A 575,984-nucleotide genomic window follows, 5' to 3' on the forward strand; every position below is an offset into this window, starting at 1 on the left:
GTTGAACGTTAGATAAGCGCGTGAGCGCAATTATTGCCGAATCGCGATCGAACAAGTTTTTCAAAAAATTACATCGAGGGATGAGAATATTCTACGAGAATATTCCACTGGAAGAAGCAAGGATGACTCGGCAGCAATTCTTACAAATATATTCTCTGGATTTGGGTTTGAATTGTCAGCGCGGTTTGCGGTTTTAATCGTGGTAAAAGGAGCGAGGTGAAAAGTGGACCGGGGCTTGATAAGGAAGAGGTTAATTGGGTCGTTATAGGCGTGTTAGGGTAATTGGGCGCGACGATATCGGGAACATGCACTTTTGGCGCTTGTCTCGCTACCCCGGGATAATCTGGCAGCAGCGGCTCTCCTGCGGTTTGCTGCCCCCGTCAGATAGCAAACCGTCTATTCGTCATCTGCGCGATCCACCCTCTCTGTTTCTGTCCATCCGTTTACCCCCCTACATACCACTCTATATCTGTGCACACCAACCAGCTCAGGAGACACGCAAACTATACAGCCTTGCTTCCTATCAACGAGTCGTATCAACTCCACCGTGAAATATTGCACCACCCCATCCCTCTGTCCAATGGAAAATTGGCAAAAAACTGTTTTTACCCTGGGCCAAAAAAAGAAAATTCTTTGTGTGAAACGAATAGAAAATAATGAGATAGAAATCGCGTGGTATCTCTCAATCGCGAGTAGAGCAAACTTTCGTTTATCCATATGAGAGCGAGTATATATGTGTATATATATATATATATATATATATATTGTATAGAGATATAGAGAAGTTTTAAAGCTTTCAGGATAAGCGAATTTTGTGTATTAGAAAAGCGTGTTCGCGGATTAATCTCATTGGGCCAGGATCCAATCACATTATTTATGATAAACAATCGCATTACTTTGCATTGCAGAGGAGCTCCAATCGCATTACGTTATTTCTTGAGTAAACTCGAGTGTAGCATAGATCTTCTCGGGGGTTGGTGGCACGCATCCGGTGATATCTCACCCCCTCCCCCTCCCCCTCCTCCTCGTCCTCTTCCACCACTGCTCTATTATCGTATCTTACTCGAAAACTTGGCCGAAAATCGATGCTCTCGACTTTTCGTCGCGCATCCATACCATTCGTCATCGGCTATACATCCCACCGATACAAACCACCCTCGCACGCTTCTGTATCGCGTGCAAAAAGCAAAAGTGGCGCATTGATTTCATCTGGAAAATATCGCTATGCTTCCCTCGCAATTATTCACAAAGATGTCCAATCAATTACAGAGTGGAGAGGTCGTTTTTCATCGATACATTTGTTACGTCCGTTACATCGACTCGACGTAATCTTGCCGGGCGATTATTTATCGAGAAATGACTCGCTCTCCCCCCCCCCCCCCCCCCAATCTTCGCGTTTTCAGTGCTAAGAGCGGAAGGAACGAATTGGGAGTGGGAAAAAATCGGGAAACGAGACAATTGGGTAGAACGGATGGTGGTACATTAGTCAGCCTATGCTGGAAGGAAAATCGAACGATATACCTGTATGGATCGTAGGAAACGAGAGACAAACAACTGGCTTGTCGGTATTTTTCAGACCCGTCGCACCATTATCGTAGCTTACCAGGGTATAACGAGCGCGCGCGGCTTATCGAGCAGACCGATCGCAACAAGCACGCGCCCTATCGCACGATCCCAATTCTAATTCGTAATTACGCGTCTCTCTCTCTCTCTCCTACACCCGGCAAAATGTGACAATTTTTTTCTCTCGGTATAGTATTTCTCTCCTCGTAAAAGTCAATTTAGAAATCTTCATTCGCTAAAGAGTTTTACTTTTTCATTCCTGGAAAATTCTACCATTCGGCTTGTAATTTCTTCGTACAATTCTCTACTATATTTTCAACAAAGTGATAGAATTTTAGACGAATATACATCTCTTTATGAAAACTTTTACATTTTTTTACTGCAAAAGTGTATCTTTCCTTTTGGAAATGCAACAATAAATTGGACTTATAATTCATAGTCGTATGTACACGTTGAATTCTACTGTAGATAAAGAAAAAATTTTCAAGTTAAAATGACAATTTTTGAATCCTGTTTCTCCAAAGTATCTCTACATTCGCCTACAAAATGGAAATAATAAGAAGATGGAAATAAGTGTTTTTCGTCGTTGAGATGGATTTTTATTGGGTGTATTTCGTTGGTAGGATCGCGAATGGAGTACGAAAAGGAGAGAGTAGCAATATACATATATAGAGGTGGGGGGGGGGGGGGGATCGCGGCTAATTCGCGTAAAGGCCGCAGTTTGGGATTGGCGGCGTTTGCCTCGCAATCGCGAGCAGCTTTCGCGCTTGATTCGTGCCGGTTCCGGCGTAAAACGCAAAGTTATTCCGGTAGCTTGCCAAATAGGCGATCTAAATGCGCTCAACCGACCAGAAGTGGTAATACGTTAGCGGTTATTGCTGCCGGCAGCATCTTGCTTGGGCCGAGAGGAGGGCTCTCCAGGGTCCTCTGGCGGATCAGCAGAGAAGCTGCAGCGCAACGCGCCACCAGCGCCGATCCACCACACGCGCGCTCCAACTTTTTCTCCTCCGGCGAATCAATTCTCTGCTCGTACCACTGGCGCGCACCTCGTGCAGCGACCACGAACGATGCTCCATAAAATCGACTCCACCGAAGACTTTCAAACAACTCCCCAACACTTAGCATGAATTTACGAAAATGCGATCCCGCGCTAAGTTGCCGTCAGAGCCTGTTTTAGGTTATGGCAATGAGATCTTATCTAGCGCAATTTCCACCTCGCCCTTTCCAGTCTATACTGCACCATAGCGATATCTGCCGTGTTCACAAGGATAGCTTTTGCCAAGATACTGAAATATTGAAAATTACAGGAAGTTTGACGGCGTGCCATATATATACAGATGCTTGTAAAGGTACAGAGAGAAAGAGAGAGAGAGAGAGAGAGAGAGTGGAATATATATAAAATATTCGAAAAGGCTTTTGGGCCATTCAGCGATTCTTTATTTTAGAGGCGATCGATCAAAAGGCGAAGTGGCACTCGGGCAATTCCGGTCTACGCAATTACCGAGTCGTTCCACAATAGGAGTACTCGAGAGACCTTTGGCTTTAATACACACATAGAGAAGTTGGGAGATGACGAGAGACGAGAGAGAAAACTGGCCGGGGAGAACGTCGCGCGTACCCGTCTCGCGTACAAGGCAGCAAGCTGATAAGATGAAAGAGTGGCGTCAGCCAATTTGCCCGCCAACTTACTTTCTGGCCCGGCAATAGGCACGTAGCCGTTGACCGGCGCAACTTTTACCGAGTTGGATTTTAACGAACGTATAAATCAACCCTCGCTCCCGTCCCGTCGGTCCCTGGCGAAATGACTGGCTCTCTCCTGTAAAAGGAAAAACTTTCCGGCAAACGCTGTTATCGAGATATCGCGACGCGATATTTTTTTTCACGCCCAAAAGTAAAAAAAAAAAAGAAGTAAAGAAAAATGAAAGGACAGAAAAAATATACACACACACATATATATATATATATAGAATTGGAAAAGCAACGGAGGGAGGCGAGCGAGAGTGAACTAATGTGACTTTAATTAAAAAATCGATGTCAAGGGAATTTATTGTGGGGAATATATGCGAGCGATGCAAGCGGGTAGATTAAAATCTTCGAGGAGGAGCTTAAAGGGGTAGAGTATCATCGATCGTTGGTCCCCCGTGATCTTGCTCGGTGGCCCGCTTCGTTCGACGTAGCATTCAGCTGTATTCATATTCATATTTGAAAACTCGCATCCGCCAAGCATTGTGCCCACTGAATACGCTATGCAGAATGCGTAGTCTGCCGTATAACGTTGCCGCGGCCACCTTCTGAATTAGTAATGGCGCGCGCTGACAACGCTCGTCCTCCGAATGCCTACCGCGAGAAACGCAATTTGCTCCAGATATTAATTCCCGTAATGGATTGCCCGTTAACTCGCCCTTCCCCCCCCCCCCCCCCCCTCCCTCTCACGCTGCAAACCTGCCACTTGCGTGACCCACGCGTGGACGTGCACCCTCTGGATTAAGCCACCACCACTAATACCCCCCTACCACCCCTCCTCCTCCCCAACACTACCTCTAATCCCTACGTGTTGATTTCTCACCTCGACCGAATATCAAACCCTGCCCATCACGCCTCTACCAATTTACTCCCGGAATCGAATTTATCCATTCAGTCAAAATTTCCTTCCTGTATTTTTCAATCCTCCCCCTCCCCTCCCTTGAACTTTTTCCTTTCTTGTTTAATAAAGTTTACCCTGATTGCGCCTTTGAGGTTTAATTTACGAAGGATATTCCGCTCCGGCTTGGTTCTCCAGTTTGTCGGCGAAGAAAGGCTTCGTTATTGGCGCGCGAGAATGATCTTGGATGCAGCTGGACTAACGAGCCTGGTTGCACTGATTGACCCGACTCTCTCTCTCTCTCTCTATATATATATATATATATAGTTATATATAGCATATCCGAGAGTCTCCCACTCTCGAAGGATAATTACTCGGATCCTCTCGCACGTGACTCGCCAACAGGATCCCGAGACGATTACGCCCGAAGCGCCTTAATTTCGCGTGTTGCTCCATAATCAAATTTCCCTCGGAGCTTACGATGCGATGCTCAAAGCGACTTGGAAAAGGCACTCCATCCTCCCAAACGGGGCCCCAATTTGCCATTCCGACAGCGATGATTACTCGCTGATTAGAATAACCAAAAGGGAAGAATAAATTTTCCCCGAAATCCATATACCCAGCGTGTATTTATATGTATATATATATATATGTAGCATAGAGATATTGCATATCATTTCTTCAACGAGCAATATCGCAACAAACAGACCGAGGATATAACAGCCCTTCTCCATATATGCATTGGTATATATATATATATATATAGATACTATTCTGAGAATAGTAGAATATTTTGTAATTTCGAAAGTCTCCTCGGAATAATTTTAGTCGAACGTGTTATTTATAATCGACGCTTTTGCATTTTGAATCCAACGAATACCGGAAGACAGCTTGCGTGACGAATATCGATTTTTGGGAAAGCGCTTCGTTATAGTTGCGAGGTGGACAGGCGTGCGGCGCATGTCACCGGAGAAACCGCAAAATCCGCAGCCACTTTGGAGTCATGCCTGCCGATGACCGCCGAACGCGAAACGCTTAATTAACCCATTCGTCATGATTCCCACTGCGAGCACTCAAAATACAAACTAAACTTGTCGCGTAGATGCGAGGGCTGGTCCAAAATGCGAAATAAACATCGTCCCGGATGCCCTTGAGCGAATTTAAATACAGTTCCATTTTGCGGCAGATAAGCCGGGATACACGAAAATAAACCTAAGGTGATCTTGAAGAGAGCGATGAAACGTGTTTATTCGATGGGAATTTCGTCGTTGCGACGACGACGCTTCGGTGCTTAGTCGAGTGTACATTACGCTCGGAACGCAATAACGCAAGTTTTCATGCGCCGGTTCATAGCCGCTCTCCTCCTTATCGAATTGCGAGCTTTATAATTTTGTTATTACACATTATTCCGCCGGCCGGCTCGGCGTAAGGGGCAGCGTTCCAATATAATAATGACAAAGGGCAGAGAGCGCGAGGATAAAACGGAATGGAAAGAGACGCGTTGCGTCGACCGGACAAGCATCCACTGTTTTTACAAGCATCCTCGCTCGCTCGCCGCGTCACTCTCTGTTTACTTTTGCCTCCGCTCCGCGTCCGTCCGCGCGCGTCCTCGGACACTGACTTTTCGCTCGATTGGGACAATAATTCAATCGGCTTGTCGACAAAATAACTCGGCTCAACGCAGTCTGCTTTAAAAATTGCTCGATTTAACGAAATAATTCTATTGCACTGATGAGCTCCACGCGAGTTCTTTTGTTTATTTATTTATCTTTTGTTCCGGGAGATCATTTCGAGTTGCTCGGAGAAGAAAGCGTTGAATTGTTTTTCTATCGTCGAGGAGGGAAGACGGATGGTTTACGTGTAAAAATAAAGCTATGCGTGTATATATATATATATGTATAGCTTTGTTCCAAGGCGAGAGATTTTCTTATTCCACGCAAAGCAAAGCAGTGTTGGAATATTAAGAGTTTGCGCGCGGTGAAGGTGGTAAAAGAGTTTAATAGGAGGGAATGAGTGTTGGTGTGGTACGGAAAAGCAACAAATGGGTATTTTGCATAATTCCGAGTGTCCACCGGAAGTAAAATTCATGAACGTCGAAGCGAGCAAACAGGTGCAAGGAGAGAAGTTCCGGTTGGGATGGTCGTGTCTTACGTAGAGACAAAAGCGTAGGCAGGGATCGCGCTGGAATCTTATTAGAAACTCCTAGGAGCTTAGTATCGATTCCGCATCAATTTGCATTGTTCCGAAGGATCCGACGGAAACTATTCGACGCTCTGCCGGACCTGCTGTGCTGCTGGGAAAGTGCTTGTCAATACCATCCATTACAGCCGTGACGCCTTTATTACTATATATATATATATATATATATATATATATATAGTGTAATATAGCAAGACTCGACTCGACTCGACTCGGCCGAGTGTTTGTGCCGACGATACCACAACAGGACGCTCTCTTGACATTGATAATAATTCTCGAGGGACCCAACCGTCAAACGCACCGTTCAAAACTCCCTTCCCATGGAGCCCGTATCGTAGTACAGCTTCTCCAGCCATCATTTTTCATGATTACATTCCACTAATCATCCATCAAATTTTCCCCTCGCTATATATACAGCAGCACGACGCGCGCGCTACCGTAAATTATTTTTTACCAATTCCTCCGGAATGGCAGACGAAAAGTTTCTCCCCGTTGGGTTGCGGGAAACGCGCGCGCGTCACGTATACAAGGGTTCTTCGCCAGGCTTCGGCCTCCTTTAAATGAATCTTTTTACCGGGTTGTTTGAAACGAACGGAAGACGGGAACGGGCACGCGGGTACGGGCCCCTTGCTTGTGCTTGGCATCCCTTATTAAAGAGATATAAAGGAATTTCATATCGCACCTGCGGCCCACAAAATTTCAAATTCCAATTAGGCGCATCTGCTATTATGAAAGCGTTCGATAAAGCGTAACGCGGGCTGTGTGGGGTGTGCTCGAATGAAGTTTCCACAAGCAGTTTCTCAGAATCGCTGTTTGTCTGGCTTGTAGAGGTGCCTGTGACGACGACGACGAAGACGACGACGACGACGCCGAAGCGAGCAGTATACGGGTTGCTGCTGCTACGGCACGGCACACATACGAATTTCAAGATGGCGGCCTTCGAGCGTGCACCGTCCTAACATAAAGAGCCAGTTTTTTGTACCGCTGCAATAACCAGCGTAGCAATATAAGAGTGCAACGACTTGTATAAAGTGAAGAGCATATTTATTGCCAACCACAGCGGTCCTTACGCGTCTCTCTCTCTCTCTCTCTCTATATATATATATATAGTGTACGTTGCACGAAGCAAATGGTAGGGGTGGAAGCGGACAAGGGGTTTGAAAAGTGTAGGATACGGAGAAAGCTTGTGGGAGAGGGCTTGTTGCTCTATATATAGATATAGATATAGTCTATATACGGTATGTGTATATATATAGCACATATACTATATATTTTTCGGTGCACACGGCCTATCTCGCGGAAATGCCATTTTCGAGGCTCGACGTCCCCGGAAAGCAATAATACCGAAAGCAGTTTTAATAAAGGCTTGGTCGCAATATATCGTACGCCTCACCTACACCCTTTCACTGCTTTTTCTCTCCATCCATCTCTCTCTCTCTCTCTCTCTCTCTCTCGCTTTTTTACACCGGATGACCCCACCGCACATTGCCTTGTTCCATTCCACCTCTACTCCTATTCCCCAGCACCCCCTTCTTCATCCCTCTACCTCCCCCCCCCCTCCACCCTATTATCCATAACACCCACAAAAGCGAAGGCTTTTTTATATGGCGCTATTTCATTTCTGAATATATGAATCTGATATGCTCGGATGGTCCCGGAAATTTGATGACGCCCGCTAAATATATTTTTCGAACGAGCGCTTATCCGAAGTAGCCCTTTGATACAGTTTTTTAACTTTATTAACCCAGTCGGGCCATTCAATTATTATATACTCTCTCCCTATGGAATATTGACTTCATTTTAATTAATTTTACCAGCAAAGTCCACGATCCTTTATTATGTTTCGCGCACGTGTGTATGGTTCTCGCTAGTGAAAATAGCTTCTTCCTATTTGGTTGAGTACTCGCCTCTTTATGGTGTGTTCAGCTTGCTATGGCCGCTGGCGACAGTTACTGTTCCTGTCTTCAAAGTACCGAGCCTCAGACTACACATAACTAGTTTTAAAACCTAAATAACGCTGCATGGTAAAAGTTGCAACCTCCAAAGCACCACTGGCAAGCCTCGCTAAAAATTAATTTACGATCGTCCAAAGTACCGGAAGCTCAACATTCCAAATATCAATTTACACTCGTTTATGCTATTGTAATTTCTATTTTATTTTATTTTATTTTGTATACATAACAAACCAGCCAGTAAACGGAAATAAAGAGACCGACCCGAGACTCTTAAGGGTCTCGGGTATAACGGTAGGAAGGACTTGGCGAGGTCTGCACTATGCTAACGACCCTGAAGTTACCCCACGGAAGATCCAAATGTCACACGGCTAATGCTTGTTAACTGATATTGCCGGATGAACAAGGATAAGCGCAAAAAACGTCGCGACATAACCACCAAACGGTAAATAAGAAGAGCTGCTGAAATTCAGGCTTGTGTATACTATTATTTGCCTTGCAGGAAGATAATCTCGGGTTGAACCGGTTGAAGATGAAGTTGGAAACGTTGGGGAATACTAACCTAGTTCGATGTGGACTATCGATGAAAATAATAGCAATTAGGGATTATTACGAGTGGTAAGTGGAGGTGAGGCGAGGTGGCCGGGCTCTGACGAGATTAGCGGCGTAGAGGGCGCCACCAGCGGTAAGCGTTGAATCTGTTCGAATCTAAATTGGAATCTACTCGCAAGAGCCAGTGCGAAGAGCCGGAATATAATATTGCTCGTCGATCGCCGGCGATCGTTCCGTTATCGTATCCGGATGACGAGAACTTTGCAGTTCAGAATACCGGCTTGTTCTCGCTAAATCGTCATTTAATACTCCGGAAATAACCTCCCAGCTCGCCTCCTCTCCCCGTGAAAACTGCCATTTGCCTATTAAACTCGGGCTCGATCTAAAATATCTGCAGAAACACTCGTGACTTTTTATTGCCACACTGATCCATACACTCGTCAACTATCGTCAATTTTCATCTATGATATATATATACTTTTATTATAATATCATTGCGCTCGTAATTTTAGAGAGGAGGGGCGGAAGGGGGGGAGGTCAAGAATAAATATAGTTTTATATTGGAATTTAATAAAACAATAGTGGAAGCCTTTGATATATATATATAAGATTTATATGACCGGTACGTCGAGCAAAACTTTTACTCTCGTCCGACTGGCCGGTGCTGTTTATTAGCTCGACTGCAGAGTAGGTATATAGTGGAAAAAAGATGGCCGCGATTCGAAGGGCAGTGCAGACGCGCGGCGACGATTCGCACGGAATATCGCGCAGATCTCTCCTGCCAGATCGTTTGGTTATCAGGCATGAAAGCTCGCGTTCTCGCAATTCGATCAGCATCGGCTTTTACGAGCGGCGAATAGAGACGTAAAACGCTCATATTTCCGCGAGCTTGTCACGCGCACCCTAGCCAATTCGACTGATTTATAGTCATTGCCGAAACATTTGGAAAATCTCTCGTTTGTAGCAGCCATACTGACCGAAGGGCCCTTTCATGACGTAATATTTCCATCGGTGGGGGTCACTGGCAGTAATGACGAAAAAATTGGCCAAATTACTCGCGCCAATTCCGTGCAACGCAAAATTTGCCATCTTCGTCTACGAATATATATATATATAGGTATATACCACAAGCCGCGCGCCGCTGCTCTCGTATTATATAATTTACGGGAAAATCGAACGAAAGGTCTGATTATAGCCTTGTAGAATAAATTCGCGGAGGACATTTGGGAATAGCGGAAGCTGGTTAAAATATTGCCCAAGTGTGGTCGAAGAAAGGCTGTTTAAAGCCTTGCCAGTGTATTTACGTGTTAGGCGCACCTGCGTCACAGCGGTTTTATAATGCAGATTAGCCAGACGGAAAAGGTAGTCGTGGGAGAAATTTATTTAAATAGGAAAACGCTGGGAGTGTGCGCATAAACAAGAATCTCATTGTTTTTCAAGTTTTTATTCCTGACTAATCTTGCAGGAAAATCCTTAGGAGGTTAAAAGAAGGAATATGGCTAATAAAATTGTACAATGCATATACATGTATATATATATATATATTGACATAAAAGCAAGGTGCTAGCCGTGGAGTTAATCAATTATATTGTAAAAGTCGAATTTACAATAATGAAGTTTTCTGGTCAGTAACTCCGTTGGGCATGAAAAGATAGGAACCATTACACGGATAATCCCATCAAGTTTTATGCATGTAAGAAAATGGTAGGTTATCCAGGATAGTTGAAAGCCAGGCTAGAGCGCGAAGCAAGATGGCTGTAATTATATTTAAGCTGTAAGCATTACTCCAGCGGCCATCTTCTCTTTCCCGGGCGATCCCTACCGGAATTAACCCGACTCCTCGCGGTTTTAATGTTATTTTATCGACAAAGGTAGCGCGTTCTTGGGTGGGCCTCCGCGCCAACCTTCCACGTTGGCTCACAGTCTCCGCGTGGCAAGTCGAGCAAATCTTTTTCAATCTCTTTTGAATCCTTTATACAGGCAGAACGAGATTGGAACGCTCCTATATATAGGATGAAGAAGGAGGGAGAGGAGGGAGTGGGTTGGGGGGAGTTCGGATGGAGGGTTACTTGTCTCTCCTTTTTACCGAGCATCGATAATCCTCTCCTTCGATTCGTCTCCTAGCTTCTCTCTCTCTCTCTCTCTCTCTCGTAGCAGACTCGCAGTCGTTGAGAAAAAAAAATCACCTCCCAAATTGTTCCTCTCTCGATTGGACAAATTAATACCGATGTGGGGGAATCCCCTTATCGATATCTGGAAAATTCTTGAAAAACCCAGAAAGAGCACCCTTCGATCGACTGCTCTGTTTCATTTTGATGCTCCTTAAAAGCATCCTAACGAGATTTGCTCGGTTATTATTATCGATCCCTCTTCGCTTGGCAAAGCGATTAATCGAAGCCGGCAATACCGAAGCATCTTTTACCCTCGAGAAAATTCTCAATCCAAATGAAAAAACGATCGTTGCCTCGACCAAAATCAATTAATTCCTTAATCGATCGGAGGATTAAGTCTCGGGGTCTATTAAATTTATATGAAATTCTCATCCGTCCTCTCGTATTGTCGATTCAAGCCACACGAAGGATTTTTATTTGGAAGCCAAATGGAAATACGATTATCTCGATGAGTCCTTCCAGGTCGTCATAACGAACAGCAAGACGTTTGAGGTATTCGTTTAATTCTAAAATATTGCTCCTTTGTCTCGCATCCCTTCGACAGCGTGGAAATTGAGTCAGAGCTGGTATTGCGAGAAATTAGATAGGTGTTTCCGCGGGAGTGGTGAGATGATGGTGGTGGTAGTGGTGGTGGATGGCCAAAGGGTCAGACTCGGATAGGAGAACGAAGGCGATAAGTGCTCTTCAGTGTCAAATCTAACGTGGTACGTGGGAAAGTAGAGGAAAGCTTCGCTGCAGGTGTTAAAATATTCGACGCGAAGAAAGCAGCAGCAAGTACCGGTCTCCCAGGTGCTTTTCTCTTTTCGACCATTTCGGCTATACCGAACGAAAGGTCCCAAAGACTATCATAGGATATAATATCGCTTCCGCCCCTACCAAACGAGCTGGTTACATTTAATCTACATAAAAATGTTCCCGGAGCTAAATGAGAATTGACCTTCTAGCAAAAGGCGATCCCAGCATTCCCAACGGTTAACGGTGCTCACGGACTGCATCGTATTTGTTTCACCCTAGCTCTATCCCCCTGCACCACCACCACCACCACCTACCCTCTTTATTAGGCATGATTAGTTTCATTATCTTTTAGCTTTGTTACCCGTCTGCTTTACCTCCGTCCCGGGCCCTTTAAAACCGTCCGCCCCAATTACGTAAAATTACTGATTTTTTATTCAACCGAGAGAAAAGGTGTCTCATTGAAAATCCACAATGGTACTTTTACTTAATAATAAGAACACACCTATATGCAGCCTTGAGGAAGCACTCCGGCAAATTTTCTGCTTTATGCGCGATAACTCCGGACAATTACAATAACATCCCTTTACGCTCTTATTATAGCAAATAAAGGTCAGTGCTACAAGCGAATGTTTCTTTAAAGCATTTCCCTTGTATAATGCTGAAGCGCGCGAGAATAAAACTCGAATGACTGAAATAGGAAGGAAGCGTAAAAATCAGACATAGGTTGTATATACATGTTATAACATGCACATACATAGGTGCACTTGAAAGAAGACGCTTATTTCTCCAATTATTCCGTTTTCAATGAGAGAGCACCAAAGTTGGGCGAGACGGTATTGGGTAGAAGAAAAAATGGTATCAGATGGAGAATAAAAGTGGATGGGAGAGATAGATGAGGAGACGTTAGTTTGTACACTTTAACGACTGGGAGGAAAAACTCGGAACATTTTCCGTTCTATCGGTATTGTAAGAGGAGGGCAAACGGCAATTGAGTTCGGAACAAGAGGCAAAGGGAGAAAGGATAAACTCTCTGCGCGTTGAGAAAGGGAGAGACTAAGATGGAAAGATAATCAGGAGAGAGGGGGAGTGGAAGGGTGACCGATAGGAAGAAAGAGAGGGACCAAGTTTCCAGAAGAGGACGGAGTGATTTGGATAACTCCCTCTCTCTCTCTCTCTCTCTCTCTCTCTCTCTCTCTCTCTCTCTCTCTCCCTCTCCCCCTCCCTCTCTGTTTGTAAGGAAAAGGAGAGGGAAGGGGTACACACGCAACGCTTTGATCGTGCAACGAGCAAGGGACAAGGGAAAGAGATGAGAAAAGGGGCGGGAGAGATAGAGAGAGGGTATAAACTGGTTGGAGGAGGTGGGGAGGGGTGGGGGGGGGGGGTACAGTGGCAGTACGAGTTACCCAAACTCCCATTCGATTCTCGAGCGACAAACTTTGCAAGCAATTTGATCGCTGGAGTTACAGATTCGCCGTAGGAACTCTGAACTCCAAATGGGGAATCTATTATCGGACGGCGTTTACACGTGCAGGCTCGTTTGCGCGACGATGACGGCCACCGGATTAAAATGGAATTCGATCCGAGAAGCAAGCAAAGCCATTTCCGCCAACCTGAGAAGCCGGCTACTTTCATTCGTCGAGTCATTCGTCTTTTTCACCTCCCCCCCAGACAGGTCTAAACGCTTTTTGACGAATCCACCCGCATCGCCCTGTACCTTGTCGATCCTCTTAAACCCTCTCTTTCACCTCCAATCTGGATCCTTCGAAGCTCTATCACGGATTAATCGCACAGTCTCCCGTGATCATCGCCAATTGTAATTTCAAGAAAAACTATTTGGGTACCAGTCGTTCAACGGAAACTGTAATTTACTTATACGCGCTTAACAAATTTCAATATCCTTTCGATTAGGAGGTTTTTCTCAACCTCGCTGCACGATATACCGACGAGAGGCTGGATCGCTGAAAAGTCCTGCGATATATGCTGGCTAGCCTGGGAATGCATAAGAATTTGCCCCTCGGCTATAATACCTTTTTTCTCCAGTTTTCCCTTCTCGATTTCATCCCTTTGCTGCATCATTTTTCAAATATTAAGGCGTTCTTCCTCTATTATTTCTTGCAAATCTCTCCCATAGATATTTCTACTTTGTAATTTTAAAAATATTATTAAAGAAAATTTCGATAAAGTCCGTATCGAATAGTGAAGGAAATATTATATTACTGGCGAAAAAATCGATAGAGCGATGCGCCAATCGAATGGATTTTTTTGTAACGACGATGAGAGTCACTGCATTGGTCGATGGAGAAAAATAATGGGGGACAAACGCGTCGATACCTGGTGGTTTAGCGTTTTAGCGAATTGTCAATATTGACCGATTGCCTCGTGGGCGTATAATTAAAACCGATGCATTTGCCAAACTCTGACTTCCAATGGTAAAAAGAAAGGGGAGAAAATATGGCTATCTTGTCGAAGATTCGCTCGTGCAGCTATTAAAGTTTTATTCAGCCCACGCGAGTCACCGCTAAGTACACCAATACTCGATCCAGACATGAGAACACGAGAAACTTTTCCCCAAAGCGAAAGGGAAAGTTTTATCAATCTCGTCACGCCTACCTATCAAAAAGATTTTCTCCTTCATCAAGGCACAGCCTCCGTAACTTTAGTAATTTTTATCAACGAGAATGATTTACCTTTCCTCGAACGTGCGACAAATCGCTTTCCAAGCTCCATAAAATCTCCCGAACTTTACATGAAAATTCTTGCCACAACTATAATATATAGTATATATATATATATACACTAATATATTAATCTGATAAGATACCTCATTAGCAAACTATTAATTAAAAACAGAATAAAACAAGCAATTCTTTCCTTATAAAATCTAATTTATCTTTAAAAAAATGACGAAGCCCTCGAACTCCTCTTCCGGTATATATACACCCTATTCCTTAGCTCTCTACAAACATAAGTTTTCTCCTTCACGTTATAATGCTCGAGGTTTGCAAAGAATTATCACGCACGACCTACCTTCGAAGCTTACACTTCTGAACTCGCTCATATTTATACATTCATTGCTTCATGCATATTAATAGCTTGATAAATCCTCATGAAAATGCTGCGCGAACTATTTACTGGAAGGAAGCTTCTTATTTCGGAGCAATATCGTATATAAATATGCGATAATGTTCGATCGGTATGGTCGAGAAGCTGGTTTTTATAGGTGGAAAATGCAGGTCGAAGTGCGATGCAGCCAGGTATAGGTATATATATAGTACACACCTATATAGGTATACCGGCCTCGGGTTTCTTTGGCAAAGTTTCGCAATTAAAAGCTTACCAGTCGCGAGAATAATTGGCGCTGGTTTTCCGGAATTCTCGCGACAATAAAGCTAACTCGGTGGGGGCCTCGCCGGTCGGCCGGCCGGCCGATTGTACCGAGTGACAAGCCGGTGTGTCGAACGACCAAATGGATTTTACGTGTACACGAAAAATGGGGCTCCGGTGTACCATTGTGCTCGACACGAGAGTCCCGAGTCACGCGCGACATGCTTCCCTGTTATACATACGTACGTTACCCCGGTATATTACCGTTCCCGCATGACACGCGCAGCTGCACCAATGGGACGCGACTCCGGGACACGTCATTAATTTGTGTCCGACTCTACCTACGCTCGCACCAAAATCTCCGTCACATCTCAACCGAAACGCTCCCGCTTTCATCATCAACTTTCTCGTCCAGCTCCATTCCTGTACGTGTACCTATACTATATACATATATAGTACGTATGCTATATATATATATATATATATATCCATCATTAATCAACATTATCCCTCCTGAAATTTCACGCTTTTCTACAAAATTTCACTCGAATAGTTATCTTTCGCGCGCGATGCACGTAGATTATTATACGACGGGGATAAACCAAACTACGGATAACGCTGAAATCGCTCGTAAATTTGTTGATTGAAAACGGATGCGTTTAAACAATTAGCCTTCACGGGCGACACGCGCATCTGTGCCAATGGGATTCAGTCGTTAATACCTGGGAACACGTCGTTAATACGTGTCCAACTACGCTCTACCATGCTACTTCCCAAAATCCATGCATCCACTCTTCCCATTCTTGTCCAGAAATTTCTCATAGACTTTTTTCCGGCTAGCCCGAATTTTTATCTTCGAACACCGCGCACGATGCATTCGCAGCGAGGATAGGCGTCCATGTTACAAAATACTTGTTGCTTCTAGGAATTTGTTTCAAAATACGAAACATTGAAAACGCATTACGTTTTAGTTATTACACTGTGCAAATTGAACGAAACTTTTAAATTTAAATTGCAAATACATCATGAACGTTTGTAATTAACGTTACTCTGTTTAAGTAATACTTAATATACTAACAGACGTCGCGTTAATTACTTCTTCAATTAGAGGATTTTCACTTGACAATTTAGCAAGTGCTGCAATTGTACAACTCAAATATATACTCGTATGCATTTCAAGGTTAAATATTTATTCGGAATAAGAGCTCTTATAAATTAATAGGGAGTCGAGGAATGATTCAATTTGAGGGAGAGGTGCATGTGGTCCACGCGAGAGAACTGCCTTTTTATTTATCGTCTCGGAGACGTCGGTTTAATAGCTATCGAGGCCCCCCGACTGACGGTGGCGAATAACAAGCACGCGTGTCTCTTAGCGGAAATAAATAGCACGAAGGTTGAAGAAATTTCTATACGGTGGATGTGCAGGTCAGCCGGATGGACGGATAAATCCCTGGAGATTAAGTGGACGAGGAATCACATTGTGGTCAGAGATAATTTATATATGAATCGGGGATCTTTCAACTATATATATGTAGGTGTATCGAACCGTCAGATTTCATTGGTAAGTTTACGCGCCCCTCAAGGCCACTTGGAAATACCTTGGCCCCGATGCTGCTGCAAACAACGGACTCAGGACCAGTTATCTACCCCCCTCCCCCCCTCCCCCTTACGACCCCCCAGACAGACGTTAGATCGTACCGCAGCGATAACGATAATGAGGGATAAGAATCTCACGTTTTCCTCCTTCTTATTATATGAAACAAACAGAAACGGCTCGGCATAAAAACAAATTGCAAGCCAGATGCTCTCTCGCGATATTATGTACCAACCTGCTTAGACGCGAGTAGTGATTTTAATTTAGCCCCCCTTTTCTATACAGTATAACTATATATACGTGCATGTATATAAGCTACACTGCGCATTACGGAATTGCCTTGACTCGCTCAACTTGCAACTTTCTTCCTTCTCTCTCCCTCCCCTTCATTCCGAAACGCTATACTCTTCTTTATCACACCTTCAACGCCGAATGGAAACCTCGCGACACTAAAATTTTTACAGAGACTCATATTTTCATGCGCCAAAAGTACGTGTAATTTCTGACTAAAAATATACGCGACGTTAGAATCACATTACACGGTTTATATCGATATTACAGGCATTCTCTATTCTCTCGCGCGAGGGAGAGAAAGAAAAATTATCATCGCGTATATAAGAGAAATCTTTTTCCCGAAACGAGCCGGATTAATAATTCAGGAGCGTAAGCAGGGAGCTTCTACGATTGGCTCTCGTGAAACTTGTATATAGCCGCGAGATCCAATGATTGGAATAATTCTCAACGGAAAATATAGTTTCGGCTATATAGCCGTGATTGCGCTACAATTGGCTCGATGGATGCTGGCAACTATTATCCCTCTTTACATCGAGCGAGTCTAAAGAAAGGGAGAAAGAGCAGCGCGCAGCGAGGAGCACAAGTAGATGCATATATATATATATATATATATAACAATAAAACAGTATGAGAATAAAGGGAAAATATTTCTCAATTATAGCGAAATGCGAAGAGCTACGCTTGAGGTCATCGCGGTTCTCAACTTGAGAGGGTGAACGAGAGATAGAGGGGGGGAGGGGATGCCAACAAATATTAACTTCCAGAATCAAGCCTGAGCCATTTCAAATTCAGAGTTCCGCAACTGCATAGGGAATTTCTGATTCGACCTCCTATTTAATTAGGAATTGCCAGAAATCTATGCCGCTTCTAAGCTCTCGCGTGGATCACGGAGAGGGGGGAGGTGCTTCGGAATGCAAAACTTGCGAGACAAAAATGCAGCGTGAAATTCCGTTTAGCGGAACTTTCAAGCCAGAGAGCGAGATAGCATTTTGAATATTATATGAACGAGTGGATCCGTGCTCGACGAGGATCCACTCGTTTCACTGATTCCTCCTTCTGCAAAAAACCAAATGGTCGGATCTTCATCGGAGATGGAACATTCGACTTGGAAAACTCTTGGCAATTAATAATGCAGCTTTCTGGAAGGAACGGATTATCGGGCTATTGAAATATTCACCCGGGGATTATTTCAAAGTGTAAAATATCAATCGTGCGCCGCGTATAGTTCGTTCGTTTGATTAAAAGGTGGAGAGCATAGCGCGAGGCACGCGCACGAGTATGAAACGTGAACGCGCGCGAGGCAAAAGTAGAAAGTCATCTTTACCGGTTAGCCCGAGCTCAGACATCCGCACACTATCCGCAGTAATACCGCAGCATTACAGCTGGGGTGTGTACGGGGGGCTGGTCGTGGCATGGCGCAGTGGCAAAATAAGCCGCTGCGAGAACAAACGAGTTGGAGAGCGACTGCAGTCTACCCTCCTACTCCTCCTCAACAACCCACTCCTCCATATCCTTACCATGTCTCCCTTAACGCCCCGAGACACTCGGCGAAGAAAGCATTCAAACACTCTTACGATTTTCTCCTCCCCTGCAGGATTACAATCGACTCCTATCGAGTCGCTAAACGTGAAAACGCCACTTTCTCGTACACCTAACAGAAACGCATACATCTCCACGTTTATGAGGCAACCACACGCCACTCGGCTCTACTCAAACTTCCGCTCTCTTTACGACCACAAAAATTCCATTATTACCGTACCGTAATTTAATCTATAATTAAACCAAACTTCTCCATTTGAAATTTGCTTGATCGAAGCCTCCAAAGCTTTATTCCAATCGAGGAATGTGTTTTGAAAATAAATATCCGTGCGCTGATGATGCAAAATTAAGCTACGCGAAACAAAACCGTCTCTGTATAAATATAGCGAAACAACCGAAGCAAAATAGGCAGCACTTTGTCAGATGCAGCTCGGTGCATTCGAGATATGCTTTCACTTTTTTTCTCTATCTATCTTTTACGACCACAAAAATTCCACGATTACTGTATCGCAATGCAATCTATAATTCGACCGAACTTTTCCATTTCAAGTTCCTTTGATCGAAGCGTTTACAGGCTTATTCGAAAAGCAAGGAATACGTCTGGTGAACAAATGGCTCCATCGACGATGCAAGGTCTCTGTAAAACAAGGCTATTATCTCCATACATAAGTAACGAAACAACCAAACCAAGATGGGCAGCACTTTGCCAGACGCAACACGGTACATTAGAGATCCTTTTGCCTCTGCCGCAGCACGTATTATTCCATTGTCTGCGTCATAAGCTCCTCCAACTGGTTTTGCAGTGACTTCTCAATGCTTGGGTTTCGCGTTGGTCCCTTTAACGCCTGAACTTTTTATTAATCCAGACGACTAAAGCGATAACTCGTCTCACGAAGCTCGCTGCGCGCTTGAAATAAACAAATGGAGCTAGCTGCTGCAGAGGTAAATCAGTTTATTGGAACGAGGACTGGATTGCTTGGATAATTAATAGAAGACAATTTGTTGATGAAACGATGAGTTTGCCAAGGCGAATCGCGAGCCACTTTCCAGCCATTTGAAGCATTCGATAGAATGTATAGGTAAACCTTGGTGGAAATTCCGTTGCGTGTTGGCTTTGCAGGCGTATATATATATATAGCTATATAGGACAACGACTACGACGATGTCGTCGTCCTTATCCAAAATTCCAGTTTGCCAGTTTGCATAAGCATCGACGACGACGGTGCGGTGTACGGCTTTTCCTTGGCGCAATAGCTCCTCCGAAACCGAAGCGAGAGAGACATGGCTACGCACTCGCTCAATTAATTAACCGAGACGAACGTTAAACGTGGATTATTTACTATTTACTTACCGTTTGTCCCGTCCTTCTTCTCTTTGCAACTGCCACACACAGCAACGTCTCTAATTCCGATCGCTATATTTGTATTATTTAAGGCGCACGTTATATAGTCTCCTCGACTCTACCAATTATCGGTCATACTAATTAATCGTCGCCTCCGAGCCGAGAAACCGCTTGATGTTCGCCCAAGCAAACCTTGCAGCCACACATCAAAGCTACATACATATATATATACACGCGAACCATTTGCAGCTTTCGTCCCGCGAGAATATCTAACGCACGTAACTTCCGGTCTACTCGAGCAAACCGATCGTTCCTTTCTTGTGGACTCAAAGATACTCGATGCGTTAAGTAGAATTACAGAAGGATTCGTTATTAGTTTAGAATATAGCATTAATTGTGTTCGGAAATAGAAATGCCAATTGCGATAAGAGATTTTATACTATTGTAAGGAGAGGAGGGGGGGGGGGGGGGGAGGGGATAAGGGTTACTGCGGTATAATTAGGTTAAAAGCCAACAGACTATAATCCTATGCTGGAAAATCTTTTTCATTGAGAAAAAGGTAGTAGGATTTTTAAGAGGCACAGCTTCGAGAGAATGGATGCAGAATGCTTTTACAATTTTAATGTAAATGTCTAACATTAGCGAGGCATTATCTTGCACTCTCCTGCAACAAGAGAGGAAAGACCAACTAGCACGGTCGTATCTTCGTGATCCACAATTCCCTTTGCAAGGGCCATTTTGCCAACGCGCGAGCTTTGTTTCGAGAGCTTTACTGCGCTGCAACTCCAAAGAAATTTTTATTCATAATTCGCAAATGAATCGAGCCACCCATTGTTAAAAATGATAAACAAGCTGGATTTGAAAGAGAACGACTCGAAAGCTCTCCGCAGTACAATCTTTTCTTCACAACCTCTCATAATTATCTTTCGATAACGTCCTGCGATTTGCAACGAATCTGCACCAACTTCAAACTTACAGTTTTTTACACTTTCGAGAGTCAGCTAGATGAGCCGTGAAAAAAAAAACTTGAGTGTTTGTACAAGAGGGTAGCTAAGAATTTGTAAAACGCTATTATTCTTGGTTTATTTATCGTCGATCAATAAACGTCCTCGACATTCCGAGCACCTCGCGCCGGGTCTCCTCGGTCCAGGTAGCCGCAGCTGCAGCCAGTGGACGAGGCGAAAATTTCGGATGAAGCTGCGACTCGTATTTAACTAGGCTATATGCTATACGTATATTGATCGTGTTAACTCGAATGGAATTTCAATGACCAAACACGCGATGGTCCCTTTAATTACGAGATCTTCTCTGGCGCAGGTAAATTTGCGAGCTGCTCGCACAAATGGATAGGAGCGTGGGACCAGGATTTCCTTGAGCGAAACGTTATTGCATCAGTGGTGGTGCGGCTGACTCGAGGATGGAAGAAACGCGGACACTTTTGGGGTTGCGAGAGGCCACCCCTTTTAATTTTCTTCTCGGCAGGACGTACCGTGTCTGGATGGGAGGCTTTAATCGCGATTAACCAAACTCCACTCGCTATATCCCGGCCGATCTTATACGATTTACCCACGCGATGGCCAGACTTCCGCTGGAACTTTGCTTCTCCGTCTCCTTGCATTATCGTTCCTGCCACCTTCGGACGCTTTAACTTTTTAACTAGTTGCAAATTAAAATTTAACTCGCGTCTCACCCACGCTCCTCGCTCTGATACGCTTTATACCGTCCAACGCCCGCACGAATCTTCCCTCGACCTCGCTCTTTCTCCCGCACTTTGATTTTCACTCCGAGGATACGAATATTTTGATGTTTCGTGCAATTGGATCTTTCTTGCTAGATTTATCGTGCAGGGACGAGACTCGAGGAGATTCGCAGCGATACAAATCTGTTATTTATATATATATATATATATGTAAGTGGTGAATCGCTATTGCGCTCGGTGGTACCGGAAACTGATAGCTTTCGATGGCACTGATAATGGAAATGAAGTGTTTAGTTTGCTTATTATAGCGGTAATGCGAGGCCCGGCTCTTGCTAAAGCAAATTTCTCAAGGTTAATAGGTTTGGCTGGCTTTCGTAATCCTGGAAGTCGTCGCGTCAGGATCGAAAGTAACAAGTTAAACCCCAACGGCAACTTAATTTAGTAAAATTGTTTAAACTAGGGACTGAATCGAGACCAATCTTCGTGTACATAAACCGTGGACTTTATTAAATTTCCATGGACCCGAAGCAAATTTTATCGCAAACACAGTTCTCAGCTATCTCTCCCTCTTCCGTGGAATAATAATCGACGGGGGGAGAGAGAGAGAGAGAAAGATTCGCGTCGTCCCTCGACTCGACTCGTGCAAAGAGGGAGGGGGAGGGGGGGGGGGGGTCGTCATAGTTAGAAAAAATCTCTCGTGGAAAAGTCGTTTTAACAGTTCGCTTCGTTCTTATCCGCTTACAACTCGATGCTTCCACTGCTTTCCAGAAGCGCGAGAAATAACCTCGTAATTTTGCATTCCGCCAAAGCTCCTGAAATATGCTTTGGAAGGTAGACTGGCGGCGGGAGAGTATCGTGATTAAATTGTCAAAGTTTGAATCGTCGCGAACTTGTCGGGGGCGTTAATCTCCAGGAAAGTTATGTCATATGTAAATTTGCGTAAGACCGTTGGCAAAATGGCAAATTATTCAGTCGTTTTTAACTCTCGGTGAGTGGCTCCTTGGAAAATCCTCCGGACTATAAAGTATAATATATACATGTACATATATAAATACTGTGTAAAAGTGCGAGGTAAGAGTCGATAATAAAAAATATAGCGTCGAGTTGGGCAGAAATTGATTTTACCATGCGCAGTGTCGTAATCGGATCCTACGGGAGATCCCACGTATCATCGACGTACTTCCGCTGGAATATAATACGAGTTCCTACGAGTAACAGATGGGGATAAAGCGATTCGTGGAACGCTTCCTCCCGCAGCATCCACTTCTTTTTCGAGCTTTTCCATGCGCATTTGCCTCTCTAATAATAACATATATTTATCGCGATGCTAACAAACCCACAGGTGCAAGTAGGTCAACTTGATAAAATTTAGTGGTCCGAGTCGGAGGCTGGAGTGCACTCGTGGTCCCATATTACTCATTTTCGGACGGGCTTGAAACACTCGTAAATTCACATCACGACTCGGACGTTGAAAAACTATTTCGTGTTGCGAGAAATATGAAAATTTTATATTATGCTTGCTTGTCTCTCGTTTTCCGCGCAGTCATCAAATTTTCAAGAATATAAACCGATCGTGTAACACGAGTGTTCCGACGGAGCAGCCGTGTACACCCATGCACCCTTGCACCCCTCCAATCATTTCGTTACTTTATCGCATCCCGAGTTATGGCATATTTACAGTGCTATATATATATATATATATACTTGCCAACACTGTAAACATATAATAATAACGTATAGGTGTGTATCGAAAGTTAAGAGCGAATTACCATTGGAATCGTGACGGATCGTTTGCGCCGATCGATGTATAAGACCAAAGTTACATCAGGAGGGGGAGCGAAGGGGGTGGGGGGATCTGCATAAGATCTTTATTCAAAGGTTCTCGCAGCGAAAAATCTTTATTCAAAGTTTCATGAATATCGGGGAATTTCGTCGTATCAAGAACTGGATCCGAGTGACAATGCCTCTCAGCATCAATGGTTTTTTTCAATTCTGAAATCAGCATTGAAAGAGTAAAAGCGAAGCAGGGCGAGGCGAGGGTGACGCTGGAAAAATCAGGAATATTTCACGGTGGGTAAATGCATCGCTGTGCGATACAAGATTGCAGTTTGGTTGAAGGGAGATAGATAAAACAGGGAAAAGGGCAGAGGGGGGGGGGGGTGGATAGAGAGAGAGAGAGAGAATGGGTCGAGGACAAATTGCGCGTTGCCGATCTCGTTAGAACAATGTCGCTGTGGCTAGGGGGAGGGGCACGTTGAGACGAAGCAGTATTCAGGTGGAAAGAGCTCTTCGCTCGTTAGCATTTAATTGAGAGCCCCCCTAACGACCGGTTGGCGAACTCGTTTAAATATTTTAATAATATCTCTTGTATCGCGAATGGCGACTCGAATATTTAACGGATTTCCGATTTTGCGTCGACATGCTGACGCTGCATTTCACTCGTGTGTGTGTGTGTATATATCTATATATATAAAACGCTGTATGATACAGTGGTGTATATATATCGCGGAAGTCACATGATTACCAAACACTCGTGAGAAAGTCGCAAACGGCTTTAATTGATCGTTAAGCCGACGCTTAATCGTCGGATTAAACGAATTTCTCGAGATCGAGCGTTTTAGTTGTGTTTCGTCGATTCTCGCATGCTGTTTAACCGTGCCACTCGATTATTAAGGACGGGGGTGTAGTTAAGGGCAGCTTATATATATATATATATATAGAGAGAGAGAGAGAGAGTATACGTACCTTGACGCAGGAGCAAAGTAGCGTAATAACGAGTCACTCGAATCGATCCATACGCGGCTTTCGAATTTTCCGCTTTACGGATTTCCGGTTTAACCGAGCGCTTTGAGACCCTTTCATGCTTTTTCATAATCCTGTCCTGTAGTTCTTCCCCCTCCCCCCCCCCCCCCCCCCCCCCCACCCCTCCTCCTCCTCAACCACCACAGCACCACCACTCCTCCCTAACCCGACCTCCTTCGTCCATTCATCGAGCCGGATGGCTACCTCCGCTTTCTTGGTCCCGCTTGGCGCGTTGCACTCCATAAAACAACTATGTCAATACGCCATTAAAAACAATGGCATTCCCCTGCGGATCTCTATAGGAAATATCAATGTTTCTCGTGGAAAAAAATGTAATTTCAGCTCCGGATAAAGATATCTCACGTGCATCCTCCGTTTCGTCGCTCTCTCCCGCACGACGATTAAAATATTAACAGAGACGACTTATCGGATCATCTATATTTCTTGGTAGATTCGATTAAACACACACACACACACACATACACACACACACACACGTCCCTCAGTCTGGCATTACAACACAGACTCGTCGACTGGATGGATGTGGGTCAGCATGGTGATAATTGCATAATAATTGCAGGGAGGTAAAACCTACGCCATCCGAGTTATAACATCGTCGATCGATGAAGGACGTATCAGCATGACGTCTGGGTAAAAACGGCTCAAATATCGAATTTACCAGAAATACAATGACTGCGACTCTTTGGAAGCTCTTCTTCCGTAATTGTTGGCCGAGGCAGTAACGGTAATTTGATATTTTTGCAACGGTGCTGTTTTATCTTCGACTTTTGTTCCTTAAAAATCACATTACCTTTTCCATCTCGGACGAGCTCGCCTATTTGCCCCACGAGTCCAGAAGTGTTCAACGTTATACGCTATATATAGGAGTGTATGTATGTGTATAGGGTGGGGGTGATATAATTGGATGAAAATCAAAAAAGAGCCGACGCGAAGTGCACTTAAAAAAGTCCATGCTACACTTTAAAACTCGTTCCGAGTTAAATTAAATAATTACCATCATTAACACGGCCCACTCGTACTTCTTATCACAAATGTTTTTAACGAGAGCTCTCGCCTACGCGTGTTACGCGAGATCAAATTATTGTTAAAAAGAACACAAGTGGGATATATATAGGGAACCGGAAGGATTGCGTGCATGTGTGCGCGATGTTCACGGTCCGAGAAACCGTCGTCGTTTTTATCCTTGTTTGTGCAAGAAACGAGGGAGTTTCAGGCTTTTTGCCCGCTACAACGAAATTGTAGGGTATTAGCGTGAGTATTTTAGTGATTCATAATGTGTCTGGAGGATCAATTTGCATGAAGACGCGCGCGCATGAATGTTTGCTGCTTTCAAAGTCGACGGCGACGGCGGCATCGTGCCAGGTTGGACCGAGGCGGAAGAACAAGCCAAGGATAATGGTCTTCGAGGTCGTCTGAAGAATGCCATTACGAGACCTCGTTGTCAAAAGTGCTCTTTGACCTTTTCACGAGGGAGAACCAGCAGAAATTCTGCGACTTGTTGTGCAACGGTCGTCCTCCCCCCTCCTCCTCCCTGCCGCATTACCGGATATAATCATCCATCCGTTCCATCCATACGAAGCAAAAACCCCTACAATTGGCCAAAGAGCCCCTAATAACCCACGCGAAACGTCGGCGAATTATTATTAAGCATGAAATCGAATTACGAATTAACCGAATGACTCGTCCGAACAACGGAGCGGACCACAATTAAAATCTGGAAAACCCCACAGTCTTCTTCCTCTTACAATGACCCATTGTACTCGCCCTCGCAGCTTTGCGCTTGAACCGCTCGAGATAATTCGCTCGTTCGCCGCTTTACGACGCGAGCTTGTTTCTTTGTAAAAAGCTGGAGCAAAAAAAAGAGGAAGAAAAAATTACTATAGATTTATTTATAGATTGGACGTCCGAGGGCATCGAAAGAGCGATTTATCCGAGTGAATTAAAGGAAGACGAGACATCGTGTACACGTACAACTATATGGATCCTCGATAGAATTATGTAAATAGAAATAGTCTCTGTGGAGCAACTGGCAAGTTGGCGCACCAACAAACAATTTGAGCCAGAGGCACCAGCCGGTGTATTGCAAAGGAAGAGGGGCGGAGGGGGGAGGGGGTGGGGTGGAAGAGGATGACTTCCACCGACTCGATTTATCCGAGCTTCATTAGCCTGTAGCCGACGGCTTACAAGGTTTCTCACGACCCAACCGACCAACTAACGCCGATCCACCAGCCCAATTCCCTATAAGACTCTTCCACTTGACTATCAGTTTGGTACGCGATTAGCTTACGCTTACGCTTGGATATCGTTTCATCGACAAATAGCCGGCTATCGTGATTCCGAAAGCGAACACACCGCGGACTCTCCGTTGTAAACACAGCTAGACAGTCTCTCCTGACCTCTTCTGTTTACCTTTCGCTCCCCCCCCCCCTACCCGCTCGCTCTCTCTCTCTCTCTCTCTCTCTCTCTCTCTTCCTACTAATCCTCGGCAAGCCTCGCCCTCGACTCGTTCGAACCAAACAAAACGCCTCGGGCAGTCGATTGTGCTCCGCGTAACTTTATACATTGTGTACTCCGGAATTCAGCATTAAAATTCGACGAAAAAAGCAGAGTACCGCGTGGATCCGTGCCGCGGGTGAGCACGTTTTGCCGAAATGTGCAAGTAATACCACGTGCCAACCACTTGGCGTGTTCTTTCAACGAGCTTCCATGTCAGGGAAAGCTAGGAAGAAACGAGGGAAGAAGAAATAAGCTGATAGTGATCGAATTTACGACGTGGCCGGCTCTCCCTCTCCCTCTCTCTCTCTCTTTCTATCCTACTATAGGGAATCATCAAAGAAAAGGAAGATTGAGGAAATGAAATTTTAGTCATCGCTCCGTTGTAAACGCCAGCGAAACACGAGGGCGCTTCGGTAGGGACGCGGAGGTTTTTCAGGTGGCGCTGCTGATGCAAACTTGCGAGAACTATATAAACCGATGACCAAAGGTTTATTGGATCGGCAAGTGGAAGAAACATTTCAATGCGCTGTAATCTCGCATCGCGGCACCAAGTTGTTGGTTGCTCCGCTTTGTCAATGGTAAATTACGAGTCGCTAAATATCCCATCCCCGAACGACTATTAGCGTGGACCACTCGTACAGCCTACCGTTCCAACAACTCCCCAACAATACTCTTTGTTCCTCGCGGCCTTTCAATCTGTATCATTACGATGCGTCGATCGAAAAAACTATTATATTTACCGTACCTTCTACCGAAAGCTTTCATTCTACCACGTTGAAATTTTACCGTCACAAATCCTCCCCGCTAACGTATGTACAGTATCCCAATCGCAATTTACACGACGCAATCTCTGTTATCGTTTCCTGTGAAAAGAGTCGCATGTGCAGCGTTTCGATAAAGTTATAAAAATGACGGGCCGTTCGACCAAACTCGACTAAGCGGCGAAAGATCGGGTTTTGTTGTTTTTTTTTTAGAAAAAAGGATGCGTTATAAAATTATTTAAGACACGCGCGTCGCGTCTGGTGTTCTGGTCTATATATATATATATATATATGAGAGGTGCGGAGAGAGGAGCAGGGGGATAGCTAGGATGATGGAAGAAAAAGTGGAGTGAGAAGAAGAGGAGGAAGCTGAGCGAGGGATTTTATTATGCGCTACGGCGGAGACCCTCGGGCTTATAACCGTTGAAATGCGCAAATAATACGAAAACCACAGAGGTAGGTGGAGTAATAACGGCGCGAACAGCTTGACAAAAGGGATACGCTAAGAATGCGTGCATCAAAGAGACCACGACTTTGCCATCTGTGACACATCAACGGAACATCGCACTGTCATCCGACAAATGGCGTCGCGCGCGCTGAGATATTATTTCTCTCGCTGCTGCTTCAATAATGTCCCTCGCTTCTCACCATCAAACATTATTACGAACGTTCATCAATTTTCCGTTTACAATTGTTTGATCGTAAGCGACAGATGCATATCGATCATAGTGCAACATCAAACGGTATATAAATAATTTATAATACAACTCATCGTAAATTATACAGAAGCGCGATTTGTTGAAATGATCGAATGTAATTTTCATGAGACGTCGAGAATTGGATCAAAATTCGCGCAACGGCGAATTTATCTAATTCATTTATTGCATTGGGGACAGCATGAGTGAAGAGGGAGAGAGGGGGAGAGAGAGAGAGAGAATAAGATTGAATTGAAACAGTATTTGTTTTTCACAGGTTGTCTGGGGGAAAGAGGAAAGAGCATGTATGGTTGAACACGTGCGGAGTTTCACGCGAGCGATCCGGTGTGCAAAAACAAAATGCAAGCAGGAACGGACGGGAAAGGGTCCCATGTTTCTCCGGAAAGGCCTGGAGGATTTTTGTTTGGGACGTGCAGGGAGTCGGTGGTGGTTGGTGTTTGATCCAGGCCGTGAAACGGACTACATGGTTTGCCCATTATCGGCTGTTTATGACGGTGACGACGTGAACGGGGACAGAAACACCGAAAGGACTCTCAGCAACGACAAAGACCGAGACATAGTCGGTCGGAAAGTCCCTTCTCAACGGGTTTCTCCTGCAATCCTGGCACATCCAATGCTCGAGATCGCATCAACCGTCCATTATAATAACTATCTACACCCTACATTTACACTTTACCGTTTTCACCCCCTTACACCTTATCTTACCCCTTACCCCTTCCAAACGCAAACTCTTACCCAACGCACTCGATAGAAAAAAGTCGTTAGGATTTTATCGAAGAAACTCGCACGTACACACCTGCGACTATAAATAATTCCTAAATGGATCTTAATCAATGTTCCGATGAAGAAAAAACCGGGAAGGCGGCTAAATATCCATTTAGATAAGGTAGGTCATGTTTAACTGCGAATTCAAATGTCGAGGCAGTTGGACGACAAAAGGCTGGAAAGAAACACGGCGATCGTTTCGCTCGTGCTTTATGGTATCCCGCCACTAACCATACCGGATGTGATGTCTCGCACAGATATAGGCTTGAAAAATGTCCTATAACGGAAATCCACCATTGAACTTCGCACCTGTCGATCTTGATCGTAAAAGTTAATGGAAACTATTTCTCAAGGCTGCTTTGGCATAAAAACCAAAGCTCGTAGTACCCGCAATGCCATGTGAAATGCTATCGGAGATAGGGGGGATACCGCGTGAGCGCGTGCAGGGATCCGGCTTATAGCTGGACCATGCAGAGTACGGTTTGATTTAATTGAGCATGTACGGGAGTTTATCAATCTCTCCTGCAACCCGGGATGCACTGACAGATAGTGAAAAAACATGTTTCAGTCGGGAAATGGTGTACGTTAAAATATTGAAAGTAATCTCGAACAGCCATTAGGCAGAATAAACAGTATAATACCAGCTTGATTTCGGACGATTTTCATGAGTGCTGCCTCAACTATTTTCAACTGGTATCCATCGGCCATAATCAGCAATGGAGTAGAGCGAAACAACGCTTGCGATTACCATTCTGGGGATGGGACGAGTATCGGTAACGTGGTTGGCGAGGGAAGGGGAGGGGGAGGGCATCCTGGCGAGGCTGTTCGTCGACCAGACATATATATATACAGCTGTGATTTATTAGGTGGAGAATTCCAATTCGCGGCCTGATTTACGGTACGCCGCACTCGACTCCCGTAAACATCTTCGCTCTTCCCCCTGTGACAATCCGATTTAGCCAGAGAAGTGTCGATTCGACCGAGAGCTTCTTTACTTCCAATCATAACTTTTTACTACAATCCCCAGACAATAATGCAACTTTGCCAAAAGCACTCGTAAATAAGCTTTGAAATGGTTTTACGATCCACCAATAATCTACCTTTTATTAAAAATCAACTATATATATTCCTCTTATCGTATACAATACAGTACATGTACACGAGAGAGAGAGAGAGAGAGAGACAGAGAGAGAGAGAGGAATAGATGAAGAGATTCGGGGAAATGCGCGATACAGGAAAATCAAAGAATCTAGAAACAGACGAACGAAACGAGCCGATCGTCCATTATTTAACATCACGATTATGGTTATTATCATAGCGCAGGAATAAGAATTTAGAGTTTTATTCCAATCCGGTTTGGTAGATTTGAGAAGCACGGTTAAACGTAGCGGAGATATTTAGTGATTTATGCGTGGGAGATGAGAAATCGCGAAGGATAGTTTCGAAAAGCAATTGGGAGATACGAAGGAGGACAGAGAGAAGCGTAGCTGATGCTGGTAAGCGGTCCAATGTTATTCCTTGGCTCACCGCATTGTTGGCAATAGCTCTATATCTTAGGCGATATCGGTGAGCCGGGGCAGAATTCGTCATGGGGGATGACTCGGGCGAGGGGCAAGATTTCCTATTTGGCTTTGCTCCTCGTCCACGTATATGCAATTCCTGCACGAGTCTCTCCCCGCCGCGCCGCGCCGCGCCGAGGCACGGGTTTTCGCGAGGTACCAGAGCCTTCGGGGCAACTCAAGGATTTTCTCCATCCTGACGCATAATTATTTCTCACCAGCCGCCTATTTGGCACGAATGAGGCCAGTAGGCGTTTTCCTCCCTCCCAACGAAAACCCGTTACGTTCCATCTTCTTGTAGAATCGGAAACGCATCTGATTCGGCGAACAGATGGCGCCACTTTTCTGCACGCGTCGCGTATATACCATGTACGACTCCCCCACGGATCAAACGAATGAGATATATGGCAACGGTAAAAAGAGGCCTTCGGTTAGTGTGCCGCGAGGTCGTTCGAGTTTTATCGCGACTCGCCATCTCCGGGTAACCGTTCCTGGAGAAAAGAGTCGAGTAATCGAGCGATACCAGGAGGGGCTTCTGAATTTTTTCTTCCGGCGTGACCTTTCATCCTTCGCACCTGTTTTACCGATGACATCGCTCCCTTATCGTTCCTGAAAATCGCGCCGATGTCACTTCCAGCCTTGCCCCCTCCCCCGTCCACGTAACTATACACCCCCGTAAGCGAATAACCGTGTAGATCCATTATCGGCAAATTACACGCCGTCGTACTATGGAAAATTTCTAATAAAGCGAACCTAATAAACATTTCGCTGTAATTATAAATGTCTACGTAGTAGATATCGCGTGAATTATATGTCGGAAAGATATCCATCGAGCGAAACACAACGCTAAATACGAGCTTACGGATATTTTTTCATTAGTCTCTTTTTACCCTCCCTGCCATTTTTTACGTTTCGTTATTCCCGGCCATTGGCCGAACTCTTATCACTCGCCGGCGTTTGTCTTCCGGGATTAACATATTCAATATTGCAACGCCCCGCGCTTTTCCTCTTAATCGCTTCGTGAAATCAGTGGAAAAATCGATAATCGTACCGGCGCTCGGTGCCCCTCGCAGTGGTACATACACGTAATCCATTTATACTCTTCGCCGCTACACACGTAGAGGGCAAGCTAATAAAAATACAAATATATATTAAAGCTGTCGTCCGTATACATATATATATATATATATACGTCTTACATGGTGGCAAGATTTGCAAGGGTGAGTCAGTTTCGAATGGTCGGCTAAAGTGATGGGAAGGGGAGAAAAGTGGTGCCGGACGCTTTGCATTTTTATTTCGAGCTGCTATATTTCAGGTCGCTGCCTGATTTAGGCGAGCCACTGACAATCGGATACGGAATATTTACACTGCATTGGAGGATGGGCTGTGCCGGGAGCGCGCGCGCGCGCGCGCTCTTCTATATCTATGTATTATATCGTCCAGAGGTTCGAGGAGTAGGAAAGTTTGGCGGAAGAAGTCGATGCGGCTCGGAGCTTGCGGTAGTGATTTTCGGAGTGGTTCCGCAGCGAAAATATTGGTTTGCCGGCGGTGAGTTATGCGCCCGTAAGGTATCATTCCATATAAGGGATGGCAGAGCGGCTATCTGATTCCGTTATCAAGGCGGCGCCACTGCTGCTCTGCTTCGCTTCGTACCGCGAAACAACGGGGAGCGTCGTATAAGTATTTCGCAATCGAGCCAGTGGAAGATGAGGGAAGAAACGAGACTCCGGAGAATGCCGATGCTCCTCGCATGCTCCTCCTTTCAGTCGTTTCCCGTATACGAACCAAACAAGCACCGCGATCCTATCGATAAAGTTGTATAAGAGACTGGGAGGGCGCCACCGACTCCTAACCTCAATCTCTCCGCGCTCGAGTTAAATTGCTCGCAAAGTTACAATAATTAAGCGGCGTAAAAAACAGCAGACGTTTCTAATAGTTTCGAAGAATTACATCTTTCGTGCTTGTTGAGGCCGGGAGTGATCAATGATCAGCGATTCGACTGGAAGCGAGAGGAAAAGAAGTATCTGAAAGAGCCATTAGAAGAGGGCAACTATGGCGATAAATGGAGTTAGGAGGGCGCCACGGGTCAAAAGGGGCATTCGATGGAATATGTGCTCTCGCGTATATACATAGCACACGTAGGGCATGTGTTGGCCCCAAAGCCCAAACCGAGCGAGCACTTCCATACCGAATCTCTGTAAATTACAAATAATGCCCCTATACTTATCGTAGCAGCAAAACTATCCCCGCCGGGATGCTAACTAATTGCCTACGTCGAAATCAGCAATATTTCTCAGTGACCCGAAAATAAGAGGAGGAGAGTCAGGAGTAAATTTCTGATAAAGCTAGAAGCTTCTCGGTGCGCCATCGAAAAAGCAATTTAAATTTAATAGAGACTAGAGCCTATGTGGCGAGATTGCGCCGAGGGCATAAGTCACGCCGGTCAGGATTGGCGAGATCAGAAGGTATAAATTCCAATAAGAGAATAAATCTTAATGATCCAATTCGATGCGAATCGCTGATAAGATAAGTAAGGGTTGTATACAGGCCGGGCAAGTAGTAATAGTCGGAGAGAGCAGATGGAGGGCTCGCGCTACCGTACCTACCGGAGTGTCCGCTTTTAATGGCCACAAATTATAAATAATGTCGCTGCTCCGACCACAAATCAACGTTTGCCATAATACCATGGATGGGGTAGGGGCCAGGAGGGAGGGGGGGGGGGGGGGGCAGAGCAGGGGCTCTCATGGCAAACCTGGGGATTAAGCGCTTTTCCACAGAGACGCATGTTGCCTACGGCGATCGAAATTTCCAACTGTGTCTGTGTGTGTATGTGTGTGTGTGTGTGTGTGCGGCTGGATCTCCCAAGTAAGCTTTCGTTGGACGAAACAGCCACTCGGCTTATTAGCCAACTTGGAACATGACAACTTACCTCCTCCCATCGACCAATAATTATGCGCGCTCAACCAACTTCCTCTCCCTCCCCGTTTAAAAGCCATTCTGCAAATTTCCGCCAAAATGGCTCGCCTCGTATTTGACGAATGAATTATGTGAGCGACGCATATTTCCACCCACTGTATTTTTCACTCGATCGACCAACGACAAATTCCCCATGATTCATCTCATTGACTTTGCGAAACATCGATGAATCACCATTTCGTCAGAGTGCGGTGACCTTTCGTGGATCGGAGTGACGATGTTTATGCATGTGTGCGCGCGTATATGGGAGGAAATGGGTGGTGGTGTTGAGGGGGGGGGGGGGTGAAATGGTGAATATAATGCTGCATTGGGAGAGCATATAGAAGAACGAGGGATGTGTTGTTGGGAGAAGGAAGCTTTATTGTGCTTGCGGGATGCGAGGCGTGAATTATTTTTAAAGTTCCCCGTGACTTCGGGACCAATAAGTCAGTTCTTGAAGCGACGTTGGACGCGAAGAGAGAGGGAGGAGGGGGGAGGGGCAAAGGGCAAGGGGCATAAGGCGCCGATGCCACGGAACGATAAAGAATGTCCCCGGTAGAGTTGGTATCTTGTCTCGTTGTCTTCGCCAGCGATGCCTGTGCCGTCCCCGTCAAACAGATTGAAATCAACGGTAGCGACTTCCATTTTCCTGGACCGCGCCGCTGCCAGATCTGAAATGAAAATCTGCGGCGCGCCTGGCCCGCGAGCACGGATAATTCCCAAGGAGAACAACCGGTACTTCCCACCGACGACGACGAAGACGACCAGCTCCTTCCTTGCGAAACCTCCCCTCCCCACCAACCTTCCCTTTAAATTAACATCCACCAGGAGTCTGGAGACCCTCATAATTCGACCCTGCGATATGCGACAGCGCCATTTCCCGATCTCCTTCGATGCGTATCACCCTGTACCATCTCCAACGCCAAATAACCCCCTTCCTTCCTTCCTTCCTATCCCCCACCACAATTTTTCTAATTCAACTTTTCCTCTTCTCCTAATAATGCAGATTTCCAGACCGATATACCAACCCTCGTACCCCTTCTCTTTCTATATACATATATATATATATATATATACCGCCTTATAAAATCACAAGGAATCCCCCTCTATCTCCCATTACTCCCTTTTTATTTTTCACCAATAATTTTATACGTGTCAATCTACAAAAGATTTCTGCCATTTTTTCCTTTTCTTTTTTTTTTGAAAACTGACTGAATAAAACTCATAACTGGCTAAATGAATATTTCGCTCAAAGGGAACTATAGGAAGGGTTTGTACGCCAGTGCAGTATAAAAGAGGGTGCTTTTTCATCACCTTAATCGAACAGTATAATCCCACGACGAAGAATGTTTTTCAAATTAAAGTCGGCCTGGGGCTGTACGCTCGTATTAATATTTTTAACCCGAGATGCTGCCGAGGCGCGGCGCATCGCGTAACACTGGATTATGACTGGCTAGGATAAAATCCTCGCCCAGTGCGCGAACAACTTTCTTCCAGAAGAAGCGGCAAACTCTCCCATTTTATTCTTCGTAAATATGCACGCGAGCTATCAAGGCACGCGAAATAAAGTAATGACCGTATATATAGAGTCCAATAATCCTAAACGTATTAAACTTTGCACCAATACTCATGCTCCTAATACGTGCATACACACACATATATATATACACGTGCGGAAACTGCGCACGCCAAGTCCTGACCGAATATGCATTTACTGAAAAATACGAAGCCTTTCGAACTTTGTACGATCGTTATTTAAAATATCAGCTCGTTGTAGCAGAAAGTGTGGGAAGGAGAGGCGAAAGAATAAAAATTTCATCATTACTCGCTGGAATCCCGTGGGGGGGGAAAAAAGTACGCTAGCAAAAACGATATAGCTGCGAGCTACGAGAATCTCGCTCATAAGCGCTTTTAACCCCTCGCGCCTCTCTCCGGCGCGCTCAGGACAAACCTATCCGAGGAATTTTCAGTTATGGAGAAAACTTTTAATATGAACCGTGACACATGAGAGAGTATTCTCTACTAACCGGACCCCTGAAACCTAAAAACTATCTCTTCATCGTTGTTATTTTAAACAACTGCATTTTACGCCCTTGCTCGCTTTGTGACTTTTAATTGGCAGTACTGTTTCCAGCCGTGGAAAAATTTGCTCCAACGTCATATTGGATAATGCACACCTTCCTGTTTTATTCTGAATATGTTTTTTATAAAAATATGTATATACTCTTTGCCTGTGCAGCATTTTCTAAGAAATTAAGAAATACAAAGTTGCAAGTAAGCGCGTTTGCTCATCCCCGTATCGATTTTTGGAAAATATTTAATCAGCTAATGTAGCATCGGTTTACACCTGCAAAGATATTAGTCTCAATGTGGAGGTCTGTTAAAAAATGAAACTGGCGAGCTATTTGTAAAGTTGCAACAATATTTTAATGAAAAACGCCACGCGTAGTCGGATAAAAGTTTAAATTAGTCCGGACCTTTAAGAGCAGATGTGACCTCGAAGATTGATTGTTTATCAAGCGAGTCTTCTAATATGTAGCGTGACGCATGAGAAAGTTAAATTGCAATATAAACCAAGCTCTCCCATCTAATTCACTAGCACATTTATTTCTCGCAGACCTGCCATCATAAAATTTCAAGACCTTCCGCAAATCCCGGCAAATCCAGGCAATTTTTATATTACCCCGAAATGTATGTGGCTGGATGGATGGAAAATGATTATAGAAAGTAGCGGCGGTGGAATATGAAGTGGTAAAATGATCATTGGCATATATACGAGAAATACTCAAATCTTACTCCGCGAGACCCCATTAGAATCACTCGTTTAAAACACTCCGGAGTAATTGGAGCCTAATGCGATTCATTAAAAAGGTCCTTTAAGTCTCCAATTAGAGGATTGCAGTTTTCTTGGGGAGGGTAAACTTTTTCTCGTAATCCTCCAGTTATCCCGCGGAAAAACACAATGATGACCATAACTATCAAAGTTCCAGCAACTTCTCTAACCTTGATGCTATATCGTAAGCTAATGTACCGAACGGGGGAGAATATGCTCCGATTTAACTCATTTCCCTCCTCGATTGCTTAACCATACTTAGTTTAATGCTGCTATTAAGACGAATGTCGAGTCACGACCATTAGACGTTTCAAACTTTCAAAGTGAAAATCCCTCCCTCTTTACCAGAGGGCACTGCCAGTGCGTGTTCCCAAAATGGCGTCGCATAAGCATCGTCTCTCCGTATTTCGTTGAAATTTTCGATTGCTTCGAAGTGGCCGGTAGAAATTCGAACAGATGGTCAACGAAGCTCTTAATTGGTAAGATTAATCAGCACGTAGTAGGCGAAAATCTGCAATGGCGTGGCGCAGAGGTAGAATTCGAGGGAGACTCGATGGGTCTGGTTAGGTTATGTTCGGACAGAGTCAGGTTGCATGGAAATAGGATGCAATAATCGTGGAGCGAATGTCTCCTGTCGCATCTGGAGTTGGTTAAAGGAGGAGGGGGGGGGGGGGGGGAGGGGGTTATACGAGAGGAATTGGGCGTCTAACCGGTTGCACGAAGCAAAGCGGGGGTGGAGGAGGACTAGCGTTCCTAATCCGCGTTTGACGGCCGCTGAGGACCTCCAGAGCGCGCGGGGACAGCGGGTCTCGTGCGATATTGCGCTAAACCGAGCAATTACTGGCCGTAATCCGGGTAATAGAATTCCAATATGCGTGCCAATTGGACCGAGTCCTCGTGCGAGCGTGCGGGCGTGAATCTGCAGGTCGTGCGCGAACGGTGAACGCCGTAACATGGTTCGGCCATTAGCCACGAGGATGCTGCCTGCAACCCTCCCCCCCCCCCCCCCCTCCTCCTCCCTTTGCTCTCTGTCTCTCTCATATCCTCATCCTACTCTCTATCCACTATCCTCCTCCACCACCCCCCCCCCCCTCCATCCCCCTACTTCTCTGTGACATCATGCATGCATACGCCAAGTGCCTGCACAAACGCTCAAATGTGTTTACCACTTCGCTCGCTATCACTAATCGACAAATAGCCTCTTTCTATGAAGGATCCTTAAATTTTTTGAGGAAAAAAAAACTCAACTCTGTATATATGTATATATATAAAAGCATGTCACAAAGTTTGCAGCACTTTTAACAAGCTTTTTCATACTACCCAAATAGTTACGGTTGATACGCTCGATAATTTCTAGATGGAGGTAAAAAGGAGGGAAGACGATTCGCGCGTGGTGAATTAGTCGAACGCGATTTTGCGACTTTTCGGAATGGGTAAACATAGCTGAAGCAAGGAAATTGCTCGTTAATTACGAGGAGTTGGAAGGGAGTTGCGAGTTCGACAAGTTTAGTTGTAGAAAAGTGAGAGGCCGCACAGTCTGCGAAGGAGCGATATAGCCACAGTGGAAGCCTCGAGAGATAAAGCCGCAGGCAAGCTTGCCGTTCTCGGCTTTGCCAGATATCACTGCGCAATGCGGAGGATGTGAAATAAAAGCAGCAAGAGGTCCTGCGGAAGATGTACGAGCCGGGCTGGATTGAAGATCGGAAATACGAGGCTGAGTTCGCGTCTCGTTAATTGAACCAGGACCGGTGATGCTACCGCGCGAATTGTTAGCCGCCCCCGGGATTACCCCAATAACTTCTCGCCTCAACTGCTTCTGCTTAAATCCTCCAACGAAGCTTCGTGTTCCCCTTGCAACCGGATCGATCCAAAAGATCCAGCTGCTGGAGCTTCGAACCGATTTATCGACTCTTCTTACAAAAGTTTGTACAGTCTGATGATTTTTTGTTTCGTAAATTTCTATTGCCTCTCGTAGGTGAATTGGGCAGTAGAGAGATCTCGTGCATGGATAGCGGGAACCGTGAGTCCTCTTCATTGAAAATCCGAGAAACCAGGTACTCATTACTGGCAAAGCGTTGGTTTTGAAGCTGCGGAAGGATAAAAGCGTGCAATTCATTTGAGGATTCCCTTTTCTCCGATTAGACGGCAAGCAAGGAGCTTGCCTAGCGCGCGCACTTTTGATGTCTGACAGGTGTTTATCGTTGGTTGTGCCCGAGAGTTTCTCGGTACACAACTGCTGCAGAGAAACTCCTTACACAAACACATTTCGCGGAAAGTTACTCCCTCGAGAAAGGGCCTGCTTCATTCTCTTGCACTCCTCTCTACTACTCTCTCTCTCTCTCTCTCTCTCTCACACACACACACACTATCTCTCTCCCCCCGCACGTTTGAAGGCAAGGCTTTTGCCTTCCAACCCCTACCACCCCCTTTCTACCTCTCCTTCTCTCTCTCTCTCTCTCTCTCTCTCAGCCACGCGGAGTAATGAAGAAACAAGCACTCGGATAAATAATTAAGGTTTCTGCCGGAAGTTATACTTGCTCTTTTAGCAGCGCTGTCGGCTTTCTAGGGATGTAAAACATCTAGCAGCAAGCAAATTACCAGGAGACGTACAAAAAAAAAACTCATTCAATTTTATTCGACTTAAAGTGCAAATATACAATTTCGGTAAAGGATAAATTCATCGACTTTAATAGTGAAATTAAATAATGGAAGCGCGGGAATTTCATTAACTAGTCTGAGGTGAGTTGCCATTGTCATATTGCCCCTTGTTCTTCATTAAATAACCAGCTAAGAAGTTTATAGGATCCGCTGGCCTTTCCTTGGCTAGACTGGATAATGCTTGCAGGAGGATTGGTACCACCGTCTGATCTAAATACTGCCTAGTCGGTAATGATTGCACTTCTACTCTAGACTTCTTCGCAGGTACTCCAGAAGCATCATGTTCCTTCTCCATTTTTACCAGTGCCTGCAAATTAAATTTAAAATCTATCTTAAAAGATTGGAAACAAATCAAGTATACAGAACGACAAACTGTAACATACCATTAATACAAGAGTATGTAGCTTATAATAAAGTTTCAAAAAATTTTACCTCGTAATGCACCTCACTATTAATTTATATAATACAAAAACATACTTTTCTGACTTTAATTTGACAATTTTTAAATCTAAATAATATTATAATTTGTGCTGCAGAAATTTCATAAATTACCATTAGAAAGAATGTCCAAGTGTCTTGTTTTTCCAAATAATCGACTGGTCGGTGATGACATAATTATTTTATTATATTTGAATCATTTGAAAAATTATGAAATGTCATAAAAGAAAATATTTGTAGGTTAAGTTGTGCTTACGTGCGCCGCTTCAGAAACGACATTCGCGACGGGCGGAGCCGGCGTCATGGATTCCGTTCTTTCCTCGGTGGGATTTTCTGCCATTACAAATAAAATGCTTTAACTGCAAAGTACTAGACACTACGAGCACCCACTAGAAAACCTTATTCGATATTCGTCAACCAGATCTTATTAACGCAGGTTAAAAAATAAACGAATACTTACTATTGCCAACGCCATCGTGTAAATAACGGCAAAACTGTAAATTAACAAACGACTCAACTCAACCCTGATTGAAATTTTTACCGACAGCTATGCTAGCTAGCTTTGGTGGTGATAATATCATGGTCGGGGTCGGTACGCAGAACAGAAGGATATTATTTTCGCAGAAGGATATTTTCGCAGAAAGATATTTTCGCAGAAAAATGCTAACTTCAGGTCGGGTAAATTGAATTGCAGTAATAGTCTAGTGGTCGTCAGTCACCACACCATCAACTGATGTAAAATGCAGAAGCCTAAGAATAATTAAAAATGTCTCAACTCTGGTCCTGGTCTCAAATCAGTAATTTCACCCGGCTCATTTTCCAAAATTCACCGGTGATATATATATATATATATATATTTGTTCTACTTCTATCAAAATTCTGTATGATTACAAAAAAGAAAAAAGATAAACTGTAGAATAGGATTTTTAAGTGCAATTTATTTTCTTTCCCTCAATTATGAAAATTGTGCAATATATCATTATCTATATATCCTGTTACGAGTGATATTACTAATCGAACACGCTCGCAAACAGCAACTTGGTTTAACTTTATTTTTCTTCCTTTTAGAAATTACATATATCTATTCTTTTAAATATCCACTAAATATCGCTCCTTGAAAACGCTTCGCGCCGACTCAAGGCCGCCGCGGTAAAATTAAAATTGAAGTTCAAGAATAATCAAGGATTTCTTGCCGCTTTCAATAGCTACTCGTGCTTAGAAAAACAGCAATTGCGCAATATTGAACTTCTCGCGCAACTTCGGTGAACTTCATATTTGTCTTTGGCAGATGATTTCAAGCACTGCTGCGCTGCATGAGATCATCTTTCTGATTTACCTCGATTTCACATAACGTATGGTTAAAATCCAACTTCAAGATCACTTACATAATTGAATTAAAAAAAAAAAAAAAAAAATTGCACTACTGTGATTTTATTGATACTCCGAATTCAGCTTTGGCAGACGGCCTCGTACTATGATTTCAAATCATTTTTATTAATACTTTTCTTTATTTAAATTCCACTTTACGCAATGGGACAATTAAATTCGAGAATATATGGTTGAGTATAATGATAGAATGACCAATGTATTTCACCAATTGTATCTGGCATCAAATAAGAAAATCAACTATTGCAAATTTCTGCGTTTGTATTCGCAAAGAAGTAACAATATTTTGAATATTCGCGGCTTTGGCATAATATAATCCCACACCCTGCGACAACAGATTATTCTTCTTACAATATATAGTATTTGTTCATTTTATTTCAGTTCAGTTTTACGTAACAAACTCTTGTTAGTTTCCATTGCTGGTCTTTCAAAATTCATAGTATTACTGAACAGCTAAAAGAACGAAGAAAATCAACATTGCGTTAGATTCCTACGAGTAATTAATATGAAAATTTATCTAATAATGCAGATTTGTTTCTATTATGTACAATTTTTATAGATGTCATCTTTCTCATGAGCAGCTTATATATTGCATTACAATACTTTCCGGTCCCAGGATATCATATCATTCGTGCGCCAGACATATTTATAACGGTAAGAATTTAAAAAATGAAAAGCAGAATAAATATACTTTGCACATTGTCGTCACGGTACAATTAAACGAAAAAGTAATCATTGCCGTGAGGTATGGATAATAAGTTAAAGAATGTAATCTAATAATAGCTAAGTGTAAGAACCTTGACGGTAGAATAAACTAGCATCGTCATCCGTCAACTCGTTACACATTTTTCGTCTTATGTAAAATTACAAATAATAAGTCGACCGTTTCTTAATCTGATTCAAATCTTTGGGTGTAACCGAGGTGAACAGAATATAATACAAGATATATACTGTACAAAAAGTTGTGAAAGCTATTAGAGGCGCAGCTGAAGCGATTCAATGAGAATGTTTTCTTTTTTAATTCTTAGAGACCAGCTAAGATAATTTTGGGATCTTCAACAGCATCTTTAATTTTTCTTAAAAACATAACTGCTTCGCGCCCATCTATCAGTCGATGATCGTACGTTAAAGCAATGTACATCATTGGCCGGATCACAACCTGCGGGAACATTTAAATATTAAAAATACGCTAACTAATCCGTACTATTAAAAATTTTTTAAAAATGATAAAAAGATCAATAATTAAATTCTTACTTGTCCTTGCCTGGCTACAGGTCTATCAAAGACACCGTGCATACCAAGGATGGCACTTTGTGGTGGATTGATAATAGGTGTTCCCATAAGGGAACCGAACACGCCACCATTACTAATAGTGAAAGTACCACCATCCATATCTTCCACCGAGATCTTTCCTTTTCTCGCTTTGTCGCCAATGGCAGCCAATGCTATTTCTATCTCTGCAAAATTTTTGTTCTCCACGCTGCGTAGCACAGGTACAACAAGGCCTTTAGGCGTTGCCACTGCAACGCTAATATCGACATAATCTCTGTATACTATATCGCCCCCATCAATTACTGCATTTACCACAGGCTGGTCCTTTAACGCATAGGCACTCGCTGCAATAAATGCACTCATGAATCCTAGCTTCAAACCATACTTCTTTTGGAACGACTCTTGATTCGATTTTCGGAACGCCATGATACCACTGCGACAAAATACCGATATAAAAGTAAGAGAAATTGTATCATTGCAAAGAAATCTTAAATTCTATCTATTCTTACCTCATGTCTATCTCGTTAAAAGTAGTAAGCATAGCATTCGTGTTTTGCGCATCTTTCAAACGCTCAGCGATGCGCAAACGCATTCTATTCATTTTTACTCGTTGCTCCGTCCTGGTACCTATAATTTCTCTAGTATAGTCGGCCGGTGGTAGCTGAACTTTTGCTCCTTCCAAAGACTATAATATTAAATTACCTTATTAGATTTTGCAACTTGGGTTGATTTTTTATCTTTTATACCTGAGCATGTTTAATAGCTGCAACAGGCATAGATGCTGCAGGTGGTCGTGGAGGTGGAGGACGCGCTGCAGGAGGAGGAATCGGTTGAGGAGTTGGTGGAGGTGTAGGTGGAACAGCAGCAGCTGGTTTCGGAGGAGCTGCAGCAGGTGGTGGTGGAGGTGATGGAGGAGGAGCAGCTGCCTTTGGTGGTGAAGCAGCTGATGGTGCAGCACCTCCAGTAGCACCAATATCAATGCTACACAACTTCTGCCCTGGCTTGACAGTAGCTCCATCTTGAGCAAAGATTTCTTTTATCACACCAGCGCCAGGGGATGGAACAGGTACAGAAGTCTAAAAAAAAACTATCCCTCAATAATTTTTCTTTTGCATTGCATTATAAGATTCTAATCCAAGTAACATATTACCTTATCTGTTTCTATTTCACAAAGGACATCATCTTCTTTAACTTGATCTCCTACTTTCTTATCCCATCTTACATCTCCTTCACTAACACTCTCGGCAAATGCAGGAACTACTACTTCCCTTATTTCCCCTATAAACAGATTATGTTTTTATAACATCTACTCTAATATTATTTTTTGACGATCTATTATTTAAATGGAATAACTTACATAGTGCAGAAGTAGATTGAATATTTCTAAGAGGATATATCCATTGATGACTTATGTTATATTTTGAGTATCTGCAAAAGAATAACATATTATTTTTTACACGAGATAGTCATAATACCAAGAAAAAAAGTATTTCTCCACTGATACTGTTAGTTAAATAAGTATAATATGCCTCAGTTATCTTATTCTCTGACTTACAAATCAACTTACAGTGAAGTTTTAACGCCAACAGCATATTTACTATGAATAAATAAAATACGCCCTGAAAAGAATTCAGCAATAATTAAATCATTGAATAACCAGGTAAATAACCTAATCTTTTTGAACTCACCTTGACCATGCAAAGTTCTCACAATCTGAAAGGGAGAATGTTATTGAGTAATAATCAACTATCTAAATAATGCTAAATACTAATTTATTCTAAAACATATCTAGGTTTATAAGAGAAAATAGACTTAATAACTAACAAAAGGTGTAAAAGCTTGAGATACAGCAAAACCGATTTCATAGAGCCTTTAAGTTTATGGAAAAAAATAAATTGAGGTATAACATACAAAAAAAAAATAGAAAGAACTTTGAAAAAGATATGGCAGTAGGCAATTGGCAGAGGCTGTATAGAATTCTGCTTGTATTCATTGACAGTTAAAAAGCATTGAAAGCTGAAGATAAGGAATACATTAAATCTATTATATAATCACTGTGTAATGTAAGGGTTTCGAGACTTGGACAGAACAAGAGCCGTCTTGAAGGGGAGGTTAAGAATTTTCTCCGTGTTTATTAAAAACAAGGATGCAGTTGGAAATAATGATAAATGGGTTTATTAAGCACATACCTTAGTTTTTGATAAAGTAATTCGAGATAAGACGCGGGGAGCAACCCGCGAGCAGTTGGACAGCATCGCGGCCATCCTAAACAGCAAATTCTACTCGGGGTCCGGTCCGGGGATTCTCTCGGTGATGTTAATTCTCTACTCGTGACGGTTGGTTAAAGTCAGGCAGCACGATCGCGACAGGAACGTAAAAAAAAGGTGCCTACCCAGTCAGCCCATTTCTTCCCTAACTCAACGTAAATCGAACAGTCTGAACACTGAACTTTGAAGATTGAAGTTCGGTTCACTTGACTTATATGGGTGCAATAGGTGCAATAGTTCCCTAACCTAACCTAAAAACCTGAATAATGAACAAGTTGTTTTTGAATTATTAATATACGTGCATAAATTCTATAAGAAATGTAACATAAACTATACTCTGTAAGGTGTAGGTGCTATTATCACAATTACCATTCGCAACCAATTACATTTGATATTTTTATAATCGTCTCTCTGAAAATTTCTGTATTTAACCGAAGCCTATCACCACTAGCAGGTAGTAATGGTGAACCAAGAAGAACCGTGTGGGATGAGAAATAAGATTGAAAGTATTTAAGAAGATAGAAATGAGGTCGGAATCCATTCATTGACGATTGGCCAGAAGAGTCGTCCTTGCGCGCATTCTAACCTAAAAAAGTCTATTCACGAACTCACCGACGATACACGATCACACATGTGATTTGTGTTTATTGACTCCAAAGAACTCCGCGTTTCCCGAATTTCAGTCTACAAAGCGGAACTTCAAAGAGTGCGTCGTAAGGAAATAGACGAGATAATGCATTTACGCTTCAAGGTCATTCGACCGAAAGATTGTTAATGGTAACAATTCGCGTGAGTCACGGACACAGACGCAATAACTGAATTACCGATTAGACTAGAGCAGACTAGAGTACCGAGCTTTCATCGACCAGCAAGTAGCCGATGTATCTTATGGGGAATCGGACCATTTCCTTCTCGCGTCAATCAAGATCTCGTATTCGATATACCGTTATTGGATTAGAAGAAAAAAAACTGCTTTGCTCCACCCCAACCTAGAATATCACCAACCGAAATCGAGTGAAAGTCCTCGGAAAATTGGCAAGAAACGCGTGGGAGAAAGCCGAGACCCCCCGATCATACTCAATCGTTCAATATATTCATACCGTACGGAGACCACCCAGTCCTAACTGACATTTTCTTAATTCAACATCTGTTTCACGTCAATTATTTCCAATCAAAGCTCGCGAATCTTCTTCCTCTCCATTTTTATCGCAATCAGTGATTACGAAAAAAATTGATTTTTCTCGATTCTACCCTCCCTTTTTACAAGATCGAACGTGAGTTTGGTCGATCCTGTTCGTGAAAATATTTACCTGCCCCCTCCCCTTTCCTCTGCCTTCGTGGACTTTTGGAATTTTGAAACGCCGCAGACTGAAATTGCGCCGCTTCTCTCATTTACAACAAGATTATTACACGCTGTTGTGGCTGTTTACAGTGATGAGTGTGATGTCTGTGATACTGTGATGTGGTTCGCGTAAGGCAATAACAAACGGCTGAGAATAACCTAGAAAGTGAAAAGGAGCAACAGGAAGGAACTACTACGTCTACGTGCAGTGGTAATTGAACATTTATTGAGAAGATCAGTTATTCATGTGTTCGGCTCTGTAATGATGTTTAATGATGAAAGAAGCGGGTTGAAAAATGGTATTTTGTGGATGGTGTTTTTAAATACATTAATGATTACTTGAGCACAGGATGTAAGTGACATTTTACTTTGCCGCTTCAGGCATACGTATTAGTAAGTACTATAGTAAATTAAAAACTGATTATTGAAGAATAGAGAGGACTAAGAGTAATATAATAAAGTTATGAGTGGAAGTGGGTATAGGGGTAACAGTTTCGGACCAAGGGGAGCAAATCCAGCCAGGCCATCTCCTCCATTTAATGGATCTCGCTTTCCAAATCCTAAATATAATGTACCACAGTACCGATGGTCTCATAATGGGCAAGCTCCATATCCCAACGCACAGTTATCTCGGGGTTTTCGTGGCAATGGATCTTACCAGCATTCCATCAGAGGACGAGGTCGTAATGAACATGGTGGTATTAGATTTTCTGGGCCTGGAAGGCCTCCATTTAGACACAACATGTACAGAGGTAGGCCTCCTATCAGGCCAAGGGGACCTATCCCCAATCGTTTCTCAGAGGATAATATTTGTGGACCACCACCAGTTCCTCTTCTTGGCTCAGAAGAGGAGCGTCAAAAAAAAATTGTTGACACTGTGGATAAGTTAAGACAGAAACTGTCTTCTATTACAGAGGAAGAAATCACAAATTACTGGCAGGTTGATTTGTCTACATCTCCTAGAATTGAAGAGCAAGCAGTTGACAAAGGTAACTGTGTTTCTGAGTTAATACATGAATCTCCAGAGCTCAACCTTACTTTTGGGGATTTAAGGGACATAGGTAGAATTGATACAGAATATAATTTGAAATCTGACAAATCTGAAAATTCACAAGAAAGCATAGGAAATCAAGAGAAACATATTGATTTTGGTAAAGATAATAATCGAGCCATTTCAGCTGTATCATTGTCACATGACAAGGAATCATTAGAAACAAAAGAAACAGCTGAACGAAATCAAGAAGCAAATTTAGATGATAATGAGGATAGAATTGTTTCCCTGAAAGTTGTAGCTAATGCAGACATAATTTTTGACCCTTCTCTAGATGAAAGCCAAACCTCACCAAATTCAGATAAAAATTTGCCTTGTCCCACTATTGCCAATAAACTACATGATAATGTAGAAGATAATCAATCATCATTAAAATCAAAGTGGTCAATATCTGGTTGTGAATCCAATAATCATTCTAAAGGGCCAAGGTTGCATAATTCTACTAATATAATTCCTTTAAATTCAACACAAATTGAAAAGAAGGATTCTATTGTAGAAGCACCTCTACATGTTCCTCCTGCTTTTGACCCAAGAAGGCAGCCTCCAATGATAATTGGCGTGCCTCAAGTAACGCAAAATGATGCAACAACTATACCTCCTTACAGCTATGGGCCAACTCCCTGTGTAGGTTTACAGGAAGTACAGCCGTCTCATTGTCAAGGCATGATAACCATGAATATGATGAATCCTATACCTAACATGGGGGTTGGCCCAATGAGCTTTAGTTGCCCTCGAATGCCATCATTTGTGCCACCTCCAATGCAGATGGGTTTTTCGACCAGCCTTCCCTGCGTTTTACCAGAGATGGTGCAAAAAGTAGTACCAAGAAATCTCGAGATACCCTTGCCACCTCCATCTATTGTAAATGAAGAGGTGTCTAATGTTTCAGACAAGGACAATCGAGGTTTGAATATGTCCGATGAGTTAGAAGACATGCAAGAAGCCCTGAAGTTTGCCAATCAAGTTATGAGTATGACAAATGACGAGCCTTCAGATTCAGCATCTTTGACTTCAACCAAGGACAAAGCTACAGATGTGCAATCACTGTCGTTGAGAAAAACGAAGGAAAGGTCAGATAGAGAGATACAGGTGAAGGAACCTTGTGAATTGGAATCAGAGGAAGCCATGGATAATCATGCAAGTAAGAGCAAACTTTTGATTAAATTAAATAAACTTAAAAAGATCTCAGTATCTGATAAAACATTTGTAAATAAAGAAGAGACGGAGCAGCAAAAAAAGGCAGCAGTAAAGATGAAAATTTTGGAAGAGATATTAGGTACGAGCAGCAAATCTGATCCTTCCAGCTCTGTTGTTGAAGAGAAATTGGTTGCGCAGGATCCAAAGAAATCTGAAATCGAGCTTAATTCCCAAAGTTCTATTGGCGACGAGAATTCTAAAGCTCTACAGGTAAACACTCAAGTTTTTGAGGAAAAGGGTAAATCAGGGCTACCGAATATAGCTCCTTGTTTTACCACTGTGGACCAGACTCAATTTGTTTCACAAATAGTGAGTCAAATTCTTGGGGATAATAAAAGGCTGGAAACGGAACACAAATTGACAAGTTCCTCAATTGACTCGAATCAATTAATATTACAAAAAAAATCTACAGCAACGTGCCAAGATCTTACAACTGACATAACATCATCGATACTCTTCGCGAAAGCAGAAACACCGGAGGATAGTAAAGCTCAGTCAATACCGTTTTTGAAAGGTACCAGAATAGTCGAGGATAAAGTGATAAAAGCGAATATAATATCTGACGACCAGAAAAAATTCAGCGAGTCAAAGCCTCAGCTTCAAGATTCGAGTGCTACAGATTTTCGTGGTGGGAAACGAGTCCCAGCCGCGGTTTTGGAGAACGAAGAGGCGTCCAGCAGCAATCAGCCAGAAAGTCCTGGATCTAGAATGAAGAAATGCTCGAAGCAGTCGGAGTCCTCCTGGAAGAACAGGGTAATCAGCAAATTTCTAAAGATGAGCAAAAATGATATTTGCAACATGGTGAATAACTCGAGTCTGAGAAAGTTCGACATAGCTATGAAGCACCTGGTGAAGGAGCGCAAGCCGTCGATGTCCATGAAGCTAAGGAGTACGGAAGACGAGAAGATCAAATTGTATGACAGGGAGGAGTTTATGAATCAACTGAACGCAATGCTGGACCCTGGAGCAGTGGTGGACATAAACAATTTGCCAGCAGAATTCATTCATCACCTGAACGAGGTTTTACAGTTGGACGTATCGCCGCAGGAAACTAACGAACATTATTTTGCAGCTACTCCGGCTTCCGAGACGAGGGAAAAGGTGAGCTCCGGTGAGACAAGTGGCAGGGGGAGTTTTGCTCAGCGTGTGAACGAGCCAGCTGCATCCGTTGTGCCAGGTAAATCGATGACGGACACGGCCAACTCTTATTCCACTGTGCATCGAGCTCCTCAGATGAGTAGTAAATCCCGCCAAGAAAAAGTCCCGCAGAAAGTAAGGAAGGTGAAGAAAGTAGCTGTGAAGCGCATTAACCTCCTCAAAGCAAGATTGGAGCAGGAGGAAAATCTGACAGATTCCGATAAAGATGATTTTGAATCTAGCTCCAGCAACAACAAGGGGCTCTTCGATGATGCTGATCTTGATGACATCATGTCAGCAGCCTTGGCGAATGCCAGGACTGGTGCCCGCGCCTCCCTGGAGGACAGCGGGGGTACTTACCTAATATCAAAAACTCGCTCACCTATCAAGAGACACGAGCTTGCCACTCCTGATGTTATTCGTCGCACGACAATAGATCTCGACGAAATCTTCTCCTCTGGCATAGCTAGGGCGAAGGGACAACACAGGAGTCAAGAATCTGATAGAACGAGGGCCCTCGATCTCGTTCTCGAGAAGGATTGGACCCGAGTGGAGAAGGTCCAAAGATGGAGACGGAAGCAGCATCCAGTGAGTCCCGATGCTTTCAGAAACTTGACCAAAGAGGAATGGATGGCCAGGCATGGAATTCCTCAGGACAAAACCTGGGAGGGTCGACTCTCCAATTACGAAGGTTGGGAAGAAGACGAGGTAGAGGATAATGAGAGAAACTTCGCTACGAGGCAGGCTGTGATAAATTCGGATGGTCACGAGAGCAATGGAATAAAATACAACAACAATCCAAGAATGACCAGATCCGAGACTGATACTGATGACGATTCTTCCCGCAGCGAATCCGAGAAGGTCTCTAAATTACTGAAGATGATCAAGGAGAAAGAAAAAATTGCGAAACAACTGAGTCTCAATGAGACTATCCGGGACGAGGTTACTGCTGAAATTGAGAGGGCCTGGAGAGAGAAGAACAAGAAGAAGATACACAAGTGCAAGAGAAGGGAGAAAAGGAAGAAGGAGAGAAGGGAGAGATTTAGGAAAGAACATAGGAGGAGGAGGAGAGAGGCATGGACAGATAATTCTGATGCTGATAGTGATTATGGCGTTCCGTTGAGACTCCTCAGGGAGGACGAGATTAAGAAGGAAGTAATCGTCAAGGAGGAGGAACCCGAAACCTCCAATAATCAAAGCGCAGCTGCCAAATTATTAATACCCGAAAAAGCTTCTTCAGCCTCACAAAAATCTTCTACCTCTGATCAGCACGCCATAATTTCTCAACAATCCACATCGACCTTGAAGAATCCTATTACGCAGACAACCCAGACTCAAAAAGAAGTAGTATCTCAGAAAACGTTGAGAACGCCAAATTTGAAACTAGTAGAACCTAAAGTACAACCGAAAGTAGAATCAAAAAATTTAAAGGCAGGAGAAACTTGCATTCCGGAGACGAAACACGTAAGATCTGTAAAGTTTGTTAATACGGAAGTGAAAAATCTCAAACCCATAGAAGCGACTAATCTCGATCAGAAAGCCTTGAAACCTGCGAAGCTGGCTAATGTGGAGTTGAAAGGCGTTAAAGTTATAGATCCTGGTAGCCCAGAAATGAAGAACTTGAAGCTTACAAAAGTGAATAATGTGGAATTAAAAAGCTTCAAGCCTTTGGAAGCAAACAGCCCGGAAACGGATAAATTTAAGTTTCCGAATTTTAATATTACTAATACATCAAATGCTAAATTTGTTAGAGTGGTTAAAATTATTCCGAAAGCTGTGGAAAATAAGGATGTACCACAAACGGAAAAGAGTGTTGCAACTGTCCAGAGCAACAAGTTGCCTGAAAATTCCACCCTTCAAAGTACGAAAATTTTGGAATCTCGCGTGCTTGATATTTCGGGTGTACAAAGTGCAGAGCAACCACATCCTAGCTCGTCCGAAAATTCGATTCCCCAAAGTAGCAAGCTACCAGAGGTTGGTATATCCGAAACTTCAAAAACCGAAATTTTTAGCAAAGGTTCCAAGCAACCCCAAGAAAATAGTGCAGAAGTTTCAAAAGCCGATACGGTTGTCCCCGAAATTTCTACGAAGCAGACGAAGAAGAAGGCTACGAAACTTATTAGGAATAGAAAAGCTCCGAAGAATTCGCCGTCGAGCGTGGTAGAGAAGACTGATGTTCCTGAAAAAGCAAAAGTAACGATAAAGCAAGATGTGATATTAGACAAAAACGTGTCTTTCACAACGCATAATACAAAAGAAAACCTGGAAGAGAAGAAAGATGTACCGTTGGAAACAATTGAGAAGAATTTATCGTCAAAAAGGAGGGCAACGATGAAGGTGAAAGCGAGAGCAGCGTCAGCGATTGATAAGGGATGCTTGATAGAGGACACCGTTGATTCTTCGTCATTGAAAAAGGAGAAGGAAAGTTCTAACGAAACACTAGAGAGGAACGAAAGATGCCAAATTGGTAATAAATCGGTGATATCGGTTAAACCGACCAAATTAATCAATATCAACCCGAGGGTCATTATGGAACCCTCCTTAAAAATTGATAATAATGTAGAACGAGTGAAGGAAATTGATAAACATTCGGGCTTGTCAACTACTGAAGAAAAAGAGACCGATGACAAGGCAATAGAAAGTGATACCAAGACAATATTACAAAGTACTAAAGATAACCCAACGCTCGCTCAGTCACTGGCACTTAAAGATAACAAGACTGCTGATAGTAAAATAATAACGTATTCCCCAACCTTAACGAAAACCGAAGTTCCCTTGGAAGTCGATGAAGAACGAACTGGAACACTGTGTGAAGATGAGTTGGAACTGACAAATGAAAGTTCGATTGAAGATTCACAAGAATTATCAAAATCCAGTACAGGTAACATTGTGAAAAATGAAAACCAAAGAGTGGATGAAGTTCTTATCTGCAATTCAACGGAGGAAAGAGTGGAAAAGGATGAAAGAGAAAAGGAATCAATTTCTGATGACAAAGCAGGTGAGGCTATGAACGAAGATAATGGCGGGAAAGGATCACTGGATAGCGCAATGGATAGTGAAAAACCTGAAGTGATCGTATCACCCAAAAGTCCAGTGGAAAATGTAATAAATGAGAAAGAACCGGAAGGGAAGAGATCATTAGCTGCCCCGATAGATAATTTAATTAGTGAAGAAGACTCAGGAATGAAAGAGTCGTTGAATGAGCCTGTGGTAAATTTAATAGATAGGAAAGAAACAGAGAAGAAGGAATCTCTTACTGATCCCATAATAAATTTAATGAAAGTCAAAGAATTGGAAGTGAAAACGAAGATTGTCGACGTTACAACATTTAACACAGTAGATGAGGCAGAATCGGACAAAAAGAAATCGTTGATTAATCCGATAAACAATATGATAAATGAAGAAGAGAGTGCCGGGAAAGAAGTTCTGACTGATCCAATAGATAATGTAGAAGACGTTGAAGAATCCGCTGGGAAAAAATCATTGGATGATTCGATAGAGGCAATTATGGATAACGAGTATGAAAGTATTATAGATAAAGAAAGTAAAATGGTCGAGGAAGAGTCATTGAACTGTTCAATGTCGGATGAGACTGAAAAACGGAAGGTTGAACGCGAGGCTTTGACTCACGCTGACGTTTTTCTTACTGCTGTGGATTCTACGTCGAATGATAATACGAGAGGTAGCCCTGATAAGAACGATGAAAATTATCTTGATAGTCTGATAATTTCACCTACGGTTCTTGAATTACCCGCTATAGAAAACCCAGTGACCCAAGATATATCTGATAAGGATCCACTGTTGCTGAACGAGCATACGGTTATAGAAGACGAAAAGTCAGTGTCCATCGAGAGTAGCGTCGAGTCCTTCTTAAACAGTGAATCTCTTAAACCAAGTGCTGCCAAAACTCTAGAGGATTCTAGCAAATCCGAGGATGATCCAACCGTGGGACAAATTATACTCACACGTAGTAACTTTGATTCTCCAGAAAGTAGTTGCAGTCCTTTCAAGGGTTACTCAGCTGCTGAAAAAGTGCTGGTCTGTCCGCAAACTCTGCTTCTGCGAACCACCATAAAGCAGTCACTGATAAGTAACCAAGTATCTTACCAAGAGAATTACCCCAGCACTTGGTTCAAACAAAAGCTGGACTTTGATGGTAGGAATGAGTTCTCTGGAAATTCGGTAGAGGAAGGTAAGCTGAAAATTAATAATTGTAGAAAAGTTTTCGAGTGGTTAACAGGGAGTAATAATGGTATCTTTTTTAATAATGTAGGCGTGAGTAACGTGGACAACGATGAGAACGTTAATGAGGTACCTGAGTTTTTGGAGAACGACGAGAGGGAAACTGGTGGCTTCAATTTCCTTCAAGATGATGAGAAGCTGAAGAAAGAGGCGTTCTGCAAGCTGACGAGACTGGATGTTAACGATATTTTGTGTCCTTCGGTTTGTATGCTCTCTTGCAGGGAAACTTTCGACGATGACGACGAACCCTTCGTCGTTAGAAATGAATACGCGCAGGATAAATTAATCGACAATGGAACTTCAAATTATCCACAGGTTGCTATTAAAATTGGAGAGGCCACTGAGCATCCGTTGAAAAGTCAAGTTAGAGAAAAATCGGTCCAGAATAAACGAGTTGATATTGCTGCTTGCGTTGACTCTCAAAAAAATCCTGATTTGCCAATTCAATCGAGCAGCTCTTACAAGCATATTTCTAAAACAATTACAAACGAGTTTCTGTTGAACGATTCGAAGAACACTGTACCTTCGAAGGATGACACTAACATTGGTGCTACAGTAGAGTGTAAAGATGCTGTGAGAACTGCTGAAAGGATTTTAACTATGGAATCGCTGGAAGTTCAGAGCAAGAATTCTAAAATACGTGGTGAAGGGAAAGTTCACAGCGTTTCTAGTCATGGTACCAGTGTGGATAACGTACCTAAAAAATTACCGATTAGGACCAAGGCAGCTTTAAAAGAATTGACAGATATCCCGCTGCAAAATTTAAATCAGGAAACAAGTCAAGATGTCATTGAGCATAAAAGGAGAAAAGCCAGAGTTTTAGATTCGGACTCGACCGAATCTGCTGATGAACTTGACGACCGATCGACCAAAGACGTGTCCTCCTTGGGATCCTTGCCAGAGAAAATTTCAAATTTATCTGAGAACGACCACTACGACAAGCTGAGTATTCCGAGGATGCAAGAAGCATCTGTTCCAAGGACAAAGGTTACGAAAGAGTTGGATGGGACGAGTGAGAAACAAATAACAGAGGTTCTAAAGGAAGATGACTCTAGGCAGAAACAAGAGCAGAGTGTGAAAGAGGTAACTGAAAAAAGACCAGAAAATACTGAATCATTGAAAAACACTAATAGTTTACGAAAAGATCAGTCAGGTAAGACGAAAGAATTGAATGAAACTAATTTGAAAGAAGTAGAAAATACTAATTCATTGATTGATATAGGTTCTATTGCTAAGTCTAAGAAAAAGAAGAAAAAGAAAAGAAGCGATTTGCATGGTGTAAAGGATAAACGTAAAATGAAGTCCAAGCCAGAAAAGTCATTAACCGACAGCGTCAATGGGAAAGTTGTCAAAGAAATCATTTCCTCCGATATGGTTATAGTAAAGTCGGCAAGTCAAACCAGAAGTGAAGTTATGGCTAGAATGATAGAAATCGATTTGGCCATTCACAAATTGGTCACCGAGAAAATGGCGCTTTATGAACAGCTGCAAAAATTCGACGCTGATAACAATGCCTCGACTGAAAAGCTTCATGAAAATGTAGCTGAAATAGAAATACAGAATATGTCGAAACAGAAAATACTGGAAAATCATAATACACCAAATTCTGATGGTTCTTTAAATGTATCGCACCAAAACGTGGATGAAAAGCCTCCAGAGAGAGTTAAGGCTATTGTCAAAGAACCAAAGGGTTCCAAAACACCAAGTTTGGAAGATGTTGCGAATGATTTCGAGCATAAACGACCTAAAACGCCAAGTTTGGAGGATCCAGCAAAATTATCAGAAGAAATTGAAGATAAACCTACTGATAAGCCAAAAGCGATTATTCAAGAACGAAAGCGATCAAAAACACCAAGCTTGGAAGAATTAGCGAAGGCGTCTGAACCTAAAAAAGATAATGAAAAAACTGATAGGCTCAAAGCTCTTATCAAAGAACGAAAAAGACCTAAAACACCAAGTTGTGAAGATATAAACAAAGTCTCAGAGCACGACGTTGACAAACAATCTGATAGGGTTAAAACAATTATTAAGCAGCCAAAAGGATCCAAAACACCAAGTTTGGAAGATACAATGCATGCGCTAGACCAAAATGCTAATGACAAAAATGCGGAAAAACTGAAAGCAATCATTAAAGAGCATAAACGATCTAAAACGCCCAGTTTGGAAGAATCAATAAAGGTTTCAGAACCTAAAAAAGATGACGAGAAAAGTGATAAGCTCAAAGCTGTTATCAAAGAACGAAAAAGACCTAAAACACCAAACTTTGAAGATGTAAGCAAGGTTTCAGAACACGACGTTGAAAAACAATCTGATAGGGTCAAAACAATTATTAAACAACGAAAAAAATCCAAAACACCAAGTTTGGAAGATACGACAAATGTATTGGTGCAAAATGCTAATGATAAAAATGCGGAAAAGCCGAAAGCAATCATTAAAGAGCGTAAACGATCTAAAACGCCAAGCTTGGAAGAATCAGTAAAGGTGTCAGAACCTAAAAAAGATGACGAGAAAAGTGATAAGCTCAAACCTGTTATCAAAGAACGAAAAAGACCTAAAACACCAAACATTGAAGATGTAAGCAAGATTTCAGAGCACAACGTTGAAAAACAATCTGACAGGATGAAAACAATTATTAAACAGCGAAAGGGATCCAAAACGCCAAGTTTGGAAGACTCCACGAAAATACTTGAGCACAATTTTGCTAAACATCCAGAGAAGCACAAGTCGATTAGTAAAGAGCGAAAGCGGTCTAAAACGCCAAGTTTGGATGATGTAACAAAGCCATCGGAACATAATCTAGACGAGAAATCAACCGATAGATTTAAATCAATGGTTAAAGAACGAAAACGAAGAAAATCTTTAGCCTTAGATGATTTGACCGAAGACCAGATAGATTCTTTCAAGCAAAGAAAACGTGTTAAGGAAGAGAAAGCAGTAAAGTTCGAAGATTCACGATTTTTAGCTGATAAAAAGCGTCACAAAAAGAGTCTTGGTGACAAGTCACTGAAAAAGGAACGAAAGATGCCTGTGATTGTTTTGAAAGAAAAGGACGTGGTTAATGACATTAACAATATTTTCAATAAACATCGAAGCAATTTGAAAAAGAACTCCAAGATTCACAAACCTATGGATATTCAGGACTCCAGAAGTGCTACTGATCAATCAAAGTTCAAAAGTAAAGAAACAAAAGCCAGCAAGAGCTCCGATTTTCATCAGTCTAAAGTATCAGTGGACCAATCAAAGAACAAATCGAAAGAAAGCAAAATTAATAAACCTGTCGATTCTCATTCGACTCAATCTGTCGGTGAGCAACAGAAAAACAAAAACACGCCAGAAACCAAAGTTAATAAACCGTCCTCTTTGCACACCAACTTTGAAAAATCGAAATCAAAACCTGATACGAAAGCTGGAAAATCCTTAGAGGATCAGGTCAAAAGTAAGAGCAAAGATGCGAAGAATCATAAATTGGTGGATGTTCGAGCATCCCCTATCGAACAAAATAAAACAAAGAATCGTCAGGACGCAAAACTGCAAAAATCAACAGAAGTTTCTTTAACACAAATTACAATCGAGGGAAAGACCAAAGTGCAAAGCGGGCCAAATTTAAAATCTCTGCAGGTTTCTCTCGTTGATCAGCTGAAGCCCAAGAACGAAGCAGAGGCAAAAAGCCCAACATCGATCGACGCGAAGGAAACCCAACCAAAAATAACACAAGACACAAAAACGCAAGATAAATCTATGAAAACTGATTCATCAGTGTCTGAGTCGAATAGACCAGAGAGTAGGCAGGAAATAAAAATCTCAACAGTTTTGGAAGACGAGGAACTAAAGCCGAAGAGCGAGTTAAGTGGTGAGCTGAATAAGTCTGAAATGGAAGTACTGGAGACAAGAACTGAGACTGAAACGAAGAATAATGATGAAGGCGGAACAGAATCTCCAATCGCACGTTTTAAAAATAAACAACACAAATTGATGATTTATTCGGACGAGAGTACAATGGACGAAACGCATTTGAAAACTACTGAAAATTCTGAAGAAAACAAAACCAATCGTCAATCTGGACTTGCTTTGTTAGAGGAGATTGTCAAAAAGGATGAGGCTATCTTACGGAAGAAAAAAGCTCAAGCGCAACGTGACAGGAAAAAACAATTGGCAAGAACTTTGGAGTCCCCGGACGGTTTGTCCTCCGAGGAAGAAATCGAATCATTCAATACCTTGTATACAAAAAAATTGAACGTAAAACAAAGTCTACCGAACATGCAAGAAACCGATAAAAAATTGTCCACCGTGGAATCCGAACATGTATCGAAACATTTAACGGATGTGATTGATGCTGTTGCTAAGAAAAGAGTGAGCAATCTGTACGAGCGACCAGGAGAGTCTTCAAAATCGAATACCGATGATGACACAAATATTGCCTCTAGCTCCGGTTTAGGAGCTAAAGTCACTTTAAAAAATGAGGTAGAAAGACTTGATAAGAGTGACAGAAATGAGGTGCTTAGTCCAATATTCGTTGACGTAATGAACCAAGAATTTACCGTATCAGACTCTTGTATTGAATCTCCTGTTCCGGAGAAGCCCAAAGAAGACACAAATAACAATCAACGGGACTCAGAACCTGATAAAGAACAGAGCAGCTCCAAGCAAAGTGAGTTGATTGAAGGAAAAGTTGATAATATCTCAGCCTTGGATAATAAAAATGGTCATGATGAGCATAAGTTGCCGCAGGAAGCATCGAAAGAATTACTACCATCTTCTGAAGAAACAAAGACATCCGGAGAAAATGGTGAAAACGAATCAGTATTAAATATTGATAAGCAGACTAATAATAGTGCTAATAACACTAATATTATAAAAATACCGGATGTTGCAGGAATGACAGTAGAGTCAATTGAAAATGTGGGGAATGATTCCTTACTGACGAAGGCAAAGAATCTTGACGTTTCAAATGTTATAGATTCTACTGGAGAAAAGCTATTAATCCATAATGAAAGTTCAAAATTACTTGAAACCCCCAATATCGATGCAGTATTATTGGAAGTCAACGCTGACATTGACCTTGTGATAAATGAAGAGTCTGAGGACAATGGCGAAGATTCACTGCCAACTGCAAAGCCTACAAATGAGATTAAACACTCAAGAAGCGAATATTCTCAAATATATAAATGTAGGAGTGACAGTAGCAGCTCTGAAGCCGAAGATGAAATTGAAATAACCAAAAGAAAAAAAGATAAAAAGCAAACTGGAAATAATATTCAGGATGAAGTTGTTGATGCTGAGAACAGAACTTTGAATAATGAAAGTCCAAAGATACCAGATTTGCTTCAAAATTCTGAAGAAGCGAAGAAGAATGAACAGGAGAAAATCATACATTTAGGGAAGGACACTGACGATTCAGAAGGAAATGAAAGCATAATAATAGAAGAGGCGCAATCACAGGAACCTCCCGTACTGGAATTGGAGGAGAGTCACAAGAAAGAAGAAGAAGATGCGAAGGAAATGGTAATGAAAACGGGTAAACTACTTCAAAACAAGGATGAAATGATAGATTTGACAAAGAAAAGAGGAAAAAAACAGCAGTCTCCTAGGAAAAGACTAGGAAAAGTCGGGAGGAAGGATGAGATTCAGTCCAGCCAATCCTCGCGGGATGAGATGCTAGAGAAACGAGTGGTGAGGCGCAAGAAAAATACGAGAGGACCAGTGAGAAGAAGCACAAGGAATTCTGAAGATAGCACGAGACGTTTGGAGAGTGCGACTTCTAGCAGCAGAAGTGGCTCTTCGACCCCAGCCGTAGAAGAGGATGCAGAAAAAGCGATATCAGATAACAAGAAAAATATTATAGACTTTAAGTTATCTAGCAACATTAATCGGAAACTTTTGATACGCGAAGGTTATGACAGTTCATCCACAGATTTGCCTATATCCGATGAGAGCACGCCAAGCTCTCGTCCGCTCAGTGCCAGTTCTGTAGGATCACGGGCTTTGACCTCCAGTTCTACCGATTCGAGGCCGACCAGTGCCGGGTCCCTCAGCTCTGCTCCTAGTCGGAAGAGGAAGCTCCATTCAAGGCAGGATATGATGAGCTGCAAAGTTGTGCTCGTAGATGTACTCGATTCGCATCCACAGCCAAAAGTGATCAAACAAATTTCCACTACTCCTGCTGTTGAAGAAATGTTGACTGGGAATTCCCAGGGACCGCCCAAGGACCATAATGTCAAGACCCAATATACCGTCCACAAAGGACCTATATTAGACATCAAGGTAGATGTGGTTAGACGTAGGTCAGATAGATTAACAAAGAAACTGATTATTGCCTACAAGATTTAATGTTTAGTTACTTTCTTCAGTACATTCATATAACAGCAAGAATGAAATCATTATTATTTTTTTGTTTTAAAGAAAAGAAGAATATATTTATAACTAAATATCCATGGAAAAATACCATGACCATATCTCAAAGATTGTTCTAAGATTTTATATCTATCTCTTGTAATTTTCTACATTTGCAAATGAAAAGTGTCTTTGGTTTTTAGTTTAATGCAGTTTTATAACATGGTATGTTAATATTTATATTTATGACAATTGCGAAAGATTTGTTTATTTGTTGTTTTTTTTTTACTATTTTGCCGGAGTATATTTTTTATATTCATTTTTTTTGCGAATAAAGCTGAAAAAAGGATGTACGTTATACTTTTGCATTCCTATTATTATTATTTTGTGTATTTTATATTATTGAATAAAAACCTTTAACCTCGCCTCAATCTGGATTGCGGTGATTCCATATCGGATGAATCTTCCTTTGAAGAGTCGAGAGTGATATACAATTATATACAAATATTTGTTGATTTTAGGTTTTCGGAGATTCTTTTCTCGCTGCAAGCGAGGATGGCTCGATATATAGGTACAGTCAGACATCCAATGGAATTTTGAATATCTACAAAGGTCATAAAGCTGCTGTAACATGTTTGCATATTTACTCGTCATCTGTAGACCTCATTTACTCTGGATCATTAGACGGAACTCTACGCTCTTATGAAATTACGGTAAGTAAATTTTCAAAAATCTCACTGTTTATTACAATACTCCATTCCTATAGTTTTAAATAGGCTCTAATTATAAAGGAGAAATCAGACATTATCCAATTACAATTGACATTTTGCAGTCTGGCATGCAAGCGATCAACCCTACGGAAGTAAGAAGTCCGATTCAATGTATGGATGAAGCCTGGGGAATCATTTTCATAGGCACAAAAGCGGGTCATGTCGTGCGATTTCACATAAAAGTGTGTATAAAATCTAACTCTCACCGAACTAGCTCGTTTCTATCTACTTTGTGTCTCCATCATTCTAATTAAATGATTGTGAGAAATTCTAATCTGCAGTGGTTAATAAGTGCAAGAGTAGCCTTGACGTAAATAGACCAATTTGCGTCTATTAATACTAAGCTCTACTCTATTATATTGTTAGCAACGGTATGCCTCACAGCAAGCAAAGTAGAGTAGGGGAGACCGGGTCAAATCGTGACATTTTGATACTTGGAATTTTTTCTAACCACGTTAATAAAGAATAAAAATTAGTTTAACAGCGATACAATTTAACACTAAATTTACGGGACCCGTAAATTTCACAGAATTCAAACTTTTCAATGAAATATCTCGAAAACCGCGCTTTATTTAAACGTAAAGCCAAATATTGTGCAATTTTAAATTAACTTGAATAAATCGTTTTTTTTTTCTTTTAAGAAAGTGGGGATTTTCATTCATCCGTCAATTTGATGGGTGCCGTAGAGATTGGTCTATATAAAACGTCCGTAAACCTAGTGTTAAATATATGTAGAATAATAAATTTGATCTATAGTAATTATTAGAGATATTTAGTTGCGAAAGCATTTGAATTATTAGGGTAGATATTTTTTTACTATATATCACGAATTGACCAGATCTTCCATATATATTTAACAAAACACGATTAGAAATATTCTAGAGTCGTTATGTTTATTATTTTCCTTATTTATATGTGACTAATTAAGTTATTAATGGTTTAGGGTAACACCATTAAAGGTGAATCTATTCACTTTTCGGAAAGATCGGTATTGGCGCTAAAAGCCACCGTCGAAGGTCCTAGAAGAGTTTTAATCGTGGCGTCACGCAGTCAACCGATAACGATACGGGATGCACAGACTGGTCTTTTCTTGCGAACAATTGCTAGTCAAACCAGCCACACAGTCTACAGTCTGATGAGACACAACAGCTTTATTTACTGCGGAACTAGCAGTACTTTGATACCAGTCTTTGATTTTACAGTATGTATGAATCTTTACAATTATTAAAATATTGCAAAAGAGAATGACAAGAATTTTACTATCACAATAATTCTCTTTTTAGACCGGTGAACAAATTAAACAATACAGTGCTGGCGTCGGTATAGTCTGCATGAGATTACATAAGAAATTACTATTCGCTGGCTGCTACGATGGAAATATTTATGTTTTCGACACTAGAGTAAGTATTCTCAATTTGATTGCCTTTGGGAAGAAACAGAAATAGAACAGTATTAATAAAACAAATTTTTTTCTTAAGAATCACGAACTGGTCTGCAGTATTTCCGGACCTGGTAACATGTTACTGAGTATGGAAATTGTAGGGAATAAGGTAGGCACTGCATGTATATATATATATATATATATATATATATATGACAATATAATAATAATGTAAACAGTATAATAGGAAAGTAATCTTACAATATTTTTTTTTTAAATTAATTATCTTTATTTTGTATCTTTACAGATTATCGCGGGTAGCAAGGATAAGCGTTTACACGCGTGGTTGATGCCAAAAGTAGTTTGTGAACTATTATCGGAGGTAGCATAGCAATCTGGTCGTGATCGAACTGTCACGTGTCTAGTCGTAATTAAGGACAAATCATAACTTAAAGCTGCATTTAGATCAAAGTTCGGCTATGCACTTGTTGCAAAGAACCGAAATTGTACATTAAGAAAAGCCCTGTAATGTATATACACATAAAATCATATTAGATTTATTTATGTTATATGCATATATAACTTTGTACAGTTAACAAAGCAATTATTATTATTAATTTTAATAATAATAAATAAAAGCACACTAGTAGGATAAAATAAGATTTTTCAACCTCGCTCCGAGACTAATTAATAAAAAAGTATCATAAAAGTGCACTGGAGACGAATGTTTCTCTGTGTTCTTATTTAACTTTCCAAAATGGACCAGTCGGGTTTGAAAAATTTAAATGTGCGAAGTTGAGATATCCATGTATGTCACGAGCAGTGTTCTCGTTTTACGTGATTAATTGGAGTCGTCGAATTCGGAAAAAACCATGTCCGTCATGTTTAATTAATAATTCATTGACATAAAGCCTAATGTGCCTTTCGTGCACCGCAATGATCGCTTTTGGAAAAATGTACGTGTATAATAAAAGCTCACCTAAGCATAATAGACGAACAACTTTGCACTGAGTCTGCATGACAGACGCGAGATATATATCATTGTAAATCGTTATTTTCATCTTTAAACGTATAGAAATTTTTAACTGATAAGATTTGGCTTAACACGATCATCGAGCTCAATTGTGCTACCATTTTCTAAGCCCTAAAACTGAGGATAAATGCATAACTAAAACTTTATAGCTAGAATTAGAGAATGTATGCCAGGTTAAAAAGTGAAGAACGATTATCGCGTTAAGCAACGTATTTTATATCACCGCAAAGCGGATCAACTGAATCTATAAAAAGCACTGGGATTTCAGTAGTTTATTGTGTGTCTTATATCGTCAGGAAAGCAATGGGACTTCTTTAGACGTGTTCAGAGTTCAGACCTCTGTACACCCCATTCTCCCCCCTCCCCGAATAATAGTATAAAATGATCGATAATTGATCAATATTCACAAGTTGCGATGAATTTCACAGGTCTGAACACGCCTCACGAAGACAGGAATTTCTGTTTTCTCAAGATATTGTTGTTATAATTTTGTATACAATTGCCCTTATAGCTTAGTTAAATTGTGATTATTTTTTTAATTCATCGAATAAGTCTAATTTGTACTTTATTGTATATGTACTACTACGATGCATGTTTCTCAAAGACTCAATGTAACTGTATAATTGACAAGTAAAACGGCATCGATAATATTAGATAACTTATTTTAATATTGTCCTTCTTTATTTTTTGGATGAAAATGTTACGTTATGCAATTTAATATATGTCTGTTGTATCATGCGAATCGGCCAATGTAAGACTAAAATAAAAAAATAATTGTCTAGTACAAAAAGAATTTTTTTCTCTAATATAATTTAAATTGGTACTCATGAAAGCGTTGGATACTTCTCGCGTATTAAAATGAAAGATATTTAATTGCAATCACTAGGATACGAAAGTGTTGGATCAATATTAGTAGTCGGAATCAAGTAGTGGCACGAATGAATCACTACTTTGCAGAATTTTAAAACGAACTAGAGATTTAAGCAGTTTAATAAATAAGCTTAGGTGTATCGAGAAAATGAAATGATTTAATCTGAACAGTTAAGAGATAATATCATTGATATGTGTCTCTGTATAGGACCTGCCAAATCAGGTAAGAGTTTATTGATGAAGCGGCTTCAAGGGGATGAAATTGATGAAGCTACACATACTGTTACGACTAATGGAATAAATTTATTCACGGTAAAAAGTAGCAGTGAACAATTTGATATGGTGATAAGAGAAATAGGCGGTAGCATGGCGCCCATATGGAAACATTATTTTGATAAGGTGTATTTAAGATAATCATAGTAATTAAAAGTTAGATGAAGAGAGGTTTAAACTTTAAACAATAATACTTTTTATGTTAGGTTTATAAGATTATTTATGTATTGGATACCAGCAATCTATGTCAAATAAGCGCAGCTGGAGTATTGTTGTATTCCATTCTAGTCGAACCAAGGCTACGCAACATAAAAGTAGCGCTCGTATTAAATAAAATGGATTTGTCTTATCGTCAAATGAGAAACGAAGCGCTGTTAATGCTACACTTTGCTCGCTTGAAACAAGAAGTAACACAAAAGATCACGGTAATCGAGACTAGTGGAATGACCGGATTAGGAGTTGAGGAATTGAGAAATTGGCTTTTCGATCCTGACGTTATAAAAATCACGTTACAAAACAAAAATAAAAATTGAATATATAATCTTCTAATTCTTCTTAATAATTATCCTGTCTTTTATTTATTTAATTTATATAATTATCCTTAAAAAGTATAATGTAAGCGGAAATTACTATTACACTTTAACCCAGTAGAACGACTGAACAGGTAACCCAACATTTTCGATTTCTCGATCTTGACATAAAAGGTACAATGAAGCTTAAAACAGTAACTTTAAGAGATAAAAATTCAATTTTTCCTTACTCCTTCCTACGAATGACATAATTTCTTCTAATTGAACGACTCTTTTTATTAGTATATAATCTTACAAATATATAAAGCTAATACAGGTAACATTTTAGAGACGATTTTTGTGCATTAAAAAGGCAAAAAGATTAGTAAGAAATAACTGAATACATAGAATATGTTTCCAAATCGAGATCTCCTTTTATAAATCTTTCGTTGTGTTTCAATTCAAAATTTTCTCCTGTAAATATATTTTTACAATAGTGTATTTTCATTGATTCAAGTATGAAAAATATTAATCCAATTTTTTAATTTACACTTTAGGATAATTATCGCTTACATTACATTATCACGCTTTAACATAGAAAAGGAAAAAGTGACAATAAAGAGTAGGGTAATGCTCTCTTGCCTTTTTATAATTAAAAAATTCACTTGATTTTCCAGTAATAAAATACAAATCATAAATGTGTCAGCTTCAATAACAGATTATTGTTTCCTCTAAAGATGATTCATGCAATACATAAAAGATAAACTTTATTTGTACACCTCACCTCACCTCTCTCTCTCTCTCTCTCTCTCTCTCTCTCTCTGTCTCTCTTTCTCTCTCTCTCTCTCCGATTATTTTCTTATAACGATTTTTGTTTTTGCTAGTTACTGCAGTCGAGATTTTTGTCAAAATAAAGAATTTATGCAAAAACTTTAACATTCTTTTCAAAATTCTGCAGGGAAAGATTATACACGTGGCTCACGGACAATGGTAAATCCTATCGTTCCGCATCTCATACAGAATTTTATCTCCTTTTACTTATAATTATGTAAAGTTATTTTTCGCAAAATATAAGTTAATGCCTGAACGCATCGATCAAGCCAAATGTTTAGTGTATCCTTGTAAGATCTTCCACTATCTTCACAAGATCATCCACAGTCGCTTCTTTCTTCATACCACTACCATCGTCAATCTACAATAAGGATTATATATTAAAATAAATATCGAAAAATAAAAATTGATACAGAAGAAAAAGATGTGTTAGAAAATCAGGGAAAATATTCACCATTAATCCCATAGCTACTTCCGCCATTTTTTCATGACTTAGATCCAAAAAGCTCTCGATGAGATCTCCGTCGATGAAACCCTCGCTCTGATCTGACTTCAGGCCTGAGAATTCTGTATTAAAGCTTCTCCAGAAACTATGTTCGATTTTCCCAACGCTCTTTATAACGGAAGTAAGAGCTTCCTCCAGCTGACGAAGGAACTCATAGAAAAATGGTGGAATTTGAGTGACGAGTCCTATGGCACCACTAACGGTACCAAAAAGTATACAGCCTTGGGTAGGGGTACTAGATTCACCCAGGTGTCGCATTACCAAAGATCCATGTCGGAAGACGTTAACCATGTCGCCCAAATGGAACAGGCCCACTTCTCTCATTTGCTGTCTCTCATCTTCCGAAGCCGCTGAGCTAAAGAACAGTCGACAAAGGTCGGTTAAAACATCTCACTCTAGCTATATCAATGAAATAAGGGAAACAAAGTGGCCATACCAATCTTTTTGACAAACAAAGAGATTGCAACAATTTTCAGCTCCTAAGAATGTATCATCGTCTATGATCTCAATAGCAGTCATCCAATTGGGATTGAAGTCCCTAGCGATTTCTTCGAAGCTACCTTCCATAGTTTTATATTGCAATAAAGTCAAGGATCTCATGAGATCACCAACGAGTACAAAATCCCCTTTATTTTTCAAGTATAAAGCAATGATATAATTGAAGTGGCTACACTCTAGCCTGAGTTCTTTCTCTGCGGTCCATTCGAATAATCGGACAGTACTATTTATACTAGCTAAAAGTTTGCCACCAAATTCAACAAGGGAATAGCAAGCACCTTTGATTTCCTTTTCTGCGACTTGGGTCAGTTTACCATCGTTCCAATGGTACAATAATATCCGACCCATTTTAGGCTCAGTTTCGTCAGGATTAATTATAGCTGTGCCTACGATAAAATAATAAGTGCGATCTTCTCCTAGTCTGGCGGAGATCAAGGACATAGCATATTCTGATGGCATCAAGGTATGGGCATGAAGAACCTCGAAAGTGTGTTGATCTATTATGAGAAGATTGTGCACTTCTATTTCTTGACCTATCTCGCTCGCTATATGACCAGTTGGTTTATTATAGGAAGCTATGTGGCTACTGGAAGAAGTGGAAGCTGCCTGTGTGGATGCGGATTGCCGAACTATACTGGCACCACTACTCTCCTGCAAGTCTATACGCATTGTTATCACTCCAAAGGTCTGTGAACTTTCTTGATAGGCAATCTTCCTTGGTGATTCTCCCAAGGGAACTGTACGAATGTGTAATTTTTGAATCTCATCTATAGTTCCTATAGTTACTGTACTGTCGGTTGCCAAAGCCAAACTATCTGGATAAGATTCAGCATTCAGTGAACACATATGGTTCACCTCTTTTAGATTGACATTACTGAAGACCAGTTTGTGATTGGAGGAATAAATTACAGTGGGTCTGTCAGAGCATGCAAAGACGTTTGTGGTAGACAAGGATCTGAATGTTCTGAGCACAGTTGGTTGTGTACCTAAGGTTACCTTCTTCTTGTCAGACAGTATACCATTCTTTTTGTGCAAAGTGAAATAGTACATGCTGCCATCACCGAGAGCGCACAATAAATAAGTATTTCCTTCAAAGCAGGTCATCAAAATTGATCTTGGTATGATTTCGCCACCCAAAAGTTCTTTGTTAATTTCTTCCAAACTGGGTAGTGTTAAGACTCGAACAGATATGTCTGTCCAGAGACCAACTGCTACGATTTTTGCTTCACTGTTTCCTTCCAATGAAGATATATCCAAGCAAGCTACTTCGTGCTGTAAAGTAGTGAAACCTTTAGATACAATTTGACCTGACACAATTTCCATATAGAACAAGTCATTTCCAGTGGCACACAAAATTTGTATGCCATTACAGGCAACTACACTAATGGTTCTTTTATTCTCTGGCGCCCATTCAGATACCACTGTTTTAGTTTCATTTGAGATTAATCTAGCTGAAGTTGGTGTGATTTGGATGAACAGATCATTGGTTACATTACCAGTATGAAAGGTTTGTTCATCAGATACAAAGCCTGGTATATCGGTTTCTTCTACTTCCTCCCCATTCAGAGTCAAGATTCTTGTCTGGCCTACAAAAGATAGCACCAGTGTATTGTCATAATTTCCAGCACCTACTTTCAAAGCCCACATTCCTTTGATCCCTGGTAAATCAATACTGGCATGTTCCTGAATTCCAATGCCATTTCTGATTATCCTTAAAGAGCCTTCCTTAAATGCTCCAGAACAAGTAACCATCTGTCCCTGACCTTGCCTCTCCAGATCAACTACAGCCATATCTACTATGGGAGCTAAATTCGTAAAGCTTTCCATTGGTACACAATATGAACCATTTTCATCTGCTTTTGTTATTAACTTGATCAATTGAGAGTCTCCCAAACGGCTGCCAATAAATATCACACCATTGTCCAAGTAAGTTATACATTCTGGAATACTAACTTCTCCCAGCAACTCTACTTTCAAATCTTTTACTACTTGAGTACCATCTGGTTTTTTCTCTTGTTCTAAAAACAACATAAATAAATGACCAGCCATGTCTCCCAACAAATACCTGAGACCCTGATTATCAACCTTGGCATAACAAGTAATGGTGCTTTGCTTAATGATTGGTGGTACAACTGCAACATAGGTTGTACCATCATGGTAAACAATACTTTCCTGACCAATTATAATAGCACCACAAATAGGTGACGGCACAGGAATAACCATCATAGCTTCACGCTCTACATTGTCTTGTCTCCAAGGTATTTTAACAAATTCTTTGTCCCTTAAAGAAATTTCATGTGTTTTAACATGTCTTCCATTGATGTCTTGATGAATCAAAATCAAAGTAGGATTAGCACAACCGTGAAGAAAATTAACATCTTGTACTTGTTGCTCATCCATGCGGATAGAAGAAGCTTTTAATTCTGGATTATCTTTATCTAAAGGTATTATTTTGAAAAGTCCATCATAAAGTCTGAGACCAATAACTCGGGCTTTAGGATCAATTACTGCTTTAATGCCAGTCTCTGAAGCCTTTCCAATACGATCAGCTACATTTCCATGTGCTTTTGTTATGATATCAATGTCCTCTCCTTCACCAATACATTCCAATATCATGGCATTATACCGTGTTGTTAATAAAAATAATAAATCCTTATTTTCGTGCTAAATAAAAGAAAGTAAGAAATATATTAGCGTAAGCAACTGAGCTTGCTAAAGGGTATAAAAATCATTAAGTATATGACTGGTGAGCATAACCTTACCGGCGGTCTGAAAAACTTTACAACAGCAATTTTTCCATAGATTCCAACTTCTTTCAAGGGCCTCAGCCCTTCCGGCGTAACGAGGTATATCTCTAGTCTCAAATTTTTTGCCAAAATTAAATTTAAGTCCGTTGGAGACGTAAAATTGCCTGAATAAAGAAAGCATTGTTAAAAATTAGCGAAGAGCATGCAATATCATTAATGTTCGATTTCTGATAATTGTCACTTACCAGTGACACAAGCTGTGACAGCCGTGGGCTTGTGTGCCATTACTACATAATGGTGAGACATTGCTTTCATAATATTTTATCTCAAGCAACTTAAATAATACCTCTCAGCTGGCCGAGGGAAATTTTTGCGTGTTTTTCAATTTCACGCGCTACGAAGCTGGCTGCGGTTTGAATTGGAGCCGGGCCAGTGGGGCCGGGACCTATTCTACCAATTAAACTTAGATTAAAGCTTAATCTTCAACCGTAAATAAAATTTAACCTTTTAATTTGTTCAATATTACAAAATTGCAATGTTTTCACTTATTTTATTTGGTAAACAATGCGTTTAAATATTAAAAAATCTTAATTGAAATCATAGGGAATTTCTTGTGATTATTAAAATATCAAATTAATTCAGCGACAACTTCGTAAACCTTAAAAGTAACTAGCATTTCGGAGCGGGATTTAAATTTTCAAAGTTAAAGGAATATCTATCATAAGGCTTAAAATGAGACAAAAATTTTCTTGAGGAAAAGCTTTGGCACAGATTTAACAGTGATTTATTTGGTATGTTTTGAATCTCAATATAACATTGCGCAATATAATTGAAACGCCTTTTGTACAACTCTTTATCCATATGAGATGTAATATTTTAACAATACAAAATATCATGTATGTATAATATCACAATCGCTAATCTGCGTTCAAATGGAAATCTTGTGTATAAAATTATATGTAGTATAAAAGAAAAATTTTTCTATGAGCTAACGAGTCATAAAATTTGTAGTATATATTATTTAAAGGATGATTGATTTGAAAAACTTAGAATGGTATATAGAATAAACAAAAACTTGTTTTATTCAAATATTCAAAGCACAGTATGGTTTGTGTGCATACTATATATAAATATATATATATATATGTATACATATATACACATATATATGTATTTAGTACATTCAGACCATAAACTAACATCTAATCTTATCAGCTAAATTTATACAATTGTACAAAATTTCGCATTTCTTATATTAATCATCACAATTTTGTATTTATAATATTATATATAATACTTTATTACAATATACAGTTGAGCATATTGCTCAAATATACATGGGATTTTTTGTTAGTTGATGGTCTGCGGACCTCTTACACATGATAATTATCATTGAAAACTGGCAGTATATATCAGAAAATGGATGCATAACTGCAGCAGCATCAATAAAGCAATAATCTAATTTTTATATAAATGACAAATTCGACTTAAAGGCAAACCTTCATTTATTAATAAATAGTTTAACTCCATTTTAAAATATATGAAACAAATATATAATTAAGCATGGAAAAACAAAATATAAAGAGATAGAGATAGAGAGAGAGAGAGAGAGAGAGAGAAGAAAATGAAAGAGATTCAACAATGTAGTCTTTTTTATTAATAAGAATCAGTTCGTATTCTGATATTACAGAACTCGAGTGAAATCGAGAAACAATGATAAATGAAGGGAACACGAGAAAACAATCAAATGCATACAAATAAGCTAAGACTGTTGTGCATCCACATTTCTTTGATTCCATAATAATCAAATGATTTACAAATATAGAAGAGGGTCTTTCTAATAGAACCACTGGCATACAATAAAATGCAACAATTTTAAAATTAAAGAATGAAATAGACAAGTTTAACATTTATAACGAATATTTAAGAATGGGAGAGGCCTGCTAAAGTGAAAGAGAGGAAAAATGGAGAGTGGATAATATGTGTACCTAAGCTGGAAGGCTATCAACATCAAGAGTAACTGAATGGCCATTCGAAAGATTACTGGATGCATTGGAGGACTTTGGGCTGGTATTCTGAGCCATGATTGAGCAGTCACTACTCCTGTCAGTACCAGGGGCACAATTTTGACTTCTATGAGCTTTTTTCTATTTGAAAGATTTATAGGTAGAGGAAGAGTCTGTACTGCATTGGTGACAGCTACAAGAGCTATGAGCCTCGCCACTGGAGCTACTGTCACTATCGCTTTCACTGTCTATACTGAATATAGGGCTATTTTTTCTGACAGTTCTTAGCGCATCATTTTCCCTTCGCAATTGTTCATTCTGTTTTGTCAAATCTTCAATTCTCTGCTGACATATTTTCAGCTTCTTTGCCATTTCTATTTCTGTAGTAGCAACACTTTTACTATCAGACTCTTGTTCTTCCATCTGATGTAGATTTTTTCCTCTTAATCTTTTTGTTAATAGATCCACTTTTGCTTCCAATTGTATATATTCTTGTATTAATTCTGACTTTGTTAGAGTCCCCAGTCTCTCTGCATGAAGGTCCTCGTATGCACTAGAGAATTCCTTTGTAAGAAACTCTTCTTCATCTTCTGGGGAGGAATAAAAATAATCTTCATCCGAGTCTACGCTGAAACTGGAATCTCGAGTTCTAGGTGGTGCTTGAGGTTTATGAAAATTTGGAGGTAGATCAGAAGCTTCAGAAAGCTTCTGTTCAAGATTGGGTAAATCACTGTGATCATTCATAAGGAATTGCGTAGTATTATATGGTGCTGGTGGTTGTCTACCAGCTTTAATTAGCCTACCAAGGATTCTACGTTTCATCTGTTGTTGATAAGTAAGGTGCTGCTTTGAGTATGGCTTTAACTTCCGATGTTTAGGTTTACCCCTACGAGTCTTTCTTTTTTTGGTACCTACATCTGTACTATCTTCAGGTTGTACACTATCCTGTTCCCCGCTACCACTACCACTCTCAAACTTGATACCTTTACCAATCACCTTGTGTACCTGCGAAAATTTTAATTTATCAAACTTAGTTAATAAAACCCTAACAATAATTGAAATAAATTGGAAAACTCTTAAATTTCAGCAATTAAATTTAAAAGAAGACTATTAAGAAATGTTAATTTTTAAACTTAAACAAGTAAAAATTAAAAATAAATTAATGCGCAATGATGAAAAGTAGTTCAATAAAAGTAATGTATTTTTATAAAATTTTGGTTGGAAGTTATAAAGTAGATATAAAAAGGGAAAACGAAGATTTTCGAAATAAAAGTATTATAGGTTTTCTGATGAAGAGATAGAAGAAAATTTAGAGTTTGAGATTAAATTTAGGATAAATGATGACAAATGGAAATTGAATAATAGTTTAGATAAAGGATGAAAAAGAGAAAAGTTGTTATTTACATGGTGGCCATTGAGACAGGTGATTGGACGAGTGGTTCGTACAGGCGGCGACACTTGCATCGAGGTAGAAGAAGCCGATGACGCCTGAACGGCCTCGGCATCGCAGAGACTATCGATGTCAATTTTCTCTATTGTTTTATTACCGCTTTCCAACTCCATTTGCCGTTTTTTGATTTTTATTGAGCACTTGAACCTGGCACAATTCTAACAGACTGCTAAAAGTTTTCTCTTCCGCACTAATAACTGTATCTCTGCCAATATTAAGCTCTCGTCCTTAGCGTAAACAACTACGAGAGCGCCATATTTAACGTTCTTTAACGTGATTCCGCAATCTGCTTTCTGCCTGGTCTGCCTGGCGATAGTAGAGTAGTAGACCTGCTGAGCTGAGCTGAGCTCAGAGCTGAGAGAGTAGAATAGCCGAGCGACCCCTTCCCCTCCACTTCTGTTAACCCAACGAGATGGCAGACATGCGAGTTACCAGAGTAACCAGAGTTCGAGCCGAGGAAGCGAAGCATGTGGGGATGATGTAGGTGGGGCGGGGTCTCAGTTACCTAAGCTACAGGGTGATAGCAAATCTTCATCCCCATTCGTGCGCAGCCTCCACAAATAACCAATCGTCTGCTTTCCACTATTCCATCTCTCTCGCGCTCATCTTTTCTTCAACTTTTCAAACTTCCCTTCTTTCTTACAAGTTACAACTTCCCTTACTCAACCTCATAAATCTCTCTACTCTCTAGTTTTCAATTTCTGCAGTATATCCAACCACTACTACACATACACATTACTATTACATCAATCAAAGCTTCAATTTCTTTCAAAACTAAGAAACAGCTCCACATTTCCACAATAAAAGGTTCTAATACCTACCTTCTCACCTTCTGGAAGCACAATATATAATTAAATTATAATCAGTTTTATTGTTATGAGCAAGACGAACCTCCATTTTTGGGCTTTTTTTTAATCCTTTAATGTTAATGATTGATTGATCGAGTCATTTATTATTTTTATTTACAACTAAGTTAAAAAGCAAATTTATTTTCTTCATTTAATTTGTAATTCCGATAATTCACACTTCTTTAGCTGCTCTGCGATATGGATGTAGCCGTTGAATAATTATTTATATCGCTAATAAGCTTGTGATCTGTTTGTTGAGGTTTTTATTAACTTCAACTACTTCGAGCGTGAGGCAATTATGGTCTAAAAAATTGTAAAAGTATTTTTTTTTTAACTTTTTCTTCATTTGAATATATAGGGTGTACCACTAAAAACGACCTAGACCACATGTAAAATCCTGCTTGCCTTCGTAACTATAAGAGATATTAGTTTTTTATGTAAGACTTTTGAAGCGTTTCTAAAATATTAATATTTCCCATAATTACAAAGATAGATATAATTTTTTCATTCATAAGCTAAGTTATTTTAAGTGGTACACTGTATGTATATTTATAGGTTTTTAATAAAAAAAGATAGTATTAATAAAAGTATTAAATGAGACCTAGATCCTAGATTCCATAAGCGCAGCAACTTGAACTTTCATGCAGTGTCTGCTGTGTGATTCTTATTGCGCATTACGCGCTGTGCGCGTCTATGCTTGAACTAGCTATAGCTAAGCAGTAAGCATTTATGTACTTGAGTGATGACTGATGAGTTGCCTCGTGTTTTTAAGTCTATACACATGCACAAATCCAACAAATATCTATTCATGTACATCTATAGTCTATTAATGTAAACCCATTGTTAAACCGGATACAAATGTGTTCGCCAAAATACAAAATTGCGTAGCTGTGGAACGCTCACGGCTCAACGCATCTAATTTATACATATATGGTTAATGAATTAAATGTCAGTTAAAAAGATTGGTTGAATCGATCGAATCGACTTTTAAAGATGGTAAAGTTTATAAATTTATTCTAACATTACAATTTTTTTATGAAAAGGTAATAATTATATTATTCGAGGAAAATAAAGTGAGGTTATTCCGAAGAATTGTTTCCTTTAACTATTTTTTTTCTTCAAATAAACAAAGTTGATAAAAGAATGTAAACCATAAATCTATTAACGAAGAGTTAATTTTAAATAAATATATAGGGCTTGTCGTTTATCGTGCCCTAAACCTTGCACGTAAGAAAATGTTTGTTTACCTCCGTAGCTGTTAAAGATATTACAAATTTGTATAAAAGCATTCCAAATGCCAATATCAAAAAGCTTCGGAACGGTCTTATACAATAATTTAATATCTTTTATATAGTTACGGATATACACGTCTTTTTTTATTTATGGTCTGGGCCGTTTTAAGTGACGAACCCTATACAGCCTACGCCAGTGAAAATGCCATTGAGTATGAATGCAAGACAACGTGGATTTTTGTAACTATTACAGTTATCAAAGTTTTAACATAAAACTTTTCTGAATACATTAGTATATTTTCCAAAAGTCTTATGCAACATTTTAATATCTCTTATAGTTATGGAAATGTACATATTATTGTAGCTAAAATCTGGACTGTTTTACATGTAGGACTTTGAGTTAAGAAAACGTCATTGCACCAATATTATTTTGGTTAACCTTGATAGTATTATACATGATAAATCAATTTTAAAAAATGCAATTTTTTAATTAAGATAAATTTTTAGAGCAGTCTTATATTAGCTGGCATAGGGCTTGCTGTGGCAGGAGTTGCTGGACGATACATAATTAAACAGTTGCCCAATTTGACTAAAACTATGTCCGAAACTTTAAAAAGTATGCCAAAATTAGATTCTCAGGTATAGATTTTAATTGATAACTCATTGTTTTCTATATTATTAAGATCTTTATTACTTAAAATAAAATCTTAATTTTTCAGTCTTTGGCTAATAGCAAGTACTATAAAGGTGGTTTTGAGGCAAATATGACTAGAAGAGAAGCCAGCTTAATTTTAGGAGTATCCCCTTCAGCAAACAAAGCAAAAGTAAAAGAACAATTTAAAAAAGTAATGTCATCTAATCATCCTGATAGAGGAGGATCACCATATATAGCAGCAAAAATTAACGAAGCAAAGGATTTATTGGAAAAATGAACTGTGGGATATTCTATTTATTGTAGGAAATATGAAATTACTTTTTACATATGTACTTATCATTAAAAAATTATATTATTGCAATTTATAAAAAGCAACATTGTCTCATTTGTTCCTTTAATACTGTTGTTTAAAAAGGCAATGAATACATGTAAAACATATGCATGCAATAGATTTTTGTATATAAATATTGTAAAAGGTAAATAAGGATAAAGGAAAAATTACAAATCTTTCACAGAACAAAAACAGCTGCTCAGTACAAATATATGAACTTTCAAAATAACCCTAAAACTACATAACAATGCTGCCTACTGAACAGTAGAAACCACATATTCAATATATATTCATTCAGTAGAAATTGCATTAACATGATATAGACTAGAATATATTAGGCCATTAATAAATCACATAACATCTACTATCGTCGTAATTTATCTTCTTTTTCTTTCATATGTTGTATCATTACTTTAGATCTTAACTTTGCTATTGTACCACCTGGAAGTGAGCCAGGTACTTTAAAAATACTCTGATAAAAAATTTCATTTATTAGCTTCAAACATTTATAATATCTTTTCAGTATTATGCTAAAACAATTATGTTCATACCTGCATAAAATCATGGCACCTTAATACTATGCTATCCTTAGTAATTTGTTTGAAACATTCGGCTAGGGCGGCAAAATCTTCGCAGGCTAGAAGATTATCTTTATTTCTTTTTATAAGTGTTAAAGCTACGCGAAAAATAATTTTATTGCCTTCGTAAAATAAACAGTCCCATATTCTAAGAACTGTCTGATAAAGAAAAGTGAAGAAAAGATTTGAAATTTTATTAATAACAAAATATATTATTCTTTTTATATATTTTAATATTTTAGCATATGTACTTACTTCGATAGGCAGGACTTCTGCAAATAAACAAATGAACCATTTGGTAGCAATAACAGCCCAAGGTAATCCTAAATTTATAACATGCTGATATACATCAGGCATTTTTATTCTAAATCAAGTAAAATTAAAACATAATTATACATAATATAAGAAACTGGATCTTAAATTTTATATTCTACCTTACTAATTCTGCAAGAACATCTATATCTGTAAGTAATCCATCCATAGTTGGAGTATAATACTCAGGTAAAATTTTTTCTATCAATACTTTAAGCAGCCAAAATGCAGTTTCTTCATTCTTTGTAACTAATAATAATAAACCAGCAATATAATTCAAACCCTAAAAATGTTTTTAAATTTTAAACTACTGTTCTTATTTATATAATGAATAAAATATAAATATTCAACATCATACTTGACAATATCCAACCGTCTTGTTTTGATGAGCAAAAGCCAATAGAATATTATATAACTGATGCTGTTGATTTTCTGTATTATTAAAGAAAATGTTATCAGGAAATGTCCGAGGTAGATCAGTTTTAATAACATCAACTATTTCTACATTATGAGGGCCTTGTAATAATCTTTCATAAAGATCTGGGTAATCACTTTTCAACTTATCGCCTTCACTCACTGAGAGCCACACCTTGGTAAATAAAATATTATTTTAAAATTAACAAAAAAATCTATATCCATCAAATTATGAAATTATTTAAACGAATAAAATACTCACCAATCCTCTATACTCTCCAGGAATGCCTTTACGTACATATCTCTTAATGGTAATACTCCGCTGCAATGATTTACCTTTTCCAACAATTTCAGCCCATTTTTTTGCTCGTTTAGCAAGCACTTTAAGATACTCAGACATAAATTCTTCATATGTTTCATAATTGAATTTTTGTGGTCGCTCAAACCCGTATTCATCCACATTACTGTGAATAAAAAATTGTATATCTAATAAAATATTCACTTGTAAATTGTTCAAAATATTATTAATGTTACAAAAATTGATAAATTATAATAAATGTACTTGTGACAAAAAGGGGCAGAAAACTATGACTTCTATAGACTCTAATATAACCTGAAAATTATTTTATTAAATGAATAATGTTTTTAAAAATAATTACACAGTATACGAGAGATACATATTCAAAATTAATATTTATATTAACAAAAGATTATAACCTCAAAAATATATTCATTACCTTTAAACTTGTAGGAAATATAATAAAAAAAATGTTGCATACGTATAAATAATTTTTGATAAATAAAATATATGTATTAGTATTATTGACTTACCTAAAACACGAACCTGCCATTCCTTTATTAACATATCCAATTAAGAGCAAGAAAGATGCGTTCCATAATGATCCATTCATAAACTAATAATCGCTAATACACAGAATACACTTCGAACGACATTCACCGTATTCACGTATGCTAGCATCCTCATGAGATCCTCATCCTATATCTACATATGTATGTATGTATATGTACATATATGTATGTAAGATGTATGTAATATGTATCAGTATGTATTGTAGAGTGCAAGGTTGCCAAGTCCGCCATCTTGAATAGTACTACGCTCTATAGTAAGTGAATTTTGATATAAGGAATGCAGACTGCACAAAGTGTACTGCCAGCGGAAATACGTCAGTAGCCATCTTAAATGCAGAACGTAATATATCAAAAATTATATATATTATATTCACAGCCTGTCACCGTGAACGGCGTGAACGAAGACAAATGTTAGTATACGGAAAAATAAAGTGTAATAAAGAAATATTTGATCTATCTGACAGCTGATGTACTTATGGTATAAGTGAATAAATAAAATAAAAATGCTTTTCCTAAATTGATTTTTAATTTTGATAAAATGGTCAAATGTAGCCATTAATAAATTAGATTTGGTAATAAATACAAAAAATGCGTTTTATTATAACAAATGAGTTGAGGTAAAATAAACTCAATGTTTTTATATTAATCTGTTAATAAATGCATTTTTTTATTTATTATGGAGTCCAATAAATTAATGGTTATTAAAAAAAAAATTCCTTGTAATGAAAAAAGAAATGAAAAAATTTTAATCTTCACCAAGACTCGAACACGAGCCCACCGCATGATAAACGGCAACCTTACCGCCTGCGCTACAGCGCTCACTTGATGTACCAAGAGCAAAACAGGCTTTTAAAGACTGACTACAATTCTTTCACTAACTCGTCATAAACGATTAAGAATTAGCTGTAATAATAAATACATTTATCTACATAGCATTATTGTACTAAATTTATTGTTTTTAATTTGAAGCATACATTTTGCATGAAGATATGATAATTTAAAACCATTCAGTACTCTATATACAAAACTATTCATATGCTCAACTATCATAAATTAATTAAGTAATATTATAATATTTGTTATATGTAGTCGAATAACTATGATAAACCAGCATATGAATAGTTTTGTATTTAAAGTATTGCATGAACATCCTTAAAGTATCGTATCTTCATGTAAAATGTATGCTTCAAATTAAAAACATAATAAATTTAGTGCAATAATGCTGTGGAGATAAATGTATTTATTATTGCAGCTAATTCTTGATCGTTTATGACGAGTTAGTGAAAGAATTGTAGTCAGTCTTTAAAAGGCTGTTTTGCTCTTGGTAAATCAAGTGAGCGCTGTAGCGCAGGTGGTAAGGTTGTCGTTTGTCATGTGGTGGGCTCGTGTTCGAGTCTTGGTGAAGTTTAAAATTTTTTCATTTTTTTTTTCATTACAAGGAATTTTTTTTTTAATAACCATTAATTTATTGGACTCAATAATAAATAAAAAAATGCATTTGTTAACAGATTAATATAAAAACATTGAGTTTATTTTACCTCAACTCATTTGTTATAATAAAACGCATTTTCTGTATTTATTACCAAATCTAATTAATTAATGGCTACATTTGACCATTTTATCAATATTACAAATCAATTTAGGAAAAGCATTTTTATTTGCTTTGAGTTTTTAGGTAAACGCAGCACCACTTCACACGGATAACACGTAAAAATGTCACGGTTAGCGGTAGTCGCTCTTCTTCTAAAGCCAATGTTGCCTGAAGTCCAAATCACACCTATGCTCTCCAGGCATAGTTGTGTTTGTACCGCTTCCCTTTAAATTTTCTATACTCCTGCTGGCTAGCGTTTATCTTCATTTTTGTTGCTAAAAGCTTGATTCTGGCATCACTGCCGTGTGGAACTATTAGTTTGCTAATAAAAGCAGAGGCTTAATTTTAAGAGATTGCAACATATAGTAATTAATATAGATACAATTGTAAAAAGAAAACAAAAATTTTATTTTACATATATTAACTTTAAATAAAATCCCACAAAGTACTGTAAAATATCTAACATGTTATATTATATATCTAATCTGTCAGCTTCTTTATTTTAATATTCATCTCAATTATCACAGTTTGATCCTCAGCGATGACACAGTAACCACATTATGGTGAACCTATTCTTTTTTTTTAATGTTCGATCCACATAGCTTCATCCTCAGCAGTGATACAGTAAACACACGTACATTACTATAATTTAATCTGAAACAAAATCCCACAAAGTACTATAAAACATCTTACATTTTATATTATATATCTATTCTGTCATTTTCTTTATTTATTATTGTATTTACCCAAAATGCTGACTCATTTATTTTAATGTCTGTCTCAATTAACACAGTTTGATCCTCATCAGCGATGACACAGAAACAACATTATGGTGAATCTATTCCTTTTGTTTTAATGTTCAATCCACATAGCTCCATTCTCAGCATTGACATAGTAAACACTTTACAATAATTTAATCTGAAACAAAATCCCAAAAAGTACTATATAAAATCTTACATTTGAAATTACAAATGTAATCTGTCAGCTTCTTTATTTGTATCGTATTTACCCAATGTGTTGACTTGTTTATTTTAATATTCATCTCAATTAACACAGTTTGATCCTCAGCGATGACACAGTAACCATAATATGGTGAATCTATTCCTTTCATTTTAATGTTCAATCCACATAGCTCCATCCTCAGTAGTGACATAGTAAACACATTACTATAATTTAATCTGAAATAAAATCCCAGAAAAAACTATAAAATATCTTACATTTTATATTATATATCTAATTTGTCAGCTTCTTTATTTATTATTGTATTTACCCAGTTTTTTCACTCGTTTATTTTATTATCCGTCTCAATTAACATAGTTTGAATCTCAACGATGACACAATAACCACATTATGTTTAGTCTATTCCTTTATTTTAATTTTGAAAATCTGCATAGCTCCATCCTCAGCACAGTGACATAGTAAACACATTACTATAATTTAATCTGAAATAAAATCCCACAAAGTACCACAAAATATTTATATCTTACATTTTATATTATAAAATTTATTGTTATACTTATCTAAAATGTTCAGTCCTTTATATACTTTTAAAAATTATTTTTATGTACATTTTACAAATTTCGTCACTTTATTTATTCACTTATACCATCAGTACATCAGCTGTCAGTAAGATTAAAACTGTCACTTTATTTCTTTATATTACTTTATAACTTGTGGTATGTATATACTAACATTTGTCTTGGCTCACGGACCATGCATTATGTATTTTGAAATTAGTAATTAGAAATATCTATATTGCGGTCCCTCTACAGTCTCTACCCTCTGACGTATTTCCGCCGACCAGTAGTATCAGCAGCGACTATAGCGTAGTACCCAAAATAGTACTACGCTATAGGATATGTCGCTTTTGGGTACTACGGTAGTACCGAAAGTACTACACTTGGCAACCTTGGTAGAGTGTATTAAGTGTGCCTGCCTGTGCCTGCAGCAGCCTGTAGTACAGTATATGTGCCCTCCTTCATTCCACTTATTGGCTGTAAAGAAAGAAATTTAACATTTCTACGCATAGAAATTTATAAATTTTATCAACATCGATACCAAACAAATACCACTAACCTAAATTATTATAATTAAAGTTATATCAGTGGTGGTATGACATACACACTACACTGCGCTAACAGCTACATTTACTACACAGGAATATATCTGACTGACATGGAAAAACATTTGACTTATGTATAAGGTTTATAAACGTTCCCCTCGAAGTTGGAACTGTTGGAAGTTGGAGTTGACTTGATACACCATGAGCAATGTTGGCAATGTCCCTCCTCATTTCTGCTTCAATAAATCAACAAGACAAATTGATATAAAAAATAAAAGGTATGCAGCCTTAAAATTACTGATTGAGAAAAGAGAATATTTTAGTGAGACTGAGATGAGAAAACGAAATCCACTACTGTATGACCATCTCATAGGCCAGTATTTAACAATAGAAGAAAAACAAGCAATAGAAAATATTGATATAAGTAAAAGCTCCTTTTTAGACATTTTAATGACAAGCATTGAAAATGATGAAATAAGGAAGTATCAAGAAATTCAAAAAGAAAATGAAAATAATATTCTAGAAGAAGAGGAGGAGGAAGACAGTAATTGTGATAGTCCAAATAACAAAAGCATGCCTGAGCCTGAATCAGAAACTTTTGTTAGACATTCCAAATTATTGTGGGGGGAAGATTTAGGCAATCGAGACGAAAGTTCAAATCAAGTGATTAGACCACATACAGTCAGACATATAATATCAAACAGTGAAAAAGAATTGCTCAGAAAAGAATTTGTCACACATATGTATCAAAGTTTCTTAAATGGCTCTGACATTGATTTTGATTATAGGTATTAAAAACTAAATATTTTTTACATATATATTCTGTGTTTGATTACTAATATATTTAATTATTATAATTCTTTAGTACTGTAGATGATAATGAAGCATATGATAATATAGATTTGAGAACACAAGATGAGGAAGACAAATATTTTGACTCCGAATCTCCTGAAACTGTTTTGCTTGAAAATAATGTAGATCATAACGAATCAGAAGATGAGCTGGATATATATATGAGAGCTTTGGAGGTCAGTTTAAATTTTTTCTTTAAAAAACTTATTTTTATGAAAAGTTATGATTTACAGATTAATTGTTTGTAGGAATAAACGCCCATCAATGAATATTTTGGAGATGATGAATTGAGATTAATAAAAAAATAATATAAAAAATTGTAAATAAAAATCTTATAAAATGTATGAAAGTTTTTGCATTTGTAATATATATCCTTTCCTTTTCGTAGTGTTCAACAAAGACATATTAAAAGTGGCGCTACTTTCGGTCTTTTCGCGTCCAGTTCCATATATTATAGGGTGCGTTACACTGATACGCGTAGATATATTTGTATGCTTACGTGAAAATGTAAGAATGTAAGAAATACATACACTGCAAATACTCAATATCATGCAGTTACACTGAGCATGTACATTTGTATATATGTACAATTGTACATACATGGTCATTTGCAGAAGTGCAGTTGGTTGCAGTCAGCTGTCACTGAGTTAAGTCAGATCCGTCAAATCCATGAGATGAGATCCACTCAGCAGCGCCCCAACGTCAAAATCTTTGAAAATAAAACCATTTTTTTTACTAAGCAAAGGATAAACGTAAATTTGTCCGATTTGTAAAAAATGACAGGGATGATGATGACATGATAAATATGATGACAATATTGAGTAGTGTTGACACTTTGACAGTACTGTAGTGTATGTACATATGTCATGCAAGCAAGACAATACGGTTACATGTACAGTTTACTGCAGTTTACCACCAATCATCATTCACCGCTCGTCATAAGTTATAACCTCAAATTTATTTTAAGCATTTAAAATTTGAGTTCTTCACCTGCTTTGCTTCATTACAAAATGAAGTTTGGAGTTTGATAAAATATTGAATAGCTAATTATATAGTTTAAATCAAAACACAAAATATTCTGTTTGATAAAAACTTCATTATTTTTTTAAATTTATCAATATATTATTAAATTATATTAAATCATAATTTGATGTCTCAGCTAATAGAAATTTATTATGGAGAATTCTATAGATAATATGAAGTCTTGGAGATGGAATTGGACTGAATTTTGTGGCTATGAAGAAGGTATTAAGCCTTTGGATCCTAAGACTCATGATCTTGGAATATGTTTTCAACAATTATGTCTGCAGGTATATTAAAATACTTTCTTTATTGATGTACTTTGACTATTAATTTCATTCTGCTAATCCTACCTTCAATCAAGCAATAAAATATACTAATATGGATAGCATTAATGCTAGTCAATATACATATATATATAAAGGAAATATTTGTTTAGTCTTTAATTTAATTTTTTGTTGTAGGTGCCTGTCTTAGCGCTTTTAGCAATAATTTCTTCTTATTATTGTGGGAAAAGAAATTTAACTGTCTTTCGTGAAAATAATTCAAATCCTGCATTAAATTTAAGAGTTATTGTAACTATTTGCCTTGCAATACTTCCCATTATAAGAGCATATATTATCCTTACAAATACTAAATTTCCTTCTAAAAGCAATGAACTGAGTAAAGAGAATATAATAATGCCTCGTATACTAACTACAACACCAAAAAGTAATCTGGATGGATTTTTGGAAAATGAAAACATAATACAAAAACTAAAAGATGGATTGAATTATTCATCTAATATTGTAAGATTACTTTTTCCTTTTGATAACACAATAAAAACTACTATGATGCCTACTACTATGGCTGGACATAATTATACATATAAAGATGAAATAAAATTATTTATGATAAAAGACAAGCAAAGTTCTGCTAAGCCTATTGATTATCTTGTAGCAGGAATTGAAGGTTTAGCTTGGTTTGTTCATGTCTGCTTCATTTTGTGCTTAAGAAAAGGTAATATTTATAATCCAAGAGGTCCTTTGATTATTAGAGTACTGATATTCTTATTAATTGTTATTTCAATATTACTACTGAGGAGTCATGTTAATTATAAATCAATTGATGACGTTTTACCAAATTTATCACTTGGATTCAGTATTAGTGTAGTAATACTTTTATTTATATACACTCTTACCTTAATACCTGACAACAGAATGACTACTGTAGGCAGTCCTCACATGAGATTTAATGAGGTATTTATTATACATTGTAATATCTATCATTTGGATTCATAAATTAAATTTTTTGTAGATAGGTGAGCGTACAGCGTTACTTCCATCTTCTAGCTCTTCTTATGTACAATTTTCACAAGAGCAAGACTCTAATTACCTTGGAATTGCTATGGATAATGTTACTACCTTCTCCAAATTATCCTTCCATTGGGTGTCATCTTTAATGGAAAAAGGGATAAAAAAACAATTACATCATTGTGATGACTTATTCGATTTACCAGAGTCTGTTAGCTGTAATAACATCTGTGAAAAAGTAGAAGATTATTTAACACAATTGCCAGCTATTAGAAATTCAGATGAAGTTACTTTTTACTCCAAAAATGTATCACTACTCCATTTTCTCCATAAATGTTTTGGCTGGCAATTTTATGCAGTTGGAATATTAAAGTTTATAGCAGATTGTGCCTCATTTATGAGTCCAATTGTTTTAAATAAATTACTTGGATTTATTAAAGATAAAAATGAACCACTTTTAAATGGCTATTTGTATGCTGCTTTAATTATTTTAAGTTCTTTGATAAGTAAGAATTTAATTAATATTAAATGTATCAAAAATGTTCTATTGTTAAATTCAACTTGTATTTCAGGTGCCTTTTGCAGTACGCATTTTACATTTTGGATGTCCATTGTAGGTTTAAAAATTCGTGCCACCATTGTTTCCTTGGTGTATAGAAAAATTTTATACTCATCCAATACACAATTAAATCAACAACTAAATTTTGGAGAAATTGTCAATTTTATGACTACTGATAACGAAAGAATCATCAACAGCTGTCCAAGTTTTCATACATTTTGGAGTATACCGTTTCAAGTAATAATTGAAGTAATAAGTGAATAAATGTGACATGTCAGTTTTTAAAAAAAAATGATATATATATTTTTAGATAACTAGATAAATTTAAACGTAAGTTAAAAAAATTCATTCATTTTTGTTGTCTCCAGGTAGTTTTCAAATGCTCAATGTCTCTACCACTCATATTGTGTACAGGGTATTTCACTTAATTTACCTCAGATTGTGGATTTAAAAATTCATTCATGTTTGTAAATATCAAAGAAATCAATTCTTTTCATTGGATGTATCTGAAAGTACTTTCTATTCATATACAAAAAGATTTCATGCAGGAAATCGATATCTTTTATAATTCTGAAGATTAATCAATTTTTACATTAATGCTCTAGGACAAATTGAGTCAAACACATTGTATAGAATCTGCCAATTACAGCATCAAATAATAAAGATGCAAGTAAATATGACACTCTGTAACTAATATATTTATAAAAATTTTGCAAAAGGTTATTTTGAATGCAAATAATAAGATTTTTCGAGAAGTGACTGTATGTAAAATTTAATATCTCTTACACTTATGGAGCTATGTGTCTTTTGCAACTATGCTTTGGATTTTTTTAACTGACGGACCTTATATTTTACATAATGAGCTTTAATACTAATTTACTAAAATCAATCAAATTGTGATATGACACCTTCATCCATTTATATATTCAATTTGCAAACAAATAATAATATAAAATATCTTATTCGTTTAAAAAATGGGTGGTAATTTTATTTTCCAGCTAGCAGTTACATTGTATTTGCTTCATCAACAAATAGGAATTTCCTTTCTTGCGGGTGTTGCTTTTACAATTATATTAATACCAATTAACAAACTAATTGCAAATAAAATTGGAAGACTGAGTACAAAATTAATGGAGTATAAAGACAGAAGAGTGAGATTGATGGGAGAAATATTGCGAGGCATAACTGTAATAAAATTAAACGTTTGGGAAGATCATTTTTTAAGAAATGTTTTAAGTATGTCACAACTTATATAGCAATGCTAATATTTATCTTTTCATCTTATTCATATTTTTAGAAATACGTGAAAAGGAATTAAAATACTTACGAGGAAGGAAATATTTAGATGCACTATGTGTTTATTTTTGGGCTACAACACCTGTATTAATATCAATTTTTACTTTTTCCACATTTGTTCTTCTTGGTCATGAAATGGATGCTAAGACTGTATTTACAAGTATGGCTTTATTAAACATGCTGATTGGTCCACTTAATGCTTTCCCATGGGTATTAAATGGTCTTACTGAAGCCTGGGTTTCTATTAAAAGAATTCAAAAAATGTTAGATGTAAGTTACAATGGTTTTATGCTCATTGAATTGTTTAATCTAAAGCAGAATAAATATAGTTACCAGATATGGATATCTCTTCATTTTATTCGGAGCCTCCAGAAGGAGTGGATATCTTTTTTAAAGATGCAATACTCAGTGTAGTTCCTGTTGATGAAAAGCAGAATACTTCAGAAATTATAGTTGCACCTTCCACTTTTGCCGATAATAGATCTTTAAATAACAGTAGCGATTTTATGTTACATCTTATTAACATCAGTGTAAAAAAGGTATTTTTATAAATTAAGATTACATTTTTGTTTTCAGCTATTATAAAAAAACTTTTTATCAGGGTCAATTGATTGGAATAATGGGGCAAGTTGGTAGTGGTAAATCATTATTCTTGCAATGCATCTTAGGAGAAATTATTAAACATTCAGGAATAATAGCAGTGAGTGATACAATAAGGGGTTTTGGATACGTGAAGCAAAACCCTTGGTTGCAGCGTGGCACTATTAGAGACAACATTTTATTTGGAAAAACTTATGATTTTCATAGATATCAGTGAGTATATTTTAATTTATCTATAAATTAATATATATTTTCTTACAAAAGTATTAATAAACAATTTGTTTCTTTTTAGAACTATTTTACAAGCGTGTGCTCTTATTGAAGATTTTAATAGTTTACCAGAAAAAGATTTGACACTTGTTGGAGAAGCTGGAAATACTTTGAGCGGTGGACAAAAAACAAGAATTTCTTTAGCAAGAGCTATATATGCTGATAAAGATATTTATTTATTGGATGATGTGCTAGCAACATTGGATGCAAAAGTAGCATATCATGTTTTTCATAATGCTATTCTACATTTATTAAAAGGAAAAACTCGAATACTTTGTACACATCAGGTACAATATCTTATCCATGCAGATTGGACAATTGAGATGTCAAATGGAAAAGTACTTAAGCAAGGAAAACCAAATGACGTTATAAGTAATTTGGAAGATTATCTGCTAGCCTCAGATTGTGGGAATGATGAAAAGGATCTAACACGAGTAAAGGAACCAGTAAAACAACTAACAGAAACCGATGAGTTTCATAATAAGCCTTTACACGATGAAGAACATTCTGAGACAGGAACAGTTCAACTTGGAGTTTATACAAAATACGCCAAAGCTGTAGGATATTATTTAATTTTATCAATATTTCTATCAATGGTTTTAATGCAAATTTCTAAAAATATTACGGATCTGTGGTTGTCTTATTGGGTTACACATATCAATGATACCTCCCTGATAAACTCTACAATTACAAGAGAAGGAAAGCTGTTTGATATTTATAGCTCTTATCTAAAAAATGATTCCAACTATTTTTTGATAATTTATGGATTTCTCGCTGCAATCAATTCTATCTTTACGTTGATAAGAGCATTTATTTTTGCATATGGAGGGTTGCAGGCAGCAACTGTTCTGCATAAACAGCTTCTAAAAGTCGTAATCAAAGCAAAATTAACATTTTATGATATTCAATCCGTTGGTAGAATTATTAATCGATTTTCATCTGACACCTATACTGCTGATGACTCTCTTCCATTTATTATTAATATATTGTTTGCTCAATTTTTTGGATTGTTAGCTGTTATAATTGTTATATCGTATGGGCTACCATGGATATTTTTAATTTTAGCCCCACTGATTCCAATATATCATTGGTTGCAAAATCATTATAGGTAATATGTAATGAATTTTTTTTAACTTAAATCAATTAACATCCAAAAGAATGCTTATTTGTTCAATAATTTTAGATTGACATCAAGGGAGATAAAAAGATTGTCTAGTAATGCACTTTCACCGTTATATGCCCATTTTAACGAGACTTTGAATGGAGTTACAAGTGTCAGAGCTTTCCGAAGCGTATCGCGTTTCAAACATGAAAACGAGCTTTTGCTTGAAACTAGTCAGAAGACACAGTTTTCTTTGTTGGCCGTAAGTCAATGGTTATCACTTAGACTACAAATTATTGGAGTGATACTTTTAGCAGGAATCAGCATCATGGCTGTTTTACAACACCAATATGATATAGCTGATCCTGGATTAATTGGCCTTGCCATTACATACACCTTATCTATAACTGGGCTTCTAACAGGCGTGGTTAATGCGTTTACCGAAACAGAAAGAGAAATGATAGCCGTTGAAAGATTAAAGCAATATTTGGATAATATTACTATCGAAAATATAGACGGAGATAATCCACCATATGCTTGGCCTAGTCAAGGAGTCATTGAATTCAAAGACGTTGAATTAAAATATAGAGATCATTTGTTACCATCCTTAAAAGGGATTTCGTTTATAACAAGACCAGCTGAAAAAATTGGTGTGGTTGGTCGTACAGGAGCAGGAAAAAGTTCAATTTTTACTTCACTTTTTCGACTAATAGATATCAGTTCTGGAGATATATTAATTGATAATGTTAATATTAAGTCGTTGCTATTAAGCGCTTTAAGATCTCGATTGGCTATAATTCCACAAAATCCATTTCTGTTTACGGGCACAATTAGAGAAAATGTAGACCCTTTGGAGCAATACCCTGATCTACAAATATATAAAACATTAGAAAAATGTAAACTTCATTCGTTAGTTGCTCGCTTAGGCGGATTAGGAGCCAATCTTGAAGAAAGTGGATGCAATCTGAGTGCTGGCCAGAGACAATTATTTTGTCTTGTCCGCGCAATTTTGCATAACGCTAAGGTATAACAAGATTACTTAACATCTTTTATATATAGGCATATAATTTGATTTTTCTTTTTAGATTGTTTGTATTGATGAGGTGACGGCTAATGTTGATCAAGAAACAGACAAATTTATACAATCTACGATAAAGACTTCTTTTAGAGGCACTACCGTTATAACAATTGCGCATAGAATAAAAACCATTATGCATTGCGATAGGTGAGTATTCTGATTTCAATCAAATATGTTTTATATTATTATTTTAACAAAATATATTTACATTTTTAGAGTTTTAGTAATGAAAAATGGAGAAATAATAGAATTCGAGGAGCCAAATCTTTTAATTGAAAATACTGATTCCTATTTTTATAATTTGGTGACTCAAGAATATTCCGATAAAGAGTGATTTATAGCATGTAAATATTTTTCTACATAAATTAATTACACAGAAGCTTTTATTTAAGGATATAAAGTATTACTTTGAAAGAATCATTTAACACAACAATAACAAATATTTATACTTATATTTAATACTAAAAAATAAATTTTTTTGCAATAAGCTATCAGTTTTTATTGAAAAGAATAGATAAATCATAAATATTAATAAAATTCTTTTTACAATAATCTATTTCTTTAAAAATGGTTTTCCAAACAGATTTAGATATTTTTAGTTTAACAAATGAACTGCTATCAATTAAATCATCAAATTTTATAAACCCCTTTGAATCCTTGTCCATTAAAGTAAACAAATTACTCAAGCCAAAAGTTTTGGTTCCAGAAGAGTAATGTTTAAACACCATTTGCACAAAATCTTCGTAATATATTTTTTCTATGTAATTGTTTTGTAAAACATTTGTTACCTGTAGCTGTTATTTAAGTAATTTAAAATATAAATATTTCAATAAAAAAAAAAATTATTAATAAAATAGTATTACTTCTTCTGAACAACAGCCAAACACAACTGTCATGGCTATTTTATATTCAAAGTTTGTTAACCACCCTTTGTTATTCTTATCAGCAAACTGAAAAGCCTAAAGTAATCTTTATATATATTTTAATCTTGTAATACGGGCATTGTCTTACCATTTTGGCTCTACATATACTTTTATTATCCATTTTTTGTATCAAAATGGTTAGCACTTTCAACTTGAACTTGGCTTTTTACTTCACCAAAACTGCATTTCAAAATTATATAGTTGAAATTGCTGGAAGTATTGAAGCTTTGTAAAGTATGTCATGTATATATAGAATTTCAATGTTTCCAGTGTATTTAGAAAATTTTTGAATATAGCCTAATATAGATCATACAGAATATGATGAAATAACAATAATAATTTTAAATCAAAATAAACATTATATTATTCACAGGTATTATTTATATAATAGTTTCTAATATATGTTGCTTAAAGAATAGCTTTCACTGTGCTTTTTCTAGTGGTTTTTTAGTTGACTCTAAATATTGTGATACTAATGTATATAATTTTGATACTCCATTATAGGTATGTGTAGGCAACTCAGAGACAAAATTGATGCTTGCAAAAATACCTCGATTCCAATTTTGCTTACAATAAACGCTGACATCAGAAACATTTGGCATATTGGGTATCTATGAATAAACATAATTTAGAAGAGTAGCAAGGATCGTTAACAAAATGTTGGCACAAGTCTAGTACCTTATCTTTAATACTCAAAGGAAGCTTGTTTGTAATTTGAGGTAAACGAAGGGTATACAATTCTTCAATTTTCTTTTCCCTTATATCATATTTTGACCAGAAAAGCTCGTTAGCAGAATAATAAACAACACCACCAATAACTGCATATTTTATAGTAAACCTGTAAAAAGATACTTTTTGAATTGTATTCAAGTCATTCAAAAAATTGTATTATAGGAATATATACTAACTTTAGTACTCCCATTGTTAAACTATAGTTTATTGTTATAAGTTTAATTCTAATCCTTTTAAATCTTATATATATATATATATATTTTTTTTTGGAGGTTAAATATCAACGATTACAATTTTGAGCTAAAAATTGTGTATATAATCACCAATTTTATAAATATTTGTATAAAATTAATGAAATAACAAATAAGGAATATTCTTTAAAATACAAAAGAAATTGATCTGGTGCAATTCAATTTAATTTATGACGTAACGTGTGTTTTATTACCAAGAAAGATGTCAGTAGATTGCAGTAGATGTCAGTCTGACACAAAAAAGTGGGTATGTATGTATGTATGTACATATACATTGCAACTGGTTGGGTGTGATCGGTACAATTGGACACAGTCAAATGGTATATTGTGCGTTACACAAACTATATATTTGTCTGATTCGCTGTCGCACGCAAAGGTCAGCGCCAACTGGTGGTGAATTCAGAACTGACTTAGAAAGGAAAACATTGAAAAAATTTTTCACAGAAATTAATATTTAGTGTGTCGAACATATTGCAAAAGTAATTCCATTAATGGTGACCTAATAATTATATTTATTCTATTTGTTCTAACTTGCACTATCTCTTTTTCTCTAATGTTTTCCTTTTTAAGCGGCCATTTTTATCACGATTCGATGCGCCACCTAGTGAGTGTTGCGATGGCGAATTGTGTCCATTTTTAGCCTAACCTTAACGGGATCCCTCACGCGTGCTTTACCGACAGTACAAGTTAATAAACAATTCGTTTAACAAAAGTTAAATGCGAAGTAAATTGCAAAAACGGGCTTCTTTATGACAAGGTGCCAATTCTAACGAGTCAATCGAGCTTAAAAAAACTCAAATCGGATGAAGAATAACGCTGTACCACTGTCCCGCGTTCTTGAAGTGGAAATGACCAAAAGTAACCTCTCTTCAAAAATGCGGCACAATGGTACAGCGTTATTTTTCAACTAATTTGAGTGATTTTAAGTTCGTTTGACTCGTTAGGACTGGCACATTGTCCTACAAAGGCACGATTGTTCAATTTGCCTCGCATTTGAATTTTATTAAACGAATTGTTTATTGACTTATACTGTCGGTGAAGCTCGCGTGAGGGATCCCGTTAAAGGTTACATACGTTCCAAATCCTTAGCACTTAACGGGATTTCTCACGCCTACTTTACCGACTGTTTAAGTCAATAAACAATTAATTTAATAAAAGTCAAATGCAAAGCAAATTGAAAAAACGGGCATCCTTATGACAAGGTGCCAGTTTTAACGAGTCAATCGAGTTTAAAAAAACTTAAATTGGTTGAAAAATAACTGTATCATTGTCCCGCGTTCTTGAAGAGGAGTCACTTTTGGTTATTTGCACTTCAAGAACGCGGGACAATGGTTACATACCTGTACATGATTCAGTTTTGAACAGTGCTTCGCCGAGCTCGTTCGATCTTCCAATAAAATGATCAATGGTAGCATTTAGCAGAGACAAATGTTGAGGGAGCGGTGTATGTTATTGGCTATTACTCTTAGATCTTATAATTTTATCCAATAGAAGTAGAAGTTTAAAAAGAAATCTGGTAACGTTACTGAGCTGCTACCTCTGCTGAATGCTACCAATCTAAACATTTTTTCTATAAAACTTATAGATTTTTAACCCCTATGGGCCCTATGAAATCCAAATAAGATTAATGTTAAACAGGGCTTTTACAATCATACCAAAATCTGTATACATGAAAAATTAGTCTTAAGTTAATTATATAATATTTTCATGTGTAAACGTAAAGTACAATAATTTTACATTAAACATAAACGTTAATTTTTAAAAATGTAAATAATTTTTTATATATGATTTGCAAATACAAATTAACGAAGAACTTTTAACATTTTCAGGGAAGTTTAGGAAAGTGCTAGTGCTAAGATTATAGGGGGTTGACAAAATTGCTTTGCTCCCGCCATTTTGGCCTTTTGTACGCCTATCCACTAGCATAGCATCCGCCTATCCATCCATGTCCACTGTAAAGGAGGGAACTGTCAGTGGGTTTCCTGGGTCTCCTGTTATTTACACAATGGATAAATGATTGTGGTAATTTTACATTATTGCAGTATTTCTCCAAATAATATTTCACAGTTTGTAAGAAGATGAATTCTGTTAAATTCGTCGAATTAGAATTAGTGTTAGACGTAAGTAGCTCTCGAACGGAAAGCATTAGTCCCGCATAATCAGGCAACTTTCTTAAAGGTTCAATAAATATTTGTTTCATTCCAAACGGTATGTTTATATTAATATTTATTGCAGTTAATTGTGAATTCTTAATGCGATTAATTAAATTAGTTTTATGTCTCAGATTTTATGAAATTTTAAGAAATGAATTACATTTTTCAAGTTTCATATGGGATTTTATATAAAATATATGATTAGAAGAGCCATGTTATTTCAACCAAATTATATATTTAACAATATTAAGTCTTTTACTTAATTAATACGTAAGACATTAAAATGTAGGATCCTATGTCACTCATTTTTTCATAAGCTGCCTGTACCAGTACTAAGTTTCTACTTTACACAAAAATGAAAAGCATTTTGAAAATAATTTTAAAATCTTAATATACTTTAAAAACACAAAGTTTATTTGTTCTAGGCTGTACCTTTAAACTTTCTGTATTTGTTTCTTTGTACTAATTGACATGATAGAATTTATGGGAAGTGTACAAGGTATAGATTAAAACAAACCAACTTATAGTAACAAAAATAGCAGCAAGAATGGAAAAATTATACTATATAAATTTAACTGTACTATTAAATTTTTATATATTTTAGATATCTTTTATATAGTATTATAATAATCTAATTTATTATTTATAGGTATCATAATCTTTAGGCTATAATACAAACTGTATTACTAATATTGTAAAATAATTGAAAATGAAGATAATATCAGAAATATGAGATTCACACATGCAGAGAATGAAAAATATGGGATAAGTTTGATTCAAGATCAAGCCCCTAATCATTTAAACAAAAGCATGATGGCAACTCCTGATGATGCAGAACCACTTATTGATAATACTAGTGAGGAAGGATCTATGGTATCTAATCTTCCTCTTTTATTTGCAAATGGCTGTCCTACGTCTCTAGAAAAAATTACAATGGTATGTGAAATTAGCTTTTTCAAACTACTCATAAAAATTAAACAAATTGTATAATAAATTTTAATAACTTGAATTACAGGCGCAACTTGAATGTTTTATAAATTTCATGGTTCAATGCTCATTAGGTCAAAATCTTAATAGCAGTATCAGCCAGCCACAATGGTGGCCTAAAGAAGTCAAATTTTCCAATCCTCTTGTTAGACCTAATAAAGTCAATGATGTTAGTTCCTTTCACCTCTTCTTATTAAATTATTAAATTTTATTAATGTTTCAATAATTTTAGAGTTGGATGGGAAATCTTAAGAAATTGGTATTTAGATGTTACACGTATCATAGAAGTGAATATCTGTTAAGGTTCTGTTCCTATCTTTCACGTTATCCTCGCAATGAGTTGGAATATGTTAATAATTGGGACTCTACCACCAGTCTCTATCATAAGCTTACAGGAAAATTATTGGTTACTTTTCGTAATGAAAATCTGGTTAGTCTTATATTGGATTTAACTTGTATATGGAAAAAAAAATCTAATTTGAGTAAAACTTTTTAGAATTATGACAAAAAATATGACAATGTCAGAAAGTCTTTATTAGGACATAGTGGAGCATCATTGAATAATACCAATAAGTTAAAAATGCAGCATCCAATCATGATGGTCCATCCACCTTCTGATGATATATACCTGTGTGACAATTGTGATGCAGAATTTATTGGATTAGAAAAAATGAAGGCAATAAAATATACTTAAAATTGACTGTTTTTAGAAAAAGCATATGATACATTTTCCTCTAATTTTTTTGCCACTTTTTAGGAACATGAACGAGTATGTTGTGGATTTGAGAATACAAGTAATAATTCCCGGCCAGCTACACCAGATACATTAATTTATGAACCTGAACTTCAGCAAAATCAATTTTTGGAATATTTTCAATTATTTACGAGTAAAACAGACTGCAATCAAGCTAAAAACGACTGTATTAATGCGCCTAATACCACGGAGCCGCCTGTAAGAGCATCTACACGGATCAGAGGGGCACTAAATTTAAACAGATGCCCAATAATTCCATTTTCTTCACCAGCTGGTTTATTATTGCTAAAAAAGTCAAAAATTATGACGGAAGAAATACAACAAGAACGATTAGACAGGGTAGAAAGACATATTTGTGCTCCACCAATAGACAAATCAAGCCGACCGAAATGGTTGGACAAAGAAATTGAGAAAAATAAATGGGCAATTACATATAAGCCTAATCAAAGCAAACCTGACGAATATGTACATCAGTATAAATTTCGCAATTCGTTTAGAAATAAGCCAAGTATGTATTTCAAATGTGTAGATAGCTTATAATTAGCATAAGAGTAACTAATTAAAAATATTAGTATTTTAGTAATAGTATTTCTATAAATTTATTTTGTTATAAAAGTTTTTTTTTGCAGTGCTAAGCATACCATCACAATTCCTATATATTATCTGCCGACCAGTTTTTGTCCTTTTAAGAGAATTGACAAATGAACAAATCGAAGAATTGAAACGGGACCCTAGCAAATATCACCGTCCGGCTCGAAAAGCAACGAATATTAGGCCAGGACCTGCAAGTTCAAAATTGAGAAATTACCTACGCTTATCTCAAAAACGGAAATTGTCAATGCAGGACGAAACGACAAAAGAAAGCAAAACCTCATCACAGGAATTACATACTGATACAGGTGAAAAAGAAATGAGTCAGAAACAGAAACAAAATATATTCAGTGAAAAGTCTATAACACTTATTAATCTTTGCTCTTCCGATGAGGATGATGATCTCGAACATTTTGCCTCTTCTGACGAAAATAGAGATCCTTCAAACATCCGTGAAATAGAATTAAGAAAAAGTTTTTTAAAGAAAATTGTACCAAAAAAGTGTTTTATTTATCCAACGGAAAGTAACGGTGATTGGTTAAAGGAAAGCATTTTGGATGAAAGAGATGGCTGTGCAAATAAACGATTAAGTAGCATGGTTCTGAGCGCACATCTCTCCCCTATTTTACGACCAGCCCCTTGAAGCACAATAGACTATAGGTCTGTTCTTTTTCGCTGTATTACTGCACTAGTGCAATAAGTTAGAACGAGAAAACATATGTTTGTCTTATTTCAACTAATTGCACCAGTTCGATAGTGCAGTAAAAAAGAACAAACCCTATAAATCATTGTTTCATTGCCTATGCAATTGCAAACCTGTAATTGTTGCGAATGTCAACTCAAGATGCTTGAGGATATGTTTCAAGAACATTATGGAATTTTATCAATTGCTAGCAGAGTGAATCTTGCATCATTATTGTTTTTTTTTTAATTATTCAAGCAATTGATAAATTTTGTATTGATCTAGTGACATATTCGTTATAAATTAAAAAAAAAGAGATGCGTGGCATTGCGATAGCTTAGTTAAAATAACACGTATTTACATGAGTCGGTGATTTGCATTATTTGAGAGTAATCCTTAGCATATTAATTACCAAAACAAATATAAATTAAATGTAGCATCCATTATAACATCTTACCAACATCGATTATACTTAATACAGATTACCGTCGTCATTGTTATATTAAGTCAGAAACGCATGTGGTGTTTTATGTTACATTCTTTTGTCAGAATTTGTCTGATATGGTTGTAACCTTATTATGCGCTATGTTTTTTTAATATATATTACCTTAAAAATACGATTAGTAATGACTAAAATCTTATTTAGTGCCCAATGTTATGATGAAATTGTTAGTTTCCAAACGGACCTTTATTAAAAATTTAATTGCTATATTCAGCGTTAAAAAAATATAATTGTAGATTATAAAGGTGAAACAATATTACCTAATGTCATAAAATCTGTTACTAAAAATTTTTTATTAACATTATAATTTGTATAGCAGGCTATATCTGCCCATAGCGCATGTTAAGATATATCAAAAGTGCAACATATTTTGTACTTTTACATTAGCTACTGTGTAAGTTTTATGTGTAGCTACTGATATGACAAGACAAAAAATTAATTCATTTAACAGAAAAAGAGCAGAAAATGCAGGAATTCAAATAATACTGAATGATCTAAGCGATTTTTTTATATTGTTTAAAGAAAATTCAAATATTTTTATATACCAACATAATCCACAAGCATATGCCATTAAATTGTCTGTATACATAGTTTAATTTCATTAGTATTCTGTATTTCACATTTTTATTCTTGCTTATCTTTTGTTCCTGCTTTTCCAAGAAGAAATGAGAACACTTTGCTTTTCCAGTCTTCTTCAATTTGCTTTAACACTAATCTCTTGGTCGAAATATTGTGCAGAGGGCCAAATGCTAATGCAACTGCTGTACAAGCCAGACAAATGACATTGTATGGCATACTGAAATCAGGCGTAGGAAGACTAATGAGAATAGTCTCTGTTCTTAATTGTACCAGATATCCATCTCTGGAAGCATTAAAACTGTAAAAAAAAAGAATAAATATAACTTCTTTTCCTTCCTTGTTAAGGAATTCTTTTAACATTACTATCAATATTATAATGACCTTGATGTTATCGTACTTCCATCAAGCGGTAAAGCTGTATAATTTCGTGCAATAGGCAGCAATGCTGTAATAGTTGCTGGTCCCATATAAAATCCATGATTTGCATCCGGAGGATACTCTTGCCACTTAAGAAATAAATAATCTACTACAATGGAAACTTTTGTTACAGAATGTGGTGGCAGGCGTAAGACTAATTCTAAATAATATGGTCTTTTTCTCTCTTGTCCAGGCAAGTATCGTTGAAGCACTATAAAATTATATTTTCTTAACAAAAATTTAAAAATTAACTCTGTCTAGAGAATCTGCAAAAATTAACTACAAATCAGATAGTTCCCATCTCTTTATTTACTTACATGGCTGAATTTTGTTCCCATTAGAGATCACTTTAATGGTATGTAAGTACATTGGTAAATACCATGGGATGTTTTCAAGCAAAACTATATCCAATGATTGCCAATGATTATTATATATTTTTGTGACTAGACTACCTCTTTCCTGACCATATCCTGTTGATTAAGAAAAATATTGATTACTAATATTGATCTAATGTTAAAACACCTTATCCCCTCTAGCCACTAGCAATTTTCCAAGTTCACCTTTTTTACATGAAACATATAATGTAAAAGGTTCGATCAGTGTTCAGTAACTAACTAAAAATCACACAATATATCTTTAAAAAGTATGATCTGTGATTGAACTCGTTGTAATTTATTTTTATTTGTAAGTAAATAAGTGTATTGAATAAAAAAGGAACGTGATAACAAAATAAGTGAAATGTAATATCCACGCTGCCCGCGATTAGAAGGTTAATTATTCCAGTTAGTCTTACCTATTAAATATCTATTTGCAGAAAGTATAGATGGATAATTTATTGTACTTGTTCTTTGTTTACCATGAACAATACCAATATTAAATATTCCTTTGTTAGAATAGGATCTTACATCGTAAACTGCTATTTGGTTTTGTTGGCCACCTCGCAAACTAGTAATGGTTACATTTGGGAGAGGTATAAGATCATATGCATGAACACTGTTGTTACTAGATATATCCACATATATATTGCTTAAAGTGGCTAGAGGACATGCACCTTTCATGCCCATACCAAAAAATTTCAGTATTGACCAATCCTATAATTAGAATTTTTATAATACTTAAATCGTAAGATGTAAGTAAAATATAAGTTGTTCATTGAAAATACCTGATTTACATCTACCATTATATCATAGATTAAAGAAACTGTTTGTCTCAGTTCCAATGATACTTTAGTGCATGCAGCATTAAAGCATTTTGAGCGAAAATGAATACCAATAGAATGGTAATTCGTATCATGAATGTGTGCAGAATTTAAAAGTGTGGTAAGACCCTTCTGTAATATTAATAAATTAAAACTAAATAAAAAAATGTTTAACAAGAATCTACAACAAGATAATTATAAAATGCTTACTTTTGAATCACACGGCAATAATTTTTTAAATGGTGTTAAATTTTCTGTACAAACTATTTCTCTTGGTAAAGAAGAATATCTTAAATGAGATGAATTTTTAAAACCTTCTACTGCACCAGTAGGGCGAAAAGTAAATTCTGAAGACATACTATTTGATGAATCAACAAAATTTAATGAAGCACAAAATAAACCAGCTAATGCATTAGTTAATCCTCTCCATTCTTCATCCACTCTGAGAAACAAAAAAGACAATTATTTAAGCAATTAAGCAATCACCATCCTGTATGAATCTTTTCATTGGTTTACTGTATAACGTCATTATGAAACCAAGCATAGATTTCTGCACCAGGGCCAGCATCATGGAATGGATATCCCCATTTTTGATAATTCCAAAACCCTTCAGTAAGTGTAAGATGCAGCTCATCTACTTTATGCCTTTCAATTATTTCACTTAAGCCTCTTGGAAATAAGTGTGAGTGATGCACTGAAAAAGTAACATGGTTAATTTACATTCCAGTATCCAATACAAATTATTGTTAATAAGTAAACAAGATTTATTTTCACTCACAGGTTTGCAGAGTATTTACATTTTCCCAAATTGTAGTAAATTGAAAATATGCATAAACATGACCACTAGCTAAAGGTTTTAGCATCAATTCTTCATCAAAATAATCATAAGTATAAATTGACACTATATTATTTGTTAAAAAAATGAGTAAAAATACTTTAGCTGCTACTGTCATTTTAAAAGGTTAAGTCAACTGAGCTAATTGCTTATTGAATACTGGTAAAACATCTGTTTAAACCTGTTACTTTACACGTATCGCATTTATTCGGACTTCTCTTCAATTACAGCCATAAAAATAATTACAATGTAAGAAAAACTAAAATTTACATAAAAAAAACAAACTTTAATCATTTAAAAATAAACTTTAATCTGGCAATCAGAAGAGGCAGTCAAATGCCAGTGATGTAATGTGACAGGACAGAAGTGACAGAACGCCAACAGGGCCACAAGCAAATTAAAGGGTCACTGTAACAAAGAAATTCATGGCTAGAAACCTCAGAATTTGAAGACAAAAAAGCAGTTTCTATGTTCGGGAGCTGGAAATGAAGACACTCTTCTGAAGAAAAATTAGATAAATTATGTGATAATTTATCATTGTCACATGGAATTGCCGTCTATCTAGAACGATTATTGCCTTTTCGTCTTCAAATTCTGAGGTTTCTAGCCCTAAATTTCTTCACGTTACAGTGACCCTAAGGCCCGGTCTTACAGGTCTCAATTAAATTAATTATGCTATATTATATGTTAAATATGTATAATATAGCATAATTAATTTAATTGAGACCTGTAAGACCGGGCCTAAAGGGGCGGGTACATAGTACTAGTACATACACGGCGCGTGAAACATGTGGAGTGGACGCGCCGCGCGCCCTATCCAAAAGTCCGCGCCGCGCGTGTATTTCACGCGCCGTGTATGTACCCGCACCCAGTAGAGATTACTAAAAGTGTTTTTTACTGGCAACCTGGCAACACATGCTCACCTTTAATGGTTACAGGATCGTTACCATGTATGTACATACACCAGAAGGTTTAGGTAAAGAAGCAGCCCTAAGACTTTTAGATGAAATTTACCGGTAAATTACTTAATATATATTTTTATTTACTGTACAAAAATAGTTGATATAATATTTGTAAAATAATTTTTTTTTCTTTTTTTCTATATTTGTTAAATGGCTGTATAAACTCTGCATTTCAGTGTATGGAAATAGCTTGTATAGCATTGGGGAAAAAACATGTTCCCAAAATAACATTGGGCCCTTTAACACAATTAACGAAAGTATTAGAATGAGAAGACTCACGTGTTCATTTATATTTAACAACATATTGGATATTTTCAGAATCCAGTTGTTGCGTGATTTAAAAGAATTTTTTGGAATTGTATTTAAAATTGAACCCCATAAAGAAGAAGGTGAAATCCAAGATCAAGTTGATTTATCTTGTGTAGGAATAAGATATACAAATTTGAGTCGTCGAACATAGTAAAATCGTTATAGATGTGAATATAACTAACTATATATTAAAATTACAAAATATTATTTTATAAAAAAAAGTTTTGTAAATATATCGGCTTTGTAGGCCAAGATGAGAAATTTGTTAATTTTAAATTTTTCCATAATTTTTGATAATTGATCGCCGCTTGTTTATAATGAAAATATCCCATTTTCTTGGGATGCATTGTACCTTTATTTAATTTAGTGATCTTATCACAAATTTTTAAAAATGTATAAAATAACTCTCGACGACTTATTAGTAAATTTTGTCCTTTTCTTTTATTTGTTGCTCCTTGCTTACGACCATTAACAGCTGTTTCTATATTTCTAAATACAAATAATATAAATTTATAATTGTTTATGTTATGAGTGCTTAGATCAGATATAAATTTAAAATATACCTATGTTGCACAGAGCACCAAATGATACTAGATGGACAAGGATGTGTTCTACCACAACCTTTTTTATCAACAAAACAATAAGACGCTTGTAGAACCTTTGGTCCCTCTAATATATTAAATCTTTTATATATACCACGTTCCATAGCTTCTTTGCAATAGGGGGTGTCTCCTCCAATTATTATCGTAGCAATTTTTAATTTTGGTATCAATATTGATAAAAGGGCTCCTTGTACACCAAGAACATTCCATCTGATTATTCGTAAACAAAATTAATTCAGGAAATTATAAGTTACTCAGTTTTCCTTACTTTGCTAATTTGTCAGAGCATGATAAGCTCAAAGTTGGATTTCCTCTTCCTGGTTTTATTCGCAAAGGTCCAACAACATGATAATTTTTGCCTGGTAATTTTGGATCTTGATTACTTTCTGTACCTATGCATTTAGCACCTGTCCTGTATATATCTTCTATTGTAGTATCCTGTTCACTAGTTCTACGAGCCTCTAACTCATATTTTTCATTATTCTCTAATTTTCTCAATTTTGCTGGAGATAATACTACTGTTGCTTCTCTTTTTAAAAATATAGAGCAATCGCCACATGGCATCTGACTGGAGAAGAAATGCAATGATATACCTTCTCTTATTTTAAATTGTTGGGTATCATCAACATAGAAAATATCACTCTGTTTTCCATTCAGTGCAATTTCTAATTGATCATATAAATAACGTAATAAAGCACGTCTTGCAAGGACCTCTGCATGGGAATCACTTAATTGAGCTCCTATATCATCTTGCTTATTCTTAAGTATTTCAGACCCACCAAGACATTTTGTACCAGTGGCAAGAGAAAGCAAACTAAACGAACCATCTGTAGCTTTTAGAACAAAGCCAGATAACACTGTCCACTCATTATTTATTGGCTTTCCAGTTTTTGCAAGTGTTTCATACTTTTTTATACAAAGCTTAGCAACGTCATCAGCAAATTTATCCTCCATAGTTTCTTTTTATTTATATATGTATTATTTAAATTTAAGTGAACTAAAATTTCTATATTTTAACGTTTTATTATATACGTGTTATTTATTTATCAGCTTGGAATGTTAAAGATCACTAAAATACATTTATAGGATCCCAAGCATACTTTTGTTGAGGTAAATTTGATAAAGCATGCATTTGACTTTCTTGAATTAAAAAATCTAACTTTATATTATCTCTAATATGCTCTTTTTTAACTGCTTTAGGTATTATGCCTGAAAGCATATTGAAATAAGCAAAATATAATACATTATGGCTTTATTTATATTTATTAAACTTACCAATACCTTGTTGTAATCCCCATTTTAAAAGTATTCTAGCTGGTGAGACATTTAATTCAGATGATATTTCAATAATAGTTGGATCTTTTAAAAGAGAATTAGAGCTACTAGTGCCAAGAGATGAATATGCTTGAATATGAATGCCTTTTTTCTGACAAAAAGATCTTAAATACTCTTGACGATAATGTGGGTGACACTCTACCTATCACAAAATTGACCTGAAGAAATTAATTTGAAAAATTTACACTAATATTAATATTATAAAATTAATTTACTTGATTAACTGATGGAATTACATCTCCAAAAGCTTCCAATAATTCCAATAAATGTTTAGTTGTATAATTAGAAACTCCCAAAGATCTTATCAGACCTTGCTGTTGCAATTTTATTAATGATTTCCATGTGTTTATTCTTAAATTTTTATTTTTATTAGAACTTTCTGAAATTCCTGCTGCACCTGGCCAATGAATCAAATATAAATCAAGGTAAGATGAGTTGAGTGCTTTAATAGATTGATTTACTGCATTAAAAATTCCTTCTTCATTTCCATTCAAATGTGGTGCTATTATGAGTTAAAGTTATAAAATGATTAAAATAAAATAATTTAAAAACTAAACAACTTTGCCTTTATCGTACTTACATAATTTAGTTGTAATAAAAATATCTTCTCTTTTTAAATTATATTTTGGTAACAAAGTTTTTAAAGCAAAACCAATGTCAGCCTCATTTTTATATACAGCTGCGGTATCTAATAAACTTTGTATTAGATACAGTGATAGAAGAATATAGTATACTTAGATTATAACTATTAATAAGCTTCAAATCTTTACACAATGAAAAATATAAAGTATAAAAAACAAAATAAAGAATAAGTAGTAATTATGAACACTTCAAAAACATTAAACCAGTCAATTATTTTTCACAGTTGACCTGCCTTATTCTTTTATATCTTTTTTCTGATTTTTGTTGCTTATTCCTTATATCTTTTAATGTTTAAAGGCTCATGTAATAATGAATTTTTATATTTTTCTTCACACACCTATAGATCTATAACCTGATTTTAAACATTCATTGACGACATCAAGTATTGTTTGTTGACCTTGTATCCTAAATGTCCCAACTAGAAATAAAACCATACATTTCAAATTTATATATTTGCAATGAAATATAAAAAACATTTAATTACATTAATAATTAGATCTTTTTATAAATAAGATTATAATTGTAGAGTATATGTATATGTATAATATCACATGAAGGTGCGTGCGTATAGTAGTAGTATGCTTACATCCGACGAGTGGCATGTCATATCCACTTAAAAGTCGTATATGAGGATTATTAAAAGACATAATTAATCTTTAAAATTACGTAAATGTAGTCTTTACTAATAAATTCAAACGTATGACTTCCTTTGGATCTTAGGGAACTGGGAAAGCAGCTCAGAGGGAATTATCAGCAATAATTCGAATTTTGAACTCCTCCCGAATTCTCCTAAAATAAGTGTATGTATGTACTGTACAATGTACATATACATATCTCATAGTCTCATATGTATGTATATACATTAGGTCTGTTCTTTTTCGCTGTTTGCTGCACTAGTGCAATAAGTTAGAGTGGAGAAAACATATGTTTGTCTTATTTCAACTAATTGCATTGGCTGCGTTTCAAAACTTTAGCGCTACAGTAGCGCTAGGTAAGATACGTGTCATGATTGGTCAAATTGATTCAACTGACCAATCATGATATAGCGCTACCTTAGCGCTTAAAATTTGAAACGCAACCATTAGTTCGATAGTGCAGCGAAAAGAAACAAACGGATTGTATGTACAGATCGCCACCATTCAACACTGTTTAACACTAGTCGATTGACAAAAAATGATGCTAGGTCTGTTTTTTTTCGCTGCATTGCTGGCATTGCTGCATGCAGTAGATTCAAGATTAATTAAGTCAAGTGAAGATTGAAATACATTTGTCCGCAGTTCACTCACACTAGTCAGTTCCGCGGTGTCCCGGACCCGGACCCCGGTCCGTCTGCAGTCAGTATCTGTATCAGTCTGTATAGTGTATATGTATGTACTACATACACACATATGTAACTCCCGCAGTAGGTGTTCGCTTCGCACTTCGCAGTCCGCACTCCGCCAGTGTGGCCAGATCGAGGACGATTTTGCACAGCTCTCAGTGAGAGCTGTGCGGCGTGCGCACTCCGGACAGCGTGATGGGGATAGAAACCGTCCTCGATCTGGCCACACTGCACTCCGCCCGCACCCGACCACCCGAACGTCCCGAATGCAGCTTTTAACTAACTTCACTCTGTACTTTTTAGCCAAAATTTATTATAGCAAGAAAAGCTAATTTAATTTCTCACCCACACGCTGACGGTAAATACAGTCCTTTTTTAAACACGACCCCTCATCCTCTATGACCTATCCTATATTAGTTGATTGTTCTTTTTTGTGTTGTATCGGTTGCTCGACGTTAAACTCAAACGCAATAATAATACAAGTGATTTTATATTTTTACGCATTATCTTTGTGACATGGAGTTTGAAATAATAGTGCGGTGATTTTACAAACAAAATGTATTGCACATTAACAAGATGGTAATTTAAATTTTCTTTGTTTTTGTTAATTGCATTATGAAGGTCATTTCTAATATTTGTTTGTCTTTGGCAGTTTTTGCAAGAAAGAAGCTGTAAGAGCTTTAAGCACAGGGGAGGTATCCACTGCACTTAGACCTTTCTATTTTACTGTTCATCCTGATCTTTTTGGTCAATATCCAACACAGAGAGTAAGTAACTATCTTTGTGCATTAATAACGTATTGTATTCTTTATATTTATTATAAGATATAAGTGCATTTATTATTGATCTATTTTTGTAATTTATTTGCATTTTTAACTCAATTAGTTTTTTGTGCTTTGGAAGCTTAAGTGTTAAGTTTTAAGTTAATAAACATTTTTTTTAGACTGTTAATGAAAATTCTTTGAAACAATTAAGTTCCATTCTGGAATCTCTGCAACAACAAAGACCTATCAGCCCAACTACATTACCGTTTTATCTAAGATCAAAAGATGAAAAGGAAGTTAAGGCTGGAAAATTCACTTTAGTTAAAATACAACTAAATGAAAGAGATTTAAAAAAAGCTATTCTTTCTATTTTAAAGACTTGCAATTTGCCTACCACATTTGTAGATGAAATTCGAGAGTCTCAGTCAAGGCCAAATGATTTAAAGTATAGATCAAGATTTTGGACCAGAGCTAAGAACGGGGAAAACATTGATTTTTCTGAATTTGAAGATGATCCAATTTATGCTTCAATTTTAATGAGAAGAAAAATGAATACAGAACCTGATACATTAAAGTAAGACATATTAATAAAATTGTTTTTATCATTTCTTACGAAACCAATTTTAATTTTAGAGCATATTTATATAAACACATAAATGAAGCTCATATTAAATTAGAAGCATGCAGACCTATGAGGGAAGAAGTAAAAAAATTAGTAAAAGCTCTTTGTTCGAATCTGGGCTTAAAAAATATTACCTGGGATTGTGGGTGGAATGTAGCTCATTATCGAGGATGCTTACTAGCATTTCAAGCTTTGGCAGAACATCATCCAGAGACTATGATGGTATTGAAGGATAGAACATTGGTATTTGCTAATGACACAGGGATCAGCTTAGAAGGGAATGTTATGTTGAATTCAGGAGAAGTGAGACACAATTGGCTTGATGTAAGATTATTGTATTATGATGTTTTTATATAAAAACAAATCGTGCAAAGCAACTAATTATAGATTTTCTTTTTCGTAGTTAATAAAAAATGTAAAGAAGCATGATACTGTATTACTAAAATTACCTGCTTTTGAAAAAGCAGTGTCACAGGTGCTACTTGATATAAAAGTTGGTCGACGGTGCGTAACATATTGCATAAATTGAGTAATGGTTAAGTTTAGAGTGCTTTATATGTGCAGGAAATTTATGCCAAAGGTGATGGCTGGCCAGTATGAACAGCAACTTAGACAACTGACAACAACATTATCGGATTATCAAGGAAGAAAAAGTTATCCTAGTTGTTGGCCAGCCAGTTTATCTGCTTATGAAATTGTGATAGAAGCGTTAGTAATTGAAAAAACTAGTCTGGTATATTAAGAGATATTAAAGTTATATAATTTAAATCTTTTTTATTAGGGAAGCTGGGCCATTGATGCTATCACCTACTGGGCAATTTATTGTTCCTTCTTCTTGCCCCAGTTTTTTACTAGTTAGTTTTATTACTGATAATTTACAAGAAGCTACAAAAAGATTGAATCACTATAACAAGTAAGGGAATTAATTATTTATTTCAAGCTTAATAATATAAATGATATAAATTTTAATAATTTAATTTCAGTATAAAACATGTGGAACGTGAACTGCATAAAAAAACAATGAAAGAGTTGAGTTTAATAGCTTTAAATAAAGACGATAGTATTACTCCGGATCTGATGATAAAATGCTGTGAACAATTACTGTTGCACAAGCAAACTTTAGCTCCGCATCTTGAAGGAATTATGTTATGGGTAACACATTATTATTCTGTGATGAGCGATGGAGTTTTATGCGTTCCTTGGGACTGGAAACTATAATTTTTAATATTAAAAGCAAAATGCAATTAACATTTTATTACACTTTAGAAATACATGTAATAAAATTTACACAATGTCAATATTATATAGTGTGGGAAATTGACTTAGTTATATATTAGTTAGCTTTACTTTGAAGCTTTCTTTATGAAATTTTTACTTTATAGTATATTATTCTGCCGTGTTAGGAATAGAAATCGTAATTGACGTTTATGTTATTTCAGAATAATCGAATATTTACAAATTAAAATATATGTTCATAAATTATATTAAAAAAATATTTAAGAAGCTATAAATTATTTAAAAAGGCTAGATTCAACATTGGAATTTCATGACTACAAAGTTAGAGTTAAACTGAAGTTATAGGTACAAGACACTGAAAATATAAAAAATTGTAGACAACTTCTATTCTTAGCACAGCAGCATTGCACATAGAAGAGATGATTCAATTTCCCACTTTGGTAATATTCAGTGGAAGCAGCAACTATAGAACTCACTGAAATGCTCATCTGCTACATTCAAGATACTTGGCATTACATGAGAGATCCACTACAAAATAGCTTTACTTGCACATAAATGAGCCTAAAGAAAAATGCTAAACAGTATACCATACAATGTTGATATAGTGTACTTTCAAATAAGATAAATATGCAACAATATAGTAATTTTGGATCTATGAATAGCAAAATGATTAGCTCCGCACGCATATTTAAATTTTTTTTCTAAATATCGATATATTATTAATAAACCAATACTCTTTATGGTACCTTGTAAATATTTTGTAGAAAAATGTATATATAGTGTTGCGTTGTCCAAATGACCATAAGGTGGCAACTTTAAAACTACTTCAAAGTTCAGCGGAACGCTCATGTAGTGGTAAATATTCTAAAATTATTCATTATGATTAGTGAATCAGATAGCACTTTTTGAAATCAACCAATCATATTGAGTATTTTGGTAGAAGCTAAGAAGCCGTTACATATTTCTTCTGCTGAATCTCACCATTGTAGCTATTATAAATATTACTATTCGTTTTTTAGTTAAGAATAGTTTCATATTTTCTTTAAAGATATAACTCTTATATCATGTATATACTCAAATTTACAATTAATGAGCCTAGTCTTCCAGCAAAATGTCTTTATATAATTTTATTGCATGCAGTTTTTGAGAGATAAGCATTTCTGCATTGTAAAAACTGAATAAACTTTAAGGATTGATATAATTTTTTATTTATCCTGAATGAAAATGTCCATTTAATTCTTTATGAAGTATGAATATACAACATGTGTGATTATCTGTGGCCAACCTGGGGAAGCAACATTTAGATATTGTAATTTGCGATAAAAAAACTTGCATCTACCAAGTTACGAAATAGTATATTTGAACCAAGAGTTATACATATACTTCATTCCCCTCACTACTGTTGCCTAAACCCCGCGAGCATATGCAGCATATGCTTCCTCCAGTAATTCGTACCACTATGAAATCTTATATTTTTATATTCTGGTATCTGACTTGAAAGACTGACTTCAAAAGCTTTCCAAAACCGCAATTTTATATTTTCATTTCATCCAAAGAGATTTACGACAAATCAATTTAAAAGTATATGCAGCCAACTAAATGTGCACGTATAAACAGCGGTCACGCACACTACTTCAGTTAATTCCACACCTATATACTATGTAGCATAATATCAAATAGAAATATCTTATAAACGACTGGATGAGATAAAAAGGAAGTTTTGGAAAGCTCTTAAAATTGACTATAAGAATATGTAATATTACATAAAATATTCCATTTAAAAAAATCAAGTTAGTTTTCGTATAGCCTTCAAATGACCTTCTAAATTTCAGATGAAATTTAAATGGCTGATGGATAGGCTGATTTGAGCCAATTTGAGTCCTACAACTTATGTTTGAAATTTTTTTCTAAAACGTTTATTTTTCAAAATATTTAAGGTATTCTATTTTTTATATACAGCCTGTACATGCAAAAACTTGCAGTTTTAAGAAAATAAACTCAAATACAAAATGTCTTTGATGGTTAGATTTATTTATCAACTTACAATATTAAATTATCTGCTATTGTAGAACATCTCAAAAATACTTGTAAAAATGTGATGAAATGTAATCATATTTTCATAACTTTATACAACAGTAGATAAGATTTTAATATATAATTAAAATTTAGTCAATATGTAGTTTATGCGGATCAGTAAATCTAGCAGTAAGAATATAAAACAGAGCAGGTAGAGGAACCAGTGCAATCATACTTGGATGAATGCTCATACCACGGAGAGTGGTAATAGCTACTACTCCATATCCATGCAACATCCAATGACCCAGTATAACTGTCACATTTTTTACATTAGAAACAGAATCTAATAATAATGATTTCATTGTCTGAAAATAGAAAATAGATATTGTTAGTTCTTGAAATTTTTCTTTTGTGTCTATGAATATACCTGATTCAATCTGAATGCAAAATGTGCTGCATTTGATAAAATTGATAAGATTATTGTGATATAAGGAAAGGAATAATCTGTAAAGATAACAGATATTAGTATAAATAATAATAATTTATTGCTTACAGTATATTGATTATACTTGCATATTAAACCACCTCCAACTGCATGCAGTAGAGCCAGTATGGGATAAAAATATAGAGCAGAATATATTGAAAATTTTCCATGATCTGGTAGGAATTTTGATGTAACAATAGGCCTAATTAATAACATTAATACTATACCTAATGCATAAAAAACAAAGACCATTGTATACCTAAAAAAAGATATAATAAAATTAGAGAATATAACCAAATTAAAAAACTACTTACAATGGATAAACTGCTTCTTGAGTACAATGTAATGTATCCTCATAATTAGGACTAGGATTGTGTAACAAAGTATACCAATCTGATAGTCTTTTAGCTTTACAAGATCTGATATCAAATGTTCCAATTGGATCAGTTACTTGAAGGGTAAGAAGTGAGGCACCAATAATTTCAAATAATGCTGAAAGATGTAGTGCAATAACTTCTTTGGGTAAATTTCTCCGCATTGATACCATATCAATACAAAACCAATGTAATATTAATGCTAATAGGGCCATAAATCCTAAATACAACCAATCATAAAACACTGGCATTTCATCACAAGGTACACAAGCTGAAGATGCATTTGCACGAAACCCTCTTGGGCAGGCACCACAATCACTCCAGTTGCCATCAGAGAGTAAATCTCTCCCACAATATATACCAGGACACTTATATAATGTATTCATTTTGCTTTATCTACTCTTAAACTAATGTATTGTCAAAAAATTAAATGGTTTTAATTTCTACATATGTAGCACATTAAAACTTGAATGACAACTATTTATATGTAAGCAGTAAAGATTTTCATTTAGTTATCACATAATGCAGCTGAATATGTAAATCACATAATTCGATTAATAATAGACTAATATTATTTTGGTAATATGTCGATTTATTATTCAAACTTGTAAAAAATATAAAAAACCATTATGTAGTGGAGACCGTAGAGGTCGAACTCGATTGGTCGCCGAGAGCACAATCTAGCTGCTAATTGCAGTATTCGCATTATTCGTTCGTCCTTTTTTGGGAGCTGGAAAACAACAATTTTCTTGCTCTTGGAACAGTAGCCATTTGAGTTTATATTTTCATTGAGGCATGAGGCCGAGGGGTCAAATTGGGTCAAATCGAATTAGAATTGGTTAGAGGTTAGATCTATGTGGATCTATGGATGTATGATGTATGTACCTATGTATGAATACATAGTACATATGTGTAACTGGCCGGCATGTATGGGGTCCCTCGAATCTCGATGCATTTAGGAACTGCGTTATAGGGTCGCTCATCAGGGATCGCGCCGGGATCCCTCACGCGTTCTTTACCGACAGTACAAGTCAATAAACAATTCGTTTAATAAAAGTCAAATGCGAAGCAAATTGCAAAAACGGGCTTCTTTATGACAAGGTGCCAATTATAACGAGTCAATCAAGCTTAAAAAAACTCAAATCGGATGAAGAATAACGCTGTACCACTGTCCCGCGTTCTTGAAGTGGAAATAACCAAAAGTAACCTCTCTTCAAGAACGTGGCACAATGGTACAGGGTTATTTTTCAACTAATTTGAGTGTTTTTAAGTTCGTTTGACTCGTAGGACTGGCACATTGTCCTACAAACGTCCGATTGTTCAATTCGCTTTGCATTTGACTTTTATTAACGGGATCCCTCACACGTGCTTTACCGACAGTACAAGTCAATAAACAATTCGTTTAATAAAAGTCAAATGCGAAGCAAATTGAACAATCGGGCATTTGTAGGATAATGTGCCAGTCCTAACGAGTCAAACGAACTTAAAAACACTCAAATTAGTTGAAAAATAACGCTGTACCATTGTGCCGTGTTCTTGAAGAGAGGTTACTTTTGGTTATTTCCACTTCAAAACGCGGGACAGTAGTACAGCGTTATTCTTCATCCGATTTGAATTTTTTTAAGCTCGATTGACTCGTTAGAATTGGCATCTTGTCATAAAGAAGCCCGTTTTTGCAATTTGCTTCGCATTTAACTTTTATTAAACGAATTGTTTATTGGCTTGTACTGTCGGTAAAGCACGCGTGAGGGATCCCGTTAAACTAATTGTTTATTGACTTGAACCATCGGTAAAGTAGGCGTAAGGGATCCCGTTAAGGCACGGTAACGGTGAAACGTTCGCAAATGCAATGCTGGAAACCTGAATTCGAAGGCAAAATAGCAGTTTTCACGATCGTGAGATCGAAATAAAGATACTCTGAAGATAAACTAGATAAGTTATATGGTAATTTATAATTTAACGTGTGTTGTCGTCTATTAGGGCCGGTTTCTCCACCTGTTGGTAAAATTTATCTGCTTGGTAAAATTTACAAACTGTAGTAAATTCTATTCAATTTCAAGCTTTACCAAACGGATAAATTTATCCAGACGTTTGCCAATAGGTGGAACAACCAGCCCTTAGTTAGAGTTTAGAGTTTAGAATGATCACTTTTTTTTGGCTTCGAATTAGCATTGCATTTGCGAACGTTTCACCGACCCTTTAAGCCTAAAACGGAACACGGCTCTAGCCACTTACTATACATCACCGTAGTATAATTCAAAATGGCGGAGTTGGCAACGCTGATCATTGATGATATGTTACACTTTAACTGAAAATAAGTAGATTATTGTTTAGCAAAGCTAAAAATTGCAAAAATGAGAACTAGAAGAAACGTTGAGCAAAAACATAAAATATCTACAAGATATAAAAAATTTAATAAAGAAAGCCTATTAAAAGAAATAAATGAGGGGCGACGCATACCGATTGTAAAGTTAATACGCATTAATAAACCAGTGAAACCAAATACTGAGAAAGTCAAATCTCAAAAATTATATGTTTTATCGCCACCTACAATTAATGAAAAGTATGCTCAATGTAATAAAAATCACTTGGGAAATGTAGTGAATGTTGAAACCAATTCAAGTCTTATAGACAAGGAAGAAGTAAACAGTATTGAAAGTGAGAATCAACTAAAGAATGTTTGCACTAGTGAGAAAAAACATGATGGAGAGTATAACAAAATATGCAATAATAGAAAAATAATAATACCATTAATAAAAATTGATAATCATCCTGCTTTGTTAAAATTTAATAGACAGAAACAACTAACTGCAAATATTTTAAAACGTCAAGAAACACAAAATGACCAAGATACAAATAGGAATGGAAAATTGACTTCAGATGAGAGTAACAGTATCACACACAGTAAATTAAGTAACAGCTATATCTCTGCTTTATCAAGCAAAAGTCTTGATGATCAAAATGACATAACAAAGGCAAATGGTAGAAAACAAAAATCACTTGAAACTAGAGATAGTATGGTCAAAGGACAAATTACTAAAAGTCTAGGAGCAGTAAGAAAAATAAAACTTTCAACTGCTACACCCACCAATAAATTTAAAAACTTTACCTCTGCTTCAGAAAATAAAACTGTTACTCACAATAGTTTAGCAGTAGGTTTAAGTCAAAAGAAAAAATTATCAAAAAGTCTTAAGAAAAGTTCAATTCAGTCACCAGTTGTTAAAAGCATAAAACAAGTAGAAAGTGAACAAATTAAAAATAAAAAATCTGTTGAAGAATCAGTCCAACATCATTCTCCAATACTTCACCAAATATTAAAATTACCTAAAAATGAGGTATTATCGAAACTATTATCCATTGATAATAAGAAAAATAGCCTTCAAATGGTTAAATCCCTTCAAGAAATACAAATTGAAGGAAGCACTGTAAAACTATTATTTAGGAAAAATAATTTGAAAGCTATTAACAGAATGCCTGGAAATAAAAGAAGACAACAGAATTTACAATTCACTAGGGAACCTATGCAAAAGAAACCTCTAGTAACTCCAACTAAAGCAGTTGTGTTAAACCAGAATAACCTGTTGAAAGAAAGAAATGATATTGCACAGAATGATAGACCTGAAATTATTTTATTAAATAGATGTAGTAGCTCATATAATATTGAGCCAAATTCTAAACCATCAGAACTTTGCACTAATCTAGTACCAAATACTAATGATAATCATAGTATTACAAAAGCTGTTGGTAAAAATAATCAAGATGATATAAATGGTTGTTCTTGTAAAATGTGTGAGAAAGCCCAAATTGTAACTGATCAGATAAAAGCAATGCAAGATGAAACCAGGAAAGTATCAAAAGTTAAATGTCCATTTTGTCTTACATGGTCTGATAGTTTTGTAAATTTAAAAACCCACATAACAAATAAGCATACAAGATGTGAATTGAAAAAAGTAGTTAAGAATAAAACAACAGTAACACCAGAAATGTCAACAAATATTCCAATATCGTTTCTTACCAATTCCGAGAATGGAGATTTACCAGATTATATCAAGGATATTCCTAACACTTATACGTTGACACGCTTAGATCGTAATGATGATACTTGTACATATTTAAGTACTGACTTTGTAATGGACTTTCCTAATAATAAAAATTTACAGTCACCATTAATTAGTGATAGACAGATGAAGCATACACCACAAATTGAAAAGATTAAGTCAGTTAGAAAAAATTTTCAAGATGTGAAAAAACATAAATTAAAAAATGTTGCTAATAACAGTGACTCAATAACAACAGAAAGTTTTTCCCAACAAGAATTAGAAAATACAAGTGAACCAGGAACAGTGGAAACAATTTCACCACAAAAAGTAATAGTTGAAAGAGATAAAAATAAAATTATTCAGAAGAAGCAACCAGTACTGGTTTTTGATAGACAAATAAAACATATTCAACAAATTAAAAAGATTAACTCAGTTATAATAAATGCTCAAGGAGTGGAAAAACATGACTTCAAAAATATTGCTAATAACAGTAACTCAGTAGTAACAGAAAGTGATTCGCAATACAAATTAGAAGCTACAAGTAAACCAAAACCAGTGGAAACAATTTCATCGCAAGAAGTAGTTGTTGGAAAAGTTAAAACTAAAAATATTCAGAAAAAGCAACCAACATTCGTAAGTGATAGAGAGATGAAGCACAGTCAACAAATTGAAAAGATTAAATCAGCTGTAAAAAATGTTCAAGGTATGGACATACATGACTTAAAGAATTCTGCTAATAACGGTGACTCAATAACAACAGAAAGTTATTCCCAACAAAAAGTAGAAGTTACAACTGAACCAGGAACAGTGGAAACAATTTCACCACAAAAAGTAATAGTTGAAAGAGATAAAAATAAAATTATTCAGAAGAAGCAACCAGTACTGGTTTTTGATAAACAAATAAAGCATATTCAACAAATTAAAAAGATAAACTCAGTGGTAATAAACGCTCAAGGAGTGGAAAAACATTTCTTTAAAAGTTGTGCTAATAACAGTAATTCAATAGTAACAGAAAGTAATTCGCAACACAAATTAGAAGTTACGAGCAAACCGAAAGCAGTGGAAAAAATTTCATCGCAAGAAGTAGTCGTTAGAAAAGTTAAAAATAAAAATAATCAGAACAAGCAACCAACATTCGTTAATGATAGACAGATGAAGCACAGTCAACAAATTGAAAAGATTAAGTCAGTTGTAAAAAATGTTCAAGATATGGACATACATGACTTAAGAAATTCTGCTAATAACAATGACTCAATAACATCAGAAATTTATTCTCAACAAGAATTAGAAGTTACAAGTGAACCAGGAACAGTGGAAACAATTTCACCACAAAAAGTAATAGTTGAAAGAGATAAAAATAAAATTATTCAGAAGAAGCAACCAGTACTGGTTTTTGATAAACAAATAAAGCATATTCAACAAATTAAAAAGATAAACTCAGTGGTAATAAATGCTCAAGGAGTGGAAAAACATTTCTTTAAAAGTTGTGCTAATAACAGTAACTCAGTAGTAACAGAAAGTGATTCGCAATACAAATTAGAAGCTACAAGTAAACCAAAACCAGTGGAAACTATTTCACCGCAAGAAGTAGTTGTTGGAAAAGTTAAAACTAAAAATATTCAGAAAAAGCAACCAACATTCGTAAGTGATAGAGAGATGAAGCACAGTCCACAAATTGAAAAGATTAAGTCAGTTGTAAAAAATGTTCAAGGTATGGACATACATGACTTAAAGAACTCTGCTAATAACAGTGACTCAATAACAACAGAAAGTTATTCCCAAGAAGAAGTAGAAGTTACAAGTGAACCAGGAACAGTGGAAACAATTTCACCACAAAAAGTAATAGTTGAAAGAGATAAAAATAAAATTATTCAGAAGAAGCAACCAGTATTGGTTTTTGATAGACAAATAAAACATATTCAACAAATTAAAAAGATTAACTCAGTTGTAATAAATGCTCAAGGAGTGGAAAAACATGACTTCAAAAGTTATGCTAATAACAGTAACTCAATAGTAACAGAAAGTGATTCGCAACACAAATTAGAAGTTAAGAATAAACCAAACACAGTAGAAATAATTTCACCGCAAGAAGTAGTTGGAAAAGTTAAAACTAAAAATATTCAGAAAAAGCAACCAACATTTATTAGTGATAGACAGATGAAGCATACCAAACAAATTGAAGAAATTAAGTCAGTAGGAAAAAATGTTCAAGACATGGACAAACATGACTTAAACAATTCTGCTAATAACAGTGACTCAATAATAACAGAAAGTGATTCTCAACAAGAAGTAGAAGTTACAAGAGAACCAGGAACAGTGGAAACAATTTTACCACAAGCAGTAGTCGTGAGAAAAATTAAAACTAAAAATGTTCAGCAGAACCAAAATAAAAGCTTGATTAAATCTACAAAAGCATTTAAAAGGCAATGTGATATATGCAAAGCAAAATTTTTATATAATATAAGTTATCAAAGACATTTACTAAAACATACAAGAAAGGCTGGAACAAATTTGAATTATTTAGTCAACAATGTTAGCAAAGTAATACCAAGCAGAGTAGCAATGAATACAATCATATCTGCAGAAGCTTCAGTGAACATAAATAGTTCTTCAAAGATCTCAAAACTTAAGGAAAAGGGTAACATAGAGAGCGAAACAAATTTGACCAATTTTGAATCTGAAAATAATAATGTAGAATTACATCCTCCTTTAGTAATGTCTAAAACAGTACTGGAAGAAAAAAGTAATAGAGTCAATAATGTAAATATAAAAGAAATTGACTCTAATAGTAAAACTCTAAATTCAAATAATGATTCCATTACTTACAGAATAGAGAGTAATAATTCAGCAGAAAGTGAAAATGTCACCAGCCTTGAACACAAAAGAATTCTGAATACAGATGTGTCTACAGGTACAGCTTTAAGTTTAAATAATTCTGTAAAAATGTGCAAAGTAGATGAAAATATTGCAGTGGAGAATTTGGAAAATATGTCTGTTGATAAATTGCAAAAATTCACAAAACATAATAGTGACTTAAAAAAATGCTTTCTGTGTGAAAAGAAATTTACCTCACAAAAAGGCATGGAGGATCATTTGTATTTTTTACATGATATAGCATATGGAGATATGATGGGAACAGAATTTTCTAGCATGAATTCAACTGCAAAAATAAATAACCAGGAACAAACAAAGCAGAAATATTCAGAAATTAATAAAGATACGAAACCAGAATTTAAGAGTATTGTAAACTATAAAAAAAATAAAAAAGGAAGTAGATCTTTTGATGATACATTAACTTTAAGCAATTTTGTTAAAATATTTGGAAAACAACAAGATACTATGGTGATAAGTAAAGAGACTTTTATTAATTCTTTAGGCAACAAAGAAGTTAAACAAATAATTTTATCCAGAAATCAAACTTTAAATGTAAAAAGAACTGTAATTAAAAAGATTATTAGAGTGAATAATGACAAAGAGGAGAAGAGTAATAAAAATAAAAATAAAAAAGAAATTAAATTAGTAAGTGAGTTTCCCATAGTTATGCCAAACTTAAGTAATCAAGTAGAGACACATAAGAATGACAAAACCCATTTGGCAATAGTTAAGAAAAATAAAAGAAGTTTGATCAATGATAAGGATCGTAAAAAAATCGCCCAGTCTGTTACATTTAATTCTTTACAAGGATCTGGAGAGCAACAAAATGATATGCTAATGAATGAAGGAAATCTAAACAGAGCTATCAATGTCAATTCAAATATTTTATACCCAACAGAAAATTCAACAGAGTTAAACAAGATGAAAATATTACATAATAACATTACAAATAAAAATATAAATCCATCTAATAAACTTCATAAAACCAATAGACATGCATGCAATGATCACAAACATACTTGCGTGGATAGTTATAAGTGCATAATATGTAATGAAATACAAAAAAATGATACAGAACTATTAGCACATCTTGAGCAGCATGTAATTAAACATTTGTTTAATAAAATGAATATGAGAAGTGCATGTATAGAATATTTAGAAAAACGTGAAATTTCTAAATTGAAAATGGAACTGGAAGAAGGAGCTTTAATGAGAAATAATTCAAAGGAAAACGACGTAGGAAATGACGAAACTTCAATGCGGAATAATTCAATGAAAAACGACGTAGAAGAGGATGAAATTTCAATGAGAAATAGTTCAAAGGAAAACAACGTAGAAAATGATGAAACTTCAATCAGAAATAATTCAATGGAGAACGATGTAAACGAGGGTGAAACTTTAATGAGAGATAATTCAATGGAAAACAAGGCAAAAGAGGATGAAACTTTAATGAGAAATAGTTCAGTAAGAAACAACGTAAAAGAGAATCAAGTTAGCCGAAAAAAAAGAAAAATAATTGCTTTAAATTCAAAATCAAATAAGAAAATAAAATTAGATAAACCTGAGACTCAAATTGCATCCAGCATAGATACAACTGAAATAGGCCAAATTAGAAATTTGAAGAAAAAACAATGTAATTTTGAAGAAACGCAAAAGATATTAAATAAACGGTTAAGAATGACCGACGATGATATTATCAAAAAAGATGACATAATAAAATTCAAATATGAAGAAACGGGGTTAGAAGCCATAGAAACAAAAGAAGCTTGGCGAGTTGATAGAAATTTGAACAAAACCACCAATAAATGGAATCAATTGAAGAATGATCCAGATTTATCTACGAAATGTTTATTATGCGACTTAAATTTTGATTCTGCAAAAGATCTCTACGAACATTTGTATCGTTTACATAACATTAGGTATGATGATGAATCGGAAAAAGAATGTACATACTTAAATACTAATGAACAAAACTATAAAGTGTTAACAAATTTAAAAAGCTTAAACGCAGAAGAAATATTTGAAGCGGAAAACTACGTGAAATCAGATATCGTATTTGATTACAGCGAAGATTATGCTGATATTATACAGGATACAGATTTAAATATTTCCGGTAGTACATCCATGATTGAGTTGAAAAATGAGGATAGTCAAATTGGATTAAAAAAATTGAAGGTATCAAGAGATAAAAGTGAGCAGTTTTTAGTCGCTTACTTAACATGCAGACTGTTTTGGAAGTATAAATGCGTACTTTGTAATTTAGTATATCATTCTTTAAGTAGAACTAAATATCATTTGTGGAAAATACATAAAATAAGTGCAGGAATGTGCCATCTTTGTCGAAAGATATACTATTCTCAGCATATGGCTTACCATATTTTATCGTGTCATTTTGTATTTGAAAATAATCTTGATTGCAGTAAAAAAAATAAAAATGAAACACATGCTGATATTATAAATATTGAGGAGTATATAAAAGAAATTGATGCAAGACAATTGTCTAGTATGTGTAATTATGAAAAATATACACATACATCAAAATCATTTCAGTGTGATGCGTGTGAATCCTCCTTTAATTCTTTGAAAATGTATACTGACCATCTAATGAGATTGCATGACCGAAATTGTATTCTCTGTAATAAAAGTTTCAGTAATGTACGTCAAGCAATACATCATAAATATAAGAAGCATTTTTCTCAACGTATTTATCTCTGGGTGATAAAACAAATCATGAATGCAGTTTTAAGTACAAATATTTATGGGAAGACAATAGAAGAGATTAGCAATAATCTACAATGGAGCCTAATCAAAGAAAATGATGAAACAATAAATTTTGAAGATTTTGTGAGCCCTTCATTAGAGCATCATTGCCATAATGATGTATCATCATTAAATAAAAGCAAAAATGCAGTAGATAAAAATGTTGATACAAGCGATCTTCTAAACACCTATTATGAAAAAAGACACGATGTTCAGTCTGTACCAGAGAATAGTGAAAATAGTGAGAATAATGTTGTTTTATTAGTACATGAGGATGATCTTGCATTACATAAAGATGATCTTAAAAGCTTTGTTGGAGACTTATGTTCTACTGTCAGTTTATATTCTCCTGAGCACGTGACACAATTATTACACAATTATGTTCAGACAAAAGAGGAGGAAAATTGAAATAAATAAATATCCTAGAGACTAAAACAGTATATTCTACAGTTTTATATACTTCACAAATGTTAAAAAGAAATGTCACATTAATTTTTATTGTATAAAGCTAAGATAATACTATTAATTCATTATTTGTTAATAATTTAAGAATGACTTAGGAATTTCTTCATACAATATTTTCTCAGCTTTATTAACTTTTACTTTGAAACTTAATTTTAGGTTAATTATTTTAGTATTTAGCATTACTCTTATACAGCTGTTTAATATTAAATATATTTTATATGTGGCTGTACGAAAAACTATAATTATAGAAATACATTTGCAAATGTTATTTTATCCATAATTTGAAAGTTTTATTTTCCAAATTTACCTAGACTAGTTTGGTTACAATTAATTTTATGATTTTTTTGTTATTAAAATACTAATTTTAAAATAATTGTATATTTGTGATATGATATGAATATCATAAATGGTACATAGATTTTACAATTATAGTAGTTTTGGTTTTGATTTTAAAATGCTACAGAGTACAGGCCTGATAGGCCAGTTCAGTCAGGGTACAAATATTGCATATATATAGGAAAATATCGGTAATCACACACAAATTCTTATTAAGATAGAGCAGGCAGACGGAGGTCGCAGACTCAGCCCCGTAGGGCGTTGACCCGATCCGGTACTCCGGTAGGGCGGTAGACCGAGGTATGAAGTGAATAAGGTTATGATGAGTTGTATCGTAGAAAGAACAATGTAATGTTAATTTAATTCATGTGTTTATTTATTCTTTACGCCATTTAAATCACAAACTTCTGTATTGCAAATTTGTAAATATTGAGAAATAAATGCAGGATATTATACAGTACCTAACCTGCATTGATCTGCATTTAATAGCCAAAGAACATCTAGATCGATGTTGATAAATAATTTAGAGAAACATTAAAAAGTTTTTCATTTAACAATGATTATCAGAAGATTGCAGAATTTAATTGTGTTGCCTTTTACTACTAGCAAAATTTTTGTAAATAGCAATGGTTTTCCTTATACCTACCAAAGTTTTGGAAGAAATACTATTTGGAGTGAAAAGAAAAAAATACAAATTCAATATTGTAGAACATTGACAATTAGAGAATATTCGTCTGTAGCATTACATAATGTTATTTCCAGAAACAACTTATATGATAGAATACACTGTATGCCTAAAATATCCTTTAATAGCAATAAATTTGAGAACTGGAGTATTATTAGATATAATTCAAATCTTACATTAACATTACCTACTAATAGTGTAATACATTCTTCAGAAGATTTACCTAATATCTTCAAGGTACTTTCGGAAAGTGCTCCAGTTGAATTTGCACAGAACTCTTGGGTTTGGCTACATGGTACTACAGGATTGCCTTGGTGGGCTACTTTAATTATTGGCACTATAATTATTAGAACAGCAACTACTTTACCATTGTCAGTGGTTCAGGTAAATATTTACATTATTGTTTACATTATTTATTTAATAATTATAACTCAATGTAGGTTGTAAATTTTAGATACATAATGCTCAAAAGTTGGTAACCGCAGCTGAAGAGTTTAAGGATACTCTTCACTCTTTGCATGTATTGGCTAAAAATAATATCGAAAGAAAAGGATGGACAGAAGCAGATGCTAAGAAATGGTTCTTCTTAAAAGTATTTATATATAAATTGATAATTATAATCAAGTGTAAAAAAAAAACATTTTTTTATAAAAATACTATTTTATATATTTGACTTTTACAGAGAAAAGAAGAATGGAGTAAGTTAATTATTGAAAAGAACTGTCATCCTGCTAAGAGTGTTGTATTGATATTAGTCCAAGTGCCTTTGTGGATTGTAGTGACAGCATCTCTAAGAAATCTTAGCTTTATGCTGCCTTATAAATCTGAAGGTAAGATTTAATATATATACTTTATATTATTTACTGTATATTGATTTTTTTATTTGTTTAGATGCTTTTAACATTTATCAAGAGTTGAGCATTGAAGGTTTTGGATGGGTATCCAATTTAACAGCCACTGATCAATATTGGATATTACCTATAACTCTAGGAATTCTTAATTTACTGATCATAGAGGTACATAAATGCTTCATTCACTTAAAGAATAAATTTTAATCCTTTCTCTCATTTATTATTAAAATATATTTTCTTTGCTAGATTAATTTAATGATGAAAGATCCAAATATGATAAAGTTTCATCATAAAATATTGATTAATTTTGTAAGAATATTAACAATATTTATGATACCAATAGCAGCGCATAATCCTGCTGTAAGAATCTTTTACCTTACACTAGTTGCTAATATATGAATATAGATATATGTACTTATTAATTAGAAAATAATACTTTCAGAGTGTTTCTTTGTATTGGATGGCAAGTAGCTGTTATGGTCTTTTCCAAAATTTACTTTTAATATCACCTAGTTTTACTAGATTAGTAGGGCTAAGAGCAGACATAAAAAATCCATATAAACTTTTATATGGTCGCATTCAATCAAGATTGGGTTTAATGAAATGAACGATTAAGCTGAACCCCGGTAGCAAAATTGGTCCAGATGACGCCATTATCACCAGGAAGCCAGTCACGTTTACGTCATTTGGGCTAATTTTGCTACCGGGGAAGGAACAAAGTAAGTATATAACTGCAGATACTTCAATATATAATTAAATAAAGTAGCTTTACAATTGCACGTGTTTTCGCTTTCCGTCAAGTAAACAGTTTTAAAATAATATCTACACCTTTGATCTTGCCCGACAAGCATAAGTAAGGTCATGGAAATCGTCTAAAGATCGTGCCAATGTTAAATAAAATTATTATAAATTATAAATATGTCTAATTTCCGATAGTAAGATTGTAGATCTTTTCCTGTATGTCGATGTATATATAATGCTCATTTACTCTGATGAATCTTAGTTATTGCACTAAGTACGATTCAAAGAGTGATCTAAAATGGCCAAGATTGGTGTAATCTGTTTATTTGTGTTGTTGTGCATTAATGTAGTCATACTCTCTGTATCTGTAAGTATTTAGGCACAATAAAGATTAAGTTTTCTTAAAATAAGAATTTCATTTTATATTGCTGAAAAACATCATAATTCAGGCACAAATCATGGCGTATCCTGGAGATTGCACCAAATATCAAGAATGCGATCCTGGTGGCTGTTTTATCAAGAGCTGTGGTGCAGGAACTGAATTTAATCCAGCAATACGAACGTGCGATTATCCACTGGTTGATAGATCCAATTGCGGGAATCGTGGATAAATACAACTAAATGTATTAATGACTATAGAATTGGTTTTCCGTCGGAATTCAATCAACAAATAACAATAAAAATGGTGAAATAGTCGAAGCCTGTATTTTCTTTATTGACCTGGTGTAAGTTTATTAGTACTCTTCTATATATATATATATATATATATATTAAAACTATAAATCATTAAGCAATTTTAAATGATAGATTCAGTATCGATTAAATTATAGCTCTCATCAAACTAGATATTAATTAATTATAATAGTATACTAAAGATTTGAAGAGCTCTCTATTATATTTTTCTCAATCGTACAAATTAAAAGATCCGTTTCATAAAAAATAACTCTATATAAGTTTCGTACTTTTAGGCGGGTATAATTGAAAAGGGGGATGCTGATTCATCGTTGTCACACAAGCCTCTGAATCACTACAATTAACCATGAATCAATTCAATTCTTTATCTATGAATATATTAACCCGCGTTTATAATAACTGACGAAATAGTAATAAATAATCGTATCAACTTTGTTACGTTTGAAACACTCAAGCACCTTTGTACTCAGCGGAAAAAAGATAGGTATAAGTAATTTATGAATTTAGCATATTATTAAAAGGGAACAATAAATATCATTTAACAACAGAGATTATACAGACTTCCTCTTATCTACAAGTTGGTTTAACGATCGACCATGAAACAGATCTATGGAATTTAGTCATCGAAGAACCGAGGAATAAAAACAAGCTAATCGCTGGTACGTTTCGCGTGGACTGAAAGGCCAAACAATGGTTGTTTACAAACTACACATACGCCTGTATACATACTTTCTTCTTTCCCGACACATCGGATTAAATAAGACTGCCTCTCTGTGACTTGCCAGTATTGCAATACCACGAATTGCAACTGGCTATATGGTTACCGTACCGAGATCATAATTAAAGCTGACGTCACAATGTTAACAGTCGGTTCATTTACGAGCTATATAGCAGTAAACTAAATAAATTCCGTTCATGCGTAGCGAATTAGCATAGCGTCAAACACACGCTCGACATCGTTTATTTAGAAGGAACCGTAAAAATATCGCCTCTTCCTAATAGTGATTTAAGATAACAGGTCCCTTGTCAGTTGAATAAACTGCAGTAGCAATTTATACTCCGAGTAACACACGCGGAAAACGCGCGTCACACTTCTAATACACGATATCGCATGTATCGTCACTCTATAATATTGGTACACAAGAAAACTCTCTTGGATTCTAGTCGCTCTTGCAGCCTTTGTTATACAGAAAGAAACGCGCTTAAAGCTAGAGAAATAATATTTACATTGGTTATAGGTGCGAGAGTGAGGGTAATTTATTTCCCATTTTAAAATCGGTCGTAATAACGCGTAGTGTTAGGACATGAGACAAGTGCGTGTGACGCGTATCACGAGGCATGCCTCGTTATTGACTCGTGGGTCAATTTGCGAGTCAGTTTAATAATTGGCGTGCACCATCTGCGTCGAGAGGAATCCTCCTCGAGCATGAGAGATGCCACGACGAGCATCAGCAGCGACCTTTCACCTCCAAGATAACCCTTCGGCTTCTCGGTATACGCTCGTGCGTCTTTCCCCAAGATTCCTCATAGTCTTCATCGCTGTTGGGGGAGCGACGCGGGCGTGAAACCCGCCAATCTCGAGGCACTTGTGGGTCAGTAGTGCCATGCCAGCTGCTTCAAAGAGCTTCGGAGATGACGCCTCCACGAATTTTTTTCTTCACCCTCTGCTGCGCCCACCTCGTTGGACTCTCACTGGCGGTACGTCAAACTTAGCATCGTCAACTTCCTTCGCGGCTATCGTACTCCACCCCCCCCCCCCCTCCCTCCAACCCTGACTCTTCCCTCAAATACATCCTCAAAGTTCCAATATAAACGTAACAGCCGAACGGTGATTGGTGAACGACGGTGTTATCGCTCGCTCCTTCCGCGGACCTTACTTTCTCAATCGTTTCGATAATTCTCGACTCTAATCTTCTTCGCGTTGACACGCGTGTTTTCTTGTAGATCTATGATCCACGCGCGACAACTACAAAGCCTCCTGTGAGACGCGAGCCAATTCTGCCGTGGTATCTGGCTGGGAACCAATCGCATCCTCCGGATGATCCGTCTAGATCCGCGAAATGGTCCGATCCGGATTATCCGAGACAACCGCGAATAATCAGTTCAGCGTCGAATGGTTGGACTCCTTGGGCCAAGTCTCCCGATGGACAAATCGAGCAAAGAACCGAGACCGACGATGCCCGAAATTTCGACCAGAGCTTTGAACAGATCGAAGGTCTCAGACCCCCTGATCCGGACCCTCCTTCCAGTTACCGTGGGAATACCCATTTTTATGGGGATTATGCCAATATGGCTTACCTTGATTTCGAGAACAAGCTTCCTTCAAAGGATCGGGGCAAATTGCACGTTGAGGTACAGATGGAGGATAATTTGTACGAGGGAATTGGCAGTGATAGCAAGGTATCTCATGTTAATTTTCCTGCAGGTATACTCTCTCTTCCTCCTTTCTTATACCGTATACTTATACCACTTTGTATCTTTCAGAAACCACGTAAAGAAAAAATTTTATTGTCCGAAAAACCTAAACTAGCCAAATACGATATTCGGAAAGGTGTCCAATGTCCTGATCCGCATATCACCGGTCAGTTCGTATACCCGCCCGATTGTAAATTCTTCGTAAACTGTTGGCAAGGAAGAGCTTTCGTTCAGCCCTGTGCACCAGGAACTCTTTTCAATCCCGAAACTATGGAATGCGACTTTCCTCACAAAGTTCGATGTTACGGAGGAGAACTGGTCGAATTTCAAACGGCCGCTTATACCGACACCGCTGAACGCAAAGAGCCCTTGATAGATGGGGGTCAATTGCATCATAAAGGAGAAAATTTACAAGTAATAACGTATTGTGTTTCCTTGTTTCCTAAGGAATATTTTTGTGTACCTCGTTAAACCATAACTCGTACGATCATCACCGTTGCAGGAACCACGTTGTCCTCCACACATAACTGGCATGATGCCGCATCCAACGGATTGTGCCAAGTTTTTGCAATGTTCCAATGGTGGTACTATTGTGATGAATTGCGGTCCTGGTACTGTCTTTAATCCTGCTATCAGCGTGTGCGATTGGCCTCGCAATGTTAGAGGCTGCGAAGGTAAATATGAAATAACAAACAAGCTCGTGTGTGTGTATATTATTTCTCAATAAACCCAACTGATCTCAGAAGTGGATACTGCAGCATCGAAGAACGACGATTTCGTTGATTCACTGGTACCTCCAAATCCACACCCCCACGAATCGAAACACCAGTATGGACCAAAAGCTGATTACAAGGACTTAACAGCTGCCAGAAAACCCAAGTGCCCTGCAGGTTATACTGGTCTCTTGCCTCATCCTGATACTTGTAAAAAGTTTCTTCAATGTACCAACGGAGGTACTTTTGTAATGGACTGTGGGCCTGGAACCGCTTTCAATCCTGAAACTACGGTTTGCGATTGGCCGTACAACGTTCCTGGCTGCAGCGAGGGTAATGATAATTATCAAATTTCTCTCTAATTACTTTCCATTAGCGACTAAGTAAACACGAAGGAAATTCCGTTTCACGTAGAGAAACCTCGAGGTACTAGCAACAGTGGTTCTTGGAAATATACGACAACTACAGCCAAGCCTGTACCACCCCGTGTACCAACTTGGGGACCATTCTCTGGATCGATTCACGATGGACGAGAAAAGCCCGATCAATACGGATACAATCCTAATCAAGATTCTTCAAATGAAAATAGACGAAACTATAATCCAAATCAACAGCTTCCAGATGAAAATACACAGAATTATCATCCTGATCAACAATATAGTAGTACGCAGAATCGTGGTATTCAAAATAACAGCCACAGAGGAATTAATGGCAATCATTGGAATAATCAGCAACCTGATTGGAATGGTCAAAATAATGACCAATGGCTAAAGCCTGATTCAGAGCCAAATTTTGTTCCACCATCGAATATTAATAATAATAATAATCATCATCATCATCAGCATAATCATGACTGGTCTTCGTCGGATCCAAATTATTCTCCAAATGGTGGCGAACATTTGCATCCTCATTATCATCATCACCATCAGCATCATCATAATCACCACCATTTTCCTGGTTTTAACGGAGGGGCAGTAAATGACGAGTTTCCGCATAATCATGATCATCATCGTGTCGATGATGAGTCACAACATTGGGACCAGTCTAATTTTTCGAATCCTTCTGATTCCGAACCATCCGGAACGCAAGATGTACCACGTTTATTCGAATCATCTCAGGGACTAAATCAATCGAATCGTAAGCGGGAAGAACATGGCAGATCTCTGCCAGATTTTCTTTACCCATTTTTTAACAAGACTCCATCATCGGATGGAAACATTTATGTAGATAGTAGCTATAAGCTACCGGAAGAATTGCAAGGATCGAGTCAGGTTCAAGGGTCGAATGCTGATAATAAATCTGAAAATCGAACGTTCTGGAGTCAAGCGGAAATGCCAGGAAATCAATCAGGAGTCTTTAAGCCTAGCACTTGGAGGGGGATAGAGGAAGGAAACCAGAATCCTAATCAATCTCAAGGACTACCATGGAACCAAGGTAAATATCTGACAGTATTCGTGTGTTTGCGAATGAAAGTAAGCCATAAAACTCTTTTCTTCGAGTAGGTGCGTATAATATTGACCATGAAATCCTAATGCAGATCACTAAATTGCCTGAACAAATTACCTGCACAATTTCCAAACTTATTTTCGATCTTCTACCATCAAATTCTTCTCATTGCATGGTAAACTGCAGCATGTACCTGGCAGCAGTTATTTTAAGCTTTTCGTCAAGAACTAATATTGATCTTAACAAAAGAATGCATGAAACTTTAGATCTGAACAAATGTGAAAGGTTTAACGTTGATACTAATTGGGGACAATCCTGTGTCTTCGCAAATGGTATGTAATGTTCAAAAGATAACCGCACAAAAAATTATATATAGAACTATAGCGGTTTGCAACACTTCACGTAGAAAACTCAACGAAATTACTCGATAGGTAAAAGCATAGCGGAAAAGAAATTCCATGAATTGGACCCTGAAACTAATATTTATCATCAGCCTAATGATAAAGCTTACAACTCAAAGTTGGGTGGTCAGGCAAATATTCTGCAAAACTCTAGAGGACAGGTAGGAACAGGTATGGTAATTTAGAAGTGTCAGATGGGATTAAAGTTGATTTGTTCGAACATCCTTGCTTAGATGTAGAAAGTAATTTTGTTTTCCAGGATCCAAAAGCACTTCATCGAATGAAATGAAGCCTATGTATCCCAATGGTATATACGTCAATTCAAATGGAACTAGAGGACACTTTATTACAAAGGAGCTGGAGGTTAATCAAGGTCACTCGCAGACACGAACATCTGGGAACAATAATAGAGACAACTCGAGTAGCATTGTGAACGATACTTATGAAAGCGTTTACGATCGCTTCCGTCCACCCTATTACAGTCCACCTGTAAATCGTCAGTCCAATTTTCCAAGGTCTGGTAGCTCAACAAGTGTCAATAGAATCTTGTTCAATCCTGAGGCTTCTGGATTGAGTACTAGCTTTACAACAGAAAAAACTAATTCGGCAGAGATTCCTTCGTACAGAATTGTTTTTCCCGATGAAATCGAGGAGACGCATATACAAAGGATACCTCCAAAAAATACAGAGTCTTCTGCTCCCATAAATTACCCTGTCTTCCCTGCAACTACTCTGCCGAGTACCACAGAAAGAGCCACTACACAGAAAGGACCTGATAAGCATATTATTCTTGCTACTAAACCGAGACAAGAATCTCATGTACAGAGAATACCACCGAGAAAAGCCAATCCAGTCACGAGTACCAGTACAACTACCACTACTACTGATCCAAATATTCCGAGCGTATCTATCGAATACGAAGAATCGGAGGATCTTGATCAAGATGAAAGTTTTAATAGATTAGCAAAGAAGAATTTGACTTTCGATGTTCCTGAAGTTCCCGTTGAGCCAAAACTCGATGAGTACGATGTGGACGTTCTGGACGAAAAAGAAGTTTGGAAGCCGGTATTGGTTTTCGAGAATAAAACGAAGCCCAAGGAAGAGGAATCATCCGTAATTATGAAGATTAATAAGAAGAAGACGGATATCGAGCTATTCAATATCGAAGCTGCGCCTTCTCTTCAAGGTACCTAAGTTAAGTTTATTATATCCTTAGCAAATGCTTCTTTCAAGGCAGTATCCGTAAAAATATACAATACAGCATAGGTAAGTTTTTATTTTAATCTTTCTGAATGCTCCTTTCTTCATAACTATACAGTTGCATGAGTTTGTTTAATTTGCTGCCAAACATCAATTCCATTTTTAAACGCCTTTAATATCACTAGCTAGCGTATTTATCCAATTCAACAATTTATTGAAAAATAATCTTACAGATGAACCGCCGTTTCCGGTTTACTACATACCACCAGTTCAGCCCTTGACCACCGACAAGCCGTCGCGTCGATTGACGCCAATTTCTGGCCAGGTAAATGAGACTGGGAGATTTGATAAGAAAAAGCGAATATAAGTCTGAATCGTATCTTAATATTTATTGTAAACAGTTTATACGTTTGAGGGGTGGCACAGGGCCTAGGGATGGTTACGTGGAGGTTCAAGGATCTAGGCCAGGTTGGGGTATTGTTTGTGATTCTAAGAACCGATGGACCCTTAAGGAGGCTCACGTAGTTTGCAGACAGCTTGGGTATCCCAGGTAAAGCATTATATTCTTCATAAACAATTTAAAACGCGATATATTGAATATATAGAGAAATTTTTTTTTATTCTACAGAGGCGCCGAGATGGCTTGGCAAGGGAGAACCAATAAAACCGATATACCAATTTGGATAGCTGCAAACTCTGTAGATTGTTTAGGAAACGAGACCAGATTTCAAGCCTGCAGGTTAGTAGTGTGACTGAAAAAAACAAAAGTGAAACGTTAATGGAATGACGGATTTTTCCGGGGCGATTTACAGATTTAAGCACGAGCAGGAATGTCGAGTTGAAAGGGATGCGATTGGAGTACGTTGTCTGGCAAATCGAGTGGCTCACTGTCAGAAGGACGAAATAGCTCACGAGGGTCAGTGCTATCATCTGGCCGGACCCGATACTGGCCTGAACCACGCGGAAGCACTCGAATACTGTGCCAACAGGGGCTCTCAGCTGATCGACATTCTTAGCCAACCGGAAAACAATTTCGTATCTGAGTGGTTGCTGCAGGTGTATCCGGAAGTTACTTCCATCATGACTTCCGGCGTTGGATTTACCACTTTCAACAGGACCCTGTGGCTGTGGGAAGATGCGAGTCGTGCTAAATTCAGGTGAGTCTTCTGGCAGACGAATTTACAATTTAGTTTTATTTTATTAAATTATGTCTGAGATATGCTTTGTCTCCTATAGATTTGCCAAATGGTGGCCTGGATGGATGGCCGATAAGAAAGAGATGCCTTGGGTTGGATCTCGACCAGTTTGCGTGGTGATAAAACGAAACTTCCCATGTCACGATAGGCCAGACTCTATTTGTCTTGCTGATTATTATTTCTGGGACGTTGAAGATTGTGCTACATCCACCAAAGGTCATTCTTACATATGCAAAAAACCGTACGAAGATATAGGTTTGTATGATTAATTTACTACTCGTTGCCGGTATATTGCAAAAAGAAAATTGTTTAAATTATCGATATATCCTTAATAAGGATGCATTTATGGGAAGGGAAATCAATATGTTGGTAAAGCCAATGTGACTATGTCTGGAAAGGAGTGTTTATCTTGGGGGAACGATGTTGTAGCGCATCCTTTAACTGTTCAAGTAAGTTTGTTGTAAACAGTATATCTATTTGTTTATTATGGTGATCGTTAAAACTGTTTTTTTTTTTCATTTTCACCGAGGCCATCTCCAAATCTACGATTTAAACATTTTGAAGAAGACAATTACGGAATGTTCTAAATTTATTTCCACAGTCCGTCAAAACTTCGTGTTATTTAAACAGAAAAAACTAAGCGTGGCTCGGGTGATATTTAACCTTTTTTTTCTCAGCGCCCAAAAATTTCACGGATATTTATTTTTCTTTATTTCGAGTAGATTTGGAGATGGTCTCGGTAAAAATGAAAACAGACCAGTTTTAACGACCACCCTAATATATATATATATATATATACATGTATATTTAATTATTATCTTTATAATAAATGCACTTTATATTTGCAAGGTTCCAAATCGGGATGTCAGAGATTCTTTAAAAAGTCACAATTATTGCAGAAATCCCAATCCAATTAAAGAATCCAGGCCATGGTGTTTTATAGGGGAATATGGACGAAGGGAATACTGTGATATTCCAGCTTGTGGAAAAATTGGTACTATTCTAAAGATCCATGAGGGTACGCTTAATTGGACTTCACGATCTATTAAATTTCTTGCTCCTTTCCAGAACAAAAAAGGACCCAGACAACTGGACAATGCAAACCAAAGCATTTTGAGTGTTCACCTGGCGAATGCATACCAGCACCTTGGGTCTGCGATGGAGAAGAGGTGAAATTCGCCAAATAGATCACAGTGAATTGAAAATAGCGTGGAATTAATTCCTCTTTGATAAATGTATATATACTATATATTCAGGATTGCACAAACGGAGCTGATGAGAAGACATGTAGGGACTATCTGAACCTTTTCAAGAAGTCTGCTAAGCAAAGGTTAACGGGTTACGATGTGGAAAAGTGGCTGAATACGCCTTTGAAAACCTGTGCTCTCAGATGCAAAGAGGCTGATTTCACCTGCCGCTCATTTGCCCACAAGTAATGCAATTTTTTTCCTTTTTCTCTGGAATGGACCTATATTATGACTTAAGAGAGCTCCTGAAAGTAGTGTTAATTACGAAATGCTTCCCTGACAGAGCGGAGGGTAACGTGTGTTTGCTGAGCGACAGCAATGTGGGAATGACGGGAGCTTTGGAATTCAGCAAAGATTTCAATTACTACGAGATGAAAGACCGAAGCATCAACTGTGATGGAATGTTCGTTTGTGGTAACCGGAAGTGTATCAATCAGACTCAGGTGTGCGATGGAAAGAATGATTGTCACGACCGTACTGACGAGAGCCTCTGCACAGTGGAGAACCTTGATTATGATATCCGGTTAGCTGGGGCTGAGTCTACTAGCGAAGGGAGAGTGGAGGTGAAAAGTAATTAATCCAACGAAAATATAATAATTAATCAGAAGAAATTAAGAATCATCAGAAATAGAGTGCTCGACGAGAAACGATGAGTGAAAGTCGATTGTTTACAGTTTTGGGTGTTTGGGGTCAAGTATGCGACGATAACTTTGGAATAATAAATGCGGACGTCATTTGCAAGGAGCTGGGCTACGTCCTGGGAGCTTTGGAAGTTCGGCCAGGTGGATATTACGGGAACATGGATCCACCGACAAGATTCATGGTGGATCAGTTAAAGTGTCGAGGGAACGAAACGTCCTTACGCGAGTGCGACTTCGAAGGGTGAGAATTTGAGTTTTTAATTATTCTTCGACATGACGAAAACGATAGTTTTTGTCTCTCTTTTTTGTGTTCAGATGGGGTGTCCACAATTGTCAACCGGAAGAGGCCGTGGGTGTCGTATGCAAAACTGCGGTTGACAGCTGTCAAGAAGGTCACTGGAAGTGCGACAACAGTCCAGTTTGCATACCGACACCGTTTATTTGTGACGAGGTCGTGGATTGCGACGATCATTCGGACGAGAGTCCGGAACATTGCGAGGTAAGCTATAAGCAGTCCTATAACGATCGAACGAAACGGGTGTCAACATATTTTATCCATCAGGCACCGTTCGAAATTCGTTTGGCCAATGGTAGCAATCCTATGGAAGGCAGGGTCGAAGTTCGTCACCATGGTATATGGGGGACGGTTTGCGATGACGATTTTACCAATGCCACAGCCAAGGTGATTTGTCGATCACTGGGATATGGTGGAATAGCTATTGCTAAGAAGAATGGCTATTTTGGACCAGGGCATGGACCCATCTGGCTCGACGAGGTGTATATTTATATATTTTTCGATAACGATATTGTTTGTGCTTCAAAAACTAAATCAACATTCTATTCGTCTATATAGGTTTTCTGTCACGGAAACGAATCACAGTTGTATCGATGCGAACATAATCATTGGGGTCAGCACAACTGTGACCACGAGGAGGACGCAGGTGTAATTTGTTCTCCAGGGGACGTTAACGATCCGCAGGTAAATTTATTTGCAAGTTATCGAAAAAGCTAAATTATTTCGTGCTCAGTGTTTTAATTGAGAGTATTCGAATATTTAACTTATAGAAAAGAGGTTAGATCTGGATAAGTATTGATACGTGGATAGATCGATCGAATATGTAAATATAAAATAACTATACGAGATATGATAGATTAGTTACAACGTAAAATAAACGTAATTCTTCTTGTTATACGTCAGCAAATGTCTTGTTCTTTTCTACACCCTGATTTTCCTCTTGATTGAACAGCCATCTTGGAACACAGAGCCGGAAGTGGCGGAAGTGAGCATCGATGATCTACTTCCGGCCCATTGCGGCAAGAGAGCAGAAGATTTCGACATGAACGAAGATATGATATTCGAGAAAGTAGTTCGCGGTTCTGTTGCACCTAAGGGATCTTATCCGTGGCAGGTAAAACACAAAGAGTCATATAAAAGTCACGTACAAAGAGTCTTAGAAACACGTACGTACAATCTCGCATCATAATTTCAGCTTCGCTTGTATTTCACGAGGCTTGTTTTCCCTCAAACTCCTCTTTACACTCGATCCTTCCTGCAGCATATGTTAACGTTGCACATTCTGAAAGTTCTCTTGATGTTCAGAATTAAATGCTAAAATATTTCGAATACTCAGAAAATGCAGAAATACAGGCATTAACAGTGTTGCGTTTGAGTAATTACTGATGAAACAAATTTATAATATAGAACAAAATATTGTTAGGCAAGTATACGTGTTCGGGGCCATAGCCGATCGAGTCACTGGTGTGGGGCAGTTGTAATTTCACCATTGCACGTATTAACAGCCGCGCATTGCTTGGAGGGTTACAACAAGGGTACATACTTCGTCCGAGCTGGTGATTATAATACTGACGTAAGTTTACTGCATTAACTTCTGCGGTATATTACGTTGCTTTACTTCTACTCCAAGTTGATGGAATTTAAATTTAAAAATTTACAAGATGAAATTAAAACTGAATCTTGTTTATATCAGTGATTGTTAATCTAGTTATGCAAAAATCTGTCGTGAAATATACGAGGTTTATAATGCTACGCAGATAGAGGAGGGGACAGAAGTTGAAGCCAATATTGAGGATTATTACATCCACGAGGATTTTCGCAAAGGGCACAGGATGAATAACGATATTGCCTTGGTATTACTGAAGGGTAGGGGTATTCCATTGGGCAAAGACGTCATGCCAATCTGCTTACCAGTGGAGAACACGGAATATTCCGCTGGATTGAATTGTACCATTAGTGGATTTGGTAGTATAGAGACCGGTAAAACCAGTAAGTAGCTTTCGTCCTCTTCTGTTCCTGCATTTTAACCACTTTCGTGAAATGAGAGAATATGTCGAATTTAATCGGATTATCTTTTTTTTAGCGCAATCGCGAAATTTGCGATATGGCTGGATACCTTTATTGGATCAATCAGTGTGTCGTGCTGGATATATATATGGACAAGGAGCTATTAGCGACGGTATGGTATGCGCTGGGCATCTTGATGAGGGTGTAGACACCTGTGACGGAGACTCTGGAGGGCCACTGGCGTGTCATCATAACGGTAATACGTGTGAAATTTTGTATTTATTACTGAAAAAAAAAAAATAATAAATAAAACAAGAATTTTCAATGAAACGCTTAATGGGTTTTAGGAGCCTTTACGCTATACGGTATCACCAGCTGGGGTCAACACTGTGGAAAAGCAAATAAACCTGGTGTATACGTGAGAGTCGCTCATTATCGTCGATGGATCGATGAAAAAATTCGGGACTCTATGGCAGGAAGATAGATTTCATCATTAGCTAGGAAATATTAAGAAATATGTTCTTACACATATGCATAAGTATGAAATGTATGCCAATTGATATGTAATCGTTAAATTAATGCAGTGAGCAATGATAATCTTTTGGTTGACTAAAGTCATACTATTACTGAAATAAATGTTCAATTCATGTACGACGCTGTTCTTTATTTGAAATTAATATTGGTGTAATGAGGATACAATGCCAAGAAGTAGAGTCATTGTTTTCTGTTAATTTGCAGTTTATTTCGTAAGACATTATCGTTTCTACAATAATTGTAATTTTTTCGTCGCTGTTACATGATCGAGCCTATATATATTTACAGTAGTCCGAACGTATCTGATCCAGTTTAATCAAGAATAAAAATGTATAGTCGTGTCACAGTTATGTACAAAATAGAACGATAATCAAATCGAAAAAAAAAGCCTTGGAGATCACTATAGAATTGTATAATATCATCTTATCGTTGTTCATGCCTGGGCTCAGGTTGCTCGATCGTGTCCTTCGGTATAAAAAGCTCTTGTAAAATTCTCTTCAGACTTTAAAGATCAGAGTGGAAAACAGCAAAGCCTACAAAGACACTTGCTCGATCTCACAACCAGCTACATGACTTTCAGTTCGTCTTTTTAATCGGTGAAATATTGTAGTTCTTATTGCAGGGATTAATCTTACAGTATTATACAGTTTGTAGTACAGACGTGGGGTTTATTATTAATGGAGGGTTTTAGATTTATGATGATTCGATACGTTACGTAGATTCAATTCGTTTGGTACACCATATAAATATGTCGTGTGCGTATTTTTGGGAGAAACGTGATGTTATTTTCTTTATTATCGGAGAGTTTCGAAAGAGCGAAAAATAAAGATTAAAGAAAACGTGCTTAGGCTGCTAGCCTACAAGCAAATTGACATACTGCCTACGTAATAATCTTATCGTGCAATTAGACATCTTACATCGCTTAAACGGAATGTTTATGAAAAATGTAACTTAAGTTTAATTCTAGCTCGAATATACTTAATTTAAGCATAATAATTAAGAATAACGAGACCCAAGTAGCTCTGATAATGAATACATTAATTGGGAATAATTGATTCTTTTTCAATTAAAAAGAACGAGGTGCATTAAATTATACTCTAGTTTACTGTCGATGGGTATGAATTTTGGAAAAAAAGAAAGTATTGTTTAAAAAAAAAAATACTTGTACACGAAGAGTCAACTGATTTAGATGCAGCAAATGATATTGCCAGCCCTACGATCATACCCGGTATGTCAGGCAATTATCAGGTACTTGGGCCTAATTGTATTAATCTAATGACTAGACAATAAGCCAGAGCGTTTAATTTTCGAATGTTTTCATTATGAATGATAATAAATGTAATGTTAGACGACCGATACGTGATTTTTCTCATAGATTTGGTCGTTCCAAAGTTCACCGTGAATTCCTCTCTTCTCTCTTCTATTACTCTTAACTAGTGTTCACGATCGATTACGGCTTATTCCTTGCTTAGCGTAACATATAGATACGCTTAATATATAATATATACACTCGGCTTTTAGTTTTATATACAAATTGGGAAAATCTCGAGTGGAGACTTTTTTAGGGAGCACAACTCATACAGCAAGACCTTTAAAGAAAATAAGTTTCTGACATTAATCATAGAAGCTCAATCAGTCTAAATAGTATGTTTGCTGCTCGATTAAAAACATATGCATAGCTATTCGTGTTAATCAATAATTTAACGAAAATTAATGATTCGTATGAAAACGTAGTCTCGACGCTGCATTTATGCAAATATATGAATGGTTGTAAAACAATAATCATGATATTAAGACTCGCAAAGCATAAAGTAACATATTACATTGCAAATACGCGATACGTTAGAAATATTTATATATATAATGACGACAACAATGATACCTGCGGTGAATGTGACAAGTGTACCGGGACACTCTGCCAAATATAAATATTTATATTTTTAATATATACATATATATATATAAATATAATAATAATGATGATTTTTAATTTTAATTTATATTTATATTGATAAGCTTCGCATTTAAAAGTAGTGGAATATGTCTTCATACGGCAGTCGCGTTCCTCAATCGAAATAAAAATGACATGTCGCGATTGGTTTATTTGTTGAATCGTGAATATTCCATGACTCGCCCGAGGAATTATAGTCCCTTTTGCTTTATTATTCCATTATCCCAATTTGTCGTGTAGTTTTCTTTCTTCTCTCTACATCCAGGAGAAACAAACTCTTGGTCCCAGTATTATTCAAAATTCCTTTCCTTCTCGAGTTCATCGACTGATCGTAAAAGTATTTCAAAAATTTGTAGATGCACAGTACAAAGAACTTATCGTGTAGAAAAATTTCCTAATATTTAGCGCACACAGCAATGCAAACTGAATGATTCCTAAGAGTGAAACGGTGACGCACGTTCATTTACATGCGATACTAGTGTCCTGATATAAATTAATACCTAACAGTATTAATTTCGATACATTTAAAACTAATAACGCTTTACGTGGCAATACTGGGTCTGACCACATAAATGTAGGATTGCCAAGATTTTTATTACAATAAATTAGAGGCTAATGTTAATATTATTAACGCTTCGCGTTATTACAACATAATAATAATGTGAAAATTAACATTACGTATTCTATTTACGATTATTCTTCATTCGTACTAGAGTATAAGAAATAAATGATCATTTAGTGCCTATGGTAGGCGTAGTAACAAGTTAAGCTTAGCTAATCACGCGTAGCAATACTGTTGGGTCGTAACTTTTTTTGCCCTGCTTCTCTATGGAGGGCATTCTATGGGTACAAAGGCACGGCACCCTACAATTATATTACCTTTTTTTTTATATTACCCATTTAATTTACACTCTATCTATAGCACTATTATTCATAAATCATCTTAATACTGAGATGAACGTTTTACTTTCACAGAGTTTGAACGGAGATCTCCTTGGATCGAATACATTTCTTCTAATGAATCTACGCAAATTGAAACGTACAATTATAATAACATGGTACCTTCACTACCATTCAGAAACATACGAAAAAAAAAAAAAAAAAAAAACAAAACTACTCCATTAATCGGAGAACGGAAATTTTTCTAGAAATTAACACGAATATTCTGAATACGATACCGACGTGCGTCACCGAAACAATGTAGCTTCTCTTTAATTTAAAATCAATCGAACGATTAGAATTCTGCATCTTTCCGGACGAGTCTTGTTTCAAAGACAGCAGTCTCGAGCGCATTTAAGTACGTGTGTGACGAGTTTTGGCTTAAAAGGTATCGATACCTCTCTATTTCGAGCATAGGCTACAGGAACGAATCTAAACTCACACCTAGGAGCTCTCATAGCGCATATCAAAAGGAATATGTACAAAAGTTCAAACTTGCTGAATCATCTTTACATCGTCACTCAAGCTTTTCGATATCTCTCTATCAGGGCTAATTGTTTTTTCTCGGAGAAAAGCTGAACGATTAAAGATTAATTGAGCAAGTTTCCCTCTTTCTTAGGAACCATACTTATCTCTACTCGGTACTGTCCTGTGTATTTCGAAGGTGATTATTTTAAATAAAATATCTAAAGATTTCTTTACGGAAAATCATGCGTCGAGCACTAATGAGTTGAGCCATACAATTATTTTACTAATCTTTTTAGTAAAATCCGAAAATTAAATACTTGCGCGCGTTCGTATAACAACGCTGAGCTGCTGTGTCGAGTTCAATCCGGTGTAATATTTTCTTTTGAAATTCAGCAGCGTTATCTCATTGACGGGACAGCTTATGGGTTACGATTACGAATATATTAATATTTATAATTATGTGTACTAGATTTGTCTTATCAGTATCGTTCCCATTCGGCGTGTAGCATCATAGCTCGTTTTCACTGGGCACTCATTTCTGACCTAATAACAAACAAAGGAAACAGAGAGCTATTAACTTTTTGATTCTCGATAATTTTATTCCAATTAAATGATTTTTACTACAGAAATAAACACGATATTATCGGGGAAGAAGGACACTAATAGCGAGCTACTCACTTCAAAGCTTTGTAACGCTCCTTTTCGGGATTGTTGTCTGGTGGTTCACACTCGAAAGATGCCAGAGCCAAAGCTGTCGAATAAATAAAAAATTACACGTACGGTTCTATGATGAAAATTGTTGGCAAAATATTTCACATACCATTTTCCGTTAATACTGGACTGGCTTGAAGGAATGCAATGACCCTTGGATTTTTTTCGAAAGGACAAGCCACTTGTTTCCATGCGATAAATTCTGTCACTTGTTTCGCTAATTGCCAGAATTTCTCAAAGTTGATATGCCCGTTTGGTAATCTGTCGAATAAAACACATTAAATTAGATCACACTGGCTTTTACTGCTTCTATATCACTGATTAGAAAGGATCAGAGTATGTGTATACGCAGTTTCGAAGGAAGATTGCACTGGTCAAAAAAGTGTATTTAATTTTCCCAAGTTTCAGCAGTTCAGTTGAATTTCTAGTATTACCTATGCAAACACATACACCATGCATATAGTACAAACTTTGGTATAACGTACAAAAGCAGGTAGCGTACTATGGTGCAGGTGCAGCAGTTTCGTATCTACATTATGGATATTAATCTTTTGGGGCCATTTGGTTACATTTCGCGCAATATAAATACTGAAAATAAATATACGGCTTTTCCGTTCTTCGCAAAATAAACGTTATTTTTATATAGTGCTTATCCATATCCGATATTTCAAAACTTTTTTCATTTTTGTTGACTTTACCGGTCCAATTCTTTTTTATCGAATTATTAGTTAGTAACTGTTGGTATACACGTTTCAAAATGGGACCATAATTTGTTCAATGATCGATCAATATCTGCCTAGGCGACAAGAAACTGTCCTCCCGTCTGTGTAGACATATATATATATATACACACACATATATATATATATATATATATATATATATCTGTAATTTCTCTTCTTTCTCGAGGACAACTTTGCTTCGCGCAACTTTTGCCATTATAAGTTTAATAAGTTTACACACGTACGATCGAGGGAAAAAACACGACTCGCGTAATAAACGTGCTCCTATCTCTCTCCCTCTCACGCATACACCGCGCACATACACATCTCACCCTCCTCCACTTTCCTCTTCCCTCTACGAAAGAAAAGCATCCTGCCAATTGCCACCAGAATGCCCTGTCAATGGAGCTATCGTTCAAGAGAAAAACTTGTCGATTAAAAAGGGGAATTTTTTCTCGAGCGATCTTTTCTTCGATCCATTTTATATTTCAAAAGAAAGCTTTAATTTTCCACTATTTTCAAGGCTTCGCTCCGTACGCTCTTTACAAGACTCGCTTTTTGAGGAATTTCCCTCTTTTGTTCGCACTGCACCGTTCGAACTTTCAATTCCCCCCCCCCCCCCCCCCCCCCCATTTTCAGTCTCTTTTATTTTACACGACAACGCTAGGGGTGCCTTGCTCGGGAGAACAATACGATTTAAGGACAGGAATGACTCACTTGTTGCTGCAGCCTTCATTGAGGAAATAGAGGTCCTTGACCAGCAAGCTGAAGAACGGCACTACGATACGTTGTCGTTCATCCGTAGCACCGGCACTACGCCACATAGCTGCCTTCAGAGTGCTGCGATAACTGCTGAAGTTGCTGCTCGGATCCATCTGGTGTTCCAGTATCGAGAACTTGGCCGACTGTACTTTAGACCACTGAAACAGATATAAAAGTCCAAATCATATACAGAATTCATTGAGAAAATAAGCTTGTCACGGATTAAAAATTAATCTTTACGATATTTCACAAAAATTTCATAGAAAAAAAAAAATATTAACAAACTCCTGTTATCAAGCATCAAAATTTTACAGAGAAATAATTTTTAACGCGCGAACAAAATGAAACTCGCTTATCGGAAAAATTCAGGGACTGTGAAAACATAGTTTCTGAGCTATGACACTGACTGAAGAAGAATGTAGAATTGGAAGCTGTCCTGACTTCGACAGACGGAATTCGCGAAATCCTACCCCTCTCCTGAATTCAAAGCGTGTTTCCAACAGACAATAGGTGCATCTGACTAGCCATCAGGCTACCGTATAATCGAATTGACCCCATTGGCCTTAACTCGATACCCTCCCCCCCCCTCCAATCCTATATATTCGCCTTTAGCTCGGTCACTGAGTTAGTTAGAAAGTCCCGTATTATCTTTTTTCACTCGTGCAACTCCTCCCCCCCCCCCCCTTCTCTTTCGCTACTACAGTCAAGAAAAATCCTTTGAGTCTCGCATCTAGCGCGCACCTCGAAATGTACCAGATTTACCGTACCGAGACTACCGAGCTGCATATATCCACTTTGCGGATCCAAGTGTCGAGATGCAGTCAACTTCAGCGTTTATTCCGAAATAGAAAAAATGTGCACGTGCGTGAAATTTGCATGGCTTCTCGTTCGAAATATCTCGCGAGTTGTATAATTATCAAGATAAATTGCGATTGTTCTTTGGGACAGGCTTGATAATCCGTAAAGCTGTGTATTCACGTATAGAAGTTATACATATATATATATGGTACATCCGGGCGAGTGTAGGAAAATGATTCAGTGGCTAAAATGAAACGCGCGCGCGCGCGCTCAAGTTTCCGAGTCGCGGGGCTTTCTACGTTGCTATAATTGAATTAACTCTGCAGCTACGTCGACGACGACGGTGCAAATGTCCCCGGCGATGACGTCATCGCAGACGTAGGTAATAATTCCGTTTGTCGCGTAGTCTGGCGCTCGCAAGCTCTCTAGTTCGTTCGAGCCTGAATTCTCATGAATTAACGCGCGAGCTGGCTTCCAGCATACACGGACACACACGCGATCGCACCTAAAGCAAGCGCGTTTTCAATTCTTTATTCAAAAGTGTGCGTCGATCTCTCTCGTCAAAATTTCACCGACCATCCATTTGAATGCTTCAAGGGGATTTGTTTATTTTCGTTGCTGATTCTTCCTCTGTTTTAAACTAATTTCAGGTGACTAATTGAAAAGGGAATTTTTGATATATATATATATATAATCTTCATCGAACTAGAAAAAATTGAATTGTTTTATTGAAATTGTGGAGAAATGATAAAAAATGGCTCGTGTATTTTATTGCGAGTGGAATATACCTGTATTAAATTTTAGCTTGACAGAAATATGGGAAAGGTATATGAAAGATTCTTTTTCTTTCGTTAGAGGTTGTTCGTAAAAGGAATTGTCTTCGTTTGGAGTTGCACGAATAATCATTGCATAATTAGTGCTAATAAGAGAAGGAAGGTGAGGGCAGAGAGAAAGGGAGAAAGGTTTATCATTGGTGTAATTAACTCTTTGAGCTATCCCACACCCCTTTGCTTCAAGCCCGAACCAACTCGAAGAAGAATTAAGACGTCAGTCGCAGATTATCTCAGCAGTAAATTAGCCCCGGAGTGGTATCGTGCTCGGGACGTGGCGGCTTATTTCTCCTCATAATGTGTGCTTCAAAGTGCTCGTGAAAATCAGACCTTGAAAACTGGAAAAATCTATAGGGAGGCGAAAAAAGCTCTTCGATGAAATAATTAATAGCTTATAGCTAATTGTAACCGTGCAGGGTCTGATGCAGGAAAACTCGAATTTCTAGAGATAATAAAGTGAGACGGAATGACGTATGAAAGTAACGCGCGTAAAACGTGAGTTAGAGGTAAAACCGAAAATACGAGAAACGCTTGTTTTTCTCGCAAGCGAAGAGGATGGGTGAGGGCAATTAGCTAATTTTCGTCCAGGAGAAAAAACGAGCTTCTGCTGCTGAACATCGGTCGACTTTAAACTTTTTAATTAACCCGAATCGTGGTCCCAAATTTTACTTTCAATCCGACTGCGCTTCTCTGCTCTATCAAACCGAACGCGTATATGTGTCTGCTTTGAATACCTCGAGCTTATAGTTTTGTTCTATTCTAACTAGTACAAAATCAGTTCCTATATGATTTTGAAATTCTGTTAAAATATTGCTTATCGTCAGTGTGATAAGAAATAAATAACTTTTTACAAGAGTCAAGTGAATCAATAGTATTTTTTTAAACCATTGCACTGTCTACACCAAGTGTATACCGAAAATGAACTTTTATTATACATAGGTATTTTACTGAATTTTTATTAACGAAACGGTTATCACTCTGGATTTAGACGTACACTCGGTGTAGACAGTACATAACTGTCGGAAACACGTCATAAGCAGAGCTACAATTTAATAAAATTCTTAATTCTCTCGGTCTATCTGTCGTTCTTTGCTTAATTCCCTTCTGCGATGCTTGCGTGAATGTTACCACAGAGAAACGACGTAGAAACTCGATTCATCGATCTGTCGTCAGTCAACGAGACGTCGAGTTTTTGGAAAGGGGTTGAGGTGCGAAGAGTCAGAGGGAGATGGGTGGGGGGGGGGGGGGATATAGGGGGTCTCGATTGCACGCTCGATTTACCAGGATTACAGGACGCTTATTGCCCCTCACCCTTTTCAGCAGCAAAGTAAGCGAGCGTAAACGTTATACCCCTTTTCCAACGTGTCATTCCACTGCAGAATTCAGCGAATCACGTTTTCCATTGGTTTTTTTCTCCTCCCGACTAACCCATTGCTCGATAATTAAAACGCGACAAATTTTTGCGGAAGAAACTAAAATATCACGTTCGAATCACGCAATACGTACCGTTTTCTTCAAACGAGAAATCGGGGACATATTCAGACCAGCGATGATGGCCATCAAAGAATTAAAATTGCCGATGTTGAAACATTCACGGGCAGTTTCTATCCAATATTCCACTACTCGAACGCGTTGCTTCTTTTTTGCGTGCTGAAAAATAAATACAATGATTTTAGTGTAATAAAATAGAATCAGAAAAAAGAAATCAAGATACGAGTCGTTTTATTTGTGAAAAAATTGTGCAAATTCATTTCAGTAAAAACTTGATTAACGATATCAAAGAAAAATTTGCACTCTGTAAAAGCTATCATTATATATTATATAACCATGCATTTTTGTAAATACATTGCTTTGAAATTAAACGACTGGCATAAAAAATGAAAAAATTGAAATCTGTTTATCGAAATATAAGCGAGCAAAGGTAGATCGTTGTACCTTGCAGACTTCAGTAGCCACGAAATAGCTCAATCGGTTGAACCACTGGACGTACGACTCGAGATTTCGAGTTTTCTTCATGTCCTTGAAGGAGGTTTCCAGGTGAGGAGACTCCTGAGAAAGAATAAAGAGTGAGAAAATGATCGTTAGAGCGAGTATGGGTGGAATTGACAGGAAGCACCGATGTAATTGTATAAAAGTGGAGATGTTCCTTTGCCTACCTTGGCGAATGCCTGGACGAATTCCTCGGGGCCGATGTAAGAGAGCCTCTCGAGCTCCACGTGAGTCAATTGTTGTGCTAGGACAGTCGCCGAGGGACAGAGTTCAGTAACGTCCACCTGAAAGCAGAATAAAGGAACGTATCGTGAACTCTGGGAAGAATGTTTTCTTTTTCACGAAAGGCACAATGGGCAAGGAAGAGCGGAGTATGTGAAAGTGCGATTGTCGAGGGCAAAAGGGGATGTACATTCGAGAGGCTGGCACTATTCGTGCGGAAAACTGGAAATGGAACTACCCTCTATATGTGTCAGCTCAACGTCGTGCCAACGTACATTGTCGTAATGGTCACCTGTTCTCTTTCCTCCAACTCTACCACCATTCGTTTCTGCACGGAACATTCGCCAGATAACAATCGGTTTATCTCCTCTGCCACCATAGCGAAAAATAGCTTTCGAATCATCCAATCATATCGAGAGAAACATCTTCAAGATAATAATTTAATTTTATATACGGTTTGTCACAATTAATCTTTCATAAAAGCTGCATTATAGCTTTTAAACGTGTTCACTCATTTTGTTTGAATATTTACCCTGCGTAATGTGCCGGTGAGGTAAATATTGGTTACTTAAACACAAGTTGTGTGCTTCAATCTGAAGTAACGTTGTAATATTTACCACTCGCAGAATGGTCTGGAATAAATTGTTTGGTTCGCTCGGAAGGGGTTGCTTCGAAATTAGAAGAGTTTTTGAATGCCACCTGTACGTGTTGAAACGTGGGATAGCGTCAATCTGGCATTGCGTGGGTGGGCAAAAATGACAGTTACGGTTGCACGAGTGAGCAAATTTATTTTTCTTTTGTCCTACAAACGCCAGATAGCAACATCGCGTAACGTCCATCGCTCCATTTCGCACCTTCGTGGCTCCAGACGATCGTTTCCCACACCATGGATGATATTGCACTGCTATTCTTCTCACACTTTTATTGCTGCAACCAATTTTACCTCTATGCTCGAATTATTCACATAAATTTCGCTTTTATCTCCTTATTCCTAAATTCGTCAGCCGTTGTTGGATTCCAATTGGACGATACTCGTCGATGCTTCATCTTATTAATCGTCATCTTTCGCTGATTTTATTTTATTGACGTTGAAACCTTCGTAGCGTATATATATATATATATATATATATATATAGATAATAACAGCTTGGAAAGGTGAACGAATAAAGTAAATTATGCGATAGGTGTTCTTATATATATATATATAGGTCTTGCAGCGAATCGGGATTTGAGATTGGAGTGAGTGGAACGAGTGGAAGACAATGGAAAATTTATTACCGAGGATCTGCTACGATTGTCAACTCAAACCTCCTGGCTGTGGCAGTTCGAGCATAAAGGTGTCACGCTTCCAGTTCAGTTTCGGATCACGTTTAAAGAACTACCCTTTCTACTGTCGTAGGACAAAAATATTAAAGACCGAGCTGCAGAAGAATCCACCAATAGGATTTCGAGAAATCAGTTTCAATATCTTTACCAAAATCTTCCTTCTTCTTCAGTCTTACATTCAAAAATATTGAATTAATATTTTGACGAAACAAGTGTTAGCAATTGTATTCGAGATAACCTCTCAATAATTTAAATTATATGTGAAGTTAGTTAATCGCTATTACTCTATTATATATAGATCTAATTTCGCTCAACATTCCGGATTCCTTTATGGCCATTAATCGATGCGATAAAAGATATGGAAATTACTGCAGGTAATCATGGCTCGGCAAATGAGTGATTTTGTCAATGGGCGAATCTTTTCTCTACTTTTTCAGCCCCATATTGCTCGGCACAAAATCGTAATAGGCGATTGAAAGCCAAATTCATTAGATTTTACAGGGCTCATTCATGGAAAGTCCAATTATATGAAGTTTTCTTAGCAAAGAACTGAATTCCTTTAGGAATGATTTCACTGAAATGCTTGGTATTCTCAAAGACGGTCTTCCTGGAGTAGTTAAAAACTCGGCTACTTCAAGTAGGAAATGGTTATTCAGTTTTTCAAACTCTCGCATTCAAATGACGCTGATGGAGTCTGACGGGAGTTACTAGAAACGTTCATCGTGTTATCAGTCTTCGAAACGATCCTATCAATTCACTTTCACAAACGTGTCTCCTGCAGCGCACTTATTACATAGATGGCTACTGCGGAAACTATTTCAGCAAAATGGCCCGATAGATTATTTCTTTCAGCAGCTGGCAAATACACAGCAATAAATCCCCATCTCTCAAGAAATATTCAACTTAAAATAAGACTTTTCCTCGATAAATAAAATGTACGCGGTGAACGGGTATAGAAACGAGGTGCAGTAGTATAGGTAACTCATAAATCAGACCGTATGTGCATTTTAAAGAAAGCGTCGATTGAGCAAAATTAAGGAAACGAGTTGGAATGGCGAAGGTACAAATAGAAATTGAGATTTTCGTTGGAAGTGCTGGGTAAGAGAAAATAATAAAGTAAATTTGTATCGAGTAAAGAGCAGAAGGTAGGCAGATGGAAGATGGCGAGGAACGGGGACTGAGAGTGGAACGAACGGTGAAGAAGTCTCGTAACGACGAGTTAGCTGTTGAACTATTTAGTTTAGGATACGACCAGAAGTTTGCTCGTAGCAGGAGCTGGGCAAGAAAGAGACGCGGCAAAGGGGAATTGGCGGAAAGAAGAGGGTGGTGGTGGTGGTGGTGGTGGAAAAAAAGGGGGTGGGGGTATTATTGGTCTCAGGAGTTACGAGTCGTTTCCGGAAAAACTTGCAGTGTCTCCCCTTGTGCGAGAGGCGAAGTTTAAAAAGCGAGAAGAAGTTGCAGTTTAATAAGCCGGGCTCTTGTAAGCGCTTTCTCATTGCTCTTCGAAAATAAGGATGCAACTATAAAAGCTGTCGGATTTGTGAAAATCGACGCGAATCCGAGAGCCGTGGATGTGGACATTGAAAAGAGCCACTTGAAAGATGGTCGAGCTCTGAAAATGAATTTTGAGTTATCCGTGAGTTTTAAAGATGCCTCGGGCACCGAGCAAACGACTCAAAGTATTCCTCGAATCGTGAATAATTAGATAATCGAATTCGCTGAATAATGGAACTCGGCGGAACTTCCTTACTACATTAAAGAACTGAAAAATCCGTACAAAGCTGAAGGGAATCTGATTTTCCGGCAAGCGAATTTTACTTTTCGACTATTTCAAGTTCTCCACCGACGAAAATCGATTTTGCGAAGGAAGACGATGATGCGCGAAGAGTGCTAGGGTGAATAAATGTATGTACGTTTAGGAAAGAGTGATAGTAGGGGGGGGGGGGGGGGAGGGGTATAAAAGAAAAGTGTATTTCGAGGTATATATGGCAAAATATGCTGGATCGCGTAAAAAACGATTAAAGTCGGTAATGACTAACTTAAGGTACTACATATATGTCTTATGCTTTATGCGTTCAATGTTCGAGTCGAAATGCAATCTTGGCAAGTGTGAGTACAGGATGGAGGGAGAGGGCAAGAGAGCATAGCATACGCAATTTCGATCTGATTAGTACAGTGCAGAACGTTGGCATATTTAACTAACTAATGCAGTTGCAAATTAGCTATTAGCAGGTGTTACGCGCGGTGGCAGATAGGTTCGCGGTAATCAAATTAACCGAATAGTTACTGTCTCGGGCGACCGGAACTACGTAACTCTATTAGAATAACTGCGCAAAGTGCACGCATCAGGTTCGCTCTTCCACACAGCATACATAAACCTTACACGTAGTTATGCGCCGCATATATAGTGTACCTGAAGGCCTGACGATATATAGTAACTATATAGGCGTATATAGTAAAATTAACCTATAGAGGCTCCCACAAAATTTTCTACACTCGGTAAAGAATCGTTCTTTGGAGCCAATTTTAAGAATATTTTTCCTTTGTCATTTTGCCGAAAGATGCCTAATTTCTTAGTTACTCGAGTGTTTAATAATAACGGCTCATTAATCGATCGTGATGACGTAACACGAACGTTATGTTTCAAACGCGTGCAATTTAAATGCGTTTGACTGCAAAACTGGTACAAAGTGATAATATCCTTATAAAGTTGCTGTTAAGGTCAATAACCTTTTACCGTGTCAATTACAAATAATCCTACGACCTGTATACCAAAGTCACTTTTCTACCTATAACACATGGTCCTGACGATATTTATACACTATTGATCAACAATTTATATCGCGTACATCAAGTTTCCATTTCCAGACGAGTATAGAACGGGGAATTATTTATGGGAGTTAATCAGAGTGTTTTTCGAGCGAAATTTCAATATGCCAACCTGAGTGAGCTGATCAGTAGCAGCTTCGGTAGCCAGCCTGGCCAGACCTTCCTCGTACCTCTCCAAGGCAGTTAATCTCAGCAGCAGATTCTGCAGCAAGGCCGAAACTTCCTGTCGAGCTGCCGCATCTACCGCGGCAACTTTCTGCGTGATTGACCTTACGTGACCCATCACACGTTCATCCCGGAAATCGTACGGGAACGTTTCCGTCCATTCCGCGAGCAACTGGACCAATCGAGGCACGAACCGATGCAAGCGTTCCTGAAAAATTAAAAACACCCCATAGAAAATTCCGGCCATTTGTCAACTTCTGGAGAAGCGTTATAAATGATAATTGGAAACATGTTTACCTTGCCGCCCTCGCCATTGAGGTTTTGCTGATGCTCGCAGAGGGCGCAGACTTCGCCAAGCAGCTCGTGAGGCTTGATGAAAAGTCGTGCACTCAACAAGAAGGCAAACAAATATGCTCTGTCTGGGTAATATTCCTCGGTGGGCACCATGTGTTGCACCAAAGCGTCCAAGGAGCCGGAAACCAAATTGCCATCTCGATAAACCAGAGCCTGAAACCAATGCGAATTTATCGTAAGCTTCGGAGTGATTAAACCTCGATGATTATGGAAGCTGAACATTGATGTGAACGAATGGACTGGCTGGGGATTATCGGATGGAAAAGAAGGAAGAATGGGATTTAGCCATTATTGGTGTTAATCTATCCTAATAAGTGTATACATACGCGAAGCTTAAGAGGATAGGGGCAATAAGTGTAATCCGAAGATTAAACGAAACGGGAGTCAGGTAAGGTAAGATGACGCTGCAAGAGTCCTACAGCAGGAATAAGCCGCCAGCAGATCTGGAAATCTTTTGGGCTATCTGCCAAATGGCGGATTTTCCACGAAAAATCGACTTTCCGTTACCAACTTTAATCTATTACGACGTCATTCATTCACGGTCAATTTTCCCTTTACTTTTTATACCGTAATATCTCGATACCCAGATTCCATCTCGAATTGATCATTTGCGAAACTTTGGACTATTTGCTAAAAATCAAGTCGTGGTAATTAATAAATATTTCTCAAACAAGAGCTTTATTTGTGAGAAAAAAAAAAACACTAAAATGTATATATAAACATTAAAGATACTAATTTCAAAACGTTCGTTAAACTTACGAGGCTCTAGATTCGTAACTCGATTTAATATCCAAGTGTTACTTGCGTATACTCATCGAGATCTGATTACTAAAAAGTTTGTCAGAGAGGTTGAAGCTGAAGTGTAGCTCATATTCGATCTCGTTTACTCTCGCAGTAGGTGTGGACTCTTTAAGTGCTTTCATGTGCGATGAATTATTTTGAGGAAGTTTATTGGAAATTATTTAAAAACGCCTGCATATAATATCGTCCTTCTTTGCCAAGCAACCCTTATCGAAGTTCTTGGTTCCAGTCGTCTACTTGCAATGAAAAACCTGCAGTTCCCCCACTTTCTTTCCTCGAGCAGTTCTTCGCGTCGTGCGATATCTCGATAAACTTATAGGAGAGAGAATTTCAAGGAAATTTGGTGGTTCGTTGGAAAATCCCTTGAACAAAACTTTCGATCATCCAGCGCATGACCAGTGAAAGATACCATGAAACAATATTAGGGGAAAGCTCTATAGACGAGCTCGGAGCTTGAAGCTGCAGAGATTAATATTTAATATTCGAGTGTCTACTTTAGAATTCATCGGGGTGGTTTGTATATATAAGGCAAAGTTAATATACTTTAAATTGCATTATTTATAGTATTAAGCTGTTATAGGTGAAATTTGTTTCGGTGGCTTTTGCTAATGCTGTCCGGATATAGCAGGGCTTTTGAGTTATACCGTGTACAAAAGTTGGCAGGAGTGGCCCATTAAAGCCATTTGCTATTAAAGTTACGTTCTCGTTGCTCGTCCATCCGGCTGGTAGCCACGGTAAGCACGAACTGCAATAGAAATGAGAAAATTCGAATCGCCGCCTTCACCGTCGACGTATCGACAATCGAGCCTGCAACTGCCAACCTGCACCGGTGTGCATCGGCTCATTCAACATTTCCGTCCTCAACTTTCGCTTTGCTATATATATATATATATATATATATATATATATATATATGTATATATGCGCAACTTTACCTCATCCCTCGTCCTATAATTTCGGTAGCATTTCCCTAATATATATTGGATGAAATTTATCTTAACCGATTGATCCACTTACAATATCGAAGCAATTATACTCCTCCAGTTCTAAATCTATATAAAGCACCTGGCTGAAGATGCCAATTGGAATTAACTGCAGGATAATACAAAACAGAATTTCCAAGGAAAAGTTTTTATTAAAATTCTTAGAGATGTAGTCTATTATTAAAGGAATAATTGAATATTTTTCAATTCAAGGCTTTTCTGGCTCTGTCCAGTTATCGGTGCAATGACCTGTAGTAGCTCGCGTTGTACGCGCCAGGTATTGCCGGGTCAATCCAGTTCGCCGATAGACTGCATAGAATGAAATTATTAATAATCCTCGAGGAGAATTTTTCTTCTTGAAATTCCTTCCTCTATATATAGATATACACAGGGTGTCTTCTCGTCTATCGATCTTGTCTTCGTTCAAGCTCATAATGTTGCAGCTTGTAATAATTGTGCGAAAAAATTAATAGAGCGTGGAGAAAATCTGGAAATCTCTATAGTTTTTCGTTGTTGGCAAGATGGTTTGAGCATTTCTGTTGGGAAGTTTTAGCAGCTCGTAAAGCAACGCGCTACTCGTGCAAGCTCTCTCGAACTAACCGCCGGTAACAAAGTGAAAAACCGCAGAGTTATTTTCTCCCTTCATCCGGTAGCTACGAGTAAAAAGAAATCTAACAATAGGAGGATGGTTAAGGGGATAGAGGAAGAACGAGCGTATGCTAGACAAAACGTCCCAGTGTCACTGGAATTTCATTGTTTCCTTGTTTTTGTTCCTTTACCTGCAACATGCTTCCATCTAACCTCACCCCTATATGTATACATGTAGATCCGCTTGTTTTTCTCACCAATGTTTTTACCCCTTTCCGCGCCCCCCTCTACCAAAAACTATTTTTTCTTCCTGTGTGTTTTTCGCCCGTATACATGCTTTCCATCGTTAGGCAAATAAAATACAGGGGCCAAATAGAATAATGCGATATACGTTCTCACTGAATTTCCAATGAATTTACTTTACTGCCAGATTACTGCTTAACTCGCGAGTAACTTAAGTTTCATGCTGCAATTTCCACCGGTACATCTTCTAATAACTCGAATATTGACTCGACAAGAGCATCGATGCAGTTTCTCTACTGTAAAAAATATTTTTAATTTTACAACCACTGTCAAGGGTTACAAGGCCGTGAAAAATACAGTCGTTGTAATTTTACAAATATTTTTTATAGTGTGGTAATCAAAATTGAAATAAACGAGAAAGCTTTCATTTTTTTCCCCCAAGTATTGCTAGCGAGATGCATTTGGCATTTATCTCAACCGAAAGAGTCCTAACAAGGAAATTTAATGTGTATATCATATAACTATAAAAAATGCATTTAGATAGAGTAGGATTGTACTTTGATATAAGTTTCAAAGATTTTTATTTCAGATAATGGTCCTCGCGTATTTCTCACTTTTTAATCAAAATATACGAGAGTGTGACAGAGATGTCATATATATAACTATATGAGTTTTATGACGATATTTCCTTTGATAAACCTTTGTCATTTTTCATCGATATTCTGTCGTTCTTTTAAATATTTTTTTCTGTCGTTTTTATATACTACGGCTCATATACTACTGGTTTAAAAATTATTCCTTTTTTAAAAAATCCTTTTTTGCTATATTTACGACTCTTTGTTGCTTTGGCTATAAAATTTTATTAGTTTCCTCAAGTTTCCGAGATAATTTGGACTAATTTGTACACGTTGAAGTAGCATTGACGAAAAAGTCAGGAAACGGTACAATTGAGCGTGCCACATACGTGCAATCTAAAGAAGTTGGTTTAAGTACCAGTTTATCCTTAACTATTGGTGGACGTAAATTGAGAAATTGGCAAAGTGCATGGTAAAAATTAAGTTATAAAAAATAATTCAGAAGAATTATACCAACTCTGTTATTTTTAACTCTCGATGAATATATAAGATATATACAAGTAAAATAATTTTGGAATTTTCACGAGTTATAAAATATTCTTTTATTAGAAAAAGAAGAAACACGAATCATTCTCATCGCACGATTAAAGCTTTTTCCGTTGGATACTTTACTGAATAAACATTTCAGTTAATTTTTCTATGAATGGAATTCATATAACGTGATAATCCAGGTGTAATCTGCTTTCCAACTCTTAATTAAAGCCGAGGTCAGTTTTGGCCTGGTTTCTGCGTGTAAACGTTTCTCGCGTTAGTATACTTGGTGAAAAACGTTGCTAGATGGCGGAGAGTGCGTCTAGATTCCGAATGAATCTCTTTTGTTATACCGTTCTCTTTCTTTCTTTCTTTTCGATGCTTTTCATTGCAAAAGCTGCCGTTCCTGATTTTTATTCGGCTATGCAAAGCATTCGGCTCTCTCATACTTGTTTTGCACCTTCCGCCTCAGTATGGATCTAAATTGTTGAGTCAGAAAATACTTGTGGAATTCCAACTGAAAATTTGCATTTTGCAGTATTCAATTGAATTTTGAACCGAAAATTTATCTCCCTTCAGTTTTCGCATTTTTATTTTCTCTAGCTACAAAGTGTATATAGATATATATACCGCGTATAAATTCTTGTGAAATTAACGCATTGATCGAATAGCTTCATCCGTGCTTTTCCAACGATGTCCTTTCACCCCCTCCACCCTCCCTCGTAACTAAAAAACTGATATAAGGTAAAAGTTGGAGAATGACGATCTTACGAAGCCATCGGCTAAATAATTGGAAAATTTTCGCGTCCAGTATAACTGTCCGAAAACGAAATGGTTAGTTTGATTTCTCGTCGGTGTATATGTAAATCGGTGGGGAAGCGTCAGAGAAATCGGAAAGATGAAAAAGTGGACGTTTATCGAGCTGCGCACGGACGTTACGAAATGAACACTATCACGGATCCGCAGGCAGACCCCCTACCCCCTAGCCAGATAAAGGTTTTAATTCCGCGTGAATGAAAAGGATGGCGAGGCAATCGTGATTGACGAAGCAACGTCGAGAACAATGACCGAAGCCCGAAGCTAGCGTTAAATTCCGGAAATTCCGGCAAATCGCAATTGTTAATACTCTACCTCATTGTTCAAATCGTAGCTCGTAGCCGAAAGCTCATGGATCAAAAATTAATCTCCCAAAATTTCTCTTCTTCGCAGCTTCCATTGAAATTTAATTATTTTGCAACGATCCACCAATAAGCTTGTCCGGACCGTATTGTTAAAAGCATATGTTCGCTCGCGTTTGTTTTCTTTCTATCGCGGGGTAAGTGGTTCGTTTCAATTACAGTCGACGTTCGAGCAGTATCCTATATAAAATAGGCAATTATTACAGCGAGCTAGCACGAATGAAAACCTTGGGGAAATAGCAAGTAAAGTACTCACCGATAAGTCTAAGATTTCCCCGGATACAAAACGCATCTTTAATTCAAGCTTGCGATAAAATGTACCGAGAAACAAAGCAGAGGCGAGTAAACAAAAAATACAGTGAGTTACACGAATGACTCGTACCGGTAAACTTTTCTCTTGTACCAGTAAAAAGTTTCCTCCGGCTTGTGGAGAAATTATCGACAAAGGAAACCACCGCGACAATTCATTCTCATTCCTTCAGCCAAGATTTTAAATGTCTCGCTCCTTTGCTTTCAGCTGCTAGCGGATGTAACGCATAACAATGGACAAATGTGCTAGTGTCTCTATTCATTCATTCATCAGTGTTGTTTATAGCACACGCTCATAGTTCTTCAGTCACGCGTTAGGAGATTCGTTATTTTAATGACGTATTTTGATGGAATATTGGGGAAAGTATAGTGTTTAAGGAAGAATTTTTTTTTCCGAAGGAAACCTACATGTTCCGCGCTTATCGCAGTCCCATCTCGAACATCCTGATGATCCGAGCCAGCACCGTTGACCATACTAGAACCGGTACTGGCACCACTTCCGGTTCCCTTTCCACCAACACCCCCTGCAGGCGTCTGTGGCAAGCTCTGTAAGAAAAAATGTCCTGCCTTTAGTATATTTAATTTTTGAGACTTTTGATTTATTAACACTTGTCATTATTTTAGTCAAATGGTTCGATCAAATAATTTGATAAAGATAAACTTTTGAGAAAGAGGCTTCTGAGGAAGATACATTTATAGTAGTTTTGTAATTTTAGCTTGTACTTCCTTATGGAAGAGATGCGAGGATTATTTTGGGTTTTTAGATATCGAGTGGTATAATTTTGTTTTAATTCTTGCAGACGAGATAATTTCATTTAAAATTATATATATACATAAGCAAATACATGTGTGGATGTGTAAAGGTCGTGTTATTACTTCAATCGAACCCTCATCTTTTTCTAATTGACAGCTAGTATGTTTATATAATATTTTGAAAGGCTGTTGGGCATAAGTTATACCGTAGAATTGGTGATAAAAAAAAATTTTTTTAACTTAAAGAACCAAAGATACCTTATTCTAAATAAGGACATATCGAGTGAAATTTTCATTAGAGACCAGCAGATACTAATTAAAGTTCTAAAACTTTTGTATATAATATTTTTTTTCAAAAACATCGTTTTCGAAATGTTTTATCATTCGAGGCCATTTTGAGAACTCTGTATATACTAAGGACATTTGCGCCTCATCGGTTTTCTTTCCAAGAAACAATTACGAAAAGATTGGATGTTGCAGAAAGTGTCGTACATTGAAAAATCTTTTGCATGCCGTCACGATTTCTTGTTTCTAGTATAGAGATTTGAGTTGATAACAAATAGAAAAAATGACTCTTTTAAACGTTACTTTTATTATTCAGAATTATAAGATAGTTTATTCTTCAGATATACTATATACTATATGATGGTGATATGTGCATATAATATTCGTCAGAAATATAGACGTAGTTTGATTTAATGCGAGCTTGCGATACGTTCGTTGAGCTTCTCATTAAGGAAACTTCTTCATCCACCTGTATTAGAATTGATGCAGAATAACTGGACATAAAATTCAGCAAACGATGAAACTTTTGTATAATACCGAATAACACGGATCAACGTGCAACTTATTCAGCTTGCGATCCTTGATTAATATAACTGATTTAATATGACAAAGACATTTACATTTTGACGAGGGTGTGTGTAAACTTAGATTAGTTGGCAAAATATCTAAACATACGTAATTAATTAAGAAATATGAACAAATATGTTCGTACGAAATTACAAGGGATGGTATAGGTATATTATAAATCTCCATGGAAAAATATATATTTGAAAATATAATAAACAATGATGAAATGTGTTTTGACTGTATTTTGTTTCTTCCAGCATAATTATAATTGTATTTTGAATCAAATAAATCGTATTCTGTTGTTTTTTGTTAGATCATGAAATATATGGAATATATTTCAATATAATATTTCCAATAATTGGATGTGGTATATTTTTAAAAGCATTTTAATACACTACTTCTTTATATTCTTCAATACATAATTATCCAAAGAGGAAGATTGATAAATTTTTAAAAATTTAACTCTAATATGCCCTTAGTAAATACTTTAACTAGGCTCGAGGCTTAATTGATAAGGGCGACGAAATTGATATCCAATAGTTTTATGTATATAATCTGACGTAGAATAAGAAGAAGGCGATCCGTGTGAAAAGGATCGAGTCCATTAAAAATGCTTTTAGGATAAAGTTCGTAACCGGATAAAACGATATTTGGTCTTCTTGATGCTCTCCGACCAATTGCGCAGTACTTTGTACGAGATACAAGGTGTTGGTGAAAAGTAAAATGTGTTGGAGGACAGAGGGGGATGGGGATAAAAGAGGGCTATAGCGATATCCTTGGTATTGAAGATCGAGGATCGAGCCAGTCTTGAGGGCTGAGCTTGGGACAGGAAGACGTCTATTTCATGTATTGGTAATAGCAGAGAGTGCCCTCTTTAAAGTGATAGAGACTCGGAGATGCTTTAAATGGCCTTTGCCACTTTAGACTTCCTCTCCTTACTTACTACTCTCAAGCTCTTTCTATATACATATAACTTTAGAAATTATCCCTCAATACTATTATATGCTATAAAATTTCAAATTCTCATTTTCCAAAACCTTAATTTTTCATGATCTCTGCTTGTTTATGTTTTATTCGTTTAAACGCTTCGTATATCGTGTGATTATATAATTAACAAATTGTATTATAAATATAGACCCTTTAAAATCATTGAACAAAATGAATAGACCAAATTATCAGACGTTCCTCTTCATCCTCAAAGTGGGAGCAACGCGAGTAATTTGAGCCGAGTACAGTTTAAGGAGGAAAATTTCAAGTTCGGCACATCTGATATTCCGAAGTATAATTTTCAACGACCATACTTTGTTAGCCGAGCTTATGGATTCATGCCTTTTGGGGTATCTGTGTGCACTGGAATAGCGGAGACTACAGAGAATTAGACTACCGTCTTCAATTCCCTCTCTTATTTACATACTTAACGTTAAATGTCTTTCTTGCGGTGAAAACTGCGAACCGGCCATCATAGGATCCTTGCGTGACGAGTAACTTCATCCTCGACCTCGCAACTATTTACATTCTTCGCATTTCAGTTTCCCGTCTTCATTTCTCATTCCTGGCAAGTTTTCGAGCTGGCTGGGTCGTCCAGCTGGCTAATACGGGTTTTCCTTATACTTTGAGTTTTATCCACGCTTTTTCCACCACTAAGTTTCCATTATTTCGTTTTCAATTCTTGGCGAGCTTTCCGCCTCGAGCTCGCACGATATTTCGCGCTTTCTCGCGATTTAAATTCATAATATTTAACTGCCTGCTTCGCGTCAGGATATTCCAGCCAGGTGTTCCATGAGGCGGCCTGTGAGTGTGCGAGCGTGTTAGTAAATTTATTCACACTTTATCCGGCCCTTCTTCAATTTAAGTCCTCGATATTAAAGTATTGCTTTATATATATATATATATATACACACACACACGTATATTCCCGGGTATAGGGGAGGTAGCATGCAAAGAATCTTTTTTAGCAACGGGACAGGATTGTGTGGGTGAGACTCAAACTCCGACGGACTTTATCTTCAATTTCCCTTCAATTTAAATTCACAATGCTCCTGCTCTTATGGCCCCGTTTTAAATTCCTGGCCCGATACTTGTCCGAGGATCGGTGCAATTTATTCTTGAATAACTCAGACATGCTCGGGCCGGATTCCATTATCCTTTTCCTTGTCATTTAAATATTATTTACCTATGGAATCTCTCTTAATTTATCCTTCGATCTACTCGGCTGCATCAACTGCCAGAAATCCATCTCCCATTTTGTCCAAATTGATTTTTGTCCAATTCGTTAATTGGTCTCTTCGTTGCAACAGAGAGTGGTCCGGTCCACCATTCTTTCTTGCTTTATTTTGCTAGATTTCTCTACCCACTGACAGTAATAAAGTATCTCACAAGTGGAAGATGAAAAATGTAGGATGACAGGCATCACCCTGAAGAGAGAGAGAGAGAGAGAGAGAGAGAGAGGCTCGTGTTCCTCTTTCAAATGATAAAAGGGTCTGCAGAAGTTTAAAGGTAGAGAAACGCACGAGTGTACGTCAAGTGCGCGCTTCGGGCAGTCTCGCAAACTTTAACGATTCTCCTCGTCACTTCCGGCGACGAGAAAAGAAATTCCGGTTAATCCCGAGGGTCTCGCACTTCAGTCATCCGCATTCTTCCTACCCGACAATCGATCCGCACTCCTCTCTCTCTCTCTCTCTCTCTCTCTTAACTCTCGTGGAAAAAGCACGAGATGTTTCGTAATTATAAATCCCATTAAAATTCGCACCTTGCTGGGAGAAGCTATTAGCAGCGGTATCCAATCCAAGATCTGGGACTGTTTGCTCACACACAATTCAGTCCAACTCATCAGTGTGTACTGCTTTAACCAAATCTTCCTTCCGCGCGAGCACTTTTCTTTCTTCGTTCCAATTATTGCGTTAATCTGCTCCTGAAGAAGCAACGCAATCCTTCAGGGATATGAAACTCCAGCAAAAGGCTTGGTCCTTTGTTGGACGTCCCAATCGGCGCATTTGAACAAAAAAATTCTCGCAATATTTTTTAATCTCCCCTGGAAGTATGAAAAAGTTGCGCGCGGGAATAGGTAGATAGATCCGCAGGTAACTTCAATGCGCAGCTATCGATCTACGTGAAATTGCTTTTATGCCATCCTCTTTTATATTCCTCTTTCCTTTTCCTCCAGTTTTTCCACGTCTTTCAACAGTGGGAGATCTCGCGCAACCAAGTTAGCAGCTATTCTTTGCTGCACTTTATGCTGTTTCGCCAAGAAAATTTACTTTAATACGATGCCCAGAGAGTGCGATCATGCCTTCCGTTCTTATCTCAAAGATAATGCGCATAATCCTATTTCTCACCGAAATTACCTATTATAGAATGCAAGATTTTTGTTCTTTTTAATTTTCCATTAAAACCATTTTATGCTTTTCACGGGAAGCTTTAGCCCGGATTTTCCGCCCGAGTCATTTAAGAAAGTTAATTGATACGGAATGGTCGCGAATCTTCGTTATTAGCCAGACACCGAGAAGAATATTGCGCCTACCACGGGAAATCGATGTTCAATTCCAGAATGGAAAATTCTTTCCTTTTTTTCGTCCACGGGAAACTCTCCGATAGGAACGGAGAGGTTTGGCCCATTGTCGGTGATCTAACGTACAATGCGAGTACCTCGTAACGGTGTGTTCTCCATTTATCGGAAAGCTATAAACCTTGATTGATCGAGTCTCAAGGAAAATTGTCACGACAGAGTGGTCCTGGTATCAGAGAGGAGAGTCTTCGAGTTATCCAAAATTTAAGCAAGTCGCTGATAAATCTCCCACGCTGTTCCTCAGCAACGAAGAGGAATGGATTCTACCTTGGCTGAATTAAGTTTGGTGGAATAAATTAGTGGATCTTAACGTTTGAAATTTATTTTTAACATATTTATATAGTAAATGGGTGTGTGAATATTTGTGAGTTGAACGGCCTATATAGAATATCACCGAGGTAAAGAGAGAGAGAGAGAGAGAGAGAGAGAGAGAGAGAGAGGGGGGTTTATTGATCGAGGATAATAAGTCCTACAGAAAATGCCCTCGAGTTTTCGAACCGTTTCGAGCGGTCCAATCATACCGGAAGAAAAAATTCTCTGAATATTTCGTGATTTTCTATATATATATAGTACATGTACCGAGTTAGCGTGCCGAGCTCACACACAGGCAGTCCCGCGCGGAAGCCACGCAATAACAGAAAGAGCGTGCAGGAGTAGGCGAAAAAATGTCTGGGGAAGGAGCCAGTCGAAAGTATACGAGATGAAATCCGAGTGGAAAAACCCTAGAAAGGTGAACTTTAATGTAAAAGAAGCCTGTGCAGGCTGCCTAGTTTCCGATCCTCCGCAAAATAAGAAGTACAAATAGTCCCAAAGAAGTTCCTTCAGCGTGCATGTGTACCAATTGCGCGCTTCTCTGTATTTATGTGTGTACAATTCGACACACACGCGGGTTTCGTATAAACAGTACATTGCGCAGATACGGGACCTCCTCGTCGTCTGCCAAGAGCAGCCGTAATTTAGAATCTCTCATTTCCTGCGAATATCATAGCAAAAACGAAATTAAGACAGTACGACGATATTTGCTACAGGATGCAGCAAAGCTTGCCAACCTCTGCAAAAATATATATTACTAGAGAAAGTTTGCACGAATTACTCGATTGTCGTGAGAAGAATATTGCAGGAGAGAAATTCTTTTCACTTGCTAATGCTGTTACAGGAAAATCAGGAGGCATGCATAATGGTAAAGTGTGAAGAATTGGTAAAAGTGAGAATTAATTGCGGGGTATTTAATTTAGGGTTAGGAAGCAGCCCGATGTAACCGCCGCAGCTAAGTCGAGGATAAAGTCGAGTTAACGAATCGATAATCGAACGCTTGAGATGCGGTTGGGACCGGAAGTGCTAATACGTGTAATCCGGCACGTAGTGGGCACGGCAGGCTTAAACGCAGAAAATACACAGAGGACCATCTCCAGATCCGAAAGTTTAATTACCTGCAAAACAGCGAACAAACTTGCCAGACCCTTAAGATCGTTACGAAGTTACGCGTCCCGCTAAAACCCTACGAGGAAAGCTTTCTGCGTGTGTTTGGATACGCCAGCCAATTCGAGTAATGCAACTTTTTATCACCGGCAAACGCAAGCGCAAACGTGACGAAATTGGGCTTAAAAGCTTTCTAAAACCTTTCTACGATATTGCCCGAGGAATCATATTTGCGATAAATGAAATTCTTGTGGAATTAAGTTCGGGAGACGCTTAAGCCACCTTAAGGTTTTTATAGTATTTTTATTTAATTTTCACCTTCTCTATAGACACGTTGTAACTCCTGGACGATGTTCTTGATTTTTACACTCCATTCAAGATCAATCGCCATCAGGATAGGGATGATGGTTGCTTGTAGAGCTCACGTGACTATCGACTCTATTACTCTTATAATTTATCATCGATTGCAATTTTTGTTAAGCTTGTGATTGGTCCCTCCGTGGAAAAAAATATTGAAAAATAGAGACTAATTTATTATGACATAGCTTTATTATATTATTAATACTCGTTATTAGCTGTAACGATTGTCGATTCTTGTTATATTGGAACAATAATTTTATCTCGCCATCCTTTTTCCTTTCCAGTTTATTTATACAAAATACTCTTGACTCCGCTCAATCCCCCGTTGATATTATTCAACGCGATACAACTGGGACGGGCTTACATAAACTTGTCATTCGCATTGATTCTGCTATTGAATAATTAAAGAGCGTGCAAATTATCCGTATGCTGTGCGAGATAATATAATGCAAATAATAATCCATAGCTATATTGATTATTCACGCCGCTTAAAGGATCTATATATATATATATATTTATATACATATTCTATGTAATATACGTATATCACACACAGTCGAACTCATTTTAATGGACGTTTTCTGATCCACTGTGAGAAAGCCTTTTCCCACGATCGCTTTTGGGTCAGTATTTTTTTTCAACGAAGCTTTTACTATATTTTTGCAATTAAAATGCCAAGAATATAAATTGAAGTCTTTAGACGAGAATTGTAAATATCTGCCGAATGATAATAAAAAGTGTTCTCTTCTCGAATGCCCTTTCTTGGCAAGAATTTTAATTGCCTAGCTTCTTGCAAAGGAAAAGCTTCGCTTGATAACTTATATTATATTAATAAGTATTGTGAGGAATTTTCCATTAAAAATATACTACATTACAGATACATGACGTAGCATAATTAAGGATTTCTGAAGGTAAAGTTATTGTTACATGTCGCAAAATGTTAATTAAATCAACTTCTTCAGCTTATTACGAGCAACAGCTGAATGTCCTTAATCTCTTATCAATTAGCATTTCTGAAATAAATTCACACTAAAACTACGTTAAAATTTTTGATATTTAAAAAGACTGTAAAATAAAATAACATCTACTACAGCAATAAATATATAACATCTTTAAAACTACAAATTTTACTTAACATCTTAAATCACCCATGCCTTTTTCAAGTATTTAAATATCATACAGTTTATGCAGAAAGGAATCTTTCGAAGCCCTCGTCGAAGAAATTACAAATCAAATGACATATGTAACACGCAACGGTAGCTTAGCTTCGACTATAAGTCATTACTTTGTTTGATAAAAATATATGCGTTATCATTGGAGGAGGCGCGGTGAAAAAAGGCGGGGCAGATATAGGAGTTTGTAGGAAGCTCGAGTGCACATGCACCGGAGAGTCTCTTGAGACGAAAGGGCAGTAGCAGCGAGTCTAACGATTTTGCAGTAAACATTTGCTCTTAGCTTACGTTGGCTGTGGCTTAAGTTAAATTGCCTTCAAAATTGCATCTCTGCGACGCTGAGTTATAACAGCAACTCGCCGGGCTGGATCGTTCGCATAAATTTCATCCGAGACACTCAGAATTCAAAGAACGTTGTTTCCCAGCAATTAACGGATAGTAACGATAAGTACAGCGTGTAGAATTACTTGTGAAATTCTGCAAAATCCACAAATTTTTGCTTCATTTGATTAATCGAACATTTTTTGTTACATTAAAGCAGCATTTGAGAGAATGGCGAGATTTGTTTTACAGCAGGTTTCCAGGCATTTTTTCCACGGGATACTCGAGACAGGCTACGAGCGACGATGAGACATGTGAGGAATATAGTGTGAGTTAAGTGGACAAAGGGTGTTTCTCGAGTGTCCGCAGGGGCAAGCATCGAAACACGCGAAGCTTATTTGCCAAGCAAATAAATCGATTGAAATATCCAGAATAAGTTAGCAAACCATGGTATAATTTAACATTGTGTAAAAATGAGGTGTAGTTTATATTCAACTGCGTTGCATTTCTTTTATTGGAGTATTTAATTTTAATTTCAGTCGTGTACGAGAGAAATTCAATTGATGTAGCAAATATGTACTTTTGTGTGAGTACTGTACGTCGAGTTGGGCTCATCAAATAAAGATGCATTTAAAATTTTCAATATAAAGTTAATAAATTCAATATAAGCAGCAAAATGAATAAAGTCCAGAGAGAAGGAATGATACAGAATAGTGATAAGGGAAATGACAATGGGAGTTTAAACGAGAAAATAATTATACCTAGAGCAAACGAGCACTTAGTTTTAGCTGAAGTAGTACGTGATTTATATTTAACGATACATGGAATTTTAATTAGTATATGTGCAGTAGCTTATTACAATAGTTAACAATTTTATTGAATTCAACGGTGAAGCGAGGTCAAGAAATATCATGAACGAAACATTCCTGCATTTACTAATTTAATATAAGTGTTATATAAACCAACGTCCGCAATATTTCACTCATATTTAAAAAACGTAATAATGTTTTATTAGCTTTAAAGCCTTAAATCTGCGTTTAAAAAAATGCAAGTTAATTACTAGTTTAGTAAACTCTGTTCAAAGAGTGATGTACACAATACTTATTCAAGTACCTGGAGAAATAAAGAATAAAAAGAAAAATTTTAATCACGAGACATAATTTCCATGTTTGATCATTTTAAATAATTACATCCCAGCATATTGTCTATATTGTTATAATTTAACGTAAATATGATACAGTGGATTGGTAGGACGTGGAAATAGCGTGGCGAAGGGACATTGATCGAGTTTAATCTCAATGAAGCAGCTAATTCTGGGACCGTACGCCGTTCATCAGAAATTAAGTGGGCAGCAACGTCGCACGAAACGGACCGGGTTCGTGTATAATGGCTTTCCAATGTACCAGCGAAATACTCGCGTGAAATATTTATCGGGAGACAGCCGAGATAATGCAGGCGCAAACTGAAATTTACTCGCGGCAGGCCGCGCTATAGTTTCCCCGCGACCTGTCTTCGTATTCAACCCCTTTTCATTCACCCCCTCCCCAAACTACCTCCACCAACGCCCGTACCCGCCGCGCCGTCGTTGCACCTATCAGCCAGCCTTCCCACCGAAGGTGGCGGCGTGGCACATTAATCTTCGGCATCCAGCCGAGAAACGAGAATCATATTTCCCTGCGTCTACTGCTTCGTGCAGATTGCGAGAAACCATTTTCCCCTCTCTTTTCGACTTATCAGAAACGATGTCATATCCACATTCAATATTCCAACCTTCGAAATAAAATATATTCCATAATGTATGCTCGATAAATCAATTGCAAATCTTTTGGACCATTTCTTTAAGGTGTTTACTATATTTTTCTGTAGAAAGAAAATTGGGAGCTTTAAAAAAAACCTACCTTAATTAGGGTAGGGGTACATTGGCTGATTTGTGAAATTACGTAATTTTTCCTTGTAGTACTTCAACGTGAAAAATAAAGTACACTCGATAATGTGTTGATAAGATAACTGCAAACGGTTTGGTCTCTTTACTCAAAGATTTGTACGTCATTTTGTGATCGAAGGCAGGGCTCCACTTGGCGACAGGATAAATTCACTCTTTTTTTAGGTGACATACCTCGATGAATATTCATGGAGGTCGCGGGGCCAATACTCGATCTCTATTCGTCTATCTCTATCTTCATTAAGCACCTCTGACCAGCAAAGCTGGTACCACCCTGGCCCTTTTGCACCCTGGCAAACTCCTATTTATCTGCCGTGCACCCAGGAGAATAATGTCAGTACCGCAGTCATTGCTGGCGGCGCTCCTGCACGACGACATCCAAGTGCCTAATTAACGGGAACTGAACTAGCAAAACTATAGGTACTCTCGAAAACTAATCACGTGTATCTCCGCTATCGTCAATTTCAAAACTCAAACCCTCGTTCTCCCTGAATTAAAATCCAATTTGTCTCCCCCGTTACGTTATCCATATTGCAGTGCTCTCTCTCTCTCTCTCTCTCTCTCTCTCTCTCTCTCTCTCTCTCTCTCTCTCTCTCTCTCTCTGTCCCAAATCAACCCTGCAGGTATATGGTTGCCGATAAAAAATTATCCGAATTAATATTTATCACTCAAATTTTTGCATTTAAATGTCTTTTTAATACTCAGTTAAAAAAAAGCATGGCGATTATGCAAATACTTTGTTCGACGATATTCCCGGCAATTTTTCACGAAGAACCGCGTTCAGTTTTGTAATTTAATTTAAATCCAGTTATTTTTTCCTGTTTTCTCGTAATTCTAAGTACACAATTGTCGATTAGTGTTATTACATTCAATATGATTAGTCGTTGGAGGCAATTAGTAAAATTATCCCAACTTGTCTATTCTTTCTCCTATGGGCAGCAAACGAGTGTAACAAGCAAACTTATATCAAACAGAATATAATTTCTTTAAGTATAGTTTTCGACCACCAGATCTTTCCTCTTTCCACTTTAAGTAGTGGCTATTTAATATCCATTTATTCGAAGAAACTTTTGATAAAAAAAACGTATTCATCACATTGTAGAACAGTCTACGTTCCTTTGTCTTCACCGTGTCGGGGTACCTTTCGATGCATTTATTTTCAAAGAAATGCATGTTAATCTCGTGCTTTTAAGCATGCTTTGAGGACACGTATTATAAGTAGAGCAAAGCTGAAAGCCACATATATAGAGGGTCGAGGAACACGTTGACCTCCATATAGCATTATTAATAATTACTGGTTGTTTGCTCGCGATAATTACTGTCTTTATCCCTGATGTGCTCGTCATTTCAACAGTCATTTCTCTGCAATTCTTACTTACTCCTTTCCCCCATCCCCCCTCTCAACCCTTTGACAGTCCCTGTCCCTTACCCCTCTTCACAGTCTAATCCTCCATTCGTTCCTCCACCCTCATTCTTCTTCTCGACGTTTCGAATGTCAATGTGACACGACGACCTTTATTCCGACGTTTATTGTAATATATTTTAGTGGTGCAAGCTTGGCTTCCTTATCCCCAATTTCTCCTTGACTCTTTTATCCGAGCTTACTCCCTTAGTGTTTACAGGGTTTTAAATTTTGAACCTTGCCGGTTATCCGCCTTAGCTGAAGACATTTTGAGCCAGGCTTATACTCGAGCAAAAGACTCATCGACCCGTAAACCGCGATAGGCGAAATCGCAACGCGCCAGCTGCGAATTAAAAGCCGCAATTACCAAGCCGCGAGATTATCTGCCGAGGAGAAATTCACGAGAGATTACTTGCGGACAAAATGGATAATGGGAAACGTAAAACTTGACTGCCTAAGTACTTTAGTAATTACGTAAACAGGTGCTTTAATACGTTGCAAGATTCGCATATTAATTTTATCGATGAACTTGACTGCAGTTTTGTTTATTCGACGATGTTGATATATTTAAAGTGAAAAGCTGTATAATCAAACTAAAAACCTTCCACGTAGGTTCTCTTAAAAAAAAAAAATTAAATAAATAATGAAGCAAAAAGTACACATTATTTAACGAAAAAAGAAAAAACCCCTGGAACACAACGAATCGAGCGTTGGAATATCTGGTTTTTAAATATGATTTTTTGTTTATGTTCTGCGATTATAATGCATGCACATTTAGGGAATATTCCATGGGAAGCTTTTTGCGCTGACGCTTTTGTCGAAAGCTCGATTATTATCTCTTTACGAGTGCATGGTTGAGCTTAGGTTTGAAAAGCTTCGAGGGCGAGAGAGAAAGCACGAGGAAAGCCGTAAAAATTCGTTTGTAGACAAACCCACACACACACAACTCGCGCGCAAGCCGCGCAAACTTTCTCAGCTGGCAATTCGCCATCGTCACGCTGGACAGAATTCCAATGTGTTTACCGTTATGTTTGCGCTAGCGATCGTCCTACGAACGATCCGTCCAGTCGCTGCTTTTCCTTCTGCTTTTTCCAAGCGTATTTTATCCGGAGCCGCTTGACTAAGCGGCTCCATAAAGTACGCGCTCGATCTCCCATTGAAAGTCGAAACCACACTTTTCCATCCTGCAGCAGCGGCAAATATAACTTGGATGTATCGAGGGGCAAGGAAAAACAATTGAAAAATACCATTGGCCTCGAACAGAAAAATTGAGTGGAGCACGTGGAACGAGTTTCGTGTTGGGTAATTTTCGGACGCTGCGCTCGCGAAATCGCTGCATCAGCAAGTTTTACCGGAGCACGATAGTTTTGGAAAGAGGCAAATTTCCCACAACTGTTGGTTCCAACAGTTCCCGACGTTTTCTCTGCAAATCGAAACGACGCGCTAATTATTCGAGACTTTCGCGCCTTCCTTTTGACGATATACAGTCCTCGATATCAGGTATAGTCGCGAACGCGGTGTAAAGTCTGCAGGTGGATGGAAGCTTCGTCGCGCGTTTCACCGCTAGTCGTCAAAGGTCGCGCGCCACGAAATTCGATATAATGTCTCAAGCGAGTGCACTAATTAGGTTCATTAATTAGCCTTGGCTCGGGAGAAGCCAAGCACGTGTACGCGCGAAATTAAATTACTGCAGACGTAGGTATACCGACGATTAAACTGCTGTGCGAGGAATGGCTCTAAAATTAAGAGTTCCGAGTCATTAATCGCTGCAGCATTCAACGAACAGCTATATGGAAGGAATTTTATAGAGCATTAATTCTTATATATATATATATATATATATATATATATATATATACGAATCATGCAGTAGTGAGAGAGAGAGAGAGAGATAAAGATAGATCAACCTGTATCATTGCGCTAGCCCGAACCGAATGTTATTCTACTGACTTGTGCCCTTTGAGCAATTTCGTTAAAAGCCAGCGATATTTTTTACGGAGTAATTTCAGCAAAGATTTGCATGGCTGCTTTTCGGAGCTTACTTTTTCAAGCTTCTTGAGTAGCCTAGCTAGGACCGGAAATGAGGCTCGGGGACAAAGGATGGCGGAAGTGCTTTCAGGGATGAGCCTTCGGAAGGTCGGAGTTCATTTTGCGCGACTAAGCTTATCGTCGTGTCCCGTGGCGGTGCTCCATATATAGTACCGTGTACCGAAGGAATGCCAAATTCCTCGATTAATTCTTGACAGAGAGGCCACGTCTTGGAAACAAGGATACGCGCAGCTTCCTCCTTGCTCTCCCGGAGATTAACTCAACTTGCATCGCTGCAAAGTCTCGACCATAAATATCGGACGAGGATATAAGAATAATTTTCAGGAATAATCAAATCCTGAGGCACGAAAGAGAATCCAACGATTTGCTCGAATGTAAATAACATACACGCTGGATTTATTCTCCTGAGAATACGAATTTATCTCGACGGAGAGAATATGAGAAAAATAAGATAAAGCGTACCATGTGCTTCTTCGCGACGATGTTCATTTAGGCCAAGGACGAGCCGTTGCACTCGACACATTCATGCGAGGTGCAATTAATGTGGCAATCCAGCCGACTGAAGAGATTCTCTTCGCGGTTACGATGAGTAACGAGAGCGCAGCTTCGGGGGAGGGAGAAGCGAGTCGGGCGAAAGAGAAAAACATTGAAATAAAGCGGGAAATAGGAGATGAGAAACTCGCAGAGTGGCGCAGGCTCAAGATAGAGTTTTTATTGAAGTATGCAAATTAGAATCAGGAATAAGAAAATCTCTGATGGTATCGTTGCGACTAAATTCATGCCGTGAGCGGGAACGATTTTAAAAGTCTTGTTTCCTCCATTATTCTCTCGCAATACCTGTGGATATTGCATGGAGAAGTTTGAAAGTATTTTTTGAAGCTTCCTGCAGCTCGAAATGGTAAAAAATCGGGGAGAGTGCATAGTTTTGTACCGGCTGGACAGAAGATAAGCACGATTTCACATGTAAACCGCTGTCACTGGCTGAAACCAGATAAAGGGACGAGTTTGGTTACAGGAACTAAACAGTGGGTAGAACGTTGTTTAATGTCCTTGTTTGCCGTGGGCAAGGATCTACCTTCGAGCCACCTTCGCTCCTCGCGTTGAGCTCCTCCATTATTCAACGCTTCGGTGGTAGTACCGTCGCTCCAGTCCAGGACTCGCCTTGTACCTGAATTTCCGTTTTTGATTCATATAAATTGACCAAATATACGTATAAATATATACGTCGATGAAAGCATTACCGCGAGATTCACGCGAGGAAAATAGCGGAAGATTTTCACGTGTGTTTCCAGCAGAGAAAATCCATTTACCCCCCCCCCCCCCCCCCCACCCTCACCCCTCGAGAGAGACACTCGCCAAAATATAAATATCATAGTGTGTGCAAGAAGGAACTTTATGGAAATGTGTATAAAAATTCAAATTCAAATGTTGTGTATCAAGGACGATGCGCCATACGAATTTTGATGAAATTTTGGAATGCAAATTGCTGGCAGGTACGGAACGATATGTGGAATTATCTTGGGAGAAATATTATCAGGCGCTGTTCCAAACTTTGATTTTTTATGGCGTGCAATTTAGTCGTAAGGACGATATGGGTCGAGGGGAGCTGGTTTACATGGACAAATGTAATATAATTCAACGTTGCGGAGGTGTGGGTACAAATTTTAGGTGGAAATTAATATTGAGCAAGGCTGCAGTTTAATTGCAGCGAGGTATTTTTTATGATAAAAAGAGTTTATCAGTTATTCAAGAGGATCGAGCGATCGAGAAGATCGTTAATTGGCCTCCAGTGAATTGTCGTTTCAATGTAGTACAGCGGGGATTATCATAGCACATACACGAGTTCTTCCACTTTCCAGCTGCACGCGCCACACTCGTGAAATACCTAGGAGGATACTTTTCGAGTGAGAGAATTGTCGACTTCGTGCATTATCCGAGCTGCGCATCGCTCACTCGAACACGCGCCTTCTCGTGTTTCGCTCCATACCGTGCAATTCGAGACCCCTGTACTACCCAGTGTTACATGATTACACCGTAATTGACATGAACCAGCGAGCTGTATCAGCTATATGCAGCTATATAGCTTTGCTCCGACAAAATTCAGCCGAAATCGCTCTGTGCAGCTTAACCAACGAGCTTCGTAATTGACAATTTCATTTCCTAATTAATTTCATTCAACCATGCTTCACCCCCATAGGGCGTTCTTTCTTTGCAATTATTCTTCTTTGATCCACGGTCAGCTGAAAAAAGTGTAATAATACACGCAGTATCTATATCTATATATGTATACACTCTTCTCGTGTTCCACGCATCGTGAAATTTCTGGCTGGGATTTCTTTGCTGAATTTACGTTGCATAAATCATGGAACTATTTTATTAGTAAAATACATGACGGTGCGAAGTAAGCAGCAGCAACGGTAGCTTGTAAAAGCTGTAAATTGGTGAAGTGACATAATTCTGTTAAACTCTTGTACAGCGTAATAAATTTAAGACACAACTTCTCCACTGACTCTGCCTCTACGCTTTCTCAAGTATTTAATCCTGATCGACGTACGCGCTAACCTCTTTCCTATGCATAAACTGTTTTGAATTTTAATTCAATTTTTTCTATTAATATATATATATATATATATATATATATATATATAGATGTAATCTTACATTCATTTTCTTTGGGGAATTCAGCGTACTTTAGTGCAGACTCTTTCGCAAAATGATGTAACGTATTTTAGAAATGTATTTATATCGTTGGTTCCATTACGGATAAATTGAGATTACTCCGAATACGTCTGGGGTGTTTTTAAGATTTGACGGATGATTCGGATCCAGGAACATGACGTCAACGATGAAATCAGTAAGCTGTCACGAGTAAGATGGAACAACACGCCGACAAGCATCATTTGTCTTGGCTTGGTTGCAAAAGTAAAGCCTCTTTCGAGTACCAGTGACGTCGCAACTACAAATCCCAGCAGCTCTACGAAATTCCAGCAAATTACTCCTACTCGTAATTCGGCAATCAACAAAGACTTCCTTCTCGCAAAACAATTTGCCGGTAATAATTAAATTCTCATTATGAATCAACCACTCGTTCGATGTTATTCCTGCTACGCTACGGTGCTTCCTAATATACAGGGTGTCGTTGGAAAAATTGGTGGTCAAGCCGAGTCCCACGTCATGGATCGATGAGAAGAGACTACGTTAGGTAGAAAAAGTGGCTTTTTGGCAGAGGAAAGACTGTCAGGCCTGAAAAAAGGGATAAATTCACCGGGGAAAAAATACGAGTGTTTGTGGAAAATGGGATTTTTAGATAGATGAGAAATTCGCGCAAGGACAGTGTATAAAGACAGCGTGGCAGCTCGGGATCCATTATACCTTCAGTTTTAAAAGCAATATCGATTAATCGTGAGGAATACAACGCTGTGCCATTTATTTTTCTATTTCGGATGTACAGCACCACGAAGTTGAGTAGTTTTGAATAATAACAGAGATACAGGGTCGTGGTGCAGTACGGTAGGAAAAAAGTAAATGTAAATTTTGCCATTGCAGCAGACAAATAGCAGCACTTGCAACTATATATTCGAGAAATATTTGTATCCCCCGTTGAAAAAGATTGCAGGGACTCTCCAAAGCAGCCTAGCTACACGCACACGCTCGAATTAAGAGCGTGACTCCTCATGGATAGTTGCAATATTTACACAAGACCCTATTTACATATTACACATCTACATAATCCGCAGTGACGAAATACAAGCTGCACCGTTGAAAATCGAGCAAATTCTAGCTCGGCCTGTACACGTTTCGTCAAACGGAGTCGTATTATACATTTAATTTAGCGTTCATTAATGCGCGAATGAATAATTGGCCAAAGCTCAACAGTGAAATCCAACCTATTATATACTGTGGTATTTATATATAGGGACCAACGCGTAACGATGAAGAGGAGGATAAAGCAACACACTGTGACATATAGTTGGGGCAAAAAATAATCAAGGGTTGAATGTAATTTGATGATCGCACAGGGGTCTGGCTTGATTAATATTATTAATGCTTATTCACGCACGGCTGACTTTTTGTTACGACTATTTTGCAACGACAGGATTAAGCAGGAGGTTAGTAGCGAACGGTCGATGCAAATTTGCCGTTTAACAACGGTGCAGCATAAAAGCCGCGGTTTAGGGTATCAATTTATCACGGTTTTCCGTCGGGTAATATCGCATTATTCCCTACCGCTTCTCGCCGCTAGGGCTGACAACAATGCCGATGGGCAATCAATAGCTTCGCTTCGTCCACCTCGGGTTCACCCACCCCCCCCCCCCCTCCCCCCACCCAACCCACCTCGCGAGTTTACCTCATTTTTCATATAGCCCCCTGTTCTCTATCGGTGACTGGCATTATTGTGCCAAAACTGACGTGGAACATTGCCGCTTCCGAATCGCCCACGCATTACCGCTCCCATTCTTCGAATTAATCGGAAAATAGCTGGAAAAACTGCGAAATCTACTGCGCGTTGAATTCCCAGGTACGCCGGAAACATTTCTTACTCGTATCACTGAATTTCAACGAGTATAGGATCGAGCTTACGTTTTACGCGCTGGACCCGACGAGGGAATCTGATGGGAATCCAGGGGGAGGAAGGAATCGATGGCGAAACGGCTAGACTAGAGAGTAATAGCATCGCATTCGGCCAGGCAAGATTAGTCGGAGGGAAAAACGACGAGTGTCTCCATATTCATTGATTTATACTACTTGAAGTTTCAAACGACATCGTTCGTCGGTGCGAAGCTCGCGAATCATTGCTCTCGAGTGACCGAAATGAATTTCCGCCCTCCAAGTAGTGTTATTTCCAGCAGGATTCGCCTCGGAACGAATCGAATGACATTCGTCAGGACGCGAGCGTCGTTTGTGATAGCACGTGCAGCTTCTTTGATTTCGATGTCGCTCCATGTCGGAGAAAAATGCCAGCTTTCCACTGGAATACTAACGAGTGACTTACTTTTACACGTTTCCAACATCTACCAAGTCGAAATTCGTTATCCCCTGTGAAAAATCTCTCCTCTGTTTTCGCAATACGCTTGTTTACTACTTGTATACATGGATTATCCAGCGCTGGGGTGGGGATGAAACGAGTGCAAAGCTCACGCACATCACTATTGCATTTATATTACTCATTTCTGTCGAGGCTGTTCGACTTTGTGCTCGGAGTTCCTTCTGCATTTGTTCCCCAGAGATAACATCCAACGTAATAAAATCAAATATTATGAAATACTACATGTTCACTTGCAAAAGCTTAATACTTTTGTCATTTATCCACGTCTATCATAAAAAAGTAATTTCACATTATTTAGTCGTTCGCAGGATAAATTTCATATAATACGTTGTCTAGTGCTGCTTTTATATGATCGAGTTTTGGAACGTGCTTGCTAGGTCTGTGGGAAAAAAGATTTGAATGCATTCAAATGGCATAATATGCCACTCATAGCGTTGAACCTATAGGAATGGAGCACGTTGGTGGGGAAAAGAGGGAGCTTGCAAGTTTGATTTCGTTTCTCGGATCGGGGCAAGTATGAGGGTGTAAAGGAGGTGGGGAAGAGTGGGGGTAGGGAATGGTAAAAAAGTCGCAGGTGGCTGAACAGTCCAGACGCGAAACTTCAAGGACTACATTATGCATCCTGAAGAAGCTGCCTGCGGATTTTGCTGAATATTCCAAGCTGAGCTGCCGGCCAGTATTGTTTGCCTCATCCTGTACAAAGCACGCGAAATCCAAATCGGAATCGGAGCTTTCCTCGATACTCCTATCATAGATAAAGTTTTATTGACAAATGGATAGCTGATACTAAATTTAAGCATGTCACGCAAACTCGTACCTTATTTATACACTAATACTACCCCGAAAGTGTAGAAATTATTGAATTTTTGGACGTAAGTTAATCATTAATCGATTTATTCAAATTGCTCGATAGCTGACCAATAATGCAATTTCTATTGAGAATCATTTTCACTTGGTTGGTTATTTCAATATTATCGATTGATTCCACTTAATTGACCGCGTGTCTAAAATTGCTGCTACATTCACGAAAGTGCCGTAAATTAAATTTCGCCTCCTGCATAATTGATACAGAGACTGTTGAAGAAGGACGAAAGTGTTTAATGCTTCACAATTCGCTGTCTGCTGATGCCATAAAGCTCAAGAAAATAAACGAGTTTTCATGAAAATGCACAAAATTGTTTTCCCTCTGCTCGCTGGACATTTTTAAAAAGTCTATTGATTTTCGTTTACTATAAATGGCATATTTGTCTGTAAAACAGATATTCGACGTTTTTCAAACGTTTTCTATATACATATAGAGTTTACAATGATAATCAAAGGTAGATTAATTATAAATTATATTACTCGCCATGACAGTCACCAATATCATTGCCCAAAGTGACAAGAAATATTATTAATTTCCTTGTCATATTCTGATTAATTTTTTCCTAACGAGCAAATCTCTAAAATTTACTTAAATGAGAACAGCAAGAAATATGCGACTCGTGTTTTCCAGCATAGGTCGAGACTACGCGATTCACTATAAATTGCGCTTCGTGGTCGTTAGAGCGCGTGATAATCTACAAAGCGACGGGAATTAAATTCCTGAAATTGAAATTGGTGGAGCTCGTCACTGAGCTGGACCCTCTTTTTGGCAAATTCGAGAGACGACGTTGTAAATCTTGAAACACGAGAAAATGACGTCATTCACATTGCTTCCTTATTCTTTCTCCCAATTGAATGTCTCATACAATTTTCGACGAGAGATAAAAACTATCTTTATAGTATATAGTTTAGCTGTTCTGGATGTACAGCAATTAAACCATCGATAATGACAGAATGATTTAACAATAGGATATTGATAAAAAACTATGATAACTGAAACAGAACATTTCGCTGTTTAATTAAACAGTGATCAAAGAAATTTGAGGCTCTCCATTTGAAAAAAAAAGACTGAAATAAGCTCGACTATGTAGGTAGAGCTGCCTGATGTAGGGGATTGCGGTTTTGAGAGTGAAAATGGCATTGAGGGGGATCACGTGGAACGAATGAGAAATGAAAGGATGGGAAAAGCCAGGAAAAAGAACGTGCCCATATAGGCCAGATCGAAAAGACAGATTTGTTATCAAGGGTTATTGGCCATCCTGAAAGAATTGATTGAAATCCACCGAAGGAAAATATAATATTTTCCACTGAGACTTATATACATACATATATATATATATATATTCTCATTATATAAAAATAGAGGAAAAATGTTGCAAGAGAAAGAAGAAGGGTTGGGCTGGGGTAGAAAATCAGAAGAAAAGAGGAGCATGGGAGCACAGAGAACAGTAGAAAAGATAGCAGAAGGCGGACAAGGTACGAGGAGAAAATTCGTTGAAGGGGGATGGAAGGTGTCCGGAGCTTAGCGAACTCTATTTCGCAGGCACCAGGAAGGATCTGTCACGTGGTATCGCGGAATTCCTTTTCCCCTTTCTTCTTCCCCGTTTCAAGATTTATGTTATACCATGGAACCCTAGCGATAATGGAGTTGAGACAGCAGCGAAAAATCTGTTTCCACGCCTTCGAGTTTCCTCCTAGACGAATTTTCATATTTTTCGTAGCTCACGTTGATTTACAACGATCCATCCACATATGCGGTATATCGCTCAAGTATTGTTCTCGTCCAATGCAGGAATAACCTTTTAACTGTCCGCTGTAATTACAGATTGTTCGATGATCTATCCAAATCAGAGAATATCGCAACAGTGATGGGATGTGCGTTAGGAGATTTGATTTATTCGTGCCTTCAGATCCGTGCGAAGCGTGCAGCTGCGTATAATTAAAGTGTGGCTGACCACAATTTTGCAACATACACGTGCATAGCTTTAATCAACGCAGCGTTACGTTCATTATATCTTCTAAAAAGCTTTCTTTTGTTTTTTTTGTTTTTTTCGAATGCAGTAAACATTCCTTTTGTAGACTTATTAAATTATTTTCGATTAATCAAAGTTTCTCCAATATTTAATTTATACGACTAATTCATGCAGAGTTTTCAAAGAAATTAAGGGATTTCTGGATATTTAAATGGGCACTTTGGTGCAAGGCCATTTGATGAAGGATCAAGCTGCATGCAGTGTCTAAAGGGATGATGAAGAATTAGCCATGCCATGCAGTAACTATATAGTGGATCACAACTCGAGCCTCGTCACGTGGATTCAAAGCTTGAGTCGATACGAATCTATTCGGAGACTAAAATCTAATAGGGACCAAGAGCAGGAATTATAAATGATTAAAAATGTTGACCAAAGAGACTGATTAAAAGAATAATTAATTAAAAGATTTAACACGAGAGCCACGTATAGATTTGCTATAGGAGAGGTGTAAATTCTGTCAAGTCAGGATTTTAAGATAAAAAGCAAGCACGTTCTCCTGTAGAAAATCAAAGCAAGTGTATCGCTAGTTAGGAAGTTTTTGCGGTTGCTTTAAAGCTCGACAGCAAATTCTCCGCCACGTACTTTGAAACTGCACCTCTTACAAAAGTTGTTCAACACTTATCAAAAAGAAGAGGAGGGAAAGGAAAATAATCGATATTTTTCTTATCCGCAATTAAGACTCGTGTATTTGTGGATTTTCACGATGAATCGAGATGCTTTTACTTCTCTGTCGATCAATGAAAATGTGCAGGCTTCGATTTGATCAATAGTCTCTTTTGACTCTTACATTGTTGGATTAATTAATTTTAGAAGGATAATTATTTACCAACCACTTGGTTCAATAATTCTCATTACAAAAGTTCAAGAGTGAAATAGGAAAACGTAAAGTTTCCACTCCAGCTGTAATCAGTATCGAGTTTCGTTCCGCAAAAGTAATTACGGATTTGCGTGCTTCTCAAGTCTACGCGCCACTAACTTAAATCAGAGTATTCACTTTGAAAGTGAGTAATCGGAGCTTGGTTTTGAAGTTACCAGCGATTTGTTGCGTTTTTTTCCATGTAAACAAAAGTTTTTAAACCGCTACAAATTTTACAGCTATTTGACCTTTAATAAATGGAGCGATGTAGCAGGACATTGACCAAAGCATCCTGCACACTTTCCTCAACAATTGATCTAGGACAGTTTTACATTTCGAAGGATTATCGTGGTGTGGCTTTAATCAAAAGCAATATATTAATGTTCGTATTATCATCTGTGATCTATAGATTCCTTAATAATTATTGTAAATTTAATTTATTGAAATATATATCATACAAGCCTAATTATGATTAAATGGCCATAAATTGCTATATTGAAGCATGTTACTGAATGTTATTTAACTAATAAGAATGAATTTAATTGAAGCTGAATACGTATGGAAATTAATTTTCTTTGTTGAAAGAATATATTACCAGTTCGTATAATTAATAAATCAATAAGTCTCTCTGATTAAATTCATATGAAACTACTATAAAATTATTTGCAAAAATGACTCAAAGTAAATAGAATTTCAATACAAATAAATGAATATTGATTGTCTGTACTACCTTCTCTTGGATGTAATGGGGTTTACTCGATCTCGATTTTTCAAAAATATTCCATCACGAAAGCATTTGATCGGTTGACGTAATAATTGCACAAGTTGGAAATAAATATTTGCTTGTCTGTTGCAAGGAAGAGAAATAGCGATTCACCCAGAGTTACATGGAAATCTGCTTGAAATTCAGACAATCGGGGTTGCTAGAGAGATTACTGTACATCTCTCAATACAGATCTAATCGAGCTCCACGGCTAATTATCCTCCACCCTTGATCACGGTAGTTCTACGGGTTATCCGCTTCCGGACTTGGCTTGCAGGAATCTCAGAACTTCACGGAATATATATATATATATATATATATATATATATATATATATATATATCATTAGAAAGATAAGTCAAGTATGAAGAGATACTTAAATTCAATTTCAGTGACTTTAGATTACAATAAAGTTTAGCCTTGAAAATATGGAGTTTATCCAATTAAATTAATATCTAAAAATTCTTTAGGCTTAAACTTGTTTTGTCTGTCAGGAGCCGAGATTTCACGACTGAAATGCCAGAGAAAGGCCTGGATCAATTGCGTATTGTCATCACTGACGCGACGAAGTATAGAAAATCATGATATACGATATGCTGGTGGTAATTCGAGTGCTCTCATGCAGGAAATCATAAATAAAAAAGTCTCAGGGGGGAACTTATTGAATCCCATGGATGAGTTCTCCGGCAGCCAGTAGAAAAGAACGATATAAAACTGGGTGGTAAGGTACGACCGTGGCACAGCATAGCGTGGCGTGGCGTGGCGTGGCATAGCACAGCAGAGTATGCTTATCTAGTGCTCCCTCGTGAGATGCTCGTCCTCCCCAAAGGCATTTTATTTGTCGAACCATCGATCGCATTTTATGCGTGCAATTTGACAAACATATGAACTGTGATTTATCGCCATCCTATACGTTTCCAAACCAAAGTAAGGCGCGCGCACACTCTCGAGAATCGAAATCAGAGATTTTTCTAATCTAAACGCAAAGCTGCAGAACCTCTCGTGCGTACCAAATTATACCGGTGTACTCCGACGATAAGTTTCCTCCCAAAACAAGCAGAAGACTTTATCCTGATTTATCCAAACCCTCCGGCAACCCTGCGTAAAATGGAAAGCTCTCGTTAATCCCCATTGAAATTTTTCAACAGATTCTTGACGAATTTCTCCTGTAACTCGGTCGTGTAATCTCCAGTAATCTTGACATCACTCGTTTCATAAAATTGATATAATACGATTCATTCATCTAGCTAAGTGACATTACACAGTGTCACAGTAAAGTGTATCAATAGCACTCGACTCTTACGCAGACTCTTGCTTAAGAACCCGGTAAAACCTCCTCGCGTCTATTGTGAAAGGAACATTATAAATTGTGTGGTTAAAAAGAATGTACGAGATAAAAAAGAAAGAGAGAGTTAAAAGATAAGGGAAGAATTGAGAGCTGCACGTTTTGTGGTACTGAGATTAATAAAGGCCAGGATTAAATCTACAAGGTTAAATGGATGAAATAATATAATTTTCACTTGACGCTGGTGAGAATTCTTTTTCGTATTGCTCTCTCTCTCTCTCTCTCTCTATCCCACACACACCTACACACATATGTATTCTGATTATTATTTTATTAGAGTCGACGCAGATTTATGATCGCTCGGTACACACTATGGGTCCGAGTTGGAGGCGACCGATGGCATAGGGGGCTGGGGTGGAATTACGGGGTGAGGTGTGGGGGAAAGTTGGAAAGGGGTAACAATGAAGCTAGGAGAAAGCTGCCTGTGGAAAGCTCCTACTTCGTTTATGGGACGAAACCTCGTAATCACGCTGCCATCGGAATAAAAGCGAGGCTGGATTATAGTTAAGAAACTCTCGCCAGCTTGCAATCGCGATCGTTCCCAGAAGATTTGTTTAATAACGCCGAATAATTATTGTCGTGAAATTAACAGTTATGCAAACTAGTTGGGCGTTTCAGGACGGGGAACTTGATTTCGGTTTTATGCACGCTTGTTATAAATGAAATCATAATGAAGCTGCAATAAACGACACGAAACGTCTGCTTTACGACCAATTATTACACTTAAAGCGCAGCAATTGATTCGATTATCCCTTCGCTAATAATCCAGAGCGAGCTCGTATCGATATTCCAGGAAAGTTCGCAGGGTCCATAATTATTGCAAATAGCATGTAAATGGTCGATATCCATGAAAAGGTGGTTAGTTCAATTTCGGAAGGGTGCAATAATATAACGACCGCGACGGTCGAGGTGGTTCGGTGGACGCGATGGATTTACGCCATCCACTTGGTCAGCTATGATTATTTCTGGGGATCTTTTGCATATCGCTTTCGAGGCGTCCTTTCGCTCATAAATCGAAAAAGGCTTAGCGCGAAATGGTTGATGCTCGAGAGAACAGCCGCTCGTTAGTAACTGGATTTTGGTGGGGGTGCGATATTATCGATATCTTCGGGTGAAAACGGAAAGGGGTGGTGGGTGTAGGGGGAGGGGCGGTGGGGTGGGAAGATGAACGAGAGATGGAGCAATTGGCCTATGGTAGATTACGACAAGTACGTGCTGCGGGAAGGGTGAGAAGCGCCGGAAGGGCGTAGACCACCCTCTTTTACCCCCCCCCCCCCTCCCTCCCACCATGCACAGTTTTCCCATGCAAATCCAAGTAACGCCGCTCCACATCGTTTTCAGGCCTCGCTTTGCGAGAAATCGGAACCCTCCGTAATCCTTGTGGCTCGCGTTAGAATTCATAAATTGACTCTCCTTATACCTATTCATGGGATTTCTCCGAAATTGACGCTGATAACGCCACGGCTACGATATTATTTTACGGTTATTGTAATAACGACGATAAACCCTCGATATTTCATTTTTTTCTCTCTTTTTATTACGCAATAAACGTTACTTAGTTTCGAGATTTATCGCGATTCTTCGGTTGCTGTATATGTGTATATATATACGCTGCTGTACGATGCTCGTTTTCGTTTCTATTGTAAAATTGGACTTGCGCAATCTGTAAATAAGTAAGAAAACTATTCGAGTATACTGCTAGCCATGTTTCGACGTCATTTTGAATGCTCCTTTTTCCGAAACTACTTTGTCGCACACGTCGCATTGTAACGCGGTCGCGGACGTTGCGAGATGAAAGTTTCTGCGTTCTGTAACTAGACAGGACTTTAGATATGTATGGGTTAAAGTAGTCGGTGGTTTATGCAACGATTGCAGCCGAGAATTTTCTCCAAGAAAGAATCCTCTTATCGATTTCTAGTCTCGTGCTGGAAATCTCTGGCTTCTTTCACAATACTCTCCATATATACTTTTAAAACTTTTACATATGTATCGTCGTAGAAATTGATGCAACTTTTATCATATAGCTTCGTATATTTATATATATATATATAAACTCAATAAAGGATAGGTCACAAGATCTTGTAAAAATTACTTTAAATCAATTTCATTCCTGCCCTTCGAGTGTTTTGAGATCCCAAAGAGTTTTGTTCTTTTAAATCAATAATTAAAAAAAAGAGGCAAAGGTTTGTAATAATATGAAAATTAGTCCTCTGGGAAATTTATTTTTTTCAGACTCTGATTTATCGTTCTATGCAAAGTTAGGCGAGGCGTGAGGAAAGTGCAGTGACCACGTTCGGCTGTGGTCTCTCGCGGTAAAAGCAATAAAACGACCGCTTATCGAGGAGGCGAGAATCTGGCGTGTCGAGCAAATAAAACAAAGATCATTCGTCCGTACTATAGAAGAGACTATAAACTATACTTTTAAAGCCCCCGCTTCGTTAACCGCGATTAATTCAAGCGTCGATCGTTTTTTCAATCCAACGAGTTCCCGCCATAACCATATATATATATATATATATAGGGTAGAGCACTTTTAACGCTCCATCAGAGTTAGAACGTAAAAATTTATTTTTCTTCGTAAATCTAAGAGTTATCATTTTTTAATATAACCTCTTCGAATGCAAATGGAGAGGATCTTCGAGAAGGTCGTATGAAAAAACTGATATTTCTTATAATTAAAAAAATAACGTCTTATTACGTCCACACTTCAATTTTCCAAAACGTGATAAATGTCTCACTCTGTGTACTTTATTACTTCTCCATCGAGAAACGATTTTGTTCTAATTCCTATATATATAATTTTGAACGTTAAATTTTTCAATATATCGCGATAAACTCGAGGTCTTCTCGAGATATTAATTAATCTTGACCGGTCATAGCAATGAAATTAATGACATTATTGGAAGGTCAGAGAATACGTAATGCTACTTGGGGCTTACGTAGCTTGAATACTCGAAGCAGGGCTTTTGGAGGATAAAGAGGGTCAGGAAGGTGTCCGGTGCGGAGCGTAGGGTTTAGTTTACGCGCGATTCCGTCTGCGATGCATTTCTGATGGTATGCAAATTCGAATTAATGCAATAGGTGGACGTCGGTGTTCCCCGATTGACTCTGCAGTTTGGTTAGGTAACCCTATCTCCCTGTGCTTCGGGGTCGCATCCGTGTGAATTTCCTGCAGTAGTTCGGCACAGAGATCTATATATCTATCTCAAACTCCAGTATAACCCAAAAGGACCTATGCTGTCTTTGTCACACTAAGCGTATTATTGCATCAACTCTCTTATCCCTCCCCCCCCCCCTCTCTGAATTCTCCACAAATTCTTTGAATATTTTTTTCTAACGATGCCCATCTAGCGAAACTCGGTTGTTATCGAATCACGGGAGCAATCTTGTTGCATAATTCCAGGCGAAGCTGAGTGCACTCGTGGGCTTCAGGATTCGGGAATCCTAGTATACATCTGGAAATTCGCCTGACAACGGCGGCACTAGTATAACCAGGAATGCCAGAGTTGGATGCCACGAGTCACAACTGAAATTACAATGTTCATGCTGAGATTGAATAAGAGGAACATTTTACCAGCCTCTCGTCTCTCTCTCTCTCTCTAGGAAGCTTTAATTTTTCACGAATATTCACTTGCGAATGCATGAAACGCGACTGGATAGATATTGTTGAAATGTTCAAGAGGATTCGTATAATTATTTAATTTATCGAATATAAAATTCAATGAAATAATTGTGTGGGTGAAACGGGGTAATGATGTATGTACAGCTGGTGTGAAGAGTGAAGCGATGACTTAAATGAGTCGCAGTTGAAAGGATAAAATGAAGTGGAACGGTGAAGCAATGCGGGATGCAAGTGATTAATGCAATTTGCTGAAGGAATCAGTGTAGGAGCAGGGGTGGGTGTGAGGAGTCGAAAGTACCACAAGCCAACCTGGTTGAAAATTATAATCAAGTTAAACCAAACTTCTTAACCGGATTTCACATTTGATGCCGACTCCAGTCTTAATTCATGCTAGCTCGTGGTATGAGAGGAATTTCCCTGGACATCCTTCGAGTTCTTCTGTACTCTCTCCCTCTCTCTCTCTCTCTCTCTCTCTCAGTCGCTGAAACACACGCACAAGCTTAATCTCAATTCTGATTTTTCATATGCTTCTATGCAAGCTCAAAGGAAATATATATTGGTGGAATTGCTGACTTCCGTCTATTCGTTGTATTATTGAATTTTTCCGTTGGCATTTCATTTGTGCATAAAGCGAATAACATTTTTCTCTCAATTATTTTCTTCTGTTTTTCCACCTGATTCGATCCTTTGCACCATTCCACTCTCTAAGAACATAAATCCAGTTACAACGAAATTCGTCGTGTTTATTAGTCGCGTTATTATATATTACGAAAAATGTCTGCCACGATTCAAAGAAAATTTTCCTTTAATTATATTCATTAATACGATGTTAGTTATTTTTTATCGAGGAGCACTAGCACAAGATCATATATATGTATATATATATTGTATTCGATGTCCGTACAAGTTTTATTGTTTCTATATTAATGGAACCGAAGCAAGTTGGATTCATCGATTGAAATTGCAGGGCAGAAATATTGGCAATAAAATTCCTTTAGCTATGAAGAAGCGTCTCTCCCTTTCTATAAGTATACCTATATATATATATGTAATAAAGTACGTCAAAAACCTGATATTTCATCTGGCCGCCCCAAGAGCGGAAAAGGAAAACTTCTATTTAGACCGAGCGGATACGACGGGAGGCAATTTTCGTAGGGTTCACGGGGAAAAATAATTTGAATGCGTTAGGAAGCGTGCTTTGAAGTGATTGGATTGGTAAAAAGAAGCGATTCGAATAGGGGCTGTGGCCGTAGCTTTCCCGTGGACTGCCTCGGTGAAGGGAGATGGCACGAAAACGCACTAATGTAGCGAGCTAGCTACCCAAAGTTTTGTTTTAAAAAATCGAGGAAAAAAGGGCTCGTGCCAAATAACACTGCAGTTTTAGCTGCAATTACCTTAAATAGGAATATTAAGTTTAATGGTGGAGCGTAAGGTTAAGCAAAATATTATGATACTGTATAATATTTTCTTAATTAAATGTACTAGGTAAAGTGAAATGAAAAGAGCTCTTGATGAAAGCTGGAAACTTGCAGTCAGCAAGTGTGCTTCTGAGGGGGAGAGAAATGTAAGAGTATTATAGGGACACTTCGGATGAAGCCAGCTGGACTAGCGAATCAATAAATAGGCGAGTCACGTATGCGGCAACAGGATTTGGTCACCAACTCCATAGTCCTATCCCGAACGATAAAGTTATCCAGCCAGATTATGAGGTCGCTTGGTCCTTTGGTCAGGTGGCCATTCCATTCCCTGGCTGAGACCGTAAGAATATCGAGTCTTCCTTTGTGCAATTATTCCTCGTACACATTTTTCAAATCAAGTAGAAAAAAAATACAGTCGAACACATTAACATTGGGTATTTTCCATCGTTCGTTCTTGTTCCTGACAAAAAGTAAATTTGGCCAGCACCACTCGGACAGTCCGTCGCAAATTACTTCGGTGGTCGACTGTGATTAATCCCGAGGCAAAACATTCGAAGGGATTGTTGTTGAATAGTTTGAAAAAGGGTGGTGAGCGAAGGAGGCAGGAATGGAGGGGGGTCGACGAAGAAAAATAATTAATTTCCTGTCTTTCGTGCACCGTCGAGTTTTAGTCATTTGGGATGAAACACTGATCGAAGAAGTAGGGGACACGAAAGAAGAAGCGGTGGCAGAGAAACGAGTTTTATTATGGAATTCCTCATACTACAGAATTGCAGTACAGTGTTATATAATCTATTTCTTTACCGGCAATGGACAGGCTAATTTTCATCGATCGAATTAACAGACTGAAAAATGTAAAAGAAAAGAGAAGGGGGGAGAGTGAGAGGGAGCCTTTAATACAATTGCATCAGCAATTCAGCGACGATGTACAAAGACACTGCAATCTTGTTAAAAATCTTTAAGCCAAATAACTCAGCGAACAAATGAAAGAGGATTCTTTCGCACCTTTTGTTGGATACTGCTGCAATAGTTTCTAACTTTTTTAATTATAAACGTTGAGTTTAAAAATTATTGCTCTTACTCAAAAATGTCTAGGCACTTCTCTGGTAAAATAACGTTTGGCGTTACAATAAATTTTTGCAATGGCAAAGTTTAAATCCGTATCAAAGAATTGTTAAATTTTCCAAAGGTTCTGAATTTTAGAATCACACGTAGAACAAAAACATTTGCTGGACTCGACTGAATCGAAAAGGCCAGTCTGAGCACTGTGTGCGATGTACTTGATATTTAAAAATATCAATAATTGAATTAAACATACTTGCTATTTTTATATTCTTTGCATAGTACAGATAGAGTTTGCAGGTAATGCAAGGAAAATATTAAATTTTAAGTGATTTAAATTTCAAGTGGATCTTTGTAGAAAAGTTTACATATGGTCCACTATGTATGTAGCCATGAACGATGATGTGGAGAGCTAGCAATAATTCATTATATTAAAGCCATGGATAATCCATATATGCCTGAAAGAAATATGGTTTACTCTTCCTACTCGTATATATCTTTCTCCATTGTCGCATGAAAATTTCAGCATACTCCAGGGAGTTCGTGGCAGTTTTGCCAAAAGGAAACCTCGCACGGTTGTATTCGTAATTATACAGCTTTTACAACCATTGAAATTTGCAAAAAGATGACATTTCGACTGATCATGTGCTACGAGTCTTTTCGATAGTCTCTCGTATCGTCAATAATAGCTTTTATAAATCAACGCCAGAAATCAGCTTTCGCTCGATATTGGTTTATCCTCGATGACATATATTGTTTAAATTTAATATTGTAATAGAGGTTCTGTGCTGACATTAGATAGACCGCCTTTGATTGGTCAAGAAGACCACGCTTGATTTAATTCCAATTAGTGTAGGGTATCGTGACTGACAAAACAGTTAGTGCACAATAGACTAATTAGCCTGGCCGATTGAGCAATTTGGAGATACGATTTGGAACACTCCAGGTCATACAAGTTAGAAGCTTAGCTAGTTATTGAACCCCCCCCCCCCCTTCTCCTTCCCCCGCTTGTCTCACCGCACCAAACTATAATAGGAAAAACAATGAAAAGCTCGAATAAGAAGTAAGATAAATTGGTTAAAATTATCTTTGAATTAATATAGCAGTGGCAGGGAGGAACGATAAAATATACATAGCAGAGGTTTGATAGTTGAAGCAGAGCAAGAGAGTTATTTTAGAAGCGTGACTCGTAAGATAGGTGGGATCCATTCCATTCGCGTTTTCTTTCGATACTCGTGGAGCTCGTTATGGGCGAAAGACGTTTTGCTGAGGGTGAGAGAGTCGACCGTCAGCATTTTTAGATACTCGAATGCTATTCGAGGTCCTACCTATTCCACCTCCAGCACGGGTCGAATCCACCGATATACAGAGGGCAGAGACCAAAAGCCAGAAACCCTCTGCGCGTCCCAACCTACAACTTTTGTCATCAGCCACCACTTTCCCGTTTCCAGCTTTTAGTATCTTTCCCGCCTCTGCAATTTCTGCCCAATGGCAAACAACGTGGCGAGACGTCGGTTTTAGCGCTGCAGCTTCGTCGTTCGCAGTAATTTAGTACGTGTACGAGAGAAACGAGAGAGAGAGAGAGGGGGGGGGGATATATATATATGTATATTTAGAAGCCGGAGGTGGCAGAGTACCGCTATGGCACACTACGCATCCCATTCTTACAGTAAAGGCACTGTTAGCATGTCCAAATTCGCTCGATCCTTTGTCAAGGCTTCCATTCGTCGCTAACGCGTCATTTTATACTCCAGTCGCCACATTTAATAAAACACCCAACTCTATTATCTCGAAATATAAACAAGCTCTTATCGTAGACATATTTGAAGCGAAATCCTGTTTTCAAGGAGAATTACTTTTGCGAGGGATGTTTGGTTTATTTTTGAGACGCGTTTTGGGGTAGAATTTCCAAGGGGGACTCGCTCTGTGCTGGGTCTTTTACAGCGTGGAGGAGAAGCAAGGGAAGCTCGGCTTACAGCTGTCTGTTAGAACAGGGTGCTCGATCATTCTTTCAGACGTAACGGGGATGCGCGTAACGACTCCTCGTTGGCGCTTTCGTTACTTCTTCAACAGTGGCTCTTTCCAGGCTGAAACAAAGCTCCGGTTGGCTCGCGAAATGGCAATGATAATACTCGTCCCCTCTTCTTCTCCCTTTCCCAGCATGCAGCAATCGGAGACCACGCCACGACCATCCCGAAGCTACAAAAGCTCCGAGAAACGCGCATCGATTCCAAGGTTATCCGAAATTTTATTTTTATACGTGGCTAAATTACGAATATCTCATTTTTCCCTTGTATACTTTTACCATTTTCCAATGCACCTATCTTTCAAATATTTATAGGGAACGCGAGTTTTTCTTTGCTCCCCGTGCTACGCTCGCTTTCGCCTCTTTTATGCCTTCTCTTTGGTTTCTTGCAATTTGCATTTTCATGTTATACGGCATAAAACGCGGCTTGCCAAAACGATGCTTATTTTTCCATGGAACGAGCAGCTCTCTGAAAGCCACGGCTAATGAGACAGAAAAATTTGTCTTGATGATACGAGCCGCAAAGCCATTTGATGCCGCCATTTCGAACCTCTAAACTCCTCGTAAAATTCAACGACGTTTTGAGACTCGAGCGAATTAAAATATACTGTTTACTTATGAGAAAACAAGCTTTCTCGCTTGTCCACGAAAATTGTTTATCGGTTGAAATTTCCGAGCAATCGTTTTACGCGAAAGCAAATTGTATACGGTAACGTTTGAACGCGAGCACTGCAGTGACGAGTGAGCTTTTGAATCGGAAATTTTGCCTTACGAAATTTTGGCCAGCCCGTTGTTGATTTGTGTCAAAAGGACCATCTTGACAGAATGCTTACCTGAAACAAAAAACAAATGCTGGTTATCAATTTGCAATGATGTAATATTTCAATTTATGTTAATTAATAGGGATGCGGGCTTGTTACTATCATCCGTCAAACTCTAATTATGCAATTTATCATTTTAATAACGTTATCTTCGACCTTTGTTTTTGCAAATATGCAAAAGCTCGTTATTTAGGTGCGATAAGATGAAATTTATTTTCATTTTAATAGACTGGATTGGAAACTGAAAGTTTGTAATTTAAAGGATATACTATAAATTACAGATCCATTTAATAGCGATACTTTTCTTTCTATACTTGTTTACGCTCGTAAACAGCGAGCAGTAGTATAACTCTTCCTTTTACTTCCTTGCTCCTTCTTTACCTTCCTACCTATCCCTTCTACTTTCGTCGCTACCCCAATGACCTGTCGCGGTATACAAGTCAGGCCATTTGTTGTTTCGCTTCTCCTTTATTGCTGCCCTCCCGCGTAAATCGAGGACTTAACTGCACGCGGCTGGCCAGTCGTACGGCTCATCTACTAGAAGCTTACCACCAAAAATAAAAATTAAGAAAAAGATTCATAATACCATCGTTTGCATAGATCATCAGAGCAAATAAAAATATTATCATACACTTTATATTCACTTCTGTGCTGAATTTACACTTCATTTACGAAACTTTCCAATCACAGGGAATATTAAGGGGAGAATCTTCAAGTTTCGAAAAACGTTTAGGTGCTTTCCCGAGGCTATTTATGGTAAGCGTCCCCCGCTAGTAGTTATGATTTACAGTGTACATTTTAATCATACGACTGGAATAGATACAAAGTTATGGAGGTGGAAAAAGTTGTTTCGTATATAGATGATGAAGAGGTCAGGGGGGGGGGGGGAGGGGGGACGATGGTGGGGGATTGGTTCATTGGTTGGCGTCCGCAATGGAATGATATAATATCGAAAGTTGTCTAATATCAAACGGTCCGTAGAGAATCATAAATCAAACACTTTTCCCATTTCCTTAGTTGTAGCACATAAACAAGTCATTTATTCGTTTCTTCTATTATATGGAACTCGCGGATAAAGACGTTAAACGATCGCGAGTCGTAAACCCCCAACCCAAACGTTACTTCTTCCTAAGGCTCTTCCTCCATTCTAGAAAATATTTTCCATACAAAAGCAAGGCATTTCTCTTTTTCACAATAATTCACCAGTTTTTACCATTTCATCCTACCTTTATAACCATTCACTCGCTCAACATCTATATATACTCCAATTTTCAAATGCTTTTCATTCTTGGGGTACATGCTTCAAAAAAAAAAAAAAAAAAAAAAAAAATCGACTGCATATTGATCTATATATAATTACGTCGGTTGTGTAGGAATAAAAGATGCGTTCTACAGTGAATACACGAGAAAGAAGATTAAAGACTTTATCGAGAAGAGACGTTAAATCCAAAGTTATTTCTGAAAAATCTCAATCCCTCGTAAGCCAGTGTCTGATAGTTGTATTGCTTGTTTTGGCATAGTTCTCGCAGTCCTTTAGCGGGGCACAAAGAACGTTGACCGTATCTAAGCCGGTATATTACGGAGCACCGGAGGAGCTTAAGCGTACTATATATATATATACATAGGAGGAGGAGGAGGAAGAATTTTTTGTTGCTACCGACCGATGTCGCTCATAATTTACATTTGGAATTAACCCACATCTTGCATGCACGCAATATTGCGCCCATTAAGCCTCCCCCTCCCCCTCCCCCTTCCTCTTACTCGTCTTCCGAGTTTGCCCCTTACAGGACTTTACTTCCAGCTCGGCACTCCCCGGAAGAGCTTGCATATTTTAGTACCAGCCATCTGCTTTTCTCGTCACAGCGTGAATAACGATCTAACGGATCCTCGAGTCACGCCGCGCGAGTCGTTACAATGCGCAATAAAATGTGCGTTAAACATTATATTCCTACAACTTTATTGCTTTCAATTTCGTTACTCGAGCCTGCATATTTAATTAGCCTCATGAGCTTAAATCTGCTGCGTATATAATAGATAAGCACGCGAGCTTTCAGCTTATCAGGCACGTTTGAAATGGAGCAATTGTAAATTTAGCAGGGAAATCTGACGTTCCATGTGATCATTAAAATAAACGTAATTGTGTGCAAATTTCTTTGAAATCGAAGAAAAGAAATCGTAGAAGTGTAAATATAAGGAAAACTTGGATAAACGTGCGAGGTTTCAGCTTACCAGGCACGTTGGTCGTGGTCGTAGAGAAATCGTTAAACTATATACGAAGGAAACGTATAACGTTTCGTGTGATAATGAAATCAAATTAGAATAAACGTAATTGCGTGCTGATATTTTTCGAGTCGAAGAAAAGAAGGTGCAGAAGTGTAAATAAAAAAGGATGGAATTTCTAATATACATGAAAGTGGCAGGTATTTTCGGTGCATTTTACAGCGAAACGCTGACGTGGGAAAAAATTTCCACAGTAGACAGTCGTGTGAGATGGTTCCAGCTGTTAAAAGGCTAAAAGCGTGTAATGCATTATGTGTAATTGCAACGTAAAAGAGAGGTAAAGTAGTAGAGAGTTCATGTACAGTGTGATGGTTCCTTGTGTATATATAAACAACGAATGGAGAATTAAAAGTGGAATAATTTCATAAGTTTGAATCAATAAGTGATTTACGAGAGCAGGAGAAGCGGTGAAAAATGGCGGAGATTGAGAAATTGTAGGGGAAGTTTGCTTTTGAAGTTTGGCTGTTTTTTTTCTCCCCCCATTTCTACCTTCTCTCCCCCCTCTCCTCGCAATGACGTATAGCTATACGAGACGGCGTCGCGTCTAATGGGCTGCATATATCAAAGACTTGAGCAAAGCTCTGGCTTACGGGGCCGTCCTAATTTTTCATTCCTTCTTTCATCCCCCCCCCTCCCCCCCCCCCACCAGGTATGGCACGGATTCCGCACTTGCGAACGTCGCCTTCGGCTTCCGCGGCACGTTTCACCGCAGGATACGAAATCCTTGCGAAATCCTGCAAGATATTCCACCACTTTGTTTCCAGGACTCTTTAAAATTACTGCTTCTCAGTTGGCACTGCGAGAGAGCATCTCTTTTTTCTCGATTGCCATCGAGCGACCATCCGTCTGACCATCCGTACTTTTTATCACTGCAATATAAATACTACAGCACCTCGAGCTCTTAAATCTTTGGACGTTGCTATTTATGTCTTTTAGCAGCGCTATTTAACTCCGTTTCATGCCTCGTTAAATCCCTATAAGAGCCCTACTTCGATCCTTGCTCCTTTCATTCGTCCGATACTTACTTCTAGCAACTATACTACATCTTACGTTCGAACGATCCTTCGCGTCTTATACTTCCCATGAGATTGTACTATCGTCGTCGATTTATCAGAAAAATCTAGGGACTTTTCTGAAATTCGTCAGTTTTATTCGCCGGAATGCTCGTGTTGCTTGGCTTTGCAAGGACCAGGGAGTGTACAGCTTTGACAGTGAAAAGAAACGAGTCGAGAAGAGTAAAGATGGCAAATCGCTCTTTTAAGACCGATTTCTACGTTTACGTCGTGTAGCAGGAAATGGAAAAACAGCCGGACACAACGACTGCATATTTCAACTTGTTTCCTAGTTTTGTTATGACAGCTTGAATAATAGCAGCGAAAGTCGAGCCGTGCGTTCTCCAGCAGCAATAATAAAGCCTCTGCAATAAAGATTCGCCATGCAAATTTGCCCGCATATTTTTCTATAAAATGCTATCGTCCCTTTTGCAAACGCCAGGTGCACTCCTTCATCCCTTCCTCTCTCACCTTAAATTCTCTATAGCCGCGATGAATTAATCTCTCGGGACCGCCTTTCTGCGGCTATTCCAAGAGAGGAACCACAGAAATTCTCCAGATTCCTCTTATTAATTTGTAAAAAATAGCCCATATCATATTCTAGCTGCTCTCTCGGCTCGTTTAAACCAGCTTCCTACATCAGGTATAGACATTTTTTTTGTTTCTTCTTAAAAAGATTCTCAGTCTCTTAATAATGTAAAGAAACAAATTGAGGAAATGTTGAAGTACTCTGTATTATTGGTGAGAAATTGGGTAATCTGACTTTTGATATACCGAAGGAAGCGTTTCGTAATTAACGAGTATAAGCTGAGGAGTTGTTGGGAAGCAAAAGTAGAAGGTATATGAAATGGGCTGAGCTTGGAGCCAACGGAATGAATGGCGCTCGTTAGCGGGTTCATTATCATGCAAAGTGGATCACGAAAACTGCCGCGTTTGGAGCCATTTCCTACCATTTCGGAGCAGATTCCTTCTTTTCTTCGGCCACTTCATTGTTCTCATATGATTTGAGATGACTGCTCTTTAAGATTTGAATTATTCCCCGTTAATGCTTCGGACAGGAATACTCTGTTTAGCTAATCAATCCGAATTACGTACTTCCATAACTTTGCAAAACTCCATAAAATTTCAATAAAAACATAATTGTACCTATTACTCTTTAAGAGTAACAATTTGGAATTTAATAAAACACTAAATTAACCTGCGAAATGAACGGATTTTCAAATATTCGAGAAAAGAATCTTTCACATTTGATATAACAGTCGTTTGCCCGAAAAACGGAAAAATACAACAAAAGTACAGTTACTATAAAAATATAATACTAAATTATTATTTTCTCACCTATAGCGAGACATTGAAAGAAAAAGTAGAAAAACGCAATTTAAAACACAATACCACTTTGACTTTTTTAAGCTCCGGAAATCGTCCGATAGGCTTTGTTGGCTGAGAAAATTGTGCCGAATGAAAAGTGGTTATTAGTAAGAAAGGAGAATTCCTCTTGGGTCGGGGTAAAAAAGCTCGAGGAGATGAGGTCCCTGTGCTATCGGAAATTAGGGTACGCCGACGTGGTAGAGGTTAATAGACACGTCAAACTGCCTGATAAATTACCATAGTCATCGACTTTGAGTTACTTCGATGCAAAAGCTTCATCTCAGCCAACCTAACATATTTGCTGCTGCACCATAAATTTCCCCGATTCGCCATACTCGATAACCAACGACGACGCTTCTTTCAACAAACCCCCGAATCTCTGTCTCGTTAACGATTGAACGTCGCGTGTGCCTTGCAATCAGCTTAATCTCGTTGAAAAATTATTCTTCCTGTCGCAATAACGTCGTAACAATTATAAATCGATCTTACCAGTCCTTCTCGGAGGACACTGCGAGCTGCGATCGATATTTCGGGGTTTAAATCGATCTTCGACGAGGATGCAAAACGATCGTTGCAGTCGAAAACGATGCGAATTCGCTATTTTTCCCGTCTATGATTTTACTCAAATTTCGCTCTCGCTGTCCACCGTCGTCAATCTCCGTCAATCTTTTTTGCTCCCGTTTTGCACGCTCACCGACCATTACGCTCGCTACTCGTTACGTTTCTACCTCCCCCCCAGTCCCTCCGACCAGCTCGAATCGTAGATTCCTCTGGATCGTTTCGATCCCGCAGTTTCATTTCCTCCTCATCCCAGGACCAACCTGCAACCTCGTACACCTCTCTGCACGCTCTTTCCCCCCCCCCCCCCCTTCTAAACAGGTTTCGATAGTCGTACGCTTAAATATTCCGTGTCGAGGCAAAAAATAATTCGTCAGCATCGAGCAGTCTTGCGTCACTCAGTGTCAGGCGTGGAATAATTAGCTTTGGTCCCGGTAATGAATGAAAACTGCAAAGCTGATCGCTCTTCTATTTTAGTGCTCGTCGCACGATAGGATCATTTTTAAAATAGGCTCTGCTGCAGTTCCCTGCCTGATTGGAGTTCGGCTCAACGGCCAGTGTGCACATAGCACACAGCTGATATTACATGGCGACCTTTTATCAATGGCTGCCTGCCTGGATTGCGAGATCTACGCACAAATGTTCATTCTTGTCCTGTTGCCAACCGTTTCAGCCTTCGACTGAAAGGCATATGAGACGAGGTAGCTCGAACTCGCGCGAATAAATGTTCGTGCGCGAAGATTTATGGCTCGGGCTTGGCCAACGTTCGATGCATTATCCAATGTAGCTAATGGTTGTAATTATAAATTCACGTCCACGAACAATCGCAAATCATCCGATGCAACTCAACAGCATTTTCATGTATTTCTGTTTACTTTCCTTCCACGTCGACGTTCTGATTGCTATGTTTAAGCTTGTACTGATATACAGTAGATTTTTCTCCTTTTTATTCAGTGTTTTTATATATCAAATTTGTGTAAATCTGCCAATTATGGGATGGACGATTCTCTTTTTATTTTACGTTTATTTTGTATATAGATATATAAATGGAGCTGGGGGTGAAGAGAGTTGTGATTGTTCGTGGTTTAATATTCAAGGCATCTAGTGGATATCGTGTATATATATATATATATATATATATATATATATACATGTATTATACACAGGGTGGAGCCACAGTTTTGGGACAGTCAAATATATCGAAAAGCGTGTATTTTATAAAAAAAATCTGTAATACACACACACACACACACGCGCGTGTTTCTAAAGAGAATTTTTAAAATTGTATCAAATGGTTGTATTGGATTGACTTTGGAAAAAGGTATGCTGAAAAACATACGAAGGACACCTTGAGTTTTTTAAACGGAGCTTTCCATTTCTTATTGCATTCTCTTGTAAGCCACCTGAAGATGAGATTTAATCAATTAATTTTTTTATTCAGTCGTTTATTAAATATTTCCAGTTTGAAATATAAATAAATAAAGGATCACTCATGTGTATGTGTAACAGCGGCACACTACTTGGACTAAATTCACCTATATGACATTTCATACTCAGATATCTCGTAAATATTCGAGCAAATAACGATGAAACGTACAATGTTTTTGAACGATTGAAATAAGGAACAATAACATTTAATACAAAGTAGAGTATCCCATTTAAAAAACTCATGATAACTTTCCAATGACCTTTAATGCCCTACCCAAGGTGAAACTAATAAAGCATTTTCATAAATTTTAAAAATACATTTGTTCTCAATCGTTTCAGTTTTCGATTTGTTCGATCATCCTCAAAATTTCTACCCACCCTGTATACTCGGTATGCTACATTCCCAGTAGAGCAACCATCTTCGTTTCCTTTGTCGCAAGTTCGACGAGAATTTGAATTGCAGTAGCTCATCTGGTCTAGATACGAGAATGCTCTGAACGAGGAAACGATGAATTGAAAAGCGTTGAAGCTTCGATGAAAACTATGTGTACATACCTACCATTATTCGCTCTTCTTACATATCCACTCCCTCGTCGAACCACCTCTCAGAAACCGAAAGTTAATTCCAAATTCGAGATAGTATCTCGCTATATGTCTCGCGCGTGATCGACTAAAACTACTGTGTAGGATAATCAAAGAACAGTTTGATCGATATTTTTCGAAGAACGAAGCAAATCGGAGGCTGAGGCATTGAGCTTAATCGTTCGAGTAAGCGTGGCGTTAGTTTCAATGAATTTTCAGAATCAACGATTGAGCAGTGACTATACGGCTATAGTCTAACGTCGTTGTATTCCACTCGCGTCATTCAGACAGGGTTTGATGTCCGTAACTAAGTTGCACTCGACTTGATTATAATGACCTGGCTTCAAAGCAGCCTACCAACCGCGGTCATCATCCTGACGAGGACGTGTCGAACTCAAAGGACACCCCCCTCCCCTCGCTCTTCTCTTCAGTACGAACCTCCAACTACCCCAACCCCTCATCGCTATCGACCATATTCGCACCCTCTTCGGATTTATTGCGCTTGATACATTATACGCAAGCCTTTTTCCACTAAAATCATACATCGTATATATGTAGTGGTGCTCCAATCACACACCTGGATCCTCCCTCACCTGCCTGACAATTTTACTCGTTAGACTCCAATTGAATTTGAAACGCGGAGAATAATAATGGTTAAGTTTATGTAACGTGGAATATAATTAAAGCAGAGGAGATGTTGTAGAGAGAATTAGATGGTTTTAGATCTATGCCAAGGAAATTGATATGACGCTATGATACTTGCAAGCATATGACTTTGCACTGCCTGGCTTTCCTTCGCGAAACACGATACATTTGTGGAAATGCACAACACTAGACTCCGTGGAGAAATAATTTACACGAAACCTCATTTCGCATCTTGTTGTCTTCGTTTAATAATAGGGTATCTGAATTGCGAAACAGACGCGCGTTTTGCAAATAATAAAACGTGGTTATTTTTCCATTCTTCCAATACTATTTTATGCAGAATTCAGGAACCAATTGACGAGTTGAAAATTCCGAGTAGGAGAGTGATATTTTTCAAAACGAGAGTGCCACAGTCCAATTTCACGTCTGGTATTGGATCGATACTCGACCTGGCTTTTTTATTATTCAGTGCAACACTTTGCTTTGTACCGAGTTTTTTAGTGTTATTTATAGTCCTGCTTTGTATAAAATATTCTTGAAATGAATTACACCTTGTCGGAGGTGTTAATTAACCAGGCTTTGTAAAATATTACACCTACTATATATATATATATATATATATATATATAAAATAATCTTAACATCTCTTTGAATATTAATGAAAAGTTTGATAAGATATGTCATAAATAATAAAAATGAAAGTGTATAAGATAAGGACAATGTAATAGAAAGAATTTAGATAGATTCATATTAGACCAAGTAATGAAACATTGTAATTTTGTGTGGCAGTGATAAAATTTCACTTACATATATATATATATGCGATAATAAATTGAAAATAAAGATTTCTTAAGACTCGAGGTTCGAAAGAAATGCATTCGTAATACTTCAAACTAGTCAGATTTCATATCGAGTAGAATGCTCTCGACCCAAACTCTTATTATTCGACAGCCCTCATTCATCTTAGCGTGCGAACATGTTGGAGTCCCATTGCGAAAGGAGTTTCTTATCGAGTTTCCCATATATACATACCTTTTCGGTGTGCTGCTTGCGAATAATCTTAATTTATTTATATTTTTCAACAAATATATATTTCTCTTGTACGTTTCTGCAAATCTTCATACAGATTACGAGAGCGGATGCTTTCGATAATTGTGCGATAGCAAAGCTAATCAAAACTTTGGGAAGCACAATTTTCTTCAGAAGGAATTTGACTCGGTAATCTTTTCCTCGAAGCAAAAAAAGTTGATTGACAGTGGGATTTCCGGAATAGCTTAAAATCTCGTTAACGTACGTTTGGAACTGCGATTTGATTTCGTTATCCGAGCGATTGCTGAAGAAATACTGATGAGAGAGGAGCGCTGATAAAGAAGCAGTGTATTTTACTGGAACGATTCATCGTTATTTTACAAAATGGGGTCAGTTGGAAAAACAAAGAGGAGAGGATTGAGGAGAATCGTGGTACGGAGACTCGCTAAAGAGCCGTCGCTCAGTTTGTCAGTAAGTTAACCACTCTTGGAGTTCGATCACGCTTTTACAGCTTTGAAGATTACAGCTACGGTTGATTTGACGTTCGGCGGAAACTTTGGCAATTCGATGCAACGAGGGGCTTGTAGCGAGGAGGGCTCGAAAGATTATGGGGCCAGGTAGACACGATATCAGAATGACGTGAAAAGCTTTGAAGCTGAGGAGACTGTCACTCGAGCTTTACGAGCCACTTTGCAGGATTTTATACTTAGGATCACACGGCCTTTTTGCCAAGGATACAAACTCCGCTATCTCGTAAAAGTATAAAGAGCAGCTTTTCTTCATACAAATTTAAACGTAAATACTTTTTTATCATTCATAAATCTCAATTGAAAATTCTAATGAATACTTTCTCCAAAGTACGATATGTGCATGTGCCATAAAAACTATATGAAATACACTATATAGGTATTATTAAATATTGTGAAGAGAGACACTTTTGGTTGATTAAATTTATAGTCTCTCGATGAAACAACCAGGCGCCAGCCCTTGCATTGCCTGAGACAATCGAGCTCGCATGGTCTTGAAGCGTCGAGCTCGAGCAGAAAGCGTAAAGTTGAATTATCGTAATGTGCCAAGTGGCTTTAAGAGGATGGAATTAAAGTACAAGTGTACTATATATCGCAGTCTGGTATAATAGCGCGCTAATAGCAGATCAGGCTTGCAGAATTGAGATTCTTCGGCGATACAGAGAAATTTCCGTTATCGGGATTGTTTCCGGTGGTGCATTTGCCTCGGTTCAAAGGCTGTTTCCACATCGTTGCACTTGGATACGTTTACTTGTAGACAAATAGAAGCTTGAATATCATGGAGTCTGACCATTGCTGGACCTGACTGATCCTGGTTACCATCAAAGTAAACATTAACCGCTAGTCGACCCTGCTAATTGTTTCGCATAACCCACCAATACCGAGATACTGCATTCTACGCTTTAAACAATAATAGCGCTGTACTATTATAAGATGGAACTGCGCGTTTATAACGCCAACCGCTTAAATGTTCAAAAGTTTCCCTCTCAGCCTCAAGGGGGGGATGCTTCAACAATACTCCAGGCTGGACGTTAAATTTCCAGAAGAAGCTTGCTACATTGTTACAGCTATTAGCCTTATTGTTAACGTTATTACTTTACTTGGAATAATAGCATGGGGTGTGTTTCTGTGTACCTACCATCCCGAGAGCAAATCTTCGTGAGTGCAAATTGCGACAAATTGTGCATCCAATTTTGCAATTTTTCTAAACTCGCAATGCCCCGAGGCTACGATGCAGTGTGACGTGCATGAATGTCAAGTGTTTTTTTTCTTTTTTTTTTTCAATTATTAGACGAATAGGAATATTCTACTTAATTAGTGCAGAGATCTCTGGATTTTAGAGCTAAACAAAATAGGGGCTTCGTGATAAATTATTATCTATACGATCCGACAACTTGCATTGCAGTATCTTAAACAAATATCTGTACACAGCTAAATCCAGGCTTGTAATGCAGCTGCGAAACACTTGTTTTACGAGGTGTTATGTCGAATATCATCGTAGTGGTAATACAATTCCCCATATACCTGTCCAAGCATGCACTTCGACAAATTGTACTACCACTGTTTCCATTCATCATTTTCCAGTTGTTTCAACATACAGCTTTACATTTCGCTAATCCAACGTAATCCAACGCGAATTTAAAAATCCCCTCACTGTTCTTTTCAATATTTACAACAGCCACAGGAATATTTCCACTTTTCAATATATCGCGGTACCAATCATGCAGATTTAATCTTAATTACTCCAGTTTAATCAGTAGTGGTGTCAAAGTACAAAAAGAATACTTAGCAACGATTACGAAAATAATTTGATCGTTTGGATGACTCCGGTTGAAAATGAAATTGCCATATAGTGTTCGTATACTATATATATATTGTGAATAGATTCCAGTGTGAGAGATGGAGTGTTTAATACAGGAACTGGATGACTCACCTTGTGCTTTGTGCGGTGTCGATGATAGTGATTTGGTCTGGGGTGTTCGATGAAGACATGTTCGGACGTGGTGGGCCCGAAAGAGGGTGGTGTGTTTACTCGCGGGGGTCGCGAGGGTTGATGGCGGGGTGGCTGCTGCTGCTGCCTCGGCGAACTCCTCGAATTTTCCTTTTGGAGTTCGTGGCAGCGACAGATCGGTTCGCCCCCTGCCCCCCCTGTCCCGCCAGCCCCGCTGAGGCTGCCCCCGCTTAGGGCTGCCGCAGTCAGCTTGCTGGCGTAATAATACATCGCGCACATTTATCCGGCGAGAGCTTAACACCACGACCAGCACGCCACCTCACTGCTGTCATCACTGACGTGGTCGATGACGATCGACGCTGTTACCCTGGGATTTACACCGTCGTCGGAACAACCTCTCGTACACGCGGACACGAGCACCTACACCCGAAACACTCTACCACTTCTCTCGATCCCTGCACCAACCACCCCCTCCTTCACCCCTTCTCACTTTTTCACGAGATCCCCCCTCCCTAAAATCTCATACAATTTTTCCCTCCTATTTTCTCCGCTCCAAAATTATTGCACTGGGATCTCGACGTGTTGATGACAGTCGCGCTGGTGTCTCTTGTATATACCACACGGTATTATTAGCTAAATACGTGTCTCACACGTAGCTTACGGTGCTTGTACCGTCCCAGATTCGCGAGTCTGACTAATGACTATTAATCCAATTAGCACACGAGTAGTTTACTTATCTTCTTCCTCTTCCTCTTCCTCTTCAGGGGTGTGCGTTAAGCAGCAACGATACCCTCGGATCTCTCGATCGATATTTCTTGGATTCTCGTAGAAAAATATGATATACTCTGATTTGTGTGAGTTTAATGGAAATGAAGTTTAATTTTCTTGCGCGAGAATAATCTGTCGATTGCAGCGTCTACGGTGTTGTGGTGAAAGTTTGAAATGTATAGAGGGGGCAGGGGGGGGGGGGAAGTAGTAGCAGCAACGGCATCAGTTTTAGTGGCAGAGTGGAAGCGTTAGGCGAATAATGCCTTCGGGCTACCATCCGTTGATTCTTGATTATGGCGATGCACGTGAAACTGCCAGATGTCGAAGTTTGCGTTGTTATATATCCAACTGATCTGCTTGTTCCTTGCTTATTCTCTTTGATCGAACGTTGTCCTTTCTCAGGTTTCAATCATCGCGAGTACGCAAGCACAAATACACGCAATATTACGAGTCTCGCGAATAAAATAGGAACGTTGCACTTTCATCTGTATATTACAAACGATATATAACAAATGTAATCTCATTATTTTTTTAATTAGCGTTTTGAAACATTACTGTGTATTCTGCCTAGCTTGTTAATTACTCGTGGAAAGTTTCAAAAATCATATTTGTAAATGAGATATTTCGTTATTAATAATTTGGCAAAGTATCGCCTGGAATCATTTTCTTTATTACAAACGAAATGCTAAACTTAATCCCATTATTTTTTACATTATAACGTTTTGGAAAATTACTGTATTCTGACAAACGTGTTAATTACTCGAGCGTGGAAAGTTTTAAAAATCACAACTGTAAGTGGTGTTTCGTTGTTCAAAATTTGCTATTAAAGCGAGAGCGAAGGATCGTCCAGTCTTTTTTATTTGTTACAATGGACAGTGCAGCAGGATTTATATTTTGCGAACATTTGATATATCTCGAGACAAGCATGAACGTTTGCACGATACATATTTCTTTTGCAAAACTGTAAAGTTTGAATAAGTATAATTCTCGTCGGAGATGTATCATATATAAATAAAGGATTTTGTAACAGAAGTTTGTTACAAGTTTAGATAAATTATTGAAAATTGTAATACTAGAATAATGATAACACGGTATATGGTCCTCCATAAAGATCGCAATGAAAAAATACGAACGGTTGGTCGTATTGGAACGATACAAGAAAGATCGTGACGCTTTTCTCTGAATTATCGATCGCTGGTTTTTTTCGAGTTTGGGGGAAAAAGTACTGTTTATGATGAGCGCGGTAGCGAAGGGTGAAAGGGTTGAGGGAAGCAGCAGGCCTGTACGAAGCTGCGTCCACCGTTAAAATTCTCGTAAATCTTCGGCGACTGTCTATAAAAGTCGAACGAATTGCAGGCGAGCGTAGAGAGTCGGTTATTAAAACGTCGTCGCTGAAAATTCAGCAGCCAAGGCAAAAAGTCATGAAGGGACGTTATTGAAAATCGTTGAGAAAGAATTTCCAGAGATAATGAGTGCCCAAATCGCTTGTCTTGCGCTTCGAGCTTCGCGCAAAATGGAAACAGACTTTATCACGACAGGCTCGTTTTACACTACACTGCACCCAAAATTAATTATCAGTATATAAATTCCTTCCTCTCTTTTTCGCTAGAATTCAATCCGTGCTCTTTGCACATTCTACACGCGTACCGTGATATAAATTACATTTTATAATAAAGCTAGAAGAAAGAAAACTCTTAAGCGAAAGAATATACAAATTTATGTTTCAAGCTCTCACTTCGCGCCACTCGGAGATCGGAAAAGAGACGACCGTGGTATATTCTCATTTAACGAGAATTTAGTAGCTTATAATTGAAACGTCCAGGTTTAATGACAATTCCTTTATAAATGATCAATTTTATCATTAATTGGCCTAACAGTAATAATTATTATGAAAAATAATTGATACGTCAAATTTTCTGCTGGATTGATGTATATAGGAATTAAGTGTTAATTGACGCAAACAATAATATTATGACACTCCATGATTTTTGGGTAATTCTAGAGTTGATTACATGGTATCCATTAATTTATTAAAGTAGTGACTGTGCTAATTATTCATTGAGCATTCTCGATGCACACATAAGCATTTATCCTGACCCACGACCCGATCGGTCAGGCTATTTACAGCTCTCCAATCGCAAATATACCGAGAATACCCCCAGTCAATTTTCCTAATTAACACAGAGGCTACCATTATATATATATATATATATATATATATATAGTTCGCTTACAAAACGCACTGTTAAAAGTTTCCGCTTTGATTTCGAATTTTCCAGCCACTTTTTTATGGTGTCATATTTTTGTCTCGTTCACTCACACGAGCACGCAAACACTCTACTTGAAATTACACCAGTTTTTCCGGAATATGCAGAGTTTTTTTAAAAACAGCCACTATATGCGCGAGTTGCAATATTCTCTGTTAAAATAATCATTTTTCGAAGGGGCATAAGGTGATTTATCACGATGCGAAAGCAAAAAATCAAGGGTATCATTTATCGATAGTCTTCGTAATTTTTTATATCCGAATCCTCGAAAGAAAAGGAAAAATACAAGTATAAAGATTTAAAGTCGTACGTGGTTCGATCGGTATTTGGAAGCACTAGTATTAATTACATGTGGAGAGTTCCGGAAGCCATGAAGCTATCAAACAATGTCCGGTAACAGTTGGACTGAATAAAACTCTCAACGAAATTTCTATATGAAATGGGGGAGAGTGAGTATCGGCAACAATGGGGCGCGAATGAATTTCAGAGTGTTGGCTTGAAAACGAACATTGCACTGGTGCTGCACACGGATTCCTACTGGTTTATTAATAGATAACAGAGGATACTCCAATTGATAGCATCTCTCTTGACGGATTTGGATTTTTCACGCATCAAGAAGTTTCGGGAATCTTTTTATGCGAGCCACGCTCGAGTTCACTAAAATTCCACCTGAAATGCTGTCCGCAACAACAGCAATGCTACCTACGCCACTCGTACAACGATATTTTTATGTTAATTTATTTGCGTCCTGAAAATTACAGATAGGCTACTACATTAGGAGAGAATGGAGAGCAGAGGTTTTCAAACAGCATTTACTTGGTAATTTTATTCTTTTCCCCGCAGCTAACACGGTAAGCCACTTTTCTTTCCGTTGGACTTGTTCGGCTTTTGTGGTCTGTACCATTTTCGTGCCAGCTTTCGTCGAACATTATTTTCGTCCCTGTGCCACCCTCGACTAATGAGAAATACGCTGGAGTGTTAATTAAAACGAGTAACGATGCACTTAAAGTCGACCGACTCACAAGGAAATTCCAAGTTTATCGTTTAAACTTTTCGTATCCATCCTAAAGACAAGCAAGAAATATACTATATTGACACAAAAACTTACTTAAAAACGCCCCAGGGATTTTAATTTAGAGCTTTACTACCACTTCTATTTCTGCAATACTGTAAATAATTAAAAGTGTCCAACTGTCGCAACGATATTTCTTGTTATCAATAACTACATTAGTGACTGTTAATTCTCCACGATTTAATCGTGATAATGTACTTATTTCTCGAGGAATTAAAGGGAAATAATTAACCATCGAAATTTTGGTATCACTGTTCTTTAATAATTATAAACGTTGTCGAGCAAAGCTTTAATTGCCAATTTCTGACTGCAGAAAGATTGCAGAAAAAATTCTGGATGGGTGTCTAATAGACATTAATTAATAACGTTAATTAATGACGATGCTAATCTATATGGTCTTGTTTACACCATATCAGCTGTCATTGTCTCATCATATCTTAGTATACGAGCAACAACACGAATTCTAGACTCGAGAGAACCAGTTTTATTAACGGAGAGAACGGAAATGAAGAATAATTTGTCTCTCTATCTGTACGAAGCAAGAAAACTATAGAGTTGATCCTATCTGGTAGAAAGAATGTAAAAATTCAAAATAAATACTCCATACTTTTTTGAAGATAAGTCAAATAAGCGGAAAAATGCTACTTGTAAAACTTTTCACCCTTCGATCGTGGAGAAAGAGAACAGGCAAAATAGTAAAACAAATTGGAATAGAAAACATTGACTCGATTCTGAGTTGCCATGGTTATATATAGAGTGTGCATGAGTGATTTGTATCTATATACGCATATTCGTTTCTTCAAAAGGCAACTTTACCTCTCCTCTGCTACTACTGGCAATCCGAATGTCATATCCGTGCAACAAAAGCACCAATTTGCAAAAATACGAGACCTCTCTAGGGCGCATTCGTTCCCCAATAAAACAAAATAACATTGAACTGCACTAATGTTGAGTCGCATTCACCAATTTCCAAACAATCTCACATTTTGCACGTGCCTCTCATCGTTTTATGCATTTCATTATCAAAACACAGAGCTTTCATCATTGTCGAAACTTTTAGTCTCTCTTCTCCTCTATATTCATTTCTCCCCTGATTAATAAACAGATATTTCGACTAGAAAAAGCTAAAACCTTTGGTTAATCCGGTCGAATCGTGCTATAAAAAAAAAAAAAAAAAAATATTTGGAGCAAATGATAAAAATATGGCAGGTCGATTGCCCAAGAAGGTTAAGAAAAAATGGCATTAAGAATGAATCCTGCTGTGAATTCGAGGCATAATAACATCGGAAGAGGTTGCCCGGTCCGTCGATAAAGGAAAGCGTGCTGAAAGACAAACAGACGACGTTGTCTCAGTCAATATTGATGCTTCGTGCCCCGTACCTACCTAGTCTTTATATCCTTCATTCTCTCTTACCTGCCTCTTGGCAAAGACTGGAGGAAAAAAAAGAAGAGCTCAAGAAAAAAAGATGGTTGACTCGATTCTTGAAGATGGTGTGCTGCTCGACTCTTCCAACGAAAGTTAAACACGTCGATCTGATACTTGTTCGCTGTTGACACAAAATTGTATCACCGTGTGTTTTGACAATGAAAATTGAATTCGCCGCGAGATTCTGCTAAATTGAGCTTTCGATCAAACTAGTGGTATACTTTTTCAAGAGTTCGATTGCAATGCAGCGTCAAATAAATAGGAATAAATCTATGTTTGAAGCAATAGCCGGGAGTGTTATTTTAAAATTTACGCTATGATTGAAAACTGGGTGGGAGGGAGGGGGACGGAGAAAGGGGGGCGGGGGGGGGGTGTTGCAGAGGAGAGTCGTCAAAGACAGACCGGTGGAAATGTCACTGGAACAACGACGAAATTGACAGAAGGAGCAGACTATTAGCAATTGAAAATATTGGCTCTCGAGTATGCGATATATATATATATATATATATACTATATAGAGAAATATCCGTCTCTTGGCAATTTCCCCCCTCCCCCACGTCCCCCGTCCTTTATCCAAGAAAACGCCAGCTCCCTCATAGAGGGACCCTCTTATAATCTTTACGAGCACGTAAAAATGTTTACTGCTTCGAGACAGCCTACCTCGTTAACCCGTTTCTAGCCACTTTTATTTCAATTCCACTCATCTCTCCCCGCGCGCACCGTCCTCCCTCCTCCTCCTCCTCGTCGATCTTAAGATATAAACGACCCTTGCGAAGGATCAACGTCTCCGCAAAAATCGCATTATGTCAACAAAGCGAACGCTAAGGCCTTTAACGAAAATTACTGCAGCGAAAGTTCTTACGCGATTAAACATTGCTTGGTTTGCAAATTAAATCTCCCACTCGAGATTATATCGGTAAATTTTCTAACGAGATATAAACTTACTCCCTTGACACTTATTAGCTGCTACGAATATTAAATCGTTAGAGCGTAAAGTTTATGATGGATAGTTTGTTTACTCGAGAGGTTGCTCTTCAAATCGTGTTTGTTTCTCTTTTAAATCAATTTTCCGCAACTTAATTGCATCAGTGTTGTTGCATAGTAGTGATTTCTGTTAAGGAGGGGGGATTTCAATAAAGCTTGATTGGCTCGGCCAACTGGCGGACGTTCCGCGTATCCTTCTACGGCATACCGGAAGTCTCAACGAGCTTCAGCAGACGGAGAAGGAGCAGCAGAATCTCCATGCAGTTTTGTTGGTTATTCCAAACCAACATAACTAACGTCGTCGTATCGACTCTACGTATATGTATAGCCTGGATACGGATGCTCGCATTGGAAAAGCCATTAGCGTCCAAAATACCCCAACTAACCTCTAACGTCCCTATCTTTTATCATCCATTCTTCATTGATCCTTTCTCGTACAGCTTCCTGCCTTCGACCTCGTTCCATTCACAAATTATTTATTTTTCGATTACTACTGCGCCCCTTCCCCTCGCAGGCTTCGTTCAATTTCTAAAAATAGAATTGTCGGATATTTTACTATACGTTCCCACACACACACACAAACATACTTCCTCTTTCACAGTGACTATATAGCATACATCAACGCATATTGTTCACGTGGTTGATTAAAGCTCGCAATTCCAGCCTCTCATAGCATTCGGCTTATCTTTAATTGACGGGGTTGCAGCATTAAACCGTAGAGCAATGCAGTACTAACTGTACGTAGCTACCTTAGACCTTCGAGCGATATTGCAGCGAAACGCAGTTCTGAAACAATTTAGTGCTATCTGGGCTTCGTTCCAGTATAGGGACAATTGGATAAGTTTGAATGGCAAGTTTGATATTATCGCAGGAAAGCTAGGATATTATTGAGGGAATTAAGAATCACGGGCCATCGAGAATTGGTCTAGTCAACTTTTGCTCCATTATTTTCACGTTATATGCGATATCGTTTTTCGAGAGATTTTTGAAATTTTCAAGCACATCGAAGGGGAAATTAGTCGGAGAAATTGGTTTGGTCGTGAAGAAAATTATAGAATGGCTTGCAAGAAGAGGAGCGCATTTGGAAGATGTAGCTGAAGAGGGTCTGATGCTGTTCCGACAGAAGGGGTTCGAGAGAGTAAGCTTGCAACAGGGTTAATGCATATATAAGGGTGGATAAAGGAGGGGGTGAGTGTCATCATGACGTACCATAGTCAACGATATGCCCCTCCCCCTAATGTAATCAAGTTTGTCGATGGTAGTAGAGTTCGCATTTCTACCTCTCCTCTGCAAACCCCTGCCGATCCCTAGCACTTCCTGACCCTCAACGACTTGACCAATACTTATCCACTGAAATCAACCCCGTTAGAATGTCACTGCTTTCACGGAACATTTAATCTCATTATTGCCAATATGCTACTCTCTTTCTTTACCCTCTCGTAATCAATGAAACACTTTACATCACATGGAAATTATCATAAGAAATTGTATCATGTATACGCAGCGAAGCAAACTAAAGTCTGGAATAATTTTAAAGAGACTCGCAGGGTGAAAGAAGCTCTGTTTACACATCGTAAAAAACACAGAGACGCGCAGTCTTGCGTAAGCATTATAATAATTGCTATGCAGAAACAAGAGATACAAACAAGCAAAGATGAATGATAATATTATTTTTGAAAAGCAAAACGCATTTAGAGCGCGCTTTAAATTTCCTCGTGGCAATTTTACGTTGCAATAGTTTAGAAGCGAGAAGAATCCTTTCGCGAGATTATTATGAGCAATAAGATTTTGCGTTTAGAAAGAAAAGAATGGTGGAAAGAGAAGCACGAGGGAATAAGGTGTAGAGCTCGGAAATAATTAATGCAATTCCAATGTTTATGTCGATTGGAAGAGGCGTTGACTGGATCGAGGAAGGAGAAAAGAAGACGAAGAGCGAAAAGAGTGTGGAAACTGTATCGCAGCCTCGAGGACGATGGCTCGCGCTCGCGTTTGGAGCTTCGCAGTCTTCTTCCAACGGCACAGACTGTGGAGTTTCGCGTCGGGCGGTTGTATGCTAAACCGCAGAGGCGGCTGAATGCAAAGCAGTTTACAACGTGACGGGGCGTCGGTCCCAGAAAATTTGCAAGGCTTATGAGCCGACTGTGCCGCTAGCTACTGAAAGCTCGCCAAGTTAAAGTTTCGGACCCGACGATTAAGAGTACCAATAGTATACTACCGACAAAATGCCACCGATGAGTTTGCTTCGGCTCTCGAACCCCTTAAACCACCCCCTCATACTTCTTTCTCAAAGGACTAAGGAGCAATGACTATTCCACTCTACTCCATATACATGCACTGTAAACTTTACGCACTGCCACCCAAACTCCGACTCGACTCGACTCGACTCGATTTATTTTCAATTTATTCAACGACATAAGCGAGGATCCTCGCGCCTTTCTGAATTTTCAGCCCTTGTTTCACGGCTCTTTAAGCGTTTTGTCCATTGAGTTTTATTTGTCGCTGGGAACGGGAAACAAGTGGAGGGAAACATTAGGAGGTAAAGATTGAAAGGAGTGTCGTGATACGCGACGAAAGCAAATAACGAACGAAATGCCGTTTCCTCGAAGCGTAAGATCGAATGCCAAACAATCCTGCAGTTCTTTGTGGAACAAATAAAGTCTCGCCTTCATCGAGCTTCACAAAAACCTCGGCTTTAGCGAGCTGGAAAGACCAAAGAAAAAGGTGTTCCGCTTATAATTATTTTATAAGGCCACTCGATATTATTCTTCTCGAGTCGTTGCAGCAAAAATTTCTCCTCGCGAACACTCTGGATTATTACCATCCTGGTTGTATTCCCCGTGGATTTAAATATTGTATTCAAGTAGTAGACAAATAATGCAGAATAATGTAAATAATTCTCTGTGGATCCAGGGGAGCATAAGAGATAACGCAAATTATTTCTGAGGCCGTAAATCTATTTTATCCCAGCCAGTAAGTTTCCAGCATCTGTATATAAAAATAAGCTGGTGGATAGTTAAAAATTAAATGCTGTTTACATAGGTCGATGTACGGGGAAGGGGAGGGGGGGGGTAGTTTAGGGTAGTATAAGAATAGTTGAAAATAATTTTGCTAGGTTGGAAAAGCGGTGGAAAAAGAGAATGGCGCAAGAACTCGTTGATACGTCTGGGCCAAGATGGGAATTTCTAGATTCTCTCCCTCTCTATTTCTTTCTTTCTTTCGAGAGAGAGACGACACGAGGGGCTGAGAAATGAAAAGCTTCGCAGCAGCGTGGCAAGTCTCGACAAAGGAGCTCGTACAAAGAACAGCCATCGGGGTTTGCGTTTGTAAATTTTTTCCCGCCGAATAAATTCGTGGCTTTTCATCGAGGCAAAATTTTCCGGGGGTTCTCGGAGACTTCCGTCGTTCGCGGAAAGCCTTCGAAAAGATTTCCGCTTGTACGAGCAAACTTGTTGCTTATATCAACGATCCGCGCGAAACCCTGGAACGGTTCCAGGACCCAGCTTTCGAACTGCCTATATATATGTGTGTGTGTGTGCATCCAGTAACATCTCGATGGCTCGCGGGACTAGCCTGCAGCTTCGACTACCTATATATATATATATATGTATACACATATATATAGTACAGTATACGTATACCACGTCATCGATCAGCCACGTTTTTCCAGCGTTGCACACGACTCCCTATGTTTGAACGGATCAAACTGGCCCTGCCTCTCATCCTCTCCCATACATTTATACATGCTTCCCCGATAATAGCGATATTCATCCTAGCCTCGATGCGTTCAAGCTCGCTTTCCTTATTCAACGATTCACGCACGAAAAAAAGTGAATAAGCACCGCATAGAATATTATTGGGACGGGGGAAACCTGTAGGAGTCTTAGCAGGAACGTCATCAAACACGTAGCAAATATTTACTGCGTCGCTCTGTAAACTTATTCGGACGAGTAAGAAGAATGATCATTTTTCAGAGTTTCCCAGTAATACCAATGCAATCTTATCCCCATACTGTATTTTACTCCTTCAGTTCAAGTTTTGATACCCAGCGTGGTGTTTAAGGCACACCATTGTGTTTACGCGCCCACTTTATGCTTTATTTGCATCCCTGAGCTACGTTTAATCAGACAGTTCGTGTATGTGTGCGTTGTCTGTCACTGGAATGTAAGCTCTCCTTTAAGTTAATAGCGTAGCTGATTTAACGTGGAACCTTTCGTTGGTTTATGAATAATTGCTTCGTGATAAAAGTTATTTGGTTCTATAAAGATTGATCTGTACTACTTGCTAATCCAATATAAGTTTACTTTCAGCTCCTCGATGGATGCGTCAGTCGAGCTTATTCGATTGTACACATTTGCACAATGAACGTAGCACAGATACACGCGCCAATAGGCACGAAGCCAGTACCACCTCCTCATGACACATTGGTCTCGTACGTGAAGTTGTCATATACTCTGTGATGATCCTCTATTTCAATATTTGATTTGGACAATTGCACGATGCGTTTGAGCCAAGTTAAAATTTATTGTTAGCCGACATCACGTTTATATGTATTTAGTGTATATACAGCAGGGCAAGTGTCAAACGCTTTTTTCAACAAGATCGTTTATTATGGGAATACTTTATTGCCAACCTGGTATGCCGCTGAAAGGGAAAGTGATACGATCACCTACTCCACTATCCACGCTCCAGTTTCCTCTCAAATTACTATAGTGCACTTTTCATCAGTCATTTCATTGTCATTTTTACTCTGCTGCTCGATTTCGGTAAACGTTCTTTTTTACACGATCCACCGTTCAATCGTTTCAATGATCAAACTCACAATTTTTTATTCGCACCAGCCATTGGACAAAAAAAAAACTATTAAAGAAGCTGAAACATTAAATAAATTGACTGGTCTGATACTCGTGTTTGATGCGCGCAAAAAATGTTCAGATTCGATATTAATGTTCGTAATGAAATTGGATCGTGAGTAGCAATATGCATTTTCCTCTGTACACACACGACACGAGTGTGTCCATGTTCCCACATATAGCATCAGACACGCGTTATATCGTTAAATTCGAACGTGCTTCAACATCGATTCGCCTATTTTCCATCGCGTATTGTTAATTCTTGCCGTTGATATTGGTATCTAGAACAATGCCTAATTATCGTTGGATAAACTGAATTTAAAGAGTCGACGATAATTATTTTTAAAGATTTGTCGTTCTACCTTGCAATGCGTATATATATATATAGTATTATCGTATATTTGTAAAAGCAACAATTTACTAGGCCTCAGCTGTTGGACGTAAATGACAATCTGGCAATTGTGCTAAATCCTGCACCACTGTCAGACAATACAACTGCTGCTTCGCGTAGACTAAGCTAGTCTGTTTTGCGGTTTGCACTGTCAAAGCGTTTCCTCGGTATTTACCGTGAAAGTGCGAACGACCGAACAGTGGTTTCCTACCCTGTTGTATCAGCCTTCTCGATTCAATTTTAATCCCCCGTTGCCTCGCCATTCTATCTATCAACCACTCGTGGTTAATTATTACTCCTCTGTTTTTTCTCCTCTTTTTGTCGTCGTCCCTGGCCGATTCACCATTATCCTTGGTTACGGTCGAATAATAACACGGAACACACGGCCATTAGTTGTCAGCATTTCGTAATGAGAATTCTCATTTTTGTTCATGAAAGTATGGGGAGAAGGATGCAACAGGAATGTGAGAAGAAAAGTGGGTAAAAAATTCCAGACCTGTTTACACGTGTAGAGTTTTTCGTGTTTATGGCAAAATCGCAGCGGCCACTCTGTATTGTGAAAACGCAGCTGGCTGAGCTTTTAATTAAAGTCGCTACAACACCGGTCGCCTTACGATCGATTTCCAACCTGGCTACCGAGCAAACTTACCAACTTTTACAGCTCTTTTTACGCCAGGTTCTTTGCTACGGTGCTATACTCATAATGCACTCGCGATATTACCCATAATCTTTGTGCTTACGGTCATCGAGCTCGAAAAATATTTTTACCAATATTCTCAACTTTCCATCCCTATACCATTCGCGTACCTTTAATCGAGTTTGCTTTCAAACATTCAATCCTGCAATAATGTTTCACCGAACGGTGTCGAACAAAGCAAATAATCAGTTGCTTTTGAAACGTAAGGGTAAATATAATAATCTACTGCTCGATAGTGCACGATGTGGAACTATGGTGAGATTTTTGTATTCAATTAATCAGAACGATAACTCTGCAAGCATCGACCTATTTATTATCGATATATATATATATATATACTCCTGATTTTATCGATATAAACGAACGAGGAGGAAACTGCTATATTGCAATGTATAGTTGAGTTTAATGCAAATCATGAGAAAAACAAATTGCATAGAATTAAATGCAAAATAAGGGTAAAATGTTTAGACACTACAGCTGGGAGCACGGTAATCTTAGTACATACATATATATAGTAATACCTGTGCATTATATTACTTTCCTCTCTGACCCTTCTTCTTCTGCTTAATGAACGAGTGAACAATTTTAATTCCATATTTATAAATTCAAATTTTGAAATTGCATCACTGCGATTATTATTTGTTTCATAAAAAATCTAGAAATCTCAAAGCCATGCATTAATAGCGCAGTTAACAGTACGAATTTTCAATAGACCAAAAACAAAGTGCCACTGGCAGGGGAAGGCAGACATCGATTGTGGCGTGCGAAACGGTGAACGATAAAATTTCACCGTCATTTATGCAAAGTGCGAAGTATGAGAATTCAAAATTCGAAAAACCATTTTGGCGATAGTAACGGGGTACGAGAGATAGAAGGAAACTGTTGGTACAAGAACCACACTGGGCAATGTGCGTGTGCTTGTGTGTGTGCGTGTGCGTGTTAATGCTAATTTATTCAGAATCTCAAGCCGATTCGGCAGTGAGCGTTAAACGAGGCCGTAAAACGGTTGACTTTACGCCCTCCTCCGAGGCATAAGGTATGACACGCGTGGAGAACCGTCGAGCAAACTGACGCGGCGTCAAGGGAATGCAAATTTCTCCCAGAAAGTTACTCGCTACTGCGATTCCTAAGTCAAAAACAAATCGCGTATCCTGCAAGGAAACCCCTCGTGTCTCCCATTCTAATTCGACGAAATCAATTTTTATCGCTGCCAACGAATTCCCCATTCCAATGGATTTGCGAATAAAAAGAAATCCAGTTGGAATAAATTAATTATGCATTGTATTCCGAGAGTTATTCGTTCCTAGAATTTTATCGAATCCACCAGTAAAATCCTATATACGTAGTAAATATGGAGAGGAATTATTCATCAAGATTGCAGCTAGATATCTCTTTCCTTAAACTTATGTATACTATACTAGAATAATTGTTGGTAGTTCTGCTTTCATATTTACGCTCTATGTTTGCTCTTATAATACATAAATTTATGGAAGCTTTCTCGAATAAAGCGAGGGAAGGAATATTATTTGCTGCTGTATAAATAGTCGCAAGTTAATCATTTGTAGGAAGAATGCTTTCGAAGTCTAATGCGATATTAAAAAATGGTTTAGTCGTGAGATAAAAGGTAATGGAAACGAAGTATGCGACAGGAATGGAGGGGGTACAAGCCGCTGGTTGTTTTCTCAAGGGGTGAGAAGAGTGGGAAGAGAGAAGGGGATTGATGGTGGTAGTGGGGGTTGTTCTTGGACGAGCGTAGACTGCATTTCAAACAGGACTAACTCTTCGCCCCTCGGGGCCCTTGCTCCAGTATTAAGTCGACTGCAGCTTCGCCTCTTCTCATCTTACTTCCTCTTATCCTACACCCACCCCCCCCCCCCACCACCCCATAATTTTATCAATTGCATCCTTATTATTACTATTTTTTCATCCCTCCTCGCTTCTCGAAATCTTTCTCCATTTGGAAAGCTGCTCGACTCTTCTTCAACATAAATTCATCATTACTTCCCCATGAAAACATATCTCGTCTCTTTTGTCGAGCTACGCTAATTATCATCCCTTAATATTGTTTAATCAGATCGTTAATTGGAATACTACGCGATAAGACTCCGAGCAGCTGTGTGTCGCAGAATAGCTTTAAGGTCATTTAAATATAATCACTGGAACATCATTGCGAAAGTAAATTAAAGAAGCAGAAACTCGAAGAATTATGTTGGAAAATGACGGAAGATGAGATGAAAAAAGAGTTGTAATATGTAAACGCCTTTAAACATGTAATATATCAAGATTTCAACAAACAGCGAGTAGCTGACGAAACGAAATTTGACACACAAGACGTGGACGAATCATTGATAGTTCGTTAGAATTTCGCCAAATCGATTCACTTTTTCTTCGGAATACAAATTTTCCAATAAACTTTCCACGTGAAAATTTTCATCGCATATATCCATGGTGGCAAGATTCGGGTGATTTTCACTGAAATCAATTGGAAGCACCAGTGGAACGAAGAACACACTAGGCAAATTACACGGTGACGTTTGAAATGGAATTTGTCGGAACCTCGAAGAAAGTTTAGAGGTTGTCGCTTAAGGGGTCTCGTGGGAGCGTGTCCTCGCACGGTGCACACAAAATTGGACACTCGCGAAAAATTGTGTCACTGATCGAGTGGATCGTGAGAGGGTAAAATTGAGTTTCCCGCCACGTGAGGGCAAGTGCACTTCCGGTTTCCTCTGGACGGGAGCGAGAGGAGACTGAGCCCTGAGGTCTCCTAGTCGAGCGTCTAGGGCGTCGCGCGTTGCTCGTCGAGGCGCCACCCCCACAGTGGCGTATACCGCCAGGGGCCCCACGCGCCTGCGTTTTGTTACGCTCTTGCCTGCCTGCCTGCCTGCCTGTCTACCTGTGTCACTATGTGCAGCCTGCTTGCCCATTTACGCTGCGCAAAACTTTCAACCAAGCCTTGCGAATTTCGCCAAACGCCTGGCATTTTTTTCAACTTCCTCCCGAATCGCCCTCTTCCTCAACCACGCTTTTCCTTTCGACGGATTATCCAGGAAAAATGCGCAATTTTTCTGCTTACTCGAGCTCGCGATTAAGCGACTCTCGGAATTATCGAGGAAGCAATTGACTGTGGCAGAAGGATACCGCTACGAACTCTGTAAAATTCGCTTCTAATTTGATGGGTCGATCGCTGGCAGAGTATTTGAGCGCCAATTGAAACGGGCAACGGCGTAAATAAGTGAAATCGATGCAGCATATATCGGACTGGCAAAAATATAGATTTCCATGGGATTGTTGAATTAATTTGTAAACAAAATGAAGTCATCCGTGTGCAAGGCTGAAATTGCTAATATTTGCCCATCGAAAAAGCTTCGGTTTGCGCATGATGAATATGAAATTACAATTATGCCCTGTATTATAACGTGTTTGCTGGAAAAATAATCGTCCACAGACGCGTAATGATCTCGTGTTTGGAGAAAACTCGTCGACGCGATAAAACACGCCTTGTTGAATTATTCAATATGTATATATATATATATATAATATAAATTGTGCAATTTCATCGGTTACTACAAATCCAATAATCTACTCTTCTCTCTCCCTCTCTCTCTCTCTCTCTCTCTCTGCCTCTCTTTATCTCTCATTCCTTGATCAACTTCCCCTCTACATTATTACTGACAAAAATTTGTGCAAATAACATTAAGAATTTTCCCAATAGAGAGAATATTTATAATTTTCTGTTAAAATGGGAAAGCAAAAACCAACGACAGAAAATGAAAAAAAAAACAAACAAATAAAAGTAGAAAGATTGAAAATGTTTAAAGCTTCGGGATCGAAAGGGCTATACGTCGATGTGGAGATTAGGACTTAAAAAATGTTTCTTCTGGTCGATCGAACGTGACAGAATTTGACGTAATGTACAATGGAGCACAGGGTTCTCAGTTTCGCTGAATAGGGTATTTGGATTCGTGACGGCAGGAGACGTTCGGGTCTCGACATTATTATGCGTTTGTTATGTTAATGACTGTTGCGACGGGCTCGCAGCTTGTGGCCCGACTGTTGTGCCAACTACTGACTCGTTCTTCAGTGGAAAACTCTCCACGAATTTGCGTGGTCAGACACACCCATACGCAGCAAAGCAAGCACCACGGATTAAAGAAGAACCACACGCATTCCGAGCACGTGGCTCAGAGGTTTCGCTCTACCGCTCTGTCCAATTATCCTAATTCTCTTAAGCCTCTCTGTAACTTTCTGCTCTCTCTCTCTCTCTCTCTCTCTCTCTGCCTAATACCCAATATACTTCGTATTATAATCTAATAAAAAATATCGTAACTTTGAGCGTTCGGAAGAGGTTGGATGCAATATAAAGCGTATAAAAATCTGTAAACTGTGTGTGTATAATTCTAATTAAAAAATCAATTTATTTAATTATTATATCATGGCCCCCTAAGAGATTCCTTTGTTTATAGCTCATTTAAAGATACGAAATCCTTGCACGTGCTAAGATTATTATTTTATTTATATATTGAATATATTAGCTATATATATATATATATATATATGTATGTATGTAGGTGATCTTGCCTCTTCATTGGATATGGTTAACACGCGTGCATGGGTCGACAAGCCGAGCGCATTTGCAGAGTAATGTCAGTGCAGTTTACTTGGAGTTTCCATGAAGGTGCTCGAGCCTGTGCACATATGGTTACACGGGTAATATTACGTGTGCCAGTATTTCCTAGCCAGGGTACGACCTGGTGAAAGTAAAACGATCTATACTGGCCCGGAAAATTTCCCAGAATGAGTAAAAAAAACATCGGAGACAGCAGCGAATCGAGTCGTGCTAAATTAAAACAGATGATAAAATACGCGCGAGTGTAAAATGGATAAAAACGTAGATCCAACGCTTTAAATTTCAAACAAAATCACGAGCGCAATTTCTGGGCAATAAAAAACGTCTGAATATACGCGATTTATTAAAATATATCTAACGCCCTTTGATCTTGATGCAACATATATATATATATATATATATAGCTATATCTGAATTCACGCTTTACCCTGACACGAGAAATAATTGTAAATTTTTAGCTTTATTTTTTTTTACTATTATCCTGTTTCCAAAACTATCGAGAGACATTCATCATTTAGTAACAAAAAGTTTATAATCGTTCATGTATTTCAGCTCCGTTTTTCATTTTTTTTAAAGCTCCACACGAACAGTCGTGAATCACCGAAGAATTTTATGCACACCGTGCGGTATTATCACGGACGGAAGTTTAATGCGATAAGAAGGAAGCTGCGAGCGGCTTTAGAGCAACGTTTACAAAGTTCTAACATCGTTCTCGTTTATTTATCAGCATGGTCCAGTTTAATAGCGTCGTTTAATTGTACAAATATTTTATGCGCTTCAAACGGGAAGTAGGTTGGTTTTTTGGGATTAAGAAAATCTACAATTTTTTCTTTAACTGCATTCACGTGCAGGTGGTAATTCGTTAATAATATCTGCTTCGTTATTATAGTTTGTTCCAATTTATTAACACAGAGATTTTTAATTATAAAAAGTTTTTTGAGGATTTTCAACAAAAAAAAAAATAGAAGCAAATCTTTCTTATTTCGAAAATTCTTAATTCTTTCTTAAGATACACACTTTCAGGAGGTGCTCGGTTAATAACGTGCGTAACGGTTTCGGTCCAAGGCGGGAGAAATATACGAGCAACGAAGGGAGAGGATAATTTATCGTATACACGTCGTCCCGGCTCGACTCGCCTGTGCAGATCTCTTTTAAAATGAGAAAAGAAGTAGTTGCCGAGAAGCAGGTTGAGCCAAAAATTAAAACCAAATTGAATTCTTGTATATACAGACAACACGAATACGAGGAAGGAAAAAATACGATGTTTTCATCGCGTAACATCCCAAACTCGAGATGACAAACTCATATTTACTTTCAATGCATTGTATTAATTATTCATTATCGTTCATATATATATATATATATATCTATGGAAATTAAAAAAAAATCACTGATAAAACTCAAGTGACTCGCGCGTAATGAGAAAACTCTATTGAAATTAATGATATGATGGGAACTGGTCAGTTATTCCATTAGCAAAAATTAGCAAATATTAATTTTATAATGGGATTGGACGAAAACTTTATTTGGCGCTTTTTCGATTCAATTAAGAGAGTGGGAAGAGGGGAGGGGTGGATTCGGTTGCCAGAGTCTCATGCGTAAATTGGAGTTGGTTGAAAAGTTGGCGATGCTGCGGTGCGGATGTTGGAAAAGAGATCATTGGCAGAGGTGGAGGGATCTTTTATGACGGCGAGGGGGGGGGGGGGGGGTGGCTCATTGGTTAATTCGAATGTTCTCACCTCGGGAGAGCAATGTATAGCTAACGATTCCGGAGATCGAAGCCAAAGCGACTGAAACTTTTGTTAAAGAACTGAACACACGTACTGATCCCAGAACGTTTCTCGAAAATTGCCGCATTATCTCCGGGCTGCTATGTCGTTGGAATTAATTGACCAACTGTAGTCACCGTCTAGTTACACTGAGAATCGACTAATAAAGTCTCAAGGATTTTCCTCGACTTCCAAATAAAAGCCGATCGACTCGAATCGAAAAATTCCACCTGATTTCACCAAATGCAGGGGGATTAAAAAAGTAAGTCTCGATGAGATTCCATCGGAATTTATATATGATAATCAAACTTAACCTCGAGAGGTCCTTGAATATCTGCTAAAGTAAGTGTCATGGACTGAATATTACATTAGGGAAGCTAGAGGTTGGCTTATTACATTCCAAGTTAGACTTGATTAATCGACTATGATTTAGAAATTAGTGGACTACTTATTATGGCACACGCCTCAAAGTATCCTGTCATCCTGGATCATGGAGCCATATGTTACACAGCTCAAATATGAAACCCTGTTAAAATTCCTAACCTACATGAATTTACTGCAACCAACCGTTGTAACTGACTATGACGAATAATGTCATTAATCACATCTCACCATTGTCAAAGCTTCCACCTGAATGACAATCAAAAGTATTATCATCTAAGCTTATCAGCTAACCGACTGCTATGTAAGAAGGACAAATTAGTGCATGGGAATGATATTCGAATAATTCGCTAATATAAATTTCTTACATTATGACGCACTATTGTTCTGTTAATTCGCTTTTAAGGAATTTCAATTATTCCAACAAATACTACATGGTCTCCGCAGTGCTCTTCTCCTATACTTGCAAAATGGTCGCATGCCGAAAATGTGTTTCTCGACTGGAAAAGTCTGCTCCACTCTGGTTAGATTTCATTATCTGGCCTGGATCCAGGCGATATGTCCTCAACATTACAGCAGAAGCAGAAACCCAACTCGTTTTACTCGAGTTTCCAGCTAATGACGAGTGACGTTACATTTTCAACGTTCGCATTCTTTTCTCTGGAAAATAAATTTTTTTCACGATGAAATTTTGCTCGAGCTTTTATGAGATATTTTCATGTTGGAAAGTGGGACACATGGATATACGTCAGCGAGATGACTCGGAATCGCTTCCGTTTCATAAATCCGGCAGCTGCGAATTCGTTTTGGTGGATGGTGCGTATACATTATCCAACAGGGTATAGCTCGGTGCATAGGCCGCCGCAGACTCGTGCGTCCATACGTTGCCTGGATAAGTTATGGGTCCCATAGCGTGCCGTAGATCCCATAGACGCAGACGTACTGCGATCATTATCTTCAAATTTATAGGGATAGACGCGCTATCCTCAAAATGGCCTGTCCAGTGTTAAAAGGGTTGGTCGTCTATAAAATTCACTTGGATATATAACTTATTCATTCTATATATATATATATATATATGTTCTGTGACAAAATGATTCTCTCGCTGGAGACGAGAAAGAATCTTTCAATTCTCGACCCTCTTAGCAGCTATATACACTACTTGCACCAGATTCTCGCAGAAGAAACACTCAATTTGGGAGCCGAAAGGAGAAAAAGTAGTAGAGACGTACGTCTGAAAAATGACGTTTATAATGTTTGAAGTTAGAACTTGTCTCGCGTCATTTTTCTTTACCTATTGTTCTCTGTTCAGGCCCTCGCTAACGTGATCCAGATTGATTTATTTTTCTCGAGAAAAAAGGAACGTTAGGGGGAAAATGTTCATTTCCTTGTTACAACAAAAGTCATGCGAAAGCAGTAGGTACTATGCAGTGAGTGTTGTAAGTGAGTTAAGGACGAGTACTACAAGGCTGGTGTAAGAGGGCAAACAATTGGTTCGCGAAGGGAATTCACAATGCTGCTCGTAGCAGCCTCGTTTAAACGCCCCATCTGCCAAAGTATACTTGAAAACAATAAACGCCACACACGTTTGCTCTCTCTCGTATGAACAAAACGCGTCAAACAATACATTTGATTATTTCCCATTAATTGCTCTAAATCGACATAATTCCTCGGCAGAGAGAACACAATGATACCTCCTCCCTTTCTATTAAAACATTTGTGTGATTTTTCTTTCATTTTTAACATTCTCTCTGTTTATTCTGCGTCGTACATTATTATACCTATATAAAACACAATAAAGATAAAAAGCGGGATTACAGTTAATAAAACGTCGGAAGGAATAACAGAAAAAATTCAAATAGAGATTTCGATGTGACATTTTTTATATTCTAATTTTATTATTCCTCTTCTCTTTGTTTTAGTATACCCACTGACCCCTTTCAGAGAACATTTCTTCCGATTCTTCGCTGTTAAAATATAGAATAAAAGCTGGTGTATGAACTGATCCGATGTATACACATTTTATAGATACAAGAAGATGAATATTTAAGCGTGAACGAGAAAGGTGCTTATTATATACACACACATATATATATATATATATATATATAGTAAGTATAAAAGAGATTGAACGACTGGCGGTTTTCCACGTGAAAAGTCTTTCGATTTCGCTTTCTAATCCGAAAATTGTAATGCTGGGTAAATTGGCTCAGCGTGTCAGATTATTCATGAATCGACAATTGCTGAGGTAGGCATACGTATACTATATTTGGTGGAGAATAATCGTGCACGTGCACGGTTCCTCTATCACTAATACGAATAATTCGAGATTGGCTGATCACAAAGTGAGGCGAGGCTTTTGCAAACCGCAAACGTCGAACGAGAATGCTCGCTGATCGAGTCACGAGGGCAACGTTGGATTCCTCATGTGGAAACTTCATTATCTGCATGGGCTGTCATTCGAGATCCTTGTATGGAACGAAGCCTTTAGTTTCACCAACGACAGTGCGCGCAAAGGAAATCACCAAGTTCAAAATCACGTTCAAATATCGATACTCAAATTCCAGTCATGAAAAGCAAAGTTGATCGCTCCCTCGAGACGAGCGATTCGCTTAACGACGTCAGGATCATTGCGGAACGCTCGTAGCATCTTATCAATGGGAATTATATAAAATTTAGTGGGAGTGGAACATCGACGTCTAGTAATTACACTATAGGATGCTACATCTTATGAATTAACATTTTTTTCTTTTATATAGGAGGGGTGTGAAAGTTCTTTTACAGTTGGACGTGAAATTCTTTTGATCTAGGCTTAAATCAAATTACGAAGCATCCACGTTGCATATATATGGCGAGCTATAGTAATGCTGTTAGGAACAAAGTGATCTATAAGAATCCGGGAAGGAGGAAAAAAGGAGGAAATGGAAATGAGAGACGTAGGAAAGGTCAGAGGCGAGGAATGAGGGTGCTGGTAAGACGGAAATGTCACAGCGGAAAAGCAGCGGCAACGGGAAGGAATCCGATTGGAAGTTGGCGAGAGTGAAAATTGTCTAGGAAGCTCTTGGGCTTGAGTGAACGGAATACGATTATATCCGAACGACGCGAATTCGCGTGGACATGTGTCGTCAGGTATTTGATTTCTTCGAAAAAAGCGTCGACCAACGCGACAGCTCGTATAACTAATCTCGGCCCTTTCAAAAATCCAAAACAACCCAATTAACCAACCGAAACTCGCATCTTTTCTATATTTCGATCCATGTACAGGGTGTTTCATAAGTCGATGCTGACTAGACAATCTTAGATAGAGGGTAAACTTGTTACTATATTGCATAACAATATGTTCAAACCAAGCTTCTAAACATGTTCATAATATTAAAGAAATTTATAAGATTTTTTTCTTCTGAGAATTTAGCTTTCAAATTCAGGGCTTATCGAATTAGCTTCGACTTTTATGAAATACCCTATGTTCTTCCTAATTACTTATTTTACCTCAGCTTTCCCGTTGCTCCACACATAGTATATTTACATTTAATCCTTGAGCAATATTGCATGTATAGGTATCAGAAAAGCTAATCCCGAAAATTCCTTGGACACTGTGTATTTATTAAAGAGGCAGTAATTATTTGTAAATGGCAAGGTGAGTAGTATGCTCTGGTTTCTGCAGAATTGATGGATACAAAAGGGATGCCTAATATACCATCTTGACGTTTGCTCTGTCGTAATAGGATTGACCAAACAACGCCAATGCGTATATATGAACGTATGCCGGGAGGAATTTGATTTCTTGCTAAATGCAGCCCCGTCGTGGTGGGTCGGATAACTATTGTCCCTGCTCCTAGACAATTTCACGAACAATGTCAATCGATCGAATTCCTACAGCAAATTAGCGAATTGAAAGCTTCTCTACTGCGTTGCATTGCTTCTGTAAATCGAGCTGGCAGCTGCTTCTAATTACTACCACGCTGCCTTTCTTCGATGTCCTCTCATCACATTGACTCTCCCTCTTTATCTCTCTATCTTTCTGTTAATTCTTTCGAGTCTGACGTAAGAGTAAAGTAGCTTTAACGGAAAACGTGGGACACGCCTCAAATTACGAAAGAAGAAAGATAGAAGCGCAGTAGGAAACTGTGGAGGATTTTCAAGATATAATTTTGTGTATGCTGCATATTATCGGATTATTTCGAGGGATTGAGAGATTATTGAAAAATCAGGGATGAATATCGGAAATGTTTAAAATTGAAGAGAAAAGAGAGAGAGAGAAGGTAAATGTGTTTTGATAAAAGTTTCTGGCAATGGAAATGCTTGGAGCTTATAGCTGGAAGGTCTCCAATATGACGGGGTATGATTGGTGAAACTGTACGGATGCGCTGAAACATATGCCGCTATACAGGATGCGATTTGTCATTAAACATGGAAGCGTCCTGAATGCAGCAGCTGATGTAATAACCGACTGATCATTAGTGATCATTAGAGCAAAACCGTGCCGCAGTACGATGATCGGCTAATTTGCATTCTTGCTAATCTCTCACGAATAATTGTTCAATCACTTCAGGAGAGCAATAACTAATACATACGTGCAATGGTTAGATAAAAAGGGTATACAGGGGAACATTTGGAAATGTTTTTTTATCTATTATATACTTGTTGTAGCACAATTGGTGAAATAAATAGAAGATGCACGGTCCTATCTTTAGAGTATATGGTGCGGCGAATTGTTACATTGCTTCAGGAATGATAACTAAGATATTCGCGTCAGGTAAAAAAGATAAAGGAGTCTAGAACATTCAGAATATTGTGATTTTAGGAAAATCTACTGATATTGCACGATTGGTAAAATTATTGAAAGGTACGTACATGATCATTCCTTTAGAGTATGCTACAACAAATTGTTCCATCGCTTCAGGAACGACAACTAAAATATTCGCGTCAGATAAAAAAGGTAAAGGAGGAAATTCTGAAATATTTTGATTCAAGGAGTATCTTCCAGTGTTACACGATTGGTGAATTAATTGGAAGGCGCGGGTGACTCTCTTTGGGGTATATGCTACAGCGTTAAATATGGCAAACGACGGGTCAGAGCGACTAATGCGATTGCTGGCAGACTGTTAGGGGACGCTAAAAGCATCGTGTCGTAAACTCAACCTATACGCAACTATTCCTGCCTGCAACTACCTCGAAGCAGTAGTAGCACAGCACTAGGCGCTGCATCCTTCGACTAGCACACACAGGGATAGAGTCACTCGCGTGTCTATTGGTCGCTTGGTTACCAAAGTTACCGACCCTGAAACGACCCCTCAACCTGCAGCCTCCATCCCTCTGCCAAATATACCCCGTTTCTCGCACCCTCAGCGTTATGTAAGCTCCCAAATTTCGAATCGAATCTTCTATAACCGCAGCCTTCCTTAAATGCGACGCTCGCGGTTGGATTACGGTTAATCATCGTTGTACTTCGGCAACTGCCGACGGTACACGACTCGATACTGCGATCACCCAGACGCATCTGCCTTAATTCCTCTGCGATATTCACCATATTTTAATATTTTCAGCAGAATTTTAATAAATTTCAATTCGTGCTTCGCTAGTTATCATATAACGACAGTTTGATTGTATTTGAAACAGGAATCATCTTTTAAACAATATTAAAGAGATGTAAACTTCCGACGGATTATACAGGAGTCTTCGTTTAAGCCTGTATTAAAATATTAACGGTCTGTGCAAAACTTTCACTTACCACTGCGAATTTATGGTTCATTGGTATTTACAATGGATCAGTACTCACCTGGAAAAAGAAGAAAAGGATATTTTTATACTTGATGAAAACGAGAAATATATACGCGACAGAACGTAGAGGGATAACAAGAGTTTAGAAATGATACATTTGGGTCTGAATAAGTGAAAAAAGCCTAACGAGGTCAGACTAGGTATCGTTAATGTATTCTGACAGGAATCCACTTCAAGTCCATAAAGTTACGTTACCGTCCCCTTAATTGGCCTCCCCAAGAGTGTTCGGATCGTTCTTACTTACACGTCGATATTAAATTTATGAGGCCCCGAGGTCCGCGCTAATTCACTTACAGTAGTCTCACCCATGTGAACTCTTTAGATCAATCTTTCACAAGCAGATATATATATATATATATATAGCTACTATGATTCCCACATTTAATATTGCAACATACTCTCGTATTAAAAATTCAATTTGAAAGATTGCACTGGTGACACTGAAAAATCCAATGAGGCATCTTAATCATTTATGCAGTGTGATTATGTTTGGCGTCAATTTAATTTCCACTTGATACATAAGCGAAGCAGTTTTAGTCGTAGATAACTAAATTGCAGTTTACGTGGTACTTAAATTTGTTCATCGCTCGTTGCTCTAAACATTTGTGAAACTTCCATGGATCGGACAGAGAGAAAATTTTACTCTAGTGAAAGAAGGGATGAGAGGAGAGGGAGGGGGGGGGGGGGGGTAGTTAGAGGACCGAAAGGTTACGCATGGGTTGAACGTGAGCGTTGGTCAAGCGAAAAGACGGCGAGGCCCGTTGACATAATAAACGTCAAACCCATGGGAACGTTTCGTAGATTACTTTCTATCGTTTTGCGAGAGCTGCGTAAAGTTTTTTTACGACTTTCCACTTCCATACTCGCACTACACTAGTTGCTCCCCTCGACTTTTCCCTCTCATAGCAAAATGAATTCTTTTTCCAATCAACGATATTGCCATTTCGATATATTTGTACCGTTACTTCAGCACTTATTTGCAATCATACCATACATTATTCATATTTATGCACGTATATACATAGATTATAAAAGATGAAACATTTATTAGAATTCTGCGTCGTTCACTGATAAACTTTTTTACAACATTGTTCAAAAGCTCCGTCCGGATTGACGCCTAACAAAATTTAATCTTTTTCACCGAGTAAACTCATCGAGTGACGTAATTGACAGCAGAAACTGTCGAAATAAAAATAGAGGTGTGTGCATGTATAGTCTAGAATAGGAAATGGCGAGTGGTTCACGACAGTTTCTTATTGAATTTTCGATTTTACGCCGTTAATCTCGATGCGATAGCGGCGAGGCATTGAATTATAGATATAGTTACCTTTTTTCGTTATTATCTCTACATACATATACCTATATAGATAATAGAAAATAGGTGCAAAATTATAGCAGGAGCGGTGTTCTGCTTCATGGCGATAATGAATTCGCTCATTAGACGGTGTTATCTCGGGCAAGACGTCGGGCAATCGGGCATATAATTAATGATATTCCTCGACTTCGATAATCCTTCGCAACAGGACGAAGCTGTGCTCCTAAAGCTGTTCCGTCTTTAAGTTCGATCAGGCGCGACGAATTTGCTTCGATTTTCCCCACGCTTATCACAAACGCATAATTTCACCTCGAATCGCCTCTATCGTTCATAATTTCATTTTCCAACCTCGAGAAAAAAGCTACCATGCATTTCAATGCCGAATAACTCGATTCCTATTTTATCCTCTATTTCAAAACGTCTCCGAGCTAATTTATTTCCCAGGCGAAAATAATTGCTTTTACCTCATCGAGCGTGATAATAGGAGACACGCCGTGGCGATATTTTATAGAAAATTAATTAGGATATTAATTTCGGAGCGAGCTGAGATTTTTCTTCGAGGCTTGCATCGTCCTTCAGCGATAGGCGAGAACGCAGCTGGGGCTCGTGCGAGCGAGGTCAACCACGAAGCGAACGGTTCAAAAAGGAGCGATCGTTAAATTCTCGAACTCGTCGACGGCTTAACTACCCTTCGAAGGTTCAAGAGATAGTAGCCATTCAAGCAGCCTGAATTAACTCCTCGGCTCAGACTGTTTCGACGTTGCTCTTAAAGGAAGCCCTCATTCGGGACGACATTTTCCATTAAACTTTTCCTGTACTCGTCACCTCGTCCTTCCAACTTCCGGCCCTGTGCTCGTTTTAATCTCTGAATCGGGAACTCTCGGCTCAAAACCAGAAGGCTCCTTCCTTCCTTCTTCTCCAACTTCCGCCAATTGCTCGACCAAAAAAGAACCGAAAGATCGGATCCAATATTGAGACTCGTATTACTTTTTTAATCTGAGGAAGTAATTTTTGAAAATAATGGAAAAACGCGGAGATGATTCGATAAGAGTGTTGAAAAGGGAACGTGTGTTGGAGAAAAAAAATGGGAAATAATTAATATTGAAAGGTAAAAGAGTAGGATGTAATTATATATATAAAGATTGGCAGAGAGAGAGAGAGAGAGAGAGAGAGGGGGGGGGGGCAAGCCGAAAATCGGCTGTAATGAATAGGTGCGGTAAGAATCCTTGGCAAGAAGCCCGTGGTGAAAATCGGCTTAGCTGGGAAGGCCTGCTGTATGGAGGTGGCAGGAAAAGACAGCTGAATGGAGAGGGATAGTAGAACAAGATAAAAGGGGGGAGGGTAGTCGTTAACGTTGAGGTAGGACACGATCGAAGGCTGCGCCCTCGCTCAATTCGAGGGAATCCTAAGGGATCCTGCGAGCAGGATGCCAGGCTTCACGAGCCAAGAGGAGATAGAGCAAGACCAACAAGAACCTTTCGTGATTTAGTGGACGGCTGCATCGCGTTTCTTACCAAGCCAGACAGAGTGGGAGATCCCGTAAAGTCCTGAAAAGAGGGGAACACGATGGGCAGACCCGGGAGGAGGGGGAGGGGGTCTCCTTATTTCTATCCAGGTAGATAAATCGCATCCACGCCTCTAGAAGTTCTCGAGGTTCGACGTCAGACGAGCCAAACAAAATTATTGCACCATCCAAATCCTTCCTCCAACAACAATCAGGCTATTTGTTACTCGAAATATTAAACTCTGGAAGTGTAATTAAAGGGAGAGTAGAAATATATAATACTTTACGTATACTAATTAAATTTTTAGACTTTTTAAATGTAAAAAATAAATGAAGCACGAGTCCTTTTCTTTGGATTAATCCGGATGTGATATTGGAACATTTTATTTTTAGTTATCGTATTGTATTATATAATATTTTAATTGATATTGATTAGAATGTGCGAGGTTTTCAAGGCTATAGAAATTAATGAAACGATTTCCAGTTCGACTTAATGTGGACGCAGTTCTTGATCGCATGGCTCGTTTCTTAGCAGGAATCCAGTCGGATCACGTGTGCTGGAAGTTCATTCGCTTTATGAAAGAAGCGCAGGAAGCACACAGGGGAAAAAGGAAAAGTTCGTTCGCAGATAAAAGACTAAGAGACTAAAGGACTAAAAGAGGCATTCCTAGACTCATTTTCACTCACTAGCTTCCGGCGTAGCTTATTGCTCCGACCAGAATCGCCGAGGGAAACAATTAAGGGAAACGCGATTGGGATACACATTCTGGCTACCATTTCTTCAGCGCTATACCTTGGAACTTGGCTGATCTTTTACGGCATTCCGAGGATGAAGCAGAGAAAATACTTTATATCGCAATTATGACAAATAACCATGGGTATTCCACTAAAAATATTATATAAATAAAATGTCATCCCTTTAAATCAATTTTGTCTCGAAACTACTCAATTATACTTAACGATAATTAATCGAGTTACTTGGCCATACTCGTATGGATACGAAGTGAGGAAAATTTGAACAGATGCTTGCGAATATACGGTTGGACGTGTTCGTGTCTGCAAACTTTGACAATTTCCGTCCGGGATCGGCCGCTTCGCCTGATATATTATTCGAGCTGTATGCTTATACTTCGGGCTGGTGGACCTTGCGAAAACACGTACGCGCGAAGAAGAAGGCGAATTCCACAGGCTGAACATCTCGACGCGATTGAGACTGATCGATAGAGATCCGGAGGAAAAATGTCAAGTCTGAAAAAGCCCCTGATCATCTCGACATATTCATCTCGTATATCTGACATGCCTATAGCTACCCACTAACCTTTTCCAATTTGTTCATAATTCCATAAAACTCTCATATATGCTATTTGCTTATCGTCTTTCAACAGCAACGACCAAGATTGAATCTATATATATATATATATATTCATGACGTTTATCGATACTTCTACATTGATCCAGGAATGTTTTATCAGTGGTTCACCATGTTTATCGGTGAATATAGCGTAGGTTGAACGTAGATTCCAAAAATAAGTTTCGTTTAACTGTATACATATATACAGAGTGATTGCAAATAGAGCCATAAATCAATGAGAGGAGTGAAATGTGAGACAACGTAGCATGATCGAGAACCACGCGTGATTTTACAGTCATCAAGTCCGGAAGTTACGTTGGATTGTAGGATGTGCTGGAGATAGGGAGAGGAGGGTGGGGGTGGCAATGGCGTCGTGTCGCGTCATATTTGGAAATTATCAAGCGAACTCGGTGTGATTCGGGGCGTGCATGATCGAGCGATCGATGGATCGATTGGCGAGGGGGAAACGGATCACGAACTTGTCTCGTGGGATTCCCGTAGACGCGGCGTGTTTAATCACCCAAGTTTCCTAATTAGTAGCACTCCAGAGTGTGCCACCTTGCTGTTACATTCCTCTCTAATTCCCCCCGGACCTTTCACCCCTCTGCCCAACAATTTTCTCACTTTTATTTGAAAGGCCTTGAACCAGCCTCTACTAATTACTGCTAATTTACGAATATTCGATATAAAATTGCTTTATATAGGCTCTAGTAGAAGAGGTATGTGTGTGTGTGTGTGTGTGAGAGAGAGAGAGGGGTAGAAGCTAAATCAATTAAAGTATAATGATCAATCATTAATTTTCTGGAAGAGCGTGCATATCAATTATGACGAGAGGGGCACGGATGTAAATGATAGATAGTTGGCGTATTCGACAGGGTTTCCCTAGTGGAGAAACTTTTGTAATATCGGTAGATGTAATAAAACTGGCTGTGAAGAAAAGAATGAAAGCACGGAGGTACTTGAGGAGATGCGTCATTGCAGCTCTCGTAGGCTCTTATCAAAGGCTTTAACCATTTTCCGCGATACTTTATAACCTGGAGGAAAGACTTTTCGCAACGAGGTATAAATCAATAATGCCGGAAGCCCCTAGAATGGGACCAAGTGGAAGATGTGGCCGCGTGTCTTTATATGATTTTTACCCTATTTACGATATCCTTGCCCCGTGCCAGAAGATTCTACATTCTTATGCTCGTATTTCTATACCCTCCTCAGAGTAATGTGCATTATGGTTAACGCTATTCCAAGCTTTATGAGGACCGTATAACCGCGCAAATCCTTGAGAAGCTTTAACGTGCAAATATATCGTAAAAGCTCCGATGGAAAAACTTTAATGAATATTTACCAACTCTCTACATAAATTTTCCCTTTTTTATCCTCATAATTGTTTGGCGAAAGAAACCCACGGGGAGTAAAAATAAGCTGTCTCGTGAAAGTATCCATTCATTAGCTACCTTGTGATACAGAGGATCCAGCTTCCTGTCATTTCTATCTCGTTACATTCGATAAGCCAGGGGAAATACGAGAAATTTATGCTCCAAATTGTAATACCAATTTATGCCATCCTGTCCTGTCTGTCGTTAATTCGTCGTTCCTAAAGGTTTCTTTATTGTTTGGCTTCGGGTGGTGAAGCAGAGGTAGTTTTGTGTAAGCACCATGGCACGAGAATAGCTAGTTGGAGAGATTTCGTGTGCGTGTGCATGTGCGTGTTTCTATCAAAGAGGAAGAGAGAACTTGCCACTAACGATATACACAGGACTGGGAGGGACTGTAAACGAGAATTTGGAGCTATGATCATTAGGCGTACTACGTGCTCGCTACGGAGACAATGTGTAACGAGTAATGTTTCCGACACTTTGTTAATTGCATTGTGCTTACAGTTAGCGAGCTGCACTGTGCCATCGTCATATTCGTGATATCGTTCCTCTCCATGCACGCACAAGGGTGAACTCATTTCCAAAACTTTTGACTTTTCTGCCTCAATTCTTTCATTCATTCAACCTTTTGCTCCACGTCTATTACCTACCTTATTCCGTTCTTCATAAGCAACGCTCAAACATTTGCGCCCATTTGGCTATTGTGCTTGCTTGAGAATGGCAGAATGAAATACGATTAGCGTGTAAGACTCCTCTACTGCTATTTATTTGCTCATATTTAAGGCTGAAACTCTTTTATCACTGATCGTATAAACCGACTCTATAAACTTCACAAAAAGAACTTTTTATAGTTTTCTTTCTCAAATACTTTTACGTACTAGTACCGTACTAAAGCTAACCAAAGCTAAGCTAATATATAAGGTTCTTCGCTCTAAACTCATCTCTCGAAACTCCAGAAAATTGATTTCTTCGGGTATTTGAAAAATGGCGTTAGCTTTTTCGAATATGCCAGCTTCAATTTGGTAGCACTTTCTACTTCCGGTTTAGACCGGAAATGCGGTATTCGGATCAAGAGTCCCCCTATTTTTTATTGCATATGCTTGTAGCATATCTCAAGAGTTTTCCAAACCCCTCTCTTCATTTTTTCATTTCATTCAGTCGTTTACGAGATATTTCGATTTGAAATTGCAATAGCAGAGTGTTTGACTGGGTTAGTACGCGTGACCGTTACGTGACACACGCGTAGTTGTTCGCCAACCAATACATTCAAATCGAAATAACTCGTAAACGACTGAATGAAATGAAAAAATGAAAAGAAGGTTTTGGAAAGCTCTTGAAGCAAGTTACAAGAATATGCAATAAAAAATATAATTCATATATTAAAGAAAATAGATTTCCGTTCAAAATACTCTATTTCCGGTCTCACCAGGAAGCTGAAGGTGCGGCACGAAATGAAAAGGAATGTTCGACAAATCTGAGAAGATTTAAAAAATTCCTAAAATTCAATTTTGTGGAATTTTGAAGGGGTACGGACGGGTTGTTCTCAAAGCACCCCATATACATAGACCAGTTTACGATGAATGGACGAACTATCAAAGTCTGAAATATTTGGATTTATCCTCAGAGGCGATGAAAAAGCAGCCTCTGACCCGGAAGCACGCTCGTCCTGGGTGCTTTTTGTGGTGGCGATCGAAGTTTAGGATACGGGAAGGCCGATTGTAAGAAAAGTGCCTTGCCGGAATATCCAGTAGGTTTCTCTCTGAAGTAATGGACGCACCATGCTGGGGAAATCCTCGGAAAAGCTACTGATCCCAGTGGAGGTTTCATTCAGAAGAGCCTTGAGGTTTACCAGGGACGAGGATGAATGAATATCTGCGGACATGTCGATGTTGCAATAGTTCTTTCTTCATGGACCTCGTCTAACTAGAGTAATTTGCGGTACGACACAAGAGCCATAATTTAGGAGCTTTGACGTAACGAGAACTGCCCCGCTTAAAGCTATATACATATATATATATATTTATATATGAGACGACAAAAAAGCTTTTCCAATCTGATCAAGATTTCAAAGAAAGAGGAATGAGCCTGGTGTTGAGAAAGGCGTTTATTTATTCCATAATATAGGTAACACCATTTCAGCGAGACTTGGGGGCAAAATAAAGATCACGCGCCAGGAGTTTCGTGAAAGCGGCTGATCCCGAGGGTTGCCGGGCTGAAGAAAAGCTCGAAGAGCACAGAGCAAGTGGATGGCGGATGAATTTCCACGGGCGTTGCGCGCTGAACTTGCGCGAAGTTGGCAGCGTATTGGTGTGAAATAGAGATATTGAGAGAGAGAGAGAGAGAGAGAGAGAGAGAGAGAGAGATAGAGAGAGAGGTAGGGGAGGGGGATGCTGGTTGGTGCCAGTGAGTAAAAGCAGCGAACTGGAAGGGGGTTGAGGGAATACGTGGTTTGTTGAAAGGTACGAAGAAGGATAGGGGGAGGGGGGAGTGAGGGGATTTGCAGACAGTCAACGCGTTAGGACTTGTTCAAAAGTTTATCATTACTTTGTACTCCTGAATCGGGTAGGACTTTCCTTGGTGTCCCACTGATACCCGATACCTGGCGGCTAATATCATTTTAAAACCAAAGTTTTCGCGAAAACTTTTGTTTATTATTTCCCTCCCATAGCCGGCCAACCGGCACTGGAAATTCCAATCGAACTTTCGTTAACCAGGCTAGCCGCCCCAGGCGCGTTACTTCTCTTTCGTCGTACTACTTGTGGAAATTTTGCTTGAAATTAGTAAAAGCTATAAAAAAAGAACCGGACGAAGAAAAAACCCCAGACAGCCACTGGCTAAAGCATCAACCACCCACTCGCGATGAAATATAAATTTTCACTCAAGCGTTAAAGTATTCGTATATAGAATATTGATTATCGATTCATGCAGCTTTCGACTGGGAAGGGCCAGAGTCAAAAGAAGTTGCTCGATAAGGAGATTAATGATAATATGAAACAAACGTAGAATTATTGGGAGTTCCAAGAGGGAGCAGTGTTTATAAATTTTTCATCCAAGTCCAGAACATTTTTTATATCCATGTTTTTTTTTTATTAATTATATCGAATTTCAATAAAAATAATGTTCGTATAAAAATATCCTGATATTACCATTGCAATCTGGTTGTTTGATATAACAATAAAGATAAATTGCCTACCCTTAGGACTCAAATGACTAACATATGGTACAAAAATCCTGAAAGTATATAGAAATGAAATATCGACGAGGGATATATAGCGTTAACATAAATGTGCTTTTATCGGATTAGTTTTCGATAAGTGGATGAAAATGGATATAATTTTCAGATGTCGCGAGTAGTAAATAGGAGGAAGAGTGCGGTTTGGTAGATGAGAGGGAGAGGGAGAGAGAGAGAGAGAGAGGGGGAGGGATTTGAAGAGGGATAAGGGATGAGGAAGTTCTATCGAAGTAGTACATGTCAGTGGCAAACGGCGAGATCGCCATACTCCGGATGATCGGTTCATTTCCGATCGTTGGCCACAATCAACAATACACCCCTAGACATTCTAGATTCGAGATCTGTCCGCAATTCTGTGTCTGCTAGCCATGTGCAAGAGGGTTCAAAAGTGTGACGGTATCGGGTGTATGTGTGTATCGAACTAGGATAGTGTAGGTGCACCTGTACCATGAAATCGAGCTTGTTATCCGCTGTATATATCGCCATCGCCCAATGTACCGTTTATAGTCGTGGAGTAACAACGATGACGCTTCTACCTCATCGCCATTGATTCTCCTTTCCTTTTTCTCCTCAGCTTCATTCTTCCGCATGTCTTTTTATATACGACACAAGCAAACCTCTTCTTCATCTCCTTCTTTCTCTCCCATTTCATCTAATATATAGTAAGTACTATACTAATTAAAAGCTTAATTTTTATTATAGCAATCAGCACTTGGGAAAAATGTTGAAGAACTGATAAAGAGGTCGTGTGTAACATTTGGCATTGAGCAGCTTCGCAAGCTGTGAAAAGAAATTCCTGTGAAAGGTTGTTATTTCTGGTAATTTCTTGATTGCTAGATTGGAGATCCTCTCGGTGTCGATACGTTCATTAATCTCGATCACGCGTCACGTCTCGGGAGCCTGTGTGCAGATTGCAGTCACATACGAGATAAGTAAGTCGAGGGGTCTATGTATGGGTTTGCGAACGTCCATTATCGGCATCCCGTCAAAACGATCCAACGAGTAAATTAAAAATGTAACGTATATATATATATATATATATAGGACGTTGAACGTAATAATAGTTGGCGCTTTATCGGACCTTACGCCATTTTTCAGTATAAGCTTCAAGGTTATCTCGATCGATGTGCCAAGTGGCACGAAATAAAGGCTGCTTCCATCCTCCGGCAACAAACAGACCAGAGCAAGAACTGCATTAACGAAGAAGTTTCTCGAAAGAAGCAAATGAGAATTGTTGAAGGAAGAAAGATAATCCGCTGGAAAAGAAAAGCAAGCCAACCGAGACAGTTTAAAGTTAGCCGGATCTTCAAAAGATAAATACAACTCCAACAGGAGAACTTGTAATGGTGCAGTGCGATACGGAAAGCACTTATTGACTTTCGTGGTGCGGAATATCAAACTGGCGAGAGGATAAAAAGACGATTTTTAATGAGAGCTGTATAATATGTGCAGCGTTAAAGCTACCGTAGAGATTTGCCAAATATGTAACTTTTCCTTCGGATAATAATCTCTCTGGTATAGTTGAAATTAATTTCGCTGATGCTGCTGGTATGTATACATATATGTGGTATATGCGCGGTAGGTTTAGCTCTTTTGTGCGAATATTCTTTCTAAATATCAGCAATAAATAATTATACCGCGGCCTTGATCGAAGTTCGAAACTCCGTTCATTGTTCCACGTTACACGACATTTAAATTGTTTTTTGTTAAATAAAGCAATCGTGCACCACTTATCACGTGGCTGAACAATCCTACTGCGATATACGACATATGTACATATATATAGGTGTATAATGCTTTATGGAGCTAGTCGACATAAATATTTTAGCATTTGTTGCCTGACATCTTGTTAGCGAGCGGGTAAAAATTTCGTCTTGGCAGGATTTGGCTTCGTTTTTCCCAGGACTGACAATATTTATGCCGCTCAGTGGCAAAAAAGGATTGATAAGAAGAAAACGCTCCACCGTCCTTACCGCGCGCGAGCCACCGAGAGATTTGTCAATCTAATGGAGCGTGCAGAATCTTCCCGGCTCGATTCAGGCAACTCGTGAATCGCAAAGCTTACACGCGCCTTTGTTGTCTCAATATTTGCCGAGCGATACACCGCAAAATCCAATTTAGTTCATAATTGTCGACTCACGTTTTTCCTACGTTCCACTATTTATTTCCTTATTTTTTTCAAAAGCAGATTTTACATTTTCCCAAGTATTATCTAACCAGAAATTTGCTATAAATCATGTTTTTTTCTTTGGCTTGTTATTAATTGCCCTATTGGATAAAGGAGCTTAAGTGATGTTGTAGGTACCGTAAGGGTGTATTGTCGTGAGAAAGTTTAAAAATTATTGGACTAGTTAAGAGGATCCGTTTCAATAAAAGTTTGGTGAAAGAAAAATTTGTCAGTAAAAGCGGCCGGGGATCGCGGGAAAGTTTCGAGGTATAGGAGTGCGTGTAAAAAGGGTGCGAGACAAAAGAGAAACGAGCCATGTAGAAAGGGACCAAAGCCAGGGAGAAACTTAAAATTGAATGACACGCGCGAATGAGTAAAACTAAAGGGGAAAGAACATAAAAAAGGGGGAAGTTAATTCCTAGCTCTAGTAATAATATACTGAAGCTATCCTCAAGAAATTAATTATGTATCTTGGAAAATTTCTGGACCGAAAATTTGCCTCGAGTTTTAATAAAAGGTACACTATCGTTAATTAAAAACTTTTGGGACGTTTAAATATATTTACGAATCTCTTTGTGATTGTAAATTACCGAATATATAAAAATATCTATATATACGATGGTAACACTTTCCTCAGGGTGTGTTTTCGCAACTTTTGTTACCAAACGATATAAGAATCGAGGCTTTTGGCGAGCAATGGATTCTTTTTCAAGAACACCGGTTAAAAAAGTCAGCGATATTCAGGAAAAAGTTTGGGAGCTGTGCCTTCCGGAGGAAAAGCGCGCGAAACAAAAGGAGTAGCGGCCGTTAAGCTCTGGCATGATGGCGAAAGGAGTGTAAAAGTGAATGGTAGTGAAGGGCGCGAGGCCAAAAGAGAGAAAAGCTCGATTAAAGGGACGGTAGAGTCCCTCGTTCGAGCGAAGGACCGAGAAAGGAAGTTTTCTCACAGAAGAGAAATTATGACCAGCCACACTGACCTCAAAGGAACTTTTACAGAGAGCTCGATCTTTTATCTTTCAGTCATCCCATCAATACCTTTCTCTACGCGTAATATCTAAAAAATATATATATATGTATAGATATATATACACAGACCCACAATGATCAATTGTCCAAAATTGCTGATAAAAAGCAATCTCCAATTCCATGAATAAATTCATGAGAAAATTCTACAAACGACAAAATTTTCAATTATATAAACACGCGATTCATCGGAAAGTTTGTAGCTCGATGTTGAAATTATTAGGAATAAATATTTCGATGTTTGTAGAGGCTATATTGACGCAGCGAGATGAAAGTGGCGGATCGCAAGAAGTAGGCGAATGAAGGGTGGCGGAAATACAATATCTGGAAGATGAACACAGTTTGTACAGTATACTGTACGCTATAGTGTATGTACATACGTGTCCTTGTTATACAGAGGCGCACATATTTCTCTCTCGACACGGTGAGACTGCTTTCACCTCGACTCGCTTCAGCTTCAACTTCAACTTCCTTTTCGTGCTTTAAAGCTTGAAAAGCGCAAACCTCATATCGTACGTTGGCAAATATTCATAAGTTAAATATCGTTTCTCGGTGGTTGGGACAACGTAAGGAGGAGGAATAAGAGTAGAAATGGGCTGGAAGCGGATTTCTGGGAGATGAGGGGGAAGGAAGGGTGTGGAGGGGGTGCCGATATAGCATCAGCCTGGTATTACATTCGACGTTGGCTGCTGGTGCAGTCTCTTACTCGGTCCTGCAGGGAAGAAAACATATACCGTGCCAGCCCTGCAACTCCAGTTGGAGTCTCGACTCTCGCGTACGCGAGATACAGTTTAAACGAAACAACCTGGTCCCCTTTCCCAGGCTCATCCGAAACCTCGCGAGACTCGTGTTTGGTTCTCGTGCTGCTCGACTGGGACTGGCTATATCCAGTCACTCTATATACATATATATTTTATGCCACCCAACTCCCAAACTTCTTTTTTCAATTTACCGTAAACAGGCCACTTCTGGAAAACGTATGAACCGATTATAAGTCTACCGGAGCATTAATCTCTTTATCGACGAAACTCGTTGAAAATAATTGCTCGAAGAGATTTTCGCAATCTCGATAAGCCAATATTTTTCCAAGGCTATGGAAAATTCGAGTAAAAGCTGGCTGGGGCTGCGTCGATCCACGGATCGAAACAAGAAAATCGACTTAGTGGATAACGAGGAGCTGGAAAAAGCTTATCGTCAAAGTCTTGCAAGACTGGAGAATCGGTGTGAGGAGAAGCGCTGGCGTCCTGACCTGGAGACTTCGCTTGCCTCACTCGACTGGTCTGGAATATTACCAGCCAGACCTTATATAAAAGCTCAAAGAATGAACTCTCACGGATGGGATTATTGCGAGAATCGTTGGTGGTCTCGAAACAACGCGAAGCGTGAGTGAGTATCCTTCCAAGATCTATTACCCGTTTTAATTACATCGGCGAAAACTCGGAGGCTGCATCTCTTCGTACCTAGGGCCATTATTCTGCGAGTAATATTCCCGAGACCTCCGAGTCTACTCATAATGATGAATCTTGCTAAATATTCTATCAAGAAATATATATATATATATATACACATATACACGTTAATCCGATATTATTACAATAATTGTAAATCTGCGACTCTCAAGAAAGTTATTCATTTTAATTACGTTGCATTGAGAGCAATTTAATTATATGAAGAAATTTACAATTTCAATTTTAGTGAGAAAATCTGAAATTATCGTAATATTGTTCGCATGTATATATATATATATATATATATATATATATGTATAAGTTGGGTCATTATCGCTCAATGTTATAAGCTCATATTCTTTTGTGCTTAAACTGTTCGATGAAAAGAGCTTCTCTCGCGAGTCTGGAGGTTGATGTTTGACCTGCCGAGATAATGGAAACTTCACGGAAGACATCGACACGGTTCGAGCAAGTCTTCGACCTTTTTTATTTCCTCCCTCAGCAGCAACGAAAAGATATCTTATGCAAACTATCCCTTCAAAATCTTCATACTTCATTTCTAAAAGTTGGACGTATAATGTTAGTTTAATAATAGAAACGTTGTTTCCACGACGATTAAACCCATTAATAGGCGATCTGTGATTCTATAGTGGCTGGAACATTATCGATAGGTTTGCCATTACCTTAAGGTGGTCTGGTGTGGGCATTAGTCAATCCTAGACATGTAGAAATTCTGGTAGAAAGCGGAACAAAGGCCAAAGCAATCGATTGCCGGAGCTGGTATCGACGTGAGAAAAGGTACCACGGTATTCAACCGAGAGTCAATCCCATTGCTAAATTGTTCGAAAGCTGTTACATTATTGATTCAATCTATCCCAGTCGTGGAGCTTCATATATTTCATAATTTTACTTATAATTATTATCAGTGCACGCGAAGCACTCTGCCTCCGAAGCAATTAAATCCTTTTTTGTCTTGGGTTCTTCCTGAAAAACTACAGCATTTTTATAGATGCTTTTTCATTTCTCACTTGATCGCTAGAGAGATTATTTAGGCGACTATTCTTTCGTAATTATGAGCTTTTGCGGTCTATTAATCATATTATTTGCTCGTTTTCCGGTGAGAAAAACACTAATCCCATTGAGCTGCTACAGTGGTTCGAGGAAAAGGTAGGTCGAAGGAAAGAAATTACCGGTGAAAAATTAAGGTAGCATGACGTAGACCTAGATTCTAGCAAGAGGGTGTAGCTGGGTCACCATGGATTCCATCTTAAACGTCAAATAATTTCACATTCTTTTTTCACCCCGTCACTTTACCACTTGGCGCACAAAAGATTTCTACGAGTCACGGGTTTTCGCATAAAACGCAGCGAACCCTTTCCGATTAAAAGAGCGCATTCATTAAGAGTAATTACAGTCTTTCACGAAGACAATCCCTTTCCTCATTTATATCCTTTAATATATTAGCAGGGTATACATATATATATATATAATATCATGCGAAGATTTTGAAGAAAATAATCTTTGATTTTAATCGCTTCTAGTTTCAAAGATTATGAATCACGTTCCTTTTAACGCGATATAAATTTCATAAGCTTATATAAAAGAATTTTAATAAATTTTACCACGTCTTTTCCTCATTTTGGATCCTTCCCTCTTGTTAGAACCACGCTTCGTATGATTTTAATAATCTTAATAAAATTATATTCGTACTTTTCCCTCATACCCCTCCCCCTTCTCTCTTTCTCTTTCTGGTTAATATTTCGGTTTCGCTTCTTTGTATTTGGACACATATCGCGATAAAGCGAGAAGGAAGGCGATTCTCCTTGTTGAACGCTTTGAGAGAAGGTGCTCTTTCTTATCACGAGTATCACTATACGCAGAGGACGAAAAAGCTCTCGTCGGTGCTGAGAGCTTCCTTTCATTCAGAACATTTTACTCCAAGTCCTTTCTTCCTACAACTTATGGATGAGGAAACTATCTTGCTATTTTAACGCTCTTAGGAAAAATGCAGCGCGTCCTACTTCGATCCAACTCGCTTCTTCAATATTTCGTATATGATAAATTTAGCCGAGAGCTAGATACAGGGTTCTCTCAACAAATTTCCAGCGTGGTTGCCCCTGACGACTCTCCTGAAGAAGCTGGAAGAAATGTTTGTACAAATTGCAAATTAGGATCGATCGAAGTGGGAATCGTGGCAAGTGGGGGTCTCGGTAAACAATGACTAAAATCTCGCCGAATGCTTGGCTCTTTTCCTTCTCGCCACAGATAATGTCGCCTCGCTCGTACGCCCTATCTTCGTTGGCGCAGTCTTGTCTAAACTTGGGCGATTCCGAAAATGGAGCTGGAGAATTCAGAGACTTCGTAAGTAGGTAAGGACGGGCAAAGATGGCGCAGGACTGGATGATAAAACGGATTCCACTGGAGAAAGAAGACAGAAGGCTGTGTGTTGGGGAGTAGAGGGTGCATGGAGCTAAGATCGAGAGATAAATAGACAAAGAGAGGAGGAAAAAGATTAAGGGACCGACTGAAGTTGAAATTGCTTCAATCGGTTTTACGCACGAGAAAAATACTACTACTATATATATATATCCGAGAAGAAATCACTTTCAATTTAATTGTACGTTTCGTAAAAAAATATCTCTCAAACTGAGAAATTTCATTAGATAAGAATTTAATTAGCAAGAGTTTGACGAGTAAGCCCTGCTGCTTTGGTCGAGTGTATATTTAAGGGTATAGTAGGTGAAAGGATTAAAAGTGGGGTGAGAGAAATGCTCGAGTTGGTTGGATCCAGATGACACCCGAAAGATAGTGCCAAAGGGGAAACGGTGGGGGGGAGAGATAAAGTCAGCAAAGTTAGCAAGAAAATGGCTGTGCGACGGTGAGAAGTTCGACGGAAAGTTAGAACGATTTTAATACACGCGACTCTCGTAAAAGCTGTTCCAGGGATCGCCAGCTCGGATAAACAAATAAAGCGGATAGCAATTGGATCGTTATTTTAGTTTACGAAACCTCCTGGACACTTTCCCTCATCTTTTTCATTTATTCCTTCTAAAAATAGCTGCTTTTCCATTGGTCAGTTTCTTATCGTAAGATTCTCTAGCTGACCCCGTCTCTCGGGCATTTTACGACTGGCTACTAATACCTTTGTGTGTTTGCGAGAGCCCACCGTGTGTAACAGATGGCGAAATGATCCTTGCTCCCCTGAACCTACCAACAGTCCTACGCGTTTACCTCCTTCCACGATCGTCCGACGACTGCGAATCAGACTGTGGCACCTGTCGCAATCGTTTAAACTCAAGTAGGTACTTCCAATCCTCTCATTCAAGACTTTTTCCTAATTTAATTTCGTCTCGAAATCAAATCAAACTTTTAATCTCGTCTCATTTTTATTTCTCGTACTATTCAAAATTATTTGCTCACGAGTAATTTAGGTATAATAATAACGGGTTTGATGATACGGAACAGTTCGATGTATTTAAAAGAATGAAACATCTCGGATGATCTTCATGCTACATTGTATTTCATTAGTGATCTAGGATACAGTCGAGCTGCTGCGAAAACTTGTACTAGGTCGGAGGTTCAATTATTATTTCGACTGGAGTAATCTCATTAAAAGCAAGTGTAACACAGTGTGCAAGGGGGCCATGATGATCGGTCGATCATAAAATTTTATCCATCAGACTCAGGTGCCGCAAACGACGTCCTTAATTTTCGATCCAATTACTCCTCGATCTCTATCCAAACTGAAGCGTTCCGGGGTTATATCCATAATCCATACCGTAATCGTGCTAGAAGATCCCCTGCTAAACCTTCGATTGTAAATGTCCATTCCTCGCCTCATTATTGCTCTCATTTAATTCAGAACGGAACAATTTAATTCGTTGCTCCTTTTGATATACCATCGGCTCTTATTTTCAGCCTATGCAAATCGAGATTTCGTTATGATGTAAATAAAATATGGTATTCGTCGGACAATGACTGATTTGTTGAGTGGTCGAATTAAAGAGTTCTATTTCGTCGAGGAAGGTATTGCTGGATGTACAGCAGGATAGCATTATCCAATGAAGGGAAAGCGTAAATGGGGAAAGGGAAGAAGAAAGTGCCTGAAAAGATTTCTCCCTGTATCAAGGGGAGTCCCTTCTCTGTATTGAAACTTCTGTCGAACCACGCGGAGCCATTGCTGATTCCCCAGGCACGGGGGGGGGGGGGGGTTAGAGGATATTGGTTTTCAATTTGCATTCGCCCAATAGCAATGCATCATTCCGGCTTGAAGCATCTTTGCGACCCAAGTTTGTCTCTCGGACCACACTCGTCGAAGAAGTTTAGGCGTAACAGAAACATTGCATGGAAAAAAGAAATTAAACAGCGTTAAAGGCTACAAAGAGGCGAAGCTCGATGACTGAACTTGAATAAATGACAAAATTGAATATTTCAACTAAAAATCCCAAAGATTGATACGAGATACTCGTTTTATACTCGAGATTTGCATTTGTTTGACGCTTGACAATAACTTATGCATAATTCAAGATTTCAAGTCGATGAGCGTAGATAAAGAATCGTAAAACTCGTAAACAGAATCGCAGTATGACTAACATCAAGGCCAAGGAGCTTCAGGATGTTCGACGAGTTTTCCTATAAATATTTGATAGCGTCTAAGAGCAAGTTAATCTATTGAATGCTTCACGAGTCACGTTGGAGATTGCGTATTTTGCCTTCTAAGAAAAAAGTAGCAAAAGAGAAGAAGAAAAGTGCTAATTTCACACGAGTCGATATCTTCACTATGACTTATTAGCATAAAGGTAAGTTAAGTGGAAGCAGAGTGAGAAAACAATGTGGATTCCTAATCAAGTGTGAAATAAAAAAAATGTTTCTATGAGAATAATAGATTTTTGAAAAAATCAAAGTTCCAGAATTATAAATAAATTCGTGTCTTTAATTTTAACAAAAATTCTATAAACCATTTTTGTATATTAGTGAATTCACGTCTTCTTTCATAAAAATAATCGTTACATTGAAAAACGTAAGTTTGTGAGTAGTGGCCTGCTTTGTTTTTGCTCTCACACCATATAGCACACTTGACTAATAGTTCTCTTATAGATATCTTTAAGCCATTTGGTGCTCTATGGGACATTTTCTCCGATAATAATATTAAAAAAGGAAATATAGAATTGCTTCTAAAATCTTTCCTTACTACGCCACTGTGAATCCTAAAGTCCCCACTTGAACTTCTTGCAACAGTAGGTCTTCTGTTACAAAACAATCTGTCAAAACTTTGCTATGCTCTTCAAGGTGCAGAAATATTTTTATCGAGAATGGATTTATCGTTCATTCGCTCTACAGTTGGTAAACATATACATACATTTCTTATAAAGTCGATTAATCTAGATTTCCATGAGCTAAACACACAAATCACAGATTTTCTCTCAAACTTAATCCCGCGAAGAAATTCTTTGCAGTTTGAGGAGAACTGTGGTAGAAGCAGGAGCAAAGTCGATTTTTAAGTGGTTATAGCGACAGAATAGATCAGGCGGACGATGATGGACCGCGCCTTAAATTGCTCGTTATTCGAAAAACGATTTTACATTTGACCGAGAGTCGAAGTACCATTTCAGAGGAAATTACATCAGGTAATTTCCGTGTCCATCGACCAATGACGAGCGGAAGGAAAAACGAAGGAGGAACGGGATAGAGCGGGGTAGCAGAGAGGAAGGAGGAGGATGAGAAGAGGTAGGAAGGGGGTGGGGGTCAATTTACAGATGGGGAGCTATGTATTTATTCACAGCATTCCCAAGGATTAAGGGGCTTAAAGGGATTGAATTAAGCAGAGTTTAGCGATCGAGAGAATTCATTGTTAGAAACAATCCACTCGAGCTTTCCCATCAAAATTTATCAGAAGCACAACAGCGATGTTTTCTGTACATATTTTTCGATAAATATTTTTTCCCAGCGTCCCTATACCTTTGTTGAAAATCAACATGTGACAATTTTTTCAAACAATCACCGCGCTTGAAAAATTTCCTTTTATCTCGCGTAAAAGCCTTTTGTATTTATTTTGAAGAACTGCAGCGTCGAGGGTGTAAATAATATTAGAGATTTTTTAATCTTCGCGCGTGTATCGATCGCAGGACGAAAGTATTAATAAAACGGATCGGTGCAGTATCTGGTGCGATCCATGCGTTAAGCTTGTCATTTCACTATGTGGGTCCGAATATCGAGGCAGTTAATTAGGCTCGATGAAACGAGTAACCAGCCGCTTAATGAATTACGAAATTGCCTTGTCTATTGTGCATCGATAATGACGTATAATCCGTATGATAAAATAATTTCGTTATTTAATTATCGATTGGTGATGTAGCGCGTACCATAAAGCCACGTGTCTAAAAATGCATCATTTGTATATCGACAAAAATGTCTTGATAATCCGAGAGAAAATGGTTCGATCGATAGCTGCTATGAAAAGCGTGGCAATATTTGAGAATGAAGCGTGTTACAGGATTTCAGGTGATAGAATTTATATTCATCGGTAATGCTGCTTGTACATCGAATATCAATACATGCATACGTGAAATTTTGCTTTTCAGAGAGAGAGCGTTATCGACTTTTGAGGTCCGTTGTGTGCACGCGTAGCTAACGGATAGCGCATAACTTTAGTATTCAGACAGTGCGAATCGACGTATCGGCCGAATACGAACTGGTGGAGGGGGGAGGGGGTGTACAGAATACACGCCCAATCGAGCGTGAAAATGCGTGTGTTTACCGAGCATTGTCGCGTGTGTGCACGCGCGTCAGTCTCACATGTACGGTATGTGCTGGGAATATATCAATAAAATACATACGCGGAGCCTCTTTCAAGACATTTATATTATTCTGCAACGATTTCCAGCCGGTATTATACAATGCTGCTAGCTCAAACAAGATTTCGGAACGTTTCAATTCCCTTTTGGAAATTTGCATATTTCGCTTCGCTGGCAGAGTGTGCGTCAATTTCGCTGAGATTCGCGAGGAGGCCGCGCGCGCGCGCGCGCGCTTATAGCGATTAAGTCAGAGACGGAAACTGAAAGTTGCCCTGGGTGAATTTAGCGACGTTTCCGAAATGGAAACAGTATACATAGCGTAGTGTCGTTCAATGGAAGCTTGCTGGCCATGCCTTCCGGGCTTGGGTAGTTTTGGCCAGAGATTATGCAAATCCGGAAAAGCTGACGCGACGGGTCGAAGATAGCCGTTCTCGCTCTCCCTTAGTGGTAGTGGTGTTGGTGGGCCTGTGTATTTTCGACATTCGAACATCGATAACATCTTCTCGCGCTCTTCCTTGTCGACATGAACCCAAGGCCTCTACAGAGGCGGTCTGCTTTTCGGAAATTGCATCATGGATATGCTATCGCTTAGAATCTTCGCTGTCGTCGACCTCCTCCCCTATACTTACTAACCTATCCTACACCGAGAGAAGAAAGTGTGGAAAAGAGTTCAATTACCTTGCACAATGTTACTTAAAATTATTATTTTTGACTTATATATGGTGGTACTATAATTACTTTAAAAATATATTGAAGACTTATAATGTATTTTCTTATAACTGTATATTTGTTTGCTTGATAAAAACAAATGATGATATTGTAATAAAATTAAATGGTCGATGCTGTAAAGTGGATTTTATAATTTTGTCTCTAGTATATATCCGATTCTTTATCTTTGTATATATTAAACATTTATAATCCAATTCAAAGTTTTACTATGATTATAAGGCTAGCAGAATTTTTCAACAAATCTAAAGGGTCATATTTATAGAAAATTGTATATTATTCCCTATTATTCGTGGTGATTATTAGTACTCGAAAATCTTTTGTCTGGCAATCAACTAGACTTGGTTAAAGCTTGCACGGTAAGAGCATGAGGAGCTTGTAATAGCTCAAGCTCGTAATAACTATATAGCAGCAGCAGAATAGAAGTTGATGCTATGACTTTTATTCGTTGTACGTAGTATATCGGAGCCATTCGAAACTTTTTCCAGATTTCATCAATAACCTGTGCGAGCTCGATAAAACGTAACTCGAGCTATGAAAGTATATATACTGATAATCTACGACAAAAAGGGATCTCGCGGGCCATTTATCGATCGGGAAAGCTCTGGTTTTTTCAAAAGTCAAGCAAAAACAAACCGGGAAAAATTAAATTTCCCGTCCTACTTCCCAATCGGCATCGTTTCTTTTCCGTCATATTCCTAAAAATGGCCAAAAATTTCTCTACCCCCGGTGAGTCGTAAATTTGCGAAACTCCATCCAGGCGGTCATTGTTTTCTCGCAATTTACCACTAAATTATTTCGTTTTCGCAGTAAAGCTACGTGAACCGACAATTTTCGTTATAGCTCGAACCATTTATTTACAAGCGGTACGTAGTGCACAATCAATTTTACCTAACTAATTCAAATGGTCTTTTTAACGAATAGAAAATCGTATTAAGCATTGATAATTTGTACAATGAGGACAATGACGTATTAACGAATTAATTTATTCAATTGGATTATACGATCACTTGATGATCCGCGGCATATTAACAATGTGCTTAGGTATTCAACACTGCTGGGTATAATGTGAAATTTATTTAATTATAGAAATCGCTTTGATATAAGGCGGGGACTAATTTATATTAACGGGACTTCATTTGATTCGCTAGAGAGAGAGAGAGAGAGAGAGAGAGAGTTCTTTCGAGTTATAATCTTCCGGGGCAAAGCCATATTGACCCGATAGAGCGAGGATTGCAGAAAGGGAGGCTGGCAAATATTAATGCGAGGTGCTTCGTTGGCCGAGTTAAATATCCACAGCCCCTCAGCCAGCAATAACCTTCCTATAGCGTCGAATCCCAGTGCGCATAACGTGCTCACACGTACACATACACAAGGATAGGTGCATGCTCGCACAAGCAGACTCAATTTATCACTTTGGCCATGCCATCGAACTGCTACTACGACGAGACTAGTTATTCGTAATTACTCGCGTCACCGGAGGGATCGTTTCTCAAGTCAGACTGATGCCCAAATGGATGGAGACATTTATTGGCGTCGAATGTGCCGCCACGTATCTAAGAACCACTTCACGCCGAATTCTATTCAAATGCAACGATGAATTATCCAATTTAATGCTATACCCGTTGTCACTCGACCGAAATACAAATTATTCTACGTCGGCTCACATATCTAGTTATACTACTTAAAATTTTATATATCGCACAAGCACTCGAATATTTGTCCTACCGTATATGTTCCAGGAATATTTTATAAAACTGACGTAATTGTGTATGGTTTTGATTGGTCGGTGATGGATCTTTGCCTGCTGGATCAATTTTCGAAGGAATCCCGTTGACAGAAAGGTAAGCAATTGTAAAACACAATGCAACATTGTGCGACGCTCCTACATCCTGAGTACAATATGCATGTCCCATTGTAATCTACAGGCTAGCGGATCTCCACCCACCGGCAACGATGATATCAAATGCAGTGATTGACGCGCCGTGGCTACCATAATCCCAAAACCATTCCGTAGCAAACGGGAACCACGAACCATGGCCACCATGATCGTATACGATGCACCCATTCTTGTAACCGCGACACCAGCATTATCTACTACAGCATACAGCATCAAATTAATGGCCATCCGCATTATTTTATTCCATTCTTTAACATTTTTTCATTTCACGAATAACACTCGAATACTGCATACAATCGCACTGTTGCTTTTTACACAATACCTCGATTATTTTGTAGCAAACGAGTGTCTTGAGCGATGGGCATTTATATTCGTTTGCGTTACACTCAGAATTAACGTAATCGAGGATACGAGTGGATGAAACTGTCGTGTGAAATTTTTAATATTTTTAGAAAATTAGAATTAAAGTTTTTATTCAGCACATAAGGCATGTGTGACAAGAAATATTTATTAATAGTGAAGACCTTCCAGGAAGCGAGGAAAATGGAGGATTCTTTTCAGTGAAGATTCTAAATATCGGATATTCTTAAAAAATGCATCGAAATATTTTTCTCACAAATGTGGCTTGATATCTCCATTCACTGATGTTTTTAATTATTTGATAAAAAGTATAAAGTATGCATAGATGTTTTGAAAAAAGACCTACTGCAATGGAAAAAATAAAGGTTAACAATTTTGGACAGCTCTGATCTATATAAACACTGGAGCAAAAGGGACGAGGTTTTTATCCATCGTTTTGCCTGCCCTGCCTTCTTTTTATCTGCCGATTTGCCAATTGGTAGCAGCTGGCAGTATTATTGCCTTTTCCGTTATCAGTGCAGCGCAGTTCAGGCTTTGAACGTATAACTTTTGCTTTCCACATTTTTGCCCCGTTAGTTAAATTTACTCTTGATACATTGCCAAACACTGCGTATCTGAATAAAATACCTTGCAAAATTGCACAAACAGTTCATAATAAGAAGCCAGAGTTTTTATAACTTTGCTTTAGTATTTGTTCAATATGTTTGTTGGTTCCGCTGAGGTTTGTTTATTTTTCATGCATTTAAATTTCAATATTTGTTTTACGGAGAAGAACTGGATTGTAATTTATCATATTGAGCATATCTTGTCGAAGCATATATTTGGCATCATATGCATGGTACTGGAGAGAGAGGGATGGAGGTGGTGCCAACAGAATCATCCCGCTCCCTATACACGATTAAGTTCGAATGACCTTTCACAGCCTCGTTCGCACGCCAGCAACGAATTTATCCTCCAAAATTAGGGCTGCGAAATTGCGCGTAGCGTGTAACGAGGATCCGAGGCTAAATGGGATATCAATTTTAATGGCTTTGGTCAAACAACAAAATGCATCATCCAAACTGGTCAATTCGATTTTATTTAATAAAATCTTTGTTCGGTCTGCCTCTCTTATTGCTAACAATAATCCAACGAATATTCATTCAAAGCAAATTAATCAAGCTTCCTCGAACATTTTATTCTTTTTTTTTTTATTCAAGTTTTAAGGTGAAACTATATAAGACAATGGAAGCCTATTTGAGAATTCAATTTAAACTGGCCTTATGTGTTTTGAATTGTAAAAACTGTTGTTTGCGTTACGTTTATTCAGCCATTGCACTTCTGGAATATTTTTTATTGACTCGATATTAATTTAGCATCAATAAAGTTTTCCAGTCAATAGCGAATAATAAAAACCACTAGCAAAATAAGAAAATACTTTTTAGAAACATTTTCAAAAAACTCTATACCTATATAACTATATGTTTTACGATATCATGGTACATTTTAGCTAAGTGGGAGATAAGGCTTGTGCAGAGATTTCGGTAGCTTCCTCGTTAGCATTACTCAAGTGTACTGCATATGCTATACCTAAGCAGCTATCATAATTAAACTCCAATTTTTTTCTGCTTATCTAGCAGAGAAGAATTTCCTGGATAAAAATGTGTGCTGCAAATTTTATCTTAAATATCCTATTCCCTGATTACCACTGCTATATCACACATATCTTAATTGAAATAATTATATATTTTTCTTACTCAATTCTACGTTATTCCTCTATCAAATTTCACTGCTGATAATTTGAAATTTTGAAATTTAATGCAATTATGACGAATGAAAAATTTTCTAGTGCTTATATAATGTTCGTGTCTGAGACAAAGAACTGAAATTACTATGCCGCAGGTTGTATATATATTAATCGTGGCTTGACGTAGGTGTAGCGCTTGCTCTTCCAGCTTGGTAAACACACATCACGGTAAAATCTGCTGCGTGACAATTTCGAAGCTGCATCCAGCTTTGCTGGCCGCAGAGCGTTGCAAATCTAAAGCGATCTGCCAACGAACGATCGTGCCAGACAAGAGCTTCAAAACGTTGTTTCATTTACGTAATCGTATCTTCATTCGTCGAATTCTCCAGCGTGCATGATCTCCTTTTATAGCAAAAAAACTTTAGCATTAAACAGATTACCAGTAGCCACTGATAATACTATCGACATGCATCTCTCTTATAGGGATGATAGGGGCTCCGAAGTTTGACGAAAACTTTAAAATTGCTGCTGGGTTATCAATCAAATACTGTGTTATCGATATAGTAAAATGTAATTAATTATAATGGATATACATTTAGGACTTTCGACAAAAGCTTATGTTTCCGATAAGGTTAAAGTTGTAAGGTTATTGGTCGCACTATATGATTAATTATTCTCGTCCGTATCTATCCATTAATTCTGTCAAGGTGATTTTTAAAAATATTGCATCAAGCGACATTAGAATCAAGCGGTTGGTATAAAACTTTCAGTAAAATTCTTAATTATGAAAGATGGTGGTGGAAGGGAACGAATCGCATATATTAAAATTTTAGCAAGAGCAGTAGGGAGTAGGCCAGTGGCTCGCTTGGTATAGCAGCTTACTTTTAATTAGCCCTGCTTTTGGACGTAGTAGTATCTTAGCACGATTAGGATAGAGAAAGAAGGACTTAACAGCAATTTTTACTCATTAGAACGACGGGAAGAGCTCCCACGAGTCGTGTTTCTTGGCCACGTCGAGAATCCTTTGGGTAACATCCCCATGGCACAACAGTTCTAGACTTTCTTATTCCTTATCTCTTAAAAAGCTTTTCATAACCTTATCTCTCTAGGAACTTCTCCAAATATTACACCCATCACATATTTTCACCGAGTTTTCGTTATTTTCCATAATTTTACCATTGTCAGTAAATTTGGCATCCACCCTCATCCGCGTATAATGCTTTTTTACCATTATATACAAATTGCAAGATTTATTATTAGAAAAGAGCGTTGAATCGAGTCGTTAAATTGATTAGATTTAACGAGAAAGATTCTCCTGCCACTCGACCCTGCAACTCGCAATTCTCAGACGTTCAATTTTTAACTGCGTAGGAATCCCGGTGGTTCGGAGAGTCAGGTAGGAAATCTTTACTGGTCCAGATGCTTGTCCGCCGTAAAAGGGAGATTTGCCGGCGTATCTCTTTTAGAGCCAACGGCGTTATCCGTTTTGTATCGTTCTTCCTTGGAATTGCACCCGTTACGTGACCGATAAGGTGTAACACACCCCTTTGCTTTTGCAGGACAAAACTCCAGCTAAAAAGCAATACTCACCCTTCGACTATTGCCGTCCTTGGGATTTAGGTCCGAGGCCACAGTTCCGAAAATTGTAGGCTGAAACAGAAAACGAGACGCATTTGTCAAATTAACAAGCTTTTTAAATGAACGTTCAACGATCAATTGTACCGTCGAGTCCCATCATCGAAATTAAGTCCCAGTTGACTATAAGCGCGTAGCCATAAATTCAACGGATTAGACATCTCGGCAGGTTTATACGAATTTTTTACATCGATGCAATCATGCGAGCGATCGTTTTCTTGGTTAACGTTTGTCAGCGTCCGATACCGCGAAATTAAATCGCTTACACAGCGTTCTCCGCTGGATATACCGTGTATAAGTTACAATTTACGGGATATATGACGATAAAAATAAAGAAAAATCTCGGCAGCCTCGATGCACATTCACAACGATAGACAGAAATTTATCTATGAACGATGAAAAACCTCCGTCTACCAACAATCTTCCCTCCGTTTCGACATCAATTATATTTTTTCCAAATACTCTATCGTACTCACTAATGAGTTAATTAATCTTTAATCAATTATACTAACATTGTCTCGTTTATCGCTATTTTTTATTTCCTTCATTTCCAATTCAAAGAAATTTAGGTGTAATTCAATTAATTCATCAAAGGGATCCGAATGGTATCTATTAACTAATTACAGTAATGGAAGCTCTCTTAATCAATAGAAGATTTGATTGAAATCAAGCATACTACAGTCACTGACACAAAATCAAAAAATCACACTCATTTGGGTTAATAATTCTTTGGCTATAGTATTTTTCGCAACGTCTATATACTGAAACGCTCATCAAATTTGACATTACAAGTCGATACAACGTGTTTCTTGCTAGGTGCATATGCACGGAGAAAATTGGGAATAAAAATTGCAGCCACGAAAAAAAAGGGGCGCTAGCATATCGCACAAGAAATATTTTTTCTACAACAGTATATATACATATGTATGTTGTTCAGTGATTTATATATGGATAGTAAAATTGGAGTTATAAATTAATTATGAGTGCAAATAATGTTGCCTTAGGATAACACACTGTAAAAAATTTAATTTTTTTTTAAATATAAACCAAATTCACAAAGTATACATATCGACTTTTGTACTTTTTATAGCAGTCATATCGAACAGTTTGCACGTATCTATCAGATCTTGCTTGGTAATTTTAAACTCTCAATTATCAGTCAATCGTATGCCCATTGTTCGCTATTGCGATTTTAAACATTTCTTGTCCTGTGCATGGTTCACTTAATTTGAAAGACCCTGTGCATATATATACATATCAATTTAATAATATTGAATCATGTATAAATGAAAATATTACAGTTTTATATTCTAGGAGCTTTCACTATAAAATTTAGAAAAATGACAAAAGCTTGGTTAATTTTTTTTATGAGAAAAAGTTAAAGGAAGATTCGTGGTCTGTCTGCTGGTAAAGCTTACGAGTTTTCGATGTCAACATGACGTCACGTAAGTATGCACTCGAGAATAAAAGCGAGCGATAAAAACGCAGATCGTAAAACTGAAGGAAAATTCAAGCAGATCGTCACGATGCTCGAGGAAGTCACTAGCTTGCAAGCTTTCAAAAACTTCTAGCCCATCGATCGAGAAAACAAACTCAAAAGAAATTATTCTCTTGAGAAATATTTGGCTGAAAGGACTAAAACTGCATGTGCGCAAAAATAATATAGATTAATATATTAAAGGACTTAAAAATATATGTTATGATTGTACACGATGCAATTGATATAGATAATATAAATTAGATGAATCGATGAGAAATAATCGAAGATGTTGTATACATGGTACTGAAGTCGTTCAAAGGATAAATTTTCCCATCTATGACCCTCCTGAACAAAATGGCCACCAGCTGTTGCAGCAGAAGCCACCTGTTATGCAATAAGGTTTTCACTCTCACCTTCCTATATTTTTTATCTGACGTAGTTCAAACGTTTTTTTTTTTGGTTAATTAGCATTAACATGAAACAGTCTAAAATAATTAATTTTCTAATCACATCAAAACTTATTATAACTAAACAAAAGGCTGATTCAATTCTGATACTCTATACAAAATCCATGATAGTTTTTATGTTATCTCTATCCGCTTGGCTAAACTTAAAGCAACAGTGAACTTCTGATTCTTCTAAGGGAAAATCAATGACTTCCACTTGATTGAATCAATATCAGATCTCTGCTTTATCGACTGTCACTTACCAAATTTATATCATTTCTTATGAAGAATACTTCCTGATAATGATGCTTATTAATTTCATCTCTTACCTTGAATACATGCTCAAATTATATTTTTCCCTTTTGTTGTGAAATTGTATTAAAATATTATATAGATCCTTTACAGTTATATTGCTAACACGTAGAAATACTTTCTCGTAGCATCAAAATCAGTGTTACCCATTGTAATCCGAACACAGAGTGACTTAAATGGAAAATAAACAAGGTACAAATGGATTGGTGGAACAGGAATACGTGATTGGTGACATTTCATTGCGCTTTTATCCATTTAATTACCATTCGTGCTTCGCTGACAATTAAATATTGTTAAACCGCTTCGCCAATTGACAGCTTTTCTATATTGGATTTTATTGTCAAGCCTTAGTATTTTTAATTCCTTGCATAATCCTTGAACATACACCCACTGAGGTTGAAAAGTGAATTTGCAATATTGATTTCCTTAAAAATTAAAATATACACACAAATTATTGTCTAATACAATTATATATATAAAAATTTAGTTTAAATTTTGTAAATAGTTCTTATCAATTACATGCAAAGTGGAAACACATTTTAGCCACTGAACAATGAATGGGATCTATCGAACAATGAAGATTATTGAATATAAGCAATCTATTATTAATTTATTCTTCTGTAATAATTTTTTTAGAGTTCTCAAGGAAATACTGTATGAAAAATGACTCACTCGGGATAATGAAATGAAAAAGACGAACTTGGTTAATGAGAAGCCTGAAAAAAGTTTGTGGCAAAAATTGGTGAGGGAAATAAGTCGTACAGAGCGAGAAAGTTGCAGGGATGAAATTTAAGTCAACTGTGTTACACAGTGTTGAAAAGTTGGAAATTATGAGGATATAAACCGGCAAAAAATGGTATTCGTTTAAGAAACACAGTAGTGAAAAGGAATTGAGAAACATTTATGAGAATCTCTACGAACTGGATATATGAAGAAAACTTCAAAGATTACATCAGATTATTAACGATAAGAAAAATTCATGGAAAAGCCTCAGGTGGAATTAGCTGATGCACTCTCGAGAACGATGAGAGAATATTACTGCAGGTCTTGAAAGATCAAGAACAGAAAAAGCTTTCGGGCAAAAATTCGAATGAAGCAAAAAACGCAATACCAAGTATAATAATAATAGCTCGAGTGAAACAGCAATTGAAAATAAGATAAAGAATGAAGATGGAGCAATAAAACAAAAACAAGAAAAATCTCACAAAACCCTTGGAAGAAGACGCATCGAAGAGAATAGTAATGCTGAGATTTCCGATATATTTATAAGAATTGAGTACCAGAAATTCGTCGAAATAGGTTTTTCAGAAAATACACGCAAGGCGAAATGAATTTCTGATCAAAATATCAGATGGAGATTTCAGGAGGAGACCCAATTTATTATAATGATTTCGACAAAGTTTTCGAAACATCATATTAAAGTACATTAATTCTCGCATAATTAAGTTTAAATATGAGAAAAGATTAATGCAAGGAAATAAATAACAGTCTGGTGTTAGTGATAAGATCGATCCGATTGAAGAATAGAATCATAAAAATATACTAGTACAGAAATCACTTAGATAAGGAGAGATCGGATCAACGGCAGCCATTGAGCGAAGAAAGGACGAGTTGGTAGAAAGAAATATAGGCAGAATCCAATGAGAAAGCAGTGTTGGAGATCAGTAGTTTGATAGCATAGCCTAAGAATAAGGAAGAAAATGCGGGGCAACAAAATCGAAAAATCTTTCTCGCAGATCACGATGCGCCATGAGTGTATCAGCTCCCATTAGAGAATTTTTAGAAAAGGTTTCGAAAGGATCGCAAGATAGGAGCAGATTTCGATAGAAGCTCTTCGATGAAAAGAAAGCCAAAGACCTCAAAGACGCGCACACAACTTATTCCAACATTTTGAAGCTTCTACTCTGGAACGACTAAAAAGTCGAGAATTCGGTGATAATGAGTATCAAAGTACTTCGCAAATTGAACATTACGACGTAACAGAGGAATATTTTATCTGGGAAGAATCCCAACCGCACGCGTAATTGGATTAAAAATAGTCGAAATAAGGGACAAAAACTTCAAAGTCCTCTGCATAGCAGTGAGAGAACGTAGAATGAAGAATGCTTGATAACGATGGGAAAACAGAAGAGCTAGAGAAAATAGTACTGTGAGGGAAAAAAGTCTGAATTGCATCGAAAGGATCGATGAAGTATGGGTGCGTTTTGTCGGTTCCGGTATTTCTCAAAGAAATGTTGGGACGATCGAGGGAAATAGATAAAGAAAAAAGAGTTAAGAAGGCCACAAAAAAAAAGGATTTGAAAGTCCTTGGTGAGGCACGCCACTCTAGTTGAGTTTTCTACGGAGTCTTCTTAGAAAGGTACCATAGACCTCACCTTCGCAAAACTACCTTTGCTGCAGTCTTAATGGGATCAAGGTCGAATCAGGTCAAAGGACTTGACGATTTGCCTATTCAGTCTCCAGACTATCTCGATCTACTTGCAACTTACGCTCTGACTAGTTTCGATAAGAAATAACAAGAATCTCGCCATCCTAAAACCTACACACTCAAAGTTTTGAAAGATCTATATCCTTCAATGGTTGAAAGTTGCAATCGTCTCAAAAAGTCAGGTTCTATTAGAGTTATGCTCGGTTTGATTTTTTCACATTCTTCGGTACAAGGAATTTCAAATTACCTTAAAATGACATTTAACAGGAGTCATTTATTTCAAGTCCACTCTATTTGTTACTACAATGCCTCTTGTAATTTTAAAACTTTTTTCAGAGCTACTCGAAGCACATGTATCTATGACAAAAGCACAAAGCAGACTGACGTACAGTTTTATGCTTTAGGGGAGAGTTAATAAAAAATGCACGCACCACATTGACTTTCCTTGCAGATTTAAATGCAATTTAGAAAATTATTGGCAAAAAAAAAACAACGCTATAGCGTCTGATAAAATGTATTGCCAGAGGTTTGAAAGAAAGATATTATCGGGGAATATTTTCTCAAACTACAGCTATTACTCGAGAGTGGAGTATAGTCAGGAGATAAAATTGATCGTTTATTTATCCCCACTACGTGCAAAATTTCTGATTGCTTTCACAGAGTGTAGTTATGGTAATTTTACGTAATATTGTGAAAACGAAAAAACTCTTCGGATAATAAGAAGAGAAGTACTTTCTTCAAACATTTTCTTCTATGCTTTCATTAAGTCATGGATTTCCACGATGCTGAATACTATAACGTCATTAAGATACTTTTGTCTGTGGTAGGAATATGGAGGACGCAGAGTGAAACTCAGAAGAACCTGTTAAAAAGTATAGTTTTCTTCTTTTTATTATCATTTCAAGTCACGCAGGTAAGATACAGCAGTCTCGTATTACATTGGTTTTTCGTCACCCACACACGTTTGCTTTTTCAGATATCAAAATGTATAACGACAAGTCTCGATATAGATACAGCTATGAAAATAATTGGTCCTGAAATAATTGCTTTGATCAGCCTCGTCACATATATATTTCTTTTGCTTCACTATAGAAAAGTAACAATTTTTATGTAAAACATATTTTTATTTTTAACATTACAACTAAATTTTCAATGCAGATACATGCTTTGTTACAACACATGAGATACGATTGGAAAAATTTAAATGTAAAAGAAGAAATCAATATTTTGAGACATTATACGTTGGAGGGCAAACGAATTATTATATTTTTCACCAGTATGTTGAAAAACGTGTTTTACGTAGAGAGGCAATTATTGTACCATACTATTTTTTTAGTGTATGAGTACTGCAGCATCTGCCTATTTATTTTTGCTTTATTCATTCCACATATTATAAATGCTTTTTTACCTTTGAACGAGACACGCTGTTACGAGCATCCATATGTCGCAGAATACTTTGTTGACGAACAAAAATATTTTTATTCAATCCTATTCCATATGATAGGGTGTATCCTCGTTGGTCACGCAGTAGTAATAGCTAATGATTGTTTATATATAACATATATCCAGCATGTTTGCGGAATGATAAAAATTCTAGGGTGAGGCCTATTATTGCTGCGCAAATCTTAAAATTCTTTATAAGTTTGCTGTTTTAGGTGCCACTTGCAGAACATTTGTAACATTAGTAATCATGATATTAAAAAAGATCATAAGATGTATTTAAGAGTAGTCCGCAGTGTACAGATTCATCGTAGGATCTTACGGTTTGTTGAAAAAATTAATATTTGTTTTGGATGGATATGGTTCATTAAAATTGTTCTTGGTTTTTTGGTTATCAGTGCAGCTTTAATGCAAGTTAGTAATGATAATTTATCAATTGAAAGGGAACAGGTTGTAGTTACTTTGACTTATTTTTTAGATTGCGACTCAATTAAATCAACGGCGAAAAGCTGCAATGTATGCAAACTTTGCTGTTGGTAGTTTAGCTTACTTTTTGTTTATAATGCATCCTGGCCAAAAACTAATGAATCATAGTGAAGAATTAATGGGCAAAGTGTAAGATATATAATTTAAATGCAATAAAAATGTGGAGACTTTCAACAATAAAAATTACAGATATCAAACCGAATGGTATTCAGCTTCGGTAAACATTCGAAGATTGATTTTAATAATAATGAGAAGGTGTAAATACTCATTGGCGTTAAATGCAGGCAAATTTTATAATCTCTCTTTTGAAACATTTGGGGCTGTAAGTAAATTTAATCAACTTTATGATAAATAATTTTATATAAAACTTTCCAACACTTACCTAAGTAAATTAATATTACAGATCATTCATCTTTCTTTATCTTATTTTACTATGCTTTATTCTTTAGATTATGCATAGAAACGTATACAGCCCACTGATAGTAATGTAGAATTGTTATTAATAATTAATATCATTAAATATAATAATATTTAACCGTTTATTTACTCCCTAAAAGTACCGTACACTTGTATCTCGGAGGTTCGCCTTACACTGTAAACGATCACACTGACTAAAATTGAAGTAGATAAGTAGAAATGCATGTTTGCAAATTAGCACTTGTCATTCTTCTATGTAAAGAAGAATACAAAATTATAGCTAGCCGAAGAGGTTTAGCCTAAAAGCTTGGAGTCTATTTTACATGCAATTTATTTTTTCAGGTATCAAATAACTGTGATTCTGTAAATTAGTATAGACTCATGTGGCAATTTTTAGGGAAAACTCAACTATGTAAGGACGAATTGCATTTGGCAGCTATTCATCTCGCTGTTACGCGTGCATATGATTGCGCAAGCTATTACAGTAATGACACAAACGGAAGATACTACATTCATAAATATTAAGCATAATTATAGTACGTCATAAAAAGCTTCGTCGTGTGTCTCGCTCGAGAGAAAAGAAACAAATTGGTATTCAATTTAGCTACGCGAATAGAAGGAAAGGAGTACTTTATACGTTTATACGATTTCCGTTGAGGAAAATGGACCTCTTTGATCACGATCTCTACAGACAAAACAAGACCTACTTGCAACTCGCAGGTTTCTGGCCAGGTCAAAAACTGTGGTACAGAAGAATTTTCAGATCTATACTCGTGCTTCTTTTCATTACTTTCGAAATAACTCAGGTATTCAAATGGTTTCATCTCATCATACTTGCAATACTCTTATAATTAACAGTGAAATAATTTTCATTTAGTACATGAAACTTAAGAACAGTGAGATAAATGTAGCTATTATTACGAAAATGTTTATGACTGCCTTGATGGGTTTAAGCTACTTTGTTAAATTTGCTGCTTTTTGGATATTTATCGACGATGTAATTAACATTTTGTTATTGCTGCATGATCAATGCACGCTTTAATTATTATTTTGGCATATAAACAATTGTTTCAATATAGCTAATAGGCCTCATGAGTCACGTGAAGAGAGACTGGGCTCGTTTGATGTCGGAAGCTGAAGTTAAGATTTTGCGAGCTAGCACGGTCGTTGGAAAGAAATTTGCTACCAAATATCGATGTGAGAAATAACGAGTAGTGTGAAATTATAGTTTCTAGTATTTTTCGACTGCTTAATAAAAATATTTGTTACATCAAACATTTTTAGATTGCGTCCACATTAGCGTAGCTTTTTATATTTTTGTGCCAACATTACCAGCAGTTTATAACATTTTTTTACCCGAAAACGATTCGTTACCGTTGGGATTTCCATTCGAGGCTGGGTATCCCTTCGATACTGATAAATATTATGCTATTGTTATAATTCATATGGCTATGATTACATGCGTGGCTCATGTTGTAGCAATAGGGATTGATTTGCTGCAAATGACTTATCTGCAGCATGCTTGCGGAATGTTCGATGTAATCGGGTAAGTTCGCAACAAAAAAATATCAAATATCGACAATAGCAGCTCCATCAAAAAATTTCATTTGCAATAGACATTTTGCATTTGAAAAATGTTTGTTTTACATTAGGCACCGTCTACGGCATGTTTTTGACGGGATCAATCGTAGTAATCGTGATTCAGATATTTATCGCAAAAATATCATCGATGCTGTTAATTGTCACAGAGATGTTCTTCAGTAAGTATATAAATTTTGTTGTTCCACTGATTAAATTCGTTTTATGCTTGTTTGATAATCTGTTTCCATTGATAGATTTGTAGAAATAATTAATAAGTGTTATGGTTGGTGTTGGCTGATACAATTATCGATCTTCGCTGCAGTTAATAGTATGATAATGTTTCAGGCGAGTATAATTTTAATTCCAATGTAAATGAAATCAAATTTACACCCAAATTAATATTTACTAATATTATATTCGTTAATCTTTATATAGGTTGTTTTACTCTATGATCAATTATATGAAACAACTGCTAATATATTATTCTTAACGGTTATCACGTTATTCATCATCTTTAATATCTTCCGTGCTCAAAAGTTAATAGACCATAGTGCAATAATTTCTTCCGATATGTATGTAACTACGTGTAATAATCAGCAAAACAGTGCCTATAAATACTTAAATAATTTGTTTTATTTTTCAGCTATAATACACCCTGGTACAAAGCTTCTCCAAAATTGCAAAAATTGCTTATAACTATTTTACGAAAAACCAATACACCAAGTGTAATATATGCCGGAAAATTTTATACACTATCGTTAGAGTCTCTCGGTTCGGTAAGTAAATACACAACACGATCTTATTAACAAACCATAGATTAGAAGCACGTATGTTTTTCCAGATAGTACAATTGACAGTCTCTTATTTTACCGTACTGCATTCCGTGCAAAAAAAAGTATGAATTTTTACGCCGCCAGAATGTCGAAGAACAGCCAAAATAACTTTAATAAAAATTAATATATTTTGAAACATAATGGAACGATAACATAATTTCATTTAGAAGATATTTCACTTATATTAAAGCATTCGGCTAATGTGAATATTTATTCGCTATTAACACTTGGATATATTGTTTCTTCAAGCTACTTCTGGAAAATATAAGCTTTAGTGATGGTGGGCATTTTGAAGAAACTGGCAGCAAAGCAAAGTGGCAAATAGCCATAAGGTGGCAAGAGATCGTTAATTTGATTCGCGGTCGGGCTATAAAATACACGTTAAGCCACAGAGACATTGGTATTAATACTGAAGTATCTAATTTTCCATTCAGAGCCTCGTAATCCCAGCTTAACGACGGCTTATCTACCGACGTATAGCTGCTATGTGACGCATAACACTTTTGTCGTTGAAATTTTTCTTTCTTCCTACTTTTCCCTCTTTTTATTTCTCTACTATCTTTCTATCGTCCATCCTTCTCACTTTTATTATTACTCTCCTCTCCTCGTCCAGCTACCATTATAGTATCCAACCAGCACGATAAAACGTAAAACCAGACGAGCATCAAGAAAGAGGACGCTTGAAATAATATGTTGTCCTGTGGCTAGGATAAGCCGAGAAGAAATCGGCTTTAAAACTATAGAAGTTTCTCTAACAATATTTTCGCAAACCATGTTTACTATTCTTTGTCATAATTTGCCTCTGTGATTCCACCGTCACTTTTCCTCTCTTAAATTAAACATTTCTGCAGTCTTAGTGGCGATAGGCATGATCGAAATTATTGGAGAAATTTTATTATTCCATTGAGAAATGTTCTATTTTTCAAATGGAAACTGATGATGAGTACTTAGGGGAATACATATAGCTATAGATTTGTAAACGGGCAGCAGTCTCGAGCGAGCTAGCTCACCAAGAGGTTCTTTCACCTTGCATATACGAGCTGTATATTGTAGTAGGAAATTCGATTATTGTTTTTTTTTTTTGGAATGCGGTGAATGTTCTTCATTTTTTTCCTTCGGATTTATATTTGTTACTTAAAAACTACGTCATTTTCATCTTTAAAGGAAATATTGTTTAAGGACAGTATTTGCTTATTTATTTTACCATAAACATTCCATGAAGATTTTTACACTTTTATTATGTTCGTCTATTACCCTTACCCGTAAGGCGAACGTACTATTTTTTAAAATAAAAGTATTGTTTTGAGAAAATGCAGTTTATTCGTTTATTTTTTGTTGTTTAAGTTTCGAAAGAAAGTACGAAAAGTACTTGCCACAGTGACAATTATAGAATTTCTTCGAAAAGTGATGGAGAAATTGAAAGTTTACCAGGAACGGTACCCATTAGTGATATTGGGAATGATAAGAAAACAAGTCGAAAGAAAAATGCTATTGTGTTGAATAATAAATATGCAACATTTCCAGATGGTAATCAGGTAATCAAATTTATTCTTTGTTATATTTCATTTATTATAAAGCATGCGGTGTAAAAATGTAAAATAAATAAACTAATTGTAGTAATTGTATAACTTACACAGATATCAATTCCATTGGAGATACAAAAAAGTCGGGGAAAAATTGGAGATGAAAATATATTAAAAATAATAAATTGGGCCTATCATATTGGAGTGATTAAAAGACACGAGACTGATGCAGCAACGAGGGATTTAAAAAATTGCTTACGGGGAATGTTTCAATATCCTTCAAAATATATAAATCGGCAAGTTTAATTAAAGTTTAAGTTCTAGTTATTTTACTTAAAAATTTATCTGTTCGTATAGAGTAGCAGAGAACAATACCATAAAATGTTTATTAAATGGAAGGAAGAAAAAGCACAGCAGTATTAACCAACGAGTTGATAGAAAGAAAGAGATAGAAAATGACGTCGTTGATGCACGACCACGAAATGCTAGGGGAAGCAAAAAGGGGGATGAAATTCTTAGGAGCGCGTTGAGGAAAAAGCGGAAAAAGAGTCAATTTAAGGTAGAACAAATGGAGCAAGAAGCAGCTACTTTGATATTCCAGGCTTTGGAGAAAAAAGAAAAAGATCTATTTTGCTTTCATTTGCAAAATGATTTGATACAGGATCGTCTGGAATCGCTTACACGTCTCGTAAGAATACTTCGAAATATTTTTTAAATTAAGCAATCAATTTTTTGCAAATATCGTCGTTTTGATTCAGATGGGAGCGAGGCCAGTGAATCTAGGTCTGGAAATAGATGAAAATTTTGCTGAACGAAGGGGCTTAATATTATCATCCCTACGGAACAGCGAAGAAGGACTTGCACTGATCTTAAAATGGGCCTGTCAGGATAAAAGAATGGATCAAAAGAAAATGGAAAGAAAAGCTTCGAAAACGCTTACTTTCCGCGGGTTAAATATTTCTCCCGCCAACTTTCATGAGAATTCAGAAGTTTTCGGCTATAATCGCAGTCCCAGGAGCTCCTTCCAGGTTTGACTTTAAACAGCTTTTTAAAAATTCTAAAATTAAAAATTGTACCTTTCGTATAATTCTAGGATCTCCGGGCTTTCGTGCCGCTTTATGAAGATTTGCAGATTTTCACGAACGTGAGAGAAAAGGATGATAAGGTTAACAAACATGAACGTCGATATTTAGTCGGATTAAGGAGACCACACGTTACAATAGAGTTAGTCGTGTAAAGAGCTCGATATATATACATTATACGAAAATTGTCAGGTATTCGAGTGGAGAAAAAAACCTGTTTAAAGTGAAACGTAAATATAATAAGGGTTCACGTTGTTAAGAAGACATTTTCGCTAAAGAGTTTATAGCTAACTATGTAAATTGCTTAATTGCTGGTGCGCTCCAAAGGGAGGATATTTATTGTGATTGCGGTAAATAGGAAGGTTTGTAGCGGAATTAAAAGTGTGATGACAAAAGGAGTTTGTACTCTCTCTCTCTCTCTCTCTCTCTCTCTCTATTTCGTTTAATCTGTACTTTCGATTAAATTCAAAGTATTTAAAGCAAGTATTTTATTTCCCAAAAAATTCACTTCACTCTCATATATTTATATCTCCGTTCAACAAAAGCTTTTAAAACAAATAATTAAACCAGTTAAAAATCTAGATTTAAATCGAAACAATGCGTAATTTAAAATTATCCGAATACACGAATCCAAGCCTTGTTTTTAAGATGGATTGCACAACCAGTAAGCAATGCGTAAATGCTTACATTGAAAGTTTCAGCGTTTGTAGTTTCAACGAAGGTTCTATTTACAGTTCAGAAATTTAGTGCAGCATAAGAAATAGAACAGACGACCCTGAAGAAATACCAAAATCAACATCTGCTTACTTTATGACCAACTGAGTAAATCGCACGATCCAGATACGCTTAACCCGATTCTTCCATGTGGAGACTCGAAACAACAATTTTTAAATTCGTATATTAAACTATAATTTATCTGTTCATTCTGTGATGACTTTGATCAGACTTGCGAAAATCTTATTACATTTGTAAATTCAGGGAAAAAATTATGAAAATTAGGCGTTGTTTATAATTCAGATTTTTTTTAGCATTTTCAGAATTTTTGGACAGTGAAAAAAATCCCATTGGATATTGCACAACTAGCAATGTCCCATTATGCTTTAACGTTATTGCACTATACATTCTCCTGTGTACTCACGCCTAACACGCGCACACAGTAGATCCTTATACATGCGCATAATAAATGAAGATGCGCTTAATAATAATCCTGTCTCCCTATATACGTCTATTAATGCTTTAGTAATTGTGTATCTAGCTAACAATCGGTCCCCATAACGCACACCGCAATGGCACATCATTATATCGTTATACGTTAGTCGTCAAGACTCCATACAAAGTATTCCTCGGACACGAAAATTTGACAGCCATTATACATACGTCAGCCCTGATAAGCTACAAATCTCACACAAAAGAAAATGAACGTAGAATGTTTGGACTTGTTTTATAAAAATATACTTTTCGAAAAATATTTATTTTTATGAAAAGAGAAAAGCGTAAAAATGATTACTCAAAAATACATATTTCACCACGTATAAATTTTCAGTTCCCCCTTTATTCGAACGTACGCGTGCACTCGATCATTGTAAGTAAAATTTATTATACATCCGTCAATCTTGATACACCTACAAATCTCTTACAGTGAACATTAATGTAACAGCTCGAGACTTCTTTTATAAGAAAGTTTATTTTAAGAAAAGAGAAGCGTTAAAATTATTGTTATAAAAATATATTTTGCCACCGACAATTTTTAAAGTTTTCTCTATTCAAAGTGTGCGTGCATTAAATCAAACTGCCTCGAATTTATTTGTCGTGTCTGCGTTAACGCATAACCACACTGACTGGGCGCTCGTAATACTTGAAGGGAAATTGACTGGAACGAACAAAAAGGGGGAGAACTGTAAAAAAAAAAACAAAAGACAGGAAAAATAGTGGGGTTAAAAATCGTACGTAAAAAAGTGATTAAAGATTTATAAAAAGACTGCGGATGGCCAATATTGACCCATTCAAAAAATGTGTTATTCTTTTCTCTGAACGACTTCACAGGAGAAAGCACCTCAGTCAGGTTCTCGACTTAATGATAAAATAAAGAAAGAAGAATAATTCAATAAGTCAATTATAATTTCTATTACAATTTCAAAAATATGTTTCAACTTTAACATTTGTAATATTGATACACCGTAAGAATATTACGTAACAAAAACAATCGTGGACAACTTTGCAACTCATGATTACCGTTGTAAATTTATATTGGGCTGAAAAAGGATAACTTTATTGTTTTTATTACGAAGTTGTTATAAAATTATAAATGTAAATTAATTGAGATAGTCGTGGGCTATAAAGTTGCCCTTGATTGTCTTTGTAATTTGACAACAATTTTTCCAGCGTATTTTAACGTCATATTTTTAGATACAACTATACTATGGCGTTATTAAAGCTGATGCGACTTTCAAAATGCTCTACCACCGACGAGTCGTGTAAAATTCGTTTAAGTTTCCTCGGTAAAATTATGAATATCTCTAAGCCTGCAAGACAAGTTAATTCTTGAAGTTGCGCAAAACTCATTCGCCTTTGCGTGAAACAATCGACTCGCATCTTAATTAGGGATGAGATAATTTAATAAACTTGAGTCGTCTGTGGAGATGAATGCTGAAATCTGCATATTATTGCTCTTATAAATAAAGTAGGATCACGAGCAGAATATTGTGTCATCGCTGTTAAAGTTGTAAATAAAATTGACTGAAAATTAAGGGAAATTGAGGCATGAATTATTGTTACATGTGGCTGCTGAAAAATTGGAGTACAATTGTTGAGCAAACATGACTTGAGTGGTGAACACAAGGACAGTTTGTGGTTGGCCTACATCAGCAGGGTTTGCCAGTCGAATCAACGAGATTGATTACAGATTTACCAATACGTCGATGGGTCAGATCGATAGAGATAGTACACATACATATACCTACACGCACATTAATAAATTTGAATATCAAATTGAATTGGAGCTTTGTTTCGAGAAAAGTAATTAATTTGATATAATTACTGAAAAAAATTATATCAGCTCACCCATAACACGTATCCTACAAGTCCGGTGCAAAATGCGATCATAAGTCCATAAAGAGTTGGCAAGGAATCGTTATTATTCTTATCTTCTTCCATTTCTGCTCTCGTGTCTTAACGATTAAATCGAAGGATCCTGGATCAGCTTGCAAGCATCGTAAATCCTGACGATTGTTTTTCCTTGCGGAAAAGTACACGTATTCCAGTTGTCTGCCACGGGTAAACCGATAAATCTGACCGGGCACGGCTATTCGATGGAAGCGCGTTCGACGAGGAAAGCCGAGGCAGCAAAAAAAAAAGGATCCAACGAGAAGGTGCAAGCGAAGAAACGAAACGAGAATACTCGGACACTTCTCCAAGGATAGATTTATGGTGTTTGCTTATCCAATATGACCCCTTTACAACCTTGTCTGTTAATTTCCACTGATTCTATAATAAGTCTCACTCAAATTTCGTATAATTTTCATAAATGACACACAGTCCATTCGAGAAATAACATCGATTTATTATGATAAATAATAATCTCATATCAATTCCATATTTTTTTACTCTTTTTTTAACACAATAACTCTTTGAAATCTTACTAAAATAATGTATTTTTTCTTAAGAATATCTTCTTGGCGTATAAACTAATGACACTGACACTGAGCGAGAAAGATCTCTTCCTTTTTCTACGTATAATGCACAAAACTACGTCATCCACTGAGAATATTTTTCACAAATGTATAGCTGATTTAGGAAAAATAAAAAACTAGTGTAAATTTACAATTGTTATTACCACATTTGTGTCCCCATTAGGAACGTTCACTCAAATTCGGGAAACACTTAATGTAATATTCAAGCTTAACTTTTTCCTTCTTTTCCATTGCAGTTATTAACAGTTGTTTCAATTAAAATGCTTTTAAGCAATGCAAAAATTAATTTCACTTTATAACACTTTGACCGATAATTAAATATAATTTGCAGATTATTATTCCATTATGCATCATCAAAGTTGAATTATTCTACAGTTTATGTATATAGAATATTGGGGACGTTGATGAAGATACTGATAAATGCGAAATTTATAGACAAATTATTTGGCCGTCTAGCGAAGCTCCACTGGTCACTGGTTCTCTGCTTCGGCCAATGTTTCTCTCGGCTTGACTAGACTACTCGTCGCGAAAACGTGTATTAATAGTTGAAGAGAAATGGAATCTAGGTGAGCAATGTGCGGAGAACCAGGGTCTACTCCCAGCGGTTTGTACAAGATGGATCTTGCTGTTAGTGAACTGCTAGTAAACTCCATTCCATTACAACAGTTTCTATCAAGATATCCAGCAAAATTTTTCACCTTTTTCTAATTAATTTCTCATTTAGGATTCTTTTAAACGGATTTATCTTTCCCAACAGTGTATTATATATATATATATATACTATCTTCTATAAAGGTACAAACAAGCCGAATTGAAATACCTATCGATTATTCGTTCTATCAATATTTTACAAGTTTTTAAAATGTTATTAATATTCACGACAGACGTCAGTTTGGAAGCTAAAATGCATATACCTAAAAGGTTTTAATAATTCGTGTTTGACAAATTTAACGTGTAGCAGGCTTTATTGTAAACAATTTTTCCAGTTCCATATTGTTCACATGTATAAAATTTATGTACGAAGAAACGTGATATAAATTTGATTGGTAAGTTAAAATTGGCCACACGTACTGACGAATGCCACTATACGGAATTGGTTTATCACGACTTATCGCTTTAACACTGCTCAACAGTGAAATATTCATATGCAATAGAGCTTTGAGATGCACCGTTGACACTTAGTATAATAATTACAAGTGCACGTTTCGGTTGACTCTCTATATTTTATGAAAACATTTGGCAACGATTTAACGTCTAAATAGAACAAACTCAGAAGAGTCTGGTCATAAAATCAATTTTTTAAAAATATGAGAAAATTTTGAAGAAATGAAAATTGGCTTTGTAGGTGGAGAATTTTATTGCGTATAAATTGTTATGAGAAGGAGCAAGTGTTGATAGTAATCAGTAAAATAAATAATAAATAAATGAATTAATTTGATTAGGAGGAGACAATTTATTGTATAAGAAAAAGGAAGAATGCAGGTAGAACAGGTAATTGTTGGAATATAATAAAGAAGTAATGTTTCTCTGTTCTCCAAGCCCACTACTGCCATCTATATACGTATTGTACGTAAAGCATTTAGGTAACTGAATAAGATATTATTTTTCTAATTGTGCCATTATTGTAATTTATCAACTTAAAAGTAAAGTAAACAACCAAAATGACATATTTTCTATTTGGTAAGGTAGTTTTACAAATTGCGTGTAAATATATTTGCAGTGTTACAAGAACATTTTATTTAACATTTCTATCTTCACAGGAAGTTTTCAAAATCAAAGAATTTCTCCAAATATTTTCATCCGTAATTAATTTTAATTAACCAGGCTTTAAATATGACTCACTAGACGCTGTAAACTCTAGCATAGATTGATTAGTTTTAGGTAAAAAAACTCAAATAATTATCGCGTTTGCTCTTTGAGTGACCGCTATTCTTTCTCTTCTTCCTTACAGCATTTTTATATATACCATAGTATACATACTATAGTATACCAGGATGGTGCGTAAAATGCAATTTGCCGGATGTCAGGACGGCCGTTACCGTTGGGCCGCTTTTACGGACCAGCATGTTACGAAAATTAATTGGATTTATCGATCGGTTTTCTGATTCCCGTTTCCCGCTCGGTCAGCCAAACGATCGCGATGTGAAAATCCGCCGATAGCCGACATCCCGTAATCGACTTCGCAAGCTCTCCATTCCAAGATTTCCCCCTCCTTCCCCCGAGCCCTCGCTACCAACCTACCTATACGCATTTCCGAAACAATTAGTTTCCATCAATAACCTCGAAACAATTCAACTGCTAAATACCTTAATTAGCATTTTGATTCGATGCTTGTGGACGGTTCTACAAGACCTAAAAATTGTATCAGCTTATTTCTAACGCTTTTCAACGTGACTTTTCTCTCGATAAATAAACCAAATTAATAAAGTAATTAATGGGTAATCGGTTGAATGGCATGGCGATGTAGTGTAATAAGACATGGTACCCTAGCTGATAAATTATTGAGAATGTGGTAAATCTGAAATTCGTAGATGGAAATGCAAATTAAAGACAGATCTCGTGTATCACGACTGCGTATGTACGTTTCCTCGTATCATATAGAATGTGGCAACTAAAATTCAACGTAGATTAGAAGTTATTAAAGCATGCTTCAATAGAGTTGTAACGCCCGACTGATGCGAGGCTAATACCATCAAAGTAGCTCATTAGCTTATGCAAACTTTCAAATTGCAACTTACGTAAATTTTGCAACCAACAAAGGTTCGGAGTGCGTGGGATTTGATATAGCTTACCTGAAACAAACGAAAACATTAAAATAGTATTGCAGTACATTTGTGAAATGATGATTACAATTTAATTTACTATACTGTAGAGTATTTATTTTATCATTGTATTATCGTGTTGATAAGTCTGAGTTATACACATAGCTATTATACCGAGTATATATAACTCTGTGAATTAAAATAAAAATATTAATATTGAAAGAGCAAGTGATCGAAGAAACGAGGGTGGTGCAGGTGATACGAAAACAGAATTTATAAGCAATGTGCATAGACTGGAACTGTACACGTGTACAGATCATATATGCATATGCGGTTATGAACCCCCGTAGATAGGGTGCAAGCACGTAACCGGAAGGAAACGTAAGGAATGTCAGGTCGTAGGAGCGAGTAGAGGTTACAACCTCCGGAGAAGAGACAGAGTAATTCCATATAAGCCACAGGCGTAGGCTGATCACGTTTCAGCCTCTGTCAGCCACTGTCATGTTTCTGTCGCTTCGAAATTCGAGAACTGTCACTTATCGCAGCACCTGCTTAGTGAATTTGACGTGTTTCTAAAAATGGGAATCGACGCGAAGTTGGATAATGGAAGGGTTATAATCGACCTATCGAAATATTGTTCCTCTAGAAATATTTTTTAACTTTTTCAATCGTTGTAATTGATAAAATATTTAACAACACTCGATGATAAAACAAATTGTGAGCTTTAACATTTAATTTAAAATGATAAAACATTTTCTAAGGTTATTAACGGAGGATGAGAAATTTTCTGTCCTGTCGAGAAAATTGTTAACTATTGGTAAAATGAATTTTCGCCTACATGGCAATTTCCCATTTACCAACGTGGAAAATCGAAACGTTTATCTTCGCAAGTTAAAATATCAGCGGCATATTTCCGGGGAAAATAAATAATTTGTATAATTTTTAAATCTTAAGGTCTACTTTTTATCTGTTTCAGAAATGCTGGCTAAAAATTCAAAAAAATTCTTTAGCCAACATTCCCGCTTAAGTCTCTTCCTTCGGTTTCGTTTTGGAGTTATCAACTGTCGTTTCAAGTACTTAAAACATCAAACGGTGGAAATATAGAACACGTTTATCCCACACAAACTTTAATACCAACAAACGTGCGTCGGTATCGAGACTTGTTGGTGAGGGAGTAAACTCTCTTATCAGAATGAAGCTCCGTCGGTAATGCAGATCTCTACTTACCCAGTTAAGAAACTACCTTAACAACGTTAGCACGCAATTAATTTTTTAGAGCATTATTTTCTATGCAAATTTTAAACTGCAATCTCGACCAATAAATTTTTCTCGCTTTAAAAAACAACTATGGACTATTATATAACCTTTTGAACTCAGTTTTTTTCACACGGGAAGCATTATGTCTCCTAAGAGAGAACAGCGGAGTACAAAGGGTTAAGAAATCAGTGTGATACATTTCCAGACGAAAAGAAAATTTTCAAATAAGAATCCACGAAAAATTAAAAGCCGGAAAACCGTATAATTCAATGCAAATTGAGGAGGCGTGGCGTAGAATGCGTGGATGCATCATTATCGCTCCAGCAATATATTACTTCCTACGTGCTGTTATTCGGCTACAGGTGCATTCAGCGCGATCTCAAGTCCCATGTATCACAATATAAGACTAGCCAGTGAATTTATAGCCGATAATGGCCAAGCATAAAACGAAGCTGCGTGCTAATAATATACCTCAAAAATAATTTAATTAGGAAAATGAGGAATTTACAACTAATAATACAACGAAGCACAAATACGACACCAAAATTTTTGAAACCTTCCAATCCCCGTCAAACACCGTTCTCCAGAATAAACGCGTCTTTTCTCATTCCGCCCCTGACAGTTAGTAGAGTAAATTTGGTTTAAAGACGAGGAATAGCGCAGGAAACACAGCAGCGCGAATGACGGAGTATCGTCCAAGCTGATAAAAAATGCGTTGGGCAGAATTCTAGATTTCCGTAAGAGGATATCGCGGGTTACTCGGTCTCTTCCAGATAGGTAAGTAACGCATACTGGCACGTGACGAGACAGGACGTTTTCTTGCGGCGGCCGGGGGCTGGCTCGCTCGCATCGCATTTCCTTGCCTCGACCACCTACTTACCATTCACTGAACTTGACTCGATCGCCTTGCCCGGTACAGTCAGTCCCGTTCGTACAGAAAACACTCCTTAATGTTCCTGCCTCCCCCCCCCCCCCCCACTCCTCCTCCTCCTCCCACAAGAAAATTCGAAATAAGTCTACGTTTTCACAACGGGTTAACGTCCCGTTGCTTTCGCGAGACAATAAACAGCCTTTATCGCCGGATACCATTTGCATTTCACCCTCTTCCTCGGATCATCAACGTCGTGTAATGCTAAAGTCAATATTTGAGCATTTTAGCATACGCGCTCCTCAAATACAAGATTTCAGGCGATCCGAGTTATTTCTGGCGCTCGCCGAGCAATGAGAACGATATTAGAATCGGCAGATTGATCGAGAGCGCTGTAATAACTAGTGTGAAAATAATGAAGAAGCGATTACGGCGATGCCTCGAGTGTATAATTTTTCAATGGCCTGGTTTGACTATAAGAGGGGAGGAGAGAGAGAGAGAGGTACTATATAGGTTTTCGCAGCAAGCGAGCCGACAAAGAGTCTTATATGGCAGCTTACGCGACTCGTTTCTCCATAACAGTTTCTCATCTCTTTCTCCAAACCTCAATTCTTTCTCTCTATCCCTCCATAACCTCAAGCCAGCATAGAATGCAGAAAGTCCGCTATTAGCCCAGACGGTTTAGAGTCGCTCGCGCTTGTACAAACAGGAGATTCGACGCAAGAAAAAAGTGGAATAGGAAGAAAACTGGACCTGAAACTTGCGTGGAATTTGCGAGACATTTCTTTTCCAGACAAGCTTCCGTAACTTTAACATATAGAGAAAAAGAGAAAAAATAGTTCTTATAAGCAGAAATATTCGATAAAAAATAATCCTGAAGCTTTTTTCTATTTTAGTAACCGATCAAGCAGTAAATTTTTAATCGAAGCAACCTATAAAAATCGATCGATAGAATAATTATCGCTTTTCTCAATCATAGAAGAATGAGATAATTCGTTATATATTTCCATCCTAGCATCTGGATGGTCATATAATGATAAATGAAAAGGAAGCGAAACTTTAGCAAAAATTTGTAGGATTTTTAGAGAAGCAAGCATAAAACAAGGTCGGGTCAATAGATTAAGGAGCATGCGTTGCGTTGGTCCGCGACTATAATTAGCGACGCAATTAGCAAAATGCGATTTGATAGGCGAGCGATGTTGGAAATTGGAGATTAATTAGAGCGTGTGGGGTAAGTTTCTCACCGTGGATGTGGTCGTCTGGACTCGAGACACCTTGGAGCCGAGGCCAGCGAGGCCTCCCAAGCACCTGGTGACACAGTCAGGATCACAGTCCTCGCAAATTGGGCATCCCACAGGGACAGCTCCTCCCCTTTCCCTCAACACGTTGTTGCTGCTACTGGTATTGGTCGTGTAACCTTGGTCAGAACTGGCGTTCGAGTTTGGCCTTGAATCGTCGGAACTATCGAAAGGTTTGATGTTCCTCGGCCGGTGAACTATGCCCACTGGCTCCCAAATCTCACTGGTCGACGAGGCATAGAAATTGTTCTCCTTCGTCTCTCGACTTCTCTCATCGACCACTTTGCCATCTCGAGCAACCGTCACTTCCTCCTTCGTCACGATCGACGATTTAACGCTCAACGACGTCTCCAGACGTACCGGAGCCCTTTGGAACGTTCAACCAGGTTATCGGATAGTACCATGGATCCAATTTCGCGAGTTTAATATCCCTTCAAAGAATACCTCGATTTCTCGAATCCCGACGCAAGCGCATGCGCTTGGAAACGTATCGAATTATGATTTTAAGAATAAACGTGAGTTTAGGACACTGTGGGAAGAGATTCGTGAAGTCGAGTTATTTCTTTCAACTCGTTGCTCTTACTTGAAATTGTTTTATTTGCACAACGATATATATCAAGGGTGTGTATATAGATAAAAAAAACAGAGGTTTTAAGGGTTACAAAATTTATTGGAGCAACGAGGCTGATAGGATCCACGATACTACCTTAATATCCCAGCCTTAACGAGAATCTGATTTAACAGATCACAGGGTGGCACCTGGCCAGTTATCATAGCCTCTCTAATGGCGACTCCATCCGGTCCCTCCAGCGGTATAGGAACGCCATTTATCAGCAGGACTTCTTCCTCCTGCATGCAGGACTTCTTCTCGCAATCTACGACTTTCACTCCTGGCCCAAGTATCGACTCCACCGTCGATTGAATCTCGTGGTCGTCCATCCTAAGGAGGATTTTTATTTTACAACATTAACCACCATCGATTCTTCAGCTTCATCGGTGTCCTCGTGCGAATTTCCATTCTTACAGATTATTCATATAGAAATAATAATATAATACGATCAGCTAAAGATTTTATAATACTGCAGATTAGATTTGTACTTTATTCAGTGGAGATTTTGCTGTTTATTTGCTTTGTCCTCGGGATAATACGATCACAGCGGGATAGATCTTGAAGGGATCACGACACGCGACGGTAAATCGTTCATCGAGGACGATACACGAACAGGTAAGCTGCAGGAAACACCTGCGCTCGTGGTTTTACCATCCGTGTTGTCTAAACTAAACTAAACTAACCTGACCTAGCCCAACGTCAGGAGAAGAGAAGTGGTCGACGTGAAATGTAAAGTATCGTAAGGCAGCTGCGTTAACCCTGAAGAAATAGAGAGAGAGAGAGAGAGAGAGAGAGAGGGACCAAGTGATAGTAGAGATTTAATATATAGTCAGACCTTTACTCTCCAAAGCACATATCGAAGTGAGGATGTTTCTACCTTGCTCCCAAAGACACGCAGGACTAACGAGATTAGAGGGAGATAAATTGTGAATCCTTTGACCTCGGTCACGATTAAGGTTAAGAATGCCTGTTGGATGATGCTAGGAATTTATCGAACCATTTATCTTGATCAATTCCAGTCAGCATCTGGCCTCCCGACGAAATTCAATTGACCACAATGGCGTTTTCATTAGTATATTGCGTGGACAATCTCATTATAGCGCCTGTCAATAAGGTGTCCTTTCTATATAATAACGATCGGACGGAGAACATTTCGGCCACGAAACTTCCCTTCGTTAGACACGTTTCACCCAGGTTCCTTTCATTAAATTTCCATCGGTTTTTTCCTGCCCCTATTTCTCGCCACCACCTACACACATACGACTAAATTCTATTTCGCTCTGACCGAGCTTAACGACTATCGACTCTCGAACAGCTCCACTCTCCGACCGATCTGAAATTAAGCCGCAGGATCGCAATGGGTGCTTTATGAAGAAGCCAAAACTGGAATGAATCCTTTTGTCGAGTTGCTTGTACAGGTTTCCCTAGCTATTGGCGACACTGTAAACCGGAACTCGATTTCTCGATAGCTCCGCAAATGTTTGCGGAACCGTAACGGCGGAAAGCACCAGTCAGTTTGCTGCAGAAGAGTTCGGAACGAGCATAAACTGGCTGTACCAACTTGTTTACCTATGGGATTTAATGAATCATTATATCACTTATTTTTCACTGGACATACCCCGTAAATTAAACCAGAAACTTTATGTCGCAAGACAGTTTATTCCAGCGAATTGTGGAATTTTTACTTTGAAATCAAACCAACACACTTGGACCGATCTTGGCTCGACGCGACATGGACCTGATTAATTATTTTTCAATTAAGACTGGAAGCAGTATATCAAACGTGTTTTCATCAAAATTCCATAAAAGTGTATCGTGTATCAGCGCGACTAGCGGTGCACACATTTAAAGCTTTATTCTGCTTGCAATTTTCGTTAGACTAATCCGTTTTCCGCGTAAACACTATTAATCGTTGACGCAAATCAGCAAAAACCGATTAATTACTAGGCATCAGGCACAATTTCCTCGACGGAACGTCGAAGCTTCCATTGTTCGAATTTAGCGAAGCGATGAAAATATCGTTTCTATGATATTATTTTTCACTGATTGGCATAGTTTGCATAACAGGCTGGTATGCGCGCAAATTATCTTGCGAATTTTCGCAATTAACGTTCAACGAGAAACGCGAAATATTTTAAATGTCATTCAACGTCGATTAATTAGCATTAAACCATATGTAATAATTATATATAGGTGTTCCTGTGTCTTTTTATTCGTGCATTATTAATGTTCCGCAATGAACGTATGTCCGTATAGCAGGAAGTGGAAGGGGGTCGCAACAGTTTGCAGAACCCGAGGAAACGTTCGATTGTCGACAGAGTGTATTACTCGCGCGTATTTCAGCTAAAGCTTGCTACCGTTTCCGTTCAGTGATGAGCCCACAAATAATCAACAAGCTGTACCAGCCAGAGTATAACTAGGCCTACGTACTCAACGCTGCTTCCTACGTGCGATAGACGACTACTCCATCAGCAAGAGGTGCTCTCTCACCGCACCAAACCTCTATTTTTAGCCTCTTATGCGTTCGCACGAATGACGAAAGTCGCGGAGAATTGACGGAGGAGATATACTGCAGTCACACAAGGACTAATTAATTGCCCTCTAATTGACAGGGGAAACACCGATTGCAATTTTCATTGAAAAAATCATCCGTTTACTTTTTTAGCGGATCATTGTGAGATCCAATCTTCTCGTGAAAATCAGTATACGCGGAAGTGCAGCGTAATCTATCGCATTCTCTAGACTGACTCTATTAAGATCCATTAGATACGATCCTTTCTCTCTCCTGCCATGTAAACAAGATTATTAGACAAGCCCAATCACGGCCGTACGAGAGATTTCCAATGGCTGAAGATGCGCGATAAATGTATGCAAATTGCACTTGCACCGAATCATCCTGTAATTATATGCACGACGCTCTATTCGTTTTCTGCAATTTTTATCTATATGTACGATGAGTAAAAAATTCAAGAATTAATAAGTTTTTGATACCAGTTAAGATTGTTCTAGCGAATACTTGGCTGGGAATTATGTGGAATGTTTTAATAAATAAAAATATTTTTTTCTTTTTAAGATATTTTGTGAAAAGATATTATATATACAGTATATACGAAAGAAAGGTCAATGAATACACTTTGTAAGAATTTTTCACATTCGCTGGAGAAGCATCCTGGTTAGTTAGCTTTAATGCCTACAATCTGGGTTGGTAATTAGGGTGTACTCACTGAGATGAGAGCCGAGTCCCTTTTCACTCGACTCGAGTTGAGAGGGAGCCTACGTGGTAGTTGTCTTTCTATTCTCTCCTCGCACATCACGCCGCGAATGGTAGGCAATAAAATCTCATTATTATCACTCTTAAACATCATTATTACGATTATTATTGGCTGGTCAGGACAAGATCGCGTTTTTATGGATTGCGAGTCATGAGAAACCAGAGACTGTACTGAATATATAGAATTATTAGCACGAGGGCATCCTCTTGACCCTCTCCTCCACTTATTAATCAGCGTGTAATCTTAATTACGTGGATTTGTGCCCCCAATTAATAGCTTTTCCTTCTTTCCGCTCTTTTAACCTTTTATTCCCTGATCAAACAACCGTAGTAAACCAAAATCTCAAAGTATAAACGTTTCTCTTAAATTAATCTGTTAATCGTACCAAACGCATTGCTAATATTTATTTCGCAATTAAATAATATTTAAATTCTCTCGAAACACAATTTTTCCAAGATAATAAAACAATTTAATCCTTTATTGGTATTCATTTAAGGTCATTGGGCTTAATTCCCGGGTGCATTCAAGCGTGTAATCGGATTCGAATGAGCGATAGCTTACTTTTAACTAATTTATTACAATTTCGTGCTAATCCGTGCAAATTTGTTTGTCAGTGTTCGCAATGGTCAATTCTGTTAGCTGGTAGTACAGTCACTCTTCAACAATACATAACAATACTCTGAAAATATATATATATATGATATACGAACTCTATTCTTGAGGGAGAGAACGAGTGAACAGAAGGTATATCATTCGATAGAGCATGGGAGGAAAGTTAATTATTTCGTAAGAATGATTAAATTGCTGCATAAAAATTTATGCGGCTAAAAGTAATCGGGCGAACCCTAGAGAAAATTTGCTACAAGCATTTTCGTTATAAGCTTTCTAGGGGATTCTCTCGAGTTTTCCCGGAAGTAGCGCGTCTGCGAGAGTAAGTCTCGCCAGTGAAATGGACGTTGGGACAGGAGAATTTGCATTGCAGAAGAAGGTAAGCTTGAGAAAAAGAGCTCTCCTCGTGGAATCTGCAATGTTAACGAGACGATCGTCGAGTTTCCGATTCTCCGAGAAGCCGGGGCACGTATAGACTCCTTTAACAGACTAATTCCTCGAAGCTCAAGTCCAACTTGTACCTACATCCGTGAATAATTATCACTGGGAAGCCTTATCCTCGTTTCCTGCATCCTGCCACAGTTGGTCTATATATACATATACGAGTATAACGTACGTTTCTCGATCGAACCGGCGTGGGTCCTATATATACTGCATTAAAAAATTGCAGTGGCAAACCACACAGGCAGAACCCCTCGATTCCTACCATCGATGCATCAATTTAACAGCTTTTCGTACCATATTGTTTCATCCTCCTCGGAGGTCCCCGACAAACCTCGACCGGCAATATACTGCCGGCATGGCGAAAATTCACGGCAAAACGCCACAAAAAGTGCATCGCTGAAATTCCATGCGTTCGCCTAGTTTCCTCAAATAGCCGAGAGGCAACGAGCCGCGAAGATCTCGTTGAAATATTTCTTCGTTAAGCAACGGAAATGAATTTTCACCCTTAAGCGTCAGCCTAACCAACCCCATCGACCTCTCTCCAGCCAATTTCCTTAAGTCGATACTCCCATTTGCGCGACATCGATACTATATACGACACTTTATAATCCCATCTGCAGCCAATGGGATCGAATTCTGCACAAAGAGGCAGTTCTATCGAAACCTCTGACCAAAAAAACCTTAATCTCTCCTCATCATCAATCTTGCAAGGAATCATCGCTCTTTTCTCAATCGCATTGATTCAAAGCAACAGAATAATGCTTACTAAAATATTAATTATAAGAAAATGTTAATTAATAGTGCCCAACGACTCTCGCGCTTTCAGACGAGATTAAAATTTTAAAGCGCAGAGCTGACGTGAATCCTGGAAATTTGCAAGAACTGAATGCCAGAACAATGTGGAGTTTGGCGAGTACCTTAACTTTATTACAGTAAGGCTCGCTGGATTCTGTAACGTACGTTGGTAGGTATCTATCTCTAAAATTATGGTGTAACTTTGTCCATTAAGATACGGTGGATATTGCACTGGCAGGGATGCTTTGCAAAGCAGGCTTTGTAGTTAATGCAGAACAATTTCGCAGTACTTAACATCGTAATTAAATATTACCCATTCTCGCAGAGCGACGAAGCTCCCGCTGCAACAATCTTGTCCTTATATTGGGTGAGTTTCTTTAAAATCATTATTCCCATTCTATGCGAGGATGAGGGATCTATTTCTACCAGCGTGTAATCGCGCTTTTAAATGTGTCAAGTAATAACCGGATAGTACAAGAGGCGAGAAATGCATTTAAACTACCGTCTTACGGGATGTAATGCATTTAAAGCAGTTAAGATAATCACGAATAATAGTAAGGAGCGAGTCTTGCGTATCCGGAGACCCTTGGCGCAAGGAAATATTCCCGCAGAGCAAACTTTGCGAATAACGTCCATTCTGCAGAGAGTTGAAATTAAAAATTTCTTTTAACAAATGACGGATAGATGGGATATCTGCCCATTGCGAGAATACTTGAAATGAAAAATCCAGAGAGATAAACAGGACTCTTCGCGAAGGTAGAAAATGCCAACTCGTGAGTTTGCCTTTCAACGTCGAAATTGAATTTTTTCTATATACACACTGGACAGACAAATCATTGGGAAAAAGCTGTGAGGTTTGAATTAAAAGAGCAAGTATACTGTGTATATATATATATATATAGTGCATACTGCGAAAAAATCACTTCGCTTTTATTACAGCTGCTCCATTTTTCTTTTTCATTGAATTTCAGCAATATAGCTCGAAAACCTCGAGCTTTCAATGAGCTTCGTGTTTCGCTTTTAACGACCCGAGCTACACGTAAAACCTGCTTTGTAACTCATCTCTGTTAACACAAAGCTTTTTTCATCCACTTGTACCCACTTTCCTATTATTTCAGTGTTTTCTATCAAAATCGTGGATAAATCCCACGTGAAATGCTTTATCAGATTGTCAGAGCGTAATATGATTAAAAATGTGAAATAACGAATGCTTTATGCGATTAAGACGTTTCGTTATAACCGCGCCACCGCTGTATAAAATACGAGTTCGACAAAATGGCATTTTTTTAAATGAATTCGAATCGAAGGGAACATTTTGCAACCATCTGTTTTGAACAAAGGGTGCTATTAAACCGTCTCATTCAGCCCTCCGGCATCGGATCGTAGCAGATCGATAAAATGGCCAGTGGTCCGGCTTCTTGATTCGTTAAAAATATACGATTCGCTTATCCGTGCCACAGGCAGCAGCTACTAGAATTTGCCTGCAGCGCAGTTTGCGCGATTGTGTGCGTATATCGATGAAAGGGCTGTGGGGCAGGAAAAAGGGTGAAGGAGAAAGGAGGAACGGAAGGATGGCGCATGCGTCGAGGGGAGCCTATAGGGGTTGACAAAGTACGCGAATCGAGGGTGGCGCTGTACGAAATGCACGTACGTTAGGGTGAAAGCCCTTCCTTCTCCAGAAGGGAATTACGTGAGAGTGAATTTCATCGGGTCAGGAGAGATTCTTCCAGTCCTTCGTTCCATTCTCGAATAATTTCTAGTATTGCTGTTTTGTGCTGGCTTCCATAAAATTTTATAAACATTTTGTCGAATAAAGCAATAAAAATAACTTTATAATTTTAATATTGTTTCAAAATTTGTTCTTTTCATTCCACACCATTATATATATATATATATATATATATTCATTAGCAAACACTTGGAATAAGTTTTCCCAGTCACCAGACGAATCCTAGTTTCGTAAACACAGCAATTGTTGCTTTCTTCCACTTTTACATGGAAATTGCTGGTTCTATTTAAAGATACGCTCGTGCCGAACGAGACTCATCGGGTGGTCGAATCTCTGAATTATTTACGTCCCGTTAAACTGTATAATGCATGTGCATCAGCCCTCGATGCACTGTTTTAATCACGTCAGGAACTGCCCTTCCGTGCAAGAAGTTTCGCACACGTATATAAATAAACTCACTTTTGTAAAGTTTGGTAAACCGACTGTGTTCGAGGCAAAAAATCAAATGTAATATCGAGACTTTATCTCGAAGCGAAAAAAATGTATTCTTTTACGAAAATTGCACAGCTCCATTATAACCTACATATATATAGGAATCGTAGGGCATAACTCATCGAAAGGATTTTAAGTTCGAATGGAACTCGACGATCCGTGTAATTCGTGTTGCCCCGTTGCTAGTGTTTAATATGGCAATGACTGAACGGACGAGCGAATAGAATCTGCCATTGCGATTCCAATTGGCTTTTGTTAACAAATTTACTCCATAATGCATCAACGTGTCCACGTTAATGTTTATAATTCGATAACAGTAGCTGCGCATTACATCATCAAGAACATTCATTCCGCTTCACCTGCCAATCGGACCTATCGACAAAAATCCATTTCATTATAAACAATGAAAAAAAGAAAAGCTCTACGCCGAAGTAATAAAACACAGGAGATTAATAACGTTTCCTCCAACGTTCGGTTTACACAAGTGAAATTTTCTTCAGCGAATCGGAGCAATAAAAAAAGTATTGCATAAATCTTGGTCACTTCGTCTATCATTTACTTTCAAGGATCCTTTCACTCGATTGAAATATTCGCCGATGAAAAAAACATTAATTCAACGTTCTGGAATATACAAGGAGGACGAAATTTCTGTTATTATATACGAATTTATATACCAACATGTGTTGTACAGTGTTAATGCTACACGGTTCAAGGATTCTGCAGAGAATTGGTTTTCCAGTAGGGATAAATATTCCAAGATCACTTATCGTAAAAGCTTTCTCCAGTGCTGGACTTCCGGTCTGGCTGAATCAAGATCCTCATCACTGTGTGGTCCCTCTCGATATCAGACTAGACGCATTCGCAATGAGTTCAAGTTTTAGAAAGTCTGACGATGCAGTTTTTTGCAGCGGTGCAGGTTTTAGCATCAGAATATACGAAGCTTTTTAACAGTTGTTTATAGGTGTGTGTGTGTGTGTGTGTGTGTGTATAATTGAAAGGCGTAATTAAACGTTTCACGAACGATGTAACCCGATGAAGAGAGTGTATATATATAGGTAGGGGTGTATATCGAAAGAGTGAAAGGAAGAGTAGCACGTGCCATATCCGTGAACCAAAATCGTTCGACGTTCAGAGACAGGAAACATGCCCGGCTTCACGCACGTTGGTCAGATCGTATCGATGAAAATTGCAATAATGGCCTCGCTGCGATGAAACGCTCCAATTTTGCTAGCGAGAACAGCCTCCTACTGCAAACTACAGCATTCTATCCTATATAGCGTACGTACTATTCGTCGGCTTTGTTCGTTCCGACAAATCTCATCGCTCAGCTTGTACTGACCATAACGGGCGAAAAAAAAACGCCCAATTTTCTTCCGTTTCCCGTGCAAAAAATACTCGAGTCTCCATCGGGATTTTCAAGGAGGAAATAGCAATATTCCACAGGGTGGGGAGCAGTTGTTATATTTTTCCTACTAATATTTTCTTTCGACTGAAAAGCATTTTCCCGCGAGATTGTAGGAAATGACCTATGAATGCGAGAGTGCATTTCGTGTTGTAATTCAGACAGCATTGATGTAGCAGCGAGTCTCCTCGGAAAAGCCTCGGAGACCACTGAAGTCGCAGTGAGTTCTTGCTACCGAAATAAAAACCTTTTCGCTTCTGCTTCCCGGTATTCTCCTTCCAAATGGTACTTTGCAGTTGCTTCATAAATCGTTAAATCCTATAAAATGGCACAGTGTAATAATCACGTTTTCATGTCTTCTTTATTCTATTTCTTATTGTTCTTTCCGTCGCGTCGTTGTTGCTCTTTATGCACATGTAATACGCGTGCGTAAGCCGATCATGACGTAACTATTTTTGCCATTCGTCATTTTCCCCATTGTTCGCAGCTTATTGATTTTATTATTCTTTACACGTGCAAAAGACATTAATCTGAATTGCTATAGGTTTATCAGATACGTGCGTTCTTATTTTAGCAGGACGATTAATGCAATAAGTTTGCTCGGGTTATAAATAACCTTAGGAGAAGCGTAGATTTTCCAAGTCGCTTTTCCAATGCAAGCTTTTCTCGGAAAGTCACTTCTGATTGCTTCCGAAGCACACAGGGAGATCCGTCTTTGCCTTCTGCTTTTCCTTTCAATCAGTTGCTTCACTTGTCTCAAATTTCTCTGCTCCTCTTCAGCCCATCACTCTGTCCTTTTCTTCCTGCCTATTCGACCCTCGAAATCTCATACTTTTCCCTTTTTTCACGTCTCTCTCATCCTTCTTCCCCAACAATTTTTTCCTGACTATTAAGTCTACTCCCATTTCATCCACTTGTTTCATCTTTTTCCCTGAATGGATCAACTCCCTTATCTTTTGTTTCTCTCCACTCTCTCGTTTTTTTCACGATCTTTTTTTGTCCTTCTCCTAGGCTCTTTCATTAGACTTTCACCGCCTTGCAGTAGTCCCTCTTTTATGCGTTCGGAATTAGTCTCCTCTTGCTCTTCGGCTATTCCTCTTCCTCTTCCGGGTTCAGCCGACAACGTCCTCGTTATTTAGACGTCCAGCAGCCACCTTTGAAAAATTCCCCTCCAGTCGAATTTAACCCTGCCCCTTGATTATTTACCATTATGAGAGATGAACAACGTCTAATGGCGAACACCACTCTCCTCTACCCATTATACATAATTACCAACTAGCTTATAAATTAATTATCTCTTTAAAAGTCGATCATTAATACATTTTTACTCGCGTTCAGTTAGGTTGAGAACAATTTATTTCAACTCCCTAGACCATTATCCACAATATTAACCGGGATCAAGTTTTTCTTTTCAATTATAACACGCTACATTTGTTTATACCGTAGTTTATTCATCCAGCGCCCGGCGAAACTTGAATACGCGCATACGCGGATTCACAGGATCGATACTCTTGCCACTTTGGCACGTCACGACTACTGGAGGCTCCGAAATTTCCGGTGGCATTCAAAATTGCATCGCAATCGTACAAAACAGTGTCTAATTCAACCGATTTAATTAGTTCTCCTTTGGCATACCTATACAGCTATTTCATCCCACAAAATAGCACACATATCCAAAATATTTGCACTTTCAGCACTTTACGAAACTGTACACTCTGTATTTTCATTGTACGTTGGTTAACTTTTATTTAGAAAAATATTAGATACTTCCATATATATATATATGTATAATACATAATTAGAATACCGTTGCAAATTCATTCAGTCTGATTCATGAAAATTGCCAGCTTTCAAGTTAGCGGCAAGTAAATGATATAGAGTTTACTGCAGGTATATAAATGTGCAGCTTTTGTATATATATGTAAAACGCGAGGGGTAATAGAATGTATAATGAAGTTGCGGGACTCACGTAGGATGGGATGATTCAATTCTGCCGACTGATTACGTTTACGGGCACGATGCACTCGGTTTTTGCGTATTGCCAACACGAGACATGAAAACGTTATATAGGTTCCAGTACTCGGCTTTACGGTACCAAAGAAGAGTCCCATGTTTCCCCCATCGACGATTTCAATTCGAATCACGCATGACGTCAGATCACGTAGCCCGATTACCCACGACCGCGGTCCGAGCTGAAATTCGATTTCCACGAAAACCAGTGCACCCCACCGTTGCTTCTTGAATCCCTAAATTCGTTTGCATCTTCCACTGACTCGTGTGGCTTTTGAACACTGACACCGAGATTATTATTTTAATATTGAAAAAAAAAAAGCAGAAAATATTATACCTTGCGCAGAATCGAAATTGCACATTGACACAGAATTTTCAAGGTTCTCTGGTACGTAAAGCTTACAGCGGTACAAGGGAACTGTGTTTTTAGGAGAAATATCAGAGGCCAATCCCCGTTAGGATGAACTCGTGTAGGAATATAATATATATATAGCTGTTCATTCGTTTTTCAACGATTCAGTCAAGGATTTCTCGTCGGCTCGGAGCAACGACTGTCGTATCCATGCACGCCCATGCACGTCAACCATATTAGGGTGCGTAAAACAAGGAATAAAATTGGATTTTTAGCTGACACTGTTTTCGCGTGCTAGTCTCGCCATCGCACAGTGGTCGAGCAGCACGAAAACCCAGTGAAACGTGTGCAATTCAGAGGCAGCCAATAGGCAGGTGTGCCCCGCACAGGAAGCTCGCGTTTTACCTTTACTAATGTAACTCTGTCAGGCTCTTGATAGACGTGCAATTTGTCTCCGAGTATTGACCTTCGTTTATTCCCACCAATAATTGCCCCCGGGTTAGTTGGAAAAGATTTTCGCTCCACTTAACTCGGTCCCCGAGTCCAAATAAATATTGCACGTTGATCGAGATCTTTAGAGAGGTCGGTGACCCGTGGAAATAAATATTTACCAAGTAATATTTCTTAGTGGTTTTTCTGTTTTCAAATGGTTATTTTGTGTGTGTGTGTGTGTGTGTGTATGTGGTAGAATACTCGATAACGTATTGCATATAGGATTGCTAGCTGTATTATTTTACATTATTTGGAACGAGTATACTTATTATGCTCTGTGAACATCGAGTACGAAAGAATGATTTTTCTGCAAAATTGAGAAATATAATGAATACTTCAATTATTCACGGTAGACATTTTGTTTCTTCGTAAATTTTCGTATTTAATTTATTTAACCTTCCAAAAGCTCGTTATACTATAATAAAGAAGGATAAGTACGATTTCACGCTTTACAAATTTTACCGATTTCGATTTTATTCCACGCGAAATTGTCTCTTTGCATTTTCTCTTACTAATGCGACTCTGCCAAGTTCTTAATTTGTCCCGAAGCATTGACCTTCGTTTATTTAGCTACCAATAATTGACCTCGGTTTAGTTGGAGAAGATTTTCGCTCCACCCGTCCAAATAAATATTGCGTACGCTAATCGAGATCTTTCAAAGGGTCGATGACCCGCGAGAGTAAATATTAGCGAAGATATTTCCACGCGATTCAAGCTTTTCGAAACATTTGTTGTATGTGGATATTCGCTACGATAACAGGGGATAACGGCTCGACGCATTACAAATTTTGTCGGCATATCGATTTTACTTCAAACAAAATTGTTTCACTGCATTTTACCTTACTCGTGTGCTGTATCGAGCTCGTAATTAGTCCCGAAGTATCGATTATCGTTTATCCTCTGTAAAAAGTATCTCTCAGATCGGCTAGAAGGGATTTTCCCTAAACTCGTCCAAATATACGTTACACGGTAACCGAGATTTTGCAAAAGGTCAATGACCTGCAGTGAAATAAAAATTACCGATCAAGCAATATTTCGAGATTTATGCTTTAAAAAAAAAATATTGCTGCTATACATACCTCTTATGCCGCAACACATGGGATAACAGCTCGAAGTATTATAAATTTTGCTGTGGCATATCGATTTTACTTCAAATAAAATTGTTTCGCTGCATTTTACCTTACTCGTTCGCTCTGCCAAGCTCGTAATTAGTCCCTAAGCATCGACCATCGTTTATTTCCACCAAAAGGTCTCTATCGAATCGGTTAAAAAAGATTCTCCCTACTCACATCCAAATATACGTTGCACTGTAATCGAGATGTCTCGGAAGGTCACTGACCTTAGTAACGTAAACATTACCACCCAAGCAATATCTCCTCATTAATATTTTGAGAAAAAAATTTGCTATTGGGTACCTTATGCCATAACAGGGGATAACAGTTCGAAGCATTATAAATTTGGTTGGCATCGATGGTATTCAAGATGGAATCGACGCAGCGCGTTTTATCATTCGAAGATCCATTTCGAAGATCGTTAAATCGGATTTTCGGCTGGACGTCACACGTATTTCACGGTACTCGCACAGTATAGACGACCGCGATAGTGGTCTGTTGCCATCCAGCTGCGATTCGCCGAATGACCACATGTACGCAACAGTTATCGACAATCGATGTTTACAACCACCCGATAGATGTTTCTTTCTCCTATTCAAGCCAACAGTTAAATCCCATGAACTCGGGAGAATATTCCTGCTAAAATCTCGCTTCTTGTATTTCATTTACTGTTATATAATTGAAATAACAAACACCTACTTGAAATTTCTAGAAACAAAAAAAGCTCTCAGCTCTTACAATATTTTATCTCGTAAAGAATGATTTATCGTAGGTGGTCTTAGTAATTATTCCACACTGGCGCAAACGTATACACGTATATGTAACACGTTTTCATAGGATTTCTTCCGAATTAATTAATTATCAGTAATAAACGAAAGAGGATATTTGGAAATTTAAAATTATACTGCAATCGCTTATTATACGTAATAATCAAAATTAAAGCCGGGGCAGCTCTCGCATATATTAATTCTATAGGAAGATTCGATACAATAATGCAAATGATTGCAGTCATTAGCAATTCTTCGGTGTTCGATAAACAAAAATTCATTTCACCGAATATATTCCATAGCAATACACGTATTTTTGACTAATAACGCTTCTACCATGGCTGCCCCACTTCCTTCCGGCTTTCTCCCAACTCTTGCTGCCCCGAACAATAATGGGAATTACGAGACTAGCGAGGACTACTAAAAGACTACCAAGACATCTATATTCATTCATCGTCCAATTAAAATCTTCGTCACACCTATACATCTAGTAAATAAACAACGAAGATGTTTGAACAACCAAAATTTTCAATAAGAATAAATTATGATAAAGCCCCTTGGACGACTCGGATTTTGGTAGTCGACCAAACATACCGTATTCGGAGACACGACCCAGGCTTCATTAAAGCGATATCGAGCTTTTGTTTGTCAAGGGGAATTTCAATCGGGTGATGCTCACCAGCCTACATCAAAGCTATCTCTCTATTAATACTCCACTGCACGTTTAAGGTATCGTTAATTAAAATTAATTGAGCTTGTTTAAAGATGTGAAATCGGGTATCGATAACAAAGACTCATAAGAGGAAGCTTGACGATAAAACGATGAAAGATTTCGAGTGAGAAGATATGGAGCGATCAAATGGGGTATAAATTAAAATTTATTAGTGAAAATAGAGTTGGAAGCAGCTGCTGGGTGGAAAAACTTCACGCAAGAGAGATTCCAGCAGGTAATAGTCGAAGAGCGTTTCATCGAAGAGTCCCCTCGTCGTTTTTAAAGTTTCTCGTAAACACTGTAGAGGGCTGTGGTGCGCCGGTTAGCATGTTTATCGCATACATTTATTATACGAGCGTAAACGAGCGTGTGTATACCGAAGCTCTTATCGCCAGCGGCAGCGATCTGCATGCCGTACCCAATTTTCCCAGCAGCTTAATGAAAACCTATATATTCATACGTTCGAGCATCAATTTTACGCGATACTTTTTCATAAAGCTTCAAGGAACATTCAGAATTTATCATCCCTCGTCGAACTGAGAGGCTTTACCACAAATTCACCAACTATATATATATATATATATACATATGTAGCTGCATGTGTAAAAGGAGAATGCTACAAGCATTTTTCGATAAGTTTACTCGCGACCAGTAGCTTTGCTATGGAAAAACTTTCGGTTCCATGCATGTGAATTTTGCTCCGTTCAGCTTGCGAAGTCTAGTGGGAAACTTTATTTACGCATCTTGGAATAATATATATTTAAGTGGGGAGAGGAGCTTGCACAGAGTAACGCTGAAAGTAATTTATTTCTACCAGATTCTCTGCTGAGCTTTACGAGACCGGTTGGCCGATAGCAATCTGAGCGAATTTAAAACTGTAGGGAAATATCAGTCTGTATATATAGGTATGTACACTGATTGAATTTAGGGCGGTGCACTTCAATTGATTTTTATGATTGCTATTAACATGTGGTTGTCGAGTAGCGATTGGCTTGTCTTTCATGATTCCGCTTCGTAAATCAAGGGACGAGCAGAAGAGAGAAGGAAGAAGGTGGAGGAGGTGAATCCGCCCCTTCCTAAGGGACGAGGAGTCAAATTCACTGGTGACATAAGTGCAATCTCGTCGATTAAATGCAGAATTCAGTCTGCGTATCATCACTGGAAGCCACAAGTGTCGTCGTGTAGTTGCTCGTACGAAATTATAAAGGTTACTTGTTCACGGTCGATTGACACTTGTATACGTCATTTCGCATTGCGAAAACTCATGAAAGGAACATTTTACCACGATACGTCGATGCGTGTATCGGAACTATTAATTATAACTGAGACATGTTGCTGCTTTCGGATGGAAATAAAGTATATATATATATATATTCTGACAATCGAGTGCTTTGAGCGACTTGCTTTAACCGAGTGATTGAATTGTAGAGATTTTTAATGAATGACTCGCCCTGTCCATTAAAGTTATCCAGCGTCCATCATTTAGATTAGTATGTCATAAGTTAATAAGAGCCAAACGTTTATGGTCGATTGGATTCATAGTAAGACGATAATGATGACTGAAGAGATCGAGATCCTTTTATAATTTTGCTGGTTGCTTTTTCGAACGCCAAGTGTAATTAAAAGGATAATTTAATAAATTGATGCTTCAAGGACAAAGCATCGTTTTAACATGATTGGTTTGGTTCGAGTTTGATACTACATAAAAGCTGTGCAAACGGTGTAACGAAGGAACTTGCATCCTGCATGAAATCTAACATCCAGAGTCTTGGCGAAATTTTCGTCGACTAATGCTTATCCTTTACATCGCCAGGATAAAGAGGTGGCTGCGTAAAACATCCGACGATCATTTACCTGGCAAGAGACTTGGAGTAGCTCATAGTTTAGTATATAACGCCACAGGAGTGAAGCGAGTATAATATTCCATCCCACTCCTTTTCTAATTCGCAAAACTCGATTTGCGAGCTTCCACAATAATATGAAGGTCATATTTCGAAATTGATATAATTTATTATACAGGGTGTACCAGTGATATCTCAATATAAAATGTTTTTTTTTACAAAAGAGAAAATAATAAATGAAATTTGTTTACTTTTTAAAGAAAACAAATTGTATAGGAATAAGAGATATTAAAAAGGGAGAAAGAATTAATTTAAAAATTTTTTGTTTGCTTTCAATCAGTGAAATGCAAGCTTCTCTCAACCTACTACAGTATATAAGACGATTTAAGAGATATGCCCTTTATAGACTACACACACATATATATATAGTCGACTAGCTGTTACGCCAAATACGCAATTGAGAAAATGCTTCATTCTTGATAAAGCAGGAACAACGACGTTCAAGTGAAATTTGATGCGTTACTCGAGAGAATTTTATCATATTGATTGTATATAAACATGAAACTAAAGGAGAGGGATCATTGGCGATCCTGCATTATTTGCAAAAATCATATATATATATATATATATATATATATATATTACAACTGTACGCAAAGTGTTTAATTTAATGCCACGGAAGTACCAAGGCTTTAAGGTCCCCTCCACGTTTGTGAGTCATCAGTCGATTCATGCATCCCATCCCGTACTCCCTGGCACGATCAGCATGATATTCATATTCAGCTGACTTTTAGTATAGTGCTGGTGAGTCGAGAAATCGTACATACGCCTACCGTGCCTCGACCATCTACAATGCCAATTGAATTTTGTCGAACATATTAGAAACTTGCAGCTCCCATAAAAATTAAGGGAATAACGCCATATTGATGGATGATTAATAGAACCTCGTAACCCATTCGTCTATCATTACACAATATGACGAACACGAAACGAGTGTAATAATTGCTCACGAATAACAAAGAGACTCTACTACCTAAAAGAAGCCACGAATTCTTATCATTCGTTTTAAAACAGTATACGTTAAATGATCCAGTCGACATGAATTTTTTCGTCAAGTTGCAGTTTTATAGGCGAGTACAGCTTTTACGTGGCTAAAGCTGTATGGTTAATGCGTCTCTTTTATGGATGATGAGGGCGGGAAAGTTGGGGGTTCGTTCTTCGGTGGACAAGCTGGGCCACCCCAACGTTTGCAAATACAGCGACCTATTCCCATCTAGCGGAATGCTTTTCCACCCTCTGAGCATGACTCACCCACATGGAAAATTAGCCCTTCGCCACACACTTTGCCCCCTTGAAAATCATCCAGCGAGCCATCACGAAAGCTTCCACGGAGCAATAACTTTGACTGGAAAATTGTGGTATTACACTGGCACGGCTTATGCTACCCGTTCGTGATTTATACACTATAATTCAACGTGAATTATGCTTTATAAATCACGTGTTATTCCTCGCTGGACGCCAATTACCCCGAAGAAACGTACGATGATCCTTTGAAAATCTTGGCACGATGCTAACGTGATATGTTTTATCATTGCGGTAATTGTTTTAGATTGTAATGATACTGCACTCTCGTGTAGTCGATATACGCTTAATCATATTGTTAAACGCGATTGACCTTTTACTTTTCTTGCCATATCGTGGGCTAACGAAGCTTCGTTATCCTCTAACTATATATATATATATATATATATGTAGACAGGCAATTTTTAACAACGAGCTTCAGATTCTCGACGATGCTTGCCAATTCTCCAAATTTTTACCCCTTTTTCTCTTTTCCCACTTTTCCAGATGCAACTTTAATTCATCTCTACTCTGACCCGATACGAAAGTTGGTGCAACAGGTTTCCAAGATTTCGACTGTAGTTTAACATAACACAAAGATAATATTATATCGAAGCATATGTCAAACATTGCATTTTATCACGTTCATATTTTAAAGTTTAGTTAAATTCAATACATATACTATATAGATATTCATAATGAAACATTTCAGAGCTGCATGTGGGTACGGCCGAATATGTAAGGGGAAAAGAAGGAAATATAGAAAAATGGAACGCGAGGAAAGAAGTGGTTATAGAAAAACGCGCAGACTGCCGATTGCCGCTGGGGATGGAAATCGAATTTCTCGAGTTCTTCGAGAATTCTCCTCCATTCGACATAACTTCCCTTGTCACTATTTCCGTTCGCACGGAAGCTCGAAATACGTGTGTTATATTAAAATGTAAAAGTTTGCTCTTAAATTAAACGAAAATCTCGTTAACTGTACTGGAACGTGTCAGGAATCTCAATGACTCTTTTAAAATGGGGATTACATAGATTCGAGTACACGTTGCTTCAAAGAAGATATTTCATAAGTGTGAATTTTTGAATTTAGGTTGCTGCCGTATCGAGTCTCTAGACACGGCGCTGAGAAGTGCAAGCGCATCCATAATTACGAATCCACGTGTATATGCAGTGGAGAAACACGACAGACCTTGTTAACAATTGCATATACATATAGAGGATCGCAGTCATGTGGAAGCTTAATGCGTACACATCACACGCTGGGTCGGTTCAAAGACATTGATCTCCATACTCCAACATTATTCACACACACACACACACACAGTTATACCAAATACCAGCGTTTACAAAGACCAATATGAACTATTTAATAATTCGCCAAACATGACGTCGCTATACAATAATAAACTTACGTAATACAAATATCTCGTAACAATTTAACTATTTCGGTCACAATAATAAAAATGTCGTGAGCATTGAACGTTAAGAAAGTTATAAATTCGCCAGAGTGTACATAGCCGTTCTCTCGAGGGTGTGTGCGTGTAAAAGCTCATAAAGCTTCGGGACGGGTAACGGATAACGCCCGTAACTGACGTCACTTCTCATATACGGAAGAGTGGAAACAACTATAGGAGGCAACGAAACGGACTGGTGACGTCACGTGTGTTACCGTTCACGCTCCATCGAGTTGAAAAGATCGCGCCACACGTGGAATCTTGGAATCACTGACGGAGAGCGAGAGCTTTCGTCTCGCTTTTCTCCCTTTTCACGCAATTCGACGAAAGATGAGCCAACGGAGCATCATCCTGTAAAAAAAGCCTCGTCGCGTGGTCCTATATCTATCTCTTCGCCACTTTACGTGCCTCTTGTGAGATCTCACTGGGCTTTCGACTCGACCGAGACAATTCGCCAACGAAACCGAAAAACGGAAGCTCTCGAAAATATCGTTGAGTGTATTTTTATTGTTGAGAGAATGGAACGATAAAAAGTAATGCACGTTTTGCGATTAACGCGTGTGTAGTTGCGAGGATAAATGTTAGGTTTGTTTCTTTCTAGCTGCACTGGTGCAATATAAGCTAGAGTGAGAAGACATATGTTTCTTTTATTTCAACCAATTACACCAGTTCGGTAGTTCAGGGGAAAAGAACAAAACCATTGTAAAGAAGAGAGTACAGTTTAAAATAAAAATAGCTAGCTCGCGAATATTATCGAGTCTGTTTTCAGTGTTGAGCGAGTAGATTGGTAAAAAGCGATGAATTCTTGGCGTTAACAACAAGGGATGTATGTTTTGTGATTAACGTGAATGTAGCTACGAGGTTAAATATTGTATGAAAGAGAATACGATTTAAAAAATATAGGTAACTGGCGAAAAAAAATTGTCAAGTCAGTTTCCTGCAATGTTACGAGAATCTAGTGATAAAACATGATGAATTCTGCACGTTAACAGAAAGGGGGATGTACGTTTCGCGATTAACGTGTATAAAGTTGCGAGGTTAAAAGTTGTAAAACAGAATATGATTTATAAAAATATAGTCAGCTCGCAAATATATCGTCATGCCTGTTTTCAGTGTTGAGAGAACAAAGTAGTAAAGAGCGATGAATTCTTCGCGTTAACAAAAACAGATAAATATACGTACTTTATGATTAATGTGAATGTAGTTACGATGTTAAATATTGTAGAAGAAGAGAGAATACAATATTTAAAAATTACAGTTAGCTAGCAAAAAAATGGTCAAGTCTGTTTCCAACGTTATGAGGACATAGTGATAAAACACGACGAATTCTACATGTTAACAGAAAGGGATGTACGTTTTGCGATTAACGCGTGTAAAGTTGCAAGGTTAAAGATTGTTAAAGAGAGAATATGGTTTAAAAAAAAATAGCTCGCAAAAATATTGTCAAGTCTGTTTTCATTGTTGAGAGAAGGCGAGTGATAAAAAGTGATTCATCGTTGTGGTCGTGAGGTTGACTGTTGGAAAAAGAGAAAAAGGAGTATTTCAACAGATGGTGGCTGATGGGTGCGCGCTGGTGGATTCACAGGCCGCTGGTAGTTGGAAAATTTCATCGGGTAGACGAATGCGCCAGTATATATGGTTCACGTGTGAAAACGCGAATTCTACACGTGTGCCAGACTCCCAGTCAGACAGCATCCAGACTTCTGGCACGAGCTTCGCATTTTTTGTCGCGTCATGCCTGGCATAATCACAGCGAGCAGCTATGATCCTCAGAATGCCTTTTGTCTCCGCCGCGACAGCAACTTTCTCCACCTTCGCCACTTTCCCCGCTCCCCCGTCCTCTTAATGCTAAATCAAAGGTCACAGTCAACAAACCCTACTCAAGGTCTATCTCTGCACATTTTCATACCGAGGTTCATTTTGTATGCAGCGACCTCAAGATCCTGCTGATTATTCCGCAGAGAAAATCTGATTTTTCGCGAAAGGCAAAACTACGAACGGAAGTGTACGCAAGGCGTAACAAAATCACTGTATTTTATTACGCGAGATTATTTTATCCCTGTGAGAACTGTCCAATCACAATTTATGGAAATAGATGCAGTGGTTGTTCGAGTGATAAACTTGGAAAATTACAGTTTTCTCACGCTTTGATTAACTCAGTCTGAAACGTGACGTCCCGTCAATATCGTATAGAATCTCGTTTAACGAGAACGCTCCGTTAAAACCAATTTTAATCAAATTTTCAGGGGTTGTACGAACAGTGCATACTAACAGCGAGAGTGAAGTAAGAACGTGTAACTCTGTATATGTATACGAGAAAATTGACCAAAAATGACAACTGTTAACGATGCGTGTATAAAGGTCATTGTATTGCACGTGACCAGTGTGAAGTTAGCACCCCAAATTTTAGAAATGAAAAAACAAACAAACAGTTCTGGTAGCACCCGGACCAGTTCTACAGTTCCTTGTTATTTTTCAGAAAAGTTCTACAGATTGAACTCGAAAAACTAGAAAAAGATGATGTGCCGTGCCAAGTTCACATTCTCTAATATTCAAACGCTAATATCCTTTAAACTAAAAGTCCTATCGATAAAATCTATCAGATATAGTTATAGAACTTTTTGGGGTGCCATCAGACCTCTAGTTAAAAATGGAAAATTAGAAAAAAAATTTTGTTTAATTTACGATTTTTAATTAGAGTTCTGATGGCACCCCAAATAATTTTTTGATAGTTTTTCGAGTTTAATCTGTAGAACTTTTTTTGAAAAATAGCAAGGAACTATAGAACTTGTCCGGGTGCCACCAGAACTGTTTGGTTTTTTTCAATTTTTAAATTTTGAGGTACTAACTTCACACTGGTTTGGACGTGCATGACTTTACATTTTTATAATAATTTCCTGTGTTGGTATATACACATACGGATGTGTGTACCAACAGAATAATAGTAAAGTAAGAATATAAAGTAATTCATATGCATTTATTACCAGTATAGTCTATCAGTCAATTTTATAATTTTTAATACATTTTATCATACACCAATACAGTTGCACATTCTCACTTCAATATGTATTGGTATGCACGGCTCCTGTAGCGAATAAAATAGTCGGGTAGATTTCAAAACCAATAACCCAGAGTAAATTGTTAAAATCATTTTGTTACGTTCTGTATATACCATAAATAATTGTGCAATCTGGTTTATCGATTGAACCGTCGAAACATCTATAAATATATAGATTGAAAAAAGACAGAGTTTGCAACATTAATTCTCGCACATGGCCAGTGGCGTAGAGGTTGAGAATTAGATGCAATTAATGGATCGAAACGCGTATACCGATGAGAATCCATGGGTTTTGCCATAGATTAGATTGCAATTGCTACAAATGGCCGAGGATTTCAGGATCGTTAGACAAATGTTTGGAACGCTATCGATGGCGACGCGTTTGCTAGAGCCAGCTTTGAAATCAAGTCGTTCGTCTCTATCGATCCTCGTGAATCGTTGCACACATTTTTTATCAATCCTTTACCCTACTTTTGCACGAGCCAAACTCGCAACGATGAATCTCATGGACGACGAAAGACATTATAGTCACTCGAAGTACTTCATTCTTGTACTCGCTTCGCACACAAATATTGGAATAAATAGAAAAGACTAAGGAAAAGTATACACTGCACAGATAAAATATTTATCGATAATTGTAATAAAACGTCAAGAGCTGTAACAAAAATTTTGGCGCGAAATTTCATTGGGTCCCCGCGCAATATATTCCAGGAAATCTCTGGTTGGAAAGTGCATTATTTACTTTATTATTCGATCATAAAATTTGAAGGCTACCGGGAATCGTCGACGACCTCGTTACCAAGTTTTAGTTTTTGCTACTGGACGCTTCTTTCCACGATGCTTGCTCCTTGGAACTGGGTGTAGAGTGACGCTTCGGCGCGCGAACGCTTTCTTTTTCCACGGCAAATAAAGTAAAAACTATAAAATTACGCAGATTATCGCGATAAGACTGTTATACGAGTGCAATTACGCGTAGCCTTCGAATCCACCTGCCACGGTTCGATCGAATAATACTTGGAAACCGTTTATTATCCTTGAAACGATAACTGTTGCATTATCAGCAATGGCTGTTACATTCTTATCGGGTCTCATCACCAATTTGCGAGCAATCATGGATATTCCACCAAAATGAACAATCTTCGATGTTGAAAATTAACACAGTTCGAGGAACTCGTGCAGAAACTATTGGAGAAAACATTCCATGGAGTTTTTTTTTTTCATTGTTTTAAGGTAAGTTTCGCGAAAAGAGCATCGAGTAGCAAGACTGCTAATGAAAATGGCAGGAGTTTTGCGGTTTCCTGCGGATCTTCTCCAGTAACCAGGGGGAGCAAATAAGCTGGAGAAGGAATTTCTCAGACGAGTTCTGGCTCCTCTGTAGCGAAAACACTTAACCGAGTATTAGAAGCTCGCTCGCACGAAAATTTTCCCTATATAAGATTTATGAATTACGCAAATGGATCATTGGCTGGAAGGAGAGTTCTTCGGCGAATATGCAAGATCGTGCAAGATGGCGGTTCTGTGAGACAGCTGGAAGCGTTGTTTGCCCATCGATGCGCTTGATGGATGAATATCTACGTCGTGAGCTAAAATCAACCCCCCCCCCCTCCCCACCCTCCACTCCACTCTCACCCACTCTATATAGCAACCCGTTATTCTTTCTCCCTCACGAGTCACTCTATCATCCCGATATATAACGTCGCCTGAAACGCCTGCTGCCCCCAAAATCACTCTTCTTGTCGTCATTAGATGCTTGCTCCGATATTTCATTTGTCATCGCTGCGAGATTGGAGCAGTTTGCCGATGCAAAGAGAAATATAGTGTATGTATATATACATGTATACGATCGAAAACGAGCTTAACATAAATCTCTGGCGAACAATGGCTCTGGTACAGTGGAGGACAACGAATGCCTCCAAAACAAACAACCCTTCGATTTCCCAACAGTCCCACCCTGAAGAGTCTTCGCTACAACTACCTCGGTTAAATTATATCAATCATTTGTAAGGAATACAGTTAAAAATTATAATGATTTTGTTAAATATTAAATCGTGTTCGGAAAAGATTAAATTGGGTTGGTTAAAGGGGAAAATAGTGTAAAAAGCTGTGTGTTTGGCAAGTGTTCGTTGCTCCCCACTTTACACTCGTTTGCTACGATCGAAATTATTGGCAATCGAGCGTTAAGACGATTGATATTTCTCGCTCTCGGTGTGAAATAATAATTTTACGTCGTTCTTACGATTGATAAATCGCTGGCTATTGTAATGGGAGATTTTTTCCCCCGAGGAAATCTGCCATGATGGAGGAGGCGAATGCAATTGATACAGCAGTGGTGGTGGTGGTCGGAGAAAAGACCGCGAGGAAAGAGCGGAGATTGCGCGGATCGTGACGAAATGGCGGGAATCGCTGGACCCGAGTCTCTAGCTTCTTCCACGGTATCGATCTTATTCCCAGCCCCTCCCTGCACCCCCCTTACAACGCCCCGACGCTCACACTCAACCGAAGACCAGGCTAGCAAACGTTCTCCAACTTTTTTCCTCAACCACTTTCCGGATACCCCGGCGATCAGCAACGTCCACACACGCGTATACACACGTGGAAACTATTGGCAAACACACGACAGCATTTTCGCGTCTAAAAATAGCCGAGGAAATCACTCGAAAGGCAAACATATTTAAGCTACAAATATTTGGCGGAAATACTCGAAGATTAGCTTCGTGCTACGTTGTATCTTACCCTGGCATCGCATTTACCAAGTAGATCATCGACCATTATTTTGATCAATGTCGTGTAGACGGTTTATTCGGCTCAAGTTCACATTCCCAGCTACTTCGCTTAACCCAGTTGCTGAAGCGTCGATGAAGTAACAAGCGTAAGAAAAGTTTTATTCGTTACGTAATTACCGACGAGTCAGCACCGCACTCGTTGCATTGTTCGCGAGTAGTGCGTATACTGATCCATCATTCGACCTTAATTCAGACGTCCGAGAATAGAGGTTCTCGAAATCGTTATTTGTATATTTTCACGTATCTTAATTAGTAACAACCATTCTACTCCCTTAAATCGCACTAGTTTATTGTTGCAGAGAGAGAGAGAGAGAGAGAGAGAGAGAGAGAGAGAAAATGTGAATTTGTAGCAGCAAATCTTTATGGAGAATGTATAGATATATATTTAAGGACTGCATTGAAAGTTGCATTTAAAAGTTGAGTTGGTTCATATTGAATGAAAGAGGAGCAGAGCAATAACGTCTAGACATCCCTTCCTTGCCAAATCCTGCGTACTGGGATAATCGATCGGTGAGATGAGTCATCCTCTTGAGGGAATTTCAACTGTACATATATATATATATATATATATATATATATATATATATATAGGGTGCAGGAGAAACGAAGGGTGGAACAAAGACGAAATACAAAAATTAGGCTACGCAAGGCGAACTCTGCGAATACGATATAATCAAGACGAATAGCCAGATGAGAATAAATGTTTCACAGCTTCCCTGCTCCAGTGCACCGCGAAAAGGATAAAAATAAGCCGCGAGAAAAATCGATATAAACGTAATATGGACGCTCCAAAATTTCCATTCGAGAAAGCAGTGTGCAGCACAGCCATTTTAATCAGACCCCCGGAGTATTTTGAAAACAATTCTTGCCATGGAAATTGGAACGCTCGAGCTAGAATAGCGTAAACGGAAACCGGAAGTTAACCTCCGAAGCACCCTGCAACGGTTTCCGCGAGCGTCGCCATTAGCTCCGGACAGGCTCCATTTCCAATTTAATTTTAAGAGGCTCGTGCTGGCTCCCAAGCGCAATTTTAGATCGTTCGGGTAAGCCATAAACGAAGCTACGTCGAATCGTTGAGATAATAAACTCTTGGAGTTTTCCCCGTGACCCCAACGGGCATCGAACAATTAATGCCACCTCGGAGGATCGCACATGTACATACAGAGTTCTGCCTGTCGAATAACGTTCATATCAGATAAGTGGCTGTCGAATTGATTGGCGAGGAAAGCTCGACAAAGTGCTGGTAGAAAGTTTACGACGCTATGTGTGAAACATCGACGCCAATGACCCAGGCTTCCTCGCGCAGTCACCGCGCTCTCATCCACGTTTAGAAAAAAGCCAAGAAAAATGCTCGAGTTGAAAAAGTATGAAACGTCAGTCAATTGTCACATCGCGTTTCAACTCGCGCTCTGTATCGGAGTCACTTGTCGGATTAATTAGCGGAGTAGAGGAGCATGCGATATAGAGAACGAGTTTCTTCCGTTACATATTTTCTTTTCCTTTTTCCTAGTGAAAACACGAGAGAGCCGGTTGCTGACGCGAGCATTGAACTTTTCCATGTCCCGTCGCATCTTTCATTATTACGGATAACAGCTTTTGTCCTGGCACAATGCAAATCTCTACAGGAGGCTTTTGTGTGGATTGTGTATAGATACGCGTGGCATCGACGGTGTATGTATATGTGTGGTATAAAGTGTACAGCAGCTTCTAGGCCGTCCGTTTCGCTATTGTCGCCATGTACGTGTTATGCTTGGCACAATAACTTTGGCAAACAGGAACAGAAACGCGAGATAGCCACAGCCTCTTCGACGCTAGACGATACACACTGGCTATACGTACACGTTTTCAACTTTGCACAACCCGTGCTCCTCTCTTCTCTCTCTCTCTCTCTCTCTCTGGTACATTATATATATATATATATATATATATATACACAGTATACGTCTCCGAAATATTCCAATGGTGCTTTCAGCACAAGCTTGCACGATTTTCATCGATCCCCGTTCCAAACCAATTTGTTCATTCTTCACCTTGGCTAAATTTCCAGAAAAAGAAAGACAATTAAATAATTCCATAAAAACCGTCAAGTTGGACAAAAGAATTCTCTTTTTTTGCGAAGAAAAAGAAATATTATGGTCAAACCGCAACTTCCTTTCTCGAGATTCGTCCATTGCCAAAGTTTCGCACATCTGCCTTTCGAGCACTCTTCTGCCACAGAGTTCGACATGCTCGAGAGAAAGGCTGATGATGGTGGTTGTAAGGGAGGAAGAGAGATGACTCGGGAGCACTGGATTCTATTATGTACGAGAATGAACGCGTGTACTCCGTTGTTGCATCGGGCCAAGGTAAAGGTGAGTTCACACGAATATGCGAGAAATACCGTATGCACGCCGGAGAAGAGAGGCGACTCGGTGCATCCAGGAAGCGTTTTATCGACTACGTGTATCTCAAAGAGATCATTTCACGAAGATTCGGAAACACGGCTTATCCTCCTCTTATCTTCTTCGCGAACAAACGTCGAAACTCGGAATCTTCGCTCGCTTTCATACAGCAAACTTTGCAACGTGCATGTCGAGTGTCTAAGATAAACTCGAATAATATTATTACATTACTCAGAATTTGATAGATCTTTGGATAAACCGAGTATACCCGCAGCTGTAATATTATTTCATCGATCTAAAACGATGCTCGGAAGCTACTAATGCGGGTAAATATTTGTTCAGGGTACAAATTGATCGATCCGGTTGTTTCTACCGATGTGAAAAAATAAATTTTGATCAGAGGTTTGCAGGAAAGTCTTTTAGATTGCAAATTGAACTGATGCAACTGTACTTTCCAACGGGGACCACGAGACTCTTACTTTTTTCTGCTCGTTCGACTGGCTTTGTTCGCGGATAGAGAAAGGTGAAAAGCAGTGAAAATCGCCGGACTGACCTATCGTCCCAGTTCTAAACTCGCTTTCAGGACAGTCTTGGTGTTCGTTCGGCCTGTTAAACTGGTTCGATCATTCTGTCTCTGAAACCAGTTAACGATGTTTACCTTCCTTCCCCTCTCGTCACCAAGACGCCTACTTTGCACGACTGCACTCGTTTTCATCGCGTGCATATACGCATGCCAATCGCTAATTTTCCCCGATGCCCGTCACGATTCTCTCCAGATCTTTTCATTAAAAGGAAATCCTTCCTCCCACGACATTTTCAAATTGCTCCTTTCAGCCCGAGAGCCTCGAGCTTCGAAACCTCAATTATTTTATTGAATTCAGCCTCGTTCCGTTTGTGTCCTGGTTTGAAATTTCATTTATCTCAACTTCAATTTCATTTCAGACCTTTCGATTACACTTGCGCTAATTCTATATATATATATATATATAATACCAACTTTGTTCCTATATCCCATTCTCTCTCTCTCTCTCTCTCTCTCTCTGTATTATTTCTCTTATAGAAATACCGATGACTAGTGGGCTAAAAATGTTTTACGATTACATTAAGATGTATAATGTTGTACCGGTTCGGATAAAGCAACGACGAGTGACAGCTCAGGAACATTTGCAAACAATTTATTATATTGTACTTAATGTGTTCGAGATAAGAGAGACAAAGATTAATAAATATACCCTTCTCCTCATCCCTCTTTTTTTTCCAACTCACTCGCTTCTCAGATACAAAAAGAGATTAACACAGACAAGCGCGGAGTTTGGAAAATCAATCGTGGAACCTCGCAAAGTTTGAGCCTGAGGAGAATCTTAAAGGAAGAAAAAAGGAGCGAGGAGAGGAGAAGGAGAGAGAGAGAGAGAGAGAGAGGATTCGAGTTGAAAAACGTCTCTGCGTGGATAAAACCGGTAGCTCCTTCGCTCGTTTGCTTCGCGTAACACGACGCCAGATAGTCGGCCGACAATACGAAAACATTGAGATCCTCGAAAGAGAGAATCGAAGGATGCGTTCGGGACGAGCCCAAGACTACGGGACGAAGCATCGCAAAAAAATGTATTTCACAGGTGGAGAACCTTCCACTTCAGCATTCATCCAAAACGATACGAGAATTACTCGTGATTAAAATCGTCCTCCAAACAAAATCTCAAATCCTTAAAATACGCTGTAACAACTAATAACAATTTTAATCGCAAAATAACTCGCGGTAAATAAAATATTTGTAAATCTCTGGTTTATTAATGTCAACTGGCAAGTTTTCGTACGCAGCAAACGATAGAGGGTTCGTTAACCTTTCGAGGCGACGAAAGTAAATTGCATTGGAACAAAGAAAAGTGGAGCATGAATTCGTGGCCATGACATGGGAAAGTTTAAAAAATAATAATAAAACTTAGTAATTAGGATAGATCGCTCGGCGAGCATTAAAGGTTAAATGGTAAAATTTTTAATCTACGTGGAAAACAATGGTGATTGATAATGATCAACGAGATTACATGTGCCAGCATATGCCGAGTTAACGCTTAATGTATTATGGCGCTTCCTCTCCCGGCTTATTGTACGCAGTGTCATTAAAACTCAGCGTCGTCGGTACACCATTTTAAATTAGCGCCCGTGAAATCCTTCGACTGGCACTTGCAAGTTTCTACGAATGGCAATTCACGTGCTACACGGATTCACGCTGATATTGCGATATGATTCTCGCAGGAAATGCAACTACTAATTTTGTGAAATATATCAAGGGGCGTTCCCACTAACAATGTGTACCGCTGTAATCTCGATGAAAGATTAGCGCTCCATAACATTAAGATCTTATAAATAATACATTCTTTTACTTGCAATTTTAATTATATTATATATATATATATATATATGTATATATTTTTTTGTTGAAAAATATGCAAAGAACCCTTGCTGGTACAACATTTTCACAAAAGCTGCCGATCCATTGAAAAGAACGAATGAAAAGGACAAAAATGGGAAGATTTCGTTTGGAAGCAAGTTTTTGTGGAATGTTGCAAAGAGGGAAGATATAGAAATAGGGAGGAAAAAGGTGCGGCGCGGCGCGACGCGTTGCATAATAGTTGGCAGTTGACACAATTCTCGCGTATGGCAGACGACGTTTATTCACGCACGGAGCTCTCAGACTAAGGGCTCGTTCACACGACAGGTGCATTCACTCTCCCGCATCAGCTATCTCGAATTATGTCCAGCAAGGTTACCCACAAATATCTGCGAAACTGCACCTGCTAATGTTTGCAAAACAAATCCAACAATCCCGCATTTGCTAGCAGCTTCTTGCTTCGCTGAATCTATCCTTTCACATCTCCATAAAATATATCCTTACCTATATTTCATCAAGCTATATACTGCAGAAACGTTTTCAACAATTGCAGCTAACTACCATTGTGCAGGATTTGTCGCGCGCGCTCGAGATACAATAAAACACGGACATGGAAATTTAATTATTTCCAAAACTCTAACGGGTATCAATTTTCTTCTCTTATAGGAACTTTTGCAATGGAAGTAGATATAATAGAAGTTTGGAAAACGTGTGGTATATGAACAAAATAATATTTATTATTATTGTGGAGGTAAGTGTAAAGTTTTATGCCCACACTCTAGTTTGATTACAGTGGTCCGCATAGTACAAGTTATAATATTGATGCATGATTATTAAAAGATTAATATTTTTGAAATACTACATCTGAAAATTATGGCTCTCTCCCTCTCTCTCTCTCTCTCTCTCTCTCTCTCTCTCTCTCTCTCTTTATCTCTGTCTCTCTGTCCTGATTGTAATTTTAATCCTTGAAGCACCTTGTGCAACATCCGAAACACAATCTAACTTTGTTGCCAGCTTCGTAAATCTTCATTTCCCAGGACTCTCGTTAAACAAGTATCAAACATGGCGAGTTTGCCGTAAGTGACAAGTACAAAGTCCTAATGTGGATCCTGGCAGACGCGAAGAATGGAAACCGCGAAAGGACATTTCCAAGTAAACGTATAAAATATATCGCGTTGCTTTCTTGCTTGCAACAAGCAAAAGCCATTAAGTGGATCGTCCAAATGGATGAAAATTAATGGGAAGATTTTTTTCCTCACTGATATGGTGATTTTCCAATCATGGAGAGAGAAACTGGCAAAAATACATTATTAATACAATTAAGGTATATTCTCCGCGAGCGAGCGAAATCTCAAGCAACGAGAATCCTTCTCCGGTTAAGGCTCTCGGTAAAAAATTTACAGGGAGGAGCAAATTTAACACAGTGCACACATACATACAATCTTGAGCATATGAACGGAGCGTGTGTGCATTTAGACGCGTGGGATTATTCAGACTCAGACCACCACACACCTCTCTCTTTCTCTCTCTATACCAGACACGCGTGTGTGAACACATATGTCACACGACCTTGAGTACAAGGCAGTCTCTTTCAAGTACAAATCACCTCATTGTCTACCTGGTTAATTACCTATGTTAACTTGACAAAACGAAAACAAATTCATGTTTTCCCTAATTAACGTAAATTAAAATTTTTGTAAATTTCAGAGAATCTTCTCCAAAGGATTGACTCGAGTATTGTGTGCAGGGTGAGACTCTTGTAACATTCCAGAGGTGGAATGTAAAAATTTATTTATCCGTGTAACTCTAAAAGAGATATTAATTTCTTTTAACATAAGATCTGTTTAAATATTTAGAGAAAGAAACTTTGGAAAAGATTCTTCGCAAAAAATTGACTTTTCTTATAATCAACGAGACAATATTTTCTTAATTATATTCATCTGTGCTTCGGACTGTGTTAAATGTCTCACCCTATATATACGAAAAAATTACATTATTAAGAATTATATTATTGTTTAGATCTCAAAACGAAAAGATCGCGTGACTCTCGTAGCTCCTAGGGTCAAGATAGATTAAGATTCATGAAGATGATAAATTAATGAGAATCTTCTTGAAGATCTGTGAAGAAGCAAAGTGAATGCTATAAATAATTCAATGTTGGGTGCAACTTCGGAGGATTTTGATCTTTGACACTGGGTAAAGTTAACCATAACCGAAGGCAAGGATCAAATCGGGCCAACATCGAGGGCCAGAATGGTCATGTTAAATCGCCATGCAGTCAGCCTTCGAATTTTATGTATTAGTATTTTAATACACACAACGCGTGAGCGATCGGGCGTTTTACCTAAAATAGAACTTCCGTCTGTTGTTCGAGCAAGGTTCATCCGTTCTTGCTTCTTCCTACCTGTTTTTCGTGCTTACCCCACATACATTACTCGACAAAACTAACATTGCTTTAAATTCATGTAGAAAAAACAGCATACAAGAGAGAATATTATACAAAATCATTTCGAATGGAAGATTTATTTAATATTATGCTAGTTGGTTGTAACATGAATTCGGTTTACCCGAGTACAAACTAGTGATTTTAGTTAAACTTTATTTAATCTCAACAATAAGTCACATGAAACATTAAGAAGAGAATTAATAGTACCGAGCAATAATTTTTCAATTAAAGCGAAAGGAATTAAAAGAAGCACGCAGTAAAATGTTGGATCAGGAGAGAAATCCGGTTTCAATAGTAAAAAGACAATTCTGGAGGGAGGAGAAATTTGAAGGCTAAAATTCCCTGGAACCAATAGCGATTTAATTAAATCGAGGAAAATGAACAGTTGTAGAAAAAGAGATCGAAAGGGATTTAAGATCAATGGACAAAAAACGCTTCATTGATTCGAATAAATGTTTATTTCACTAGATTGAATAATAAAAAAGGTAAATTGGATATAGGGTGGTACGAATAAATGTTTCAGTGAATCTCGATGTATTTTCATTAAGAATATTTAACCGTTTAGAGGGCGGAACGCAGAGTGAGATATAATCGAGGGTGGAAGGTGAATTTGTCTATGCGTGAGGTAGTCTAGCCAGAATTATCTTTGTGTTGGTCAGTTGGAAAGCAACGCGGCGCTCGATACATACAACCAGGGCCGTATCTAGCGAAAAATTTAAATCGTCGAAACACTCGAGGAGTAGTAAGTATTAAATTTGTATTTGCTTTAAATAAAATTACTTCACTTTCTAATTTGATTTATTGAATTTAGATAAAGGATTATAATACAGTTCTTATATTGTCTCAGTTATTTTGTATTATTTATGTCGAACAATTGGGGCTTTTTGTGCAAGTGCAAATCCCAGCATAGCTCATTTAAGCTTAAATGCAATCAAGGACGTATAAACGGCTTGGATAAAATTGGATTTCTGTTCATCGATTCGATTTTTCTCATTCGCTCGTCCGAAACAGAAGCGTACGCTGGAGTAAGGTTAGAGAGAACGAGAGATAAATGAGCTAAACGGAGAGAAACAATGTAATATATATTATAAATAAAGAAGGAAAAATCATTCTTTATACAAAAGTGTAAACATTAAATAAATATTAAAATCATAATGTAAGAAGGATATTTTTCATATTAATAAATAATTCAAAATAATAGGAAAAATTCAATTTAATGATTAAGATTCAACCAAGCCTAACTATGACATTTATGATCCCATAATTATTATCGAAGATTTTTTAAAATTATATACGGTTCCTGTATAACCCTCCAAAGTTTAGCCTGCGGGATTCCTCTTAAACCTTGTTATACCTGGTTGGGGAAGAGGACTCGTAAGTTTTAACGAATCCAGGTATGGGGCCAAATTTAAAGAGGCTACATCTCGAAGGACCATCAACGAGAGACGAAAAGGCACCGACCGATGTAGCTTGGAAAGGGAAAAGGAAAGGAAAAGTAAAAATCATTCACGCTGAGAAGGACGTCTCTCTTGATTTGTTTTCTATACGCTTCGTCATAGACTGCACGCGATCGTTAAGAGCGTTCTTACACGCACTCAGATTTTTCTGATTTAAAGGCCTCCCGCCCACGTTTATAACGACTTGATTTCGTGCATTTTCAAGAATCTTATGTGTGCGTGTGTGCGTGTGTGTGTGTTTGTATGGCCCCCAGCCAAACACGAGGTGGAAAACAAAAATGAATAGAGTCCATTCTAGCATCATTTCTGGAGCACCATTTCACGACTTTAGCAATCCGAAAATTGTCCGAGATCGTGAGCATTGGAAGAGAGACGAGTTAAAGAAAGTTGAACACAAAGAACTGGGAGGAAAGAAAAGGAGCTCGTGCAATTCACGGCTGCGTTATACGGCTAGATGGCCTCATTGTTATCACGTGTTTACGGTGGCCGTTGTGCTCTACCAGAAAAACTATTCCAATGAGCACACGAAAACCTGTGGACGTATATATATATATATATATATATACTTTTTTTATTCCAAGTTTGGTATAACGCGTGATCGAGTCTTAATTTCTAATTTTATTTCATTTTTCTTTGAATATTCTTATATACTATAGAGTAACAAATATCGTATATGGTGAAACTAAATTGCATTTTAGCAACAATTTTAACGAATCCGAAGATTCATGGTATTCACCCCAATTAGAGACTTCTAAAATAATGAAATTTCTATCGAAACTCAATTTTTCGTCACTCGTATCGATTTCATCAACGCGCCTCTTCCAATCGGAGCCCGCTAGTCGTACCGTGGAACCAAGTAAACTGCTTTGTAATTTCACGTTCACTGTCCCTTTAGTGTATATATATATATATATATACATTTATATACCCACTCTTCCAATGCACACTTTTTCCACGCTATATAACCAGCGCGTTGCGTAATTCATTGAAATTGCCCACCGGAACGCAGCTGTATTAGCTATACAAATATACGTACACATTATATATAGACGTGGTAAATAAATTTCAATGATTTCACCGACGCCGAGACGTAATTAAACAAGGCGAAAGAATAATTAAGCAGTTTATGGCATTTTTAATCAAAGCCATTAATTAATACGAGCTGCTGCCAGACGAATTACAAAGTTCTTGGATCTCGTCACAGATTATTCAGAGCGCAACGCGATCCCTTCGAAGTAAGCAATTTTTGTCCAGTAAATAGAATAACGATTTACGTAATTTCTAGCGAGAAATCGATCTTGTGTCAATTATTATTAGCGCGAGAAAGTTTCACGACGCTTCCGCTGTAATTATTGTGGCATACACGACCGCTCTACCAGAACTGACTGAAATAGTATTCTAAACTTTCTTCTAGAATTCTGCAAACAAATCGTACTGAACGAAAAACACAACTGTATATATAGAAAATAAGAATAATGATTTAAACTCGCCATTAAATCGTTACTCGTTGAACAGGCGTATTAACAAGTGATTTAGTTGCAGCTGTTTATTGTTAATTACCAAATGACCTTTGTGTTCATTAGGCTGCCATGATCGTAAAGTAACAATGATCTTACGGTGCGCGCCTTATGTTTACGATGTGTCGCCATTTCACTTAGCATTGCGTTTCGAGTACCAAGGAGCGACAGTTTAGCGAGAAGAAGAAAGATAAGCAGTCTTCGTTCGCAAGTTCAATGATATTGCAGCTAAAAGCTCGGAATAAACCGTACAAAGTGTCTCGATATGGAACACGGTTTGTTATCGTAATGGAAATCGCGCGAGAGTCGATCTCGCTTTCCGACGCCTTCCAGCTTATCGAGCAAAGACCCACAGAGCACGTTGCAACTTTGCCAGCCTCTGCTGGCTATAGCCAACTTTTTAAGCGAACTGTACCACCGGTCCATCCGGTCCCTCCTGTTCCAACTGAAAGAAGTGGAGGAGGGGGGATGGGGTAGGCCTCGCTCTCCATTCGGTATAGTGACGAATTAGCGTTGCGATTCCTACAAGAAATTTTCTTTTCGGTCCATTGCAATTTTCGCCTGCGAGGGCCAACTTGTACATTTTTCTCCTTTTTCTTCTTTCATTGATAATTCGAAAGATTTATTTACAAATTTTCTTATCTACTCTGTCGTATATTTGTAATAATTTATTTTATCTCACAATGTTTATATAAATCTTATTTTTTTGTTTTTTTTTCATGCATGTGACTGTGCAGATAAATACGTTGTGAAATATACTTTTTTTCAGAATTATTGATACAATTTCCATTTCTAAGACAAAAGACTTTTTGGATTGCAGACATTTCTGAAATAAGATCTTCAATTGTGGTACCATTTCAAGTGGATTGTCGAATACACTTTCTTACTCCAAGCTTTTATTGGCCATTACATTTTGCAGCTATTAGTACTCGAACCCTTATAAAATGTAAAAAACACCTCGTATACCAAAGACTCGCCTAGCAATTCTTTTCCATTTGCAAGCTTGCTGCTACATCACTTGATCTCTCTCCTAAGACTGATCATTTTTTACGATAAGAGAAGATGCTTCGTGCCTATATATTTTTTTCTCATTCTTACGAGGATGAAGTTTTTTAGCTTCCGTTCCACAGTGAAGAGATACCGTAATTTATGTAGTTATTATTCTTTAAGAGAGTGGGATGAAAAAAGTGAGGCTCTAGACGTTGGTAAAAAAAAATCTCTAGCCTTAATGACTGGCCTGTTCGATCGTAAATAGTAAAGGCCTTGATCCGTCCGTCTCAGCAAGATATTCATAGCCCCCTGGAAAACCAACTACGAATAAGGCCAGGTTCTGTGTGTTATACGTGGAATTTGCAATATTAACCATAAGTAGATAATATTGTAATCAATATCGTGTAGTGAAATAGGAACCAGATACGTTTTGCAGTCGGATGGCCGCATTATTGTGACTCGTGTTACGATTATTCTCTAATTTCGACGTATGAATTTATCGACCAAATGCCGTCGACGAAACCTCGAGTATTCGAAGAACCAATGAAGATTTCAAAGCGAATAATCCAGCCTCGAATGTTTTATTGAAATTTTCTTGAAATTGACAAATTATCGTCATTAAATCGATGCACATAGGCGAAGCTCGTGTAGTCTAATCTAAATGTGTCTGATAATCGGGGGACTCGAATGGCACAAAAGGCGTTTTGCATAACGCAAGGGCGATATCGTCACTTGAAAACTGGCTTCTAGCCGTAGAGCCTTTTCCTTTTAGCAACGGAACAACACTGCGATATAAAATAACGCAGTAAATATTATTTTACATTTAGAAGGAGACGTGATATAATCTGTGGCAGCACAGTATCACAGTTTTTCTTAATGACCTTTTATTATGAAACAGCAACGGCTTCCGTTGTTGCAAGAAAGCTTACCAAGCACAACACAGGGCGATCCATTAAAAGCCTACGTGCCTTGATAAATAATAAAAAAAATATCGTCTGTCTTAATCTGCGATAGTCCCCCTCCTATAATTCTCATGTGGTGTAAAGTTAAGCCCTTATGCTCTAATGACAGGGTGAAAATTCCAAGGGGAATGCATGCTTTTGTAATTACTCAAGTTTCTGTTTACCTCAACGAGAGTTCGAGTGTGGAATAAATTTCCATTCGGACGAGAATCGACCGACACAAGACAAATGTTGAGCTATCATCGTACGTATAATCATCGCAATTAGCATTGTATGCAAATATTTTTATACTCTCCAAGGTTAATTTAATTTCACAGTAAATATCCGATAAAAGGAACAAATATTTCTGGCAAATTCCTATGAATTTGAAGAAAAGTGTGTTAGTGTAATTCAAAGTCATTGCGAGGGACGAAATTATTTGATCCAGCTCGTGTCTTGTTCAGTGCTGTCGCTATCGTTCGATGTACGAACAGAGTTTGAATACATGTGTAGCTCTCCTCAGTGGTGTATTGGGAGGGCATCCTAACTAATTTTTATTCTCCCTGTCCCCAACCAACCTTCCTCCCCCTTTCTCTCATTCGGTTCCTGCGTGCAGGTTTCCCTTGACCAGTTCCATCCCAGACCAATTCAGGACCACCTCACACTCTACTTTGTTCAATAATGTAGAACGAATCTCCAATATTTTACGAATTAATCATTCGTTCCTTATCAAATACGTAATCTTTATATAAATCTTGATTTAACTTAAATATTCTTTATCTTCGAGGGTTAATTAATAATATTTTTTAATAAAACTAAATATTTTCTTGTAATATTTCAAGACTTAAACGACTTTCAAAGCAAGGTATTTTTAAAACAATTTTTTAGTGTTTGGAGTGTAGAATGACAAAAGGTAAATATTTTTTCTTCGTAGAATTCGAGGTATGCTCGAAGCCCCTCTTATCGGACCTGTAGGATGACCCGAGACCTATTAGACCCTTATACGTCATCGAACGAGTCGAAACTCACTTTAAAACTTTGAAGGGCGAGAAAACAAACGAGGCAACCCAGCATATGCGGTGAAAAAGAACAGGGTGGCCATACGGTGCTCACAAAAATTATTAATCACGCGTGCCGAGCACGGATATCCGGGTGCACGCGGATATGTCTATGACTCATAACTGTCCCAAACTAATTTCTACGCTAGAGACCTCATCTCTGTCGTGCTAAAAAAAATTATACACGACCTTCGGTTTCTCCCTTTAATTTCTCACACGCCTCTCATTTTCTACATGCAAAAAGCCTTGTGCTATAAGACACAATATTACGTGTAAAGTAGAAAAGAAAATTCTCAAGAGAAATTTTATAATAACATTAAAGAACAAAATACAAACAACGGTTTATTCGCACGAGGACCTGAAAGCACCGTAAAACACAATACATTCAAATATAGAAATATCTAAGCATTGTCTACCTTCATGGACCATTTGTTTCATTTAATTTCAATTTAAAAAATTTTTGTTTACCATTTTCTATATTTCCAAAAGACGACCGATTATTTCGTACCAAACCGAAAAATTCATGTAAAATGAATGATTTAAAGAGATTGAATATGATAAAGCATTCGTACCAAGGGAAAAAGATAATTTCTTTCTCGTCGTTTAGCTTAAACTCGGAGCAGAAGAAATAAACAGATCTCGCGTGGAACTCTTTGGACATTTAGTGCTGAGAAAACGTGGTGGAAAGAATGATGGATCGAGGCATGGAAGAAAAAATTACAGTTCAAGGTGGGTAAGAGTTTACTGACAATAAAATGTTTAACACAAAGGGAATTGGAATGTTTTAATAACAGTATAATATAAATACTTTATTTTAATATAAAAATGATTCTTAAAATAAAAAACAATATAATAACTTTGAAAAGTATATAACATGTGATACGTACAACTAATACGATTGCGCAAGTATCGTATAATTGCATCTGGGTAATCTGATAGAGGAGAGTGAGAAGATAGATCGAATTATGTTCATTCATGGTCATATGGATGCAATTAGGCCGCGGTGCATTTGGGTCACCGTAACATCGCGATGGCTTTTGCGTCGCCTCCTCCTCCGTTTCTTATTCATCTTCTTCTTTCGTACGTACTTGTTACGTAACGGGAATATTAAACGAGCCGCGTAAATGTGTAACGAGCCGCGCACGCGTGCCTTGTATATTAAACACGCATCACGCGTCTCTACCTTAAAATAATACAACTTACTGGAAACAACAGGTGTGCACGACTCGCATCCATCAGAGCTTTTTGCACCCAAACATTACAAAAATGAAATTCAGACGATTCGGAATATAGGGAAAATGTCATGAAAAATTGGTACCGTGTTGTAGGACCGTCTTTACAAATAAATAATAACTTATCGTGGGTTTCGTATACAGTGACATGGATATTGCAAAAAAAAAAACACACACAAGAGGAACGTTCGGTAGAAAGGAATGCTCTGTCCAAAGTGCGTGGGAATAAATGAGAAATGTAAGGGAAACACAGAGTTCCTTTTATGAAACAAGCGCTGATACGGATTTTCTTGATTTTAACACTCGAAGCATTCTCAATGACCGAGTCCCCCTCTCAAGGGGGATTTCTCTCTCTCTCTCTCTCTCTCCGAAGCACGCTTTTCTCTATCAGTGTGTGTCGAATTACCCGCGACGTAAACGTTAACCGTGGGACTAAGTACACCCACGTTTCCTCGAATGAAACGTAGACAGTTGGAATATACTGTGCCAGAAGGTAGAACAATGCTTAGACTGACAGGCGACGACCGACTGCCTTGCAAATGAATCGCATACACGTAAGAACGTGTTCGCAACGTCATTTTACGGAAATCCTTCGCTTTAATTACCATACAGGAATATACCGACTGATTATTCCATTCTACACCAGTTGCAACTAAAAAACAGCCACTCTTATCAGGTTATATAGTTACATTTACATGCTAATCGCAACTATTGAAAATCATATACATTTATGAATTTCAAAACTACAATTTTAACTCTGGTTACATGATCGTTACAATGTTCCAAAATGGAAAAATCAGTCGTCGTAAACAATTATATATTTCACAAGGACTAAACGCATCGATCGGAAACATTCAAACAGGATGACTCTTTTTGCGAAATGAGTCAAACAACGTAACATTATCTCGAAACACTGGTAAACCAGTAGATTTCGATGGCATTATTATTATACTTTCACAGTAAAATATTTTTCAAGTAACTATAGTCACACGAGCTGCGTTGAGTCCTTGGAAAAGGATGACAACATAAACAACGAGTAAAGAAAGCTTACCCTTCGGTGCTCTATCCTATATAATCGTTGAAAATCTCGCGAGAAACTCGAGGTAATCCAATGGCACTTGAAAGAACAATGAGAGAAATCACAGGAGAATCGAACTGCGAATCACGATTGGCACCAAGCACAGCGACGAAGCGATCGATTGGACGACGATTTTCGCGCGTAAATCTCGCGGGAAATTAAACGGAACGGCCTATATAGCGCGAAATGAGCTAGGAGCGAAGTCGATCGAAAGGACGAAATTTGCTGGGAGCACCGCGAAAGGACGCGGCGCGTCTCTCAGTGTGAATTGCGGCGCGGACATTAATGTTTACGTTTTATTTGCTGATCGGCGTGTCGTGCGAAACAACGTGAAACGTTCGGAAAAGAAAACGACGCGAACTGTACGAATGCTCGCAACCAACTGACAGCTGACAGCCCGGCCTTTGCTTGCCTGCGTGCCTAGTTGCCTACCCTGCTTGCCTGTCTGCTGGTCTGGTTTGGCCCGGCGCAGCTTCCCCCCTTCCTCGCTCTGTGTCTCTTTGTATCTCTCTCTCTCTCTCTCTCTCTCTCTACCCCCCCACCTCAGGCTCTTCTCTCACTCTTTTTCTATCTATCTCCCTCCCCCCCCCCCCCCCTCCAAACCCCTCGCGACGCCCCGTATCGGCGTACGCATCTCTATGCTTTGCTCCTTCTCCTTCCTCCTCTATACTTTATAAGTATACCTCCCATACACCAGTCTACTTCTACTCTTCACTCTACTTTGTCATGTCCCCTTGATTATCGACTGCGTGACGAAACGTAGCGATCTTTATCTTACGGCCAATTAACATTTTATTCAAATAATTTATTACCTCTTGTATTTTTGCCTCCAACGATTCATCGATAACTGCTTATCGATATCTGTGAGATATGTTATTGTTGTTATAGGTTGTAATTGAGGAGTGTTTTTTGAAACAACTTGTTTCAGGTTTATTGTATTTTTTAGAACATAGAGAAAGTTGCGAATATAAACGTGAATTGTATTGGATGCTTGTTTCAGTTGTCAGTTTTTTTACTTAAAGTGTAATAAAAATTTGTCGAAGACAGTTAGTCGGAGTAGAATGGTGTTCGAAAAAAATTCATTAGTAGGAAATGTGAAATAAATCTGGTTGAAAAATACTCTTCAATTACAGTATTGTATGCATTTGCTTAATCCTGCATTTATTCCTCTCTGTCATTATTTGCATGCGGGAATGAAAAGCAATGTAGGATTTTAGTACAAGTTTTTTAATTAAAAATTTTAATTAAATTTATACGCGTTAAATGGAGCAGAATAAACTATATAAGCGCGTATAACATTCGAGCAATAAGGGCGCTTTATTATTTTCAAGTTAGGAAATTTATCGGTGATATCCTTTGATGGATGTTAAGCAATCAAAATTTGCGGATGAGAGAGATTATTACTTTTAAAGTACTTAGGGTACTCTTATTCCGTGCTGCCGCCAGTTTCGTGCCAGCGCCGTTCATTTTTGCGCCCGGCACTTTCTTTAGCTGAGATAATAGCGTACTGGCACGCATTGCTTCTTTCAGAAAAGATGCTTAATGGAAATGGTAAAAAACAAAGGTGCATAATGCGCTACTCGTAAAAAGTAAGGGCCTTGGAACAATGTGAAATAAAAAAGGTACAGGACGAGTATATATATACAGAAGTAACAATTAGAAATATAAATGGTCTTAGTCAATTTTTTACTTTATCCAGTCAACGTTTTATTGCGCATTTAACAAACGTATTCGTTATTTTAATTATTCCTGCTTATTCAACATTCCTTATTTTTAAATTCTATACTTATATCCATTCTATATTTATGTCCATAAAACTTTTTCAGACTTCTCTTCAGGAACAAGTAAAAAAAAAATGAATGAATTAGTAATCTCCTTTTCGCACATAATTCTCTTGGTAAAATTTTCTCTCGGGTGGCAAAGTTTGAAACTAAACTTAAGCGTAATATCCTTTTCTACTTTACCGACTGCTGCTGATAAGCGACTTCAGTAGCGGGTAATGTAGAAATCTGCAATGAATATTTGTCACCACGCGCCGCGCGTGCACACAGGAGGAAGAGCAAGGAAGAAGGAGAGAGGCGTGCTAATATAACTTTTCGCAATTCGTCCGATGGTAATAATACTAACTAAGTTATCGGATGTTTTTCTCGTACGGATAACTCCTATAGGAATTAAGGACGGCTCGCAATCGACTAACGAACAAACTTCGACAAAATGCCACAGAGCAAATTAAGACGAAGAACGTTCGACGGAGTCTCTCGTTTATCTCGTTAAATTTTCAACGGAAGTCAGTCTGCGCGAGGAACAAACATTGAAACTTCGACCGGCTTCCTCCATCCTGGATTATATTTATCGCTTATCGCTCAATATTCCTCTCGACTATCGCACGATTTTGATACAAAATTATTCGAGTACTCTCGCATCTCGATGCAATATTCTCTACAGTGTATTTCTTTTTCTTTTGTCTTCTTCTTTCCTCGTGATATGAATTGTTGATTCACGTATAATCCGATTATAATTTCATTCGAAGAAAGTTTTCTGCTTTTCTTTCAAGTGTAATTCAGTTATTTCGAGTATTAAGGCGTTAAATTTTTCAAACGAAATCGATATTGGCTGATTCCACTTAGATTTTCTCAGTTATATTTCTTTCGGAATGATACGATTCGCTACAACGCTCGAGAGTCTTTCTCTTTTGAAACAATACGTGTCTGGGGATGCTGCAGCTAAAATTCGATATCGCGGTAAAACTCGATTTAACCCCCGAACTTGGTTTTTCATCATTCAACATCAGTCTGGTTTTAGGTAAAAGACTGCGGTTATATTCGAGTAAAGTTTCGAAATATATGATGAAGGGAATAAAAAATGGCGATAGCTCCAATATGATATATTCGATTCATGCCGGAACCTGTAAGAGATATTAATCCTTCGTATATGTATAAGGAAATTCCGAATGTTGGGAAAAAAGAATTTAAAAACATTTTATGCGGAAATATAATTCGTCCCATTGTTATAGCGAGATGAATGAATTTTCAAATGCTCTCTCTAAGGGACTATTTAAATTGCACACTTACATTCGTACGAGCCAATTTTATTGAATTTTCATTCTCAATTCGTTCATTATGACATATTTCCATCGTCTTATCTGCCGAGAATATTGCTCCGTACTTCTGGATTCACTCTGGCCGGAAAAAGGCTATTGATTGCTCCTTTCTGTTTCATCATAGGATTCTCTTATCCTATACGTATCTATAAATATAATATCTATGATATCCGGGGGAGAGGTTCGATTAAAATTTTTGCAATACGCTTAGAGATAATCCAATAAATTCTCAGGGATCGTTAAGAACTGGCACGATGGGTTTAATGGAACAATGTTTGTTATGTTCGTTTGAAAATCGTAGTGAAGTTTCTTGAAGCAAACTTACTTGAACTAAGTTTCTCGTGTGGAGAAGAACAGCCTTTCCTAAGAACTAAAATTGCCTGGAGCGTTCGTCAATTTAGGCCGGTGTATTAGGTGAGATAATTATTTCCTTCTAACTGCAGATGCAGTTTTAACCTTGGTAAATAAACTTGGCCGAAAAACTGTACCAACGACAGCTAATTAAGTGACAAGAAGGTGGTGTATGGTAGTATATAGGGGGGGGGGGGGGGGACTTGGCGAAAGCCTCCTTTCCAAGAAATAAAAAGAGGTCGTTCGGAACACCTGGCTTCGAGCTTCAACACGAAAACCCAGAGCTAAAAAGATCCTTCCTCTCGAATTAATAAACTCCAATCGAAGCTTTTTAATTACCTATTATCAACTTTTTCATTATATCTCCTCCGTCTTTATTTCTTATGAAATTGCATTTAAACCAAACCCAATAGATTTCCACTATGCTGTAATAGGAACGACTCAACAGTCTTGCAATAACGTTCAAGAATTTGTTTTCATTTTACTTTAATTTGTTATAATACACTGGATTACAAGGAGAATAAATGGAAAAGGACTCGAGGAGTTTTTATGGGCAATTAATGAAAAGTGGTTCCAACGAAACTTGGGTTTCGCTCATTACGATGATCTGTGCAAGTGGAAGAAAGTAAAAGGGGGTGGAGCAGATGAGGTAAAGAGTGTCAGAGGAGTGGAGTGGGTGAAATAAGAGGTTGCGTTTAAATAAAAGTTAGAAGAAAATGCGCGAGAGCTGTCGGCGGTGTTGAAGGAGCACGATAATGATGATGGTGTAACTGCTGGCTATATTAAGTGCTCTCTTAGCGCGTCCAGACGTCAACGAGACTTCGAGAAAAGAACCATACAAGAGTGACTCAAACTCGAAAATTGCTGAAATTTGGAGACTCTGGTCCAAGTTTTATTTTTCAACTTCAAATACGAGCAAATTTGAACGGAGCAGTTGCACATGGCGAGTGTTGAATTCGATGTGGAAGATTCGTCATATTCAAAGTTAGTTTTTATTCACTGTTGACAGTAAATAAATTATATGGGAACAGGAGAGATACTTCCTAAAGTAGTCAGAGTACCTGCCACTTAAGCGCGTCTTATACGGTGCATTCGAGAGTTTGGCGTCGGTTTGCAAGGTATGATCAATAAGCAATTAAACTAGACGTATAACGACGTCGGTTCGCGTAATCCTCGTGTTAAGAACGTTCTCGACCTTATTAGTCTAACGAGAAATGTAGATACTATTCGACTTTCCAAATTTCAGTCTAACTTTATTGTTTGCTCGAGTAACGATGAAATTCGAACCTTGGAAATCTCCTAACAGATGGACCAAAATTCAATTCAGCTTGGATCAAGATGCTGAAGAAGCGAAGGTAAAACTTAAAGTGTCGAATATGAGGAAGATTTAAAATTGCTGGATTACGAGCTTAAATCTTATTTCTCCAAGAAAATACGTTCTATATGATATTGCTTATAAAAGCACGCGTTCACCGTGAAATTTACTTAGGGTTATTTGAAAGTGCTCAAGATAGTAGAAATTACCTTTAATCCGTTCGTGGAATAGAGGAAGATCAGAGCAGAGTTCATGGAAGTATTAGAGGGAGCATGGTTATGGTCCATTATCATTTACTGGGTTAAAGCGCTAAAGTGTCTCGAAATTTCATTAATAAAACAACGACAAACGTAATTGCACCACTGCGACCGCAAAGAACCATGAAGAGTCCTCTTGCTATTTATTTACATTTCAGGAAGACATTTGTTCGCGCATACAACAGTTATAAGGACTCATCTATTGATGCCAAAGTGTCCAAAAGATTATCCTCAACTTAGTATTTTATATTTCCATGGAAATCTATATAAGAAAGAAGAGTCCTTGTTTGCATTTGTCAAAATCAGTCTGCGCAAGAGACTTTGTTGAAGCGATTTTCACCATTGGGAACATTTTCAGATATAACATGCATCGCAGTTTTATGATGTTTATACGTAGGCTTAGACTAATTTCAGCCACGTTTCCGGATACGTTAAAAAAGTTGGAACTCCATACAGCAACAGAAAAGAATCATCAGTCTTTTTGCTTATCACTGTTCGAACCTACAATCTCCTGCTTTCATATATTTAAACAATTTCACATTCTGCTAATAATCGTGGAATTATATAGAATGTATATCCATAAATACAAAAAGTACTCGTTAGAAAAATAATTAATATGAAAATAAAGCTTTTCGGTACACGCAGAAAATACTACAACAAACTTCGTAACATCTACCTTCTCTGGTATCGTATATTTAAATTCCGAGAAAAATTACTTGGGTAAATCCAGAGTAATTTTTTCCAAATGTAAAGAACAACAGAACTGTAAATACTTAAATTCAAGTTTAATGTTTTCTCGGTACACGATGTTTTAAAAAGGAAAAACCACCTAAAAATGAAATAAAGTTAAAGCCTCTTATCTTCGTGTAAAAGTAAGTAGTTTCTCGGTTGAATCTCTTGTTTTAAATATGATCAAAGTATTAATCCAGCGAGTGCATGGAACTTTGCATAGGTTTTTGTTACGTTCCTTAAGAGTTTAAGCGTCTTATGCACGCACGTGCGTGACTCTGAACGCAACGTACGTGGTTTTAACCATAGCATGTTTAAGCCCATATAAGAGCTTGCGAATGAGCTTTTTTGAATTCTGAGCACACGATCGATCGTATTATCAGTATTTTTCGACTACCCTTTATGCAGACTCTTTAGTGGGAGTTGTCGATATCTCCTTCCTACTCCACTATCACGCTCTTCTCGATGAAAGAGCTGGAATATTGAAGTTTTCGGTCAGTGCACGATTTTAACCATACCGCAGTTACCCTTCCGCTTCTCTCCCACCGGATCCGCAGACGCGAATCGAAGAAAAGATAAACCGTTTTACGTATAGGACCAAGCATATGCTTGTATTGGATTCCAGTACGAAAGGAGCGAACATAGGCAAAGAGGAAAAGCCAAAAGTTAGGAAAAATAACAGTGAAACTACTATACATATATTGATTAGATTTGGAAAATCCGGAATGGGAAAGGGGATAAAAACTTATTGTTTGCTCGTAAAAATATTGGAAGAAGAAACGCATAAAGTGGATGATAAAGGCTGTAAAAGGTTTTACAGCTGGTCGTGGTCAGAAGAAGGCTAATAATCGTAAAATAGTTTTATAAATAAGTATTGTTAAGGAGCGATATAAAATTAAGGGTAGACTTATGGAGAATAACGTACAGAGTCAAGGAGAGAGAGAGAGAGAGAGAGGCAATCGGCGTAGATAAGGTGATGGAAGAGAAAATAAAAGAAATGGGAGTAAAACCAAGTCTTTTTGACTTTCTAGGTCAGAAAAGTCGATTACTCGGTGCCTCCCCAAGCCTAGAAGTGCCTCTTAATTCTTCGCCAACGTGTAAACAAGCGTCGCCACTGGGAAAACCACCCATGTGTGTGTGTGTGTGTGTGTGTACGTCGCTTCAGAGCCAACCCTCCGCATTTATTCAATATTTCCTGCCAAAAAATCTTCCTCCTATCGCAGAATTATGAAACGATATGGAAATTATGTTGAAATGATCATTTAATCAATATTTACTTTATTTCAATGATTCCGTTAAATTAAAGTAGAAATTGAACGATTAACGCTGCGCTATTTCCAACAATGAGTGGGCGGCATTTCTAAAGCAGTCGATATTTTAGATCGAAACACGTCAGACAGAACACTGTGAGATATATCGCGTCTCTGCCACAGCCACGCCTAGCCTTTCATACATGCATAGAAATACACATTACGCGTGTATTACATCCTTATTACAGTCTTGCACCAGGCATTCCCAGTCCAGTGATAGACACGAAACTATTCAGAACCAGTTTCGGTTCCACCATCGTCAAAGCTATATGTATATACATATATAGTATGTATCTAACGCATTTCACCTTCATTCAACTCCATCGTGTCTTCTTTGTCAAACGTCGAGTCCAAAGGACGCATATAGAATAGTACATTGTAATAACAAAAACAATGACGAATTAAGCGAACCTTATCAATTATCACAATTTGCTTCGTACATGAACATAAACACATTTTCACCCGCATAGTTTAAATTGTGTTTGTCTAATAACAAACCAGAGATGTCATGGCTGAAGCTCGTCGCAGAAACAGCAAATTTTTTACAATTTATTAAATGCGAGGTTAAATCGCGTCCTCTCTATACGTTTTGCTAGAAACAAAAATCAATATGCAACACGCGGTTAATCATTTTGTAAAGCGAGCGTTAGGCTTTCGAGATGGATACAGTATTTTTAAAAAGGGAATTTAAAATTATACATATTTAAAGTGGAACTTGGCAAAATCTGGTCTGCACTTACTGCAATTCAGCTTATTTGAGTTTGAAAATTTCAGTCTTTCCAGTCTTGGGCTGCGCTCTGTGGCAATTTGCAGAGTGAAGAAGGGTGTGGGGGGAGGGGGGGGGGGGGTTCGAGGCTGGCTGGGTAACTACGTTGCTGTAGTTGAGCTAGCATCGTGACCACGTTACATCGTTATCATTATTTAATATTCTCTGGGATTTAGCAATGCCAAGTTTCAGTTTCGACAACCGCCGCCAGGGAGGCGTAAAGCTGATTGTCGCGTTGTTGGTTTCGCCAGCAAAACGGGCCTCGCCACTAAAATTGCAATAACTCGCTTCATAAAGTTGTCCACGCTCTGCCTCACCGACAATCCGCCAATTTCCAAGGAAATATTTGATTAAAACTAGCGGATCCTTCCGTTGTCACGTTTACTCGACGACAAATCATCAAATGCTGGAAAAACGACTTTCCAATGAATTAAAACATGAGGGTTTTCTGTACAGCAGACCACATCTATCTGAATAGTGGAGTAACAAGCTATTCCGGGAATCGATACATGTACCATACTTTTTTTTCCAAACGAGATTCAACGATTATGGTTAAATCTACTTTTGCAATTATTTAAGATATTATTTTGTTCACATATTTGATCGAGAGGTAGTAAAATTGATAAAGTATATTATTTAATGGGTATATATATGCATATACATATTATTTGCTGCAGTGTGACGCAAGATATTATATAGCAAAGCTTCTGTTTTATTATGCTTTCCCTGTGTTTATTTCTTTTTGCCCTACAGTGACTCGTGAAACAAAGAAGATGGCCAACATGCAGGCTGAAAATATATAGGCTTCCTTTGTACTTGGTTTCGCTTCGAACTCATTTTCTCGCTTCAGTTTTTCGTCTAATGAGTGTTGGGGCCCTCGCAATATCCGAGCGAAGAAAATATTTCGAGAAAATAGGTTAGATTAAGCGGAAAATCCAAATATCCGTTAGCGTTTGCAGACGATTTAACGTCGAGTTAACGTTTTATATATACAGTATGTAATGAAACTACCGAATTTTCTTGAAATGGGAGGAGAGAAGAAGGCAACCTCTGACTGCAGGTATAAAATTTTCATCCAGTCGATGCAGCAGTTGAAAAGTTATTGACGTTTTAAAATTATCCCCTTTTACCCTATTCGAATGATTCTGAAATTAACGCAAAGAATGGAGAAAGTGGAAAAACGTGTGACGAGCTGACCACGAAAAAGAAACAATTATCGATCATCTGGTCAACACACTCACTATTTTATAATTCAACTTGGTTATCCAATTTATTTCAGAGTTAAATAACACGTTGTTATTACACGTTTTAATTAATAAAGAAAAGAAAATAAGTTATAATTAACTAACTGATTTTAAATCATTCTTCAATACTATAAGGAGAGGCTTTCATATGAGAATCAGCAATTTGCTAAATTCTCATAAATTGAAAATAGTGCGTCTTATTATTCGTAACTGTTTCAAGCAGTGTGACAGTATCATGAGTAATATGATACTTTCTTTTTCATTACGTTAATTTAAATTTTTTTATTTATGATAATTTTAACTACGGATAATACTTCGAATGTTGTGATTTTGTAGATAAAAAATGTAATAAAATGGTTTATTTAACACTTCGATAAATTTAACAACAGAAATGTGCTGTGATACGATCGATAATTGTTCCTTTTTCGCGGCTGGCTCATCACTTGTTTTTCCACTTTCTCCGCTCTTTACGTTGACGTCCGAGTCGTTTGTAAAGGTTCAAAAAGGTGATTTTAAAACGTCAATAGCGTTTCAACCCCTCCATAAATTGGAACGAAATTTTACACCTGCGATCAGGTTGCCCTCTCCCCCCTCCTTCGTGGTCATGTTTCGCGAAAGTGTGGTCGTTTCGTTTCACACTCTGTACACCTTTTTTATTTTTCACTATTCACCGTTTGAAGAATCGAGTATTGCCATATAATTTGAATAAAAAATGTTTAAGATATTGTTTAGATTTTTTGCTAATGCGAAACTCGGGCTTATTGACCGCGTTGCAATTTATCTAATCCTAACTCCCTTGTTCCGGGGAGATGGAGAATTCACGAACACACTGATACACGAAGCATTGTGAACGTAAATGGTGGTCGAGGTATCAGTTACCTTATTTCCTTCGACGTCAGGGTATTATTCAGGATGAACGTTATCCTCAACTGGAAACGATTTGCCTAGTACGTAACGTTGAATATAAAAATAACCAGATTAATTTGCAAGTGGTTTCAACGTGAAATTAATAGAATCGTGTAATGATCAGCGTAGAAAATATTCCAGACCTGGGAAGCCCTTGTAATAACATATCATTTACATCTATTAGGTGAAACTTTATTCTCCATATCATTTTCTCTTAACTAAATTCGTAATTAAACTTGGAGGTAATTGAAATTTGAAAATAAAATTAACATTTTAATTGAATCCCTCTAAATATGCTCGAACAATTTGCATTTTCTGCTTTTTATTTACGCCAAATTATTTTTCACCTACTAGACAAATTCTTTATCTCGCGCGTCTCGCTCGATATACTTTCGAGAAAGCCCACACAGTTCTGTTTAAAAACTTGCTGCGTGCAGCTTTGTTAAGTATTCGAAAAATAAAAGTTACCTTATGGAATTATCTATGAAATGGCGAAAAGACACAGAATATGCTTGCAGTTGAAAATTTCGTATACTACTGGGTATGTTTAAGGGACTACATTCAGCACACCTGGTTCTATAATTTTGTAATAGAGCTTTAGTATGAATTTATATGTATATGGATGGAGGAATTTTATCGTATAATATTTGATTAACTTTAATGAAAATGAGTTATACTTTTAATACAAATATTTTATTTCGTCATTTTCATGGAATAAAATTACATTGCTAATAAAATTCTGCTATACAATCATAATTGTGACATTTCTGCAGAGCGGAGTAGTTGTCAGATAAAAGAAGGTTTTCCTCTATTGGGACATAAAAATCCAGCAGAAAGAAAACTAAATTTAATGCTCGATCGGAACAGTCGGGCACAAACCTATTCGATTAGACGGTGCGCCCCATTTTTCTACGTGGCTTCCATTTTCGGAAGTGACCGTTAGGATCGATTCTCGCAAAATTTACTGCAATCCTTCCTCCTCACGGACAATCGTAATATCTCTGGTATCACCGCACACGATCGATCCGAAAATCGATCTTCGAGTCCCGAAAAGCGAAATTTTATCGCGCTCTCGCTAAAATTTCTCGTTTCAACGTATAAAGTCATCGAGCGGAAAATACAGGCTGGATCAGTTTAGGTACACGCGTCATGCATCGCGCGATACTGAATTTATTTTTGATCAAAAATATGACTTTTAACGAGATTACAGATTTATCTTAAAAACCGGATTCATTCAAGCTTTTAATCCATGGCGTGTGTGGTCAATAGTGTTGCAAAATGAAAATTAATTGGGTATATTGATTTTTTTACTTTTAGCGAAATGTTTGATACTCGTGTCAAAGTCAATGTTATATAAACAATGTATGGATATCCTAGTGGAAATTTAGCTATAGGCTTTAACAAGATCACTAAACTTTTGCAGGACGTTGGTAAAGAGAAAACTGGCCAGAGCCTTGTCAGATTTATAACGCTCTGACTAGTTAAATTGTAAACAGTGAAGCAAAGTTGGCGCTGATTAATTTTCTTTGTTAATTTTAATAGTCTTTTCAGAAGTTCACTGATATATCGAGTCTAAATATAAAAGTTTTACAATTAATAAATTATTTTTCTCAAAATATAAGCAGCTACGTAATACAATTACCATAACTTCATTTATTGAACAAATTTCATTGCGTACATATCTATAAGGCCGTTATATAATTTATTTCGCATATATTCCGCATTCATTTGAGAAAACAAACTACAGAATTACACTTTTATTCCAATGTCGGTATTGTCTTACTTGGTCTTTTGTATAATTAATACAGGAAAAAATCGTTTTTTTTTTTTATTTTGTCCTACTTTATGGACTAACAATTAAAACAGATTTTACTAAAACCACCAATGAAAAAATCAAAGCCATTTACATTGCCTATTCAAAACCAAATATTTCGTCTCATTTTGGTACAAAAACTTCGTTTACAGAATGTACACCTGTAATCAATATTTTATATCGCGATTCCTGGAATAATTCTACATAAAAAAAAGTTTAATACTATTTTTTTCTACGCGTGCCACTTTGGAATTATTTAATTTGTTTGTTTAATTAATAATTTTGTTTTAGCTATAAGAACAACGTAAAGGGCAGGTACGTCTGTCTTTATTACCTTATAACGTCCACTCTTTATTTTATACTGTTAACGAAGAGAAATATTAGCTAATATCAATTGAAAAAATACATAAATTAATAAATTCAAGGAGCACTGTGGTAATAAGAAAATACCTCATTAAAAATGAAAAATAATTCACTTAAATTAAGAGAGCATTGAAGATTAAAGCTAATTATCGTTTCAAGAAGACAAAGAATATAATTCAATATTTCAGATATTGAGAAAATTATTTTCTTAATAATAGCTTAATAATCCTTCTCTTGGTGAAGCAGCTTTATTGGATAGACTAAAAAAATTCAATAATTCAAAAATGGTACCTGATGGGAAAAGTTATATCAGACTTTTTTGCCTAGAATTATTCAAAGAATCTATATTTAAAATATTGATTATCGACAGCTGTATATCCCATGTATGCATACATAACTCATAAGATCCTAAATGAATGTGTCCCTTAATATCCATAACCTCGTTAACACAATATTGTCCATGTAACTGATTAGCATAAAATCAGTATCACTTTACTTATAATTTGTCTGCTTGTTCAGGTACTAAACACAACACGAAAAAAACTGAGCGAATGTCTACCAGAGTAAAAGTAGGATGAAAAGGTATCGAGCATCATCGCAATGGCACGATCAATCAAGCGGAAGCTGCGTCATCTTTAACTGCGTGGGGACTGTAAGAAGAAGAGGATCTGCAAGCAGCGTTCCGCCTCCCGCAAGAAGACGAGTCACAATTTATTTTGCACTATCCTCGAATAAGAATCCTTGATATCCTCGTAACAAAAAAGAACTCTACAATTTATTTCTTCGTTTATTTATTATACCTTGTCCCCATCCTTTGCATTCCTATTTCACTCGTTTTTCTCCCACTTTTTCTGTCTTCTCGCTCTCTCTGAAATATATAATATTTATCTGTTGACTGCAACCGCACGTCGATTATTTTCATTAACTTTATTACCACTTGTGAATTTATTTTCAATTTTCATTCGCATTAATTGATTTCTGTATCGGCAGTCTCGCCAATATTCAATATTACGTAGTTTTTTTTTTTACATAAACAGCAGGTCACCGGAAAGAGGAGTAGAAGAATGGTATGAGTGCGTGTTTATATACATATGCGAGCAAATATCGATTTGCAGCATGTATCCGAACCAATTGTAGCGTTGTTTGTCGTGGATGGAGAACAATGGCTGTGGAAGCAAGCGAGCAACAGGCCCTCCGCCCTTGATCACCCTCTGGGTTAAATTCGTCGTCTGACTAAAGCTCTACTTTTCTCCTTCCTTCCTTCCTTCCTTCGTTTTTCTTATCGCATCTTCCTTCTTTCTTTTGTGTGACTCCCCCCTCACCCCTATCACATCTCACTTTCTCTATACACACACACACACACACACACTTGACCGTACGCTTCACATAACCCTGTCGGCAACTGAAACTATTCCAGCAGACAGCTTTCATCCAGATATTTCGTATAGCTACCTTATATTTTTTCAGACAATGCTCCTTGGCTGACACATTTTGCTATTCTTTATTTTTAGGTTTTTATTATTATTCCATTAATAATCATTGTAACCAAATTTTTAAACATTCCTACACACGATACGAATAAGATTCTCACCCATGTTGGTCCGGGTGGATTAATAAATAAAATTTCCCAGCACTCTAAAACGAAGGAAAAAGTGTTAAAAAAATTTGTTTGGAATTCTTGTGTGATAAAATATACTATTACTATAGTATGGCGTCAGCATCGAGTAAACTGCAGGTGTGGGCGGATCTCGAACTTTCAACCCGAAGCAATGGCGCAGAAAGGACTCTGTATCCAAATAGAAAGGGGTGAATGTTGCGAGAAAACGATACATAAATTTCCTTCATGCCTTTTCCTCGATATCACTCGTATAATGTTTGATAAGCGAACCATATAATTATATTTGCGTTTATCAAAAGCTTAATCCACCTTATTTAAGGTCTCTTCTCCAACGAGCAATAATATTTGTAAGAAAGAAGAAGAGTTTTGAGAGATAAATAGGTCATAAAGAGTGGATACATAGACGAAGCGAAAATTTAGGAAATGCGTACAGTGAAACCAAATAATTTCGCGGTTGGCAAGCTCGACATTGCAGTGGAGGAGGAAAAATGCTTCTGCCGAAAGCAGAAAAGCTTCTTGTGCAGAACGGGGAAAGAATGACTATGTGTTTTAGGTATAGTGGGAAGGCAGAACGGAGTATCGAGCTGCTCGCCAAGTAACACTCGGAATCGAATGAATGAATCGCATTTTCCCATTCTTCAAACGCTCCCCCCTCCTACCCTGTCAACCCTACTGTCTCAACATTTCCTGACTCGCGGAAAAAGCAATGTATTTGTGAACGATAAATAACTTATACATATATATATATATATATATATATACCAGATATTAGAATTAATGTTATATTACTCTAAATAATACAAAAATTAAAATCTTACATCTCATTCCTATTATTTCTACAACATTTAGTCCCTGAGGTATTTGAACCCTGTGTTTAGATGTAAGTATACTATATACGTAAAATACCTATACACACTACTGCTACAGTGTGTTGGTATATACTCTCTTTGAACGCGATATAAAATGCATCAGACTGAAAAATAGTAAATGGACGATATTGGCCAAAATAGGCTTAGGTATAGACGCTCCTTTATTGTAACTGGTGAATATTGTAACAGCCTGTACACTATACATTTCGCGCGATACAAAAGGGGAGAAAGGTGTAATGTTTCACTTTACGATGGTATGATCGCACCAGATTCTGTTTCGCGGATTTCCAAACGGGTCTGCGCGTATGCATAGAAAATGTGAAGTGAAATTTACGAGCGCGCAAGAAACTATGCTCCGAAGATGTCGACTATGTCGAGTTTTAGGGACATTTGAGGCGATTATTTATTCGGCGAGCAGATGGTTATCGCGGTGGGTCCGGTGAAAATTTTACGCCTGCTGTTTTTCTACCGCAAACCCACCGATCGATACACCGATCCACAAAAAATTCCAGCGAAAACCATGTTTGATAATACGATACATTTGAATCATTTTTCACCGCGCATTGTTATTTCAACGTGGTCGGATCCCATCCGCTGAAAACAAGGAATAACATTGAAAATCAGTCGGACAAAGAGTGGAAGAAAAATGAAAATATTTGGTGGAAATATTAAAATGAAACAGTGGCTGATGGCTGATAGTTCGATATGTGGATGGAGATTGAGTAGAGTCGCACGTGTAGCAAAGCGTAATGAAAGTTTAATGCGAAATTGTAATCCACTCTGCTATTGCCGTGCGAAGGTTGAAGTAGTTGTACCGTTTCGTGATTATTATTTAGAAGGGCAACCCCTGGCGTCCTTTATTGTCGCGCAGCTTTATGGCAACTGCTGTAAACTGGATCTGAGATTTATCGTGTTTTGTGAAAAGGCTGAATAGCACCTTGGCAGCAACGTGCAAAACCAAATGTACAGAAAGTACTTGGGACATTAACTCAGTGTCCTGGGGGTATTAAAGAGGAAAAGATTTGAAATATTTCGCGAAAAGACATAAACAATGAGAGTCTGTAAGACTGGAGGAGTATATTACCGGCCGATGGTAAAGAAGGTATCGATCTGCTACGTTAAGGGAAGATTTCATGAAAATTTCCCAAGAGCAATGCAAAGTCTGGTCTTTTAAAAGATGAAACGTGAATGGTTTAGTATCTTCTGTGCTCGCCCATCCCCCCAAAAGCTTGAGCAGCCCGATCGAATGCGAGAAGTAAGAAGTTAAATTCTCTGAATCTTTCATAGATGTTTCGCAATAAATTTTAATACAAGGAGAATGAGAGACGAGAGAGCGAGATGGATGGAGAGAGCTATGGGATCCCCGCTTAGAAGAAAAATGTTTTACTCACTGAACTAACGTTTTACGTCCTTCATAAAACATTATGTTTGCAGTTTTTCGCTCACCTCGTCGAAAAAGATTACACATACAAAGATTTTTTTTCTTCTAATGGCTATAGCACTCAGTATTTTATATTTCGTTTAATTCAGTAAACGAAATTTAATAAACTAGAAGGGTAGAAAATTTGCGCTTTAAGATTTCATTAAATGTTATGGTCAAATAACTCAAATCCTATATATATATATATATATATGCTATCAGTAGAAAAATACCCTTTGTGGATTAACACTAGAATTTGTATTCAATTGTGAGGTTTAGTTATATGTAAATTTAAGTGATAATGTAGTACTACTGTGGCACCTTAAAAATCAGTGGAATAAATACGATATAAGTTTGCCTTTTCGAAAATTGTTTGGTTAAAAATATTCATTTCTATATTTTAGCTTGCATTTGACTTGTTTAAACAGTTCTGAGTTAACGAAAACTGACATTCAATTAGATTAACAAATCAGCCCAGATGTGTACTAAACTTTTAAAGGGAAGAAGCAATTCAAACGGAGAAAGCTGAGACCAAAATAAGCGCTACGAGTATAAAGGCGAATAGTGGCTGGAAGTGGTGTAAAGTAGAGTGGAGTTAGCGACATTCGGTGAGCATGTGGTATTTGGAATTGTAAATAGGGGCAAGCGATGCATTAGCCCATGAAGAAATTTGGGAACGCTTCCAGCGTGCCAATGTGTAATGCTCTGATTATATACTACACGTATAAGCTTTTCTGAAACCCTCGCACTTGAATCCTAGTCAAAGATTATTGCTGCCATTTTGCTTTATAACATGCAAAAACCATTTATAGCAAAAAATAATAATTTACTTAAATATAACATATAGAAACAAAAACTTGAATTACTGACACAACTGGCACAATGACCTAAATTAAAAAAGTTATATTGAAATTGTCTTCTTAAAAATTCCTCGATATAATAATTCAACTGAGAAACAAACATTTTTTTAAAACTTGTTAGTATTAAATAGAGAAATATTAATGGAATAAAAGTAGTTTTTATTATATATAAAAATTAAATTACCAAATGTCTATATAATTAAATTAAAATGAAGCTCTATAAAAAGTTATTGGTACAATTAAGACATACGTGAATCTATATTTTTTATGAACAATTTTCCTCCATGTATTATTTATGAACTTCGATCTGATATGACAAATGGCGTACAACAATAATTTAGAATCAGAAATTGAAAAGGGGAAAGTATGCATTGCAAAGTAGGTTTGAAAAAGAATGATATTGAAAACTTAATTCATCAAACTGGAAAGTAATTATTGACAAAATCTGATCTATATTCTTTACCCTCTTAGAAATAACTACGAATTAGTTATTTGAATAAGAGAAATTACTTGTTTACATCAGATTTCATTAAAACTCTCTTTGTATCAAAATATATTTTTTCTGAAAGCGTTGTTCCAAACACTGCAGAGTATTTCTCGACGATGCTAAATTAAATTAAAAGCCAATGACAAAAGTAATTCTCTTATGACTTCAAATCAGTAACCAATTTTCTACCTATCCATAAAATTTACTCGAGAATTCTATAGCATCGATTTCATGCTTGGAAAAAAAATTACAGTCTCCGCAAATCAAAATGAGCTAAAGATATAAGTAAAAAAGTTTTTAGAGAAATCTATTACTTATTCGGCATTTGTTCTTACACAACAATAAAAGTGAATAACGTGATAAAAATATATTCATTAAATAAGCACATCTATAAAATTGCTTAAAAATGAGAAATACTCGTGAATAACAAAGAGCCAATGGATTCTAATGAGGTAGCGTAATTATTCGCAAAGAGAACATTTTTCTTAGTAACAAGAGCTTTTTCTACTGCCTCTTTTTTCATTATCTTCAATTTAACTTTCGCAGTGCATCAGAGTGTACGTAAGCTTTCAAGGTTATAGTCGAGTTTAAAATATATTAACGATTTATTAAAAGTGGTAAATTTATAATTTAACGAATAATATTAGCATGAAGATATTAGCTTTGAGTTTGAGAGAAGTAAGGGAGAATTACGAAGGGGTAGATTTTATAAAGTTTTAGCAGAGTCGTCCTTCATGAGATAGTATAAATTATTGAGTAGAAAATCGACGCCTAAGTAATAATTGAGGGCTAATATCACGCAATCTTACGCTTCAAGCTACAAATTAAACTGTGGCAGACTGGATAGCGGTAAATGCCCATGGGGACCGAAACCAAGCCAAAGTCCACCAAAATTTATGAGCTTTCGTAGAGAATACCTGCTGTGGAAAACATATTTATTATTCAAATGCTATTGTTATTTAATTAATCATAAGGGAGAACGCGATAACGTTGGATCAAGAGGAATTTATATAAATGCTTTAATGAAAAAATGGCTTCCCACCCCTATAGAGATCTGCTTTATTTTAATTTGGATAAAGCTCTCCTATGGGTACTATTAACATATTTTGCCCAAGCCTTTTAATTTTCAGGATCTTCTGGGGTGTCTCGCGTATTCTTTGACCATTCTCGTAATACAAGTTTTGAGAGCAACGGGGAGCAGATTGGCATGGCACACATTGACGAAATTACTTAAGTGGCGTGTACATATGTGCACAGACGGAGTAAAGGGGAGGGGAGAGACTTGAGCGAATATTACCAGAACTCGCGCAGCATCCATATTATTATTATCATAATAATCTCACGTATGAATTTAGTTAATTTAAACCAACGTAATTATATAATCCCCGATAATTACCAACCAATTTTGAACGATGAATAGGATGATCCGTCTTCCCATTTCCCATTATAATATACAAACAACTAATTAGCTAATCTAGAGAGCACTGGGATTGAAAATATTTGCAAGTATCGTATGGAATATTGAATTCCTTTACATTTTTCCATCGATCACAGGTATTATTGCTCAAGCCTCGGTCATCCGCATACGCAAACCACCAGCTGAATCCTCGACGTGTGCACGCGATGCGGGCAGTGCACTAACAAATCCAGCGCATGCAATATTTGCATTATTAACAGATCGGCTGTCACGCAAAGTTAGAACCATAAATATTGCAAGCATTCTGCTTGGGTGTCTAAAGCAAGCACTTTGCTGCCTCTGAAAATTTGATATTCCTGTCAAAATTAAATAAATCATCCTCTAGTCGAACGATCAAATGCACTCTCAAAACGGACTTGGCTTTATTCGCTAATACTCTACCGATATTGAATATTTTCCTTAAATTAAAGTGGATGTGGCATACCATGGGGAAATTGTGAAAGGTCTGGAATGCGAACGAATGAAAAATCTCAGGTATCTTTGTTAAATTAAATAAATCATCCTTTAGACGAACGATCAAATTCACTAGGAAAACAGGCTTCGCTTTATTATATCGCTGATAACTATACTTTGGCTAAATGAAAGTGGATATGGTACCGTGGGGATATTCTGAATGGTTTAAAATGAGAATGGATGAAAAACCTCAGGTTTGTTTCGTAAATTACGAAGAACTTTAGGAGCTGGCAGGAGTGATGCATATTGATGGCGCGGGATGACTTTTGAAGCGGTACCAAGGGGATTATTGTATTTCTTCTTTTCAGAGTTGGTAGGTCGTGCGAACCCAACTGGAGGGGGAAGGGGGTAGAAGTTCTTTTCCAGAAGACTGGCCTTCCCTATAGCGAAGAGTCGCCTTGGCAATTTTACGAAATTGCGACGCCCGATTTCACGTCGTTTCACAGACCTTATACCGTTCGCATTTCCGTCGCCTTTTTCCGAATACTTCAGGTTTCATTTAACTGACGAAAACCAGGCCAGATTGAGGAGAGGAAACGAGCGGTGGGATTTCGAGAAGGATTAACGAGCTGAAAGTAGAAAATTTATGGATCTGGGGGAAATACGTACGCGCGCGGATCCTTTGATTTCACTTCAGGTACTACTTGCAACATTCTATAAAATCTTACGTAAAATGTGCAATTTTCTAAATTAGTAGCACGATCGTCCTCTTATAAATTCTTTTGCATTACACACACGCAGAAGAAATTTGTTTAAGCTAGCAGCTGTGTGTGTGTGTGTGTGTTTTTTACTCTTTTTATCGTAGTCCACCACCATCTCTGGTTGTCTCGTGAAAAACTAAGCTCAGTATAGAGATTAAGCTCAGGACTGAGCTTTCGCATTATTTGTCTAGGCTAACACTACCGAACGGATATAGTAACACTCATTTACTAGCCTCGTCCGTTTGTACTTCCACGTACAAAACGTTTAATCCACGTTTTATATCAGTGGACGATTGTTCAATTATAACAGTTTTTCAAAGTGGATAATATAAACTAAAAATTTGTATTTTTATTTAAAATAAAAAAAGGATACCAATATCGAATGTTCGTCAAATCCTTTATTTTTCGATGTTATTTAAATAAAATTTACCTAATAGATATGTCTAAGTATTAAATAACATCGGAGTAAGCAAAAATTTAATTATATATAATTTACAATAGCATAAAAAATTATATTAAATAAAAAGCTGCTCAATTATTTGCACATTTGAAGGATCAGATTTTATTAAGCATTCAGTCGTCATTCATTTAGAATAGCTGAATTGTTTGATTGTAAGCGGAGAATACAGCACAGTGGATAATGGAAATGTGTAGGTTTTTAGAGAGACCGCGCGAGGCCATAAAATTATTGGATGATTTTGCGATCGACTGCGCAATGGATGGTGGAAATGGGTTGGGGAAACAGGATGCTAGAATGGCGTGTCAGTGAAAAGGTAGACGAATTTGTTTCGACTAAAGTGCTTGAAATTAAATTGGAATCGACTAGTCTAACAAGCATGCGTAACTAGTTAAGGCCGATGCTCCTATTTGAATTTGCTTCCTACAGGATCTATATTAGTAAAAAAAAAAGTCAATAAATAAATAAAAGAGGGACAAAGGGAGAAAGAAATGAGATAGAGTGAAAAAAAAAAAGTTCGACTCACCCGAGCTTTTGGCGTCTGCTTCAGTCCAATGGCTGGCTGACTCCTGTTGCTCTGAAACGGAAAATAAAAGTCGTTACTGCGCTGCAGTCTGAAAAGCAAGTAGGACTGCTTGGACTAAAAAGGGAATGAAAAAATGGCCAACGTATCGGTCAGTGGAAATAGTGAATATTCTTTTCCCCCAAGGTTTTCTTTCGTCGAACATTGCACGATCCACGATAAAAGCTCGAAGAATCGCGAAATAGTTCCACGTTATTTCTATTATAAATTTGACGAGTTGTTTCCTTTTCGAAATTACTATAAGTTACAAATGTTTCGGTACATAAAAACAGCTGACGCTTTCACATTGCAAATACCGTTTATTCTCAAATGGTCGCTCGTTCATGGAAATATATTTTCGAAAAACCGTAGACACAACGAATTGTTAGCATATAGATAAGCTGTTTTATGTTACAATCTGGACATACAAAAGCAATTTTAAACATAATTTAATAAAAAAAGAAAATCCATGTTCTTTTTAAACAGTATCAACTAAAATAAGATATGAAAACCTTTTACACGCTACATAGTTGACAGCTTTCGCTATCTGCAATTCAGAAAGCCGCTTCATTTAAGAGAAATTCATGAAATTCAGCAGATGAAGTTTCGTCAAACGAATAAATTATTTTTTCTTACTGTTAATTTCTGAAATAAATTCTGGAACCATAGCAGTTTTTAATGGAGCTAATATAGAGGCCTTTGAAGCGAGTCGTCAGAAATCCCTGCTTCGCACTTGAAAATTCAAAGGATTGTCGTTCCAAAGGGATAGAATCTAGAGGTGAAATTTGAGAGCGCGGTTATGGGTGTCACTTTCGAATTTGAACTCGAAGTGTCTCGGGATTTTTTAAATAAATATACACGATAAATCAGATATCGAGCTTATTCCATTTGGATATTCCACACTGTATAAAAATAAGTGTGTGAAAAATCGTCGCGATAGCCACGATCATTCGGATGCATCGACATAGATTGAGGAAGGTCGATTGCGGATGGGGAGGGGGGGGGGGGTGGGGAGTGAAGGGGTAACATAAATATCAAACCGATCGTGCAAAAACCGCAATCGTTTCCACCATTTGATGCCCGCGCGCGACTGCCTGTTTCCGGATGGAGCGGCGGCGCGGGGGCCACGAATAAATCCGCTCTTCACTCTAGAAGAGAGGAAAGCGCCGTTTTGTGACGTATCGTACCGAAGCTATAAACGATAAAACGATAAATTCAGCTGGAAATGTCGATCTGTACTACAGCAACGTCGAATCGTCATTGGTGGAGACCCGTAAATCTTAATTATGTGTTGTTTTGCCTTTTTAAACGCACGTATGCATGTGGGAGAGAGATCGCGGCGATAAATTTAGCTTTAGCCTTTAATTAATAGCACACTGTGTACAGTTACTGCAAATTATCAACACGAGAATCATGCGAAGTAAGAAAATAATTATTGTGAAAACTAATTTTACCTTGGTAGTCTCTCGGGGTCGTTGGAAAAAAAAGAGAATAAAACCAATCAATATTATCGTCATTTGCAGAGCAACTTGGTTTACGAAGCAATTATTGCGATTTAACGCAAAGCCATAGTGAATGGATTTCGATACTCGAGTGAATTTCAGCAAGAGAAATGAAGATTTTTTTTCGTTCTTATATATAGTATTAGTCTCGATTGATCAGGCCAAGATGAAATTGGACTCCTGGGTAAAAGGTGGGCATTATTTTTTTTTCATCCCTTACGAATTATACTGCTTGATTAAATTAGCGTAATCTCTGTAGAAAACGCGCAATCGATTGGGTGTTTCCGAGGAGTTTGGGTTATATGCGAAGCGAGAGTTTTTAGTAAAGAAAGACCGGATATATTCCTCGCACAGCGGAGAGAATCACCCCCTGCCCTATACACTCACAAGACTGATAATTAAGCGGTTTATCTCGATTAATTCCGAATAATTGCGCCCAGCAATTAGTCCAATTACCGCGATTGTCCAGCGAGCCGTGAGTCGTATTCTGGCCGCAGCCAATATTCTCATTGGCCAGAGTCTCCTCGTTTTAACCGTAATGACTCTGTCATCCTTTAAATGGGTCCTTGCTTCTTTCTTTATTAAAATTCAACTGGCAAGAATCACGCAAGAAATTATTTTCATTTACGGGGAGTCTTAAAAGTTATTTATGTTTAAAGCCGCGAGCTAATTTTTAACTCAGTGATTATAATGCTTGGAGAGCTGCTGGAAGAAAACATTATGCACGAGTAAAATCTTGATGGCTAAACAACGACAGCTGCGCGTCATCCTTAAAGCGTTCATTTCTTGCCTCTATAGTGGGATCATCTGATTCTCAAGCGCCATCATGGGAGCCATGCGGAAACTGTCGTTTGCACTGAGCTTCCCGTGATCATTTTCCTTAACAGGCACCATTTTTTCACTTAAGCGATACTACTTTGAGCGAAAATATAACTTTTGTAGGATGAGCGACAGGACCACTCTCTCTCTCTCTCTCTCTCTCTCTCTCTCTCAAATTATTTTTTGTAGTACAGTGTTTGAACAATTAAATGTAACGTAACAAAAAGTATACTAATTGAAAAAGCTTCGATACTTCACGAAGGGATTGTTCAATTCAAGTGTATCTGTAGTTATTACATTATACTTTTATATTTGAAAAAAAAAATATTCCGGAAATACTATGGTACTGAAAATTAAGTAATTTCATAGGAATGTAAACAATGGAGCAACGAACACACAGAACTGTGATAATGAATTCTATTTTATTGTAATATTTTCTCTCTGGTGAGAGCTCGAGTAAAGATGTGTAACAACGACGAATCTATATATAATATTGAAAATATGAAATTTGTAAAAGGTGATTATTAAATTCATATATAGTATTTTATATCGAGAGCAATTGTTAATAAGTTTGTAAGGAAAGTGCATGAATTGAAGTAGTAGAGATTGCTTGTAGTTCAGCTAGAGGAATTTCATCGAGTACCATTGCCATAAAAGAAAGAAATCGTGCGCGTAATTCAAATAATCGTTGCAGTAAACGTCAGTTAAGGTAGGTAGAATAGCTGTAAACTCGATAAAAGTTAATGTTAATAGTCACATCTTGGTGCGACCATTTCCAGTAGTTAAGGCCTTATGAAGAACTTTTCAAACGATAACTTTAAAGTAGAATATAAGAATTGGGCCTTACAGACATAATCGTTCGACGAAGGTATCGATTATTATCGTACTTGCATAAATTTTCATTCCAAGAATCGTCATTTAATCGAAACGTGGCATATACTACGTAATAAATATAGTTATATATTAAGAGCTAATCGTTTAAATTAAATACCGTAAAATCGCGGTGATAGAAATTTCAATAATCCAAGGAAAGGGATTTCTTTTGATGCATCTTAAGAAGCACCAAGAAATTAAGGGTTTCCAGCGAGCTACTGGCATTATACTTACAGATGGAATATCGATTTTAGGAAAAAATTTGAAATTTAATGTGGCTCTCCTCGCCCATGATGCCCCTTCTTTTTTTATGTAGCTCTAACGAGAGTTTAATGAAACAAAAAAAAAGAAAGGAAAAAAAAGTGAAACGTTTACCGCAACCGAAGGGCCATTTTGCGGAAAACTAGTTGGAAAGTATAATCGAATTTTGTCTTTTAGCTCTCGAGTGAACAAAATTTCACACGGGTTCTAGTCATTACGCCACCACAGCGATTCGGATCCATTCGATGAATGAACGAACTTGAACAGTAGCGAGTAAAACAAAAATTGGTACTAGGTAGAAATTAAATTGACAAGCGAAATAAAAGTGTTGAAATCGCATCGAATTTTCACAATACGTTCACGGCAAATAAAATTTCAAAGTAGTGTGCGTAATCCTGACGCTTTTATTTTCTGTAGAACCAGAATCGACTCTCGTCTCGTTCGCATCTCTTGGGATAAGAATCTAACGGCGTTCAACATCCACTTTAAAATGCAAAACGTCGTGTAGATTTTTCATGTACAAGGATACAACAAATATTTCGAAATTTCTTTAACCCCGAATTTCAGGATTTTTGCATATAGAGTATTATGCGAAATCTCGTCGAAGCTGATGAAATATAAAGTACCTTTGTTATATAACTAGAGTGACATTAGTCTGCAGAATTAATAATAGAATTTCTCGTTAAAAATCTAAAGATATTACATGCAATGTAAAGGTTTTATAGGATGAAGTATTTTAGATGCATCAACGCTGAATATGCTTCATTGAATCTTTAAAGCGTGGATGAGAGCTAAAGAAAAAGGAATAATTCGAAAGAAAGCTAGAATGAAACGAGTATATATATATATATATATATATGTACTAACTAAGGAGAAAAATTCGTTGGTGCAGTGCATCCAACTATGAGCTAAAGTTTCTACAGAACCACTTCCTTCTAGTCATCTTGTCTAGCATCGAAAAAACTTTGGCGGTAAAACAAACCGATGCAACTGTGCGAGTCGCTAAGGCCACTCGCTGCTCGTTAATTCGTTAAATCGTCTGCCATTTACGTTCTTCTTAAAAGGACTTTTTTACATTGCTGTTTAAAGTGCCACTTCAGCGAGAGACGTAGGCTAAAAGCACAAATACTTTTCTTTAATTACAACTCAGAATTTACTTCCCAATATACAAATAGGTGTACGTACAGCCTCGAACAACAGATTCCAATAAATAATGATTCTTTCAGGGGAAAGAATACTTGGCAATAAAATGAATTTTACCCAACGCAGTTTGTAATGAAAAACGAAGCCACGTAAGATTTCTGAAAACATGAGAGTAATTCGCAAAGCAGAAGAACAAAAGGTAGTGAATAATAGTTAATGTTCTTTTGCCGCAGTCGGCAAGCTGAAAAGGTTTTATTATATTTTATTCTACCTTTGTAACACAAAAGCTACGTAATTGGCTACTATAGTTTTGACACATAACTGGTGAAAGCCAAAAAGATAATACCTCGATTAAATAAGGTTTTTGGAAGACACACCGTAATTACAATTCCACGAAAATATTGTTGAAAATATATTTCCAATTTCAGGTAAATTTATCCTCCCACTTTTTATGCATCGATAATTCAATTCCATTTTGTATGGACTTGAAAAAGTTAACTCTCGTGTTTTACCTCGTGTAATATACTTTGTTTCAACAATTCTCTCTATTTTAGTAAGCATTTCACACTTCTCGTATATTAATATTTATTATTTATTTCGTAATTTAATGTTTCATGTTTCTATACTTATAGTTAACACCATGCATACATTTTAAAATATCAGCAAGGCCAATTAAAATGACGAATGTTGTGCATATAGGCGGTGGAATCAATGCTAAAATAATTGTTCCCATCCGAATGGCTATGTCCTAGTGTATATCGAAACATATATACATACCAACCAATAAAAATTTTAATCCCTTTCATCCATTTTACGAATCGATTTTTCTCCGGACAGCTGTTTCCATTTTGAGGTTTTGCAATATTACAATCGAAGGTTTTCTCTCATTTTGCTTCGTGATTTTATATCGATGATGGATCATCATGCACCAAAGAAAATAGCTTTTCGCCACACGTAATTTACAAAAGCAGCATTATTTTTAAAATCCTCGCAAAATTTCTCTCATAATTAGCATTAATTCCATCAAAAGCGCCATTACGTATTCTGCAGAGTTGTTCGGATTGTGGCTCTAAGCCGTAATTAGAGTTTCCATCGCGTCCTTACTTTCGTATTCATCTTGAGATAAACTAGTGGTTTTTGATGCTTTTTTTATTTGAAATAAACCAGGAGAAATGCTACGACCACCTTATTACAGAGATTTGTTGGCGAAGGGAAATATAATTATAAAGTAAAAGGATCTTATCATTAATAGTAATTTTCATTTTATTTTACGACTTTAATTCAAATAAATAAGAATAAATAAAAACAGACAGACGACTGGGCAGAGACCATCAAGGTATTCGCAGGGTTGTTTATCCTTGATCGTGAAAACTCAATTAAAATTCTCCAGCTTCGGATAATGTTAGCGAAGCACGGTTAGTCAGCAAACAAAACCATCTACAGCCTTCGATTCTGACAGATTCATTGTTCGACGGGTTTCACATGCTGATTTCCGACAGGTGATTACTGAATCACAGCTAGACTTTCCATGCAGCTCGATTCTCATTTTAAGCGCTTCTCTTTTTCCATTTAACACACCGTTAAAATTAATCTTTCCATTAAAATGATCACAGGCTTTTTCTGGCTTATTTCTTCCACCTGTTTTCCATCACAAAACCGCAGATATACAATTAGTATATCTCTTCAATTTCTTTCATCTTTGTTTACTGCATTTACAGAAAAGTTAAGTGATTTTTCTATCATTTCCATGACAATTGTCGTATAATCTATATATATATCAGAGAATATTTAGAGCTTCGTAATAAACGTATTTAATTATTCCTCGCAAAGTATACATAGTCTCTCTCCCTCTCTCTCTCTCTCTCTCTCTCTCTCTCTCTCTCTCTCTCTCTCTCTCTCTATCTATCTATCTATCTATCTATTCCCCCTTTCAGAACTATTTCGAAATATATTTCGAGAAACATCCCCATTCAAGTTTACTTGGGAAATACTAATAAGGCTTTCCAATTCTATTGAAATTCGACAGTAGGATGATTGTTTTACGCAATTCATTTCAGTTGATATTTTACGTTTTACTTTGAAATACCCTAACAATGCTCCTGTTCTACTTTGTTTTCTTGCTAGTGGACACTGAAGTATCGCGTTTAAAGCTCTCTCTCTCTCTCTCTCTCTCTCTCTCTCGTCTCTTGTGCTCATTTTATCTTATCATTATTGCCACTTTTTGTAGCTTCCTTCATTTATGAAGCTGCACCAAATCTATGAAACTACAAACATTATACCTTCTCCACGTTTATTGTCACAGTAAATAAATTTAAAGACAAATTATATGATACTGGTTTTTCATTATCTTTTTCAATTAAAAAGCAACCATCGCGATCATGTTTTTGCATCATAAATAAAAAGAGAACAGCAAAGCTCGAAAGAAATATCTAATAATACTGAACAAGATAAAAATCCTATATATTTTACAGATTATGCGAAAATTATGTAGACCGTGTAGCCTTTTGCATAGAATGATAAAAATAAAAAATGCACATATACAAGTCCGAATGAGTGAAACGATTATTTAAAAATATAAGCCAATGAATCTATTTACCGCGTATTTTGAAATGGTCGAAGCAAAGTTAAAAGAATAGCGTTCTAGTATATCCTCCAATGTAAAACCGTAACCCGGCAAAATTTATCATTCGCGTAGCACTTATTCCACCAAAAATATTTGCAGACCGAGCAAATAATCTGATAAACGCTCGCTAGTCGTTTCTTTTTTCATGCGCGAAGTAATTAAATTTTATTACTGTACGCTATACTCATCTCACGTTTTTCAACGAGCCCTCAATTTTTCGCTTCTCGACATTCCACTCAGAGTATCAAAATGCGTGTCACAATGAGAAACAACACAATGGCTGTCGAATATAAAAAAAATAATATAACAAATGCGACTTTAATCTTTAACGTTTTAATTAATCTTTTTATTTTATCGCGTCATTATATTCTAATCCCTCAGCTTTACCCAGCATAGAAGTAAAAAGCGCGCTCGCTTTTAAAGGTTTCAGCAGACTCGTTCGTAATTAATCCCGTTATCTATGCTTCTTTTCATCTTCTTGTAAATTCAGCTCCAACTGCCTCATTCGTGTCCCTTCGACTCGTCCGTTCACACTCGTGGTCATGTTACCCCACCACATTCCACTGTTGGTGCAACTATAAAAATATCTCACCTCCGTTTTTCCACTGTCCTTTCGTGACCATCAATTATTCAGCTTGCTTTATCCATAAAAAGAAAAGAAACTCTAGCCTGTTTACACGGTGCATGAAATTCAATTATGGAGGAAGCTTTTAATATATTGGGGGCTTTCCTTTATTCCAAGGACACCTCACGTGCGCCTCGTTATCTTCGCCCAATGTCGCTCCATTGTACAGTTTTCCTCTTCTATGAGCTTTATTCTGGATTACATGAATGAAAGCACAGACTCACTCGTACACAGACACTATTTCATCATGATGATACTTCCTTTTTCAAGCTCCACTAGGCGTTTCATCTCTGTCATTCAAGCTTCTAAGCCACCGAAAGTTCAATCGTCTCAAACTCATTTACCTGAATACTTTTTCATCGCTCTTTTAAATCGGCCAAACAATTACGCAAGCAAAAAAAACTATAGCATTTACGAGAAATTAGTCTCGGAGTCCCGTGAAAGAACAAGCTATATGCTGCAGGACAATGTAAAAACGAAAACGCGGAATTGGATAGAATTCCTTTACGATTTCAAGTTTTGAGTGTGGTTGGAAATAGAAATTCAAGTTGGAAACGTAGTATTATTTCCTGGCCGAAAGTTTCGGTGAACAAATTGAGCGTTGCGCTACTGAGCTCACGACGACGACAACGACGTTATACGTTTGAACGAGAGAATTGCTAAGGCAGAAAACAAGCGAGCATCTGTCGTATAAGATATCCTTTGGATCTCCAGAATTTCTTGGCACAAATTACAGAGTTCAATAAACTTTGAAAATGTTGTCAAATTATACAAAATCGCAGAGGAATCAGACATTTATCTAGGTTGCTTAGTTGTAATATTACATAAATAGATGAATTAGTAACTTTTATGTTTATTCAATTTTCTATATTTCAACGAATCCCCTTTCTGCAGGAAGGGGAGATTCTCCGTTGGCAGAAGAGCGTCTGAATTTCTATAACTTAATGTTCGCCGAGGCGCTGTAGCAGGGACTGTCAGCAGAAAGCTGATCTCTATTCAAGAAAGTTTCAAGGAAGCTACACGCAATTGACCCATTCAAGCAACTTACATTAAATGTAACTTGCTCAAATTGTATTTCAACTCGAATCCCAAGTAATATTATTTATAATAATTAGTTTCATTACCGAATCAATCGACTGGTCCAATCAATGGGCGAACAAGTGGTGGGAGTAATGGATCGAAAAGTTATTCGATAACAGTTTGGACAAAAATTAATTAGCTGCTGTAATAGGTCCAAGGGTCTTAAACAATATTTTTAATAGCCAACAAAGTTAACCACAATTCACCAAAATCGTAATGGTTCAACTTTTGTCACGGGTTCCTCTTTGTAAACTCGAGTTTTGCCGACCCTTTCAAGTTCGCACGCTTCTTTTGCAAAGTACAACGTGTTAACGACTCCTCATGCATAATTCAAAAGGACGCAACATTTTCGAGACTCGATACACGTGGAGCAGATCGAAGCATGCGAGCATAATTCAATTGGAAAGAGAAAAACTGACGGCCACGGACTCTCAGGGAGATCAAAAGCGTTACCATGGAAACGGAATGAGAAGAAAACTACTGACTCGCAGTCAGTAAATTATATAAAGCACAAGCTCTGCCTCATTAAACCTTTTCACTCTCTCTCTCTCTCTCTCTCTCTCTCTCTTCACGCCTCCGCCACAAATATTATATGCGATAAAAAACCGCGCTACCAAGACTGTGAGAAATTCAATGATTAAAAGAACTATTGCTTAATCATAATCACGTGTAACACCTCTTCCTCGAAACATAACAGTATATACACGTTCGAAAAACTGTATGTTACAAATTTCCTTTGGAATACAAAATGATTTGAGAAATATACACGAAGCACAATTAATATTCGTCATCACTTATTTCTTAATTGCAACATAATTGGTCTAGTAAATTCTCTATATAGCATCGAGCTATGAGTATATACTTAATGCATTTATTCGATTATTTATAGAGTCGAACACACATAGTGTATACACATATATATCGAAGCTGCAATCGAGTAGCAGACGTCATTACTTTAAAAAAGATACTGGAGTAGATGCGCACCGATAGGAATATTTTTTTATTCATGATAGGATCGGAAAAGTCGGAAATAGTGGAATAGCAGGGAAGGAAAAGTGGAACGTCGAAGCGAGAGTTGAGCCGTGGAAGCAGGAGAAACATCAGCGCAGAATCCGGGAAATAAGCCACACCAACGACGACATTGGGACTTTTCAGGGAATGGTGAACGTGAACGTCGCGTCGCCTTGGCGTAACTCGATCGCGAAATTGACTTCGATTCGTTCCTCAACCACGTGCCTGACTCTTCCCATGCACCCATCCAACTGGGTAATGGTGGCTTTAAGTCATAGGATCTTCGTATCGTCAGATTTTATCTCGGCCAAAAGCCAATTTTCCAAGACGCTAAATCCGCGCGTGCCAATTATTCAAATGACTCTTCGGAGCATGCACCGAACGAGCATAGTCGGGTCTCTCCTTACTTAAATTTTACAATAGTTATATATATATAATATTTGCCAGCTAAAGAGCAAACCAATGAGTTTCCTCGTATATATATATATATATATATATAACTCGAACGTTACACGTATGATTGATTCCTCTTTCGAAAATCCATAATACCAGTTGTAAATGGCAATACGTATTTGTCCTCGTAGCTGAGTATAAGTATAAGCTCAGACAATTTCACCGCGATAGAGAGAAAGCAGCAGTCAGAGAGGAATGGAGACGAGACTACCGTATGCTAACACTGCTAACCCAGTTTTACTGAAATAACGTCACAATCGTTGAGCTTTGCTGCATGCTTTCACGGAACGTTTACGTTACGCGCATAGAAAATGTATACCACATTGAACTTCTGCAAACTTTTCCACGCGGAATACACTTTAGGCTAGCTTAACTTTAAATATGAATATATATATATATATATATATATATACACATGTTGGAAACTACGCTAACTTATTCAAGTACTAATACACAGAATAATAAATTAAGTTTCAATCCAAGGTGGTTTTCGCATGTGCAGGATGGTTTTTAAAGTAGACAATAACAAGAAAAAAATACACTGCTCGAATGGAGTTTCGACGGAAGATGTTGAACAAAGAGCATAATTTATAGTTGGAGACGGTCTTTCGTAGATGGAGATAGAAGGAAGAGGGGGGAGAGGAGGTTGTCGTAGGTCAAGCCAAAGGCCGAGTGGAACAGGAATTACACGGAAAAAGATACACCAAGCCCGTAATGCAATTTTCAAAGATAACATTCAGTTTTTATAACTAACGAGCTTCCACCACTCGACCATTGCAAAAGAAACGAAGAAAGAGTTATCATCATTCAGCAGTTGGAACACTCCCTCTTTTTTCAAGCTGGAAAAAAGGAGAAAAGGACACTCGACTACACATGCCACTGTGTTGTTTTACCTCAGCTTCCGGTGATTGGATGATCAGCGACGTCCTCGGCGGTTTTTCCGGTGGTACCTTTTTCAAGGTTCCGGTGAAAGAGCTGTTGATGTTGCTGCTGGGTCCTGTACAGGTCGCTTGCTGAGACTCGTGATTATCCAGCGGACACTGGAGTCTGTGGAATTGCGAAAACGAACCGCGCGAAATTTCAGCCCGATCGAACTGGGGAAGACAAGGCAGGGGCATCTGCGACATGTTGGGTATCGGAAGAGAATTGGGATCGTTGTCGAGGTGCTGTCGCGGCGATATTTTCTCGCAAGTCGAATGGCAAGCTTGCAAGCTCGTGTGGGAAGACTGATGATGAATCTGTCCGGATTGATGCTGGCTAGATTGACAGGGCTTGTCCGATGAGACATCCTGATGATTGCACAAGGGGTTGACTTGAATCTGATGAGTCTGATGAGTGGCACCCTCGCTGTTGCCCGATGAATGGAACTCCGACCTTTGGGCCTTGTCGTTATGATTCTGGGTCTGAAGAGACTGCAGTCGTGCCTGGAGATCGTTCTGCTGATGCTGAAACAGCGCCACCTTGTCGAGGATCTGATTCTGATTCTGAAGACACTGTAACTTGGCCTGAAGATCGCACTGTTGACGCTCGAATTGGCTCAACTTCTCCGAAATCATGTCCAAGCTCTGCTGATTGTGCAGCTGTTGCTCGGATTTTTCATTCTGAGGGTCGAGCTGGCTTTGGAGATTTTCGTTCTGGCTTTTGCTGTGAGTGAGGAGATTGGTCGACGCGTTTTGACTCTTACGGTGGCTGTGTATGATATGATCCACCTGTTCAGTGGCCTTGGCGCAATTGGATTCTCCGAAATCCGTGACGATCGTTAAAACACTTTTGGCGGAGTCGAGTTTAGCCTCGCTCAGCGCCGGGTACTGATGACAAAGATTGGGACTGGCCCGTTGGGAAGGAACTCCGCTTATGATCGCGGGGCCGAGATTTATGACGCTACCGCTAATGGGCTGCTCGTCAAATTCCTTCCTCGACAGCTCCATGTGCTTGGTTAGGTCGGCGCTGACGTGACGCAAGTGACGACGTTGTTCCATTATCGTGCTCTGACTGATGTTCGGTACAGGCTGGAACGCCGACTGTGACATCCTCGAATCCTTCCTGTCCTCCTGCTGATAGATCCTGGGATCACGTCGCTCGTCGGACTGATTGCGCGAGCGTGGACTGGTCGAGAACAGAGGATTCTGCATCATGTTCCTTTCCAATTCCTGTCGTTGTCTTTGCTCCGCCCAAATAGCCAATTCCTGTCTGGTCTTCTCGAAGGTCTGATTCACGAAAGACGGACTCTTCGAACTCGAACGATCGGAAGACGTATCGCGAATCGGCACGAATGGCATTGGCGACCTTCTAACATCCTCCATCCGTTTGTTCTCCACATTCATGGGTGATCTCCTGTGCTCCTCGAAGTAATCCGATCTTCTATTCTCCTGAGGCATCACCACTCTCTGATTAGGACTTATGCTCTTCCTGTTCTCTTGTCTCGTATCGAATACCATCGGAGAGGCTCTTAATCCCGGATCCAATCGTCTTTGATCAGTGGGAAAAACTGTGTTCGCCATCGCCTGTGTTTTTGCATCCAGGGAAGGTTTCCGAACCGGTACCGACATTTCCTGACTCGTCTCACTGGGAAATGTAAATGTTATCGTGTCGTTTCTCCTTTGAAAACTCGAAGTAACGTCGATCGACGTCGACTTCCTGTGCTCGTTCCTGGCCACGTACAAACCACACTCTGACACGATACTATCTACCAGCTTGTCCCTAACAAGTTGATCCTCGTTCGTCTCGACGTACAAACCATCCTGACGAGTTCTCGGGTTTTGATTAACAGCGGTGATGTACCTCCTGTCTGGTCCATCGCTGGTTAATGGGCCACCCTGTACCATAATAGCGCCATCCGCTCGAAGTACCTGATCCTGAACAGTGTTTTGCCCATCGTACTTTCCCTTCGGCAACGCTGGCACATCCATACTGGCAGATTTCCTGTGACCTGGATCATGAGTGATCTTCGAGTTCCCCCTGGGCGGTACCATTGGTTTTGGTCCCCTATTGGGCCTCTCCGTACTCGCTATCGCGATCCCATGACCCACGTTCTGAGCTATTGGTTGGATGATGGGTTGAGTTGTTGGATACTGGCCGAGTTCTTGGGAGAACCTTTGAGTGTTGGGTGACTGCTGTCCAAATTGCTGACTAGGATATATAGCTGTATGAGGATTGAACGGCACAGGATTCATCACGGTCTGAGGATACTGACTGTAGGGGTACTGTGGCTGACCTGTAAACTGGGCATAACCGGAAGCCTGAGGTACCACGACTCCGGAAAAATATGGCGGCTGAGGACTGGCCGATTGTGATGGTAATTGAGACCCGTGCTGAACCGTGACATATTGACCTTGGCCCGTAAATACAGGATTAACGGTATTGGTCTGGCTGTAGAGAGAAGGATCTCGATAGGTCACGTCCCTGGACACGTAGCCAGCCCTCTCGTTATATTGATTCTGCTGAGGATAGAGGTGGGATCTAACCTCGAACTGACCCCGTATCTGAGAGTACTGCGTCGGTTCATAATCCGTGATGAACTGCGTCTGTGCCTGAACCGGTACAGTCTGACCTCCACTCTGAGACACGTACTGAAGTCTGTCGTTGGATTTCTCCTGCTGAGGGTATTGGCCAGGCGGCAATTGACCTGTTAAGGGATGTCGATCTTCCGGAAGACCGGCGATGGACTGTCTTCTTCCAAGGGGATATTGGCCAGTCTGCTGCTGAGCCTGTTGATCCTCGCTTCTGTGGCTGCTTTGTGAGTTTTGGTGTCTCTCCTGGGCAAACCTCTCGTACTCCATTGTACGATTCTCAAAGCCGTTTGAAAGGTCAGCCTTTTTTTTATCGACCGGAGCTTCCGCGCGGCCATTTTGACAGGTTGTTTGCTGATTCTCGGTTGCCCGGCCTTCTTGGCTCTGATCTTGGGTGGCATTCAAGCCACCGGATCCAGTTTGCGACATGCTGCTGGCCCCCACCGACGGACGTCCGCCGATGTAGCCGAGTATTCGCCCTAGTCCACACACCGTGACGTCTATCCCAGCACCTCTGCGTGAAAATTTACAAGAGTCTCGGTCGATTCATGTAGATATCAAGCGATGTCTTCGTCCAGTGACCTTCCAGTCTAGTCGCTCTCCGTCTCTCTTTTCCTTGATTTTCTTTATTCATCCAAGTCCTTCCTGAAGTTTCGCGAAATTTTTTTATTTCACATAACTATATATAGAATCGAAGTTTGCCGTTGCAGTTTTTATTCGTTTTGTTACCAGCGCGTAACGTTTAAAGTTATTGTAAATCTTCCGAAAACGTATAAGCACCAGCAGCAGCGTATAAGATCATCGATCACCACTGATCGACTATCCAGTAAAACATTTATCGGCTTTCCTTTTTTGCCCTGTTCTCTTTGGATCACGAGACAGGCAGCCTAGAGTCCTTTCTCAGCAGGTTTTCTTTTGCTTTCTGGCGCGCTCTTCCTAGACTTTTCACGACGAGCTAGTCTCTTCTGGATAAAACTAGTTTGCTCTTCTTTCTACGTTTTCCTCCTCCCAGTCTCTTTCGTAAACACTTGGTGCATTGGCTCCAGTCGAAACCACCCTCCTTCCGTTCTCGATTTCACGTCTTCTGGTACAAGTTGCCGCGTGTGTAAAGTTGTCTAAAAAAACTTCATCCCCTACACTCTCAGCTTCCTTATTTTCTTCAGCTTAAAACGTACGAGTGTATCAGTTGAATCATTCCTACGATACTATATCCAGTACAGTCTTTGGGATTATTTTATATATTGACTCTCGATGCCTAGTAGGCTTGACATGTAAAAGCTTCGAAACTTCTTATACTCGTATACAACATGGTAGCATAAATGTGAATTTGATTCCTCGCTTCTATCGTATTCTTTCGTTGAGCAGTTTTCATTTAATTCCTGACAAACTTGTATCTTTCGAGTCTTCGCCTCTCTATAAACCTCTGTCGATCTTTCTGTATTTAAAAATACACGCCTAAAACACTCTTCTTTCGCACCGATAAATTCTGTAAAAAAAATTAAACACTGCTGGACAAAAGTAGAACATGTAATATATTTCGATTCATGGATTCTCGTCAATTGTGATTTTTCATACAGCTGTAAATTATAGTCATTTATACTCATAATGTTTTCAACCTTTTCCATAAGAATTCATAGTAATTATAATTAAATATATAAACTTGAATTAAGGAGACTTGAAAAGTTTCATATGTGGAACTCTACATGATTCATTTAGTTTCTTAAAATTATTTCCATATACAAGACTCATAATGTTATTATAGAAGAATACGATTAAAACTAAACTAATAACCGAGGGAGAAAATATGAAATTAATGTCGGTGTACACTTGATAAAAGTGTAGTATTCACACCCTGAGTTTGCTGACTCTGAGCACACCCTTCTTAATAAACGCTTTGCAGACAGGCTTTCAGACGGTATGAACAAGAAGCTGGAGATTTAAAGGGCATTTCAGGTTAGACAGCAAGAGTTTCCTTAACTTATTACCCTTTCTATATGCTGGCAAAAGAGTGGCTTATAAAACTTAAAAAATTCCATTGCTAAGCTCAATAAGTATATACCAGATACTTACAGTGTACACGTACGGTAATACTTGAACTTATAAATCTTTGCTTAGTGATAAAAAGCTATTGAAGCAAAGAAGAAGTTTCCCAGCCGGCCTAGGCTACGAAGTTTTCATTATTAAATACTTGGCCGTTGGGGAGAGCATTTTTTATCGTATTAGATGGTCAGAAAGTACATAAGCGTTTATCCTAGCGGATATAGGTAGCAGGATGTCATATTCTATTTTCCTCCATACATAAAGCCTAGACAGTAATAGCTTTCACATAAAGATTTCATATTAACTTTCGAGCTGGTTCCACCCAGACCGAAATAATACAAACTTTTACGAAATTAGACGTCTTCCAAGAAGCTTATATATCCTACCGTATTTTCCATCAGCGTTCCATTAAAGCGAATTTTAAACATACGAGAGTTATACGGATCCTAATGGATCGCTTACACAATCCAGACGCCCTCGAGTAGCTGATGAAGCACGCGAAAGAATCCTTCGCCCGACATTATATAGTCGTCGAAGACTGCATTTCTCACGTCGACATTTCCATTAAGAAACGATATACAGTGTGCTATATTCGTCGGAGCAAGTTAAAAATAATCGCGCGAAAGCGAAAATTGTTCGTAACGATCGAAGGTGCAGGGATCTTGACACCATTGAGAAGGATCGCTGCATCCCATTGGAGCAAAAGTAACTATCTGCTTCGATAGATTTGTCTCTGGGAGCGCTGCAGATTAATGAGCCAAGTTCCTGGCAAACTTTGAATGCGTGGCTGCAGCCCAAGTCGAATCAAATAGTCGAGTCAAACGGTGCGTTTACGGAAAGCCAATCGATACTTGGCAAACTCGAAAATGCAGCCAATTGTAGTGGATGAGAAACATGGACGTGGCCTATCGTTGCACCAGGCGAAAGCGTCAAGAAACGAGACAAAGAAAATAGGAATGATTATCGAGAGACTCGAATAACTGCTGGGATTTTTCCAGCCAAGCTCTCGTAATTGGATTAGTACGTATAGTCTTACGAAGAAGGAGGGATATTATTCCGTTATTTCGCTGTGCTCTATGCATACACTATACCTCACGGCGTTCTCGAATTATCCATAGCATCTCCTGAATTACTTTGCAAAGGGAACGCACAGCTTTCGCAAAGTTGCTGCTATCCTTACTTCCCCCTGCAATAATCAGATTTCCCTGCGAGCTACACAATTGCATCCGTCTACTCTCATCCTCCCGTAGTCGCACTCACTTTTATTTTTCATCCGGCCGTATCGTTCGTTCGATCCATTCAAATCCAAAAACTAGGTAGGAAGGAAGGCATCGCCTTGCGATAAATAATTCAAGCACCAAACTCGAAATTCATTATACAAGTTGCAAGCAGCAGAGGCAGTGGTAATTAAAAAAAGCTTAATTATCCATGCAGCCAATAAAGCAGCTCGGCTATATCCTGTAGCAAGAGTAACAATTAAAGCGACATTAATTAACATTAACGTACACTCTGGCGAACAAAGTAATCGAGTCAGGAGAAAAGTCAATCAAAACCATAAAGTATCAAGGGTGTCCATTTTATCGAAAGTAAAGGCTTGCAAAACGTTATTACTCGAGTGTAAAATTGACATTGATCATTTTTAAACGATCGCAGATGCTACGAATGATAATCAATCGGTAATTTTACCCATCTGCGCTTGGATTAATCTAGAAAGGATTCGGGCTATCATTTCTTCGGTAAATTCCCCGGAAACTGACGAAGGCGCGAGAGGACCTTCGTAATCTCCAAGTTTATTCCAGCAATCTCCTCGTTATCCCAGCATCGATCTTCTCAGTTTCAGAGCGATCCAGTCGAAGAATTTGTCGCCCCACGATTAATACCGGACAAATGATTGGCAAAAACGGAACTCGAACAGCGTAATGAATCTCTCTCATCAAATTCACTGCTAGACTTTAAAAGACTCTGCTGCGATAGAAATCTTTCGATACTGCTCGTCGTGGGGGGGTAACGAACGGTTGAAATGTATACCATAATTGCTATATAGAGAACAACCAAAGTGGAAAAGCGCAGAAAGATTTCATCCTCCTGACTTAATGAACAGCTCCGAGGTGAGTCCATTAATGCATACTGTGCTATATACCGATCCATCAGATTTCGGCAATCAACCTTGTCGTGGTTGACTGCTATGATTGAACGCTCCGAGCAATCAATTAGAGTCCGTTGCACGGTGCTCCGGTGATACATCGAGGTCAGGGAGAATGCTCTTGGTAATTGGCAGTCGTAAAAAAAGCCCCCGTTCCAAGTCCTACATGGGTGGAACGCTGCACACTAATTTAAAATTCACGGGGCAAATCTGTTTTGGAAAAAGAACAGCCAGATAAATCAGGGGGAAAAGGAGCAAGTGGAAAAAGGGGCAGAAGATCTTTTCCATCGTCGTCCATATGATAGTATTGATCGATGTGCACGATCCTTCTAATGCTACATTTTTCAAGACCCACTTTGGAGTAAAGAGGAGGAGAGATTTATGGGGCCCGGTAACAATGCTGATAATAAAAACATTGTTCCATCCAGCTAATCAAGGCTGAGAGTGAGAAATGCTACGAGAATTGCTGTGCTACGGGGTCGCACGAAGCACCGACACTGGTAATTGGTCCGGGTGAAAAAACGACTGAGGTTCCGACTATACGACCCCTGCGCTGATTTAAAATCTGCTACTCTCCAGCCACTCCAGCCTCACCTTACTTTTCAATTCCCATGCAGCAATTTTCCTGCCAAATTCGTTGCTCGCGCAAAACATTTGCTCCCCGATCAAACTTACACATTGCAGCTGCTATACGTCTACGAGCTGTGTATTAAGAATCTCCAGCGATTCTGAACACATTGCGAGACAGTCCTAAACAAATGATAAATTTCCAACCGATATTGATCCTAATCAAACCCAAAAATTGCAATAATTGGTTTTGTTCGAGAAACTTTAACGAATCGCATGAAAGGAAAAGCCAATAAAATCCTCTACAAATTTGATCAGCTCGATAATAACTCGTTTTCAATTCACGAGCCAATATTCTGTTATATTTCGAAATTCTCGATATCTCTCGTTGTGACACCGCTACTCCGGCTTATTATTCGCTATTTTATAATTTTCATCAAGATTAAAAGCTTGGGATCCGGCAGTACGCGAGTACTGAGTAGGATTTGATACGTAAATAGGAATACTGCAAGTATCGATAATGCGTATGCGGCGAGAGTTTACAATAATTAAAGTAGAGCTATTGGACCGGTATATAATCTCTTCTCGTCCACGCGAACGTGAATAGAACAAAGTAAATTTTCAGTTTTTAAGCGAAAAATGATGCTGGGTGTATGGATAGGTGTATATAAATTCAATGAATATTGAGAAGCAAGTTAAGTTCACCGAGTACAAAAGTAAAGAAAGCGCAAATGTTTGCACAAGTCGATTCATTTCTGATTCGTAAATGAGTAAGATGTGGTATCAACGGTATTTCGTTTGAACGCGCTATCTCTTTGTTTTATACCTGGCTCCTTGGTTCCTATAGTATATAGCTGAAACGTAGCTTACGCATAATTCAGCGATACTCTTACCTACCTTATTTAGCTAACCACTCACGGGAGAATGCAAAACGCTTTCATTCTATCTTATACGCCGAGAGAACCCTCCGCAGAATTACTAACACCTGGTACCATTGTTCGATCGCTCGAATATTCTATATATATATATATATATACATACATCCTTGACAAGAAAGCGTGCAATATTCTTGCAAAACAATCGACATTAATAAATTATAACAATATTGTACGAGGAAACTTAATTATTTTATTGGGAACAGAATCCTTCCGCTGTGAGCATGCGAAATGAAAGCTTGAAGAAGAAAACAGAACGCCAAATGGAATGGACTTGAAGCGTAGCAGGAATATGGATGAAGTTTACGATGTGCAAACAATTTTAACATTTTCAGTTACAGTCTATATTCACTGCGTATTTTAACCCCCGTAAGAACTTGCTACTCCTATTGTTTCTTTTTGCCCATCTTTATTCCATTGCTCTATCGTTCTACATTGTTTTTCGACTTCAAATAAATCCTTTAATCATTTGTGAATTCAGAAATGGCCTATAAATTGAGCGGTCCACGCTGAGATTTTGCATACTATAACTCGTTCCCTATTCTTCTGTTTTTCACGTTTCATGCACGATACGAAACGTTTAGCTTCATTAAAATATCATCTGTATACGTATTATTAACTGCTCTTATTTTTGTTCATCGTTGATTGGCTAGGAATGATGACATAATTGTTTACCACGAGTGAAAACTTCATTACGTAGACATCTTCAAGAAAGATTTTATATTTTGATGAATTTAAGCATTATTCGCGTAGCGTCATTGACATGGTCACTACAACGAACGAGGTCGAGCTTCGACGTTGTTTGGATTCCCTCGATACTCGAAGGAAACGTTTCAGTAATAAGTTAACTCTAGCGACACTCGAGATGCTTCTTGCATGGCAGGACGTTCCATGAATAAGAATTACGTAGCCAGCTGAGGGTAGGGACAACGCCAGGATACGTAGCCTCGAACGAAAAATGGACCAACAGTCCCCCCATCCCCCCACACTAAAAAAAAACCCTTTTAAAAAATTGCTAAGCAGTGGCGTAGCAAAATTTTTCCCCTTGTTCAACAGCGTACGACTGAAAAAATAAACAGCTGGGACTATGTTCAATTATTCGCACAGTGGTCTGTTTCTGTGGAATCTTGTCAGTTTATTATTTATCACCTTGAGCTATAATAAATTAGCTTTTGAACAAATGTTTCGAGCATCGCTCGATCGGTTGCAAATTACGCATGCGCATATGTCGTGTCTTGGCAGGGTAGGAGAAATTGGAAATTGCAAAGCTTCGATCTCCAGCAGCCAGAAAATTATCGAGCGTCGTTTGACTTTATCTTGATTACATGCTAATGGCACTCCACGCAAAGCCTTAAACGTTAATTAACTTGGCTTGCGGGGTTGCCACGTTTCCACTTCGATCAAAGTCAGGCGCAACCCCCTGTTTTGCACCGCCATCGACGTGGACTCGCGCGTTTTATTAACTGTTGAAACACTGGATTTGACTGGACCATTTAAAAAGAAATAAAATTCAGTAGATTTAATACGAGAAACACAATCACTCGGCCAGTCATTCATCACGTTTTTCCGTCAAATATTAGCTTATCCATTTATCGTAATAAAGCCTATATATACGTATGTGTGAGGGGAGAAAGCAACCAAAATCCTCGACAAGTTTTCCTTTCCTCTAAGCGCAAGTCGCCTCTGATTAATTTTATGGTATATATATATAGAGAGAGAGAGAGAGTTAACAGCTTATATAAGCTTGTTGATTGGCAGACAGAGTGATAATTTATTGGGAGTACTCAGTTTACCTTAGAGAAACGCTGCCTTTCTAACACCGGATAGATCGCAGAGAGTCGCCCTATAGCTTTAAGGATAATCATTTGTTAATTAAATTTTGACAAGTAAGGATTTTTCAGCGAATTTGCAAAGCTTTTAATTTCTCTACAAGATTGGGAATAATCGGAGGTAATTGCCAGACTCTTCGATCCGTTATTGGGAAAATGATTTTATTCGAGAGTTTAAAAATTCTGGTATTATTCTGGAATGCACGCGCAAGCACGGTGAATTTATTCGGATAACACGTCGCCACCTGTACGAGGCAGTAGTGGGGGCTCGGCGAGAGGCTTTTGTAGTTCAGTAGCCCCCCCCCCCTCCCCACTCTTGCCCCTCTCTTTCCAGGCGAACGAGTATGGTGAGACAAAGCATAAACAAGTTCGAGAACTGCATGAAGTAACAGTGAAAACGGTCCTCTGTATGGTCAGACAAGTCTCGACAACGAAACTTGATAAAGCAAAACAAATTCAACCAGCGGCAATATCGACGAAGCATAAATTTAATTTACGCTAGAATGCTTTGTGGCTAAATCAATTCTTGAATTTTGTTGCCGAAATAATTGTTTAATCCCGTCCGGTTGAATTCGATCGCGCACGATTACAGGTGAAATTTAATATTAAATTTATTAGAGACTAGCGGTGGCTCGCGCAGTGGAATATAACCTTTATGGCCAGACTTCCCGAAGAACCATAATCAAATGTATAATACAGGAGCGTGGAAACATTTTCATGTCTAAAGCAATGGGCAGCGTCAAAATTTAATATGGCCCATTCTAATATTCAACTTAATATTAATATTTTCATAAATTTTAATGAATATAAAAAAGAAGCCAGTAACACGAATATTGCAATATGACAGGCTATGAATATTCTATGAGTTTATAAATGATAATATTACCAACAATAGGTTGAATATAAACGAGTTTGCATTCATCGCGCATCGATTCAGCATATAATTGCGAATCCGAAAATTTATTAGTCTGATGTAAAAAAAAAAACTTTGGCGGGGTTGCGAATCAAATTATCAGCAAAGCGTTATTAATTATTCCGCGGCTTGTCCTTCGTAAGCAAGTTGCATGTTGAATATAGCATTTCTCTTGTTAATCCCAATAGCTTTCTTGCACGGAATCTGTTTTAAAAAGTGATAAATAATTAATTTCGGTAATGATAAATTATTCTCTCTTGTACGTAATCCACGAGTAGAAGAGTCCATGGGGATCAATTTTAAGTATTTAGCATTAGTAAAAAAAATAAAAACCGAGCGTGTATATAGATCACAATGGGTTTTTCGTCGAGTTTTTGATAATGATGAAATATTTGAGAGAACAAAGAAGTCCTGGTCACATGGCGAGGCATTTTCGTGATTTCGCTGTAAAAAGGGCCCTTCGTGAAAACTTTGCCGGCAGAACTCAGCGAGCCTTGAACGAAGCACGTTATATTATGCTCCTTCAGAATTCTCCGTCCCTCTTTGGCCCCTTTTACCCCCCGGTAACTCCCAAAGCCTGCATCAGTGCCCTCGGTGCTCTATCATTTCTCGACCTATCTTCCTCTCCATCTTCATACTATCTTTCTCTAGTTGCCCAAGTACGAAACACATATACCACCCATTCCAAACTTTAAATCCCTCAGAGTGCATTTTTCAGCTTCTAACCTAAGCAACTTTTTTATTCGACTAGAAAGAAAAACTTGGTAAATCATCATTTGAACAAATTCGTACATTTTGATTTTTGCCCTTGGCACTACTGCTCCCGTGTCTACCTTTAATAATACTTGCATCAAGTTTGCATCTTTCCCGCAGCATTTTCTTAAGAACCGTTACAAGCTTCGAGATATAAGCGAATCTCTTATCTTTGTTCCTTTAGCCATGTTTATTTTAATATCCTGGATATCTTTATTTCGTCCTTTGTTTCGCGAAGCTTCTACATTTATTTTGTCCTTTCTGCTACTTTTCCCACCCTTACTCACCCCCACCTTCCGCTCTTTCCAACCGTTCTACCATCTGCTTCACCTTATCATCTTGAAGGATAGGCCACTTGAGGTGAGGTCACGTCCTCGTAACTGCGTTATAATTTCCTCTGCTCCTTTCTAGGGTTCGTTTGCCCCAACGAAACGTAACTTCCTGTATTTCTTCCGGAAACTACACTGTCACGCGTACCAAGAGAAATTTGTCATCTCACGTCAGACACTTTTTTCTCTCGATTTTCCAGTTTACGGAGTACCTCGATAATTCCTCCGCCCAACTTTTCTTGACTGATATTAGGAATATATACCTCATTCCCAGTGGAATGGGAGATAAAAAAATTTTACCTGGGAGGGAGATAAAAAATGTTTCTCAAAACTGAAACTAAAAGCAGGAATTATTTGGTCACGTAACTCCTGAGAAAAAGTGACAAAAGAAAGGTGGGGTTTCCGGGTCTCAAGATGCTTTTCAAGAAAAAAGATGAAGATTATCGACGAAAGGATGAAGAAATAATTATATTGTTTCTATCGTAAAGTTTGCCGAACGAAGGAAGTGACAAACTCGAGGAGCAAACGGGATTCGAGTCGTTCTATGGTTGAACGTCGTGGTTGCTCATCCTTTTGGTCCTTAGAGAAGTTCTTCGGAAACGTTGAAGCCACAGCGACAACCTGCTTCGAGGAATCGAGTGGGTGCTAATTCAAGTGCAATGAAGTGCACTGTATATAGGGTGGAGCAACATTTTTCAATCAAAATATTTTCTTTCTTGTTAACATAAAGCCACCCTTTACACAATTATGCTTCGTTTTCATGTGTTCCTCCTGTGAGAAGTGTGTACACACCTTTACGTTCACAGCGATATTCGCAGCATCAGCTATACACAGCTCGCGTGTACTAAATACACATTGAGAGAAACTCACGTGGAAGTTCAATAGCTACTGGGCAGTTGGTGAGTCTGAGTGAGACTGCCTCTAGAAAAGTTGATGGTGGGTACAAAAGCCAATCGGTCGGCAAACTTGGCGTTAATTTCATGCGGATTGGACCGAGGCAACGGTGAAAACGAGACCTAATAGCCCGCGGCAGATCCTGAGCAATGGCGAACCAATCTAAACTAAACTAATATGGTAACGCCATCACTCCTGTCCAGATGTCAGCTTTCAATAATTTCACACCTTGACGAGTCTTCAGATATTCACTTATGGGAAACAGCATGTTGTACAATTATCATAAATTTACCATTTAATAGTATGATGTACAATCGTTTGTATAATTGGACCTGCTCTTTTTCACTCTACTGCTACATCGCTCGAATAATTCGAAATATAAACAAATGTACATATATATATATATATATGTTCTTTCATTTATTGTAACTTATTTGCAATGATGCATCGACAGAGAAGATTTAACATTATACAATATTCGAGTCAACATGCAACTGACTAATAAAAATACAGTGGATTTAAGTAAAAATAAATTTCAAGAGTTATTTATTATTATGAACACGTATTGATTAAATAATTTCCTCTATTTGTTTTTTGTTACAATAATCCGATTATTATTTTAGTGAGTATATATATATATATGGAAATGGGTAAGTATAGCATTTATATGGGTATAATCTTGATATACTATCTTGTTTTTCAACGGAGGACACCATTGTATACCCAATTCCAACGAGATGCCTCACGAATATACGCAAATGCTTACCTATTTCGATGAATCAACTGTATTTAGCCCCAAATACAATAACAGATGCGTGATATTGTCGTCATAAACAGAATACATAATAGAATATTTTGATAGAAATGGAATACACGTAAATAACGCTCAGATTTCTACTATGTAGGTATTGATAAACGTATAAACTGTTTTAGAGTATTACAATAGCGCTATAGACAGTATAATCAGATAAAACAACAAAGAAATGTTTATTTTTCTTTTCTTAAATCGTAATTATTGCGAACTCTCGAGACTAGTATGGAAGTAATGTCACGTCTGACTTGTTATTGACATCGACTACTCAATACACTATACAACACGCTAAATTAAAGATCAAAGATTACCCAAATATATCCAATAATAATAAAATACAGCACCAACTACAGGTTTATGTTGCAATAATTCTAATTGACAATTTTCTTGAAAACTTGAGGTTTGTATAGCGGAGTGTATCGCGGTAAGTGCGTGCGTGTCTATCAAGATGCGAATGCAAATTGGCAACACTCCAGCAAACGACTGGCAAGATCGAGTCTGGATGAGAGGAAGAGAACACGAGAGAGAGAGAGATAGAGGGGGGGGATGCGAATAAAGGAGAATGGAGGTCGCTGTGTCGGTTAAGCGATCGAAGCTTGAAGGATACTTCGCTCCGAAGGGTGCACGAAGCTTCCATTACGCCACTATTATTTCGTTGTCTTAGTCCCATAATCCGACCGGCTGAATTTCATCAATCCGGGTCAACAATAATTAACGAATACGTTTCTTGCCTCACAATGCCTTCTTCGGATCTCTCTCTCTCTCTCTCTCTCTCTCTCTCTCTCTCTCTCTCTCTCTCTCTCGTTCTTCGAGCTTTACGCGATGACAATAGGTCTCTCCCACGAAACCATCAACGTCAACACAAACGCCACGAGGAAATTTATTTTCACAGTGTATAATTTCTCCTCCATTCACTTGCTCGTAACTAAAGCCACGGGGTGCATCCATATCAAGCACATTGCCAAACTTTTCAAATGAGTTTCCATTACACTTGCCACGTACACTACAGTGTAACAGGTTTCGTTTCAAAACTTAACTCAAACTTCCTGTACATATAGAACGGTCAGCCTTCGATCTATCCCATTCTGGTAAACTTCAAAAGATTTCTCTACAATTCTATATACCATAAACTCAACTTTCTCATATAATCTGACGAACATGCTTGAAAGTTTTATTTTTGGAAAAAACCATTCTCCTCGTCCTTTCTTCATTCGTCGTCAAATAACATTTTACCTATGGTTGTTTGCAGCTTCGATCTGTTGAATTTGCTTTCCATCGGTAAATCAACAGAGGACAGTTGAATAATATTTCGAGTGTTCATATTTTACAGGAAGCTCGAATGGTGGTAGTGTGAGGGACTCCAGAGGAAGGGGGAAAGGGGAGTAGGAAATGAAGTTGGAGAAATATGGAGATCGACGAAAAGTAGTGCTTTGAAAATTCGACAGGGTAGGTTTTTTGGTCAAATGAAACGTTGGCCTTTACCATTTCGATTCTTGGCTGAAGAAAAGCAACGCGTTTGAGGGGCTAGTAATGGTTGAAGATGAAAAGAACAGATCGTTCTTTTCCTTCCGTTTGGTTTGTTTGCCACTTTTGCTGCCGAATCACCGTTGGTAAATACGTTATTGACGAGAAAATCATGGTGCCAGACCGTGCAAGATACATTGCGTTTAACTTGCAAGAAAACTTTTACCCACTTTGGCAACAGAATAATCGGTCATCCATTTTAAGACTCTCTCTCTCTCTCTCTCTGTCTCTCTCCTTCTCCCCCATCGTCTTTAAAATAATAAAGCTTCTTTCGCATTAACGCAAGCTCTAGAAATGTTAAAGCTGTGTAAACAGCACAGCAACTATCTTTTATTTAGAATTTCTTAACTTATTTAAGTGTATATTAATGTAGGTACAAGAATATACATTTAAAGTTTTCAGTGTTACGTAGTATTAGTCTAAAATATTTGCTACTATTGAATCGTTTATAAGATATATTTATTCAGAAACAGCTAGAAGCACACTGTATACTCAAAGAACTGTTAAATACAATATAATAGAATGACAAAATATCCAAATTGCAAATATCAACATGCAATTTTATATATTGCAAAGCAGAGTTGTGTGGTTTTCAAAGAAAATATGAAAAATATTTAGTTAAAGATTCGTTTTGTGGTTGTTTGATCCTGTTGTAAGTGAGTAGGTAGATGTTGGACATCAATGATCAAGTGAATTCTGTCACGCGATTCGTTTAGTTAGTGGTTGATGTATAGAGACGAAAATTCGCAAAGCTTTCCAAGTTCGTCAAATTTCCTTGAAACTCGCATGGCTTTCGGATCAAGAGACTCGGAATTTGCAGTGAATACTCACGGACATCCACCTGTGACTGTTTCTATCACAGACTGCAACTGCTTGGTATTCCAAGCTAACTGCGCTGACAGAATTTGACGCACGGGCAGCTTAATATCGATTTGCTTCCCTTGGCGAACCTTTCTACACGAAGCAGCGCAACAACTGATATACTGGGTGTTACAATATTAATGAACTTTTTCCAAATGCAATACTCCTGAGAATAACTCAGTCTAGGAAAGATTCGGAAGTGGTTTTTTTTTTTTTTAAATAAACACAAACAACGAACTCTCGTGCTTCCATCGTCGAGCCAAAACCTGTAGGATATATTTGGACACCCTATATACAGTGAGTGTATCGCGTCAGTCTTTGGGTTTTACGAATTATTTGCGTTAAGATCGTAGAAAATGGAAAATTTATTAACATAAAGTATTATACACTCAGGTGCTCTCTCCGAATCTCTCTCGTACCATTATGCAAAGTCACGCGCGCAAAACTCTTGCAATACGCGACTTTGAAAACACAGTTGAACGCCTTATCGCGAGCTCCCTATAAAAACAAATGTGCACGTGCATGATAATAAAACTCGAAGATGCGAGATCAGAGGAGCTCATTGACGAACAGAGAACAAAAATTCACAGGGTATCAATGGCCTTTGGCTCTCGCATAGAAAACTGTATTTATTTGAATCTTGATGGTAATGTTGGTCATATTAATACAACCAATTTATATTTACAAGGAGGATTGTTCGATAAAATATGACAAGAGCATATAGAATGAGTAAATTTACAGGTTTTAACGAAAATACTGTCATGGAAATTATACGATATTGTCCCTCTTTTTCCACAAACAGCAAACAATTTTATATACCGGGGTCGAATATAACTTGTTTATAAATTATAATCTTTTCGCGTGAGTGTATTTTTCCAACGCAACCGTACTGAGTAAAATGAGTTGGTAAAGCTACAATACTGCTTAATGGAGTCGCAACCAATTGTTTGAAAATATTTTTAAAAGAAAATTTTTACTTTCACAGCGTTATCCAATACGAGCTATAAAATCGAAGTAGAAATTTTATGATCGCAAAAAGCCAGTCAAGTATATATTAGAGTAAATCGACACTACAAATAGGCAGGTAAATATTACACAGATTTGCAATAAAATCACAAGTACGAATCTTCTCCGGATATTACGCGCGAATTACAGGTTTGTATCGACTGGTGGCTGGAATTTTATTCGATCGTTCCATCATTTGCACGAATCGACAGGCTAAATATTAACATGGCAAGCGTCGCCTAAACTGCACAAATCTTAAACGTGATTTCCTCAAATATGTACAGATCATGAATTGTAATTTTCGCAAACACACGTATGTAGACACACATTTCCAGTAAATCAATTTTAAGATGTTTTTTAAATACCCAAAAGCTTCCATGCTATAGGGAAATTAGTGATTCTCCTCGATATTCGAAAACAGTCTACATAGGAACAACCGTTTATTTGATTTATTCTTTTACTACCCATTTAAGAGACAAACACCGTGAAAAACTTTATAGTAAAGTTACGACAGCCGTAAGTTAAAAACTCGCCACGACTTTCGTGGTAATTTTACTAAAAGAATTTTACAGCGAGGTAAACACCACCCCAGCTTCAGTTTCAATTTTTACCTATGATAAACGTACGCGGAAGTTTTCGATTATACGATTCAGTTATAAGAGCCTAAAATATGGAACGGACTTAATAAATCCACGAATTACGAGAATAATAATTGCCATTTGTTAAAATTCACATACGTGCAGTATAATATGAGTTTATTTAGGTCAGTGAAAAAATAAGAGAGTATTTACAGGACCGATGAAAAAAAATAGATAGTATACAAATTTATTATACTGTTTCGATTGATAAAATGGTTAAGATTTAAAGCGGTAAAACATTTAAATAAAAAAAAAGAAAAAAAAAACTGATGCACAATTCCACTCGGAGTACACGAAATATAATGGTATTCTATATACGGAGAGGCAAAAATGGGTCGATTTATCGCGGACGCGGAGTGTTAATTTATAGGGGAAAGGAGTCCTCTAAAGCATACATACATTGTACTGTCAGTAGAGCATTGCGAATGATTCAGTACTCGGCGGAGAACTACTATATACGATAGCATTATTCTCATCGTTATTGCGAATCTCTATACATATACTATATAACAACGTATCGTGGCAAAGTTGTGCTATGCGAGATAAACGTGTTTCACGAACACTTTGCACAACGGCTAATATTATATGCCCTCGATTCATCCTTGTGCGGCAAGCTCTCTGGTACCACCTTTCGACCGAAAATCCGCAAGAATTTTATCATCCAGTACATAGCAACCCATGCGCGTTTCAACCACAATATAATCTATACAGGTTCCCCTATATATGCACTATCTGCACACAATTTGGCTGCGTGCAAAATTAAGCAATTCGAAAAAACAAGACAAAGGCACGAAGATATGTCGACGGAAAGCTTATTTCAAAACAAAAACACGACTATCAATTTCCACCCCTATGGATTTTAAGCTATATAACTAAAATTGACAGCAAGAAATCTCTGATAAAGCTTAACTATATAGCATATTAACGGTATTTTAACTGTAAGTGCACTAAGGAAATTTGTATATTATTTTTCAGTCTGCTAACAGAGTTATTCGTGATATTAGTAAACTAATTTTATTAAAATTATTAATAATTCATTATTTATCGAGTTATTCATAATATCAATAAATTTAGTTTATTGAGACACGACGAACAAATTTAACGAGTTGAAAAATAACGTATAATTCTTCTCAGTGTAATTATACGAAAATGATTAGCCACTTTATTTAAAATATAAAAAAATGTACGTCGAGTAAATGAGAAAAATGATACTGAATAATATTGAAGCCTCTAATAAGTAACGAGATAAATCAAATAAGCTCGTTAGTAATTCTAGTTATTGAACAGTGGGGTTTCCGATTTGTATTTTCACAAAGCTTTTTATCATTAATCGAGAGCGCACTATTATTAGCGGGGCAGAAAATGAGAAAGAGAATCGAATGAATTATAATTATGCATATATAACGTACAGTCGATAATGACACCATTTCATTCCTGCAGTCGTACATCAATGATAACATTTTTATTCAGCGATACGCAGCTTGCTGAATAAAGTATCACCTTGCTAAAGTACCCCTCGATATATCTTGCTCGTGATGTTAATTTATAGCGAGTATATCCGAAACTTGTCGATAATGAGTTTCGCGAAGCTAAAAGGGTATAACAAGGGACCAAAGGCGAACGTTTGGCAAAGGGCTGTTTTGACCTGTACGAAAACTCGAAAAATATTCCCCTGTCCTTTGCTACGAGGAAAAGAAACTTTAGCCTTTCGTCGCATAAAAAAACTTTCCCAACTCGTATTTATATGATAATTGGAGCTTGGCTTTGACCAACTCTATAACTTGGCTAATGAAAAACATTGTACGAATAACATGAAAAAGTGAACAAAATACCACATTTATTGCTCTGATTGTTCTTGTTTTAAAGATTATTATAAAAGTTGTAAGTTTTCTCATTTATCGAGTGGTTTCATAAATGGTGTACAGTTGTATGCACTCCGCTTGTTTACACGCAGACGTTCCAATATTGGATCGTAATTAACTGGCTATTAATTATTTCATGTCTCACAATATATATCGGGTGATTCTTTCGAAGGTATCCACTCTGAATGCATGGAGAGCAGTAATAAACGTAGAATTTTCGAATAACAGGTTCATCTTTTATTCAAAGGGATCATAGAGTAACTATGGAAAAGATATTTTAGATAGTAGATTTTAGAAATTAATAAAGGCAACCTTGAGTTTTTTAAAGGAACACCCCAACCCTCTATTTTTATTATGCATATTTTTGTAGCTTATTATCTCAAAAGCTTACCAAAACCCTATATAAATTTATCATTTCGTGCAATCGTGTACTAGATATTTGGATTTGAATTTATAAATACGGATGTGATCAACTATATTTCTATATGCGTGTATAATGTGGTCGTGTACACTACTTCAGTAAAACCGATATCTATATGTATGCAATTTCAAATCGAAATATCTAGCGAACGACGAAGACTGAATTAAATGACACATTCATATGGTGTTTTGAAAAGATCTTGCAATTATGTATAAGAAATGCAGGATATATATTATAAAATACTATTTAAAAAAACGAAAGGTAAACTTTATTATTTTTGTAATAAAAATTAATTTATAACCTTCTGAAATAAAAACCTGATTTGTTTTTTTAAAAATTCCTTATTTATTACTTATTTTTATTTATTCAAGATGATTTCTTTCGAAAATAATCACCAGGTATACAGACAATTGTTGAACCATGCAAGCACTGACTCTGCATTATAATATATATTGGCTGAAAAAATCATTACTTACCTAACTGATACCACACACTTTCAGGGTCATCGCACCCTTGGCACGTAGCTATTTATCTACCCCATATGCACGAATACTTTAAAGTTCGAAACGTATAATTTGCATCATATTCCATTGCCAACTGAATTTTCGTACATCAAGAACTCAAACTAACAAACGTGAAGCAGATTTTTCTCTACTTTAAATCCACCTAGCTCCGTTTTAAATTGATATAGCATTAACGAAATGAGATTATAATTTCAAATATTATCCCAACAAAACCTCGTATTATCGAATATTTGACTTAATTTAATTGGATTATTTTGCCACTGGTCATAAACCGGCATACAATAATATAATTAATAGGATTTACGAGAATGCTTGGTTTCATTTCGTATCCAATGTTCGTTTCTAAAGAAAATCCGTCCATCTGAAATGATATTGATAACACGGATTGGGTGTATGAATATTATCGACCAACCCACGTGTCAGACGCACAGCTAGGAAATCGCTAACTCCATTCGCTTAGTTGCGAGTGTACGTCATGTCAAATTCGGTGACATCGGAATTACAGATAATGTGGGCACGAACAAACCAACTAGATGCTGCTGTATATTCTTGATCATGGTAGATAATTTTCTAACGACTTTTACACGTACGACTATAGCTGGATTCCTCGATAAACCTTTAAAAGTATCGATAGTATGGTTATTGTAATATTAAAAAAATGCCAGGCAAACAATTATTTATTATAGTTAAAAAAATTCATCAAACGTTTAGGGAAATTTCCAAGTTTTCATTATTGACTATAATAAAAAGGAAGAAGCTCGTCTTATCGATCATTATAGTTTTATGGGGAAACGACATTCACTGGACGAACGTAAAACTTTTATAACAGCTGTATGATGTAAATCTAAGAGTGAAGTGAAAGCAGCTAATATATCGTAACACGAGCTTCGATACAGTAACGTAATAAACGTTGCTACATACATTCCAGTTAAATAGAACGCTTCACATAACTATAATATACTTCTTATTCGCAGCATGATGAACGAGCTTTAAAACTATGACGATAAAAAGGATACGATGGCTCGTTATCAATTTAATTTTTAGTATAGCTTCACAATTATTCTATATAATTCGTAATTAATAATTAGTTGTAAAGCACGTAACGTTCACAGCGGTAATCAAAGTTTGTATTCAATTTATCAAGCGTAATGACGGTAATTCGTATAAGAGCCGTGGATTACAGGAATATAACCAGCACTTTTAAGCTAATCACCGAATTACAGAGATTCAAAGATCGCTGAATAATGTTACGATCTTTTGACTATAGCGTATCCCTGCAGGATGCTTCAAAAATTCTCTGTACACATCCAAGGAAAACTAACAAAGCCAGGTCCCCGGAGAAATCTAAGGAGTAAGGATACGTAATTAGGCAAACTTCACAGAACAGAATTAAATCTTAAGTTATGCGTATAACGATTTTATGAGCCTGTCATTGTTACAGAGTTACGGCTTCGCCAAATTACGGATTTATCGTGCTTCACCATCTTGACACTGTACGGTGTACCATATAATCTGCTAACCATCCGCAAATTGGAGTTCATGGAGGCTTACTAGCGTTGACTTCCTACGCAGTCTACTACAAATCGTCGTTGGTACCAACAGGAATTACACTGTCCTACTGGTTTTAGGAAACCGCATTGGCTATTAGTGGTTATACTGCACGAAGATATCACTGTTAAGAGGAAACATTTCATAGCGTAATTTAACAATGATATCCATCAGGAAAGTCGATGCCATATTCAGGATGACCAGGAGTAAGGATCTGATTTTATTTGCGAACACACAAAATTAGAAGAGCAGGAAAAATCAAGTTTGTGTTCTGATGTATAATGAAAAAATGTAATGGATGATTCGAGGGCAGAATTTAGCGTTTGATAGAATTAGTCCTTGTCGCGGGGAATTGCATTATCTTCCTAATGATGACGCAATCACGGAATCCCGATAGGTCAACGTTCTCCTATGATAGTATGCAACCCTCCATGGTATATATAGATGTCTGCATGGCTCTTTATGCTTGCCCGCTACATTTGCAGGATTCACAAATCAACTACAAGCCAGCTTCCTGTAAACTCTCACCTAGCTCCAATTATGGTTAATCAATCACTCGCCGAGATCTTTCACTATGATCGACTTTAATCGCCAATGCGAATCCTCTAGAATACAAAGACCCACTTGGCAATAGTGCAATTTCGAACGGTATCAAAATGGCACTCCCCGATCCTAATCGAGGTCCAATTAAAATTCATCAAACCCAAAGCATCGACCGTTCAATCGATGAGCTAGCAGATATATAACTATCAAATATTCTATTGATTATTGATTGATTAAAATGGACGCCTGTGACGTGGTCAAACTGATACACTTGGACGAGTGTCAACGCGAAACGTAAAGTAGACATGTCGGAGCAGTTGCTATTAACTTGAGAGAGAGAGAGAGAGAGAGAGGGAAAGGGGGAGGAGGGGGGGGGGAACTCGCTGGACCATAAATATTTCAATCACCTACACGTGAGAGTCGTAGATAATTCAATATACGTACGTATATATGTATATAAGTATATAGTTATTAGTCATGAACACGGTGAGTTATTGATTTAACGATTCGAGTGATAAGTGGCTGAGGTTTGGTAGTTTGGGATTAGGTCATAAATTGAAAATCATACTTGGAACAGATATGAAGTTTCGCGTTACCACGCCCAGTTGGCCTGGTGGAAGCGTACGACGTGTGACACTCGCCGAAATGGCACATGGCAGATCCCGAGTAAGCAAGGTGAGTTTACTAACGTGAATCGATAGTCGACCAAGTATACATAGAGGACCGCAGGTAAGCGCAAACAAACGCTCGCTCTTTCTCGACATTGTCTCCTTCCCTCCTCCCCAATTATAGTATACGTGCATTTCAAAACTACCCTGAGGAAAGCTAGCGATTACAAAAAAAAAAAGAAAAGAAACAGTGAGAAACGTACGCTTCAACGATTCCAGATAATTGCACGATAACTAAAAAGCTTCCTTCTTTATTGCAAGCTGGAAAATACCATTTGTATATACGTGATATGCAATAACACGATGAATGCTGTTCAGTTAGTTTCATGGCAAGATTGTTATTTTAATTTACGAAAAGAGACTTTCCTAAAATATTTCCATCCGTTAATTTGTCCTCTTTTCGCGAATATAACGCATACCAATATCAGACTTTTCAATTTCCTCGTGGAGATACGAGAAGCTTCCTATACGAACCAATCGACTCGGTGATTCCAACTAATCGAACGTTCACGTTCGAAAGATTCCTGACAGTTTCATAAAATACCACGTACGAGGAATTAATAGTTTTAGAAGGCTCTAATCCTTGGTTTCTAGTTAATTGGACGCGTCAATGCTTGCAGAGTTGGTTTCATGCTGGCGTAAACAAGAGCTTCCTCGCCCTCGTTCTGTCCGCAACTAAGCCAACGTTCAAAGCTTCGCTACACGCGAGCGACAAACAACTTGCGCAGCCCAAACCGTAAAAGAGATTATACGTTGGCCGATACTCATTATCACGCAAAAATAACAACAGCCGATATTCGCGTTTCGTTCAAACGCTTTATGAAATTCGAGCCAAAGACGCATTGAAAAACGTCCATTCATCGAGCAACAGAGCCTTCGAGCGATCTGCTTTTGACTAATTAGGGAAACTCATATTCGAATGGAAAGTTTGCAGCCACGAAACATTTCCGAAAGCTGGGGGGATTTCGCTAATTAATGAAAGAGAAAAAATACCAAGCACGCTAGCTAATAATTGTGTTTATCGAACAAAGAAATATAATGTGATTGATTTTAAGCCGTGTGACTTGGTCTGTTGACGGTGTATTTAAGCCCTTAGTTTGTACTCCATATAATGAACTTTAAAGTTGATAAGCTTATAGTAAGCAAAGTCTTAAAGCTCAATAATGTTGGAGCGTTACCAATGCCCGCAGCAATTTCAAACAAGAAGTAATTAAGTTGAAATAAAAATTTGTACTATAAAGAAAGGCGAATTTCAACGCGCAATGGGAGAAAATAGTACGGTAAACGCCAGATATTAATGGGCTAACTCGATTAAAGCCGGGGACTTTTTTTAATGGTATAAAAGCACGTAGAGAGGCATTTTTGTAAAAGCTCGAATGTGAAACTACTCCTTTCCCAACTTGCAAACTTTCGCGAGCCTCACAGTCGCCTACAGGATTCATATTTTTAATGCAATGGATTACCTAAGGTCACTTTTTCATCCCTTAAAGATCAATTTTCCGCATCTTTGCAAATAAATTCTAGATAACTGTGCAGAAGAGAGAGAGAGAGAGAGAGAGAGAGAGAGTACTCTGGTACTCTTCACCTTGAAACAATATCCTTTTTTTGTAATCGTCGAAACAGGATCAATCGCGAAAAGGTTGAAATACATATATGAGATTGATACAAGAGTATAAATCTTTCTCGTTTTTACATGAAATCTGATTCGGTGGCGATAGTCGTTATTCGATATAGGATATACGACTAAATTTACTATATCAAACATTTACCGTGCTAGTCTTGTAATCGATAGTACCAATAAGGGCTAAATGGTTTACTTATCGTAACATTATAGGACGAGAATCCATGATACTGTCAACGCTTAACTATACATTATAGCAAGGGAGATCGAGTAAGAATCGATCCCCTTTGGAAGTATTCCATCAAGGAACATACCTGTTTATACAGTGTGCTGAGATCAACATTAAGCAGAAAACCAAGCACCGTATTCCACACTTTTTGACTTATATCTCCAATTATAGCAACCACTTAACTCTCACTGAGAAAATAACACTTGCATCTTCTTCCTGCAGAATGGAATTACAAATTACTGCCACTTCACATTTTCAAGAAGCACACTTTAATAGAATTGGAATCGTTAGCCACTGGCGAAGATCTGGCAAATTGCTTCGGTCAGTTAACAAGTCCAATTACCAAATCAGTCCGAGCATCGATGATTTTCTTCTTAAATCAATCCGTCACCGGATGTCTGACCTTCCTTTCCCACCGATTGCCCTGCCAAGGTAAAACTTTTCACATTAATATCCACTCGATAATTCAGCGTTCATTCGTCGATGGCGTTAGAAATGCCTCCTCCTTCTCACCTACCAGTTTCTTTCGTGAAATACGATCACACGTGAACTTTGACCCTAGGCCTATCTCTCTCCGATTCCAAACGTACGATATTTTCAGTCGGTTCTCGTATACATCCCACGGCTCTCTTTCTCCTTCTCTTTCTCTCTCACTCCCCCTCTCCCTATCTCTCTTTCTCTCTCGACCTCTCTCATCAGACATCAAGTAATCCCTTTAAAGTTTCTTCTCGGGGCCAACCGAAGCCTTGACACTGGCGAGTACCGCATTTCCAGTTGCACCAGCAAAAACCTGACAAGACTCAATTACAGAAAGCCAAGCAAGGAAGGGCGTAACTTGGGAAGTTTTTATCCAGCTCGAATGCCTCTTGGCACGGTCAACCAATGCAAATGAATTCCTTGGATGCTGGATTAGTTTTTCAGCGGAACTTCCATGCAAATTACATAAATATATATAGATAGAAGGGGTGAGATGGAGAGAACGATAAGTAGACAAAAGACTAAGAATACAGACTGTGGCAAAATTGAGTCTATACAGGTTGAATGGAGGAGAGAGAAAGGCAGGAAGCAGCTTCCTAGGTAGGTGTGTTCGCGTATCAGTGTTGGATTTGAAAAGAAGCACGAGTTTCCAGCTGGTTGTATCGGGCACGCGTGAGTGCGCTTGAAGAGGACATGATACGTCACCGTCTCAGCGTCGTTTCTTGTTCGAATAGCAGGGTCGTCGCGATCCACTCGTGTCACGTGCTCGACGACGTGCGATCTGTTCAGTATCTTTTTACTCCTACCTCCTCCTCCTCCTCCTCCTCATCGCATATGTGATCGGCGTGAAATTGCCCTGTCTCTGGACACGGTGGGTGCGAACCAACCCAGCGTTGTCGTCGTTCCTGGCCTTGACGCGAGCCCCGATGCGAGAAATTAATCGTTACCGGCCAACGCGCGTCCAGAGGGTGGGCAAGGGCAAGACGAGAAAGCGAGCGAGCGGAGCTGCTGGACAGCGTCGCTCGTATCGGGACGAACGACGCCCTGTTGTCGTCGCGACGGCGGCACGGGGTGAACGCACGGCGACTTTGCGGACGACGATCCGCGCCCTCCACCGCCCAGAAACTACCTTCCAACGCCGCTCTACTACTACCATCACCGCTCCTCGCGGCGTCGCCACCTCCACTACCTCTCTCTCTCTCTCTCTCTCTCTCTCTCTCGCTCGCTCTGTCTATCCCTCCCTACCACCCCTCAAATACCCCTCCTCCACCACGACCATCGCATCTATACCCTCACGCTCCACCAATACTTCCCTTCTCGGCTAAAATATACGGGAGAGCCAACCTGTCTGCCTCACCAACACCATTACTGTCGCAAGCATATATATATTCGTAGGGAACGACTACCACGAGTAACTCAACACTACCTCTTCAGTTTCACAAATACACACATGTCCCCCGTGACTATAATACGATCCGCCGGCACCAATACCATTGGTTACATCACTGATACTATTATTATAGGGTTTACTACTGAATTTTCACCAATACTACTACAGCTGGCCGCACGTGTCAGTAAACCACTACACTAACGTCTCTATAGGCAGCAGACCCGTTCTAGACACTAAAAACATCCACCTCAACACCAACGTCGTTTCGTCTCAATCTTCACACCGTGAAACCACTACAACTTGCTCTTCGACACTTCGTCAGGTGGAAAATTTGAACAAAGTTAACTATAGTCTCTGGGCTTATCTGTGATATTTTGTCGTTGGAAGAATGTGCACGCGTACACAGTGACAAGGACCAATCAACGCTCTTAATAATCTTACAATACATGTGCTCTAATATATTGTTTGTTTACGATATATACACACACGAATGATCAAAGCAGATTAACCGAACAGCTGATTCTATCGTATGGTTACAGGTTGGATGATGAAAAGGTTCGCGCGATTCATAGTTTCCATATATATATATATATATATATATATATACCACTTCGCAATGTGGAACGTGAACCTTTGGTAATAATAGATTGAAAAAAACATCATGCAAAGTGGGAGTTTTGCGACATTTGTCGAAAACGTTGAAGATTTTTCGTATCTCGGTAGAAAGAATTTGATAAATGTGTTGGGGGAACTAATATAAAGGAAAATCGTCGCGCAGCTACCACCCACACGAGTGCGTTTCATGAAGTGGTAGTAGTGGCGGGTTGGCGATGGTGGTGGAGGTGGTAGCGTTGGGGGGGGGGGGGGGGGGTTTGGGCAATAGTTCTTCTCGCGCAGGTCCCTGGAGAAGGGTTTCCTTTCCCCTCCCAATGTTTACGGGGCGTCGCGACGCCGGCGCCATCACACAGCTTCGTGGTCGTAGCTCGAAACTCGTAACGTCGATCGAATCTCTGATTTGGAGGGGGCAGAAGCAAAAGGACAGGAGAGGCCGAAGGCTAAAGAAGTCTGCCAAACGCCCTTTGCCAAGGACCATCTTCGCAATAACTTGGAAGCCTCGACCATCGGACCGGACCTCTTATCTCTCCCTTCCTCTTTCTCTTCACCTCGATAGACCCAAAGCTTCGTGATCACGTCCAGGAAACCTGATATTCTTCCTGCCCTCCAATTAAACGAACACTCTCTTCCATGCACACGATCGAGTCTTTCAAAATTTTAACCTCAAACTTGCCCTTGCTTCGCTGCGACTGATAATAGCATCGAAGAACGTTAGGTGATGGAAAATAACTGAACTCATCACCGTTAAAGAGGGATGACACGCTGACGGAGGGAAGGAAGAAACTTCCCCGAGTAGAAACAGACGGTTGGTCAGACAAGTGACGTTACGTTATTAGAGTAGTACCATGACTGCGGAACGATCGCTGCAAAGGATCGTCTCTGAAATAAGCAGAAAAGGCACTCCGTTTGCATCGAAAATTCATGCAATTTCACGTTTAAAATGTACGAACCAAACCTTGGAAATTTAACCTTCAACGATATACCAGACGTAACTTTGGTGGCCATAGAGGAGAGTACGTTGGTCGCTTTTGTAAGATAGCAGCCATTACGTATAGCTGATTGCGTCGTTAACGCTTCTGAAGGAGGACGGGAGCGATGAAGTAACAGCTCTAAACTGGAGCCGCTTGAATCGCATCAGTTCAATCAGAGGAACATACTATGCAGTCGCTAATTTAACCCAAACTTTAGCTTGAATGGCTGACTGAATTATGCAAAATCTACTGGTCCAGAGTGACTTTGTATGAAATAATCCCAAACTTTTTGCATATATACCTATATACCACACGCGTGTACAAGGTATATCCTGATACGATAAACACCCTGCAGTGTACAGCAGTGGCCAATTATTTAGACGCGCCGCAACTTGCGCAATAAACCGACCAAACCGAGCAACAAGAACAACGCTGCAAAACGGAGGATCTAGAAAAAATTATGTGAAATGTTTCGAAAGGCTATGATAAAGGAGAGGGGGTGGGGGGGGGGGGGGGGACGTGATAAAGACAGGAGCAACGAAGAAGACAAAAAAGGTCATTGACCTACAAAAGCGACAGGGTGGAAGAGCGAGGGTGAGATGCAGAGAGGGGAGTGCAGTTAAAGGCAAATCTATGATAAATAAGAGGCGGTGAGCAGTGGTTACCGCACGTAGTCGATTCCGACGCCCCAGGCGTGTATCCGAGCGACGTTGATGCTGCCAAGAGGGTTGGAAATTCACGCTCTCCACGGGAGAATAGCATCTGCGAGTTGCAAGTCCGTCGACAGACGTTCCTCGTAGCTAACTTGAAAGTACTCTGCGAAGGGGAAGGGGAGAAGTAGAAAAAGGGGGTTTGCCCTAGACCTTCGTCCCTGCAAGCTGCTTCGCTTAGCCTGAGCTTGCACTTCCGCATCCCCATTACCACCCCGGATCACGCGGAAACCTTCGGCAAGCTCTCGCGCCAATGACCTCACCCTTCTTCTCCATCTTTCACTCTTCCGCTCTCTCGACACTTCTTAGCCTCGAGTGTCTCTCGCTGCTCCATCAAATTCAACGAGCCACAGCGTATCTCTATCTTCGTCCAATTGCTGCACCTTTCGACCCTTTCTCATCTCGCTTACTTCCGCTACCTACTCTAACACCCCCCCCCCCTCCGCCCCCCTCGCAATCCCCCCATATCAACCCCCGACAGACCTTTCGCACGGAAACTTCGATCTTACGACCGTGATAAAACCATCGTGCGCCGCATCAGCCACGAAACAACGCGCGCTCCGATCTTTTCACCCTTGGCCATTCTATTTCATGCCAAATTTCCTCCCGAATAATTGCTCTTCGCGAATTTAACCACCCAATCATCCCCCCATTATGCGTATCTAGAGCTCTCCAATAATTAGCGAGAGATGTTTCGCGCGGTATTAAATAATTAGTTAATTATGCGCGGCGCTGGAGTGCCCGATAATTAAACGTGTCAATGTTTACCTCTTACCTGGTTTGAGATGGATACTGCTGTAAAGAGGAGCGAGGGACGATAAAATAATCAATGGTATTAGTGAAAGCAGCTGGCAATCGAATAGTTGGAATTAATTTTTAAAATAGCAAAATCCCTAGAATGAATTTACTGCTCGTCCTAGGAATAACGTTGACAAACCAATTTTCTTTAATAGCCTCGAGAGCTTTCAGGGTTTTATGCTGTTTTCTTGATCTTCGAATGTATAGGGGGCATCTTCTCTCGCTACGTTCCGCTCGCTTTTACACAATTTTAGCTCGTCTATCTTGATATCAGACGAAGCGTGATAAGGGATTAAGAAATACCAGAACATTATAAGATTACGTTTGTAAATGTTGGAGGATATTTCCTTATTGTAGAGATCCAGCTATTTATTTCCCAGCCAGAGTGTAATATGAAAAAGCAAAAGATAAAGCTGTAAAGAGTAAAGTTGAAGTTTGTTAAATATTTCGAAAGTAACACGTATACTATATCTCGAGCGTCGATTCGTAGGATCTCAGGGTGAAAGCTGCTTTCCACTTACCCCTCTATACTACTCCTATAAAATCTTAAGATAAGATTATACACTGTAATAAATCTTCGTGATAAACAGCTGCTTGTTAAAACGAAGCTCAATTTTGATCTCAAGCAACGATATATAAATTCGGTATTTACCACCCGTTAGTTTTCAGAATATAAATAAATCTGAATGGAGTATAACAGAGGCCAAATAAATATGATGGACCGCGTACATTTTTTTGTTGTGTATTATGGCAATTAATTGCCCCCTGCACGCCTGAAGAAACGAGCAAGAGCGAGACGAGTTTATTTGAGTTAGTAGAGGAAGGCCTATGAGAATGGGGCAGAGCTTGCTGAAGGTCAAATGGATTTGTACGGTTCTCCGCGTTATTTAATATAAACTTCACGGATCGTCGTCTATATAAAGTATGCTCCTCGTAAAACTCATGGCAGGGTGTCAGAGATCTAAGTGACTCTGGTATATATATATATATATACTATATAGTATAGGTATATACTATATATGAGAGGTTCTTGCTGCAATGGACGTCAGGAGGTTATCGAACATCGCAAGACAAGGTGAAGCACGCGTCAATATTAATACCATCAAAGTCCATATCTTGGAAAGGGGTCAATCTCGCGTTTGCCCTGGCTCCAACATCATTCTCGAGGTATTGAAAAGGAATGGAAACGACGACGCGAGGAAGAAAGTTTTTTCGTCGTTACTCTCGCTATATTCCGATCTCTTTGTTGAAGAATTTGTGGAAAACTCGTTATGACAGAGAACAGTCCTCTTCCTCATAAAGCCACTGGACGCAATGTTCCTGCAGAGAGTGTACCAAATACATTTTCGACGTATTGTTTACATTAATTTTCAAATTTCCATCCCTCTAACGCGAAAGAATATATTTTTTGTAAATGAATGATTAATATACTAATAGCAATACACAGGTATACAAACAAGTTTTCATTAAGAATTTTCATTTATCGAATTGCATTGGAACGATAATATTTGTTCAGAAATAAATTGCTCGTTGTACAAACAAGCGTGACACGAGATGCATAGAGAAATGCTATGTATTGTAGTATAAATATGGGAGTGAACGGGTCAAGTGGACCAGTAAGGAATGAGGTACTCGACACCCTAACGTCACATCCGTTGACTGGAGGTCAAAACATAGTAGAGACACTAGCTAAGCATTCTATGCAATCCTCGTAGAGTTTACAGAGAACGCCAAGTCCTCAAACGTCAACGTGTTTACCGATCGATCTTCGATTGTAAACGTGCTGGTATGGTTAATAGACCACCGACAAATTTCTTGATTGCACTCAAATTTTCATTACCTTCGACCACCCTCCTAATTAGCTCGAGAACTAATTAACTTGAAAAAATTATCTCGTACAAAATCCATGAAAATTATCAATTATTAACATCTTCCCCTTTTCTCCTTATCAGTTCTTTTTTTATTTCAAGGAGAAATTTATCAAGTGTCTGCCATGGAGCTAATTAGTTTAATTCGTAAGATTGGCTTCGCGTAGGAAAGCAGGAAATGGAGAAATCGTTAGATATTTCTGTCAAGTGTCGTGGCAAGTGGTGCACAAACGGCATAATATCCCAGCAGATGTGCCAACTCATTTTCGGGAGTGGCTCATTTCTTAATATTTGCCACAGCAAATCATTCCAGTTTTCGTTTGAAGAGAATTTCTCTCTTTTCACGCGTCGACAAAGCAGTAGGCCTTCGAGGCAAAGGTGTAAGGGGAAAAAGGAAGCTACTGCCAGCCAACCAGCCACGCCTCGCAACGAATCACCGACGTACATATACCATTCCGCGGTTCTCCATTACTTTGCAACTTGGCGAATTATTCAAAAATTCTTGTATATTCGCGAGGACGTTATTCCCCCAAGACTCTTAAAGTTTTGTATTTTAAGATAACCTTTTTAATCATTTCGAGAATATTCGGTTAATTTTTCGATAAGTCGAGAGAACAATCCTTATAAAAAAGTTTATTAACATTCGCTATTATGGAGCTAAAGTTCATTAATCGTTAATTCGGTAAAATTGCAGTTTGTTATTTAAAATTTGACGATCTTAGTCGGCAACGAATGGTCTCTCCAGTGAGAAAACAGCGAAGGGATGAGCAAACGCTTCCACAACTCCCACTCATCTGTAAAAACTTCCCTTAACTTCCTAAACGATACTTCAGTCTTCAGCACTCTCGATTATCGTTTCTCCAACATCGAGACGCAAAATGAATTATCCAATATTGTCTCGTTAACCCGGCTTAAACTTTTCATAAAATAATCCTAGCCTTTTAGAGTCGCATAATTAACATTGTCACGCACATCAAAGTTTTCTCAAAAGAAACGAATCACGTTCGACCGTAACTCCTATAGAGTACATTTGGTGAAAAAAAATCAATAGCAATTCATGTGGAAAAAATATTGAAACGAGAGAAGCTACAATATAGATTTCGTCGCTTCAGAAATACTAGATATATATATAGATATAGTGGAACTCGGGTAGTAAAATAGGCTTCGAAAATTCCTTCGACGTCGAGCGTGCACAGACTTTGGCCTGCGGCGGCGTCCCTGTTATTATTGTAAGCTTACGCTCGGCGTACTTTGTAAACTTGTATAGTAACTTCTCTCCAACTTTTCCGTGATTCATCCAAAGACCGAGCTGGTCTATCAAACGCCAACAATTTTAGCTGCCTTTGTTACGCATTGATACTTCTTTCTCAACTTTTAACACTCGCCAGACGGGTAATCCAAATTTATTCTCTGCTTTTAATAGCTTTTACTGTAATTTACCTTTGTACTCCATAAAAGTCTCGATTAACCGTTGACTAAACTCATTAGGAGCACAGAAAGCTCCAGAGTAATGTGATAATATCGTGACTAAACATTTATGGTGACAATAAGGACAGAAATTATAATATGCAGCAGAATCGTTCAGGCTTCCATCGCGCGTGATTAATTCCGATCTTTTTTAACCTGACGTTTGGCGATTCTATTCTTATCCCGCTCCCTAGCACAATGAGACGTAGTACGCTATCTCCAATGGAGTAAAAGCGACAATTAATCATCGGACTTTCGCTGGCAAGTGAAAAATTCTCAAAGAATAGTAGCCACGACATTGATTGCACCGTCCTGGTGGATGACAAACGAGTTTCGCCAACTCGAACAGTCCATACCAACGAAATTCTCAGACGGTTCGATTGATTCCTCTCTTTGCAATCGCATAAATTGCCCAGTGCTTTATCCTTATGTCCAGAGAGACGATTAAAATTCCACGTGAGAAGTTGTTATCTGATTTATAATGCAACGTGTGTATGATTGGGAAATGTTTATGCTTCTTATTATTATTGTTTCGAGAGGAACAGGAAAGACATGAGTTAAACAGTGGCGTGGTGCAAAATTTGGAACGTATTTCTTTGAGGTGGTAACGATTCACAGAGCGAAATTTCTAGAATTGGTTAAACTAATTGGAATTAGAGAATACACAAGTTTTTACGATAAAAAGCTGGATTCATTCAATCGTCAACTCGCCCTTAAAATATTATTTACAAAATTATGAAAAACTAACACTTTTTGTCTATATCGTGCATGCACAGCCGCTGTCAGAATGTATTCTTGTATATTTAGCGCAGGTGTGCGATGTTAGTTTCATTGAACGCCGATAGATGGCGCAACGGTCGGTAAGCGGTAGCTCATCGGGGGCCTCGGGGACGCACGCAGCGCAGTCCGCAATTAGAGGGCGTCTGGCGCTGCACACAGTCGAAGCTAACGTATTAACAGTGGAGACCACGTGCAGAAATGAAACAACCGCTTGTTAATTGGTAAAAGCACGGGGGCTTGCAAAGCATTTTGACGTAAAAGACAGGAATGCAAAGATCATTCCACTGTGGAAGAAGCACAGGTCCTTCTGGTGCGGAATGAGTAGAGGATATTCTGGTACTCGAGGATGATCAGTTCACTCTGCAGGTACTCAGGGGGTAACGATGCGAGCTCATGAGTATTTGGTCCACCACCATACCACTCAAACTCGCGCACAAACAAGAGCAGTAATACGTCGGTAAGTCAAGCCTGCTCTCCTGCTTATATAGTCACTGGTGACTGGTCAACCACACACTATTAACCCCTATACGCGTATGCGTCTCGGTTTCCTTCGTTGGATTTCGGTAAACGTTGGTATAGCTCAAGTGCGAGAGGGAAAGATACAATATCCTTGGACCTGTCAGCTGGTTGGTCCCTCGCAGACCTCGACACAATATGGTATAGTAGTGGGGATCACCTTGTATAAACTGACCTGCATCTATTTTGCTACCGAACAATCGAAGATCCTGGTGTTTTTATCCAATAGGGAAAACATGGTATTTCTCAGGACAGAATCCTTGCAGTTTACGTGACTCGTCACGTATTTCTTCCAGAATCTTCTATGCAAACAGTAATGTGATGAGACACATCTTGTGCACACCAAGACAGCCTCCTCCTTGTCGATTGAGATACTCTCGTCGAAACGATAAATCGAGTCTTGGATTGTTCGTGAATTGACTCACCAGTTGCAAGAGTGACATTAGCTAAATATCGTTACTACAGTGAATCATATTTTGTGGCTAACAATCGTAATTATGTCCACGACAGATACACGACTAATTCGAATTTAATAGTAATCCCTGAAATTCTAATTTCGCACCCTTATAATACCGAATTATTCTGCTCTCACCCATACCGCAGCAATATATTCATTAATTGCACCGATTGCTTAAATAACGCTGCATGGCCGAATCACGACTATTATATACAGTAATTTAATGTTCTAATTTGTACTACAACAGCAACAGCTTACACTCACCGATCCCTGCACGTATTTAAATAACATCAGCGATATCGACGCGATTATTATAGCACAGCTTGTTATTATACCAGTAAAGCAGCTTATTCATTGTTTCAATTAATGTAACCCATCGCTGGCTTTGCCCATTTTCATCCAGTTCGTTAAAATAGCAATTATTACGTTTGTAAAGATGAGCTTTTACAATTGTCGGATCACCTATTTGTCATCCAGTTACAACTGGAAGGTATTTGAGGAAAAATGTATATAACGAATTGGCAACAATATTTCGAAAAATCGTAAAAGGAAAGCTTTGTAGGGGATCATTATTAGTTTCGTTAACGAGCAGGAATATATTGATAGATTATAAATAATAATAATAATAATAGACAACTATAATTCAGCAAATTGCTATATATATATATATATATATATATACATACATACATACTATATGCGTGTTTGCTTCTCGTTCGTCGATTGAACATCCAGTAAAATTTTCAAATCAGTCATTTACGACGTATCTCGATGGAACATAAATCAGGTCTAGTATAGGGAATTATGCGATAAAACGTATTCCGACAAGCCTATGGGGATGAATAATGCACACATCGCGCGAAAAGCTTAAAGCGCAGGCTTTTTAATTAAATCGAAATCCATAGAGAGTCGGCGAAAAAAGGACGAGAGAGGTATAGTGTGAGAAAAAGAATCGACGAGACGAGTCTGGCAAGAGTGTCCTGTAGCTGGCCGATAATTAAAAACAGAAAAATCCAGCGATATCGCACCGATATAACTAAACTTCTCCAGGAAGCTTTAGCCCAGACACGTTTTCCATTGCCCATTTCTCGATTGCAGTATGATTCGATCCAATTTCATTCAAGGCCACACGGATTATTGTACGATAAAATTAAATTACAGTCTGCTCATTAGGAGAAAGATTTCTGTCAAACCTCATTGGATCCCTCGAAACACACTCTATCTGCAGTTTATTATCGATCATACATTGGCACGTCTGCAGGTACGTGTATATGTACAGGGTGTAATTAAAAATGTTTCCCTATCTCCTGTCCCAATGCATGCACGTTAAGATATTACCAAGCAAGCGAATTTATTTATGAACTATAATCAGAAAGTCGTGACAGCAAATATTCATTATGTAGTGACAGGGCTGGGCGGCGTTACACCGGGTCCCCTAGGAGTAAGTTTACGGCACATCAAAATAACAAGCTACCCACCCACACCAGCCACCAGTCGCAAACTCGTTGAGAAAGTAGATGGCCAAGTTCGAAATTCTCATCCCGAACTTGGTGCAGGGCGCGAAAGGTAGATTAACGGCGCTTTCGTCATTCGCGATCTAACCCACGAAAGAGAATAGTCAAAAAGTTGTGGAGAAATTAACGATATATGCACCAACTGGTCCGTAAAGCTACCAAACTTCCAACCGCATCTCGGAGAGTCATCTCGCCTAGCTTTCGCGATAAGACACCGAAAATAATTCTGTCAATTATAGTACATATAATACACCAAATTATATACCTGTGCTTTTAACTCTATATATATATATAGATATATTTCTGTCGCTTCGTAAGGTTTTTTCGCGGAAGAGGGAAAAAAATTCGATTAGACGTGCATCGTGATAAACTTACACCAGGACCAAGGAAGTCTCATAATCCATGAAAGAAGCTTTGACATAGCGTGCACTCTAAAAATTAGGTCGAATTTATCTACTTAGCTGTAAATACAGGAAACTAATTTTTAGTTTTCCGACAGGTATTGCGCGGAAAAAGAAGAATCAGGATAATTTGCCTTTCTCGTTTCTTACGGCTGATCCGTGAAGCCGGAGAATGATTGATATTCATTGGCCGAGGGCGAAAATCATTCGAGGGTTCTGCGCGTGCATCGAGCAACATTGCGTAACTATATTTTGGGGTAGACCGTAATTGGGGGTTGTTAATGCATGCCAGACTCGCTCGGCGTACGTGTATAGAATAGTTGCGAGGGAGACGGGCTAAGAATAGGAACGAAGGAAGGAAGGAAGGAAGGGAAGAAGAAAGCTCAGCCAGGACACAAAGTAGGATCACGGTGTGTTTCGTTATTCAGTTTTCTTCCTGACTGCATTACTGCTTAAAAACATCATCCTTCTTGTTTTCTACGAACGCCATTTCCCAATTTCTACCCAGCTCGCATAAGCCAATAAAAGAACGTCTTCGGATTTTATTTTCTAGTCCATCTCGAGAGATATTGGTCAATCGTAAAATAAGATACGCGTATAATAAAAACAGTACAATAGGAATTCAATTTAATATCTTTTTATCCTTTGAAAACACGCAATCTGCATGTAGTAATCTTTCGAGAAAGTTCAATCTCTCCCATATACGAGGAATTATCCCAACTCTCTCCCATGTCTAAAAATTCTTTCACAATCGAGACACGGTAATTTTGAGACAAAGGATCGAACCGAGTAGACGAAGAGATGAAATCCATTTTAAACTTAGACTTGCAAATACAGTATCCTTATCCATCTCCAGGCCAAGATCGAGGAAGGATATTGCAGAAAAATGAGATTCATAATACCGCAGGCGTAATACTTCAATAAAACCTCGCCTGTTATAATCGCAATTGTAAGAATAAATTTAGTGTGAAAATTATGTCCGTACAATTGGCAAAAATGCTACTGATCCCTCTTTCAGTTCAAGGGCATGAAAATTGGATCGTTATATATGTATATACGTATGCATATATAATAGAATTTCGAATAAGAAGCTTATTTGTTAAAAGCGAAAATTATGGCCGAAATGCCTGCATTTCCGAGAGTAATCTGATATTCAAAACTTCCCCTCGCCTCGGATTGATATTTTGATTTTGTGATATTAGCTCGGGTTGAGGGGGTGGAGGAAGGGGAGGGGGGCTAAAGATGAGGTCTCCGGTTTACGGTTGATTGCGTGCTGTTCGAAGTCGCTAACTAAAGTTCGACTCGTGGCTAAGATGCGAAAGTCGAGATAAAGTCGGCGGCCTCGATTGGTTGAAACTGGCTGGCAGGACTAGCAGGACGACGGGCCCTTTCAACCCTGGCGATAATCCGCTCGAACTTTCCATTTACTCTCTAAAGTCAAGGCGACCTAGCACGAACCCGGTAAAATTGCATCTATTACGCCCACTCCCTCTTTTCCTTCAAAAGAAAGAGAGGAAGAGAGGGAGTTTCCATAAGTTTGCCAGGATCCTTCAATTTGCTATACTTTCGCATTCCTCGCAGTCCATCGCTAACAAAGATCATCTTACCGTTTCACAATAATTTTCCCAAACTTGCTAATTTATCGTACTTGCATAAATTATATAGTATCTCTGAGGAAACTGATGATTCAAAGTGGACCAATTAAATATTTTTTTAGGGCGAATTTAATAATTTGCCTTGCAGACTGTCGAGCAAATTACACGGGACTAATGGAGTCTACGTAGAATCTTAAGGAAGGCAGTAGGACGAGTGGGTTTAATATCACGAAGCGCGCAGACGTTTTACTCATTCTACTCTTCTTGGAGTTTACTCGTACGTGAAGTAGCTCTCTGCTACGTTTTCACAGAAATACACAGAACACAGCAGGAGTTGACAATTTTTTATTACCGTCAGATATTACTTCTCAGATTCTGCTGACACTCGCTTATATTGGCTTAGTTTTCTACCAAATTACACACATTAATCAAACCCATACGACCATATAACGACGGATCATACAAGTTTTAACATCGCTCAACAGTTGCTTCCTCGCATTATCCACTTTCTTTTCAAAGTGCTGAATCTATTTGATCATTTCACTGTAATCCTATTTTATACTTTTGAATCCAATCATTTTTTATGTATACCTATTGGTGTGGAGTCGCGTGTGTACGTGAGCCTTATATATATATATATATATATATATATGAATAGATGTCGAGAGGCAGAAAATTGTTTTTCATCATTTTTGGTTGATTTAATTATACAACAATTTCTCACACAGAATTGATAAGGGTGAACGACCTACTTAATTGTACGATACGACTTAATCGAATGTCAGGAAAAAGCTCGTGTCATTCGCGTCCATTGAAAAATTGAATTGGTAATGGCGACGAACGTACTAAAAATTCCATCAGTCGAAAAAATAAAATACAGAGAGAACGTCGCGTCGCATGATTTCCCATACGCGAAATGAAAAATGTGGAAATAGCATTTTTCTATTTTCTATTTACATTTACCGGTCGCTCTTTCAATTCGATCACTCACCTTTCCCGATCCTCTCGAATTGCACAGGAGAACGCCTGCTGCGTGAATTCTGTATTCTTTGTCCAGTTGCTCATGTTGGCCTTGAATTTTTCTGAAACCAAACACAGCAATATGGAACACTTACAAGAATCAATCGAACTTCGATTCTACGCGTACTATGGATAGAGACGTCTTAATGGAGAAAATTTCTCTATTTTTGTCTTCATTTATTTCCTTGTGAAAATACGTAAATAGAAATATAACAAAAGAAGGTGCGGAATGCACGTTCCGTTTACTTGGCATATCTTCCAAACAATTTCCGCATTGTGATTTAGGAATTGAAAAAGTTCCGTGATGGAATAACACCTCCGTAAAACTTTGGCAATTACGAGAAAGCAAAGAATTTTATAAATTCATGAGACCAGGACAATTGAATTTTTGAAAGGAATGATTTATTTAATTATTTTACTTGCTTGCAGGGAGAAAATTTAACTTTGGATTTTTAGAAAGGAGAAAGAAATTATGCAGCGCGATAAACGCGCTGACAGTCGCACGACTGCTTTCACGGGTCACCGGAAACGGGGTGAGATTACCCGGGGATTTGAAGATGAGGGCGTCAGAGGACATTCTGGCCGTTGGAGACAAGCGATTTATCAAGCTAGATTGATTCGAGCTTATGTTGGCTGACCCCTGACTTTGTTAAAATGACTCGAAGCAACGCAGTAATACGCTCCCGTAAACCGGAAATGCCTTCTGCTTTATCTACGAAAAAGGTCAATAAACTTTCGCACGTCGTATATACTAGAAACCAATCACTTATCGGCAAAACCACCTTTCCATCATAAAATAGAAATTTCTCTGAAAAGTTTCACATTCGTATACTTTCACCCGTGAAGAATTATTATAAAAGGTGATTTTCAATTTAATCAATTCTTACGATATTGCGTGCAGCAATTCTTGTTTCTGTTTTTCCTTCACTTTGACACTTCCGCCTTCTGCCAGTGCAGCTTGCAATTCCCTTTGCAAAACAGTTAATTTCCGCCTTTCGCCTTCCAATAACAAGGAGGTAACCTGAAACATAAGAATCACTTTTCAATTTAAATTCGGGGCTCTTCTTGTATACCATCAGAGTGTAAGTTGTATGGAGGTATTATAATGATAATAGTATTTGTAACTATTATATCGAGATTCTTTTCTATTGTTTTCAAAGTGAGAGAATGACCTAAGGAATGTCCGAAAAACAACAAATCGTATAAATAATTAATATTTTTTCACTCTCATAATTATTAACTAGGTTGATACGGTCGAGAATTTTCTGAATTACCAACAGTTGATACAAGAGATTTACCAACAGTCGGTTACACACTATGTACAGTCGGTAAAACAGTTTCGCCATAAAAAAACTAGAGGCGCCGTCTTATAGAAACACAATTTATCTTAGAACAGAGCAAAGTGATTTACAGTACATTTTTACGTTTAATAAGACAATTTGTATCAACTTTTTTTTTCATAAATGCACGTGGTAGAAATGTTAGTTTGGAAAATAAACTTATTTTCCTATAGAAACGGATAACGATCTTGCTTTCGAGCATAATAGTCGAAGGTGGAATAATACATGCATAATATCGCGTCTGACTCTTTTCGTGGACATAGATAACAATTTTGATACCGAGTAAACGTACACGAGAAGAGAGGCGTTTGTTACGGTAAAGTGCAAAGCGATCCTTGCTCGCATAAACTAAGAAGACACTAACATACGAATGCAACCCATAATTGGTTAGACGCACGAAGCTTCCTATAATTATGCGCACTTATTATTATTAAATTATGCAAATCCAAATATATTGCAATCGCAGCTACTTCCATTCTGCTTAGCAGCTGCAATTCCCATTATTTCACCTTCCACACTGCCATCCCTCTCTCACCACAATGAAACTATTTTCTCACTCAAAATATCTGAATACCGAAATTTACTGAAATTTTTGCTGAAACGTAAAAATCAAGAGATATTCCAGAGTCTCTATTTGAATCTCAAAGTTGAAAAATGCGCATTGATTTGCAGCTCTTTAATATTGGTGATAACACTTAAGATTGTACGATTAAGTGGCACGGAATACAAGGCATGACTCTTGTAAGCTCGAGAGTCTCCAAGCTTTGTCTCGCTGCACAGAAATATCTATAGAGGCAGGGATCAAGCCTAAGAATCCTTCAGCGGTCAACCCTTTCTTCTCCTCCTAGTTATTTACAAGAAAAAAACTCATATATACCAAAGTGTTGGAAAATATCGAAAGAAATGTGAAAATATCACAATTAGATAGAAAAATATTAGTAAATCTAGGAAAAATGTTTTCTTTCACAAGAACTTTAAAAAGAAAATTTGGTGAACGTGCAAGTAAACGTAAAATGTAAGTTTTGTGTATTTAATTATCTGCTGTAATTGTTGTTGTGGGACTCGGTGGAAACCTGGTTAAACAGATTTGTCCAGCTGTGTGAGTTGCTGTGTCAAGTTTCGGTAAATACATCTGAGGAGAGTTGGTATTAAAAACTGTTCGTATATATCTATATATATATATATATATATATATATATATACATAGCGACAAGGAAGCAAGTTCGAATTTAACTTTGTGAAATTGAGAGGATTTGCAGTATATGTCGCAATTTTCCCACGATAATTATGCAGCTGCATGATAGTGCGTCTAAAGGATGCCTCTTAAACACGTAATAAAGATGTACGTAAAGCAATAAGTCGAAGATCTACACCCACTTATGTAACCAAAGATTCTTATAGAAGACCGAAGAAGACTCGAGAGGTGAACAACCACAGTTTCTGTAATAGTACCATATACTATTGAATGAGTACATTTTCGTTGAATTAATTAATTTATTCACTGTAATTATTAAACGATACTTTCGAACCATTGTCCCCCCCCCCTCTCTCTCTCTCTCTCTCTCTCTCTTAATAAGCTATAATATAACCGAATGACGCAGTGAATTGATCGTTAAAAAAGAATGGAAAGTTTTCTGAAGTTTTAGTACGAATATAACGAACAGAATATAGCGAGGAAATAAATTTGGATATGTAGTATTTTAAGTAGAGGAGAGAGTTTCTCTTGAAAATTTCATTCTTCACTCGTCACACAGACGTCTCGTGTGTGTGAGTTTTAAAATCACAAAAATGCAATCCGCATCATTATTTTTCCACACTTCAAGATTTTCGTGCTCCATCAAAAAAATATATACTTGCAAAGCTCCTGTCAAAACTTTTGCACAAGTAGTGTAGTACTGTTTATCTTCCTAATACCTCTCTGCAACATCTCTCTACCTCATTTATCTCTTTTAAAAGCAAACAAAAAAATAAACCTAATAACACGGTCGATTAACTGATTTAACGTAAACACAAAAATAACTGATACCCATACCTATAAAAATATTAACGGATTCGCGATAGCACGCTTCGCGGATCCGCGCGTTCTGTCAAAACGCGTAAGCCAAGTTTCTGTGGAAATCTCTGCGTAATCCGAGCTTTGCTTATTAGCAATCATCGCGATAACCCAATGATTTTCTTCATCCTGCATTTTGCAAGACTTCGGAAAAAGTCATTAACTTTGCTTATTTATCGCTGCAATTATACCTATCCAGCTTTTATTTAAACAGATTGCAACGAGTTGTATTTACAAAAGATTCCACTGAAATGGATAATAATCTCGAGTCGAGGTAAACGTACAACGCTATTAGGATTTTATTAAGCGTCAAATTACGAATTGCGTCAAATCTCGTTTATTTCTTAAGCAGCTGAATCCTTGATGACTCGGGCAGAAGAGAGCTAGGCATGTAGCATTAAGGACAATAATAATTGGCGTAGCTAATAACAATCTAAAGTGGTGTTCGGTCACTAGAAAATATATAGGCAAGTGTAAATTATGGTTTTGCGGTTGGCAGAAAGATTTCTCCAGAGTTTATCGCAGTAATTCTTCATCTCGACAGGTATATCCACAGTAAAGGATTAAGGTATATTTTTATATTTAAATTTTTATACAGGAATCACGATCGTAGCAAATTACTCGGAGTAACCGAAAATAATATTTCAATGACATAATATCACACTTGTGTGTGTAAATTACTTAACAAATCTCACACATGGCAAATGTATAATTTTCTTATATCTAATAACAGTTCGCGAACATTCGTTTGAACGCGGAAAATTGATATTTGATTTGTAGCTAATTTGCAGCCAACACGATTTGTCCGTCAATATGCTTCATAGGATTTCAACAGTTTCACCTTGGAATAACGACCTGTCTTTCGGTTATCCTGCAGTTACGTCAAAGAATACACTATATAGTAAACGTAGCAAATTATTATTATTATCTGTTTCCAATGAATCATCGTGCAAAAAATAAAAAAATACATATATACAAATACTTTCATCCTTCATTCCGTTCTAGACAATTAGGTACTAGGGAACACGAAGAACAGCGAATAAAAGTAATTTTGCGAGATGAACGGAAATTTCCCGTTGCGTCTGCGCACTAGTTGCTCACTGGAGGTGCGATAGTGGCGCGCAATTTAAATTTAACTATATATATACACGCGCGGTGATGCCACGAGGCTCGCTAGGATCCTGGGAAAGAAATTGTATCTCGCTAGAAGGTTCTCCGCCGTTTAAACCGAGCTGAAGCGTCTGCTGAAGAGAAATAAGCGAAGAGAGTATATAGAAGCGAATTATAGAATTTTGCCTGATTTATCGTGTTTATACTACCAATCGTTATATTTAAAGATGAAATTTACAATGTCAATTATTTTAATGTATTTATACAACTGTCTTAAAATAATATTAAAATAAGAAATGGTATATTTTGTTAAGATGAAGATTTTCAGCTGCGATTTCTCAAAAGTCCTTTTACGCCGATAACTGAAAATTAATTAACTTGCCAATTTTGGTGGAATACTCGAGGTATATCGTTTTCTCATTGGCCACGAATTGCTTTCGTGGGAATCTGGCTCTGGTGATTCCCTTTTACCGGCCACTTCAAGGACGAAAACACCAAGGGACACCAACGTCGAGACATCCATGACTAATTTCCAACTCAACTCATTCCCCTCTAAAGCCAACTGCAATTTATTTCGCGATTGGCTACTCTTCCCGGTGTAAAAATATTTTCAATTGTCTTCGATTTACTCATGCTCATTACCATCTTACAGCCTCCCAAGAAATTTCCTATTATTTTACTTTGTTAGTAAAGAAAGGAAAAAATGTCTAAACGAAAATATCTTCCCTCTCCTTCATTTTGTATTTTATGGTACATTATACGGTGTGTGTCACCGGAGCATTCACGTGAGAAAACACGTTTATCTTCGTAGCTATTAGAGATATAAATTTTTTGCATAAAACTATTATTGATAAAAATAAATGCGCGCGCGCGCGCGATATATAAAAGGGACTTGTAAAAAAAATATCTCTTATAAATAAAATAAGATAAACATATTTTATATTCGTATTTTGAAGCATTTTAAATGGCACATCTTGTATAGAAGATGTACATACTTGAAGAGATACTGCAAGATCGCTTAAAAGCCATCCTTGCTGAAAATTAAGAGTCATGGAGTGCAGAGAGAGAGAGAGAGAGAGAGAGAGAGAGAGAGTAAATCTTAAAATCTTGTCAAATAGTCTCGACGATAGCTGTATTTCTTTTTCGCTAAAACGAGTTATTAGAAAGAGAGGCTAAATATTGACTCGTATGCTCTAATTAATTTTCGTCACTTCCTAGTCAGAAACGAAACACTCGCTGTGGTCATTGTTTGCCAAGGAAATGAAAAGAGGAAAGGGAACTGAAAGAGAAAGAGAAGAAACGACAAAAACGTAGCGCTATATGAGTCACGCGCAGAAAATCTGATTGCTTATTACGCAGATTATTGTAATTTCTCATATAGGTAATTAACGCAAGAGGGAAAAGCTGGGTGCACGAAACCGTAACTAGATTCCACGATGACCAATAACACTCCGTAATAATAACTTGCAAAAATACTTATCCGTCTGAAGAATCTTCTTAACATCCCTTGATACTTGGTTTCCTCGAGTAATTATCGCAATGTGCTAAATATACTTATTTATTTCTGTCAATTTAAAATCAATCGATGATCGAAGTATCCACATTCGATGCAATCTTCGCTTTAAACCATGTATCATCGATGTAAAACATAAAATTATCAGACGTTTCAATAATAACATTTTCGATAAAATTATCACATTAGAAGATTGAGTATTATTATTATCAACATATTTCGAACAGTCGATTAAAAATCTGAATAGTTATAATCAAGGTATGCAGTGTAATCTTCGTTAAAATACATCAGAGCAAAATATAATTGACAGATATTTAGATGAGAATCGACTGTTGAAAAAGTTGATCGAACCCTGTAGACGAGAGCACGATTCAATGCAAGTGCGTATGATATATGTGCATGTGCATAGATGAATCAAGACTCCCCCCTTACGATTGATCGTTGATGCGTCAACGAGGAGAGGGTAAGGCCGGTTAATCGACGACCGCGCTAAAGGAGAAAGTCAACCCAGCAGATTTTCCGATAATTTATCGTCCATAGAGAACAATAAATATCGCGGTAAACGATGAACTTTTAACTCGATCCCTCAGCATTGGATAAGCCATCGATATTTTCCTTTGCCATATGTTGCTATCTAACGAGTACCTAATTAAGTTAATTAAAAGATCACGTTATTAACCGTGCGCGTCCAATAAATTAAGTCAGGTAAATTCGATCGAGTAATGGAATAAACATTGGATTAAATGATGGGAAAGGGATAATTCTTCGGAACTTTGCAAAGAGCTTGCAATAAAGATTTAAAGTTACACAATGTAGTGTGTGTTATTAATCTCTTGGCGCACGTGGACTACGGTGTGCAACGCGAAAGGGCAACGAACGCATGAACGAACGAAGAATGTAAACGGACCAACCATATAGGAACTTTGCTCCGTTTCGATTTCAAGAGGTTGTGCTCGGTGGTTGCAGAGCCTTGGACAATTTTCTGGGTCGTACCTCTCACTTGCCTATAGGAGCAGCACCGGCTGGCTACTTGGCAAAAGTGATCAGTCGAGTCCCAGCACCTTTTCGGGTGAATGGAAGGCTAATCTCGGATCAGACTCATTCCTGTCCTTCGCAAGGATACGCGTGCGAGATTTCCCTCTCTTCAAGGACTCTGCTCCGACTTCTCGCACTATACGTCATTCCATATACGATATAGGAATCAAATGCATTTCGTATCTATATATACCTCTCTCGTCTGCATTTGCATCGTCGTCATTGTGCTCCATTATATATACCGGCAAATGCAACTTTTCACAAAAGTCCATTTTCAGAGGCAAAAACTCGAATGAAAAATTTTCCTACTCCTCACATATTTACTCACCTCGAGTTGCACACCGAAAAGATCCCTCGATCTTCCCGGCCTGTCTGATTCCAAATCCTGCATCTCTGCTACTCTCTCCACCAGTCCCATTTCTCTATCTTTCTATCTCCGTCCCTCCCCCTCTTTTCCTCGAGTATCTGCAAAAATAGAAAATAATTCAGTCGTTATTCCAGCGTTCATAAATCAACAGCGACAACGTTAAGATGTACAATGGAACGTTATAATGTTAATTGTGGAAACAATAGAGCAGTAAACACGAAATGATCGTTGCTATATATAAATATAATGTGTTTGTACGTTATTCGTGATACAGCGAGGGCGTCGAAGCTTTTAATTGGAAACGCTTTCTGACTCAATTTCAACCTATTACAACAACCCGAGCAGCCCGATACCTTTTCAGGCTCGGGCGAGTCAGAAGGAGATATCTATAGCGTTAGTTACACTCATTAGGAAATGATCACTTTCGTTTTCACGAGTTAAACGCTTTTGAATCGCAATTAATTCATGTGCATCCCGATTTGTATATGTATGTGTGCGTGAGCGTATCCAGTGGAGATGATATCTTCGTGAAAACGTATACGAGAGTCTCGAAACTTCGCGATCGAGCTCCAATAGTTCTCTTTGCGACGCGCAAGAAATTGACCTTGGGAAGAAATTTGGCGAATCCGAGGAAGCTAACTCGAGCAAGGAAGATTCAGGAGGTAGGAACGTGCGAACAATGCACCGGGAGGCGAGTTGGTACCGTTATGGCTACCCGCGTGAACAAGACGGAAGATTCTCCTGCAATTATTTTCTAATGAATTGTTAGACAACAGTAAAGCACCTTGTGGTCGTACTCTCTGACACTGTCTTCGCAATCGCGTGGAAAAAATCATCTACTCTCCTCCAACTTAAACTGTTTGCGCAATGACAAGGGTCGTCCCGAGTAATAAAATCCAATTAATATCATTCGGATAACGTAGAACGTTAATTTCAACCTCGAACCTTACCAACGCTCGCCAAAGCTATATATATATATATATATATATATATATATATTCCCTGCTTTTTCAGTTAAAAATGAAAAAGCAACCCGGAAGATGGTATAGTAACGGAAGTGGAGGATACGGCAGCGTGCAGATTTACGCTGAAAAAAGGGGAGAGGCTCCAGTCATTAGTCTCGCGAGGTTGCTTCGTTATTTCAAATCAAGCGTATGCTCGTAATTAGGCTTTTGATTGTTTCGAAAATTATATATATATATATATATATATATAAAAAATACTAGAAGAATTTAACGTTTTTACAATTGGACTCGATTTTGTTATTCGTGAAGAATTTGGATTAAAATTTGCAAACGCTACAGGTTTATTCTTATATAGGAGTTCGATCCCGGAAGAGAATAGGTACACAGAAGAAGAAGAAGAAGGAATTCATGGGTCCCGCTGGTTGAGGCATTGAGAGTTGAACCTTTTCCCTGGAGGTTCTCGCATCCACACGCTCTAGAGGCGAGACAAACGAAGAAGCGGAAGCGGCGCTATCGCAAAGCCAAAGCGAGCTGAGCTGCCTGCTAACGGGATCGTGATACGGATCATTAACGCTCCTTCATCTATAAGAACGATCGTGAAATCGGAAATGCAAACGAAACCCGAGCCCTAATTCTATTCCTTGCACTTTTCATATTTATCCATGCAGAGTATATATATATATAGTATATATACTCTTATTGTACTTGATGCATTCATCCTATTCTCTCTACACTATATTCACTTTCACCCAGCTTTCTTTCAACGTTCATCAGTCTTCAATTCTTTGCACCTTTATAACCGAATGACTCTTCGTAACTTTAATCTTAGCTCATTTTTGTAACCCATAATAGCTGTTTGCCCGGCTGAGCTATTCGCTGCTTTAATAATGCAGGAAAAGTTGAAGCATGCGCATAAATTCCCATTTTGGAGAACTTTCAGCTGATTTATAAGATCCAATTGAAGACATTCTGCCAGCAGAGGGAATTACCGTAACGAGCGTGGCGCGTTGCTCGAAAATTACATTTCCTGCAAGTACAAGTAAAAATCACTATATATTTTAACTGCACTGTAAAATACTGCAGTTCTGCAGTTGTTATTAATTTTCACATTAAACTGTAATTTTATTCTAATATATCACTAGACTTTTGAATTTCCCCTATTTTCAACGAAATTCTTATCAAAACTAAAATTTTACACCTAGATTTGTGCTGATTAGGAGAAAAGTGATACGAAATCAGTTTTTTTTTTTTCTACTCGAATTTCGACTCGCTTATATTTTCACACACAAGTCTAAGTATATATGATATTTTTATATTTACAGTTACATTAGCGATTTACCATTCAAACGATTATGTTAATAAAATTCGTCTTCACTGCGTATATATGTATATGTGTGCGCGTGCGCTCTCCTAAGAAGAGAATGTAATCTGATGCACGTTATGGAAGCATCAGAGGAAATGTTGCAAAGTGAGTATGACGTGTATTTATGAGAAGTTCCTTTACTTAGTTTGATGGTCGCAGGTGTATTCTGAGCCATGCGCTTAACAATATGCTATAAACGAGTGAAAACACCGTAGGCAGATTCCAACGTGTCTTGATGTCTCTTGGTGAAATTCGCGTACGGAAGAGAAATGGAATGTGGGATTAAGCGGCCCGTAAGTGGAAATAATTGTAGGTATTGAGTTCAAAGTAAGAAGTAGTGTCACGAACGTTTGACTTATTCAATTTCTAAGTACACGCAGTAAAAAACGTTTCGTGTCAGACTAACGAAAGAACGTACAGGATAGAAATTCTTTCAAATATTGATCGAAATGATTACTGAACAAATTTTCATTGTCCTATCGATGATAATTATAATTCAATTAATCGACGAATATAACACGAACAATATTATTCCCAATAACCAATAAAATCCCTCGATACATACTAAACTATATATATATATATATATATACCTATGCAATCGTTAAGAAACATACGTGAACAGAATGACTTCATCGTACCACGATATATGTCAATAAAGTCATACAGATTGCAATTTGCAATAATCAGAAGCAATAGATATTAAAACAAGCCATTAAACGTCCAAATGACATATACCTTGACGCGATTCAATCTGCTTTTGTCAGTTTAATTAACGTTCCTTATTCGATGCACCCTACGACAAACAAACGTCATCTGGCATTTCCGGCTAGTAATAAGCAACCAGGAGTCAGCTAGTCAGCCAACTCTGGCTGGGGCCGATCGTGCAGACAAATAACAAGAGCGCCGCACTCTTATTGCATCAAAACAGTTTACATATTACAAGCCATACCCAGATCCATTACATTTCAGTATACCATAATCTGTCTCCCATTATCATAACCGAGGCAAAGTCACGAGGGTAAAACAATCGTATTCTAAAACAAAAGAACAACTTTATATATTTACAGTCCTGACGGTAAAATTGAACTTGAAGAGGAGTAGAGTTGCAAGAGACTGTTAAAACGTTGTTAAGTGTTTTCGCAAGTAGAATTAAAGTGGTTCGTTAGAGGCATAGGTAAACAGAAGGTACGTGTGTGTGTATATAGCGGTCTATATAGGAGTATATGGATAAATAATAAGCAAACTGCAAATAACAGAGTTGTGCGATGGTGGCAAAGCAATATATTAGTACGTAGTCTTCCAGGCCTGTTTAAAGCTTATCAGAGCCGACGATCTCGACGAGCCGTATCGTCCAACTGCTACCACAGGTCCCTCCCCCCCCCCCCCCCCCGACTAAGCCAGTACCATAGTAATAAATGACGAGTGATGTCGGGGGAAACGAGGGGGGGCGGGGGGGATGGCAGAAGTCTCACCCCTCGACTTCGAACCACGTGAAAACCAAATAACGAGGCAAATAGCCCTCGCATAACCGTGTACTCGCACTCGTTTTATGACACTTTTTTTTTTTAATCACACGCCCGATCGTTACCACGCCACTAGCAACAACAACGTAGAAACACTTTCCTAGAAAAAATAGAAAAAGCCAGCAGTCATCGGGCGCTAAACCTACATAGAAGCGGTTCGAGTCATTTCTAGGAAACAACAGCTGCATTGGCGTACACTTTTCTTCTTTTCCCAAAAAGCTCGATAATATTATGGCATTTTGCCACGTAAATCCTGCGAGTAAACCTCTCTTCCGTCTTTTTTATCTCTTTGCTTCTTCGACAAGAGTCATTCCTTCGCTGTGTATGTGCCTGCTCGAAGTTGACCCGCAAAAGTTTCTCCAACGATTCAATTTACGGATAGAACAGGAAGGATTGATTTGTTGGATGATTTCAACTTGGTCTGGTATTTACTACTCGACTACCAACACTACACGCGTCTGTTTGTAGACGAGTGAAATGTTGGATTTTCCTCTTGGATCCCTAATGATTGGTTTGAGGAAAAAACTAGATTAGTATGTACGTTGCAGCAACCGACTGATAGGTTATACACAGTATATATATGTTCACTCGTGAACAGGAGGCATGTTCGGTGAATTAGTTGAGAATGAACAAAGCGAATGAATATTTTTAGTAGAAATTGCATGATTTAAATGGATGGATAAACCGTATGATTATAAAGTACCATGGAATATAATCGAAAGTGCATGGTGTCAGTGAAAACGGCAATGTTCCGCTAGCCATTGGATGATGATAAGACTGGATGAATGAGTAATGAGTTTCGAGACGTCGTCGACGACCACTGTGAAACTAAAGGAAAACGAGCGCACTGTCCGACTTTTGAAACTCGTAACGCCTGTTCTGTCGGCTTCAGCAGCCAGTCCAGCCTCGTTTCCGAGGCGCCAAACACACCGTTTTTCTCGATCACTCAAGATGCCCACACCACTTTCTATTCGCATCTCTCATTATCTCGGAAATCCCACCGTGCATTCGACACGTTCAAAACGAAACCTCGATCTTTCCTATATAGATAAATTATTCAGCTATAATAATACTATAATTCTTTTTCATATTGCTATTAACATTCCCCCTTTTTCCACACCGCTTTTTGCAGAAATAAAAAAACAAGCAATTGCAAAGATCGCATCTCGCAATTAGTAAGCCATTTATTATGAGTATATAAGTAATAAAACACTTAATTATCACTTTCCTCTCCGTTCAACAGTAGTTTATTTCTTCCCTCGCTGTCTCGCAGAACCATAATCGGTGAATTTCTTTTTACCCTCGCGCGCTTGCCTATCTGATTGTAATAAAGAATTAGCACTATACGTGTACCGAAGGATCTTTCTCTGCTTTTCAAATAAATTCCAGTATTAATTTCTATCATTGAGAAAATTCTATGAATTCAAATGCCATGTTTATTATGTATTTGAATCTTCTAAACATAAAATAAATATTGGATATAATGTATGTGTGTATCAATTGTGCTTCGTAAATAGGTCCAATGAGGATTAGTAGATACGGACGAAACGGAGAGTATTGTTTGGTAGCAAAACAGAGCTGAACATATATACTGCACGTCTGTGCTTGCTCATGATAAAACTTGGCCTAAATCTGCAAATTAATCGCTGACCTAAATGAGGAATTTGAATAGAATCTTATTTTCGCGGAGGATACATTTCATTTGGGATAATTAAATTTGAAGCTGGAAAAACAAGGGAGGGCGAAAACTGCTCTTGAGTAATTACCCACGATAAAGCGACAGAGGGTGGACCATTTAAATAGGAACACCCAAATATCTTCCGTGTGAATGCTCCTATGAAAAAACTTTATGGGTCAAAGTTTTTTTACTTCAAGGGAATGATTCCTCAGTGAAAAATTTATTTTGAAAAATTATTTTTTACAAAATTTCAAAGACACTATTAAGTATTTCTAATGGAACCCCTCCTATCTTTATTTTATATTCTTGAAACTGATCTCAAGAGCTTTTCAAAGGCTCCTTTTTATCTTTATCAATTTCATCCAGTTAATTACGAGACATTTCGATTTGAAGTTGCACGTAGTGTGGGTTTGACTGAAGTTGCGTGTATGATTGTTACGTGTGCACATACATACTCGCTCAGCTATCAAAACAAAATATCTTGTAAAAGACTATACAAAATTAAAAAATTATCAGAAATTTTTTAAAAGCACTGGAAGTAAATTACAAATATATGCAATACAACATATAGGTCTCTGTTTAAAAACTTTAACCTAACCTTTACATGACCTTCAGCATACAGTCCAAAGTCACAAACTAATATAAGATATTTGATAGAATTTTTTATTTATTTGGACAATTTTTCTAAGAAATCAAGATTTTTTAAAGGTATTTGATAATTCTAGGAATTTTTGGCAATACTGTACATTAAAGGGGAAAAATTTTCAAGTCAGAAGAATCATAGGCAATTTGTTAACATTGAAGGACGTTTTGACTGTATTTTTTGGAAATTCTATGAATAGTAAATCTTCTACTTTTTTGTCACAGTATTTAATATTCATCTATAGACTGAGTAATGAAAATTCTAAAAAATGTCAAAAAAATCTGATGAAGACAAAAATAAATTTTGCTATGATTTTATAACATGACGGGACACTTTCGGATAAAAAGTTGGCCACTGCGACCTATGTATCAACTTGCATCAATAAGTGTCATCGAAGCAGACGAAAATCACTGCTCCATACTTTAATAAGTTTTTTAATTAGCAAGATTATAAGCAATCTAAAATTGTTGCGTTCGTCCCTTTTTTTTCAGATGAGCTGGTAATCAATAAAATTGGAATATGCTCTCCATTGTTAGGAAGAATAGAATATGTGGAAATCTATTTTCAAAAGTAATTATTTTATATAAAAAAAATCCCAAAGGAAATGCAATTTTTCATGCCTCTTGACAGTAATCTTCTCTTAAGTGACCATTCATCAAGCTCAATGTCTTCCAACTCTGACTGCTTAATATGTTCAACAATTATAAAAAGGGTCGATACTATGAATTCCTTATCATCTAATTTCACCAATATACTTTTACAATGGTAGGTTATTACGATTTAGACATTTTCTTATCGAATTTTGAGAAAATACCGTCAGTTTCAAATAAGCAGAAAATAATTATTCTAATATATAGCTTTAGCTGCTCAATAAAAAAATTTTAATTTATTTTCTTGCAAAATTCTACAAATTTGTCAATTGCATTTAAATTACTTTCTACAATTCGTCAAATTTCTATACTATATACACTATAGCTGAAAGGTCGACAAATCAATTTGATACAGCGCACCGTATATATAAATGTAGACCGTAATATATAACTACACTAAAAAGAAAAAGGTATCCAATAAAGACACTGAATCGTACATTGACCAAACAATCGTGTAAGCACCTATTGTTATTTGATTGTAAAATACTAAATCTGAACTTTAAGCAGAACAGCTCTTAAAATTATGGAGTTAGAACCTGGAAATATGTCTCCGTTAGGAAATCATTATCTATAGCAACAGGATACGTATTGAATCAAAAGTCAAGGTAATGTCTCGAAGGCAGGTCATTTAAAAAAAATCGACGAGGCACTACTATTTTTTACACGAAGAAGGTTACATTAGAAAAAGAAAAACGGAATACTAAAATTGTATGTACACGTTATAAAAAGTTATTGGGAGCAATAAATATTAAAAGGAAGAATCCTAAAAACTAACGTGAGTATAGATTTTTGTATAGTAAAATATTTTGATTTAATTTAATTTGTTTTTTTTTTCAGCTTCACGTGCAAATATTTTACGTTCAGCTTGTGACAAATTCTCAACAAATACACCATATTATGAATCGCACAAAAAACTTATCCGGAGGGCATAGAGCCATATCAATAGAAAGGAAGAGGAAGATGTGAGCAAAATATCTTTATGTATCAGTATAACAACTATAAAAACTGATGTGTGTATGCGGGTAATCATTTTAATACAAATATTAAACAAGAAATGGAAGAAATAGGATAAAAATTTAACAAAAAAAGAGGATTATTACTTACAATAAATTGATTACACCGTAAATTTTTTTTGACATACTTCAATAAGCCAACCAGAAGTGTTTTGCAAAAAATAAACATTAAGACTTTTATAATAATTTTATTTATAGTTTAATAGCCATTTTTCGATAATTGATGATAATGAAATATAGTTGAAATAATAAAACACAGCTAGTTTTTACTCAGCATTCTTCTAATTCAATTAGAAGCAACAATAAGCAAAGTATATAGTTCCCTTAGCATATATTTTAATGTGCAGAATTATTAGAAAGGATTGAACTCTCACATCAAGAATTTTCTTCTAATTAAATATATAAGTAATTATAGTAATATAATTACCACAGTATATTTATCGTAGCTGTGGTTAGAAAGTAAATTTAAAAGAATTAAATAAAGAGTGCTACTTTTATTTTTTACATATTTGCCTCAAAGATCCAGGTTTAAATATTTTATTATTTTAAGACTATACATATAAAAATACCGTATTAGAAATAATGATAGCTTGCACCAAAGAATAAATATTGGAAACACGTGGCCAATGAAAGGGAGGATTAATGTTACCGACTGAGCCAAGTGGGTCACGTCGAGAGATTTGCACTGGGAGTGAGTTGAGAAGAGAAAAAAAGAGAAAGAATAGTCATTTTTTGCTTCCTCTCTGGTTGGATTAAGGAGTGATTCTATTGGCCCACGGACTCGCAAAGAGAAGAGAAATGAGGGAAAGAGAGAAGAGAGGGGGGGGGGGGGGGGAGGGGGGAGATCACTGACCATGGCTTAACCTAGACGCCACGAGATTCCAACGTTCATTGGCCTATTCACTCGCTCGTCAAAATTGTTCTATGGGACCGAGTCACGCGGCTAGTTTTTCTCTTAACGGCCGAGATAAGGCACGGCAAATTTAACGTTGAGATAACATAGTCCGATAAAGAAAAAAATCTGCTATTCCTCGCTTCTATGTGCTTCTCCTATACAGGTATCACACTTATTGCGGAGGGGCTTTAAAAAGTTTCTTCGGATCTCGACTTTCTACTTCCCCAATTACGTTTTAGTATTAAGCTGCTGGAAATGTATCAAGATAAATCCGGCCATGCTTCCTGGCTAATTACCTCGTAACAAGAAATTACAAACGAGATGGAATAAACAACAGTATTGTATGGTAAGAAATTTTCAAAGATTCATAGTCATCTCTCTTTTTTATAAATATATTACTTAAGCTGTGACAATTAGGGAGGCAGAAATAGTCTTTGTGGTAAACTACAAAATGGCGTTAAAAGCCAACAGTGTAGAGATGCGCCTATAGTTCAGCTACAGGAATGTGGAAGTGGTGTATCTGATAAAAGAAGAAGATAAGAAGGGACTTTGCTGGGGAGGATGTGACATTGTAGGAAATTCCAGGATTTGACGTTCGTTTATTAATTACCACGCGATATCGCAAACACGCTCAGGACCATTTCTGAGAAACGAGTAATAAATCGTTAACTCTTATACGGACAGAAGATATTATTTACCTTCCGCTTTCGCGGAGATTCCAGCATCCGGGCAGCCGAGAGCGTCCACCCACAAGGTTGGCGAGCGCAAGTGCCATAAAACTTCAATCCTGAATGGAGGATTATAAGGAGACAGCAATTTAACGGTAAGGTTGCAGACTTCAGTTTGGTAATACGACGGAAGAAAGCGGAGGAGGACTCGCGCGAGACAACAGAGCGTGGAAAGAAGAAAAACACGTGTCAAAATTATAATAGCATGGGGAACGTGAAAAAAAAATATAGAGAAGGGAACTTTTTGAAGTGTTTATGTTTTTATTATGATGCATAATGGCCGTCGGGAGGTTTGCGTCACCTCGCTCCCGTTTCGTGAATTTCGCACGGGAACTCGTCATTTAAATGTCAACGTACTGGTCTCTCTTCGACCCTGAAACTACCCTCTTTTTCACCGAAAGGTGCAAGTTCCCAAAATGTCAGACATTTTCTCTTATCCACTCGTGCAAAAATAGCCCTCCTCGAGTTTACCTTCTTTGCACCATGGCATATAAGGCAACAAATGTCTCGTGCATATTTCATCGAGCCTCCAACTATTTTTCTTACAGTACTGCACCAATTCTTGTGTGTATAGTACAGATGTGCCAGATATATAGATAGAAACAAACGTATATATAATGGAGATATAGACGCCGGCTAAAAATGGTTTTACTTTTAACAAGAGCCTTAAGTAAAAGAAGCTGACGAAGGACGTTCGTAAAATAGAACACAGATAAGTTGGTCTTATCCGGGTGACTCGAATGGGGGGAGAGGATAAGTAAGGATGAGAATAAACATGGTTAATGCGAGTTTCTGCGTAAGCCTGAAAGAAAGTTTCGCCTTTCAAGCGTCCTCTCCTCTCCTCTTGCATCTTCCGTCGTTGCCTGTGCAGATCGATGACGAGATGGAATTATTTTCTATATACGTACAAACATTTTTTATAATTTTAATGTCGAGTCTCGATCTACGTTACCTCAATATTATAATACCCAAAAAAAAAAAAGGGTTTTTTCCCGAGACGAGAAAAAGAAAAATCTTATTGAGTAAAACATTCGATCATCAGTTCTATGGAATCAGAATGGATTCGAGTCACATATACTACCACTACCGTTACTAATGCTACTTTAATACATACCATGTGTATATTCATGTGTTTACAGCTATCCTGGATATCCTAGCGTGCAATACACTTATGCACGTACGAAAAGCTACCAACCGTCCCGTTCACTCTGTCCGCCAACGTGAGAGAATAAATCATACCTAAAGTACAACGCTCCACTGAACAAATAATAACACTAACCCAGCGCTATCTATACGCTACAGTAAAGTACTAATACTGCAATAATAATGTAGGGAGATTGTATTGCAATATATGTATAGGAAAACGTACTCCCAAAAATGCTAAATGGTTACCGAGAGATAAACGTTGTTAGTATACGCATATGCATTACTACACATTCTCACTTCACTGTTTTTGCATTGGTATACTTTACTAGCGTATAATACCCGTATTAAAGGAAACTAAACAAAAAGTAGATTCTCGCTATAAGAGAATTAACCGAGTCTCGACACACTCGTGGCCGTAAACAGTTTATCGAAAGAATAGCAAAAATATTTTGCACACACCTCGTACAATTAGAATTCGTTTTATTTATTCGGCAGGGTCTGCATTGTTAACGCGAGCAATGACAGGGTTATTACGTTTCGCTGGTTATCCACTAGAATTGTGCCAGTTGACATTGATGGATCGCCTTAAAGAAATATTTCCTGCCACGTCTTATAATTGATTATTCGCAGGATGTTCGTGAAGTATTCAACGCGAGTCGTACAGTGGCAACCGGATTAGCCGGCATGAATCCTACCACGTTGCAGTTGGAATCGATCGATTGTGAAAAATTCATGACGGATACCTGCGTATAGATCTGGCACGTAAACTCTGGCGACTGCAGTACCTAAGCTCGAGCGGGCTTAAAAATAGATTGTTCCATCGCTTGAATATTTTCCCATTATTTCCGCGATGATTGCAAGCAAGCTTTTTGAAGCAGAGCTGATGTGCGGCAAAGGAATTATCGCACCGCAAAGAAATATGCCTGCGGTCTGACACATTGCTCGCGCCAGCCAACCAACTTTTCGTCCAAGAAATACACGTCTAATGCAGGATACGCCGCAATGCAGCCCGTGCAATAACAACAGGTTCTTCCTTTAACGCGTAGGGATATAGAGAAAGGTTAAAGTCCATTCGGGAAATTGTATAAACGATTCTCGCGATTGGCGACAAAATTCAAAATGAACGTCACGAGTAAAAGCATGATTTTGAGATACTGATCGATTTAATCGTAATGACTGTTTTCTGCAAACATTATTAGTTGCGTGAAAATTATAACAATTATCGACCGATGATCGCTATGTAGATTTCAGAGTTTCTTGATGACGTCACTGGTGAGGTTTAAGGTGGATTTTCTCTGTTAAATGCGTTTAAGGAGGGGGGGGGGGGGAGAGAGAGAGAGAAAAGGGGGAGGAATAATATTTGTTGAAGGAATTCGGACGGATGAAGCCTACACAGTGGACGTATAATAGTTGCGAAGGTGGTACAGGGGTGGAACGATCCCCATTGTTCCGATCCGAACCTGCTCGGTTTCGGCGACCACGGCCGATCGCCGCAGTGCTGGCGCAGCGCCCTGACCTCAAAACACTGCACGTCAGGATCGATAGAAAACTTTCGTTCCGAGCCCCGGCAGCCAGACTCGCGGTAGACCGGTGCAAGCCGCAAGAAAATTAATATTGCAACTAAACTACCAGATTTCCAATATTTCCCCATTTACCATATCTTAAAAAGATTCCCCGGACACGTCCTATATATATATATATATATATATACCTGTTCGACCACCCCTCGATACTACCTTTCATCATGAAAACTTGCTTCCAGGAAAAATCTATATGTACAAATTTATTGCTTCGCCATCAAATCACTCAGAGTCCCGAGTGATTATAACATATGGTACTATATATGGTGAAAATTTGATAAGACGTGTACGTTGTAGTAATTTTATTTAAAAATTCATTTATCGCAATAACTGTAAGAAATTAATTTTTTATTCATAAATCCTTTCCTAATGTTGATATAAAGGAGTTTCCAAAAGGTTCTATAAAAAAAGCGAGGTCTATTAGAGTTACGAGGATAAACGTTCTTTTATGTCCATGCTCTAGGGTACCTTAAGTACCTCACCCTGTATATAGCTATATTTACAGTACTTTTTTTCAACGCAAGAAGAATTCCTGTAAATCGATCAAAGAGCATTAATATTTTTATCGGAGAATTGGCGAAAGTTTGCAAGGAAGTTGAAGGTGGTTGCCTGGTGACCAAGGGGGTCGTGAGCCGCGTGACGTTTTAAATGCTTTAAAAAAGCAACGACCGCCATTGGCCGAGCATAATCGCGCCAGTATTTCTCCCTTTGGACGCATTGCGGCCCACTACGAACCATTCCTTCGTCTTTCGAGGCTGAGCAGAACACACGAGCATCTTTTCCCTTTGTCTAGAAACATGAGATGCGATTCGAGGACCAGCAAACTCGAATGGATGGCGAATAGCAATTTTCTTGATCACTTTGCTATAATTACAACGATCGAAGAGTATCCTTGGCTATTATATTCGAAGACTGGATAATAAGTAATGCAATATATAGTATAGAAATAAGAGGGATAAAGTGTCGATTGCACAAGTCCTTAATTTATCTGCAAGAGCAGCGAAGCCTAATGGGAAGCTCATGAGGGACACTCGTTATTATACGTCATATGTATGGCAGCTGTCACTCTCTCCACCCTCGCTTTCTCTCTTCTCGTTTATTCGATTCACTAATTATATATTGGTTAATGAGTATCGTCGTTCCTTTTCTTTCCTCGACGCGATAATAAACTCGTGTTTTGAAAAATTACAATCAAATGAATCAAACCCCTCTCTCTCTCTCTCTCTTTCACTCCTCGAAAGTTTCTTCCCTTCCTGACTCATCGACGCTATTGTGAATTTGGAGAAGACTAGAAATAGTATTGATAAAACTATTCCAGTTTTAACATTTTTAACAATCAACCTACCCAATAGAGTTAAAATCAAAATTTACAATATTTCCTATATTTGTAAAATATATTCAGCAGGACCAAACACACTCCTAATTTGTATACGATAAGAAAGTCTAAAATAAATATAGAGAAATTAGAATGTCCACTTTAATGGTCCCAGTGATCTCTCCAATTTCGAGCGAGGAAGATTGCATATTTGGCGAATGCACGTTTATTATTGGATATCAGCATAGAAGGCAAAACGAGTAGATAATCTACGTGGGACATACCACGTATATTATGAATGACCGATCGCAGAGCATATGGCACTCGTCCACTCGGCTTTGTGGCCACTGCAAACAGACTACCTTTCTTTGCCCCTCTTTAACATCAGGATTGCTCATATACTTCTTACGAAACTTTCGCCCCTTGCCAGTGAAAACGCCAACTGTCGGATAATCGCGAGAGACTTTCGACTTGTGTTCGATTAGCGCCATATATATATATATATATATATAGAAATTCGTTTAAAGCACGCTCCACTCCGAAAGGCCAGTGAGAGAATTTATCGTGGCGCCAATTTCTCTGGGAGGCATATATTTATCGACACTCCAAGTGACGAGATAGGGTTCTTTTATAATTCACGTTTTAATGCCAGTCGGTGGTGTGTCGTCGTACGTACGCAATCAGGTGTGCACTTCCTCTCCGGGTAGTCGTGTGCGTGCGTGTGTTTGCGTTCTGGCAGGAGGCGCCAGGAAGGGGTTGATATGGTGACCGGTGGTAGGGGGAGGGGGTGGCAGTAAGAAATTTGAATTAGCCTCGGCGGGAACGCAATCCATAGAACGATGGGATTGGTTGGCGTGACTTGGTTCACGGATCGATAGACAAGCAGGGAACCCCCCGACTAACCAGCCTTCCCTCGCGAGAATATTATTAACCCTCCGTAAGCCTCATTTGTTTTTCACTTTGCTCCAAAATTATCCATCAATCCTATATAACTATACGTCATAGAAATCGCTCGATTGAAACGAAAGGGCAACCCTGGATCACAAGGGGAACCTATATCTATAAACCATAAACATTGGAAACGTCTCGTTAAACCCTGACGATTCTTCAGGATCGTTCCGTGTACATGCCTGCTATATATACGTTGGACAGAAAATTATTGTACGCTCTTATCGAGGCTATTTTAATTAAAAAAAACTACACTAAACTCAGTGATTTCCCAAGGACAATTGTAATACAAATATAGCGAAGCGTGCCTGTAGAATTAACAGGCCAGGCTGGATAAACACACTTGATCAACTCTGTTAAATGAAATTTTCGAGCGGCTTGCAGTGATTAGCGAATCGAGTTGGATGGAGGGAAGGGCTAGTTAAGTCGAAGAGTTAAAATTGATCGAGTGCATTAAGCGGATGACTATTTTGTCCCGTTGCGATTGGAGTCCTTGCGGATCCTTTTGGTGGAAACGCGCGAGGAGGAGAGAATGGAAGTTTAGCGAGTCTTGGGGTGGTTTGCGAAGGTGGATCACGCGAAGAATGGGCGGAGATTCCAAAAATAGGACCATTACCGATAAGGCCTTACCGGGCGCGCCGCAGCTAGGTATACTGCAGCTCTAGGTGGTGATGGCAGGTGATAAAGCGAGGGAAATGGGGTGAGTTGAGGGTAAAAGTGAGGGTTGGTTGAGGGAGGGGGAAGGACAAACAGGGAAAGCAGCGACTGCCTGCCTGGCAGGAGGTGATGATGGCGTTCCTTTCCATGTCGTGTGTGTGTGTGTGTGTGTCTACGAATGTGTGCTTTTGCATTAGTATTAGTAACGGTGATGCCTCGCTGCGATACCGATGAGTTTGTATTGGTAGAGTGTGTTGTGTTCGCCGGAAGGGGTGGCGGCGCGACCGGGACGAGGCGAGGCCGCGCAATGTGCTGCTCAATGAAATAAAAAGCCTCGGTTATTTCAAGAACGATATTGCGACTTGTCCACGCCTTTCCTTCTTCTCCCACTCATTCTCTCATCTCTCTCTCTCTCTCTTGCTTTACCAAAATCATTCATCCATGCGTTCTCCAATTCTATTGATATACCGAGCCACTTCTCAGGGCTCTTAGGGACAGTTTTTCCACCTATTGATGATATTCGTCTAATTGTTAAACATTATAAACTGTGAGGTAGTTCTTTTCAATTTCAAGCTTTACCAAACTTGTTAATTTTGCAAAACGTTTGCCGAGTACTATATATTTATGCAGTATACGACACTCGTAATGATTTTTTGTCTAGTCAAACAAGAGTCCGGTCCTCGTCGTTGCAGGATCGATCGGAGATGTAAAGTTTTTGCATAGAATTGTTATCTCTTATCCGAAGAAAAAACGAAACGAGTGAAACGAGAAGCACGTTAATATTAATATCCGCGATAAATCTGAACCAAACGGTATGAATAATTTGGATCGCGCTGTTTACAATAGCGGCGCGTAGCGACCATCAAGATCTCCGGCTGACCTTCAGCGGGGCACCATGGGTCTCCGCCCGAAAGACCATACCTGTACAGCGCGTAACTATACACGTGCGCGAAAACCAAACTGCTCGACAGAAATTACGTAACCATCTCGCATATGCATCAACTCCTAAACGGTACCGAAAAATAGCGAGATCTCAAGTGCAGATTTCAAGCTGAGGAATAAAATCGAAGATTGATTCGGGTGACCTTGGGAATTAACCGTGGGTCAAAGACCGATAATAGGAAAGCGTCCATATGTGGGCTTACAATTTAAACAAGTAAATGGTATTAGTAAACAGTTTTTGTAACGATTCTTAAAGGCAGCATGAAAAAATAATGAAATATCGAGTACATGATTTTCTAGCTATCGAATAAAACCGAATGTATGAATTAAATGACCTCAAGAAATATTTGTGTATCAAAGTACAATAATAGAGAAATATCCATATTTCGGTTTGCAAATGAAGAAAATAAATATTTAAGCGAATAACTGTTTTTGTACCAATTCCTAAAAGCAGTTTAGAAAAATAACGGAATTTGGAATACAGTTTTCTTGTTTGTTTATAAAATTGAAGGTATGAATTAGATGACCTTGGGAAACTAAAGTCCCTTGGAAGAGGAATAACTATGTACCAAGGTTCCAGTTATCCTGAACCAATCAGAAAGTGGAGAACGGAGACCACTATTTGGTCACCGGCGCCCTTTCGTCCTGCACTGTCCCCTCTCTTGCATAGAGTATTTCTGGATAAGAATGGAGAAAGACCAAAGTAGAGGGGAGAGAGAGAGAGAGAGAGAGAGAAAGGTACAGGAAAGGCTTGACTGGCGTTCTATGAGAGAATCGCGTGACTACTCACGGATCAATAGTTTGCCCTCTGAGAACGACCAAGCAAGTTTTCGGCTTTTGTTGCTGTGGCCCAACGAAATTCATCGTTTTACCCAGTCTTCCTTGGAAAACCTAAACATAATATTAGACGTAACTCTCTGAAATAACGTTACGCCTTGCACCATTTCAATCAGCAAGCCCTGAAGAAAAATCACTCTTAGCGAGGAATGACTCGGCAGCAATTTTTCGCATAAATTAGAAAACTTATCGCTCAAATGACCGAAGGAATAAAGCCGAGTCACCGAGTGCAATCAGTGTAGAGTTATTCAGGAAAATCGATCGAGCCGAGTGAAAGGGCTGAATCGCGAGAATATGAAAGCGAAGGAACGTGGAAAGGCGCGGCAAAAGTCGAAAAGTGACTTTGTAAAACTGCCACTGGCGAGGGAAATTTTGAGCAGATACCTAGAATTGTGGTGCATGGGTTGACGAAAGAAAAACAATGTACTCTCGATCGATATTATTAACAGCCTGCGTTACCGCCATTAGAAAAACACCACCCTCGGACTATACATATACTATCTCCCCACATCTTTCACCTCTAGACTTTATCTTACCTGCCGGGCGGTAATAAAACTTTCTTCCCTGTTGTACATACATAATACAGCCAAGCTAAAATCGAAACTAGTAAGATTTTACCCCCACACTTGTTAAATCGAATCGAGTCAGGCGGAGTAGTTAAAAATATACCGATATGGAATAGCTTAATGGCAATTTGGGCAAAGGGGCATTAACGGGGTGCTTAATAAACCGAATAAATAAATAATGAGAGTTCTTAACGACTGATAAGGTACATAGTGGATCGTTAAAAAAGTAAGAAGATAGTACGGTAGGATAGGAGTAGGTGCACGCATAAATAAATTGGCGTGGCTGGTATATGTACCAGGTGTCCAATTAATTCATGCCAGATCTACAAATTCATATAGACGTTCGTACAATTATTTAAACAACGTTATTCCTAATTATCACGAGCAAGAAAACCTCTTATTCCCTTGGAGCTTTCATTAGCCTGACGAATAGGAAAGTTCTCCGATTCTACCAATAGGAAGCGTCGAATAGACAAAACTTTAATTCTTTGTAACTTTTTAATTAACAGGTAAACAAAAAAATTGTAAAGGAACTTTATTCTTAAAATTGTAAACACTATACGAAACTTTCGTTCTGGCGGAAACTGATCGGACGCCCTGTATATATATGTATATAGTATATGTATAGTTGGAAAATAAGAAGCGATTGGCGGGAGACAGGTAGTATGTACAGTGTATATACACAAGCAACGAGTGCTACATGTATTTATGTATTTATAGACGTAGATACACCGTGGCCGATGTACAAAATGATTGATGGACTTTTTCGTGGCATTTTCTTAGGAAAGACATATCGATTCGTGGGCGTAACTCATCCCTGTCTTTATGTATTTATTCATGTCTGCCCACGTAGCTGCTTTATGCAAAAAGGGGCCATTTACTATATTTTTCTCACTGGCATCCCCGTCAGCACAGTCGCAGAGTCGTCACTGACTCTTCCCTCAAATCAGCATCTGCTGCTGAATTCCCTCGGATCTGCAGTTTCCCTCCAGCTCTAACTCGCTCTCAACCTCATAAAACTTGCATGGATCCAACGATTATGCCCCAAACATTCCAGATTATCCACCTTGGACTCCCACAGCATTTTATTCAAACGTCCTCCTAATATTTACCCTGCCACCAACTCGATTAATCACTTTCATCGAGTTTCGGTCGATTTCAGTCGAGCCCTGTAACTCTGCCCCCCCCCCCCCTTTGTTACAACGCTATTCCATCTTGTCGAACGGGCTCTTCGCTATCAATTTTCGCGTCAGCCGTGCCTCGACTCTTGACGAGTCGCCTGCTCCACGTTCGTAAATCCTTTGGTGTTCCGATCAGAGAGCGAAGCTGGCTGAATCGTTATAGCTGTAGCGATGAGGGGAGAATCGCTGGAGATCGGTTGAGATTCGTTGCGTTGGTAGTGAAAATGGAGCACGGTCAAGGTTAAATAACGAGACAGTTGAATTATTTTGAATCGCGCGTTCGTCGAGCAATGCGAATGCCTCTGTGTATTTCAACCGGTCAGTCACGCCCCGGTCGCGAGCAAAATCGTGAATTTACGGTTGGTGCGCTCGGCTCGGCTCGGTTCTAGGACGGAAACGGGGGAGCATCAGGTGCTGCGGACCCACCTGCTTTCCACCTTTCATTAATTCCAACTGTTTCCAATTTATTTCCCCCGGCCATCCAATCCCAAAGCTATCCCAAAATTACCTTACCCAGTAATATTCCGGGATAAAGCACCGTCCACTAATGGTAAGACGATTTTCATATATATATATATATATAGCGATTGAGTCATAAAGAAACGTAGATTTTCGTGGAAAATTTGTTTCAGAAGTATAACCGAAGCAGCGAGCAAAAGAATGGACAGGAAGAAGGTGGAAGAGAGGAGAGTTAAAATCGAGCGAAAGGCAGAAATTACTTTATTTTGGGGCCGAGGCGAAATTCGTGCGCCTCCATCGGAGACGCCAGGCTGGCACCGGCGGCGGCGAGTCGTATAAAAGCCAATTTCACAATGGCAAGCGCGCAAACACTACAAAACGATCGCCAGGAACTAGCACAAAAGGCTTTTTTTCATTCGTCCAAGGTTGCGTCCCAGACTGTTCCGTCGTTTGTATGAACCAACCGATTCCCTAATCGCGGACAAACGGACGTACAAAATGCGACAAAGCTTGCGCGATAAATTAGTCGTAGGAGGTATCGATCGAGACAATAGAAAACGTTGATAATTTGCATAAGAACGAAAAGGTGTCGTGTAACCAAGTTTTTCCTTCCCCCTGGAGGACACGGTCGCTCATTCAGAGCACTCCACGAACCGATAGCAACTTTGCCTCCTGCTGACGTCACTTCCCATTTCCGGAAACCGAGGTCACCCCCCCCCCCCTCCTTCTATTTCTTTACGATTCAACTTATTGCTTAGCCACGAAAAAAAAACGGTTATCGATCAACCCACTACACCATTCTTTTTTCCAACTTTGGCCTTAATCGAGTGACACCCTGTTGGAAATAACGCTGCTCTTACAGTGCTCGATAATATTTTTACCCTTATACGTGGATAAAATAGAGGATAGAAAATTGTTATAACGAGTACAGCAATATTCACCGAGATTCGTCAGTGTTAATCCACAGTTGTACGTGGAACTTGACGAGGGTCGAAGGTAAGACTGGAGGTGAACGAGGATCGGTGAACTTTTGATTTTGTACGCGTGTGTGTGTGTGTGTGTGTACGTGCATCTTAGATTGGCAGGGGTGTTAGGGGTTTGACGCACGCACGCATGCACGCACGCACCCACGCTACAATGACGAACGCAGGCTGGTAGCATGCGGAAAAATCGACTGGGAAATAAGGAAGAAATATCAGAGGGAAGATCGAGGAACGATGGAAGAAAATGTTGAGCACGTGCGTGGCATGACATGGTATTCTAGAATAGCGTGGTTCCGTGATCCATAATGGCGTAGTGGCACCGAAGAGTGGCTGGCCGGTCTTGTGTACACGTGGGCTGGCATGGCAACGGGGTCGATAAATACCCCGGCGTGGCAGCAACTTCCGATTCCATCGTCACGACCGCCGGCACAGACCAGCGGCATTCGTGAACTCGCACCCGCACACTACACAACCCTCTCTAATTTCCAACTACCATCGACAAACCTACCTACCCCCTCCTCTTTCCTATACACCATCTTTCTCAAATCCTTCACTTCCACCTCTGCCTGGCATACATCTTCCACCGCGCACGAATCACGCGAAAAACTCCTCCGCCAATTACCCCACCCCCGACTTACCGCTCACCTTTTCATTAACCCCCTCCCCCCGTTACCATTTTCTCTCCTTGCCACTTTTATCCACTCGATCAATCGCTTTCTTTACGCATAATCCTCGCAAAAGGATTTGCTCGCTGCTCAAATAGATCTAGAAAATTCATGCGATCCCTCTTTTATATACAGATTTGCATCAAGATTAATCAACGTTACATCAGACTCCCTTGAGAAAACTGCTCTACCGAGTTTGCTTGCTAAAGCTACTCGAGCAAATCTTTTCAATATCTTTCCATGAATTTTCCAACAGCCAACTACGAAAGTTTCTTTGGAAAAAGCGCAAAAATTGAAATTATCATTCAGTTTTTGCTCTCTTCTTTCGATTATTCTCTTTCCTTTTTTGGAATATCTTATCGCGAGAAGCAACGAAATAATCGCAGCTTTTATTTAACGCCTCGTACGAGTCGAAGCGTGAATATATGATAAATCATATTTTTTCTAATGAATTAAAAAGTTTATGTTTTATTAATACGTAAGTAGAGCCAAACGTGGCAATGATTCACAGAAAGCTTGTATCTTCGTTTCGCCAGTAATTCTTCGCAGCAATTAAAGCTTTGAAAAATGTGTAATAAGGGGTTTTTACTTTTTGACAAGTTAATCGTTCCATTGTTGTATTCATATATGTGTAAATAACGAATGTCAATTTAGCATGAAATCGCAAAAACATGGCAAACGCTTACGCCAGTCTAAGCCCGATTCCAGATGCCAATTATTAACTTTCGTTTCGTTACAGTTTGAGGCTGCCGTTAGAAAGTACGGTGAATTTGTCAGTTTTGCTTTTTCTCCAGCTCGGATTATAGTTCAAAAGCCAAGCAAGGTGTTTGACATTTGAAACTGGCTCGGGCAACTTCCACTCTTCCATCTGTCGCTAAAAATTCCACATGGAAAATTGTGGAAATAGCGATATTCCAGGCTGATTGAAGTTTTATGTAGAATAGTGCTGCGTGCCAGTTGAACAAGAAGGAATTAATCCTTGAGAGTATTGCCCCCTCGTTTCAGCAGCATTATCCGGGAGACAGGTGTGCGTGTCCCGTGCAAAAGATGTGGGCGCCAGTGCGTACGTGCCTCCTCGCTCTTTTTCTGCCTCTTCTTTGTACAATAAAAATTCCACCTTCGAAAATGTATACATATAATAGACTAGGCAGTTTATTTTTTTACCTTCTCACAAAAAATCTGTATTATATACATTTCAACAACAAATAAAACGTAAACTTTCCATCATTATTTTTTTCCTAAGAAGATTTAACCAGCCATTAAAACTTCCAATGAGAAATCAATAACATTCGTTAATCGAGGACACAGATCTTTATCACGATAGACAATATTTCTCCTCCGGAGCGTAGCTTCATCATCCTGAATAACACCGAGTCGTTCAATTTTCCGCACGAATAACGAAAAGATCCAGAAATTACTAGAATGATTCATGGAAATCTATTAAAGCAACCGGAGGAGATCGGTATATCTCTCGGAAAAAACAAGATGGACTTGTGTGAAAAAAGTATCTTACTGACAATAAAATTAACCCTTAAAGTCAACACTAAGATATACCAATTGGCACCAGCAAAAATGTCAAATTATTTATTCTTGACACACCGAAAAACGTTCAATGCTTCTCCCACCACGAGACAAAAATATTTACAGCTTAGTATATACAATTCTGAACCTAATACATTCACTTCTCACTAACATAAATTATTAACAATCGATAACTGAAAATCACCATACGCACTAGCGTGGAACTTTACGAAAAGGTTAAATAAGGATTAAGATCATACAAACGGAAAATTTCGATCAAGAGAGGTAAATCACAATAATAAAAATGCAGTTGAGGAATTTGCTTTATTTATTATGAATATTATATATCGTTACAGTGCATCGGTTTTTACAAGAGTAAATAAAGTCGGATCTAGATAAATGAGACACGATTTGGATCGAGGGAGAAACCGATCAGCGGAAAGTTGGATCTTGAAGCTATTTCATCGGAGTGAAGACAGCTGAAATTGATCTTTTTCCCAGATAGATCGGTATCATTATCGAGCGCGTAATCGGTCGATAATGGTGGATGAGCGGGCTGCTGGCAAACTGATTCACTGGACGATTTATTTGTCGTGGAAATGTGGGAAAGTATAGAGTGCGGACAAAAGAGCAAGGGAGAGAGTGCACTGTGCGAATGAAAGAGAAGATGTCGTTGAATAAATAAAGTAAACGAGGCCGAGAAGAGCCAGGGAGTTGCTGGTAATATAAATAAAGTAGGACTAGTGGAAGAGAAAGGAACTCTGGGGGATAAGCTCTTCTGATCTAAGAACGAGAGCACGATTTGTTTGTAATCGGTGGCAAGAGCTTCTCTCGCTAAAACGTAAGTCTACTTTCACTGGTTAAGCCTGAAGGCACGCTCGAGCGAATCCCGATAATGAGCCACGTCGATCCTCAGCGATGAATCGGCATCCAGCAAGTGATGGCATTGCAAGATCCACGATTATACATAGCACATCTGTGAATTCTTCCAGTGCCAAGACCCGCCAGAACCCAATGTTCCACATTTATCACGCGTCGCCTCTTATCCTCGAATGACTTTCAATGTCTCTCCTCTTATTATTATTCCTGCACCAATACTCTGCCCAATGTTTTTATCAAATAGAACAACGTAGGATCATTCTTCCTGGCCTCTTCAAGTTCCAATTATAGCATTTACAGCATTAATGAATGGATACTATTTCTTCCCATCGCTTTTATTTTTATGCAAATTCCTCCTTCGTCCGATGTCGTATCATTACGTCACTACAGACCCGAGATGCCTTTTATATACCACTTCATCTTTTCCCGCCTCTAACGTAATTAAGGCTTTCAATAGGAAGGAAGTATCGAGTGGTTCCTCGAGGTCCAAACCTTTCTGCGTAACATCGATCATCGAATTCACGCGTTACAGCCTGCTCGAGCATTGTCATCGTCCAAAGTGTCCGTTGAATCGGCTGAACCTTGCGGAACGGTAACACCCACTATAAACAGGGAAGAGAAGAAAAAAATCTCGTCCTTTCCCTTTTTTTTGCCGGCACACGCTTCCTCGAGCTTAACAGTGGATTATCCAATCAACCGCGAGAGATAAACTTTCAGGTCTAACGAGGGGTACCTACGGTGTGTTCCTTTTGTCGTTTCTAAAGCTATTGAAAATCTCGGTAGTATTTTCCTCGTGAATTTCAGTCGAGTATAAAGAACCGTGTTTTGTAGCGGAACGGTAACGTTTAAAGTTTATGGATTGCTCCGTTATTGATTTTACCGGTGTCGTTGGGTCAGCGATACTAACGTGTTACGCGTTTTTTAGGGACACATATACTCATAGGGCGATATATAGCGTATGTAGACTAATGTAGAGTCACCGCGTGGCGCTATCGAACGTGGCAGAAAATCGTTGTCTACCGAGTTTTTCCTTTGAACACTCTCCACGTGAAACTATAAAATACGATTCCAAGTTTTGTAACGCATCGAGGGTCGTTTACAGGCCAATCAACTCTTTGTTATTCAGATGTTCGAAAACTCTGCCTGCGCAATATTCAAACGACTCATGAATATCAACAAACAGTTTGAATAAAGAAAGTATTCACCGCGGAACTTAAGATGTTATAATGAAAGTCAAATTGAAGCAGAATAAAAATAAATTATGCTCGCAAAGGGTAAATGTTTGCTGAACGAGAGGTGCTGCAGGGAATTATTGGTAAACGATTTTCGAGCAAAGAAGGACAAAATTACGTCCCTCGGCGCTATCGAGTCAAAATAGTCCCCGGATTCGATGTGACAGGTTGGAACGTTTCCGACACTTTGTCGTGTGCTATAGATGAGTGACTCAAGCGCGTCGCGAGGTTACCGACGAATCTACGGAAACCACGTGTCTTGCAGACAAGTTCTACGCGATCATATCCTGTGTCTTTATGAGTTTATGCAACGGTCAGCGATATACGCTCGAAATAAACGTGCCGTTTTGCAACGCAAGGTCCGGTGTACGGAAAGAACGAGGCAATGTTACCGGTGTCACGGACAGGTTCCAGGAAGTGGCTCTAATTAGTCTAGAAACTCTTCACAGTATTATTCCGTCAACCCACACTACATTTTACATTTGTATCATTACAATTATAAAGATATCATGTAAAACTCTACTCTTGCTTAACTAAGAACCAAGCATGACCTCTCTCTCAGCTATTGATCGCGAGTTGAAATAAAAACCAGCGTGACTGAAGATTCTCGCGAAACTTTGCCAGACTCGTAAATATTACACGGGAACTCGCTTCGCTTGTTTACAAACATGAAAAAATCTTGTTCGCATCAGTGTTTTCCTTCTTGACTCGACGAAAGTCGAACGTGTTTCGCGTATGAAAATAGTATAGCATTACCAAAGTTGTGCAATTTTCTTATCACTGCACGATACTTTTCAATAGACGGCGGATCTTTCTTGAAAAAGAATATCACTCGAATCGTACTGATAATAAGATATAAAGCTCGATTAACGAAGCGGAAGTAAAAAGAGCGAGAGTTTAATAAGCCGGTTGAGGAGACGGATGATGTTTGATTGCGGGATGGCACAGCGCGACGGTTACCGGTGGAAGAGAGAAGAGTCGCGAACACTTTTTGGAATTTGTCACTGTGTACGGCAGGAGGAGGAGGAGGAGGAGGAGGAGGAGGAGGAGGAGGAACGTAATGGAGGATTCAAGAAGACAATGAAAGTGTAGCTGTTGGTGGGAAAGGGTTAGGGTTAAAGAGGTGAAAAGAAAGTGGTACACGGACCAAATATATGCTTGCTGAGAAACTGGGGAAGGAGACAGAAAGATAGGCTATGTAGAGAAGTGAAAAAGAGACAGAGAGAAAGAAGAAAAGAGAATGAGAAGAGCGTCGCGACGCGGTGGCGTCGTCGACAACGTCGTTCCGAACGTTCTGAAGCAAGCTAATGCGCGCGCTCGCATGTTCTCGCCGCACGGTGGCCACGTTACTTTCGGCTCCTGTCGGTTCCTCTCGGTCGTATTCGACCGGTATATTCTTCGAACGAGTCCGGCGTTCGAGAGTGTCTCGTCTCGTCTCGCGTGACTTTCGGCCGGTCGACCAGCCCGATCAGGACTGCTAACGGCTCGCTTTGTCGCTTTCCACTCGGCTACTGCTCTACGCTCTGCTCAAACTCACCACCCACTATCCAATCTAAACACCAACCCGGACTAAACCTACCAAAGGCAAAGCCGCCTGCGCACCAATAGCCATCCCTCAGGCTCAACCCCTGCCCCGGCTAACTGTATAATACGGCGCAACCGCAACCCCCACTATACCTACATCCTTACTCACTTCCGAGACACCTCGTTCGGTCCCCTGCAATTTAACTATTGCACATTACTAATACACTATCTCCTACCCTCGCGTTACTCTCCGCGGTCAATCTTAGTCTTACGGAATTTTTGGCTCTTGTCCGAAACCCCGACCAATTCATATCCAGCGATGCTATATTAAAATCGCGAGATATTCTGATTTTAACTGGAGATGATATTTTATATTGATTAGGGTTATTTCGGGCCATGTCACGGATCGGGTATTATCCAGCAAGAGTGCGAAAGACGCGCTTTGCGTTCGCGTGCGCGCAAATCCCTTTCCCGCCTAGATTATCTCTCTCTCTCGCTCGCTCGCTCGCTCGCTCGTACACTACCGTTTGTTTCCGTTCAGCCCTGCTCTATGCAATTCCGCGTGTGCGCCACAGAATGCATGTCCGCTATCGGCGATCGCTTCTTTCAGCGAATAACCAACCTGACTTTACGCTTCCTCGAAGTATATTTCGGTACGGTTCGGCCTATAATTTCCAAGCGAAAAATTAACTCTGTTCCAGCTCGTTTTCTACCGCATGGTGTAATAAAGTTGATACATCCATATTGCATTTCTATATATATACGTTATATAGTTGTCGCAGTATATTATCCGTCGATGGCGTTATTTGCTTGGACTGGACTGCGCGCATAGGAACGATCAGAATCTTCTTTGAATTCTTCTCAGTATAAACATTCGTGTTCGCTTACCATATTCGTAGCATGAATTTTCCACGAAGAGATTATTATCCCTATTGAAATGCCAAGTGTATAGTTATCGAACTCGCGCAACGACAATTTGAGAATCCTCGAAAACGTGAAACTTATCAGTCTTATCATTTTTCTCGACAATCGATTCGCTGAGAAATCAAGCGATTCCGAGCGATGCGAGTGAGTATGAAATGTAGAGCAAACGCTCTCCTATCGCGTACATCGGTGATCGATAGCGAGCGCGTTTCTCTCTACACTATTACTGGCGTAATCAATATAACTAGATATAATCTAGGTTTTAGAATGACACTGAAAATTTCCACACAATTATCCCTCTATTACAATTTATATCATGCTAGGTGCAATGTATTCCTTCACAAAACAACTTTGGCTTGCGTAAATTTCGTTGGGTCAGTTGTCTTCGGTTCTGCGAATCGACCAGCTTAACGTGTTTTTCGAATTCGCGAAACACACGGCTGTGTTTACTGCGTGGCTGCGTGGCGAAAGCCTCGTGTTTACAAAATACCCGATACGGTTGATCGTTTATCCTCGTGCACTTGACTATGCATGTAAACATACACAATTATAATATAAAGCTGTAATATAAATATTATAGCTATAACGAAACTAGGCAAAGTTTCATTCTTTTTATTCCACAAGGCATTTACAAAGTGAAGCATTTTTATAAATAACTAGCAAATCCAATTAACCCGATCGAATGCGTTTCGATAGTGGGAAATTTACGACAAATTCTAGTGGAAAATTTCACGTGGACGAGTGTAGATATACGTATAGCATTATCGATCGACGGTCAACGTTCCTAGCGCGATGGCAGTTTGTAGTAAGAGTTAAAGTTTAGCGAGTAGCAAAACAGTCAACATCAACGACCCTGCAGCGTTCTCTGCTTATCATTAAAGCTTTTAACAAGAAGCGCCATCGGACAGCCAATTTTATCTAGCAAATAGTCAACCACTCAAAGAGTTTTCTGGAAGCTTCTACTTTTATTTGTCGTCCCATCGATCGTTGGACTCCCCTCACTCAATGACAATAATTGAGAAATCATTGAATCCATGAAAAACTAATTCAATTGCAGCTTTAGAGTCTTCTAGAAAAAGCTGAATTGCAAAATCAATAATTAACTCCTCGGGAGGCTCTTGTGAAAAGTCTGGCTGTATTGATGAGGCTAGCGAATGAGGAAACAGAGATTTCATTGGAATAAACATTACGAGGTAAATGTAAAGTGTCTGGCTTCTGCCTGAATTTATACAGCATATATACATGCATATAGTCATAAACAGTGATAACAGACGATGTTTTCAGGGGACATTCTCAGCATGTCTAGTGGACGTGTGGATATCCTTCGAGTGTTCTAAGGATGTCCCGAGGATATTTGCGCTATTGGAACGTTAGTCGACTCAATCTTGCACGTAGGAACCTTCTCGAAACGTTTTGGGAACGTTCTTGACACTTTGAGTCGGCTACGTGGCTTATTGTCGTTTCGTTCTGATCGTTTCAGTCGGTGCATCGAATGAAGGGTATATACGATTATGCAACTGATCAATCAGCCGGATGAATTGGGTAAACAGTGGATACCGGTAAAGCCACTTATGTAACAGACGTGAATCCTTTTGCGAATTCTCTCTCCTTACTATCCCTTATACACCGTCTCGCTTTACCAAGATTGCGCACCTTTCCCAGCAAAGCCAATCGCGCGAAACAAGCCACTTTGATGAATTGCAAATGGACGAAAAACGATTTTTCCATAGAATACGTTTGAACACTCTATTGAAACGACTAGAAACGTCAGAATGATCCACTCTATCAGGATATATCGTTTCCAACTGGTGTCGCATAAATGCTCGTAGAAATATTGTCAAACGCGCTAGAAGCTTTATCTAATCACGCGTTCCTTTCTTTTAAATTAATAATTACCTATATATATATATATACATATAAATATAAATAGAGAGAGAGAGAGAGAGAGAGAGAAAAGGAAAAAAGGAGTTCGTGATTGTTGTAGTTTTGAGAGTGAAGTAACGGCAGCATATGGAATCGTGACATGTGTTCTCGAAACCAGGAAGGTCCAGGGGTAAAAATGTGAATTAGGAACGACAGGTGTTAGTACCAAATTTTTGGCGTTTCACGGTTCTCCCTGTCCGGTATTCGAATCGTCTGTAACGTGCAGATAGGAGGAACAGTAAGACTGGAAATCTCCCGATGTAAATTCTGCAATATCTCGAGGGATATTACACGTTGTACCAACAGATGCATTAGTTAGCGGCGAAAGTTTTACAACCGATTCTCATCGAGTTCAGTGATGAATCGGTTAATTATAGCGCAAGTCACGCGCTGCAATGCAGTGAATGATCTATTTTGATGGCGAAGGGTAATCGCATGGCAAACCGTTATGTTACGGCCGTCCATTGAGTTGGCTCGTGTGTGATCCGCACGAAGAATCCTGGAGAGGAAAGCACTTAGCAATAATAATAGCACTACAGGGCGTCACAAAAATTTTGCACACAAGTAGATAGACGTTCGCTTTAACACATTTGAAACATATTTTTCCTTTACCATTTTGCTGAAAGATGCTTAGTCCGTTAGTTATTAAGGTTTTTACTTTACCAAATGTTTGACGTAAAACGACGCGTTTTACGTCACGAACGACCGTTTACCGCGACGCGCGAATATCGAAGCAACCTGTATAGAATAGTAAAGCGTGCAGATCGTTCGATAAGCGAAGAAACCCGCAGCGATTCTCGCGTTACGACTATTAATTACCCTTATGCAACCTCAGGAAAATATTCTACGCTTCGTATTGTCTCTATAAAAAAAAACTGTAACGAGCTAGCCACGGTATAATCCTGGACGAATAATTTATTACGGCTTTATTTACTACTTTCTCCTGTATGATTACCCGTCAACACTTTCCTCCTCGCACGACCTAACATCACACCGGGTATAAACCAATCCACGACGTCACTAGTGTCGACACTACGCTTTTTTATTCCACGTTCGTTTAAGGCGACAAACATTGCAAATCAGCCTAGAACCACCTCGTTCGCCACAAAAAGTAACTCCCCCCACCACCTCCCGTCTTCTTCCAACAATTTTTCATTCACCCCAATATCATCGATTCCCTTCCCTATAATCATATATAGCACAACACTAGATTGAAACTGTCAAAATGTCAAATCTGTAGACTTGACGTACACTCTCTTAAATCTATTGCAATACATTAATTATTCATTCAACTCACCCTGCGGAAAGCTTGGAAAATCTTAGCGGATCACGAAAGAATCGTTGATTAACGAGTCATGGTCACTGATGACGACGTCAGACGAGGAATCGGTCGCACTGGATTGCACTTAACGATATCGATGACGAAACACGAAACTGCACTGTTGCTGAAGAAACTGTGTTGTCCCGGGGCACGAGAAGGAGTTGGGAGCAGTAGGGTGGTGGGAGACGTAGAGTGTAGTGGAGGAGGGGGGTGTTCGATGGTCGTCGAGATAAAACTCGGGCTTTCGAGCAGGAAGAAAGACGAGTGAAGCGGTGCGGAACACAGCGGCGGCCGCAGCAGCCCTGTGCAGCCAGCAGCAGGCTGCACCGGCAGGTGTGGGAGAGCGGCAGAGTCGAAGAGAACGCGGGATAAGAACGAACTTCGTCCCTGACCCGCTCAACGCGGCCTCGATGAATCACGCGAGAGTTTCCGATCTCGCGAAAACAATCGAGCCAATGGGATTTTCGGACGACGACCTTCGCAGCTCTTGAACAAGAAGAAAGATGCGAATAAAAAGGCGAGCGTTCTTCTCGCCCCGCGACAGAGTCTCCTGGCTCGTTCACCCCGACCAAACTGTCCGTTTGCCTCTTCGAGTCCTCCAGCCAACCGACGCGATTTCCGCCCTCCTGCGGAAACGTTCCACTGCCCGGCCAGATGCCTCTCCAACTTCCACTTTTGTCCTCCTCCCCGAGCTATCCCCCCACCCCCACCCTCCCCTATCCCCCCCCCCCCTCCCTCTTTCTCCCCCCGCGTCCTTTTTCTCCAACCCGGAACGCAACAGGTGTTTGCCAAACGCTATGCTCACCCGATATTATAATAAGAGCACTTCCCACCCTGTCCAATATCACGCTTCTCTTTCACAATTAACGACACGTCGTAAATTCATGATAAGCAAGAGTATTCTCGATTAACGAGACGCGCGGCTGTGGTAGCTGGTAATTGTATCATTCCAATGGAAAGTTTCTATGGAAAATAAAGTATCGGGAACGGTGAAAGCCTAAGCTGACCTTCGGTACTGACCCGCGCACAGAAAACTCTGCTGCATCACGTGAGATGTCAATCTCTGGAGAACAATCCTACAGTCTCACGGAGAGTCTTTGCAGATTTGATCGTTGTAAACTGACTCACTTTTTTTCTCAACTTAATCAGACGTTCCTTAAACCATATACTCGAGTGTTTTTATTCCAACCGGATGAGAGTCCCTTGGAGGTTAAAGTTTTCAATTTTTCCCCAGACGAACTATCGTGGAGTCGTTGTTTATCGTTTGCTTCCTCAGCAATGTCCCGATCGTGGCTCGCTCGAAAATGAGAGGAAGAAGCGTGAAAAGTAGCGAAACACTTCAACTATACCGATAGTGTATACGGTGCACTATGGCTTCGCTGACACTTTTAGATCGTTCATCGAAGAATCTGGCGCAGCTGGTTTTTTTAAAGATAAGGTAGAGTTTTATTTACTATTATTATCAAAGTCGATAGCAAATCTCTCTCAAACTCTCCAGTCGCGATAGAAAATTCTTTTCTTCGTAAGATGCGGTTTCTGTCAATATTCGTAAAACTGTCCTCTTCAGCGTCGTTCGATAAAAATAACCTTTCGCGTTAACTGATATCATAAAAGTGTATCAAAAATAAGAGACAGTTTCCTCGATATAGGTTTAAGCTACTTTCGTACAAATTCAGATCTGGTTATGAACGATTTAACGAACGTTGTGTGTGCGTGTTGCAATGTACCGTGCATTAGTTAAGATTAATAGTAACCAGATCTGTGCTAAAAAGTTTTGCAACTCTATCCTTATGGAAACGTGATTCCTTTGCTGAGGTTGTTTCTTGCAGATGGAGTGTCGTCGTATGTGTGTGTGTGTGTGTGTGTTGCTGCCCCACGACGATCAGCTGATTCCAGTCGTGCAAAAAGAATCCAGTTATACGAATCCCGACGACTAGCAATTCACAAACTGCACACTTTTAGAAGCTTCCTTCACGAACGATCCACCTTTTATCGCACGATTGGCACACCATTCCGAGTAAATTCCCAGAACCTTACGATAAACCGACAACTTTGTTTAGTGAAAAAACAAATATTCTATTTCACACAATAATTATTGTAATTTTCAGGTTCAAAGTCGATTTAACGTCGCAGCACGATTGGAGGTTGAATGGAAAAGCGCGGCGATTGGATCGAAGGAAATCGCGTAGATCGCGAAATGGATCAATTTGATCTGGCGCGCGTGCGTACCGGCGAATGAACGAACGAACGAACGAGTTCACAGTCTCGGTGTAGGTAAGAGAGGTTTTCGAGCAACTACGAGCCGGTTGGAAGGCTGTGCTGCGTGTCTTTCTGGCTTGCCTGCACCGTGCACTGCAGCCACTCCGGGGAAAGAGAGAGGAGGGGGGAGGGGGGATGGCGAAACTTCCGAGCACTACCAGAGAAGGGATACTCTCCGTAGAGGGGATCATAGATCCAAGATTCGAGAGATCCGCGACACTATCCTGCTTTGAGATATTCAAGGGTTCGGTTGGGATCATTTGTATCTGACATACTTGCAACCACTACGAACTTACCACTTCTTGCAAACTCCTCCATGGTTTAACGTAATTTGAGATATTTTTACACCGTTACTGAGACGCCAAATAGAAACTCGATGAAATGGAGACTGATATAGTATAAACGCAGATTTTGCTTATATTTCGTATGCCAAACCATTCGTATAAGTAAAAGTTTACCTTTCGTACCAACCGTTTTTATGGACCAATGAAATATTGTAGAAAATTCGTATGGATGTGGGGTGAATTTCTAATGGATAGACGTGAACACAATGAAAAGGCAGTAAGTAATTACCAATCGTTTAATTTATCTGTATAGTAGTTGAGGATTTACAAGTGCACATGGGTGGGAACAACACCTAAATGAGGCCCATCGTGATACAGTGAGCCAGCGAGATACGAATAGGAATTTTAATATACGATTTTGATATAATTTTGATGAGCTATAATTGATAGAGATCATTCTTGTACGTAATACTATTACACAGTGGTAACAAAACATCGTGTCGTACAAAATTGTAGCCGTAGTAATTTGTTGATTACTGAAATTCCTCGTGTTTTTGATACAAAGCTTTCATTAAAATCTTCTTCCCCTCTTTCGTGTTATGCATAGTTTATTATAGCCACAGAGAATACTTACAAGTGTTTTGTACCAATGATAATTCACAAGCCAAATGATAATTATGATAAAAAGCTTTTCAGGTTTTCTATTTTCTTCAATTATAATAAAATTTCCATAGAAAAATAATTTAATTTCAATAATTTTCTTGCATACAGATTTATGTTTTATGCTCCACCAGACCCGATGAAAATACTTAAAAGTGAACTTAAATTACGTGTATCGATACAGAATGATCAGAAATGAAAGTATGAGATGGATTCTGAAAAAAGGATACTGACAGCAAAGCGGAACAAAGTATTGTACTATAATTCAAATTTTATTAAACAAATTAAATACAAAAGGCTTTTAGTTGTTACTGATGTTGGCGGTTGTCGTAATTCTCGAGTTATAAATAATTAAAAGAGTAGAAGAGGTGGGTATAAATAAAACAAAGTAGCGTGATAGAAAGATCGATTCGTCACTAATGCTCTCTGCAATAAATATTTTCTCGCGCAATCACGAACAATTACTAAAACAATGCCTTCTTTTTGCAACTGAAATGACAATACGAGCTTTAGATCTCGAACTCCACCTTACCGTTCCAGGCGATATATATGTATATATAATATACTATATATAAATCGTTGATGAAATATAGAATGCTTATCTTTCGAGGATCACGCTTAATCTTCTATAATTCTCGTTCAGAATATCTAAGGAGTGTGAACGTTTAATGATTTCTCCAATATTATATCCTCTATCTAAAAATATCTACTTTATGCTATATTTACGTAGCTTATATCCTCGCAAGATTATTATACTTGTCCGCAGAATTTATTCAACGATGAGTTTGTAAAATGATTCTAAGTTAATACAGTATTGGGAATTCGATAAAAACTTGTGCAAGCAAATCGCTACAACCACCGACATTAAAAGCATTCAATGAGTTCCATGAGAATCTTCAAGAAAAATTTTAAAGTGGCGATGATAACTATAAATGCACCTGGAATGAATTCGAAGCTTGGTTCGTCGAATTTAAAAAAAAAACGAAATAAAAAAAATATGTAGAAGAGCTGTTATGTAAAAGAAGAACGGGAAGTAGATGATAAAAACGCCGAGTGCCAGGTTCCTCGACCGGTAAGATAGAACCTAATATTAGTGGGCACGTTTAAGAATTTCATCGAGAACATTGGATAGTAATATCTAAAAATCGTTAAGATATGTACAAAGAGATATATATATATATATATAAGAATACGCAGCAGTAAATATATATACATATATGAATATACAAAGATATATGTATATATACTATTTGTAGTTTACCCATCCCTAAAGAGTCCAAACGATACATTCGCTTCTTTTGGACCCTTTAGGAATTCTAGTGGACGCGTCGTCGAGCCGCACAGTCTTCAAGGATCTCGAAAAATGTCTTTTCAGAAAATCGAAAAAAAATATATATATATATAGATATACATATGAATATACATAATATCTGAGTGCAGTCTGTCACATGCAAGAGAATTCTCGTTACGAGGAAGCATGTTGAAAGGAATCCCGGCAAGACAAAGTGGAATGTCATACTCTAATCGAGATTCGAACGTTTAGAAAAGCACTGTGTCGACTCTTGACACTGTGTATATATATATATTCTTCATATCTGATAGACAACGTAAAAAGGATGCCTCGAATTTTTAGGCCCTTTCTTTTCTTTAACGCGTTGCACACGTTATTTGCGCGAAAAGTGATTTAATACTCGTCTAAAGAGACTCTTTGTCTTATTCGAATAAACGAGAATATATATATTACATTTAACGATAATCGCTTAGACAAGCTGTCGTGTACCGAAACTAGCAATCGTACTCTCGTCTCTTGCAATATTTCGATCTCCGTTGTCTATAAGCCGACCCCTCTTCTTTCTCAAATACAATCCACAGGGAGGTTCTTCCTCTCTCGACTAAGTTTACATTCATTTCTATTATACAAGTAAAATTAAAAATATTGATACTGATAAGATCGCAGGAAATACAAGTTCGACGAGATGGTTCTGTTTTTCTGTTCAATAATCTATTACTTTAAGGCAAAAAACTGTGGTTGCTTCACGTCTGAAATTGTTATCTGTACGGGTGTATATATATATATATATATATATATATATGCAGTAAAAAGAGGTTGAGCATAATAAAGATTACCACGAAATGCAATTTTTCCATACACGAAATTTAAAACAATGCGTCATACCCACCGACTTAGTCTCTTAAGTTCAATGGCCTTATTTAGTACAGATTCATCGGAAGTTCTACAAATGTTTTTGCTAAGAACTACGACGCAATTGTACCGAGGTATTGAAACGAGACAGCGAGGAAGGCGAAATAATGAATGCACAAGTTTAAATGTCTATAAGCGTTATTAAATGTACGGCGAGTTACAGCTGACTCGGCGGAGGATTAAAATAGTTTTTTTTCTTCATTTTTTACAAAGTACTCTCGATCGTATCTTAAATCCATTTAATAATTTTTGAAAAATAGTTTGTACTGGATCACGTCAACCTTAAAATTCAGTACATCGAAGGCGTTAGATTGAATTTATTGTATTCACAATTTAGTGTCAATAATAGAGAAGAATCTATTTTAAAAATCTATCAAGCAAGGTAAATATATACTATATATATCAGATCTGCCCTGTTAAGCTGTATCAACAAACTTGGAGCAGCGTTCTACAATAATTATAATATATCTGGTATCAATAGACATTTGAAACGTTCCTCAAGTTTACCTGTAAACTTGCGTTACAGAGAATACGTGTCTCGTGGTGAACATGGGGGAATCATGCGTAATTCTTGCATTTTTTTGTATGTTTTTCGACACCTCGTAACACGTCTCTTTTGTTTGTGGTAGTTCGCCATCGACTAAATATTATGTTTTTAATTCTATATACTATTTACACCAACTTATAAGTCTATGGAGTTTTTAAGGGTTAGCCTAAAAAATATATAATACAGGACGCCATTATTCGTACTCTCTACGGCGATACTCGGTTTTATATATATATATATATATATATATATAATATGTATATAACATCTTTGGACTCATTTTATTACACATTTATATAGAACATTACTTATGATCGTTTATGCTTACTCTCTCCATCTATCAGCTCACCAAATATCTTACGAGCATTTAATCAAGACGCTTACTTCAGTCTAATAAAAAGAATCGCTTCATATCCTCTTTTTACTGTCAGTACAATTTCCGTCTCTTTTTTCTCACCGTTATCACTAACGCATAAAGAGTATTCCGTCAGAATATTTGCTTTTACAATTTTTCGAGTTCTCCTCCTCCTCCTCCTCCTCCTCCTCCTCCTCCTCCTCCTCCTCCTCCTCCCTTTTTTTTACTCATTCGACGCTGGAAGACGAGTACTCCAGGCAAGTAAGATAAAAAGGAGATGTACGTTTCTTACAATGTTAAGATTTTCATATGTGCGAAAGTCATACGATTAGAAGCAAAATGACAACGATTCCTAAAAATATATATGTATGTATATATATATGTATATGTATATATGTACGTATGTTGCTACTCCTGCATATAGATTCTAATGATCAATGACTTAAATGGTAAGCGTTGACTTTCCAGAATAATAATTTAGGATTAATCGCTTAAAAAATAGAAAACTGGAAATTTAATTTAAAGGAAGCATTGATTCTTGCGTGACTCGTATTTTGAAATCTACTCTCGCAACGGCTTATAATACAGGAGAAGAACATGCGGTCTTCCTCTTTTTAATCCTTCGTAATGAAAAATAGAAACTCAAGAGGAAATTTAACTAAAGGACGGCCGGAACTCGATGATCGGAACGTCGTAGCTCTTAAACGGCTGACTCTTGAGAATTTTCGTCATCTGAAAAATATTAAGAATGCTTTAGGAATAGTGAAATAACAATGCCCTCCTAAGATCTATTGCCACAATATGATCTGTCGTGTGTGTAATTTCGACTCCTTTATTAGACGATTGACATTATCAAAACAAAAAAATGTCAGAACAACAACATAAAAGAAAACTCGTGCAAGATAAATGCAAACAAGCAAATCATGCTTTTATCAGGTAGCAAACTTCATACTGTCATTTTTGCAATTGGTTTGTCGCGAAGCAAAAAATTGTGTACGAACGAAAATTATAGGCTTGATCGGTTTAATCAATAAAATGTATAATGAGCTGTAAATAAGCACGTGATTCAGTGACTGAGGCAAATATGCACTTATGCACGGAATGTCAGGTGAGTGCGATTGAAAGTTTGCTAGTTTCGAATGATTATTTGACACGTGAATGATCGTTATTTACAGTGCACATTTAACAATGAAAACGTACAGTCAGTTATGTATAACTCCAAACACACATTGCATGTCATAGGAAACGGATTTCTTCTTAAAAAAAAAAAAAAAAAAAAAAAAAAAAAACTCAAAATATAAGTATGAGTCCTACTGATGTATACTCGTTGATCGAAGCAATGATGAAACCAAATTAAACGCTCTGTCATGATGAGAAAAATCGCTGTCCCAAAGTACACTGATCTAACGTTAGAAAATGTCATTGATAATGTAGTAGGAACGATTTTTGAAAAGAACAGCCATTTGCATAAAGGAACGTCTATGATACACTTCAGGGTGACTGTCGATGGAGTTTCGTGTGTCACTGGAGGTTTTCTAGTGGACGTTGCTTCACTATGGGGACATAGTGACGTGGAGGTGTATCCCCCACACATCAAACGCGTTCCCTCCAGCGGCACCAAAAGGAAGAAAAAAAGAAAAGAATTTTTCATTTATGACAGCATAAGCTTCGGTAATCATAGATTGTGGAAAACATGATAAAAGTGGTGAAGAAGTAGGGTAGTAGTACCATCTTCGTGCTCGGTCCGATAGGTCACTCCTTCGTGGCTGTGTGCACGACCAAGCCTGTGCAACCTTGCCATTTGCGCCGCTACCTTGTAAGCCGGTGGTTGACGACATTGTGCGCTACTAAGGATCCCAGGACGTACAGCGTTCATCGTCGACATTACATTGGTGATGACAGCTCCGGGAGGCAAAGCCGTTCCAAGACCCATGTTTCCTCCTATCGCCGTAGTACCTGAAAACCCTCGACTGTCTTGCTCTCGATTTCTCTAAAAAATCTTCACGCCCCAACCTCTTCTCCTTACTCTCCTCTTTAAAATATCCGTTAAAGCTGAAATTGCACTAATTCTATACGAATACAATCGTTTAATCAATCGCCAAAATAGCGCAGCAAATTTAGCCTCGAAGCTGACCCAATTCGCATGGAAGTGTCCTCATTCTACTAGGCAGAGATCCCAGCTATGGTATAATGTTCAATAACAATCTTTGCAAGCATCGTACTCGGTAAAGAGGCTGAAAATACCGGAGATGCACTAACTTTGTCCACGACTCGACTAGAGACCTGACCAAAGAATACAGGAACCTCCGGGAACCCGTTCTACTTGTATAGTTAGAGCGTCTGAAAAGAAGCCATCCGCCGTTAATCCTGAAGACACGCACGTACGTGAATGGAGCTCGTTGCAGAATTTGGCAAATCTGCGAGCGGACGTTACACACGTACATACAGTACACACACACGCACACTTAGAGAGTGAGTGGCTCGTACTCTCGCACGTTGGTACCGTGCGCGCGTGACTTTTTTCCAAGGAAGCGTTAGTGAGACAGAGATCAAGCTTTTGCCAGCCACCTTGTTAAACAATAACGGAACCAATATGAGCTGGTCGCATCGTTCTCGCATGCAAAACGGTGTCCAGGCTCGCTACGCTATGTACACACAAGCAAATAGCCCAAGCTACGATGCGTCCAGTTGGAAAATGAGCGAAAAGTAGCCAAGTAGAGGGCAGGCAGACTCACCTTGAGGAGTTTGGGGTTGGTGAAGATGATGATGATGACGATGATCGTGATAGTGTTGGTGATGATGATTGTGGTTGTGGTTGGCAGGAAGCGGAGGCAACACTGCGACCGCATGGGGGAACGGAGGTGCGCCACCTCTCAAACTAGACCCTGCACCACACATAGGCCACATACGACAATTTTTATGTACAAATTTACACGCGTAAGCCAATCAACGCATTTCCTCTCAAACGAGAGACCTTACGGAGATCAAGCCGAGGCAAAAGTCGATCTCGAACCCGCAGCGAATCTCTCTTTGCTCACACCTAGCCTCATTTTTACCATTTATGCACAACGTTAAGCCCGTGTACGTGTGTATTATACAAAAGGTATCTTAATTCAACTGTACAAAGTGTGTCCCGTCTGAAAGCTTGAAAGCTACGATTTTGCGCAAGCAGAATAGTTAAAGCGAGTATAACAATAATAATAAGCTAGTCTAGAACTATCTTAGAACAGCCACTCCGCAATATCCAAAAGTTTAAGAATCAAAGGAAAGCTTTAAAGTGACGAGAAGAGTGAATGAGTGGCCATGGGACATACGTTTTTTTTGTTCAAGATCAAAGTTCAGTCGAGAGAGATACGATGGACGATTGATCCGCAGGATACAGAAAACGGATTTAAGTTAACATGAAGAATCAAAAGCCTGCTTGCAACACTCCTACGAATCACTCGTTTCTCTGGCTACAAAATACGGTAAACTGCATATCTAACCGGTATATTCCATAGAGAATCCAGAAATTATTTAACAATGGCGTCACCTATTTTTTTCTTTTTTTTTTCATGAACATTTTATACAATTTAACCGCGGTATTTAGCATTCGTTATTAGTTCCATAATTGAGCCACGTGTTTCAATAAAAATTACCAACAGCAACATTTATTATTTGATATTAGTCTTACCGTTAAATATCGTTAGTTCTTTGCAACGTTACTCCACACATGGGAACCGAAAGGCTTTCTTCGCTTAAATAGATGACGTCATCACTATCATTGATTCTCTCTACTATGGATCTACAGTCTACGGAATTATGGGCAATAGGAAGGAAGAAGTATGAGCAAAACTATGTTTTCTCTGTTCACGTTCATTACGTACCTTGCATGGCCGAATGGCGTCTTTGCGGAGGTGGTGGACTCCCACCTGCTTCCACGCTGCTCCCGCTGTGGCTGTCCAGTTGCGTACTGTGACCGCTGTCACTGCTCGTCACCGAACCTACGCATACGTCCGCAACATACTTCTATCACTACACGTTCTGGCCTAATTATTGTTCTGCACTGGCCTCTATTGCTCTAATCTAATTACTCCACACTTTTTCTATTTCCTTTCTTATTTTATTTCCTCTCTATACGTCTCTCCTAATTCAATACTGCTCAAAATAAAATCTTCTCTCTTATGTCAAAGCGCTCGCACAGCTGCCACTGCCAATATTTTTCACTACGGTTTCACTAGAAGCGACTACTCTCTACGTACGTCTAATGTAAGTAGCAAAGCGTGACTCGAGAGTCTCTTTTTACAACAACACTTTCCTGACTTTGCTTTGTCACTCTTTACTCGAGACTCAAGATTTTAATGAAAGAAAAAAAAGAATCGATTGTTTAAACAGTTCTATAAATACGATTCGTAGTTGTTTAACGAGAGTTTGTATTTTATTACACTGACATCGTCGTATGTCCCATGGTGTGATTTCCGGATTGAAATTAACCGTGCTTCTTCGTGGGATAAGGACTGAGGTATTCGTGAATAAGAAAAGCGCGCGCCAATACGCCCGGTTTACAGGATGTGTTATATATATGTATGTATGTATAAGCTAAATAACATGGAACATTTATGAATGGCGTAGTAAACGACTGTGCAGCGTGCATAACAATGGAATTTCTTATTGCGTAACCTGACCTGTGTGTACTTTACGAGCATAAAGGTGCGTATGATGATGGTACTTCACGAGATGCTTTGCTTTCTTTCTCAACGAGTCAATTAATCGCTCTCATTTCATTCGTTTCTCCTCTCTTTCTAAGCTAACGGCTGATTATCGTTAACCTAACAGCATCTCGTTTCACACACTCATCGAGGTACAAAACGTAACTCACCACTCGTCAATGTTTTCCTCAAGGGTTGCAAATTGCTTAAGCTGGTCACGCTACTACTTTCCGCACTTAAGTCGACGGGCGGAGGCAGACTTGGAGGAGTGTCGCTGTGAGATCTCTCATGCATAGGAACTCGACTTCCGGATCCCAACCTTCTGGGTGCACCGGGGCTAGGCTCCAAACCACTCGAGTGCAAGGCTAGCCCTGGTACCGGTAGTGGTGGTGGACAATGCTTTGGTTGGTAAGGCCGAGTCTTATGAGGGTCGGAAAGTGCCAACATTTTCCTCACTGCCTGTGGCGACGCTGCTCCGAATTTTGTACCTGTGTTCCAAAAACCTACTGATTCACTTGTATTAGCAATATATATAGAGCGTAACTACTGAATAATTCACAAAATTTTGTCTAGTAATTACTGCATCGAACTAGTATGTGTTAGTTTTCTGATCAAACGCAAAAGAGCCAATTTTTAAGCTAGTTGTTGTTAGTAATAAAGTATCAAACCTTGTATACTTTTTCTGCCTTCGCTGGTACTGCTGGCACTACTGGTGGTTGATAAGGTCGGCGATGGGTGTCTCCTCCCTCGATTTCCACCGAGAGGTACCGCAGCGGCTATCGCAACAGCTCCGGCGTGGGGCTCGCACTCCACCGAGAGTGCGTGCAGCCGCTCCTCGTCAGTGATCACTTTCATATTAGCCAGATAAGCTTTTACTCTACGGACCATTTGGGCCTCTTCGAACATTTTCTTAGGATTCGGGGCGGCCGTTGATTTCTTTCGACGTTTAACCGTTGCAGTTTGCCCTCCTACAGATAAAATTCACGTTAGTTTACGCTTTATGAAAATGAGATACATGAGGAGAGAGTAAATAGTTTTTAGGATTAGTGTATAAAAGTTTTACCTTGATTCCCTGTGGTCATTTGGTTCAATGCAACCATGGCCGAGCTTGGTGGCTGGCCCCCTCTTTCTAACATAGTTAACAAGTCATATGGCGAGGAGCACATATTTGTCAATGTTCTAACTTCTTTCGCGATCATTCTCAATTTCTCAAAATTGACCAAACCTTCCACTCTTGAATCGTTACCCAAGTGTATAAAAGTCAAGTCCTTCTTCACGACTGGATAAAAGGGTATCTAGAAAAATAGCAATAATTTCGTAAGGTACCTTCTCGCGTTTCGCTACACCTTTGACACCTAGTAGCAAAAAAGATGAGCGCACTGTGTATGAATGTTCTTGACTCACTATTGGAGGTTGCGTTTGCTCAGACGCTACTAATTGTCGGTATTTGCTCATGTTACGACTAGGATCCATCAAGTCTTGCAAATCACTGAATAGCCTTTGATATTTGCTAGGTAGCTTCTCCCAAGAGGCTCTCAGTCTCGACACAGCACCATGGCCCAAACCCGAAATTATTGCAAACATCGAGTTGAAATTCTTGCATTCCTTGCATTGTCCTACGAATTAGAAATATGTTATGTATAAATACATGTAAATTTTCTTGATATAAATGGAGTTTTGAGAAAAACAAGTTTTTATTGCAACTCACGAGCTATTTTGATGAATTGTTTTATAATTTTACTGCGTCGAACGAGATTGTGTTCAGAACAGACTTCGGTTACGACCCAAAACATCTCTCTATTGACTAGCTCCGCAAATTGACTGAGCATAGGTACGCCATATTTGCTCTTTAGTTCAAATAAATCGTCCACGTATTCCGTAGATTCGATTTGCCTACATATCAGATACGAGAAGAAAGTTAACGTTTAAAATGGAAATATGTTATTTGTTATGAAATAACAAAGAATTGGTAATTAACTATAAAAACTTTACCTAAATATACTGAAGTCTTGGAAAGTCAATTGAACTGCTACTTCGACCGCGTTAAGCTGAAGAAAATGAACTTGTGATTCGCGAATGAGTTCCGGTGCTTGGTCGTCTGCTACAAGTGTTTCCGAAATACCATTTGTTTTCAAATAATAACGCGAACTTAGCCCAATCCTTTCCGCCAGATTTTGCATCTGATCGGGTAGCCTGCGTTGTTTGATCATACCACCATCGCCGACACTCACTTCGGCTAACGAAAAATTAGGGCTACTTTCCGTTATTCCAAATTCCTGAAGAGCTAGCATAACAACCTCGTGTGCCGTGGTTTCTTTGTGAATTAAGAGATACTTGCAGGTCTGATCGGCTTTATAAACTTTAAGCACGTGTTCGGGATAATCAGGTCCACGCTCGTCGTAACAATATAAAGAGGTGAGATCCGGGTTACTTTTAGAATGATATAAATTGGTACCGCTCTGAGAAACACCTGTTCCGGGAGGAGTATGTGGAGGTGCCAGAGGATCATCCAAATGAACCCCGTCGTTTATTGTATTCTTTGGCAGTATGTTCATTTTCATAAGAGCTTTCTGCAATCTTCGCTTAGGGCCAAGCGTCATAAAGCCTTTGTGCTCCTTTTTCACGTCTTTGCACGGAGAAACGTTGTTGTCGGAAATTAACAGTGGTACACCTCCTACTCCCACTATTGGATTTACAGGATTTACGGGAGTTATTGGATCTACGTGCGTTGAGAGCCTCGCTCGAGTATCGGATGGTAGCCTAGGAAGTTCTGGCTTATTCACTCTACCCCTTGGCCGAGGAGAATTATCTGGCATTTGAAGCATCTCTTTGAAGGCAAGTAAATTAGACTTTACAGTAATACTCAAATGAGTCGATCCACGAAGAATTTCAAGTGCCTTTGAATGATTAACGTGCTCGAAACTTTGTCCATTCACCTCCAAAATTTGATCGCCTCGCTTCAGACCAACGTCTTCCGCCTTCGACCTTTTATCAACTTGTGATATAAAAATACCAAAATTCCTTTCGTAGCCGCCCAAAATACTAAAGTGTAAAACTTCGTCTCTGCTTGGCCTTGCCAATGTTACGTTTCGTGTTCTTGCCTTCGCTGCACACGCAATATTCAGTAAACTTTGCTGTCCATGCATTTTTTCCCGCTCCAAGCCAGTCTCGAACTCTTCCAAAAATTCCATCATTGCGGGGTCTGTTTCGAAATCGGTAAAATGATTGTTGACCCAGAGCAAAACAACGCGCGCAACACGATCCCTCACTTGCGCTTGCTCGAACCATTCTAGTAATTGAGTAGCAACTAAAAGTGGACTATCTATAAATGTTCGATGAGTTAACAGAAAATCTTCTACGTAGGTTGGGTCTGTAATACTGTTTTCTTCTATAAGTTGAAGCATCAAACGATCCGGTGTACCACGGATTACAACGTGACCTCTGCGTGCACCACCGTCTAAAGCTCCTCGCAGCTCCGTTACTAAAATTACTCTTCCATTCTCTTCGTGCCTTCTGGTATTCTCTTCTCCCTGATGTTGTATTCTAAAGTAATCTGCTTGAGCGACACAGACAAACTGACAGTCATCGCATCTGCGAAAAAGGACGCATTTAGACAAAATTTTTTTCCAAAATAAATTTGAGAAAGGGACAGTAAGTTCTTAATTGTTTTCATTTTACTCACTTTGTTCTCATAACACCTTTGTGCAACAGTCGTTCCATAGTAGGCAAGATTCCAAAACTATCGCCGAGATGAAGCTGCTCAACTTCACCATTACTGTGCTCAATTTCAACAGTACCATTGATAAGAACACTCCAGCTGTCCAATTCTTCCCCATCATTTAGAACTACCATTCCAGCACGCTCCACTACTGCGAATACCATAACAGCACATAAAGCCCGCCTAACAGCCAAAGTCATGTTCGTAAATGCCTTTAACTGTTGCGTAAACTCTAAGAGTATTTCTATATCTTCTTCTGTCCTATCCATTGGATCTTTATCCAGGCATTCTCGTACAGTATCTCGTGGAGCTAAGCTCTACAAAAGCAAAAGAGAATCAATTAAACAGTTAAACTTTTATTTAAGATTTAAAAATGTGATCTAAAAAGCATACATCTGTGCTTTCGGCAAGATCTTCCTCTTCATCGCTGTCAACTATGGACTCTACTAGACCAGAAAGGTCCACCTCATCCGCATCAGCATCCAAGGAGCTTTGTACAGACGTCATTGTGTCTGAGCCACTATAGGCCGAGCTTGTATCACTCGAATGGCTGCTTCGGTTTGACTTTTGATAGAGTTCAGGCCTCCCAGTCAGGCCTTGTGAAAACTGCCAGGCAAAGCAAAGAAATAAGTTAGTTAACTTACAAAACTTGATCATTGTCTTTCTAAATATTTATAAATGGTATAAAGTGTCAAGGTTAGTCATTATTTACTAAGTAGATCACTAAAGCAGAATCAGAAAACATAAAGCGGGATGCCTTATTCTCACAGTCTCAAGTTACGCTTAGTAGTCTCTGAGCCCATGAATGTTTTCTGATGTCTGCATTTAACAAAAGATACTCTTTATCATTTGATATCCCTCTGACATAATTAAACCTGTTACAATTAAAAAGTTTGCCCATTCTTTTGCAGCAGGATTATCCAACTCATGTTTGGTTAGAGATCATCAGGGATTAAAGCATTAAAGTCGTTCTATTATATAAAATATAGCATGAGAGAGCAGAAGAAGGCGGTCGTTATTCGTCCCGGAGAGAACGGTAAATACCAAGAATGGGCGTGAATGGAGTAGCCTTTGCCAGAAGGCTAGGTTAGGTTCTTAAACATGACATCACGCTATCACGCACGCATCATCGAACTACACAAAGATATTTGGCATGGGATATCGCAAAACAAAACATCGTGACATCTGTCAGATTGAGCATCCCAAGTGTACAAAGGCACTATGGAGTAGAGTCGAGTAGATTGGATAGCAAGAAAAATGCAAAGTTCCCTACGAGTTTCGAATGTGAAATGAGAAAAAGGTCACCATACAGGGCCATTTTGAGTAGGCGAAGTCATTGGACTCACTTGATACATGCCGAAGGCGTCCATCCTGCCTTCCACCAAACAAAACTTTCTTTCCAACTCTATTCCTTGGCTTTACCGCAGCATACAAGAGCATAGGAGAAACTTTCCAGCCCAGGAGCGTACATTTTCCTTGGTGCTCGGGTGTTGGTGATTACCAGTGCTACCTGCTTCAGCTACGTCTTCCTCTACTAATTTCTTCCTCCTCCACTACACCGCACCACCTCGATCATGCAGCACACGCACACGAAAACAACGGAGCCTGTTGCAAACGCAACTCTCACCAACGCATACACGGCACAAGAAGCACTTACAGCGTTTCTTTGTGTAAAAACAAGTAGTAGGCCGCTCCTAGTGCACACAACCAATCCTCCATCATACGAAAAACAAGTGGTGTTAGTAGTATATTCATTTTCATTGCTAGTATTGCTGCTGCTTTTCCTCTCGTTTCTCGCTCTATTTCACTTCACTAATTCGCTCATTTTATATAGTTTTAAGGCACCGAAACCTCAGTTGCACGTGTGTGCGAGTGTGTGTGTATATGAATGTGTTAGAGAGTGTGCAATATCTGCGCGCGCTCGTCAGAATTCGATAAATGTTTTCGACACTTGAGGAAATGGTCGTAAGATGGTGGATGGATCGTGAACGGATGTGTTGACGAGTATTCGAACTCGGTGAAGCGGTAGATGATAGTTGCTAGATGACGACTCCTCTCGAGTGCACCGACTGCAATAGTCATGAGCCACCACCGTCAGTAAATGTCCCGAATGTCCAATGTCCATCAGCGGTCGTCAGTTTTTCATAGTATTAGTTGAGGGAAACGCATACGCACGGGAGGAACGAAAGAAACTGTCTCTGTTTCACTCATTTGACTCGCTCAACCTCTCTCTTGTCCCTTTCTCTTCTGACTGTAACCCCCACCCCTCAACTTGTTCCGCATCCACACTCCGCTCCACCGGCATTCCCCCGTCTAGGTATGCTAGGGTCACGTGACCTGCCGCGCCGGGCGGCAGCTCAGGTCCGTTAGAATAGGGGGCTCCCTTTAGGGGGCCCACCTGTAGCTTCAGCATCCTCTCTTCTCCCCAATTTTTCCCCTTCGCAAATTCCGATCCCTATAATCGACTGCAAACTACTCAATCTATATCCTAATTTCAAAAACAAACACCCTCCTTCTAAAATATTCTCCCATTCCGAAGCACCCTTATATCCGCATTAATCGATAGCCCTGTGTTTACGTACGAAAACAGCCGGCGACTGCAAAATTTTCAAGGTCCACAATTGGCCAATTTCATTGCACGAGAGTACACCGCTGCGCTGTATACGAAGTTGCGCGAGGCGAGAACGTAAATTCAGCGGATTCTCAGGAATGTTGATTGATGATAAACCGCTGTTTTGGAGGATAATAGAGGCGACCGTAGAGTCACGAGGGGCCTAATTTACGCGTGAATGCGTTCTTTGCTGCGGTATTAATGAGGAGAGGAGTGAGTAAAGAGGTCGTCGGGCACCCACGGCGATTTCAGCTCTCGATTCGGATATTGGTCTCGTGTGAAGCGAGCTTAAGGAGTCGACGTTCGGTCAATCGACGGCGTGTTAGTAGTCGAGTAAGGAAGAGAAAATAAGAGAGCGAGAAGCGTAGCAGCTACGAGGAGAAAAACAGTCTACCGGTTCGCTCTCTCAAAGAACTCTCGTCAGAAACGGCATAGCTGCTCAAAGGCCACTGCAAGACGACCAATCATTTATGCTCTCCGTTATACGTATATGCTTCTCTAGCGTGCCACACTTTTCCTCTTCTCCTCCCACACTCTCCAACGCACTTTCCAAATTAATCCTCGCGCAGAAGGATTTTATCCTCTTATACACGGCGAATTTTACTATCAGTTCACCTCGTGATATTTCCACTCTAACCTTTGCGGGAAAAAGTAGTGGGTGTTGAAGATTGGAACAGGAATATATGAAAGAAAAATTCAGAGTCTTCTTTACAAGTCGATGCGCGCGTCGAACATAACCTCTTATTCCTCCTATGCAAAGATCTGCCTCTTACGCCACTTATTATGTATACAAAACAAGACCCGCCACGAGGCTTTTCGTGGTATTACAGCCAGAGTAAACCCATGCAAAACCAAAACATTGCTGAATAAGCTCTTTCTTCGAAAGCAAGAAGCTGTTTTAACACAAAATTACTGCACAATGAGTTTTCTTTCCAGAATGCACTAAGAACAGATAAAGAAACGATGGTCTCTCAAAGATTATCGGGATAAAGACTCAATAACAGCGCAAACTTTCCAAATTTGCCGCGGTACAGGTTATGACGCGTTCTTAACGGAGCACGGAAGCTGTAAAAGCTGGACGTCTGAAAAGTTTTACGGTCCACCAAAAGTTTTATACCTGACTGTAAGAATTTGTAAGATAGAAAAAAGTATTACCGTATCGTCAAAGACCAAATTGACCTGACGGTGGTCGGTGATGGGATGAGGGTGCGCCGGTCGATGCATCCTTCCTCCTCCATGAACTTCCGGATAGTCGATCTGTAATGAAAAATCAATGCTCGTGTCAGAAACCGCACAACGCTGGCAAATCTGATAGTATTACAATACGTTTATTAGAATAATAAAATTAGCGACGCGCGTGTATCGAATTTCCCAAGATTGAAAAGACAATATGAAGATATCGAGGAAGGAATCTTGTTAGGATTCTTTATAAAAGAAACCCAGCAAGTTGGAGCGAAAGGAGAGGCAAATTTTGCTACTTTTTTCGAATAATCATGGCTGACTCTCGGCACCTGCCGTAGTCGTAGTTATTCAGCTGCGTCAACTTTCATTCGCTTAGCTTATATTTCCGTATCGCGAGTGGGCTCTTTTTTTCGGATGATAGACAGCATCGGTGTATTCGTTGGGAAATATAAAAGAGAGAAGAGACAACGAAATGAGCGCGCTTCGGACCGGAACTCGTAGGCCGGACTTCCGGTAGATAGGCTGCTGCTGCTTATGTATATATACTCTCCATTGAGAGAGACGTTCGTTGTCGCTCGAATTTGTTACAACTAAATAATGTGCAATCACTTTTCGAGCGAAAGTCCATTATTTTTCTCTACGTACATTCCTTTCGAGCGTTATCCTCCTAACACCAGCAGCAGCAGCAGCAGCAGCAGCAGCTACACCGGACCGGTGCGGTCCTTCTAGAATACACGTTCGTCGGATAAAACGCGGGATCAATATATAGAGTCGCTCTCTTCTACGCGCTGCCGTCGCTGCATTTCCAATAATTGTCACTTCCTCGTGAAAGAAAAAAGTTGATTGGTGCAAAAATGGGAATTTTTACGTGAGAGAACAAATTGGAAATAACGTTGGACGAGAGAAAGTACGCAGGGGCGATGGCGGCAGCGTGGCCAACGAGGTGGTCTTGAAAAGATAGATTGCTCGCGTGGTAGCTGATATTTCGTTATGGGAATGTTGTTGAAAAAATGGCAAACGTTTACCACGCGAAAACGATGCAGAATGATTGGTGAGCGTGACGCAATGTGTAAACACAGACCCATGCAGAAATGCATGCGTACCGCCTTTGTTAAACGATAAACTGCAGACTTTTTATGATCGCAGAGATTTCGCGACCAAAGCGACGAGGGAAAAATGTTTAATATTTCATTGGCAGCCTGGGATTTCAGCTGGTTAAGATTGAAATTTAAATCCAACCTTTTTCCCATTTGTAGATGATTCAGTGTATTTTTTTTTTAATTTACAGTGTAAACTGAATATTGCATCGATTTCTCTCTCTCTCTCTCTCTCTCTCTCTCTCTCTCTCTCTCTCTCTCGAGATTAGAAATAAAAGGATCCTATTGGATAAAAGACTTTTATTGTTTTAATTTTTCGGGAGCAAATTGATGTAGGCCAGTGTATTGTATAGAATGATAAAAAAAAAGTCGAATATTCCAATATTCCCTCAGTTTATTTATTTTTAACTACTAATAAATTAGATGAAACCTTATATGTATATTTAGTATTTTTCAGATTCTTCAATCCAAGTCATATTTCACTTTTAAATTTCTTTTTCCAGCTGTAATTATGAAACAATGTAATTAGCGAATCGTTTATCTTCGCAGCTATCAATGAAAATATAAATTTTGTTGTCTGCTCGGTCTGCTGTTGGTCTGTGGTGCAGGAGTTTAGCTTAGCGTGGGTCTCTCGCTGCTTCGCGTAGGCGAGATCCTCCACGTGCACGTGGTCCCATCAACGACACGCAATGACCAACACGTGAAAGGATTAGAGATCGGTTAATATAATTTACTGCAGCTACGCTGGAATATTATATTATTATTTCACACTTATTCGTGAATAATTTTCCCAATGGCAAAATTGTTAAACTCATAATTATACTCAGCACATTGTAAGCTTCCTCTCTAGTCGCCTCAATACTATTTTTCAGGATGTAGATTAGTAATATATATATATATAGGGAAAAATAATTCAAATTCTCCTTGGCTATATACGGTCTTTATTCCTTAAGGGCTTCCCGACAACTGTCGTCTCCTCTCCTTATCCCCCACTCTCCTTAGGTGTTACACCAAAACATTTATTAGGTGGATAGAGGGAGACTCTATCCCGTAGATATATCACAACATGTAATACAGCATAAATAAAATTGTTATTAAAGTTCAGCATTTTGTAAATCTTCCAGATTGTTAAATTAATTACAAGAAATTAATAAATGAATCGTAGACTGTCCCAAACACTTTCAATATACTTTCCTATAACAAGAGAATAATATATTTATAAATCACACTTATTCACGAATAATGTTTCCAACGACAAAATTGTAAGACTCGTAATTATACTCAGCACATACTACAGTACAAATAAAAGAAATATTACCTTCAAGGTCGATATTTTGTAAAAATTTTGCCAGGTTGCTGAAGTAACTTCAAGAGATAAGTTATATCAAAAAAACTTTTGTAGTAACTGAATTAAACTCTTTGGGTATACTTTCTTAATAAAAAAAAAAAAGTTGTTTTATGAATTTTCTCGGAAATTACCTCGGAAGAAGCTACCGATAAGGTGTTGGGTGTTCCTGGCCAGCTTCTCGATAAAGAGCGACCTTTCTTTCGCCTCACGACGACCCTTGTTCGCCCAGTTCTGTTCATATGTTTCAACATATTTCTGTCCCACCTACCACCAACTCGCACCGTGTATACCAATTAACTATCGAACTGCACACACTTGTAGGAAAACTCGATTAACCTTTTGGTATCCATGACTGTTTTTCCAAACGCTATGTAATCACCATCACAGCACCGTATTATTGCTGAATAGCTCACTGATTTTCTTCACTCGAATCCACAATTTTGGGCCGAACGTATATATATAGATTCACGGATTCCACGTAAGCATCAACAACGTTGCTTTATTGAGCGAATGGTACTCCGAATTCACAGTCATCTCTGTTTATGGCGTACGGACAGAAATTGGAATGAAAAGGAAGCTCTCGAGTAGCATAACACGGTGGTCACGTGGTGTCCTCTCGTACAAGTACCTCAACACTAATATAATCTGCTTTATTATGGATTAACTGCTTTTGGAAAATCACTTAACGCGCAGCGAAATACATTGGAAAGAAAGATTAATCGTCTGGAGGAAGGAATATTGTTTACGTTGATTAATAGCTCGATCGTTCAAAGGCACACCGTGTAATTTCACTCGCACACACACCGAGTCCACCTTAATAAATGGAAAGCTATACGTTGATCCCCGTCGGAAGAATAATTTAATTCTATAATTATAAGCACAGAATCTAAGCAAGGTTTTTCCTGTGTGAAATTTTTGTCGACTTTCTCATAATAATTTTGATAAGGGACTATAAATAATTGGGATTCGATGCACGATAAAACATGTGACGAGAATATCGTTCATTCGCGTATTCCAAAGCAATTTTGGAACTGCTTCAATTCACTCGTGACGCGGTTCTAGTCATTTGTTATTATTATAGATATAGAATAAAATTCGAAAGGTCGTCGCGTTACGAGCACTCAGCTGCTCTTAATTCTGTCGGACGAACGTACGAACTGAAGCACCACAGGGCTGTTGCTTGCGAGGAAAGAGGACAAGTCACGTGACAATACACACGTAGTAACACAACATGTATACAAGGTGTTCGTGACAAGTACGAGACACATTTACAGAAAACGTCAAGTTTACAAACAGAAGAGTGTTATGAAACCGAAGATTTCTTTATGAATCGTGTTACGTGATATCGAATTGTTGTTGCACGTTAGACGCTCTTGTGTGTATTTTATTGGGACACACAGTCTCATTACGACTTATTATATAATTGGATTTTACAATCCTTTTTAGTTTCAGCTTACTCGGCGCGTGAGTAATTTTCAATCCATTTTGCGATAAGTTTTATTTCGTCGAGATAACAACAATAATGCACTCTTCTCCTTTTTCCTTTTCTAATTATTTTCCAAACAAAAGAAGCGAAACGAAGAAAATTACACTTTCACGGTTAGAAAACGGACGACGGTGGAGAAAGGTTGAAAATTGTCACACACACATATGGCTCTAATGTTCTCACGCTGGACAACTCGAGAAAATTAAACCCCGAGTTTCTTCTTCGGGGAAGAGCTCGCTATCCAATCGTTAGTCACGTGACCTTACACACGTGTTTCTTCAGAAAGTAAAAACTGGTTTCTACGAAAATTTATGGCTCGCTGAAAAATTTCCAAAATAAAATACTCGAGTCCGTATATTTATTAGGTTCTATTATTTATATGTAGCAGAGAGAGAGAGAGAGAGAGAGAGAGAGAGAGAGAGAGAGAGTAAACTGCGGGTTAAAAATAATTTAGGGATGCGAAAACCGAAAAGAAGTAATTTTTCATTCCGAAAGTTTTGGATTATCTTGAGAAAAATTGTTGCACGGTCCGCATAACTTTATAAAAGTCCTGGCTTAAACGGTTTAAAGTAGAATTTGATTTTTGAACGAGACTGTCGACTTTGGAAAAATGCAAGCTCGAAAGTTTCAGTGATTTGTCAAACGTTCTAGGGGCTCCGGAGAAAAGCAACAAAGTGCCATCGAGCATATTCATGCTCGCTCGGCGCCAGTCTACTTTATTTTCGGTTCTTCCTGCAGTCTGTCTTTTTCAGCCATCATTGGCGTCACGCACAACCCTAAAAACCAAGCGAAAGAAAGAGCTGTGAAATTCCAGAGCAACAGGATCTGGTAGAAAAAAATCACGTTTTAGTCCCTACTTCTCAATGTCTCTTTTAAAGAAAAACTTTTTATATTTTCTAATAATACATTTTCACGTCCTACATTTAAATAATTTACAAATTATATTTCGACTAAATTATTTTGCAATAAACTCATTGGTCATTCTGAGAACAAACACGTGGAAGGAAAAGAGAAGGAGCAAAATTCCACAAGCTGCTTGGGAAAATGGCAGGTACCAAAGGGACCCTTGGAAAATCGTTAAGACCCCGTGACAAATTTTCACGGGTCACTAATAAACTCCTCAGAGATCATTGGAAACTCGAAAACGGAGAAAGCACTATTGCACGCGTCAACTAATTCTCTAGGAATCCCTTTTTAAAAATGGTAAAAACAACAATTCCCTTATAATAAAACAATTTTTTCCATAAGAATAAAGTAAATTAACACATTGAGGAAAATGACTAATGACACAGACGTATCACTCTGACCGGGAAACTCATGGCGCCACTCGAAGATATACAATATTCACTTAAACCTCTCTAAACAATGAAACACTGTATAGAAAACCCTGGAAACAACGCTATTGAGTCAACTAATTTCAAACACATAATTTTAAATAAATTTTACGAATAAAGTACAAGAAATTACTAATACAAAAATTTCCCAGTTTTCAACCTTTGCACTTTTAGAAATTATAGAAAAATCACAAGTGGCACTGAAGAGTCGGGTACACTTGGTAAGAAGATTCGAAGAGAGTCGAAGTAAGAACTAAGAACTAAGAAGAAGAAGAAGAAGAAGAGGAGGAAGAAGTGGATGCGACAGTGTCGAGGTTAAACCGATTGAGAGACGAAAAGCGACTGAGAGCTGGGAAGCTCGGCAAGCGTGCGGCCGATAAGCTCGCTATCTTCTCTTCACGGATGTAAGCATTTTTGTGTGTACACGTATATACATACTACCACGTGTGAAGTATACAGGGAGAACACAGAGAAATACTGCAGCACTTGATCGCTAATGTAATCGGATGCTCGAGTCCGGTCTATCTAGCGTACGCAGAACCTTCGAGCATTATAAAACGTTTTTAATTATCACCAGCGGATTAACCGATGCAATTACTGCGGAATAACTCTCCCGATTTCGCCCCAACTTCCCCCTTTTACCGAGAAACCGCGTTTTTAAGAGAAATTTCTTTTCGTCGACCATGAGGAACGCGCAGAATATTTTTTGGATTTTACGGAAAAATATCATTTCACGCTCGGGCCTTTTAATCTGGTTTTATACAGTTTGACGCATCCGCTAATTGCGATTGTGGAATCTGAAACGATTTCGCGCGACGTATTCTGGATGTGTGTGTGTGTGTTTACTACAATGTAGTTACATATATATATATATATATATATATATACTATACGTTCGTGCATTGCGAGGTATGAATGGAAAGTCGAGCGTGCACTACACGAATGCTTTTATTGGCAGCAAACGTCAAACGGACCTTTCCAAATATAGTTCGCTACTTCGAAATTGGCAAAGCTTTCCGGAAACTCGAAACTGTCTTAAAGTTTGCTAGGAAGCGAAATTACTAGACGCGAGTGGGCCGAAACTTGAATTTCGTGCAAAATATGTTAAGGAGACCACTGCGTACTTACACTTTGTCATTTCAGTCATATTCATTCGCTGCTTAAAATTTATGAATACTAAATTATATTTTATACCCTGGAGAATGGTCAATTAAACCATAGGGTGTGTTATATTATACGAGATTATGTATCGTTTAATTATGATGAATCGTGATAGTGATATCAGTATATATATATGTACGAGCAATGGTTTGTTGATATACAGGGTGATCAGTTTAAATTTTATACTAAACATAGATAAAATCACAAGCATACTATAGTATAAATATTGTTAAATAATTGTTTTATCGAGCTGTAGTTTATCAATTTGGAAGGTGACTAAATTAAATTTCAAACCAATACGAGATATAAAACTAAATATTTTATAGCAAAAATATCTAAAGAATTGTTCTGATCTTTAATTAAAGTGTTATTAAAGATGAAAATTTGTTTAAATTTAAATAGTCAAGTGAAAACTTTGGATTAAACAAATATTAATTTGTAATTACTTTTTAACTAAGGTAGACAAAAATTAAAAATAATATAGGAATTTTTCTCTTACAATCATTTGGCCTAATTGCGATTTTTGAATCGATAGGCTTTTCAAACGTAATCTATAGCCTATATATACATAATACCTAATTACTTACTATTTTCTTATCTCACTTTAGTATAAAAGGTGTGTATTTCAGGTATGCTAATTCGAAAATGTGTATATATATGTATATACTGTATAGACAAAACCCTAATTAAATAGTTATTAAGAGCTCGTGTATTGACTAGAACAATAATAATTATCATTTAATCAAGGAACACATAAAAAATGATTACAGTAATATCTATGTCAGAAAATCACCTTAGAATCCATTTCTCTATATTAATCATGAGCTTTCACTATTATTGAACATGATTAAAACAAAATGAAAAAAAAATGTTAGGTGTTCTATACTTGTTTACTCGTTAATAAAAAGTAATTAGAATAATAATTATTCGATTATATTGCGAAAGGTTTACTATAATGTATTAACAAGACCATAATCAGCAAGAAATGCAATCAATAATATCCCCTCGTTAATATCAATCTATAGGGAGTTGGATTTACTAAAAATCATAGATTGGATTGTGCATCCAATGTCCAAGAGACCCCAGCACCTATAATCATGTTCATGTATTAATTAAACATTCACCGATCTAGTCCTGTGTTCCAATATAGGTTCAATCTTAGTGCAAATACGTTACACTCGCATCGATTAATACATTATCACTAAAACGCCTAAAAATGCCACACCTCTTATTTGTCATATAAAATTAAACTAAAAATTGATGCAGTTACAAACTATAAAAATTAAAAAATACTTCCATGATTTTTTTCACGCAGTGCACGCTAAAAAAATGTAGGAATGAAAGGAGAAGAAAGTGGAAGAAAGAGGTAAGTGGCTCGAAGACCCACGAAAGAAATTGTGAGTTGAATGAAAACGGTTTAAAAGGTAAATGGCCGAGCACTAAACTATGTAGAGAAGGAGGCATTTGAAAGAAGTCTCGCATCTCTTACGCTTATCTGAATATCTGGAAGTGAGTCGAGAGTCGAAGGGAGGAAGGAAACTATAGCGTGTAAGATGTGTATGAACCTTGAATTCAGATAGCGCGTACTACGTTCCCTCGCCGGAAGTTAAGCGTCTTGGAACGTGGACTTGAAAAAGCCGGGAAATACGATACGTTGAATAGCGCGGAAATGCTGCGACCACTATTTGTTTTTATTTCGAGCCTACGGAGACCGAGTTATCGTGCTTCTTGTCAGCCTCCATTTTCTCTAACCATTATAATGACGTCACACTACTCAATCTCCCATTTTTTACACGTGTAAAAACATAAACTGGACAAAGCCACAGATTTGTTTACTTCGCTTACCGAGAATTTAGCGTTTCATCGAAATAATTCAAAGAAAAAAAAAAAAAAAAAAAAAACTCTTGCATTCCAATGCTACAGAATTTTTACAACCACGAGATTCCGTCTCAGGCAAAGGGGTATTTTTGTCATGGGCCTTCCGCTACCAGGAGACTCTTTTTTTTTCTATTTCTTTCCGTAATTTTGCGATGTACGTGCTGCTACTCGTGTGCTTTTTCAGTCGACCCTCGAGAACTCTTCGAGAAGTATCAACACACAGCGTGTAGTGGATCGTGTATTGCTTACGAGGTATATTTACGATTTAGGTAATAAGCTCCTTTGTACCGTGTCGCTATTTACGACTTGTTCTATGAAATTAACGTCGAGCGCACGCTCGTCAACAAACTCTGCATTCAACACGAGGCTCGATATAAAAAAACCCGTCGCGTATTGGTATACACACACTATACACCCATCCGCTGTGTTTTCTTGCCACACTGAGAATCAGCCACTTGTCAATGACACGACTGTTTTTGCCTGCGCAATAACAATAACAAAGGCAGAATTTCCCTGAAATCTGCCTCGCGCAGCACTGAGACTCCGAGAGCTAATTGCACTCGAAAAGTCACGCAGCGATGCGAAAAAGCTGTTTAACGAAGCTACAAAACACACTCACCGGGCTTTTTCGACCGTTAAATCTTTAGCGAGCTGAGGTCGATCAAACGGAAAACAAATATCTGAAGAAATTCTAGTGCCACTTTTTTTCTGATCAAATAATTATTATTAAGACAGACTCCAATGCCCAAGTTTTTGCATTTTAATTTCCACGAAAATAAAAGAGATTGTGCTTCGCGTTTATCATAAATACGCAGTTATATCGTGCATTTAGTTTATTGAGATTAATTAATTTTGAGTGTAAGCGAGTAAGTGTGGTGCACGCAACTGGCTATTGGGTTACTACGAGAGGGTGTTGGGAGTGGTTCGACGTTAGAATGACATTCTGAGTAATACGGTGGTCAGTCGAGTCATATACATATATATATATATATATATATGTAGGTCGAGTTTTATTCGGATGTGGCAAAGACGCTTTTTTATTTTCCGCATAATCAACGCAAACCGCGATTCCTCGAAAGTAATAACGATTTCATTTCAGTGGAATAAATTGCAAGCCGAGCTTTCCCGAACGGCAATCGTTTAACCTCGGTCTATCTCGCTGCTGGAAGCCGAAGGGATTAGGGGACAGGTAAATTGGGTAGGAAAGAAAACACAGTGCAGAGGCACTTGGCGTTCGAATTTCGATAAACCTTCTTGGCTGAATTGTCCCTTCGATTTTACGAGCGCATAATATAAACACGGACTCTCCCTTTGAGGAATAAACTTTCTATTTGCATGAAAAGCAGAACTTTGGAAACTTGTCTCGTATACTGAAACCAATCAGCAGTTTACTTTACCGATGCATAATGCAACAGACATGCGAGTATCTCGATCCTGCCACGTGCATCGTCCTCCTATACAAACCAATTATTGCTTTCCAAGTTAAATTACTTTTCCCGGCTAAAACCGCTAATTACTTTTTCATGCAAACTCAAACGCATACGGATCCCGTCGATAATGCACTCTCGTTAAATCCCACCGTGTTTCATTCCAGTCACATTCTAAGAACGATACGACGCTAATCTGGTAACAAGCTTAGTTATTTCTACAACAACAACAAACTAATACGACTATTTTTATTTTCTCGCGGTAAACGGTGAAGACAAATTCGTTCGGAAGAAAACTATGGATAATTTAATTTCAAGTTTAGTAATTTTAGAGTTTCAAAGGTATACTGGGAAAGGATAGCAGGAATTTAGGAGGAGGGGGGGGGGGGTGTTTGTTTGCTCGTGTTGCTGTATTTACTATATATCCGAGTAGCAGTTAGTTGATAGATAGGAAAGTGATATTGAGAAAATTGGTATGAAGGGGGAGGGGGGGGGGGGGGGGGAGTGAGACTCGTTGAAAATTGCATCCGCCAGTTAAGGTTTAGAGCGGCACGTCGAAGGATAAAACGAGTACAGCCGTTATGCAATTAATGCCCGCATCCTTCGGCTCCTCTTTTCTTTTCTTCTCTCCAACATGGAACACCCAGAATCCAATAGACTCGCGCGCGTTTCTTCTTTCACCCCCCCCCCCTCCTGCCACCTTTCTATACCACACTATTTATTCTTCTCGCCGAAGAGCGCACAATGCACATAACCTGGCGAACAAGCATGCTAGTAAGCTGTAACTCCTCAAGGGGGGGTACCACCTTCACCATCACGAGACAAGATGATGACGCAAAGCGATGTTTCCACCTGCACCTATTATAAGCCCAAAGCTCGTTCCTCTGCCATTATTTATGCCGAGGAACGCGCCTCCACAACACCGTAAGAAGATTAATACCGCGCTAATCAAGCAACTTCCATTCATGACTACTCGTGACGTCAGAAGAAAACCTAACCAATTGCATCCGTTAATAGAATCCTGACTAAAACCGCATAATCATGGAAAGAGGAAAAATTGCGAGTGGAAGAAGCTTGACGAAAATGAGAAAAGAGAAAATATTAATTGTAAATATAGGATTGACATGCGACAAAGACAATGGTTAATGAAATTAAGAGGTAATCAATTTATTTACTCGGGGTCAAGTGACCCGAGGGAAAAAAAGGTCATAAGTCGTTAATAAATATAAATATTGTTGCGGATTTAACTCGACGACTACCAATTGCACGATAATGAGCGTTGCTTCGAGAAAGAATTCTTGTCTGAACTCTGCGATTCGTCATACCTTGTATAAGGTTATATTATACCTATATATATATGTATATGTTAGTTGAGTTTGCGTTTCAACTCCAACGCAGAAACGTAGTAGGATGGATTTAAGAAAAATAACAAGAATTGTGCTCGAGTTGGGAAATAAAAAGGAACACAGGGTTTTGATGTATGCGTTGTACAGTGGAAAGGTCAAAGGTTACGCGTTCGAATTGTAATGGATCGGAGAATCGCTGGAGGGTATAACGCACACGCAGAGGTCATACGCATGCGATTCCAAAGCGTTATATTGTATTTTGTGTGATCCTCCTACGAACTACGAGTTTTGGTTCAATGAAAATTCCACAAATGTTACAGAGTTCGGTCATACGTGTTCTTCATCATATTGCAAATGTCTTGCGTACATTCGCGTCTCTCAAGTTTTTCGAATTTCAACAGATCTTTGCGATATTGAAAATGCAGGACTATTTCGAAGCTGCTTAAGAGGATTTTCCTTTCGAAGAGGCTCTTGCAAAATTCAGTGTGAGCAGGAAAATGGAAATTCGAAATAAAAGCATTGAGAAATGTTTGTGCATTTGTGGTTTTTTATTTTACGAAAATTGAGATAAAGTTTAAAAATATATACTGCATAGCGTATACGAGTTAAAGAGAGAGAGAGAGAGAGAGAGATAGATATTCCAGTATATAAAAAATCTTCATTTAATCGCCTTTGTTAGGCTTGCTTCTGATGATTGGGTGACGAGCATCGACTTAAATTGGAACGAAACTTTAGACTCTTTTGACTTACATGGAGAAAAATGAGAACGGGATGGTTGAATCAACTGCCAGGTAAAACGACCATAATTGGAAGCTGAACTTGATTGATTTTGCGCTGCAGGTGATGTTAGTACTGCAGAAACCTATATTGTAATACTGCTCACGTGTTCGCTATATTGCACACAGTAATTATTAACTCCAACTCGTACGAATAAACCTCTGGAGGAAAATAAGGGAAAATATAAAGACACTATACTGCGTACAGTACACAAATATTATAAACTTGGGGAGACTGTTATAACGTAAAAATATATACGTGTGTCTCCACTAGTTTCTATTGCATATATTAATTCGAGGAATTAATTAAAGTGGATTCAATTTATTTTGGTATTTGTAATATTAAACTTCTATTTAGTTTTTCGAATGTGAGCTATACTGTAAAAATTGAGTATAGTTCTGATTGCTGTTAAATAATTTATTCTCTAATAGAAGGACATCACGCATAAATTGCTTATAATCACTGGAAATAATGTAACCTTTTTGTTTTTAATAGCTGTAAGAAAACGATTTTTACCAATGTTTACGCTGTGGCTTAGAAGGGGAAAAACTATAAGTTAAATTGTTTCTTGAAGCATTCTGAAATTATTTATAAGCTTATTGTGGTCTTTAGAAGATGGTAATTAATGTTTTTTTCTTTAGATTTTAAATGCTTTCTCTCCGATACGAACGCAATGCAAGAGGAATAAATAATTAATGTGTTACTGTGCGAAGGAAAACTATTTTACTCGGCTTGTCTTATTGATTTATTTATGGACTTGGTTCCTTGCTACCCTCTTCAAGCAACAATAAGAAAAAAAAAAGAAAAAAAGAAATAGATATTCGAAGCTGGTTCTATAACATAATATTCCTTGCATTGTGAGATCTATCATCGAGAGGGATGGAGCTTTCCGAGAGACAAACTTTGAAAGTTGTCGAATTCTTGTTACGTTCCGTTGGTCAGTGGCCTTATCAAAATAAATGGACAAACCGTTTTATCAAGGGAGCTTTTGTGTTTTGTGCATATTCACTAATCATTCTAGAGGTAATTATTAATATTGTTAAATATTTTTTAAAGTTCGAAGATATCGATCGACCATTTTCAGATTCGTAAAGCTTTCATTTTGAGAAAAAATGTTGACCTAATGATGGAAGGGTTGGGACAAAATATGCATTTAACTTCAGGATTTCATACAGTTTTTTTTTATCTACGCAGTGACACTGTAAGCAATCGTTGATTAATCATAACAAATTTCTAGAATCTTAGAACGGTTTTAAATAAGTTAATATTTGTATGTGCAATATTTCTATGAAAAGGCGGCTACTTTCATTGAATTATTTATAAAAGACTTGGATGATCTAATACTGCAAGACGAAGGAACAATTCAAACTAATCTGAATACTGTGAAACCAGGGTTGTCGCTTTTAAAATATTCCGCCGGTACGAAACATAAAATTATACAGCGAATAATATAGAATGAGTAATCGGTGGCTAACCCGGAACCTCCGTTCCGCTAGTTTCCAACGATTCAGTTTCAATGAATGGCTCCAAAAGCGATGAAAAAATAATCTTTATTTTTACCCTCAATTTCTGATATTATTTAGACAATAAACAATAGTAAATCAAGGCTTATTACAATTTCTCTAAAAGATTCAGTCACCAAGTCTACTTATGAGACTATCCTCTGTGTACTTTTACTAGTTATTAATTAGAAATATAATTAATTTGAGGTATTTTTCTTTTCAGTATACGGTTTTATTTTTTTCTATCCATATACGGTCGCAATAAAATTTAATAACATTTTCATGAAAAACGAGACAATGTTTGCCGAAAATCCTTGGTTTAACGAAAAGTTGAACAGTAATTTATTGAGTCAATGTTTAGTATTTATTTTTCAATGTTTCTCTATTTTATTTTGCGTGATTTTCATTTGTGCCAATTTTGGGATGTTCTTTATGTGCGTGTTTCATATGCTTGCATTAGTTGCTATAATTGAGTAAGTGCAAATGTAAAATTGTCAGAAACTGAAACGCACATTAGGATTCTAATTTCACTAATTACTTTGTGTGTGTCATTGTTTATTGCAGATATAAGTTGATAAAAGTATCTAATATGACAGATTTTAACGTGGCTCGTCTTTTTATAACTACTAATATTATTCGAAGGCACCAAGAAGGATTAAAGTGCGTATAAAATATCTACACCGTTGTCGCTCCTTAATTGCCAACCAAGGAGGATCAAATAGAACGGAATTATAATAGTAATATTAGGTAATGGAAGAGGGACGATGATAAAAGCTCATTTACAGTTGTTAGATCTTGTACTTGTTTTAAGAAGCTATAAACAATGTAATAAGCTTTAACCCATGCAAAAATCAGATTCTCTCAACTACTCTTGACCAAAAAAATAAGGCTATTAATTTTTTCAACGATTGATCATTAACTGAACGTTTTTAAATATATAAATGTTCAATGATTCTACTCAAAAATGGTACAGGCGATTTTCCCCTATAATGAGTTTTTCTACGTGAAATTTCTTGGTTAATAATAATTGAGCAGCCACGGTGTGTGTATCTATCATATTTTATAAAGATTTCAAACGAACAGAGTTATTCTCCGTACATTTCAAAGGACTCTATAAAATATTTTAATGATCGACTCTTGGGAGCATAAACGTTATCAAGTACTCTTCCTTTCATAAAGGGTGTGTGCTGACCAAAGGGCTTTTAAATATTTACCACGTGATTCAAATTTTCGGTACAAGCATTATAGCAGTACACAAGTCATTACATAATATTTTTTTTTTTACTCGTCTTTCCATATACGGCGTAATTTGAAATAAATGTTTAAATTTATATCATGGATAAGCTTAAATTCTTCATGATTTTTATTATTGAAACATAAAATATTCAATGGATTACTTCCTCTTATACATCCAAGAGTCAGCAGTTAATATATTGTATATCCCTTTTTAGTACATACACTTAAAATCAGTTTTTCAGTCAATAAACATTTTTACTACAATAATGAATAGATTTATTGAAAGAATATATGATTCGTTATTGTAACAAAAATGTTCACTGGCTAAATAACTTATTGAATATATATATATATTTATAATTACATGATATAGCTTATAAATTTTATTTTGAATTTAAGGTTCTTGAAACTTTTGATGCATTGTTGGCTACCATCCCTGTGTCTTATAATATTAAGTACAACAACTGCATTGAGCGTAATGATGACTTTAATGAGCGATCCAGATGTAATATTATTATTATTTATTATACCTTCATACATTTCTATTTATCATATAGATAAACGGTAAATTAATTACGTGTTACACGGGACTAAATCGTCGTCCTTTGTAACTGAAAAATTTTAATAGGCATATTTCGAAATCAAGAAAAACCATTCATGGAACGATCACATTTCTGATCAACAACTAAAAATGCATTGAAATCGAATTGCAGTGTAGAAATGTGAGCTTTTCGTAAATAGTTTTTCGCGATGTTAAGGAAAGTGTAATGGAAAGCCTAATTCTGATTGCGATTATGACCAAATATTTCAGACGCGGTCATTTTACTGTTACGTTATTATTTTCGGATCTTTCCTGATATTTGGAGGTGCGTGTTCATTTTGCCAGAAATTATTTGACGCGTATGATTCAGTATCGGATTACGTGTGCGTTTCTTACATAATTATATCTGGCACTATAAATTTTGTGGCACAAGAAGTTATTTCCTTATTTATTCTCCTATTATGTTTACAGTTACGAGAGTAAATGGTACATGTGGCCAGTCAAACACCAACAATTAATGCTTACAGTATTGAGAAGAACTAGCAGCCCATCCCTATTCAATTCTGGAAAGTTCTTCACACTGTCCCACGAAACTTTCGGCACAGTAAGAATTTTCTTAATCATCTAATAACTTTATTAATTAAAAAATTTAATTTCTTCTTTTTTTCATTAAAGATACTGAAAGCAGCTGTGTCTTATTCCTTGTTTTTACGAAATGTCCGATAAACCATGCAGACAGTGTAGTATTATGATCATGTTGGAAGAAAAAATTGAGAATTTTTAGTCCAGGGTTTTAGAATGAAAACTATGTTCACAAGCGTATTAAAAATCATAATTAATTAATTAGTTAATTAAACTAGTTATTGTTACACGAAAATAATCGTACAATCATATTTTACCTTCCATTTTTAAGGAGAAAAATGATGACTCGTATATGGCAAAAAAACTTCCATAAGCACAATGGAAATTTTTTTTAGTTTTGGCCATGTAGGATTTGAATTCATGCGTTCGTATAAATGCATGAGTGCATTCAACATTTTTTAATAAAACAAAACAGAGATTATTTTTTGTAATACATACACAAGCACGCGTTAGGTACTTGTATTTTGAAATAAATTATTTAAAAAATCGTCTTTTCGAGGATTCGTATAGTTATAAAGAAAGAGAAATTACTTGGAAAACAAAAGAATCGTAATACGTAATAACAAAGTTTAGAGAGGGAAATAGTAAGGGTACAGTCGGTAAGGTAGAATCCCCCAGGCTACAGATGGCAGCACAACTTTACACAATCGAATCTTCTCTCAACTTGCTTTGAATAATTAATTCTTGCATAGAGAGACGGAGAGAATCCGATGAGCACTGAAAGCTGAGCACGAAAATGCATCTGGAAAATTAAATGTCATTACAGCTGAGATTCCCCAGCTTTGTAAATAATCTTAAAATCAACTTTTTTAAGTTGTAGAAGAGGTTTTCTTAAATTCAATCCGAGTTTCAATGACAAAATTAAATTAAATTGAAAGAGAGCAAAGAAGACTACGAGAATTATTAAGTTACGAGAAGGTCATTCGTTGTGAAACTTGTAGTTTGCATACAACTTGCGAGCAATAAAAGTGAAAGTATTGGATAAATATTACCTACTTAGGAAATAGCACAGAAAATTTTGACAGCAAATCGGATGAGATTAGTACGACATGGGAAAGTTACGTTAAGAGGCTTACATTTTCCGATTTGAAGGGAAAAAAATTGGAAATGGAATTAGCGGAGAGAAGGTGCGAGATATGACGAGAAGGTGACCTGTGCATACATATAAAGTTCAAAAACAGGAGGTAACAGAAGACGAGTTATCGATTAACTGTCGACGTCGAGCTCTCGCAGTACATTGTCTTTTGTTATGTGATATAGTTACAACGAGACATATATAGATATATACAATAGAGCAAATGGACGCATACATATATACAGCTTCATTAAAGAGTGCCAACAGGTACGTGCAGTATGTAAATATGTATACAAATAACAACGGATGATACACTTTGAAAACTGAGAGAAATAAAAAGGTAACCGATCCTTCTCTATTTATGCACTGAGAAAAGTTCCTCCAATAGTTTTAACTACATAGTCTTAAACTATATAAAAAATATTAACACAATACCCTGTACTATATGTATTGGGAACTGACAGATTGGAATATGACATCTGGTGGTAGAAATCAGAACTATTTTAAGCATGCTATTAATGGTATTATTGATACCTATTACTGATTATTAGATTTGATTAATATTATAAAAAATAAGAAATTATGGAAGTAGGAATTATTTTAGCACGTGAGAAATAAAAAACTAGGCTTAATTGTGCAGTAAACATGTGCTAAAGTAATTCCACGAAGGATTTAACCTTTTCACACCATTCTTTTCCTAAAGCTGGCCATCATTTGGTTACCATTACTAATTTTTTTGTCTCAGATTATCACCCACCCATGATATTATTTCAATTAAGTTTAAATACATTTTTAAACATACGTCTATATGTATTTCTTTATTATAATGCATGCTTCTTTCCGCCATATTTGCCCCCTCTCTTCTCCCATGTCAGATCCCAATAGTACTTTCACACCTACAAAAATTTAGTAAACTATATATATAAGTCAACTATTAATTATAGTGTAGAAAAATATATATATTGACATTTATTATAAATATAGAATTGATACAAATTTCTTTTTGTGCAATTGCGGTAAATACTGTAAATATACTCTGTAATATTAACTAGAAATTCATTTTTAATCTCTTTAAAGTTTTGTTATATTTCTAGTTTCTACTACTAGGTGACCATAACGTTTTAAATGTTTTCAAAGTTTCTCGCAAGTGCTGATCATATAGTTAATTACTATATAGTCTGTCACCATTTTAAGTGTAAACATTTCAGAAGTGTTTAAAGATCGAAAACAAAAAGTTCTTTAGAAATTTGCTCCATTTTTTCTCATTTCGTGCGATAATGCACAAATAAAGCACCAAATAAGGATTTCATAATTTTACTACACATATTTATTTTCAATTTACTTTATGTTTCGTCTTGTATTTAACATAAATAGTTGTCAAAATACTGTTTACATGCAGGAATATAAGAACTACATATTGCCATGTGATTCCTTGGACTTAGATATTATTCAGTCGATATTTGTTGCACAGCATTTACAATAAATTTCTTTAATTATTTTTCTTTTGTATAAATGAACTTTGAGTACACTTTTGGATTACCCAATCAAATAGGACATTTATGGATTTTTCCATTTTTGGGGAAGTTTTCAAAGAAAGTTGGTTCAGTTCCAACGAATTTAGAAAAGTAATTGAGAAACCGATTTATAAACGTTATGCAGCAATAAATGTCAGTGGATCGATATCTAACTGCAGTTAGAAGAGTTACTGCAAGATATCAACTCTGCTTTGGTCTAGTATTTTGAAAAATTTTTACATTAAATAAATGAAGAAATAGAAGGTAAACATTGAATAAATGGTTAAAATTTTAAAAAAATTTGTTTACTTCCTTTTATTACTGTGTCTATCTACAGAATGAAATGGAAAGAAACAAATTTATGAGGGACATTTTATCTGTTTTCCACCCTTAAAAAACTCATGAATGTTCTTTATTTACACAGACACACTTTGTATATAACAAACGAGGCCTGCCTACAGTTGCCTACAGTAAACATGTATCTTAAGCCCTTGTAAGTGGTTGGTGACGATTTGAACCATTTTAGTGCAACGTAAAGTTTTTTTACGTTAAGATTTAGTATTTACTGTATAATAAAAATGATTATTTAGACCTAATTTGCAATATTACCCAATAATCTCAATGATATTATTAAAACTTTTTTTTTTAATTAAAATAAATATCACTTTGTTGATGTTCACTACTTTTCAACATACATAATTGCCAGTTCATATTACTGTTGGAACTACAAAATAATAATATGGTACAAAATATACTACATTATTATGATCCTAATCACAATTTTTCTCCGATTTTAATTATGCTCTTTACTTTCTTTGATTTCTCCATGAACCAAAAGTAACAACATCTGTCAGTTTTTTTCTGTCCAACATAAATCGTTAGAGCATAAATAATCAAAAAGATCATCCAGATGAAATAATAAGGCAGTAGTTGTAGAATGAACCTTTGCCATTTGCTTTGAAAATTTACTGAATAATTCATATATATATATATATATATATACCGTGGTGGAAATATTTAAAATATCATCCACAGATACACTTCTCTCTGTTAAATTTAATTATGAACGTAGCGTCGTTTGAAAGAGTTTAATAACAAAAAGGAAACTTGATCAAGGAACGGAAAAAACGATTGATCAGAACGTATTGAAGCGAATTGGAAATTGCTTATAAAAAACCTAACAAAAAGCAATATTATTAAATCAATTCCTCTGCTAAAAATATACACTGTAAAACGATCTTAAATAAATTAACTAAAACAAAACAAAAAATACAAATGGTAATATTCAACATTTCACTACAACCACCCACTAAGATTTATCAATAAAACACCCATTAATATTTTCACGCGAGCCTCTCATATACTTGTAACCATCATTGTTCTTAAAACGTGATAGCAAAGGTTCAAATGGAAGATAAGAATTTCATAAAAATTGTACTTACAACGATCAGCTCGGAAGGCTCGAGTACAAAACACTCGTTAGGTCTCCTGGCACTGCCACCCGTCCGCTTCCCGAAACTGAAAGAGAAAAGAAAAGAATTACGTTAGTTTTAGAAATTTATGGAGTGTGAATTTTTATGTAACTGATAGAGAGAGAGAGAGAGAGAGAGAGAGAGAGACGAATGCTGGTCACTGTTAGATTGGTCAACGAGAAAAGCTGTGACCAGTTTGAGAAGAATTCAGACTATTGTGAATACTCGATTGGTAGGTTGGTATATAGTCTCATTGACGTTGGGATTCTGAAAACATGATATATCACCTCGAGTGTCCCCACTCCCATTGCAAACCTATTATTCCGTCAATCCACAGAGCCACAAAGGTACGCTTCAATGTCCCAACTCCCTGCGTATCCTGCAGATTCTATATCCCGTGTGCTCTATACATACATACATATATATATACCAATAGCGCTATATCGAAACATCGCTGCATCCAGACAATAATGTTTACGATCAATTCGAACCATATACACTACAGATGTTTCCCCGTATACGGGGCCACTCCTGAAATTACCTATAAACCATAGCATTTCCGCTTCTCCCTCTGATAATTTACGAAAATCTCATGCACCAAGCGTGTCCTCGGCTGCTGCATTATTTATCGCTTGCCTTTCCAGTTTTCCACCACCGAACCGAGCCAACAACGCAAAACAAAAACGCCAAAAATAGCATGGCTCGATGTTTCCCAACTAAATTTATCATAGTTCGTGGAATAGTTTAGCAACTTTCCACCCTGTTGCTCAGCTTGTTCAATCTCCTAGTTCTCCAACGGTTCGGTTATGTTAAACCGTGCTGTAACCTCGTTTCGACGTAATTTATTAACGAAAAAATAGAATAATTGGGGGACAAAATTAGAGGGAGGGGGGGGGGGGGGGATTCGATACACGAAAGTATTCGTTAATGATATTATTGACGTGGGTCGCATCGAAAATTAGGTAACATTTGGGTGAAAAATTTTGGGTCGTAAATCAAAAGTGCAATCAGCGGTAAAATAGTGGCTGTCAAACGTGGAAAATTGGAATGGAACGATAGATAATTGAAACTGTGGTAGCCGGAGGATGGACGTAGAGTGTGAGAGAGGAGAGAAAATGGCGGAGGAACGTTAAGAGCAGAGGGTGTACGCGTTATGGGAGATTGCCAGGTTGATTAAGTAGATTAGGTTAATATTGACGAGTGTGCGATTATGAAAGGTATATGCGTAGAGACCAGAGGGAGGATGGGTTTAAGTGTGCGAGGGGAGGGGGAAGGTTGCCGTAAGGTTGTCTAAGGCTATTGACCTGCAAGAAACAGGCAAACGGTGCAGCAGGCGAACTGCCGAGCTGTATATAGCTTCTCCCTCTCCCTCACTCTCTCTCTCTCTCTCTCTCTCTCTCTAACTAGAAACTCTCTCACTCTCTCCCACGTTTGTCGGCCATCAAGCAGAATCCGCTCTTCGATAGATGGATGTAACGTTCATGTAACGCATGCGTAACATCGAGTAACAAGCATTTGTCGTAGAAAATCCAATTCGACGCTCCCATGAAACCCTTGACAGGGCTTCTCCATACCTAGCTTAATATAAGGTATCCCTTCATCCCTCTCGCTGAATCCTTGCAGATATATATATATATATACGAAATCATAAAGGATCGTGTGTCTCGTGTTATTCATAATTCTACACTCGGACGTAAATTTTAATTTTTCCAACGTTGTCACGTCAGCATGGGTGCATCTCGGTGAACACGATCAGTCTTTTAGTTTAATAAACCATGAAAATTAAATTCTCTTCAGGGATCTGAATTAATCCGACAAAAGCTCATTTATATATTTTTTTAAATACAACGAAAATTGGTTGTTTTTTTCTTACGTTTATACAGCATGATCTTGGTTCTGGAATATCGCGTACAATATCGTAACGTAATTGATATTTAAGTGCTCCAGCGTAACACGGAGACGAAGGAAATTTAAAAGATTCGCTGGAAATTGTTCTTCGAGAGCTCCTCGTTCCTGAAGAGAAGAAATATTATACGAGAAGACTGGCGTGGATCGAAGCTCGAGTTCGAATTTCGTAATAATTTTTCTCCGGCGAAGACGAGACTTTAGGGGTTATATACCGATGAATGAAAAGGAGAAGGCCAGACTCTATGGTGTTTCTTCAGCTGACATTTCAAATACCGACGCGTTCTGGAACGTTTAGTCCACTTGATGAAATTATACGTCCTATCTCTCGCTATATACGTTCGCCACCAGTCCAGCCTAATGAAATATTTTCACGCTACCATTATTCCATTAAAGCTTCGCGATACGACACGCCCGAAATGTCTCGGCTAGGAGCGCCACGGGGACGCTGCTCTGAAAACGATAGGACACCTCCTCCACCTCCGGAGCAACCTTTATTTGACGCGAACGCTGAAATTTGCTGATTTACCGCAGTCCCACCCCCAACGTCACGTGCCTCGCACCAAATCATTCCTCGCCGGCTAATTTCAACCCCTAGGATCCAGGCTTCATTTAAAATTTCATTATTGCTCGATAATAAATCATTCCTTAAATCAGCCCCAACTTTTTCATAATTATCAGACTAAACGGGCAAGTTCCGTCAGCCTCGTTGAAGGAAAAACATATTGATCGTGCCAAAGTGGGGTAATTAGAAGCACGAGGTAATTGGCAAAAGTCAAATATACCCTGCTTCTTCCATTCTCAAAACACGTTTTGCTATTCTACGTTATTTACTTCGAGAAGGTGACTTAATTACACCCTTCGAGACTTAATTAAATCTTAACGTTTAAATTCCTTGTACTGCTTTTACTCTAGATTCATGAAAATGGATTAAACAGACCGATATAATCGCTGCTTATAAATAACAACGCGAATCAATCGAGATAAATTCATTGTTACATATTTAGCAAACAATATTTTAGTCTTTTATATTTGACAAACAAATTGTCCATGTTGAAAAATCTTTGAATTATATTTCTAAATAAATTTTCTTGTCACTCTTGACCTTTAACTCGTTTGTACTTCTTTGATAACATCTTCGCGTCGACTGTTAAACATATACCAAACTTACCAGACGGAGAACCTTCTACGCGGGAAAGCAGGCGGGGGTGGGGGTTGGGCACGATGGGTCCTGTCCACACTCTCGCTCCTCAGAGCCTGAACGGCTTTGGGCACAGCCCTGAAATGTTCCTGCGGTGGTATTTTCATCGTGCCTGCGTGCATCCCTCTGCCATTAGCGATTCCATCGCTGAAGGCAGTCGGTGGACCTACACCCCCACCGCCCCCGTGAAAACTGTTCCATCTTCTTACAGGTCCACGAGGGTTGTGGCTGCTGAGCCCTCGGAGCTGCTGATTCGTGTGCTTGTGCATGACGTTCGCTCAGAGCTCGCTGATTCGCCTGACTCGCCAGCACTCTAACGATTCATCCACCTCCATTCTTCCTCCTCTTCTTCCTCCCTTCCTCCTGTTCTCCACCTTTTCCTCAGCGGCTATTACATCTCCATCGACTCCAAACTCGTAGCTGACGTCCGATCGCTAAAAACCTTCATTTTTACTCGTCTTCCTCGATCCTCCCGTTTCTCTGGATCCCATGAGCCACACCGATCGATAGACAGACAAGTCGAGGGTAACAATGTCGAACCCTCGATCCTTCCACCCAATTTTCATCATGCGTTTAAATAACGCGATTACTAATCTATCGCATAATCCTTCGCAAAGATTTATTAAAAGACTCTTCTTCAATTTCAGATTTATATACATATAGGTATTCGTATTTTGCAATGGGAACCCTTCGCAGAGCCACCATTTCATTACGTGACTAATCTCAGTGGGTCTGATCGCGCGTGAGAAGAGTTACGAATATTCGAGGCGTTGAATCACGTTCTGGCAGACGACGGCTTCTCTATACGTAGCCACCACAACGTTTTCCAGCCCGGGGCTTATCAATTCGAGACGGCAAACGCGCACCGCCCTGAAGAGCTGATAAAATAAAAGCTGAAGAAGAAATAGGAGTAGAAGCGACGAGGCTTCGGCTTGATAAAACCCGCGGCATCCACTATCGCTCGGTTTCAACATCCGCCAAGTTTTACGACAAGCCTTCCCTGCGTATCCCGTAAATCGAAATTGCAATTTTATGAAAAGGTGTACAATTTTTCCCTCGTTTCCTCGACAAAACTCACACTTGTCTCGCGCGTCGCCTTTCTTTTCATCAGGGTCCTCCACAGCCTATATATCGCAACGCGAATTAAACCTAATCTCGGGTCGTTCGAAGGAGGGTTTCCTGCGGACAAAGGCAGACGCCATTGAATGCGAGGCGAGGAATAACAATATACTGCCAGGGCAGAAATGATTAAAATGACTGTGAAGAAGGAAAATTTTTAAAGAGAGATTAGGCCACTGATACCCCTTGGCAAAAAAGAACCCTCTCGGCTCTTTTTTTTTTATCGTTCCTAGGCTTTTTTTCGAGCACCACCCCATTACCCCGTACTCTTTATATTCTCACGGCTATAAAATGTACCATAATCCCCTTCTATTAGATCGTTCGAGGGTTCGAAGAGGGATACTCTCTCTCTCTCTCTCTCTCTCTCTCTCTTTCTCCCCTCCCCCCTCCCTTTCTGACAATTATTCCTCGCAGGAGTATAAAGTCAGGTAAACAAGTTGGCATGGGGAGGTACAGTCAATTTGTCATCGTTAAACGAGCGAGACTTAACAACGCCTGCTTCGAGCCTGAATTTAGCGATGGAAGTGGAATTTATTGACTCTCCGAGTGTCAAAAACGATCGGGAAACTCGTACACAAAGTTTATCCCCGATTACATCGGACTTTTTATACAGAGTCTCTAACGGGAAATAAAACTCATCCTGAATTTCTTTATCGATACCAGCTGGTTTCATCGGCTTAAACTAGGTCTTCCCGATACACCGATAATAAAACAGCAAAGATTCTTTAATAATCATTTTACTGCCAAAGAGAAACCGTTCGCTTTTTCCACACAATAAAAACGTTCATATCGCTTATCGCTGCTCAAGTATATCTAAAACTTTCGTGCGATAATTATCCCTTCGTGGTTTTCCTTTACAAAGCATACAGCTGCGAGAAAAGGGAGTAGCCAGTATTTCGAGCAAAGTTTTAACAGGTTTTTCTTCTGTAAAACAGATGGGAGTCCTTTTAGAAAATTGGCTTTTCAGAGTCAAGTGCTGTGCACTAAAATCAGATGGATGTTCGATGATAAAAAAAATGCTTTGCAAGAATATATAGCGTTAATAATTTCTAGAGATCAGGGCTCAGTTTTCCGGAGCATAAAGTTGCACGTGTTCGTTCGAAGGTAGGGGGGGGGGGGGGGACGTCGATTAAACAAAGATGCTTCGTGCTAGAGAGAATAGGCTGGGTGATTAGAAAAGCTCGTTTTAAGGAGAATAGCAGCGAGGCGGTCGAGGAGATTCCAGGGAAGAAAAGCGAAGTAGAATTGAGTCGACAAAACGTGAGAAGCGACAGAAATCTAAAGGGCTGATAAATGATCCCGTAGGCAGTGGGAAAAACTCTGCAATGGCAGGGAGTGAAGTGTGTAAGTGGTCCCGAAGGAGGCATATAGAGAACGGGGGAGGGGGTGGGGGGGAGATAAAAATGGGTGGAAATAAAGAGAAGAGAAAAGGGGATGAGAAAGAAGACGAGGAGAGGACGTAGAAATTTAGCGAGCTTGCAAGCTTCTCAAGCACGCGCTCGACGAGCTCGTCTTCCTCTTATATTCTGGATTCTAGCTACCAGCAGCGAATACAAAAGCAAGCGTCGCTTTATGCATATACCTTGCTCCTCGTCTATCTCTGAAAAGCCTCCTATACACACGGTTAATAGCTGTCTCGGGCTTGCATCCAATCTCTTGCGGAAAAACTAATGAAAAATCCCTTCAAAATTTATCACAATCAAGATTACCTCCCCCCCCCCCTTCCCACTCAAACTTCTTTCCACGATTAAAATTCAACTTTGCTCCCAATTACCATACGAGTTTAATCCTCTCCAATTATCCTTCGAAATGTATCCTAGTTGAGATTTGTGCAATCGCGAAGATTGTATCGTAGGTCGAGTTTAAGATTTTTTTTTTTTCAGAAAATACCTAGTAGAGTTGCGAAAACGAAGCTGTTGAGATTCTCGATGAAGATCCGAACGAGAGAACCTTGAACAACGGGCGCAGTAACGAGACTTTTCGTGACAATCCTGAGTAAACTCCTTGTGCAGAGATATTCCAGTTTAATCGCATTGAAAAGTTACGGACAGTTGTGGAAATATTCTTTTCTGTGTGTGTGTGTGTTTGCGTATGAGTGAATAGTATAACCTAACGAAAAGCACCGTAGGGATGGGCTGAGTCGGGTCGAGTCGGGATTTAGGCTGGACGAACCGAGAAAATCTTTCACTGCAGGAGACAGCACAGTTCTCTCTACCTGAAAACTTTGACAAAGGCTGGAAATTTTGCAGGTGCACGATTTTCAACTCGGTCCATTAAGCAAATTCCTCTGGTATTTTCAGGTACAACTAGTTTCGCACCCGTGGTAATTCTCAATCCGTGCAGGGAAGACTGTCAAGTGCATTCCGTTATATATACTCTCGAAGGAAAGAAAATTCTCAAATTTTCCTGGCTACTGTAAAACTCGAGAAAAAGTCAATAATTACTTGGGTAGACGTTTTACTTCCTTCGCAATTTGCAGCAATTACGCTTAGTCGAGCAAAAAATTCAACCAGTTTCTTTGAACGAAATTCAAAACAATTACGTCTCTTTCTCTTTTTCTAAAATTGCGGAAAATATTTTTCCGGCAAAACCTCAGCTTTTTGTTTGTACCGCGGATGCACGGCGGATCGATCGAATATCGAAGAAAGAGGGGGGGGGGGGGGGGAGGCTAATTATGCGAACGACAATGCGAGACGAAGTAGATGAGGAATTTCAATTTCTAGCGGAACATACGGACCGTGCCTTCCGGTAGCAGCGATTTCGCGGCGTGATTATTAATTGCGGGTAATTCCCTTGCAACGCCGTTGATTATCGCAATTTCTGCCTTTACTTGGCGCAATAAAAGTTCACGGCGCGTAAGGTAAGCGCTATCCTTCTCATGCATTATGCAGCTCCCTCTTTGAAAGTCGCCACGAGTACTGTGCTTTTCAATTTGCTCAAAAACTCGTCCCGCCAATATTAGCCGCGTGCCACCTAAATCTGCAAAAACTATTTACGGAGCTTAACTGCGTCTCGAGCAATTAAGCTAATCGAGTCTCCGCCAGACTTCTATCTCATTAATAATTCAATGAATTTTATAAATCAAACATTACTTATCGGAATAAGATTATTAATTTTCAAAAAGACCGTGCTCTCCAAAGTTTCCCAATTAAGCATCTTACGAAGCTTCTCATAAAACTTGCGAGCAGCTACCTTCGTTAAAATACAAAAGAGGGATCGCAAGAAATTTAATATCGAGGATTGAATAATACGGATGACGATGTATACATAGAAACGTTTTATGATTATCAATTTGAGCAATGACTCCGACGGTTCGCACAGATCTCCAGCTAAATGGTAGTTTGTAACTCGTAACGAGATCGTTCCTCTAGAATTTCGTCGTGAGTCAGCTCGCGCAAAACTGTTCAGAGTCCAAAGTTTGCAGCGACAAGGAGCGAAATGTTTGGAATAATTCGCGCAGCCGCTAAGGTATATAGATGTATATCTACCACTCGCAAATCTTAAGGAGTCGTGAACCTGCGCTAGACCCTTTTCCTCCTCCTCCCCCCCCCCCTCCTCTTCTCTCCTCTCTGCCACTTCATCAATTAAGTCTCCCCACTCTCGCGTTTGGCATGTTCAGGATAAGCTATGCGACCTTCGACCTCGCCAATATGCAACTAGAGGCCGTACACACGCGTTCTCTAGCACCAGGATGATAATATTAGCATAACGCCTTCCAGAGGATTTTCCATGCCCATCTCCTCCCCCTCCCCCCTCACCACCGCTCGCCTGCACCGACAGTGACGGAAAAATCCTCCATGAAAAATAAATGTTTTCCCTCCGCTGAAATAACATCTGCGTGAAAAACTTGCTACGCTCGAGCGACCAAAACAATTGATTTCATTAGTCTCCATACTTTATTATTTTTCCCAACTTTAACCCGCGTCTCTACCAGAGATCCGACGAAAAGAACACTCTTCCATTCGACTGGATGTGGTAAAAGAAACGTTACGAAGGAACCCGATCGAGTTAATCCAAATAATCGATAATTAAACTTGACCTTTGACCTTTCGCAGATAACGACCGAGCAGCGGGAACTTAGGACCAGTACTATTTAGTTCAGGAAATGATCCAACGCGTCCGGTAAGTAATCGTATAATTAACAAGGCGAGCGCGCCGGTATGGGAAAGCAAGAGGTACTCGGTTAATTAAAAAAATATAGCGACGGTTCTCTAATGACATTTTTAATAAAATTGATACGCCGAGCGAAGACAATAAGAGAGACACGTGGGAAGATAAGGGATGACGATGGGGTAGTATATATAATAGGAGAGTCCGAGTGACGCGAGAAAAAGAGAAAGTAGAAACAAGGGTGTCTGGAGTTGTAGAAAAAAAGAAAAATCAATCGTGTTGTCGAAGGGTGACGGAAGATTGAGAATAATGGCGAGGTTGAAAAGGTCGAGTTTTTGGTAGAGAAGGACGGGCATGTATGCACTAGGAACGGTACTGTTGTTTTCGTCGAATTAATTCGAGCGATTCTGCGGAAGCTTCCGGTAACGAGGCTCATTCCCATGCATGCATGACCAAAAATAAAGCACGACTGGAGCTCGCGGATTCCTCGTCGTTGAGTCGAGGATGGCGTTGGTCTCTTTTACTGCAGAATCGATTGGTTGCGCGAGGGACAGCCCCATATTTATTGCCACTCCTTAGCTAGGTCGCGCCATAAAAGCCTTTATTCTCATTCCACGAAAATATAATCCCTTCCCCTTACCGAGCGCGTCAAAAAATTCCTGAAATCCGTACGCAGCTTCAAAACCAAAACAAACTGGTCGAAGTTTGTTTTGATCGGATCGAGGTGAGTGAGATTCTCGGAAATTTATACTAACAGAGAAATAATAATAATAATAACAGCGTTGTAGCGTTCTCATAAAAAGTCAGCGAGAGATAAGGTTGAAGTATATAAAGTCCTGCTGTAAGAAAACTCAAAACGCTGCACGGTTACGTTTTTAGTCTCGAATGGAGAGTGCTGGGCGAAGGAAGATGTGCAAGACTCGTTATAATATTTAAAAGAACGTTTCAAGTTTTGCTTCGAAAGCATAGGAAAGTGCATTGATGTAGAATGTGTATCAAACATTCTTTACTAGAAATATTAAATACTATGACTCAAATAAATTTCGCTTCACGTACACACTTGCGTAAAGTTATTTTCGTAATTTATCTCACGGTACATAGATCAATAATGAGAAAAGTCGATTGCTGGCTGGCTCGAGGAGCTTTTTAAGGTGAGTAGCTAAAATAAGCTGACTATGGGCCAGAGCAGAGCGACGGAGAGTGATCGAGCGTGACTGGACGAGGCTCCGCAGTTAATCTGGTTTGGTAAACACATTTGAGAGCGGATACGTCGAGGGCGAGAAAGGACACGTTCTTGGGAGTAGCGCGATCAGTGTCTAGTGATCTTTTCCGTGCGGTCGAGCAGCGCATGGTAATTTGCCGGCGCAACAGGAGTCAGAGAGGAGTGGAGCGGAAAGCTCGCACACGCAATAGGGGCGGGAAGGGGCAAGACATGGTGGGAGTAGAGAGAGAGAGAGAGAGAGAGAGGGAGAGGCACGCCAAGTGCACAGACCAGTGAACGAACACCGTACATACGAAGCCATAAAAGCTAGCACATCGTTCGACAGCAGCCCTCGTTTAACCAGGTTTCCACGGGCCTCGAGCATGCCTTTGTCGGCGCTCGTGTCAGATCCTCTCTCTCCCCCCTCCCTTACCGCATCATCTTTTCTTACAAGCCTCGCCATCTCACCCTTTTCCTACGCACCGACGTCTGCTCTGTTTTACTCATGAAATCTCGTATATCGTTATACTAATATGTATGTGTGTGAGTATATATACACACTCCTGCGATTTCCAGCTAATCCTTCATCCGTCAAACTTCACGCGTCACCCGTAACATTTCGGACACTGTCGTACAATAAAGTTCCCCCCCCCCCCCCCTGCCCATAATCAACCAACAACGAGAAATTCCAACTCGCCTGAAATCGTATCGACAGCGAGCCACGTCACGCCTGTTTCCGATTTCTGTTAATTGACGCTGACGTTATTTTCCCATTAACCGGTTACATGCGGGCTTTCTCGATAATAGCTCCGCCGCCGACGAACGTAAATAACGCAACACGCGAAAAGTGCTCTCGTCTTTTGTCCAAGATCAATAATTGTGAGTTATCACGAGATAGATATGTACTCTAAGTAGATCAGTGAGATTTGGTTTATCAGTGGGAATTTTTCTGTGGGTATAGGTTTGAAGTTGAAGGTCATCGATTTCATAATTCTAACGAACGATGCTCGGAACGAGATCCACGGTGTTGCGCAGCGTATAAGTATATGTTCAACGGAGTACACGTATACATATAGGTACCCTACATCACAGGTTGATACGAGGTTGTTGTACTGTTAAAGGCAGACGAAGGGCAGGGTGAACCAAAACCGCATGAAAATGATAAGATATATATATATATATATATAATATATTTTTGAATATATTCCTACCAGATCGATGAGTTTAGTTTATCAACAGAAATTTTTGAGGATAGATTCAAAGTCAAAGGTCAGAAATTTCACAATTCTAACGAGGCTTGGAGCAAAACCTACGATGATATGCAGCGTATAGGCATGTTGAGCATGGTACACATATACATACAAGCAACCTATACAGCACGTTAATAGAAGGTTGTTGGACTGTCAGAGGCAGACGAAGGGCAGCGCGAGCCGATGGTACGGAAGGGGATAAGATAAAACGCGTGCTCGACGTATAGTATACTAGCTCCCCAGGGATCTGGTGGCCTCCTACTACTCTAATAATAGACACTTGCATCCCTGGTCCCTCCCCCCACTCTCACACACATGTTTCCCGATATTATCCCAGCCGTTGAACGATAGCGTCCTACCCGAACGCATTTTTTCATCCAACCGTGTTGCTTCAATAATATACGAATAGATAAAAAACACCAGCCTAGGCTCAGCGTCCTATAATTCAACCAACCAAGCGGAAAAAACCAAGCGTCTTCTCCCTTTTGATAAATTATCCTAAAAAACAAAAAAAACTATGAACGCTTCGAACACACAAAGTTGACTGATCAACGATCAAAATGTACGAATGGGAAATATGAAGAGCATTCGTGTCGATCGGATGATCGAGGTTTAACCGAGAAATGAGTTGTTTCAAGGTACAAAGCTAATTGAGTTGTTGCGGAATTAATGGGGAGGAACGATTAAGAACGGAGTCGAGTGAGAGTGAAAGAGCTGAGGAGGAATGTCGATTGATTCTCCTGGCGTCTCTCACGCGTGCACGTAGAAATCGTGAGAGAGCCGTAGCGTGGCTGGGTGTCGTCGCTCGTTGCGGTTGCGCCCATTGAGACGTCGAGGATTCCCACAGAGCGCTACTAGGCAAAGGCCCTTCTTCCAACGACTCGGAGGAACACATGTGAACGATCCGGTAGCACTGCTTCTTCTCCTAGGTCAAAGTTCAGCGCACCTAACCACCATCCTCTCTTCTGCCAACCTAATTTCCTCTCACGACTCACGACTTTTTCTCCGAGACACACACCACGTGCCCTCCAACCAGAAACCGCGAAATCCCGCCAAAACCAAGCGCAGATTTTGTCTAAGAAAACCTTCGGAGAGAGAATCGATGGTTTTTGCGGGATTAAATTTTAGGTTTTGGAGAACAGAGGGTTTTATAAGAACAGAATCGTATTGGATCATTTTTATGCGGTGAAGGCGAATGTTTTTGGATCGGAGAAGGTAAAGTGGAGGAGGGGGAAGTTGTTAGGAGTGTGGACGTTGGGAAATAGAATAAGGGAGGTAAGGAAAAGTGGCGTGGCGTTAAAGGACATATATCTGACTCTCGATTGAAAAGTAAAATAGAAGGAAAGTCGGCAGCAGGAGACAAGCAAATCAATCAACTGGCGAGCTCTGTTCGAGTAACGGTTAATTTTGTCTCGAACCGTGCCATTCCCGTTAAGACGCGCGAGATTAGCCACGCCAGATATTTTTAGCAAGAAGAAGCACCACTTTTATGCCTTATAAAGATGCGACACATTCGAGAGAGACAATTTCCAAATTGTCCTTACACGTACAAATGAAATCCGAATGCTTAATTTCCTATACTAAAATAATAAATGGATTTATGGTTGAGGAATTTATTGCATTCAGACATCGCGATTAGCCACGTCGCTGGAAAACTGGTAATTATCACTATATTGATCAGTAGTGGTACCAATTATAATTACACCAGTTTTTCAATCGTCCCGATCATCCGCGACGTTTGGACAACTGGTAATTATAATTGCAATTGCTATATATATATATATATATATATACTGATCACTAGTAATAATTACCATGTTGCCCGACTGCCACAGCTGATCGCAACGGTCGCACAACGAATTTCGAGCTTTGCGCAAACAAGAACCAAGGCAGAATTATGCGAAAATGAGTTAACATCGTCAAATTCAGCGAAAATAAAATCGCAGTAATTTTATAATATATCAGTAATAAAATTGTCAAGAATAATCCAGTTATAAAGGGGCGTAATAAAAATTTATGACCAAATGCTTCGTTTCATTCATAGCTGTATATTAATTTAAAAATCTCAATCGTGTTCAAATTTTTATCGTCGGTTGCTTCCTTCTACATAACTTTTTTGCTATAAATTTTCATGTAACGCATAACGTTACGACAGCTTATTTATCGGAGAAGGCAGTTTTGAGGGCTGAATGTTAAAGTTGGAGCCACGATAAAAAACTGATTCAGTTTTCAAGAAGAATCCCCGTGGCTGCTATATCCAGTTATTCTACTGAAAATTGTCAAACGATATTTCCGGATCCTTGCTAAAGGATAGGAAGCACGATACTGGAGCTATATAGGCTCGATCGTGCAAAATTCCAATAACTATACTCGAGGCAGCATTTTTCATTCGGTTTAGTCCGAATTACGAAATCCTTTCTCATCCCTCTATAAGCATTATACGAATCTCTGGCAAAGATCGTTGTTCGCCTGCAGAATTTGCTCTTCCTCCTTGGAACTCCTCCTTTTGAAAAAGGGTAGAGGGGAAGGGGGGTGCCTGTGGTGCGCTGCGAGGGGATTAAAATTCTAATTGATGATGAAGTGGAAGCTCTGGTATACCGGAGGCTATTCGACCTAGTTAGGGTCTTGCACGTAGGTGTTAAAATGTCTTTATTAGAAGGCTTTGCAACCCATCAAACCTCAACGCGAAACCATTTGCAATTACGTATATATATATATATATATATATAGATGAATGGATGTTTCGATAATTTGCAATATTCGAATTGTTGAATAAATCCTAAAACAAAATATATACCACGGTATATTTTACATTTTCTCGTTTTTTTATTTCCAATAAAATTGAAAAACCTTATATATATATATATATATATATATATATATGATGGTGAAGAAAGTTTGAAGACGAGGATTCGTAGCTGGTTTCTCGAGTTGGGATCGACGAGTGTGTTTTCTGCTGGAACTATTGCGCAACTACGATGCATAACGGGGATAAGTGGGAGTGGGTAAGGGTGTATATATATATATATATATATATATAGCAAAGGACGTATCGGAATATAGATAAAAGTCCGGAGAAGCCTCAAGAGCGAGTCTCATACTTGTCGTCGACTGTCGCCAAGAAAAAAGACGATTCAATTGCCACTCTATTCTAATGAAATTGCCACTGGATTTCAATTCAATCCAGCCTCAACGCTGATCCCAGCTCTGCGAGAAACTTTTTCTTCGATGAAAGCAATCTGGCCTAAAGTTTTAATAACGATGAGGCTGGAAAAAGTCGAAATCCCAGCGCCGATGGTAGAGCGGTGCAAATTCGAGCTGCGATAAGGGGAAATACGATTTTAGCGATTCGAACGAGTACGGTGTATGCTTATATATATATATATATATAGGAGGATATTTGAACAGAAAGAAAAATTAGCATTCGCGTACGAAGAACTGGACACGGAGAATTTCCTCGGTTGAATATTAAAAATCGCCCTTTTTTCAATGCTGGAAAATCTCTCGTTCGAGTCTTATGCAAATATTAAAATTCATTCGTATTTTTAAGCGAATGGACGCAACCAAGCGAGCCCCGTGCAGAAGCAACGTAGCGAATATAAAATAAAAGAAGAAAATATTAAGCCTTATTAAAAAGTTACTTTGCGCGCGCTTACTACCTCGTAAAAATGCATCCACGTAGGATTTAATAAATGCCTAATCCTAATCCGTCGTCGCGAGATAACTCCTGAAATCGCTCTGACGTATGGACGAACCAAGAGGCGACCTTTGACCTTTGACGTTCTCCCTTGGATTTAGGTCTTTGTTGCTGTAAACCATATATTCGACCTGCGAGAAAAGAATTAAGAGAGTTACAATCCCTATATACTGCCAGCTTGCGCTTATTAAATCGCAAAAAACTTTTAACTCGCAAAATTCTTCAACGGAGAGTAGTATTTTTCTCGCGATCCGGCAAATATCGGTTTACGAAGGAAATAAACAGATTCGTGGAAGGAAAGAAACGTTAGCGTTGAAAAATACAAAGGAACGCTGAGCAAAGAGGCAATGGGTGTAGGATAGCCACTGCCACTCCTGCCAGGATCCAGGCTAGTCCTTCGGGAATAGCTAATCGTGATACGAGGTAAAAGGCAGGATCGAATTTGCAGTGACGTGGAGCGAGAAAAATACGAGTACACGTGCAAACTCGAATGGGAACGCGAGAAACTAGAGAGTACACACCTCTTCGGTCTTTATATTATGCAGCTGTTGGCTGAAGAACTCGAGTGTGTAGGTGCAATAACTCGTGTACGTGTGGGAGATCGAAGGAAGAAATCTCCCGGAGGATTCAGCTGCCATTCCGAGCAATCCCGAAACCATAAATTGTGCCACTGATATGAAAGGACGAGCACGAAAATACACCATCGGCTTACCGACGCGAAAAAATAAATTCACGACGCTTCTCCGCGCGTCTATATAGGTGTCCATGCATACTCGCAAGCTCTCCTCTCCAGTAAAATTTCTTCCTTCTCATCATCCCTCAAACGATTTCTTGAAATTTTCCAATTCCACGTAGAGCAAAAAGCATTAGAAAACACGGTGCAATCGCGCAAGTAGTGCGAAAGCTCGGTTATAACGGTTGCGGCGGCATTGATCAAAGAAAAAGCTTCGAGTGTTATGAAATATATTCTTAGCTTTATTCCATTATTATAAGCCAAGGAAAGGTTGGATGTTAGTTTACGGTGGGATTAGAATAAACGAGTGGCCGAGTCGTAGATTGAAACTGTAAAAGACTGGAAAAGCTCGATAACTCGATCGCCTCAAGGGCTTGCAAGCTCGACGACTTTGGTAGCAGCTTTCGCGCTCTTGGCGGGCTTCCAAGGTGAAAAAGAGATTGCCACCCCGATGCGATAACACACCAGTGGTATTTCGCAAGTGCGATCGGCTTTTGTTAAAGCTCTCCTATCCATGAACAATCAAGTACCGATGAAAGCACAAAGCTCCCATTGTATAATTCGACTATTCCCAGAAACGAATAACAATTCATCCGGAGTGACTCGCTTATAGAGCGTCAGCTCCGAGCTTTCTCGTACTTTAAATCTAACGGAGCGTTCCTTGTGTTTACATCGATGTATCCCATTACGGAGCTTTCGAGCTTTCTCTTGAATCAATAACGTAAATAATTTTTAGGGCTAATTTTGAAAATCTACCAAGAAAATTGTTTCACTATCTGTACAGAGGTTACATAAATGTATACATCATTACGAAGCTTTCGAGCTTTTTCTCGAATTAATAACGCGAATAATTTTTAGAGCTAATTTTTAAAATCTACAAAGGCAATTTTTCCCTCTGTATATAGGGGTTATACAAAACTGGATGCAGTGCGTATCGAATATCCACACTAATTAACTCTTGCAGCTTACTTAGCGACTGAAACGAAACTTGGTTACGCGCTGTTGCCTCGCGACCAAATTATTCCCTCGTGTCTCGCTTTACGATCTTTCGGCATAATTTATGAATCAGTCATTCATACATTTATCTCTAATTAAGTCGGCACTTTACAGCACTTTTCTTCTTTCTGCCAAATTACTATATTTCTACGTTTCCGTAGATAGGAATCGACGAACTAAAGAGTTTTTACATCCAGAGCTTTTTCTTGGTGAACAGTTCGATGACCGGAAGGTAGAGAAAGAATATTTAGAGAATCGATGCTGCACAGCCACGTTTATTCCCCATGAAAGGCCCATTATAGAATTTATATTCGACAGATCGCGGTACAGTTTTCTATTTACCTACCACAGACCTCGTTTCTCCTTTCATAAACTTAAAAATTCAACTGCACATTCTCTCGTGACGACTCGGCTCTAAAAGCTTAAAGCTCCTCGATCTTTTAATTGCGACTATAATCACGCTTCATCAGTTTTTCATTGGCAAAAATAATTCGCTCACTCTGGATCTATTTCTATAATCAGAAATGGAGAATTTCTATCCCCAGAATATTTAAGTATATCTCTATCGAATATTTTGATCAAACGATTCAAGATTATACATTATGCGTAGCTTTAAAAATTTAACGGAAGCTCGAATAAAAAGGTTTAGGATTTTAAAAGAAAAAACTCTTGATGAGATTTAGACAAAAAACCATTGAATAGAGTTTTAGGATTACATGAAATTTAAATTTTCCGTGGGAGTCTCTTTGGCAAACGAAGTTGCTCGCTCGATCAGCGCACGAAGGGGTCGAGAGTGCTGGTCGATGTAGCAGAAACGTATATGTGCGAGGGAATGAAGGGAGGGGAGGGGAGGGGGGGGGGTACTGTGTTTCCTCTCCTTCAGAACTAAGGACGTACACGTGTTATGCATCCTCCAAAGTGTTTCCAGAGTATTACTGCTTCTTCCTGGCTGCCTTCAACTGCAGGATTGCGTAAGACAGATGCACTACATTCTTCCGGTCCTGTGTACACCAGAGCTCCTTCCTCCGCGCGATCCAAGCACACGAAAATCATACACGTGGCCTCATTTTTCTCCTCATCCTTCAAAATCTATGACTCGGACCGATTTAAATATTTATTCCATCGTGACTCATGCAACAGCCACGCCCTTCTCTTTATTCACCTTTCGAGGAAAAGAAAGGCTCTCAAGATTTTCACTCTCGGACAACGCTGAATTCTTCATCCTACGCAATTTTTGCATAACCGATAAAACATCCGATGAACGGTGATGGGTCCGAACGGTTTTTCAAATATATTTACAGAGCAGCTTTAATGGGAAAAGTAAATCTCGCCCTTTTACGTCTCATTTTTGAATGATGGACGAGAAAGCTGTCGAACTGATCACGTAGAAAAAATTGCACGCGTTCGATGAATTTGACCTGCTGCAGGTCAAAGCTGGCAAGGGCGAACACCTGAATCGTAGAACCTTTTATTGATACACAAGCTTCCCTCATATTTCTATAGCATAATGTTTCATTGCGTTGATCGAAAATCCGTTTTCAATTTTATTAAAGAATCGGAAAGTAATTTAGAAAAATAAAAAAAATTAGATGTATCTTGCCAAACGCAGGAGTGCGCGAGGTACCAATGCAAAATAAATGTCTGATATCTCGACGCGAAGAGGATCGCGTTCGTGCAAATCGCGTGATTCTTTCGCGCGATCGTTTCATACCGCTCGAAATGCATCGTCGAGTCAAATTGCAATATTTTAGCTCGAAAGCGAAGCGAGCCGCTATTCGGCGAATGAATCGCAAATAACATTTGCGCCGATAAGTGTAATTTACGGATAAATTAGACGACTAATTGCTCCGCAAGGTCCAATATTAATTATATAAAGCGAGTGCGGTCACGGCTTATTGTTTCGTTAAGCCGTTTTCTGGAGTAGCAGCAACGCGTGTCGAAGGTTTTCTCGCGAAATAAAGAGAGAGAGAGAGAAGAAGCGAGAGAAACGAGGAAGCGCGACGCAACGACGTGTATCGAAAGCTCACTTGGACTCGCAACAACACGTACGTGTTCCTTCCAGAGAAACTCTGCGCTCTTTCTTCCATCCTTTGCCCTTTTAACGCACGAGAATTTCTACACACATACGATTACAATTATCGAGACACTCGTTGGTATACAATTACATAAATTCACGAAACGTTGAAAACAAAGTTTTCCACCGGAGAACAATGATAAGCTCTTCCATCGTCTGGACAACGCTCGCTATATATATATGAATGTATCTAGAAAGACCCTGAATTTCGGTAAAACGAGCGAATGAGTTTTGGATTCGGAAGGAATAATCACGGCGCCAGAGCGTCGAGGGTCAGAGTCGTGTGTCAACTGGGTCACAAGGGTCAAGTACGCGTACTTGGCATCCAAGAGCACACTTTTACTATGCAAAAATGGCAAACGTACATCTGCATACAAACTGGATCCACAGCGTCGAATTCCCAACGTCGAATATCAAGCGACAATTGGGTTTGTCGAGATTCGCATTAGAATTTCTCTCCAATTAAATGAACAATCCTCGAATGGCACTGTGGAATAAGCGACGAAATCTTGAAGCAGCGTTTCATCGGATCGCCGATTATTTTGATTGGAGGAAAAATGGAAAAACCTATGTATATACACGTAAATATCGTTGTTTTTCAGGGAGAAATTGCGCGGCAGGTGCTGGCTGGACGAGCCATCTCCGAAAGTCACGCGAAACGCGATCCTCTCTCCAAACGAAAGTTTTGCCTCGAGAAAACGATCAGCGTTATGAGATTTTCCCCGTTGTTTTAAGCGCTCTCTAATTTCGACCCAGATACACCGTTGTAATATTACAAGCTGTACACGCACCTACGCGTCGTTGTTATGCCACGTCCATATTTCCTGCCCGAAAAACTCGCGAGATTCGCTCCTGTCTCTTCTCTCCCGCATTCTAAATTTAAACTGTGCGCGTCCCGCGTAAAATCTCCAGTGTGTTGCGAGCCGAAAACTCGCCAGCGCAGCAGCCGCGGTTAAAATAACCGAACAGCCACCACCCCGAGATAAAGGGGCCAAAATAAGAGATTTAACGATATATACGTGTATATATAGTGGAACGAGGCGAGGATTCGTTTCTCGAGCTCAGTAAGGCAGTGTGTTGACGGTTTCTCGTATACACCGGGTGTTGAACAGTTACGAATACTATAGATTTATACACCGAGCAAATATTTTATTCGTTTAATATTTTATAACCCAAACTTATAAACACACTACCTTAAAAACAACACGTTGAATTATTGAGCAAAAGCAAAAGGTTTACGTACACGTATCAAGATCCGGAAATTTGCTGTTAAAATCGTTGAGAAAAATGGTGAATTTTACACTGGAATTTTGTCTCTTTGCAATACTTTCTTTCGTCTCGTATTTAATTGGGATTGCACGATGAGAAAGAGTGTCGCACAGCCGGTATAAAATAACCGCGTGTGTGTGTATGGGATATGGAAAGTTTGCGGCAGAGACACACGGTGCACCTCGATGACAATAATGAATCGCTCGAAGCGATTTACGGAGAATCTTGCGTATATCGATCGATACATGCGCCACTCGCCAGTCAGGATATACTGACAAGGACGAAGTAAATTGACGGGACGATATTCCAGCATTTATCTCAATGTCCTTCCTCGTCCTTCGGGGACTACACCGTTCGCTTTCATTCATCCAACGATTGGCTCGCTGCGAGGAAATTCTTATCATCGCGTTAACCGATAATTAACCTAACGACTGCACCACTACCATCTCGCCCCCAAGCTACACGAGTTTATTAATATTTCCAAAGCACCTCGTTCTTATACGTAATTAATAATTTTTCAATAATCCCCCCGATACTTTCATCCACCTCCGAATAGTCTTCGTCGTTCACCGTTAAATAACCCAAAGAAAATCCAACCATTTTCCTAAAGAAAGAAATAAAAAAACCTGCCAAATGATTAAAAGTAGAGAAATCGATGGCAAAAGGCGGGTCAAGTTTGAAGTAAAAATATTATCGCGCGATGTCGGGGAGAGAGACGAAAGGTTTTTGATTCCGTTGATGATGAAGATTACAGCGGTGTAATCCATTTGAGTGGTCCGGTCGAGCAGCTTTATCGCATCCGACAACGCAAGGTGGTCGTAGTGCACGGCCGATCGGACAAGGCTGATCGATCGCGTGGCTCATGGATCGTAAATCGTTGATTACGTCCGGTAAGTATATGTAACCTTGTTATCGCTACACAGCCGCTTCTTCGGGGTAATCCAAAAATCGAGGAGCTATCGGCCGAGGGGTCGAAGCACTGGGTACATTTGCACTGTTGATGCACTGTCGTTGCACTGAGAGGTATGCAGCACCACTGGGGAATAACTGAATAAGGTTTTCTCCGAAGATCGGGAGGGGGGAGTTGCCGAAGAAGAACCGGTGTACCCGCCGTAGAGAGCGACGGAGAGAGAGAGAGAGAGAGAGAGAGAGACAACACGCGGTCGCGCAAAGTCCTAAACTCGACTGAACTCGACTGGCAGGAGACTACTGCTCGCCGTCGGTCGGTGTCGGTGGTGGCGGAGGTGGCGGATCAAAGGCAGCCAGAGGCTCACGCACACACACACACACAGGCACTCCCGCCCGCTGCTATTCGATACACTTACTCTCCTCTCACGAGTCTCACGCTGCTGCTGCTGTGCCTCGCCTCGCTCGCAGTCTGTGTGTGTGTGTGTGTATTAGAGCAGCTTGAAATCCTCCTCCTCCTCCTCCTCCTCCTTCTCCTGGAAGTGGGGATGAACGCGCGCTACAGAGAGGGAGGTTTGCTCCCCCTCACGGCAAAACCAACAACCATTTTCAGCAATCGAACCACGCGACGCCGCGCGCTCTACTCCTGCAATCTTTCAAGGTCCCTCTCCATCCTGATCTCCCTCTCGCATAAAAATGCATGCCCCATACCGATCGAATCAACCTCCTAGACACATATATGTATTTCATTTAAATTCTGCTACATTTATTTTCTTTACCTGGAAATTGATCATTTTGCAAATCAGTCTTGGAGTTTTTTCTCGCAATTATGCAGAGTCGATAGCAATTAACCCTTTGAGTTTGTCCGAGTACAGTGGGCTGAAGAAAGTTTTCATTAAAATCTAGACTCCCTTTGCTCTTTGTCCACAAGTTCAAAGGTAAACTCTGCTTATCTTGGAAATTCAATGAAAGTTTTTCTCTAGGATTTTCCTCGGTTTTCTATATATATTATGTACTTTTTTCTCTATATTCCTTCTCTCGTATTTTCCAAGTCAAACTCTCCTAGCTAAATCCCGATTACTTCGACGGGAATGAGGCTGGCTTACCGGCAAATGTAGTTAAACGAGTTATTGTCGTATTTGAGATATCTCTGTGCGGTATTTGCTCGGCTGTGCGTCCGACAATATTGCGGCAATATTGCTGAACGCGAGACTCATTATGTAGGTGGCATTTTATTATAAGCCGGAGTATCATAACTGACCGGGTTGCGTAACTAAAATTTGCAATAAAGAAGAAATAGAGCGCAACAGAAATTAGAAGCATACCTAACCTTTCAAAGAAAATCTTATGATTTCACTTAGAAAACAGATGTATACTCGTATATAAAGATATTGCGAAACGCTTCGATGGTTTCGCTCTATAGCCAAATATGGAGCAAAATTATATTTTGCGCTACGTACATTGCGTTATCGATAATCAGCTGCGAAATTCTTATATTTTCTCAATAGTACGAATTAATTGATAAAGAAAAGGACAAAAATGCACTATAGTTCTATTTACAAAAATTCCATACACACACGTGCAGTGGATTCTGACGAAACGATTAGTTGCGCTGCAAACAGAAATTGTTAGGTTTTCGATTGATGATTGAAGCAAAGAGCAAACACAGCGTTAATTTTGCACAATCCCTGCAGCGCAAATGCACATTGCAATTTCCTATTTACCTGTGGACTTTGCTAACAACGCAAACCGATGTCTGGAATATAATGGAGGTATTTGCGAAAAAAAATGAATGGACGACATCATCCAAAACGTCCTTCCTCCTTAAATCCTGAAGAACCTCCGATAAAAATCACGCAATTTTAACCTACGATATTCGCGTACAAGCAGCGTTTAAAACCTGCACGGATGAAACCTAAAATAATTAACTGTGAAATAATCGCAGAGTACGCGCGAATGTTTCAAGGTCATTTTCATATCGTTTAATTTTCACTGCTGCATCGTTGCAACTTTTTGCCAGATACATAAATTAGTACTCGGATAATACACCCACTATAATTATTAAATTTTCGGATAATTCCGAGAACACAAAAATGCTTCTGCATTGGAATCCAATGTAATGTTCGTAATTAAATGATAAATAACATGGTAATATGCACTTGAGTATAATTATACATATATATATATATATATATATAACGACTATCCAGCAACCAAAATGGAATATTCCTTTCGGGCACAGCTTCCCTATACATTAAATATAATACAGAGAGTATATAAATACGAATACTAAAATGAACCTTGGATTTTGGTGGGATGATTGTTGTGAACATTTTCAAAGCGTCATACACAACGTCATGTAAAGAGGATTTATATTCTATACGGTTTTTTAATCACAAATCAACGTGCAAGATTATACTACGTAACACGAAACGAGAGAGAACAATATTAAATATACTATGAATAATAAATATGAATACTGAAATTAGCCTTGAACCTCTCGCTGGTGGTTTGTTGTGAAAATTTTCAAAGCCTCGTATATATAAAAGAGGATTTACTATACGGTTTTTTTTTTTTTTTTTTTAATGACGATGAACGTGTAAGATTAGACTATATAGCGTGAAACGAGAGAACAATACTTTTTACCGTTTAGCCGTTTCTGATTGACCTGTTTCCTCGACAAAACTCCACGCAGATCCTCGCAATAAAGAAAAGGTCGGGGAAATAAAAAATAAACGCGCGTAGCGAGTCGCCGAGGACTATACATATATATATATATATATAGGAAGCGTTTGAAAATCTAAATAAAAGAGCAATCGAATGAAATGTACAATGATTCCTGGCAAAAATGTTGATTGCAGTGATTATGGCACATCGCGGAGCGTTTACCGTTTGCCTCTTTCCGATTGACCTGCTTTTTTCGCTAGGGCTGCTGTACACATTAATCAACGAACAACGAGATCTTAACTTTTCACTCGCATCACGGAAGTCGAGAAAGAAGTGGAAACGGAAGCGTACATACGCTATCTCGTGTCGATAAGTATCCAAGAGCCTCGCTAATTAAGCTGTGGCAATTGTAATCGAGCCATAATTATATGCTACCATTGCAATATTTAATTTACCACATGCAAGTGAATTTTTGTATATACGATAGTGCAACACGAGAGAGAAGGAAAGTTTTCAGGGGATTTTTTCTGCCAACTTCGATGGTGGTAGTAGTGGAGGAGGGTAGGAGAGCGATGAATGGATGACCGTATTTTGCCAATATAATGTTTCATCAGTCTCGATTAACGTGACTCTTGATTAATGCGAGTTTCACCGAACCACCGCGGATGAGGCGTCCATGTCTTTTTCCTGCTCGATGCAACGCGCGTTACGGTTAGATAACGGTGTCCAGGAAGTCCCATAAAGGTCATAATATAACGTTGCACTGCGGTCGTTAGCGATTTACCGCGTTATTACGATATACCGATTTCAGTGCAGCCCTGCTGCTCCCCTACCCTCGCGATAAAACCAAATCGACTATAATGGGATTCGTGTCGAGAGAGCTGCGTAAGGAATTTATCGTAAAATCCCATTTAATTTCTGGAAAGAGAAACACTCGTCGAATAATTAATCAGCGATGCTGGGCTTTCGATTTTTTCTTCTAATTCTTAATGGCTGTATAGCTGTATATGCTTTAATTTATCAATTAATATCGATTTTACTGCTAAAGGTCGGTGCAATCATATTTTTGGTCCGTCCCATCGCCACTTTTCCCATGTTTATTAAATTAATGAATCTACCAAACGAGAAACGCGAAAATACTCAATTTAGCGATTCTCGTAGTTTCCATAAATTTAATTCAGGATAATTTGTCGAACGATTAATTAACGACGCTGATCTTTGAACTTTTCATTCAATCCGAATTGTTAATGCGTATACTACTATGCTCTAATTTCTCATTAATTTCGATGCTAAAACGTTAGAGGGTGGTATAATTGTGTTTTTCGTTTATCCTGTGTTGCCACTTCTCTCTCTCTCTCTCTCTCTCTCTCTCTATCTCTCGTGCTTGTTAGGTTAATGAATGGACAAAACGAGAAACGGGAAAATGCTGGATTCATTGATTCCAGTATCTCGAACGAATTTAACGCAGGAAAAAAGTGTCTTTTCTTTTGGGTTTGCACAGCAGACGTATATATATATATATATATGTATATACACACAGTAGTTGTGCAGGGTTGAGTTTTGCCAGTGTCTTGCACAGGAAGGAAGGATAGGAGAGAACGGAGGTGGCGAATATCGATCAGAGGGCTAGTGCTGTCTATATAGAGAGGAGAGGGACAGGGGAGTGAGGGTGGATAGGTAGTTGTAAACAGAGAGAGAGAGAGAGAGAGAGAGAGAGAATAGAAAGGAAAGAATATTTGGTACTCGCGCTTCGTTTGCTGGCATGACTGTGGCGATGGTGGCAAGTCGGATACCGTTACGAAAGTGGCTTTTTTCGTTCTCGATATACATCGATACTCTCGATGAAAGGAAGAGATAGAAAATAAACGGAACTCGTATCGCCCAATAGGCGTGATTCTATGAACCGAAACACCGGAAAGAGCTACTGTCGCCAACTGCGCAAAGCTATTCCAAACACTGCGCAATTATTTCATTCACAGTGGAAAGCATTTAGTTTTTCAGATAATATATCGATTGAGCCAGAGGGATAGTTTTAAACTAAAATTCAATGTACACAGTTTATGGAGGATAGTAAAAGTTTTTTCATGTGTATTGGGAGATAGGAATATTTTTAATTGCGAACAAACAGCCATTTTATTGCATTTTTAGACATTTATTTTTCGAGGTTATTGATCCGGAGAAGGACACAGGGTGACTGGTGAATTTTTGGCTGAGATTCTAGGATCATTTTCGTTAGAATATTCGTGGAGAATTTGTCCGCGGTGGAGAGGCATTGCAGTTGAAAAGAGAGAGGATTTTCATCTTGTCCGTCTCTACTTTCAGACCATTTATCTTTATCGTCACCACTCCATCTTATGTTTATTACAATAGATTTACAAGACAATGGCTTGCTTTTCCAAACGCCCACATCTCGTTCCAACAGTACTACTGCGCTTTTATCGGAATTATTATTATAACGAATTATTGGATCTGTCTGGAACTCTGGGCAGCCTCGAAAATTCGCAAAAATCTTTTTCGGCCTTCGTTGTTCTCCGTTCTCCTGTGGACGATGTGTTAAACATTTCTATGCACAAAAACTTTTCTCAATTATGCCTGTGTATACATCTGGGGGTTTTATTGGAATTATTATTATAACGAATTATTGTGAATCTGTCTGGAACTCTGGGCAACCTTGATAATTTGCAAAAATGGATTTTGTCCTTCGCTGCTCTCCGTTGTCCTATATAAGAGAGATGTATTAAAAATTTCTATCAAACTTCTCACAAAAGTTTTTTTATGCATACAATATCTGCTGTTTTATTGGAATTATTATTATAACGAATTATTGGATTTGTCTGAAAGTTCGAGCAACCTTGACGATTTGCAAAAATTGCTTTCGAACCTTCACTGTTCTTTTATCTTATATAAAATAGTGTTAAAAATTTCTATCAAACTTTGCACAAAAGATCTTTTCCCAACTCTCCATGTAAATCTCGTGTTTCATTGGTATTATTATTATTACGAATTATTGGATCTGTCTGAAACTCCGAGTAACCTTGACGATTTGCAAAAATGGTTTTGGTCTTCGCTGCTCTCTTATCTTATAAAGTGGTGTTTCAAAATTTTCTATCAAACTTTTCACAAAAGTTCTTTCCTCGAATCTCCGCGCAAATCTCCTGTTTCGTCGGAATTATTTCAAAACGAATGATTGGATCTGTCTGAAACTCCGGAGAACCTTGACGATTTGCAAAAGTGATTTTGGTACCTCGCTGTTTTCTCTCTCTCTCTCTTATCCTACAAAGTGATGTGTTAAACATTTCTATCAAGCTTTTTACCAAAGTTCTTTTCTCAACTCTCCGCGTAAATCTCGTGTTTTCTAGTAGGATACGTGGTTCGGACACCCACTCCTCGCACAATGCTTTCATCCCTATGATGAAGAGCCATCGGACTCCCTCAACGATCCCATCATTTATATATACCCCTCTTACCGCAATCTCGCAAGTATTTTTTCAAATTTTTCACGTATTAACTGTACGATACTCCTATTTATAAAAAAAACATTGATTTTCAAATTCGATTCACCAATCATGTATAAAAAATTGATCCAAGTGTTCAAAAACATTGTACGTTATTCGTGTTGCAGTTTAATATCTCTTCCTCGTGAAAATTGGAAACTTTGTTGCATTTAAGGACGAAGCAACTCTCGCTAGAGGTGAATAAAAATAGCTGAACAAGTTTCTGGAGAACCGTAAGTAGTTTGGTCGAGGTTTATTATCCGCGTTCCGCGCGATAAACTTTTCATCGGTCGATGGCGGTGTGCTTATAATCACATTCAGTGAATCACGGAGTACTTTTTGTCTCCACGAAGAGGGAAGAGGAGGGGGGGGGGTGGCGTCGATAACCACAAGTCCCGTCAATGACTTCCTTTCAGTATTGAGCATTGAATTTTAAAATTAAGGGAGTAGCGAAGGAAACGGAACGACGAGGGTATACACCGAGAGAAACGCGAAGGGATATTGGCTGAAAAGGGTTCGTCGAGAGAGAGAGAGAGAGAGAGAGAGAGAGAGAGAGAGAGAGAGAGAGAGAGAGAGAGAGAGGACAAACCAATGGAGTAAGGATTTTATCAATATTGTGTGTGTGATTGTGTGTGTGAGAGATAGAAAAGGGAGGGGGGAGACAGGAGAGGATGAAGCCGTCGATAACCACGAGTCTCCTGAATGACTTCCTTCCAGTCCTAAGCATTGAATGCTAAAATTAAGGGGGGGGGGGGGTGGAGAAAACAGAGTGATGGGGGTATCGAGAGGTGCATAAAGAAATATTGACTGGAAAGGGCTCGAGAATGTGTAGAGGGAAGCTAGAGAGGAACCAGGATTTTTATCAATACATATAATAAAATGAGGGTGGGGGGAGAGACAGAGGAAGAAGAGAGAGAGAGAGAGAGAGAGAGAGAGAAACTCGTCTCGTGAAAAGCAGCTTTGTATGTCGTTGCAACGAGGGTCCACGATTTCTAAAGCCACTAGACGTCTACTCAATCTTTCCAACGTTGCCTGCCCGGACACTGTCTCCCCTGAAGATAACTACCCCCGCCCCCCCCCCCCACCCACACTATACACCTTTCCGCTTGAAAATACTTCAGTTTCCTAAAAAAATTAATCAGCCAACTTTCAACCGTTTCCTCAATTTTTTCAACAAAATTATATTGCAACAATATCTTGTCTAAGGAGATTGAGCAAATTGATTTATAAAAGGATAATTCTACTGTGGCTAGTGCAGATTTTCCTTTTACCACCGACTTAAGGAAACAGGGAACGACTTTACCGACCGACGATAACTCAACCAACAGCAGCAGAAAAGCAAAAATTATCCAGCGATGGTCGTGAAAGTAGAGAGCTCGCACCACCTACATTTTCCAATCGTTTCATCGATCAACGCAGCTTCGCTCGAATCGCTGAATTATCCGCCTGTTTCTACCTACCAAACACTTGTTCCAGAAGCAAGGTCGAACAAACGGAGGCGAGCGAAAAATCTGCGAGGAAGAAAGAAAAGACGTTAGCATTGACACACTTATAACATCGATCAAACACGATTTCAGTTGGAACGCTGTAAAAAAAGTTAGAATTTTATTTCTTTTCAACGGAGTCCGGCAGAGAAAAGGAAGAACGAGGAGGATGAGAGCGAATGTCGCGAGTGACGATTCGCCATAGTTATTTCCGGGGCGAGGTGGAAAATCGGAAGAAAGGTCATCAGGCGAAGCAGAAGTCGATTGAAAAGTCAAGTGCAGTCCAGTGGAAGGTCTGCCTCTCCTCGGTAGTCCCTCGGTGTATCTCGTGCATCGCGGCACCACCACACCTCCGACACAGCAACGCTGTGCTGCCCTTCCACAGTTCTGACCTCGGATTCCTTCGCATTCCAACTTCACGCACGGGATTCGCTAACTGCCTCTGCGCGGTCAACGATATTTCTCTGGATGCGGATGCGTTTCACCGGATGTTGCATCCTCGCATGCATAATTACATGAAAAACCTAACAGCACTTGTTCCAGTTGGAATAACAGCTCGCCTATGCCATCGTTAGATTTAATTCTACAAACTAATGCTACAGAGATTGATATACGAAAAAACATTTCACTGAAATTACGCAATGAGAAAAAAAATTCAAAGTATTTTTTTAGAAAAGTATTTCGTTTGGCGAATTATTTGCAAAGTTTTGCAAGTACAAAATATATGCGATTATGTATTTCACCAAACGAGAGTACAAATGCGCGATGAAAAGAGAGAATGATTGCTCGAGTTCAGCTTTGTTCTCAGCAAGACTCGCATGCTTGCTGGGGAAGTGTTTATAGCGAAGTTGGACGATTCTCTTCGGATGCAGGTATAGAAGCTGAGGAAAAGCAAATGGTAAATGCCGTTGCATTGCGGGGAAATATGCGCACCGACCGACAAACGCAATAAGTTGCCGAGCACTTTCTAGCCTGCGGCTTGTCCGATCGTACTTTTTATCCCTCCCTCTCGTCTCTCATCCTTTTTCCTCTCTTATATATACTCGCTTCCTGATCCCCCCCCCCCCCCCTCCTTCTCATGTGTGCACCAACAACTGTACAGGTGTACATATATATATATATATATATATATATATGCTATAGCTGTGCAAGAGACCCAACTACCAAGCAGCGCACGTGCAGTTTGAGAACAGCGCGAAATTCGGATGCTGCACGCGTGGGAACTTCGTCAAAGACATAATGGAAAGTGGAGCGGACCTTTCCCACCTCGCAACACTTGACACACATTCGAGAATCGTGCGTAGGCTCGTTTGTGGCCCAGCAGAATCAACGCTGTCATTCGGTGTGGTTCGGAAATTAATTCTTGTATCGATAAACAATCTTCTAATGCAAATACGTGTTTGAGTGACTAGAAGAATGAATATTATTATTATTCGGTATTATTCGGCAAAAAATTCATATCGATAAACAATTTCTTACAACAGATACATGATTGACAAGTAGATTTATCGGAAAATACAAATCTTGCCGAATGGAAAAATTTGACGCATTGATAAGATGAGAAAGTGTTATCTATATGTGGGAAATTATTATAAAGCGAGATATATGTATAAAGTTTAGAGTTTTTTTCGCTGCACGACGAAGAAAGGTCGTTGCATTGGTGGTTGGTGCACGTAGGCTTTGCAGAAAGCATGTTTTGCGCACTGAAGAATAACGTTAATTGAAGACTGCGCATGGAATACTGAGAAAATTGACCTGCCTCTTGTACAAACGTACGAATTAACCGAGCCTACCTTTAAATAAATGATACTCTACGCTGTGTGTGTGTGTGTGTGTGTGTGTTTCATAAAGCGAGAAACGCGTTTATTACTTAATATCAGCGGTAAGACAATAATTTCATTTATCGATCAGAGCGCACGAGTTACGTTTCTTTCCGTGCCTTACGAAAGAGTCGTTGAAATCAAGTTGAACGAGTTTTCTACGTGGAGGGAATTAGCATAAGATCGAAAGTCCAAGCTGCCCCGACAATTATCCTTTTTTTCTAAGAGTAAAATATTCTGCTGGGAAAAAAGGTTAGAATCGGTGGTAATGTCCTTCGAGGCTCGTCGTGGCAGGATAATCGTAAGAGCTGCATGGAAGAGACGAAAATTCTCCTTGCGCAATCGTCTAGCACGCGAGTGAACGTGCAAAATGTTATTAACCTCTTTTTGCGAAACAACGACACATTACTGTGCACGCAGCGCCGAAACAATTGGTCTCATCGTACTACGCACAAAAACAGCCTAATTACTCACCTAATTGGTCCACTTAAACGTTATACGCAACACGCTCCTGCATCTTCTGACTCGCTGCTTTTAAAATTGAAGAAAAAACGAGCTTTGTATATATACAGCTTAAAGAAAAATAGTTTATTTTCAGCTTATCACAAAACTTGCTGGTCCTTCCTAAAAATTCATTGGCATAAATTATTTACAAGTTTTGCTGGAAAGAAAGTGAGCGAGAGAAAGACCCACTTTAACGGTACTGTGTATAAATTTGTCGATTTTTGGGTGGAGAGTAACTCTCCACTGTAAATTCTGATCTAATAAAAAAGAGTGTCCTATGGTTGGAGGGTAAATTCAGGTTAACGCTTTCCAATTCCAAATCTAAAATCCTGCAAGAGAGAAAGTCCTCGTTAATTTCTTATTGGAATTATTACTTTTAGCCTAACGACTTTGATTTTTAGAATTTTGGGGGAAGGATATTTTTAGTGTAAAATATGATCTAATAAAAATATAGTTTTCTATATAAATGAAAGAGCCTATCGTTTTAACACCCTCCAATGCCCTGATCTAAGCTACTGTGAAAGAAAAAGTATCCACTGTCCGTTGACATGTTTACGTTCGGATTGTGAGCACTCCAATTTGTGAAATTTTGAGAGGAAAAAAATGTCCAGTGTAAAGTCTGATATAAAATAATAAGTGTCCTAAAGATAGAATTGATCCAAGTTAACACTCTCCAATCCCAATTTGAAGATTCTACGATAAAAAAAGTCCCCATTATCCTTTAAAATGTTTATTTTCTCAGCAACGACTTTGATTTGTCAAATTTTAGAAGGAGAAAATTGCCAGTGTAAAGTCTGATCCGATAAAAAAAGTGCCCCAAGGATGAAAGGACTATCCAAGTTAACGCTCTCCAATCTCGAATCTAAGCCCCTGCTCTAGAGAAAGTCCCCATGGCCCGTTGAAATTTTAACTTTCGGACTAACGATACTTGGCACAGCCAATATTTATTACTCTCTTACTTGAACGGCTCTAACGTCTAAGGATGCTGAATGGAATAAAGTGAAATCAAAGAGTGAAAGAAATTCACGTACTCTACACACAGCGTATACCTATATATATATATATATATATATATATACTGTACACAAATTGGAGGAATCAACGCTGTAATTGCGAATGCTCCGAAAATGAAGGAAAGGTATGACGATTTGTGGACACGCGAGGTTTACTGCGTGGCGACGAAGGATACGTGTAATGTACATTCCAGATAGCGTTTATTTTCACGTATAGACATGTGTGGCGGTGTGATTATAACGAGGCCGCGGACTGAGATAGACAATGGATGGTTAAAAAACCTTGGCTTGGCGATCGCATTGGAACCAATCGGCCGTTTCGCTGCACCTCGTTGCACTTTTGCTTTGTGCTCAAGAATTCTGCCGCGGCACAATGCAGGACGCTCCTATACCTATCTCTCGCTAACTTTAGCAACTCTTAACTCTCCCTCCTCTCCTTCTCCTTACGGACACTCTCCTGATGTGAAACCGCGTCGTTCCCTAAACCGTTCAATCATACTCCAAGTGAAACGCGGAAAGCAGAGTTGGTCAACCATCCATTCGCTTGGCGGTTCAACGAAACGCAGCTTCTTCGATATTTTCACCTGTAAATCTTTCCAATTATTAGCCTCCTCGAGTTTATAATTAGCCTGTAATATCGATCCAACTTGTTATCCGACAAATTTTCATCATTGGAATATAATTGCGACGCGCGATGGAAGGGAATTTTTCATGTTTCGATAAAACTGGTCTTGAGATGTTGTCGATTGGAAGGTGAATATTGTTTTTATTCATGTTACGGAGGAAATATGCGATAAGGTGATCAGTTTGAGAAGAATTACGATGTATTTTACTTGGAAATCTTGCGAGGAAGTAAACTTATGGCTCGAGGAGAACGGATTCAGGGATATGACGATTTTCGTTATTCGTTGAAAGTCTCTCAGCCCTTCGGCGCCAAGATGGGTAATTTCATATATATATAATACGAAAGGCTGCAAAGTTTCTGTAGTTCGAGAGGGGAAATAAATGGACGCGAATGAAAATCTCAAGTATCGAATTCAAGCTGGAAAATTGGTTTGACGGAAAGTTAAATTAGACTTATAGAACCTGGACTAGCGAGAAATGTATTTTACCGATCGAATATTTTCAGTTGTACCCGAAACTTTGCTCGAAAGTATCCAACGAATCCCTGTGTGTGGTATACAAGTATTTTGTCGAGTAGCATAAGATTTCATAATTTTTTAGCAGATAATTAACAGCAATAAACATTGCTGAATAAAATCACAAGTTTTATATCAATAAAATTATCCATAGTTATTTATAGAAACTACTTTATATAATCAAGATTATGTGGAATGTTTCATTGTTTTGCCAATTCCTTTTTACAACTTAATTGCGCCCAATTAAAACCAATCATATATGCACTAAGGAAATCACCGCGTCTCTCATTTCTTCTTCATAAAATTATTTAGCTGCCTCATTAATTCAACGAGCATGAATTTCTTCCAGAAGACTCGAATGTTCCCACTTGAGATGAAATCCGCGTCCATTAAACTGCAAACTTTTATAATAACTGGCTCATTGCAAACATTAAATTCGCCAGTTAAAAGTTAAAGTTGGAACGGGCTTGCAGACTTTGTTGATTTATGTAAAATAAAGGGGAAAAATATATTAGAGAGGTATAATAGGACGGTTAAACTGGAAGAGAGTTGAAATTTATGAAGAATTATACATATATGCAATGCGGTTAGTGGTAGAGAGGCAAAAAGTTGCTTATGATAACGTCTTTACGACAAATATTCTAAATACATCTTTTTATATCGCGTACTTTTATTTAATAACTAATAATGTTATAATAAGTATATATATATATATATAATTTGGCATACATTTCCCTAAATTAGACTATTTTACATTTCACATTCACAAAAAGGAATATGAGGCATCACACCTTTACCAAACGAAAATTTGTTTCATTTCTATTTTTTAAAAGATGAAAATGTTTTTCAATCTAAACATATGTTATGTAATTGTGCTTGACCGTTTAAAGCATAAGAGAATATTTGCAAAGATTCAAAAACTTTTCCATCTGTTAAAAAAACACATATAAATTACTCGAAATTTCTTCGACAAATTTTGTCACATATGTAAAAATAATAAATAAAGTACTCCACTCAAAAAGTCCTATTTCGCAGTTTTATTTCAAATCAGATATATATATAGGACATTTTACGTATAATAATTAAGGATGGCAGTATGCCAAAAGAGATGATAAAATAGTAGAGAAAAGGGAAAGCAGAGGGGCGTAACAGTCTAAATCATAGACTTCGGTCTCATAAAATCTACCGGCATGGATGACCAGGGTCAAGGTCACTTCTTTCACGATGCCGCATGTTTGCTTGAGTTCGTATCGTCCGCTCACTCGCCCCCACTCCCCCATTCTCTCTCATTCCTATCTAGGAGAGTGGACTCGATGAATGAACCAGCGGTAACGATGAGTAGCTTCTTCCGGTTGAGGTAATTTCATTCATCCGTGGACTCGACTAACCGCACTCGGTTCGAATAATTAATCCCTTCTTCTTCACGCTTCTCTCTCAATCCTGCCATCTCTGTATCTTCGGCTGTAAAGCTTGGTCGATGAGAAAAGAAAAAAACAAAACAAAAAAAAACGAGTTTAAGGAAATTTTATTGGCTCCACGAGGAGTTTGGTGAAAGCGCGCACGTGGCACTCTCCATTATACACCGTAAGTTGGATCAGGCTCTCCTACACACGCGAGAAATAGCTAGGGTACACAGAAGAAAGGTTTGGAGTGGCTGGCTGGCAGCAGCAGCAAGCTGTTCGAGTAGTCGGAGGATTGTTTCGTGGGATCACATGGCGTTTGTTTATCCTTTGTTCGAGTTTGCTGGGTGAGGCAGGAGAGGGTAACAGAAAAGATGAGAAAAGCTGGTATACACACGCCAGAAGGCCCCCGTCAACGGAACAAGCCTATTTTCTCATGAAATGTTTACGCTTCTCTCGCAGAAGGACCTACAAACATTCGGGAGATCCTTTGTTTCCTCGAGTATCCACAGACCATTTCTATACAAATACCAGTTGACATGGACTGCACCAATTATATTTTCTTCAGATCCTATCGACTGTTATTCCAACATCCTTCAATCCGTTCTGCTTTGCGACTAAAATCGACGATTGTTTTCAAACAATCCCCTCCTCTCCCGTTTCTCGAAATCTTATCTCGTTTCCGATTAAGTTACCGAAGGAGTCTGGGCTTTTTTCATGGATTTCATATGAATTCAGTGCGAGCAAATATTTCTTCTTATTTTCTCATATCCGATAGAGTTACTACTTGGAATTGTAACGGTGGAATAGTGGAAGGATAGAAACGTGAAACGTGGTTCAAGGATGTATGCAAAAGATTCCAGCGTCAAGTGGAGTGAGCAATTTCTGAGAAGGACCGCTGGGGAATGTGGAGACCCTGGAGAGACGTGGCAAAAAGACTCCAGTTTACAGTTGTACGTGTGCGGAATATTTATGCACGAAGATGAACCTACTGTAACGTATACGTATAGGTTGGGTCCTAACCGAAATGCATTTTTACATCTTCAAACAGGCGACTGCTTCATATTTTTCTTTGCAATTCTTTCTCTAATGCACAATTACAGGAATTAACAGTATGTATAAACTAATTAATTTAATTGCTAATTTAACTTTCTGACGATTAAAGAGTACATTTTTATATTATATCCTGTTATTAATGCAATTAATTCTGATTGATTTGACAATATCCAAGAATAATATGCTTTACGTGTAAAAAAGGCGGGTAGTGCATCGATGGACCATTCTGTCATATAACGATTAAATCCTTAAAAAAAAACTAGAACATATGTTGGTTGATAAAAATATTCTAATTAAAAAAAGCAGTAAATTCGAAATTTTTGTCAAGTATTCTTAATTTTAGCAAAAAGTGTCAGCATCGGTGTGACGGTAAGTTGGCATCACCTAATCGACCGCAGCGCCACTTTTAGGAAATTTACTAGGAGTACTAGGCCACACAGTTGGCAATGCAAAGACTTCAACTAACGCCATGAGTGGCAACTTTGTAAGCTGCCTAAGGACGACAATTGTCAGATTCTTGTATATTAGTAATATTCAGCAAAGGTCTCGTTTATCATCTAGATGCTTTAATAACGTCTATTATCGACAATACAATTATTGGTTTCAAGTAATCACTTCTTAAACTCCGCAAGTGTCGTTCTTAGACAATTTACGAAATTGCTACTAGAGGCGTTCGTGTCGCTAACAGCTGGTGATTCTCAAAAATACAATAACATGATGATCTGGTACGCCATTTTACTACTGTGTAGGACGCTTTCTTCTTTCTGGAGTGAACAATCACGTGAAATCGTGGTTGAAAAAATGCAATAATAAACAATTCTAATTAACGAGAACTTCCATCTGTCCAGCGGCATTACAAATATGAGACCTTTTTGGTAAGTACTTGTATATACGTCTTGTGTTTATATATTAATGAAATCAAGTATATCATTTACTGTTTCTGTATCGCGAATTTTCTCGTTTCGCTAGTGAAGAGAGGGAGTAATGAAATAATGAGAGAGAAGGAGCACTCAAAGAGAGGATACAATCTTATATCGTTGCGAAGTTATACTTACAAATTTTTCTGTAAACCAAATGTAAATTGATCATTGTAACGAACGTTTTGGTGAAGATTTTCTACATTCATTCTCCACAAAAAGAATCGGAGCTAGCAGTGTTGGAAAAATAGTGGCTAATTTTCTCAAATCTTATTTACAAGTCCAAACTTTGTCATTCAATCAGCCCAGTAACTCCATAACAATCGTTATCTTTAGTTTCTCTCATTTGGCAGTGGAAAATTTGTAGTATTTATTTTTCTCAGCTTATCCTATCGAAAAAACTTTGCCTAACGATTCTGTAAGATATTAATCTCTTTCGCAGGTAAATTGTGACAAAAGCACAGTAAGCAAGGAGAGGAAGCAAAGGTTTTGTTTGTGATTACCAAATAATGGTTCATGAGAGAGGATCATCAAGCTCAGGTCCCATGTCTTCGTTAAATAGTTTATTTTCTTTCACCAGCCCAGCTGTAAAAAAGCTGCTTGGTTGGAAACAAGGTGACGAGGAGGAGAAATGGGCAGAGAAGGCTGTGGATTCCTTGGTGAAAAAACTTAAAAAGAAGAAAGGTGCGATAGAAGAATTGGAGCGTGCCTTGAGTTGTCCGGGAATTCCCAGTAAATGCGTTACAATTCGAAGAAGTTTGGATGGAAGATTGCAGGTGTCCCATCGCAAGGGTTTGCCCCATGTAATTTACTGTAGAGTTTGGAGATGGCCGGATTTGCAATCTCATCACGAGATAAAACCTTTAGATGTATGCCAATATCCATTCTCCGCAAAGCAGAAAGAAGTCTGTATTAACCCGTATCATTACAAGAGGGTGGAGAGTCCAGTGCTTCCACCAGTATTGGTTCCCAGACATTCGGAGTATGCTCCAGGTCATTCGCTGTTGGCTCTTCAGCAACTTGCAGAGCCATCAATGCTGCAAAATATTTGTGATTATTCTTCTGGTGGCCTCGGTGCTGTCTCTTCTGCAAGTGTAAATCCAAATTCCCCTTTATCATCGAGTGGATCTGTTCCCAGTCCTGGAACTTTGACATCACTCAATCCTCAAAGTCCCCATGGCGCCAATGAGCTTACTGAAACACCACCACCGCCGTACTCCTCATCAGAGGAAGGCTCCCAGCCTAGCAAGTCTCCTCCACCAGACCCAGCTGCTATGGATACTAGTAACCCTGCAGAGGTTGTACCAATTTGCTACCAAGAACCACCTTATTGGGCCTCTATTCATTATTACGAACTCAACCTCAGAGTTGGTGAAATTTTTTATTGCAAATCATACTCTGTGATTGTCGATGGATTTACAAATCCAGTCAACAACTCGGATCGTTTTTGCCTGGGCCAATTATCCAACGTCAACAGAAATTCGACCATAGAAAATACAAGAAGACACATAGGAAAAGGAGTCCATCTTTGTTTCTTCGGTGGTGAAGTATATGCAGAGTGCCTCTCGGACTCGGCTGTATTTGTGCATTCGGGAAACTGTAATCGTCATCATGGATTTCATGCAAGCACAGTGTGCAAAATTCCCCCTGGCTGCTCCTTGAAAATATTCAACAATCAGGAATTTGCAGAATTATTATCGCAAAGTGTGAATCATGGGTACGAGGCTGTTTATGAATTAACCAAAATGTGTATAATCAGGTAAGAAAATTCTTTTAAAATATTTTTTATATTCATTCATACAACGTAGAAAGCTGACTTGTGAGTGGGTATAGTTTCTGATTTTCTATTACCACCCTATAGTGCACACTTTTAAGGCTACCAAGTACAAATACTATATACCTATCCATATGTTTAAGTTTCCTGCTTTGTACAAACTAATTGAAGAAACATTTAAAGAGGTTATTTTTCCAGGATGTCATTTGTAAAAGGCTGGGGTGCCGAGTACCATCGTCAAGATGTAACGTCCACTCCATGCTGGATCGAGATCCTTCTACATGGACCCTTGCAATGGTTAGATAAAGTACTGACACAAATGGGCCCCCCACATAATGCCATTAGCTCAGTGTCGTAAACTGTATAGATATAAGGAATTATAAATTAGTTGTTAACAATATTTTTTATAATAGCTAAAAATTGACATCTTTTTTACTCGTTGTACAAAGGACGTTAAGAGGAATAAGTGGTTTTATATGTTAACGAGATTTAAAGAAATACGTCATGAATAATTACCAAATGGTGCGAAATCTAATACGTTGTGAATGTAAAAGCGTCTATACGAATGATATACCTCTTTTCAGTGATACAAAAATAATTACGATGATAAAGTAAAATTAATTTTAAGTCAATAATTTTCATTACATTAAATACATAGTATTTACAATCGTATGAAATTGGAACGAATCTTTAATCAAGAAAGTACGATGACTGCGAGATACTATTAAAGCATATGTATATGTACAGAATTTAGTTGTAAATGAATATTTTATAGCTCGACTCAATAAAACTATATGCGGTACAATAGCTATGATTCAAAAGAAAATTAAGATTTTTAACCCTTTAAATAAGTTAATTTTATTTTATTTCTTCGTGGATACCATGATTTTTAGGAAAAAGAAAAAAAAAAAAGAAATCCTAAGGCACGATCTGGAAGGAATCGAAAGAATAACCGATCGAGCATTAATTTTATTTTTTCAAATACAAAAGTAATGGATTCTATCGATGACGAAAAGGTTCAACAAAATGAGATATTTTACATTATAAAATATACTATATTTCGTGATACTTTTCGCAATGTTTCTTTTCTGACTTAATTGAAAGAAAATAAGATTATTGCAGTCAATTGTTGAGGATATAGCTGTCTGGATCACGATTGATATTAATAAAACCGCTATACGTATAGCTGATCTGACAATTACAATGTACAGTATGTACTTGGCATCGAGATCCTACCGTATCTCCTGATTATAATGCGATATGCAATGACTGCGCAGCTTTTGTTCTCCAACCATCCAGCGTAACACTGGTAGAAGCGAATCAATTAATTTTGCTACTTAGCCTAGATAATATTCCAAACAGCATAACTCTCTAGATGCGTATCTAGCATTTCGAAGGGGAGAAGGGATTATTTGTAGAAGGATTAACCACGATTCTCGAATCACAATTTATCGATCCTTTTGCACGATATATATACTCTATACTACACACATGCAATATCCTAAAGCCTGCAGTTTCCTATCAAAAGCTTATGGTTTACGTGACCTGTGAAATTGATCAGAGCCTGTTCAACTGCACTTTAAACATTTAATAGTGGAGAAAAAATCCGAGAAAAAGTGTACTATCAATAGTTTGAAAAAAAAAGCAGAAAAACTGTGGAAAAAAAAAAGAATCCGGAGTAACAATTTACGTGGAGGGTAAATGATAAGGGAGGCGTTGAGAGTGTTGAATAAAGGTGGACTATATGGAGGAAGCGGCTTATTCGCTCGAGCGATTATTAATTGAAGCCAAGTTTAGCACGGTTAGACGAGGTTTAGGTGTATCGAACGGAGTGGCAGGAGATTGATCGCAATAGAGAACGCTGACATCGATTGTTCCTGAAAGTGAGTTAACAGCTGCTGGATCCTCGCATGGGACAAGAAAACGCCCACGGCGTCTATCTTTATCATTCTCCGTCCCAATCTCTTTTCAACCCAATCACCCTTTGCGGAAAGTTGGTCGAAACGACGCGAACCGTGTATAAAGCGACTCGTCCCACCAATAGGAAATCAATAATTCGCTTTTGTGAGCTGTGGCAAAGAATTGACGGCAAATTGGCAACAAAGTTAACGCTCACACGCGTGGATCTGCTCTTCCATAAGTAAAATGCAACAAAGAGGAGCTTATGTGCCGTTCGAACGATCAATTTTTAAATTGAAATAATAACATTGTTCTTTCCGCATTTGCCACGCTCTATGAATTATTCATCGTAAGAGCTGCTGTGTTTTCACAGCACGTGGTCAATATTATTTTTCGAATGGAAGGTAGCAGAGGCTAGATGGTGTTTTTTTTAATTATACTTTCTTACACACTTGGAAAAATTGCACATTTTCGTCACGGTAACAATTATCACTGATATTTTTAAACTAATTTCATTAATATTATATATCTATAATTCAGTATTTCTCGAGTTATTCATAATATCGATAAATTTAGTTTATTGACATCACGAATATAACTATGTTAATGGGGTGAAAAAAATACAGTTTTTCTGGATGTGGATATATAGTTGAATTTTTTGATCATTATTTTTGTAATGGTATACGAATTAGCAGCAATATATAGCTGCACCTGTTTCAAAGGAGCCAAAAAGCTACTTTTTGCGAATAATTACCAACATATTTGCAACAATGTCCACGTGAACACAAAGCGCGAAGAGGCTGTACCATGTTGCTTGTACCATTTGGACGATCACTTTCATAATAGAAAGATAATAACGACGCTTATTGTCCCTCCTGCATTTGTCAGGCTTGCTGATTTGTGCAACAGAGAGCGAATTCGGTTACGAATTCAAGAGAAACGTGACATCGTATATGATGCGCGACTACGAATTATGAGGAACTTTGAAGGACTGCCGTAACAAGATATTATACGGCCTGTTTACTGGGAGTACGAGGCTATGGGAAAACAGAACGTGACACTCTGATACTGACAGCCACCAGCCACGTGCACCAATGGCTAACTTATAGAATATATATATATATATATATATATATATATAGTCAAACGCGCAAAAAACGTATTTCACAGATTTTTAATAAATCCAACACCTTCCGGACTCAGAATATACCAAAAAGCAACGTGCTACGCGAACAAAATAATATTATTCTTCTTTGATATCGAATAATAAATTTCTATCCATGTATATACATAAAAAATATTGATAATTTTAACTTGGCCAATGTGCCTTGTTGATGCAACACAATATAGTAAAGACTTTTATCTCAGAGTGAGAGGATGACGTAGATTAACTGTGGTGGTCTTTACGATATAATCAAATAATCCGTGATGCACAACATAGTTAGATTTTTATCTTCGAGCGACAGAGGAGGAGAAATAGATTAACTATATATGATAGTCCTACTGGTATATACAAATATATAATTGACTTCCTGTAGCCAAGAATTGATATTTTACCCTTCTCTTTCGTCGATACACGTAAGAAAACGTTTCTGACACTGCGCGAAACATTTTACACCACATTGAGCACGTTTTGCAATGTACGGCAAGTATATCTTAAATTACGTCATCTTGGGTAAAGTTTGGCTAATGGCGATCGTAAGGAAGCATACAAGAAAGCAATAAAAAATGAAAAATGAACATTGTCGAATTAGCAGGATTTTTAGCGCTAGGAATAAAGTTTTTGCGAAAATGTGCTCACCGGTCATCCTGAGTGACGGTGATGTCGGGTGGGGGGACGGGAGGGGGTGCACCGTCTGTGGCATCCAGTTTGCCGGCTTTTCCCGTCCGCTTACTTTTTTTTGTTTTTCTGTAAGACCGCGAATGCCGCGGGCTAGCGGGTTTATGGGGGAAGAAGCTCCGAGGAAACTTCTACTGCATTATTGGAGATCTTCACCGGTGTAAATTTCCTTCTGCGCCTCTTCTCGATTGATCCGGGTAGTCGCATTCACCGCTGACTCGTACGATGACCCCGAATCTCTACTTCTACCTACTCGATTTTCCTCTTCTTTACTATATATATATATATATATATTCAGCAAAATTCACTCCTGTGCGCTTTAAAACACACACACACACACACACACACACTCTTTCCTCCTATCAGTGCACTTTCCTCCTTCACTCGAATCAACTCGATAGACGAATCCTCGAGATTCTATCAAACATTTAACGTTGCTTTTCAATCTTCTCGATTGATCCGAGTAACCGCGTTCACCAGTGACTCGTACGATGACCTCGAACCCACTTCTATCCACTTGATTTTCTTCCTCCTCGTTATTCCGCAAAATTCACTCCTGAGCGATTCGAATCTCTCCTCTCGTCAACGCACTTTCTCTGTTAGGTTAAATCGACTCGATACAGACTAATCTTCGAGATTCCATTAGACACTCAACGTTTCTCTTCGAAACTGCGATGCTTTGCTTTGATCTCGGAGAATTTTTAAGGTGAAACCAAGTTGTAATTATCACCAGAATTTTACACTATTTTATAAGTTACCATGAAACACGATATCTATATAACCTCGTCCTCAGTAGGAAATTGTTATCTTCAACTGTGTAACACACACACACACCTTGACTAAAATCTGCAGATACTTGTACTTTGTCCTATTTCTCGCGAATCCTTAAAACGATTAAAAACCTCGTTTCACTTGAATTCCAAATCTTACCCAATCATATACATTTCAATGGAATATATAATTTGTAGAAAGATTGCTAACAATTATACACAGATATCTCAAAATTTCTTCGTCCATCCATCGACCATTTTCCAATTAACCTTCTCCTCCCAAAGTCCTTGACCTCCTAACACATTCTCGTTGTATTTGTTCACTGACTACCCAGCTCTAAATTGCTATCTTATAATTCTATATAGAAATCCGATACGATAGGATGCAATGATAAAACGTAAGTTTCAGCGAAGCAAAGCTAGCGACACACTGACACACAGAAGTGGCACTCGAGAAAAGAGGAAAAACTTGTAGGGATTATTATCCTGTACAGCACCGACACTTTGATCAAGAATTACTTGCAAGAATTATTATCCCGTGGAGCAGCAACACATGGACTGGTTTTTCATCAGAGAACTACGTTGAAGAATGATTATCCGGTAGAACGGCGACGCACGGTTGGTTTTTATCGTAGAATTACACAGTGAACAGCGCAGAGACACGGGTTCCGTCGGGGGCTGATCCGTGGACGTAATTGCGTCAGTGTCGCAGATTTTCGTTGTTGTCGTTCGTGATCCGTCGGCAGTCTGTTCAAACTACCGCAGAGAGCGCGCCAATATTCTGCGACGCAGAATCACCTCGGACCGCCCACCAACCAGGCTTCAGCAGAGACTGCCGCCGGCTGCTGACACAGACGCACTCAACACTTCCTTCGCCGTCACACATCCCTACGCCCTACGCGCGCATGCCCTCCCAAAAATCATCCACTCGACCTAACGAAGCCCTCCACGATATTATTCCTTCGAAATATAATCCTCGATGACTCTCGCTCTTATCTCCTCCACAACTTGTCCTATCTCTCACTTTCCTTCGATACTCGCCAAGACAAACATTCACCGTACAACTCTCTTATCTCGAAACAACTAAATACCACAATTTTTCCGATCACTCGGCTACTGAGAATTTTATGAATGAACTTGGAGAGTTGTCCCTTTTTTTCTAGGAATTTTAATTTCTACCAGAGTTTACTTAAAAGTATTCTTCTAAATATCAGGATCCTCTTCTGGTAAACTGTTATTCGCTTCTGGTTCTCCACTTCCGTCAACTGCTAAAATGTAGATCCCTTTGAAACTGGATACAGCGACCGTGGCAAAGTTGCTGGGTGAAAATGTGGAGCGAGGGAGAGAAGATAATTGACTGGAGTTAACATTGAAAATAAATCTGTTAAGGATATATATATATATATATATATATAGAGTGTAATTTGTAATGAGCCAGGTGCGAGTCAATTGTGGGAAATGAATCTATCGAGTTCTGTACAATGTTATTTTTTCACGAGCGTGGGAGGTGTGCCAATTATAAACTGGATTCGGAGGAAAAAACTTGATTTTAGTCGTTTATAAAGTTCGCCAGGGCGTGGATGAAATAAATTGAATGTTTTTCTTCTTTTAAAACGCGAAGAGAGACTCGTGAAAATTTGGGAAATGCGTTTGAGTGGAGTTCGGATCGTTGGTTCGTTCGATAATTGCACCGAGTAATTCGATGATGAGGATGCTGCGAGTTGTCCAGCGTAGATATTCGAGTTTCTACGGGAGCGAGCCTCGGTAGATCGGAATGTGATCGGTTGGCGCGAGCGCGAACACGCTAGGAGACTAGCAGCCTCTGTTAATCGCACACTCGCACTACGATATACTCGAGAGTACTGGAGCCTTTCGAGTCTCGACGACTCGTTCTTGCGTCGTGATAGGTGAGGCCTTCTCTCCTCTCTCTCTCTCTCTCTCTATACAACGCCAGCAGTGCCGAATCAACATCACCCAGTGCCATGTATTTCCAATCCTTTGATCACGTTACATCGTCCCTTGATCACTCTTCACAGACAGAAAGAAAATTTCTCCGAACAATATGAAATATTCAATGTGACTCAAAAAGATTAACGATTACTTGGAATTATGAAGGAAAATCATAAAACCACAAAAAATCGAAATACTCTGTCTCGTTTTATAGTATTTACAGCACTGGAGTCTCACCCAACCAACTCCTGTTGTTTTTCGCCTCTCTGTCTTACTTTGTGACCTTTCCTCGACTCCTTTCTCCCTCCGACCACAAAGCCTCTGTCATTTTCCTTCCAACAATGATCAATCGTTGTTGGAATCACTCGGAAGCCCTCGCATATAGATACTCGGTGCGATCGAGAATCAACGAAGCCAGAGAAACGATGGGTCTTTTTAAATATATAAGAAAGGGTCACAGTATTGGTCGAGGGACACGAGAATGAATTTCTAGGTTGTAGGTTCGTGTGAATGAGTGTACGTGTACGTACAGGAAGAGGCAATGTTTGATGTAAGAATAAGGAGAGGCGATATTATGAGGCGAGGAGGGGGGGGGGGGGGAGAAAATGTATATGAGCGCGATGGAAGAGTGCGGATGTGTCTATAGGGTTAAGCGATGAGAGGGAGCGAGCGAGTGAATGAGTAACCGAGCGAGTAAGAGGATAGAAAGGAATGAGGGAATAAAGAAGGGATGGACTGAAATTTGTAGAGGAATGAGAAGGAGCGAGAGGGAGGGAGAATGTGAACGGCCGATTGCATTGGCGAAGGAGAGCGAGCAGACGTGCTGGTTGAAGAGGGAAAAAGTGAGTGAATGAAAGAGAGATAAGGAGAGAGGGGGGAGGGGCAGTGGAGGGGAGAGCATCGCTCCAACACAACCACGCCCCACGTTGGCCGACAAATTTTTATGTTTACACCATGGGAGCGTAGACCCACGAGGGCTGAGTGCATACCGAGTCTCGACGGTATGTTTCATAATGAAAATACCCACTCGTGTCACAACAGAGCTGAGGGCCCCCCCCCCCCCTCCCTTCCAAGAAGAAGCGCGAATGTATTCAAACCTCGCATCGGAATCTTCGTCAAATTTAATTCCAGTTATACTCGAGATAAACAAACTTCTTCCGAGAACTCGCGCAAAACCTCGAGTAAATAAGAGAAAAAGCTATAATAGCGAGATCCGAGAGATGTTATTGTATCCAGTGGATCCAATGTAAAGAGAAAAAATATTCTTAACAACTACCCCGAGGGTGATCGAGTGTTGCACAGAGAGAAGTGGATCGAGTCGAGGGTGATCCGGTAATTGGGATAGTTTCGAGCGATCTTAATTTAGGGGAGACGAAGACTGGAGTCGAGCAGCGGACCAAGTGAGCCTCTTAAGTAATTTATCCACTCGGAAGCATTCATGCAGAAAAGTTTCGAGACGAGTAAAATGGAGGATAGGGAGGTCGGCGCGAAGTGGGGGGGGGGGGGGGGGGAGGGTGCTGTAAGAAAATATCGAAGAGTGTTTTCGTGGCTCGCGTGGATAAGGGGATAGCCATAGGGGGAAGTACACCATGACCCTGATTTATGGAAATCTTGTATGCGCGTGTTATGTGCAAAAGTATACAAGGTGACCTACCGAAAAGGAATCGATTACGTCCCCGCATTGACATTCCCGTAATACGTCACTAAATATAGGATTTCTTTTAAATACATTTTAGCGTCACCTCTTTATCGATTGCGTCTCTATGATACGCAGCACACTGTCATCGCTCTTTTTATAATTAACCCCCACATATCTCTATACCTCCTACGTTTAACAGCACGCAGAGCTATATATTTGCTTCAAATTGTTTTCATTCTTACACCTTTAGGAAATTCAGAATTTAAGCTTATAAAATAATTCTTTTTCTAATTCAATCAATTTTAACTCGGCTAATATTTTATTTCTTTAATTATTTGAAGACAGTCGGAATATTAGGATAAATTTGGAGTTTTCATTCGTTGGAAATTGTTGGATTGTAATAAAGGTTGGCGGGAGACTAATTATCTGGAGATTTGCCAAACTCTCAGTGGGAACTGTACTGGGATGAAAGGAATGGTCTTTGAGGAAATTTTCTTCTCGCTTTAAATGACTCTAGATATGCTCTTAAAGCAGCTAGCAAGCAAGTTCCAATGTCCACGAACACTCCGCCATCCACGTCCACTGTACAAACACTGAAACTACCCTCCTTTACTGGACCTTGAGCTACTACAGCTTTATTAGATCAGGGATGATTTTTCAACCATTCTTGAAATCTCTCGGAACTCCATTATGACTTGTACGACTGTCCAAAACGTGAATTGAAAAACAAGTCAGTAATGAGTAATTATTATTACTGTCCCAGATATGTCTGTGATGACTAATATATACGTATATATGTAAGTCATATATCAGCCAATAATTGATCTCCATTCAATGACGTCATTTTTATTTGAGAATCTCGATCAATTTTGCTCCTGCAATGAATGCTGCGTAGATGATTTATTTTTCCGATTTTACGAAAGGCTCAAAAAGAGAGAAATTTGTAAAGTGAAAAACATTTGGGGCGGAGCACCCGGTGTATCGCTGAGCACGTCGCAAATGCTGTACAGACGGCGATCGATTCCTGTCTCTATGGAAAGCTTCTTTGCGTAAACGAATTCGGTATAAAATATCGGAAGATGGAAAAGGACGCAGCTATGTACGCCGCGTGTCGCTAAAAATGCATTCACCTCGAGATGGAAATGTACGCGAGTTACGAGACGCTTGGATTACGTCATTGTTTGCAAAAACGAGATGTCTAGGTGAAAAAAATCTATAAAGCGAGCGACAGCGTTCGTTTTCTAACCGCCTCGCATTTTATTGATAAAATTATAAAGCGAGTCTCTCGCTGGAAGGTATTCATAAATGCACTTTTCATGTACGTATATTAATATACATGGGAAGAGAGAAAGGGAATCTGAGAGATAAGGAACAATATAATTGGTCGAAGAATATTCTGACTCACCATGAACGGGGCAGGAACATCGATCCATCGATGAACACGGAGCCGGATAGAAGGATGTACCAGCTTGTGGCCAGCTCACCGGTGCTAAAATTAGGAAAGCAAATTTTATAAACGTGTGCAGAAACAGTATTGGATTTTAATAACCTGTGTAGGTATATAAATAATTTTGCATTTAAAACTACAACTTTTTCCATCGCGAATACAAATACCTACGACTCGAAAAAAATATAGGCATTGCGAAATGAATAAATGCGTGCGCGAGGTAAGATCCAGCAAGGAGCCAGGCGAAGCTTGCAGCGCCATCCATTCGCTCATTCCCAGTCTCGCGCCACTTTTCCTGTTTTACCTTCGTATGGTAAAACGATCGAGCCAGGTTTCGCTTTTACCGACTGACGATAAAACAGTCTTCTACCCAAAAATCCGTCCTTCCAGCATCTACCGCTCCCTCCGAAACGTCGCAAAGCTTATCAATTTGTCGAAGAAACAAAATTACGAGTCTCATCTCGCTTTTTACTCCCTAAAAGTATAATACATTGCAGAAGTCAATACTTACTAATAGAGAACATGATTCGCGTGATGTTTCTCATAACGTACAACTTTGCAAAGCCCACGAAGGAAGGAATCCCTGTACGGTCGTAATGCCTCCAGTCCCAACAGGCCATAATATATAATCTGCAGCTCCTGCAACAAAGAGTAATGGTTTACGGGCGTTAAAGCGCAATATTTCACATTGATGCGTGATCCCTTTTTACGTAGGACGAGAACGTATAAGATAAGATTACATAATAAGTTGAGGCGAGTGAATCACACCGCGCAAACAACATCGTGCACCACTACCACGGATAATTATAGTGGCGGTTCTGATGTTTCGTTTTGCATCTGGAGATGACTACGGGGAATCGAGGAGAACGAAGGGAAGCCACAAAGTAATTGAATAGACGATATTAAGCTTCTTCGTTCCAGACATGATTTAAGTAGAGAGGAAGTTGCAATGCTGATAAGGAAGATGAAAATCGTAGTTGAGCTTTCGCCTTGTGCACGGACGAGCCTCTGGCCAATTGTTAGAAATAAAGCCATAAGTGTGGCACCGTTTAACGGTTAGCCATGTAGGTTTGGCCTTACGCTGGAAATGACAATTTCCTTTAACGCGATCGAGGCGCGAGTCACGCAGCAATTGCCGGCAGGCCTGTAACGCTAATGACCCTCGTCTCGTGCTCGCGCGAGCCCACCACTCTACCTTACCACCGTAGCTATAAATGCATCTCAATGACAAATCCATGAATTTTTCTCTCATCCGTCTACACCATGATTATCAACATTGCAGCATGCCAAATGAATTACGAAGCTAAACCAACCTTTACGCTAATTTCCTTCTCTCAATTCCATTCTTCTTTTTTATCACGATGACAAACAAATTAAAAACTACCGAAGAATGTTTAAAAATAATTAATTTCCTTAAAACCGCAGTTTAAAACCGTGAAACTAACTGGAAAGATTGTATATACGAAAAAATAATGCAGTGCTTGTATATTTTTCTATTCCTGTCACAGATATCCAAACGTCTTTTCGTATGACTAACTTACGAATAATTTATATTATAATACTATAAATATTTCTATATACTTTATCGCACTGGGGGTGGCGTCGATATAATTACAGTTGATATTCTTTTTTCTTATTACGCTTCAACTATCTCAAGTGCATTGCGTTATTTTAATAGAAAAAAAAAATCAGATAACAGAATTAATTAAATCGCTAAATAGTCGAAGAAAGACATGCGCAAGGAGAATAAATCTCTTTATTATTGTTATATCGATAGATGGACGTTTAAATAATAAGCTTTGTCACGAAATAATAGCGTCGCGCAAGGTGCTGTACAGCGAGGCATGGGCGAAGCATAATGGGAAGTAAGAAGAGAAGGTTTGAGAAATGAGATTAAAGAAGGGGGGGGGGGGGGTGGGAAGTAATCGCAGGTGTAGTTTTCATGGTCGCGCGCGCGTTTATGCTAAAAGCTTTCTCCCTCGTAGATCATAGCGAGGCACGATCCTCGCAAATTCCCTGAATCCTGACGCGCCAACTCATTTGAAAAACGGATTGCAATCAGCAGCGGTAGCTGAGAGAGGGCGCGGAGGAAGCGCAGCTTGACTCGAGCTTGCCGCCAGGCAGGCCTCCTCGCTCGCATTGCTCAACGAAGGACTCTCTGGAATTTTAGTAACCTGAAACCATTTCTCGGAACGAGCTATTCTTGATAAGATTCCTCCACCTAACGAACGTATGTACCAATAGACGCTGTATATCAGTCGAACTTGTTCACCAAGCAGCGGCTAGTCAGAGATACGTTCGAGAGCTTTTATTCTACCGATTGTCTTTGCTGCTGAATGGAGAGAAAATTCTGAGAAAAATTACTAGAGTTATACAAGGTTACGTGTAATACAAGTACGGGAAAAATGGATCGTGTTTAACGCGTTGGAATGACGAGCACGAGATTCCACATCCAAATCCAGTTAAGGATAATAGTGTGTAAAATCTGCTTTTTATTAAGAAAAAGGAATGCAATTGATGTATACGTTGTAAAATGCAATGATTACGTGGAATAAAAGTTCAACGTCGAACGCAAATAAGTTATTACGTACTAGATTTGCACTCTCTTGCTTAACGTCATTGTCAGTGTATACTGCAAGTTAATATTTCCCATAGCTTCAAAAATAAAGTTGACCTCTGTATAAGTAGCTGAACCAACTGTACTCAAGTTTATTTACATTTTCAACGACTCGACGCAGTGTTTGTTTACTTCGTCCTTTCTCAGAATTACGGAGGAATTTTGTGAACCAATAAAGTATTTTGATTAATATTTCAAAGAATTTTCCATAATGTTATTGAAAAAGGTTATTCTACGTGTCTTGCTGTTAACTATTCCACGAATCGCGCGAGATTGGCGCGTGTATGTAAACACACCGGAGCTTTTCGGACAAAAACGTGAAACGTAACGGAAACATTCACGAAATCTTTCTCTAGGTAAAAAGCTATCGGTGAGCAATATCCAGGACTTGATTGAGTAATTAAAGGCCCGTCTGGGACACTTTACCCAAAGAGGAGATATACTTTCGTAAGATTAACTCTCCTAGGGTCCTTTTCAGAGTCTCGCTTGGAAAAGCGAGAATTACAGTTAGGTGCTTGATGAAACTTGTGTGTAAATACCTGCAAGAAATTAAAGGAAGAACGCGAAATAATTGAATATAAAAGAGTCGGAAGGTCAGTTTTGTCGAAGCAAACAAACGCGGTCAGTGGCGAAACATTTGAATTTTTCAACGAGTAATCTCCAGCAAGGCTGTATATATAGCACACTGTGTCTTTCGCACGCAGTCTCGACCGTTCCGACACAAATAGACCCATGCAAAGACGCGCCGTTACAGCACTTTTTTTGGTACTTCCTGGAGAACCAATGACGAGCTCAAGGTACACCAGATACAAATCTGCTAGGTATAAAGATAAAACTGAGCTTTTGAACGTCGCTTCACATTTCTAGCAGAATTAGAACCACTCGTCCGCTCGCTATACCCCCCCCCCCCCCCCTCCTTAATTCTCTTCGACTCTTCTTCTCCATAGAAAAAGTAGAACGGGCTCGCGCGGTAGCAAGACTTTCGTGAGCGCGAAGACCATTTTAAAAATAAGCTTTGGTAACGTCTTCGGGATATATTACACGAGATTCGTGATGTTGGTAATTGGAGTCGAAAAACTATCAAGTTTTATAATTATGGAAGAGTAGCAAGAGGCTTATTGAGAGTGTATCGCTTAATTAGTTTAATTGTACCGTGATTAAACGGAAGACACTGTTCGCTTTCCCAGAAGAAGGCGTTACCGCGTTCGTATATGATCGTAGAAAAGCTTCGGCTAATTGCCAAGCATACCTCGCTTATCTAATCTAGTTCGCACGGATGGTTATAGACTAGAGTCCGTATATGATTTAGCAACGAGTCGTTGCGCTATGCGAGATCATCCCTCGCGAATAGCTCTCTCTCTCTTCTTTGACTCCTGCGGCAAATTGTCGAGCAACCTGACACGAGACACGTCCACATTACCATTCCTCCGAAACTTTTTAATTTCCAACTTAAATATAGCGAAGAATCAATAATTCAGCGCTAAAACATCCAACCTACAAGCTGCAGCGTCTAATTTTGAGACATTCATTGGCCGAGTTATCGCTTCGTTATATAATTTGCGATTGAACCATCTCAAATAGGAATAAACAAGTCTGACTCAATTCGGAGATACGAAGAAGAAGCACGAGCTTATTTTAGCGATAGATCGGAGAACGTGAAAAATTCATCGTTGCTTTCTCGGCCAGCCAAAAATACCAGTACCAAAATTGATGTTTTGAATCTGGTGCACTTTGTATGTATGTATATATATATATATATATATATATATATAGGTGTTGGTTGCGTGAACATTGCAAGGTTTCTCGTTATCAATGTCTGCAGACTGGCGTTGGGCTACCATTGTAATTACTATAATTGATCATGGAAAGAGAAGGGCTTGGATCAGCCATTGAAAGCTCGAGGGGCTGTGAGAAAAAATATCCTATATACGGTTCGATAAAAAACACCAACGAAACTGAGGTTGCTCTGATGGAATAAATCAAAACAAATATAATTAATTAATTAATATACGAATTGTGTTCTTAACGCGTAATGGTAAATAAGGTTAATTTTCTTCAATTTGAGAAGAGTTCTTCGAGTTATTATTAATGACATTGATCAGTCAATGAAATCGTTGCAATGATTCGATAAAACGGTCAACCCAACCAAAAGAGCATTCTAAATAGTCTAAATCAATTTAGCAGACGACGAGCAAGTTTATCGAATTAAATTAAATGAATCGGAGGAGAGACGAGGACGAGCAAGAGTTAATTAATTAAACTCGAGCATTCCCAGTACAAATATTGAGTATACAGAATGGAGTTGGGCAAGTTTTGGTTTTTTTTTTGGAGAATTTTCTATAAAAAATCCAAAATTGGTTAAACTCTTACCTGAAGTGTTCTTCGTTCAGGCTCGCGGCAGAGTGCACGGACGAAACGCGGATCCAAATAGTCCGTCATACTAGTGTACGGCTATTTTTCGTTTCCGTATTTTTCTCAAGGACGTTCCTCTGAACATCGCCACTACAGGGTTCGAGGCGTTCGCGGTGTTTCCTCTTAAAATATCCTGGGCTCCTCCTTTCCGCTTGGCGCGTAATTCTTTCGATTTTTCACGCCATCCTACACATTTTGCTTCCCCTCGCACAGCTCTCACCTTTCACCGATCAATCCGACTAAACCGAGCAATCGACTTGGATCCTAATTGCCAGCCGTAACTGCTTGACTGATGCCAACGATCCTACGAGAAAACATTCCACTTGGAATAACTATTGTGCAGTCACAGAGTCTATCCAGTACACTCGCTTGTTCCTTGGCTGCAGAACGATATCTGAAACATGAAATATATTCAGTTATTTTAAGCCGAGTAATAAAGAATTATGCAATAAAATATTTTATTATTTAAAAGATTATTATTTTTATACCACGAGTAGTTCTTTGGATATTCTAATATTATTTCAACTTTAATAACACAATATTCTGTTTGATCAAACAGAATTTAACGTTGGGAAGAGTTTAGATATTCAAATATATATATATATATATATATAAATAGATTTTTGCATCAGGAAGATTCCAACTTGAAAGTTAAAAGTTGAGACTTTACAAGATTGATGGATTTGAATGGATCGAGTGAGATTCTGAAAATTTAGTGAATTTCGCGGTGCAAATGAAAAGAGGGAAGAGTGCGAATGTAGATGCTTGACTAATCGAAGGTTCTTGATGTAAATGACGGTGCAGAAATTCGGTAAATTTCAGGGAAAGAAAGGGGGCCCCAGGAGCCGTTAGGCCGATGCATTATGGGTGAAGGAAGGATCGCAACATTGCGGAAGTGGCCCATTAAGGATGCCGCACCTGCAACTACGTACACCAATCGTATCGATCAAACTGCACAGCTACGAGGCCACGACTCTTCTCCAACCTCTCAATCAGTCATTCTCCTCGATCTCGAGACAAAGTTGATTTCTTTGTATACCTAACGTTACCTTGATTTCACACATACACACACACACACACACACACAGACACTCTTTCTCTCTGGACAAATTATGCAAAATAATGCAAGAGAGAAATTCATGATGAATAGACGAGTAACACCGATCGTCCATTCATCGTGTAAAAATTTCCCGCTTTTCCAATAATCAGAGATGACCCTGAAATGGGCCACACGCAGGGTTATTAGTGCTTTGGGAACGATAAAGACATTTTGAGAATTCTTCGTGCTGAAAATGGAGGGGAACGAGATAAAACGACCGGGTTCCTGCAGCTATAGCTATGTAACATTAGTCCTAAAACATTAACATACTTTTATCGAGGGTCTGACTCTCAAATACATCCAAGATACGATATTGCCGTCGACCTACACTTTAACGAGCCAAAAATGAATCAGAGCCGACAAGCGTTACGAAGCTGAGTTGTTGTTGGTGGTTGGAAAATAGATGAAGGGTTTGCGGAGAGAATTTTCTTGTGCATATAATTGATTATTATTATGATTTCTTAACATATCGTTACGTAACTCGGGAAATATTAACAATAATGAAAAATAGTACAAGTGTTTTTTTCTCAGAATCTAATCTTCTATCCATTTGTCCAAGAAAATAAGTAATTTGCGTTGAATTTGGTATATATATATATATATATATATATATATATATGTATACCACGTGTGTCATGAGCGAATAATTCATACACACGTTGAATCCTCGCGGAATGAGAGGTACCGTTTCGCCGAGGCTCGTGAAGCAGTTGAAAATTGGAGGAAAAGAGAAAGGACCGAGATGAGAATTGGGTTCCAAGGGGGAGAAAAGAGGAACGAGTGCTCGGAAGAAGAGTCGATTTCTCGGTTCATCATCCGACCTTGGGTAAGTGACGGCCTTCTTCTTCACTCCGAAGCGAGTCCAGTCGGTTGGAGCAAGTGGCCACTCAACAATCTTACATTTTATCTGTATATATATAGTAACAAAACATAAAAAATCTCCTGCTGCTTGATCCATCAATTATCATTATAACGTCTTCCTCGAGAATCGAATTTCCCGGAAAATTTCAACACAAATGCAAGAACGAAAATAAAAATAAGCTTTGGAAAGATTGAGGTCAGCTTTCTTTATCACGAATCACAGGGGAGCTGGGTCGAAGTAGCAACAACATCTCTCGTATAGCAATGCGTTGTTTCGAATTGATCGACCTACACGGATGTATTTTCGTTATGCACTATATTTATTATTTACATATCCTAGGAATTTCGAGCGAGCGATATTTGAAAATTGAAAATCGATTCTACGGGAAATTCCGGAGTGGACGACTCGGTACCAAGTTCTTCTCCACTCTTAAACGACGAGAGTAAACTTTAAGGTTTCACAAATACCGTTTCGTATTTCCCCTATATATATATATATATATATATATATATATATATATATCAAGGATCGCGTGGAAATTCGACACGATTTATTAAGCAACGCGGAATTAAATTCGATCGTGCACTCCACTGCCGAAGAAAGAGTCCCGTGGCTCCAATTTGTTTCCTTCTGTACAGCTGTTTTTCTCATCAACGACGCAATCACCCATTTGCCCCGATTGTCCCGAAAATGAAACTCATAATCGAGCAAATTTCTCCGCGACAGATGTAGAGGGAAATCGCACAAGTGCAAAATCACGCGTGTCCAACGTAGTAGGCGAGAGCGGCTAACGATAATTTAATTTGATTGTACTATATACCTGATTCGAGTGACCCGTTAAATCTCCAGCAAAACTTGCAAACTATATAAAATATATATCGAGTTTTATACGAAACAAAACAATATATATATATATATATATATATATATATATATATAAGAAAAATAAAATGATCGCTCTAGTAAAACGTAATTATAAATCCTTAATGGAGATTTAATCTAGTTAACGGTCAATTACCGGTAATTAGAGTGGCGGAATAATTAAAGTGAAATACATGAAGGGAGCAGAGAAGAATTGATTAAATTATAAGAGAAGCTATAGCGAGTGGAGAAAATTCGTGTTTGTCGAGCGAAGAAGGTGAGTTCGATTATACGCTAATGTATTAGTTGTGGGAGGGAGACACGCATTGCGGTAAAATCGCAAGTTGGAGCGAGAAAGAAGAAAAAAAGAATAGAAGGAGGAATGACTTTGACGACCTTGCAGATCGGTTCTGCTTGGGTCTCTCTTATTTTCCTTACACTTGTGCTTATTTCTTTTCGCCGCCAACTTGTCCGGCAGCTTGTGGACTCCTTGCCACCATGCAGCCAGCCCCGAGTCTCCGAGGTTTTTTCTTTTCCCCCTCCCCACGCACCTTACTTCCTTTCTCTTCATTTCTCTCTATCCACACGTACAGCATAATACACGCGTATACAGAGCCACGCAAACGACTTCCTACGACGCACCGGGGCACAGGCACACCGACACCGCGCAAACTGGAATGTGCCACGGACGGGTAAATTCGTACAGACCCCTTGCTTTGCGCTTTTCCACCATTTTTCAGTCTGCTGCGCGAATTAGCAGCGGCACATAGTGCAAAGCACATTTTACACAGCACTCGAGAATCAAACCCATGGACTTTCTTTGTTTCATGTAACGTTGTAACTTTTTTTTAATCAAGTTAATTGCCGTAATTATTAATTAATCATGGTAAGAAGGGTTCCGAGTAAGCATTCGAAAATTGAGGGTTTGCGAGAGAAAGTATTCAAGGCTTCGATAAAAACATTAACGAGACTGAAATTGCTATAGAGTAATTAGCAACGACACACACATAGTGTTAAGCACATTTTACACATATATTACTCTTGAATCGATAAACGCTCATTCTTTTTCGATTCGTGTAAACTTGTATTGTTTTTGTAATCAAGTCACGAGTTGATATTAAAGGATTAAGGGAGTGAGACGAGTTGAACGTAGGTTTACTGGGGGGGGGACAGCCTGTAGATGTACAATCCAAAAAATGATAATTTTATTAAGTAGTAAAAATCGAAATTTATCAACCAAGTGAATAAAGCGCGTCAATAAATGACGTTGTAAAAATTTATTACATGCACCAATTACATCATATTGAGATTACTCTCGCAGTACGAATGGATATTCGCTTGAATGATTCAACGAAGGTTATATTGGAATAACTGAAATGGTTGTAATAATAATAGAGAAAGCTTCAAGAGTGGATGACTGTTTGTCTAAGGAATTATGGTTAGAAAATCATCGCGTTGGTCTAAACGTGAAAGACGCTGGTTGGTTGACACCTACACTAGTCTAGAAACGAGTCATAGATAAAAATAAACTTTAAATAGTAGAAGGGTGTATACAGGGTGTAATTCTTCATTTAATCATCATTCGAGCTATTAAATCCTACAATAATTACAATGAAAAAAGTCTAATAACATTTTTTTCTCTATGACGAATAATTGTTGAGATATTCAATCCTTTTAGTACAGCCAATAAGGTGGCTCGAAGGATAAAAAAAAAACACTCGTCTTTGTTGTTCTTGTTTTTAATCAAAACTAGTTTGAATAATGGAAAAAGAGACATTTATCACACTTTTTTGTGTAATTATTCGAGTATGTAATTTGGTGTTACACCCTGTAGAATATTCCCCCTCCCTTTCCAAGGTCCCTCCCACTTACCAATGAAACTGTGCAAGTGGAACTTAACCGTGAAAATGATCGTGCGAGTGCTTCCCTGTGCCAGCAGATACGTATATAGATGAGAGGTTTCGATCTGTTGCGTATCAAATTTTCTGACCGACTTGCATAATTATCACACAGACTCCTACTCCCATACAAAGCGTATCGAACCGTACTCCATCGCCGCGCCTCTCATTCAAATCATTTCCTCTCGAATTAACATCACCCTCCCCCCTCCTCTCAATCTCCCTATTCCATACAACAGTGTTATTTAGCATAACCGATTTATTCTCCACTTGAAAATAATTCAATTACATTTGTTTTGTGATTTTCAAATTGAATGGGAGAAAAAAAACGAGAACGGTTAAAAACCTTTGATAACACTTGACATGGACAAGAAATAGACTGATAATGCCTAACGTATGGTATACCTATATATATATATATATATAGCGCAGCTATTCTCGTTTTCCATCGTTGATTCTTTGGCGATTTCAATTGAAAAGAATAAGCAGCGACCCGATTGGAGAAATTGGAGAATCATGCGACTGTCAGGACTCGTGCTCCTCTTCTGCCACCATCCCCTCGTTTCAGAGAAATTTCTTTTACGAAAGCCACGCTCGATGACCCGGCTGTCGCCTGCCATTGGCATTCGTTTCTAAAGAAACGCTTCGGCGAAATGGCCGGATGAATTCTCAGTATGTGACACAAAGGTCGATGGGGGATCAAGGAGCAACTTAAAAACGCCAAATTATCACGCAGTCACGATTCCAACAGTGCAATGTCTCAATCGAGGTCTCGATCAAATCCCTCTGCACGATCAATCACAATAGTAGACCCGCAGTATTAATTTCATTATTCACTTCCACCGAAATTACGTGATTTTTCAGACAAGAATTGCAACGTGTAAAATATTCCGAGTCTGCTTTATTTTAGTCTAGAATTTTATATATAAAGAATTTCTCTATAAAAATTGTAATAAAAGTTATGAAGAATTTTCTAACGCATGAGTATCATTGTAATTTTGCAGTTTTAATTTAACAACAATTTTCTATATAGTAATATATACATGTTAAACTCTTTTTTTATACTCTATATAAATTTATAATTTCAGACATGGGTTACAAAATTGTTCACGACTGTCGTAACTTTTTAAAAAAATTTGTAGTACGCTTATTATTTAAGGTTTTAAATTCTACAGGCGAGCTTCGTCGAGATAATTTTAAGAGAGAGAGAGAGAGAGAAGGGAGTAAGAGAACAAAAGGGAGCAACAGTAACCGTAGCGTGACTATAGCGACTCGAAGCAAAGACGGCGACAACGCACCGAGACGAGCACGACGAGTGCAGCTTAGAAATGAAAATGGAACGGGACCTGCAGCGGACTGCAACGGCACGTTATACATACTGCGAGACTCTGCCTTACTCCATGCGCCAAATGCAAAAAGTCTCTTTTCCATTACCATACACTTCCTCTCTCTAACTCACCAACGTATTAATTACACCGTTACGTTCAATCATTTTTCTTCACACGACTATCAATGAGTCTGCGTGGAACAATGTATACGGAGTAATTGTTTCAAGAGTTTCCACCCTAAATGAACGAGGAACTCTAGTTAATATGGAATTTTTCTAAAACGAGTTAATTTTAATTCCAAGAAGGGCACTTAATAATTAAATATTATAAAAGAAACGTAAAAGTTTCCTGAAAATTTTTAAATAACGTTCTATCATTTAAATTGCATATATTTACTCTAAGCAATTATCATTTCACCCTGTCGATTGCTAGATATTTTTATTTACAATTGTGTATACTATAGATGCAAGGCTGCGCACGATTTACGTTATCAACAAACATTCGTTCGCTTATTTACAACTTCAAATCCAAATATTATAGTGCTTTTTCATAAAATATTATATAATATAAAAATAAAAATCGATTGAAAAATATTACCAGCTCAACCACTGTTTCCATATTCCATTTAAATTAATAAACAACTTGTTCCATACCTATAAATCTTTTCGTAAAAACAGTAGAACGAAGTAATTGCTTCAGAGCGAGTTTCCCTTATTGTCACGTCCGTTACGCACTCTTCTTCATCAGCAGAAACGAGAAAACATCTCCGTGCTTCCCATTCGGTGTTTTATAAGCGCTGAATCGACACGCGCGTAAATTCTTAAGCTACACACGAAACGCTCAACGCGCTCCGGCTTAAGTTTTTCAATGAGCGTATCGTCGTGACGCGTACTATATATATATATATATATATATATACATATATGATACATTGTGACGTCAAGAGTGGCGTTTCACACTGTGGTGCCCAGTGTACCAGGGTTTTATCGAGCTGTAGACTGTTTGAGTATAGAAGACGGTAGAGAGGCGCAGAGATTGAAAGAGTAAGCGACAATGATTTTGTCCAGAGATTTCGTGGACGATGCTGCAATAACCGCAACCGCATCCTTTCTCGCCTCTCGCGACAGACCACTTTCAGAGACCTCGTTGATTATTTCAACAGGCTCGAATAATAATCGCTACTTTCGTTCTTCCATCAACCCTTTCATCCCTATATTCCTAGAAATCGTTCTTCATACAGTTCTCATTTCTCCTTCTTCCTCCTGCAATTATTTTCTTTCATATTTTTATAGTAAACTTGGCGTTTTTTTCTTTTTTAAGAAAAAATTACACGCTAAAAATCACTATTTACGTTGGAATAATTATATTGAGAAAACACTTTAAATTTTGGAGAGTTTGCACCGTAAAGATTTGAGAAAAGTCAATCATTTTAACATTATTACTGCAAACTTTGAACATTTTTCCATCATTTTAACAGTTCATTTCTCTCTCTCTCTCTCTCTCTCTCTTTCTAATCTTTAATTATCACTTTTTTCAACAGTACTTACAGCACTTTACAACGATATCCACTAAAATTATAATTAAATGAACAAATTAAAGTAAAATTTTCACAATGAAATCTCACGATCACTGAATTTTAACGGACAAATCACTAAAGATTGCTGTGCTAAATATGAAAGATTATTATTTCAATAAGAAAAACTTGAGAAAAACATCGATATTTCTCGTAATTCCAACGTACGATCCTCTTACCGCACAACCAGCACAGTAATTTTTCATATAATTTCCCCTCCATGTACAACAGGTGTTACGCATGAAATTAATTCAAGTGAACGAATACGAAGGGTCGTGTCTGACTATAGGGTTGAGAATCACTGATAAACGGATGTAAAACGATATGCATCTAGCGCGCAGTACAGAAATTTTCAAGACCGTAACGGCTGCGTCGGTTTCTCCGACGAAGAATTTCCTCAATTTCCAGGATTAAATTTTTCATTGTTTAAACTTGGTGTGTATATAAAGCAGGATTAATCGTTGGTGTTTTCCAGGGTGGGGAAAAAATCCTTGGCCCACTGTCGAGTGCACACTGTTCCAGTTGTAGATGCATGTACACATGTGCACTAATAGTGGCTCATAGCCGAGCACTATCACTGTCAACATCTGCACTAGTAAGCAGCAACAACGAGCAACCAACAATAGCTCCCCAACACGCGCTGCGATTAGAAACGACCTACGCCACACCACATTACACCGATACATCCTAACGCGCTCCTGTTGTATACATACTTCCTCATTAACCAGCTGGATCGTCCCTTCCTATCTTTTTTCTACCACTTTTTTTTCATAACATTCTATTAATTCGACTTTGCACGCCCTCGTTCTCGCAACTAAATTTACACGTCTCTCTCTCTCTCTCTCTCTCTATCTCATTATTTTATGGATACACGTGCCTCGTTTGTGGAGCCTCATTCTTCGTTATTGTGGAAGTGATTATTGCTTCGTTGTCAAGTCCTACAGTGATTTTAAAAATAATTTTTTAAGAATTTGATTGATTCGAATGTTGAAGTGCGCTCGTGACGTAGAATATTTTGTTGAAAATCACCGAGTCCTGGAGGAAAGACTGTAAGGAAAACTTATTTGTATTACCGAAGAGTAGGAAGTAATATATAATTTCTAGCGGAAACTGTTTTAACCTTAGTCGAAAATCATGACGTGGCTTAAAATCACACTGAAACTTAAATTTTGTTACTATTTTATATTGTATTGAGAAAAATATTTTTAGACTTATTTTAAATTAATAATTATAATAGTAAAAAAAATATTGATAATTTTGCAATAGTCATAATATCAGAAAACATTTTTCACTCAGTCATGTGGTTCGTTATAAAAACATTTAGTAGAATGAGAATTAAATCCAACAACGATTTAAGAAATTATTTTTCAAGAATCCTATATGTACAATCGAATCGGTAACGAATGGCACAAGTTTTTGCGATGAAAAGTAACGAGTGAAAAATCACTGAATCCTGGGGGAAGGAGCGTAAGGAGGACTGATTCGCACGGGAGAGTAGAAAGTTGCCGATTTCTGGTGGAAACTGTTACGTTCGCGTAATGGATGAGAAAATTTCCACTAATCGTTCCAGCAGAGTTCCACACTTGTTTGGGAAACTCCCGGAATTTCGCTGCGCTTCTTAAACGGTTCATAGAAACCTGAGGAACAATGAACAATACTAGTTGACGCTCGTGTATATACGTGCATTGGTTTGCTCACTGTCCAACTTAGTCTACCGGCTTATACACGTAGCCTCCTTGGTCTCTGTGTATATATAGGGGGGTCCAACTCTCCACAGAGCAGAACTGGAAAAAGACGTGTATCTCTCTGTGTAACTATAAGAGATATTAAAATTTCCTCTATAACAGCTTTTTCAAACATCTTATTATTTGCATTGAAAAAGGTCTTGTGTGCAAAATTCCTTTAACCATAATAGTCGAGGAGATAACTGTCTACCGAAACGATGCTTTGGGACGTTTTAACTGTCGGACCCTGTACATACAGGGTCCACCTGTTGAAACGCCCCAGAGCATATCCAGAATAAGACACGTATCTCTGTAATTATAAGAGATTAAAATTGTGCATAAAAGTTTGCAGAAACGTTTTACTATTTGCATCCGGAAAGATCTTATGCAAAATTTTAATTTCTATTATAATTTTAGAGATACGTGACTTTTTCCAGTTAAATTCTGTATTTTTTTAATTAGCGGATTATGTATTTTATAATACGCATATTTTTTAACCCGTTGAGAGGGGAATATATTTTTTTTTTCAACATTCAACCCCTTTCTCATAATAAAAATTCTTTTCTTCAAGGTTATAAATAATACCATCACACCTATAGTGATAAAAAGAAATTGTTTCTAACTTTTCGATCCTATTTATTTCGTCAAAATATTATATAATAATGTTTAAATCCTATAAGGAAAAAAGTCGTCATACCCTGCAGTTAACGGGTTAAAGAACGTATATAAGAGACCTTAAAAAACTTTCTTTAAGCGGATTCAAGGTGTAAGGGTGAAACTTTGGACGTAGCTAATCATTTCCGTGCATAGTTTGCCACTTTTCCTCTCGCTTTCTCCAATTAATCATTCGACGCAAGCTTACACGTACTTAATCCCGTCGCGTCGATGTAACGAGCATCGACCAACCAACAACAACGGGATTATACTACAGATACATCTCTCACTGACAAATGGAGAATAAGTGAAAAACTAAGCTCTTTTTTTATCTGCACTCTCACACTGATATAATAAGCTAGAATTTAAAAACATGTGCTTTTCTTATTTCAATTAACTACACCTGTTAGATAATTCAACCAAAAGAATAGACTATATAGGTATGTTTTTTTAGCTACACTGCTTCACTAGTGCAATACGACAGAATGAGAAAATATGTTCCTCTTATTTCAATTAACTGTACCAGTTGGATAATTCAGCGAAAAAGAATGGAGCCTATATTTCGACAGGTATGCTGCGAGGAGTCGAATAATTCTTTTGGTGCTGTAGCGTAAGAATATACACAAGGTTTATATCTAACTGCGAAATATAAGATTTATAGCATAACTATAAATATAAAAATATTATTTTTCCACTATTTTAGTTGGACAATCATTACTCTTCATCCTAAACAATATATTCCCTAAACTAATCACATCGTTTAATACTAAATTAAATAAAAAATAAAATATTCAAGTCTCACACTCTAATAAAAAAATCAGCTACTTTGTTTCACTCATAGAAAAAGCCTTGTACAAAACTTGGCTAAAAATTACAGATTAAACATATAACAAAATCATTAACGAATCAATTTTTTAAATTGCTTATAATAACACAAATCCCATAAATTATTATATACGAAGAAAGCGAATGAAAGAGCCAAAGATAGAAAGAAGGAACGAAAAATGAAGGGTGAGAGCAGAGGAGAAAATCGCTGACGAGAAAGATCTCGAGAGGATTTGTCGAGGTAGACAAGTGGTCGCCGCGCGACGATAGGTACTTGTTGGATAGGATAACGCGTAGTATATACGCGAACTAGCAGCCTGCAAACGAAAGCATCGTAGCCACTAAGCTCGAAAATATACTCAGCCGTCACCACCCTTTCTTCTGCCAACGCTATTAATCGTACATATATATAGTACACACCTCCCCCCCCCCCCTCTTAAACCGTTTCATATCTGCCAGACTCGCAAAAAACTTCCTCGAACTTGAACCTAACTTGAAAAAAATATCATAAACGCTCGTAGACCCGAAGTATCCATCGCAAACAATTCTCGAACCGTTGCGTTCGTATCACCTGCCAGTTTGTTCCACGAAACGCAGAGAAAAGATACACTGGGAAATATTATGATTATATTGGATTCCTCGCAGTATATCCACTGGAAGCACATGTATATATATATATATATATATATATATACTGTACTATAGCAAATATACACACGGGCCAAATAGTAGCAGCACGCTGCGTGGGATAGTTCTCATCGCGTTATTAAGGTCCGCCACGTGTTTGCGTGCACTCACTCGCACAAAGGCTTTGAGACACAGGGCCTACATGCTGTACACCACGCGACGCGAAATAGCCTGCTAAATGCACAAAAGAATTGTTTGGTAGACAGAAAAAATTCGATATTTCCATTAATAGAGCTTCCAACTTTTTTTCTCCCCAGTTTTATTTATCGTTGGAGCACATACAAGGGTCGCGTGCACCAACCTATGACTCTGCAAAATTTTATTTGCTTCTTTCGACCTCCGCGCCACCAAATCAGCTTCGTTTTGCTTTTCAGGAAAGCACGACGCAGCGTTCTTCGTACAGCAATCACGTTTTAGGAGTTTCGGTGGTACGTACGGGAGACTCGTATAGGCAAAACGCGAATTATAATAATAGAAAGCTTCGAAGAGAGGCGTTGCTGCCGAAAGGAGGACTGAATATTTCGTAATAATATTGACTCGCACGGTTACTTATTCCTGGTATACATAGACGAGGAACGTCGATGAGAAAACATTGCGAGAGTTCGATAATTAGAAAGGATCTATTTCGGCGGTGTTCGGGACTCTTGCAAGAATTGGGGGGGGGAGGAATGGTGCGAGTAATCGATATTACGACTCCGGATTATCCGTTACTACGGCTAAAAGGTGCGCCCCGCCATTCGTCTCGTCTTTCAACTTGACTCGACGCTCTGCGCGCCGTCTGCGCACGGGACTCTCTACGTATTCCGGCTTGTATACATTTGTGTGGATAATTGAAAAGTGTGCGTGTGCGGATGTAGCCTGTGTGCAAGACCATATGGCACGGCGGGTGTGTATACTACGGCTTCTGTTCGGAAACAACGCGAGACGACTTCGTATCCATGCAGTTCCGTCTTCAGACTCAACCGCAACGCCCGTTTTATGCGTGCAAACCCCTATGAAAGTTCCACGCTATTCCATTTTCATTATTTTCCAATGTAATTTGCTATTTGTCTGTCTTTTATTTATTTTTTTACGGAATAAAATAAATTTAGTCTACTTTATGTATTGTTTTATTTTTGTAACATAATAAACTATGTATTTTTACATGCGAGGTTTCTCTGGACAAGAGTTTTAATAACAATCGAATAATGCAAAGTTCCATTTGCTAATGATAAATATTGCAAGTGTAAATATTGTTGGTTTTGTGCGTTATGGCTCGTATAGTCCTTTGTACCTCACGTGAATATACGTTGTAAAAAGGATCAATATTAATAAAGTCCTGTTATATTAATAATCGAATGGTTTTTTTCAACCTGTATATGCACATCTATATGCTATATATATATATATATATATATATTCATTCGAAAAATTGTATTATAACGCGACCCTTTCAATCTTCCCTCCAAATTGAATTTTCCGGAAAATTTACTCTCTCGTTTCCTCGACCTTTCCTGTCCTTGCAGAATTCCTCGAGCAAACAAACATTTCTCTGGATTTTGCTCCGATAGTTCGATAAACAAAATAACATTCGGTTGCTGATAGTTTTTTGTATAACGATACTCCATTTTTTCCTCCTATTTTTTAATAAAAAAATATGCAAAAAAACCGATGCAACGATCCAAAAGTTGATTTTAAAACACTTCTAACCTTCGAGCAACGTTAATAATACGTCTTCATGGGATTAGTCACTGACCAACCAGCTTTTCCCACCAATAAGCCGCTTGAAACTACTCCTACACGGCAAGAAAGACCGTGAATATTCCGAAATTTTGTCGCTCGTCGTTAAAAATATAATTTATCGATCTATCGAGCCTCGTTATTATAATTGTTACGGAAACTTTTTTAACATTCGAAATATTAATGTGTATAGTATGTATAGAAATTTCACCCGGTGTCAAGCATTCTTTCGACATGATTCTTCTGTGGTTTACTATATATATACGACCAAGAATTATAATGACGTGATATTACACGGATTGGAGAAAATAAAGCCTTATCAAATAATAAACGTGGTAAACTTGGCATTTTTTTTTTTTTTTATTACTCAGTAGGGAGGAAGGATGATGAGATTTTTGGATACTTAAGATTCGAGACGTCGCGCGAAACTTTCTCTGGCCTCTCCGCACGAGCGTCCTTATACTTTTCGTTCGTCCTCGAAAGCGAGTCACGGCCAAGATGTAATAAAATTTACTACGCTTTCGGCTTTCAGCCCCTGTCTGCTACCGTCTGTAAAATTTTAGCCCTGGAGCAAGTCTTGCCCCAGGAGAATCTTCAACCCTTCGCCCTAGGTTTTCCCGGACACGATATGCAGTACCAGTTTCTAACTATTTTTCTCGAAATATATAAAATTTAATGCAAATTTTTCATATCGATTAATAGCTACATTATTACAGTTTTGCATCTGACATATTTTACTATACTGTTTCGACAAAAATTAATATCACCCGCGAATTTTCACTCCTATAGCAAATCGTACCCAGGAAAACGTTGAACCTTTTACCAGACACGATATGCATCAAATTTTCTCAACGACTCTCGAAACATATAAATTTACCGCAACCTTTTAATATCTATTAGCAGCTGCATTATTGCGACTTCCTATTATTCACGTATTTCACTGTTATTTCGAGAAAGAATATAGTCGACTGTTCTACAGAAATTTATTACAGCTCTCTAGTAGAGCTCGACAACAGAAACTATATTTTGCGTGCAACGAGCTCCGCTCACTATCCTTCTTCCACAATCAATATTACCACATCGATATAAACTACAAAAAAGTCACAAATAGAATTCCACCTCACCTGGACTACCGATCGAGTTCCTGTCCTAATTTCGACCATGGGAAAATTTCAATTCGTTAATAGGCTTACACAGGACTCGAGCAGGGCGTTGAGAATCAAAGAGCTGATTGGGATGATTCGATTATGGAAAGTTACAGGAGAGGGAGAGAAAAGAAGAAAACAAAAGCAAGGAGAGAAAATTGTAGGGATCGAATGAACGGCCGACGGCAGAGCATGGCTTTAATTTGGTAAGCGCGCGTGTTTACACGCAAAACTATATATGGAGGACGCAAAGGGGAGAGACAATGACGCTGGCTTTGCTTCCGACGGACCGGAAGTAATTGGTAGGAAGAGCGCCGTCGCGCAGCCTATCCGAATTTTTCGCGCGCTTTCATATGACGTCAGAAGCACCATACGATATTTCAGGATCGAGTCTGTTGAATTTAGGCGTCATTTTTCCACGATGCACTCGGATAGAACGTAAAAAAAAACTGTGCAGCGGTGTTTATCATCGACTTCTGGTTTCAGCTGGAATTCGCAATTGGATTGTGGAAGAGAGAATAGGGGGGAGGGGGGGGGGGGGATAATACTGCGATCAAGTTAAAAACCAAGAAAAAAATTGGTAGATCGATCTACGAGGAAGACACGACAGTTATTATGGGTTTATAAACTGTGCTGCGCTGCATTCAACCCGAACGACTATTTTCCAGCAACGATAAACCGAAATTTTGTTGCGACGCGTACAAGTCGAGCGCAACAGTAACGCTGAACCTAAATTTTTTTCCGCTCCTAAACCGTGCGTTAGAGTGAGAAATTAAAATATGCAGCGGTTCGTACGGTCAGTCACCGATGGCGAGAATTCGCAATTGAATTATAGAAGGGGGGAGGGCGTTACCCCAATATTCGAGTAAAAAAACGAAGGAAAAAAATTGGTAGATCGATCCACGAGAACGCGTTAATTATTACAAGTTTACAAACCGTGCAAAACTGCACTGAGCTTGAACAACGATTTCCCAGCAACGATAAACAAAAATTTTATCGTAATGCTTATAAACCGAACACTGCGTTAAATTTAATCAACAATTTTCCAGTAACATAAACAAAAATTTTGTTACGACGTCTACAAACCCTGCGTTCGAGTCGAAGATTAAAACATGCGACGGTTCGTACCATCGGTCACCGGTAGCGAGAATTCGCGATTGAATTATAGAAGAGTTAGAGGGGGGGGGGGGGGGGGGGGAAGGGGGTAACACGACGATCGAGTAGAAAAACGAAGCAAAAGATTGGTAGATCGATCCACGAGGAAGACACGTTGGTTATTACGGGTTTATATAAGTTGATGCAACGCCACATCGAACGGTCGTTGTCCAGCAGCGATAAACCGAAGCGATGCGTGCTCGCGCATATTCAAACTGCCGCTTCCGCTTCCTCGTGGCACGAAAGACACAGCGAAAAAAGAAGGCTGCTGCTCTACGTGCACCACCGCAAGCATCGCACCTCGCCAACCACTGCGCCGCGCGCACCGTTCGTCACTTTGAACGTCCATGACCACCAGACGCAAACTACCACTACATATATATATATATAGCATACCCGCATACCAAACCAATTAACCAGCTCCTCGCCGTCGTTCCTCAGTTTCTCTTCCAAGGCCATCCGATTTAACAATATATATATATATATATATATATATATAGCCATCATCCAATTGATTTATCCCTCGAATTACAATCTTCCCGCTGCTCGACCTCCGCGCCATAACACTTCCTATTTTTCAGATAACGAAATTCGATCGCAACGCGCGTAGGGAAATAAATATTCCTCGAGATCGGCCCCATTAAACCTCCGGAGCGAACCTACGGAAATTCAAAGATCCGCGAATCCCCTCGATCGAGCCAACCCTTCTCACTCGTCGCTCCGTGTATAGGGCTCTGCTACCAGGAAATTGCTGTGAAATTGGCCGAGAATCAACGCGTGATAAAGCACACTTCACGCACTTTCCTTCCATAGAAGCTTTTGGATCCTATATACGAGGACCGGGTGTATCGACAAAATATTTCTCCTCTATTTCGACTTATTCTTTATTAATTATGCGCTCTTCTTTACAGGTGAAACTGGTTTTTTTGTGGGATTCATTATATTCTTGAAATGATTTCGCGACAGTGTTTACTTGTACCGGTCTATAGTATTACATTCGAGCTATTTAATTGTTAAAAAACGAAATAACAGAAAATTGATGTAAAATTATAAACAAGAGTTAACACCTGTACGATAAAAAATATATAGATTGATATAAAATATTTTAGTCTCGTTCAAATAATTCGCCGCAATTTAAAAATTCATCCATGATAATGTCTGTTTATAGGAGCAAAATAGTCGATTCGAGCAGGTTAAAGCTCGCAAGGACAAAAATCATTGTTTTGGTCGTACAGCAAAAGTGGCAGATGATAGCTGGGAGGCTTTTGCGATAGGGTGCAATTTATAGACGATTACGAGACGGTCGTAAGTGTATGAAAGAGAGGTGATCCGGTCGAAACCGAAATTATGGCAAGCGTGAGACCGGAAGGGATCACTCGCGTCGAGCATACAACAATTAGCCCCGAGCTATAAATAAGACACGCCGAGTATTTGCCTGCTTGATGCGGTGCATACGCACTCCTGATACCCCCACTTTAACCCAACTACTACCGATTTACCCTTCCGGATTCATCTCGATAAATCGAAACTGTCAACGCCAGACTCCGTTCCGCTTGGAATCTTCCAATACACGTTGAAAACACGTATCAGCCACGTAAATGCCATGTTTATTCCATTTCACCAATTTCTCCTCGTCCCAAGCCTTATCACGCTTCAATTTCAAATCTCTCGATATTCGCACTGCTACGTTTTTGTTACGAAACTTTGTCATTCCACTCGAAACCTTTATATACGCGTCTGAGATATCTCAGACACGTATAATCCACGTAAACGCTATATTTGGTCTTTCCTCGACGTTTCTCTTGTTCCCTTCGCGTCCCAAGCGTGTCACTAACACGATTGATATTTTAATGGGAGACTTCGGTGATGAGACTAATAGCGTCTAGACCGACACTGATCTGCAGCGTGGGAGGTTTGAGAGTTTAAATTGTTTTTAGAAGGTTCGTACAACGTTTTGCAATAATCTCAGCAGTTTCTACGATTTTTATATAAGATTCGCGCGCGTAGAGATGGACAGAGAGTTTACACTGATAGTCGAGAAAGCAAGCAGCAAGTTGTACCAAGATTCATTTCAACGTCCTTCTTTGAGCCAGTTCCAAAGAACGCGCGCGCACAGAAGTAGCTTGTGCAACTTTGGAAATTCTATTGTTCGGGGATTCAACATGCCGAAACGTTTTCTTCTACAGAATCTAACACGCTCGCTTTATAAGGATAATAGGCAGATTCTCTGCTGTGGATTTCATTTCACTCGCAGCAGTGTTTCTCATTTTTACTCGCGGTGATCCTCATCGCTGTAATCAATGCAGGTGCTTCGGGAGAGTTAGCTGTATTTCCGTATGTACATATATATATATATATATGTATATATATACATATATAGGAGAGATTTGCATCTGTGAATATAAAACGAGGTTAATAGGCACAAACACACCTTCTCAGCCGATGACATATCGCGCGAACAACTGCTGTTATATACACGTGTCTGGCGTGGGGGATTAAGTGTTTTTCGAAATTTGCGTGGAAGCTGAAGAGATCTCAAGGTCGTCCATCTATCCAGTTATCCTCCACCTATTAACGGAGACCAAAGATAAGCCAAAGCCCAGCTAGCGCCAAAAGAAACGCCTTTTTCTCTTTTGCCAGACGAGGACAGCATTAAATTGCAGATTTCTTGGAAGATTAAACGTTCTTGAATATCTCAAAGATTATTAAGAATTTTTCTCGTGCTAGTGTGCGAGTGGTTATGTATAGTATGATATTCTTATAAAACTTTGACCATTGGTGGCCTTAAGGGATTAGGCTGCTATAGAGAATTTAGGAAAAATCACTTCTTTCTTTAAAAGATACTTTATTAATAACTGGAAAATAAAATGACAAGATTTTATAGTTGGATAAGTTCTCTATATACTGGAACTTCAGATTCTGTCGCAAAGTCTTAGTTTAGTGCAGTAAACTCTTTGATTTATCTTTACACGCGTTTTGCTGGAAACCACGTGTTTCGAGTCAAATAATTAAATTGAACACACATACACACACACACACACACAATCATTAACCAAGTCTTTTATAATTTTAACTGTTTATTGTAAATCACTATCTCTACTGAACTACATAGTTTTTTTCTTTCATTATATTGAACAGTTATTTTGTTATAAATAATTTCCTCACAATTTTCCATGGCTTAGTTGTTTTTTCAGAAAAGAGTTACTTTTGCAAAAATTTGTTATATAAAAATAAATGCTACGTACCTACCTATATAAATATTCTTATAATTAATAAAAAAAACTTTCATTTTTCATTGTGAATTAAAAACTGCAAAATAAAATTTAAAAAATACTGTGCAGTAGTAATATTAGATTTATCGCTTTAAAAGAACTGTCTTTTACAATCCATCGTGTACGTAGTAAACATCTTATTTTGAAATATGCATTTATTTCATGTTTCCACTGAGAAAAATTGCAAAATGTGTTTTTTACGCTTTTAGCAATTTAACTCCTTAAGAGTGACGCGGTAGGACACGTGCCTCTCCATATGGAGAGAAATTACACAAAAATATATTATAATTTTCAGTGCATACAATAGCAAGCCAAGCAATCTGTGTACCATTTACATGACGCCCCCTTGAACATCTCCAGAAGCTATAGGGACCATATGCACCCACTGCTCAACAGAGTTGATAATTTCCATTCAAAGTCACGGCTGATGCCTCAATGCCAAATGTTGCGTTTCATTACGACCCACTCGACCTCCACTCTTCCCTAATTAAGCATTGTTTAACATACAAATTGATCCTTTCATATCGCTTAATTGCACATATTACACTCCTCGAGAGACTGATTAGCGATCGATTAAACGCCAGCCGCAATTACTCATTAATTTAATTAACTGAAATCTCCTCGAGAAACGGAAAATTCTCGCTGGGTCGACTAGTTTTCTCGTGCATTTAACTCGCGGGATAGATTAGAATTTAAGCCAAAGGTAATCGGGCAAACTCGTTTTGTCAGTTAGGTACTTGCTAAATCATTTGCCGTGAAAGTGCTATAATAGCTTTCCGAAGAGTGACGATCTAATGGAGATAAACTCTCTTCGTGGGATTAATTATTTTTAAATCTAAATTAGAGCCCTCCTCGTGCCCATTAAGTATTTATTATAATTATGTAGCGTTTACAACGGTAAATTCCTAATATCGTTAATAATAATAATAGTATAGCGTCTCCTCGACGTTAATAAGACGATTTGTTTTTTTTTTTTTTTTTTTTTTTTTTTTTTGGAATTAAGGAAATTATATCATGCACCGAGAGTACCAACCGATAATAAAGTCTCGAGATTTAGGACAACCGAGTGAGATACTCCATGTAAACAAAGGTTGAGCAAACAAGTTGAGAGATATCCAGAGATTTTTATCTCATGCGTATATTACTCTGCTTTAAATTCATTTTCTATACGAGTAGAGAGAAAAAGTGGTACGAAAAACCAGTTTGAGAAAACTATGCGAAAAATAATTGTTGGAATATCAAGATATTGTATTCGGATGACTAATTAATGGTAGTTTGTAAATTTCATTGTAATAAATAAATAGTTACAAATTTGTAAAATTAATTATATTAAAATTCAAAGGTATTTTTTTAATTTTCAAGACAGTGCAAATCAGCTCTTTCAACATAGTAGCTTATTGAAAGAGTCAATAAAATTATGAAAGAGCTCTCTGAGCACAAGTTTATAAAATATTATATTTATTTATTCGAAAAAAGAAGGAAAACGTACAAAGCTTAATGTAAACACATAGTATGACATTCTTATAATTAAAAAACAAACAAACATTTATTTTTTAATAAATAAGATTATAAATATACTGCATTGCGTATTCGTTTGCCTAAAACAGTGTTCATTTAGTATAGACAATGTTTCGACTGAAACCATTCCTCTTTACTATTTTTATAGCTTCTTTCACAAACTATGCTCTTATCACTTTCTTTCATTTTTTATTATTTTCGTTACTTCTCTTTGTCGTCATATGTTCTTCGTTTCACGATAAACTGGAACCATCATCACCCATACATATAGCAAGTCTTGAAGCAGCGAATATTACAAAAAATGTTCTATTGTTTAGAACCTGGCCACAAAATATCTGTCTCTGTCATCAAGTTATGACCAGATCCTTTCAAAAGTGTTTATAATAAATATTATAACCACATAAATCACTACAATATTGTTAACCTGTAGGCTGCTAGTAATTTTTCTCCAAAACATACATACGTTTTTATTTATGAAAAATGTTTAACTTCTTATAAAAGTTTGGTCGATTATATAATCGTAAAATTTTCCAAAGCTTCAAAGACGCTTTGCCGGCAGATTAAAAGGTAAATTAAATATAATTTATTCACGTTTTTATATGATTAAATATGTAGATAAACACGCGGTACAATATTTTTATCATACTTCAATAAGCTACAATATTATATAAATCGAATTTAAAATAAACTTACTTTTATTCGTTAACACAATACGAAAACATTATTAACTCAATGCTTCTGATTGAAGAGGTCTATTTAACGTTTGTGGATTAGCAATACCTATTGTTGCTTACTTTTAAAAATATTTTATCAATGTAATAAGCTCATTGGATTACCAGTAACTGAACCAAGCCCTTCAAAGGACTTCTCTCTCTCTCTCTCTCTCTCTCTCTCTCTCTCTCTCTCTCTCTCTTTTATATTATACTTCCCCTAAAGCTATTAGCATCTTTTTAATGTTTCATGTTTCCTGTTCACTTCAACGTTGAATCTCAACGTTAATCTCTACTTGAACATTATCTATTCTGATTGAATAAAAACATGAGAAAAGAAACTGTAGAAAATTACTTAGATCATCCATAGTAACATTTTTCTTCTTGATGTGGTGTAAAATTGAAGAAATATTAAAAACAAAAATGTACATGACTCGCAGTAGTGGTAGTACAGTTATTGTTATTCGTTTAAAATCTAGCATGTAGAGCGTTCCTGTAGCACGAAAGAAGCCACGCAATCTTTCCCCTCTGTTTCCCCCTTTTTGTATGCTGGCGTGTCACGGTCGTTGCACCGAAAGGATGTGACATAAGTCAACAAACGTAAGGATAAATACGAAAATGGTGAGAAAAAGGAAACGATATATTTTCCAAAAATAATCACCTACTGGGTAGCCCTCCTTGAATACGTAATTAACATTCCACACATTTTTGTCTCGAGGTAGGTACAAATAGGATTAGCTATTGTGATAAAAATCCTCAAGGTTACCGTCGAGTCGTTATCGTTCATTGTGCAGCTTTCTCATTCGACAGCGTGGAAGCACAGATACATTTGTATTTCGTCCGTGAGAAGCCCTGAGATTTGTACGAGGTAAGCATACGTAAAATTGCCAGGTCTACGCGAGATTTTTGTTCGCTATTGCGCGCGCAGAGCTGTTGATGAAAGGTGGATAAACTTGGAAGCTCAGAACTTTTTTCCTTCTGCGTTGTATCGTGTGCCTATGTACGAGGTTCGCACGAACGTTGACGCGTTATTATATCGACCGTTCAGGTATGTATGGGCAGCAACTCTAACGAAAGATCAAGATATGACACATCGTAACGTCACAGCTTACCAACAATACGATATTCACTCAATTCGACAACCTATAAAACTACCTGCAACAGTGATTTCAAGATAATTATTAGTTTAATCCAGTAAACTTCAAATGAGATTCGAAAGATACGTCGTTGAGTAAAAATTTGTGGAAATTAGTAGGGTTAGAAAGGATTTTCAATGCTTGTGGGATTTCCAGAAAAAGATTCGGTGTCAGCGCCACCTGTGAACACATTAGATTGATACTTCGTAGCGATGGTGTGTAGCGGTACGATCGAAAAGGAGGGGGGAGAGAGTTCCCGATTGGAGCAGTGCACACACAAGTGTCGATGGTTGTCTAGTAATATTTTTTGACGTTTCTTAACATAAAGAGTAGGGGCATATAGTAAAATATGGCAGTAGATGTTATTGTTTCATACATCCGATTGCATTACGTAAATGATCAGGGTGGTTCGGCCCCATGTCCATTGTATTCGATCCGCGCGAGTCACGCTCTTGTCCTTCCGTTTCTAATCACCATCATCGTCGTCATTATCATCATCTCCTGAAAGAAAACCTGTGCTTATCGTCTTTCTCAGCAGTAAACAATCAAAGCGTAAATGTATAATAAATATCTTTTCTTCTCTTTCGCAATCATCCGTTGTACATATTACGAAAGGGCCTTGTTTCTCTCGTGCGGCAGCATGCAACCAATTACAAATTTTAGTTGGAAGCTCGAGAAGAAATTTTTAATACTTCCTGTCGTGAATCGTTATAAACAATGGAATTTTTCGCTTATTTTCTTCGCAGATGTCTTAAAAATTTGTATTGTTCCTTGCAAGTCATGATTATGCACTTTATGGCTTTACCTTTTCATAGGACGTTGCAACTGAGAATTTGGCCAATTACAGCAGACGAGACAGTTCCAGCCCCCACTTTTCGCTCCTTGACGATTTGACAGACGCGCTCCTACCGGGAAGCTTCGTAACTACGGATTACAAGCAGCGTCGCGCGGGGTTTTTGGGTTCCCCAAGTGTTTTGCTAATGCAACGGAAAAGTCGCGGGAATCCAAGTAAAATGCTGCCAGAAAAATAGACTGGAAATGTTTTCCATGACGCGTTAACGATGGAGTGTCTCGCTTTTAAAATATACTGTAGTTGGCAGCTTAATGGAGGTGATAAAACCGATCCGTTAACCGTCGACTGTTGACCCAAACCTGCCTGTTCGAGTGACCCAAAAAGCTTGAAAAGGGTAGAGATTCAACCACGTATTCCCGTCAGCCCTCCAGCAAAGTTAATTTTTAATCCTCCATTTGTTTGAGCATAAAGTGACACGTATTTTTAGCCTGAAGGCCGTTACGACAATTCTTGAAATAGGATAGAATAGAATAGTAGATGTTTTGGACCCTCCAGATTGATATCAGTAGTCAGTCACTTAGGCTATTTATCATGCTTAATTTAAATTGAGGTTAAAATGAAGCCGGAAAGAGCAGAGGTACACACAGGTGGGATGCACATGTGCACTGTGCAGCTACAAGGAACACCTGCTGTCCGGTCCCTTAGTTGGAATATCCCTGGCCTGTCCCGAGAATCACGTCGCCTAATGGCGGCTAGTCTACAACAGAGACTACTGGCAGGTAAGCTTAAACATAACCTATCAAAGTAATTCAATGAGCTTTCCGTCGATATTCAAACGGTAAACGTACACAGTTTCTAAGGAACTTTCCTACATACAGAGGGCATTGATATTAGAATTGAGCTTTTTTGCGCCAAAAACAATCCCGTATCCCATGTATGCGTGCATTTGTATTGCATATTTTATCCCCCCCCCCCCCCTTCACTTACTTTGCTGTAAAAACTTCAATTCCGGCATCACTACCCGAATCATCCCTCGTCGTTTTATATCTTACGATTGATTTTCCACAACATTCAGTCTTAATGCAAAAATAACCTATTTGAATATTCGACAGTCTTATAACCGTCTAAACACGCGATCAGAAATATCCACCTGTATGACTTTATAATGGTATTGAGCTGTTGCTTTCTAAGCCATCATACATACGTCCAAATTTAAATAGTATCTGCATAAGAGCCGACAAGCTGCAACCTTCCATCCAAATATGTTTAGTCAATCTCCTTGAATAACACTGCTTACATATACATAAGCACATCTCTCTTAACCTTCTTGGAACGTCCAGCAGAATCGAAAAACAAGGTATGAAAGATTAAACGCGCGACTGTTGGAAAGAATCTTCGCTGAAATATCTGTGGTTGACTAATGACGAGCGATGGTAAACATCCAGAGGGTATCCTTGATCTTAAGCAGAAACTGGTTTAACGCGATTTACAGCATCGGAGAAATATACTACTATACAACTAGGATCCTTCGTTGGTCGGGTCAACGTTTGACTTGTTCGGTGTCTTCAACAAGGATGGAATGCAACGTTAAAGATTTAAATGAAAAGCGTAAAATTTGTCACGAGGATCTTTGCCGGAAACTGGTTTAACAGAGCGTTTACATCCTGAAGAGTCGGGATGCTAGGAATTCGAAACTCGTGCAGACTTCTTCGGAGAGTCAACGTACCCCTACCCCTCCCCATCCACGCCTTTATTTCCACCGCTCTCTCCTCTCTTCACGGCGAACCCTGGGGGACAGAGGAGAGTGTTCACTCTGGGGCCCCTCCCGCCACGCCGGTCCCTCTATATGGCCGCCACGCGATTCAACAGATTTTTGTGCCCGTGACTCGCGCGCAAAACAGGTATTTAGGCTACACAGGGAGCTATAAGAGCGGCAAGCGGAGGGGCACACGGCCTCACAGCACGTAGAAACATTGGCAAGACGCCGACGCGCGTTCGTTCGCTGCCTCATGCAGTTCGAGAATAACTGCCACAAGAAAATTAGAAGCTCTAGCCTCGCCAAGAAACCGCGACATTCCATGAAAATATATTCAGGGTCCGCCACATAAAACATCCTAGCGTATAGACGAAACAAGATTTGTCACCGTAACTGTAGCAGATGTGAAGTTTTTACAATGGACTTTTTCAAACCTCTTACTATGTGCATCTAAGGAGGTTTTATGCAGAATTTTGACATGTTTAATAGCTGCGGGAAATGAGCAGAAACATTTTCTCAAGTGCATGCTTTTGGACCGTTTTACGTGGTGTTCTTTAATAAACCTATATGATCAATTCAATCTTGATCTCTCTAATCAATGTAAATCTATTGTAACAATTTTACGACCAAAAAGGGAGTAAAATGGTATGTGTGTATTTCTCGTCTCGAAAAAGTTAGAGTAGGTATAGAGAGCCTCTGCAAAAATTGTCTGTAAAAATTGAATCCTTTTAAGAGTCTTGTCGAGAATCGTCTAATAAACTTCTATGCAAATTCTCAGGCTCACCACGGACGCAGCTAGCAGTGAAAGAATCTCTCGAGTGATCAGTCGCCGTTGTTTGCACGAGACCGTTACTACCAGTGCTAACAACTTTTAGCAGATGTAACTGATTCTCCTTACGCATAAACTTAATCAGCAAAAAAATTTATTTTGACACTTTTTCCATTCAATTCTAAAGTCAAACCGACTCCTCTGCTGTTCTGTAGGGGTCAGGTGTGTCTACACATGCACATGTTTAGATATAAATATCACACCCGTAGGCGCGCGTAAATGAAAATAAATTCGTGTTTTAAATGTTCATGCTTCCGGCACAATTTCCGGTGTGGTGTTACCTTTAAATGTGCGTTGTTCAAACCGGTGATAATCCACGTGCTGTATCCAATGGCAATACACAGAACACTGAAAACATAGCATGTACACTCGCGACGAATTTGCGGCTCCAAAAGTTTTCCCAAAACAATCGTTGAACTCGCGATAAGAGGAGACAAAGAAGTAATAGAGTTGATGCAGAAAAAGAAAAACGCGCGCAAATAACAAAGTAAAGAAAGCAACGACGTCCGTGAGGATGAACCACAAATCCGCTTCGCGTGGCCGGCTGTTACTCGAACGTCGGTCGTCGGCTCGACTCGGGTCTCTCTCGGCAATACGGTCGGTTCAAGTCGGCAGTTTCAACTGTGTAAGTGTGTATGTACCTCTCCCCCCTACCAGTGCCTTTTTATCCCTACCAATCCTCAGAAGCAAACAGCAACCGAAGCAACCATGAAAGCACACACACACACACACACACACACACATACACCCAAACGAAATCCTCACTGACTGGCTTGGCCCTCCCTCCTGTACGTCTAGTTCCCCTTCCCATCTCTTACTTCCCATCAACTTCCATAAGCTTGCACTTCCGATCTCCTCGGTCACATTCGGTAATCCTCGGTTTACCTCGACTCAAAAATCGCTAAGGCCACCAAAAAATCACCCAGACCGGTGTTTTTAACTTTTCGGTCAATTTGAGTGATCGTTAAATATTAATGAATTATTTAAACTATTCTTTAGCGATTAGATAAGTTTATCAAGATGTTTACCAACAGAAGGAAAAACTGGGCTTGAGCAATAGTACAAAACGAATTATACAATTGCATTACCGATTGAGAGTAATCTCGTTTCTTTTAAGATAAAAGATTTAGGATTAATATTTTAATAATATTTGTATACTTAAAAGGGTACTAAAAAGTATCGCTAATCCATTGTAATTAGTGATTAGAAAAATTTGTTTTGAACCGATCGTTAAGTTTCTTGCTGCTAGAAAGTATTTATAATATCTCACAGATATACAAAGTGTAAAATTTTATTACAAATAACTGTTTACATCATCAAGTCTTTTTTGACTTTTTTTCACCATTTTCAGCTAATACTTCTTTCCTTAATTCGTAGATCTAAAATGATATTTTATTTGCATAAGATAATTATTTTGTACTGCATTTAATTAATCAATTAACCACACGTGAACCTTACCTGAATATAAGCTTCGGTTAATGTTATCATTTGCGGTAAAATTTGAGTTACGTGTAAATCTTGCATTTCATACCACTGTCCGGTTGCTCGATGCAAAATGTGAACGCGGTATGTTCCTTGGCCTGGTTCTCCATCATGCACTATATTCGCTACTAAATCATATGTTGTATGTGGATGTTTAGCTTTTATTTCTGGTGTCAAAATATCTCCAAAATCGACATTTCTATAGGTTTTCATTTAAAAATTGTTGCTATTATTATAAATGCCATCAAATATATACCATAATGATCGATAAAATTTGTAAACACTTACTTGACAGGAAAATTAACAATAGTTGGATTTTTTTCAACAAAAAAGGTATTTTTAGTAAATCTCTGTAAAAAAAAGTAAGCATAAGTATTCTTTCTAAATATATTTTAAGAGAGATAAATTTTTCTCTTACCTTTATATACAGAATAAGGTAAGGTGGTAATTCAGTAATTTCAAACCGTTTCAAAAAATTCTCTTTATATGTCTTATATTCCTTTTCTGTTATAGCATTAAATTTATTTAATAGTGTATATAAATTAACCTGGAAAACATTGAGATTAAATACACGAAAGCCATAATTTGTTAGAATTTGTATGTTACTGCAATATAGATTTATAATATAATATATACCTGTGGAATTATATTTTCTGTAAATTGATCTTTAAAAAGTGGAGGAGGAGGCAGATCACAAGTTAAATAAAGAAAAGGACTCTCTGTTACAGTTTCACCATATTCAACAGTATTGAGTAGCTCGCTTCTTTGACTTTCCTCCAATTCTAAGGGTGGTATTTTTCGAGTGTATATTCTCATATGACCCAAAAATGTCTTGTAAACTATACTTGAATCGCGTTTTTTTGTACCATTCAATGCTAAATGAAGTGCATTAAGAAACCAGGACAAGAAGTCTACTGGATCACCTTTGATATAAATAAAAAATTATTAAAAAATGCACTACTTATATAAAAATCTAGATAAATATCATGTAATCTACAATTTATACCTTGCTCTGTGAATTGAAATCTTTTTTTACTCCATAAGACAACAGCTTGCAGCATTTCGTGCGGACTGACATGTGCTTTAAAGTTTCTGGGATTCCATAATTTTCTCATTAATTCACCAAAACGTTGTACCAAAAGATAAGAAGAATCTCCAGGAGGTCTCTTTACGTGCGAGTAATTTGACTCTCTTAAAAAAAAATCTCTTAATGGAGTAACATGAGAAAGACCCTAAAATATTATTTCTATTAGGAAGGGCTATGTTTTGACCATTTTGAAGAATTAATATTTGATAAAGTTTAAAGAGAAATTACCTGTAAAATAACATTGCAATAATCATTCGCCTTAATATTATTCATTCCAACAATTCCTGGCGAATACATGGATCCATCGATCGCTCTGGATAATTTATCACTTTTATCCAGTTTAGCAATTTGAGCTTTATCAAATGTTGGATTTAGAACATATTTAATGTCATCCAAGGATGAATCTATAATACAAGCATGTGTAATCATTAACATCTGGATGTATGAATCAAGAAATGAAATCCATACCTAGTACTTACCTACTATTTCATAATTATCTGGCAAACAATAAAATTTTAATGTATGAAGATTTAAAAAAACATGATGACTCTCCGCTACACTATGGGTGTAAGCGTGTGTATTTGTGCCTCTCCCTTGAAAGTACTTTCCACAAACCAGACACGCGTACACATTGATTCTTGACAGCGAAACTGAACATAGTTTTTCGAAATCAAAATCCAAAAACTGACGATTGATAGTATCTAAATACGGACATAAACGAGGTCCATCCAATCTAGGAACTTCTAAAAACAAAGTTAAAAGACGTACGGTAAATTGTAACCATAAAATAAATTTACCTGTCAAATTCGAGACATTCGAAATTTATAAATCCAACAATACGCAAATATTGCACATAAAATATAATATTTAAATCTCACTTGCGTTATCCAGCGTTGCCAACTCCGCCATTTTGAATTATGCTACCAAAACATACTGCGGCAGTCGGTATGATCGGTACCGGTCGGTTGTCGGTAACTACAGAGCATAGCATGGAATATGACGACGTATACAGTCAGGAAAGTAAGCATTACACCACTACACCACAATTTTTTGATCTTGACGATTCTTTGCAAAAATCTACGTCAACTCATCCCAAGCTAAACCCATGCAACAGCTAATAAATAACAATTCATTCTCGATATAATTGCCATTCAGCCCCGGACGCTTGGATATATTGAAATAAAAGCTGATATTATTAGAACCACTTTAATACTTTGCCGCGGCGGCAGCCTTATTTGTAGTTCTCGGCATCTGATGATTATCTTTAAATGTCCTGATCGTAATATTGCCTCCAATTTGCATTAGTATCAATTGACTTGTTTCTTATCAACAAATGTTATAAAAAATTGAAGATGCGTCTGGAATAGTCAGAAGCACTGAAAACCCACGAATATTTGCCACAAAAAACAAGTAAATCCGATTATTATTAAGTAGGAAATTGCGATTTGAAAATTTTTTAAATGAACTCGAAAGTTTACATTCTTCGCGGAGCGTTGACGCTATCCCCTCCCTCGCATACTAGAGTTTCGAGCGCGTGTCGCCTTATGCTTTCGGACCCTCGATTATAATCTTCTCTCTGACCACAATAAAATAGTATAATTAAGCTTCACGCAGATATTCCGTTCACCAAATTAGATTATCAGAAATGCAATCCTTTAAACCGCAACATTAACGATATCATTCATACACAACGCTATGCCCGTATCGTTAAGTAGCATTTCCGATTAGAACTGCCTTCGCCATTATCAAGAATAGTCTCGCTTTAACCTTCAACATCTTCTTTAGTTCAGTCTTTGTCTTAAGCCAAGTGCCACGCTGAAATTCGAGTTTAGCTTATTTGTTCAATGGTACCCCAAAGGTATAAAAGGAAAACATAATTATGTTATAAAAGTAATTAATTAAAGAAATTCTTTTTTTCTCAGCAATTTCGCTATATTAATAAAAAAAAAAGTATTTCGTTTCGTCATTAAAGTGCTATAGTGGGTTTAAAATTAGAATCAGATATAGCTTCATTATATTGACTCACGTTTTCGGCTATCACTCTGCATGCCGGTGCGAGAGATGGTGTCTAAACTTCTATGTGGAACTCGACTCCATTCTAATCTTATCTGCTTATGGGGAGGATCGTAGCTTGAATAAATTTATAATTGAGAATCGGACGACGGAAGTTTTTCCGCGTAGTGCATTATAAATTAAATTATCAATATATATTATCACTATATGATTGCGCTTTTCAATATTTTATTGTCTGTGATAAATTAATTGGCGAAACTTTTAAAATTAGCATAGAGACAATAAGTAAGGAGTGAAATTGGCCGAGAGGTCCATGAATCAATTTGGCACGATGTACAGTATTTTAGGGACCGTGCATACCAATACAATGACAGTGAGATGAGAATATGTGTATTGGTGTATATGCATACTATCAGTACAAACTATCGGTCAATTTTCGCAGTTTTGGGGCACCAATTTATTTATATATGTATACAGTTATAAATTGACACTTTGCTATCATTGTATTTGCTATACTCTCCCTATAGCAAAGCCCCAGTTTTGTCAAGTTGTAACCGGCCCTATGACACACTGGTATGTCTATTGGGTCTATCGTCTCAATCTTTACGATCGTCGAAATCCGTGGCTGTTATGCGACGCCATAGTCACTTGGTGCTGTGCCCTCTTTCCTCCCCTTCCCCCATGATGTGTACGAAACATTTAAGAATAAAAAATTTCTTTTCCATGTAACGAGCATGCAAGTGATATATTGTTTGAAATTATACAATTTTGTACAAGAACGCGTATGATACAATATCTTAGGACTCTAGAAAAAACATATAAACAAGACTATCTATTACAAAAAAATTTTCAAAGTTTTGTAAAATTTAATATAAATCAATAATATTCATTTTTTTAATTATTTATTTTCTTTTCAATAAAAAAAATTATTATTATTGTTAAGGTTATTTTAGTCATAGTTAGTGCATTAGATAGTATAATCTACGTAGTCTTAAATTAATTATAAACATTATTTAAATTATTTTTAATGTCAAAAACCTTACGCGTTCGGTACATGAGCACAAACATAACATGATTAATAATGCTAATTACCCGAATTTAATAATATAAATACATTGTCAGATGAATAACGCGGCTGACTACTGGTACCACAGAAAATGGTCGACATTATTTGGATACCAAAAATGATTCAGTGTCACAGGGCTGATTGTAACATTACACCAATCTCACCGCAGGTCTCCCCCACATTACTCGCAAATTTAATATAAAAATGAGCCAAAGCACGACTTTATAAAATTCCACCGCAAGTTTAAAATCTATATTTCGTTCTGTAATATCGATATGCGGATTTCCCTTAAAGAGCTTTTGTATACATTTTTCGAGGTTTTGCCTCACGGTGTTTTCTCAGCAGAGAGATTTTTCTCGAGTGCGATCGAGGAAGCGACGCGAAACTTGCAACCGTCTGCCGAGTTAAAGAAAGGCGCGAACGTTGCCGTTAAAACAGTTCATGCATATTGAAAATGGCTCGATAAACAAATTCCTTTGACTAGTTTTTATTACATGGCGATTTATCGTTTAATCTTAATTTTCTTAAAGATATAAGATAAAACCAATAAAAGCCATTTTACCGTTTTCGCAAGTCGGACATTTTGGCGTAATAAAAAGTTCATTTATGAAGCTTCTTAATTCAATATTCAGAGGAACTCCTGTGAAGTTTCTCAGATTTTCTTTCTATATACGTATACTTGAAGCGCGACACATTCGTGAGTCGAGTGCTAACCATTAACTTTGAGATATTATCGTTTCCCCGGGCAAAAGAAAACAGTCTACCAAATCGCTTAGAGAAGAAATTTATTTGTTAAATAAACACGAGAATATGTAAACTTGTTGAGAATTTTCCTATTCGCGGCTTTCTTGGAATAATTTTTTCTTTAATAACACCGTTTGCTCGTAACGCTTATGATGGTTGACGGATGAGCGGGTAGCAAGGTGCTCCCACCTAAAGGCTGATCCCATCGCGCGCGGTTGTTATCTATATATACGATATGCAACTTTAGCGCGCCTAAATTCAAAATCCTTACTTTTTCCAACATTTTTCTTTCATTCTCATTTCCTCTTAAAGTCGAGTCCAGAGTTGCGTGTGTGGGACGCGTCTCAGTTGCAAGCCTGGACTCACCGCAACACTTTTCCAATACACAAGTAAAGATTCTAATACACGGTACATGAATTCACGCGTGGTGTGTGGACATTTTTGCACGACAAGCGATTTTTTGCGCGACCGGTGCCGTTTGGAACAGGCGCAACGCGTCTCCACAGTTCCTTACGATACGCCGCAGGTGTATTTCAAACGTTCCGTATCCGAACATTTATTCTCAAAATAGATTTCAATCTATTTTATTTGATCCATTATATAGACTAGCATAATTTTCACTATTATTTTGATAAATATATTATAAAAAGCTATATTCAATAAAACCATGAACATTACAAATATTTTATGCAATTCTGATTCATTTACTCCTTTTCCTATTTTTTTTTCTACTATTTAAAGAATATATTACACAACTTTTTATAAATTAAATGATTTAATTTTGTCTCGTAGAGAACATTTTATTGTTTTAAGGTGTTAAACCCTGTGTCCATGATCCGAGAAATCGTTTCAAGTTCTAGAGGTCTAAGAAATATACAGAAAATAAATTTATTATTTTTCCATCAAAATCGTACATTGATTTGCTAAATATTTTTGCAAACTAAAACTCGAACAATTCTTTAAATCATATATAGACATAGAATTTTTAAACCTCCCAATATATGAAGTGTCTCGTACAGTGGAATTGAATCAACGAAGTGTTAAAATTTATTTTAATTAAATAAAAATATCTGTATTTGTAAATCTTAAAGAATATTTTATTTCGTTTTAATAAAGTTCCCACTGCCTTAGTTTGTCTCAAAGCTTTTTCGAAGCGTAAACAAATTTTTATCTCTCTCCAAGTGGTGACGATATGCTTATTTATTTCTTAGAATCGTAAGCAAAGGTATTGTGTGTCCTACCGGATTTTTATGGCTGACGGATCCCCTCTCATATCTAAAATGTCAAGAGAGAAACCAATGAGAAACACAAGAGCTATATAACCCTACACACCTACACTTCGGGATGCAATCATTGGCTGAGCTGATTAAGGACACTCCTTCCTCTATAACTAATAACAATTGCTGTCCATTTGCTTGATCCAGCTCTCTATTCATTGCCATAAAAACTTCTCTCTGAGTAACTTGCAACTTGCTCGGTCCAGTTCGGTTTAATAGTGTAGTGATCTCCTTAAACCAATAAAATCAAGGTACCTCATCTGAAGTTGTTTTAATTCATTTTGGGTAAGTTACCAATAATATATAAATTGAAAGAGATAATAAATCATTGCATCTTGTTACGTTTAATGGTAAACTTAGTATCTGAAACGTATAAAAAGAATTTTTTAGTAGTAACTACTGTGCATTTTTATCAATCAAGTGATATGTCGTTAATAGCTTGACTATTTACCGATTTATAACTAGTTTTTGTAGGGAAAGTATTTTTTTTTATTTTTCCACTATAATAACTAATTATAAATAAACGGTAAGGGCCCATTTGTTCTAAAATTGTCTTGAATATCATGCACCTCTCTACGTAACTATTCGTGAATATGACCACCTGTCAAAGCTCCGGTACAGTCTGTTTCGCATGCATAAATGAAATTAGTAAAAGTGGGTTGAAGCATGAATTGTACTTATAAAATTAAATAAATTGTGTTATTTGTGTGATATAAGAAAAGTATAAAATTTTATGTAAAATTTAAATCAAGTTAAAGTAGTTTGATTAAGACTGTGAGAAATAACAAACATTCATAAGTGTATTCCTATTGTATTAGAAGAATTGGTTAACTTTTTTCCACTTTAACTGCAAAAAAATTTCAGATAAGTATTTTTATTGAATATTTAAAAAGTTTATCTTGAAAAAAAGAGAGTAAATTATTTTATGAATAATAATTCTTTGTTATAGGTAAATGAGTATAAATGAAATTTTGTTGGAAAGCTTTTGAGTAGCCTGTATTGATACGATGATGGCATAGTTAATAAGTATACTTATGTATGTTTTTTTTTTCTATATTTTTAATTAAATTAATGCAATTTAATTCTATAATCGAAATTCATATTTCAACTCACTTTTACTAATTTTATTTATACATTCGAAACAGACTGTACCTACTGGAGCTTTGATATAGATGACCATATTCACGAAGTTTATAGAGAGCTGTGCGCCATGTTAGAAAATTCTAGAGCAAATGTGGGCCTCTACCATATAATCCTGTAAATAGTCAAACAATTGGCGAGATATGTTAAGTGGTTACTGTAATTTGCTGTAATTTTTAATGAAAATTTCCTTTCGTGACGTATTTTAGATAAACGTATATAACTTTTTAGAAAAATCGATCGTGAATATAATTAAATTCATATTTATATTAGCTATTAACTTTAAATCACCTATATGAAAATACTTTATTTGTAGCTGCAGAATTTCAATTTAATTAAAAAATTTCAAGAGTATAAAAAAGGCAAGGATACTGTATAAAAGTCAAAGGATTTTCGTCGGGAAGACTAAAGGAGTGACGAAAGCCTTCCTGTAAAACGTCTCATCTCATCTCCAAGAAAAAGAAGATATTCTATTTTCGTTATAAATTTGGTGTATTAGGTGAAACTTTAAACTGGTTCCTGATCATATTATGTAATATTGTTGAAAAACAGTGGTAATTAGTAATTGAGAAAAAGTTTCTGGTAATTCTGACATTATGATTTGGCAAGTGGTCGCGAAAAATCCGCTTTTCAACGGTTTTAATGGAAAGTATCCTTTGAGCCAATTCTTAAAGCAATGCGATTACTTGAAGGGGTTTACCACAGGGACAATCCCTGAATGGGCTAAAGTAGAACTGTTAAGTTCAGTTTGTTCGATAAGATTGCAAAATGAAATTAAAGAATCAGGCATATGTACTATTGACGGTTTAAAAGAACATATGTACAAGCTTTTTTCCTTTAAAAATTCCATTTTATGCCTGATTCTTTCATTTGGAAATATAAAGTTTAGAGAAGGCGAAGATATAAATAATTTGGAGAAAAGAATATTAGTAATCATTGATCAAATTAATGACTATTTTGGGGACAGTATGATAGAATCGATTAAAAGTTTTGTCGAGGAATTAGCAGTAGAGACATTTTGGTATGCGATCGAGCCGAAATATCGCGCAAAATTAATTGGGCCTTATAAAAATTTGAAAGAAATAACGGATGAAACGCGCAAAATTCAAGCGACGATGGATAATATCAATGGTGGAGAAGTAGTATTCCAAGAAGCTTATGAAGACTCATTCGATAAAGCTTTAGGTAATTCTTTGGAAAAGCGAAGAAGGAAAAGATTTCTGAATGAATGTCAATTCTGTGAAAACACTGGCCATAATATTAAAAATTGCTGGTTAAATCCTTGGATCAGTAAGTCACGATTAAGATCTATAGAATGCAATTCGGAAGAAAGCTTTACTGCTCCAAAAAATTCTAACATTAAATGTCGATACTGTAAGAAAACTGGTCACTTGGTGAAAAATTGTAGAAAGCGTATTTTCAATAATAATAAAAATAAAACAGTTGAGTCCTATTTCGAAAAACAGAACGACGGGAAATACAATTGTCAGGGTTCGCTCAAATATCCTAACACAAGGATAGAAAGGCAGGGAGATTCGAAGAAAGTAGATGAAACTTGTAAATCACTAAAAAACTTGAAAAATGTTTTCTCTTCTGAAAATAATTGTCCTTCTAGTTCAAAATTATGCAAACTCCCGTATCTACTTGTACATTCCAAAAGTTTAAAGAAGCATAAAAGAAAATTTTTAATAGATACGGGAGCTCAAGTAAATTTGATCAAACTTGGTGCATTAAAAAATCCTAACTCCATTAATAGCAACATAATTTATACATTAGGAGGAATTTCTAAACACGACAAGCCCCAAACATTAGGAGTTACGACAGTATACTTCAATGGAGTAGACTGTATATTTCAGGTAATTCCAGATGACTTCCCACTAAAATTTGCTGGCATCATAAGTGCTAGCATTTTAAATGACCAAAAGAGTAAGATAGATTTTCAAAAAAAAAAAATAATTCTTGATGATAGAGAATATTCACTTTATTAAGGAATATAATTTCAGATCCGAATATCTCGTAATATAATTTAGGATAATATATAATATATTATATATGTGCTTTTAATACAGTATCCTTTAGTGTAGTGATAGTTAATATGGATTTTTAGCATTCTTTTATATGCTATAAAGCTCTTTTATATTTACCTTGATATACGAGGATATTCAATTGGATTCGAAAATTGTAGATTATGGCGTATAAATTGATGTATAAGAGAGTTATTCTAATTGCTTATATGATTGCATAATTTCTACTTTTTTTCATTAAAAACTACGCTTTTCTCTGCATAGTTTATATAGTGTCAGAAACGTTCCTAAAGCTTTTTTAGATTTAATTTAATACGTCGCTATACTTTACAAATGTTAGGATGTAGCAAATAATAGATATACAATTTTTGTCAAATAATTCTTGACGATTCTTGATAGAAAATATATATATTTTCGTCAACGAAAGTCTTCTTACTTTCTATATGGTTTTCATTTATTACATTGCTTCCTATCAAGAGACACGGTAGTGTCTCGATGGCAAGTACACATATATATAGTCGAGCGCTATACCTATTTTATGCTAACTTTATCTATGTAAAACAATATAAAAAAAACACTTTTTTATGTAATAATAAATATATGTATTCAAAGACGGTGTAATTTCTTTATTTTTCCTGTAAATATGTTACAAATAATATTTTTACAACTTTTTCTCAATGATTTAGTAAATAATCTTAAAATTTTTGTCAAGTTTGATGAATTTATCAAAAACGCTGAAGATTATAAAAACTGAAAATGAACTTAGATTACTTCAAAAGGTCTTTGGTGTCTTACATAAAAAATAATTACTCTAAAAGGTCATGATTATTGAAATAATTTTATGTTCACCTTTATTAATTTTTATAAAACTAGTAGTATTTTCTTTATATAGCAAGGGTGCCGGGCTAGAACTAGTGAAAATTTGCATGTATCGGACCCCCAATGCAGTAAGCATTGGTCCTCAAGAGAGTTCCGACGGATCTTATCGAACGTAAACCCAAGCGCATTGTTTCGAATGCTCTACTGTGTAACTCTCAGAAGTCCCGAACCAGCAACCCTGACATGTATTTAAATATATAATGTACAAAATTTGGTTTACTCAAGGTGGCACATTATAGATCAAATATTTCATACGGTGCATCACCGAAAAGATGAAACGGCTTCAAAATTAATCTACAAATAACGTCGTATATCGTTACCAAGAATTTTCAACTTAATTGGTGATTTCAAGGATCCTTTTAAAGATAGGCAGAAAATAAATTTCATCAGCACCAGGATCAGGAATGTAAGGCGTCGGGAGGTAATGTTTATAATTGGTACCTATAGTTGTACATGATGCGTGTGGCAGTACGGAACGGCGAAGTACGAACTTCTTCTGTTTTTCGAAAGGGAACTGTCAACGAAAGTGTGAGTAAAGTAATTTTTCCGTTGAATCAAAGCCTTAATTTATCGGTTTAAAATTGATTTATCTCAGCAGTGATGCTTTTACGAATGTCATAGTATAGGACTTTTCTACTTAGTTTAGCTTCAAGAATATGTGGTTCAAATTAAAAACATCATTGCTGTTATATCCTGTATACATATATATTACTGAAAAAATCTGATCCGCCGCTCGGTTACACCTATTCATTTTTGTTCGCAGCGAAAGGGTTAAAGGGATCCTTCACGCTCTCGCCTTAGGCCGAAATTTTGAGACAAGATTATGGCATTACTGTGTAGAAACCGATCTTGAAGTCATTTTACTTTTTCAATAACGTAGCAATCTGCTCAATGTAATACAACAGTAAGATTCTCAAAAAGTGAACAAAGATTTTCTTCAAATCGCTTTTTTAATATAATACTTATTTTCTGACTACCTTATTATACAGAATCATGTTATTTTATTATACATATAAGTATTCAAATAAGAAAAGTTCCCGCAAAAAACAAACTTCGCCTGTAAAAAAGGGCGGCAAGTACATAAATCGTCTAACGTACATAATATAGTAGAAATAATATATTCGAATTAAAAAATTTAATGAAATCCAAATGTTAGGTAAGTATATATTTTTACCGTGGCAAAAGTTAAAATTTCGAAAACAAAAAATAATAACACATAAAAGTTACTTACCGAGCCTGTTTTATGAAGTGGCATTAAATAGCTACATTTTGAAATTACGAGAAGCAACAATTGTGTTGTAAGATAGCGACTTAGTTATTGTACAACAAAGTTCCTCGTTTCGTATGCAAGATACCGAATAAAGAATATAAAAGATACCGAATAGAGAATATTATTGATCCCTACGTTACCGACCTCTGAGTCCTCAGATTGGCTCAGGAGTGGATTATAGTTAACGTCAAGGATAAGCCTCGTTGACTGGCAGAAGTCCGGATGAAAAGACCGGCGCTGCAAAATGCAAAGTCCAGGTTATTTTAGAAAGTAAGGCAGGGCCATGCCAAGCAACCTAGGCAACCTGAGATAAGAGTAAGCTGCTTCAGGGAGTCCTAAGGGTGGACCCTACCAAGTCGGGTTAACTTAACCCAGAGTTAAAGTGGTATAGTTAATGTAACGGGAACTATACCACTTTAAATCTGGGTTAAGTTAAAGTAGTATAGTTCCCGTTACATTAACTATGCCACTTTAACTCTGGGTTAAGTTAACCCGGCTTGGTGAACCTCACCCTAAGAGTGAACCCTACCAAGTGGGGTTAACTTAACCCAGAGTTAAAGTGGTATAGTTCCCGTTACATTAACTATACCATTTTAATCCTTGGTTAAGTTAACCCGACTTGGTAGGGTTCACCCTAAAACATGGCTGATTGTATAAGTCCCCACGAGGAGACGAAATAGAACATCGAGCCCAGCTTGAATGCTGGTTACGCGCCTTAAGCCGACTGCTGTATGTACGTTGTGCGCTGACGGTCGATGGCAGGCAGTCGGGGTCCTTAAGTGAAATAATACCTCTTTTTTACCGGGAAAGGCGTCTCGCATTTTCTTTGTTACTGATCGATACACTTATCAAAAAAATAATAACTCATCAAATTTAAGCTTTTCGAAGAGGGAATGAATTGTTGCTGCAGTAGACAGAAATGGAGAGGCATTTTTAAAAACCCTGCTGAAATAAATATTTGTTTTAATGAATATTTTATTTCTAATATCGTACACATATTTTCATTCTTATTATAAGTATTGCTGAGAGGAAGCATTCACCCGAAAAAATGCTTCCTCTCGCTCCATTTATATGTCATTAATAATTTGAATATCTTTGTATTTACGATCCTTATACAAAATGATTTAGAGAACTTTTATAAATTAAATAACATCAGGAATAAAGGTGGTTAAAATTATCGCCTTTATATATGGGACACCCTGTATACACGTTATCTGATCCTCGCGCAAAAAAGAAACTTGATACTTTTGACAAACGTAATCATATCGTTGCATTTTATTGAAAAAAAATTTGTTAGAGTATTTAATATATTTAATTTGAGTAGTTGAAATTGTCTACCCATAAATTACAAAGAAAGAGTGGATATTTACTTATCTAAAATATCTCTAATACACAATTTTATGTAAGAGATTTTTCAGAGACGTACAGATGTTCGCATTTTTGTATGTATACCCCGAAGGGGGGGGGGGTCTAATTAATCACAGGTTGTGTAAAACTAAAATTTTCATATTATCAATATTTTAAACAGCTCCGCATGTGCCTACTGAAAATTTGACATATATTCGATAAACTGTACATCTTACATAAATAAACTAAAATAAAGGTAATAAATAAAATCTTCGGTGTTGATAGAATTGTCATAACTGTTTACAATTATATTCGAATCAGATACTTTTATTTTACTCCCATAAATGTTATTACCTGCACTTTCATATTTTTATTATTCAGCATATGTAGGTATAGGTATACATATGTTTGTGTGTGTGTGTTGGTATGCACAACACAACGAATTACACGATTTCAGAAATATTATTCAAAATTAAATAGTCATTTTCATCTGCATTGCACTAACAGATGACGCCAATAGGTGCGTTCTGTTATTAAACTACATTGTACACATACATAACATGTTGCTTAAAGCATCGGCAAAATTAGTAAAATAACAATATAATGCTCGATTTGATTGGTTAGTCATTCAGCGCTTTTTGTATTTGACCAATCATATTGAGTATTTTTCTCAGCGCTTTTAGACAGCGCGCTTATACATATGCGTGCCGCATTCATCACTAGCTGAATACTCAATAACTCAATACACCCAACCCAATCTCCCTTTTTTTTCTGCTAGCAGCCAACTAGCTGCCAGGAATGCGAAAACATAACCTGCAAAAGTAACATGACGCGATAAAAATGACTTAACAGAGGATTTGAGTTGCCGTTTCCTGAATGACCAATGACAAGGCATAACATAACAAGTGTAGAAGTTGTTCGAATAAGGAAACGCTGAGTACTGTTCTTCGATTTGGATATAGAATTTAAAGGATTTCTTTAATATAATTCTTAACATACAGAACCATGGATTTCATGGATGTACTGCAATCATCTCTCAAGGAGCGAAACATCACTTACGATGATTTTCAATTAGAAGATATGTATTATCAAATGTTGCCCTATAAAGACCAGCTGGAGGACGAATCTACAAAATTTTTGGCAGATATTAAAGCAAATTTTGGTAGAGCAGCTATGCTAAAAGATATTCAACCAGGATGTGCTTTTTGGACATCTCAATTAGTAAAGTAAGTATTTTCTTATATAATATGCTTTTAAATGTTTGTCTCCCTTTCTAATTTAATGTTAATCATTATATAAATTGATATTTGTTAAATTCTCAAATTAAAAATAAAATTATTTAATATCCTAATGTAAACTGTTTGTCTTTACGGCTATTGCATGATTCATCAGTTTTTAGAGGCTCTACTGTATAAGTTTAACAATTTATTACAGATCTTTATCTAATGAGGATAATGATCTTATATTAATTTATATGTAATTGATCAATATTTAAATTAAATTAATTTTATATATGTTATTTCAGGTCTAAAAAAGATAAATAATATTAATTATGTTTTATTTTAGATATATTAAACTTTATGGAATGAAGTTTAGTAAAGAGGATCATATAATGTTTGTCAAACTTCTCTATGAATTGATTTTAATACCAAAACTGAACTCAAAATTGTTTAAGGATTTCAGTGCTACTATATGCTTATTACTTAAGTAAGAATTGATTAATACTAATTAAATATAGGTTGAAATTAGGTTTAGATTATTGTTAGTCATTTTGTTTAATTTTTAATTATTCTTCTTTAGGAGAAAAGGAGTAATTTCTCCACAAGAGCTAGAGCTTCCATGGCGGCCATTATATGATTTAATGGTTTATCTAAAAAGACACAAAGAAGAAAATCTTGATTTATATTGCTTTAACTACCAACATGTTACTTTTGTAACTTTAGTTCAAGCTGTCCACAATTATTTTCCAGTAAGTAATTATATTCCAATATAAATAAAGTAAACTAGTTAAAAGTTGTATTTTTTTCCTAGCTAAGTGCTACTCAAGAAATTATCGATGAATTACGGCCTATGTTATATCCACTGCAAGATGGACCCAAAACACGTTTAACTGAAACTATTTCTATTCTTTCAATATTTTTGCCATTACAATTACCTCCAGAGCATCATTCCTTAGGTTTTAAAATATGGTTTGAGGAAATTATGGAATTTTGGAAAATTTGTCATAATTTAGCACACGAGGAAAGTGATATGTTATGGTTAATAGCTAAATTAGCTGATAAAAATATTGGATATATTAATTGGGAACCGTATCTTCCATTTTTATTCACAAAATTTCTTCGCTCTCTTAATTTACCAGTAGCTTATAAAAATTCTAAGTCAAATTGTACGTTGAGCAAATGCATTAGTGGATTGGATGCCTACCCAATGGCTATATGGATGGTTGCTAACCTGGTATGAACTTTATTTAATAATTGACTCATATAATGATAAAAGTGATAAATGTATAATATAGAATTATTTAAGGGCAATGGATCTAGGGCACAAAATTATCTGAATCAATTTTTACAAACTATTTCAACATTTTTCTATCCAGCCAACAGAGGTAAATGGTCAGTAAAGTTAAGACAGCTACTATCGAAAATTCCTGAGCAGTTTGTGTACCGTTTATACAGGTAATTTTAACATTAGCATCTAGTACATATTAAACCTTTGCATCCAAGATAGCTGTTAATTCCCTGATAAATGACAATTGAGAGTCATCTTTGAAGTGCAAAGGATTAAAATAGTTCAAGTATCCTATTGAATTATTTTATTATATGGAAATGAATAATTAAAAAATTTGTATTAATAGGGAAAGAGTAAAGAAAGAGACATGGGAAACTTCAATTCCTGATAATTATAAATTGACTGATGCAGATATTGATGCATTTGTTGAGAGCATGCTGCCAGTTGCTATGATAGGAATGCATGAAATGTCTGATATGGCAGCTTACAATGCTTTGCGGTATTTAGCTATGATGAGGCCAAAGTTGGTAATACCTCCAATCTTGGAAAAAATGTATTCTGCTGTAGATTCCTTGACAAAGCCACACAAATTTTTAACAACATTATTTTGCTCAGTTGCCATTGCTAGGCCACTTGCGCAAGGTAGTAGGAATCGTAATAAAGGTATCTATAACACGTTATATATAATTTAATAACGATAAAGTACAATTTAAATTAAATTTCACAAATTATCAACTAATTATTTTCAGATTATACTTATTCCGAGGGACCAATGCACGTTCTGCCACTCCTTTTCGCAGTTCTTCCAGGCATAGATCCTAATGATCCGCGAAAATCTGATTTGACGTGCCGCTTTATTGCTGTTCTTTTGTGCATAATTCCTATTGTTGATTCATCCAGAAATCTGTCCGATTTAAACGAAGAAGAGCGTTTGATTGCCGAGCAAACTGCCCAATTCGAAGATTTCATTCTGCAACTGCTAGATCGTCTTTTTGTCTTTATTGATTCTAGCTCTATAGATTTTGTTAGAATGGAAGAAACTACAAAATGGCAATCAGGGAAAGCAACTCCCAAGAAAGAGCCCGTTCAAGGAATTATTTCCGTTTTGCTCGAAAGTCTATTTTCTCGAGTGAGCGACGATATTTTTAAGTCTGCGCTACACAAATTACGTGATTTTATTGTTGAAAAAATATTTGAACCGTCGGTAGCTGGACGTATATCAGCCGAGCTTTGTCAAGGGTTCGCCAGTGCAAATGGTCCAGAAACTTTAAAAACATTTGTTCCTCTTCTCTCAGATATGATAATGGAAGCTATAGAAGAAAGTATGTTTGTCTCTTATTATTTGATCTGATCTACTTAAATAAAATAAAACTACTAACAATTATTAATTAAATTAGGCGATGCAAAAAAATCAGAAACTTTGGAATGCCGACTTTATTATCGATTGTTACTACTCTCTGCAATTATTACCCCATCATCTGGAACCGATTTATTGCCATACATAGATATATTGGAAAATCTGTTGGATCACCTTTTAATGTTAAAGGCAAAGGCAAGAGCTACGATAATTGGCGAGTTAATGTTCTCAATTTTTCAATGTCTTGTTACTGTGAAGGCATTGAAAAGCATGAATTACCGTGATCCTAAATATCCTTACGTGAGGTATGTTAAATTAATGACATATGTTGCTTTTCTTTATGTAACGAACACATTCTGTAAAAATTATTACAGAGACTGGGGTGAGCCTGAACCTTTGGAAGTCAATATGAAGTGGTATGTGCCTACTGATAAAGAGATCTCAGTAGCTCAGCGTCTTTTTGACAAGTATTTATTGACTGAACTAAGAAAAGTTGAAAAATATTGTGACGACTCAGAGAGTTTATCACGAGAAGAGCTAAACGTTAGTCTACAAATTATAAATTATGTTATTAAGAGTTGCCAGCCTGTATTGCCTGTGTGGTCCGAGCCACCAATTCATTTACATGACTCTGCTTTTATTATCTATGCTTTTACACCAACTATTGGTATTAAAGGCCAGATAGTAATGCCTGATGGAAATAATGTTAGACTTTATGTAGTAAACGTCATGTCCAAATTACAAAAACTAATATTGCAATATGCTGAAGATGATACTGAAAGCTTGATGGCATTGATACAGGTAATTTTGTTAATTTAATAGATTAAGTAAACTAGTATAATTATCCATTTCACTTAATTTTGACGTTTAAAATGATTTTAGATTTGGAAACAACTGTTGGATGAAAAAGAATCCTATGCACTTTGCAAAAAAAAGAAGATAGGTCACAAGATTATGAGACAAACTTGTGAGGACAAATTATCACCTTACAAGCACAAAGGAACTCCTGCAGTTTTCAAAATACAGCGTGTTCGATTATTGCATGAACTGCGTAGGATAAGCCGTGCCCAAATTCTTACGGAAACTCATAAACTTATTATATTACATCTGTTTAGTTTAGTCACTAGTAGATATGCAGAAATTAGAAAGTCTGCTCAAATTGCTCTTTACGATACCATAAGAGAATTTAAATTTTCCTATCGAATCATTATTCCGCGGATTTTAGAAATACTTAAAAAAGACACACAAGAATATCATGAAGAATATAAGGTATACAGTTAATAATACTATTAATAAATATTAATTAAACGGAATACTATATAATTATTGAAATAGGATTTTAAGAATATCTCAAATAATTTTAAATACTTTTTAGGGAGCGCTTTTTATGATGTTAATTGCAGGACCTAAAGCATTTATTTTGGAGAATGATTTGCAAATGTTTAAAGAACTCTGGCCTGCCCTTGTTTTGTGCAAAACTTCTGAAAAACCCTCCATTATCAACTTAAGAGATCTAATAAGAGCGAGAATAACTAGTTTAGAAACAATCATGTTTAACCTTGAAGTACCGGATAAATGTGTTCAAGTAGCTAAAGAATTTTGGAAAAGTGGCCAGGAACCTAGTTTACCGATTTGTACACAGGAAGAAATTTTAAAGGGAGAAGATTATTTAAAATTACTTGCGACATCGAACATTGAAATGTATTATCAATTGGTTGATGATCTACTTAATGCAATCTTAACCAAGGAAATTTATTGGCGCCATAAATTAATGGGAGTTAATTTTATAGACGTCTTAGTTCACCCAGATCATCATTTTCCTCTTAAAGTGGCTCAATATTTCTTGCAAGCATTAATTCATGATTCAGAAATCGAAAGGATGTCTGCAATTGAAGTTATGACTTATATTTTATGCCAGCAAAAGAGAAAATGTCCTAAAATACCACTAGAAATATCTGAGGAACTTAAAAACTCTCGAGAATTACCGATAGGGGAAAGAGAAGATAACGAATGGTTAAAATATGACTATGATTCTCGTCCAGTGACTTCTGAGCAATGGGATAAGTTTTCATTTATACATAAGTCTTACGTTGGTTACTATGCTTGGCCAAAAAAATTCGAGATAAATGCACCTTACTCCCAAAAGCCAATTTATGATCCCAATCAGCAATTATCAGCCATTGAAACAGAAATTATTAAATTTTTCAATGTAACCGAAAATATTGATCAACTGTTTACATATTTTAATTTAATTGAAAAGGATAAAAAAGAGAAATATAATATGTTGATATTTATTTTTATCAAACGACTCTTCCGAAATCATGGAATTATTTTATTGGATAAATTTTTACCTCATTTGCGTCGATTGGTCGAAGATACTGGTAAAAACAGGGATAGCAGTCAACGATTAGCAGTGGAAGTTTTATCTGGAATAGTAAGAGGTGTCAAACACTGGCCTTTTGATGCAACTGTTAAGCTATGGGAAGAGCTCTTACCTATTATACGTACAGGTATCTCAAATGTTACCGTGGATACCCAATTTGAGTGGAGCTTTTTTGCTATGCTGACTATGCTCAAAAGAGATCCTACAATGCATTATTGGCTTCTAGAAGCCCTGGCAGAAGATATTCAGAAAGGCGAATCTGAGACTTCATTTCTTCAATGCATTCGCATTCGCATATTGCAGGTTGCAATAACCAATCATGCATGGAGAGCTGCAAAACTATCAATGCGATTGCTCCCTTTTATAGAGAAAAGAATTTTTGATAATCCACTGGAAGATGTTAGATGCAAACTGGCACAAATTCTAGCTGCAATTTGTAAGAATAATTTAAATTTTTATAGATACTCTAAGAAAACTACATCCTTGACTCAGGAATTTATAAATAAAGTACTGCCACTATTGCAAACGCTTGCCAATGATGACGACAAGAACTCATCGGTCCAGGAAGCTATGGATATAGAAGTGCCGGGATTGCAAGCATTTAATAAAGATAAAGAGCAACCATCATCGTCGAAAGAACTTTATGATTCAGTTATGCCACACTTACAAAGTTTTGCTGACGGTATGAAAAACTCTTCAATGACTCCAGAACTTATGGAAAGCATGCTATCAAAATTAAAGCTACTTGCTAATGACAAAGAAAAGTCCTTTTCGACTCAAGATTTTATAAATAAAGTAACGTCTCAGATACAGACAATGGCTAAAGATCAAGTTGTGCCTTCGACGAGCAAGGAATTTATGAATGAAGTAGCTACGCGATTAGAAATGTTTGATAAAGATGAAAAATTAAGTGGTTCTTTAAGCTTGACAAATGAAATTCCTGCATCCTCGGCAAACAAGCCCATGCTTCAATTATTCCAAACGGTTTGTTGGTGGATGAACAGTGTAAATGAGACAGCTTGCGATGGGGCGATCCCTGAATTTTATCAACTTTTGCCAATTTTGTGTCAGATCGAAAAGTCGGAAAGTTCCAAAATTTATTGGAAAAAATTGTGTAAGGAAACTTTGGCTGGGCTAGCCCGCTCTCTCGTTTTATCAGATGATATGCCGAGAGTCTTAGAGGAAATTAGAAAACTTTCTAAGAGCAGTTCATGGTCTGCGAAAGTTAATTGTTTAGAGTTCTTAATGGTTTTCGTCTTTCACAATATGGCAGTGATCTTCAGTGATCCAAACTGGGTTAATTGTGTTCAAGATATAGTTTTAGAACTACTGGAGGATGAAAGATTAGAAGTTCAACAAAATGCTGGGCGTGTTCTCGGTGGTCTGCTCCACTACAAACTTATTCCTGAGCAGGAAAACCTACTGGTGAGTAATAATGAGTTATTGCTTATGTGGTATTTTAGACTTATGTTAATAAATCTCTTAACGGATTACACTTTTAGGAACAATTATTTTTACATAATAATCATATTTGCAGGTTCAATTTAAGATAAAGGCGCAGACTAAACACAAAAAGAATATAAATAAAAATGATACTTTACGAAGAAGGCATGCAGGAATACTTGGTCTTTGCGCGTTTATTCAAGCTCATCCCTATGATCTTCCAGAACACGTGCCGGAGTTATTTGAAATTCTTAATGTCCATCTTAACGATCCACAACCTATTCCAGTAAGTTTGATTCGATGATCTTCGTCTTTTATTTAAAATAACTGCAATTAAGATTTATAACATTATATCTGCCTAACTCAACTATGCATTTCAACATTTTAGACGACTATAAGAAATGTCCTTGGAGAATTCAAAAGAACCCACTACGATAGTTGGTTTGATTCCGATGGGTACGCTCAGAAACTCACCGAAGACCAGCTGGCAGTTTTTCAAAACTTAAATGCACCTCCAGCGTATTATGCTTAACGTATTTTATTAAAATTATTGAGTAATAGTAAAATAAAATAGAGAATTTATATTTACACTTAAAAATCCTTAAAACTTCATTCATAAATTATACTCTACTATACAAAAATTTATATTTATTTTACAATGAGGAAAATGTTACAATATATATTTTATACCAAGTTATACATCAATCAAGGCTTTGCAATACCATAAGTTTATACATTAAAAATTGTTGATAGAAATTTAAAAGTAAAACTTTATTATTGAGCTTCATGAAGAGCATCTGTACCTTTTTGAAAAACATGTAGATGTACAGGTTTAAGGGTATTTTATATTATTTATTGTAATTGTTAAACATTTCTTGTTTTTTAGAAATTCAATAAAATAAATCCACTTTTTATTTGTTGTTTAAGATAACTGCCTGTAGAATTGCACTAATCCACGTAGCCGATGCAAATGCGCCAGCATCCACTTCCTGTAAATACTTGGTATTCTTCACATAACTTGCACGACCAACTCTAAAAATTTTATAAATGAACGTGTAGGTTCTTCAGCAACCTGTAACAATTCAAATCAAATATTAAAAGTATTCCTTTCTACCTTGGTACCATGTCTTTGGTAGAATTACATCCTTCCCAAGCAGCAGCTGCAACTAGCTCAAAATTCTTTTTATTCGACGAGCTCTTTATTTTTTCATACATTTTACACGCAGGCTCCAATGTATCGAGCTGAAAAAGAACGCTTATAGAGTTCTATACTATATTTTATTCTTCTAGATAAGCGACTAAATTATGTCGATAATTGCATTGTACTTTTTTAATCAATTATAAATGGTACTTTTGACAAAAGGAATTTAATGCAATCGCATAAATTTTACGAAAAAAAAAAAAAAAAATCAACCGAGAACGAGAAATCGAGGGTACAACTGATATTACCATACTTCGATCTCCAACGTTGCATCTTCCATACTTAATTAAGGCATTGACACTGCTTCGAAATAGATATGCCCACGTAATTTGCCAATTTTTATGTTTATACGAAACCAGCTCTTTCGCTGCATTTGTAAAAAATAAACAGTATAAAGCACCGGAAGTACCGCCCATTGTTTCTTCCGCAATGTTTGCTAATTCGGAGAGTAACGATGATGGATGAGAAAGCGGCAAACTATCAAGATTACTCAAAATTCCTAAAAAGAGTTCAAATTTGTATCAATTACAGTCAGTTAAAAAATCCATCTTTAAAACTTAATCATGTAAAAAATCTAGTGTGTAAGGATGTAAAAAAGGACCGCGTGGTTTAAGGGTAAATTGGTAGTAAACAGTTCCTTCAAGGTCATCCGATTGTAAATTACAACCCTTTGAATCTTATTAAAAAAGGTGCCGTGTTCAACGATTTAAAAAATGTTGGAGATTAGTATCTTGACGACGTCAAGCAGCTGCGGTGCTGCGACGTTACAAAAGTTATCTTTTTTTCTACAACAATTACGAAGAGCTCTTAATGAATTGTAAGGATATTTAAAGATATATAAATAGACAGGCAAAAAACACATTCTCTTAAACCGATATACAGCTTTCTAAAAATCCTACACATAGTTATCGGAAATGAACATTATTTATAGTTAATAAGTTCTTTATGTCACCTTCCGAGAGTCTTTTCAAAGTACTTCCACAATCACCGTCTCCACAGCCCTGGTCGAGTTTGTTTAAAGTTTGCTCCTGCACGACAATAGCTCTGGCAGCTGCTTCCAAACAAATTTTAAACAATTTCGATTGTTCCTCGTTCAATGTAGGTCCACGATTCCTCGGTAATTGCAATTTTTTCTGTTCTTCAAACGGAGTTGGAGGATTTTCCAGAGGAACGCTATAAAAGCAGCCTGGCCATTTTGGTGCTCTCGTCTCTGCGTCTAAACATCTGATAAGAAGATTTCTATGTGGCTCGACCAATTTTAAAATCGTTATATGGACTCCTGAGCTATTCAACGATGTTACCAGCAGTCCTGAATAGACTCGGAGAGGCTTCACACCCAAGGCCCCTGTTTATCAAACATTAACGATTATAAAAAATAGATAATAAATACAGATTTTCTTTATTATAATTGGTTAAATAATTTCTCTACTGAGTTGTGTAACCGTCTCGTAAACAACGATCCCTTGTTCCAATTGACTGAGGGACCCGAAATTATTGATCAGAACAGCCACTTCCGTTTCCGGTACGAGGAATAACGAATTGCATAGATTCTTCAGCATTAAGGCAACAACCTCGGTAGCAGAGCCTATCTTCACTTTTTCGCAACCCGCCTCACCATGAATACCCATTCCACATTCGATTTCGTCAGGTTCCATCTCGAACATCAAACCCTGACCTTGCAAATCAATTTACGGAGCTTTAATAATTACATTTGGTGTCATGGTGGTTATTTTTTGCATTGTGTAAAAATTTTAGTTTTCGACAATCGATTATTATATGTATATAAATTTTTTAAATAATTTTAAAAGTATTTCCTGTTTTATATTTCAAATTTAAATTTTAATTATCCTCGGTATAAAAAACTGCATATACCTGGAATGGAGCAAGCAGATAGGCCAATGCCGTAAGTCGCCATATTATTTAAAGTTACATTGGCTATGCAGTCCACATCCTCAAGAGGACGACCGCTTTCCGCGAGAGCTCCAGCGGTTTTCATTACAAATATCATTCCTGATAATCCTCGTTTACCAACTCCTCGTTGCTCCTCCTTCGAAATACTGCAATCTTCCCCGACAAAGATTTCTCGTACCTACATTTTTTCATCGTATGATGCAAATTCATTTAAGATAAAAATAACACTACAGAAAAGTGTTCCTGACAATAAACGAGAATTTACTATACATTTTGCTCAAACTTATATCATTGGAGTTTAATTATTCTTTAATAACGGTTAACCTTAATCACTCACACTTCTAAAAAATCACACATTCGTCACGTGAGATCATGGAGATCTCAAATCAACTTACATCCGTTGTAGAATTTATTATATGTATAATTTTTTAACTTTGCAAAACTTTTAGATAATATGTAATATATAGAAAATTTAATTCGCATTGTTTTGGATATATAACATTTATCTATGTAAAAAATTCCAACACCACTACATGGTGCCAAATGTCCCATTTTAAGTGTAATCTCGATTAAATATTGCTTTAAAGTTTTTTTCGGATTTTTCAGGTCAATAGTGAGTGTATAGGGTTAAACAAACCAAAATCTAAGACCTGAAATTTTCAACAATATTTTCCTGTCTTTTTTTTCAATAAGTCCTTGATATCTATGAGACGATAACTCAGGTTCATTTCGAATTAACTCTTGAAACGCACAAATTAAACAGTTTGCGTCATGATTCTTGTCGCATTAAAGAATTTATGTGTTACTCGTAATATTCCATAGAGGAAAGTAACTGCTAATTGCAATATAGGTCTTTTTCAATAACAATTCGAAAATTAAAGTAATAAGAAAATTTAGATTTGAGCATCAATTATCTACATTTCATTGTTGCTCGAATAAAGAAATTCCATCAAGAACTGGAAATTTCCGTAAATTTCAAGATTTTCCGCACATTAATTCTTGATGCTTATGAGACGAAATTGTTAATTAATTTGAGTTATGCGTGAAATGCACAGTATAGAATTTATGTGACATTTCTTATATATGTAAAACCGAAGCGTATAAGGTTAACTCGTAATGCGCCATAAAGTTTATTGCTAACTTTAATGCCAGCTTGACGAGCTTTCTCAATAGCAATTCCAAAATTGAGACGATCACCGGTGTAATTTGGTACGATGATGAAGACTCCCGCTGAAAGTGATTGGCACTTTAGTTGATAGATATATATATATATATATATATATATAAATGTATATAGATATAGACATAGGAGTTGTTTCAGAGTGTTGACACTACATATATATACATATATATATATATTACTTACGCGGATTGTCCATTGATACACTCTCTATAGCGTGTGTTATATGCGTCGAAGGGGGCGCTGCGAAAATCGAGCCAGAGATTGACGCTGTTAGCATCCCAGCGCCAACATAACCTATAAATCGCGGCATAAAACAAATTATGTGACACTATATATATCAGCACTTTCTCTTTAGCCGGTGCCATTACACGGAACTGAAGATTAGCACTGGTCTTAGGTAAGATCAATCTGTCACACTTTAACCTTTGGTACAATTCGTAGTTCAATCAGAGGATCCTGCTTTAGGAGTCTCAAAATATCGATTTTTCTATTGCTTAAGGGGGCCCCTCCGTATGACAGTGGGATTTTTAACCTTTTTTTGGGAATCTTTTTCTTAAAATTATGAAAAGATACACGCCTCAGCTTTTTACTCTATATTTATTGATATTTGAATAGTATGTAAAATTTTTGTTAAGGCGAAATATTCACAGGAAAGTGCATGACTTCATTTCGAATGTTCCCATGAAGAAATAACGGAGCAGAACGGTCTCAACGATTGCGACTGATTAATTTATCTGAAATGAAAAAAAAAACCGCATTTTAATCTTTATAGTTGTACCTATCGCCTGAAGTAGAATCGTTCAAAATATTAAAAATTGAAATATTGACATGCGTTTAAAAGTTTAAATACTATTCAGACTATGAAAAATCTTGACTGGCCATCAATCTGCTATGCTTGGCCCGTATAGCGCTCCTTCCTCAAGCTCTTGGAATTCCCTTAAGGCACCCTGTTCCATTCTTGCTTCAATTCTTGCTCCTCTTACGACATCACTCAAGCGCCGTTCGGACCGAGCAATACGTCCTTCGTCACGATGTTGAACGTAAGCATGCGCTTCGCGGCCAATTGAGCAGCCCATTGTCGCCAGTATTTTTATTATTCCTTCAAATCCTTCGTTAAAAATAATTGCAGCCAAAAATGTTGCAATCTCGACGATTTTGGGGCCACAATGAAGATGCTTTGGAATGATAGTCCAGATCAATGAATATAGAGATTCATTATCGTTTTGTGTCTCTGCTCCTAAACATCGGGTTAACAAATCTTTTCTTGACAAATCTTCGTACACAGGTTTCACAATTTCTTGAACTTGCGGCGCTAAAGGTGGTTTATCGTGAAGAAATTGACCGAGCTCGCCCTTGGCTTCAGCCTGGCGCCATTTACACCAACTGTCATTACCCTCAGGACAGTTTTGATGTTGAGGATTCTCATCCGATGAACATTTATGATAGAAAGTAGCCCAAATCGCTTTCTGCATTTCTTCAATACTATTTGAATGTTGACGGATTGCTAGTCCATAGAATTTTGTCATTTCGTTGATGATCTTGTCAGTCAGTTTGTCTGTACCTTCTCCACCGATTTCTTCATTGGACTTTTTTGCATTACGGAGTCGCGTACCCATTCTTTTTTCTACGTGTCCCACGCATTCTTTTTCGACTATTGTGTTTTCTTCGTATGGTGCGGCATTTATAATTCCATTAAACGTTTTGCTATCTCCATCCCCTATGTACGTAAGATATTTAACGCCATATTTATTTAATGATCTCGAAAACATTTGCGTGATGGCATTTATTTCCATTTTACCGGAGCTTCCGGAAGGATTCGCGTCGCATTGATCTTGGTGAGCTTCGTACCATAAATCGTATGCTATTGGATCAGTAGTTTTCTTTTTTTTCCAGAAATTACATACACCGCAAAAACTGCTCATAACCATTGTATCTAAAACTTTTCCAGTATATTTCCCAATCAACGTAGAGACACCAAATAGAGAAGAGAACCCTCGTTTCTTCCAAGTGCCATTACCCGAAACAGTTAGTTCATCTGGTGCCTTTCCAGCTTGTTCATTTGCATTTTTCTCTTGCGTTACAGTAAGTTTTAACACAGCATCGTAAACTGCAGATGCAGCTATATGAATATTTTCTAAGAGTGCATAATATGTAGAACTACCAATACCACCAGATATGTCCATGAGACTGCAAAAAAGCTTAGTTCCTTGCTGACCAATGCCTAACAAATGCATCACAAAAACAAAACGACGATTAACTTCGTATGCATTCAAAATTAATGGGCACGAGTGGATAAACTGCTGTCTTTCACAGTTGCAAGATAGGATAATTTTAAATCCCAAGCCTCGCAAATTTGACTGCGTGAAAAATACCTCATTTTTACATTCCTTGCAAATGACATTTGCAGAGATGGCAGAAAATACAGAAGCAAACTCCAAAATACAATATGCAAAACTTGAAGCAATAGGCACCTCCATGTTGATGTTATCTTTAAGTTTTTTAGCCGAAGCTGATGTAAAATCTGTACCAGCTTCCAATGTATAACGATTTCCAAAAAACTTTCGTTTTTTAGGCCGACTGGGATGCACATTAGTGGCTCTGCTTCCTTTCTTACCACTCATCGCAAAAATAAATAATATTCAAACTTCACTTTGATCAATCTTCACAAGCATAAACTTAACCTCTAACTCTCACTCAACAGTCGTTTTTCAATGTCTCAGATAGTCCCATAAGAAAGGTCAAAATAGACCCGGCATCCCCCACCACGCCGAACGCTCGTGTAGTGCTCCGAACATCTGCTGCCCTTCTCTCGTATAACGGCTTGAGCTTAACAATGATGTGGAATATTAGAAAACTACTTTACCAGCATATCCCATATACATATTTAGGAATCCATTTAAGCAACAAAAATTGATTTCTTCAACATGTCACACGGGGAGGAACCCTCTTAATTTATCCCTAATATATCTAAGAATATGTACGTAAAGTAATATAGACCAATTGACAGTATTTTTGAAGGTACAGCACTAGACTCGGTGGAGGGCCGAACAGGTATACGAGTACCCGGACAGCTGAAGTGCGCGCTCCGACCCTCGGTCTAATAACTCCGATTTGTGTACCTGCAAAGATTTAACGGCTGTTCGAAGCAATGGCATGAATTCGTAGAAATGTTGTATTAAAATACAGTACGGACTATAAAGGATATGTATATAAATTGCTCTTCGTGTACATATAAACGTCCTTGAGACAAGCTGCTTCTAGCGTCAACGATTAGTTTTGTTCCGAATTTTGTCGTGTGCACATCGTTGCAACATCATGTCAAGCTATCCTAAAGGTAAAAAATCGAGCAGTCATCGTTCTTCAAGGCCACGAAAACGCAGATTTCATGGGAATCGATATACAAATGGACCAGCTGACGATGAAGAGTGCAACACAAGTAGTAGTGAGCAGAAGTTGTCCACAGCAAGTACCGAGAATATAATTGTATATCCATGGCACTGTTATCGTATAATTGAGTTTCTGACAGTGTTTCATGCAATTTCTGACATGGTAATATGCAGATCTTGTAAACAAAGTATAACCTTTGCAGAAAGCGGATATCGAGGCTTGGGTTTTAAAATTGTGCTAACGTGTAGGTGCGGCCGACGTGAAATAAATTCAGGACCGTTAATAAACACCGGTTTCGAAATAAATAGACGAATTGTGTTTGTTATGAGGCTTCTTGGTGTTGGACGAGAAGGCATTAATGTGTTTTGTGGACTTATGGACATATGTAAAGGTTTGACCAAATCTACATACGATCAAATAGTGCAGCATATATACTCAGCGTCGAAATCAATGTTTGAAAGTGTCTGTGAAAAAGCTGTCAAAGAAGAGCAGGAAAAAAATGTAGAAAATGGGAGAAGTGAAAACTGTTTGAAAGTTTCCGGCGATGGATCGTGGAAAAAACGTGGCTTCTCTTCATTGTTCGGAGTAACAACTCTAATTGGATATTATTCTGGCAAAATAGTCGATCTCATCGTAAAAAGTGCGTACTGTCATTCATGTACCCCGAAGAAAAGCACATTGGACAGCAACGAAATTCAAGGATGTTACGAGGGTCACGAAGAATCATGCTCCTCGAATCACGAAGGTTCGACAGGAAAAATGGAGGTAGATTCGATCATAGAAATGTTTATGAGATCTACTGAAAAATTCCGAGTAAAATATACAAATTATATCGGTGACGGCGATTCGAAAACTTTTGCTGATATTCTTAAAATAAATCCATATGGTGACGATTGTCCTGTTACTAAAAATGAGTGTATGGAACATGTAGAAAAGCGTATGGACAGTCTGCTTCGAAATAAAATACAGCGAGAGAAGCTCGGGGGCGAATCGGGTCTGGCGGAAAGCGTCATTAAAAAGCTGACGACTTATTATGGTTTGGCAATCAGAGAAAATATTAATTCCCTCGAAGATATGAGAAAAGCTGTAATGGCAACGCTGGATCATTATTGTTCGACCGATATAAATCTTCGCCACGAAAATTGCCCGTCAGGCGCCGAAAGCTGGTGCGATTGGCGCAAAGCTGAAGCCACGAATTCTCTTGAATCTTTCAAGCATCCTGCTCGATTGATCGACGAAAATGTGGAGGAACATATTCGTCCTATTTACGAAGAGCTCTCGAATGATGAACTTTTGACGCGATTTTTAGGCGGGCACACGCAAAATTCAAACAAATCCTTCAACTCCACTGTCTGGCTTATAAGCCCGAAACAAATGAACTCTGGCCATAAAATCATCGAAATTGCTGCATACATAGCTGCAGGAATGTTCAACGACGGATATTCCTCAATTTTAAGTACCATGCAGTTGCTCGATTTAAAAATCGGCCAGCTATGCAAGATGTTCGCGGATAACGTCGATGCACAACGGATCGGGAGGGAAAATCGGCGAGCGTCTTTTTCCAGCAAGAAAGCTCGAACGGCCAGCAGACTCGAGCAATTACATCAAAACGAGTTTCATGAGGAAGCTGAAGGTTTGCTCTATGGAGCAGGAATAGCTAATTAACGCATTGTTACTGTAAGTAATCGAAAATTAACTTTTTTCTTATAATAAACTTTAAAGCGCGTTTTCTTAAGATTCTTTTTATAATCTTTTCAAACTGGCGAGCGTGATTACACCAAAACTATATGACCTATCAAAACGAACCAAACCTTGTTCGCTTCAGTTTTTATTCTCTTCAATTTCAACTAAAACGAATCATGAAAAAAAAATTGAAAACACTATTTTATCAAGCTGAAATGATTTTTTAGTTTGCAATAATCCCATTATTTTTAAACTTCAAGAAAAATTATCAACTTCACAATTTGCTTGAGTTTTTCTTAGTTCATCTAGAAAATATACATATAAAAATTAAATTTTTCTTTGGTTTTTTGTTTCAGACGAAAATTACGAGCTGCATCTTTCTCGCCAATTGGAGACTGCAATTACAAGGTGTTGCACAAACTGCGTTTCAATATTTTTCACTTTACCAAATTTTTGTATAACGATCAAATATGTATTAATATATTTTTAAACGCACACTGGACTGGCTCAATTATTTCTATCCTAAAAAATCCCTCGAAAAACGTTTTTTATAGGCCTCCTATAGCAGGATTCCCCCTTAAGCAAGTGCTCGGTTTAAACCCCTTAGCTTAACGGCGTTTAATGGCACTGGCCCTAATTTCGAACGTTTTCTCTGAAAACCAATAATTACCTGCCGTGAATGGTTCGTGTCCACTTCCACCGCCACAAATCACTGCAACTTTATCTTTCCTTTCCCGCCACTAAACGTAAATAATCAATCAACTGACGAATTAAGTCCAAGATTTTGAACGACGTTTCATGAATGAAAAATAAGGATAAAAATCTCGGTGTTCGTATACTCGCTATTGCATTGAAAAGGTAACAGAGGTATTTTTAGGAAACACAAATATTTTTTTTTTTTTAAATGAAGTGAAAATGCATAGAATATATTGTAAAGAGGATTTAAAAAGCTTTAAAATAATATGCCACTTGTCCTCTTTTCCATTTACGATTTTAAGGGTAGTACACCCTCCGCTCGAAGGGTTGATATGAGGAGGTCGGCAGGTCAGTATAATAGGGCTGCTTCGTACCAACACAATGACATCAGATAAGTGGAAATGTTTAACCTTATACATATACGAAAAATGTCACTAAAATATAACAAAATTTATCGATGGATTTGGCTGATAGTAAACAAATTTACAATGTTTACATATTCTTGATTTAATACCGTTTTTTCATATGCATATCTATTATAAAAAGAAGAAAAATAAGTTTCTCCCTCAAAGTATCACTTGCCATGTTCGAACTTTTGTTATATAAATATTTGTGGTTCTTAAAAAGACTTGTTACATTTTCAATATGTCACTCTGTATATAGAGAAAAATGTGCAGAAATAATGTAAATTGCGATAAATTAGAGAATTACGAACGTCTGGAGAAAACACCACTTTATGAGATTTGTGGTATTCGAGATGTGGATACGTCAGACACAATCCATGTAGTGTTTCCGGTACTGCATCGTCTACATTATTCACCAGGTGTTTCCGACCAGATTTGTTCGCCATTTGCACAATATTTTATTAGAATTCCAGTCAAAGAGCTGCTTATACTTCGCTCGACGTTAATCGACTAATACGATTACGAGAATCGAGATCGAAAGTTTCTTATCTTGAAGTTGCTCGCGCTGACCCGTAACAATTTTTTGCGTTTGAAGAAAAATTATGTGTGATCAAAAGTATAAAAGTAGGGAGAACTCAACAAATTTCTCTCTTTCTTACGTAACGTCTTATGATGTAAGTGGGAGTTGTGGACGTATAGGAGACTCTAGACTGGACACTGAACTGAATGGAAAAGCAATACTGTAATAATCTAATGTAGGAGAAAGTGGGGATCGTTGCTCCACGTTCCATGAACCAATATTAAAGCTCTAATTTTCCACTCGTTTAGTTTCATTATAGGTATCGTTTCCTTTTAACTATAAACTCGATCAATACATTTAATAGTAAATTAAACGGAATAGGAAATACTTGAGTGCTGCAGTCGAGTGACAGGAAGTCAGCTCCTTTACGACGTTGTTAAAGGAAAAGCTTGTAGAAAATTTTCTATATGGACTTTCGAAAGCAGTTCTAAGTAGACCAGTTAGATCTGTTTGTAAATAAACTTTAAATCAGGTCGTGACTAATGTCAAATAACGTATGTTTTTTAAATTTTCATAAACTCTGAAAGGAATTCTCGTATTATAGTTTAAAAACGCGTTTCAAAGTACAATATTATATTTGCAAGGTAATTACAATTTTAGGGGCTTTTTAGATCCATTGTAAAGCAATCTTTAAAATAAGAAATGAAGTTTTTAAAGAAAATAAAATTGTTGAAAATTTGTAATTTCTCTAACAAAAACTACGGTAAAATTGAAAACTCAGACGTCTATGCTTATTCGTTGGACTCTTAACATATTGAAAGGCCCCTAAAATATTATATTGCCTTGCAAAAATTATGGTTGTATCTTTAGAATTCGAAAAATAAAAAATATTGTAGTTCTAAAGCTCAGGCGATTCTGTTAAAGAAGAGCAAAGAATCATTTAAATATTTGATTTCAAAAATTACGTTATGATGTATCGAAAGAATTCTTTAAAATTTTAAATCGACCTTCAAATAACGTCATGGTTTTTAAACGTATTATGAATTTTTTAACGTAATAAAAAAATGCAAGTCTCCTCACTCAAACTTATCATATTCTTAATCTTTATTTGGGTTAATATACTCCAAAAGGTGCAGAAATTAATTTTTTTATAAAATGCGTTGATATAAATAAGTTGAGGGATTTTATTTCCAAAAGAAATTGTGTTTCTTTTGAAACTTAATGCTGGAAAATTTAATTCATTTCTGTAACTAGTTTGTATGGCGCATTTTACGTTTATATTCAACAGTGAACGTTAACAAAGTAGTATTGTTGACATAAAAATAAATAACATAAATACACAACAGTTTCATTTGTACATAATTATTTATAGCTAGGCTTGCCATCCCGTCGCTTGTTTTTTCGAATACTTTTCTCTTCTAAATGAATTCCAAGAAAACTTAAATTATATGTTTAGAAATATTGTTAAATATTTAACTAATTACATTTGTTCTATTAAACTGTTTTTAATCATTTTAACCTTTGTTTCAGTATACCTAATGTGTCCGGGATTATGAATGTCAACCCTAGTTATAGCATACCAACATGAATAAACAATTTAACTAATTATACGGATTATCATATATGATTTATTATCAGTAAATAATTCATATACAACATGGTGTACAATCTATTGCAATTGAATTAGGCATACATCATATACCGCGCATGTTTCTTTTTTTCTGTTTTTTTCCTTCTTTCTTAAACATTGAATAATAATTATATGAAATTTCGTGCACAATTATTATTGTGTGCTACATCACATACAAGAAAAAAATTCAAAATAATGATAATTGTGTGGATTTTGGGTGCTTCGTAGATTCTCAGTACCATCGCCACCATAACCTCTTTTCCTCTAGGGTAAAAATGATAAATGAATACGCCTGAACAAAGGAATGAGAAGAGGTGAGATGTTTAGATTCAGGGACTTGGCGTCCTTGGCGAGTAAAAAGGCTTTGTAAAGCCAAAAGGGGTCGTGCGATATTATTGAAAAGTCTTTCGGGTGAAAAAGAAAGTAAGTGTCACAGGTTACAATA

At 38.2% G+C, this 575,984-nt stretch overlaps 34 protein-coding genes and 2 long non-coding RNA genes across 70 annotated transcripts; 17 read left to right on the forward strand and 19 right to left on the reverse strand.

Moving 5' to 3' along the window:
- Positions 1-39,060: 39,060 nt before the first annotated feature.
- On the reverse strand, positions 39,061-40,006 carry LOC136783413 (protein dpy-30 homolog). The gene is made up of 2 exons (XM_066743547.1): positions 39,806-40,006; positions 39,061-39,418 (listed from the first exon to the last, which is right to left on the reverse strand). The coding sequence occupies exons 1-2, from the start codon at positions 39,887-39,889 to the stop codon at positions 39,179-39,181; spliced, it is 324 nt and encodes a 107-aa protein (XP_066599644.1). The 5' UTR covers positions 39,890-40,006; the 3' UTR covers positions 39,061-39,178.
- Positions 40,007-40,578: 572 nt separating this feature from the next.
- LOC136783476 (dihydrolipoyllysine-residue succinyltransferase component of 2-oxoglutarate dehydrogenase complex, mitochondrial) lies at positions 40,579-44,512 on the reverse strand. The gene is made up of 9 exons (XM_066743668.1): positions 44,397-44,512; positions 43,896-43,920; positions 43,775-43,826; positions 43,565-43,635; positions 43,358-43,485; positions 42,954-43,283; positions 42,717-42,892; positions 42,190-42,640; positions 40,579-42,094 (listed from the first exon to the last, which is right to left on the reverse strand). Exons 1-9 carry the CDS (start codon positions 44,469-44,471, stop codon positions 41,960-41,962), a joined length of 1,443 nt encoding a protein of 480 aa, XP_066599765.1. The 5' UTR covers positions 44,472-44,512; the 3' UTR covers positions 40,579-41,959.
- Positions 44,513-45,551: 1,039 nt separating this feature from the next.
- LOC136783474 (titin homolog) lies at positions 45,552-63,607 on the forward strand. Its single transcript, XM_066743666.1, has 8 exons — positions 45,552-53,393; positions 53,475-59,704; positions 60,295-60,486; positions 60,606-60,725; positions 61,487-61,744; positions 61,827-61,943; positions 62,022-62,093; positions 62,232-63,607. Exons 1-8 carry the CDS (start codon positions 46,280-46,282, stop codon positions 62,313-62,315), a joined length of 14,187 nt encoding a protein of 4,728 aa, XP_066599763.1. The 5' UTR covers positions 45,552-46,279; the 3' UTR covers positions 62,316-63,607.
- A 130-nt stretch (positions 63,608-63,737) lies between these two features.
- Positions 63,738-65,780, forward strand: LOC136783477 (ADP-ribosylation factor-like protein 16). Its single transcript, XM_066743669.1, has 2 exons — positions 63,738-64,226; positions 64,307-65,780. Exons 1-2 carry the CDS (start codon positions 64,020-64,022, stop codon positions 64,631-64,633), a joined length of 534 nt encoding a protein of 177 aa, XP_066599766.1. The 5' UTR covers positions 63,738-64,019; the 3' UTR covers positions 64,634-65,780.
- pic (DNA damage-binding protein pic) lies at positions 65,664-69,571 on the reverse strand. Its single transcript, XM_066743667.1, has 5 exons — positions 69,436-69,571; positions 69,206-69,354; positions 66,382-69,107; positions 65,895-66,300; positions 65,664-65,801 (listed from the first exon to the last, which is right to left on the reverse strand). The coding sequence occupies exons 1-5, from the start codon at positions 69,503-69,505 to the stop codon at positions 65,718-65,720; spliced, it is 3,435 nt and encodes a 1,144-aa protein (XP_066599764.1). The 5' UTR covers positions 69,506-69,571; the 3' UTR covers positions 65,664-65,717.
- A 676-nt stretch (positions 69,572-70,247) lies between these two features.
- On the reverse strand, positions 70,248-74,216 carry Hexim (Hexamethylene bisacetamide inducible). The gene is made up of 3 exons (XM_066743588.1): positions 74,096-74,216; positions 72,601-73,797; positions 70,248-72,201 (listed from the first exon to the last, which is right to left on the reverse strand). Exons 2-3 carry the CDS (start codon positions 72,757-72,759, stop codon positions 71,338-71,340), a joined length of 1,023 nt encoding a protein of 340 aa, XP_066599685.1. The 5' UTR covers positions 72,760-73,797; positions 74,096-74,216; the 3' UTR covers positions 70,248-71,337.
- Positions 74,217-74,349: 133 nt separating this feature from the next.
- On the forward strand, positions 74,350-76,019 carry LOC136783434 (mitochondrial import inner membrane translocase subunit TIM14). The gene is made up of 3 exons (XM_066743594.1): positions 74,350-74,490; positions 75,234-75,365; positions 75,446-76,019. The coding sequence occupies exons 1-3, from the start codon at positions 74,488-74,490 to the stop codon at positions 75,656-75,658; spliced, it is 348 nt and encodes a 115-aa protein (XP_066599691.1). The 5' UTR covers positions 74,350-74,487; the 3' UTR covers positions 75,659-76,019.
- LOC136783428 (growth hormone-regulated TBC protein 1) lies at positions 75,759-77,975 on the reverse strand. Of its 5 annotated transcripts, XM_066743584.1 has the most exons (8): positions 77,848-77,896; positions 77,579-77,629; positions 77,279-77,502; positions 76,961-77,191; positions 76,725-76,885; positions 76,546-76,654; positions 76,264-76,449; positions 75,759-76,184 (listed from the first exon to the last, which is right to left on the reverse strand). In XM_066743584.1, exons 1-8 carry the CDS (start codon positions 77,879-77,881, stop codon positions 76,077-76,079), a joined length of 1,104 nt encoding a protein of 367 aa, XP_066599681.1. In that variant the 5' UTR covers positions 77,882-77,896; the 3' UTR covers positions 75,759-76,076. The 5 variants fall into 5 exon arrangements, with proteins under 5 accessions (XP_066599681.1, XP_066599682.1, XP_066599683.1 ...); XM_066743585.1 differs by lacking the exon at positions 77,579-77,629 and having other exon boundaries at positions 77,279-77,480; positions 77,848-77,975; XM_066743586.1 differs by having other exon boundaries at positions 76,264-76,654; positions 77,279-77,480; positions 77,848-77,924.
- A 1,946-nt stretch (positions 77,976-79,921) lies between these two features.
- LOC136783473 (uncharacterized) lies at positions 79,922-80,606 on the reverse strand. The gene is made up of 3 exons (XR_010824270.1): positions 80,487-80,606; positions 80,224-80,395; positions 79,922-80,131 (listed from the first exon to the last, which is right to left on the reverse strand). It is a non-coding gene; the product is annotated as an uncharacterized lncRNA (long non-coding RNA).
- A 776-nt stretch (positions 80,607-81,382) lies between these two features.
- On the forward strand, positions 81,383-82,741 carry LOC136783432 (coiled-coil domain-containing protein 97). The gene is made up of 3 exons (XM_066743592.1): positions 81,383-82,327; positions 82,405-82,567; positions 82,640-82,741. The coding sequence occupies exons 1-3, from the start codon at positions 81,741-81,743 to the stop codon at positions 82,643-82,645; spliced, it is 756 nt and encodes a 251-aa protein (XP_066599689.1). The 5' UTR covers positions 81,383-81,740; the 3' UTR covers positions 82,646-82,741.
- A 38-nt stretch (positions 82,742-82,779) lies between these two features.
- LOC136783422 (ATP-binding cassette sub-family C member 10) lies at positions 82,780-90,080 on the forward strand. Of its 2 annotated transcripts, none has more exons than XM_066743574.1 (12): positions 82,780-83,701; positions 83,876-84,649; positions 84,708-85,209; positions 85,276-85,511; positions 86,261-86,498; positions 86,560-86,828; positions 86,888-87,097; positions 87,160-87,371; positions 87,451-88,536; positions 88,612-89,554; positions 89,616-89,755; positions 89,825-90,080. In XM_066743574.1, exons 1-12 carry the CDS (start codon positions 83,567-83,569, stop codon positions 89,940-89,942), a joined length of 4,863 nt encoding a protein of 1,620 aa, XP_066599671.1. In that variant the 5' UTR covers positions 82,780-83,566; the 3' UTR covers positions 89,943-90,080. The 2 variants fall into 2 exon arrangements, with proteins under 2 accessions (XP_066599671.1, XP_066599672.1); XM_066743575.1 differs by having other exon boundaries at positions 85,276-85,499.
- Positions 90,081-90,099: 19 nt separating this feature from the next.
- On the reverse strand, positions 90,100-90,652 carry LOC136783516 (EF-hand calcium-binding domain-containing protein 11-like). Its single transcript, XM_066743746.1, has 3 exons — positions 90,620-90,652; positions 90,472-90,558; positions 90,100-90,402 (listed from the first exon to the last, which is right to left on the reverse strand). The coding sequence occupies exons 1-3, from the start codon at positions 90,650-90,652 to the stop codon at positions 90,100-90,102; spliced, it is 423 nt and encodes a 140-aa protein (XP_066599843.1).
- On the reverse strand, positions 90,384-91,754 carry QIL1 (MICOS complex subunit MIC13 homolog QIL1). Its single transcript, XM_066743593.1, has 3 exons — positions 91,440-91,754; positions 91,210-91,369; positions 90,384-91,142 (listed from the first exon to the last, which is right to left on the reverse strand). The coding sequence occupies exons 1-3, from the start codon at positions 91,451-91,453 to the stop codon at positions 90,954-90,956; spliced, it is 363 nt and encodes a 120-aa protein (XP_066599690.1). The 5' UTR covers positions 91,454-91,754; the 3' UTR covers positions 90,384-90,953.
- Positions 91,755-93,146: 1,392 nt separating this feature from the next.
- ova (ovaries absent) lies at positions 93,147-96,650 on the forward strand. Of its 2 annotated transcripts, XM_066743576.1 has the most exons (8): positions 93,147-93,280; positions 93,344-93,536; positions 94,317-94,603; positions 94,683-94,823; positions 94,887-95,084; positions 95,151-95,330; positions 95,412-95,916; positions 96,038-96,650. In XM_066743576.1, exons 3-8 carry the CDS (start codon positions 94,397-94,399, stop codon positions 96,640-96,642), a joined length of 1,836 nt encoding a protein of 611 aa, XP_066599673.1. In that variant the 5' UTR covers positions 93,147-93,280; positions 93,344-93,536; positions 94,317-94,396; the 3' UTR covers positions 96,643-96,650. The 2 variants fall into 2 exon arrangements, with proteins under 2 accessions (XP_066599673.1, XP_066599674.1); XM_066743577.1 differs by lacking the exons at positions 93,147-93,280; positions 93,344-93,536 and adding an exon at positions 93,551-93,722.
- A 1,153-nt stretch (positions 96,651-97,803) lies between these two features.
- On the reverse strand, positions 97,804-100,851 carry PIG-T (phosphatidylinositol glycan anchor biosynthesis class T). The gene is made up of 8 exons (XM_066743578.1): positions 100,156-100,851; positions 99,894-100,071; positions 99,588-99,819; positions 99,342-99,509; positions 98,973-99,270; positions 98,497-98,649; positions 98,144-98,390; positions 97,804-98,060 (listed from the first exon to the last, which is right to left on the reverse strand). Exons 1-8 carry the CDS (start codon positions 100,328-100,330, stop codon positions 97,808-97,810), a joined length of 1,704 nt encoding a protein of 567 aa, XP_066599675.1. The 5' UTR covers positions 100,331-100,851; the 3' UTR covers positions 97,804-97,807.
- Positions 100,852-100,953: 102 nt separating this feature from the next.
- On the forward strand, positions 100,954-101,634 carry LOC136783435 (RNA 3'-terminal phosphate cyclase-like protein). Its single transcript, XM_066743595.1, has 2 exons — positions 100,954-101,228; positions 101,351-101,634. The coding sequence occupies exons 1-2, from the start codon at positions 101,216-101,218 to the stop codon at positions 101,632-101,634; spliced, it is 297 nt and encodes a 98-aa protein (XP_066599692.1). The 5' UTR covers positions 100,954-101,215.
- Positions 101,635-101,680: 46 nt separating this feature from the next.
- Positions 101,681-103,048, reverse strand: Adat1 (Adenosine deaminase, tRNA-specific 1). The gene is made up of 3 exons (XM_066743581.1): positions 102,354-103,048; positions 102,047-102,295; positions 101,681-101,972 (listed from the first exon to the last, which is right to left on the reverse strand). The coding sequence occupies exons 1-3, from the start codon at positions 103,037-103,039 to the stop codon at positions 101,693-101,695; spliced, it is 1,215 nt and encodes a 404-aa protein (XP_066599678.1). The 5' UTR covers positions 103,040-103,048; the 3' UTR covers positions 101,681-101,692.
- A 105-nt stretch (positions 103,049-103,153) lies between these two features.
- Positions 103,154-105,291, reverse strand: LOC136783431 (glyoxal reductase-like). 2 transcript variants are annotated; one of them, XM_066743591.1, is made up of 6 exons: positions 104,649-105,291; positions 104,400-104,480; positions 104,001-104,108; positions 103,636-103,922; positions 103,367-103,562; positions 103,154-103,294 (listed from the first exon to the last, which is right to left on the reverse strand). In XM_066743591.1, exons 1-6 carry the CDS (start codon positions 104,707-104,709, stop codon positions 103,155-103,157), a joined length of 873 nt encoding a protein of 290 aa, XP_066599688.1. In that variant the 5' UTR covers positions 104,710-105,291; the 3' UTR covers position 103,154. The 2 variants fall into 2 exon arrangements, with proteins under 2 accessions (XP_066599688.1, XP_066599687.1); XM_066743590.1 differs by having other exon boundaries at positions 103,361-103,562.
- Positions 105,292-105,395: 104 nt separating this feature from the next.
- Positions 105,396-109,195, forward strand: LOC136783425 (T-cell activation inhibitor, mitochondrial). Of its 2 annotated transcripts, none has more exons than XM_066743579.1 (8): positions 105,396-105,962; positions 106,036-106,150; positions 106,327-106,721; positions 106,781-107,093; positions 107,173-107,273; positions 107,316-107,477; positions 107,551-107,682; positions 107,753-109,195. In XM_066743579.1, the coding sequence occupies exons 1-8, from the start codon at positions 105,940-105,942 to the stop codon at positions 107,985-107,987; spliced, it is 1,476 nt and encodes a 491-aa protein (XP_066599676.1). In that variant the 5' UTR covers positions 105,396-105,939; the 3' UTR covers positions 107,988-109,195. The 2 variants fall into 2 exon arrangements, with proteins under 2 accessions (XP_066599676.1, XP_066599677.1); XM_066743580.1 differs by having other exon boundaries at positions 105,398-105,962; positions 107,334-107,477.
- A 93-nt stretch (positions 109,196-109,288) lies between these two features.
- LOC136783430 (JNK1/MAPK8-associated membrane protein) lies at positions 109,289-111,740 on the reverse strand. Its single transcript, XM_066743589.1, has 4 exons — positions 110,820-111,740; positions 110,595-110,764; positions 110,449-110,525; positions 109,289-110,386 (listed from the first exon to the last, which is right to left on the reverse strand). Exons 1-4 carry the CDS (start codon positions 111,263-111,265, stop codon positions 110,171-110,173), a joined length of 909 nt encoding a protein of 302 aa, XP_066599686.1. The 5' UTR covers positions 111,266-111,740; the 3' UTR covers positions 109,289-110,170.
- Positions 111,741-113,155: 1,415 nt separating this feature from the next.
- LOC136783467 (repetitive organellar protein-like) lies at positions 113,156-120,964 on the forward strand. Its single transcript, XM_066743655.1, has one exon. It carries the CDS (start codon positions 113,234-113,236, stop codon positions 120,959-120,961), a length of 7,728 nt encoding a protein of 2,575 aa, XP_066599752.1. The 5' UTR covers positions 113,156-113,233; the 3' UTR covers positions 120,962-120,964.
- A 684-nt stretch (positions 120,965-121,648) lies between these two features.
- On the forward strand, positions 121,649-123,669 carry LOC136783470 (cytochrome c oxidase assembly protein COX18, mitochondrial). Its single transcript, XM_066743663.1, has 6 exons — positions 121,649-122,423; positions 122,494-122,631; positions 122,722-122,869; positions 122,931-123,055; positions 123,137-123,250; positions 123,333-123,669. Exons 1-6 carry the CDS (start codon positions 121,911-121,913, stop codon positions 123,495-123,497), a joined length of 1,203 nt encoding a protein of 400 aa, XP_066599760.1. The 5' UTR covers positions 121,649-121,910; the 3' UTR covers positions 123,498-123,669.
- A 116-nt stretch (positions 123,670-123,785) lies between these two features.
- Positions 123,786-124,330, forward strand: LOC136783471 (uncharacterized). Its single transcript, XM_066743664.1, has 2 exons — positions 123,786-123,998; positions 124,081-124,330. The coding sequence occupies exons 1-2, from the start codon at positions 123,930-123,932 to the stop codon at positions 124,240-124,242; spliced, it is 231 nt and encodes a 76-aa protein (XP_066599761.1). The 5' UTR covers positions 123,786-123,929; the 3' UTR covers positions 124,243-124,330.
- A 1,305-nt stretch (positions 124,331-125,635) lies between these two features.
- On the forward strand, positions 125,636-139,483 carry teq (Tequila). 5 transcript variants are annotated; one of them, XM_066743657.1, is made up of 28 exons: positions 125,642-126,022; positions 126,269-126,724; positions 126,809-127,153; positions 127,242-127,413; positions 127,483-127,785; positions 127,867-128,589; positions 128,680-128,886; positions 129,330-129,470; positions 129,559-130,485; positions 130,733-130,824; positions 130,901-131,049; positions 131,128-131,238; positions 131,312-131,656; positions 131,736-131,950; positions 132,032-132,144; positions 132,545-132,689; positions 132,764-132,864; positions 132,952-133,127; positions 133,226-133,512; positions 133,617-133,824; positions 133,899-134,082; positions 134,146-134,358; positions 134,437-134,562; positions 134,831-134,992; positions 135,302-135,451; positions 135,636-135,867; positions 135,962-136,141; positions 136,233-139,483. In XM_066743657.1, exons 1-28 carry the CDS (start codon positions 125,957-125,959, stop codon positions 136,367-136,369), a joined length of 6,666 nt encoding a protein of 2,221 aa, XP_066599754.1. In that variant the 5' UTR covers positions 125,642-125,956; the 3' UTR covers positions 136,370-139,483. The 5 variants fall into 5 exon arrangements, with proteins under 5 accessions (XP_066599756.1, XP_066599753.1, XP_066599754.1 ...); XM_066743656.1 differs by having other exon boundaries at positions 125,641-126,022; positions 127,867-128,886; XM_066743658.1 differs by lacking the exon at positions 129,330-129,470 and having other exon boundaries at positions 127,867-128,886.
- Positions 139,484-139,636: 153 nt separating this feature from the next.
- On the reverse strand, positions 139,637-351,066 carry LOC136783469 (uncharacterized). The gene is made up of 13 exons (XM_066743661.1): positions 347,380-351,066; positions 336,061-336,111; positions 252,328-252,387; positions 156,102-156,239; positions 150,429-150,638; positions 150,079-150,339; positions 145,757-145,873; positions 145,536-145,649; positions 145,107-145,250; positions 141,928-142,130; positions 140,598-140,749; positions 140,456-140,528; positions 139,637-140,320 (listed from the first exon to the last, which is right to left on the reverse strand). Exons 1-13 carry the CDS (start codon positions 350,422-350,424, stop codon positions 140,299-140,301), a joined length of 4,590 nt encoding a protein of 1,529 aa, XP_066599758.1. The 5' UTR covers positions 350,425-351,066; the 3' UTR covers positions 139,637-140,298.
- Positions 257,808-259,455, forward strand: LOC136783472 (odorant receptor 13a-like). The gene is made up of 8 exons (XM_066743665.1): positions 257,808-257,951; positions 258,015-258,134; positions 258,197-258,314; positions 258,375-258,636; positions 258,694-258,892; positions 258,957-259,093; positions 259,154-259,286; positions 259,368-259,455. The coding sequence occupies exons 1-8, from the start codon at positions 257,808-257,810 to the stop codon at positions 259,422-259,424; spliced, it is 1,170 nt and encodes a 389-aa protein (XP_066599762.1). The 3' UTR covers positions 259,425-259,455.
- Positions 351,067-380,455: 29,389 nt separating the features above from the next.
- LOC136783391 (uncharacterized) lies at positions 380,456-425,362 on the reverse strand. Its single transcript, XM_066743509.1, has 5 exons — positions 424,691-425,362; positions 394,612-394,748; positions 388,120-388,253; positions 387,200-387,294; positions 380,456-380,568 (listed from the first exon to the last, which is right to left on the reverse strand). The coding sequence occupies exons 2-5, from the start codon at positions 394,699-394,701 to the stop codon at positions 380,456-380,458; spliced, it is 432 nt and encodes a 143-aa protein (XP_066599606.1). The 5' UTR covers positions 394,702-394,748; positions 424,691-425,362.
- A 4,616-nt stretch (positions 425,363-429,978) lies between these two features.
- Positions 429,979-541,466, reverse strand: LOC136783491 (rap guanine nucleotide exchange factor 2-like). 19 transcript variants are annotated; one of them, XM_066743699.1, is made up of 18 exons: positions 541,186-541,466; positions 515,319-515,754; positions 510,843-510,970; positions 510,290-510,373; positions 463,028-463,103; positions 443,195-443,296; positions 439,822-440,034; positions 439,393-439,745; positions 437,703-439,301; positions 437,419-437,603; positions 437,115-437,326; positions 436,774-437,005; positions 436,379-436,678; positions 435,881-436,198; positions 434,889-435,005; positions 433,758-433,907; positions 432,751-432,978; positions 429,979-431,754 (listed from the first exon to the last, which is right to left on the reverse strand). In XM_066743699.1, exons 2-18 carry the CDS (start codon positions 515,385-515,387, stop codon positions 431,723-431,725), a joined length of 4,398 nt encoding a protein of 1,465 aa, XP_066599796.1. In that variant the 5' UTR covers positions 515,388-515,754; positions 541,186-541,466; the 3' UTR covers positions 429,979-431,722. The 19 variants fall into 19 exon arrangements, with proteins under 19 accessions (XP_066599796.1, XP_066599793.1, XP_066599790.1 ...); XM_066743696.1 differs by having other exon boundaries at positions 435,881-436,213; positions 437,091-437,326; XM_066743693.1 differs by lacking the exons at positions 510,290-510,373; positions 510,843-510,970; positions 515,319-515,754; positions 541,186-541,466 and adding exons at positions 466,134-466,597; positions 483,518-483,841 and having other exon boundaries at positions 435,881-436,213; positions 436,388-436,678; positions 437,091-437,326.
- Positions 444,695-445,760, reverse strand: LOC136783494 (uncharacterized). Its single transcript, XR_010824272.1, has 2 exons — positions 445,637-445,760; positions 444,695-445,512 (listed from the first exon to the last, which is right to left on the reverse strand). It is a non-coding gene; the product is annotated as an uncharacterized lncRNA (long non-coding RNA).
- Positions 496,862-501,580, forward strand: LOC136783493 (protein mothers against dpp-like). 4 transcript variants are annotated; one of them, XM_066743712.1, is made up of 6 exons: positions 496,862-498,151; positions 498,439-498,464; positions 498,845-498,970; positions 499,065-499,378; positions 499,455-500,771; positions 500,985-501,580. In XM_066743712.1, exons 5-6 carry the CDS (start codon positions 499,522-499,524, stop codon positions 501,142-501,144), a joined length of 1,410 nt encoding a protein of 469 aa, XP_066599809.1. In that variant the 5' UTR covers positions 496,862-498,151; positions 498,439-498,464; positions 498,845-498,970; positions 499,065-499,378; positions 499,455-499,521; the 3' UTR covers positions 501,145-501,580. The 4 variants fall into 4 exon arrangements, with proteins under 4 accessions (XP_066599809.1, XP_066599808.1, XP_066599810.1 ...); XM_066743711.1 differs by lacking the exons at positions 496,862-498,151; positions 498,439-498,464 and having other exon boundaries at positions 498,554-498,970; XM_066743713.1 differs by lacking the exons at positions 496,862-498,151; positions 498,439-498,464; positions 499,065-499,378 and having other exon boundaries at positions 498,554-498,970.
- A 713-nt stretch (positions 541,467-542,179) lies between the features above and the next one.
- On the reverse strand, positions 542,180-544,087 carry Usp39 (ubiquitin specific protease 39). Its single transcript, XM_066743471.1, has 8 exons — positions 543,953-544,087; positions 543,702-543,877; positions 543,393-543,618; positions 543,023-543,309; positions 542,805-542,933; positions 542,675-542,736; positions 542,363-542,585; positions 542,180-542,283 (listed from the first exon to the last, which is right to left on the reverse strand). The coding sequence occupies exons 2-8, from the start codon at positions 543,768-543,770 to the stop codon at positions 542,221-542,223; spliced, it is 1,059 nt and encodes a 352-aa protein (XP_066599568.1). The 5' UTR covers positions 543,771-543,877; positions 543,953-544,087; the 3' UTR covers positions 542,180-542,220.
- Positions 544,088-548,724: 4,637 nt separating this feature from the next.
- Positions 548,725-552,152, forward strand: LOC136783377 (uncharacterized). Its single transcript, XM_066743483.1, has 2 exons — positions 548,725-548,858; positions 550,030-552,152. The coding sequence occupies exon 2, from the start codon at positions 550,310-550,312 to the stop codon at positions 551,699-551,701; it is 1,392 nt and encodes a 463-aa protein (XP_066599580.1). The 5' UTR covers positions 548,725-548,858; positions 550,030-550,309; the 3' UTR covers positions 551,702-552,152.
- LOC136783374 (proteasome activator complex subunit 4B-like) lies at positions 548,772-564,032 on the forward strand. Of its 2 annotated transcripts, none has more exons than XM_066743481.1 (14): positions 548,772-548,824; positions 556,235-556,459; positions 556,800-556,940; positions 557,034-557,202; positions 557,265-557,687; positions 557,760-557,908; positions 558,088-558,404; positions 558,491-559,063; positions 559,139-559,403; positions 559,473-559,899; positions 559,981-560,367; positions 560,474-562,906; positions 563,019-563,210; positions 563,313-564,032. In XM_066743481.1, the coding sequence occupies exons 2-14, from the start codon at positions 556,239-556,241 to the stop codon at positions 563,454-563,456; spliced, it is 5,841 nt and encodes a 1,946-aa protein (XP_066599578.1). In that variant the 5' UTR covers positions 548,772-548,824; positions 556,235-556,238; the 3' UTR covers positions 563,457-564,032. The 2 variants fall into 2 exon arrangements, with proteins under 2 accessions (XP_066599578.1, XP_066599577.1); XM_066743480.1 differs by lacking the exon at positions 548,772-548,824 and adding an exon at positions 556,015-556,170.
- Positions 563,817-573,875, reverse strand: LOC136783375 (triokinase/FMN cyclase-like). Its single transcript, XM_066743482.1, has 10 exons — positions 573,701-573,875; positions 572,960-573,029; positions 567,403-567,513; positions 567,178-567,266; positions 565,998-566,214; positions 565,555-565,800; positions 565,078-565,470; positions 564,374-564,624; positions 564,039-564,166; positions 563,817-563,956 (listed from the first exon to the last, which is right to left on the reverse strand). The coding sequence occupies exons 1-10, from the start codon at positions 573,833-573,835 to the stop codon at positions 563,836-563,838; spliced, it is 1,761 nt and encodes a 586-aa protein (XP_066599579.1). The 5' UTR covers positions 573,836-573,875; the 3' UTR covers positions 563,817-563,835.
- LOC136783443 (uncharacterized) lies at positions 567,981-569,884 on the reverse strand. Its single transcript, XM_066743606.1, has one exon. The coding sequence runs from the start codon at positions 569,838-569,840 to the stop codon at positions 568,101-568,103; it is 1,740 nt and encodes a 579-aa protein (XP_066599703.1). The 5' UTR covers positions 569,841-569,884; the 3' UTR covers positions 567,981-568,100.
- Positions 570,014-572,790, forward strand: LOC136783412 (uncharacterized). Its single transcript, XM_066743546.1, has 2 exons — positions 570,014-572,283; positions 572,646-572,790. The coding sequence occupies exon 1, from the start codon at positions 570,535-570,537 to the stop codon at positions 572,269-572,271; it is 1,737 nt and encodes a 578-aa protein (XP_066599643.1). The 5' UTR covers positions 570,014-570,534; the 3' UTR covers positions 572,272-572,283; positions 572,646-572,790.
- Positions 573,876-575,984: the final 2,109 nt, after the last annotated feature.

The sequence above is a fragment of the Prorops nasuta genome, unplaced genomic scaffold (genome assembly GCF_024137725.1).
Source record: "Prorops nasuta isolate Cenicafe-Biocafe unplaced genomic scaffold, Cenicafe_Pnas_1.2 PNAS00033, whole genome shotgun sequence".
Classification (NCBI taxonomy): domain Eukaryota; kingdom Metazoa; phylum Arthropoda; class Insecta; order Hymenoptera; family Bethylidae; genus Prorops; species Prorops nasuta.

Coding starts and splice junctions, on each gene's coding strand:
- Adat1 (XM_066743581.1), bottom strand. CDS start 103,039: ATGGAGGATAAATTTGCTGATGACGTTGCTAAGCTTTGTATAAAAAAG. Junction 102,296..102,353: donor TGCTCTGACAAATTAGCAAA/GTAAGGAAAACT, acceptor ACGAATAATCAG/ATGGAATGTTCTTGGTGTAC. Junction 101,973..102,046: donor TGGTGCTCTGTGCAACATAG/GTATATTTTAAA, acceptor ATTTGTATTTAG/AAATATAGAAACAGCTGTTA.
- LOC136783377 (XM_066743483.1), top strand. CDS start 550,310: ATGATTTGGCAAGTGGTCGCGAAAAATCCGCTTTTCAACGGTTTTAAT.
- LOC136783413 (XM_066743547.1), bottom strand. CDS start 39,889: ATGGCAGAAAATCCCACCGAGGAAAGAACGGAATCCATGACGCCGGCT. Junction 39,419..39,805: donor TCGTTTCTGAAGCGGCGCAC/GTAAGCACAACT, acceptor TTTAATTTGCAG/GCACTGGTAAAAATGGAGAA.
- LOC136783430 (XM_066743589.1), bottom strand. CDS start 111,265: ATGAATACATTATATAAGTGTCCTGGTATATATTGTGGGAGAGATTTA. Junction 110,765..110,819: donor CAAGAAGCAGTTTATCCATT/GTAAGTAGTTTT, acceptor ATCTTTTTTTAG/GTATACAATGGTCTTTGTTT. Junction 110,387..110,448: donor TTGCATTCAGATTGAATCAG/GTATATTCATAG, acceptor TTCTATTTTCAG/ACAATGAAATCATTATTATT.
- QIL1 (XM_066743593.1), bottom strand. Junction 91,143..91,209: donor CTTTGAGTATTAAAGATAAG/GTACTAGACTTG, acceptor GTTTATTCATAG/ATACCCAATATGCCAAATGT.
- LOC136783491 (XM_066743690.1), bottom strand. CDS start 466,432: ATGCACAAGCACACGAATCAGCAGCTCCGAGGGCTCAGCAGCCACAAC. Junction 436,679..436,773: donor AATGACCACAGGGAATCAAG/GTAAAACTTTTA, acceptor TTTTATCTGTAG/GAGGGCAAACTGCAACGGTT. Junction 432,979..433,757: donor CCAACCCCAAACTCCTCAAG/GTGAGTCTGCCT, acceptor GAGGGTTTTCAG/GTACTACGGCGATAGGAGGA.
- LOC136783375 (XM_066743482.1), bottom strand. CDS start 573,835: ATGGCGAACAAATCTGGTCGGAAACACCTGGTGAATAATGTAGACGAT. Junction 573,030..573,700: donor AAGTGGTGTTTTCTCCAGAC/GTTCGTAATTCT, acceptor ATTTACGTTTAG/TGGCGGGAAAGGAAAGATAA. Junction 563,957..564,038: donor ACCAAAGACATGGTACCAAG/GTAGAAAGGAAT, acceptor TAAAATTTTTAG/AGTTGGTCGTGCAAGTTATG.
- LOC136783516 (XM_066743746.1), bottom strand. CDS start 90,652: ATGGATAATAAAAGTATATGTAGAGCCAAAATG. Junction 90,559..90,619: donor GTATATGTAGAGCCAAAATG/GTAAGACAATGC, acceptor TAGGCTTTTCAG/TTTGCTGATAAGAATAACAA. Junction 90,403..90,471: donor TTGGCTGTTGTTCAGAAGAA/GTAATACTATTT, acceptor CTTAAATAACAG/CTACAGGTAACAAATGTTTT.
- Hexim (XM_066743588.1), bottom strand. CDS start 72,759: ATGGAGTTGGAAAGCGGTAATAAAACAATAGAGAAAATTGACATCGAT. Junction 72,202..72,600: donor CCTGTCTCAATGGCCACCAT/GTAAATAACAAC, acceptor AAATTTTCGCAG/GTACACAAGGTGATTGGTAA.
- LOC136783432 (XM_066743592.1), top strand. CDS start 81,741: ATGAGCAATGTTGGCAATGTCCCTCCTCATTTCTGCTTCAATAAATCA. Junction 82,328..82,404: donor GACATTGATTTTGATTATAG/GTATTAAAAACT, acceptor ATAATTCTTTAG/TACTGTAGATGATAATGAAG.
- PIG-T (XM_066743578.1), bottom strand. CDS start 100,330: ATGACAGTAGCAGCTAAAGTATTTTTACTCATTTTTTTAACAAATAAT. Junction 100,072..100,155: donor TGTAAATACTCTGCAAACCT/GTGAGTGAAAAT, acceptor TTACTTTTTCAG/TGCATCACTCACACTTATTT. Junction 99,510..99,587: donor TATTGCCGTGTGATTCAAAA/GTAAGCATTTTA, acceptor TTAATATTACAG/AAGGGTCTTACCACACTTTT.
- LOC136783493 (XM_066743712.1), top strand. CDS start 499,522: ATGGTTCATGAGAGAGGATCATCAAGCTCAGGTCCCATGTCTTCGTTA. Junction 500,772..500,984: donor ACCAAAATGTGTATAATCAG/GTAAGAAAATTC, acceptor TTATTTTTCCAG/GATGTCATTTGTAAAAGGCT.
- Usp39 (XM_066743471.1), bottom strand. CDS start 543,770: ATGTATTCGCCAGGAATTGTTGGAATGAATAATATTAAGGCGAATGAT. Junction 543,619..543,701: donor ATTGCAATGTTATTTTACAG/GTAATTTCTCTT, acceptor ATAATATTTTAG/GGTCTTTCTCATGTTACTCC. Junction 542,586..542,674: donor ATTGTTAATTTTCCTGTCAA/GTAAGTGTTTAC, acceptor GAAAACCTATAG/AAATGTCGATTTTGGAGATA.
- LOC136783443 (XM_066743606.1), bottom strand. CDS start 569,840: ATGAGTGGTAAGAAAGGAAGCAGAGCCACTAATGTGCATCCCAGTCGG.
- teq (XM_066743656.1), top strand. CDS start 125,957: ATGACGCCTCCACGAATTTTTTTCTTCACCCTCTGCTGCGCCCACCTC. Junction 130,825..130,900: donor TGACGCCAATTTCTGGCCAG/GTAAATGAGACT, acceptor TATTGTAAACAG/TTTATACGTTTGAGGGGTGG. Junction 133,825..133,898: donor CGCGAGTGCGACTTCGAAGG/GTGAGAATTTGA, acceptor TTTTGTGTTCAG/ATGGGGTGTCCACAATTGTC.
- LOC136783412 (XM_066743546.1), top strand. CDS start 570,535: ATGTCAAGCTATCCTAAAGGTAAAAAATCGAGCAGTCATCGTTCTTCA.
- LOC136783391 (XM_066743509.1), bottom strand. CDS start 394,701: ATGGGACTGGTGGAGAGAGTAGCAGAGATGCAGGATTTGGAATCAGAC. Junction 388,254..394,611: donor TTTTCGGTGTGCAACTCGAG/GTGAGTAAATAT, acceptor CTTATGTTTCAG/GTTACCTCCTTGTTATTGGA. Junction 380,569..387,199: donor GAGAGGATCGGGAAAGGTGA/GTGATCGAATTG, acceptor TCTATATTGTAG/CTTCTCTCGTTTCAATATTT.
- LOC136783374 (XM_066743481.1), top strand. CDS start 556,239: ATGGATTTCATGGATGTACTGCAATCATCTCTCAAGGAGCGAAACATC. Junction 558,405..558,490: donor TAGTAGGAATCGTAATAAAG/GTATCTATAACA, acceptor AATTATTTTCAG/ATTATACTTATTCCGAGGGA. Junction 563,211..563,312: donor ACGATCCACAACCTATTCCA/GTAAGTTTGATT, acceptor TCAACATTTTAG/ACGACTATAAGAAATGTCCT.
- LOC136783471 (XM_066743664.1), top strand. CDS start 123,930: ATGGCCAAGATTGGTGTAATCTGTTTATTTGTGTTGTTGTGCATTAAT. Junction 123,999..124,080: donor TAGTCATACTCTCTGTATCT/GTAAGTATTTAG, acceptor ATCATAATTCAG/GCACAAATCATGGCGTATCC.
- LOC136783428 (XM_066743582.1), bottom strand. CDS start 77,881: ATGTTAATAAAGGAATGGCAGGTTCGTGTTTTAG. Junction 77,503..77,578: donor TCTGCCCCTTTTTGTCACAA/GTACATTTATTA, acceptor ATATTTTATTAG/ATATACAATTTTTTATTCAC. Junction 76,886..76,960: donor AGACGGTTGGATATTGTCAA/GTATGATGTTGA, acceptor AAACATTTTTAG/GGTTTGAATTATATTGCTGG.
- ova (XM_066743576.1), top strand. CDS start 94,397: ATGAGATTCACACATGCAGAGAATGAAAAATATGGGATAAGTTTGATT. Junction 94,604..94,682: donor CTCTAGAAAAAATTACAATG/GTATGTGAAATT, acceptor CTTGAATTACAG/GCGCAACTTGAATGTTTTAT. Junction 94,824..94,886: donor GACCTAATAAAGTCAATGAT/GTTAGTTCCTTT, acceptor CAATAATTTTAG/AGTTGGATGGGAAATCTTAA.
- LOC136783434 (XM_066743594.1), top strand. Junction 75,366..75,445: donor TGCCAAAATTAGATTCTCAG/GTATAGATTTTA, acceptor TTAATTTTTCAG/TCTTTGGCTAATAGCAAGTA.
- LOC136783422 (XM_066743574.1), top strand. CDS start 83,567: ATGGAGAATTCTATAGATAATATGAAGTCTTGGAGATGGAATTGGACT. Junction 86,829..86,887: donor GAATTCAAAAAATGTTAGAT/GTAAGTTACAAT, acceptor GAATAAATATAG/TTACCAGATATGGATATCTC. Junction 87,098..87,159: donor TTAACATCAGTGTAAAAAAG/GTATTTTTATAA, acceptor ACTTTTTATCAG/GGTCAATTGATTGGAATAAT.
- LOC136783425 (XM_066743579.1), top strand. CDS start 105,940: ATGTATTGCACATTAACAAGATG. Junction 107,094..107,172: donor TGAGACACAATTGGCTTGAT/GTAAGATTATTG, acceptor TCTTTTTCGTAG/TTAATAAAAAATGTAAAGAA. Junction 107,683..107,752: donor AGATTGAATCACTATAACAA/GTAAGGGAATTA, acceptor ATTTAATTTCAG/TATAAAACATGTGGAACGTG.
- LOC136783472 (XM_066743665.1), top strand. CDS start 257,808: ATGGATTTCCACGATGCTGAATACTATAACGTCATTAAGATACTTTTG. Junction 257,952..258,014: donor TATCATTTCAAGTCACGCAG/GTAAGATACAGC, acceptor TTGCTTTTTCAG/ATATCAAAATGTATAACGAC. Junction 258,315..258,374: donor AATTATTATATTTTTCACCA/GTATGTTGAAAA, acceptor CTATTTTTTTAG/TGTATGAGTACTGCAGCATC.
- LOC136783431 (XM_066743590.1), bottom strand. CDS start 104,709: ATGTCTTTTAATAATCCTCATATACGACTTTTAAGTGGATATGACATG. Junction 103,923..104,000: donor TTTTATTACAACTAAATTAT/GTAAGTACGATA, acceptor AACTCATAATAG/CACCACATTTGAATGGAAAT. Junction 103,563..103,635: donor TAATTCCATCAGTTAATCAA/GTAAATTAATTT, acceptor ATTTTGTGATAG/GTAGAGTGTCACCCACATTA.
- LOC136783476 (XM_066743668.1), bottom strand. CDS start 44,471: ATGGCCGCGATGCTGTCCAACTGCTCGCGGGTTGCTCCCCGCGTCTTA. Junction 43,284..43,357: donor GTGAAATAGAAACAGATAAG/GTAATATGTTAC, acceptor GTTTTTTTTTAG/ACTTCTGTACCTGTTCCATC. Junction 42,893..42,953: donor CAGCTATTAAACATGCTCAG/GTATAAAAGATA, acceptor TTAATATTATAG/TCTTTGGAAGGAGCAAAAGT.
- LOC136783469 (XM_066743661.1), bottom strand. CDS start 350,424: ATGTCGCAAACTGGATCCGGTGGCTTGAATGCCACCCAAGATCAGAGC. Junction 145,874..150,078: donor CTACTGATCAGCTCACTCAG/GTTGGCATATTG, acceptor TTCTGCTTTCAG/GTGGACGTTACTGAACTCTG. Junction 145,251..145,535: donor TGGCTACTGAAGTCTGCAAG/GTACAACGATCT, acceptor TTTATTTTTCAG/CACGCAAAAAAGAAGCAACG.
- LOC136783474 (XM_066743666.1), top strand. CDS start 46,280: ATGAGTGGAAGTGGGTATAGGGGTAACAGTTTCGGACCAAGGGGAGCA. Junction 59,705..60,294: donor GACCTATATTAGACATCAAG/GTAGATGTGGTT, acceptor TGTTGATTTTAG/GTTTTCGGAGATTCTTTTCT. Junction 61,745..61,826: donor TACCAGTCTTTGATTTTACA/GTATGTATGAAT, acceptor TTCTCTTTTTAG/ACCGGTGAACAAATTAAACA.
- LOC136783470 (XM_066743663.1), top strand. CDS start 121,911: ATGATTATCAGAAGATTGCAGAATTTAATTGTGTTGCCTTTTACTACT. Junction 122,632..122,721: donor AGAAATGGTTCTTCTTAAAA/GTATTTATATAT, acceptor TGACTTTTACAG/AGAAAAGAAGAATGGAGTAA. Junction 122,870..122,930: donor GCTGCCTTATAAATCTGAAG/GTAAGATTTAAT, acceptor TTATTTGTTTAG/ATGCTTTTAACATTTATCAA.
- LOC136783467 (XM_066743655.1), top strand. CDS start 113,234: ATGAGAACTAGAAGAAACGTTGAGCAAAAACATAAAATATCTACAAGA.
- LOC136783477 (XM_066743669.1), top strand. CDS start 64,020: ATGTGTCTCTGTATAGGACCTGCCAAATCAGGTAAGAGTTTATTGATG. Junction 64,227..64,306: donor GGAAACATTATTTTGATAAG/GTGTATTTAAGA, acceptor TTTTTATGTTAG/GTTTATAAGATTATTTATGT.
- pic (XM_066743667.1), bottom strand. CDS start 69,505: ATGAAAGCAATGTCTCACCATTATGTAGTAATGGCACACAAGCCCACG. Junction 69,355..69,435: donor TGTCACAGCTTGTGTCACTG/GTAAGTGACAAT, acceptor TTCTTTATTCAG/GCAATTTTACGTCTCCAACG. Junction 65,802..65,894: donor AAGTAGCTATGGGATTAATG/GTGAATATTTTC, acceptor TCCTTATTGTAG/ATTGACGATGGTAGTGGTAT.